Here is a 534073-nt window from a genome sequence, read left to right as displayed (position 1 = left end):
CTTCCCCACAAATCCATACGTGGAAATCCTCCCCCACAAAGGTGATGCTGCTTGGAGACGGATCTTTGGGAGATGGTTAGGTCATGAGGGTGGGGGCCCTTGTGATGAGATTAGCGCTCTTATAAAAGGGACTTCGATGGGGAGGTTGTGCCTGCCTACCATGCATGAAGTCCTGGGTTCAATCCCCGGTCCCTCCATTAAAAAAAATAAATTATTAGACCTAATTACCTACCCCAAAAAAAATTATTTTTAAAAAAGAAATAAAAGGAAAAAAAAAAGCCGCTTCAGAAAGCTCCCTCACCCTTCCACCCGCTGAGCACACAGGGAAGTCTGCCACCCGGGTGAGTGTCCTACCCTGACCCTGACCTCAGGCTTCCAGCTTCCAGAACTGGGGAGAGTGAATCTCTCTTATTTGCAAGCCACCCCGTCTCTGGCATTTCATTCTAGCATCCCACACAGGTTGAGACGGTGCTCAGTGAGTATTTGTTGCATAATCGTCTGTTGAAGTGATGCAATCTGTGGCACGTGAAGGAATAACAAGGACTTGACTCCAAGTCTCGGGTCCTGTAGGGAAAGGGGGGCCGGGCAGAGGAATTGAAGGGGCAGCTGGACTTTAACTGAAGCCTTTGGGTGACTAGAGCAGGCCAGCTTGAAAGGGAGGCTGGAGTCTGGGGTCCTCGGCCCGTGGACCCCGGTGAGGAGCACAGTGACAGACACCAGGAGGGGCGGAAAGAGACAGCCAGGCGGGAGGGTGGGCGACGGCTCTGGAACCCCAGAGGAAAGGGGGGACTGTTCCAGGCAGAAGGAAGGCCAACCCGGATTCGCTCTATGAAGAGGAGAGGCCGGGAGGGGAGGGTGCAGCTCAGCCATAGAGCACGTGCTTAGCATGCACGAGGTCCTGAGTTCAATCCCCAGTCCCTCCAAAAAAAAAAAAAGAAAAAGAAGAGAGATCAGAATACACGTCCAACAGAGCAGCCGAGATGAAGAGGGGACTGGGAGGAAGCCGCCGGCTGAGCACCTAAGACACCTGCAGTGACCTCTTAGATCAGTTCCACCGACAGGTGCCGGGCAGTGCAGGAGGCAGAGGTGGGAGGAGGAGGGCTGGGGCCCCGGGAGAGATGCTGGCGGAGGAGAAATGGGGAACTCGGTGAGCCCCGGGCCTCCGGCCTCGGCTGGGACTTGATGCTTCAGAAATGCCCGCTGCCGGGCTGTGCTTCCCTAAGGAGGAAGGTGGAAACCTCACTGTGAAGTCCCCTCGCCTTTTCCGCTTTTTGGTAAAGCCAAGGACGGGAACGAGGCAAAATCCCTGAGTGATGTCTCCTGTGGCCTCCCTCCTCTGGGGCCGTGGGTGCCCCCGGGGGCCGGGCCCGTGCCTCCCCGCCCCTGGCGGCGGGGGGCTGCCCCGGGGGGCCGAGCAGATGGGCTGCGGCTGCCCGGCGGGTCGGCACGGCGGGGGCCAGATGCCACCCCCCAGGTCCCCGTGCACAAGTGGGAACCGGCCGCCTGGGGAGGAAATTTGCATAATAAGGATAATTTGGTACCAAAGCCGCCCCCTGAAGTGAACTGCATGGATCTGGGTAGAGTTAGCCAATTTCACTTCTCCTTTCCCATGTTTTGTCAAACCGACTAGATGTGACCTTGAGGGTGCGAAGCGTCCAGAGACAGCTTGTTTCTCCCCTTGTGAGTCAGCCCCGGGCCTCCCCTCTCGGCCTGGCCACGTCCCGGGCCTCCCGCTCCCGCTCCCGCTCCCGGATCCTCTCCCGGCTGCTCCCGGCACACGTGGGCCCACCCAGCGGGGCGCCCACCCACAGCCCCGCCGACTCCCGGCCCCCCACAGGCGAGCCGGTGCGCGCCCCCTCCCGCCTCCCGGGGGCTCCGCCTCCGGGCCGCGTCTCCCCGCGGCTCCCGGCACCTGCAGCCGCTTCCCCATCCCCAGCATCCCTCCCGCTTCCTGTGGGCAAGGGCGGGCCGCGGCCCCGCGACAAGGAGGGTCTGTGGTTTCAGGCCCTCCGTTCGATTCCCCTTTCAGGGCCCTCCTCCCTTCTGGGCGCCGCCCTTCGCAAAACCCGCCACGCCTGCCCCTGCCCACACCCAGATCCCAGCCCCGAGAGCATCCCGGTTGCCTTTGAAAGCTGCTCTGACACCAGCCCGTGGGAAGACAGTTGTCCGTGCTAAAACAGGTCCAGGTGTGCGTCTGGGGGCCTGGGGGTCAGGGAACCTGGCCTGGGGTTCAAGACCGCAGGATGGCATCCAGCCTGACCAAGACCCCACCCCTAGCAGCCATCACTCAAGGCTCCTTCTGACCCTCGAGGCAGCCCCAGGCCTGCCCACCGTGGCCCGCTGGTCCTGGAATTCTCCCCGCGTCTTGCCGGCCGCAGAAGCAGTCATGTGACAAGGCTGAGCTCTTGTCCCTCACTAACTGGTGGGGCTTCCTCAAGACCGGACCTCTGGGTTCCCGGAGCTCCCTGGGAAGGGCTGGGCTGGGGGCTGCTATGCGGAGTGCCTGCCTCCTGCATCAGACTGCGAGGCTTTGCCAGCCCCGAACCCCCAGTGGGCTCAGGGATGGTGTGTGGGGTGTAGGATGCACCCTTCTCCCCAACTCCCTGGGGGTCTGTGAATTCTTTTTTTTTTTAATTCGGTGGGGAGCTAATTCGGCTTTTATATTTGTTTTTATTTTATTTAGTTTATTGTATTTTCTGGTGCTGGAACCCAGGACCTCGTGCATGCCAAGCACACGCTGCACCACTGAGCTAAGCTCATCCCCCATGTGAAGTCTTATCTTACTCAAGATGATGACCTGAATACCACCCCCCCGCCGAGCCCATGACTCTTCTTTCTGAAGCCCCCTCCCATCTTTCCAGTTGCTTTAGCATCAGGGTCAGTCTCCCCAGAGAAGGGCAGGAGGCAGGGGAGGCAGGTCAACCGGTCTCCTCCAGACCCAGCACATCTCAGCTGCATCGTGAGGGACAGAGACAGAAAGAGAGGAAGCAGAAACACCGTCATACGAAACACTGTTATAACCAGGGAAGGCAGAGGGAGTGGGACACAGTTAAAGACAGAAGGAAAAAGACAAAAAACAGAACACAGTGACGAACGAGGTCCTGGCAAACCCAACTGTGCCAACACTCATCCTCTACGTCACTGGTCTAAACACAGCAACTGAGACACAGACATCGTCAGAGTGGATCCGCAAACATCAAACACGTCGTCCATGAGAAACTCCCCTTATATATGAAGACACATGGACTGGGTGGGAGGTGCGTGTAGCTCAGTGGTGGAGCCCATGCTTCGCGTGCATGAGGTCCTGGGTTCAATCCCCAGGGCCTCCATTAGAAATGAAAATAAATTAAAAAATCAAGGACGCCCTCAAACAAAAGAATAAAATTAAATTAAATTAAATTTTAAAAAAAGACACATGGAGAATGGAAAGTAGGAACAGCTACATTTCAGACACAGCAGACTTCAGGGCAAGGGAGGCCGCTGGGGATAAAGAGGGTTCTCCATCACGATAAACGGGGAGAATCAACATAGCAACGCTTAACATGCATGCAGCTAACAACACAGCATCAAAAAATGTGAAACCTGCCAGGAAAAATGCATAAATCTGCTACCCCAGCTGGAGACTTCAACGCCCATCTCTCGGGGACGGGCAGACCCAGCGGACAGAAAACCAGGAAGGATGCGGTTGGTTGGAATGACAGAAGGAGGCATTTGGGTGAAGGAAGGTGGCAAGGAAAATTGCAGCAGAGGACAGGTGAGTGCAGGTCCAGAGGCTGGAATGTGGGCCGTGTTTGAGGATGGCCATGCCACTGAGTTCAACCAGCATGTCCTGGGAGGGCTTCTGGGGTCCACAGCCTCCGTGGTGCTGGGGGGCCGGCCCACTGGGGGTCGAGCAGGAAGAGAGGCGTCCGCACGAGCAGGGACTTGGGGGGAGAGGCAGACAGTGAACCCCGTCCTGGTTCCAGAGCAGCCAGGCTGTCAGGGAGGAAGGGCAGGGATGAGAGTTTCAGGTAGTGAAACCAAGGCCAGGGAAGCTGGGTGACTTTGTCAAGGTCACAGAGAGTCACCCTTGAGCCACATTTCCTGAATCCCATTATGCACTGGACACACAGTCCCCGATCAGATGCTTCCCTGGGTCAGACACCTAGGAAACAGAACCATTCTGTGGGGACATTCGGTCTTGCCACAAAGGTCATTATCCCCATGTCCTGGGGGCTTCTCACGCTGGGGGGAGCCGCACCTGTCACCACCCTCCGGGGCCAGCGGGGCAGCTCAGAGCCCTGGCGACCTGGGCTGAGCTCCCATGCAGCACAATCGTGCTGAGCCACCAAAACAGGAGAACAGTGAACAGTATCTTGCCCTCAGGATAACCTGGTCAGTCCTCACACTCTGTACTGAGAGACTGAAACCAGAGCCGCCGAAAAGGCGCATCGCAGAAACAGAGAGCAATCTTCCTGCCTGCCTGCTGGCTTCGGGGAGCAGGGCATCCTTTTCTGCCCCCGTGGCATGGAGAGGCATTTTCCAAACAGAGGTCCTCTGCAGAGCGCCGCTGTTCCAGCCACAGCCACTCGCCACCCCTGGCTGTTTAAGTGCAAATTCACTCAAATTAAACAGCTTAGAAAATGCAGTCCCTCCATTGCAACAGCCACTCGCTAAGTGTTCCATCGGCCACGTGTGGCTGTGGCTGCCGTGGGGGGCAGAAATGCCCCTGTCCATCCACGGGGACGGCTCTGTGTGGACCAGGCCCAGCGCTGGGGACAGGGCGGTGCCCGGCAGCGGCGCGGATGGACTCCCTCCCCAGTTAAACCGTGAGCTCCCAGCTGGTCCTCAGGAAGCCAGCCCTGGGGAACTGGATCCTGGAGGCGGCCTTCGATATTCAAATTGTGCGTGAAACGCTTTCACTTCCCCTGGGGGACCAGGTCCCTCACTCCGCCAGCAGGAGAGGCACACTTGCCAGAGCACATGTGCTTTTTCTGTACAGAGCTTCCCAGGTCCCTTCAAGGTGCCAGCTGAGGGCCCCCCGCCCCCCACTTCCCTGCGCCTGCACCCCGGCCCACGCATCCCATGACCTCGAGTCCCCTCCTGGCAGCAGCGACCTGCAAAACAGAAACTGGGCCCCCGAGGGTGGGATTTCCAGCAAATAGGGAAGGAGTCGTTACGCCCTGCTGGTAGATTCTTGCAGGATCATCCGCCTCTCAGGAGAAAAAGAGGAAAAAAAGGCAAATCTCTTTCCTCTTGTTTCTGCTTCTCCTAAATAAACTGCTTGCCTAATTTCCTTTGCAGTTAGAGAAATGCTCCTTGTGAAACCGATTTCCCCACATCCACATGCCGGGCCATCCAGGCCTCCCGGCGGGATTTGCATCGCACGCTCCTCCTCCCCGGCCCTGGCCGGGCTCCCCAGGGCCCTGGAGTTTGACCTCTCAGTTGTGTCTCTGCTTGAAGACAAGCGCCCCCTCAGATTACCTGGTTCTCCCTTCAGCGGAGTTGAAGGACCCCACTGGACCCCAGGGCTGGGCGGGATGTGGCTCTGGAAGGTGGCACCCGAAATCCGGGGACCGCTTGGCGTGGCCTGTGACCACGTCAGCCAGCAGCAGCCCCCCGAACATCCACGACTCTCTGTGCCCCAGCACCGACAGCAGTCACCGTCTGGGGGCACAGGAGGGAAGTAAAGGCAGCCACTAACCCCAGCCTCCATGCCCGAGTGCTGGGGGGACCCACGTAGGCAGCATCTCAGTCTGACCTGCCTCCTCCTAACATCAGAGATGGGAAATGCTTGCTCTGGGAGGAGACAGAAGGATTCGGGAAGATAACGGACGTGAAGAGAGTGGTTCTCAGCTCACGACGGAGTGTCACTGTGTGTGGGACTTAGGGGAGGCGACAGGTGACCGAAATCGGAGGCTGGAGGGGAGCTGGCCACCTGCCTCCCTGCGTCTCCACTGTTTCACGCGTCTGGTTGGCCCAGGAAAGATCGGTTCCCTCAGAAGGCATCCAAGGCACGTTCCATGTACGCAGAAGCAAGCGTTAACAGGGATAAAATCATGCCATCTGCAGCAACACGGATGTCCCCGGAGAATGTCATTCTGAGTGAAGCAAGCCAGAAAGAGAAACACAAATACCATATGAGATCGCTTATATGTGGAATCTTAAAAAAATAACGCAAATGAACTTATCTACAAAACAGAAACAGACTCCCAGACGTAGAGAACAAACTTATGGATACCAGGGGGGAACCGGGTGGGAAGGGATAAGCTGGGAGTTCAAGCTTTGCAGATAACACACTATTGTATATAAAACAGATAAACAACGAGGTCCTGCTGCGCAGCACAGGGAAGTACACTCAGTGTCTCGTAGTCACCTATAATGAGAAAGAATATGAAAATGAATCTATGTATGGACATGCATGGCTGGGACCTGGTGCTGTGCACCAGAGATTGCCACGACATTGCAAACCACACTTCAGTAAAAAAAATAAATAAACCAAAAGAAATTTTTTAATAAAAATTTTTTATTTAAATATAAAAGTAAGGGAATTCACAACCTGAGCCTCGGAGCAGATTGACAGGACGTTCTCTAACGTTTGAGCTGGAATTCCTTAAGAGGATCCAAACTCTTAGGGACCTGGGCAGCCCCTGGGTGCGGGGAGGGGGAGCCCGGGGGAAAGCTGGGGGACGCGCGCCCCCTAGTGGGGACGGGCCGCAGGCTCGGCAGGTGACGCGCAGCCGCCTGGGGGGAGGGGGGCTCACAGCACCTGCGGGGAGGGGGAGGGGAGGGGAGGGGAGCGCGGGTTCTGCACGCCCAGCCCCACGCCCCCACTGAGACTGGGACAAACCGAGCCCCGGGGCCACTTAGCAAGTTAAGGGTGGACACAGGGCGAACGTGCTGTCAGCGTCATTAGCTTATGGTTTGACTTTTCCACACCCTTAAAATCTGCCTTTGGGCTATGATGCCTCCTGAAAGCGATTCAGACTCTGTTAGCCCCGAGCAGGGACCTCCCCCACCCAGAGAGGGGGTCCTCACTCCAGCCCAGAGCTCTTCGAATGCTCACGGGATGGACACACCTGTTCCGCCCCGACCTGGGGTCCCCCCTTGACCTCTGCGGAGCTTCGCCCTGGCCTGAGCAAGGGTCTCGGGGCTCAGAGCGTGATCCTTCTTACCCTTCACCCCTGGCTCCCGGGGCCCTGGAGCTGAGATCGCTGACGTCCACAGGGGAGGAAAAAGTGTTCTCTGCTGCCTTAGGTTTAGCGGCCGGGTCTGCGAAATAAACTGGCCACAGGACCAGAGGCAGAAAGGCAGACAGGTTCATGCGATGCTACAAGTTTGACGTGGCTTGGGGGGTGCTCACAGAAAGAAATCACCCGGCCCCCCCAACCTTGCTCCTGCGGGAAACAGCTCTGCTTCGAAGCTGTTGAACCCTCTGGACAAAGGAAGATAAATTTAAATAGAAGGGACAAGACCAAAGAAAGGGACCCGGCCTCCCCAGGGGGTCGGCAGACTGTGGGAAGGCAGCTCTGCGGGGAGAGTAAGGGCAGGTCGGGGCTAGCGAGCCAGGTTGGTTGGTGTGGGTGGTGCGATACTGTGATGTGTCAGAAATGGGCACGCCTGGTCATTCAGATGAACGACCGTGTGGATTTCTGCTGTGTTTAGCCTTCATCCAGTTTCTGGCTCACAGCTCCCCAGATCCTTGACATTTCCTGGGCAGAGAGCGCCCTGGGATCAGTTCCTGAAAACACTGCGGGGAAGTTGACTTTTGGATCCCAGCCCAAGAGGACCAACCACGTGACAAGAGGATTGGAACTTTCAGCCCCACCCCCTGACTCCCGGGAAGGGGACAGCGGGCCGACCCGGCAGGTTTCCATCACAGGGCTTTGTAACGTGGCCATTTATGGTAAAGTGTGGTAAAGGGGCTTCAGCACTGGGTCTCCCGGACAGCGGACCCTTTCCTTCTGAAAGGTCATGTCCCGTGGTGGGGGAGAAACTGGTTTTAGATATTATTTGAGGTCAGAATTCTCTCTCTGTGCATGCTTCGGCTGCATGACTTGTGGTTTTGTTCTGCTGGCTCTGGAAAACAACCCAGTATCTCGTTAGAAACAGGACAGGGCCAGTTTCGGGCTAGTTTGCAGTTACATTGTCAGGGTTGTCAGCCTCTTATTTCTCTTAAGCCCATATATTCTCTGCTGTTCTGGTAAGAATTTTCTCAATTTTCTTGTCCTCTACAATAGGCCAGCATCAGGGCTTGGTTGAGTAAAGCTTGACACATCCATTCAGTGGAATACTACGCAACCCTGAAGAGGTTGTAGGAATGCTGAATTCCAATTACAGTATACTGTTAGGTTAAATGATAATTGCGTCTGCACTATAATTCTGAATATATAAAAATTTATTATACTGTGTGTGTTATGGAGAGACCAAAACATTCTGGGTTGTGGAACTGTGTGCATTTTGTTTTTCCCCCTTACACTCCGTACTTTTAGAATTTTCTTCAGTAAGCAGGCTAACTGTTCAATTTTTATATGCATTAAAATGTTCCTAAAAATTAAGCTTGCTCTAATGGTCAGAGGTGGGAGAATCTGGGATAGGAATTCCAGGTGGGGAACTTGTTACAATGACCCAGAAGGAAAACTTTAACTCTAGTCTCAAGATGAAGTATTTGCCAAGGTAGAATTTCTCAGTTGGAGTTGTTCCTTTTAAAAAGTCATTAAAACTCCTTCTTATGTCTCCTAATACCAATCAGAAAACCTCAACTAATACTTGGAAGAACTACAAAGAGCAGGGAAAAAAAATAAGGGAAAGTGGAAGGAGGAAAAGAAAAAAGGGTTTAATATATACTGAGCACAGCTCTGCTATTTCCAAACATGCATTTCCCCTTTACTCCTACCGTGCGCTTTAAAGGAGGAGACATTATTCTTACGAAAACCCACACAGAACATTAAGAAGAGACACGGAAAGCAAAGATTCTTAAATTTAACGTTTCTCAAGTTTTATGCGTGAAAGACCCAGTTTCTGTTTTGTTTGACTGACTGACCCTGGACCAGTACATAATTTTGCCGTTTCCTCAGAAACTGTGTCGGGTTTTTGTTTTTTTTTTCCCTCATGCAAAATTCAGCTTTGCCTGCTTCACCTTTTTTCTCCTGTTTCAAGCTGATGGCTAAACAGAGGGGCTCATTTATCTTAAGCGGGTAACATCGTGTATCCAGGCTTCATCGGGGAACTTGCTTCCTTGCTTTTTACAAAGGTCGTATTTCCTCGGGGACATCAGGAAAGTGTGTGTCGTGTTTGTGTAAATTGCATGATGTAATACAATAAAGAATGTACTGTGTGCGTTTCCCGTTTCTTAGGACAGACATCTATGAATTGATCCCTCCCCTTGGGTACAATCTCAGGAGACTTCTCGAGTCCTAGAAGGTTAATTTCGTCATCTATCTGTCGTGCGGCCTCAAGAAAGACAAGCTTTGCTCGTTACTTACTGACGCTGCTCAGTAAACCAAGGCTTCCCAACCTGGAAGCTAGCACAGCCTTTTGAGGACATTTGGGCTCGCTGAAGGTGACAGGCACACCCCTCTGTCCCATCTCGCTGACCTGGTTTTTGCTGAATGAAAACACTGACCACTTGCTGAAAGGAGATTTACCCGTGAACTCCGTTCAGAGCTGAGCCTGCGGAGTGTCTGGCACACAGGAGGGGCACAAAGGAGGGTGCAGTGGAAGTCAGTCAGCAGGAGCCCCTGAAATTAATGACACAGTAGGACCAAGTTTTCCCCAGGCACTGAAGTGGCTCAGGAAAAGCACGTTCTTTTCCATTTCTTCGTGAACAATGGTAGGCCGGCTGCCGTGTGCATTTTCCGCTCTCATTCAGACTGGCTGGAACGAGCAAATAATGAAGGATGGACGTATTTATTTTGAATCTACTAAGCTTATCCATTAAAGTAGATTTATCTGCACCATTTCCCTTAAATTGCAATCAGGCCCTGGTTTCGCAGCAATTTTCTCTGTTTTGTGACATTACGTCCCCAGAATCTCATTGCACATTCGGGTGACAGTGTTTCACGGGTCAGAGGCGTGTGAGGGCCTTCATTATCTGCACCCCAAACTCTGGCAAAATGGGACGCACCCACTTCCGTGGTCGCAGCGCTAATGCTATGCATGTACGTTGTCTGAGCAAACGTTCTTTTTTATAAAGTGGGTTTCTGAACAGTTTCTTAAAATGCAGGTGAAATCTGCATTTGTGTCACAGCGACTTCTGAAGGCGATTTTGATAGAGTTTGCCCGTTTGGAGTCGGACGAATGACTGTGCGCTACGGATTCTGACTCTGAGAGGTTTACTTATAAATACAGCCTTAAATGTGGGCAAAATGTGGGGACTTTCAACCCGTGTTTTGAAGATTTATTTACTGCCGGATCATCATCTTCTCGTCCCCGTTGCCGTACGCAACGCACAATGTTTTCTCAAGGGAATTTGAACAGGGCTTTTCAGTTCTCACCCCTTGCCTCTTATTTTACTTGCTGATAAACTTAATGGTTCTTTTAATTTTAAAAAAAAACGTTATTGAACAATGCTATGTTCAATACCTTGAAAATACTACATCGTTTGCGTTTTGTTTTTTTTTTTAATTACAAAAAGAGCACATTGTTGTCGACAGATGGGGAAATTCCCCGCTGTCCCCCGACTCTACCCCAGAGAGGTGAGTGCTCTTTGCTGGTTCTGCCTGTCCTTCTGGAGCCGCTCTGCCTCCTTTCCTGACACCCGGACACACGGACCCCTGTGCGACAGAGCCCGACACCCTGTCCCCATCACGTAAGTCCCGCTGCCTCCTGGCTCTGAGGACCCGCCGGCAGGAACCCACGGAGGAGAATCCGTGATGCCCCCCGGCTGGACGTCTGGGCTGTGTCTCCACCTGCCAAAACATTGCAGCGAACTTACGGACGCCGCACGGAAGCCTAGAAGGGGAGTCAGTGGGAGACGTGACCGAGCTGCCGTCGGATAGGCTGGACTTCCCTGCGTCCCCCGCCACCGTCCCCGGGGTGCGCGGCGCCCTGCCCGCCCACCCTTGCCCAGCACTGGGCCCTGCGGACATTTTCACACTTCTGCTGGTGTTTTAAGAATTCTTAGCTGTTAGTTTTTCACTTTGAGGCTGTCGGCTCTGTGTGTGAAGGTGCGTGAATGGCCTAAGAGGCGGTCGGCTCTAATCACGTCAAACACTTCCCCCCGCCAAGCTAATCGCTCTGCGCACTGACTCCTCTGTCGCTGGGATGAGGGCGTTGGTCCTGCTGGAAGGTGCGCTCCCCTGCCTGTGTCTCTCCATCCCATTATTGTCACTGTTCCTGTTTCATTTTATAAAAGTCGGTGTCATGGACTTCGCCTTTCTGTGTAATGAATGAGGATTTGTTCATCAATCATGGAGTTCCTCGCATCTGTCGTGAGCCTGCGATGTGTGACCTTTTTTTCCGACACCTTATTTAAAATTTTCTCCAAAGAAACACAACCAGATGGCCAACAGGCTCATAAAAAGATGGTCAGTATCACTAATTAACAGAAAAATGTAACTCGGAACCACGGTGAGGGATCCCATGTTGGAAAATGGCACTGTCCCTAGTTCCAACGTTAGGATGGGTCAGGCCTCACTAGATTTTACCCCTTCACTTCAGCGAGGGCTTTGCACGTGTAGGTGGGAGATGTAATGCATGGCTGGGGGCCTCCATCCTGTGCCTTTTCTTATTGAACTGGTATTTCGTTCTGGGAGCGGAGGGAGCTGGTCTCACGTGTCCCAGAGGCATCTCAGGAGCAACTCTGACGCCAAACAGTGGACCAGTGGCAGATGTGGCCTTTCTGGGACGGCGTGCCTGCCACACAGGCCATGAGAGCCACCGCCCGGACGTCCAGGACCCCAGCGGGGGGGGGGGGGCGGGGAGGGGGCAGGGTTCTGCTCTGTGCTCTGCCAACAACGCTCCTGGCTGCACGGATCCCTCTGCTATGGGAGGGCCTGCTCTGCTGGTGTCCCAGGGACCCGAACCACCTCGACCATTCTGAGCAGAAATGGACCTGGGCTTCCCCAGCCGGAAGGCCCTGCCAGCGGCCGAGACCCCCCGAGATCCCCTGAGGCAAAGCACCGAGGGCCCAGCGTGTCCTCAGCCACGTGTGCCACCGAAAATGCCACCTTACGTGGACTTAATTTCCCCTTTTTAAAGATTTGTATATTCAGCGGCACACTGTACTGACTTAACTCCCTGAGCAATCTCTTCATGTTGTCCCAGTTCCTACGATGAACCAAATTAGTAATTCTTAAACAGAGAACACTTGAGTAACTACATTTTTTTTTTGTACCTAGAATAGCACCCAGCACCTGGTCCTCTGTAAGCATCTGTCAAGTTGATAGATGCATACTTGGTAATTGATAAAGGAACTGCAGGTCTGGGTGTGCCAGTACGTTCACGCAGCATGCTTACCTTCCTGGCTAAGAAAACAGACCTCAGGCCGCGTGAACAAGCTGCTCAGGACCAAGGTCACTGACGGTTCTCTAAGGCCCCTTCAGCGCTCTCTCTGCTGGGACCTGTGTGTTGGAAAAAGTCGAAGTCTTACTTAAGGACTAGCGTTAAAAGTAACGCCCTACAAAATCGGTTCCCCTAAGACCCCGCCCGTTCACCTGAGTCACAGAGCTGCTCCACCTGGCTCCCTCGCCAACGCCGCACTTGAGGTCAAAACGCAGAGAGCTGGGAAGAAGGTTAAGAGGTCTCCTTTTCTGACCTGCCCTTCAGCTGCAGAACCAGACAGAATCTTCCCTTGAAGTCGGGTCTCTGGAGGTGGGTTTAAATGTCCCTTAGAAACACTGGGCAGTAACGAGGGAGACCAGTAAGTGACACTCAGGATGAGGCAGTGGAAAACAAGCATCAGGGGTGCACGGAAATGCGCTGAAGTCTAGAAGGAGAGGGAAAAGCACGGAGGTCCTTCCCTCTGGACTGGATTTTCCCCATGAAACTAAGGACCAACGTAGGTGGCATATAATCGACAAGATACAAATGTCTCAAGCGTTAAGGAGAATCAGACGAGACGCCACACGAGACAGCTGAGAGACGGCGGTCCTCCGAAGCAGCGAAGGCAGGACCCAGACGCACGGCGCAAGGCAGTCGGGGGCAAGGCTTCCGAAACCTGCATCTTACTGTGCAACCCTCGGCCTCCGACAAGACAGGTGCAGCCCATTCGCATTCTGTTAGCGGAGCCTGGGCAGGTTAAGTCCACAGTCACAGCTGGTAACTGACAGACTTTGGTCCCAAAGTCCGTGCCCTCTGACTGATGCCACCGTATCAACCTGCCGGTGCACAGGCAGACCTGATAAACAGTTTGGAATTGAGACAAGGAAGAAGAATTTCAAAAGAATGGCAGAGAAGTCCATAAACTGGAACAGAATCTCCCAAAGAATACACATCAAAAGAATCATAGTCGGATGGATAACAAAAACATTTAAAAAGCCCTGATACTAAAAAAATTTTTTTAAAAATCACTGTACTCCTATCAACATTTTTAAGCACGTGGTGGGAAAATGTGCGTGTGTATTTCCATAAAGGAAATGTATCTTTCAATGGTATTAAAAACGGGTAACGTTTACACCTGTAAAACAGCGGCTTCTCTGAAACAACACAGTGCAAACACAGCAACCGGGAGGAAAGAATTCCGACCAGGGTTGCCACATTCCATCAAGAGAATATATTCATGATGTGGAGATGGGGAAAAAGTCGAGGCTTCAGGGAACTTTCTACCCAAATGCCTCAGAAACACACTGCACATCACAAAAGGCTGAAGAAAAGGATGCCTCTGTGCGGGGTAACGTGCAAACACACGGCAAGTGACTCCCCGGTGCTTCGCAAGACCCGACTTGAGCGTCCCTTTCCGGCCTGGTGTCCCTGCGGGGAGCCGCTGCCCATTTGCATGACCTAATCCACAGTGAGCAGAGCCACCCAGGTTCTTTCTCGTGGACAAAACCTGGCAGAAAGGAGTTCCGCAGAGGGAAGGGGCCCCGGAGAACTCGCTGTTGAGAAAAAAAACACAGAGGAAATAATAAACCAAGCTGCACATGTAAACCAAAGACTTGCAGCTACCAGGTAACCACTGATAAATCCTAACAGCTACGTTCACTGTGAGGTCCAAGGGGGCAGGAGTGACCTGTAAGAATTAATAATTAACACCAGGGAAGAGATTGCAGAGAACTCCTTGACATCGACACCTGGAAATCCCAGGTCGCTCACACCGACGGGGACAAGGACAGAGCTGGTCGTGAAAATGGCGAGACGCTTTCAGATTTTAAAAGGTGCCACAAAACACTAAGACAGGAAGTTTAACTCAAATTCTAGTCAAAGACCGCTCCACAGTTCAAACAGAGAAACTGAAAGCTAGAAAAACAAGGCTTTTACAAGAGCCTAAAAATAGAAGGCAGACCAAGAATAAAGATGAAAATTGTCTCAATTCACCGACTCTGTTTTCAATTCCATGTCTTAATAAGTTGCATTTGTTAACACATCAGAACTTGAATGCCACCTCTGCGAGACTAAGGATTTTTGTCCGTGTTGTCCGCGGCACCTGGAACGCCGTCAGGCACCTGACACGTTTTTTTAATGAATACAGAAAACCGCCTGATGTCCGACTGGCAGGTGGACGGAATCCAGGAGCAGCCGACAGGGGGCAGGTCACACAGTCTGTGTGGACGGGAATTCTGCACAGGCAGCACGGCTCCAGGGGATGATTCAGAACACGTGCCAAAAGACTTACAAGTCTTTAAACCAAGAATTTTACTCAAGAAATGAATATATATATATATATATATATATTTTAAATCACTAAGGCTTCAACATTCTTTATAATAAACTAAACGATGACCTGGCCCGAATGCCCTGTAACAGAGGGCTGACCAGGTTACAGGCCATCCATACGCTGGAAGCCGAGGCCGTCCTGCAAGGGAGGACGTGGCAGGATTGTGTAAACACGAGGAATGACGCTCATGTAAGTCTAAAGGGAAAGACTGACAAGAGAATGCACGCTACACTCCCACTGCCGTGCGGGGCACGTGGCAGACGGCACTGAGAGGTGAACAGCGTGGTCCTCAGAGCGCTGGGTACCCGTGGTTTTCCTTTTCTTTATATTTGTCTCCATTTTCTAACATTTCTACACAGAACATCAATTGTTTAGAAAACAAAGCAGTCCACTATACAAATCTGAGAACTTTTATTTTTGAAAAAACACCAACACGACAGGCCATGAGGTAGTGTCGAGTGAAATTTTCATTTTAAACATCACCGATGCGCTGGAAAAACGCAGCGCTTCTCCACCTTGCAGCTTCAGCTTTGGCTGGGGCTGCGAGATGTACTGAACAACGTAAACAGTGCTGTCTCGGATGTAAACACACGGAGTGACCTGGTCCTCAGGAGAAACTTACCTCAACAGGACGTGGACACAGATCAGGTACACCTCGCATACAGGTCAAAGCATTTTTTAAGTTTCTCTCCGAGCACACTGTTCACCACGGCACACATCTCAAAAAGACCTCTGGGCAGCTCGACCGAGCAGTCGGCTCCCAGTACGTGTGACTCACACATCAGGTCGTACCTTACACACCAGGAAGAAAGACCGCGCTTCCGATAACATGGGCCAGGTCCCTGAGCTGTGACACCTGACCCACGGTCACTCAGTCAGGTCTGAGGCCCAGAGCTCGGGACACACATGGAAAGTCCACTGAATAAACGCCCAGTTTCCTACGCTGACACCTGGGAAGGACTGGCTGCAAAGTTCCCGTTCCCGGGGCTCCATTTATTGCCCACAACCAAAAGTTCGGTTCCAGTCCTCGTAAAGCTCCAGATCCTTGGGCGACACGCTCGGCCGCACGGTTCTAAAAGCGTTTTCAAAGTCACTGTAAGCGATCGGCCGAACCTGGTCCGGGGTCACCGTGGCAATGTCGGCGGCCTGCAGGCTGCGAATGGGCCCGAGGGACGCCTCTCGGCACAGCTGGGTCATGTCGGCGCCCGAGAAGCCCTGGGACCGCTGCACGACCCGCTGGACCTCCTCCGCGCTGAGCTGGCACCGCTCCCGGGACATCAGGCTGGTCACGATCTGCTCCCTGGCCGGGGCCTCGGGGAGCGGGATGTACAGCCGCTTCGCCAGCCTCCTCCGCGCGGCCTCGTCGATCTCCTGCGGCCGGTTGGTGGCCCCCACCACCAGGACGCGGTCTTCGGCGGACGTGGCCGCCCCGTCCAGCTGAACGAGAAACTCGGTCTTGATCCTCCGGGAAGACTCGTGCTCGCCGTCGCCCCGCTGGGACAGCAGGGAGTCGATCTCGTCGATAAATATGACCGCGGGCTGCTGGCACCTGGCAACGGCGAACAGCGCCCGCACCATCTTCTCCCCCTCCCCCACCCACTTGGACGTCAAGGAGGACGCGGAGATGCAGAAGAACGTGGCCCCAGACTGACTCGCGATGCACTTGCCGATGAGAGTCTTGCCCGTCCCGGGGGGCCCGAAGAGCAGAATTCCCTTCGGGGGGCCCCGAAGGCCGGTGAAGATGTCTGGCCGCACCATGGGCCACACGACCACCTCCTTGATCGTGGCTTTGGCGAACTCCAGGCCCGCGATGTCGTCCCAGCTCACGGGAGGGCCCTGGTCCATGACCTCGCTCATGATGAGCTCGATCATCTTGGGCTCCAAGTTCTTGAGACGCTCGTCCACGGGATGCGCTGCTTCCACACGCCCTGCGCCCCGAGGCCGGCCCGGCACCCCGCCGCTCTGCTCGCCCCCGTCCTGCTTAGGTACTGGCGGGACGAACTTCCCAAAGATGCCCCGGGACCGACCGGCGCCCAGGGACTTTTTGACCCCGCCGTGCGAGCAGCCTGGCGCGCGCTGGGCCGCTCGCTGCTGCCTCCGCTGCTCTGCCCACAGCTGTTCTCTCGCAGTTCTAAAGGCAGGCAGGCCGCTCTCCTCTCTCGGGCTGTCATCGTCTGTTTTACCGAAAGCCGTCCTCAGTGCGGGGGCGGAATGTGCATCGGTGGTGCCAGAGCCATAAGGCGCGCTGGTCCCTTCCCGCGGACCTTCACAGGCGAGAGGGAAGCGGGACTGATCCGAGGAGAACACGTTTAGTCCTCTGGCGCCTTTCGGAGAGGAGTCATCTTCCTTTCGGACACTTGCGAATAATGGTTTGGCGTAAGATTTTGCAGTGACCGATTCGCCAAAAGGCACTGAGACCGCAGGACTCATCTTAGGGGTGTCAGTGACCGGCGGTGGCTGGACACTCTGGGGGCCCTTCAGAGAAGCACTGCTCTCGGGGATGTCCTGGGTCCTAGCTGTCCCACGGGCTGAGTCAGTGCGCGGGTCACTGTCCACAGAACCACCACAAACACCAAACTGAGCCACGTCGGACACGACGGCCGCTCTGTGGATTACCGCGGACACATCAGCAGGTGCCAGCTCAGAGTCTTGGAGCCGCCTGCCCGCCTGCATCATCTCCTGCACCTTCTGCATCCTGAACACGTGACTTACCGACAACCCAGACTTCCACTTGTCACTGTCGCTTTGCTGAGATCTCGCTTGAGCTAAAATGTCTTCTGCGTAGTTGTTCAAGCCGGTTTCAGCGTTGTCAGAATCCATAACGCTGGAGTATTTCTCCGCATACTTTTTGAACAGGCGGGCAGCACAGACCGGGGAGAGCTCAGAGGCGGCCCGCGTGTACTGGATGCGCAGTATTTGTGCCCGGTAGGCGTCCGCCTTCTGCCCTGCCGTGCACGCGCCAGACGCAACTGCAAAGTAATTCTTCTGCCACTCGCCCAGGTGTACGGACCTGGAGCTGGGGGCCTGCATCTTAGCACTCCTGCAGCAGAGGACAAAAATGAAAAAGAGTCCGTGGCAAGAAGGAAACAAAGACACGACGCCCTGAACCTACTTTTAAAATCTCTGCTCATCTGAAGGAAGGCACCCTGGACTTTTCATTTACAAGGTCCATCCGTAAGGAAAGGCCACTTATCGGGGCAAGCACTCAAGATACAAAAGATCAAACACTACACTTAATAATGCTTTGTTTTACTTTTATAATAATTTCCTCCGGGAACAGGGGGAAACATTCGTAAGGTGTAGACGGAAAAAACTGAAAATCAATCAGCAAAGGAAGGCAATACAGAAGAACAACAGGGGGAACAAAGCAAAACAAACCAAGCCCAGCCCGGGCTTTAAGCCTGGTCTCTAAGAAAAACTAAGAACGCTCTCACGCAAGCCTCTTACTGTGGCTGCGCCTTCTGTTTCATCTGTAAAATGGGAAGAAATCACCGTGAGAATCAAGCCAAGTGATGGATTTGAAAATACTTAAAAGCTTCTGCTATCACCTCTACTGCACAAATGTAGACAGTGAGGCTCAGAGAGGTCAGAGACTTACCTGAGGTCACACAGCCAGCTGGCAATGGAGCCAGAACTCGCACACGGGTGGTTTCACGCCAGGCAGCGTGCACGTCACAAAATGCACCTGGCAGCTGGCGGATCACAAGTGCAAACTAGTATCACACGCTGAGTATTTTTAAGGAAAAAAAAAAAAGAGTTAATGGCAGAAGATAAGGACCTGGAGGTAGCTGAACTCTGTAGGGAGTACAGTTATTAGTAACCAGCATGAAGCTCTGGGTGTCTTCTTGTTTTCTGGAGGTAAAATAAACTCATGGATATTTCTTCCAAAAAAAAAAAATATTTTTAAGGATTTGCAAATGAGCACTGAAAACACGACACCTCAGAACCTCTAATAATTACCCAATTTCGCGCAAAGCATCAGAAAACCAAGCTGTCACGATGAATGAAATTTGAGAACAAGTCTGCGAGTGAAGTGCTTCTAATGTAAGATGTCTTCTCTCACGTTATTTTGTAAGCCTCCTTACAGTAACTTAAAGGTACTTTAACAGAACTACAGATGGACGTGTCATGTTGCGGGCCACGCAGGATGTACGTGCCAATCCTCTGACACGTCCTAGGAGTACCACAGTAACGTAAGTATCAAGAACTCACGCATTTTAAAATTTGCCTTCCAAATTATCTGCAAATAAAGCTGAACAACCAGCAGGTTCTTTTGGTGCAGGAGCCACAGGTTAAAACAGCTTTGTTTCTCCCAGAATTCTCTACAAAGAACCGGCCCCGTGGTAGGAAGGCGTTCATCAATCTTTGTAACATTTTTGAAAAAGTAAATAAATAAACTCGAGACCCAGCGAAATTCTAACCTGCTTAAAGATATGAAGTCAACTAGAGCGAACGCCTCCTGACACAGGCTTCATCCGTCTTGCCACTATTTTAACTCCCTTTACCCTCTTTTTATGCAATACTGGAAACGAGACACTGAGAGAGGGGTGACCTGGAAGCCACTTATCGCCAAGTTTCACACTAGTGTGAACGTCTTCCTCTCCACGGCTTCATCCCATTTTATCATCTGTAATTCTGAGATTCGGCCCCCAGGTACCCTCCTCTTCCCCTCCCACTCTCACCCTCATCTTCCACCCTCCCCTCCCAAGTCTCCCTTCTTCCTTCCAACCCAACCATTCACCCAACATACACAGACGCGGACAGCCGGACAACCGCAGGGCCGGCACTGACCAGTGAGTGACACCGCCGCGGCCCTTGACACGACCTCCCCACGTCCCTTTCGTCTCTATGGCGTCTCCGAGCGCTAAAGGTCACGGCTACCCAGCACTGACGGGTGGTGGCCTTCTGAGCTTTCCCCCTGCGTACTGCAAGAACGTGACATTCGTACAAAAAGCCCAGGCTCCCCCCAGGAGGGGTGTCCCCGTCACGTGTACGTGCTCCCCGCATGCGGAACAGGTGCCCCCGGGGATGCGAGCCACCAAGACGCGGCAGGGCCGCGGGTCGCAGACGCCGGTTCCCGGACACACCCGCCCGGGTCCGGCCTCCCCCGGCGTCCTCCCCCGGGTACCCGCGCCGGGTGGCTCCGTGTCCCCGGTCCCCGGCGACCTCCCCCCGGTCCCCTCGCCGGGAGGCTCCCCGTGTCCCCTGCCCCCGGAGTCCCTTCCCCGTGTCCCCCGCCCCCGGCGTCCTCCCCCGGGTCCCCGCGCCGGGTGGCTCCCTGTGTCCCCCGCCCCTGGAGACCCTTCCCCCTGTCCCCGCCCCTGGCGACCTCCCCCGCGTCCCCGCGCCGCGTGGCTCCCCGTGTCCGGCCCCCGAGCCCCCGCCCTCCGCGGCGGTGCCGCCCCCGCCGCCCCCGAGGGGCTGAGGGGAGGAGGGGCCGCCCGCCCGGACGCCCCCGCCGCTCAGGCCGGCCTCCGCACGGCGGGGGCACCGCGGGGACACACCCCGGCCCCTCCGCGCCCCCAGCCCCCGCCTCCGGCCCTCCACCCCGCCCGCTCTCCCTCCCCGCTGACCTGCTGCTTCCGAAAAGCGCGGGGCCCCTTGTGCGCCTGCGCGCCGGGACGGGCTCGGGCCCGCGTCGTGCGTGCGCGCGCGCGCGCGAGAGAGAGAGCGTGAGGCGGGGCGTGCGTGCGCGCCAGGGGCGGGGCTGGGGGCGGGAGCACCGCCCAGGCCACACCCCGCGGGCCCGCGCTCCTTGGGGAAGGTCGCTCAAGAACACGCGGCTTAAGGCGGACTCAGGCACTGGAATTCCTGCGCTGCCCGAATGCTGAGTCCGGCCGCTCAGACGCGCCCTGGCCCGCGTGCACACCCCTGTCCCCGCATGCACGCCCCTGGGCCCGCGTGCACCGACTTGGCCCTGGTGCACATCCCTGTCCCCGCATGCACGCCCCTGGCCCGCACGCACACCCCTGGCCCCGCATTGCATACACCTGGCCCGCAAATACATCCCTGGGCCCGCGTGCACAGACTTGGCCCTGGTGCACACCCATGTCCCCGCATCCACACTCGTGGCCCGCGTGCACACCCCTGTCCCCGCATGCACACCCCTGGGCCCGCAGGCACGCCCCTCTGCCCGTCCTGCGCTCTCTAGGGCCGAGTCCGGGAGGACCTGGGGCTTGGTCTGGGGCAGGGCTTCGGAGGACAGAACTATTCTTGGAGGGGTGTAGCAGATTGCGTTTTCAGACCAAGTAACCGAGTAGCCACTGACAGCCACCATGAGGCAGGCTGATGTCACCGCTGGTGTGGAGGTGGGCAGCTCCAGGTCTGGTGGCCCGACCCCAGGATGTCAGGAAGGACCCCCTCTCCATCTTCTCATTCTGCATTGCATCTCCTCCCCAGGCTGTCGCTTCCTTGTCCCAATGCGAACCCCACAATCCAAGGAACCAGCCTCACAGAACCCTATTCAAAGCAAGCACAGGGGCCAAACTAGGGAAAAACCTTTCCCTCTCAATACTTCCCTCTCGGAAAAAGGAAGAAGCAATTTCTCAGAAAGCCTTGGGAGCCTTCCTCTTAACTCTCCTTGGCTTCCTGGGTCCTGTGGTTACCTCTTCCTGAGAAAGTGAGTGTCTGGCACAGGGGATGGAAAAATGACTGTCCAGCCGCATCTAACAGCACGTGCCATTGAAACACAGACCCAAAGAAATGTGGGGCAAAACATTTTTAAAGACGTTTCTTTTAAGATTAAAAAGATAATAATAAAAACGATTGTTTGAACAACACATTTTAAAATAGACAAGAGTTACAATGAAGACGAGAAGTCACAATCCATCTCTTGTCTTAGATAGTAATAAAAGACTTTTTAATTCTAATTGTTCATAATTTACTGACAAATTTACTAATTATTATAATTACCCAAAATATGCCATATAGCATAAAGATAAAATAAAATGAAAAGGAAAACCGTTATCTCAAGGCCAACTCCTTTTTTCCTTGCAGACTTAGAAATCACCATATAAATAGTATTTAGGTAATTAACAATTTTTGGTGATTTTCATCGCCAGAATTTTAGCGAGAGCATTTTGGAGAATTCACATAAACCGCTGTCTCAGCCGCCTGAGAGTATTGTTCAAATACTGAATTACATTTATGGTTGCCAGTGTTAAGATTTTCCTAACAGGTCACACCAGTGTTGCCCCTTCACTTTTGTGCCTTGAATATAAAAGCATTTGGTGCTTGCGTTATGCAGATCTTTTAAACTTTCCGTCTCAGACCACAGGCTGAGTTTTTTCTTCCCCTGGGTAGAATTTTTTGAACCTGCGAGAGAAGAGGTTTTGCACCTCCAGCACACAGAATGCGGGTGCTTGGTGCGAGGGATTCTGGGAGCTGGCTGCTCATTTCCATATTCATGAATATTATCAACGTGGTCTCGGACACACGTCGGTGATGTCATCTGTTTTTCAGCACAGGGAGAACGCGGCTCTAAATAATGTGCACCGCTGTCTGCCAGGAGAGTTAATTTTAAAAGAGGTGTGTAGGTCCAGGGAGGTGGATGGGGCTGAGGAGATGCGGAGACAGACAGGTTTTTCTGGGTGCGACTCCTGAGTGTGCCTGGATCCTGACGGATCCCAAGCCTTTCAGCTCCTTAACTCAGGGTTACGGAAGCAGGCAGAATGAGGATCGGGGGTCTGGGGGATGAATTCCTGCCTCTGTCAGAGAAGTAAGAGGTGTCTGGACCCAGAGTGAGTGAAGTGCACAATTCCAGTAAAAGATTCATTCAGAAGAGCTATGAAAAGGCCCCCTGGTTTCCCATCACACACAGAGCTGGTGGGTGGGGAGGGGGCCCCCTCCCCTGAAATGGGGCGGGCAGAGCAGGAAGGAACCTGCTTGGTTTCCTCCAGAACCTCCATACCAACCTGAGTCAGCACTCCTGGGGCCTCCAGCTTGATCCCGTGTGTTGTGGGTTGAATTGCACATCCCCACAAAGGGTACGTCTGTGTCCTCCCCTCCGGCGTCAGTGCATGTCACCTGATTGGAAAATCGATTACCTTTACAGAGGTAATCGAGTTGAAGTGGTTCAAATGAGGTCATCCTGGATTGAGATGGACCCTAACCCAACATGACTGACGTTTTTACAAAGAAGAGAGACATAGAGATGACCATGTGAAGACAGAGGCGGAGACAGGAGTTATATGGCCACAAGCCAGGAACCATCTGGGGCCACCAGAAAGTGCAATAGGCAGCGAGGGGTCTTCCCTGGGGGCTTTGGAGCCAGCGTGGCCCTGCTGAGGCTTTCATTTCAGGGTCCTGGCCTCCAGAACCATGAGAGAGTACACTTCTGTGTTTCTAAGCGGCCCTAGGAAACGAACACACCATAGTTGCAATGGGCGGGGTTGGGGTCAGCTTTCCGGAGCTCAAATCCCAGCTCTGCCCCTCATGAGCTCCCTCTGAGGGTCCTTGGGGGCGGCGAGGGCGTTCTGGCCCCCAGTGAGCTCTGCCCAAGTGCAGGGCATGGGGGTGATGCCCAGGGGTGACCCCTTGGCTCAACACGCGCTGCCAAGATTAGAGCTCAGCACTGAAAAGTAAGTCTTGCTGTGGGTGGTGTTTCTAGTAATGTTGAGGTGGGAAGCCCCACGGAAAAGACCCCCAGGCAGGGCCACTACTTTCCTGCCAGCGCCATCCAGTTCCTTGGCCTGCCAGCTTCTTGTCTCTATAAAACAGCTTGCTTCTAGGAAAGCAGAACTTACCCCTAAGATTCTATTGGTTCCTTCAGCTCACTCCTGATTGGTCCATTTGTAACACCTCACGTCCATAGAGCTCACTCCTGATTGGTCCATTTCTATCCCTCCTGATTGGTCCATTTCTAAAAAGCTCATTCCTGATTGGTCAACTTTATTATATCTTATGTGCATATGATGTTGCAAAGTGTAAACTGGCAGCCTATAAAAGCCTGTGTAAACCTGCAGACGGGGTCCAGAGCTTGGAGTGTTAACTCCTCTGGGCCCGTTGGCGCAATAAATCTGAGTTTTCCAACCTGCCCAGCACTGCTTGGTGTCTCGCCTGGATCCAGGTTGCTGTCACACTGAGCTGTCACACACTTGGCTACAACAATGTAGCCAAATGCTCTTCTTCTCCTGGACGGTTGGAATCGCAGATACAGACCAGCGCTTAATGTTCCCCGCGTTTCCCCGCGTTTTCAGTCCCGTGGAGTTGTTTCCTTTGCCGTTTCTCATCCGGTGATTCTCCTGTCCCTGGTGAACACCCACCACACTGGAGAACTTACCAGGAGAATGTGTTTTATCCTCTTTGCTGATGGGCTGGCCTCTAAGTTCTACTTTCTGCTGGAAAAAAAAAAAAAATCTGTCTCCCTCTGTGTCACCTCTTCTTGGGAAGCACAAAGACTCTTCAAGTTAGATGAGTAAAATTTGAAGACAACTTACCAGGTAGGTCCACTGGGCATCCTTCTGGTTTTAACCTTCACCGTGTGATTTGCTTCCTCGCTGACCATACATGGAGATACCATCATCTCTTATCAATGCTGGGGTCTGGGTTGGACGCCAACGTTCTGGACATTTATGGACTTGTGGGGTCTCCTGTAAGCGAGCCCACTCTGCTCATTTTTTCCTCTCTTTTTCTTTTGCTGACCATCCATGTTACATCTCTGCTGTGTGGAATCACACTCTGGTTTCTCCGGAATGGTACTTGCGGATTTATCCAGTTCACGCAAGCAACTGATTCTCATGGTGGTTTCTTATTAATTTTTTCTAGTGCTTATTACAAGTATAGGTGATGGCAGGTGGCCTAGGAATTACCAAAGAAATAGACTTTTGATAGTGGTAAATAATAATAACAATAATAATAATAATAATAATAAAGCAAAAAAATTTTCTGATATTTGATATTTGGGGATTTACCTGATTCAGGAAATCAATAAAATAATTCTGAGATCAAAAAGCCACCAGGCAATCTCCATTCCTTTCGTCAAGCACAGGCGCTCTGAATATTCATTTCTAATTTGCCAAGTCGATTGGACTTCCAAGTTAAGGGGCACAGGTATGGAGGCAGCGCCTTCCTCTGGGGTCCTCCCTCCTCTGTCTCCCTTCTGGTGATCAGGGGACCACCTGGTGACATCTGGCCTCTCCGTTTCACCCTGGGCTCTTCTACAGATTCCGGTTGTGAGTGGCGCATGGTCAGCCCGGTTGAGAGTCTCCACTTTCAGGAAGTTTTGCTGTTTGCTGCGTGTTAGAGAGAAGGCACGTGGTTCCAGGAGGTATATGAGCTTGTCCCTGGTTCCTGACACACGGCTCCTAAATCCCATGGAATCTGTGGGTAACAGGAACCTCCTTTGTTCTAAGGAGGCTTCTCTTGGCAGGCCCCTAGATAGAATAAGGATGGGGACTGGTCACCAGAAAGATGGGGACATAGTTAGAGGGTTGAAACATTCAACCCCTCTTCCCTACTCTGACCTCCAAGGAGGGGAGAGGCCGGAGATTGAATTAATAACAATGACCAATGATGTAATCAGTCTGCGATTTGATGGAACCTCCATAAAAACTAATGAGTGAGGTTTGGACCACTTCCAGGTCAGGGAGCCCATCAGGGTGCTTGGAGAGCTATGCCCAGAGGGGGCCTGGAAGCGCCACACGCCTTCCCCAAACCGTGCCCCAAGCATCTCTTCCACTGGCCCTTCCTGAGTTGCACCCTTCCTAAGGAACCAGTAAACGTAAGTGAAGTGACTTGCTGAGTTCTGGGAGCTGTTCTAGCCAATTACGGATCCAATGAGGGGTGATGGGAACCCCCTGTTCCTAGCTGATCGGTCAGACGTACAGGAGGCCCAGGACTGTGGCCGGCGTCTGAAGTGGGGGCAGTCTTGTGGGACTGCACCCTTAACCTGCGGGGTCGGATGCTAACTCCAGGCAGGTAGCGTCAGAAAGGTGGAAAAGACACACTGTGGTTTTGGCTCCAGGAGGGAAAACTCATTTGGGGTCAGAAGTGTGATAAGTGCAAACAGTTTTCTTGGTAGCATGATTCTAGCCCTGTCCAGTTGTGCTGTGCCCCAGAAATGGACACGTTGTAACTGACTGTATTTCAATTTTTAAAAAAGGATGCTAATTGTGTCCAGATCTATCTGGGATTCTGCCAGCTGTAGCTGGAGGTGCCCCTTATTGGGAGACACCATCTAGTTCCGGGGCCAGCAGTGGTCTGTGCACCGTGTCATGACGCTAACCTGAATACAGATTTATATAAAAACGCTACACGTGTAGATAAGGCTGAATAATCCAGGGAACCTTTGAGAACTTCCCCACATGGCGCTGCTTGGGGATTGTCTGGTTCGGCTCAGGGTCCAAGGTTCTACCCTCAGAGGGAAGATGGCGTTTCCCGAGGAAGGTCTGAACACCCTCTCTCTCAGTTCTCCTGAGCAATGGTTCATCCTGGGAGCAGGCAGCACATTTGGCAGCGAGCATAGGTGGGGCGGGAAGGGTGTGAATTCCAGACTGCCCGGTTCCAGTCCTCACTCAGACAAGTGCCTATTACCCACCTCAGTCTTCTCATCTGTGCAATGGGGATAATCATGGAGCATTTTAAAGTAAGTATTAAGTAAGTGGATGTTATAAGGTATTTATGACAGCACCTGGCACAGAGCAAATGCTGTGAGCATGTGGGTTAAACAAACCAGGGAGAATCTCTTCTTCCCACCTCTCGGTGGGCAGTTTGGGGTCTGATCACTATGCTCTGGAGGTCAGGAGGCGGGGTGAGCATGAGCGGCCGTGAGTTACCAAGAAATGAGCCAGGAGTCAGACTCGCGTTTGTCTCCGCTGGGTCAACATCCAAGCTGATGTCTTAGAATCTGGGACCAACGATCCAGCCTGTTCGCGGGGGGTTCCGCAGTCATTCAGCTAACTTCCCGCCTCCTCTCTGTGCGGGTCCCTTGTCACCTGCCGCCCGGCCTCCTGCTGGAACTCAGACCTCAGTCATCTTTCCAGTTGTACTTATGGATGGGGCTGGGTGGAGCGGCTCCAGAAAGGCCGAGGGCTGGGGACTCTGGGCCTCGTCGCCGCCACAGTCTTAACTCAAGGGCACACTCAGGTGCAAAGACTCTCACTGTAAAATGCAGGCTCCTTGTACTCAACACTCTCGCTCCTAATGCCGCAGCCCCAGGGGTCCCAGGGGTCCATCCTGCATCCTCACACCGTGATGGAAGTCGGGTCTGGTCCACCCACGGGACGAACGACCGGGCCAAATGAGATGGGGACTGCATCGCAGCTGACATCATTCCAGCTTTCTGAAAAACAGACAAGATAACTCAGCTATGTGCACATGGACATCAGAGATCTTTGAGATTCAAATACACCTATTAATAATCCAGGGACACCCTTTCTGAGAGCGATTTTGGTCATTCTGTCTCTGCAAACGACAAGAACTAGTCTTGGGGTTAAAACGCACGTGAGCAAAACTTGGATTCAAAGAAAGATCGGTTATTTGGATAAAAACGGCGTCTTATGTGCATTTATGATAGAAGAGCATTCTTCAGCTGTTTTTCTGTGATTCCCCAGGGCAGGTGGACTGACCAGGCGCAGAAGCCAAGGCCCCAGACGTCGGAGTCTTCCCACCGCACCAGCAGAACTTGGCCTCTGGTTGCGTCTTGGCTCTGAACTTCTTCCTTTAGAAGTCGGAGTCATCGCCGAGTAACCTCACATATTTTATTGCATTTTCAACAGTGTCTGCTTGACACACACGAGGCACTCAATAAACATTTGTGGAATAAACGAATTTTTAAAATACCCGAGGATGCCCATCTTCGACTTTTTCGAAAGGATACGTTCGTATTATAACAATCGATGTGGGACAATATAGAGCAGGACGCTTACCAGACCAAACTATGTTTACATTTCAAATTATTTATTAAACATTGAGCCCACATGACAGAACAGTTTACAGACCACAGGCATAATCTCAAGACCCATAATCACAGATTGCCCTGGAGAATGTTTTCATAAGCCTTTACCATCACTGACAACTTCAAGAGCACAGAAATCTATACTTAAAAAAATTTTTTTTTATAGTTGAAGTACCATCAGTTGACAACGCTGGGTCATTTTCCGGGGTACAGCATCACATCTCAGTCACACACCTATGATTTTTTTTTTTAATCACCAAAACATCACAGCCGAATAATGAATAAAAGCTATGTCCACTGGGGTTAACTTTTCACGGAGCAGATAATATTCTTCGCTGATGAGAGACTGAACAGGTGTAATCACGAGCTTTTTCTCTGGATAACTTTGGAGACAAGATGCGTGGGGCCACATACAGGCGTGGTTTCCTGGAGCAAGGACAACACATGTTTTTCCTCTCATCCAGGTACTCAGATAACTTCATTTCAACGTTTGCTCTCTACAGGGAAAAAAAAAAAAAAAAAACGAACGTAAGGCTCTATTCAGAAAAAACTAAAAGTCAAAATTCTGTATGCTCGTCACTTGATCGCAGAGAAGGGACATATTGTTTCTCCAGGGAGATGGGGGCAACTGTGTAAAGGAATTTGAACTGGAAGAAATGAGTTTTTACTGCCAGTCAGGCTTCTCTCTGATCCATTTTTATGAATGTCAGCTAGAATCTGGGCCCAGTTTTCTCTCCTCTGCAAAACACAGAGTTCCTTCTTCGCAGAACTATGACCACGTGGGTTTGATGCGGTAACTTTAAGCACAAGGAAAAACCAAAGGACGAAAAAGCTCATCACTGATAAAACTGGCAGAGACAGTGCAGGTGGATTATGATTTAGTGTTGTGTCCTACATTAAAAAAAAATTAAATCCTGTTTTTTTCCCCTACGTTTTGCATTGATAGCAGGTATCATGGCTCCACAGAAACCTGCCTTGCTTCTGGTCATTTTTCGGAGCTGCAGTCTCTCTCTGGGTTGTCCTGGGCACACGGGAAGGGGAACACGCTGTGGAGACATGCACACAGGGTTGCAGAATGTTCACCTGGAGTGCCTGCCTGATGCGGTCTTGGTTTGAGTATCTCTCACAGCAGGCGTGCCCCCACATACACACACACACCCCCCCCGCCATCTTCGTGGATGAGGACCTGGGGCCCCACAGTGAGGCTCACCTGCCGGCCACCCTCACTCCTTCTCGGCCCCCAGCAGCTCGGCCGCCAGCCCCCGGATGTGCTCCCAGGCCAGCCGCACGTGGGCCGACTCCACCGTGCGGGAGCAGATGGCAAACCGCAGCACGAACTGGTCTCGCAGGTGGCAGGGCACCAGGTGGATTTTTCTGGCACTGTTGATTCTCTCCAGAAGAGCTTCGTTCCGGCTGTTGGGGCCCTGAAGGGGTGGGGAGAGAGGGGCCGGGCTCAGATCTGCGGGACGGACTTACACACACACACACGCATCATGACATGCACCCTCCAGAGAAGGGAGCACCCCACCTGCCTCGGCCGGGACCTGGGAAGCCATCCCTTCCCTGCCGGGTGCTGCATCCCCAATGCTCAGTCCGGTTCCTCTCCTCCCTCCCTCCACTCCCCTGGGTCTCCACTCTTTCCAGGCCAGGACTGCACCCCCCAAGTGCCTGATAGCTGGACATAGAAGGGCCCGGAAGTGGGCCCAGGGTCTCAGTCACGGGATCCTCATGAGATTGTACTGATGGCATCCTTGCTCTGTCTTGAGAACAGTCCTGTCCTGCCGGGGGCTGGACACTGGCCTTACGTCCGTGCAGAACCTTCCGGCCGCTGGTGGAGGGCCTGCGTGGGGCTCCTACGGGTGCCCCTTGGACGGCGAATGGGCCAAAGGCCACTCCGAAACTGCCGATGGGGACAGAGCTTGTCCCCTTCACGGATGAGAAGGAAGGGAAGCAGCTGCCAAGGGTGGACTTCCACCAGGGGGACCGAGCAGAGTGCCGGAGGTGAAGGCCAGTTAGGAAACACCTGCCTGCCATGTCAAGTGCACTGGACACGAGCTGCCTTCTGTGAAGCGGAGGCAAAGAGGAAACACAGAGAGCAGCCCGAGATGGAGGGACGGGAGCAGCGACAGAGACGGGCTGAGCAGGTGCCCAGCGGGTGGGGGGAGGAGATGGGTGACGTGGCTGGGGGTTAAATAAAGACCACGCCTACATTGTAGCCGTCGGTGATGCAGAGGGCCTGACATCATCCAGGACTGACGGCCCTGGCACGAAGTATCAGATGACTACGAGACGGAAGACGTGGAGCGGAAGCTGAACCACAGCGCCCTGGACCATCGGATTCACGGGACAGACGTACAAAGTAACGTTTCACAGCGGGAACGTTTTGTTGGCAGAAAACCCCCAGGAGAAGAGAGGGCAGGGACCCACAGGGGTGGCTTTGGCGTTGGAGTAAATTGTAAGGAGAAAAAGTGTTGACTTGGACGACATTATGCTAAGCGAGAGCAGGCAACCTCAAAAGGCAATGCACTGACAGTTCCATTTCCACGTCCAGAGTGGACGGATTCGTAGGGACAGAAAGCAGACGGCTGCACCTGAGGATGGGGGCTGGGGTGAGGGGTTTCTCTGGGGAGGATGAAGATATTCTAAATTTAGATCGTGGAGAGGGCTGCACAACCCCATGGATGCGCTAAAATTCGCTAAAATGGACACTTTATGCGGACAGAGCGTAGGGTTCTGTGGATTGCATCTCAGTAAAACTGTTAAAAATTTAAAAAAAAATGAAAATCACGTGCTGCAAACAAACCACAAAAGAACTGCTTGACGGCAAACCAGTCAACGCAGGCTCGCTGCCAACGCCGACATGGAGGGAGCTGCCACGCCCGGTCGTCGGGGGGGGGCCCTTGTCCCCCGGGGCCTCCTGGCCTCAGGTCTCCCCGCGTTCCGCTCTGCACGGAGCTCATGTCTCCCTCGACAGCTCTCGTTTCGGGACTCTGCTGTCTGTCTGCTGCTTCCAGGCTTTTCCACGGCTGGCTCTCGCATCCCCGAGTCCGGGGATGGAAATGGTAAGGCCAGGACGGCTCCTCTGATGCCACGCGCCCCTCGCCCTGCCCCCCGACAGCCTCCGCGGATGTCAGCCAGGAGGCCGGTGCAAAAGTAGACAGTGCAGACGAAAAGCCAGCTCCAGGGCGGTCAGGGTTAGGCTGTCACCCAGCTTCATTCACACAAGACAGATTCACACGTGGGACGGGTGGGGAAACACGTCCATGACCCCTCGGGCAGCAGGACGGCAGAGGGCAACAGAACAGTGCTCCTCAGACCCTCATGTGGTGGCCGTGACCTGGGGGGCCCGTGGGGTGCAGAGGAGGCAGGTCTGGGGTGGCCCCAAGACCCGCTTCTCCCATGCCCCTCGACGATGCTAACACTGGTCCAGGGACCACGCGCGTGGACCAGTGAGCCTGTGGACGGCCGTTCCTCAGCGTGTCCCGTGGTTAAGGCGTACGGATGGGGACCATGGCAAGCATTTTAGGGCTGGGTCGACACCAGCCAGGGGGCTGAGCCCCAGCGAGAAGCGCGTGCGTCCGGGGAAGTCTGGGCTGGGAGGCGGGAACAGCAGACTGGAAAATCCAGGTTGGATTCTGTGGTTTCTGGGGGGCTAATGCAGGGTTTGGGGGGATGGAGGAAATGAGTGACACCCTTCAAAGAAAACCAAAGGAGATTAAAATTGACTTCAACATACCTTTAGCCGAAAACAGACCAGCCCCAGAGTGACCTCCGCGCAGATCTCAAAGCGGGGGTCCTGGCGCACCAGAAACTCAAACTCGTGAGACAGCTGGACGTGCTGGAGGGGAAGGGAAGGGAAGGCCGTCTGAGTTTCTCATCACCGCTCAGTTCAGAACTGAAGCCCCTTGAAGACTTGCGGAGACGCCCCGTCTGTAACTCATTTGTGTGCTCTGAGCCACGTTCCTCCGGCGTCTAAGTCCCCAGCTGTTCCCACACAGGTTGAGAAGAAACCCGCCACCGTGAGGAAGGGGATCAGGGCTTCAGAAAAAACACCAGTTGTCATTGCCTTCTGTTCGGGGGACCGTTTTGGGTCGCAGCCGAACAACGGTTTACACTTTGAGGCTGAAAATGGGGAAGGGGTGTGTAAACCTTGTAGGAGAGGGACAGTGGCCAGCATCGCTCAGGTGATCCGGGTCTGCACGGCAGCCCACGATGGCAGCTTCAGCCATCACTGCACAGCAGCTCCCGCCCGGGGTGAGGGCCAACCCCGTCCTCCCCGCGCTCAGGAACAGCCGCCCCTCACTGAAGCCACCCCCTGATCTGCCTTGCGGACCCTGATGGGGCTCCAAAGCTGATCTGAATAGTGTGTGAGCCGAGAACCGGCTCGCCGAGCTCTAGGCGTACATGCTGGGGGCTCTCCGCCCGGCATCAGCGCGGAGCCCTCCCTGGCAGGTGTGCAGAGGTGGTCCGAGCCCCAGTCCTGGCGCTCACGGGGTGGGATGGAAACGCCATGTCAATGGGCGCGACACACCTGCCGCCACTAGAGGGCTCCGAAGACCGCTGGGGCTCACGCACCTGCCGGGCACACCTGGCTCTGGCCCCCTGTGCCTCCTGGTGAGGCAGGGCCGGCACCTCACCTGGGGTTTGGGGGGGCATGAAGCAGCGTGATCGCAGCCCGCCTTCCCGAGCTGAGAGCCGGCATCACGAGGGCGAGACAAACCAGTCAATTTCCCACCTTCTCTCCCCAAGGAAGCTGGACTGTCACTGCTTCTGAGCCCAGGGTCTCTGTGCACGGGGAGGGTCTCTTGCCAGGAGCTCGCACACACTCCTTTCCTACACGGATCCCGACACGGATCCCCGGGGGCCCTTCAACGCCCACAGCAGCCCTGTGAGGCAGATGGACGCCACGCACTGGCTCAGCCGAGGGGCCTGGGGACACCGCCCTGCCCGCCTGCGGCCACACAGTGGGTGAGGGGCGACACCGGGACCGAAAAGGAGGGGCGGGCCAGGTCAGAGACTGTGGGGAGACGCCTGGGGTCCTCTGTCCATCCGGGGGCGCCCCGGCCTCCGTGTCCTTGACCGTTAGGAATAAAAGCAGCGTCGTGGGGCCTGGACTGGACCCACGGTTCCCTCTTGTGCGCTCATCACGGCTGCCCCGTTCACTGCTTAAACAGCGGTCCCTGAGAGCCGCCCCGCGAGACCCGGGTCAGCAGGTGCTCCTGGCCGGGGCCACGTCTGAGAGCCGCCGGGCTGGGGGACGTCCACCCCCTCCCCCGGCCCCCACATCGTCCTCTCCTTTCTGAGGGTTTCCTGGACAAAAGCCCACTGCGTGCTCACCGCTGCCACTGAGGCCCGGACAAGTGTCTGCCCGGCGCTGCGACAGTGGCCCCGGGGTGACAACCGGGTCTTCTCGGACATGTCTAGAAGATCCAGAATCGCGCACTGACCGTCTTACAAAGGCCCTAATCTCACTGGCCCGGACTCTCCCTTATATGTGCTTAGCAGTCCCCCCGCCACCAGCGAACGTCGCCCAGATAAGCAGCGGTCACAGGATCACCTTGCGGATGTAGGCCTGCAGGCCCGTGACTCCGTACAGCCTGAAAACAAACCACATTTTCAAGGAGCGGAACCTTCGGCCCAGCGGCAGCTGCCAGTGCTGAAACAAGACAAGAAGCGGCAGGTGAGGGGGGGCCCGCGGCGGGGCTGGCCTCCTCCCTGGCCCCCGCCAGCCTTGCCGGTTTCTCCAGTTAACTCCCCGGAGGCCCCCGCATCCTGGGTGGGCGATGCTGACAGCCAGCGGTGGAGCGGGGAGGGTCCCCCCTGCCGAGCTCCGAGCTCCGGGACATTTGTTGAGTGCACCCGGGGAGGACCGGTCCGAAGGCGGGGACATGTGACCCTGCCCCAGGGAGCCTACAAGCCAGTGTGGGTGGGTGGGAGGGGGCCCTCCACGGATGTCTCTGCCCGCAGGAAGGAGGAAGGAGGGAGCAAAACCCACCCCCCGTGATGCCTGGCTTCATTTTCCAGAGCCACGTGGACCCCCCTGCTGCCCCGCGGGCCGCCGTGGAATGACCTGCCCGACATTGCCTCTAGAAGATGCATCTATCAATGTGCAGAAGCCTCCCCTAATTTTCCCTGAATTCCTCAGCTGTCGGCTCTCCAGTGCTGAGACACTCCCCAGCGGTGGTGGTGGGTGTCCTAAAGCCAGAAAGGGCGTGCAGGGCAGAAGGCTTGGGGCATTCGGAGGATTAACTAAGCAGTTCCTGTGACTCTACAGAGTCGTGACCTATTAGAGTTTATAAAGGGGATCCTGGGGGTGACTCTCCGTCCACCTCCGTTCGGTGCCCCTCCCCGCAGAGCAGAGCCCAGAGACAGATGATGCCCCTCGGGGCTCGGGGGTGTTAGCCACCCCCACCCAGGGCACCTGCCTGTGGGGCCCAGCGTGCTTGGGGGGCACTGCTTTTTCGTGGAATGCAGCGGGGCACCCCACTTCTCCAGATGCAAAGAGAAACATGGACGCAGCATCTAGGCTGAGAAGCACCCCGCACGGTATCACCGCCGGTGACCCCAGGCACCATCCAGATTCATGCACCACCTCGCTTCACAGCGCTGGGATCTCGGGTCCGTGTCTCTGTTTTATCGGCGAGAAACCAGGCGCCTCGAGGCTGACGGAGGTGCAGCTCCGGACAGCCTGAGTCCCACCCACTGTACACACGGCTCTCTCTTTTACTTATCAGGGTGTTTGTGAGCTGTTGGGAGATTCTCAGCACAAATTAAACCAACTCGCCTTTGGGGAAAATCTGCTATCACCCCCCCCCGCCACCCCCCAACTAACAAGTAGGTCCCGGGCCATCGGTATTGCAAAGTCACCCCTCGCCAAGTCAGCCTCCTGGAAACCAGACTGTGGCTTAAACCAGACTGTGGAGGACAGCAAGGTAAACTCGATTACTCTGCTGTGAAGTGAAAATGCGCACAGTTTAATTGAGTGCTCATTCCATCGTGGCCCATGTCACTTGTCTTCTGCAGCCCGAGGCAGGACTGGGGTAGTTGCCCCAGGCAGGAGCGTGCCCCTGGAGGAGCCAGTTACGAGGCTGCCGTCTGAGCACCTCTAATGCCCTCTGACTCTCATCTGCCACCGTCCCCGGAGGCTGGTGCCCCGCGTGCAGAGTGAGGGGCCGCGGGATGCAAGGATCGCGCCGGAGAGCAGGCGTTCCCGCCCCGCCGTCCGAGGGCCACAGGCAGGCTCATTTTGTCCCAACCTGAGACCTGCCCTCGGGGGGCTCAGCGGAGCTGCCCACTGCCTGGCCCGGTGAGAGGGTGTCCTCCGGGGGGACCTGATCACGGGAGGAGCGAGAGGCAGCAGATGGTACAGCCCATGACGGCACCTGGATAACCAGGGACCGGGGGTCGGCGAGACAAGTCTCCCACTTACTCTGTAGTCGGTGATGAGGCCTGGAAAAAAGAATGAGAAGAGGAAAAAAAAATGTTAGACACACTGGTTAATTACAGACCTAATTCTTTTCTGTCGTTTCCTGAACCAGAGATAAGACCACCGAGGCCAGTGGAATAAAATTACACTTAAAAAAAAAAATTTCCCCACTGGAATTTGACACAACATTATAAATCAATAAAAAAAATGTTAAAAAGAAAAAACTTGGGGGCTATGGCATGACAGAATATTCCCCTTCAGCTGTGGGTTTCTGTGTGCCAGCCTAAAATAAAATAGAATGCAGTACAAGTTAAAAAAAAAAAAATCCTGGGGCAATAAACTTTACCGAGATGACTTTGGCTTAAACTCACCCCTCCATTATTCCAGAGCAACACTTGGTGAGTATTGGCACCATTTCTGAGGTTTTTATTGTTTTATGCATTTCAAACATGAAATGCATTTTTTTTTAATAGAAGAGCTTTGCCCGCTGCTCCCTAAAAGTGCATTGCTTGACGCCAGCTCTGGTTTTAAGAACCAGGTTGTATTTTGCAGAGCAGTTTTAGGTTAGCTGGTATCTGGAGTGGCCCCCACAGGACGGAGGGAGATTCTCGGAGGGTGACCCCGGGTTTTCTGGTCTTTTTACAGGGGCCACGTGGGCTGTGGGGGTCCCCGGGGGGCAAGGGGACGGTGCCTGAGCCTGGCTTCTGTCACCGTTACCAGCCGCACCCTCACCGTGCGACCCCCGGGGAGCCGCTCTGCACCCACCCCCCAACGGCTGATCCCCGGGGACATGCATCTCCACCTCCGGCTCCTGGGCCCTCTGAACGCGGCTCTGATGGAAACAAAACCGGGAACAGCCCGGAGAGAGCCAGGCGGCGGCTCACCTGAGTCCTGGTGGCTGTGCTTCAGGTAGACGGGGTCCAACTTGAAGGCTCCGGTCAGGTCGGTTCTCTTTTTCACCCTGGCATCAGAGAACGAAGAAGGCGCTGAACGGGGAGGCACTCGGGTGGGGCTGCACCTCCTGTTCACCCGCTCCTGCTCAGCTCAGGCCGCCCTCCCCGACCCCACGGGCTCCCTGCCTCCCCCAGCCTCGCGGCAACACAGTTTTCATCTCCGGATCTCCTGGAACCTCAGATTCCCTGGGTGAGATGCTGGCTGGGCCCCTGGACAGCTTCAGAGTCCAGGCTGGTTGCCTGGGAAACCACGTCTTGGTTAGAGGGGCGGAACTCTGAACCCCACCCCTCAGCCTCCAGGGAGAGGAGAGGGACGTGAGACAGTCAGTCACCGATGGGCAGCGACTGGATCAATCACGCCTATGCGATGAAACCTTCACAAAGCCCCTGAATGACAGGATTTGGGGCGCTTCGGACACATCAGCGTGCTGGGAGGGAACCACGCCTTGCAGGGGGACGGGGAAGCTGTGCCCTCAGCCCCAACCCTGCCTCTTCCACTGGCTGCTCATTCGTGTCCTTTATCATAAACCAGTAAATGGAAGCGAGATGCTTTCCTGAGTGCTGGGGGCTGTTCTAACCAGCTGTCAGAACTAACAGAGCGGGGGAACTGTAGGGGCCCCCAACTTTATAGCCAAGCGGACAGAAGTGCAGGTCACCGGGACCCACAATTGGTCACTGCCTCGTGGGACTGAGCCCTCAACCTGTGGGGTCTGAGCTAGTTCCGGGCAGTGGGTGTCAGAACTGAGTCGCGTTTGGGGACGCCCCGCTGGTGTCTGGAGAGCTGGGGACCCGGTGTCGGGAGGAGAAACCAGGCAGGTTGGAGTCTGTTTCCCCCTGTCCGTCCAGGCCTGGCAAAGCATCGGCCCCATTCGGGCATCGCTGGCGTGTGTGGTGTGACCTGGGGCTAATGGAGAGACGGTGGTGCCCGCGCCGTCCTCACCAAGGTGGGAAGCCATTCATGTAATCACATAGTGATCGCTTTTGCACAAAATCCACGCAAAGCCTCCTACTCTTAAGACTGACTAGCGAACTTCTCGCTCTAATAAACTTAGAAGAACTGGTTTCGAGCAATCCCATACAACTCTTCCTTACACGTTGTCAGTGTAGCAGACTTTAAGTTTTGAACTCCTGTTTCTTGCTCTAAATGTAACCGATGTGGTTACATTACCGCTACAGAGAATTTCCAGGGAACGTCTTAGCAAATGGAATTACTTTAATTTTTCCTCAGCAAACGCTTTTGAGCACTCAGCTTTGTGAAGCAGTGAAGAGTGAAAACACAGACGCGAGTGGATTAGGGATGCAAGCGGGATGACTTTGCATGGTTTTTGTGCACGCGAGGCAAGTTAGACCAGAGCTGGTCCCTGTCAGCCCTCTCTTTCCTTGTGCCAGCATGTTGCAATGATCTGTTCCAGGTGACAGCGTACAACAGGGCAGGAGGTAGCAGGAACCCACGTGCTCCTGCAGCACGGGGACCCCGCCTGCCGTGGGGCGTCTCGTGTCCGAGCCCCAGTTCTGTCTACAGAGCAGCGAAACTGCAGGGTAATCGACACCTGGTGAAACTCACCACATGGCAGAGCAGTCGAAGTTCACCAGGAGCCACTTGTGGGGGTTGAAGTTGAACGAATCTGCAAACTGCCGAGGGACAACCACCGCAAAAAAGCAGACACTTCAGTTACGAATGTGCAGTTACAACGCGAGAGCCCCCGCCTGGTCATTCAGTTTGCGGTCCCCGGTGAACAGCAGTGGGACCACGCAGCTTAGGGCTAGGGTCAGGGTCAGGGTTAGGGGTTAGGGTCGGGGTCAGGGTTAGGGGTCAGGGTTAGGGGCAGGGTTAGGAAGAGAAGTAGCTGGAACCGCGGGGTTTGGGCTCGAGGATGCATGATAAGGTCTGGGCTCTGAACTCTCCCGGAGTTTCCACCCCGCCCACCTGAGCCTTTTTTGGGGGGGTTCATTTTCAAGTCATGCTTTCTCGTGAAATGTGAAGCTAACACAGATGTGAGTCTGGGCTGAAGCACAGAGGGAGGCGGAGATTCAGGGCTGGCCCCACCCTGGCACGACTGCTGGTACCCGTGGACTGGATGGAGGGCCTTCGATTATGGCCGTGGACACCTCGGGAAGCCTCCTGTGCACCTGCCGCCCCTGTCGCTGACTCATGGCTGTAACCAGCCAGGTGGTGGCCCCAGGGAACCGAGGGATGAAACTGGCTACTGAGCAAGGGGGGTGGTTCTGACAAGAGAGAAGTCAGTGGGATGCAATGTGGGGACAACCTTGGGGCAGCCATAACCGGGCTCCCTGCAGAGGAGGAGGACTCGCCGAGTCCGCCCGGGGTGCCCCTCGGAGGCGCCCTGCAGAGGGGCACCCACGGAACTGGAGCCAGGCTTGAGGTCTGCGGGACACGAAGGCCACCGGGCCAGGGTGGACGGTCCTCGGAACACAGCGCCAGGGACCCAGAAGACATCCAGAGAGTGTTTGCGGTGAGAGCGAAATGAAAATCGAATTCTTTTTGTGATGAAAAGAGCACGGAGGTTGAAGGAGGAGCCCCAGATTCTCCTGCTGTCCAGCTGACGGCCCTCGGGGCGATGATTCTATGGGACTTGTTAGTGAGGGACTGGAATGAGAGGACATCAGGACCCTTCCTGTTATGCACAGGTCAATCCTAATTCGGTGTAGGGCACACTGAAATCAAGGGATCATTTCACGGACCTCGGGTAACTTAAAATATTCAGAATTTCAAAGCCTCCCTTAAGATGGACCCTGACGAAGGTCATTCCGTGAGGACGCCCGGCCCCTGGGAGCAACGCAACAAACTTCCCGGGTCACCGGGCTCTCCTGCCTTGCAGCTGTGGGTCCCGATTCATTTGTAATCAGAGAAATCCTTACTCCTACTTTTCCCGCATGCAACGAGATGCTGTTAATACTTCGCGTCGTGCACTTTCATACCTGCGTGGTCCGACGTCCCATAGCGTGTATCCCCACTTCAAACCACTTGGCGATTTGCAATAACCACAATTTTAATTCACAGGAGCTGCGTCAGAAAATGGACTGGTTTGGCCTGTGAAATGCTCTGTTTCCTCGAACTTTACGAGCCGGCAAAGTTCTCCAAATATACGTGGCGCCACGGGGAGTGCGAGAGGGAACGTTTCACAGCTGACCCACGGTGATCGGGGTCGCCCCCCTTTTCATCCAGCTGGTCGGTTCTTTTGCCAACAAGGACGGAGTGGATCCGCCATCCATCCCTGTTTGTCTAAATGTCTTCTTCTTTATTCCGAGAGACGCTCTCCGCGTTCATCGTACGCCTCCCAGGAAACCAGTAGGTGATGACGGCCGACAGCTGGGGGGGCCAAGGGTCACTCAGGAAGTTCAAGTGTCAAGAAGAAAAATAAGAGATTTCGACCCCCAGGACGTGTTGAGGAGGGCATGCTGCATGTTCACGGAGCCGGCCACCCGCTCTGGGGGAACAGATTCATTTCCCGGCAGGTTCCCATTAACGCGATATCAGGAAAGAGACAGGAAATTACAACGAAAAGGAAACATAAGGAGAAAGCAGGGCTTTGTTGGCTGGGAATTTAATTAGTTCTCCCTCCTGAGGGCCGATCGGCTCCACCGGCTTCCGTCCCCGCCCGGCTGCGGTGTTATCTCCCGGCTGATGGAGACGAAGGCTCAGCAGGATATTGCCGACCCCTTATCTGCCCAGCGGAGCAGCAAGGCCAGGGGACCAGCCGGCCTTCGGGACGGGAGGCGGAAATGAAATGACTCACCGTGGGGCCTGAAACCCTGTCTGCCGCCGATAGGATCTCACGGTGGCCGTGCCCACCAGCGGCCACCACGGAGGGCTGACCACCAGGCTCCCCCCTGTGAACGGCGGACCCTCAAGGTGTCAGTTCGTGGGGAAGGGAAGAGGGCGGTGAGAAAACAGCGTGAAATTCTACCCCAAGACCCGGCCCTGGGAGACGCCAAACGTCCCCGAGGGACGCTCTGCCCTTCCTCCCCGGAGACGGCGGGGCACACCTTCCCGGGGGACGCGTACCACCCCCGGCAAGACCACAGTCAAAGGGCACTCACGGGGCGCAGAGATTTCCTCCACGTGTCCCTGCACCGAACACCCACATAACTGGCTCTCAGCCACGAGGGCGCACGTTCAGTGATCGATACGTAATCACGGAGTGACTGCGAGAGCAAGGGGACGGATGTGACAGAGATGGAAGCCTGAATGTGCTTTCAGTCATTAGCCTTAAGGGGGCTGTTCCCTTCCGAGATGGGAACTGTGCATTCCGTGCCTCGGACCCCCACTTTTCTGTAATTACGGCTTTGCAAGAACCCCAGCTAGCCGTTAGAACATTGATCAGCGGCAGACGAGAGGGCGGAGGGAGGTGTCAGGGGCAGTGTCTCCTGAATGCACGCACAGCCTTTTCTGTCTCCAGGCGCTGCTTTTAAAAAGCCCTTTAAGTGTGATTAACTCCTCAGATCCTTATGCAACCCTTCAAAGGAGGGGTGATGGCAAATTCCACCTTGCAAGGTGTGGGGAGGATGCTAATTTGCCCAAGGGGACGTGGCTAGTCCTGGGGTAAGGCCAGGACCCAAACAGGCCATCTAAACCCAAGGCCACGCCCGTGGTCCCCACACCAGAGACTCCCGAGACCCCTGCCTCTGGGCATGAAGCCACCGCCCACCCCTTCTGATTGACAGCCTCCTCCTCCTGCTCACCGACAAGGTCTGCCTCCCTGGGCCTTCCGATCGGAGCCCCCGGCACGGAGGGATTTCCTGCCCCCTGAGCAAAACCCCGCTCCGGTCTGAAATAACACGTCAGAGCGCCTCCCGGAGGTCACCTCTGTGTTAACCGGTCTGCGCCCCTGGAAGAGCCGAGCCTCGGTCGGTTACTCTGGCGGCTGTTTCTCAAAGGAAGCAGGTGCTTTTTGTCGGCACGACAGGCTGCATCTTACAGACTCTGCACGTGCAGGGGACGTTTAAAGGCACGTCTGGGTTAAAGGGACACATCAGGTCAGAACACGACCATCACGTCGATCCAGATCGAATGGGGTGGCAGGCTGGATTTTTTCAAGTCGCCGCTTCGTCTGAAATGCATTAAGGTTTTATTTTTCTCCCTAAATATTGCCCCCAGAGCTCTGTGAGCTCAAATCTGCCCTCTCGTGACAGCTCTGCCCAGGATCCATGCAGACGGAGAAAGGGATGAGACGTTAGATGTGTTTTAAGAAGACGGGCCGGGCAACCCGGAGGGTTCTCAGGCCCCGTCTGAGGGAAGTGTAATTTCCAAGAGTCCTAGAAATTGGTCCTGAAACAATGTGCTGACACAAACCACAGCAGTAAAGAAGTGAACGTCACGTCCTCATAAGGAGAGGTCACTGATCACACGGCACGTCCCACCCGTGGCCCCGGGAAGCGCACACTCACCTCCACTCCGTCCAGGAGGTGCCGGAACTCGGGGCAGATGAAGGCGCTGCCTGCGTAGGCCGCGTCCACGTGCAGCCACACGCCCTCCTTGTGACCTGAAGTCCAGAAGCGGCTGGTGAGCTCTCGGGTGGACAGACGGACGGGCGCCCTTACCCGGGGTCTGAGCGCCTGTCCGGTCCCCATCCCTGCACCTTCCTGCATACGGTCCATCCGCAGCATGTGCTGGCCTGTTTTTGTGTCCCTCACAGGATGCTCTGGTCTGAAGGCAACGACGCTGACAGCAGAGGCCGTGTGCCACTGGCCCGAGGGTGCCCGGCACAGCCCAGCGCGTGGACGGGAGGGGAACTTGGCTTTCGAGGCTGGCCCTCGTGCCCAGCAGAGCCTTAGGGACCAGCGTGCCCCAGCCCCGCCGGCCCGTCCACCCACATCGCACTCCGCCCTGCCCTGCCCTCCGCATCCCACCCGCCCCGAGCTGTCGCCCTGATTAACCCGGCCGGCCGGCTAACCTCCTTGCACGGCATCTCCGGAGGGAGGCCCGCACACAGGCCCCCCGGCTCTCTCCCCACCCCCACACGAAGTTTGGTCCCCTCTGAACCATCCGCTGCCTCTTTCGTGACCGATTCCTGCTTCCCAGCTGCCCTGGAATGGCCCCGCGGGAAGGGAGCCCGCCTGACTCTGGAGCCCTGATTTGGACGCATCTGGGCGCAGTCCCCGCCTCCGGTCACCCAGCCACCATGTGGTCTTACTGCCCCCTGCAAACTCATTCTCCTCACGGGCAAACGGACGTCAAAACCGCACCCCAAACTTGAGGGGAGGCCGAGAGAACGTTCCTGCCGCGCTTAGCGTGACGAGAGGACAGACCTGGTGACAAGTGGGCGTGACCTCTGTGACCATCCCCACCCCCCCCCGGCATTAAATGCACAAAGCTGGGGGGTCCCGAGCAAAGGTGGGGGCGTCCTTGTCTTACGGGGGCGCAGGGCCAGTGCCTGCCAACGCATTTGTGCTGACGGGCGGATTCACGGTCCACTTTTGCACGCACGTGCGACGCTGGCTGCTCACACGTGATGCTGTGGAGTGTTTCCGAGCTCTGCCGATGAAAGTCAGCGGAGGCATCGCAAAGCCTGATTCGGTTTGACCTTCGGGGCTGAAGAGGCCACCGCAGCCAGGAGCAAGCTCGCGAGGCTGGGTCATCGGAACTGAGGGCGGCTGCGGACCCCGGAACTTGGGACTTTGGGGGCCTGGGCTCCGCCCGGCCGTGTGGCTGTCCTGGCGGGCTCCCTCCGACAGCGGGTCTGAGTGGCTTCCTCTTCCCTCCACGGGGAGGCAGGGAGCCGGGGTGCCACCTCTCCCGTCTTGTACGAGATCGTCTGACACACCACCTGCCTTCCAGCCCCTCTGAGCACCGCGGGTCCCAGTGACCCCACCGAGACCCCAAGGCCAGACCTCACGCCCCAGGACTAGGTCCCCCAGCACCCAGGCAAGGCCACCTCGACGGGGGCTCCCAGATGCACCCAGGAGGGCGGAGGCCGCCCCCCACCTCTCGAGCCCCTGCTGCCTGCATGCTTCCTTGCAGGGCTCCCCTGGACAGAAGCACGTGGGCCGGGCCCCCCGCACCGTCCGCTGCACCCTGACCAGCGTCCTGCCTCCCCCTTCCACGCTCCCCAGGGTCCCGGTCCTCAGGGCCCCACCTTCACGCCTCCGCCTGCCCACCTTCAACCACCTGCTTTCTGTTCCTCACCCTCTCCTCAAGAAAACCTGCCAGAAAATTCCATTGATCCAACCACGTGGACCAAATGGACCGATTAAAACTGTCTCTCTGGCGACCAGTTTTGAAAGGAACCGAAAAGAAAGTGTCTTGGCTAAAGCAACCGTCTCCGGATGTCCCCTCCTGGTCAAATACCGGGGGGTAAGTAACCACGCGGAGCTGCTTTAATGGGTTAACTCTAACCCCCTGGGGAATGGGGGCAGCTCCGTCCTGTTCGAAGGAGGAGAACGCGAAGTACGTGGTGAGGGTCAAGGCACTGGGGGCAGAGGAGGGGAGGGCGTTAACGGGGCCGATGGACCGTGAAGGCACCGTCCATCGTGGGTGATAAATGTAATGTCAAAGGCAGCCTCGTGGATGAAGTTCTGCAGGGGAGTGGGGGGCCCTCGCCTGGCCCACCCCACCCCCATGGATGGCGTCTGCATTTAGCACCAGGCCTGGGAGCGGAGGGAGCCCCAGGGCAGCGGGATGGCCTGCACTGGGCGCTGGGCGCTGGGCGCTGAGTCCCCGCCGCGGGCCGTGGACACCTGACGCCTCCCGCTGGCTGCTGTCCCCCTGGCCGGGCGGGACCTCGGCCCTCTCACCCCATAGCCCCGGGGGTTACGTCAGCCGGCCGCGGGCCAGGACGTCCAGTTCCCAGCCCGACACCTGAGTCACGGGCTCTATGGCTCGGCCCCGGCTGGCCCGGGTTTGCAGCTAACAGGGCCACCACCGTGGCCACGGCCCTGAGCCAGCTGGCCCCTCCCTCCTCCCCAGCCCTGGCCCTGCGCCTCCAGCCAGCTGCCCCGACAGATGTCGGCCAGTGGCCCTAAGCGGGGAAGCAGAAGCCTGGGGAGTCGGCCAGTCCGCCCCGCAGCCACCCGGCCGGCTGGCCACGGCCCCCTGTCCCTCACGGCTCCAGGGCCCTCTCTCCCTGCTGTCTCGTGTGCACTTAATCATCTTCTCCGAATCCCAGGGCGAGAGCGGAGAAGCCGGCTGGGGTGACACAGACGGGCAGTGAGCCAGGGCCGAGTGGCCCGAGCGACACTTGGAACAAGCCACACGCGGTCCGAGCTCCTGGGCGGCCATCTGATCCCTCCAGGGGACTCCTGCCACCCGCCTGTCCCCCACCCCGTGGCAGCGGCTCCACCCGTGGGACTGGCGGGGACAGAGAAGGGGGCGTCATGAGCTGATGCCCCACCCGAGGAAAGGCCTTCTGGCCACAGAACCGCCCCGCCTCCGGGCCTGCTGGGTCCCCAGGGAAACTGGAGGCACAGCCGCGGACTCACGGTGCCCCTTGAATTCTCCAAATTCTCGTCTCTCTGGGAGGAAACCTCAGGGCTCTAGCTGGGGAGGGGAGGGGAGCCGTCCCAGCAAACACGCGAAGGCCACGCCCTCCTCGGGAGAAATCCAGCCTTTTCATACTGATTTGCTCCATCACTTCACGTAACTTGCTCAGCTACGTTCAGGAATTCCGAAAAGGCCAGAATAAAACCGTGCTTGGGAGACTGCCTTCAAGGACCGAAAGTTTTCGTGGCTTCATGCACAGGACCCCCTAAGAGAGTCTGAAGAGTTTATTCTCCGCAGGAGGGCGATGTCACCTTGCAGTCTTACGTCACCGTGACGTCGCTTACAAAGCTTTCTTCTTACACAGAGTGTGTGGGTGCAGCTAAGCTTAACTCTCGTCCAATGAGCCCAAACTCTGAGTTGATGGAGTTCAGCGTAACCAGGTTTGCATCATTGCAAACACAGTGTTAATAATATGTTATAAAATGTTAATATTCTATTATAATATATTTTATTACTATTTAATTGTATTATATTCTGTGTAATATATTATATCATGATATTAAGTTACTGTTATGGAGGAGAGCCCAAAGAGGCAGGCGACTTAAAGTCCCCATGGATTGAGAATATTTTCCAAAAGGAAACTTAATCAGATACTTACAGACGGGCCCCACTTCTAAGAGATTATCAAAGGAGCAGCAGGACGTGGTTCCCAGGGTAGCCACCACCTGGAGGGCAAGAAGCAGACCGCTTTTCAGCCCTTCATCATAGTCACCCTGTAACCTCCACACGCACACACGGCCACCACCCCACCCCCAGGTCGAGCCCGGAGCCTTGAACGCCGTGCCGGGTGGACGGAGGTGAAAAGCAAGGGATGCGTGTTTAATGTTTGCAAGGAAGCATCATGGCGGGCTGACGTGGCAACAGAAAAGCGGGCCGTGAGGCTGTGCAGGGCACTGGTAGGGCGCCGGTGCTGCGGAGGGGCGGGCATGAAGGTGTGGACACGTGCACAGCGTCCCGCGTTCCGCGTTATCCGGATCGGCATTCCTTCCAGGAAGCAGGAGCGTGTGTGTGTGTGTGTGTGTGTGTGTGTGTGTGTGTGTGTGCGCGCCGAGGGCAGGGCAGCATCCCCAAGGGACAGGCTGCTCTGGGGACAGCATCCGGTCAGCTCAGAGCCCCCCACCCCAGGAGCCTGTCCAAGAGCATCGCTCCCTGACTCTCATCTGCCACCCTTGTCCTTCTGCACGATCCTGTCCCCAGGGACTAACTCCAGCCCTCCAAGGGTGAAGCTTTGCTCTCACAAGGAGATTCACCAGAGGCCTCTGCCGATGTTGAACGGAATGCGTCCAGGGTGTTCCCAGGAAGCTCTGAGAACCGTGGCCGCACGCCTGACCTCCCGCCCCCGCCGTCGGAGCGCCGAGCCATGATCACACCTGCACAAGCGACTTGCAAGTTCCACGCACGGGGCCATCTCCCCGTCTACACCCACCACACTCTTGAACCCAGGGTCTGCGCCTTATTTCTTTGTTTTGCTGGGAAATCGCCCTTTGCAGGGCACAGAACAGGTGTTGAAACCCTTGCTGAGTGCAAACTCTCTCCAAGGGGCCCAGAGCATCTTCTGCTCCCAAAACCAAAGAGCCTCACTGATTGACGTTGGCGGGCGCTGGCTGGATACTGCAATCTCTCCTTCGATGTGACAACAGGGTCTTTCATTCATTCCTGGAGCCCCCAGCAACTCAGTGTGCTCAGAACCACACACAATCTAGTGAACGTGAGAACCTGGCTGGAGGTCTCTCTGTACAGCATGGGGAACTATATTCAATATCTTATAATAACTTACAGTGAAAAAGAAGAAGATGAATTTCTGTGTGTACTTGTATGACCGGAGCACCGTGCTGTGCACCGGAAATTGATACAACACTGCAAACTGACCAAACTTCAATAAATATATATATACACAAGAAATAAGTAAATAAATTGACCTAATTACCTCCCCCTGCAACAAAAGAAAAAAGAACATAAAATAATTTTATTAAAAAAAAAAAGGAATGACTGTTTTGAGTGCACACCGCCAGCCAGGCCTGGGGACGCTGCAGACACGACACACTCGGGAGTGTGCACAGCACACTCGGGAGCTGGACAGTCCCGCCCCCGACTTTACGGGTGGCTTAAGTGAGGCTCCCGGAGGTGGCTCCGAGGACACGAGGCAGGGGCAGACTGACACGTGGCCCCGGGGGGGCTTAACTCCTGCTGTCCTGCGGGCTCAAGAGACCCTTCCTAGCATCCGAGGCCCCGCGCAGCTCACGAGGGCGGCGTGTGCGTGACACGGGGAGAAGGTGCCAGGCCGGCGGGGCCCTGCGCGCCCGGTGTTCTAGAAGCCCGTGAGTCAGCCTGTCCTAATTCTCAGCAGCCACTTTGAAGCCGGCGCCTGCTCTGCTCCAGGCTCTGATTACCCCGGCTCAGCTCAGTGATGCTAACCTGATTTCAGCCGCTCTGCAGGAGGCATAATCACATTTGTGCGGTCCTGGGGCCCCGCGCCGGCCCCTCCCCTCCCCTCCTCTGACATCCGCGGCCCCGGCCGGCCGTCCCCTCTGCTCTGACACAAGCCCCGCGGGCAGGCACCGCTCCTCCTGACCTCAACAAGCTAGGAAGGCAAACCAGCGCAAGAAGAAAGGGAAACTTTATCATCACAAGCCCCGGCCAGTCCCTGGAGGGGCCGTGATTCCGATTTCCCCGCTCAGATCTGCCAAACGTGTCCTCGCTCTCAGCCGCAGCCCCCTCGGCGAAATCAGGTCGGTCTGCACCTCAGGATCACGTGCAGAATTACAACCACCGTGCATGCATTTCAGCGGGAACACCCCAGCGACAAGTCCAAGCTCAGAATCCATCCTTCCCGGACCAGCAGCCTCTCTCCCGGCTGCCCTGGCCCCCGGCTGCCCGTTTAAGACAACCGGTTACACTTCCTCGCACATCCTGGGACCCTCCACATCTCTGTGCCCTTGCACGACTCGTTCCTTTCACAAGAATCTGGGGTGCGCGTGAAAATCTGAGAGTCGCTGTGATGCGTTCCCAGTTCCTGGACAGGCTGGCGAGCGTAAGCTGGAGCAGGGCCTGGGCACCTGCATTCCCACAGCTCCCCAGGGGGCCCCAAAGTGCAGTCAGATGACCACCCCGGGGCCAGTGCCTTGATGGCAACATTTTACTGTCATCACATTCGACATCTCGGTCCCGACACTGAATGCCACCACGACCACAGCCAGGCAACTCCCCAAGCTTCCGCCCAATGCCGCCCCGACTATTTCTTCCCCAGTGGAAAATGCCCACTTATACACGGGAAAACCAGCTACTCCTTGGCTAGCTGGACATCTTTGTTACATCATATCGAATTATACTTTAATTAGTCACTGCCTGCTTGCAACACATCTCCCACAAGTGGCACATCCCAGCGTCCAGGCAGCCGGGCGTTCCTGGATTTCACTTTGAATTTGGCTCACTCGTGTGTCACTCATCTACCAGGACGAGCGGCCGTCACACGGTGTCACTTTGAATGGGAGGCAGAAGGAAGGCTTCTGGGCTCAGCTGAACCCCCCAGGCTGGGAACCCCCATTACCTGTTTCTGAGTTGAACACAGGTGAGGGAGGAAGGGAAAAATACGGGTGTGTCGGTCAGTCCAGCCTCCCTCAAGCCGAGGCAGGCCGACAGACAGCATGTGTACCGCCCAGGCCTGCAACCCCCCCGGAAAGTGGCCCCCGACGGGCCCTGACACTCCCCTGGGGCCACGTGGACTTACGAAGAAAGGAATCAGGCCTGCGGCTTTGTCGCGCTCCAGGGCCTCCTGCAGGGCAGAAGCTCGCAGGGCAAACTTGCCATCGGAAGGGATCGCCTTCAGCTTCACTCCCCCGATCAGTCCGGCTCTCTCCACCGAGGAGTGGGCCTGCGAGGGAGCGGCAAGGCAGGTGGGACTCAGGACCCGGGCTCCGCGGGGCCCCCATGCCTCTGGGCGCAGCTCCTTCCCGCCCCGGGCCCTGCACCTTCATTCATCCCCTCATCCTGCAGAATCTGCGTCTCAGTTTAATGATTTAGACTCTTTGGAGGAGGGGGTTACTGGGCCATACTGGGTCATTTTTCACCCACTGGTTTGAATTCTCCAGCAGCAGTGAGCTCCTGGATGGCACACCCACAGGCGCACCTGGACACCTGGGCTCAGATCCGGGCGCTGCCTCCGGCTGGGGGGCCCCGGGCAGCGGGGGGCCAAGTTCAGTCAGTGAACGCTCCATGGGTGGGGTCTGGGGAAAAGGAGCCAGGACAGGGCAGCCCCACAGGATGGCGGTCCGTCCTCTCTTGGGGACCCTCAGGGAAGAAATCCAACGGCGACTGAAGTCGCCACCCTCTCCCTACAGCCCCACCCGCATGGTCGCACGCTGGACCCCGTCCTGGGGCCCCGGGCAGGTGCGGGTGGGGTGGACACAGCTGGGCATGGCGGCCTCAGGGCACATTGACTTTCTTTTCAACTTGATCTACTACGTTCTCCCCTTTAATGCGGGCGTCTGTCTTAGTGATATCCTTAGTCTGTCCTTGCATTTGAAACGGTGCTGCCCAAACTGGTTTGATTTTGCTCTGACGTAACACAAAACACTGCGCTCTCGGGGGCTGGATGGGGCTGGACGGGGCGGGACGGGGCAGGACAGGGCTGGACGGGGCTGGATGGGGCTCGATGGGGCTGGACGGGGCTGGATGGATCTGGACGGGGCTGGATGGGGCTCGATGAGGCTGGATGGGGCTGGATGGGGCTGGATGGGGCTGGATGGGGCTCGATGGGGCTGGATGGGTCTGGACGGGGCTGGATGGGGCTCGATGGGGCTCGATGGGGATGGATGGGGCTCGATGGGGCTGGACGGGGCTGGACGGGGCTGGACGGGGCTGGACGGGGCTGGACGGGGCCAACACACCCACCTGGTCGGACGCGTAGGCCACCAGCTTCTCCATGACGGCGGCCTGCGTCAGCCCCGGGGAGGTGGTCTGCAGGCGTCGTGTGACTTTGGTCCGAGCGGCCAGCAGGGCCACCAGCGTGGCTTCACTGGCGCTTCCCTAAAGCAAAGAGAGGGTCCAAAATGAGCCTCCAAGTGCAGCCAAGGAGTCAGGATCTCGCCTTGGGAGACGTGACCTGGGTCACCATATTTTTCTTAGAAGATGAATCTGAAATCACAGTGGTCGCTCTCCTGAACACCTGGATTGCCTCCTGGGCTCTTAGGGTTGTTTCAGAGTCGCTTTGTCTCTGTTTTTCATTTTTTTTTTTTTTAACGGAGGTACCAGGGGACTTTACAGCACAGGGAACTGTATTCAATTCCTTGTAATGAGCTGGAATGGAAAAGAATCTGAAATTTATATATATGTACATATGTGTGTGATGGAATCACTTTGCTGTACACGTGAAACTAACATTGTAAATCAACTACACTTCCATAAAAAATAAGAATTAAGTATTTTTTTAAAAAAGAGATCTTTATAGAGTGGGCGCCAATCCCGCCTGGCTAATGTCCTTATAAGGAGAGGAGAGGCGAGATCACGGGGAGAAGACGGCCGTCTGCCGGCCGAGCAGAGGAGCCTCAGGGAAACCAGCCCGCCTCCACCTTGACCTTGACGTCCAGCCTCCTGGATGGGAGACAGTCCGTGTCTGCAGTGTGAGTGGCCCCGTCTGTGGTGCATCCTTGTGACCTCCTTAGCAAACTGATGCAACGAATGTCAATCCCTTATTTTGGCAAAGTAGTAAAGGATGATGCTAAATTGGGAGGCGCTGAAACATGACTTGAATTCGGAACTCATGAGGTTGTCCCATCCAATTTGCAAAATGACCCTGTTGTTAGAATTTGTCACCTTCAGGTGGGAGACCGATGCTCAGGGAGACAAAGTAACTTGCCCCAAGTCACCGGCGAGTTAGCGGCAAGGTCAGGGGTGAGCCCACATCTGTCGGGGGGTCGGGGACCTCCCCACATTTATCACCCACTTCCCTGCTCACGATCACGGAGCCTTAAGCAAATCCTAGAAGAAACCACGAGCTGAATCGTATTACGAATTCCAAAGAAAGGCAGATTCTTGCTGACTAGGAGGAGATTGCTAAGGGTTCAGAGTTTCACAGAGAAAGATACAACGAAACAGTGAAAGCGGTTAACCTCTCTTGTTAACATTTTATTCTATGTACACGTGTCTGTAATCACCTCAATGTAGCCTCTCCGATGGGTTTTAATTTTCCTCTGGCCGCATTTCCACTGGCAAAGAAACACCTGGGGAAGTGAAGTCGGCTCCGGTAGACACCGACTTCACAAGTCTGTGTCTCACATCATGTGTGTGTGTGTCGGAGACGTGGAACGTGGAAAGGTTACTGAAAGGCTCAGCTCCCTGGATGGGGGTCCTCCTCACCCCTACGCCCCCCGGGGGCGCGCAGCCCCTCCCTACACGCCACCCTCTTTCTGAAGCCTTGGAGCATCACCCCCACACGTCCACGCTCCTCTGATGAGAGCCTTGCATCACCATCAAATTCATTATGGGGCTTCCTTTGGGCTCTGTCCTTGCCTGAGAGAAGATGCCCTTTCTTCAGGCAACAAAAAGGGATTTAAAAGAAAATGCCCCATAAAGTCATTGCCAGTCAAGCAACCCCGTACCAGCTGGGCGGCAGTGATGGGGCGGGGGGACCAGTGGGTCTCCTGGTCTTTTTGGGGATCAGATCTCTGCATGGGACCAGGGGAGCTGCTCTTGTGCTGAAAGCAGAAATGATACTTTGCTTTTCTGCGGCGCAGGAAGGTTGCCATGGCAAGCGGCGGAGGGGCAGACGGAACATCCCTGAGGCAGCCGATGCCACCAGCAGACAGGTCTTTTCATCTGCTGGGTTTTCGCGTGTCGCCCCACCCACAGCGGGAAATTGGCTTTTCTTCCACGAGACCTTTCAAATGCAATTGAGAGACTAATTTCCTGGCCCTGTTTGTCCAGCTCAAAGGATGACTCGCCATTTGACTCAGACACCTGTCACTGCCGACGCCCGGCAGCGGTGATTATGGCTCGGGGGTGCGGGGGGAGGCGGGGGTGCCAGCATCCCCCGTATCCAGGGCCCCTTGGCTGTCACCGAGCTCAGGCGCTCTCTGGGACTTTGCAAATTATAGACAATCAGCCTTGTCAGCTGGGAAGGGAGGGCCTTGAGCAGACGTGAGAGGCTGTTTTCATCCAGCAGACTGAGTGGACTGGGTTCCCAGGGGGCTTGAATTGTATCCTGGGCTGAGAAAGGTTGGAATCACTCCCAACCAAACCCTGGGGCTTCTGTGCTTTCTGGAAAATGGGTTCATCTTTAAAACAAGAGATAATTTTTAAGATCGAGCCCAGGGCAGCATGCCCACCTCTGGACACTCTCACCCAAGCAAATGGTCAGGGGTGAGCTGGTCGGACGCTCCCACATGGACCAGCCATGCCTCTAACTGGCTGGTGCCCTTGGGCCTCGCTTTCCTTATCTGTGAGCGAGATTGCTGATGATCCAATCAACCCTCCTAATTATTTGGAGGTTAAAAAACGGGCTCATAAAACACAAGAAATAAGTTAAAAACACAGCCTAATTCAGAGCAGGTATTGAATTAAAAGTAGCTATTATTACAATACACCCAGGATTATGGGGTAGTTGTAAGATTTTTGGAAAGTATCAAATTCGAGGGATCATCTTGGGCTGCTGAAAAGAAACGAATGTGAGATTGTTTCAGTTATAACCTCCGGTGACCGAGGAAAACAGCTTATATTTTGGTTTTGGGTTGATTTTGGGCAGAACAGGAGCAGAGAGTATGGACTGCACCAGCATGACCCCAGCAGAAAACTGACTATCCTCTTAGAACATTGCTCACCCCCAACCTCAAGGGTGTCCTTTGAGATCTGATTTATAAGAGGGAAAAATGTGACATTGTATAAATAGCCCTGTTCGTATACACTGTGGCACATTGCAGACAATCACGCAGAATGTTCTCAAAGAATATTTAAACCATGGGGAATGCTCACCATAAAATAGTAAAACATCACACAGAAAATCTGTACGATGAATTGCATTATCCCAGTTTTGTTTATGTGTAGGTACACATACCCGCGCACACACACACACACACACACACAAGTATTGAAATAACACGGGGAGGAAGTATGCCCCCAAAATGTTTCCAGATCTTTTCCATTTTTATAACAGACGTCTAGTTTCCATAAGTAGGAAGGGGACAATCCTTTTAAGTGGGATGACAGTACCGGAATGGACACGGAAGGCATTAAATTGGCAATGTGGGAAACTGAGACCACGATGTAAAGAAAACCACAGGAATCCCCCCAAAAACACAGAGAGAAGATGACCAAAAAAGGAAAATAACAAAAGAGAGCTAGGAATTATGGGAAATGTCCCCAATCCATGGGAAATCAAAGTTCCTGGAAAAGAACTAAAGTGGGAGAAAAACGTTCCCAGGTGAAGAAGGAGCTGAGTCTGGCATTAACAGGGCTCCCCCAAGGCTGGGGAGTGGGGTCAAAGTGAAAAAAAAGGTCTTGGCAAAAATGTGTGTAATTAAAATCAAAAGTAATTCTATACCGTATGACCCAGGAATCCCGCTCCTGGGCATATATCCAGAAGGAACCCTACTTGAAAAAGACACCTGCACCCCAATGTTCACAGCAGCACTATTTACAGCAGCCAAGACATGGAAACAGCCTAAATGTCCCTCAACAGAGGACTGGATAAAGAAGCCATGGTCTATTTATACAATGGAATACTACTCAGCCATAAAAAAGGATAAAATAACACCATTTGCAGCAACATGGATGGACCTGGAGAATGTCATTCTAAGTGAAGTAAGCCAGAGAGAGAAAGAAAAGTACCATATGAGATCACTCATATGTGGAATCTAAAACAAAACAAAACAAAACAAAAAAAAAAAAAAACAAAGCATAAATACAAAACAGAAACAGACTCATAGACATAGAATACAAACTTGTGGTTGCCAGAGGGGCAAGGGGTGGGAAGGGACAGACTCGGAGTTCAAAATTTGCAGATACTGACAGGCATATATAGAATAGATACACAAAATTATCCTGTAGAGCACAGGGAAATATATACAAGATCTTGTGGTAGCTCACAGCAAAAAAGAATGTGACAATGAATATATGTATGTTCACGTAAAAAAATTAAATAAAATAAAACCGCTGGTTAGCACGTGCATCTGGCAAAAAAAAAAAAAAAAAAAAAAAAAAGAAGAAGAAGAAGAAAAAGAAAAGAAAAAGTGTTAGAGCACCTCCAGGTCCAGAACTGAGTCGAACAGAATTCAAAACCAGGGCCCCCCATCCCCACCCCTCCCCCCTCCAACCCCCAAGCTGTCCAGCCCTGCCGCCCTCCTCAGGTTACTGGGACCATCTTCTCTCCTGTCCACACGTGGGCTCTTCACGAGCAGTGATGCCCCAGAGAATCAGGACCGAGGTGCTGGAGACCAGAAAGCCACCTGGCCCTCCCCCCACCCATCAGATGCAGCTGAGGGGTGTGGACAGCCGTCCCCGCCCCAAGGCCAGAAGGAAGCTCGGAATTCCTATCTTTGTGTGTGTTTTTTCCAATGCTGAGCCTCTGACAGGCAGAAAACTGACCAGGGTTGCTGAAATGTCTGCATTTGTGAGAAAAATCATAGCCACTGCTGTGTTGAAGTCCAGTTCGCAGCGTCACATCGGGGCTTGGCTTACCCACTTAAAATCACTCACAAACACTGCTGTAGGATGGAGGGTGTTAGAACACCCAGGAGGTGAGGCGGGAGGGGCCGGAGGGGTGGGGTCTGAGCCCGGCCTCGCTGGTCACACGGACCATTTCATACGAAGTAACGCCAACAGTTACCTGCTTATCAGTCCTATGAGTAATGGACCATTGACACTCCCAACCAGAATCGTCACACAAGAGCATCTATGACTCAGCTTCCCGTGCTGACCCCAAACACGGCTGGGATGATTTATCTGAACCCTGGCAGCAACCAGCCCGGCCCCATTGGACCTGACAGAGGGAACTTGTCTCCAACTTCAATGTAGCGGGCCCATTTGCCCTGTTTCTCGTAGCAGAATACGCCCTCATCACCATAATAAATATCTTCACAGCCATCCTTTTCCTGAGAACATCCCATACATGGCAGAATTACACACAGGCACCTTCATTATCAAAACCCTCCTGCTGACCGTCTTCTTCACAGCAATCTGAGCATCCTGTCCAGGACCGCACGAACACCAACCTATATACCTCTTATGCAAACACCTTTCCATCACACCAGGGGCTCCGCCACGAACACAAGAAACAGGCCTGACCACAGAGTTACTTTGGAAGAGTAAATAGACCGAGAGCAAGAAGGCGATGGGTCACAGAGAAGTCAGCCATCGGTCGCGGCACGAGGCCTGTTTACCAAAGTGCATTTCAGCATCTCTGCACCAGAATGACCCGACGTGCAGGTTAGAAGGCCGACTCCTAGGCCCGCCTAAGACTTGATGAGTCTGGACCTGTAGGGGTAGGTCTCCCTCTGTGACCCTGACACGTACTGGATGTGTTTGGCCGAAGAAGACACTGCTTTCATCTCGGAACCTGTGAACATTTACCTTACATGCAGGAGGGACCTTGTCAGTGAGATTAAGTTAAGAACCTTGGTGCAGCGGGGGATTATTTTGGATTATCTGGATGGACCCAGTCTCATCACAGGGATCTTTAATAGTGAAGAATTTTTCTCATCTGTTGTCAGCGGGAGATGTGGCCATGAAGGAAAGGTCAGAGAGATGGGACAGTGCAGGCTCTGAACACGGAGGAGGAGGGCCGCGGCTCAGGAATGCAGGAAGCTTCTGGAAGCTTCCAGAAACTTCCAGGAAGCTTCCTAGAAAAGGCAAGGGCAGATTCTTGCGTGGAATCGCCAAGGTGTCAACCCTGATTTTAGCCCAGAAAGAGCCATGTCAGGTCCCTGGCCCACAAGAACTGTGACGTAACAGGTTTATGTTGTCTTAAGCCAAACACAAGGGAGTTTAAAAACCCGGGTCCGGTTGAGCAGTCCCGACCCTGGAAGTTGGGGCTTGCCTCCTAGTTTTGCTTGGCCACACTAGCCCGGTGACCTCACACCAAGGCAGCCGGGCCTCCGTCCCCATCGGTCCGGTCAGCAGAGCCACAGCTGGCCTCAGTGACGCTCAGAGCCTCTGGGAAGACAGTGTCTGGAAAAGGAAATTCCTTTTTCCACCCCCAAGTAAACGGTGCTTCCCCAGGGGGTGTGATGGGTTGGATGGGGTCCCTCTTTAGTGCCAGAAAAGAAAAAAGCCGGCAAGTCCAGGTCTTCTTAGGTGGCACTTGCCCTGCCGATGTCACACCGTGACTGTCACTCACGCGTGTCCTGTCCCTCTCAAAGGTGCACGCCAGGTGAAGAGAATGAATTCAATCAGCGCAGAGAAAAGGCAGCATCTCTCGGGAAGGTGGGGCCCTCTCTAGTCACAGCTGCCCCTCACTGCACCGAGGACAGCCCTAGGGGCGGTCCTGTCGTGGTTCTGCAGTCAGACGGGGGTGAGCTCAGACCCCAGCTCTAGAACTTACCCGCTGGGAACCGACGGACCGGTTCCCGGCTGCTCTGAGCCTCAGTTTGCTCGCCTGTGAAATGGGAGTCTTAACATGGCCCCTGATTTATAGTGTCCTGGTGAGGATGAGCTGTAACACATTTTTCCGCAGCATAACCACAGCCGTTTCCCTCCATGCGGCCCAGCCGGCGCATCCCCGGAAGCTGGACCCCCGCACCCTCTGCCTTACCTGGATCACCCCGCCCCCTTCTCCGGCTTCTCCAGCCAAGAACGCCTCGGGCAGCTGCAGCATCCGCCCCAGCCAGTCCATCATCACCGTCTCCAGCTCAGTGCACGCCGGGCTGGCGGCCTGTCCAGGGAGGGAGGAGAGGAGTGAAGCAAGGGAGGGCTGGCCTCTCCCCGGGCGGGAATCGCTTGGAGGGCGGAGGCTGGCCCTCCCATCGCAGGGCTCCCGGTGGCCAGCAGCGGGGGGCATGGCCAGCTCTGCTGGAGCTGCAGTGTGCTGTCCATTCAGGATCCCACGTGTCCTTACACGCCTCGGGCCATTTGTCACCCTGAGTCATCAGTCGGCTCAGCATCAGAGCATCAACAAGTGGACACCCGGGACCCAAAAGGCCAACGGCAGACCCTGGCCTTGGGAGAAGCCCCTACAGTGCGACTCAGTCCCCAGGGGGTCCTTGACACTGGGAGACGGGCAGCTACCCCCGCCCGAGTGCTCTGCGTCCCCGGGGTGCCGTGCGGGGCTGCAGCCCTGCCCACCCTTCCCGGCAGGGCTCTTCCCTGCTCTGTGTCTGCGCAGAAGAAGGGCCGGGGCCTGGGGGAGTGGAGGCAGCGGCTGGCACTTCTGATGGGCTGGCGCCTCTCTGGGGACAGCGGCGGGAACACAGGGGACGGGACGTGGGCATGGCGTCCCTCAGACGGCAGATTGTACAGAAATCCTCTGGTCTGCTTGGGAGACGCGCAGAATCAGGCCTTGGGCTGCCGAAAACCCAGCCCCTCGGCGTGATTCTAACTCACCCTCTAAAAACACTGCTGTGCAGAATTGGCTTTGGCTATTAACACTGTTCCAGAAAGTTCTTTCTAGCTCCCTCTGTTTCCCTGTATTCCAAATTCCCCTACGTGCCAACTGCCACCCGCCAGGAGAACGTGTCCCATGTCCCCATGCGGGGCCATACCCCCAGCACCCCCCCCCCGGGCCATGTGACACTCACCCAGGAGAAGCCGATGCAGCCGATGGCCCCGCACAGCATGTCTGCGAGCATGGCCGGGTACGAGCTGGCCGTGGGGAAGTAGGCAAAGAAGTAGGGGCTGTGCCAGTGGGTCACCTGTGCGGGAACGGGGCGGTCACTGGGGGACCCGGGAGGCCAGCCCACGGGCAGAGGAGTCTGGCTGCAAACCGAGTCTCTAAAAACAACCCCGTTTTCCGAGACTGTAAGGTGGCGGAGCGCACCTGTCAGTGACGGAGATGCCCCGGGGCCCCATCTCTTCGTGTTGCAAGATTGGTTTTGCCAAAACTGGTCCAAAAAAAGCGTCCATATTGGGGAAAAAAGGCCTGAGTTTTGAGCCTCCTCCTTAACTCTCTATACAATCCCTTTCATGCAGCCAAGCATCTCTCTCCCCCAGATCCTTCACTTCCTCTGTCCCCGCCCTGCCAGCCTCTCCGGGGTGTGTGGGGCCAGGACGGCGCTGAGACCGCATCCGGGTGTCAGGGACAAGGAGAGGATTGCAGGGACACAGCCGTCCGGGGGGATGGGAGCCGGGCAAGCCCCTGGGGCTGGAAGGTCTAGCGGTCGGAACATGGGATCTGCTGGGAAGATCTCAGGGTTTGGGGAGAAAACTAAGGAGGAGAGAAAGTGGGGGTGCCCCACCCCGTTTTTGCTTCCTTATGTGTCTTTGCTGATGACATGCCTGTTGAGCGAGCACAGAATAAGGCCTTCGGGCACCCCCACCCCAGCAGAGGAAAGAAGGGAGCGGGGACCGTCCTTCAGCATCCACTGGGGTTGGAACTGTAATCAGCGTCCCGCAGACCGCGGCGACTCCCGGACCTCCGCACCCCTCCATCCCGGGCACACTCTTTGATTTTCTGGGGGGCTCAGCCCCACCATCCCCTTGGGCAGGACAGCACATGCTCCAGGTTCTCTCCCGGCTCGAACCTTCTCCAGGCCCGTCTCAGGATCCCCAAAGGCGGCCGACACTGCCCACCCTGGTCATGCCCACGGTCCGGGGCGGAGGGCGGACATCCCTTCCTCGAGAGCACTGGGCATCAATCGTCTGCCGTCCCAGACGTGGGACCAGAGAGGCCCAGAGTGAGAAGGGAGCCGACCTGGACCTCTGCGAGGACCGGGAGCCTCCAGCAGGGTGTGTGTGGTCCCAGGAACGAAGACCAGGTCCCACGGCCACCACGGCCACCCCCACATCTGCAGGGTGAGGGCAGGGAAGGACCCGGGGGGCGGGGGCGAGGAGTCGGCAGGGACCCTCCTGGGGCACTGAGGGGAGGGACTCTAGCTGCTCAGGAGTCCAGAGCGCTCAGAGCCATTCAGCCTGGGTGTGCATGTCTGTGCATGCGTGTATGTGCGTGTGCATACGTGTGTGTGCGTCTGTGTACACGCGAGCTCGGGGCGCAGCCAGGCCCAGGGCAGAAGTCAGCATCTCAGTGGACTGACTGACAGAGCAGGTGACCTGTGGCACTGAAGGGCTGGGGAATGTTCTGGAGGGAGGGAGGCACCCAGCACAGCTGGGGCTTGGAGGCTCGGGCAAGGGAGGCTGCTGGTGAGGCCGAGAGGCCCAGAGGCACAGCAGGCCCGCTGTCCGGGGCCCACGATGCTCAGAGAGGCCCTGAAAAACATTTTCACTTCTTTTAAAATCAGAAGGAAAAGGTAAACTTGCAGGTCAAAGAAAAATATAATCTGTAATGTTAGTGTCTTTATGCCAATGCAGTGGTAAACTGTAATTTCCAGGGGGTGAGAGTGTGGCCACGGGCATTCTGCCCGCCTTGGGCACCTGGAGGCCCTCACCGCGTCCCCTCCCACCGGGTCTGGGAAAAGACGAGAGACCCTCGACTGGGGACACGGGCACCTTTGCTTTCCCTCTGGACCGACCCTCACATAAGGCAGGTGGACGTGCCCGCATGGGCCCTGCAGACGCCCCGAGAGCCTCCCGCATCACACAGCCAGCAGCTGGCGGGGCCGGGACTCCCACCCGGGACCCTGCCCCAGAGCCCGAGCCGGCCCGGCCCAGCTCTGCACAGTGACTGCCCCTGTCTGGCCGACCGAGCAGGGAGCTCGCAGAGTCCTCAGTGCCCCTGCTCCCCCTGCCTGGACTGCAGTGCTCCCCGAATTCCTGCATCCCCCACTGGGATGATACCAGGAGCTGGGGCCTTTGGGAGGCGTCGGGGTTTGATCAGACGGTGAGGGCGGGGCCCCGGGGGGGCGGAAAGGCCCTGCGAGGACAGTGAGAAGGCATCCGGATCTGCGGGGAGCCTTGATCTCGGACGCCCAGCCTCCAAGCCCGGAGAGCAGCGTGTGCACCAGCCAGCCACAGTGGGGCTTTGTAGGCTGCAGAGCGGACAGTCCTGGGCCTGACATTTCCCCGCACTCCCGGGGGGCGGGGATTTGAGGCTGAGCCGTTCAGTGTATTTGCACAACCTCTGGGTGAAGACCAGAATCCTATGCCTGGCCTGAAGCACAAACCTCAAGGGAGACTCCTGGGAGGATGCGGGGAGTGGGTGGAGGACCGATCAGGGGCTCTGAGGCCCCCCCTCGGCGTCACAACTGGTCCTGGCTCTTCCCCACCCGTTCCTGTCTGCGGCCCCGGGCGGACCCCTTGCCGAGGCTCACTGGCCCTAGACAGAGGCCTGTGTTGGTGGCCAGGCTCTGGGAAAACGCAGTACCATGTAGCCCATTCTCAAATAAAGTAAACAGAACGTTTCTTCCACACACGTGATTTAGCCTCTGCAAAACACAAAACTCCTGGGACTACGCCTCCCTTGGCGCGATTCACTTACTTGAAACCGGCCACAGGGGTTCGTTTTCTCCCCCCAGGTCGTGGAACGACTCTCTCTCGCACACCAGGGTCTCAGGGCACGGGACTGACCTGGGGGCTGCACTCATTGCCTTTGGGGCCCACAAGATCTGGGCTGTAATGCTGACTCCATCACTAACTGGCTGTGTGACCTTAGGCTGATCACCCAACCTCTCTGGGCCTCCATTCCCTCACTTGTAAGACAGAAATGAAAAAAAAAAAAAAAAAAAACCTCTCTCTAAGGAGATGGTTGTGAGGATTAAAAGGAATAATTCACGTGAATTTCCCAACGCCCAGTAGGTACCAGGTTACCACGAGCATCCCCGTGCGCCAGCCTTGCATACAGACTTACCCCTGGCATGATTATCTTCTCCACGTCATTAATGATGTCTTCAAAGGTGTCTGGCTCCTGGGGAGCAGTGGGGGGGATCAGAGGGCGCAGGTAGCCGGGCTCCACGTCGGGGTAGACCTGGCGTGCCTCGATGCCTTCCAAGTAGTCAGCCACATAATCCACCATCTCTTTCCCTCTCCTTCGGAATTCATCTGCATTCATGGTGACCGGGCTTCGTCGGGGCAAAGCTGCATAGAGAAAGGGGGGAAATCTGTTGGCAAACTTGACAACGTCTAAAGTGGAGACGGGCAGTGCCAAGCCAGCGTGGGACAGGGAAGCACAAATCTGACTCCGTGTGAGAGCTGTTCCTTTGGCTTCAACCCTGTGCCCTGTTTTCTGGGCTCAGTCTTGCTGGCTCTGCGCCTTTTGTAAAAGAATGTCGCCTTTAGCCTGAAATGTACAGCAGAGCCCGTCCTCAAGGCTCTGACCTCTAAGGATGTTAACACTTTGCACTTGTATAAAGATAACAAGTTGCAGACTAGAAAATAACATTTGTCTTGTGGGAGGTTTGCAGGGGCGCCATGACCTGACCCACGTGCACAGCTGCAGGAACAAAGGATTCCTGCACCGAGAAGTTTGCAACAGCCAACCACACCTCCTCCCCTTTTTAGTATAAAAGGAGCCTGAATTCTGACTTGGGGAAGATGGTTCTCCAGGACATCAGTCTGCCGTCTTCTCTGTCTGTTGACTTTCCAAATAAAGTCGTTATTCCTTGCCCCATCACCTCATCTCCCGATGCACCGGCCTGTCGAGCGGAGAGCAGAACGAGTCTGGACTCGGTAACAAGGTGGCCTCTGGGGCTGCCCGGCCGGAGACACAAACACCCACGGTCCACGCAGACCACAACTCAGTGGCACTTTCCTTCCATGTCCGGACAGGCGAGAAATGACACCAGCTTTGGGAACCTCAGCTAGTGTTTATTCTGCTTTTAACCAGCTACTCAATGGAAAACAGTGCCAAGTCTCATTTTCCCTTTCTGCATCCAGGAAATGGACCAGAAGCACACATGGATGCTCACGGTCCAGCCCACCTGTCATAACAAACCTTGCTCTGAGTCCTGCCCTGCCCTTTGCTAGCTGTTGGCCAGAGACTCCCTGAGCCTCTCGCTTTATTTGAGAAAATCAGGGAACAATGCCGATCTCTGCGGAAGGTGTAAAGGTGGTCACGCAGCACCTGGACAACACTCAGCTCGGAGCCGGGGCCACGTGACCTCCAACAGCATCAGCCTCCCTCCTTGATCTTGACTCTGTCACCAGATGGAACCGCACCCCTACATACAACCTGCTTTTCAAAAAGCATGCTTTCTTGGGGGAGGGTGTCGCTCAGCAGTGGAGCGCGTGCTTAGCATGCACGAGGTCCTGGGTTCAATCCCCAGTCCCTCCACTAAAAAATAAAATAAAGAATAAATTTAAAAATACATAAAGAAACCTAATTACCTTCCCCATCCCCAAACAAAAACACAAGAAAAACAACACTTTCTTCAGACTCACAGACGTAGAGAACAAACTCACAGTTACCAGGGAGTAAAGAGGGTGGGAAGGGACACACTGGGGGTTTGAAATTTGCAGATTCTAAGTACTATGTACAAAACAGATAAACAACAAGATCCAAATGTTGAGCACAGGGAACTATATTCAAGAATGAAAACGAATTATGAAAAGGAACATATGTATGTTCATGTATGACCGAAACACGATGATGGGGCAACAGAAAATGGCACGACATTGCCCACTGAGTATATTTCAATTAAAAAAGAAGACAGAAAAAGTGTTTTCTTTTCTCATCACGTAGTGCCGTGCAGGGGGCCCTGGTTGCCTGTGGCAGTGACGTCCATTCCATAGTCTGCGTGAACACTGAATTGGCAGACACGGGACCCTGCCTCCTGGGGGAATGCGAGGCCATGTCCTTGTGTGTTCCTGGTCCCATTTTTATCAACCAATCAATGCATAATCTTTCTGTTATGTGTTCCTCCAAAAAGACACTTTGTCTGAGACACAATCACTCATTCACCTTGAGCTCCCGGCCGACAGCACGACCGCTCAGGGTTGAAGGAACCTTGTCTAACACCTGCGTTTTCTCCCCAAGGCACATCCCAGCCTCCTTGCATGTAGGACCCCCCGGGGTGCACTTCAGCAGAACACAAAACAGAACGTATTTTTACCCAATTACTCTCCCACAGGGAGGGAGCACGGGAACCCTAATTTCATCAGAAAATCAGCAACGTTGGGTTCGAGATCCTTTTTAAGCACCGCCGGTCTGGCAGGCACTAATGACTTCATCTGACTTCGATTCACGAAGGTGCATTGCTTGCTTGCACTTCCATCTCTTCTTTCATGAACTGCTCGCTCGCTGAATCCTCTTCTTCTCGGGTGTGAGATATTTTCTGGTTTAACTGCGAGAGCGCTAACACAAGTCCTTCCACCCTATGTCCGTGATGTATTTTTCAGACACTTACCTCCATTTTATTCGACCGAGTGTGGCTTAGCGTTTTATTCGGACCCATGAGAATTTTAATTTTTATGCAGCCAAATCTCAGAGTCTGTTTCTTTATGATTTGTTCCTTGAGCGTGACCATTAGAGTTGCCCATTGGACTGAATATTAAGTGACCTCAGTTGGCCCGGCCGAGGGGCAAAATGTGAAACGCACGAACAAGACTCAGAGTGGGAGCCACGCAAAATTCAGAAAGGTGCTTGGGTTCTGGGAATATTAGCTGCTTCCTTCGAATGGGGCTCGAAGATGTACAAAATGAGATGCCTAAAGAAAAACTAAACTGAGATACACAGTTTAATAAACAGACAGACCTGCCTCCCAAAGCAATATTTCTGGTCAGATCGTAAGATAAGACCCGATTATTCTTATTGAATCACGCTCTCCTTTATTGACCAGTTCTTCGCCAGCAAGACCTTTGCAGAAGGCTCTTCGTGCAAAGCCACAGAGAATCCCGCGTTCATTTTAAAGCTGCTTGATATTCTGTGCAAATATTAGCTGGAGGGTGCAGACGATGATAAAGGCTAAGACAGATGACTTTCCAGGCCTTGTAACTTATCTTACGAACACCATCTGTGGCCTGTGGGCTTCTCCAAGCAGAGGCTGAAACTCTCTCTCTGCTTTCTCGGGAGCAACCACAGACCCTGGACCACAGGAAGCCCCTCCAATGTCTGCTGAATGAGGCCAAAGTAAATGGATGAGTGAATGAGCGGAAAATCTTTTCGCTCTCTAAAAATTTTATTTCTGAAGTACGTGATATCTGACTCCATCCGCTGCCTGTAAGACAAGCCACAGCGGCCAGCCCATCACACGTCTGCCACAAAAGAGCCACAGGAGAGCATCATGGCTCAGAGGTGATGGGCCCCTTCCCCCCAGAATTGTGCCCACCCCTACCCGAGCCTCTCAAGTCCAGTTCATGCTGAGCCTCAGACCCAGCAGGTGCAGAACTGACTTGGTTTCCCCAGTCTTGGCTCTGGAAGTTCACCCTGGATTTGGGCTTCCTTCCCCTCTGGTCCCAGCGGTCCCTGTGGTCCTAGCTGGAAACACCCCCTTCCTTGGACCACTAGAATCCTACCTTTGCCACAGCTGTTTGGCGTGACCCTGACCCGGGCTCTGCATGGTGTTCCACTGGCAGTAGGGGTGGATGGGACTGAGTGCCCACGGGCCTCCGTGCAGACCGGACAGGACAGGACAGGGCAGGGCAGGACCAGCCACCGCCACTGCCGGAGGGTCAGCGCACCCACCCGTCCGGGAGGAAGGAGGACCAGGGCCAAGGTGCTCTGTGTCTGTCCGTGGGCCTGCCCATCAGTACAGACCAGCTGTGCTCCTGTTTCAGACCCCGGGACACTGGACACTTCATTCAACATTCCTGACTTTCCTTTTCTATCCAAATTACAAAAAAAAAAAAAAATACTCTTTACTTTTTTTACACCATTCCAGTACAAATAAATCATAATTTATGTTTCAAAAATCACTTCTCTCTCCAGAACTGGGAAGCCTTGTCCCCCGCTTTATTTTTTAACTTTGAACACGTAGGTATAATCTAGGGTCCTAAACTAACTGGCCTGATTCTCCCCTGAGTCGACTGGTTTTTTGATGGCAGTTGTCCCTGTGAGCACAGAAGCATGAATAAACCCAACAGGAGAAATGCTTCTAACCACCTCGGTAAGGAAGCTTCTAGCAATGAGAGGCTTCTAACAGTAAGAATGGCGGTCTGTTAACGTGCCTCAAAAACACTCCTCTAAGATCTTTTGTGCCTGTTCAAACTCTAGGAGGAGTGTGGGATTAGCTGACACACACTACTGTATATAAAAGAGAGAAACAACAAGGATCTACTGTACAGCACAGGGAACTATATTCAGTTTTGTAATAACCTATCATGGAAAAGAATTTGAAAAGAAAATATATATGTGTATGTATATGTGTAAGTGAATCGCTTTGCTCTACCCCTGAAACTAGCATTGCAAATCAGCTACACTTCAATAAAAAATAAGAATGAATTGTAAAAAAAGAAAAGGACTCTAGTTAACAGTGAGTTATTTAGGACCCTTATGTTATTCAAGTCAGCATTTTTTGTCGGTGGCCATAAAGCAGATGAAGACAGGCGGACCTTGGAGATATTTCGGCTTGGGTTCCAGCCCACCTCAATACAGAGAATATGCCAATAAAACAGGTCACACATGACGTTTGGTTTTGCAATGCAAATAAAAGTTATGCTTACAGTCCGCTACAGCCCATTAAGTGTGCGACAGCATTACATCTAAAAAAAGAAAAATGTATAAACCTTAATTTAAAAACGCTTTATTGCTAAAAAATGCCAACCATGGTCTGAGCCTTCTGCAAGTCATAATCTTGTCGCAGTAGGAACATCAGAGATCGCTGACCACAGGTCACCACAACAAACAAAATAGTAACGAAGTGTAAAATACTGTGAGAATTATCAAAACGTGACACAGAGACACAGACAGAGTGAACACTGTGGGTAAACTGGCACCAGTAATTGCTCGATGCCGGGTCGGCCCAAAACTTCCACTTGTAAAAATCGAAAAAATTTGTGAAGTGCCATAAAACGAGGTGTGCCTGTAATCAAAACCAGCCCGCGACAGGCCTGTTGGGGGGGGACAAGCAAGGGTCACGGCCACCACTTCTGGTCACCGTGGCAAATCCTTTAAAAATAGGTCAGTGGTGGAGCGTGTGCTTAGCATGCATGGGGGTCTGGGGTCAATACCTCCAAACAAACAAACAAACGAAAAGCTTTGGAAAGAAAAGCAAGCAAGTGCGAAAATTCTTGCATCAGTAATTGAGCATTAGTACCTCATTTTGTAGCTTTGGAACCAGCAGCAACTCGTTCATCTCTTTGCATGAACCATTTCACTCAGATATATATATTTTATCATCCTCCTGACAAATCAAAAGGCTGAGGCACAGAGAGGCAAAGTTCACAGCTAGACCCACACTCTGACCCTCGACCCGGCCCTTCCTGGGTGCACTGGACTCAAACACAAGCAGGGCACAACCCCTGGAATATGGCACAACCAAACCTTGAGATTAAAAACTTGAAAATCCAGCTTCTCTCTGAGCCTCCGGGACTGGTTTCCCTAAAGATCATTAGTTAACTCCCCTCCTTGAAACCCCGCTCATGGCAAACGGCAAAGAAGAGAAAATGAAGTTGCAACAGCTCTTCGCTGTATGGGATGCCCGCGGCCATGCCAACTGACCTCCAAGCCTCCACCTTCAATCTGTGAAATGGTCATAACGCTAAGTGCTAGATCGACTTCTAGCCAGGGGACAGACTCACGTACGCGAGCCGCGGTCCCTGCCAGCATCCTAGGGGAGTTTGCTGTCCGGAGGGCAAACCCCACAAGGGCCCGAGTGGATGGGCAGTGGGTTCCAACTGGTCAGTGTTGGCCACCCGGTGGGTCTGGGTTAGCGGGGTTCCCTGCTACACTTTGCAAAACCGGATTCTGCAATCCTGCCGTTCCCCCTGCTCCCCGACTCCCAGCAGCCTCAGGGAGCAGAAAGAACAGAATTGAAGGTCATAGCATGTGGGTTTGAGCCCCAGCTCCGCTGTGACATGCTGTGCAGCTGCTGGCAGACCCTGTGGCTTCTCGAGTGTGTTTCCCCACTTGTAACGCGGCAGGTGGAGGCTGCAGGCAGGAGGCACTCAGGACGTGAGCGTGGGGCTGTGGTTTGTGGTCCCTGATGTCAGGGAAGAAGCAGGCCGGGTCATCATCAGGTCAAAGGGAGCAAGAGAGAAACAGGCAGGGAGGGGGGTTCCTACCCTGGACACACATCAACCCTCAGGGGAAACCCTCCCTCCTCTGACGTGGCAGGAGGGACCTTTGCATCCCAGTTTCTGATTCGGTCCCATTGATGTAAAATCAGGGCTGCCCCCATCCTGGTATTTTCCTGGCCGACCTTCCTTTATGGGAAGAAACCATATAGAAACTGGGAGCATCATTTTCCAGCCGAGTCCCATGGGAAGACACGGCCTTTTCCGCTCGCATCCCTGCCAATGTCTCGTGACGTCGTACACAACCGCCGAGAAATCCACACCTTGAGCCCGAAGCAGAGACGCGTCAGCAACACTCAGCCAGCTGATGTCATCGCAGTTGTCATCAGGGTACGCGTAGCCTTTCGGTAGCCTCTTATCAACCGATTTCTCTAATAACCTGAGTACACCAGGCTTGACTACGTCACAGATGTAACCTCGTCAGCCCCCGCTGGGCAGGTTTCGCAAGGTCTCTCCAGAAAAGCCAGGATGATGCAAAAATGTCACCCCCCCCCCCGGTCAGAGCCCCAACACCCCCATCTTTGCTAACTCTGATCACTCATTCCCATTTTAAATTTAAGCCTGGAAGAAGGTACAGATTCATCACTGCCACTCCTGTGTTTGCTCTTCTGAAAAAGGTATGTGAGACCCATCAGAGATTTAGATTTAAATTCCCTGCTCTGCTTCCGTGTTATGTTGGCGTCAGACCAAGAGAAGCTTCCTGAGATGGAAGCCCCCTTCAATTTTTTTCCCTTATTTTTTTCCCTCCGTTCTTTCCTCCCTTTCTCTCATTCTCCTGAAGTCACGTTAACAGTCCTCAAAAGGTCAAAGCCATCTGCCTCTTCTATGGATGTGAGGCTGTTACATGATGCTCCGGTCGGCTGCCTGTCTCCACAACAGCCAGCACCCCCGGCCACACCACGTATTGATTTAACAGCTTGTGCAAACACACGACACCTGCTGGGGCGAGCCCAGGCGGGGGGCCATGGGGCACGCTCTGGGGGGCCTCCATCCTTTGCCCGCGTTAGTTCAGCAGCAGACACGACTCCTCCATCCATGGTGACCGCTTCATTCCTCCCTGGGCAGGGCTGTGGTCCTGTCCCTGGCGTTGCTAAGGAGCTCCCACCTGCAGCTCAAATCCTGAGAACATGGTGGCGCTTGGATGCCACACCCTCTCGTCCAAGAAACCAGAGGAATCGGTCCTTCTGAACCGTGTGTCATTAATCGTCTCAACAACCCCAAAGGGGAGTATTGTTACTGCCATTTCATCAAGTGTCCCAGGGGCAAGTGCCCCGCCCAGGGCTGCAGACGAGTAACGGGGGCAGTGGTGCTGGACTTTCTGATTTTCATGCTGCCTCCCCCCTGGCCCCTGCGGCCGGGTGTCCGTGCCCACCTGTGCTGCCGGCCGCCCCTGAACCCCTGCCCTCGGGAGGCCTGAGGTGTCAGGGCCCACAGTCCCCAGCAGGGCCCCTGCCTGGGCTGGGAGGCGGCTCCTGCCACCCAGAGTGTGGTCGGGGTCCTGCCCGTTCATCACACGCAGGAGACGTTCCAGGTGGGAGCGTGGGGCCCCCACCTGGGCCAGTCCTGATGCCAATGGAAACAGGCAGATGGGGAGCAACCTGCAGCCCTCTCTGCACCCCAGGAAGAGCCCATCTTCCCCAGCTCCCCCAAACCTTGACAGGCGCCGAGCGGTCCCTGCGCACAGGGGCCCCCGGGGTAAGCCCCTCACCTCTGTGCTCTCAGCCTTCATGGCAGCTCTGCTAAGGAGCCAAATTATCCTCACGCTGAAGATGAGGAAGTGGGCTCGGGGAGCCGGGCGGCTGGTCTGAGCCAGACAGCTCGCAAGCGGCCTCACACGTAGCTCTGCGCTCTCAGAAGAGCAGACCCGTCCCCTCTGGCCTGCGGTCCCCCACGCCCGTGGCTTACAGGGAACCTAGCCACGTGGACAACACAGCAGGATTTCAGCCTTTCTTCCAAGGCCGTGCGCCTCCCCCCTCTCCCTCCATCCTTCTCCAGGAATCCCTAAGAGCCCCAGAGAAACTTGAGGACCGCACGTCTAAAGCACTGATGGAGTCCAATTCTCCTGGAGTCTCTCCCCAGACTCAGATGGAGAGTACGGAGCAAAACCTTGAAGAAGAAGAAGACAGAGCAGGGGAATAACCCCCCCCCCAGCTATTTATCCGAATTTGTGGACGATGAAGGGGGCTTTGTTATTATTTTAATTATTTCCTTCTAATTGGCTGTGCAGAGCAGTCCACCTGCCATGTGCCTGGGAGACACGGGAGAGGCTGCTGTGAAAGCCAAGACTTCTTTCTTTTTTTTCTCTTTCAGAAACGTCCGGACACTCTTCCTGTTCCCTATGTCTTGATTGTACCAGGATGACCGCTGTCCGCGCCAGCTTTGACGCTGCAATTGTCCGTTTTGGTTTTGGTTCAGTTTCAGAAGGAAAATGCTGATTTCACTGAGCAATCACCTGGAAAGTCCTAACTCTTGGAACCTTTAAGAGAAACAACATACCCTGGGCAGGGGGAGCCCTCATTTCGATCCCCTCCCACCTTCCCACCTGCAATGCACCTGCTTGTTCATAATACGGTTCCTCTTATTGGCACCGACTGTAGGCTCAGCCCTCATAAACGTCAGACCCAATGTTTACGCCTGCCATGAGGGAGGGAGCTGCTGGCTGTCCTTCACAGCAGAGGACCAGAGGGGTCCGTCTGGTCTGCAGACACGTCTCTTCCCACCCGCCTCCCAGCCTCTGTGGGCTCCAGACGCACCAGGAACCAGCCTGGAAAGTCGTTTCCACTCGCTCTGTTATGTTGCTATTAACGGCTCCGAGGACGAGAGCTAAAAAAAAAAAAAAAAAATCAGAAGTTTCTGATTCTTTGCTGGACTTGTGGCTTCGAGGGGACACCCACAAAGGCAGGGGACTTCGGTTGGCTCCTGTTTTCTCAAAAAGTTCCTACAGCCTGCCCCAGCGGCGCACAGCTGGATGCATGCCCGCCCGGCCGGCCAGAGCAAATCAGTCCAGCTGGGATCAACAGGCAAATCTCCTGTCCCCGGGGTCCCCAAACTGGAAGGACCCGGCCGTCAGGAGCTGGCTCCTCCGGTGGGTCTGTCTGGTCCCCCAGGCTCCCAGGACAAAGCAGTACTCACAGGCAGCCCGAGGTGCTGGATTCTGTCTCCTCTCCTTCTCCCCTCGGCGACAGTTAAAAGGCACAGAGGATGAGAGCCATTTATGTAGACAGTGTCCGCCTCCCCAAAGCCAATCAGAGCGGCTCGCTCTGCCGACTTCCCTGGCAGCGTCTCCCACCTCCCGCCCTCCTGCTCCCCACCCCACAGGACGTGGGGGGTGGGGGCAGAGCAGGACAGGGTCCGCGGGGCCTGCGGGGCGGGGGTGCGAGCGGACCAGGAAAGGGGGCCCTGTGTCCCAGGGCCCTGCGCGGGGCCCGGGCTGGGGCCGGATCTCCTGGGGACTCTCCGGACCGCCTCTGGGCAGCCACAGGCTCCCTGGCTCTCTCAAGGGGCGAAGACGGGCCCTACCCTGCGCAGCGCTGGGCTGGGCGGGGAACACTACATCTGCTCCTTTTTCCCTCCCGAGGGTGAGGGGGCGGCGAGGACCCGCGGTGCATGGGGCTGACCTGGGGACCCGCGGTGCAGGGGGGCTGACCTGCTGGATAGGAGGCTCTCGGGGTCCAGCCCCTTAACCCAGATCAGAGAGAGAAGCAGAGGCAGGTAAGGACATGAACCCAGGCTCCTCTGATTCCAAGTCTTGCTCTTTGACCCCTGAAGTCTGCCAGCATTCAAAACGAGGGCTTCCTCAGAAGCCCTTGATCAGTGCCTCCTGGGGCAGGTGCCTGTCTCCCTTCAGGTGAGCGTAGAGCCGAGAACCTGCAAAGGGGGGCCTAGGCGGGCTCCCCTGAGGCCCGGAGCAGCACGCGGGTTCCTCTGCTCCTGCCACACTCCCGCACACCCCCGCAAACATCCATGCACACACACACACGCCGCACACACACGTGCACACACCACGCACAGGCACCGTGTCTATGTGCATGCACAGATCCACGCACACATACATGTGCACACACCATCATAAACATACACGTGTACACACAGACACACACACACACACACACACACACACACAATGCACTTCCAGGGCCTGGGGAGAAGTCAGGAGCTGGGGACCCCCCAGAGAGAGCCATTCACCCCGGGCTTAATTAAGCGGCATCTGTTGAAAGGAGCATCTGCCCTCTTGGGCAGAGCTGGCCAGGGGCCAAGGCCTCCAGGAGCTGGGGTTGCGCTGGGGCAAGTGGGCGGGGCCCGGGCAGGTGGGCGGGGCCGGCAGGGACCCGGGCAGGCGGATGGGGACTGGGGAGGTGGGCGGGGGCCCAGGCAGATGGGCGGGGACCGGACAGGAGGGCGGGGCCGGCGGGGACGGAAGGGGTGGGGTGGGCAGCGCGCAGCTCCCTCCCTCCCTCCCTCCCTCCGCGCCGCTGGCCGCTGCCCGCGGGCCGGTGCTGGGATCGGGGCCGTTTGCAGGGGGTGGGACCGCGCTCCGAAGCAGCTCGCAGGGGAGCCGCCCGAGGGCCGCTCACCCCCCAGCGCTGCGCAGACAGCAGGGAAGGGAGGGCGGCACGCTGGACGCGACTGGCCGGGAGCGTGCGGGCCGGGCGGGGTGACTGGGCGCAGGGCTCCAGCCGGACGCCTTGCCCCTCTTCGCGGGGGGGCCCGTCTCCCAGCACCCGGCCCGGCCCGGCCCGGCCCGGCGGCGGCGCAGACCCCTGGTTAACCCTGCATGATACGCGGAGGCTACGCACACACAGGGCTGCAGGTGTGATGGGGGGCTGACACCCCTCTGGGCGAGGGGGCCCTGAGAATGAAATCTAACAGTTCAGAAAGAGTTACTGTGATCTAGTCAGCATTTACGCAGGTCCCATTACAGGCATGTTTACAGAGGATCATTCAGTCCCTCACAGCCACCGTCACAAGGCAGGTATTGTCATCCCCAATGTACAGACGAGGAAGCAGAGGCCCAGAGAGGTTAGGAAGTTAGCCCAAGGTCACACAGCTAGCTGGCTCTCATTCAGAGCACTGCCCGGTGTACTTGCTGTGTGGTATTCCAGGATGGGAGGCAGATCACGAAAGAATAAATAGAGAGAAATCCACGGTTAATTATGACCAGAGCTGCAAAGCAAAGTGTGTGAAGAGGGCACAGCCCAGAGAGGAGGCTCGCAGCTCTGGACCTGACTGCACTTGGAGGGGATGTCAAGGCACTGACGGGTTTGGGGCAGAGCACTGACATGCCTGAGTGTTAAAAGTCACTCCAGCTGTTGCTTGGAGAATAAAATGCAGGGGAGAAAATAGACAGACTTCAGAATTACGAAAGAGATAGGGGAAAAAATAATAAAGAGGTAGAAACAAAATGCTGTGAAGTGGTCTTTTGAAGATGCAGCTCAGGGCTAAGACATCCAGCTGCAGCTTGGGCTCGAGCCTGCCTTCCTGACCTGCTATAACGTGGGCTGCCTGCTTCCCCGTCCTCAGGAGCAGGACGATAGGAACGGACCTAAGGAAACCTTACAAAAGATGTGCAACACTTTCATGGAGAAACTTTGAAAGCTTACGGGAGGACATCAAAGGAGACCCAAATAAATGGAAATAAATGCTCGTCCGTAGGTAAGAACACTACATACTGTAAATAGTTCCATTTTCCTCAAATTGATTAACAAATTCAATACCGCTTCCATCAAAATCCCCATTGAGGGGTGAGGGTGTATAGCTCAGTGGCAGGGTGCATGCTTGGTGTGCACGAGGTCCTGGGTTCAAGCCCCACTGGCTCCGTTAAGGGGAAAAAGTAAAAAATAAAATAAAATAAATTTTAAAAAACTCCATATACAGAGAAAGAAACAGGAGCCCAGGGGATGTGGTGCCCCAAACCTCATTGGTGGCAAACTTGACTGTTTGCGGAATCCACACCTGTCCTGTGCTTGCCTCTGAGACGATCCCCAGCTCCTGCCTCATCACACACGAGTGAGAGTGAGTGAGTGTGTGTGCACACACCAGAGCCCGCAGCGCCTGCAGCCTGACAGACGGCATTTGGCTTCTAAAGGTCTCCAGTCCCCAAGTGAGTTTTGACCTTTGCGCCAGCATCCAGCCCTGCAGCAGGCAAGTCAGGGTACAGGGGCTGCCATTACCAACAATCACGACCTGATTAAGAATAAAACCGGGACTTACTTGCTGGGAGTTCCAGCTCCTCTGGGCCTCGGCTCCTTTCCGGGACTGAGGAGAGCGGGGCCAAGCAGGGGGAGGCGTTGCTTTAATCAAGTCACTCTCAGGGCTTCACATCTGTGCGTTTCCCTGAGCTCGCATGTTCAGCCTCACAAGCTGGTTAAACATTAATTTCTTTGGTGACAAAGGTCGGGAAATCTTGAGAAACCTAGAGGGAGCCACTCATCACTGGGGAGCCTGGGAAGTCTTGTTCTTGACAGCTTGTATGTTTCAGTCCAAACCCTGGCAGAATGAATTTTTCTTACTACCATCTGTACCCCCCAACAGCCCCAATTGCAGTTTTTCAGCCCCAGTGGGTCATCTGGTGAACTCCAGCCTGCACCGTGGGAAGCCTGCCTTGCAGACATTCTCCTGCCCCTCCAGGGAGCCCCCAGGCAGAGCCTGCAGGTCCCAGCCCCTCCACCCCTGCCCCTCGACCCCTGGAAATGCTAGTGAGGATGCATGGGACCATCCTGTGCATGGGATCCGGACACATGTGTAGAGAACACAAAGTAGACTGAATTTTATCTGAGCGTAAAGCGAGGCTGGGGGCGATGAGGGGAACTTGCCCCGGGGGAGTCTGCAGGGAGGTGGGGAGCTGGAGGTCCCGCTAAACCTGCTCCGAGCTTGGGGCCAGCAGGTGCAGAGAGCAGAGTGGGCGGGAGGCTGTGTCCGGGCAGTTCATTAAAGGACCAGCTGCAAGGCGGGGAGAACAGGGTGGTTGTGACCAGAGGGATTTGTCACCAGCGTGATGTGGGGACCGGTTCTCTGTGTTCTGCCCCGGGGCAGGGGTAGCCCAGGGCTGGAGGAAGGGTAACTGGAACTCACTGTCAGTGCTGGAACCCGGGACAAGGAGAGTGTCATTGAGGACATGCAGACCTCCACGGGAGCCACCGGAGGAACGAAAGGAGAGGAGGGATGGGGGAGTCAGCTCCATGGTGACACCTACTTTGGTAGAACAGCATTTGTGAGGTCAGAAAGCATGGGGTGGATTCCAGGTCTGGAAAGAAGGCCAGCCCCCCAGGACCACACAAAGCAGGGGACATGTTACATCATCTGTATCCCCTCCAGCTACATTGGGGCCATCGAAAGGGTCCGAGAAAACTTTGCCCTTAATTTACCAATGCTTTAATCACGACCACGCTGGCTCTTGTGTGCGAAACAGACCAGAGGGTAACGAGAATAAAATTATCTTCATTCTCTTGGTTTGGAGGAAACCATGGAACATGGTGAGAGTTCAGGATGGGAGATGAGACGAGGAAGAGTCGTAGGATTTCGGATGTGTGTGTGCGCGCACATCTGTGTGCATCTGCATGCATGCACTGTGTGTGCAGTGTACGTGCACGTGTGAGTGTATGGGTGCGTATGCGTGTATGTGCATGTGCACACATGCATCATGTGCACTGTGCTGGGTGCATTGTGTGCATGCATGTGTGCGTGCGCACGTGCATGTATTGTGGGTGCGCTGTATGTGCATGCACATACATGTGCGTGCATGTGTGCGTGTATGGTGTGTGTACATGTGTGCACGTGTGTGCATGTGGGTATTAGGAGGTTTCTGGGCAGAGGAGGGCTTGGGAGTCCGGATGATCCCCACGCTGTGGACATCCACAGCCCTCCCCACGTACGCCCTACACACACGTACACACAGCAGCCCCGCCATCAGTACCCCGACCCTCACGCACCTCTCATGAGGTGCAGAGAGTGGCCAGTTCTTTCTGCTCTTCCTCTCAGGGCAGCCTACCTTTGAGGGGGTGAGCTCCCCAAAACCGAGGCCTCAGGTTCTGAAAACAAGTGACAATTGTCTCACTGCAGTGTGAGGACAGGTCATCGGGCTTGACACGTGAACTCTGATGAGTTTCCAGAGGTGTCTGCTACACCCGCGTGAGACCTGATGACCTGTGAGGCACTTGGGGGTTTCTGATCTTGTGCCAGAGCTGCGGGGGGACGAGGCGGGGGACTGTCCCAGCACCAGCACGGACGCACATCACACATCACCCAGCAATCGCCTTTATAAACTAGTTTTTAGCCAAGTCGGAAGTGCATCGTTAGAACATCCCACGTCATTTCCCAATGTTCTTAGTGGCCGACCAGCCGGAGGGTTTTAAAACACAGAAACAGGCATTGCAAGCAACAGACGATGGACAACACTGTGTTCGTGTTTATTTCTAATTACAAGAAACAGAACATCAGTCCCTTATTTTTACAAAAATACCTGAACGTTTACAATTAGGGTCACAAGCCCAGGAGCTGTATGTACAGAAAGCACGTGGAACAAAGCTTTTGTCTCTGAAATGAACACCTTCCACGTCCCCTGAAAATGTTCACGCGTCACGGCGACATCGCAGCCTTCGGGGAGCAGGCCCGCCCTGCCCAGGTGCGCCCGCCGGTCGAACCATCAGGTAGTAAGTGCAGAAGAAAGAAGACAAAACGTCTACACTGAGGCACAAGTGTTTTCGAGGTTTAGAAAACAGAAGAACGTTCTGGAACGCTAACGCAGAAGGTAACAGACCTCCCCTCTTTCACACTAACACCCAAAGCATTTGGTGTTTTGTTTTATTTTATTTTATTTTATTTTTTTCCCTTGTGGATTCCATCCAGCTTAACTACACGGAGGTTCCATTTAGGGAAGAAAATTGCAGGCAGAGATTAAGAAGTCGGCAGGCTCCGAAACGACCCTGAGCTGTCCCGTTTACATTCATGTGACTTAAATACAAAAATAAAAGTCGAATGTCCTTTGGCCCCCAGCCGGCCAGGCTGGACGCCCGCCTCTTGGGGCTGTGGGAGGCTCACCCTCTCTGGCGGCTCACTGAGGTCAGGAAGGTACAGAGACCACATCTGACCAGCACACACAGAACCGTGCACCTGTCAAGCTTTTGTTCTCCTTTTTAAATAAAACGGGTTATTTATAAATATGAAATATTGGAGATATTAGCCGTTTAATGATGGGGTACGGAGTGACTGTCATCTCATGGGTGGAGACTTGTCCATGTAAACAGAAATAAAAGAAATGCTAGATGTGTTTGTTTCTTGTTTTTTTGTTTTTTGTTTTTTAAAAGCTTTTACATCCAACCGGTAAAGAGAAAAATGCCTAACAGAGGAATGAGCGCGTCAGTCCCTGGAGTGACGTTTGCGGGAAGCAGACTGCCGGGTCTGCCTTGAGAATCACCCAACGGTCAACGGCGGGAAGGATGGACAGGCTTCAAAAACAAAAAAAACATGTCCTACTAAAAAAAAAAAGTCTTCATTTCTATAAGCAGACATTGCATGGAAGACAACTGGAGTGTGTCCTGTCAACTGAAATGCAGCGTCCCTGTATCCCGGACCACGTACAGCTGGGATGCACCACTGTGTCCCGGACCACCTGTGCCCCTCGGGCAGCGCGCTGGCGGGTGGGGTCCAGGCGGTCCACGGGCTGGCGCAATCCGGAGCGGCCAGTCTCGTGTGGTGACTGTGATCTGGGGCCAGGAGAGACTCTTTCCCCAAGTAGTCTGTGTGCCCTCGCATGGGAAAACTCGGCTAAGGGGACAGGGCGGGGGGACGGGGACAAGCCAAGCCGCCATCTGACCCAGCTCCTGGAGCAGGAGATGGTGTCATGTTGATAAAACCTGTCAATGGCCACCACCGCCGTGAGGGACTTCTGACCACAGGCCAGTGGAGGGGCCGCCCGCCTCCTCCAGTCACTGACGCGTGGAGGTCTCAGTAAGACAGAGGCTGCCAAGCAAAGACCTTTTCAATACAGGGCTGCATCGATCTGCCCTTTCCAGTGTTTCCATCTCTGTCACCATGGAAACCCCCTGGAGACCAGAGCGGGTACCACTTCCTTTTAGATCCTTTAATCCCCCGAGGGAGGGAGGACTGCCGTGAAAGGCCGGCACCACCAAAGAGCAGCCTGGAAAGCCTGCAGGTGGGCCAGACGGCCAGCATCCACTGTGGGTGGGCACCAGCTGTGTCTCAAGGAGGCTGTGGCTATAGGTGTGGCCCTGCCGTGTCGTGGGACAGCGAGTTTTCCAAAGAAAACCAGTGTCCTGCACCGCATAGGACATGCCACGTGGACAGCATGAGTTGGGGGGCAGCCACACAGAACAGGGGTCGACAGAGCGTGCCGCCTGGCCAGGCACACAGAGCTTGCCAAATGCCTACCACAGGGGACACCTTTTATCTCAAAAAAGCTTTCAAGTATCCGGGGAAGGGCCGGGGTGCTCTGTTATCTGGGAGCTGAATCCCCTACGGTCGCCTGCAGACAGCGGGCACCACCCCCTGCAAACACAGTCGGCCTCCCGCGTCTGCCCGTCTGGAACAGCCAGGCTTTGCACCTTGCGCGCACTGACACGCTGCCTCCCTCCTGCCGGGAGCCGAATACAATACTGAGAACAAAGGAGTGCAAAAAAGGGATCAATACAAAAAAAGTAAACATATCAGTTTTAATCGTCAAGATTATTCCAGGGCAAGAGTTCAGGTCCAATCACTTGTCTCCGTGTCGCGCGCCTCCGAGGCCCGGCCACGACGGTCGATCCAGCTTCTCGAATCTGCGCTCGCTCTCACGCCCTCCCCGGGGAGGCTGGCGCGGAGGGAGGCGACCCGGCCGGGTCTGCAGCAGCAACTCATTGCCAAGTCCAACCAGCTCGTCCGCCGTGGTCGGCCGGCACCGAACGAACAGATCTGGCTCCGAGTCCCCGGAGCGCAGACAGGCGTGTGTCCGGAACAACGCGCAGACCTCTCCGGTCCAGTGTCAGCTTCCTCCCGCCTTCGGCCAAGAGGAAATCTGAGGTCATAAGGCCACTCGGATGCAGTGGTGTTTCAGCTTGCAAGGCAGGACTCCTCTGTTCAGCTGGTAAAAGTCCACGAGCTGGATCAGGTCGGAGAACCTGGTCTTCCCCTCGTCCAGGCTGAAGAACAGCTTCCCGTCCTCCTCACACTGCGGAGACAAGAGCACCCTCCGGGTCAGAGGCCACACTGGGCACCACACGGGCCGGCGGCCGGGATTCGTGCCGCCCGCTCGTGGGGGGGGGTTCTCAGGGACACACAGGGGATTGGCCCGCTGAGCTAGGAAACGTCAGGGCGGGAGGCCGGGGAGCCAGGGCTTTGTGCCGGGCGCGGCCAAGTGACCGAGGGTCCCAGACAGCCGGCTCCCCTGTTCCTGGGGGGAGTGTGGACAAAAGGGTGTCTAGCTCCTCCCAGCTCACCCCACTCATGAGGATGAGGCTGGCCAGTCAGTCTGTGAGGATCCAGCGAACGCAGCCCACCCCTGGAGGAGGGTGAGGTTGACCATTAACCGTAGTGTCCAGGAAAGTGGCACATCCCATGCAGGAGGGTGAGGTTGACCAGTTAACCACAGTGTCCAGGAAAGTGGCACACCCCGTGCAGGAGGCTGAGGTTGACTAGTTAACCACAGTGTCCAGGCACCTGGCGCACCCCGTGGAGGAGGCTGAGGTTGACTAGTTAACCATAGTGCCCAGGCACCCAGCACACCCCGTGCAGGAGGCTGAGGTTGACTAGTTAACCACAGTGTCCAGGCACCTGGCGCACCCCGTGGAGGAGGCTGAGGTTGACTAGTTAACCATAGTGCCCAGGCACCCAGCACACCCCGTGCAGGAGGCTGAGGTTGACTAGTTAACCACAGTGTCCAGGCACCTGGCGCACCCCGTGGAGGAGGCTGAGGTTGACTAGTTAACCATAGTGCCCAGGCACCCAGCACACCCCATGCAGGAGGCTGAGGTTGACTAGTTAACCATAGTGCCCAGGCACCCGGCGCACCCTGTGCAGGAGGGTGAGGTTGAGCAGTTAACCTGCAAGTGCCCAGGCACCCAGCACACCCCATGCAGGAGGCTGAGGTTGACTAGTTAACCATAGTGCCCAGGCACCCGGCGCACCCTGTGCAGGAGGGTGAGGTTGAGCAGTTAACCTGCAAGTGCCCAGGCACCCGGCACACCCCGTGCAGGAGGCTGAGGTTGACTAGTTAACCATAGTGCCCAGGCACCCAGCACACCCCGTGCAGGAGGCTGAGGTTGACTAGTTAACCACAGTGTCCAGGCACCTGGCGCACCCCGTGGAGGAGGCTGAGGTTGACTAGTTAACCATAGAGTCCAGGCACCCAGCACACCCCGTGCAGGAGGCTGAGGTTGACTAGTTAACCATAGTGCCCAGGCACCCAGCACACCCCGTGCAGGAGGCTGAGGTTGACTAGTTAACCATAGTGCCCAGGCACCCATCACACCCCGTGCAGGAGGCTGAGGTTGACTAGTTAACCATAGTGCCCAGGCACCCGGCGCACCCCGTGCAGGAGGCTGAGGTTGACTAGTTAACCATAGTGCCCAGGCACCCGGCACACCCCGTGGAGGAGGCTGAGGTTGACTAGTTAACCATAGTGCCCAGGCACCCGGCACACCCCGTGCAGGAGGCTGAGGTTGACTAGTTAACCATAGTGCCCAGGCACCCGGCACACCCCGTGCAGGAGGCTGAGGTTGACTAGTTAACCATAGTGCCCAGGCACCCGGCGCACCCCGTGCAGGAGGCTGAGGTTGACTAGTTAACCATAGTGCCCAGGCACCCGGCACACCCTGTGCAGGAGGCTGAGGTTGACTAGTTAACCATAGTGCCCAGGCACCCGGCACACCCCGTGCAGGAGGCTGAGGTTGACTAGTTAACCATAGTGCCCAGGCACCCGGCGCACCCCGTGGAGGAGGCTGAGGTTGACTAGTTAACCATAGTGCCCAGGCACCCAGCACACCCCGTGCAGGAGGCTGAGGTTGACTAGTTAACCACAGTGTCCAGGCACCTGGCGCACCCCGTGGAGGAGGCTGAGGTTGACTAGTTAACCATAGTGCCCAGGCACCCGGCACACCCCGTGCAGGAGGCTGAGGTTGACTAGTTAACCATAGTGCCCAGGCACCCGGCGCACCCCGTGCAGGAGGCTGAGGTTGACTAGTTAACCATAGTGCCCAGGCACCCGGCACACCCCGTGCAGGAGGCTGAGGTTGACTAGTTAACCATAGTGCCCAGGCACCCGGCACACCCCGTGCAGGAGGCTGAGGTTGACTAGTTAACCATAGTGCCCAGGCACCCGGCGCACCCCGTGGAGGAGGCTGAGGTTGACTAGTTAACCAACCATAGTGCCCAGGCACCCGGCACACCCCGTGCAGGAGGCTGAGGTTGACTAGTTAACCATAGTGCCCAGGCACCCGGCGCACCCCGTGGAGGAGGCTGAGGTTGACTAGTTAACCATAGTGCCCAGGCACCCGGCACACCCCGTGCAGGAGGCTGAGGTTGACTAGTTAACCACAGTGTCCAGGCACCTGGCGCACCCCGTGGAGGAGGCTGAGGTTGACTAGTTAACCATAGTGCCCAGGCACCCGGCGCACCCCGTGGAGGAGGCTGAGGTTGACTAGTTAACCATAGTGCCCAGGCACCCAGCACACCCCGTGCAGGAGGCTGAGGTTGACTAGTTAACCACAGTGTCCAGGCACCTGGCGCACCCCGTGGAGGAGGCTGAGGTTGACTAGTTAACCATAGTGCCCAGGCACCCGGCGCACCCCATGCAGGAGGCTGAGGTTGACTAGTTAACCATAGTGCCCAGGCACCCGGCGCACCCTGTGCAGGAGGGTGAGGTTGAGCAGTTAACCTGCAAGTGCCCAGGCACCCGGCACACCCCGTGCAGGAGGCTGAGGTTGACTAGTTAACCATAGTGCCCAGGCACCCAGCACACCCCGTGCAGGAGGCTGAGGTTGACTAGTTAACCACAGTGTCCAGGCACCTGGCGCACCCCGTGGAGGAGGCTGAGGTTGACTAGTTAACCATAGTGCCCAGGCACCCAGCACACCCCGTGCAGGAGGCTGAGGTTGACTAGTTAACCATAGTGCCCAGGCACCCGGCACACCCCGTGGAGGAGGCTGAGGTTGACTAGTTAACCATAGTGCCCAGGCACCCAGCACACCCCGTGCAGGAGGCTGAGGTTGACTAGTTAACCACAGTGTCCAGGCACCTGGCGCACCCCGTGGAGGAGGCTGAGGTTGACTAGTTAACCATAGTGCCCAGGCACCCAGCACACCCCATGCAGGAGGCTGAGGTTGACTAGTTAACCATAGTGCCCAGGCACCCGGCGCACCCTGTGCAGGAGGGTGAGGTTGAGCAGTTAACCTGCAAGTGCCCAGGCACCCGGCACACCCCGTGCAGGAGGCTGAGGTTGACTAGTTAACCATAGTGCCCAGGCACCCAGCACACCCCGTGCAGGAGGCTGAGGTTGACTAGTTAACCACAGTGTCCAGGCACCTGGCGCACCCCGTGGAGGAGGCTGAGGTTGACTAGTTAACCATAGAGTCCAGGCACCCAGCACACCCCGTGCAGGAGGCTGAGGTTGACTAGTTAACCATAGTGCCCAGGCACCCAGCACACCCCGTGCAGGAGGCTGAGGTTGACTAGTTAACCATAGTGCCCAGGCACCCGGCACACCCCGTGCAGGAGGCTGAGGTTGACTAGTTAACCATAGTGCCCAGGCACCCGGCACACCCCGTGCAGGAGGCTGAGGTTGACTAGTTAACCATAGTGCCCAGGCACCCGGCGCACCCCGTGCAGGAGGCTGAGGTTGACTAGTTAACCATAGTGCCCAGGCACCCGGCACACCCCGTGCAGGAGGCTGAGGTTGACTAGTTAACCTTAGTGCCCAGGCACCCGGCACACCCCGTGCAGGAGGCTGAGGTTGACTAGTTAACCATAGTGCCCAGGCACCCGGCACACCCCGTGCAGGAGGCTGAGGTTGACTAGTTAACCATAGTGCCCAGGCACCCGGCGCACCCCGTGGAGGAGGCTGAGGTTGACTAGTTAACCATAGTGCCCAGGCACCCAGCACACCCCGTGCAGGAGGCTGAGGTTGACTAGTTAACCACAGTGTCCAGGCACCTGGCGCACCCCGTGGAGGAGGCTGAGGTTGACTAGTTAACCATAGTGCCCAGGCACCCATCACACCCCGTGCAGGAGGCTGAGGTTGACTAGTTAACCATAGTGCCCAGGCACCCATCACACCCCGTGCAGGAGGCTGAGGTTGACTAGTTAACCATAGTGCCCAGGCACCCGGCGCACCCTGTGCAGGAGGGTGAGGTTGAGCAGTTAACCTGCAAGTGCCCAGGCACCCGGCGCACCCCGTGGACAAGGACACAGCCCTGGGTCCTCACAGCCGGCCCCCGGGCAACCTCCTTCAGCCCCCCACCTTCACGTTGCTCCGTTAAGAAGCAAACACTGGATAACCATAACGGATTAGTAAGATCGTGCAGGAAGAGCGACTTGCCCGGGTCCTGGAATATTTGGTCGTGATTTTTTTTAAGATGGAGGAACTGTACAGAAACAACCACCTTACTAACGTCAGTTTTAACAGAACACGTTTTAAGCTCAATGCCTAGAATACGGTGCGAACAGGAAAGCCGCTTTGCGCTGTTCACACAGAGGGGTTTAGTTTTATTTGTTTATATTTGTAAACATACCTACTTATTTATTTTTAACATTACATCATTTTATTTGGCAGCATTTCCTCTCTTCTTAAAAATTTGTGTATATATTTTTATTTTTTTCCCATTTTTCAAATTGAAATAGAGTTGATTTACAATGTCGTGTTAGTTTCTGGTTTACAGCAGTGATTCGGTTACACTACAGGCATTACAAGCTATGGAACATAGTCCCCTGTGCCACGTAATAGGACCTTGTTTGCTATCTATGCTGTACATAACTGTTTTTATCTGCCAATCCCAAACTCCCAATTTATCTCTCCCTCCCTCCTTCCTCCCCTGCTAACCATAAGTTCATTTTCTATGTCTGTGAGTGTCTTTCTGTTTTGTAAATAAGTTGGTTGGTGTCAAAATACTGGCTTTTGTTCCCTGTGCTGTACAATGTATCCTTATTGCTTATTTATTTTGGGGGGGGGTGCCAATTAGGTTTATTTATTCTTTAATTTCTTTTTAAATGGAGGTGCTGGGGATGGAACCCAGGATCTCATGCATGCTGAGCTGCACCCTCCCCCCGAGGAGGTAAGCTTTAAACTTGCATGGATTAATAAGCTTCTTCACTCCAAAAACACTGTTTGGAGCTGCAAGCACACCCATAGCCTGTTTTTAAGCACAGGGGCTGCAATCCTGGTGCCGTATGTCTCAAGTTCCAGTCCCTCTGATCTTCCTAGGATTTGGGGTTATTTGGAAGAACGGTAACGATCTGCTCCGCTGGCCAGCACTTTCCCCCTTTATTTCACATTTGAGGCTAAGAGAGTAACATCTGTGTCAGTAATACGATGCAGTGGGCAAACGACAAGGGTTGTGCCTCGGAGAACAGCTGCCAGGTTGGCATACAGTGTTTGGTGGACCCTGAAACGTCTGGGCTCCAAGCGTGTCCCTTTCTAGTGTGGCCCAGGGCGGGCCCCCCAGAGCGATCGGGGCTCAGTTTCCTCATCGACACAGCAGCGAGCGGCTGTCCCACAAGACCCCAGCCGGTGCTTCCGCCAGGTCACGGCAGCCAACCCTCCCTTCTCTCGGCCACGCCTCCCATCACCTGTCACCGGGTGACTCTGCAGACGCTCGGTATAAACTCCTGGGCTCAGAAAAGCTCGAAAAATGCCAAGTTCCACGATGCAAAACAGAGGCATTCAGTTCCTGTAAGCCTCCTCAGGACTGAACTGTGCGGAGGGACAGAGGAGCTCTCTGGGAGGGACACACAGGGCCGCCCTCTTGCAGCAGAATTTCCCTGGGTTTGGCTTCCCGGGAAACATTCCATGGAAGTTTTTATGACCTGTGGAATTTACCGATTCTGTGCCTACATTGCCATCGATACCCTTGACCGACACCAAACATCCGGGACCCATTTTGTCCATCTCACCCGCAACGAGACCGCGCATTCTTGGCGGTTCCTGACAGCCGTCTCCCACGGGACACCCGAGTCGTGAGCTAGAATCCGAACTTGGGCACAGCACGGAGATGAGCGACACTTGACCAACCTAACAATCATTTGGCAAGACAGTGGTGCCAACTAATGTGTCCAATGACGAAGCTTTTGAAACTGTTTAAATATGGAAGCTGTTTTCTGATCCACGGACCCCAGGGAAGGAGGAACAAAGCTTCTCTTTCGGCACCACGGTCACTCTTCCTAAAACCTTTGGGAGGCGCCCTGGTACCCGCCAGCAGAAATCAGACAATCGCTGAGATTTCAGTGGCCAAGAGTCGGACCTACTGAACACACCAGCCTTTTCATAAGCACACGTGCCCCTGGCGCCAGGCTCCCAGGCAAACAGTTCTGCTCTGTGTCTCCCCAGATCTGACCTCGCTGTTCCCCATCGGGGCCGTTTCAGCTTCAACCAGGAGCCAGACAGGCCGTGGGTGGACTGCAGCACAATGCCACCGCCTTCAACCTGACTTTTGTGGAAACATCGCTCCCGATTCCAAACGATTAAACCCCCCAAGAAACTGCTCCAAGCATCTCACCGGGAAGCCTGAAACTGTCTGACATTTCATGTTCTGGTTAGTTTATAACTTGAAAACTGCCTTAAGAATAAACCCGGGAAAAAAAAAAAAAAAACAGAAGGAGAATGAGTGCGTAAACATCGATACTTACAGGCAAGATCTGGAAATTTTTGATTTTCTGATGATGACACAGTGTGAGAACAAATGCCTTTGGATTGCTCTGGCTGTCACGGAGGAGGAAAAGCCTGCGAATGGAAATAATCAGACTGTTAATCTGAAAAATCCAGACTCATTAGTGTATACGTCTGCACACACACGCGCGCACACGGGAACACGGGCAGGCTCGGGTGGCAGGATTACCTCCACACCCGGACTGCGGTTTTGGACTGTCACCCTCCACGGAGAGGAACCCAGACATGGCTGACTCTAAGGCTAAGGCTGGGGAAATATGAGGGGAAGTGATCAAAGAAGAATGACCCAGGTCAAATCTGGCCACCAAAGTAGATGGTGGAAGTGGTGCATTGCAGCCTGAGAACACACTGCTTTGATAAATCAATGAGCAGATGCACAATAAGGGTGGAAACAAAGCTCCTTCCAGGAGCAGAAAGCCAGCTACATTAGTGAGGGAGGAGTATGGATTTGAGGACCACCCGTGGCAGTCGCCAGAGATGACCGCTAAGTAGGGGCACCGGCAGTGGATGCCAGAACCAGCATGTTTGATGAGAAAGAGAATGTTTATATCGTCTCGAAGCATCCACCCCACCAAGACTTAATGAGGATGACCGGGGACGCAGAGTAACCTTCCAGAAGAGAAACCCGGTGGGTACCGCCTTCAGCTCCTCCAGCCAGCACCCCCAGGAGTGAGAGAGCCCAGCCCAGCACCTCCGGACGGCACCACTTCCAGGGAGCACCTGCCTGAAACGCACCACCTGAACCCAGTTCTGCCGGAGCAGACTGGTCCAAACCCAGGCGCCGTCTGCGCTCACTGGACTGAAGCCCGTGCTGGCCCAGGGCGGGGCTGAGGATGCACAGGCTGTCTCCTTTGGTCGTAAAGGATGCAGCTAGGACCCTTGGTACAATTTGAGTGTGTACATCGGAGGGCAGGACTGAATTCATGGTGCTATGGTTCATAAGGGAAGCCCTTGTTTTTTTAGAAATTTCATAATAATTAGGATTAAAGGGGTATCATGCCCCAATGTACTTCCAGAATGGTTCTGACGCAAGAGGGAATACGATAAACCAAAGATGTTACAATGCTCACAATGGGGGTACCAGGGTACAACGCGCACAGGGGCCCACACCATCATTCTCACACCCATTCCACAATCTGAAATTACATCAAAAGGTCTACAAATAACAAATGCTGGTGAGGATGTGGAGAAAAGGGAGCCCTCCTACACTGTTGGTGGGAATGTAAATTGGTGCAGCCACTGTGGAGAACAGGATGGAGGTTCCTTATGAAACTAAAGACAGACTTACCCTATGATCCAGCAATCCCACTCCTGGACATATATCCAGAGAGAACCTTAACGCAAAAAGACACCTGCACCCCAATGTTCACAGCAGCACTATTTACAACAGCCAAGACACAGAAACAACCTAAATGTCCATCGACAGATGACTGGATAAAGAAGCTGTGATATAGTTATACAATGGAATACTATGCAGCCATGAAAAAGAACGAAACATCGCCATCTGCAGCAATGTGGATGGACCTAGAGAATATTATGCTTAGTGAGGTAAGTCACACAGAGAAGGACACACTGTATTATGGCACTTACATGTAGACTAAAAAATAATACAAATAAATGTGTATGCAAAACAGAAAATGCTCACAGATACAGAAAATAAGGAATCATACCCATCATCTTGTAATAACTGATAATGGACTATAATTTACAAAAAGACTGAGTCGCTCTGCTGTACACCCGAAACTAACACAATATCGTAAATCAACTGTACTTCAATTAAAAGACATTTAAAAATTTAGAATAGCACAAAGAAGTGTGAATCATTGCTTTCCCACTAACACATCCGGAATCAGATGGCAAGACAGACACATGCTGGAAAGAAGGAGGAAAAAGTCCCCGAGCCCTAACCCCGGGGACAAAGAAGAAACAGCCTGAGAGGAAACACACTTTAAAGGCTTTAGAAACCCAACTGCAGGGGTCAGTTTCTAGGTTGCAATGTTAAGACGGAGAACAATTTTAAAAGACTGGAAAATCCTGGGTTAAAAATGTAAAGATGGTTTTCTTTTGCTGCGGGACTTCTCAGAGCCTTTAGGATGCTAGACTAGAAGACAATGAATGCTATTCAATGCTCAGGGCCCCAGCGGGAGAGTTTCCCTCTCTTATCTGACTCTCTCATAGTATGTTTTATAGCATTTTGCAGGACATGTGTTCTTCAGAACACAATTTAGAGACACCAAGCAGAGCGGGCTCAGCTGGGCAAACGGGAGGGCCAGGGCTATGGATCACGGATCTGGGTTTGATGAGGGTGAGAGGGCCAGCTCCTCTCCTGGGCAGGGCTGCACGCCTGCTGCACGTCTGCCTCCCAGAAACCCAGGAGTTCGCAGGGCTGGGTCTTCCCACAGGCAAAGCTGGGGCCGTCCCTTCTCATCTGTTTGCTTCTGAGCACCCCAAGAAGCAGGCACCACACGCGGCCTCAGTTTGGGGTGCAACCCGGGGAATCTAAGTCTGTCCCAAGGGCTTGGGGCATACAGGTGGTGCCTAATGGTTGCCTGTCTGAAATGACCACCCGCTCGGAGGAGCCGGTGAGGCTAAAAGGGGTGTGGCTTGTCGTCAAGAGAGATTCCTGGATCTCCACTCCCTGGAGACAGGGCTCAGGGAGGATGCACCCCAAGGGGTGCCACCACTTAGGAAACCAGCACAGAACACAGAAAGGGGAAGCGCTGAGGACCACGGGGTGGGGGGGTCCTCTCCTCCGCTAGGAACTGAAGTCAGGCACAGGGGGCTCTCCCGAGTGTGTTTACGGGTCCCTTCATGCAAGAACCCAGAGCTGCTTGCGCCCAGGGCGGTGGAGACCAGAGCCAGGACACAGCCCAAGGTCTCGCCCAGATGCTGCACACGTGGGCTCGTTTAGGACTGTCCTCATCTGACAGCGAGGGGAGCGGGGCACAGAGAAGTTAGGCGATTCCCCTGAGGTCACACAGCCAGCAGAAGAATGAGGAAGGGAACTGGAAAAAGTCAGAAGAAGGAGGAGGAAGACAGAGGAGAAGGAGCAGGGAAGACATTGGTAGGATAGGACGCGGAGGACAGAAACTGCGACACCAAACGCGGAAGCCGGGAAGGGAGCACATGGGGGTTCCTTACACTCCCCTCTCTCCTGTGCACGGTTAGATTTGCATTGTAAACCTTTTCGAAGATGAAGAACAGAAGGACCATTCTGAGCCTGGCAGCTTCCAAGGGCCTGTGTTTCCAGCAGAGCCAGGGCGGGGCGCTCTGCCAAGGAAATGAACCAGGGCATCTGAGTGACTCATCATGGCCTCCTCTTGGGGTCCAGAGACAGGACTCAGGCTGAGCTCCAGAGTGGCCACCGTCCCCACCCCACGGGTCAATCACATGTCCATAATCACTCCCTCGGGCGCGCCCCTCCCATTCACAGCGATGCTGAGCGTGGCCACACGGGGGTTGCTCTGACCAACGGGGCCTCAGCCCTGAGACGTGCTCGAGCCCTGAGGTTGGACCTCTGGCTCCCAACAGCCTCACGATGGCCCTGATGTGCACGGACCCAGGCTAGCCTGCTGGAAGCCTGTGCCCGTCACCCTGTTTCCGCGGCCGCAGCCAGACACGTGAGGACAGCCGTCCCGCGGCCCAGGCGACAAGAGCCACTCAGCCAGCCCCAATGGTACAGCTTTACTGTTTCAAGCCTCTCAGGGTCGGGGTGGCTGGGGTCTGTGGATGAAAATGACGGCCAGCTTTTATCAGCAAACAAAGGACGCAGACCTCAGCCATCAGCCACTCCCATGGTCCCCAGTGGTGAGCCGGGGCGGGGAGGGGGTGCTCAGGATGCAGACAAATGGGCTGCCTGCTGCCAAGCCCTCAGCCTCTGCAGCCACCCCCAGCGGTGCCCCAAGCAGACTCAGGATGGGAGAGAACAGGACACTGGCCCTGAGCTCGGGTGCACATCAAAGGAATGATTCCAGTGAGCCCAGACTTTGCACCTTCCCGTACAGAGAAAAGCGCTCAGCTCCTTAACTGGAGATGTCTGGTTCCCTTTAATTAACAGGCATCTTTTGATGTTCCCACTACCCGGTCTTTGTTGCAAAAACTCCTACAAATTCTGGCTCCTCCCCTGCCTCTTCGGAGCGACCTGAGAGGCTGCCTCCCGGATTAAGTCCTTAGAAATGCCCGCGGAATAAAACATAACGCTCAACTTCCAGGTTGTGCTTTTTTTGCTTTTTTTTCAGTCGACAGGCAAAAGCTAATGATAAAGTGGAGGCAAAAGTACAGCTTTTTTTCCCACTGGCCCACAGCCTTCTTGATGCAAAGTAAGTAGTGTGTGTTCATCGCTTGGGACTTCAGCAAAGAGGCAGAGGATGGATGGAAACGGACCGCAGGCCCTCTCCGCCAGCCACTTCCTAGCTGTGCGATCCCTGAGCACCCACGGCCTGTGTTTAAAATGCAGCTCCAGCCTCTGCCCACTAGGGCCGGACGCCCAGGGGAGGCGAGCCAGCCAGACGCCCGGCGCAGCAGGACCGCAGCCCTCGCCCGAGGTGGCCCCTTACCCGTCCACGAGTCCCTGCTGTTTAATGAGCCTGTGTGACTCCTCCCTGGAGATCCTGCCGTGGAACCAGTGCTGCGTCCTGTGGATCACTGTCGGGGGAGAGGGGGGGACCGGTCTCAGCCCCTCTGCGGGAGCCACTCCCTGAGAGCCAGGCCAGATGTACCCGGGGCCCCCCGATTCCCGCAGCTGCACCTGCGGGTGCTCCGGGAGGGACCCTTTGTGAAGCCCAGGGAGGGCGGAAGCATGTCTGATTCCATTTGGGCACCAAAGCATCTGGCCAGCCGGCCGCCTTTACCTGTGCTGAGGGTGGAGGGGAGGAGGGGGCTCTGGCTACCGAGGGCACCCAGCCGTGTGCTTCGCTTCTGCAAGAGAAACCGCCACGTTAGCGCTCAGGTGGCAGAGGGGCACCACCACCACGCCAGCCGGGGCACAGCCTCGCGGGGCCCTGGACTTTGGGGTGACACTCCCATCGGAGCCCGAGGACAAAGCTTGTGGGTCGCAGCTGTTCAAAACAGAAGCGGGGAGGGCGTAGCTCAGGGGTAGAGCACGTGCTTAGCACGCACGAGGTCCTGGGTTCCACCCCCGGGACCTCCTCTAAAACTAAAGACACCTAATTACCTCCCCCCACCAAAAAACATTTTTAAAAAAATCAAAAAACAAAAAGAGAAGCATCCAGATGTATTTCTGACCACACCAGGATCCCAACAGAGCCTTGTTTTTCACACAGGAGACACCCCGATAAATCTTAGGGGGAAAGCACCAGGCAGGTCTGGAAACACTGGTCCAGGGGGCCCACGTGCCGGGGGGATGTCCCCCTGTCCCCGCACACTCTTCAGCCAGAGGATGGGGAAGGCTTTCTGGGCCAGAGCCTGTGTTTTGCACGTGGGTCTTTAAAACTCAGAAAAGCGTGGAAGTTGGGTGAGTCTCAGGAAATCGAGCCTCAGTGAAGACACTGTTCGAGGTCAGAAGACGCTGGTGAGCGGTCGAGCCAGGATGGAGACGCGGGCTCCGCGGAGCGCGGTGTGGTGCAGGGCCCCGCAAGCACGAGGCGTGCGCGGGGCCACGGCCTTACCCTCCAGGCGTGGCCTTCCTCCAGGGCTGCGCTCTGGGCCTCGGCCGGGTTCTCGATCACTCTCCCCGTCTGCCCAGAAAAATCCATGGCCACGAGGGAGTTCTCCGAGACGCTGCGCTGGAAAGGAAAGGCCGCAGGTTCTTAACATGGCGGGAAAGGAGCCGCGGCAGCACGTGGGATCTCCACGGGGAGGAGGCGTGAGGACCCTGCAAGGGCGCGAGGGGACAGGCCAGCCCCCACCTCCCAACTCCCTGAGGATCTGGAGCTAAAAACGGCTTTGGTTTTTCCTAAGAAGAATCAGGTGTGTTCCGATCCTCTCCAGGGATTCAAAGGCTGCTGGGGGGCCCTGGTGCCCCCAGGATCTGCACCGTGTACCCCTCCACATGCTCCCTAACGTGTGTTGCAAACAGAAGCATCGAAGGTGAGCCTGTTTTCAGCAGCAGCCAAGCCCCTCCCTCGGGTTAAGTCAGTTCAGGAAAGAAACACGCGGACCCTTTCTGCAGGATAACATTTTTTTTCTTTTTTCCCCAAGAAACTGCCAAGCTATTTCTACAATGGCTGCAGCATTTTGCATTCCTGCTGGTAATTTAGAAGACTTTTCAGTTTCTCTGCATCCTTGTCAGCATTTTGAATTACAAGGCATTTATTTTTATTTTAATTTTTAAAAATCATTCTTAAAATTTTTTTTTCCTTCCAGGTTTATTTAGGTATATTTGATACACTGCACTGTCTGTGTTTTTTTGGGGGGGAGGTAATTAGGTTTTATTTATTTTTAATGGAGGTACTGGGGACTGAGCCCAGGGTGTCGTGCATGCCAAGCATGCTCTAATTTTGTATTTTATTTGTTTCCAGGCTTCTGTCTTTTGTTTTAATGGAGGTGCTGGGGATTGAGCCCAGGACCCCATGCTTGTTTGGCACGCCCTCTACCACTGAGCTATACCCTCCCCCACCTCCACCCCCCCGGCAGGATAATTTGACATCTCCCAGGAGTGGACGCAGAAGGATCTTTAAGATCCCATTTTGAGAGGATGGAGTGTATTTTTTTGCACTTCTGGGAAGGAAAGTGCAACCTGAGAACACAAGAAGAGTGGCTATCATCTCTCAGTTCTCGCAGGGAAGGACCTAAGGGGGACGGTCCACAGCACCACGGATGCCACGGCCGAAGGGGACGGAGCCACGGTGGGAGGGGCAGCCTCTCAGTACAGCTGAGACATCTCTGGGCTCTTGCATACAGCTCGTAAACGGAGCCACCTCAGGACACAAGCCCGAGGGGAGATGCACGCATGGGGAGAAGGGAGGTGGAGGAATTCGCTCCAGCAAGACCTCCCTGCTGGGAAACGCAAGGCGGCGGATGCGCGGGCCTCTCCGGGACGCAGTGCGCTCCTGGCGCCCCGGGCACCGCGGCTGGGAAGGACCGGGACTTGGGGGACGGCAGCTCGACTTACCACCGGCGTGGAGAACGGGGACAGCGTGGGCTTCCTCTGCTGCGGGACGCGGTAGTTCTCGTACAGGAGCACCCCGTACTGCAGGGAAGGGGAGGCCGGCGTCGGTCACGGGGCTCGCCGGGGCTCTCAGAGCCCCAGAACGTGGCAAAGCCACGGCGCCGAGAGCCACGCGGACACAGAAGAGCAGGCACCCCCTGCCAAGAGCCCCCTGAGCTCAAGGACCGTGACAGCCCATAACCACCAGCCCAGGCGCCTCGCTGAGTTCTGATCCTCCTGGTACCAACGCACTGATGAACTGGTCCTTCTGGTAAGTGACGGATGCCAAGGGTGGTCTTGGGGGCGCCCTGAGTCACCTGTGTGCTTATATACATATTTTTTCCCTTCTTTGGTCTTAATTCGATCATCTTTTTTTTTTTAAAGAATTCAACAATTCTATCTTTATTTTTTAATTTTTAAAAAAATTTTTTTATTGAGTTATAGTCATTTTACAATGTTGTGCAATCATCTTTTTAAAATGTCTTGAAAGGGACACTTAGGTCACTGATTTCAAGCCTGACTTTTTTTTTTCCCCCCAAAATATATTTAAGACTAAACATTTACCTCTTAAATTCAACTTCAGCTGCAGATTGTCGTATTTCTACATTTAGCCAATTCAGAATACTTAAAAACTGTCTTCTGTATTTCGTCCTTGACCTATGAGCTGTTTACCTAGCTTGCCTTTTCAGTAGGTACACAATTGTGCCTTACTGCAGGGTAATTTTAATTATTATGTTTACTCTTAATTACTGAAGAAGATGAACGTTTTCTGCATTTATTACCTTCAGTTCCACAGCTACGAATTCACATTTTCTTCCTATTTACAAACCCTAGAGCCGTCAGAGTGATAGTTTAATTTGTGTAAATTCTTTAGAGTGTACATATTAAGTTTAAATATTAAGCCTTTGTGTACAAGCTACAGTATAAGTTATTTATCTTGTATTTTTTTTCTTATTTCACGGGAGTGGGTTTTAAAGAAACGTTTATAGCACCACCAGTCTTCTTTATGTTTTCCTCCATTGCTTCAAAAGAAAGTCTGACCGTAGAAGCATTTCCCCTTCTTTTGTAATACGTTTCTCATTTCTTACTCACGTCTAATGAATGTGACCCTCTGAAATGATAAAGAAAGAAGGTGACAGTTGCTGTCTGGCTTCTGTGTGTAAAGACACGGCGGGGATGTTTCTACATGAAGCAGAGTGTCTACTTGGCTGTGCCGAGGAGTTGCTGCTCACGTCCAGAAACATCGCATACATAACACACATCACATTAACGCGCTAAACAACATAGCAACATAAATAACGAAACGCCAATTCTTTTACCTTGGAATTTAAAACAAATTTTTTTTTTTATTGAGGTAGACAGTTCATTTACAACGTTGCATTCATTTCTGGTGCACAGCACAGTGCTGTCTTGGAATTTAATTCAACATTTAATCTTTATCTGCTTACGTGAGAGGGAACCTAAGTTTAGTTCTTTGCTGAGAGTGCACAAAGGCTGGGAGTCATGGTCCAAAAATGCTTCCTGTTCTTGGGTTCAGCTCCACGGACACAAAATGAATGTAAAGTGTGCTCTGTACCCCGAGGGAGTGACAGTGTTGCAGTCAGCACTCAGAGACGTGGCGGTGTCACACGGGTACTAGCGGAGAGGGAACTGTGTGGCGAGGGGTGAGTCCCCACTTAAGAGGTCATGTCCGACCAGGTTCCTGATGGACAGCTCAGCCCCAGAGGCGTGCGGGTGACCCAGACCTCAGCATTCGGTCACTGTCACTCCAGGTTCTGTGACAGTTCACACAGCACAGAGCTTGCATATTCCTGAAAACTTCGAGAAATTAATTTTTTTTTTTATAAATCCTTCAATTTCTCCTTCTGGGTTTCTCAGTCAACGATAAGGTTTTTCTGTTTTTGCAAAGACTGTCCATTTCATCTTGATTTAAAATGCAACGGTAGGTAGCTGGGCACAGGCACAGTGTGCCTTCACTGTTCCCACTAGAAAAATTTACTTTTGATGCAGTTTGACCCCCTGGTTTCCATCTGTCGGTGCAGAGAAGAAAGGCATCTGTTCCTGCCGTTCAGACGGTGTGGCTGGGGCTCTGCACACACACAGGCGGTGCAGGAAGGGATGGGGCAGGGCTGGGTCCCCAAGCCGCTTCTGAGTGGCGATGCGCTTCTGAGAACCCGCAAACGGCGGACTGAGACAGCACCCGTGTGCTAGCGACTGGCCCGTCCGCCAGGAGTTTCTGGCCGTGCTTTACCATGGAGCAGCGGGTTTGCTCCTCCTGGGCTCCTGGGGTTGGGTGGGACCAGAGGAGCAGGCTGGACCAACGACTGTGTCAAAGGGTGCGTGCCATTTACTGCAGACGGGAGACCCTCCGGCCCTGCCTTGCCTCCCTGGCATCATTCAAGACAGGGCTGCACCTGCCAGGTCCCAGTCAGTCTTTGCTGTCACAGACGCTGAGACCGGGATTCCCTGCCACTTACAAGGGATCTGATGTGCCGTGTAATTCATTCAATCTTTTAATCTATTTCAGAAGTTGCCTGAGTGGGGAAAAGGGTTCTGCTACATAAAAATAAAACTGGGAACCACTAGACGAGACGGATCATCTTGTAGGGAAGAGGGAGGGGGAGAAGGAAGGTCTGTATCAGGGACTTCCATTCTGTTAGATTTCACAGAGAAATCACACTTGGGGGCACAACACTGTAAAATGACTATAACTCAATAAAAAATGTTTAAAAAAAGTATGATAAATGCAAAACAAAACAAAACAAAGAAAACTTGGGGGGAACAAAATCTGTGACTGTCTTAAGGCTTGGCAACTAATTTGCCAAATAAGAGAACACACACAGAGCCACAAACCAAAAACTAACCACTGATCTACCACCGGATCGAGACTATTTTATAAAATTAAGGTGATTTCAAGATTAATTGAAAAGGACAAATCTCAGGCGGAAGAATAAAGCTTTTGCCACGAGCACAGCTGGCTTCATGGGAAGTTTGCTGCAACGTCCTTGTCTGTTCTGTTCCGCCACGGACTGACGAGAGAATGTGTCTCCTCGAACTGTCACCACTGAGAGGACTGGCTTTGGGGGACCATGTGCCTGGATGGTGGGGTCCAGAGAGGCCGTGAAGTTGGGCGTGAGCGAGCAGGCAGGTGGCATCACCGGATGGGACGGCTGGACACGCCCGAGCCTGCGCCCACATCCTACCTGGGGGTCCCATGGGGTGCCACCCGAGGGGCACGGAGTCCCGGCTGCCCCATCTCCTGCGACTCTCTCCCCACCTGCACTGGCGGGGGGGGGGGGTGGTGCCCGGCCCTGCTCCAGGCTCCCGGGAGGATCCCACAGGGTGGCACAGCGTGGCCGTGCGCTTGGCCAGCACGCAGCGAGCCTCACCAGCGCGTTGCCTCGGTTCTGCACAACCTCTCAGCCCTCCCAGACGGCTCTGCACCCCACCCCCGGGCGCTGGGAGCCGTCCGCGGTCCAGGCGCGTCCTTCCAGACTCCGAGCGCCTGTGCCGGGGGTGGGAGGAGGCGCCCACGTGTCCCCGGCTGCCCTCCTGCACATTCATCAGGCCACCTTTCCAGCGTCAGGTCGCTCGAAACCAAAGCAGCTGCTCATCACAGGGCCCGGTGTTGACGGGGCAAGAGCCTTCTCTCGGGGAAGAGTTTCCACGGCCATTAAGAACCTTCCAGAAGATGGCGGGTCACTAACAAAGTGTTCATACTCCTTGCGCAGCCTCCAAATATCTATGAATTTATTTACGCAACAATACGATAGGGAAGTGGCGGAATAAAGCCGGGTCATATCTGCCGGCTTGATGCCCTAAGAGTGCCTGTAAGTTGAGCACTTTTCTCCTCTGCAGGCTTAGGTTATAATTTCTTTTTTTTTTTTTTAAAGAAACTATACTTGTGTTGGTGCTTCAACGCACAGGAAGGCACCAGGTTAATTCAAAGCAAGCCTTTCCTCTCAAAAAAGCCCTGGGATTTTAACACGATCCAAATGGCTACAGCGATATTAACCGTCACGCAGACCTCATTCCTGGATGGAGCTGGGGACAGTGCGAAGGCAGAGCCTCAGGGGCCCGGGGTCCCCAGGCTGACGTCGGTTATGAAACTAAGAATCCGGCGTGGGTCCTCCACGTCCTCCACGCGCGGACACGGCACATCTGACCCACTTATGGGGACCAGGGTGTCGGAGAGTCACAGCTGGGAGCGACCTCTCGTCACGTACTGTGGGCAGGATCTTCCCTTCAACCACAAAAGGATGCGACACAGCGGTGCCCAGGGCTGTGCCGGCCAGACCCCCTCGGAGGCCCAAGACCTGGACCCGTGAGATGGCGCAGAATCCTAGCCCGGACCCCCACCGGCTGACTGTGCCAGCCCTGGCAGGGGCACCGTCGTGGGCTGACTCCCGGGACGTTGGCAGGCAAGGCGAGAGGCAGTTTCCAAAAAGGAAAGGTCAAAGCCAGAGATGGGAGTCTGGCCTGGTCCCCACTTCCGTTCAGTTCAAATTCTCTGAGCATCCACTGAGCTCTGAGCACCAGGCTACCCCAGCCCTGAGGATCCGGGGGGCAGCCGGGCTGGGTGGTGCCCGGATCCGGGAGCAGGTCCAGGGCGAGCACGGGGAGGTGGGCGGCGGGACGCCCTCCTGGTCAGGTCCTCGCAGCCTGTGGTCTGACTACCGCCCTGTCTCTCTGCCCAGGAGGCGGTTTAGGGTTCCTTCAAAGGGTGTCTGTCAATCCCTGGAACAAAATACACCTTGTTCCCAAGGCAACGGGCGGGTGCATCGCATGGAACCCGGTCTTCGAATCATGCTTTCCCCTCGGAACAAGGCAGTTCGAGCCGGCGCCGGCACGGAGGACACTCGCACGTCTGGGAGGAGCGCTCACGCCAGGATGCTGCTGCTGGCTGCTCGGCAGGGGCGGGAGGCCCCGGGGTGTCACCAGCCGGGATGGGGAGGCGTAACCCTACTGCTGCGTCCGGTGAGACGGGCTCCAGGTCCTGCGGCGGCCACATGGTGGGTGACACAGGGCCAGGCCCCTCCCCCTGCAGGAGTGGCATTTGGCAAAGTGGAGGCCGTGGCGACGGGCTTCAGGTCTGTCCTCGGCACTGCAATGGTGGTCACCCGTGTGCATCACAGGGCTGCGTGAGGAGCCGATGAGTGGGACGTGATTCCTGGGCCACGGTCCACGCTCTGAAACACCCACGATGTCGCACTAGCATTTTACGGGACACGTGCTGCTGGCACCGACGACGAAGCCCGTCCTCATCACTGCTAGGAGCTCGGCCGCTCCCGCCTGTGCCCAGTTACGTGACGACCACACCCAGGGAGACCCCCGCCCTCCTCAAGCACAGCTTCCCTGCTGGCTTTTTCCAAGACAGATTATATATTTGCAGACGAAAAAAAAAAAATCACACAAACATATAAAACCTTACAGGTTCCCCTCCCCCGCTGCCCCGTCTACACCCCAGGGTAGCCCTTATCTTCCCCTGAAGTCTCGTGTTTACACGCATGCCAGCGAATCAAACAGGCACTTCCACCTCTCCTCGCCCCCCACAATAAACGGAGCGAACGCATCCACTTTCTGCACACTGCTTTTTGTTAATAATGTCTCCTGGAGGTTCCCCCACGAGAGAACCCAGGGGAAAGCTGACTCCCCGCCCAGCGGCAGAGGACGCCCCCGAACGCCTCCCCAGTGACTCACAGGACGCGTCTCCGGCTGAAGGTGACTTGGGCTGAAACCAGCTTGTAAAGGAGCATCCTTTACATTCCTTCTTCTCTTACAAGAATGATACTTAAATTTTGTGGACGTCGGGGCCCTAAGAGGTTCCGGACACGCGGGGTGTCTGCGTGCCAAGGGACATCTCGTGGGACCTCAAAGTGAGGTGCCCCCACTGCTGCACACTGAGCGTCTGATAAAGAGCGTACGAAACTGCCCTGGCGTTGCCGTCACACTGTACGGTGTCCCTTCTAGAACTTACTGTCAGGAGACTTGCGCCTGGGGACACCTGGTGATGTCCAGAGGTGCTTTTGGTGGGGGGTGCTATGGGCGTCTTGTGGGAGAGCCAGGGAGCTGCCAAGTGTCCTACACCACGCAGGACAACCCGCCGCCCGGCCCCCGACGCCAGCAGGGCCGAGGTGGGGAGATGGCTCCCACCCCCTGGATGTTACACCTCTGTGAGAAGCCTCTGAGATACTGGACAAAGTGTGTGGGGACCCTGGGTGACCAGAGCACGGTGACTGCAGGCCGGGAGATGGGCACCTTCCCGGGGAGACGCGGGCTGATGCACGTGGCCGCGGGGCACGCGCGTACCTTGAGGAGCCTGAACGCCGTCATCCAGCACGTCCTGCCCTGCTCGTCCTCGGCGCAGAGCAACCGCAGCTCCTTGGCCTCGCTCCTGACTTTGTTCGGCTGAAGGAAATAGAGCAAGACCCAGTGAACGTGACACAGGGGCGCAGAGCACCCCTAGGGTCAAGGCCGGGCTGAGCCCCGACCCCACCCCGCCCCTGGCGCACGACCAGCGGGGGGTCCCGGGAACAGGGCAGGTGCGCGCATGGCATCGAGCGCCGCTCACCGCCCCGCCGTCCCCCTGACAGTGGATCTCCAGGGGGACAAACAGGGAAGCAAGCCATCCTGAGGAGGTGGTGGGTGTCACGCGGACAAGGGGGACTCTAAATGTGGGGAGGGAGCCTGCTCCCCGCTCCTGGGTTCCAGAAGGACCCAGCTCCACAGCTTCCCTCCCGGGAAGACGGAGGAGGCAGCTGCAGGGAGGGCCATGTGGGGTTAGCAGGTGAGGGGAGAAGCCCCAGGGGGCACAGGGGAGCTTGAGGGGCCCCAAGGATGGACCCTCTGGAAGGGACTGACACCATGGGAGCCCCCGGACCCAGACCCGAAGGGCAGTGCTGGGGTGGACACTGGCCCAGCTCCCCACCTCGGAATCTGGGTAGGGGGGAATACGAGGGGGCGGAGTGACAGCCCCTGAGTGGGGTGACCCGGGGAAGCCAGGACTGCAGTGCAGGGGCCGGTTGGAGGGGAGAGCCCCCAGCTTCTGGCTCGGCCCCCGCCGAGGCTGCTTCCCACCGGCGCCCAGTGCACTGCAGGCCATTAGTGGGTCTGACTCCTACTCCTTGCACCCAAAGAAGCAGATGGCAGGCATTTAGCACAGAACGGGCTCCCTGTGCCCCGTCTCCTCCTCGGGACGGGGTCGAGCGCTGGCACGGAAGTTCGCCCGGGTAGGGGGCTGGGCCGGACATGGGCCACGGGGCTGGGTCAGTTCCCACCCTGGAGCTCCTGGGAAGACTCAAGAGGATGGACGTCAGAGTCCTAGCAGAGCGTCCCGTGTGCAGCAGGCATCGGGTACAGACCTGCCAACGCGATGACCAGCCTGACCACGGCCTCGCCCGGGAGAAGAGGGGTCCCTGCCCACAGAGGTGGGTGTGTATGTGTGCACGGGCATGCACATAGTCTACTTGCGTGCACAAACACACGTGCATGCATGCACACGTGTTGTATGTGCACGTCTGAGTGAGCTGGCGCTCTGGTCACCGATCCCACTATGCCCGTGACTGGAAGCCCACACCGAAGGCGTCAGCCCACTCAGCTCCCTGGGGGCCACCAGGTGGCAGGCTGGGGGTCTCCGAGCCACTGGGCCCCCCGTCACATCCTCTGCTTCTGAGCTTCTGAGCCACCCCAGGACCAACACATCATATGCACACGAGAAACATTTTCACAGGAATGGATAAATCCAGCAAGAGCTGGAGGTCACCGGTTCGAGCCCAGTGCCTGGGGCGTGCAGATGCTCGAGGACGCTCTCTGAAAGGGCAGCGGGCGGCGTACCTTTATGCAGAAGCCGAAGTCCGTCGGGGCACCGTACTGCTTCCGGCCGGCAGTCAGGGAGAACATGCCACTGTCCTCCAGGTCGGCCAGCAGCTGCAGGTGCCGGGGCTCCTGCGGGAGGGGGTCAGGTTGATGCGGGGGGACGGCTCAGCGCAGCCACGGGCCGCCGCCTCCCCTCTGAGGTCCATCCGCCGCTCAGAACCACCGTGGGGGGCAAGTGCGACATTAAAACCACATCCTCCCAGGCCCCCCCCCCCCAGTTTGCAGACAGAAGGCTGCCCCATCCAAGCTCCAGGGGCCTGACATTCAAAGGGAAAACCAGGAGAAGGCGTGGAAGCCCAGGTCCCAGGGCACACGCTCGAATGCGGGAGCCACACGGTGCTGCGATGCGGTGTGCTCTGAATCCAACTGTCCCATCAAAGCTCGCCGCGTGCCCTCCTCCCCGACCCCCCAGCCCACCCCTGGGTTCAGCCCTGTGGAGGATGAAGCCTCTGGTAATCATCAGAGCTCGGCCATCAGGAGGTTGCCGTTCCTCCCTGCAATGGTGAAGACCCCACCAGCAGAGGGACGTGCTGGGTGACTTCAGCGAACTTGGACGTGACAGGGAGGAGCAGGTCAGAGGGGCCAAGACCCCAAAGGAGACCCCGGCAAGGCAAGCCTGCAACGCTCCAACTCTCTTCAGAGGCTTGCAGCTGTCTTCCATCCCTCCCCTCCTCTCCCCACCGGGGATACATGCAAAACCGCAGTTTTTTTCTGCAAAGCGTCTACGGTCCCATGCGTCAGATCGCCATGAGGGTGGCAGTGATCTATTCCATGTCCTTTGGGCCAGTGAGGATGCCAGCTTCCAAAGGATGGATATGAAGTCCGCACCTTCCAAGGGACTCTGGCAGCCGGGAGGCTCTGCTCCCCAGCCCCCCGAGGGGCCCGGGCTGGCCAGCATCATGGTGACAGTGGGATGACGCAGCCTGGGGATTCCCAGGGCCATGTCATCACCCGGTTTTCCCCGTAGAGAGGCAGACCAGCCACTCTGAGCGGTCACACCATCATCACCAAGCCGTGAGCCTGGAGGAGCCCCAGATGCATCCGGAGCGGAGCCCGCGCCTCCCCTGACGCCTCCCGGCCTCCCAGACTCCCCGCTCTAATTAGGGCTCACCTTCGACGCTCCCTTCGTGGAATGGTAGAGGCCGGACCTCCGCAAACAAACGTACAGCTTCTTCCAGGACCTGCGCCCCAGCTCCCTCACGTGCAAAAACCCCTGGATTTCAGGGCAGCTGCTGGCGTTCAGAAAAGTCTGTCGAAGGGCAAACGTTACGGGTCAGATGGCGCCGACGGCAGAGGACTAACATAGATACGTTCCTGGCGTGACTCACACTGAAATATCCGACCAATGACTAAGATCTTCCTATTTTGGGTCAAACTGAGTGTTTTCAAAGGACCGCTTTCCCATCAGAAGTCTTAAAAATCCCATCAAAACTGGCGTCGCCTAGAACGTAATTAGGGTTTAAACACCCTCAAGCAAGCAGACCTGACACTGACGAGAACCACAGCGTCCTAACTCCCCGAATGAGACGGTACGTGTTAAGGATCCTGCTGTTTATTTTGGGTTTCCGTGAAATATGAAGTCTGACCACCAGAGCTGGGGCAGACAGAGGGCTGGGAGAGGCCCCCCGGGCCCCGTCACTGTCGCCATGTCCCCGCCAGCGGAAGCTGTGTGACCGTGTCTGTCTGCACGAGACCCCTCTGGGAACGCCCCCCATCCCAGCTAACTCTTTCCACAGGCAGCACCTCCTTCTCCGGGCAGGAGAGGTCGGGCGGCCAGGTCTGGGAGCCGGGGGGCCACAGGTGACCTTGGTGGGTCCCCTCCATTGACTCAGAGGGACCCAGCTCCTCCTGCGGTGGGGATGGGCCTGCTGGACCGGTCCTGATGCAGCCGCGCCAGCACTTCTGGGGCCTCAACAGACCGCCGGGCTCGCCCACCAAGCACCGCATCATCTCAAATCAGGCCAGTAAACCACGGAGGACCACCGCCCCGTCCCGTGATCACGGAATATCCACAACTTTCACGCAGAGCAGATAAACGCTCGGGTGGGAGGGCTTCCCCTGGGCAGCGCAGTCAGCTCCCAGCAGCAGAAACAAGTCACTGAGCCCCGAACCAGAGACGGGAGGGCTCGGAGCAGGACTCCGTAGGAACAAAATAAATGTCAGTGGTCTGCTATGTCTGGTGCCACGTGGAGCCTGCTGGTCGCCTTAGTGAACTGTTCACTGTCTCACGTGCTCTGTTCGGAGACACGTTTCTAGGGGTGCAGGGCAATACCCCCGACTTCCCTGGGAGAGGCTGCAAGTGTGGGGACGCACCTGCTGGCCCGTCCGCTGGCGGGGGCGGGAGGGGAAGGGCCGGGTTTTCTTGGAACAGACCTTAGAACGCCAGGAGACCATTCAGACAGGGGTCCTTATCTTTAAAGCACAATAAATTACTTTCAAAAGGATTTTACGGCCACCCAATCATTTTTTTTTTTTTAACTATAAAGTGGACCAAGTACTTTCATAGGGATTTCCAGGGATGTGTGCTTGGAGGAGGGAGGGGAGCTGGGGGCCTCGCAGGGAACACAGGAGCCGGGAGCTTCTCCCGGGAGCGCCCAGCCCTACTGCCTCTAAGTCAGTTTATCTCGTCTATAAATTCTTGTTTCGCTTTGAAGGCGCCCAGCTACACAGGGCTTTCCCGGGTAAACGTTTGCATCTGGTTACTCTAAACCCCCTGGGAGCCCAGGCTCACAGGTGAGGAAGAACGTGGTTGCTCCCAGGTTTGACAAGGCCACCGAGCACTGCTCGAGGGAGTTGCAGTGCAGAAGCCCCCCGTACCTGCAGGAGCTGGCTCTGACTGCCGTTTGACTGCTGGCACCAGGTCACCATCTGCTCTGGGAAGAAATTCTGGGACGTGGAAAAACAAACAGGTTCCAGGTCAGTTTCAATGCCGGGATTAAGAACATCATGATGAGCAGTTTGTGTTTAAGATGACGGTCTGTTTTATGGCTTTGTCACACACGGGAAACAGAAGCGGAAACAAATCAGTGAGCCTCGACGCAGAGGCGGAAGGATGCATCTGTCCTTAAAGGCGGGATCAAGCCTGGAGTGTCTATTACGTGCACTGACTCCCACAGGGCGCGCCAGCGCAGAGGGCTGCCGCGCGCCCGGACTCAGAGACACAGGCGCACGGCACTGGAGGAGGGCCTCTCAGAACTAGGAGATGACCCAACAGACAGAAAGAGGCCTTTTCTGGTGCGCTGCCCAAAAGGAGTCATCGAATTTCTTCCTTTCAATAAAAGCAGCAGGTCTTGCTTCCCAGTCGCCACCGCTGGGTCTCAGGATGAGGATGGGGTGCGTGCAGGTACCCACGAGGGTCCCCGCCCTGCTATCCCACAATGCAGGCATCCCACCCTTGGAAACATAGAAGAACCAGAGAGACCAGCTCAACACGCCTCGTGTTCACTTCCCGACTTACTCCTCCGCAGATCACCCCAAAACAGTATTTGCTATTTGCAGAGAAGAGCGACTTTTTATTTGGCCGAGTATCTGACCAAGTGGCTTCAATCTAACAAAGACCTTCCAGTGTAACTGAAAAAGCCCGCCCTTCTCCTGTCTCTCCGTTTGGAGACCAACCCCTCGTCCCGCCGTGGCTGATGGTTATTCTCCGCCGGTGCAAACACGCTGAACTAAGTTTCAGAGACGGAGTTTCAAGCAAGTTAAAAAGCAGCTCAGGTTCTCAAACGCCACCCGCCACCCCCGAGTCATTCGTCGTGTCATCGGCTACGATGGAACTCAGGTTCCAAACCCCACACCCCAAGCCGCGAGACTCACCGTGGGGTTCTTGAAGAACTCGTATTTTGCGTAATTCTTCCGGAATAAAAATTTGCTTTCGCTTGCCATGGTGCCCTCCACCTGCGCCACCAGCTCATGGTCTTCCAAGCACCGCTCTGCGGAGGAAAAGTGCCACGTGGTGAGAGAGCCCTCAGGACATCTTCACAGCCAGTTGCAAACCTGGGTGACTTTCTGTTCTTTAAACATCGCAAAGGAGGATGGGGTCAACAGCTCAGGTGAACTGAAATCTCTCTTTAACGCGTTACCAAAGGCATCAGGGGTCTTGGAGGAGGAATTCAGGTCAGCCCTTAATTTTACATTATGTCTCAGTTTGGCAGCAATGAAGCATCAAGACTGAGTGATTCTGCCTTTAAATGAAGGACTTTCAGCTCTTGGAAAGAAGACAGACGGTAAAATTTGGGAAAACACCCAAAAATAAAGAACGGTGGGAGGGCTCTGAGCAAAGAGGGTGTCCAGGCAGGTGGGGAAGGGCTTTTCCACGAAAGTCGGTTGCCTGAAAGGGCGTCGGGGAGCAGAACAGGGGAGGCGGCCGGGCGACAACGGCACACATCCGTCTGGAAGCCGGATGCACCCCAGGGCTGTCCTCACAGCCCGGTTGTGTTGTTGGGAAGGAAACACACACTGGATTGCACTCGTGCAAACGTGCTCACACGCACGCACACGCATGCACAGGCTTCAGTGCATCACCCTGGGAGGCATTTCCCGCACATTCTGAACAGCCTGGTTCCACGTGGAGCACGAGGTCCTGGACTCGGCTCTGCTCTGCTTTGATGGTGTGACCCCCCCCCCGCCCCCCGCCGCCACCGTGTCTCCTCAAAGCTGCTGTCCCGGGGCCACGGGGAACCAGGCTGGTCACACAGCGGGGTGAACCACAGCAGCAAACCCATGGCAGTCTCCACGTGCGAGCTGACGCCCAAGGGTAGGGGAGGAGATGCTACGGAAGGGGCCCAACAGGGCCCCGTCGGCCCTTCGCAGCCCCCGCCTCTCTGCGCGCAGCCCCGCCTCCCTGCGCACAGCCCCGCCCCCCTGCGCTCAGTCCCCGACCCCCTGAGCGCAGCCCCCGCCTCCCTGAGCTCAGCCCCCGCCTTCCTGCGCGCAGCCCCCGCCCCCCTGCGCGCAGCCCCGCCTCCCTGCGCGCAGCTCCCGCCCCCCTGCGCGCAGCCCCGCCTCCCTGAGCTCAGCCCCCCGCCCTCCTGCGGGCAGCCCCGCCTCCCTGAGCTCAGCCCCCGCCTTCCTGCGCGCAGCCCCCGCCCTCCTGCGCGCAGCCCCGCCTCCCTGAGCTCAGCCCCCGCCTCCCTGCGCGCAGCCCCCGCCCCACTGCGCGCAGCCCCGCCTCCCTGCGCGCAGCCCCCAACCCCTGCGCGCAGCCGGCGCTGGATCCCTAGAAAGTCTCCCCTCAAAGGAGGGACGAAGCGTGGAGCGACAGTTTCCAAGTCAAAGCCATCTCAGGACGCGGGAGAATCCGGGTCCACAAAGGTCCCCGCCACCGGGGCGCTGGTGTGACTCGGGCCACGGCCGTGCACAGAGCACACCCAACCTAGGTTTTGATGCACCAAGGATGGTTCCTCGGTGCAGACGTATTTAAAGCCCGGATTTGCCAAGGATTTCCCGTGATGGGCGGCAAACGCACGCACCCGAGGGAGGGCCAGACTTGGCAGCCCCAGTGAACCCAGCCCAGGCCCACTGGTCCCCGGCTGCAGAGAAGAACCTGCGGCAGGTCCGATGGCTGCACCGGCTTCCAGCACTGGGGCCGGCCCAACGCCACTCACTGCAAACCAAACCCTGGCTTCTCCCCGGACTTTCAATCAGAGAAAGTATCTCTGTACTTACAGGGAAGAAACCAAATGCAACCTGGTAACCTGTTGATGTTCAGCTTCGAGAATGAACATTTTTTTTGCAGGTAAAATGAGGAAAAATAAAAGGCGGGGGGGTGGCCTGCATCTTGGAAATCATTGCTCATCTCCGCGTGTGACAAGGTTTGATACTGTTAAGGACGTTGTATCTGAGCTGCAAGGAAATGCTCAATTTCTGAGGCTAAACACGGACTATGACGCGGTCAGATGGGGCCCACTCATCCTCCCGCTGGCGGGGGCCTAAGGGAACCGCCTGCCTTACAGCTACGTGAGCGTGGACCCCCCTCTGGCCGGAGCCACCGGCCTGGGGAAGGTGCAGGTGTCCAGCAGCATCCGCGACATGCAACCTACAACTTGAAAGCGGCTTTCCATGGGGAGAGTCAGTGACAGGGTCCTGGGTCCTGCTTCCCCCAGGACTGGGCGTCTGACCGCCGGATGCTGGGTGATAACTGAGGAATAGGGTTTTCCCCTGAGTGACAGCTTAACTGATTTTTAAAAAACCCTAAATGATGCGTCTGGATCCCAAACAAACCAAAAAAACCAAACAGGCAGGGAAGGTCCAGGGATGGATGCAGCGAGCGCTCTGGGCACGAAGGGAGGTGTCCATGGGCGTGGACCCCGCAGGAGGGCGTGACTCGGTGGGTCCAAACCCTGCAGCGTCGGGGGGGGGGGGGAAGCTTTGAGAAGCCAAGCACCAGGGAAACGTGCCCCCCATCAGCTCACGAGAAAGGAGCTGGCGGTGGAAAGTGAGCAAGGATCTCCGAAGGGGATCTCACGCCTGTGGTTCAGCTTTTTGCCAAACTTTGATCCAAAAGTTCTTTTTTATTTTTTTCATCATTTGACTTCTCCCTTTTCCACTTGGTTTTATAAAAAGAAAATGTACTAGAGGGGAGTACATTAACCCATCTGTGAATAAGAGAAAGAATAAAAAATCAAACACAGGAATGTCATATCGCTAGGGGCACCGCGTGTGCCCAACCATTTTTTTTTTCCTACTCCCTCGGAATAATTTGTTCTTCCCGTGGTGGGTCATTTCCCAAGTTTTAAAGAACATAAAATCTCTTTCTCTACCAGGAATCAAAGGTCTGCCACGAGAAATACGCAAACCAAAACTTCTCAAGAGGTGTGCATGTGAAAATTTCCTGTGCATTCGCACCCGTTTCCAACGCTAAGGTTGTAAGAGTAACTTCACGCGTTAAAATCTCCGCACACGTTTCTTTCATGGTCCCTCTCAGCCTAAAAGGGCTGTCAGGTGTCTGAATGGGATTCCAACAAGATTCATTATATTTGGGTCCCACTATGCAGTTATGCTCTTAGGATTACGTCTGTATCTATGTGTGTGTGCATGGGTGTGCACGTGTGTGCATGTGCAAACGGCAGGGTTCCAACTACTGTTTAATTTCCAAATGACTCGTGTGTCAGCAGACGCTTTTGGTGGCTCTGCCGGACCACTGGGGTCCATCCCTTCATGCACGTCCCCAGCTGGAGCCTGCCCGCCGGTGTCCACAGAACAGCGATGCTACCAGCTGCTCTGTGACTGGACAGCAAGAGTGCTACCGAGTGCAATGACTTTTCCAGACCCAGAGGCTCCCTCTGAACGTAGTAATTTTTCTAAAAAGATGATGAGGGAAACTGTAAACTATGGGAACAAGTTTGCCGCCTCGCTCCTCTGTGCTTGGGGACATGGAAGAAAACAGCCATCGATTGGAGGAAGTTCTGGTTTTAAATGTGTGCCTGTGATTTTTCTGAGCACCTGCACTTCCTCCAAGAGGAATTTAAACGAGAGTCTGAAAAGCTTCTCTACCTGAAGCAGACCATGCGAGCAAAATGAAGAAACAAAAAAACCTGAGTTCTGCAAATAGTACGTATTAATACAAAATATCATCTCGCTTTCTCACCACACACACACAGACACACTGTATCTCTTTCTCCCTCTCTGTGAAAACATTAGGAACCACTCAGAGACATCGAGTAAAACTCAAGGGTCCGTGAGCTTGCTTCCACGGCAAGCGTGGATTCCCGGGGCTCTCCCTGTGCCCTCCTGCAGACTGTCACTGCGACCCCCCAGCATTGATGCCACAGTGGGGCCCCGGGGCCCCTCCAGGTTGCCCTCCCCAGACCAGAGATGTGCAGCAAGCCGGCTTCTGCTAAATCAGAGGGACCCTTCCTCCTGCGTCTGACCTTTGGGAATTACCGCTCCAGCCATCCAACAGAAGATTCTGGAAGCAGCAGAGGGGAGCACGCAGGAGAGGGCAGGCGGGATTTTAGAAGAGAGAGAACAGGCAGAGGCGTGGAGGACGACACAGGGACCGCTGCCACACGGGCTGGCACCCCGGGCGGCTCCCTACCTAACCCCAGGTGCGGGTGGCACTCCACCAGAGCCCAGCTGTTGTCGTCCACGCAGTGGCTTCGGTACACCAGCCACTGGCACAGGTCCCGGGCCGTCGTGTCCGCGAGAATCTCCACCACCCTGCTCGTGCCGTCCTCGCTGAAGACTCTGACATCCTGCAACACAAGGAGGGCGCCTGCACGTGAACGGAAGCCAAGTCGGACAGGACACTCAGGGACGGCGGCGCTCCAACCCACGGACGGCTGTCCCTCCAGGCAGGTGATGCCTGCCGGCGTCAGGGCTGCAGGGCCAGCCCGTGTCCACTCTGCCCCCGGCCCCGGTCCCCTCGGATGGTGCAGAGCACGGACAGTGACAGCTCGATGTTCTTAACACGCCCGGGACACCCCGGGGACCTCGTGGCCCGAGTTGAGCTTGCGAGCCGCTTCCCCACGGAATGTCTGAGGAGGCAGCAGAATTCAAGTGATGCTGGTGGCCTTGGGAACCAGCTGAACCGATGGTAAAAACAAAGCCACAGAGGAAGGTGGGATTTTAGGACAAAGGGAGAAGGCAGAAGTGTGGAGGACAACACAGAGACTGTGGCTACCCTGGCGGGGACACTGCAGGGACATAACTGTCACTGACTGCGCCTGGCCTCCCTTCCCCGGGTCTGGGGTGCAGCGGTCAGCACCCACTGCCTCCTCCTGCCCCCCGCCACCTGTGTCTTCCTCACTGAGGCTTAGGAATAAGATGAGGGAAATTAACTTGAATACGTGGAAATACAAAATACTAAAAAGATGGGCGTCGTAAAAACAGTCCCAACATTTTTGGGCCCTTCTCCCTGCAAAATCACGCGCAAGCTTCGCTTCCCAGGGCTGTGCAAAGCCATTGCATGTGAGCGGCTCCCAGGCAAGCCAGGCAGAGACCCAGAGGGTCAGAAAGAAACTGCCCAGCTACTGAAGCGACCGGGGTGTGACCTTTAAGGGAAAACGAGATGCTTAAAAAAAAAAAATCTTACCTCCACGGCATGGAAAAAGCAGTCAGAGGAACAAGACGGCGTTTTAAGTCAAGATGGCCTCTGGGAAGGGAGTTTGTCCCCAGCCCTTCCCACCGTCCCTGGCAGGCAGGCCCCGCTCCGGGCGCTGACCCACCGGGGGCTGGCTGTGGGGACCGAGCCCGGGGACAGGCTGTCTCCCGGCAGCAGGGAAGCGGCTGCCAGTCTGTCCTGGGCTCGGTCCCCTAGGTAGTAAATCAAGCCATGCCGGGCGGATCAATTAGGTCCCTCCCCAGGATGCAACTGCTCCCTGATGCCGGTGCCCCCTGCCCGACAGCACAGCGCTCAGACCGACACCCTCCAGCAAAACCCCTGCCCGTTCCCCCCATGGCAGCCAACTGCCAGGCAGGAGGCTCAGGGCCTGAGCACGTGTGCTCTCTGAATCCAGGGCTGTCTGCCAAACCGCTCCAAAATCTTTCTCCCTGCAAGTCAGGGGCAAGCGTGGAGCTGGGGCTGTCCGTGGCCCGGGTGTCAGCTGGTCCTGAAGCACTGGCTCCAGCTCCCTCGCTCTCTGTCCCTTTTCTCTGAATGTTTATCTCCAGGACAGACTCTGAGTGTTTATTTCCACCGCAAGGAGTCCGGGAGTGAAGTCCTCTGGGAAAGGCATCTTCCCACAAGGGCCGTCTCCACCGTCCCCCAGCTCCTGGCCCTGAGGAGTTCGAGCTCACTCGGCTGGAGGGGAGGCAGGACCAGCCTGGGGGACAGCGCCGTATGGCTGGGCAGGGCCACCGTCCCCACCTGCCACCTCTCAGCCAGCCCGCAACCCCAGAGGGATACCCGGGCGGCTGGATCAGGACTGAGGGACCCGCTTACAACTCACATTCATTTTTAAAGAAATCCACTCCTGTCTTTTCCAGAACTTACATCTCACTCACTCAAAGTCACCCTACTTCCAAACAAGTCAAATATTCAAACACAGCTGATGTGTTTGGGTCTACGAAAATAACGTTTAATTTCAACAGCGAAACTATGTCTCTGGTCTACAGGTTAAAAACTTTTTCAAGGCAAACGCATGAACGTAAAAGAAAAACGAATTTAGAAATTATGAATGAGTTCATACAATTGCTAGTTGCATTTTCGCATTTCCCACCCCGTCTTCTGCACCCATGTCAGATGCAGCCACGCAGACCAGTGTATTCCTAACGGGCCTCTTTCCCCAAGTTTCCCGGTGAGCTGACATGGGATGACAATGAATGATCTGGTCTCCGGAAAATTTAAACGATGGTGAAATGCATTTCCCTCCCCCACCCCGTCTTTTCCTGCCCCCAGGCAGCTGTGGCACCAGTTTTTAAATCCTTTTCAGCACCTGATTCTTTAAACACTCTCCTCGCGTGCCTGAGGCTCCCAGGCTGGGCCCCTCAAAGAGCTATGATAGTCGGAGCATTAAAATCTACGCTGTGCTTTGTCCTAAGGCCACGTCTGTGGCGTTCAGATTCCTGCAGCCGGCAGCTGGGAACTCCAGATGAGTGCATCCATGGTGAACACTTATGCACAAAGGACGATGCTGGAACAGCCAGCGCCGCTAAACCCAGCAGCTCTCCAATTTTTTTTTTCAATTGACGTACGTATAGTCAGTTACAATGTGTCAGTTACAATGTGTCAATGTCTGGTGCACAGCATCGGGTCTCCGTCATACACACACATAGATTCCGTGTCTCCGTCACACACACACATACATAGATTACTTTTCACATTCTTTTTCCATTATAGGTGACTGCAAGAAATTGAACATAGTTCCCTGTGCTGTACAGAAGGATCTCGTGGTTTATCTGTTTTATATATAGTGGTTAGTATCTGCAGATCTCCATCTAGAATCTTCTAGAATGCCAGCAGTTCTGCAAGGAGCATTTTGCACTGTGCCCCCTGCCCCTTCAGTCAGCACCTGGGCGGTGCTGGGGTCCACCCTGGAAGCAGGTACAGGGTTTGTATCTTCAGTGCATCAGGTCTGGGCCGTCTAGCGAGGGCGGGATGCAGAACCAAGAGGGCCTGGGGGATCCGAGTGGGGGTCTGCTCTGACTTAGGTCTTCATTGCTGTCCGATCTACATCTTAGGTCCCGAGCTCTCTCGGTCGTGTTTCACTGTGTTTCTCAAAGTGAGGATGGAGGCGGCGCTTTTCAGGAACTCCCTCCTGATGCTCCTGTAAGCAGCGCAGGTCAACCCTGCCAACTGGACACAGATATAGTGGATTTTTATTATCGGTTTTCGGTGTAACGTATCTGGACAATACATAAGGGACAAAGGAAGAAACGTGACAACCACAGACAGTTCCCAGCTTCACTGTCACAAGTCCAGAGCATGCCCTTCCAGGGTTCTCCACACATGTCTTCATAAATAGACACACTGACGTGACCAGGGTCAGAGTGCAGACACAGTTCTGCAGTCGGGCTGCGATGCTTCACGTTACACCGTAGACGTTTAGTGGGTCGTGACATTTGATGCTTTAGGGCCTGTGAAATGTGCCTTCGCACGGCTGCCTTGAATGTGACATTGTCCGATGCTGTCCAGTCAACGGCTTCTAGGCGTCCATGCTTATCAGTCCCACCTCTATGCCTGAGTCTCAGTGTGTGGGTCTAATTACATCCTTGGGACAAACTGCTTGATGTCAAGCTTTCTTCAAGTACGTCTCTAATAAGGGGAACGTTTCCAAGAACGTCCATGTGTTGACGACCGGGTGTTTGGCAGAAAACATACTATTCCTTAAAAGGGCATTTGTTGAGACAGTGGACGGGTGAGCCAGGCCAATGAGCACCCCCAAACAGCAGCTCCCCACTTAGCAAGCAGCGCTCTGAGCAGCCCCCTCTCCCTGGGTGTCCCCGTGTCCCCCACTGCGCACTCCCCACCCCTAAACTGCCTAAAGGCATCAATTATGGAGAGAATTTCTGGATCAAGAGTCAGAGAACAGACCGCAGAGCCTACCGGCCCAGGATTCAATCCCCCGTTCGCCACTGACATCGTTAATCCCAAAACAGAGGGACTATCACACAGGCTGACGGCGAGGGGGACCCAGAGAAACGCACGGAAGTGCCCGTCACAGAGTGCATGCTCAGTAAGGGGTCATTCCACACAGACTGGCTTGTCTCCTCCTCCTGGGGGGGAATCTTCACACCTAAAAGATGACCTTCCCCGTGAGCTCCAGGGCCGAGACGCCCCCCACGCCAACACCGCATCAACCAGAAAGAGGGCGTGCAGGCACAGCGCTCCACCCCGGGCTTTACACTGTTTCCGGTCCAGTTGTTGAAAATCCTGGAATTAGAAGAGTTTGCTTTGTATTTAAAGATGCTGACGGCCACAGTGAGAGGCAGGGATGGTCCGTGAGACCAGGAAGACGCCCCGTGACGCCCCGTCTGTCCACCCTGGGAGGGGCGGGGGCTGTGGGGCGCCCTCTGCCCACAGCAGGGTTGAGCAGATAATCTCTCAGAGGCCTGGTAACTCGGGTCCACCTCCAGATCTGCTGGGGGCAGGCGGCAGCTTTTGGTGGCAGGTCCCCCTGCAGCGTGAACACAGGGGCCGGGTCTTTCCAGCGCGATCACAGCCTTCGTGGGGAGCGAACTCCAGGAGCCAAGCCCCCTTCCTGGGGCAGCCGTGTCTCTCAAGGGAACTCACCGCCAGAGGCTTGCAAATTTGCTGTGTAAACGCAATTCCTAGTTGATTTTTTTTAACGCTATGAAGGAATTAGATGTAATCATATTAGCAGGCCTGGTGTAAAAAAAACAATCACAATCGTTTACAGAAACATACTAAACTATTTACAGATGAATTATCTGACGGCTGGGATTTGGGTCAAAACAACATACAGGGGGAACTGACGGGGGTGTGACATGGTGGTGGAGCGCGGGGAGGCACACGGGGTTCAGCACCCTCTTCTGTCTGGTTTTGTGTAGGTTCCAAAGTCTTCAGGATAAAGCCTTGTCAGCTTTGTGCTGCTGGAAGAAATAAAGCAGATTTTAAGACTTTTCCTGCCTCATTTGGTTGAAGAATGGAAACCACCTTTCTCTCCTTCATCGTGAAATTCAATGGCGAGGGCAGGTCTCCTGCACATCCTCCCTGGTTCCTAGTGGGAACCGGGGAGGGGGTGGATTCTGACCCCGAGGGACGCGTGGCAATGTCCAAGACGTCGCTGCACGTCACAGCCGGTGCGTATGTGGCGGGCACCACCGTGTTCCAGTGGGCAGAGGCCACAGACGCCGCCAGACCCCCACGGTGCACAGGCCGGCCCCCGCGGAGGACCACTCACTCCCAGGTGTCCCTGACGCCGACTGCAGGGCAAGGGGAGCCTCGTGCTAAGGAGCAAGCCAGTCCCTGGTGAGGACGTGCCACAGGGACACGGGAACCGGCCTGAAACTGGCTTCCTTCCACCAGCCCCACCGGACAGGTGAGCATCAGAACCATTAATGGCAGTGCTGACGGTAAGCCAAGGGGTAACGTAATCACCAGGGTGCCCTTGCTGGTAAACACACAGACGCAGGCGTGAGTCCCTGGGAGAGACGGGGCGCTCCTCCTCACGGCCACAGGCCACCAGGGCGGAGGGCACAGCTCAGCGGTGAAGTGCGTGCCCAGCATGCACAGGGTCCCGGGTCCAGTCCCCAGCACCTCCGTCAGAAGTGAAGACATAAAGGAATAAATACCGAATTACCTCCCCCCACTATATATACACACACACACACACACACACACAGATTTTTTAAAAATAAAGAAATAAAGAAATAAATACTGAATTACCTCCCCCCACTATATACATATATATATATATATATACACAGACATTTTTTTAAAAATAAGGAATAAAGAAATAAATACCGAATTACCTCCCTCCACTATATATATATATACAGAAAAATTTTTTAAAAATAAATAAAGAAATAAAAACCAAATTACCACCCTCCACTATATATATATACATATACACAAGTTTTTAAAAAATAAATACCAAATTACCTCCCCCCACTATATATACGCACACACACACACACACAGATTTTTTAAAAATAAAGAAATAAAGAAATAAATACTGAATTACCTCCCTTCACTATATATATATATATATACAAATTTTTTTCAAATAAAGGAATAAACAAATAAGTGTGGAATTACCTCCTCCCACTATATTGATATATATATACGCAAATTTTTTAAAAATAAAGAAATAAAGAAATTAATACCGAATTACCTCCCGCACTATATATATATATATACACAGCAATTTAAACAAAATAAATAAATACCAAATTACCTCCCCCCACTATATATGTATACACACACACAGATTTTTTAAAAATAAAGAAAGAAATACAGGATTACCTCCCCTCACTATACACACACACACACACACACACACACACACACACACACACGCACACACATATATATATATATATACACAATTTTTTAAAAAATAAAATAAACAAGTAAATACAGAATTACCTCCTCCCACTATATATATATATATATACAGAAATTTAAAAAAAAATAAAGAAATAAATACCAAATTACCTCCCCCCACTATATATATATACAAATTTTTTAAAGATAAAGAAATACCGAATTACCTCCCCCCACTATATATATATACAAGTTTTTAAAACATAAATAAAGAAATACCAAATTACCTCCCCCACTGTATATATGTATATATATATAATATACAAATTTTAAAAAAATGAATACCTAATTACCTTCTCCCCTGTATATACATAAGTTTTTAAAAGGTGAACTCGAAGGCAGCCAGTCAGTGCAGAACGACAGTCTGGCGCAGTGACAAGCACCAGACAGGAGTCATCCGCGTGGGACAAAGCCAGACAACGGAAGCCGGAGGGAGAGAAACCCACTCACGTGGTTTCAAGTTACCTTCCCTTAAATTGCTTCTGACAGTTTATGTCCGAAAGGGGGCATATGTACACCTACGTATATCTCCCCTCTTTTTTAAAAACTAAAAAAAAAATTTTTTTTTAATGGAGGGGCTGGGGATGGAACCCAGGACCTCACGCATGCTGAGCACACGCTCCACCCCTGAGCTGCACCCTCCCCTGACTCCCTTAAATTACCACCCTTTCCTCTGTAACTCTACAGTGGAGAAACAGCAGACAGGAGGCATTATACCACGGTCAGTGTAACCGGACAAACCGGCGTCACAGGTGCCCCGAGCTCCTGCCCGGGGACGGGCACCGCCTGCCTGGGGTCTCCCCACCACGTCCGAACTGCGGGAGTCCCCAGGAAACACCCCGCCACCACCCAGAGAGAATGCTCCGGGAACCGGAAGAGCCCCATGGGAAGGGCGTTAGACACCCTAAAACCAGCGCGAAGGGCGGTCCTGCGCTGGTTCATGAATCAGGAAGCAGAAGCCCCAGAGGACACGAGCAGGTCACCTGGGGGATCTGAACAAGGTGTGCGGGCTGGGTCCTTGCATTTACCGGTGCTAACGCCCTCCCTGTCACACACACGGGCGCCGGTCTACACGCATGCATACGGGAGCAGGGAAGGTGCTTCAAAATGGGACTGCCTGCCTAACTGGGAATCGGGCTAAAGGCTCCCTGAGAGGTCTCTGTATTACTGTCACCGCAACTTCCCTACAGGTTTGAAGTTATTTCTTAGTAAAAGGTTAAAACACACGTCTTGTGAAAATAACGAAATGTAAGGTTCCCCCTTCCACCCACCAGGGTCTCGTCCCCCGCAGGCAGACGGCAGAGTCACAGAGGTGGTGGGAGGGGAGGGAGGGAGCCCTTGTCGGGCTGTTTCCGTCACCAGGGGGCCCCCATCCCTTTTGCACCAAGTCCCCATCTTCACCATCCGGGATATTTAGGATCCAAAATGCTCAGGCACCCGGTGGTGCCATCGCAGCTGGGGTGAATGAAAGATCTTAGATGCAAAAGAAGGCACTCAGGTGGGCAGTCCCTTCATGGTTCTTGGGGACAGGGGGCCTCCAGCTGTGCCCCGGACCAGCCAGGACGGAACATTAGCCTCCATGCAAATCCCCGGGCCTGCACCACGCAGCCCGCACGGGGGTCCCCTCCGCGAACGCCCCACCGTTACGTTGGTGTTGGGGTGAGGCTGGGGGAGGAGACACAGCCGGATGGAAAGAACCAAAAACATCCAGAAAGGGGACAGCTTGGGAAGACGGGCAGATTTACTGCAAGTTTACAAAACGGTGACATTTGAGGTGCTGAGAGAGTCTGAAACGGCTAAGAGATTGCAAAGAAGATAGAATTTTCACTCTCAAAATCCCGATTCATCTCCAAATTGCATCTGCTAGGAATGCAGTTTATATCAATAAACTTTCTACTACCCATAACACCGTCTTTTTTTGGAAAGTAAGCTTATCTACCGTCACAGCGAGATTCTATATTTACAAAAATACTGATCACCGCCAGGCGTTAGGAACAGCGATGACTGCGAATTCCCTTAAAAAGCAGAACGTAGTCCCTGACTGGGATCACCGCGTGTTCTGATCTAAAACCCAGGCAACACGCGTGAAACCAGTCGCTTGAGAGGGAGATGCCTGGATTTCCAGCCCGCGGTGCGGGCCGTCTGTCTGTCTGTCTGTCTGTCTGTCTGACAAGGCAGGCCTTCCCAGGTCTGCTCACGTTAGACCACAGATCGGCTGGAAAGAAATGTGAAGTGCAGAGACCAGAGTCGTGCACAAGTCTGCCAAAATCAGGCAAGTGGAAGGTTGTACCCAACACGAGCTCAGGAGGTCCGACATCGAAGAGTTAAGCACCTCAAAGGGACAGTGGACACCTCACCCTCCACCTCCGGCTGCTGGGGTGTCGGACGGGGACCCGTTTCCAGGGCAATATGCAAGCTAACGCCCTCCTGCAAACCTCCCTCCGGTCTGTCCCCTTCTTTGCTCACAGGTGGGCTCAGTAAGTACCTTCTAGAGCATCTGGAAGCTGCAGAAACAGCCAATGAAATGATGGATCGCCCGGGCGCCTGCTCCGTCACAGGGGAGGGTGACCGCAGCCTGTCCAGGGCCAGCGGCACAAGACAGAAGAGATCCACCCCCCGGGTCCCTCTGCTCCTCAGACAGGGGACCGGCCAGGCCCCGGGGTGCTCACGTCCTGCTGGAATGGGGTACCCAGCCCTTACGTGCACACACACACAGTCCTGAACACAGAAATTCCTTAATCAGCAGTTCCAGTGCTGGGACTCCGTCCATCTGTCTGTCTGTCATGTACCTCTCCCCTCCTCCATCCCCCTGCTCGGCTCCATTAAGTGACCAAGGACTTAGCGTTCAAGGATGCTCATTTCAGCTCTGTTTACAGTAAGAAAGAGCCCCAAACTGCCATGATTCTGCAGATTTTTCTATCAAAATAGTTTTTCTTACCCATCCCTGACGTCTTCTGTGTTTTTTTTCCCCCAAATTCAACGTATTTTATCCCACAAACTTCAAATCTTACTTTAAAACTATACTTCTGCTGTGAACAATATAGATTTAGATGAAGGATTTAACAGACAAAATTACGGATTTTCTCTAGTTTCTTAAAAAGTATTTTTGAACACTTTTGTATCTTTTCTATTCAAAAGAGAAAATATAATTTTCTACTGATATAAGTTATAATTTTTTTTTTTGAGGTCTAGTCAGTTTACAATGTTGTGTCGGTTTCCAGCACCGTGCTTCAGTCACACATGCATCTTATCTTGGCTTGCTGCACTGGACTGGGTTTAGGACCGAATTCTCTGGATCCCTTCACTCCCACGGTTCACGGTTTCACAATCTCACACGTCACATCCACTAGTTACGTTCTTAGTATGTACCGGAGTGATTTAACGGAGTAACATTAAAATTAAGATTTTTTTTTTCCCTTCCTTGGAAACTGGTTTTTAAGGAGGTGAGCATTTGATGTGCACAATCTCCCCGGGGGCCCACTTCAAACTCGGCCCCAGCAGCCCCCCGAGAGCTCCTCCCAGGACAGGTGCCTGGCAGCATCCTTTGGGGGCAGTGGCGGCCCTCTGGCCTCGCCAGCCCGGGGCCCGGGCACCGTGTGTGCGCCCAGGTTAGACTCCAGGCAGGACAGGAGAGGGTGCCTGGAGAGGTGGCCCCAGTAGCGGGACAGAGCTGGGTCCCCCCCAGCGCATCGGCCCCAGCCGGGAGAGCCAAGATGTACCCGGGGCTCAAGAGAGATGTCACATGCCGTATTTGCCCTTCATCCAAAACAGGCACATCCTCCCCGACACAGATCAGCTCTGCAGAGCTGCCCGTGTGCTTCCAGCTATAAAACCCCTGAGCAGGAAAGATGCAGTCCCACTCTCTGAAGTCCATACCCCACCCCAAAATTAAAAAAACAAAAAAACCCCTGGAGACCACAGCTGGGGGCTGACCCACCAGCTGGGGAAGCGGCGTGTGGGGAGGACTTCACCGCTGTTCACAGAGTGCACTTACCAAACCCCCCAGGTAGCTGCGCAAAAAGCTCTACCCAAACCAATTAGACAGACCGGATGGGGGCACGGAAACACGAGGCTGCGAGGGGTGCAGGTTTAATTACGAGACCTTCCTGCCGTGGGGTCTTGAGCCGTCAGCGGTACAGACCCCCACGGGAACCCAGCCCGCAGCATCACTGCGGGGCCGTTGGGGAAACACTGCATCGCTCCCTTCCTGTTTGATCCACTCAGGAGCACTTCGCAGCCTGAGGTCTCCCAGATGCAGGGGACCCCACCCCCACCCCCCAGGAGGAAGCTGCGGATCATCACAGCAGAGCATCCATCAGGCCGACGGAAAATCTGCAGAAACTGGTACAGCGAGGTCTCCCTGCATGCCTCCTCGAGGTTCCCCTCTCCATCTGCCCCAGCTGCTCAGTCCCATCCTCATCCTCTGTCCCTGTCTGTCTACGGGTCAGCAGGCCCCTGACCCCTCGCTGCGTGTTTCCTGAAGACAGGAACAGTCTCTTTCCTCGGCACGGCCGAGGGTCAAGATCGGGAAATCCCGTGGACACACCACCACCGGCGGATTTACAGGCCCCATCCCATCCAGCCCATGTCCAACTAGGGTCCGTCTTAGAAAAGGCGGCAGAGGTCCTTTTGGGTTCAGGATCCCTCGGGGACCCCTTCAACTATCTCACCTGCTTGGCCTCTGTCAGCTGGACAGCATCTCCGATTTGGCTGTCCTGTGGTTTTATTTTCTGGGTGTGGGATGTGGAGATGCATGCCCGGGACCCTGCCGGCCATTGTGACTGGGACACTCCCTCGGGGGTCACCCTCCCAGAGCGGGGGCCATGGGAAGGGGGAACTGTGCCGCAGAGCTGACGGGCGCACCCCGGGTATGGTGCCCGACCCCACTCTCATGCCGAGGTCCGCACTGCGATCCATCCGCACAGCCCCACTTTGATCCCTGAGCTGCGTGGAACAGAATGGGGAACCTGACATGCAGGTGGTCCAGAGTCTCCTCTGTGGACACCACAAGGGACACACCTGGAAACAGTCCTGGAACAGCCAGAAACCTGCCAAGGCCGCTGCAAGGCGTCCAGATCCAAGAGGCTGCATGCTCAACCACTGAGACAGGACAGGGCCAGGCAGGCTCTTCTGTGTCCCCCACCACAGCCCTTGTCCCTTGCTGTCCCTGCAGCTGAGCGCCTGGGCAGGGAGGGCCACCCCCGCTGGGGGACAGCAGGCTTCCAAAGCCACTGTGTGCTGCCTTCACGGACAGAGATCCATGACATTGCATCTACTCGGACTGGAAGCGGATGATAAGATACAGAGGGGACTGGAGTAAACTCGGGGCGCGTGGAGACAGCGCCAGTGTCTCTGACTCGGGCTGAGATGCGCCTGGCCTGTGTGAAGTCGGCGCTCAGGGCCGCCCCCGCCCTCCCCGGCTCGGGCTGCAGGGCAAGAGATGCTTTCTGCAAAGGTGCCACCGGTGACCGACACGCTTTCCCATCTGTACCCGAGAAGGGCTTTCTCAACACAACCGAACCCCAAGAATCCCAGGGTCTACAAATGGGGTGCCAGGAAACGGCTGCTCTGATTCACAAGAGTCTCTGTGGTGAGATCACAAGGAGGGAGCCATTTGGGGCGAGGAAAAAAAAAAAAATAAACCGTTATTAGTCATTAGGGTTTGGTTCTCCATCGAGGGCCAAAAATAAATTTACCAGCAGAGGCTCTCCGCTTAGAGCCCTTCCAAATGGGGTCACATCTGTGTTCTTTTTTTCCTAGAAATGCCGAACTTGGCTGCGAGGCATTTGGGGGGGTGGGGGAGGATGTTTACCGAACTCTCTCTGAAGACACCCAAGATGCAACATGCTGCACTTGGTTTCCTCCACTGAGTCTTACTCTCTTCTTTTTTTTTGAAACACTCAAATTGCTTTTTCTTCTTGCTTATTAAGAGACTGAGGTGAGAACCCAAGAAAAGAACAGGAATGCTATGGAGAGATCCAAAATAGATAGACAGCAAGGTCCTACTGTCGGGGAGCTTGGGGACCCATATTCAGTTCCTTGTAACAGCCCATAATGAAAAAGATTATGAAAAGGAACATATACAGGTATATACGTGTAACTGATTCACTGTGCCGGACCCCAGAAATTAACACAACAGTGAAAACGGACAATCCTTCAGTTAAAAACAAAAAATCGATAACCCAGGTCCTGCCGTATAGTACAGAGAATTTATATTCAATATCCTGTAATAAACCATGGGAAAAAGTGTATGCCTACATAAAAGTGAATCACTCTGCTGTACATCGGGAACTGACCCAACATCGTAAATTAACTACCTCAATAAATTTTTCTTTAAAAAAAAGAAAAGCTACGGATGGAGAGAGAAGCAGACTGCAGGCAGGCAGGTGCTGTGTGGGACAGGAAGGAGTGGTCGGGGCTGCAGCCCTGGACTGGGGCGTGGGGGGCCGGCCGGAGCGGGTGTAGACACCGCAGAAAGGCCACGGCCGGCCGCGGGGATGCTGTATTGGAGCTTCTGGTTAGCGTCCTTCATGACTGTGGGAAGGCTTGGACCCAGCTGGGAGCTGACAGGGTGGCCACAGCACGAAATCCTTTCCACCGAGACTGAAAGGTCTGGCAGATCCTTTCCAACCTCTTAATTTCGTAACACTTTGTCTTAAATTGCAGGGACATGACACACGGAGAGACCACAGAATGGAACCAAAGTCCCCTCGTGACTGTACACCGGCTTTGACAAAAGCACAGACATGCAGGTCTGTGCACAGGACAAGCTTCTCCGTGCATGGGATGAGCTGTGGTCTGAACCACGGACACGGGCAGAAATGCGGGTGTGCCATCTCGTGCATTTAAGACACTGCCAGGAACGGTAATCCGGCCAGAAGTTCACCTGCTGGTTCTTCACCTTTTCCTAAAGAAACGGCAAGTCGGGGCACCTGTAAGAATGAGCAGGTTAGGCGCCGGGCGAGGCGGGAGGTTTCCTCTAATGAGGCCACACGTCACCGCGGCCTCGGTCCCTCCCCGAGTGGCCAGGTCTCTGTGCTCTCTCACTGTATGGGCAAAGCCAGAGCTAATGCCAACCAGCAGGCTCGGGTTTGCAAATATTAAGAGATAAACCAACCACGGTTGTTTTAGCATTCATATAATGCAATGAGAGACACAGAAAAGCCAGGAAGACAGACGACCCTGAAACGTGATGTGTGAGCTGGGGCCGGGCAGGGCGGCGCCAAGGTGGGGACGTGGGGACAGCATTGCAGGTGACAGGGTGGAGACAGGATGCCAGATCCAGGGCTGGGCCGTGTTTGAGGGCCCCCCTTCACCGTGTCCACTGTCCACTTTTCCACCACTTTGGAGCTCCTGACGGGACACTGATGACAGCTGCCCCCATCACAGTCTGCCCCCAAGACTGGACGGGCAGTTCGAGGCTGCCCAGCTCTGGTACCCGCGGCACAAAGGGAACGCACAGTCGGGGAGGTGAGAAGTCCGATGGACCAAGATCCATCGCTCGAGTCAGGCAGGAAACCATGAGGGACACCAGTTTCCCCAGCAGCGCCGAGGGCACGCACCCTCCTGGGCGCCAGTCCCAGCGGGCTGGGGGAATCCGAGCGACAGAAGGCAGACGCCGATTTGATGTTCTTGTGGGAAGCGAACGCCCATCCCAAGAAAAACATCAGGCAGGATTCCTGGGTTCCCTGATTCCGCTCACAGCGTCCGACAGCCCAAGGGGGAGGAGGCCAGGCTTCGTGCCAATGGCTGTGAGAGCCAGGGAATATTTCCACGGTCTTATTTTAGGATGGGTAACGCTGTAAACAACCCCAGTGCCCAGGCCACAGACGGCTCGTCTAGACCCTGATCTGAAGCAGAAGGTCACCAGGGAGGCAGACAGCCCAGATGTGCTCGGCCCATGTGACCAGGGCTGAGGCCCGGCCAGCGCTGGCTCCCGGACAGGGACACTCGCCTCACCTCCCGGGTGCTGAAGCTGGGACACCGCCGCCTGCGCCGGGGCGTGAGGTCGGGGCGCCAGCAGCTGCTGGGGAGCTGGCGAGCGGGGAGGAGACACGTGTCCCCACCAAGGGCGCCCACCCCGTGAGGTTACCAGAGAAAGAGGGTTTGCGGCTGATCGAGCCTCGAGGACATCAAAGGCAGAAAAGTCAAGGGAGTGGAGGGGAGTGATGCTTGCAGAGCTGCTTGTTGGAGACAAAGAATGCAAGGTCCCAGGAAGGGCCGAGTTTTGTGGCTAAAATCAGAGGTGCCAGATCTGGATGTCAGGTCCCCCTCCCCCCAGGTCCCCGGCCCCTGGCTCACATCTCAGCTCCACTTCTCATACCGGGTTCCCTCCTCCCAGCTCCAACACCTACACCAGGCCCCCCAGCCTCACACACACACTGGGTTCCCCCACCAGGTACCCCCGGCCCCACCGCTCACTCTGGTCACATCCTGGCTCCGCCACTCACACTGGGTCACGTCCCAGCTTCACCGCCTACAGCTGGACCTCAGTTTCCCAAATGCAGAACAGACGTAACGTTTGCAGCTAACTCTCAGGTTTGTTTGGCGGAGTAAATGCACTCATATAAATATGACAGACACACAGACCACTCAGAACAGCATCTGGCACACAGGTCACTCAGTGAACGTGAGATGCTCTGCCGTCACCTCTGTCGGGCAGGGCATCGCTGACTCTCCCCCGAAGCCTGCAGCCCACCCGCGCCCAGGCCCTGCCAACCAGGAGTCACAGAGCTGCCAGCCCGCTCCTCTGACAAGGTGGCTCCTGGTGATCGGACCTCCGACAACTCACTGAAACTCTGCCTCAGTGTCCCCCGCCCCCCGGGGTCGGGGAGAGCAGCTGTATTATGGACACCTGGGTCTTGCTTCACAATAGAAGGTGGCTGTCACCTTTGGGGTTAAGTGAAAACTCCTATCCCCTGAGGAGATGAGGTTCAAAGTCAGGAATGTTACAAGGACGCTCCTCCAAGCCTCCTCTGGTCCAGGTGCTCAGGGAAGCCCGGTGTTCATGGCCCCGTTTATCCAGATGAAGATGCCGGGCTCACATTTTTTCAGAGAACTAAAATTCATCTTTAGGCACCAAATGATTTGCATTATTACTTTTTAACCATTTTTATGAGACTCTTTCTATAACATATAAACAGCCTGTAACGCCCCTGATCTAGGCGGGATTTGGGCGAATACGTTAAGAGTCTCACAAAGCAACAAGTACAGAAGAAACAGGGAAAAAAAAAAACAAACCCACTGGGCCCCCCAGCCTCCCACAGGTGGCATCAACACGTCCACACCCCAGCAGCCGGGTGCACAAACTCGGGCCCGGGGGCTCACCTGCTTGGCGACGTCCTGGCGGGGAGGTAAGGAGCCGGGCGCGAGCACAGGGGGGCTCTCCGGGCCGCAGAGCTCGGGGAAGGGGTTGGGGATGGCGGGCAGGGACGAGGTCCTGAACTGCTGGTCCTCCTCCTGCAGGCGCCTGGGAGGGCAGAGACAAGGGCTCATTAAAGGCTGATGCGCTCAGGGTCCGGCAGCCCCGCTTCTGGGAAAATGAATGAAAATGAACGAAAAAACTGAAGGAGAGACTCCAAGAGATGTTTGCACACCCGTGTTCACCCTGCGCTGCTCCAAACACTCAGAAGGTGAAGCAGCCAAGTGACCACGGCTTCCCTCCTCCCAGGTCCACCTCCCACACCGGGCCCCCCAGCCTCACACACACACACCGGGTTCCGTGAGCCTCCACGGAGAGATACCACATTCTCCCACATGTGGTATCAACACGCAATGGGCTACACTCAGCCTGAACGAACCCTGCAGGGGACCACTTCATTGAGGCCCCCGGATGTGTCACATTCCTGGGGACAGGAAGGGGATGGAGGTTGCTGACTGGGGACCGGGCAGTTGGGGTTTAAGGGCTGCAGGGTTTCAATTCTGCAAGATGAGAGAGTCCGGGATTTGGTTGCATGACAATGTGAATGTTGTCAGTGCTAAGCAAGTGAACACTCAACATGGCCGAGACGGTCAATTTAATGCTGAGTGTACTTTACTACAACTAAAAAAACAATCTTAAAAAACCCCAAAAAACCCCTGACATTCTCAGACCCAAAGGGTATATAGATTTCCAACTTCACAGGACACCCAGGGGACAGGTGGTGGCTCACGCCACAAGTGCCACTGAGGGCGTGATGTGGCCTCGGCACCCCCTTCCAAGAGCTTCCTCAGTTTTGTTCAGTGAACCCCTGAAGTGGTTTTGTGCGTCAAAAGCATTTTGCACAACAACAACTATTTTTCAGTGACCCTGCAATGAACACTCGTCTCACCCAGTGAAAATGTTCGAAGAGGCTGTCCTCATCTGAATAGTGAGACGAACGCTTATGTGCACGCAAAGGACGTCGATGTGGAATTACTCGGAGATAAACGCTTCCTGGAGCCAGCGTCTGGGCACCTCTGAAATGGCCCCCTGCACCCCGCTCACGTCCCTGAGAGCCACGTCTGAACTTGCATCAGACCGTCCCCTCTCTGGCACGTCTCCAGGGCCGCCTCCTACCTCCTTCCCAGCATCAAACCTCACTGGTCATGCAAGAGGCCAGGCACACAGGATGATGGATCAGATACAGTTACGAAAACAGCAGAAAAACGAAAAAAGCAAACAATGATGTAGAGTGCTCTGTTTCCTCTCCCCGGGGTCCTGCCCACGTGTCCAGGCTCTCCTGGGAGGGGAGCCCCTCCGGCCACCCTGGACATCACTGCCCTGGGCACAGACGCCCCGAGCTGCAGGAGTTTGGCCCCTGACCTCGCTCCGCATCCCCAGCCCTGCTCCTAACGCACCCTTCCCGAACCCCTCATGTAGCCTGCGTCTTCATACTTTGGGGACTAAATCAACGATCCACTGGCTTTCTTGGGAGGTTTGCCCCTAAAGCCACAGCAGCTGCGATTCGCCAGACAACGTGCCGGAGAGCTTGCTTTTGATGCAAACAAATCCCACCCCTTCAGTAACAGCTTCCTGGTGGCCTCCAAGGGGGTCCCTTGTCACACTCAGAGCGCCAGGGCGGGAGACGCAGCCACGCTCCGCTCTCAGGACCTCCCAGCCCAAAGCTACCGCGCACCCGGGACCCACGAAGGATGAATTTTCCTTTGCTCCGAATCACAGCACCCGAAGCTGGCTTTCTGACATCCTGCCTGTCCACGGAAGCTTCTCTCTTTAGTACGTTGTCTTGAGCCTTTTTAAAAAAAGTCCTGCGCTAAGTCACAGAGGCCAGACACAGAAGGCCACCTGTCACCCGATTCCATTTGTAGGACGCGTCCAGCTTAGATACACCCACAGCTCGGAGGGCAGATGGCTGGCGGCCGGGGCCGTGGGGAGGGGGAGCCTGCTGAGTGGGCAGGGTGCCTCGGCCGTGATGGAGATGCTCTGGGCCCAGATGGAGGGCGTGTCCGGAGGGCGCCCAAAGCCCTGGAACACGCCCTTTACAGGGATTCAGTTTATGCTGCATGAATGTCACCTCAACAAGGTATTTTAAAAACGGAGGAAAAAAGTCACGTGTTCACACGTATCACCCAAAGCAAAGCTAAGGGACATGAGACAAAGCTGAACACAGTCCCGACTGAGAGGCTGGCAGTCAAAGCTCACATCGGTCCGTCCACACTCAGAGATGTGGGGAGCGGAGCTGAGGGGCGGGGGGCGGGGTCAGGGACAAGGTCCGTCCAGGTGACAACACGACCGCTGCCCTTCCCTTCACTGCGGCGCCCCCACCTCCTTCAGCACCATAGCCTCCTCCAGGAAGCCCTCTCACTGCTTCCACCGTCTGCTCTGCTCCTGCCCCGTCTAACTCCCTTCAGATGTGTGACAAGCTCTGGGGCGTCCTCTCCAGGACAGCCCCTGCTCCTTGGGCCCCTGACCTGGGTCTGTATCTGGGCTCCCCACTCACCAGGTGTGGGCCAAGGCACCTCCTCCTGAGAACTGAGGGTCACCACACCACCCACCTTGTATGGCTGCAATGACCGTCACATCGGCCAATATATGAGGACTCAACAGAGACTTACACAAAGGAAGTGCTCAGTACACGTGGGAGGTGTTCAGCACACATGGGAGGTGCTCAGCACACATAGGAAGTGCCCTGCACATATGGGAGGTGATTGATGGGAGGTAACTGACATACACGGGACGTGCTTGGCACACATACAAAGTGGTCAGCACACACAGAAAGTGATCAACACACATGGAAGGTGCTCAGCACACACAGGAAGTGCCCTGCACACGTGGGAGGTGCTTAGCACACACAGGAAGTGCCCTGCACATATGGGAGGTGACTGATGGGAGGTAATTGACATACATGGGACATGCTCGGCACACACAGAAAGTGATCAGCACACACAGGAAGTGATCAGCACACATGGGAGGTGCTCAGCACACACAAGAAGTGCCCTGCACACATGGGAGGTGGCTGACCTACATGGGACGTACTTGGCACACACAGGAAGTGATCAGCACACATGGGAGGTGCTCAGCACACATAGAAAGTGCTCAGCACACAAGGCAGTGATCAGTATGCACAGAAGGTGCTCTGCACACACAGAAAGTGCTCAGCACACACAGAAAGTGCTCAGCAGACCTGACAGAGGCCCAAGACGTATTGCACTGTACATACTCCAGCCAGAGAACCCCGGAAGGTGGCAGATGTCAAGCTCTCAACCATCCTCACCTGAACCCACCAGAGCCCATGCAGACCTGGGAGAGGCACGGACAGTTTCTCAGCTGAGCTTCACAAACATCTCCACCCAAAGGTCTCTGATGCCACCATCACCCTCTTCACAAGCACTGCCAGCTAACTTCTCTGCCTACCCGCACCCCGGGCAGAGAGGTGCCCTGGACACTGTCCCCACAATCCCCCAATCCACGTGCCAACAAATCTATCATCTCCGCTTTAAAATCCCAGGTCAGGATGCCGCTGCTCTGGGCTGGGCCCTGAAGCAGCTTCCAAATCCCACTGCCCCCTGACCCCAAGATGCCAGAGCTACTCACCAAAACCCAAATCCAACCCCCCAAGCCTGTTCAAATCCCTTCCCGGTCTCTCCCGTCGGAAGGGCTCCAGGACGTGGCCCCAGCCTGTCACGCTCTATGCTCTAACTGCCTCTGCGGAGGGACGACGGATGCACAAAAAATGTGCGTCTGTAATAAGCACCCCCTGGACCAGTTTAAAGATAAGGACGCAGAGGGACCACCTCCAGTCTGCCGTAAACATGTCCACCCCTTCCACACGCCTACTCCTACCCTCTTCATGTATTATTATTATTTTTAAATTATTCTTGGTTGTTTTTTGAGGGGGGGAGGTTTATTTTTTTATTTTTTTAGAGAAGGTTCTGGGGATTGAACCCAGGACCTCCTGCATGCTGAGCATGTGCTCTGCCATTTGAGTTATACCCCCCGTATTGTTATTATTATTATTTGTGTGTGTGTGTGATCAGAACACTCCACGTACGAGCTGGCCCCTCGGCAAACTGTTCAGCACACGACACAGCACCAGTGATGGGCCCAGGACCTGCCCACCTTGTAAAACAGAAACTCTGCACCCTCTGACCCGCCCTGCCCATCCCCCTCCCCCAGACCCTGGCAACCACACTCCACTCTCTGCGTCCACGCATTTGGCTGTTTCAGGCTCCTCAGGGACGTGGAGCCATGTGGTACTTGTCCTCCTCTGTTGGTCTGATTTACTGAGCACACTGTCCATGGGGTCCCAGGATGGATGAAGGGATGGATAAAATGTACACACATATGACAGAATATTATTCTGACACAAAAAAGGAAGAGGGTCCTGCCCATTTCAACAACAGGGATCATGTCTTTGGCTCATGAAACCTCTTCTCCCATCCCTCAGCTCCTACTCACCCTTCGGCACCCAATTCAGAGAGCCGCCACCTCCAGGGAGCCCTCCACCCCTTCCCAGAGGCCTCCCACAGCCCCAGCATTTCCACAGAGGCTGTGTGTCCTCCACTTTATGCCCTGGGAATGTGACCACACGTCTGAGGCTGCCTGTTTCTGATCAGTCCCAGGTCCCCAGGCCCCACTCTGGGCAGCTGCCTGCCCAGCCCTGCTCTCATTTTTTCCAGAACATTCTCCTCTGCACATCCCACCAACTTGGCCCAGAGCAGGTGCTCATAAAAGTGACCTGAATCAAACCAGCTACCAGGTCCATCCTATGGCCGCTGTGCTGGACAGAGAAAAGGACTGGGTCTGGGGATGGAGAGTGGTGCTGGGACCCCGAAGCGCTCCATGCTCCGGGAGGGGGTGCCCCAGGGCCCACCTGGCGGCGAGGATGTGCACGGGCTGGGAACGCTGCACCTTCTGCCGCGGGGACAGCTGCGGCTGGTTGGACCTGGCTGCGGAGGGCGGCGGCGGCCCACGGGCGTGCTGGCCGTTCTGCAGAAGAGGCGTCGTCTCCGACTGCATGCCACACGCCGAGCACAGACTCTCCAGGGACAGGCTCATGTCATTCACGAGGGCCTCCAGGTCCACGTCATCCTCTGCACATCAGAAGGCAGGAAAGGAGAAGAAAAGAAAAAAAAAGAAACCTTAGCAGCAATGAGGTCACAGAGCTGGAACCCTGCCCCAACCTCAGCTGGCGGATCACAGGTGCACAATGAGCCCTGAGTGGGGCCGATCAGGGCTGCTCCCTTCCCTGAGGTTCCAGAAGACAAGCATCCAATGGGAACGGAACAGCATCGGACACCGAGAGCAGCCTGGCCTGCTAAGGCCACCAGGTGGACGGGCTCCCTGGGCGGCCACTGATGGAACATGCAGCCCCCGGCTGCCCCTCCTCCGCCCGCGACTGGCCCGAGGCTCCGAAGGGTCATTTTACACATCAGCTTGGCCGGAACACAGTACCCAGAGTCAGTCCATCTTCATTCCAGATGTTTCTGTGAAAATGTTTTTTTTTCTCTATTTAAATCGTGCATGCTAAACTGAGCACGCGCTCTACCACTGAGCGATTTCCCTCCCGTCTTTTTTAGCTGAGGGTAACATTTAAACCAGCAGACTGTGAGCGAGGGGAGCTGAAGGCCTTGAGAGAAGACCCAGGATCCCCGAGGAAGAGGGGATTCGGCCTGCAAACTCCAACTGCGGCCCCTGCTGCGTCTCCAGCCGGCCACCTGTCCTGCGGACAGCGGATGTGCGAGCCAGCGCCTTGAAGTCACCACCCCCACGTACAGACACATGCACAGCCTGCCTGTTCCGTTTCTGGTGGTCGGTCACTTTTTAACAACATGGCAAATACAACCTAGGCTGCGTTGGTCACAAGTCACGCAATCACAGTCCCCAGCAGCCTAAGTGATGCGCATGGAACAAACAAGGGGCTTAGAGCTCACTCTACCCGAGGGGACCAGCCCCTATTGGGCAGGAAGGGAGAGTAGAGGACACCTGCTGCCCCGCCCAGGACCCCAGCCCCTGGCTCCCCGCCCCTGCCCTGTCCCAACACCATCCTGGCCACGCCCCTGTCCAGCCACGCCCCACACTATCCCCGCCCATGTCCCTGGCCATGCCCCTCCCTGTCCCCCCCCACCACACCCATGACCCACCCCAGCCCCACCCCCGTCCCAACCCCGCCCCTGGCCACACCCCCTAAGCCGTCCCCTGTCCCTGACCAAGCCCCACCATATCCGCGCTGAGCCACGCCCACACACAGGCCACACCCACCCTGTCCCAGCCCATGTCCCGTCCCATCCCAGCCCCGCCCCCGCCACGCAGTCCCTGGTCCAGTGTCTCCCTCCCTCCGTGCCCGCAGCTCTCACTCGGGCTCACAGTGGTCCCCAGCCCAGTGCAGACATTCAGTCAACGTTATTTATTAGCTCTATTTCCCTCACTCCTCAGAAGACAGCAGAGTGGTGACAATTAACCCGGTTTAACAGCTGAGGAAATCCGTCTAGGGGACCCGACTCACTCGCCCCAGATCACACAAGCGGTAAGTAGGGAACCCCGAGTCTGAAAACAGGCTTTCCTGCTACCAAGGTGGCCTCAGCAGGTGTGCACGCGATGAAGGAGCTCACGGATCTTTCCAGAGCACCCTGACCCCCCTGCCTCTCCCGCTCCCCCGACAAAAATCTCTGATGCCTCTGCGTCAGCCTCCCCGCCTCCCCAGGCACAAGGAGACAGAACATGAGGGAGGACGGCGGGGTGGCCGCGGTGGGGGCCGGGGCCTCTGGTCAGGCGGGTGGGGTGGAGTTGCAGGCAGGGCAGACTGGGGGAAGCAGGGAGACCACTGACCAGCACCTCCTCCAAGGCTCCACGGCCCTCCAGGCAGCGGTGCCCAGAAGAGGGGCCTCGGGTCCAGAGGGCCTGGCCTGGGTGACGGACGCTACCAGCAGCAGGCAGGGCCCGAGGAGGGCAGACACCCGGATGGACGGGAGGCTTCTGAAAAAGCAGCGATGAGAGGCCGAGGCAGGGTGGACAGGGCTGGGGAAGAACCCGGGACAGGAGGAGGGTGCCGGCGAGTCTGGGAGGCCTGCAGACAGACCCCGGCCCCCAGGTGAGGCAGGGCCGGGGAGGCGGGGGCAGGGCCCCAGTGGGGAGAAGGGAGAAGAAAAATGTTGCTGCAGCTCAGGATCTAAGTCAGCAAATATTAATCCTGTGGCCAGATATTAAAAGGACAAGGTGCTGAATCAAGCAGTAAGAATTACCATGAAATGAATAATTAATATGTCATAAGGGAGAACGCGGGAGTCCGCAGGCAGGGCCGCGGCCCAGAGCTCAGGAGGCAGGGGTCGGGGGCAGAACATCTGGACTCCCGCAGGGCCGGTCCCCTGGTCCCCGCAGGGCCGCTGGCCTCAGACAGGTCCTCCCCTGTCTAAACGGCACAAGAGAAGAGTCGTGGACAGTCGCTGCCAGAAGAGACCAGGAGACTTCTGTGTACTGGCTGAGACCTCAGGCCTTCACCTAATGAGGAAGAGTTTAAGCTGTGCCGGTGCTCACAGCCCTGGAGCGTCAGGGAAGTTCTAGAATGTGTCCCTCATGAACACCACTCATCTCCTTTACGTGGCTGATACGGAATGGTCGCTTAACTTAAACTCAGGGAGACAACAAAGGACATTGGCGTCCTTCCTCGCCTGGTAACGACTCGGTGCATTTCCATCTTAACAGACCGCTCAAGAATCAAATGGGTGAAACAGCAGGTCCACTGGCACTACTGAGCTGGCCTTGGTGTGGACAGGTGGCCTTGGTGTGGACAGGTGGCCTTGGCCATGGATAGGCAGCCTTGGGCAGGCGGCCTTGTTATAGACAAGTGACCTTGGCTGTGGACAGGCAGTCTTGGCCGTGGACAGGTGGCCTTGGCCGTGGACCGGTGGCCTCAGCTGTGGACAGGTGGCCTTGGCCGTGGACCGGTGGCCTTGTCTCCTGTGCATTTCTTTCTGCTCCTCTCCATCACCCGGGTCCTCCCTGGGTCACCCCTCTCTGCGGTCAGGCCACGCTGCTTTTAGGAACACAAAGTAATTCTGACACCACTCAAAGCAAACAGAAAGGTCAACTGGACGTGAAGCCGCAAAGGCAGAAGTCTCAGCGCGACCCACGTCGTCACCGAGCGTTAACTCCCCTCGGAGGTGGGTTAGCGATTAACCTGCTTTCAACTTTAAATACGTTTAACTGTGAATCTGTTAAAAGCCAGGCACTTCTGACAGCACTCACTTAGGGGGCTGTAATTTTCACGAATCAAATCCAGCCGCTGGCTTGGCATGTTCCGTCCACAGCCCTTAGAGCAAAAAGAAAACAGCTTAAAAGGATTTAAAATACTCTGTTCCAGGGCAACCTTGACCATTTCCTGGGAGCGGGGAGGGGGTTCGGTGAGCATTGTAGCTGTTCAGATCATGGAATCACTCAGAGATGTCTGATTTTACTTGAACCATGTCAAGTTCTAATAAAGACCGACATTTACATCTTCCAAACTGAGGTTTTAAAGGATTGATTCTAACCATTCAAAAATCACTGCACGCATTCTTGGAAATATTCCGTGAGCGAGTGCATCTCAGAGGGAGACTCCCTGTGTCCTCTGTGCACGTGTGGCGGCTGCACGGATCCCTGGGGTTGCCCCTCACCCGCATGTGGTAGCCCTTCTGCAGGGACCAGTGAGTGGCGGAAGCCGACGGCCAGGACGTTAGCAGAGAGGACGCTTCTGGGAATGCACGTTCCGGTTAAGTGCCTCCTACACGGCCTGACCTGTTCCTAGTGAATCGCAGAGAGTCACACCTTTTACCATTAAGCTTGAAAAAAAGTACTAGAAATGATACGTTGTCAGGTTAATTTTAGTGCATGGTAGTATCTCACGTAGGTTTTCCCTTAAGCAGTTTGATTTTCTGTCTTTGTCAAGTGGATTTATGATTCATTCCACATTTGTTAAAGGGTCTTTTTTCTGAATCATACTCTGCTGTGGAAGATAGTTTTAAGAATCACAAATGCCATGTTGGTTTTAAAATCTTAACGTAGTTGTACACGTTCTAAAAAAGAGCAGGGCCAGCAGCCAACCACCCCCCACCTCCACCCAACTACTAAATTTCCCAATTCCCGTTACATTTCTTACATTGAGTGTGTTCAGCTTGCGATGCCTTATTTTACGGAACTTTGGGAGTTCTAGTGATGATGTCATTTTAGGAAGGTACGGTTTATCATTCCGACTTGGGTTTAAATCGGGAGGGTTTAAAAAAGTTTAATTATAAAGCTTTATGGAGGGAGAATATAGATCAGGGGCAGAGCATGTGCTTAGCAGGCGTGAGGTCCTGGGTTCCATCCCCAGTCCCGCCTCTAAAAATAAATAACCTTAGTTACCCCACCCCCACACACCAAAGTAAAATAATACAATAAGAAGTAAAAAGCATAAAGCTGTTTTTAAAAATTAAAAAAAAAGAAACGTTAAGTTAAAAATAAAGCTAAATATTAAAATAACCTCCAAGAACCTTACGAAGCGGTGCCAACTTCAAAGGGGTGGCGGGGTAGGGAGGTTAAGTACCTCTTCACTGCTAACTTGAGGCCAAAATATTTCCCCTGAGACTGTCCCTCTGAAAGGAGTAAGACACTGGAAGGGAAACGGGCATTGATTTTATACATAAACTTTCAGTCCACACAGATCTCTAAGGTTCTATTTACGGGACAAATATTTATGGGTCAAACAACACAGCCGTCGATCAAGTTATTAACAGCCACATTCCTTCCTGAAATAGCCCAAACCAAAACCCGGGGCTCTGATTTTGTCCCCAACATCCGAGTAGATCCTCGGATCTCAAACTCACAACTGTATCTTGTCCCACTGCCATGCGCCAACGGCGGCAGGCGGAGTCCTAGAACGGAGACAGATTCAGGGAAACACGTCCATGTTGGGATTAATGAAGGATTCCGGTGAAGGGCTTCTAGAAACCCAGCCAGGAGGAGGCCAGGTGCTCACCAGCCAGACCGCAGGTGCGGGGGAACTCTCAGGGAGCAGGTGCCTGCGGCCCGACCCCGCTGATTCCCTGGTCCACAGCACCATCTAGCGTCGCCTTCCATCCGCCACTGAAGACGCCGGTCCTGCATTACTAGATTATTCCGGTACCTTGAAGGGATGCTTCTGCCCCATGGGAGCAGGATACCTCAACTCTGTCCTTCATTCCCGACCCACGGAGCACCTGCTCACAGGCAGTGACTTCCCCGTCTCCTCCCACTGTCACCCTCGGGGGGTAAGGGACAAGGTCGGGCAGGGTGGCCGGCTTGCTTACTGTGACCGACAGAACCCCAGAGGGTGGCAAAGTCCAAAGAGGAGAAAAAAATTGTGAGGCCGGGATAAAAACAGATGCATCCGTGTTCGTCTTCCTCCGTGGTCCCCGGCACACAGCGCCTAAAATCCTCGTAATTTCTACGTGATAAGAGTACAGAGGGCATCTCTGCTATAACATTGTCTTTCTTTCTTTCTTTGGTAGTTTTTGAAAAAGCTCCAGAGCTCGGGTAAAAGCTGAAAAGAAGTGTCTTTTGTTATTCATAGCAAGCCTTTTTCAATCCTTTGAGTCTGTGCTAATCAGGTGACTCCTGGGAGGCCCCCAGGTAACCACCTGATGGGGGCAGGTGGCCAGGGAAACCAGCTGCATGTGGTTAGACGGGTGGGGCCGTCAGCCCTGCCCCCGACCTGCAGGGAGGAGAGAGGGGCTCGAGCTGGCCTTAACTGCCAACAGCCAAGGATTTCCTTAACCTACGCATGCGATGAAGCCTCCAAAAAAACCCCAAAGACGTGGCCGGAGAGCTTCCCGGCTGGTGAGCAGGGGCAGATGCGGGGAGGGCGGTGACCCCAGGGGGCAGGGACCTTCACACACACCGCCCTTTGCCCCTGTTCATCGGGCCCTGCCTGGGTTGGACCCTCCGTAGCAAACTCGTCACCGAGTTAGCAGACCATCAGCTCTGCGGGTTGCTCTAAAAAAATCATCAAACCAGTTACGTGGCGCCAGAACTGAATGGCAGGACCCCCAGCCGGTGTGGGAGAATCACCTGGAGTGGGAAAGCACCCCGGTGAGAGCAGGAAAGAAAAAGGTCGTTTTTCTTGGCAGCACCGTCCGAACCTGGAAGTTCCCAGGCGGGAGTGCAAAGGCCAAAAATGTCACACATTTCCACCTGGCCGAGCACTGTCACAGGTCCAGCCCGCAGAAGCACTTCAAACCGAAACCGTGTTCCCTGGGCAAGCTATTTTTGGTGACCCACAAGCTCACATGAATTTAATTTTTGCTGCGTAGCGTTGCTGGGACATAAGCGAGCAGAGGAAGGAACATCAGGTGTCACCCCGTTGAGAGTATTCGGCCCTGTTGACTCATGATATTTAAAGATACTCAGCAAATAGAAGAGCCGACCTGTTGACCACAACTCCAAATAAAAACACGAATGCAGCTCCCAAATTCCGTCACTTAAAAACAAATTTTTTTTTTTTAAAGGAACCAATGCTCCCTTTCAGTGGTAAGGACGAGCAGGCAGGAGTGAAACCCCGTTTAGAGTTAGTCTGGCCACCAGGTACTAGGAATACACACAGGGCATTGGAGCGATTCGCAACTCCTGGTTGTTTCTGTGTTTTTACAAGAGAAACTTGCGACATCCTCTCGTCTCTCCCCCCTACAGACAACAGGAACCACACACTCAGTGTGTGTTCATTGAGAAACACACTGTCAACACACTGATTAATTCAATAACCTGTAAGAATCTGTGGGCGGGTTTTTTTTCCACTAAGACCATAGACTTTTGAAAAAGCCCTGCCCTCCCTTTGGGGGGAGTTGTGGGGCCCCTCACCTCCCCACCCGCTCCCAGGACCCACTGGCCATCACCCAGCGCACGGTCGGGGTCCGCCGGCCACATGAAACGGGACAAAAATCCACGCGCATCCTGGGACCAGTACAGCCAGATGGAGGGCAAGTTAACACAGTCCTCTCGGCTCTGCTGACGCCAGGACAACGGGCTCCTCGCTCTGCATCACCGATTATTTTTCTTGCAAAGCCTTTCCTTTCGCTAATCCAAAAGCAGGACTGCGCACGGCGGCCTCAGTCCTGTGTCCAGTTCCTTGGGAGCTCTGGCATTTTCTTCTATTATTTTCGAACTCCATCCGGACCCGAGAGCACCCCACGGTCAGCGGCAGAGCCAGGATCCTGCCAGGCAGCTCTGTCGGCCCAAAGCACTGGGATCCGGGATCCCCTGCTTCCACGAAGTCTGGAACCTGCTTTCCTTCAACCCTCGTCGACGTCCACGCGGTCTGTGGATCTAAGCACCACCCCTTACGGTGACTTAAGTGTCTACAGCTTCTAGAACCACTTTGCTGTACGTGGGGAATTAATACAATACTGCACACCAACTCTATTTCAATTGAAAAAAAAAAAAAAGAGTTCTGACTTCTAGAACAACTGAGAAGTGATTTAGAATCAAACCCTTGTCTACCACCATGAGAAAGGCCGCAGGTGACTGTTCACCGGTTGGTGACTGTGCCGGGGGCCGGGGACAGAAGGGTGGAGAGGACTGGCCGGTCCTAGGAGCCTCTAACTCCCCTACGCCAGGGAGCCTGGGCTCCAGCCCTGCCCGGGGCTACGGATTCAGACCTCCTTTTGCTCCTGACTTCTGAGGGGTGATGCCCAGACCCCTTCAGCTTTGATTCCCTGAATGCACGAGTGGGTGGAGACGAATCAACTATCCCAGGAACGCATGGCTAAAATCCCATCTCATCCAGGAGAACCTGAAACCGGAAACCCCGGAGTTACTGACTGAACCCCAGGTTTATGGTCCCCATCCTCCGCCTGCACGCGGCCCGCCACACAGCAGTACAGCGCCTGTCTGCGCAGTGGAGCGGAGCCAGGTCCACGGGGCTCTCTCGACCCCTGACAGCACACACTGGACACACGTGGTGCGGGTCCTCTGTGCCAGAGATGAGGGTTTGTGATACCCTGGGAAATCATCCCGCACCGGCCTCCTGTCCCCGCACCCAGGAGAGTGCAGTGCGGTCCCGAGTGAGGCAGGAAGGCACCTAGGGTCTGCGAGCTCTCACGGTGGCCCCCAACCCCCAGACGAAGCAACACACATTTAATAACGGAAAGGACTCTTCCAGATTAGCAGGTGCAAACGCCACATCTGACCATTAGGGAAAGTGAGGTCCACAGCAGCAGAGACGCAGCGTGCCACACAGTGACCTGGTGGCCTGGCCGAGCCGAGGGCCTGACATCTGAGCTGTGTGTCCAAGGGCAAGGCGGGAGCCACCAGGAGCAGCCCTGCCTGTGCGCTCGCCACGGGCCCCTACGTTTGACATCGCTGATACGTGTACCCCTCCAGATCAAAAGTGTAATGGCAGCTCTTAATCGCTTCTCGATGCCTCAGCCCCAGGAGGGCCCGTCCTGGACGGGAAGGGGACGCCGCCCAGGGCAGGGCCGCCGGGGTGACTCCAGCTAAAGACAGCAGAGCCCCTTCCCGCCACATGACCCGGACGCTGCTCGGACACATTCCGGACCCACCAGCTGGGAGCCAGGGAGCTCCCCAGCCCAGCACCCGACCAGCCTGGCCGTTTCGGACTCACAATCAAATACACTCAGTGGCAACATTCAGGGCAGTGGTTTTTTAATTTAATCTAATTTTTTATTGACGTGTAGCTGATTCGCAACGTGTCAGGTGCACAGCAAAGCGATTCTGTGACACGTCTACATACACATCTATTTCCTTTCCAGATTCTTCTCTATTATTTGTTATTAAGAGAAAGCGATTATAGTTCCCTGCGCTGTCCAGGAGGTCCTGAGGGTGGCGGTTTTTAAACATTTTGGGGGGTCAGAGTCCCCTTTTATAACTGGTTTTCCTCCCCCCATTTCAGTTCACACTTTGAAAATTTTCAGTAGGGCACAGAACATTCCGTTAAATCAGAAATGGAGAATTTACACTTGAAAACAGATCTGAATCTGAGAGGCAGGGTGGCCCACGGAACTGCAGCAGGATTTCAGGACAGAAAACGCTTTTTGTTCATTAGCCCACGAATCGCCCAGTTTCCAGCCCGAGGAGAAAGGCGTGAACACCAATCAGGTGGCACCCCGTGCTCATCGGACACCACGGCGATGAAAACTTTGGGTTTATTAATACTCAGTTGTTAGGTATCTCCGATAATCAGAGCGAAGAATTAAGACGATCTGTTTTTTCTTTCTCTGAGACATTTTTAAAAAGAACAAGTGTATAAACCCTGCACCTGCACCTCTCCCCGTCCCCCCCAAAGTCCCCAAAAAACTGAAAGCCAGGACTCAAGAGGCGTTTTGCGCGCCCGAGCTCACAGCAGCAGTAGTCACAACAGCCAGGGGGTGACGGCACGCTAGAATCCGTCAGCGGGCGTGTGGATAAACAGGGCGCTTGCTCCGTGCAAGGCAACAGTCCCCGTTACTGAAGGAAGAGGCAATTCGGACTCACATGGGATAGACCAACACTGCATGCTGCCATCTACCCGAGGCCCCTGGAGCAAACTCCTAGAGGCAGAGAGGCGAAGGGTGGGTGCCGGCGGGCTGGTTTCGCGGCTGTAGACTTTCCCTTTTGCCGATGACGACAGCTCTGTGGGCGGGTGGGTGGTGGTGACAGGCTGCAGGACAGTGTGAACTCACGCAAGGCCACTGAACGGCCCACCTAAAACTGGTGAAGACGGTGCATTTTATGGCAGGCGTGTTTTACCACAATTAAAAATAATAATGCGTTAGTAAAACGCATTTAAAAGGTGGAATGTTCAACATCCTCCAATGTGGACACTTGAAGCCGTTTTCTGGCTAATCTACTCGGGGCACCTTTAAGAAGCCCTTGGGCCTAAACCCAGTGCCACTGGCTGGGGCTTCAGGGGCACGGGGTCCTGGGCAGCCCCGCCCCCCGGAGACCCCGCCCACCGCTAGTGCACCTGCCGCAAGCCCCGCCCCTCCGGGGGGGGGCAGACTCGCCCTCCCCGACTCCGCGTCCTCCCTCCTGCCCCGCGCGAGGCCACCCCGCCTGCTCGCCTCGTCCCCTGGGCCCGCGCACCTGCTCACGGGCGGCTTCCTCCCCCACCAGAACCGAGGACACGGTGCGATGTCGCTCCCGATGGCCATCACGGGGCTGGGCTCCTGGGGGCCAGCGCAGGTGGCCCAGGGTGACCGACGGGGACAATGGTTTAGTGATGAAGAGTCCAGGGCCCCTCCCAGAAGAGAACCACTGCGTCTCAGAGGCCCGGCCAGGAGGTCGAACAAGATGCAGGCAGCACCCAGGTCCGGGAGGCTGAGGCGGTGGGGGGACCCCTGGGGCTGGCTTCTCGGGTGACCCGCCAGGTAACCTGGGGCACGCTGGCTCGTGGAGCCCCAGGACCAAGGTGCTTGCTTCCTCAGTGACGCCAAACACGAATTCCTTTTCCCACCCAACAGTGATTCTGTGGACCGCGACAGGTGGGTATTCGAACCTACCTGTGTTCATAAGGTGTTCATGTCTCCATGGCTCCTGCAAAGCCCCGCCAGACGGAGGCTGCGAGAGCAGAGCCTGGAGAGATGCAGTCTGCATCCTCGTGCACACAGCTGTGCCCTCGGCTCTTCCCCGTCTCGCCGAGCGGCCAGAAGGGGCCCGGGATGCTGGCTGCAGCTACTCTCAAGGTGGGGGGCTGGGTTACGTCCCCCCATCCTGACAAACCCCTCCTTCTCACTGCCAGGTCTGTGACAGCCCGGGAGGCTGCCGTGAACGGAGGGGAGGACGTGTCACAACGCCCGGGAAGATCTCAGAATCACATGTCCATATGGTGGCAGCCCGACGGGAAAAAAGGAACTTAATGATTAACCACTCTGGACTCTGATCCCAGGGTCACTGACGTTTTTAATCGAAGCTTTAGAGCATTGTGGAATTATCCTATCCAAAAAGAAAGAAAAGAAAAGAAGAAAAAGAAAAGGAAAGAAAGGAAGGGAAGGGAAGGGGAGGGGAGGGAAGGAAAAAGAAAAAGAAAAAGAAAAAGAAAAAGAAAAAGAAAAAGAAAAAGAAAAAGAAAAAGAAAAAGAAAAAGAAAAAGAAAAAGAAAAAGAAAAAGAAAAAGAAAAAAGGAAGAAGGAAGGAAAAAGAAAGGAAGAAAGAAAGAAAGGAAGAAACAAAGGCAGGCCAGCAAGCTACCTTATTCCATACAATGATTCGTTCCATTCACTGAAATCCAAAAGCCGGAACCTGATGGTCAGTGAACATGGCCGAGAAAAGAGTGGACATTTTCCATCTTTTTTGGATTTTCTCCTGTCTCATCATCGCAAGGAAGGACCTGAGTTTCTTTCAGGTCTTTGAAGACTGATCTGTACCATGAAGCACATGGCAACACAGGAAAGGAATTTTCCACGACCTGCCAAGCAAGGACCCAGGACCAGGGCTACAAATTGCAGAAAAAAGTACAGATTCGCTTGTGACATTAAGATCCCTACTTGTACCATTAAAGGACAGTGGGGGGCGGGGGGACAGAAACATGCTCACAAAATATCACTCAAAAGGGTCGGAGATTACTGGCATCTTTCTCGCATGTTCCTTAATGATTTAATCTGTTTCTTCTCAACCTTCGAATTTTGCTTCCTAACTCTTCGATGACATCATGCATCAGGCAGGAGCCTGGGTGCAAGAAACTGCAGATGACTTGTCATCCTGGAAGGTTCTCAACTTTCTACGAATCCTAAAAATATTAATCCGAGAACACTGGACTCGCACGGGGAAAACCCAGGGCAGCGTCCCAGAGTCTTGTCACTCGCCCGCCCCACACTCTCAAAAAGGCAATTTTTTTTTAAAGGTAAATAAATTAAGACGCGGGGACGTCTCTGTTACTCCATTAACATGAAAACTCTCTGATTCTGTGACTCTACCTCCATCAGTGGAAAATTCATCCCTGTTAACTCCCATTTTTTCTTCATTCGTCAAATATTTACCGAGCACCAGCTCCACCCCTGACATCACTGCAGGGACTGGAAATACAGACGTTAAGAAAACAGAGGAGAAGCCCGCCGCCTGAATGTAGCGAAGTCCTAACCGACAAGCTTTGGAAAAGGTGCGAAATACAGTCAGGAAGGAGGTGAAACTTTTTTACTGCCTCTGAAAAACATAATTCTCTCTGTAAAGAAGCAGAAACGTGCTCCGCTTAGCAGACACCCTGAAGACGGCAGGGGCCCCGTGGAAAGGGGCCACCTCAAGCCCACGGGGGGAACCCCAAGTAAGCATCGTGCAAGAGAGGCCGGGGACCTGCAGGTGGCAGAAAAGAGGGCAGTCTGTGTCCTCAGACCAGAACAGCCTCGGTAAAAGTTAACAAAGTGCTCGAAACCAGGGAAGTATCCCAGAGGCCAGGAACTCCCCCGGGACGGCCGCGCCCCACTGCTTGGCAGGAGGGGAGAGTTTTAACATCAAATCTGTTTACATAAGGCATTAGAGGACAGTCAAGTAGAGGGCACTGAGCTCTAGGAAGAGCCCGGTTTCTCAGGCATCAGGATGGGGAAAGATCTTCCACGAGGACGAACCAGGCGATTCCAAGAAATGGCACGTCTCCCAGAACGCGATGCCCGGGAGAGAGGAGCCGTCTTTCTGGGATGTGGGTGGAAACAGGGTTTAACTGGAAAGCTGGGACGTTCGGGACACGGCCGGTGGGGCCGGGATGGTCTATGTTTGGGTCTCTGGAATCTGTCTGATGAGCCGGACCACCTGGAGAGCTTCTGTGTGTGCACACAGGTTCCCGGGACGCACCTGGATTCATTCTGCATCCGAATCAGGGGTTTTTACTCAAGATAATAATTTGTCGCCAAGAGAAATAACAGCTCACATACAAGGGGCACCCTCTGAGCAATGGCCCAGGAGGAGGAGAACTCAAGGCGGTCCGTCTGGGAACTCGGGCTGTCACTGATGGCCAGGAATTCTGGTGGAGCCAGCACCGAGGGAGAGGCTGCACATACTGGACCCACGGGAGAGGGAAGGATGCACATTTTGATTTTTTATTATCTCTCCACGCATATAAGATTGCACGCATTAGGGGGAGGGTGTAGCTCAGTGGTAGAGTGTGTGCTTAGCATGCACGAGGTCCTGGGTTCCATCCCCAGTCCCTCCATTAAATAAACTAATAAATAAAAAAGATTGCATGTATCTAATGATGATGATAAACACCACCAGTTTTCTGAGCTCCTACAAAGTGCCAGCTTTTATGCCGGGCGCATCTTCCAACCAAAGCAGCCAAGGAGGCATCTTTAAGACTTCAGATAAAGACAGGGAGGCGTGGGGTCACTCAGCCGCCAAGACCATGACAGAGCGTCAAATACAGCTCCCAGGTGAACACACTGCTTCCCTGGTACGTTGTCATTTTAATTTTCTTCCTTTTTTCCCTTGCTAAACTTCGAGTTTTAGTTTAATTCTTTAGTTCTCCGTCACTAACCTTGAGTTTCTCCAGGCTGGGTGGACTGTGTCGTCTTTGGCCCTTGCGTCCCTACCTGATTCCCCACCTGGCCCGCAGCCAGTGTCGGGAAATGAGCGCAGAATGCGTGGGAAATGGACTCACCAGCCTCCATCAATCAAGCCGTAGAATTTTCCAGAAGGTCAGACTGCCAGGCAGGGTTCCCAAACTCTGCGGAGTCCCCAGCCCTTTAGCTCCTGGGGGAAAAGGCCCAGCGGGGAGGTCACACACAGGCCACCAGCTGAGTAACTGCCGGGCGGGGGTGGGGGGCTGGGGGACGAGGCCCGGGGACCTCTTTGCAGGAAGCATCACCCAGCGGGCGGGACCTGCGCCCACGGGAGCCTGCCTGCCCCGTCGGGTCTACCTGGCGGTCCCCGAGGTCGCAGGAGTGACAGAAGGCTCCGATTCTGTCCGTTTTCAGGACACGGAGCCAAGAGCACGCGCCCTGATGGGAAACCTCCCTCCCTCGGTGCACACGCACGTCCCCGCACGGCCGCACCGCCCCGGAGAGAGGACCGTCTTCCCACCCATCGCTGCCTCCTCCTTCCCTCCGGCTCCGCGCCCGCACAATGAAACGTCTGCGTCCTGCTAGGGGACAGCTGCTTAACGCCATGTGGGGTCAACCTCTCTCCAAACCAGTGCCTTTAATCACCAGCTCTGCCAGCAGAGACCGCGCAGGGACACGAGGAGCTGTGATGGTGGGATGCTGGGCACTGCACCCAGAAAGTTCCAGAGTGCAGCTTGGCAGAAGGGCATCCTATATTCACTGCCCCTGGCTCCAAGGTCACCCTCGGCGAAGCTTTAATCAGGATTCCACAGCAAGGATCCCCCGACTGCTACACCCAACGCCCCATGCACTGGTCAAACACAGAAATCCAGAAAGGGAGGCGGCGAGGGGGGGCAGCCCTGGAACTTTCCCACGTGGCATCTTCCTCAATCCCACACCCATGAGGCAAGAGCCACCAGGCTCACCTCCAGCTTAGGCAGCCAAGGCTCAGAGAGGTTAACAGCCACAGCCAACGCCACACAGCTATTAGTGGGGTCTCGATCCTCACCTTGGCTTGGCTAAAAAACCCAGCAGCCTTTTAGTTTCCCCCAAAGATTAAAAACCAAAACAAGATTCCTTGGTCTCAAGGAAACTAGAAATGAAATGGGAAGCCAGGCGCACATGTGGCATCCTATAAGACAAGGCAAAGTGTGGGAAGTTTGGGGGAGACGTTAGAAGTCACAGGAGAAGACCCTCGAGGAAGCAGCTGATTTAAAGGGCGGGAGACAGAGAGGCGGGGATCCAGAAGGCGGCCGCGGCGGCCGGGTCAGGACCAAAGGAAGCAGGAGGTTGTAAAGCTGGAGAGGAGGTGATCGGAGTTACCAGTTGCCCCCCGACTGAGGTAGGGGAGGACAGAACTGGGCAGCAGGTCCCATAAGAGCAGTCTGTGCAGCTGGTGCCCAGGGGACGCGTGCAGAGGGAGCTGTCACCACCCGGGTCCCTGAATCCTGCAGCATCTCCTCTGCGCCCTGACTGCCCAGGAGGAGGTCAGGACTGTCATTAAAGTCTCTCTCGGTCAGAATTAAGCCCAGAGTCGAGTAGGTGTCGGTTACGAGTCCCTGGCGCCTCCTAAGGGAGGAGCGGAGGGCGCTCCGGGCCACCCGGGAGGTCCTGGCTCCCGCGCTGGCACCCAGGTATCTAATTCCACTGAGACACCCGCTCCTCCGAGGGTCCCTGGAAGGATGCGCTAGACACGTGACGACAGGGTCTGCCCACAGGCCGGGGGCTGAGGTCTTTGGGAAGCTTCTTGGCAGTGGGGCTAATTCACCGAAGACCAGAGAGTGACTTTTCCTTACTGAAAATCTCCAGCTCAAGACCTTCCTCGGGGGATCGAGTTTAAAATTATATAAGGAAACTAACTCGCTCCGAAAATTATTTAGCCGGTATGGCTGGTTAACTGTGGTTAAAAAAAAAATTAGTTTAGGTATAATATAATGGAAAAAATATATTAGATTTTAGGAGATAGGAGAGTCTTGTTCTAAAAGCAGCTGAAAGGTGTTCATGCATCACAGATTTTAATAATGAAGGAATCGTATCTAAGTTGTGCCCGGCTGCTTCTAAAAGGGATTTATACTTTCTGGGGTGAAGAAGTCCATATTTGGGGGGTGGAGGGTGTAGCTCAGTGGTAGAGTGTGTGCTTGGCATGTATGAGAGGTCCTGGGTTCAATCCCCAGTCCCTCCATGAAAGAAAGAAGAGAGAGAGAAAGAGAAAGAAGGAAAGAAAAAGGGAGGGAGGAAGGAATGAAGGAAGGAATGAAGGAAGGAAGGAAGGAAGGAAGGGAGGAAGGAAGGGAGGAAGGAAGGAAGGGAGGAAGGGAGGAAGGGAGGGAGGGAGGAAGGGAGGGAGGAAGGAAGGGAGGAAGGGAGGGAGGGAGGAAGGGAGGGAGGAAGGAAGGGAGGGAGGAAGGAAGGGAGGGAGGAAGGGAGGAAGGGAGGGAGGGAGGGAGGGAGGGAGGAATCTCATGAGAAAGGGGAAAAACACAACACACAAAGTCACACTGACAAGCCAGCTCACGCACGTAGGTGCGTGCAGGCGTTTTCCCTAAATTACCCAAAAATGCGAAGGTGGACAGACTTGGCTTTGACCCCCTGACCCCCATCTCACCACTGCGTGACCTCCCTCTGATTCCGGAGCAAGGACTGAACCTCCCCGCCTCGGTTCGCCTTTCTGCAGCTTTGGTGACTGAATGAATGAAAGCACGACATACGGGAGGCTGTTTAGGACAGGATTCCAAGTTACCACCACCACCATCACGACTATTAATTTTCACATAATTGTGTGAGCTGAGTGTCCAGAAAGGAATAAACCAAACTGCAAAGGGGACAGAAAAAGAAAAAGAGTAGCAGATCTAGGAAACCAGCTACGGCTACCAGGGGAAAAGGGGTGGGAAGAGATAAATTGGGAGCTTCAGATTTGCAAATATTAATTACTATATATAAAACAGATTTTAAAAAACCAGATTCCTTCTGCACAGCACAGGGAACTATATTCACTATTTCGTAGTGGCCTATAACGAAAAAGAGTATGAAAAGAAATACATGTATGTACATGCATGACTGGGACACTGTGCTGTGCACCGAAAAGTGACACATTGTAACTGACTCTACTTCAATTAAAACCTGCAAAGCGGTTACGGACTTGCCCACAGGGCAAGATGGCACAGGACGCAAAACAACAGACAGCCCCGAACCTGGGCGCCCCAACACCTGATGGCATTCAGAAGGGCTCCCTGAAGGGGAGGGACCAGAACAAGCTTATCTTCTGAGATCGATTTTATGGCCTCTAGTAAATGACATTCTTTTCTACTTTGCGGTCTTTTGTTTGCAAACAGACGGTCCTCGGAGACCAGGGCTGGAAGGCACCCCTTGGCTCAACGATCTGCACCTGAGCTAGTGGACGGACCACGTGTCTGGGATTCACAACTCCAGGGACCACGGGCGGTAACACTTTGAAGGCATCTCAGGAGGCCTCCTCTCCCGTGGTCCCCACGCAGGCGCCGTGACTTTCCCGCCTGGGTTTTAAGCCTCTCAGCTCCCGGGGCATCTCTGCTCAATGGTGCTCCGGGGGGACACAGGGCTGGACAGCCCAGCCTCAGTGGTGAGCACGAAAAACGATCAGACACGACTGCTTTGAAACGAGAGGACGCCCGGCTTGCAAAACCCACAATTCGCTGAAAGCTCACATCTGAAACATCTCGTCAAGAAAAAGCCAAATACAGAATTTTTACATCGTGAAGCAATTCCACTCCCAAGTATCGACCCAAAGGGACTGGAAGCGGGGACTCCCACAGATCTCTGCGACCCCTCGTCCCCTGCAGCGTGAGTCCCAAGGGCCAAACGGTGGACGCGACCCGAGGGTGGGCTGACGGATGGGGTGATACCCAGATGTAGTCTCTGCAGCAAAGAGCATCACTCAGCTATGAAAGGAGTGAGATTCTGACACACGCCACGACGAAGACGAACCTTGAAAACGTGATGCTACGTGAAATAAGCCAGAGGCGAAAGGACGAGTGTTGTGTGAGTCTGCTTGCCTGAGGTGCCCCAAAAAGGCAAGCTCCCAGAGACACGGAGTAGAAGAGAGGTTACCAGGAGCCGGGGGGCAATTATTGCTGAGCAGGTGCAGAGTTTCTGTTCGGGATGATGCAATTTTTTTTTTTTTTAAATAGACAGTGGTGAGAATTGCACAACACGGTGGATGCACTGAACGCCACTGAAACGTACACTCAAAACCGGGTGGAATAGTAAATTTCACGTTACGTCTATTTAAAAGTATATATTTTTTAATATATTATGCCGTCAAGCATAATTCCAGCTGTTACAAAACCGCCCGCTTTCCAAGGAAAACGCAGCGGGCTGCTAAGAAACGCGGGAGGCATTTTTTAGCCACTGTCACACAGAAATAAGCGGCTTACGTCTGGAATGAGCTCATGAAAACAAGAGCGTTAAATCCTCTTTGCCAGGGAGAAGGAACAGGTCGAGGAAGGTCGCAGCAAAGCTTTTATTCCGAGCACCAGGGCCCTTGCGAGGAAGCAGCCGACTCCAGATCAAAGACTTTCACAGGTCTGGATTCGGAGCCCCTGAAGGTTTGTCACCGAGCAGGACTCTGTTGTCACTGGTGACATGTGGTATTTGCAAGTGCTTAACTGTGTAGTCGTTTAAAGGGTTTTTCTCACGCCTTTGCTGACCAGGATTGGGCTGGAGAGCAGGGGGAGAACTTGGGGGATCAGCCTATCCCCCTGGCTTTGCTTCTGACACCCCGGAGAAGCAGCTGGGGAGTTCTGTGAATCTCGTTCATAACTCACCCCAGACGCGCACGTCTGCAGTAAGTTTCAGCCCCTTGGGGTTTCTTTGTATCCTGTTGTCCCCACCTGTGAAGACCCTGCCTCAGCCCGTCTAAAAGGGCTGAAGCTTGTCGGCCTGACTTTCAACGGCACACGTTTTTCTCTAGCGCGCTTGTCCCCAGACCCCCTTCCTAAGCACCTGTGTTTCAGACACAAGAACATTAGAAGGGTCCCAAAGCCGGAGGCCAACATCGTACCCGGCGGAAGCAAGGGGACCATTGCATCTGCAAAATTAAGAACAATCTTGCAATAATTTGTTACTTTGCATGTGATTTCTATGGAAACCAGCTACGCCCCTTGAACTCTCACGGCAAAACCCCCACCTTCTCTCCCCGGCAGGCTCACAGTCTAGGAGGCATCAGCCCACTGTGACCTCCTTTGCCTGCAAAGAAATACAGCTGCCTTTTCTACCTTATCCAAAACCCTGCCTTCGAGTCTCAGTTCGGTAAGTGGGGTGTGGAGGCTGAGTTTTGGCAACAGGTGAAGGAAAGAGGAAAGAACTTGGGTCTTTGTCAGATGCTGTCCTGTGTTCCGAGGAGGCTGCACGTGGAGCCTCCAGGGCGGGGATGGGAAGGACGGGCAGGGTGAGCCGCCGGGTCCTGTGAGCCGTGCACACCCCAGCCCTGGAGAGGGCAAGCACCCCACCCGGGAGGGCACAGGCCTTTGTGCGGCACTGCCAGACACAGACACGGGGGCCGCAAGGACACCAAAGGGGAGCTGACCCCCTTGAAAGAGACCCGTCCTTTCTGGCCCACATCCCAGATCCCCAATCTCCAGCTCAGGCGGCCTCCCGGTTTTTCACGGGAAGCGAGAGTCCAGCATCAGACGCAAACCTGCATGCCAACTGCCGGATGCTTTTTGCCCACTTTTCTCTGATTGTTTCTCTTACGCAGAGGATTTTGAAAAATAAACTAATACTTCACGTGTTACGTGCCCTGCAAACATTTTCCCCAGGCTGAGGTGCACCTTTGAGCACTTTGTATGCTGTTACGTTTGCATGGCAATTTTTACGTAAGGCGCTCAAACATCATTCTTCCTTGAGGGTTGTGCGAAGTCTTATTTAGGAAATCCTTTCTCAGCCTGAAGGTACAGAGATTCTCACTATTCATTAATTCTTATTAGCAGAAAAATTTTTTTAAAAAATGTTATGTTTCGCTTTTAGCAAGTAATTGACTTGAAACTGATGAGGGTGGACTGTAGGTAGTGGGGCTGCAGTCACGGGCCCTCTGCCCTCGGCGCTCAGCCGGGACGTCTCTGTGCTGTGCTGAGTCTCTGCAAATGTGTGCGTCTCCTGATTCGATGTCAATTTGTCTGTCCTTGAACCAGTACCATGCTTCTCCAGCCGTGATGCCTCGCCAGAAGCCCTGCTGTCCGACAGTGCGATTCACCCCCACCCTCTCCATGCCCCTCATTCATCTCCCAGTTTGTCTTGGCTGTTAGTGAGGTTTGCTCATCCTTAGAAGACCTAAGAGCCAAATTTTCAACCCCTTTGAGCAAATACCAAGAAGCGTGACTGTCTCACATAGTAAGAGGACGTTTAGTTTTGTTTTAAGAACCTATCAAACCGCCTCCCAAAGCGGCTGCACCATTTTGCAGTTCCCACCAGCAGTCAGCGAGAGTTCCTGCTGCTCTGTGCGCCCTCCAGCATTTACTGGTACAAATCTGCCTCTACATTGTTGCAATACAGTAATGATCCATTTCCCTCACATCTTTACATTTATTGGCATGACGCTGTTCGTGCTTGTTGCATTTTATTTTTTTAATTCTCTGAACACGGACTTGACGTGGTTCTCCCGCACATTTTCCCTCCTCCCGGGAGTCTGTGATTTGGGTAGATTTTAGAAGACACCTGGCTTTTGATTCTGTTCCCGTTTATCGATACGTCATCATTTCAGTAATTTGTGATCTTAACTTTTGTAATGACTTCCTTCCAGATTCCTTACTCAATTTTCATCCTTCCAATCTGAATGCTTCCTCCTTTGAAAGATTACAAGTTGAGGCTTGAAAACCATTTCAGCAGCATTGTATAACTTCCCAGGTGTAGTTCGTGCCTTTTTCAATCCGTCCCGAACAACCAATACTCCCCTGTGATTTAACCAGGAGTGAGTAAGGTTACTCATGTGCTTACACGTTTCGCTTTGAGTTTGCCGTTGACCTCTGACTTAATGACACTGGGTCAAAGACCACGGCATGCATGCCACAGATTACTTAAAATTTAGCTCAAGTTTCCATACATGGTCAACTTTTAAAAAACTTACATAGATTTCAGAGAAGAATCAAGAGTCTCTCTGCTGGGTGCAGGATTCTGTATTTCTACTAATTTGAACCTGTTAAAACTATTACGACCGTCCTTGCAATCACTCCTGGTATTTCGTATTTTCTCTGACATCCTTTTTTTTTTTTCTTTGTTTATTATTTCCTTGCTTTTGAGGTGGACGTGGGCTGTTTTTATGAAACACAGATTCCTTTGCATTTTGTTTCTGCTAGGCTGGAGCCGTCAATGACACACACATTCTTTTAGCAATTACGGTCAATTTCTTAGTTGCACCTAATATTTCAAAACACATATATTTAAATATTTAAAATACGTAACTAAGTAGGCTTTTTCCTAATGTATTTCACGTAGTTTACACTCCTCTCATTCTAAGGTCTTATTATGATTTAATCACACATTTAATGCACATTCTCAATTTCTCATTATCCAAAGTCTGGGTTTTAACCTTGTTGTAACAATTCGTATGGAATGAAACTTATGACACAGTCTCCTTTCTCCGCCCGTTAACGTGTCTCATTCCTCGTTCCTCCCTCGCCACCCACATCTTCTTCTGGAAATATGGTGTCTAGTAATTCTCCTAGTGAGAATTGCCAGTAAGAAACTGTCTCGGTCTGCATCTGAAAGCTTTATTTTGCTTTCATGAGATGTTGGTGAAAATTTTTATTCATTATATTTGTTTTTAATTGCTTTTTAAAATTGCTATTCTTTTTCTTAATGGTTTTTTATTGGGGGGAGGCATTTGGTTTATTTATTGTTTTAATGGCGGTACGGGGGCTTGAACCCAGGACCTCGTGCATGCTAAGCATGCGCTGTACCCCTGAGCTACACCCTCCCCCCAGGTTTATTCTGGGCTTGGCTGTCTCTTTTGGAACCACGCCCCCAACTCCATAGGAGATGAGTTTTAAAATTAAGAGCTTGCTTTCTTTCTTTTTCTTTCCTTTCTTCCTTCCTCCCTCCCTCCCTTCCTTTCTTAAAGCTCTTACAGTGTAACTTTTTTCTAACTTTCTGGTTGATTTTTGTATGAACATTAATCCCCAGACTTCAATGCTTTCAGTTAGAATGAGACCACTGTTTAATATAATAAATTAAAACGTCCGAAGTTTCAAAGCCAAGATGATCAAACTGGTACCCCTCGCGTGAAGGCGTTCTAAAAGATGACCCCAATATTACGCTCGACCCAGAAATCCTGGCTGCTTTTACAAATCCTCTAATGCTTGAGGAAACAGCCCTTCGACTTCATGGTCTGAGCCCAGACTTTATGTTTTCACATCCTTTCATCCTTTTTCTCCCGAGGCAATTAAGAAAATCTGATTATGCTAATTCCCACGGGCTCTCCACCCTGCAATTTCTGATATGTAAACTCTCCAATAACCCCAACCACCAGCCATGCATTACTCCTCTCATAGGAGACCAGCTGCCTTCGGGGCCCCCATCCTCCAGCAGAGGAAGCTCGTGTTTGTCACGTGAGTCACCCTCCGTTGTCCCCACGTCCCGCACTCCCTTCCCTCCCGTGCTGACCCCTCGGAAATTCACCAGGAGGAGAGGGAGCGATCGTGGGAAGGTCAATGCGCTTAAGTGCAAATACGAACACGCCCAGATCAAAAGGCTTCCATTCCCCAGGACCTCCTCTAAAAATAAATAAATAGGCCTAGTTACTTCCCACCCCCACCAAAAAAATTAAATTAAATTAAATAAGTAAAAATTTAATAAGAGGCTCCCAGCGTGGAGGAGCCCTCAAGACGCCCTCAGGTTGACTCCTGGGTAATTCACATGAATCCCGTTTGAAGCTTTGCTCACAGAAGCTGGTTCACGGACAGAAAACATATGAAGATGTCACAACCAAGTGTTTCTCTTTCATCCCATTTGTAAAGGGGAAAAGAGGCGCCGAGGTCAGAATCTTCTTTCCTTAGTGCCCTCGAGACTCCGTCCTTACCTTGGTGGTTGGCGAGCCGCTCGGACTGCGCCGGGAAGGCCGGTCCTGCCAGACCCTGTGGCCGGTGAGGGGATGTCTGCTCCGCCTGGTCCTGGAAAAGGGCAGGAGTAGACGGGCTCTGTCAGAAGCAGGAGTTCACATCTGTCACAGCCACCAGCCCCCAGCCTCCTTTCTTCCCCGGTGTCCTAACTTCTTCTCGTTTATTTAACTTTTCAGTTTCAGATGACAGTTATTTAAAATATGCTATAAAAGGGAAGTTAATCTTGAAAAGGTATAACCTTTGTTGTTTATCTGTTTTATATACATATGTTAGTTAATATCTGCCAATCCCGAACTCCCAATTTATCCCTTCTCACTCTCTTTCTCCCCTGGTACCTGTAACTTTGTTTTCTACATCTATGTTTACTGTACAGCACAGGGAACTATATTCAATACCCCGTGACAGCCTATAATGAAAAAGAGTACGAAAAGGAAAAAAAAAATATATATATATATATAACTGAATCACAATGCTATACACCAGAAACTAACACAACACTGTAAATCAATTACACTTCAATAAAAAAAGAAAAAACAGGGACCTCGGAGAAAAGTTACTCCTGTTTTGTTTTTTTGGGTTTTTTTAGCTTAAGTTGCTTTCCCTGAATGGCAATTCAAAATGAGTTATCGTCAAGTGCAGGATTAAAGCAATGAGTACAAGTAATGAGCCTTTGCCGGGAGCACCTGCCTTTTCTGTGACAATGACTGGGAATCACGCCCGAGGCGGTCTGCTACCTGGTAGGAAACACCTAGAGAATATTTCATAGTCGGGTCCCCCCACAAAGCGTTGGGAGCTCAGTGACGTTTTTTTAGACCTCAGGGTAAGGAGAAAAATTTGAGGCAGAAGTTAAAACAGTAATATTGCAGCCAAGCGCACAACTCCAGAAAACCACCTTCGTGGGTTTATAGTCAAGCCCATGAAAAATGTATTAAAATGTGGGAGAAGACAGACATGACAAGCCAACAGCTAACATCGCACTCAATGGTGAAAAGCTGAAAGAAAGCCTTTCCTCCTAGATCAGGAACAAGACAAGGGTATCCTCTCTCGCTTTTGTTCAACACAGTATTGGAAGCACTAGCCAGAGCAATTAGGCAAGAAAAAGAAAAGACATCCACATTGGAAAGCAAAACGTAAAACTCACTGTCTGTAGATGACGTGGAATTATATACAGAAAACCCTGCAGACGCCATCAAAAAACTGTCAGAACTAAGAAATGAATTCAGTAAAGTTGCAGGTACAAAATCAGTGGTATTTCTATACACTAAAAATGAACTATTAGAGAAATAAAGAACATAATATCATTTACAATTGCGTCAAAAAGAATAAATTACTGAGGGATAAATGTAACCAAGGAGATGGAAGGCCAGCGTACCAAGAACAGTAAGACATCACTGAAAGAAACGGAAGGTGCAAATAAACAGAAGATATCCCGTGCTCATGGATTAGAAGAATCAATATTGTTACAATGTCCATATTACCCAAAGCAATCTACAGGCTCAACGCAATCCCTATCAAAGTTCCCATGCCATTTTTCAAAGGAATTGAGCAAATAATCCTAAAATTTGTGTATGGAACCATGAAAACCCTGAAGAGCCAAAGCAATCCTGAGAAGGAAGAACCAAGCTAAAGTTATCACGTTTCCTGGTTTCTAAACGCAGTGGCTTCCATGTCCGTGGGTTCTGCGTCCAATCATTCAACAACTCTGGATCGAAAATATTTGAATAAAAAAAAATTCCAAAAAGCAAAGGAATCACCACACACCACCAGGGTAACACATTTCTGCTGTATTTCCAACTGCTTGGATACTGTTTATATTATAGTAGATATTACAAGTAATCTAGAGATGATTCAAAGTATATGGAAGGATGTATGTAGATTATATGCAAATGCCCCACTGTTTTACATAAGGGACTGGAGCATGTGCAGATTTTGGTATCTAATGGGGGTTCTGAACCCGTTTCTCCCTGGATACCGACGGATAACGGTATATTACAAAGCCACAGAAATTAAAATAGAGTAGTATTGGTATAAAAACAGACACAGATTACTGGAACAAAACAAAGAAACCCATACGCATTTGGTCAATTATTTACAACAAAGGAGTCAAGAATATGTGATGGGGAAGACGGTCTCTTCGATAAATGATATTGGGGGAAACCAGACAGCTACGTGCAAAGGAACGAAACTCAACCACCACTTACATCACATGCAAAAAAAATGAACTCAACATGGATTAAAGACTTGAACATAAGACCTGAAATCATAAAACTCCTCGAGGAAACCACAGGTGGTATGCTCCTCAACACAGGTCTCGGTGATGCTTTTTGGAATCTGAAGTCGAAAGCAAAAATCAACAAGTTGGAATACGTTATCCTAAAAAGCTTTTGCACAGCAAAGGAAACTGTCAACAAAATGAAAAGGTACTTACTGAATGGAATAAAATAAAATACCTGAAAATCGTGTATCTGATAAGGGGCCAATACCCAAACTTATATATAAAGAACTTAATGCAACTCAAAAAAAAAAAAAATCCTGTAAAAACTGAGCGGGTAACCTGAATAGACATTTTTCCTAAGAAAACATACAGATGGCCACCAGGTAAACGGAAGGATATTCAACGTCACTAACAAGCAGGGAAATAAATGCAAATCAGAACAATGAGGTGTCACCTCACACCTATGAGGATGACCTGTCATAAGAACAGGAAGTGAACAAGGGTTGGCGAGGACGTGCAGAACAGAAGCCCTTGTGCACCGTGCATTGGTGGGAATGCAAGCTGGTGCTGCCACTATGGGAAACAGGATGGAGGTGCCTCAGAAAATTAAAAACAAGAGTTACCCTATGACCCAGCAATCCCACTCCTGGGCATCTCAAAAAAATGAGAATACTAATTTGAAATGATACACCCACCCCCATGTTCATTGCAGCATTAGTCACAAAAGCCAAGCTATGGGAGCAACCTATGGGGTCCCTCTGCCACCAGTCCTGCAAAGTCCTCAAACATCAGAGACCCTGATAAATTTTGCAAGCCCAGGACTCCACAGTTCGCCTGCTGCGAGGTCTGCAAAATGCGCCCCCCCGCCCCAAATGGAAATACACCCACTGCAAATGACCTAGATCCACTTTGTGCCCCCAATATGACAGTCTACTAGTTTATTCTATTCAAGGACGCAGAGAACAAGGGGTAAGCATCAAACTGACCCTAAAAGCAAACCACAAACCAGGCTTCCCCTGGGTCCAAGAACCTCCCCCTGAGCGTGTCGACGAAAAAATTAATCAGTAGTCGATCTGAGAGAGAAATGGACACTTTTATTCGAGCCAATGTGAGGATGATAAGAACCCAGGAGACAGTCTTTCAGAAAGTCCTGAGGACTGTTCCACCGGTCAGAGATCCCGGCATGGTTCTATAAGGCTGTGAGACGAAAGAGTTGTACGTCCAGTGATGGATTCCCGACAGTCATGCGGTCCAAATCTACACGTACAAACTGAGCGCTGGGTCACGGCTCATCACGGCCCCTCCCGAGATCAAGAAGGAAGGTTATCTCCTAAGAAGGTCTGGTTGGAACAGAAACAAGACACACAGTACTGGGGAGGGAGGGGGCCCCAAAGGGGCAAAGAAAATTATGTTTAAGCTTGTCTTGCCCTAAAATATGAATTTTATTTCATCCAGAGGAAGGAAAAACTCACCATGCCCGCCCCCCACTGAACCAAAGGCTGAGAGTAATACTTTCCACTTCCAGACTCCTTCCTGATAGCCAACACGGGAACATCTGGGCCATTTGGTCAGAGGAAGTACCAAAGAAACTTTCCTCCAAAAAAGTCAGATGCCGCCCAGCCACGCCCTTCCTCCTCATCCGCACAGGGGTTCTGCGTGCCTGACTCGACCCTGCCCCAGACCTGCCCATCTCTCCAGCCCCCGGAGGGAAACATCAACTCTTTCTGTGTTTGAGGGTGTCTAACCAGACCCTGGTCCTTAACTACAGGTGTACATCAGAACTAAATAAACCCGGGAGAGGGCACACCCTGACCAGGTTTCCCAGCCAGGTCTGGACGAGGGACCGCAAAGACCAGGTTTTGCCGGTGGTCAGAGGGACAGTGAATGGGAACCGCCCCCCTCCACCGGTCTGTGTCTTAGCAGCCAGGGGAAGGTGGGGGAATTCCTCCAAAGACGATTTCCGTGTCTGAGAAAAGGAACAGAACCGCTCAAGTCTGTGCAGTCGTAACGGACACGACACGTGACGCCACGAGCATCCTTCTTCATGGGCACAGGGTTCCCCGTGCCCTGGACTTGACCATCCGTTCCTGCCTCCCGAGGAGGTGGAAGGAGTCCCAGAGTCATTACCTTGTTGACTTTAAGCCCAACTGCTGGTAAAAAGCAGTCATCAAGTTGGCGTGAGTGTCCCGGTCGCCCTCTGGGGGCCACCGAGCTGTCTGGACATGGCCGGGGAGCCCCAGGTCACCGGTTTGCACCAAAGCACAGGGGTTGGCCCGGATCGGGGCAGAGTTGCGGGGGTGATCAGTGTGGCAGGGACTCCTCCCTCCCCTCCTGGGAGACACCTGGTGAGTCAGAGCCAGGCAGCCCCTTCTCAAGGACTGGGTTACACGGCTGTGGATGTGGGTGTGTGACACCAGACACCCTGCCCCTGCCCGGGGGACACATGACATCACGGCCCGTTTAAATGATGACTGGCCAGGAGGGGCTGCTGGGAGCTTGACTGAGCAGCAGAAGCAGGACAGGACAGCAGCCCTTCGGACGGGAGGGCCCACGTGTCCCACCACCCACCCGGCTGGCCCTCCCTTGTGAAAAGAAGACGAACAGAGACCCTATAGCCACGTGTGCTAACGCCGATACGTGGCAGGACCCTGCGGGGTGCTCCCTGGTGCAAACTTTTCTGTTTTCCCCCCATTTCCTGTTTGTAGGAAACGGGCTTCATGCAGCCGCCCTGAGTCCCAAAGGGCAGATTCAAACAGCTGTTCACCAGGGAAGGGAGGGGGTGCAGAGACAAGGGGGGCACAGTCAGCGCAGACTCGGGGGGGCCTGGTTACCAAGGCTGTCATCGCCCCCAGGACCATACATGCCCCCGCGCCTCCCTCAAACAGAAATTGAGTATTACTCTGATCTGAGCCTCAGGAGGCGGCTGCAGAGAAGAAACAAGAGCTGGTTAGAACCAGCGGAGCCCAAGATGGTGCTCAAGCCTCATTATCCGCTCACTGTAACCTGTTAGCTGCTAAGTGGCATGCCCACCCCCCCCCCAGCGCCGTGAAAGCCACCTACGAGGATGGAGAAAAGGGCAGTTGGCCCCAGCACCGCCCAGAGCAAGGACTTGATGGCAGGAGCCGCCCATCAAAGTCCACGTGGCGTGAGCCGCGGCCGGTGCTGTCCCCACCGGCCACCTCGGCCAGCGGCTCCCCGCTCGGGCATCCTGCCTCCCTCCTCCCCGCTGCAGGGCTGTCTTCCGTCTCCCTCCTCTGAACAATAAAGCGGCTGTTCATTTGTCCCTCTGTCTCCGCTGGGAACGCATTTTTTCACAGACGATGGCAAGGACCTGCACATGGGTGGCTTCCAAATTTACAGGGTCCCCCTATCCATCAATGATACGACATCCATTTGTGAGAGCGGCCAGCAGGTAGGACCTGAATCCACCTTGGGCTCCCCAGCAACTCCGTCTGGGATGTGAGCCCACAGGACTCCCTGTTCCCATCCTGGTCCCTTGTCCCTCCTCCATCACAGAAGCTGACCCCCCACACACCCCCACACACACACTGAGCTTCAGGGAGCCTCAGAGGACCAGGGCCAAATGCCACCCACAGGATGAATTCCTCCAGGGGGCAGAGGGAACCGGGCCACAGCTACACAAGGATCTGGAATTCACGGGTGGAGTCATTACGTGCTGGGCGACAAGGAGGCTGATGAGAGCCCGGCCTTGAAGTTGGGGAGACCTGGGTCAAAATCCCCGGGACTGAGCCGGGCCACAGCCACTCACACCACCAAGCTTCAGCTCCTCATATGTGGAGGGGATCCAATCCTGAGACCCCCTTCAGGGGGCGCGCAGAGCACCAGACACCCGGCTTCCTCAGCCCGAAGCTCCCCACATTCTCTCTCGGCACGCCTTGCTCTGCCACACCGTCTACACTCAAACCCGGGCACCACACCACCTGCCGAGAGGCTGGAAGGATGACCGGGTCAAGGTGCTCCCCCCAGCAGAGTGCCCGGCACACAACAGGCCCCCGGTCCCCCCACACTCCCTGCCCCCGATCAACAGAACCAGGAGATGCGTCTCCGCCTGGAACTTTCCCGACAACAATCTTGGAATCTGGGAAGGTTTCTCACTGCCCTGGTTGACCAGGAAAAGGCCCCAGGGTTTCATATGATGTAACCCTCAGTGGTGACCCTTACCCGTCTCTGTGTCCCTCTGGCACATGCAGGGCAGAAGGCCGGTGTGACGGCAGCCCCGGGCAAGAAAGTGGAGGCGGACTGAGAGCACTGGGTCCCCACTGCATCCCACGTGGGTTCCCACACCACACCTGGACCAGGTGTGACGGCTCCCCTGACGGCAGGTGTGACGCAGAGCTGGGTGGGGCAGAGAGAAGCTTCCAGAAGCAAGGTGAAGGGCATTGCGGACAGGTCAGGTCATGCTCCCTTGAGGTGGATCTTCCAGGGGGCTTTGTGCAAAGCAAGTGGCCAAGACAAATGTGAGGGAGCAACACTGTTGGTTGGGATGTAAACGGTGTGGCCACCATGGAGAACAGCACAGAGGTTCCTCAAAAAACTAAAAATAGAACCACCATATGATCCAGCAATCCCACTCCTGGGCATATATCCAGAGGGAACCCTAATTCAAAAAGACACCTGCACCCCAGTGTTCATAGCAGCACTATTTACAACATTCAAGACGTGGAAACAGCCTAAATGTCCATCAACAGATGACTGGATAAAGAAGATGTGGTATATTTGTACAATGGAATACTACTCAGCCATCAAAAAGGATTAAATAATGCCATTTGCAGCATTTCATGACGGCAGGGACAGCATGGACACGTGGGCACTTGCAGAAGGTGACGTGGGGTCCTGGGGGGCCCAGGACCTCACCCACCACCTGCCTGGGGGACACAGCTCTGATGGGGTGGGGTGGGCCCTCCTGTGACATGAGAAATGAGGGAACTTCTTGGTTCAGAGCTCTGGGGGTTTTACAGCTGCAGACAGTGGGTCATAGGCCTCAATTTATAAGACCCCAAAGACTACTCATTCTTGGATGACTTAAACCCCCCACCCCCATGCCTGGCTCTTTGGGCCAGACATTCTGGCCTCTGGTCCCCAAAAGAGCACCATCCCCAGGCCTGCCTGGGCGCCACCCCAAGCTCTGGGCAGTTCCCTGGGGAGGCCCCTGGCCCCCGGCCCCTCTCCCGCTGTCTTATTTGCTTCAGAATCATTGTTGTTACTCACGACTTTTATTTGCCACCTTTCCCACGTCCACCAGGCCCACTGTCAGCACCGACATCGCACGTGGCATCCGGATGGTGTTCCGTCAGCATCCAAGGAATTAAAGCCCACGGCTCTGGACCGGACTTCCTCCAGCCCCCACACCCCGGACACCACGATCCCCCTTCCAGCAGGGAAACCGAAACACTATGTGACTTCCCGCAGGGCCGCAGGACGACAACTGCACAGTTTGAAGGAGGAACCTCAAACAGCGACGCCGCCCACCCCTGCCCCCCAGCCCGCCCCCACGCCAATCTGCTGCTCGGATGTCATCACTGAAGCCGAAAGCCGGGGATGCAGAAGCCCCCGGGCTCTCAGGTGCCTGTGCGTGCAGGAAAAACCCCGACTTCGCAGCGACTCACGCACTGAGCCCCGCACCTGATCCAACCCACAGTCTTTAGCGAGCGGCTAGAAGGGGAAAATGATCCGTTCGTGGAAGATCTTAAGAAGAAATTCTCCCCCTATAAAAAGTGGGGAGGTTTATCTAATTGGCTGTAACCACCGGTTACTCAAGAGTGAACTCATTGTAAATCATCGGCTCTTCTGAGAAATTCTGGAACGCGCGTCTGATTTTCCAGGAACAGAGGATGAGCGCTGCCAAGTCAAGTGCTGGATTCTTCCGAGAGCACGACACGGCCCTCGGAAGCCACTGAAGATGACACAGCGCTTCCTCCCGGGGTGACGGGAACAGTGGCGGCCGTGCCCAGGCCGGGCCGCCGCTCCCTGGCTCCGGCAGAGGGGCCTCGGGCCGCGGGCCCGCACGCAGCTACCATGGCCTGGAAGCCAGGTGCCGCCTGCAGCTGGCTCTTCTGCCGTCTGTCTGGCCCGGAGGAAGTCGGGGATGCCGGTGGGATGAGCTCAAAGGGCCACTTTAGTGCTGGGACCTGCCCAACGTCCCGCGGCCCTTCAGGTCTGCTCTGTACCAGGGAAGCGGGCACTGACACACGTCCCCGGGGCGCGTCTCCCTGGCAGGTCACTGAAGCCGTCCCCTTGGGACTAACGGTGCGAAGTGCGAGGAGGCTGGGGGCTGGGGTGAGGGGTGCGTTCTGGGCCCAGAGAACCGGCCAAAGCCCACTGGCCACGTGGGAGTTGAGCCCACAACCCGTGGACACAACACGGAGCTTTAACCCACAAGATGAGGCAACCACGGCCTCTTTGAGAAGCAGAGAACGGTCACGCGAGAGGCAGAGGGCAAGGCCTGGAGCAGAGCCCACCCACTGGACAGGCTTGTGGTCACCCCGGCTCCGCTAAGGTTGTAACCCTCTTTTCTCACTGCAAAGTGATTCTGGCTTTGTCTCAAATCCCGTGATCACGGGGAACGGTGTTCCTAACCTTCACTCTCTCTCCGACAATGTTTCTCTCTGACACCCCCAAACAATGACAAAGACATCTGTCAGCAGCCATGACGCTACGGGCCAATTATCATCCTTGGAGCTAAAAAGAGACTCCACAGGCGAAGGGAGAGAGACAAGGTCAGGGACAACGAAACTCGGATGGAGGGTGGACAGCACCCAAAACGTAGGGTTCCCACTGGGAGAACGGAGAGCGAGATGGGTACCAGTCTTTGAAAGGCTGAACGATGGATCGGAATCAACGCAGACTCCCTCGCCAAATCCAGAGAGCTGAGGATGAACGGCTCCCTCTACGTCCTAAAGTGCAAGTTCAAATGCAAGTCGGCTTCAGCGGAGGAAGGAAACTGACAGGTGGAACCTGCCCAGCAGCCCGTGCCGAGGGGCTAGGGGAGCCCGCTCCCCCACAGAGCCCCGCCGTGGTGTCAGGACGCCATCAGGGAAGGGTCCCCGGCCGCGCCCTGTGAACTCACTCATCCCAACACCCGCCACCGTCCCCACCCGCCTTCTGGAGATGTTGGGGTGCCCAGCAGGGGACGACCAAGTGCCCGCGTCATCGCAGGCAAGTCTGCGCTGCAACGAACACCTTATAGAAAAGGATGCCATGGTCAAGGGGGACCCAGTGACAAGCTCTCCCAGGGCAAAGCAAAGAAGACTGCACAATGGTGCCTGGTGGACGGTCCCCCGGCTTGGGCATCTCCTTGTCGGCCCGGCAGCGACGGAGTGGGACAGGTTAGCAAACGCACCTGTGCCGGGGCCCTCGGCCAACACCAGCGCGGGGACCTGACATCCACGCTCAGCCGTACCTGGTAGTAAGGATGGTGCAAGAAGGAGTCTGGACAGCCAGCTACAGCCATAGGATCTTCCTTGTCTCCAAATGACACGGACCGCGTCACGGCACCTGGAATAAGGACAGACCATGAGACACCAAGGCGGAAAGTCCGCAACTCACCCCCGGGTCACGAGCATTTGTGAAAATGATGTGTTTCCCACGGGTAACTGAGAAACAGTTTCCTAACCAGGAAGGCATTGCAACTTTGTATCTGTGATGACAAAAGGCATTCTCATTCATCGTTTGTAGAACCACCAAAAAATTGTACCAATAATTTGTCTTTTTTTATTCGTTTGGTTAAAGGGGGTTTAGTGGCAAATTCAGCTTGCTGCCTTCGTCCCGGGGGGTCCTTGTAATTCTGACGGTTAAATCTTCCTTGGCAAGAATTCCACTGTAAATAATGGACTGGAGTCTGTCCATTTTCACTGAGTTTTGAACCTGGGATAAAAATTTAAGTGATCTTCCTCGTGAAAGTTCACACTCTCTTCCTCCTTGGACTGCAGTTCAGGAAAACAGTCCGGGCAAAGTCAAAAGTTTGCCGATTCGAGAGTCAACAGTTTTCTTCGCAATGTCAATATTGACACTTCTGGACCCAGCTGCTGAATACGGACTTGGCTTTTTTCTTTTTAATTTTTTTTTTTTTCTTTCCCCATCTTCAGGGCGACTTGTACCAGACAAAAATGATGCAATTGTCAGGAACTTGAAAACTGGGGCACTCAGCAGCACTTTTTGGGAAAAGCGTGCTGGGTTCCCACCCGAAACCCCGGGGACTTTGGCCGACCGCGACCTGTCTTCCATCATAACCGATGACAGATGACATCTGAGGTGGATTTAGCCTCTGCAGTGTTCCCTGTGCCACCACGATGGCTCTGACACTCGAAAGACAACCAGGATGCAGGGACATCACTGAAGGATCCTTGCCCCCTCCCCTGTCCCCCACCCCACCCGGGCTCAGCGAGCACTAAGGCTCCACGCAGCCCCCTCTGGTCCTCCCTCTTCTGCTCCGTCTTCCTCATTACAGATGCTGCTCACGACTGATTTGATTTCAAGGCACAGCGATGCGCTGAAACCCACAATTTGAAAATAGGGTCAGGGCTGGGTCTGTGGTCACCGTCCCGCCTCCAAGCTCACCCACCGGCTGTCCTCTGCGCACACGCCCACCTGCAGTGCGGAGGCCCCTGCCCAGGGGCCGGCCGCCCCTTCACCCCGCACCTGTCCACACACCTCTCCCTCCGGGCTCAGGGTCAGCGACCCACCCGCACTCAGACTGTTCCCCGGTGCCCACCTGCAGCTCTGGCCCGCTCCTGGGGAAACGCGCTCCCAGGACCCCTGAATCACAGACTGAGTGATTGCACCCTTTCTAATTTTATGTAACCACAGATTCAAAAGGTGCATTTAAGACTGCTGGGAAAGTCTGCCACAGCTGCTTGGGAACTCGGCTTTGTACTCTTGACAGTGTCCCCTCCTTTCTCTTCTCTCCCCCGTCGCCAAGGCTGTCCCCTCACCCCCCCACAGGACCCTCAGGGGACAGCCAGCATGCCAGCCTCTGCCAACCCGACAAGCTCGTCACCCGGTCACCCCTGCACCCGGCATCAGTCCTCGTCCACTTGAAGGCAGTTAGCAAATCCCTCCTTGTTCAAACACTCAGCCTTGCTCCCTGCGACACCTGGACAGCAGGCAGGAGGGACACCCAGGGAGGAGGACTGGATAGACTCATAGTATGATGTATAATTTATAAAGCTAAGTAGCATAATTGTGGCTGGACAGGTTAAATAATAAAATTTGGTTTATAAATTCAATGTTCTGGTAATCGTTTCAGAACAAATTTAAGTCAAACCATTCTGCTGTACATCGTAAACTGATACAGGGCTGAATGTCAACTCTATCTCAGTAAGACTGGGAAAAGTATTTATCATTTTTTTAAAAAGAAAACAAAATAGACATATCATATAATTCATCAATCCCACTCCTGGGCATGTATCTAGAGGGAATTCTAATTTGAAAAGACGCCTGCACCCCAATGTTCATAGCAGCACTATTTACAATAGCCAAGACATGGAAGCAGCCTAAATGTCCATCGACAGATGACTGGATAAAGAAGCTGTGGTATATTTATACAATGGAATACTACGCAGCCATGAAAAGGGATAAAATCATGCCATTTGCAGCAACAAATGGATGGACCTGGAGATTGTCATACTAAGTGAACTAAGTCAGCCAGAGAAAGACAAATACCATATGATATCATCCATCTGTGGAATCTTAAAAAAATGGCACAAATGAATTTATTTACAAAACAGAAAGAAACTCACAGACATAGAAAACAAACTTACAGTTACCAGGGGGGAAACGGTGGGGAGGCAAGGACAACTTAGGGAGTCTGGGATTTGCAGATACAAACTACTATTTTTAAAACAGACAAACAACAAGGCCCCACTGTACAGCACAGGGAACTATATTCAGTATCTTGTAATAACATCTAATGATAAAGAATCTGAAAAAGAATATATATGTGTGTAATTGAATCACTATGCTTTACAGCAGAAACTAACACATTGCAAATTAATCGTACTTCAATTAAAAAAAAAAAGAAAAACACACAAAATTAAAATCAAAGAAGAGAAGTTTCAAATCTTAAAATAAATCACTGCAGGACTTTTTCAAAAGAAAGCTGCACCTTTCATAAAGGCCAGAAGACCCTGCCCTTTACGAGGAGAAGTGTAATTGAGCAACGTTCATGATACATTAAAGCAGTCACTTATAGCACTGAAAGCAGAATATTCGCATTTTAAATCATCATAAGAGGATAAAAAGAAACGAGAAATACTTTAAACATCAAAGGGAGATGAGGAAGCATCCAAAGCAGAAACAATTGATTCAGAAGACGGATGACCGGGAGCAGGAATGTCAACCATCCCATTCCTTTCTTTTCAAAATAATACTCAAAAATATTCTGATGTTAAAAAAAAAAAAAAAGGCAAATTGAAATAGACAAACTTTAAAAAGTAATCCAGAAAAGGGAGCGCCACAGAGCAAGCAAATAGATCCAAGACCAAAAGCCAAACTCAAACACACAACAGCCAGGGCAGCAATGAGACGCGTGTGTGTGCAGACACGACACGCACACACCTACAGAGGGCACCCTCGGAGGATTCCCACTGTTTACAAGAGGACAATGAAGTGTGAGGGTCAAGGTCGCACTGATGGGAAGGCCTGAAGGAGGTCAGAGAGCTCAGGCCAGAAGTCCACGCTCTTAACCAGAGGCCTACTGTCCTGGGGTTTTCAGTAAATTGCAGGCGGACAGCCCAGGCATCACTTGGGAATGTGGAAACGTGCAAATTCTGCAGCCCAGATGCAAACCGACTAAATCAGAAAATCTGGGGCTGGGCCCTGCAAGGCACTGCGTGCTCACTGCACACTGGCTGAGCTCGCCCCCACCGCTGGCCCCCACCCGCATCCAATCCATTTGCGGCAGTTTTTAAAACCCCAGGTAACCTGTGAAAATAAAACCTTGAAGCCTTGCATTGCTTTAAGTGGTGCGGGTGTTTCTGATGTTAAGGGCCACCCTTCTCATCTCTTTCCTTTACAATTATTAGTCCTTGTTTTATGATGTTTGCAAGGAAAAAAAAATCAGGAGAAAATTGCAAGAAAGCTTTGAAGAATCACACCTCACTTTGTGGGGGCTGGGGACCTCCCGCCACGGAGCCATTTGAACTGAAAACACCATCATTTACTCAAAATGCTGTAATGGAATCCCAACTGGAAGCTTGTGCTTCGTACGTTTTTGCCTTTTTAAAAATCCATTATTTTTTCCCATGCAATTTTTTTTTTAATATTTTTAACTTTTTTTTTTTTGTAAAAAACATATATTTGTGTGTGTGTGGTGGAGTAATTAGGTTTATTTGTTTATTTACTTTTTTTAGAGGAGATGCTGGGGATGGAACCCAGGACCTCTTGCATGCTAAGCATGCACTCCAGCCCTTCGAGCTATACCCTCCCCCTCCTATGCAAATATAAAGAATCCTTAATTTCAGCCTTTTCTCCTGCAGGCATCCGTGGGAGGGGGCTGAATGACCATCACGATTACCTGCTGCAAAGAATGACAACATCGTTTCAAACGATGTGTCATTAAGCACGAGGGTGTAAATCTGCCCAAGTGTGTGACAATGACCCACGATTTCCCGTTCTCCACCCTTTGAAAGGGACTCCTGTGAAATGGGCTCTGCGAGTTTCAACAGGACGTCACCCCAGCCGGGCAGCCAGTCCTCCCGCTGTCCTCTGCCCAAATCCAGGGCCCGGGGCTAGGATGCAGACTCCCCAGGAACGGGGACTCCTCTCAGTCATTCCTCTCTTAGCTTTGCCGTCTGTGTGCAGCCGTCTGCACAAACCTTAATAAAGGATCTTCTAAACCCACTGCTTCCACCCCTCAAAGCCGTGCACTGACTGCCTGAGAAGCCCCACGCTCTCCAGTGAAAATGTCTCAGCTGCCTGAACCCCACTCATCTCGGGGCTCCTCCTGGGCTCCTCGGCGCCACACAAAGTCCTCCTGCCCGTCACACGGAGGTGCTCCCGGAGGCCCTCTGGTCCCCACGCCAGTCTGCACACAGCTCCATCTTCCAAGTGACCTCACTCACCCCCGCGGCGTCCACCTCTGTCTCAGCAGAGACGTGGTCCCATCCTGCCCTCTGGTCACCACGCTGCCTGTAGCCCCCACACCCCAGCGCCACCCCTGCCTGGTAAAGGACACCTGCTCCCACCTGTGGGCAACCCACCCTGGTTAATGGGGCCCAGCCCACAGACCTGCACATCCCCCAGTCCATCTGGGAGCATTTGGGGACCAGGCCAGGACTCAGGGTGCAGCCACGCAAGAGGACAAACTGGCTTTAGAAAGCCAAAGACTTTCCACCTTGGCTCCTCCCCGGAGAAGCGCATCACTGAGAGCTGTGACACAGGGAACAAACGGGCACCCACGCCCCCTGCCCTGCCCCTCCAGGGCCTCGGGAGCTCCAGGCGCCAGCCCAGCCATGGGAGCCCCCCTCGGGCTGGAGGAGAGGGCATCGGAGCGAGCACCGCGGTCAAGGAAGGGGTGTGCAGCTTGGAACTTTTGGGGGATTCCCCCCAGAGCAATCTTGGGGTCACACTCAGTGGTCCCTCTGAGAGTCCAGCTCCATCCAAGCAGGGCGGGACCCCCACGGACACAGCTTCCCACGCTGCGCCTCCTGCGTCACGGGACCCCACTGCAAAAGCCGCCACTGATAATTCGATTTCAAGCCCCAAACGGGGGGATTAACTGTGAAGCGAGGCTGCGCTTCCACACTGTGTCCCCGCCCAGAGGTGCCTGATCGGGCTCCCGCCTTGGGAGGGGGGCTGCGTTCGGCTGGGACCAGCAGGAGGAGTGACACGAGGTGTAGGCTGGTCAGATGGCCCGAGAAGACGGGGCTCGGGGCGCTCAGGGACGTTCCCTGCTTTTTTCAGGTGGGTCAGTGCCGTGAAGGCTGGTCAGAACCCAGGCCCCGGCCTCCAGGCATGTCAGCACCACTCGTAAGGGCTCTGGTGTCAGGTGAAGGACCAGCGTGGGCGCATCACCCAGACCCCGGATGGCCAGGATCCTCCGTGGGCCCACGCTGCCCGCAGAGTGAAGACAAGGTCCCAGATGCCCGGCCCCGTGCCCTGAGCCTCGGACACCAGAGAAGGCTGCTAAACTCAGCCACGGAGCACACGTACGAGGGCTGCGGAAGTTCGAGAAGTTCACGGTCCATGGAAGCAAGGGTGGGGGCTGGAGATACTACGGCTCCTCTAACCCCGTGGGGGCCTTGTCCCTGTCTGCACGGACCCCCTCTATTTCTTCATCCATGCCGACTCACCACCCTAGGAAAAATCGGCTGTCACGTCTGTTTCCAGAGAAACACAAAAACTTCACACGTGTGCTTCTGGAACTTGGAACAGGACATGCGAAATGGCACTTGGCACCCGGGGTAAGGCTGAGCCTTGGGAAGCACCTGCTGAGTGGTCCCAAAGCGTTAAACACCCTTCCGTTCTGCGCTGTGGGCAGTAAACGCCAGGGGAGCAAGAGGTCGGGAAGGGAGGTGATGAAAAGGAGGGGAAATGAGGTGGGAAAGGGAGGGGGGCAAGACGGAGACACCCCACAACCCCCGTACCAAGGACTGTGGACCCCAACTCCCCAGCCCCCCTTCAGCCCCTTGGCCCGGGGGTCCCTCTGTTAGGGGCTTGTTCAAACATCGCCACGTTGAAGCCCTCACCCGCGGGCCTCAGGATGTGACTGTACTTGGTGACAGCACCTTGAAAGATGTAACGAAGGTAAAATGACATCTTTACAGGGGCCCTAATCCCATATACGACTGGTGTCCTTCTAAGAGAAGGGGACAGGAACAGATCACAAGACGAGACAGAGACACATCCTGAGAGGACACAGGGAGGAGACGGCCGTCTACACACGAAGAGATGCCGCTGAAGAAACCAGCCCTGCCGACAGCTTGATGTTAGACTTCTGCCCCCCAGGATTGGGAGGAAATCCACATCTGTTGTCAAGCTGCCCAGAAGGTGCTATTTCTTACAGGGCAGCGCTGACTGATACACTCTCCAGTACCCGCCATCCGCCCTGGGGTGAAGGATCCAGCAGGTGCGTTGGCTGGAAGACGACTCCAGCCTCAACCCTCTAAGGAAGACCTGGGACCCACTGACAGCATGGTAAGAACCCCACACCCGGGCTGGCGCATTTCCACAATGCCCACTGCAGGTGAAGCCCTGCCCCGGACCAACGTGAGACAGTGTGTCCCCATCGCCGAGCTACGGGGGCAGCCCCTGGGGATCCCCCAGCCCCACCAGCTCAGCTCAGAGAGCAAAGAAGAGAGCAAAGACAGGGCGGGGAGGGGAGGCAACAGAGCAGGAGGGGGCTCCCCGCAGAAACCCTGGAAGAAACGGCCTATTGTGACCCGACGCCTTTACTGACCTCCCCTTAATCAGTAGTTAACAGACCAGACGGGTCTCCTGCAAAGAAAAGCCCCGGCCACCGGTGCAGGTCACACAAGGCTTACCGGCTGGAGGCTCGCCCAGGCTCTGCGTGTCTGGCGGCCGCCCGGCTGGACTGGGAGGACCCAGGTAAGGAGCAGCGGCTGGTCACGGTCAAGGTCACGGGCCCGCCGCTCCCCGCAGCCCCGTCCTCGGGCTCAGCATGGCGTGCAAGTCCAAGGCTGGAAAGGCAAAGAAAGAGGCCGTCACTGAACGCACTGAACTCGCACCGACATCGACTTCACACTCTGCACCCTGGGAGAACGTTTTTTAAGAGACACACAGAATATTGTTTTTCAAGGAGATCCTTTCAAAGATGAGACCCTGGAAGAAGTCCACAAGAGGCATGTCTGGAGTCACCACGTCACCTGACCGCAGGGACAAACACCTGCGGACACCAGAGGAGCCCTGGGAAGTCACGGGCTCCCAGCTCACTGCCCGTCGGCTTCCCGCCCGGGGCGGGTAAGGAACAGGCCTCTTCAAGGCCAAGGTCACCCACAAGGCAGGCTGCGAGCGCTGATCAACGCCCACGTTCCTCCCAGGGTCCTGCCTGGCCGCCGCCCTCAGCCCAGCCCACGGGGACCACCGCCATCCCGCATCCCAGACCGGGTTCCGGTGTCCGGTGCCCCGTGCCGCGAGCTCCTCCACGTGGCCCCTGCGTGTCCCCTGGGAGGGAGGGAGAGCAGGTGACCTGCCCGTCGAATCCCGGCCACTGCCTTTGGCTCATTTATCCAGCTCCCATTCCTGAGGGCCGAGGCGCTGTGTGAGGCGTGGAGGACAGGGTGGGGACCGAGACAAACACCGGCCCTGCCGGAGTGAGTGTTGAGTCCCCCAGACAACTGTGTCCCTCACCCTGGCCCCTCCGCAACGCAGGGGACAGAAAGCCCGCCTCCCTGAGGATTTTAACACACGGCACTGGAACGCCACGGAATCTTCCTCCGTCTAAATGAGATGCACTCGGGCCAGGACTCGGCGGGGAGGTCAGCCCAGACCAGCGACGAGCATCTTTATCAGCCTGTGTCCCCAGCTCCGAAATCGGCACGAAGCTACACCTCCCTCCGGGACGTCTGTGAGGATGCAGTGAGCTAATGCAGGGACAGACTCGGCGTCCCACCCAGGAAATGATCGACAAGTATACAGTTATCCCCAACTACGGCACGCCCAACAGCTCTCCGACCGTTGGACGCTGAACGCGTCGGCCGCCAGCAAGCTGTGACGCCTGCGATGCGTGGAGGGCACGCTGGTCTTTTGGGATCAAAAGGGAGACACCTGGCGTGTGATCAGCTGTCTGCTCAAGGCTGAGCATGAGCTGCACGCATGCAGGCGTTTTATTAAAGGTGCCTGCTCTCACCCTCAAAGGTTTGTAAGTCTGGGAAGCATGATAAGGTATATGTCGAGTGGAATATCTCTGAATTCTGGTTAAAAAAAAAGTTAAAAAACTCAAGGTAAAAAAAAAAAAAAAAAAGGTGACCCAAATAATGGGCTGGAATGTCACGTCAGGAAGTGAACCTGGGGTCACGGGATGGCAGCTGAAGCCTGTGGGTCACCTGTAACCCTCAGACGCTAAGACGTGTCCCCTCTTCCCCGGAGAACTTCATCTTCTCCTGGATTCCAATCCAAACGCCCCAGGACCACTTCTAAATACATTGTTCATGCACCTGCCTTCAAATTTCCAACACGTGCCTGGCAGATTGGCATTTTTTTTTTGCAATGGGCAAAATAAATTTACCTATAATGAAGCAAAGACGACCTAAGAATTACCTGTCAGACTGCTCACCGCTTCAACCATTCTGGGCTATTTTTTAAGAAAGTGGATGCTGAATTTCACATCGACATTACACTGATAAAACAGAGATCATAAGATTTTTGAACTTGAACTGATGAACTGAAATGTTCCCAAGACCCAGGATCTCCAGGACCGACCAACAGACACGAGGCAGACAAACCTCTAGGCTCTGTTTCCAGGGGCCCCACCCAGAGCCCCCATCCCCACCTCCCTGGACCCCGGCGACGCCCCACAGGCTCCCCGCGCCGACCTGGCCGGCGGCGCGCACGCCCACAGGGGAAACGGCGCCCTCTCGTCCCCAGTCGCCCATCCGGCAAAGTCACACTCCTCACCCAGCTTCACGGCCAGACACGACACACACGTCAAATCTTAAAGAATATACGAACTTGGGCAAAAAAATAAATAAATAAATGCCTTAACTTACTTCCAAAGGGTTCCAGAAACAAAGAAACTCTTGGTTGCGCTTTTGCGTCTCTGGTATCTTCCAGAAATTCCTAAGTTAACGTCAAGTTTTCCTTCAGCCCAACTTTCCCCAACCAAATATTTAGAGTCATAACAGTGACAATTTAGACCCTCAACAAACCGGAGCGCTCGTGAGGGGAACGTCCAGCCCGTTTGGAATGAGGTCTGGGGCTTCTTAAAAGAGGACAGAATATCCTTAATCCAAAAAAAAAATTTTTTTTTAATTAAGTTTTGTGAGAAGGTGCTTGTGAAGACGAAGTGAGAAACACACGAATGAAACGGGATGGAAGACGAGGCCAAGCTTTTTAAGCAATTTTAACACTTCTGAATGCTGCTGCTGGCGCCGGCCGACAGCTTAAAGGAGAAGGGACAGTGGACGCCATAGCGTCACCCGCCCCTCACTGCCCTCGCGTGCACCCGGACGGGGCCACGGAGGCTTGCGTGGTCGAGACGGCAGAACTGAGAACCAAGGACGCCGGAACAGGAGGAAGTTACAACGGGGACATTCCCACCCAAACGCCAACACCAGGAAGGGCCCTCCGTGGGGGCCTGTCCACCAGGCGACACTCGGGGCTCCACCCACAGGGATGGAGGGCGCGGCCCAGGACAGGGTACTCACATCTCAGGAAGAGTGTCCCACCTGTGCGCCGTCACGGAAACCGGTAAAACGTAACCAGAACGTGTGAACGAGCCCAGAGCACACCTGGGTCTCATTTTCAGGGGCAACCAGGTGTCCCTGCCAGTCCTCACCACGGGGCTTCCGGGCGACACCAAGCCAGCCTGAGCAAAAGCGGGTTGTCCAAAGGACGCCTGTGCAAGACCATACGGACGGCCACACGGTGAGATGGAAGCGCATCCTCTTCCAAAGGGGCAGAACGCTTCCCTCCAAATCTAGCCCAGAATCTGCAGAGCAGAGGGACAGGACACCTGCAGACACACAGATGCGGTAACTGACCAGAAAACGGGCGGAGAGCACCCTCTCTCCAGAGCGGACACCCATACATGCACGTGTTAGTTCAGTCCTAAGAACAGCCCTAAAAGATCCATGATTTGAGAGAGAGAAATTATTTGGGAGAGATTAAACACCTGGATGGATGGAAATATGCTAAGTTCCTGGGCGGGGGAGGGTGTAGCTCAGGAGCGCATGCCTAGCGTGCACAAGGTCCTGGGTTCAATCCCCAGTCCCTCCATCAAATAAAAAAAAATAATAATTATTATAAATAAGTAAATAAACCCAATGACCTTCCCCCCACCAAAAAAAAAGAAATATGCCAAGTTCCTAAATGGGAAGATCAACCAGCACAAAGATGTCGATTCTCTTATAAAAGCAATTCATTTACAAATTAAAATTGGTTTTGCAAACGAAATGCACGACCGACCTGGATTCCTTAAAACTGACAGAAAAAGCGGGAAGACTTGTCGATCCGAGAGCGTCACGGGAGAATTACTCACTTCACGTCGTAAGACATACAGCAAAAGCGATTCAGACAGTGCGGTAACGGCCAGGGATACAGGCTAGCGTTCAGCAGGAAGAGCGGGGTCTGCAAATGTGAATGTGAGTGTCTCACGGTAGCACCATGTGTTACACGGACTATCCTAGCAGGAGTGTGTCTGCATCTTCAAACGCCTGCAACCTGGCACAACCAGGGTCCGTGGGACTGGAATCCCTGGGCACCCCCCCCCTTTCTTGACTCTCCCACCAATGCCACCCAAGATGAAGGTGACAACCGCGGCAAAGACCGGATGGCAAAGACCGTCACCCTTCCCTCACCTCTTAGACATCAGACATCCCACCAAATGCTCTCTTCCGGAGGCTGTTGGAGGTTGAAAGCAGTAAAGGCATGTGAGAGACAAGACACAAACATCAGTGGTTCTTGATGAAGAATAACTAAATACCGTCAATTCTTGAGGGAGAATCATGGTCCCATTTTACAGATGGAAAAACCAAGGCCGGGAAACGGAAAAGCACCTGCTTAGGTCACTCAGCTTTTCTGTTTTTTTTCAATCACACTGTTTGGAACACGGTTTATCTTTCTCTTTTAGAGAGAAAAATAGCCAAAATAAAGAGCCTGAAATTCAAAGCAAAAAAAGATCGAGGGAGGATTCCCGCTTGCAGAAATTCAGATTTCAGTGTGGGGTCTTAAATAAGGAACCGTCTTCACCTGGTAACTGGCACCTGTCAGACACCTCCCGCAGGAGGAAGACGCACCAGAAACCTCCCCGTTAAATGAGGGCCAGGCAGCCCGGGATTACACGGTTAGCCACAACTGTTTTGAGAGCCTAGACAACACGGTGGGACAAGGAACAGAACCGAAGTGTAAATGTTGACCAGGAAAAGATCAGCCGGCGTTATGCGCAGACGGGTGGAGCTCCCAGAGTCCGCACGTCTCAGCCCTTCGGTATGCGGGCTCCAAGCCTGCAGAACAAACCTGCCTCCACGCTGGGTCTGTTTCTTTTACTTTAACCTTTGTATCTGTTTTCCCTACAAGTTAAGAATGTTGCCTCGAGCCTGAAATAGACAGGAGAGCCCATTCTCCAGGCTCTGACCTTTAAGGGTGTAACGCTTTCCCATTCATTAAAAGATAACAAGTTGCAGAATAGAAAATGACATTTGTTTTGTTGGAGGTTTGCAGGGGCACCATGACCTGACCCCTGGGGACAGCTGCAGGAACAAAGGATTCCTGCACGGAGAGGTTTGCAACAGCCAACCACACCCCGTCTCCTTTTAATATAAAAGGAGCCTGAATTCTAACCTGGGGAAGATGGTTCTCTGGGACACTGGTCCACCATCTTCTTGGTCTGCTGGCTTTCTGAATAAAGTCACTATTCTCTGTCCCAACACCTTGTCTCTCGATTTATTGGGGAAAACAAAACTTTTGGTGAGGAACCTGAAAGAAACTGGCAGGAGGCGTGAAGGGGAGCCAAGCCCTTCCCTCCCGTCAGTGAGCGGTGAGGCCGGTACCACCCCAATGAATAGCCCAGTCTTCCAGGGTCTCCGTCTGCAGGTCCCCAGACAGCAAGCAGACACGGAGGCCTGGAGAGCCCATCTGGACGAAGCAAATGACAATGTAAGGATGAGAAAAAAGACCAAGGATTCCTAGCTATTGCTGCTCAGTTAGACTCAGGCAAGTCCTGCTCCTGATGGATATAAACACGCCATAAACATGACGAAACGCCCTAAGATGAACTATGGAAAAAGAGGACGGTCTTCCTAAGCAAGATTCTTAACCCAGAGGCCAGGGAGGAAAAATCAACTCCTTTACAGCAGAAGGCCCTCTGAATAAAATCAAAAGACACGCCGACAGCCTTGGGAGCAACTGCTCTCAGCACAGGCAGCAAAATGCATTCAGTAAATCTCTTGTTTATTAAAACAAGAAAGGATGAGTGGCCCGGCGTAAAAACAGCGAAAAGACGGAAGCAAACAATTGGCCAAACACACGTGCGAAACCCACTCAACTTCACAGGTAACCACGGGAACACAAACTACAACGGCCACAAGTGAGCCATACATTTTGACTCATCAGACTGCCGACAATTTTAAAAACCAGGATGGGCCCCGAGGGCTCGGCATGGCCTGGGAGGCAGGGCTCCCCTAAGCTGGCGGCGGGGTACCCTGAACGCACTCTGGGCGGCCATCTGGGCAAACACGTCCCACACTTCATCCTTCGGGGCAGGAATCCCACGTCTCGTAACTCATGCTCGTGCACCAGGCGACTACTGCCACGATCTGCAGCCCAGGAAAGCTGGAGGTGACCCAAATCCACCTGCCTGACACCATCGGCTCACAGCAGCGGCCCCCAGCAGGTACGCATGGGAGGACCCAGGGGTCCGGCTCCAGCCCCCGTTTCTCTCACCCCTCCCTCCCGTGCAACCCACCAGGCCAGTCAAGTTTGGCTGCAGAAGTATGTGCAACCATCCACTATTTCCATCTCAGCTGCCAACACCAGGCCACCACTCTCATCTGCCCCGGGACCATCTCCCACCACCTGTACCCTCTCCCCTTCTCAGGCCAGCAGTGGGTTTCCGATGCACCCCAGTGCCCACCCACAGCCACCAGTCCCTATCCAGGGGATCCTGTCCCTTCCTCGGGCTCCCAGGGAGCGGCTGACCCAAGACCGATCCTGCCTGCTGGCCTCCTCCAAGTCCTGACGCTCCCCACCCTGGTGGCCTTTGCATGTTCTATGTCCTCTCTCAGGGACGCCCCCACCTTTCTTCCTCCTCCCCTTGCAACCGAGTCCCCCTAAAGCCGAGTTCCCCAGCCGAGTTTATCATTAACCTCTCCATCCAAAACCTTATTTCCTTTCTTACCCTGAACCTGTTCCCCTCAAAATTGAGGAATATCAAAGAAAAAGGGGGGAATGAAACCGAGCAGGACCCTCTGGGGCCTTCCCGGGTACAAAAGCCCCTCTGTGTCCCCATCTCTTGTTTGTACAGAAAGGCTTTAGTCTCCTAGGCCTTTTCTGAGTTCCCAAGGGCAGGCTCAAGCTCGTACTAATTGGGGAAGTGAGGGAACACAGAGACAGAGCAGAAGCAGTTGAGCAAGAAAAGTAATGAAAGCTCAAACAAGTCAACAGTAAGACAGAGTCCCAGTTCCTCCGTGGACAAGGGACATACATGGCAATCAGATGCATATCTCTGAGTGGTTCTGCAGGAACTGAGACCCCCACTCAGGTGAAGGAGGGTGACAATCAGATGCATATCTCTGAGTGGTTCTGCAGGAACTGAGACCCCCACCCAGGTGAAGGAGGGTGACAATCAGATGCGTATCTCTGAGTGGTTCTGCAGGAACTGAGACCCCCAACCAGGTGAAGGAGGGTGACAATCAGATGCGTATCTCTGAGTGGTTCTGCAGGAACTGAGACCCCCAACCAGGTGAAGGAGGGTGACCATAAGCACAGGGACCCCAGACTGATTGGAACCCAAAGGCTGATGATGAAAATCCGTTACCTCACCACCAGCCAATCAGAAGAACGTCCACGAGCTGCAACCCTCCCCCCAGATGTTACCTTTAAATCCCCTTCCCTGAGAGCCATCTGGGAGCTCCGGTCTTTTGAGCCTGAGCTGCCCACTCTCCTTGCCGGGCGCCTGCAATAAACACTGTGCTCTCCTTCACCACAACCCGGAGTCAGCAGATCAGCTTTGCTGTGCACGGGCACGAGTTCAGTTCAGCAACAGCCTCCTGACATTCCATCCACCCTGTCCGGGCCCCAAGCAGCAGCCCCTCCAGCCTGCACCCCCACCCCCATAAGCCTGGTCTTACAGTGCAAGGATTCTCGGGGCTGGTAGGCGGCCGGCAGGAAGAGGCCCCGTGGACGTGTGTCTGTGGGAGGCAGCCGCAGACACGCCGGCCTGGCTCAGCCCCAGGGAGCTGCCGGCCTCCACTTCTCAAGTGTGAACCAGAATGAAACAGTCCCGGCCTCACGCAAGGACTGTGTGGTGCAGGTCCCACAAAGGGCCTCCCCCAGAACTGGCGGGAGGCGGCACCTGACCAGCGCGGGCAACTAAGATAAGAGAGCTGAGGACCAAGGCCACGCTCGTGTGAAAGAGGGTGCGTGAGAAACGAGCACTGTGTGCACCTCCGTGATGGGGCAGGACCCTTATGAGAGGCCAGGTGTAATGCACAATGTGATTAATGCGTGCAAAGTTGCTTATGTCATATATGAAAGTTGCTGAGAGTAAATCCTAAGAGTTCTCGACATAAGGAAAAATATTTCTCTTTTGCCTTTAAAATTCTGCATCTATAGGACATGTGGATGTTCACTAAACACACTGTAGGCATCATTTCATGATGGACGTAAGTCAAATTATTATGCCGAACACCTTAAAGGGACACAGAGCTGTATGTCTGTTATATCTCAATAAAACTGGAAGGGGGAAAATAAATAAAAGACCAGAGAGCTAGCGTGTACTCCGTATGCACCACGGGTGGACACAGGGAGAAGGTGGTGTGTGCAAAGCAAGAGGTGCCCTCGCCAGACATCGAATCTGCCAGGACTTGACCTTGGGCGTCCCGGATCCGGCAGCGTGGGAAGTGAGTCAGAGCAGCCCCGGCAGATTCGACCAGGGTGGACGCCCTGACTGTGCCCCGCAGCGGGAGCCGCTCAGGAAGGGAGAGGAAGACCCATGTGCTGGTCCCTACCCTGCAGATGTGAACGACCCGCACCCTGGCACCGGCCCCCCCACCCCGGTCCCTGCTCCTCGACGGACAGGCTCTCCTCTGGGCTCCGGGTCACTCAAGAGGGACATCCAGGCTCTGGGGCCTCTTCCCAGAAATCAGAATGTTCTGGGCTGGCACACGAGCTGGTCTTTGGTCCTCGTGGTCCATGTCCACTCGTCCCACCGAGAGTCACAGAGTCACAGGGTTTCCCTCACGCTGGCCCTGCCAGTCAGCGTACGCCCTGAAGTGTCCCCTGGGGCTGAGGAATGCTTCTTCCACGGTCCTATCAAGGTACATCTCAATCCCACCCACCAGCGAGCCCCCCACGACGGGGCCTGACCCGCCGGCTCCGGACCCCTCGTCTCCGTGGTCACAACGTGACCCTGGGCAGGGCGGAACCCCGACACCCACTGCACCTCTCTGTCCTCCCGCAGCCACTGTTCAGCTCCCCGGTCCCACCCCACCCGATGTCCCTGACCACCTGCCCGGGACTCGGGACACGGGCCAAGTGAGCAGCAGAAACCCCGGGGCACCCTCTGCACCTCGGGTTCCTCCTCTGTGCAAGGAGAGCCCCAGCCTCCCTGCTTCCCAGGTCAGGGTGCGGAGTGGGAGCTCATTTGGGTAAAAAAAATTCACAGCCGGCATCTCATTCTCCATCTCCCTGTGATGCGCGCGATTAAAGCTATCACAACGGGCTAACTTCACACAGTCTCTGGGAAAGGTTCCTAAAGTTCATCTCCATCTTTTTAGAATCCTATTGTAATGCACAGCCGTGATGCAAAGTGCTCAGGAAAGGTCAGAGCCATCACTCCGCAGGAGCCTTCACGGTGGGGGAAGGCGGTGTCCAGATCTGAGCGGGAATCTTTCCTTTCAACCCAAACCGCCTGCTTGAGCAACCGGAACAGTTCTCTCTGCAGATGGACACCATGTAGTCCTCACGCCCTCGCCCTCCCCTCCACACCTCCCTCGCTCACTGGTTCTCGACACCCCCTGGGTCTACCCTAAGGCTTGCGTGCTTCACCTGGATGGGATAACAATTAAAAATAAAGATCTGGTCCTGTCCCAGGTCCTGGGGCACAGCTCCTAAACCTCTCAGGTTCTCCAGATTGAGTACCTTTTGTATGTTAATGAGGTGACAGGGGGCGGGGGGCTGGTCACCAGAAAGGCCAAGACCGAATTACAGGGCTGGAACTTGCAGCCTCATCCATGACCTCCAGGGAGGGGAAGGGGGCTGGAGACTGAGTTCAGCACCAATGGCCAGTAATTCATCCATCATACCTGCCTGATGGGACCACCATAAAACCCCCTAAAGGGCAGGGCTCAGAGAGCGTCCAGGTCGGTGCACACTGTGGGGTGCTGCGAGGGGGTGCACCCACAGGGGACACGGAGGCTCCAGGCACCCCCCACCCCAGACGTTCCCCTGCACGTCTCTAATCTGGCTGTTCCTGAGTTGGGTCCCTTATGATCCTTTGTGGCCATCTCAAGTCCTTTAACCAGACAGCGTGTCACGACTGAGCTGAATTGTAGACACCCAGCTGGTGTCCAAAGAGTTGGAGAACTGGGGTCAGGAGGCAAAAAAAACCCCATTCCTTTGATGTCAGAGGTATGGTGGGTAAAAATGGCTTAACCCAGGGCCGTCTCACCCTCCAGTGTTAGTCCGTCCTCCCCCGAGGTGAGGTCCTGGCCAGCAGAGCGCAGCGCCTACCCCCATCCTCTGCTGGTTCTGTGGTCACGCAGGGGCCCTTCGCGCCCTCGGGGGGCTTCTGACCTGCCAGCAGGGGCAGGGGCAGGGGGGAGAGGACACAGGACCCCTGGCTCACCCATCACCGCACACCTTTCCCGCATCAGATCAGAAGCGCCACCTCGTCTACCTTCCTGTCTGTGCTGCTTTATCCTCCCTAGTTCCAACGCGCTCTTGGGAGGCACTCAGAGTGATGCTTCCCAGACCCGCCACATCCCCCACCAGTTAACGATGACCTGAGGACCAGGCGGCCCACACCGGGCAGGACGCGTAGCACACGCTCAGGGGACGCGCTGGACCAGCGGCTGGAAACGGCCTTCGCATCGCGGCCCCGCACTAGTGCCCGGCTTCCCACCGCCCGGTGGAGGCCGCAGCCCCCCGCCGGCGCCCCAGACTCACAGCCGACCGGCTCCTGTCACCCAGCCCATCACGTCAAGGTGGCATCAGCATTTCCGCTTCGCACCCCCATTTTAACCCCCCAAAATGCCTGACTATGCCGTCAAACCCAAGATCTAGGCTCCCCCTTTATTTGGCCGCAGTGACTCTGGACCTGGAGTCTTCAGGGCCTCTCTGAGCCCTGGGTGAGGCGACTGAAACAAGGGACCAACCAAAGGGACGGCTGGTGCCCCTGCCCAGTGCTCCCCTCCCTACCTTCCCCGGGGGGAGCAGGGATAGGGACCCCAGCATTCCCAGCGCCTGCTCCAAAACCACCCCCAAGACACCAAGGTGTGACCTGCCCTGTCCCCTCCATCTCTCCCGACTGCATCCTGCAGGTTCCTGGAGGCCGGGTGGCCTGTGACTGATGCGGCACAGAGCCCAGGACCCCGGCAACTTCCCTTAAGCCATATGCTACAGGGATTTACAAAAGGTAAAATGCTGGTGGCTCTCATTCAGCGTCTTTTATTTGAAAAATACGGGCTTTTTTTTTTTTTTCCCATTAAAGATGTTGCTTCAGTTTACAAATGACGGGTTTATTATTATTCTATTATTATTTCTGTCTTCATTTCTAAAATGACAAAGTCACAGGGCCACGTGGCCACAAGCTCTCCATGGGCTTCCGGCACTTGTAACAGCATCCTTCATAAAGGCAAAGGTGGGAGAAAAGGGGGCAGCAGGCGCTAGGCACCTCTGGACAGAAAGCCTCGGGTCTTGGGAAAGGAACCAGTCAGAGACTTCTTCTTGCAGAGATTTTCTCAGAAATGATACTGAATTCCAGAACTACTCAGAGAGGTGACCCTCTGTACGGTGTCCCTGGCCAGAGCCCACGTGGAGGGCGCTCCCCTCAGGGGACAGGAGGGGACCCACGCTGGGCGGACCCCTTTGACCATGGCTCAGCTGCGCTCCCCGAAGGCTGGTCCCGGGCTGATCCGGGCCAGACGCACAGCTCTGAGTCACTCCCAAACGTCTTTCCTGCCCCCGTCCCCCATGAGCCACCAAACAGGCAGCATCAGGGGGAAAATGTCACATGTCCAGTATTTCCAGTTTTCAAGCAGAGTTCCGGGACAGCCACAGGACGGGGAGGCGGGCTCCCCCTCTTCCTCGGGGAGCGGACGCAGACCCACCGCGCAAGGTAGCCTTCAGGGCGATGCGCGCATGATGCGCGCACGACGTGCGCGGGATGCGCGGGATGCGCACGTGTTCCCATCACTGCCGGAGCCAGGATCGGCTCCGACCCTGATCCGGATCTGCCTTCCGATTCCAGAGGCACTGTCCCTCTGTGGACTTGCGAGCCCCGAGCGCGCAGCCCTCGGGCACCGCGGTGTCTCCCCGCCTCCTCCGGGCTCGGACCTCCCCGCACTCCCCGCACCCCCCGCGGCGGGATTACCACGCCAGGGCCTCCAAGCGCGCTTAAGGAGGGGAAAGAGGATCTATTCCTGACCTGCGGACGTGGGATTGACTCTTCTAAATAGGGCAAGGGCCTGGTAATGCCTGTTATCTCTACCCGGAGGAGTCGGCCCTGCAAGGAGGGCGGAGAGAAGCAGTGCCGGAGCGCACGTCCTCATCGGCCGGCAGCCCAGGGTCACCCTGAGAGGCTTTTCAAAAGTCAGATGAACTCAGATGGCACACGGATGCCCCGAAAGCCGGCACTGACCTACCAGAGCCTACGTGACTCGCCTCGGGGATGGAGGTCAATTCAGGTGGCCCCTCCCTGCATCTCTGGAACCACCCACAACGATCTCACTAAATAAGAAAAGGACAAAACTGTGAAGAGTTCCTGGTGCAGGAGCAGGTCCCTGCCTCCAAAAGGCAAGTCAAAACCCAGGCCCTTCTGGGCAACACGCGGAACTACAGAGCGGCCACTTCTGTCTGATGGTACATCCCCAGGCAGGGCAAAATATACCTGTTTCTGAACTTACCAGCTTCCAGAACATTCTGAACCCCAGAGTCCCAGGACTGTGGAGAACGTAGCATTCTTCCTGCAAAACTCCCCCAGGGAGCAGGAAATGTATGCTTGTTGAAGCCCTACTGTGTGCCGGGCACTGTGCAATGTATTGACTGACACTTCCCTTTGATATTTACAAACCCTGAAAGAATCAGCACCCTGGGCGGGGTCTGTGATCTCATGACACACGTCCCCGGGCATTCGAGTCGCTGGAAACACATCACCCGTCCTTTCCCTCTTCCTCCTTCCACGGTGGCATTCACAGGGGTCCGAAGACCTGGAAGTGCAATTCCAACTCTTCCACTAACACCCACTGGACCCCGAACCAGGCACCTATCTGACTGTGAGGGGCGCCCATTTCCACGTCTATGTAGAAGGAAGTCTCTCCCTCTCCCCCTTGCAGGTTTGTCCTGAGGACCCAATGCAACTCACAGCCTTGCAGAGTAAGAGAGTAAGGAATTCACCACCCCCTGGTCATGTTGTTCTGTTCCTTCCCAAACAGCAGCACAGCACCCTGTCCCAGCAGGGCTGGAGCTCCCTGGGAAAACACACACCTCGCCGTGATCCCATCCCAGCAACGGCAAGGATGTGGTACCAAAGGCCCACAGCAGCCGATTCAGGTTTCGGCGTTTTGTAAAATGATCTTCTAAACGTAATTTACTCGGTAACTGCTCACATCTTAGCAGCCTTTCTTCCAGCATAAGGATAGATCTAAGGAGAAAGGAATGTAGAGAAATGAAGAATAAAAAGCTATAAGATACGCACACGCCAAAAATGAGCAAAAATGTCAGACGTTCCTCGTTATCCGTTATCACTTTAAACGTAAATAGATTAAATCCTTCAATCAAAAGCAGATACTGGCAGAATGGAGGGAACACACACAGACACACACACAAAACCCAACCATCGCTGTCTATAGAAGGCTCCCTTGAGGTCCAAAGACACAATCAGGTTGAAAGGGAAAAGATGGGAAAAGATACTTCACATTAAGATTAACAAAAGGAGACCTGTAGTCACTATATAGGAACGTCAGCCAACATATACCTTAAGTCAAGACTGTTACAAAAGACAAAGGACATCAGATATTGAGGAGACCCACCCCAAAATATATGAAGTCAACACTGACACGACTGAAGGGAGAAAGAGACAGACATACAACACTAGTTGGAGATTTTAACACCCCTCTTTCAGTAATGGGTGGAGCCACCAGACAGAAGATGAGTGAGGAACAGAGGACCTGAACGCACCATAAACCAACTGGATGTCACAGATGTGACGTGCGTTGAACACTCCCCTCAACCACAGGAGAACAGTCTTCTTAACGGCATGCGGGACTTTCTCAAGGATGACAGGACACAAAAAAGGTTTTCCATATATGAAAAAAACCTACAGCTATCATCATGCTCGATGGTGAAAGCTTCTCTCTAAGATCGGGAACAAGTCAAGGACGCCCATTTCCAACACTTCTATTTAACACAGTATCGGAAGTTGTAGCCAAAGCAATCAGGCAAGAAAAATAAATCAAAGGTACGCAAATCAGAAAGGAAGAACTAAAATCACCTCTGTTTGCAGATGGCATAATCTTATATGCAGAAAATCTTAAAAATTACACACACACACACACACACACACAAGAAATTATTAGAGTTACTCAATGTACCAAAGCCACAGGATGTATCAACATGCAAAAATCAGTTGTGTGTTGACACACTAACAATGGCCAATCTGAAAAGGAAACTGAGAAAACAAGTCCATTTAAAATAACACCAAGAATAATAAAATAATTAAGAATAAATTCAAACCAAGAGGCCAAGACTTGTACCCTGAAAATGACAAAACGTTCCCATATGAATATGAATAAGACGTAAATGAGAAGAGACATCTTGTGGTCACGGATTGGAAAACTTATTGTCAAGTCAGAATAATCTTCAGACTCAATGCCCTCCTATCAAAATCTCACTGGCATCTTTACAGAAATAGAATTCGTATGGATTCCCAAGGGACCCCGAATAGCCCAAACCATCTTGGAAAAGAAGAATAAAGTTGGGAAAGTCACATTTCCTGAGTTCAACACTCACTACAAAGCTACAAGTAGGCAAAACCGCAGCCTTGGCCTGAGAACAGATGCAGACTTAACAGAACAGAACCGAGAGCCCATAAATGAGCCCTCACGTACGTGGTGGGTTAAACTTTCAACAAGGATGCCAAACCATTCAATGGGGGGAAGGGAGTCTTTTCAACAAATGATTCTGGGGAAACTGGACTTCCACGTGCAACAGAATGACGTGAACGCTTACCTTACCCCAGAAACACAAATTAGCTCAACGTGGATCAAAGATCTAAACACAGGAGCTGAAACCAGCTCTTAGCACACACAGGGGAGTATCTTTGTGACAGTGGATTGAGAAATGACTTCGTGCGGACGGCACCCGAACAATAAAACAGATCCACTGAACTTCATCAAAATTTAAGACTTGCATGTATCACAGGACAAGAGCGTGGAAAAGACCGGCCACAGAAAGGGACCAAACAGTTACCAATCGCGCAAATGCTAAGGGATTAATATTCAAAATATATAAAGATCTCCTGCAAATCAACAACAAAATGCAGATCAAGATCACAATGAGGTACCACCTGCTGCCTATGAGGACGGCTGCTATTTAAAAAAAAGGGGATAAAAGAGATAAATGACAAGGTCCTACTATACGGCACCGGGAACTTTATTCAATACCGTGTAACAGTCTATAATGAAAAAAAATCTGAAAAGGAATATACGTATGTGTGTGAGTAACCGAGTCACTACACTGTACTCCAAAAATTAACACGGCATTGTAAACCGACTATACTAGAATTAACTATAAGTAAATAAATAAAAATAAATTTAAAAAAATTTTAAATGGGGGGAGGGAGGGAGGACGGGGAAGGAAGGAAAAATTGGAAAATACTGAACTAGTGAGGATGTGGAGAAATTTAAACAGTTGTGCACGGCTAATGGGAATGCAAAACAGTGCAGCCACTGTGTTAACTGTCTGGGGGGTGTGGCCGTGAATATTAGTTCCTGTGACATCGCTAAACCTTCGAGAAGCACCGAGTTGTGCACCAGCAGCACACGTCTAGGGAGATGCTTGATAAAAGATGACAAAGGAACGGAGTCCAAAGCCCCTCGCGGTCTGTCCATGCACGTGTTGGACATCTAGGGTGGGCAAGAAACCCCAAATTCCCCAGGGGTGGAGACTGCTTCCAGCAAACACCGCTGAGGGCGCAGGAGCAGAGATGCCAGCGGACTGAAGGTGGTGCTTGGAACCCAGGGTCACTTTTAACGGCACCTGAAGCCCCGCATCCTGGGGCACAGGCACCATGCCTGCCGCTGGTCACCGGTCCCTTCATCCTCACAGAGCCGAGACGGGGAGGGCGCCCACGTCCTCCTCCCTCGGCTGGCAGTGAGACAGCAGCCTCCAGGGACAACAGCTCCCTCGGCGTGGCGCCTCCAGCAGGTCCTCTGTCAACACCCTGGGGGGGACTTCAGCCGCCAGCGACAAATGTCAGTTGACCAAAGAGATGATCGGTGTGTGAACAGGTGATCCTGTTTTTCTGAAGACGGCGGGTCCTGTGTGCAGAGCAGTCAGTCCAGCCCCATCCAGAGGGCGAGCGCTCCCCGGCTTCAGCATCTCTGCCCCGGAGCCGTCTGACAGGCTCCCCCCAGGAAGGCGCAGGCTCGGGACAAAGATGCTGTGGGACAAGATGTGTGTATCCGAGGCTCTGACACAAGACTAGACATGTCAACGAGGCTTCGAAGGAGTCCACCAGGCCTTGGTCTTCTGTTTTCAGCAGAGAAAAAGGTCCAGTTCCCCCAGGAGCCCCCATCTCCCCATGTCCACAGCCAGCTCCCGCACCCACTGCCCATCACTGGGCTAAGAGCGAGCGGACGCGTTTATCTGGGTACCGTTGTTACTTGTTACATATTAAAAAATTATGATTAGAAACGGTGACACACCGCCATCCCATGGCCAACACCCAGAGGCTGCGGGATCCTGGACTCCGGCTGGATGGCCCGAGAGCAGTCAGGGAGCCTGTCTCCAAGAACACGCGCACCTCAGAGCCCCTAGCCACCAAAAGCCACGGCGAGAACAGTGTCCTACTGACCGCCAGAGCCCTTCCAGGTGGCCCAGGACGGCCCTTCTGGGCCAGCGCGTGGATCAGAACCGAGCCATGATGTGAGCTGGACCCCAGCGCATCCTGGTGCCAGCCGGCCACACAGGATCGCTGGGCGCCTGGCCACCAGGGCTCGGGCACCAGGGCGCAGGGCGCAGTGCAGGAATCGGAGGCTGGTCCCCAGGCCTTGAACCTGAAACAGGAGGGCCAAGCAGAGTGGGTCAGACACCACCTTGTCAGCCTGACCCGTCTGGGCCTCTGCCTGGCCGCGCTGGGACGAGCACAGGGGCACGGGCCTGACAAGGCCCAAGGCCAATGATGGCCTGCCCACGTGGCCTGCACCTGGCAGCCACAGGCTCGTGCCCAGGGGTCCAGGCGGTGGGATGGCCACGGCACCAACTAGAAGCTAACCCTCTGCCCCCTGTCCCTCCGCCGGGTCCATCGGGAGACACACACAATGGAACCACCAGCTTCTCTCAGTTGCTCAGGCCTGGGCACCAGCCTCCTGGCCCTCCCTCCCAGAACATCCAAATAAAACATGTGCATAAGGTCGAGCCCGCCACTGGCTCTGCTCTGGGCAGGCCAGAACCAAACGTGGAAAAAAAGGAATAAGGCAAAAATTGGAGCAAAGAAACCACGTAAGGAACAAGGGGGAAAAAATTTAACTAATATGGATACATTACATATACACGATTTTTAAAAATATTATCTATGAAACAAGAATATTATGACAGTAAAATAAGAGTAATAATTTGGGGGTAATGATGGCGTGCTGTAGGTTCCTCAATTGTAACAAATGTTCCACTTTGGGGGAGATGTTGGGGGTGGTGGTAGATAGGAAATCTCTGTATTTTCTGCTGAATTTCGCAATATATCTAAAACTGCTCCAAAAAATAAAGTCTACTTAAATAATAACCAAAAAAGACAGATAGAGGTCCTTAGAAAATAAACTCAAAAAACGGAAGTTTAAAATCCAGTAGAAAGGTTGAAACGTCACGTTGCTGCACTCCACCACCTAGAGGAACTCAGCAGATTCAGATGGGAGCTAAAAAAAGTAATGGCAAAACCAGCCCAGGCAGCTAACAGCCAAATAAAAGCTATTCTGTGGGTGGGGGGGCGGTAATTAGGTTTATTTATTTTTTAGGGGAGGGACTGGGGATTGAACCCAGGACCTCGTGCATGCTAAGCATGCACTCTACCACTTGTGCTACACCCTCCCCCAATAAAAGCTACTCTGGAAAGAAAGAGGAGGAAGGTGGGAAAAAAAAGGAAAAAAAGAAATTGGGGAACTAATTCAAAAACATGTCCCAGCCCCAAGGATCTGAGTTTCCAGCTTGAAGATGCCCTTGACGTAACCCACACTGTCGATGTAGAACCACAAGGCGTACCTTCAAGGGATTTCTGAATAAAGACACAAAGAGAACGTCCTGCAAGCTTCCAGACACGGAAAAACAAAAACAGAGGGGGAAAAAAAACAGTGAAACGTGGAGAGAACCGTTAAGAATGTCTTTATACCTGCACAGTCCCCCAAAAATGTGCATGCACGTCTTTTGGGGGGGAAGCTAGCGTGAACTGTTCTCCATCAAACTGTGGGGGGAAAAGGAAAGAGGAGTCATGGAACCGAAGAGAAAAACTGAGGGCAACCCCAGGATGGTGGAGAAGGAAGCGGAGGCAGGGAGCTGCCGAAAGGCACACGAGTCATTGCTTCCAGAAAGATAAGGCTGGCTGGACACCGGGGGCGTCTGCAAGAATATTTGCACACCTGTGGCGGTTTGCGGCGGGGGTGGGGGCGGGAGAGGTGCGTAAACTCCAAAGCAAACGCAAACACAACCCCAGAAGGAAACAAGATGTCCCACGAGGCAGAGGACGTTATCAATCGCAGAACATACAGCGCGTGGCTCGACCCTGAGCACCAGCGCCAGGCGGTGCGCGCGGGTCCAGCCGGCGTCACCACGGAGACGGGGGGAGGCGGAGCACAGGAGCGGGATGCCGATGGGACAGCGGTCCAGCGCCTCGCCGGCCACGCAGGGAGGGCACAGGATCCTGCGTGAAGCTGCGGCCTGCGGGGATGGAGGGGAGGCAGGCAGGGGCGAGGAACCAGAATACGTTAGGCGGATGCCTGCTTACAGACGCGGCGGGAAACACAGAAGAGGTCGGCTGCGGGTTGTCGCGGCATCGAATCTTCCAACTGTGTCCAACTCTAAAAACCAAGTTTCAAAGTCTGCCCTGGGTGTTGAGGGGTTAAAAAGCCCACTCGAAGGGACAGAGCTTGGTCAGGCCAGGCTGGGAGAGCACAGTCAGGGGACAGCAGGACACGGTGGGGGCTGCCGGTGTCCCACGCTGTGACAGGGTGACACTGCTCCCAGGGTGGGGAGACGGGCCAGGCGGGCATGTGGTTAAGCAGTGACCCAGCTGAGCAAGGGACCCATCCGGACTCACCCCTCCCCACCAGGCAGATGTCGCAGACATCATCAACATTCCAGAAAAAGCAACCTGAAGGCCCCCGGGAAACCTCCCCACACCCCCGTGCAGGACACCTGGAGGGCCGTGGACAGCCCCCAGCTCCACCGCTCGGCCCACGGGAAGATCTCCAAGCCGGGTCCCAGATTTGGAGCAAGGCGCCGTCCTTAGGCCAGGGCCGACCTCCTGCCTGCACGACGCTTCTGCACGGACGTCCGAATTTAAAACGTTCCCTCAGATCAGAGTGGCTTTTTGGTCATTATGAGTTTCTTGGAGCAGGGAATCCTAAAATTATCACTGCCATTACACACAGGGTACGGGAAAAGCTTTTATATTACAGGCAGTTCTCAACTCATCAAAGGCTGGAAGCAGACACTCCCAAGGGATGCAAGTTTAAAAAAAATATTAAATAGGTAAGTGCACCAAAGAGGAGTGAGTATGTGCCACGCGGATTTCAAGAAGCATCTCAAGTGTGATCCAGGCAGCTGGAGGTTCCTTCGTGTTGGCACCCATGTGACAGGATGAGACAGAAGGTCCCCAGGGGGTCACCATTTCCCCTTCACGGTTCTCTCTTGCAGAGGGCCCCCCGGGAGACACCGGATGGCTCGCAGGCAGGGCCAGACAGATGGGCCCCCTGGGCAGTCCCTCGTGCAGTGAAACACCACCTTAGGACCCCAGCTGCCAACCCTGCTTTCAGTCGTGGTGACAATGACACAGTGAAGAGAGCCAAAACACAGCAACGACTTTCCACGCCAAGTGCACAATGAGCCGATGTCCCCAGGCAGGATTCCTGCTGCTGGTCCCCAGGCCCACTGTCCTGGCTCAAAGAAGCAGCCAGGACTCGAGGGGATTCCGCCCACGGGCACAGCCCTCGGAAAGCGTGCGACAGCCACTCCCCAGGGGCCCAGCCAGCCCGTCGGGACCAGCCATCCACGCTCACTGAGGTCCCAGCTGGGACAAGTGTCTCTGCAGACTCGAGACACCAATCAACCTGGGGATCCTGAAGACAGATGGCCCCCGGTCCCACATGCCTGCACCCGGAGGTCTCTCTGCACCCACCTCTGCCCTTAGCATCCTACCCATGGGAAGTTCAAACTGCTGCTCATAGGCCAGAAAAGGGTCCTTACTCGAAGGGACTGGTGCTCAAAGCAGGTTACGGTCAATTCAACAGGGTTTTGTCCAGGAGAGAGCACTGGGAGACAGAAATGCAATACGCAGAGCCTCCTTTGCAGTGAATTGAAGGACCTTGCAAATTAAGAGCACGCGGCATCGCCAAGCTCTGACACGTGCCAAGGTTTACGCACCCCGGACGGCACCCTACCTTCCCCACTGCCCTCCGAGGTGAGCAACCCTGTGACTCTCACTTTACTGATGACCTTAGTCAACCTGCCCACCTGCCTAGTAAAAGGAAGAACCAGGAGTCCAACTGAGGTCTCGTGGGGTCACCAGGATTGGTGCCCATCCTGGGGGAAGCCAAAGGGGGCAAGATGGCGGCACTCACGCCCCCCGGAGATGCTACGACGCACAGGCCACCGTGGCCGGTCAAGCCCAAATAAGGTCCTCAAATTAAGGGTCTGAACAATCGAGGAAAACCCTCCCCCAATTCCATACGCAACTTCAATGGCTGAAAAATAACATTCCAGTGTCCCAGTGGCATCCAGTCACGTGCAAACCAGCACTTGGGCGAGCCAGGCGTGGCTCACCCCACGCCCATCCCTTCCACCGCACGAACCAAAAGGGATCTCTCTCCTTGGAGCTGGTGTATCCCCAAAGCAGAAAGTCGCAAGCGCTCATTTCTTCCTCTGAGACTCTTTTTGTCCTCAGGGACATGGCTTTTTTTTTGTTGTTGCCACCTCTCAAAGCGGTCACACCACTATTCCTTGCACTATTGAAGGAAAGCTGTTGGTCCTCCCACGACTCAGCAAGGGAAGTCAGCGACAGAGTGGTCCCCGCTGGACGGAGAAGGTTAGGGAAGCAGAGACATGCTTCCCAGAAGCATGTGTCTAAAAATGCTCAGAAGGATGCTGGCCAGGGCTTGAATGGACCCGATCAGTTACACACCCATCAGCACACAGACCCCGCGAAAGGTTCCCAGATTCCCAAAGCCTTGCCTTCCAAGTAGCCTGTCTGTCCTAACATCTTCCATAATCCCCCATCCTTGAGCAAAAAAATAAATTAAGACAGGGGAAATCCCTTCTCCACTGGCAGAGTTTTATTTAAATTTTGAACGGATGGCTGATTGTTTACAGGAAGGACAAAACAGCCACGTCTTCCTTATGAGCCCCATGCGATTCCATCTTGATTTAAGAGACTGAGAAATAGACCCGGAGATCGTGCCCCAAACTGCAAAGGCGCAGTTGCTTCCCATGACACAGGACAGAAAAACTCTCCGCACCCAGTCTCAGAGTCCCGGCAGGCGGGCCAGCTAACCGAGCCAGCAGCTCACATAACAGCATCCTACCAGTGTGCCCGTTTCTCTCCCCCTGCAGTTAAGACTTGGACAGCATTCCAGGCAAGTTAAGTTCCTTAAATTATGCCACCTTTATATCATTAGGTTTGATCAACTATGCCAACCTAGGATTGCCAAAGCTCTGGGAGGAAAATGAAGGCCCAACCTCTGCTCAAGGAGCAGACTGGTGTCTGCAGGTTAGACCTGGTCCCCGTCTAGTGCTGTCCCTGAAGCAGTGCAGACAACAGGCAACAAGCCAGAGATGACTTTCGGGACACACAGGTTTTAATAAAACCCTGTTTTAATTACAGGAAACCTGGTTACCGTATCAGATTCATGACTGCGTGAGTAACAAAGTTTTCTCCCAAAATAAGTATGTATTTAGGTACAACAAGTGAGTGGACGAAGGACAGCACTGATCATGGCCTGGTGACACGGCAGGCATCTGGAAGACGGGGAGCCTCAGAAATGGGAACAGAGCTTCCTGTTTCTGCAGGTGGGTGACCGGCAGGGGAGAGCTGTTAGGACCATGTCTCCGTCCGAGGCAGGTGTTCCGGGACAGAAGCATGAACCACACAGGACGTAAAAAAAAAAAACCAAAAAACAAAAAACCCAAAGCTTAGGCTCTGGTGATACTGTTGTTGGCTGGCCACGAGACCCCAGGCACGGCAGTTAAGCCCTGGGGCCTCAGTTTCCATACCTGTAAAATGGGGTCAGTGGGCTGTAGAGGATTAAAAGCAGCTTTGAGGCTTTGAACACGTCCCCTAAACAGTGACATGCTACAGAAGCCTCGGTTGCCACACTTCTCGGGCACGCAGGCAGCTTGCTGAGTTTGTGACTCTGTCTGTCCTCAGGTTCCCTCCCTGTAATCTGGGGATTGGCCCCCGTGGCCCTTTTCTGCCAGGCGCTCCCAGTAACACTCAGATATTGTGTGCACGCCTCCCAGGGTTCTGGTCTTTAACAGAAAAGCCTCGTCATCTCGAATCATTCCTGGAAACACTTTGTTTTCAGAGCCCTTCCCCAATAAAGTACTACCCTAGCAGACACTTCAGCGTCGCCAAGAGCTGGAATTTCTTTTGCCAGAGAAACCTAGATCCCACCTGTTTTTGCCTCCTGGAAAGAACGCGGGGGGGTGGGGGTGGGGGATGGGGGGGCATGGGACTCGAGGTCACCTCTCGCGGAAAATTCGCAGCTCAGGGCTGTAAACCCCAGCCAACGCCTGTTATTGTGCTAACAACATGTGTTCTTAGTAAAACCGAGCCAAACGTTAAATACAGCCCCGTGTCTGGAACCCGGGACCTCCAAACGGCTGAATCAGCATTTTCGGAAACAAAGTGTTCTGGGCAGGGCCTGGTAAACAGCGGCGGAGAGAAAGTTGTGCAATAAGGCGTATTTACTCACGAGCGCTACTTCTCTGAGTCTCTGCCTTTGCATCCCCTTGAATGAAGCCGGGTGCAACCGTTTGCAAAAAAAAAAAAAAGCTTGCTGGCGAACGCAGCGCGAAAGATCCAGGCCCGGGCAGGGTCACCTGTGGCTCCCCTTCGGGGACCCAGGGTTTCGCCAAAGCCAACGCCAAAAAGTTGGCCTTTCTTGCAGTCCCAAGAGCAGAGGAACACAATAAAAAGTGAATACCCTCCTTTCCGTACCGCCCGGCGCACACGCTCCAGGGCCGCGGCCAGGCAGGCGTTCCGAGCGGCGCTCGGCAAGGCGGGGAGTTGCATCAGAATTGCCTCCTGCGACCCGCGCGGCTCTTATCGCATTTCCACGGCTGGCGGCCGGCTGCTCCGGGACCGGGGGGGGGGGGGGTAGGCCCCGCCGGCGGCGGCGGCGGCGGCGGCGGCGCGGAGCGGGGCACCGGCACCGGCCGAGGACGGGATTCCGAGGCCCGGCCGCGCTCCAGCTCGGGAGCGCCCGGGGGCGCCCACCCTCCGGGCGGCCCGGGAGCGCGGCCTCGGCGCCGCACAGGACGGTCCCCGCGCGCGCCGCGCCCGGGTCCCCGCCCGCGCGCGCCGCAGCCCCCCGGCCCCGGGGGCGACGCCCTTCCGCCCGCCGCGCCCCCGCGGCGCCCGGCGTCCCCGGCCCCCGGGCGGCCGGCGCAGACAATGCCGGCGCGGGACCGCCCGGCCGCGAAGTAACTTGGCGCCGCGCTCGCCGCCCAACTCCGTACCTGCCGCGGCGCCGCTCCCGGCCGCCTCCGCGTGGCCGCCGGCGACCCTCGGCGCGGCCGGGGCGGGCGCGGGTCCCTCGGGGCGAGGGCGGCGCGCAGGGCGGTCCCGGTCCCCCGCGCGCCGCCGCCGCCGCCTCCTCCGGGCTGCGCGGAAACTTCGGGCTCCGCGCGGACGTCCGCGGCCTCCGAGCGCCCGGCCCGGTCCCCTTCCTGCCTCCTCCCGGCCTCCCCACCCCCTCGATGGGCTTTAAACCCGCCCGGCCCCGCCCGCCGCCGCCGCCGCCGCCACCTCCGCCTCCGCCGCCTCCGCCTCCTCCCCCGGTCGCTTTTCCTGCTCCTCCTCCCGCCGCCGCCGCCGCCGCCGCCGCCGCCGCCGCCGCCGCCGCCGCCGCCCGGACCGCTCGGGGCCGCCAGCGCGGGCGGAGCCGCGGCCTGGGCGCAGGGCGTGGCGCGCGGGGGGCGCGCGGGGCGCGCGGGGCCGGAGTCCCCGGAGGCCGCCGCCCGGGACCGGCAGGCGGGCGGGGGGCGCGCGGACCCCCGGTCCCGCCCCGCCCCAGGCGCGGACTCGGGCTCCCGCCCCGCCAAGACCCCTCGGACCTCTCCCGAAGGGCGATCTGCGAGCGAATTCTTGGAAACTCCAGCAGGAGCCGCGCCGCCAGATCCTTTATCCCGGGCGCAGCGGCAGGACGGGACCGGGAGAGGGGAACCCGGGCGCGCGGCGGCCGCAGCCCGCCAGGTCTGGAGCCTCGCCTCTCCCAACCTCAGTTTCCCCGTCTGCCTTGAGCCCCGGCGTGGGCGTGCGGGTGGCGTGGGGAGGTCCTGCAGCTTTTCTTAACGCCGCCCAGCCTCAAGCCCATATCTCTGAAATGGGCTGATAAGCCAGCCTCAGCCTGGGGGTTAAATAAGGTATAACTTCTCGTGCCCTAAAGCGAAAGGCAGGAAGGAACCCCTGCATGAATGGAACCCTTTCGTGAACACGATGATGAATGTCTCCATCGAATCAAGATTATAATACAAACAGGGTAATAACAATAATTATGCCTTTTTTCTCTGGGTTTTCCTGTTATAAAAACAGCTGTGATAAGGTACCTTTGCTGAGCACGTGGGCTGTGCCAGTCATTAATCCTCTAATTTCACAGCCCCCTGCCCCCTCCCTGGCCCCCTGAGGTTGTCACTAGGAGAGGCCCACGGCACACACTGGGAAACCGAGTCTCCCCGAGGTTGAATACGTTGCCAGAGGTCAAGGAGCTGGTAAGCGCAGAATAAGGATTATGCCAAAACCCTTTAGGACACTTTTATAGCTCTTTTTTTACCCCCTTTGGCTGGATGCATGGATGAATGAAAGGTCATCCTTTCCTGTAACTGAATAAGCCTCCGGGAGGTACCTACCCATGGCTGAGTCCAGAAAACCCCAAGCTGAAAGGCGAGGATGCAAGAGAGCTTAGGTTCCCAGAAGAAGGGAACAAACACAGAGACTCCCCGTGTAGACAAAGGATTCAGAGCGGAGTAAAGAAGAGAAAGCAGGTTTGGGGTCATCTTCTGGGAAGTCATACGCGCTGAATCTTACATCGTGGCGGAAGGCACGGGTCAGAGCACCAGCCCGCACTAGCCAGGAAGCCTGGTGGGCGATGTTTGAAAAGCACCCAATACGTAGATCTTTTTTTTTTCCCCTGGATCGTTTGTAGGTAAGTTCTGTACCCCATCGCCCCTTCTTTCGTAAGAGTAGAGATATTATACGTAACCACAGTGCACTCACCAAATTTGTACATTGATACAAAATATGTGTGTCTCCTCTTGGTCAGTATTCCATCCCTGCCAGTTGATCTGACCATGTCCTTTATTGCATTTCTTTCCCCACCATCACAAGATCCCCCCAGGGTCAGGTTAGGGGTCTCAGAACATCTGGGTATTCAAACATTACCCTTCAGTGAGAAGGGATGAAAATAAACGTCCGCTAGTGTCATGCCAACATGGATCCGAGAATTCCTCGGCCAGGCCCTCATTCTCCACATTTCCCGGCTCTGCCGAGACACCCGTGCAGGCCTGTCTCCCTTCTGGGCAGGGGCCACCCAGCACCATGTGATCCAAGGTCACGGACGTGTCACTCTGCTGGTGGCTGTGGCTACAGCTGTGCCCTGTGCCGTGATCCGAGCCAGACAGTCCTGTGGGCGGACTGCACCTTGGAGCCATCGCCAGCTGCAGGTTCCAAATGTCCCCTGGCCACGTGCTCCCGCCCACGGGGTTGGAAGCCGCTGTGCAGGGCCACCACGCAGTGTGTGGGTGGCCCTGGAGAAGCAGCCCCCTTACCAGGGGCAAGGCTGTGTGCCTTGGTGCTCAAAAGCTTCACCAAGGGAAATGCACTGTTTACCCTGAGCGGTCAGGACCAAAAGCAAGATTTCGCGATAGTGAGGAATTCAGGGACCCAAATACGAGCAAGAAGGCCCTTTCATCTGACCGTAGAGAATCTGCTAGACTCTAAAGACGATTAGTAACGACTGACTGTCACCACGTGCTCCTCACGGGTGTCATCGCAGCAGGGGGAGTGCCTGGCGCCGAGTGAGCGGGCACTCCGTGAGATCAGCCAGGCCTGGGAAGTCGTATCACGCCAATGAGTTTATCAGCAGAGCAAGTGAACGGAGGATGTGAATGATGGGCCCTGGAGCCCCGGCTCTGTCTCAGACCTTATAACACCCTCGATGAAGGAGAAGGGAGAAGGCGAAGGGGTCCCCGGACAGCCTGAACCCGCTCCGGCGGGTGAGGCCAGGCCTGCAGCCCCGCCATGCACAGGAGGGCATGCCTGGAAGGCAGCGGTGAGCAGCACTAGGGGCGGGGATTGATCTGCGGTCCTAACACAGTCTCAAGATGCCCTGGGCCTACCCTGCCACCCTCCGGAGTTCATGCCTCCGGGCTCAATCTGCATTTTTTAAGATGCCCCCCGACGATTCCCATGTGCACCGGTATTCCAAACGGGGTGATTCTTTGAGTCTCCTAAACAGGGAAGTACGGGCTGCCCCCGGCATACAGAGGTGGGGAGACTGGCGGCATTCCGGGAGGGCCTCCTGGTGGCAGCAACACCTCAGTGGGGTCCTGGAGTATCCAGGGTGGTCAGTTCCACCAAGAGGGGGCCAAAGAAGGCCTGACAGATTGAGAGAGACTTCAGGGCTCACCGAAGCCAAGAAAGAATTTACCACATGGCTATAGTTCATCGTAGCATGCTGGGGCCGGAGGACAGGGCGGGGGCTCAGAAGGCTTGATAAAAGGCCAGGATGGAACCATAGAAGGGACTTCTCTCACGTTCAGGCATTTCTACATTATCCCAAGGGAGATGGGGAGGTCCGATCTGTCGGTCACGGGGCCTACGGACACGATTTACACCCCGCCGAGAGGCGTTGCCCGTGGTCCCCCAAGATCCCCGTGTTGCCTTGGTCCCCACACAGCAGTTGATTTGCTGGGGGATGACCCCTGGCCAAGGTGTGGTGCATTTGCCAGAGGGCGGAAGGATGGGCCAGTCAGACGCCGGCACCTGGGCTGGGGAGAGGGTCTGGACAAGGAGGCCAGGCGAGGCCCAGCATGAGAGCAAAAGTCAGCCCCAGACGGGTGCCCTCCATCCCGTGTCTCCGTGAGCCTGGGTTACACAATCCGTTTCCAGTTTCCACCGAAATCCATTTCTCTTACGATGTCTTCCCATAAACTCGCCTTTTCCCGAGGAAGCTGGAATCAGAATGGCTTCACCGCCAGGAGCTCACTGGGGGACCCTTTTTCTGTCTGGTTTACGGAGGTCAAGAAAATTCACCTTGTGTGGCGGTTGGTGAAGGTGTGCAGCTGCGTTGCCAGGACATCGGTGAGGATGGGGAAGACTCCCCTCTTCCGGAAAGGTTCCCTGAGGCCCCCTCCCCACCCCCAGCAGCCGCTGCCGGGTTTTCTGTCCCACTGATTTGCCTTTTCGAGGTGATGGCGCGAATGGAACCGCAAAACGTGGGGCACTTTCTGTCCGACCTCTTACACTTGGCGTAACGCATTCGAGGTTCACCCGTGTTGTTCCCTGAATTGGTGGCTTGTCCCTTTTTCATGCTGCTGACCTCAATTTGTACATCCATGCACTGGCTGATGGAAATTCGGGCCAGCCCCAGTTTGAGACCATTATGAATAAAAGAGCTTCACAGATTTTTTTTTTTCCTGGGAACATAAGTGTTCATTCGTCCTGGGTAAGTTCACGAGGAGTGAGATGGACGGTCAGGTCATCATTCAAAATGTGTTTCGCTTTGTTAGAAATTCGCCAGACCTGTACCAGTCCCATCTGCACCAAAAACGGACTCGGGTTCCAGTTCTGCATCTTGATTGACACTTGGTGTTGTCAGATTTACTAATTTTAGCCGACCTGGCTGGTGCGTCATGATGTCTCATTCTGATTTTAATGTGCCTTTCCGTCATGGCAAGTTACACAGAGCGCTTTTTCTCGCGTGCTCACTTGCTATATGTATACGTTCTTTTCTGAAGTCTTCATCTTTGGCCTTTTTTTTTTTCTTTCATTTTTACACTGTTTTCTTAGCACTGACTTGTGAGAATTCTGTCTATATACTGCATACCTGTACTTTAGGAGACACGTGTTTTGCAAATATATCTTTTCCTTTTTTGTGTTACTTTTTTTGTTCTTTTGGGGGGAGGGGAGGTAATTAGGTTTATTTATTTTATTTATTTATCTTAATGGAGGTCCTGAGGATTGAACCCAGGACCTCATGCATGCTAAGCACATGGTCTACCACTGAGCTACACCCTCCCCTAGAAGTTTTCTAGTTTTAAGTTCCTGCGTTTAGCTCTGCAATCCAACGTGAGTTAGTTTCCGTAGAAGACGTGAGGTGAGGGTCAAGGTGCTGTTTTGTGTTGCGCACAGGTGTCCCCTGTCCCACTGGGTGACCTGAAGGAGTTGGAACAGCCCAGGTGTGTTACAGAAAACTCGACCTGGCTTCACCGTGGAGCCAGGCGACCGGCTGGGGACTTCTGCTGGTGGGGACAACGGTGAGTTGCAATGGAGAGAATGGAAGAGGTTCTAAATTATTGGAGGCAGGCATCTGCGGGCCATGGGTGGGACTGGAGATTCTTGGCAGAGCGGAAGAGGGGCTGGGGGTTGGAGAGGAGGGGCCCCCCAGTCCTCCCCACTGCCCCCATGGAAACACAGGAAACTCCAACGGGCAGCCTGTGTACAAGCAGACACATTTTTTTGTTAGTTCGTAGAGAACAGAGGTGGTCAATACTATGCTTGCAATTTTTAGAAAATGGTTAAAAGTCTGAATCTTTTGCATAAAAATCAGTCTTAGCTTCCACCAAAAAATCAGTGCGTTTAGCACAAGGGGCCCCCGTTCTCAGGAGGCAGCAGGCCTCTGGGGCCGCACAGCTGAAGAGATTTCTTCTCATGTGGCCTGAGGATGGTCTCAGGCCCCTGCCCTCACAGCAAAAAGTGTGACGGTGAGCACCAGGCACTTTTAACCTCTATGTTGGGGGGCGGTTTCTAACAGCAAAAAGGAAGGCCTGGGGAAGGTGGCTGCTAATTGGACAGCTGACCATCTCTGGACCAAAGGACATGATCCTAGTAGCAGGGGAAAGCCAAGACCCCCACCTCCTGCAGAAGCTTCCTGGGGATCAGGATCTGGGTGCGGAGACACAATTCTGAATCCTTAAGTATCCAAACCTATTTACGCCTCTCCATCACGAGGTCCTTTTCAACCACTTAAAAAAAAAAAAAAAAAGCCAAGGCAGCCCCTTAGCTCAGTTCAGAGTTAATTAAACACTAACATCGTACAAACTTTGCATAATGAAATATTCTTCCAGCCCAGGACACTTTATGGTTTTAATCCCCAAAGCTGCAGAGCTAATAGGAGAATCTAAAATAGGAACAAAATTATTTAACTGATTCACAGCCACCGAGGATTCCGTGACTGGCGCAACTTGCGTGATGTGTGACGAGCTCAGTCAGTGGAGGTCTTCCAGGCAGCCTCTCAACGTCGGTGTTTAAATTGCTAAAACCAGAACCTGCTTCAGTTCACCAGCCCACGTTCTTTAAGAGGATTACTCTGCCTGCAAGTGGTGTGAGACCACGCAGAGAGCAGACCAGCTGGTCCTGGACAACTTGAGGAAGATCTCGCAGCCAGCCCTTGTGGTGACCGGAAGCCCAGTCCAGGTAAGCGGTGATCAGGGGCATCTTGGCTTCCATCCTGGGGCCATGCTGCTGCTGGACGAATGTGAAAGAATAGTGTCTTATGATCGTGTGCAAAGCCTTTCTGGTTTGTTCCACCATCAGCGTCACCCAGGGTTTAGAACTCACAAGATTTTTTTTTTTTTGGAAGGACAGTCAGTTTACAGTGTTGTGTCAATTTCTGGTGCACAGTGCCATGTTTTAGTCACACATTTACATTCATATATTCATTTTCATATTCTTTTTCACCGTAAGTTACTGTAAGATATTGAATAGAGTTCCCTGTGCTCTACAGGAGAAACTTGTTTATCTATTTTACATGTAGTAGTCAGTATCTGCAAATCTTGAACTCCCAATTTATCCCTTCCCACCCAATTTCCCCCTTAGTAGCCATAAGTTTGTTCTCTATGTCTGTGAGTCTGTTTCTGTCTTTCTGTCTTGTAAATAAGTTCATTTGTGTTTGTTTTTTTTTTAAATTCCACATATGAGTGATCTCATATGGTATTTTTCTTTTTTTCCTGGCTGACTTCACTTAGTATGACGATCTCTAGGTCCATCCATGTAGCTGTAAATGGCGTTATTTTATTCTTTTTCATGGCTGCATAGTATTCCATTGTATAAATACACCATAGCTTCTTTATCCACTCATCTGTTGATGGGCATTTAGGCTGGCTCCATATCTTGGTTATTGTAAATAGTGCTGCTATGAACATTGGGGTGCAGGTGTCATTTTGAAGTAGGGTTCCTTCTGGATATATGCCCAGGAGCGGGATTCCTGGGTCATACGGTAAGTCTATTCCTAGTCTTTTGAGGAATCTCCATACTGTTTTCCACAATGGCTGCACCAAACTGCATTCCCACCAGCAGTGAAGGAGGGTTCCCTTTTCTCCACAGCCTCTCCAGCATTTGTCATTCATGGACTTTTGAATGACGGCCATTCTGACTGGTGTGAGGTGACACCTCATTGCACTTTTGATTTGCATTTCTCTGATAATTAGTGATACTGTGGAACCCACAAGATTGAAAGATCAGGTGACTATATGACTGATTTTTCCAGAAAAACTCAGTATTCCCTCTTTTCCTTCTTCCCCTGAATTTTTATTTTGTCTCCTCCTCTTTTATTTTCCGTGCAGCGAGCCCCATTTCTGAAGCAGCTCGTTCATCATAGACGGGCCGTAGCTGTGTGATGCAGACCTCACGTGACAACCATGCCAGGCACTTCGTGTATATGCACATCCTCCAGTGAACCCGAGCAACGCGTTTTCAGATAAATATTATCATCCCAGTCTTACAGTGCAGAGAGTGACCTCAGGGGAGCTAGGGGACTTCTCAAGGTCACTTGGCCAGTAAGTGACGGGGCTGAGGTTTGCAGCCACATCTGTCTGACCCAAGACCATTGTCTTCCACCTTCCCTGGGTGCCTCTGCCGTCATTTCTTGTCATATTATGATTTCCCATGTAACCGGTGATTTAAATGTGTGACCTACTGGGATTTCTATGCGCAAAATTCTGCAATTAGATTTCACTATGGTGAACTTCTCGCCCTTCAGGAAAGGGGCTCTCATTTTTGGGGGGGATCATAAAATGTAATCTTGTGGTGGGAATAGCTCAGTGGTAGAGCACGTGCTTAGCATGCATGAGGTCCTGGGTTCAATCCCCAGTGCCTCCAAAAAAGAAAAAAGAAAAATGTGATCTCACTTCCCCGTGGCTTTGAGTCCAGCGTGAAGGACGGTATTACATCCTTTGTTTATTCAAGATAGGAATTTTGACCTGCAACCTTGCCCCCACCTCCGCCGGCTTTTAGGGAGCTTGAGGACTTGGTTTGGATGCTAGCTTGGGAATCCAGACCGTCTGAGGCCAGGGACACCCACAGGATGGGCAGACCCAGAACAGGCAGTGGGAGGAGCTGTTCCTAGAGAGCAAATGCAGGCGGGCAGTGTATCCACAAAGCCCACGAGTGGGGGACCCTCCTGACGGTGAGATGCCCGGTGGCATCTGAACGTCCATCGTAGGGCAAGTGGATGGAGGTGGCTTCACGGTGCGGTCAGGGGCAGATGTCCACGGCAGGTCCTCGGTGCCCAGGCAAGGACCATACCCGGCTGCTGTCCAGCAGGGAGTGCGTCAGAGGTCAAGAGCTGTGGACAGGACCATGTGGATGCCCCACAGCCAGGACGGGGACACAAGTCTACGCGGGACCTGCCCCCTGAGCACCTCTGTGAGGCCCATTCAGGTGTCCCTTAGGACAAGCCCCACGAGGCTCAGCTTCGGCAAGGGTCTTCACGGGACGGGAGGTGGAGTCCGGGAAGCAGCTCTAAAATCCCGGACTGCGAGCCTCAGGGCCAGTGGCTTTGGACTATGTTTTAAGCATGTAAACACGACGTGCACTTAACCGACGCCGATGAAGACATGACTCTCATGGGGAGGTTGTAGCTCGGTGGTAGAGCGTGTGCTTAGCATGTACAAGGTCCTGGGTTCAATCCCCAGTCCCTCCACCAAAAACATAAAAAAATAAATTAAAAAAGAGAGTTGATTCCCCGCAAACACCATGAGAAATGCAAGGAACTGGAAAGGTGGTTCAGGTGATGATGCCATGGGCCATCTCAGAGGCTTCCTTAGCGTGGGGGGTGGAATGGAGGCCAGTGGGATGCCCAGAGCAGAGATGTCCATCCCAGGAGCACCCCTCACAGCGAGGCCACGCAAGCTACCAAGCTGCCCGGGGACCCCAAGGTTCCAGGGAGACCTGAGGCTCCCTCCCTGCCCATCACACCGACTGCTGAGGACTTTCTGGGGAGTCATCCCGTCACCTGCAGAGTCCGCTGTCACAGTGCCCCGGGTGGGCGCAGCAGAGGGACAACTAACACTGAGCAGGACCCCGGGAGGCCCTCCTGGGTCAGACCCCTCCCTGTGTCCTCCCCTGCAGCTCCTCTCTGAAGGGCCCAGCTCATAGCATCTCACGTATATTTCCTGAGTGTTTCAGATGCTCAAAACCACCACCAAAGAGAAGAAATTAACTACTTGATGATGGAGAGCATGTGGCCCCTGGACCTTCTGGTGCCTGGGGGGTTGATGGTGTTGACCGTCCTGTTACCCCAACATCAGCCAGTCAGAGGCTTGTGCACGAGCTCATCACGTACCCTGAGACCCCTGTCCCTCAGCTGACCTTTAAATATGCTTTGCTGAAACCCTTTGCAGAGTTCGGGGTTTTGGGGGGCAGAAGCCTCCTCGCTCAGCCCTGCAATAAAACTTTCGCTGCTCCAACCTCCTACATTTCGGTTTGTTTGGCGTCTCTGTGTGCGTCGGGCACACGAACTTGCCTTCAGTCACACTTGTGCTTTGGAGTCAGACAGACCTGGGTTCCGGTTTGAATTCCACTTCCCAGTTGTGTAATTTTGGACAAAGGACACCGCCTTTCGAAGCTCAATTTCCTCAGCTGTAAAACCAGCCCCCTCGTCCCTTCCCTGATGGCTCAGTGGATTTCTATAGTTTACTGAATTTTGTCCATCACGTTTCAATACTCTGTTGCCACACAGCAAACCACTCCACACTTAGTGGGGGAACAAACCCGCTGTGTTACATTTGCAGACCTGCAGGTTCGTAATTCTGACCTGGTTCAGCAGGCCTACCTGTCCCCTGCCACGTCTGGTCCTCGGAATAACCCCCACCCCTGTCCGAGTGATACTGTGGTCACTTAAGGAGTGGCCATGGGAACCAGCTCAGACCAAAGATGACCGAGCGGAGGGAGGCTCACTGGAGGGTCTAGAAAAGGAGGATCCTGTCCCCGTGGGACACGCACTGTGAACAGGAGGGCAGGGAGCCCCCGTGACACTGGCCACCCCCGCCCCGGCTCCAGGGCGTGGGCTGAGGAGGACCCTGGCCATCCCCAGGGGACAGCAGACGGAATGAAGCCTCTGATGTCCTTTCAGACCACCCAGCCCTGGGCGTCCAGTGCCAAAGCCAGGCCATGTCCTCACTGTGGAGTTTTCTGTCTGTCATTCCTGGCAGCTTAAAGCACCATCTCTGATGCAAATGTTCACTCACATAGAACACACCCATTAAAAGACTGGCATCGCAGGGGCAGCTTTCTGTCCTTGCAGCCCGAGTCACTCCGGATCTCCAGCATAAGGCAGAGCATCACGCAGCCAACCCTCACCTGTGCAGCGCGCTTGCGCCCGGGCAGGGTGCCGGGAGCCTGCAAACGCTGCCTGGGCTGAAAAAGGCACCAGTCCGCTGCGAAACCTCGGAGCCACCACCGTATCCTCCAGCCCCTGCCGAAAACTCTGGCTGTAGCAGAGCCCGGGTGATTCTGGAAGATGCTTTTGGCATCCCGCTGGGCTCAGTCTGCATCTGAAAAAGATCCGCAGGACGCGCTATAGCCGTTTGCTTTGGGGAACTTTCTAGGGAATAATTCACATCTACTGCTGGCACTCGAACGAGATGACTCAGAGCATCTCTCCGGCAGTGGTTGCCAGACGCCTTCAGCCAACTGCAGAGGACGCCCCCTTGGGGGCCCCACCCAACCCAAGAGCTGGAGCTGACACTGAAGGCCTGGGGGTAGGGTCTTTCGAGGATGCTGTGTGCCCGTTCCGGCAACGATCCTTCCAGAAAAGCCACTGAGAACTTCCGTCATTGTGAAGAGCGCAGATTTCACTTGACTTGGGACCTTGGGCGGTTCACCCAAACACCCCGAGCCTCAGTGTCCTCAGACACCATGGAGGAACCCCTAAGAGGGGTGAAACTGACCCGAGGAAGCACCTAGAATCCCCAGCTGGGTCCCAACCCAGGGCGCATGCCAGGCCAGTGGGTTTATTAAGACTGAACCTGCAAGGAACTGGGTCGGTCTCAGACCCTAGGAATAGCACCCATGCCATGCGGTGATGTGGGGACCACCATCAGTCAGTGTTGGGGGCTCCACCTCCAAGGCAGCCGTCGGTAAACGCTGGGCGCCCCCCCAGCCCCCTTGGGCTGTTAGTCTTCCTGTTCTTGCCAGAAGGCTGGCCCGACCTGGTGAGACCCTGGGTGCACTCCTCCTAGAGAAGGAAGACTTTGGAACCACACTCAGTGCATCCGAGGACAGTGTCCAATGAACGCACGTCTCCAGCTCCCGTCCGGGGATGGGTCCTTACTTTGACGGGTCCTCCGACGCGCTGCTCAGGGCTGTCTGCACAGTGAGCTTTGAGCCGGGCCGTCTGATCCCCCTTCCCAGACAGGCTGCTCGCCCCGAGCTGGAGACGGCCAGCCGTCCAGGCAGACGGGGTGCAGGGAGTCGCTGGGAGGGAAACGCTGAAGAAAGAGAACGAGAAAGTGATGGTGGCCGCCCTGAGCTCTCCTTTGACAGCCGCCTGCGAAAGAAGGCCTTTCCCGTTTCACTTACTTCATTTATGTTTCCCTGGCTTTCCCAGGTTTACAGGGACAGTTAAAAATACGTAAAATGTCAACTGTTAACGTAACCTTTTGCCTTTCCCCAGAGTCACGATGGGCGTGCTTCCATCTCCGAGTGTCCGGAGGGAGTTTTGCATTGTTTTCATCTGCGCTGCCTGCAGCCCCTCCCAGGTTCATCCTGTGGGGCAATTGTCCCCATTTTCGATTTTTTTTTCCCTGGCTGCTATGAATAGCTCTGTAATAAAAACCTTCGGGCAAGCTGCTTTTAAAGAAATGTTCCTTTGTGTATCTGATTAGAACGCTGCTGTTGGCTTTTCGTTAGTGTCGAGGAAGGGGATTCGCTCGGGGTCACCCTGGGGAGGGCTGCAGGGGACATGTGCTCCGGGGCAGGAGGCAGAGGCCCTCCGGTCCTCCCGGCTTCCCCCGCCCCTCGCCATGTGACTGGCATCCTTCAGGGTGTGTGCCTCCATCAGCACCGGCCAGCCAGTCACCCTGCATTCCCCGTTTCCACTGCTGGTGGCTCCGTCTGAGATACCCCAGTGAATGTTCCATCTCGTTAGTCCAACATGAATTTCACAGGAGGCCGGAGGTCATAGGTCAGGCGTCTTGACAGGGCTGGTGGACCATTAAGGGCACCAAGTTTAGTTTAATTTTATCTGCAAAAAAGAATTTCACAGGCCACTCACAAAGCTTAGCGTCCAGAAAGCACCACCGTATTCTTGGGTCAGCAGAGGGAAGGAAGGAGGGGGAGGGAGTGGGGAGAGAGGGAGGGAGGAGAGACAGAGGAGGGAGGAGGGGGGAGAACCCGAGAATGAGGCTGTCTGGTCCTCCTGGCATCCATCCTGCTTTTCGCACCAGGTCCCTCATCCAGAGCCCCCGTTCGCCTCTACTACACCCTTTTCCACGGACTCTGATGACTGCGGGTCAGCACGTCCTCAGCTGACTCACTTTCTCAACCCAACAGACGTTCCCAGACAGACGTGTCTCGGCATGTCCTGGGTGGACTCGCCGTTTCCAGTCAGGGGACTTGACCTGCTCCCCGCTTTCTTCTTGCAGCCAGGAGCGGCCTTACCACCCACTGCGCGGCACAGGGCAGGGCTCTGAGTGTGGTCCCCAGGCCAGCAGTGTCTACACCTCCTGTGAATGCATCAGAAATGCAGATTCTGGGCCCCACCCAGGCCACCAGGATCAGATCAGACACTCCGGGGTGGGCGCGCCTGGCCTCCGGGCCTTGGAGAACCAGCGGCTGACAGGTGGGAAGGCCCAGTACGTACATTCCGGGTCAGCCTGAGCCCGCAGCTCTGTAGCGGGGCTGCCGGATTCAGTCCCACTCACCTTGCAGGCGCACACCTGCCCTCCCACCTGTTAGCATATGGCGTTAGCAAGCCCATAAAAGCCAAGAACCCTGCACCCCGTGGCTGCTCTCCCTTCCGAGTGAGACGGCCCGCACTCTGTTGATGGCCTGCGCATCTCTCTTTCCTGCACGACGCCCGGGACCCACCCTTGGTGAGGCACGCATGTCCTCAACGGGGAGCCCTCTGGCCCCACAGTTTCCTGCATCAGCTCAGTGCACAGCTCAGTGTCAGAGATGCCCGGAGGATGAGAGATGCGGGGCTGTTCCCCGGCCCCCCCATTTGATGGAGCTGCCACTGAAGGAAAGAGACACACACGTGCGGGCCCCCTGCAGCCTGCCCTCCCGGGCGCCCCAGGTGCGTTTCCTGGCACAGGTTCTGTCGGATAAATCTGCCTCTGACCTCCCCCCCCACCCCGCAACACATGCCCATTTAAAGCCGTCGGGTGCGCCCTGCAGCCCGGCCCGGCCCCAGGGCACGCGAGAGGGCTCCGCGGGGCGGCTGTGACGCTGTCCCTCACTGTCCCCTGGGCAATGTCCCCGGGGGCCTCCGCGGTGGCCAGCTCTGCGGGGGCCGCCCAGGCGCGATGGTGCACAGAAAACGGCTCAGCGGACGACGCGCGGCTGAGCTGGAACGGGACACGCTGGCCGCCTCTCAGGGTTGTTCGGAGTCCGCCGGGTGCTACCCGTTTAGTGGACACTCGCTGCCCGGGACGGGGCGGGGCTCTCAGCCACCGATGAGGCCACGCGCCTCTCCCACCTCCCCGGCAGCCAATCAGAGGCCAGCGTGACCGACGCGCCCCCGGGGACCACCCCGCGCGCGCCCCTCCCACTTGGGTTCCCGCCTTTGGGAGCCGCGGAGACACCAAGCCGGTTCACGGTAGGTGGCCGGGAGGACAAGACCACGAGATGGCACGGGCACAAGCAGGGGACACCGAGTGATGGAGAGAAGGGAGTGGAGAATCGCTCAGAGGCCGTGGTGCCCCAGGAGAGCGGTCCCCGCGCGGAGCCCAGGTGGGTCCGCACCCGACTCCTCCTCCTCCCTGCAGGTGAGCGAGCTGCTGCTCTTTCCAGCTAAAGGGAGTCGGGCCACCGCAGGGGCTGGAGCTGACGCTTGACATCACAAGCATCTCTGAATAACAAGTGTTGTTATTCAGTTCGTTGTTTGGAGGAGAGGCAGCGCGGTGGCCTGGGTTTAAGTCTGCCTTTTCCTTCCGAGCTGGTCCACCTTGGGCGAGTGACTTACCGTCTCTGAGCCAGTGCTGAGCGCAGTGCCTGGGGCAAACGGCTCTGGCTCTTAGCTGTGTCTCGGGACTCATGAAATGCAACCAGCTTTAACTTAACTCTTAAGTAGCTTGGGTTCCGTGAGATGGAATTTGTGAGGGCTTTGCAAGCCACAAGGAACTGCCCAAGTCAGTCGTTTTCAGTGAGATTTCTCATCAGCAAATCAGCAGTGCTTGGGAGCCCAGCCCCACCACGGACCCCCTCACACTGAACCAGGCCAGAAATCTTATTCGACCAGGTCCCCAGGATTGTCACTGAGTCTCTCCCTGGATTTTAAAAGGAGCTGTGTGTTTCGTTCTGTGGGAATCAAATTTTCTATTTCGTATTTCACCAATTTGTTTGATAGTAAGAATGACTGGGGCAATTGTTAAATATAGATTCTCCTTTTTTAAAAAAAAAATTAAAGTAGGTAAGATTTACAATATTGTATTAGGTTCAGATTACAGCAGAGTGATTCCATATTTTTACAGATTATACTCCGTCAACAGTTATTACAAGATGATGGCTGTAATTCTCTGTGCTTATTTATTTTATATATAGTAGTTTGTATATTTTAATTCTTTACCCCTAACTTGCCCCTTCCCTATCCCCTCTCCCCACTGGTAACCACTGGTTTGTTTTATCTGTGAGTCTGTTTCTGTTTTACTATATACGTTCATTTGTGTTACGATTCCACATAGAGGTGATATTATATAGTATTTGTCTTTGACGTATTTCACGAAGCATAATGTTCTCTAGGTTCATTCACGTTGCTGCAAATAGGAGTATTTTGTTCTTTTTTATGGCTGAATAATATTCCATTATGATTATCCATATATATGTGTATGTATATATATATATATGTATAGATTCACCACATCTTCCTTATCCATCCGTCTCTTGATGGGCAGTTGGGTTGTTTCCATATCTTGGCTACTGTAAATAATGCTGCTATAAACACTGGGGTGCATGTATCTTTTCAAATTAGTGTTTTTGCTTTTGTAGTGAGACAGGGGGACGAAGGACTCCTGTTCCCATTTTAACTCAAGGACTGCAGTTTTAATGTTACCACTTAACAGCTGGAGATGGAGGCTTCCCCTCAGCTGGTCAATATGGTCACAAACTGATCTATCTGACTGGTGTGCCCTCCACCTGCCCTGGCTGGCTGACACCTGCCCATTTCCCCAAGCTTGCTGGTCATTCCTCTCCCGTCCTTCCCCTCTGGAGTGGGTCTCTCCGTCTGGACTGCCACTGCTCCTCTGATTACCATTTATTATTTAGGGCTTATGTATGTTCTGTGTCTTCATTTAATGTTTATCCGGTGGAGAGAAATAGGTTAAAGTCATGCTCGGGGTGTGTCTCTGTGCTCCTAATAGCATCTATGGTTTACGAATTTTGCTTTATGAATTTTGAGGGATGTTATTTGGTGCATACATGTTCATCATGGCTAGATCTTACCGCATGTTGTACCCTTTATCATTCAAAAGTGGCCTTCTTGGCGCACTTAATATTTCTCTGCAACTTTTCTGTACGTTTAAAAAGTCTTACACTAATAACAATGCTTGAACCTAGGTGAAGGGTATTCTGGCATTGGCCATTCCATTCTTTCAACATCTTTGTAGGTCTGAGAACATTGTGCATTGAAGAGCCTGGGTGTCGGAGGACAGCGTTGTGAAAGCCGCTCAGAATGCCTGCTCACATGTGAATCCTGGTGGTTTTGTGGGTGTAGCAGAGGGTGCCCTTTCCCAGAAGGCCTGAATTTGAATCCTGGGTCTACTGCACACACTGGCAACTTCATTTCCATGAGCCCCAGTTCCTGCCTTGAAATGGGAGCATGATATTCATTGAGATAACATACGTGAACACGGCAGGGGCATAGTAGTTGCTCAATTAAAGTTGGTGCCTTTTGAATCTTATGAAAGGCAGTGTCACAATGAAAGTCTTCACAGAGGTTTGAGACTCAAAAGACCTGAATTCAAAGCCTCGATCTTTCCAGCTGCTCAGTCACCTGACGCAAAGCCCTTGACCTCTTTGGGGTCTGGTTCTTCATCTGTAAAGTAAAACACGCCTGAGAGAGTTGCCGTGAGGGCTAAACGTGATAAAGCACATGAAGTGACTGTCTAACTGCAAATATTTATGAAACACAAGTCATTATTGTGGCAAGATACCAGTGTATTTATAAAATACTTAATATAATATTTACTATATGCCAAGCACCGTTCTGAGCACTTTTCAAATATTAACTCAAGTCTCATAACAATGCTGCTCATAGTACTGCAGTAATCTCGGTTTTACTCATGAGGAAACAGGCACAGAGAGATCATTACTTTGCCCAAAGTCACACAGCTGGGAAGTGGGAGACACTGGATCCAAATCCAGGTGGTCTGACTTTTATCTGCTACGACCTTCAATATAAATATTAAAAAGAAACATCTTAATATCTGGGATTTATTTTGCTACGTTGAGTGTTTGAGTAGCTTTTGGGGGTCATTTTGACATAGTCTGTATTTATATTTTGGATTTTATGGAATATGTCATGAGAAATCTGACTCCTCTAGCAATCTGGGCAAGGAAGTAAAATAAAGGAGGTAAGCCTGCCCCCTTACAAAAACCCCCAAAAGACAGCCACCCCCACTGCCACCACAACAGCAAGGGCTTCCCGATCCATGAAAAACGTTCTCCCAGAGCTTCCATCCGTGTGTGATTCACAGCGGGAAGCTGCGGGCCCCTCGCACACACGTGTGCACCCCGGTTCACCTGTCAACGCATTAGAACAGCCCTCGCACTGCAGGGGGGGCAGCCAAGTGGGCCCCAGGCTGAAGACTCTTCTCTGCGAGGCCCCAGCAGAGTTTCTTTCTCTGCTTCTCAAAACCCAATTATTTCTTTTCAGAGAAAAGTTGGAAACATGTATCTTTCTCAGCAACCACGGTCGCACTGCACTCAGTTAAGAGGCTTTCGTGGGATGTCGACTCTGAGGCAGGAAGGCCAGTGAGAGATTTGGCTCAACTTGGGGCATTTCGCATGTCGGTGACTTCCCATGCAGGACAGAAGAGAAGATGCCATTTTCACGTCTGTGATTTCCAGCCAGTCTTCAAAGTCCAGGCCGACCGGCCAAACCAAAGCGATGACACAGCGCGCGTACGTGGTCATGATGTGCGGTGATGGCTGCTACCTCGCCTGACTGTGGTCCTCATTTCATGATGCATGCCTGCATCCAGCCGTCACGTAGCACGCTGTCAGGGACACGATGCTGTCTGTTAATTATAATATCGCAACGAGGCTGGGAAAAGTTGTACAAAATTAACGCAATATTTAAAATTGTCTTAAATTTTAACGTGTTGTTTTTTTCTGTGAGTCAGGCTCCCTGGGGACCCAGTAACCTGCTGGTAAAGCCCAGTAATTGTGTGACAGGTGGGCACCCCCACATCGGAGCTCTGTGAGGGGGAAGGCAGGTCACAGCACACAACTAGAAATGACGTGTGCATCCTTGCCCACTGCGCTCCGTGTTCCAGCCAAGGTACCCAGCGGGACCTGCCTGGGGCCTCATCCCAGGAATGGTCCTTTCAGGCTGTAGAGGCGGAGTCATCTGGGGACACGGCCACCACGGTGTCACTTCCCGTTAGAGGAGACAGACTCTCTTTGGTTGCTTCCAGGGCACTCTGTAGCGTTCAACAGTGACAAACTATTTGACCGACAAACTCCCAATGAGGATTCTGAGCTCATGGAAGGCTGGTGGGAGATCACGCCCTGTTAAGATTAAAAAAAGGGCAACTAAGATTAAGCCTCGGGGGACGGGCACACGAATGACGGCTGTCACACGCTGTCTCGCTGCAGACAGGCTTGCCCTCCGTCCTGCTCAGGCTGGAGCGGAGGCTGGCATTTGGAAAAAGCTGGGCTGGGGAGAACATTCTTTGGTCAAAACTATTGAAAAGAAGACAAACAGGCTCAGAGTGTGTAATTTCCGCCCACACTGAGTTATTTGGATAAGACTGTGCTGCCACAACCAGACTGAATTCACTAAAAATAAAGCGTCCACGAGAACACCTCACAGGTTGAGCGGCGGTTCGTTACGAGAAGGAGCCGGGGTGTGCGGGAGACTCCGCAGAGCACAGCCCACGGTCAGAAGGTGCTGGCTTTGGCTGCAGTTCATTGCAGATTTATTGACTTGTGAGATAAATATTGAGCAAGTCAGAGGCAGCGTTGCTACATCCTTAGGGACAATAAAGCCTGGTATTTTCAGAGACACAGAGTCAATATGTACTTTGCGGCGTAAATTCCAAACGAAAATGGAACAGCTGTAAATCTCTCCAACGGGACCACAAGAGTCACTTTGCGAAAATTACTATCGAGGAAAGATGGAGATTCAGGCCCAGTGGCAACAGCTCCTGTTCCCCGTCACGGACCCACCAGCAGCCCAGTTCCACTGCAATGGAATCCCTGTTCGTTCACTCGTACTTGGCTTCTGGTGTCACTGATTCCAAGGAGGAAAAAATCAAGAATTTTCTCATCTTAAACAGGAGGCAGAATAAACCCATGTATTCCTGGCAACTGCTCTATCTTGGGGGCCAAAGAGAGTTCCTTCCTTACATACGCAGTAAATGAATTCTATCGAAGTTGAAGGGAAAAAAAGAAAAATCGCAGGGTCTTGGTGGCAAGTGGCAGAGGAGTGGCCAGGGCTCTGCTCTGTGAGATCTGGTCCTCTTTTGTCTTTTTGGTTTCAGTCCATCAACAGCCTTCATCAGTCATTGACCAGGGTGTACACAAGGACTAGAGTTTTCACCAGAGCGAGGGTTAACTACAGCAGGCATGCAACCCTCTGTAAAAATTGATGGAGATACAGAAAAGTGGAAACCATGGTATCCAGCCTCTTCAGACTCTTCTCTAGGGAACTTTGGGAGGGAACAGGGAATGAGTTATGTCAGGGCCAGCAGGAGCCATCTCCTCCCTTATCTCGGTCCCTGGAGCATCTTTATAGTACCCAAAGCAAAGGCACACTTGGAAAACAAAAGAAGGATGGAACATGTCAAAAGGGTATAGGAGCCATTCTGAAAGAGGAACCCATGGCCAAAGACAAAGCAATCCATGAGAAAGAAGACGTGGTACATTTATACAATGGAATACTACTCAGCCATAAAAACTGACAACATAACACCATTTGCAGCAACATGGATGCTCCTGGAGAATGTCATTCTAAGTGAAGTAAGCCAGAAAGAGAAAGAAAAATACCATATGAGATCGCTCATATGTGGAATCTAAAAACCAAAACCAAAAACAGACAACAGCAACAATAACAAAAAGCATAAATACAGGACAGAAATAGACTCACAGACACAGAATACAGACTTGTGGTTGCCAGGGGGGCAGAGGATGGGAAGGGATAGACTGGGATTTCAAAATTGTAGAATAGATAAACAAGATTACACTGTATAGCACAGGGAAATATATACAAGATCTTGTGGTGGCTCACAGAGAAAAAAATGTGACAATGAGTGTGTTTATGTCCATGTATGACTGAAAAATTGTGCTGAACACTGGAATTTGACACAACATTGTAAAATGATTATAAAGCAATAAAAATGTTTAAAAAAAAACAATCCTTGAGCTGATGTAAAAGATGACTGAAGGTAAATAAATAGGGAAGAGACAAGACTTCCTTACGGAAGCTCCAAATAATACAAGGAGTTCTATGTAGACACTTTCCCCTCCAGTGGGTGGAGCCGAATGCGCTTTCCCTTAAGTGTGGCAGACTGGAGGACTCATTCCAAAAAACATTACCCCAGTTTAATCACAAAAAAAAGTCAGACAAACTCAACTTGGCAGCCATCATACAAAACCCTGATCAGTATGCTTCAAAAGGGTGATGGTCTTGAAAGACACAGAAGGTCAGTGAAACTCTCACAAGTTGCAGGAGACAAAGGAGACATGAAAAGTGAAAGCCAGGTGGAATTCTGGATGGGATTTCCTGGGACAGAAAAAGGACATTCATGGAAAAAATCGGTGAAATCCAAATGATGTCTGAATTTTCATTAATAGGTTTGTCTCAGTGCTAATGTCCTCTTTGTGATAAACACCCCGTTGTTGTAAAAGATTTTGACAATTTGGGGAAATTCAGTGAAGGGTCTACAGGAGCTCTCTGTATGATCTTTGCAACTTTTCTGTAAACCTAAAATCATTCCAAATTACTTTCCTTCATATTTGTAAATTTCTCAAATTTCCCCATCTGTTATTCATTTCTAATTGCACTCTATTTTGGTCAGAAAATGTACTTTGCATGATGTTGATGCTTTAAATTCTATTTAGATTTGTTTTATAGCCTAACATGTGGTCTACCCTGGAGGGTGTTCATGGGCATTTGAGAAGATCGTGTATGCCGTGTCTGTTGGGTGAAGCGTGTACTAGGTATCTGCTGAGTTTGATTGCTTTAGAATGTGGCTTAATGTTCTTTTTTCTTGATCCATCAGGTTGCTAATCCATTATTGAAAGTGGGCTACTGAAGTCTCCAATTATGATTGTTCAATCATCTATTTCTCCCTTCAATTCTTCCAGTCTTTGCTTTATGTATTATGGGGCTCTATTGTTAGGTTCATGTGTTTATATTTATTATATATTCCTGATGGATCAATCCTTGTGGTATTATAAGTTGTCCTTTTTTGTGTGTCTGGTAGTAACTTTTGTCTAAATTCTATTTTTTCTAATATAGTTCTTCATGCCAGTCTTGTCATCCATTTAACTTCTACATATGTTATAAATCCCTTACTACATTATTATTATTTTAGCTTAAATAGTCAATTATCTTTTAGGGATACTTAAGAATTAAGAAAAAAGTCATTTTAAATTTACCCATGTATTTATTATTTCTGGTGATGATCCTTATTATGTGTGGATATAGATTTTCATCTGGTATCATTTTTCTTTTGTGGGCCTTTGTAACTGAAAAGTTATTTTGTTTTCTTTTCAGTAATTATTTTTGTTGGGTGTAGAAATCTAGATTGACAGTTTTTTAAATACTTTAAAACTGTTTCTCCACTGTCTAGCTGCTTACATTTTTCTAACAAGAATTCTGCTGTCATTCTTAACTTTGTTGGTATTTATGAAGTGTTCCTCCACTTCCTCCCTCCAACTACTTTTAAGATTTTTTTTTTTTCTGTATCACTGGTTTTGAGCAATTTCAGTGTGATGTATCTTGGCTTGGTTCTTTTTCACATTTTATTGTACTTGAAGTTCACAGAGCTTCTTGGATCTGTGGCTTTATAGATACATTGAATCTGGAACAGTTTCAGCTACTCTCTCCCCTCTTTTTTGAGGAGGACACGTCTATCAGGCTGCTGGAACTGTCTCACATGGCCCTGAGGCTCCATTCATCTTTATAATTTTTTATTATCATTCTTTTTTCTCTATGTGTTTTATTTTGGAAAGTTTCCATTTCTGCATCTTTAAGTTCATGAATACTTTCTTCTACAATGCCTAATATGCCATTAGTTCCATCCAGTGTATTCATTTGTCTCTGCTCTTTTGGTTTTCATCTCCAGGAGCTCAATTTGTGTCTTTAGAAATGCCTGTCATGTCTCTGACTTTTTCAACATATGGAATACAATTATAATAGCTTTCAGTGTTTTCGGTAATTCTTATACGTGTGTCTTGTCTGGATCGGTTCTCACCGGCCGTGTTTTCCCCTCACTGTGTTGTATTTTATGGCATCTTTGAATGCCTAGGAATCTTGTCGAGAAAGCAGACGTTCCTCTCTCTCTCCTAGTTGGAAGGAAATTAAAAGGTCAAAAAGATAGACTGTTTTGCCTAAGGTGAGAGGTCAGGAAGTTGGAGGGCTGGAACTGGAGTCTCAGCTCTTTCCATTTCGGCGCGGGCTTCTTCTGAACAATGCTGCACGCACAGCTCTCTGCATAAAGACACATGTTCTGCAGCTGAGCTCTGCAGTAAGGCTGCCACTAGCCACGTGTGGCTAGTAAGCGTTTGACCGGTGTGACTGAGCAATTCACATTTAATTTTAATTTTAACTGATCGAAACTGAAATAGCGACACGTGGCCATTGGCTGCCACATTGGCAGCTCAGCTCCAGCCCCTGGTGGACAGACCCACCCCCTTTCTCTTTCCGCCTCTGTCACAGAGAAGCTGTTCTGAGCCTGGGTTTTTCAGTTCATTTCTAGACAAGGAAGGAATTCCAGAAGAGGTTCCAACCAATCGTTTTGTCAAAAATAAAAATGTCTGAAATAAAAATCCAAAACTGAGCCTAGGAGGAGCAGTGGGTAAAAAGAACAGTCAAAATGGTCAAAAGAAAAGCATTTTCTCAATAAAAAAAGCTTTCTTTGGCCATGTTTTCTATTCCATGTAACTTCTCCGGTAGATATACATATATAGATGTAATATATATATACACACATATGTAATATGTAATGTAATATGTAATATACATAGAAAAATATCTTTTGTGTTATATATCATGAGATCCATATATAAATATACATATGTATCTTGTACAAAATGGATTAGAGATCTAAGTGTAGGACTGGGTACCATAAAAACTCCTCGGGGGAAATACAGGCAGAACGCTCTTTGACATAAATAACAGCAATATTTTTTTGGATCTGACTCCCAAAGCAAGGGAAATAAAAGCAAAAATAAACAATAGCGACCTAATTAAACAGAAAAGCCCTTGCACGGCAAAGGAAACCATCGACAAAGATGAAAAGACAACCTCCTGAATTGGTAGAAGTTATTTGCAAATGATCGGACCAATTAGGGATTAATACCCAGTGTATATAATCATACAACTCAACATAAAAAAAAATCCAATTAAGAAATGGGCAGAAGAATAAGGACATTTTCCCATAGAGTTAGAATTTCAGTATATGAATCTTAGAGGAAATCAAAATTCAGTCCATCTATCTGTCTATCTATCTATCTATCTATCTATCTATCTATCTATCTATCTATCCATCCATCTAATCTATCTATCTATCTATCTATCATCTATCCATCTATCCGTCCATCTGTCCGTCTATCTATCCATCTACTCATCCATCTATCTATCTATCCATACATCCATTTATCCATCTATCTATAATTGAACTCTTAGACTCAACCATCTTGTCCTGTCAGGAAGGAGACATCTCTAATTCAGGGACCTCTGTGTTAAAGATAAATTATGGCCTCAGTGCCAGTGACCACGTCATTCCCACCCCGTTCCATGCTAAGGGCATGAGAAAGATCACCTTTGTCCTGCCCAGCTTGCCTGGCTCTTTTTTTCATGACAGACTGAGTGGCTTAAGCAGCAAACATTTACTGTCTCAGAGTTCCGGAGGCCAGAAATCTCGGGGCCAGGTGTTGGCAGACTGGATTCCTTCCGCGGGTGGGGACTCTGTGCTTTGCCTCTGTCCTGTCTGCTGCTGGTTGGCTGGCCATCTTGCTTCCCCTTGCCTGACGCCTGTCTTCATGTTTACATGGTGTTCTCCAAGTGCATGCCACTCTGTGTCCACATTTCCCCTTTTGTACGAGGACACCAGCCATATCGATTAAGTCCTAACTTAAAGACCTTGTGTGAACGTGACTGCATCTGTAAAGACGTTTATTTGCATATGAGATGCTGGGAGTTAGGGCTCCACTGTCTTCTGAGGGGAGACAGTTTACCCCAAACCAGATTGCATGGCTGCTACGGACAGCAGGTGGGCGCACAATTGTTTTCCTCAATCAACCCTGCCCATTGTTTACTCCAGAAGGTTCGGCCAAAGGGTAAGAGGGGTGGATAACCAGCACTGTTGGGGGCATATGTGCAGTCCACATCTTTTCCCCTGCAGGGACAGGCTCTCTGAATGTCCCAGCACCAGCTCCTGGGCCAGAGTTGATTCCTGGGAGAACCTGACTGCGTGCATTTTTTCACTGGGAAAACAGAAAAGGATGGAGAGGGTCTGCTTAGCTTCTGAACAGAGGTCTGTGCACCTGTGACCTCCGGGCTGGTCCTGCTTGGCTGGACTGGAGAGGAGAGAAAGCTTGCCCGCCCTTCATTGCCTGCTCTCCGTTTCCTGGTTCCACTGCGACTTCCTGCCTCTGTGTCCTGTCTATGGGTTTCCTGATATAACCCCTGCATCCTGTGAAGCATTCCATTTTTCTCACCGAAAGTCTCGTAAGGTGCGTTTTTCGTTTGCACCTGAAAGTCTTGTTGGGGCTCAGCGAGAGGAAGCGTGGGGGGCGAGGAGTGATGCTGGAGGAAGTGGGCGCCCGTGCAGAGGCGGGGGGCCTGTTCCAGTGGAGGGGACTGCTCGTCCCCGTCCCCAGCACCCGGGCAGGCAGGAGGCGCCTTGCCCGAGGACAGGTATCGCCCTGCAGATTTCTCACATCAGTGCCAGTGAGTGGGACGGAGCCGTGTTTACCACCGCGTCCCCACCCAAGCCACTCAAATAAGCCCCAGAAACCTCTACACCTTAGTCATCAGGCGAGGCAAATTATAAACTCCGAAGCGTCTGGCTTCTCCCGCGATACCACAGTTCCCTCACGAACCGAGCCTGCAGTTTGTGGCCAAGGATGACTTAAGAGCGAGTGAACTCACTGTCTAAAAGGAGCACTCTGATCACTATCAGTTGCTCCCTCTGACTGACAGGGCTGTTATTTATTTCAGCAGGAGAAAGGGCGAAAATACAGAGAGGAACCCTAGAAATAAACACAGCCTGCAAATGGCCAGGTTCGGTGTTGCCAGAGTCAACAGGGCAGGTTCCTGGGCCAGAAACCTCCTGCTCTCCTGCCCGCTGGACAGTGACCTTGTCATCCTCCAAGGCAGATCACAAGGGAGTCACTGCACCGTAGTGGCTGGGCCGGGCTGGGCTGGCTGGCCACCATGGATGCAATATTGCCCGTGCACAGGGGCGCTCAGAGTCAGACAGGAGGACCCTGGTGACAGAGCGTTAGGACTTCACGCGACCAGTCCTCCCGTAGAGCTGGCCATATACCGCGTCCTGCACACAAAGGGAGGACCCCCGATTCTGCCTACAGGGGTCACAGAGCAGGGGGTGTTTGAGGTCAAGGCTGTAGGATGTGTGGGACTTGCCACCCAGAGGAGGAGAGGAAAATGTGGGGAGGGGAGGGGCTGGCGCGGTCACTCAGTAACCAGTGAGCTGTCCTGGATAGATGGAGGGGCTGGAAGGACCGCCTGGAGCTGGGGCACAGAGCATCCTGGCCGGCAGTGGTGGGCAGAGGAAATGCAACCTAAAGTTTGCACGTAGATAGCCAGGTCTGGCCTTTGGAAGATAATTCTGGCAGCAACGTTGAAGGCATTTTTCGACAGAGGATGCCGAGAGATCCGCCAGCGGGTTGTGGCGGGAATCCAGGCTCCGTACAGACGTGATGTTAAGGGTGATCTTTCCTCCTTTCTCGTTTCGTTTGCCCTGCTGTTCATTTCACGTTATCGCCCATGAAACGCTCAGAGGCGGCAGCAGAAGGCACGTGGCAGACGCCAGAGAGATTTATTTTCACAGCTTTCAGGGGTGGATCACAATAGACTTGACATCCTTTGCATTAAACGTGTGCTCGGATGGAGGGTTAAGCCAGCTGGCTATTCGTGGTCTGAAATTACACGTGGGGAGGTGACAGCATGAACGTTGCAGGCAGTAAACACACAGGAGACCGGCCACGGGAAACGACACCTTCACAGGCTCTCTGCAGGGGAGGGATGGATGGACACCAGTGGCAGTTTCGGCGATGGCTTGGCCTTGGTGCCTTGGGCAGCGAGGCAGCTGCTGTCCCAGACCTGCTAATTACCCCCCGGCAGTCCGGCCCAAGTGAGCGGTTTCCATTAGGAAATCTCAAGGCGGAGGGCCAGCCGAGCTGGGAGGGGATGGAGGTTTTATGGTGGCAGTTAGGGAATTTCCAAACCCAGGACGGGGAGAGTTTGGCTTGGCCGTCCAGACACAAGGGAGACGTGGGTGACCAGCCCCGCGGCCAGCAGGCGGTCATTTTTGCCTGTCTTTACACAAGGCTCATCAGTGTGCATGTGCCTGTGCGTGTGTGTAAATGCACCCTGCTCTCCCGCCAAAGGACGGGATGAAGTCGCAGGAGTGAGAACTCTGTCCTCACCGCTGGCTCCCAGGGGACGGAGAAGAACCCTTCGCTTTTCTCGGCCCCTCTGCCTCATTGGCGGTGGCCACCTACGGAGTATTGACTTTTCATGCCTGAATCGACCTCATGGCCAGGAGCGGCTGGTCGATGAGTGATGTCTGCCAGGGGCGCAGAACACAGGAGTGGCACTGCCGCTGCTCCTGTGCCATTCTGACCACGTGAACAGGGACAGAAAACGTGGCAGGGCAGCGTCTCACAGATGGGAGAGGATCCGAATAGGAGGGCCAAGAGAGAGTGCAAGAATGGGTCCCAGATACAGAGATTCTGCCGAAATCATGGACTGCGGACAGGCTCCTTATCACGCCGGATGGGTCAGCGTGTCCTAGAGAAGTGGTGTGTCTCATGCACAATGATGAGGAGGGGGCTGGGGGGGGGACCAAACTCGAGTCCGGATGATGGAGGAGGGGGTATGCCATGGCGCTGGGGAAAGAAGCAATTCTGGAGATGTGAGGCCAGAGGACCAGAGCTGCGGTGAGGATGGCCACAATCTTATTCACAAACAGAAGTCTACGACTGAGTCATGTTGATGACAGATTTCATCTCTCTGGGGGCATTAGAGCCCTAATTCTGCTTAGAAACCCAGGTGACCCAGTGTTATTGTCAACGTGGCTGGACAAGTCCACTGGGGCTGCCAGGACGAAGTACCAGAGGCGGGGTGGCTTGAACAAGATTTATCGTCTCGCCGTCTGGAGGCTGGAAGTCCGAGGTCAAGCCGTTGGCAGGGCTGGTTCCTTCCTTGGCGTGCAGACAACCGTCCTCTCTCTGTCTTCAAGTGGTCGTTCCTCTGTGTGTGCTTGTGTCTTCCTCTCCTCTTCTTACAAGGACACCAGTATATTCGATCAGGGCCCACCCTCGTGAACTCGTTTTAATCTAATTACCTCTTCAAAGATCCTATTTCTAAATATAGGATCTGAGTTTCTGGGGGTTAGCATCTCAACGTATTAGTTTTGGGGGACACAATTTAGCTCATAATAGTGACCTCAGGACCTTTGTGGGGGGCCCGATGCCCCATCCCCCAGGGCTTACTCAGTATGCACAAGTCCTCATGGTCCCTGTCGGGGAGCTCAGGTCCTGGACCTGAGGTCTCTGGTCAAGTGTCTCTGTGGCTGGAAGTATCCATCTGCCTGTCATCGGCCCTCGTGGCCTCTGAGATCAAGCAGTAACTGGGACACATGTTGTCCTGACCTTCAGGTAATGCTTCCCGTAGGAGGGCAGAAGAACGACAGAACCCCATTTGCTTCCTCATATTTGCATGACACTTTGAGCATCTCAAAGAGAAGGGGTGGGCGTTAAAGGCGACACCGGCATGTCCCCCCAGCCTGGCCTCACTCATCTGGCCCCGAGTAATCCAGCAGAAGGAACATCTACCTCCTCCTCCTCGCCTTGCGAGTGGCTCCACCTTTATCCTGTGGTGAGCTCCCCGAGGTAGGGCTTAATTTAGCCTATGACCAAACGCGTAATCTTGGGTTTGGTGGCTCCCGAGGTCTCGGCTGGAGATGGAATTTGGAAGCCCCATTGCACCCTCTAATCTACCTCTCAAAGGAGCCACATACTTTCCATAATCAAGTCGATAATTTGCTACGCTTTTCTTTTTTTCCAGATCAGTGAGACCCCAGGAAGGGAAGAGAGGTTAAGGGGGGGAAATTGCTCCCCAAAATCCACCCCGAATCTTCAGCCATTCTGTATCCTATATGGTCTTGTGGTGTTTCATTAAATTACATGTCAAATGCCTGTAATTTGCCTAAGCTGGCTTATGGTAGATGTTCCACTGTTAGTGCCTGCCCTCTCTCCCATCCAGGGAGACCTTTCCTTGCTGTTCTAAAGACCCTGCTCATTGTTGTGTTTAGGGACAGGTCTGCCCAGCACCAGGGGGTCCAAGCCTAGTGGAAGAAAAGGGACTTGACCTTGAAATCCCTGCTGTGACTGACAGGAGAGACCACTTGGTGGCTGGAACGCCAGCGTGGGTGCCACTCCCAAGACGTGTGTTGCAGAAAACGCAGAGGAAGGAGCCAGCAGGTTAGGGGGGGAGTGAGGGCTCACCTGTCCTCTCTGTGGCATCAGAGTGGTCCTGTTGAAATGCGAGTTACGCATGTCTTCTGTCCACTGGAACTCCGATCCCGTCCCTTCATACAGAGTTAAGCCAAAGTCTTTACAACGGCCCACAGGTCCCTTTCCCATCGCTCACCCCCTTGACCTCTCTAACCTCGTCCCTCCCCATTGCTGTGTATGGACCATGCCGGGCAAGCTCCATTACTTAGTTTCAACTCTTGCTTATCCTCTGATATCCCCCACGAATGAGGGCACACTCACTCCCTAACTGCCTCTGGGTCGTTACTCAGAAGGTACCTTCTCAGTGGCCTCCTTGTCCCCCTCTCCTGCTTTATATGTCACCACAGCAGTTACCACCAGCTAACACACCCCATATTTTACTTCTATAGCTTTTTCATCTTGCTTTTGTCATTTCTATCTTGAAATTAAATGTCTTAAGGGTAGAGTCTTTTTTTTTTTTTTTTTTTACATTCTTATCCATTTTGTATTGCTGTGTCCACAGTATTCCTGGAACATACTTAGCAACCAAAAATATCAGAATGAATTGAATGAATCAATGTTGGGGAAGGCAGAGGTTGGTAGTCCTGCCCGGCCCTAGTCCATCCAACTGCAGCCAAGCCTATGAATTTTATCTGAGACCCATTCTTGTGTTAAGTTGTCTCTATTGTAGCAAGAACTTGTCCCCAGGCAAAAGTAACAGGAGCTGTTTACTGGGAAATGATAATGATAATCATTATATTAGTAAGATGTCAGGAAACTATCAATTCAATGTGTACTCATGGGCCAAGGTTGGGAATTAATAAAAGGATTCAAGATCTGTCAAGAGATCCCTGAGTGCACATTTATGGGAAAGAAAACTTGCAAAATTCAAAATGGTGATGTCACGGAAGCAAGCCCCCCGAAGAAAAACCATAACCTTGCTGTTGAACAAGAAATTCTTGGACATCATTAAAAAGAACCGCGAAAATGGAGCCACTTGATATGAACCCACTGGAGGCAGCGTGGAAGCAGGCAGTCTCTCTGAACAGAGCATGTGAAGCATGTGTATGTGGGTGTGTGTGAAGGACATTTCACAGGGACTTACCCAGTGCATGGGAAAGAAAGTTCCATAAAGACAAGATCTGAGTCTGTATTTTGTCTGCTATGTTCTCATTGTCAGCACAAAGCCTGTCATGTCACATGCAATTAATATTTATAGGTACATGTAAAAAATCAGACTTAATAATATGTAATTAATATTTATTTAATTAATCAATGCAATTAATACTTCTAGGTGCATGTTAAAAATCAGCCTTTACCGTTCGTATAAAAAACTCCCAGTAAACTGGGAATAGAGGGGAACTTCTTTAACTTGACAAAGAATATCTACAAAATACCTATACTTAATGTCATACTTAATGATGAGAAACTCAGTTTTCTCACTCAGATGAGGTACAAAACAAAGATTTTCCCCCCTCAACACTTCTTTTTGAAGTGGTGCTAGAAGTCCTAGCTAATGCAATAAGATAAGAAAAAGAAATAAAACGTATACAGACTGGGAAGGAAGACATACAACTTTGTTCACAGATGATGTGATAGTCTATGTAAAAATCTGAAAAAAAAATCAACAACAAAAAAATTCCTGGAATGAGTAAGTGATTATAGCAAGGTTGCAGGATACAAGATTGATATACATTCATGTATAACTGAAAAATTGTGCTCTACACTGGAATTTGACACAGCATTGTAAAATGATTATAAATCAATACAAAATGTTAAAAATAAAGATTGACATACAAAAGCCAATGGCTTTTCTACGTATCAGCAATGAGCAAATGGAATTTGAAATTAAAAATGCAATATTATTTAGATTTGCACCCTCCAAATGAAATACTTAGGTATAAATCTAACAAAATACGTATGAGATCGATATGAGGAAGAGTATAAAATTCTGATGAAGAAAATCAAAGAACTCAATGAATCAAGAGATATTCGTGTTCACAGACAGGAAGACTCAATATTGTTAAGATGTCGGTTCTTCCCAACTTGATCTATAGATTCAATACAAACCAAATCAAAATCCAAGGAAGTTATTTTGAGGATATCGACAAACTGACTGTAGAGTTTACATGAAGAGGGGTACCATATGGTATGCCTCCTATGCTAGGGTTTTTAGGGAGAAGTAAAAGGCACAGAACTGCCAACATAATACTGAAGAAGAACAAAGCTGGAGACTTACTTACCCCACCTGACATCAGGGTTTCCTATAAAGCTACAGAAATCCAACAATGTGGTGTTGGTGAAGGAGTTGACAAACAGAACAGGGGAACAGAGCAGAGGGCCCAGAAATAGACCCAAAGAAGCAGAGTCAACTGGTCTTCGACAAAAGAGCAAGGTAACACAGTGGAGCAAAGACACTCATTTCAACAAATGCTCCTGAAGCTATTGGACATCCACATGTTAAAAAAAAAATCTAGACACAGACCTTACACCTTCCACAAAATCTAACTCAAAATGCATCACCGACCTAAATGTAAAATGCAGAACCATAAAACTCCTAGAAGATAACATAGGGGAAAACCTAAATGACCTTGGGTAGGGCGATGGCTTTTAGACACAACGCCAAAGTCACAATTCGTGAGAGACATAATTGACAAGCTAGACTTCATTAAAGTGAAAAAAATGTCTGTTCTGCGAAAGATGAGGTCAAGAGAAAGGACGACTTGCAAACTGGGGGAAAAAAATTGTTTTGCAAAAAACACTGCCATCTGATGAAGATGTGTTCATCCAAAATGTACAAAGAACTCTTAGAACTCAACAGTGAGAAAACAAACAGCTCAATTAAAAATGGGCCAAAGACCTCAACAGACATCACCTCAATGAAGATATACAAGAAAGAAAGCATATGAAAAAATATTCCACATTATATGCCATGAGGGAAAGTCAAATTAAAACAACAGTGAGATGCTGCTATGCAAGAGTGGCCAAAATCCAGAACACAGACAGCACCAAGTGCCGGTCGGGATGTGGAGGCACCGGAACGCTCGTGCGTGGCTGGTGGGGATGCCATGTGGTGCAGCCACTTTGGAAGACGTTTCTCACAAAACTAAAACTAAACGACTGAGCGGTTGGGCTCCTTGGCGTTTACCCACAGGATCTGAAAACTTACATCCACACAAAGACCTACTCATGGATGTTTATAGCAGCTTCATTCAGAATTAGCAAAACGTGGAAGCAACTGAGATGTCCCTTGGTAGGTCCATTGATAAATAAACATCATCTGGCAATGCAATAATATTCAGCTCTGAGAAGCTAAGCTTCCAAGGCTTGAAGAGCCATGGGGGAACTTTAAATGCATATTATTAAGTGGAAGGAGCCAATCTGACAAGGCTGTCTGTCTCCTGTTGTATTCTGGACGAGACACAACTCCGGAGACGGTAAAAAGATCAGGTGTTGCCGGAAGTTGGGTGTTGGGAGGAAGGATCATAGCGGAACCACAGAGAATTTCCAGGGCAGCGAGAATGACGGACACATGTCACTATACGTCTGTGCAAACCCGTAGAATGCACAACATTGGGGTGAACCATCTTGCAAACTGTGGACTTTGCTCAGTGGGGTGTCTGTTGTCACTGTGCCCTTTACAGAGAGTAAAGGAGAGGGATGTAGTGTGAATCCTTCACCTCCTCCTTTCAAGCAGGACGGGGAGGAAAGACATGGGGCTTTTCTTGTGGGTGGAAGTTGGGAGTGGTTCAAGCTTATCTTCTGGAAGCAGAAGAAGGCATGACGTTCCTTTCAAAGCTGTTGGCCACTCAAGGAATGAGCCAGGACAGAGGCTATGGGAGAGCTAGACTCAGAACCTGGGAGGGCAGGACCCGGTCAATGCTCGATTCCAAGGGGCTGGACACGCACGCCAGGGCTAGGTGAGGGAGCTCGGAGATCACGCAGAAATATGGACAAAGGAAACAGCGTAGGAACCAGAAGGAGATGGACGGCGGAGCTGGGCCTGAGGTTTTACCTGGAATGCGATCACCCACTGACTCCCCACTGGTGTGAGCATAACATGGGACGCTGTGCTGAATGAAATAAGGTGGACACGGAAGGACAAGGACCTTCATGAGCCCAGTTACCCGGGGAACCTGAAGCCATCACGCTCACAGAAATGGAGAGCAGAGTGGTGGTGGCCAGGGGCCGAGGGAGGGGGAACTGGGGCGTGGCTCTTCCAAGTGTCAGTTATCCAAGACGGAAAGTTCTAGAGATCCGCCGGTCACCATCGCACCTTTTGTCAATGATACTGTGCGCGCGTGCACTGAAAAACGTGTGGAGAGGGTCGCTCTCATGTTAAGTGTTCTCAGCACGATGGAAGAACAGAACAAACCAACGGAAAGGGAATCACTTAAAAGATCAGGGGGCAGGGCTCACAAGGAAAGACGATGGCCAGGCAGCCTGGGACCCTCTGGAGAGCTGAGATTTAAATAACGGGTAAAAGACAGAAAAGATAGAAAAACGTCAGGGAGGCAAAGGCCTCGTGTGTGCTGCTGTGGGGGGTGGTCCTAGGAATTCCTGAAGCAACCAGACAGCTCAGACAGAGGATCCAGGGTGAAGCCAGCCATGGCCCGACGTGGTCGTGATGGACGGCAGACAGGACAGACAGACGGAAACCAAGTGAGAGGATGCTGGCATGAAACAGCTCTCTGGCCCCGTGTCAAGGGGAACGTGGTAGCAACAGCATGAAGCCGCCTGGGGGTGTGAGACGGTCCGGGGCACCTGCCTCTCATGCAGCTGCGACCACCAGATGTTCCAGTGATGGGATTTTTTTTTTGGTCATGCGTGGAATCTCCAATTAAAAGTGAGAATCAAAAAATTTGAAGTCTGCGTATCTCTCCCTAAAAATCCTTGCAAGTCTGGTGTCTCTTGCAATAGCAGAAAATTTGGCCCCGGTGGACACATGCAGGGACAGAGGACCCTGTAAATGACTGGACTTCTAAGGGGTGGATCTCGAAGGAACCCCAGGATACATCATCGGTGCTACAGACTGGAAATGAGCGGTATTATTGCAATTCTGGGGAAAAAAAAAAGACAAAAATGGTAGGGACAAGCTAGAGAGAGACTCACTGGGCGGTAAGACAATTATCGTCTGTCACCAGCTTTGAAGGATAATTCTGGAATTATGGTTTCTAGGACTACATGGGGACATCATCCTCAAACCTGACCTTCTCTGCTTTTTTTTTCTCAATTACTTGGAGGAAAATAAGTAAGTTAAAATGATCCCCCCAAAATGCATAAAGCACAAAGCTGGCGAAGACAGCCAAGCCTTCAAAGGGAGATCCTCCAGGGGGCTGGGGTCCCAACCCCACTGCCCTGTGTGGTCCGGGGTAGCTGGAGCGATGATGGAGCGGCACCCGAGAAAGGAAGAAAGCGAGGGCGGAGAATCAGAGCCGGTCGTAAGGAGCAGTAATGCGAATGTTGAGGATGCAGATCGATCTTTGGCAGCTTGGTTAAAATTGTCATGTCCAGAATGAGGAAAAGAGTCCCAGGCTGCTGGGGACATAGTCCAACCCCACACAGGCGCCCCTCGCAAACATCAACAAAAATTTTTTTAAATTAAAATATAGTTGATTTATAATATTAGTTTCAGGTGTACAGCAAACTGATTCAGTTATACCTATACATACATACATATATACATACATATATATATATATTTCAGATTCTTTTCCATTATAATTATAAAAAATTGAATATAGTTCCCTGTGCTCCACAGGAGGTCCTTGTTGTTTACCTCTTTTATGCATAATAGTGGGTAACTGTTTATCCCCAACTCCTAATTTATCCCTCCCCCACAAGCACTTTTATTCTGCTATTTATTCCAACGTTTAATTATGAAAAGTTTCAGACATACAGAAACGTCGATCGTGTACTATGATGAGCTCATATATTCCACAACTTTTAATAAATCCCCACATCTGCTTTCTCCATTCATGTGTGTGTGTGTGAGAGAGACTACAAACGTGTGCACGCGCGTGGGTACGTCTGCACACGCTGTTTTCTGAACCACGTGGAAGGAGATTTCGCAGACATCGGGCCCTTCATCCCTAAACACCTCAGCCTACATCTTCTGAGAACAATCTCCTGTGTGATCAGCAGACCACATAAAAAGACGGGCAGGACCCCCAGGCAGGGCCACTGCTCTCCTGCCGGAACCACCCGGCTCCCTGGCCCAGAGGCTCTCTCTCACTTTTTGCCTCTGAAACGGGTTACTTACCCCTAAAGTTCTGTTGGTTCCCTGAGCTCACTTCTGATTGGTCCATTTGTAGTGCTCCATTTGCATGGAGCTCACTAGTGATTGGTTATTTCTCTCACTCCTGATTAGTCCATTTCCCTCACTCCTGATTGGTCCATATGTAGTATTTCATTTGCATGGAGCTCACTTCTGATTGGTTATTTCTCTCACTCTTGATTGGTCCATTTCCCTCACTCCTGATTGGTTATTTCTCTCACTCCTGATTGGTCCATTTCCCTAACTTCTGATTGGTCCTGTTGTAGTACTTTATTTGCATGGAGCTCACTCCTGATTGGTTATTCCTCTCACTCCTGATTGGCCCACTTGCCTAACTTCTGATTGGTCCATTTGTAGTACTTCATTTGCATGGAGCTCACTCCTGATGGGTTATTTCTCTCCCTCCTGATTGGTCCATTTCTACAAAGCTTGTTCCTAATTAGTCAACTTTCATTATACCTCATTTGCATATGATGTTGCAAAGTGTAAAACTGGCACCTATAAAAGGCTTGTGTAAACCTACAGGAGGGGTCCAGAGCCTGGAGTGTTAACTCCACTGGGCCTGCTGGGGTAATAAACCCGAGTTCTCCAACCCGCCCAGTGCTGCTTGGTCTCTCGCCAGGATCCTGGTTGCTGTCACAGCTGAGCTGCAACACGTTTTTCGGCAACAAACACACACAGGACAGCTGACAGTAATTCCCACGTGTAACGTGACCTCTGGCTCATTGGGAAACTTCCCCAGTTGTCTCTAAAATGTCTTTCGCAGCTATTTCAATCAGTTCTTCAGTAAGTGAACTAAACCTGCTTTTCTTTCTTTCTTTCTTACTGCCCGCTCTGGCAATGAACAGGGTGGACCCCGGTCTCGCTCACTGAGGACGGGGAGGCAGGAGGAAGAGCGGGTTTAGAGGAGGAAGGTGATGAGTGGTGATCATTTTATGCAGAGGTCTGCCCTCAGGATGCACCCTTGGGAGTCGTCCAGCCACGGGAGGAGCTGAGACGTTGGGAGTGCGTGAGATAGGAAGGGTTGTCACCTTGTCACTGGCATTGTCACCGTTTATTTAGACACCACCGTCTGCTTGGCGCTGTCCTAGCACTTTTTATCACGAGTTCCTTTTCTTACTACGATCTTATGAGACAGGATTTTTCTGAGAAGGACACGGTCCCAGAGGGGTCCAGTAACTCGCTGAGTCTTTGCTGCTGGCACATTTGGGAGCAGAGATTTGAGCCTGACTGGTTCCGAAGTGCCTGTCCGTGAGCGCGGTGCCCACTGCTCCCTGCACGGAGGTGGGAAAGGCGGCCACGGATGGATAGAAGATGGATAGAAGCTTGAGCAGACAGGTGAGGGTCTCCTGAAGGCACCTGGGAAGAAACATCCAGAGAAAAATCCTGGAGGGATAACATTAGAGACACCAAGGGGCCGTGGCTTACATACCTTTATTCCTGTTTATTCTGCAGGTCACTCCTGTCAACCCGTCCAGAGCTCCCCGGGGCGGTGAGCTGGAGTACAGTGGGCTTCTGAACGGGGGGGGGGGGGGGGGGGGGGGGGGGGGGGGGGGGGGGGAGTGAAGATGGTCCAAAATCCAGTCCTTTCTGGATGCTTGGTGGGATGGGAAGGAGGCGTCCAGGGTAGCTGATAGATGGGGAAATTGGAGCCAAGGGACTGTTTGTTAAAAAGAATGGGACAGACAGTGGGCAGGAAGAGGTTAAATGCAAAAGTTCTAAGAATGGGAAAAAATATTTGCAAATGATGTGACTGACAAATGCTGGAGAGGCTGTGGAGAAAAGGGGACCCTCCTGCACTGATGGTGGGAATGCAGGTTGGAGCAGCCACTGTGGAAAGCAGTATGGAGATTCCTCAAAAAACTAAAAATAGACTTACCCTGTGACCCAGCAAAGCCACTCCTGTGCACATATCTGGAGAAAAGTCTAGCTGACAGCGGTGCCCGGGTTCCCCCGCTGTGATGGGGGCCGAGGCAGAGAGGAGCGAGTGAAGGCAGCCAGGATGGAGTGAGCCCGAGTTTGCAGGCACAGCTCGTGCATCTGGGGCAAGACCTTTGCCTGGTGTGGCTGGTGTTTGGTGCCATAGCTGGAGCACAGGCTTGCATGATGTGTGGGTCTAAATTCGCCTTCTCCTCCAATGTGGAGAAAAAAAATGCTACAAAATATCTTAGATGGTCTGCTGGACCCGCATCACTTGGAAATTAATAACAAATATGTCATGGAGTCACTGTGGGTACTCCGACCTCCCTTTCGCTCTTCACAAGTGGACAGTACATTTTCACCAGAATCTACCAAACCAGGGAGCTGAGGAAGGACCGAGAGGTGCGGAGGGGGAGGCAGTCCCCGCAGAGGGGACAGCGAGGCACAAGGGCATGGAGCCGCCCCTTGGAATCTAGCACGTGAGGAGGGCGAAGTCTGATCGAGCCCCTCAAAACAAGGTGCAGAAAGATGCCGTAAAAGATGTGAGTGGAGAAATTGGGTCCAGCCCCCCAGATCCTTCCCCGAAGGGGTTGTGCATTTGTGTGTCTCTGGAACACCAGCTTCACTGTGGGGTCCTCGGAGTGGTAGCCAGGTGTCTCTTGTCGGGGGCTCCTGCCCCCGGGTTGGCCTTGAGCCCCAGCAGCCGCCTTGTTGTCACCAGGATAAGAGAAGTAGAGGGCAAGGTTTCCTGTGAAGCACGTGGGACCCAAGATAAACTTTCCCTAAGTCAACTCTGGTCTCTCAAAGAGAAAAAAGTCAACTCTGGTCTCTCAAAGAGAAAAAAAGTGGGGGGAGACGTATTTCTAAGTCCGGGTCAGCTGGAGACAGCTCTGGGGCAGACTGTGTAACCCATTAAACAAACAAAAGCCGTTGCAGAAACGCTTAAAGGCAACAGAATGATGCATCATTCAGAGCAATTCTCTTTATCTCTCCAAAAGGGCTTAAAAAAAAAAAAAGCCTCAAGATTACACAATAAAAATCCCAAGTCTGTTTGAGGAATTGCACCCGCCCTCGGCGGATAGACTGCTGTCCACACTTCAGCCTTTTAATTCAATTCAGTTTTGCTTCATCAGAACCAACGGCCCAGAGACGGGCCTCAGGCGTCACATGTACCTGGGACCGGTCCCTGCGCCTGGCTTCGGTGGCTGGTCAAAGCCGCTTTGAGTCCCCGGGGTCCCCTTGGGACACTCGGGGAACTCATGCTTGCAGGGCTGTCGGGAGGGTCATGCGAGGAGATGCGTGTCACGTGCCGGCGCCCCGTCCACCTCGGCTGCCATCGTTATTGAGAGCAAAGCACGGAAGTGAGGTTCCTCGGGCGTCAGATGCTCTGCTGGCTTCCCAGCTCTGAGGCCGCGAGCTTTTCATCGCTGCACGAAAGTCCCCAGTGCCCCTTAGCAGAGAGGTGTGCGAGCTCCCGCTCCACTGTTGTGAAGACCCGGCTCACGGTGGAGTCATGTGGGCAGTGGCCAGACAACTGCGTCTTTGTTTGGTCACTTAGTGATGTCACCCTGGAAAAATCTTCCCTCAGATCATTCTGCTGGGAACAGTTAAAGAGCCATTTCTCCAGTCTCCCCGTGTGGCCAGTGCTGGGGGACGGAGACAAAACACATGCCATTAGGGCTTGGCCTCCAATGAACGGACCCCCCCCCCCCCCAGTAGCACGCAGGGTGGGGCTGATCACGAGTTTCCTGAAACCCACCCCCCTCTCCCCGTTGCCTTGATGAGGTGCACAAGTATCTTATCAGCGTGATTTGCCTGGATGTGGAACTGCAGGGAATTCCGACAGCAGTTTATAGCTGCAGGGACCTGGCTGGGGTGGGGTGGGGTGGGGGGGAGGGTTTTCAAAGCAAATTAATGCTCATTGACACGGAAGTTTCAGAAGATGCATTTACCCAACGGGGGCAAGCGTTTTTGAAATCTTCGTGTACGTGGTGGTGAATTAACTGTAATGAATGACCAACCATCCTCGCGTCCTCTTGAAGCGGTTCCTCTGGGGAGAAAGCTTGAAAGGGTCGTGTGAGGTTGTTATCTGCGCGGGATGGAATTTCGAAACCAGAAGGACCAGTTAATCCATCCTCCTTAACCCTGCAGGTGGGTTCCAGGCCTGCCTGGGGTCACCCCAGGGGCTGTTGGGGAGGGGCAAGGGGGAGCGAGCAGGGTCCCCCTCTGTGGATGGGAAGAGGTGGGCCACTCTCGGCCCGCTGCCTAGATCACCAGTCAGCATTTATCATGCACCACCTGGATGCCGTCTCTCTGATTTTCAGCCGGAGCCGAGCACACAGCCCGGCAGAACCAGCGCACCTTCCCACACCTTGAGATTCGCGGCTGGGGGCTAATTTACAAAAATCCATTTTCTGTCAAAACAAATGGGCCAGAAAGCTCAACCCGCGTGAATTCCTGTGATGAAACAAGAACGCGTAGAAGTATTTCGTGGCTGCGTTTTCAGACTCTTCTCTGTCTGTACATAACACACCAGGGAGTGGGGGTTTGGTAGCAAAGCGTGAGAGGTACCCCGCTGGCTGGGCTGGATGCTGTTTGCGTCCTGGGATCCAGACACAGCAGAAACCTGGCCGGACTTGGAGTTTATCTCTGGGATCAAACACCAGTGTGATCTCCAGTGTTGCCTCCTCCGTGTCTTCCCTGAAGACAGATTTTTAGGAAAAAAGGATGCCCCTTTGAGATAAAACTGAATAAGGAAAAAAACACACACACACACTTTGCTGTACACCTGAAGCTAACACAACATTGTACATCTACTACAATAAAAATAAATAAAAAACTCAAAAAAATTATTCAAGACACATTCAGGTCCTTTTTCTCTGGCACAGAGAAACCATCACGTGATCCCCCTCTTGGCTTCCCCAGAGGTCCCCTGTGTGGCTGTCAGTGGACCCCCTTCCATGTAGGCGGCTTTAATTTTTAAAACAGTAAAAAAAATTTTTTTCCAAACATACTACAGCTTTATTATTTCCAAGGCACATTTCCTAGGTTTGCGGCCGAGGCAGGCACTGGAGGCAGCGAGCCAGGGCAGCTGGGGTCCCTGCGTCCAGAGCACAGGGGAAGTTCACAGGGGCCGTGGGGAGGCAGAGGTGACAGGTGGCAGGGGGGCTCTGCAAGGTCTGTTTAAATGAGGGACTCTGGCGTCTCCTGGGATGAGGTCCACGGCAAGGGAAGAGGGGGTCATGAATTTGTGGCCACGTGGCCTGGCCGTCTTGCTCCGCGCACAGAGCATGCTCACAGACGCCCCGAGCATGCAGGGTTTGGGACACCACGCAGCAGACAAGACAGGAGTTTGGGACGTGATGTTTGAGTAACGTTTTCTGCAGTGTCCTATGAGACGGTCAGATGTCTGGCTGAATCCTGGGGTACCCGAGCCTTTCTTTGGACTGCCCCACCTCTCACTTCACATATGTCTTGCCTCCGCCCTTGGGCTGGCTTGCACATCACAATTCCCACTGCATTTGGAGACAACTGGCCAAGTTCTCATGGTCCCTGCAATCAGTGGACGGACAGCCATGAGACTCCAGGTCCTTCCGCGATGGGAATACGGGGTCCACCTCTCCCCGTGAAATTATAGGGCAGGAATTCCACAAAGAGAGATGTGTCTCTTCTTAGCTGAGCTGAGGTTTGCACATCTGGGTCCAAAGCACAGGCTCTAACCCTGTATATCCAAGGAGAGGTGTGTAGCAAAGGGAACCTACCCTCTGAGGGCCTGAGGCCACTGGGATAAGCAGCCAAAGAGATCAGATGGGGACACACGGGAAGAATGTGGGCAGAGGACAGAGAATCATTAGTATCAGCTCTGAATGTTTGACTGAGAAAAATGGTCCCCAGTCTTTCCTGTGCAACTGAGGGGGAGGGCGTAGCTCAGTGGTAGACTGCGTGCTTAGCATGCATGAGGTCCTGGGTTCAATCCCCAGTCCCTTTATTAAAAAAAAAAAAAAAGACATCCTGGTTCAGGAAACTCTATTCAATTTCTTGTAATATCATAAAATGGAAAAGAATATGAAAACAAAAAAAAATATATATATATGTCTGTGTATAACTGACTCACTTTGCTGTACACCTCAAATTAACATTGTAAATCAACTTCAATAAAAAATTTAAAAAAAGAAGGCCCTCGAGGGCTTTGAAAGAACACTTGTGTCTGGCCTCAGCCCCAAAGGTTATTATTGGATTGCGTGGGAGGAAGGTGTTTAAAAAGAGATTCATTCGTGTCCTGTTTTTTCTTGTTTTTTTTTTTTTCTTTTTTTCTTTTTTAGATTCCACATATGAGTGATCTCATGTGGTATGTTTCTTTCTCTTTCTGGCTACTTCACTTAGAATGACAGTCTCCAGGGCCGTACATGTTGCTGCAAATGGCATGATTTTACTCTTTTTCATGGCTGAATAGTATTCCATTGTGTAAATAGACCACATCTTCTTTATCCAGTCGTCTGTTGGTGGACATTTAGGTTGTTTCCACATCTTGCCTATTGTAAACTGTGCCGCTGTGAACATTGGGGTGCATGTGTCTTTTACAATTAGAAACTGAATATTTATTTTAAACATCTGCATATCTTTTGTCATTCTATTTCTCATATTAAAGGCAATTTATTTAATGTAAAATATGATTTCATTCTTATACTCTCTTGAGCCCGAATTGACTAGATTAAGAAAAATCACATTGCTGCTGTAGGGACCTGAGATTGAATTCATATTTAATGTTGATACGAGGTGACTTCTCAAGTTCTAGATATTTCTCCCATCTATTTTTACTTTTATTGTGTAGAAAGTTAAGTTAGTTAAGTTAAGTTCAGTTAGTGTCTGAAAATGCTTTAATATCTTGATAAAAAACCTCTACTTCATATAATTTTGTCCTATCATTTACCTGATGTTAAAAGTTGCAGATATGAAAACACACAGAGGGTAAGGAAATGAGAGAGAGAGAAAGCTTATGAAATAGAGTATTTTCTTAGACACAGAAAATAAAGTCAGTGTGCTGGGCCCCATGGCAGGTGTGCTGTAGAAATTCTCCCTGTGCAAGCTAGAGTCCTGGTTTGGTTTGCTGGGCTGAAGGTGGATCATCCAATGAATTCTATCCATCAGCCCTGGCTTTTAAATCCTATCAAATGGACGTGTAATGGCCCAGATACGAAAACAGCGGCACAAGACAGACAATTGAGGGCAAGTTACTTAAAGTGACTTCTTCCCCCGTCTCGGCATTTGGTTATGTGAATTCTGACTCACAAAAAGACTCCTGTCTGTTGCTCAGAAGTCACAAACACGGAGTGTTGACACTGCAAACTGCAGAAGACGACGAATAGAATTGAAGGTGTTTGAGTGAATCTTTGGCCAAATTCTGAGAACGTTGGCATAAAATCATCCAATCTCAACACTTTTTCTCTAAAGTAATAATGGCTTTAGTGTGTGATGTGAAGCAAGAACAGACTATGAAAAGCCGTGGGGGCCTCCTTGTATTCTGGAAGGGGAGAAAGTTTTGTTTTTTTTTTTAAATCATTTTGAAAGTCAAGAGAACACCTGCTTTGTTTACTGAAATAAGACACTTCCTTAACTAGAAATGGCAAGTTCTTGTGTTGGTTTGGTTAAGAACCAGCTTCTTTTTTTTTTTTAATGTCTTTTATTGATTTATAATCATTTTACAATGTTGTGTCAAATTCCAGCATAGAGCACAACTTTTCAGTTATACATGAACATACGTATATTCATTGTCACATTTTTTTCACTGTGAGCTACCACAACATCTTGTATATATTTCCCTGTGCTACACAATATAATCTTGTGTATCTATTCTACCATTTTTAAATCCCGTCTGTCCCTTCCCACCCTCCGCCCACTTGGCAACCACAAGTTTGTATTCTATGTCTGAGTCTATTTCTGTCCTGTATTTATGCTTTGTTTTTGTTTGTTTGTTTGTTTGTTTTTGTTTTTGCTTTTTAGATTCCACATAGGAGCAATCTCATATGGTATTTTTCCTTCTCTTTCTGGCTTACTTCACTTAGAATGACATTCTCCAGGAGCATCCATGTTGCTGCAAATGGCGTTATGTTGTCAGTTTTTATGGCTGAGTAGTATTCCATTGTATAAATATACCACCTCTTCTTTACCCAGTCATCTGTTGATGGACATTTAGGCTGTTTCCACGTCTTGGCTGTTGTAAATACTGCTGCTATGAACATTGAGGTGCAGGTGTCATCCTGAAGTAGAAAAACCAGCTTCTTCATCCCAGGGTAGACATTCTTGAGGGCAACGGCTGGTACAAAGAACAGAGAATCACAGGGATGGGTGAAATAAAAGCAGAGAGAGTCCCCTACCTCCTTCCGTCTTTCTGTTGGGGTCTCTAGATTCCATCCCTAGCATCTCGAACAGAGGAGAAGTAAAGATAGTGGCAGAATCCGGACAGCCTCTAAGTCCCTAAAAAATTGGGTTTATTCTTTGTCTGCTCTGGATGAATGGCCGTTGCCTTGGCGGCCTCAGAGAGGATGTCCAGTTACTTTAACAAACCTCAGGGAGATGGGAGCAGACCCTGTTTTTACCTAGAGCACTCGGTGGGGCGATGCTAGTCTGCCCTCTGGTACAATTCCTCAGCTGGGACATCTGGGGAAGCCAAGGGAAAGGTGCCTGCCTGAATGCTCATCTCTCCACGCATCCTCCCCAAACAATCCAGATCAAAAAGAAAGACAAATAAAATCCACACCTTCTACACTTTTATCACCAGAACGCTCTACAACTCACTCCTCCCTACGCAGAACAGAAACACCGACGTCCAACTTCCGGTGGAGCTGTTTTCTTGAGCTTGGCTCCCAAGACTTTGCAGAGAACAAGGCAGGGTCTCTGAAGGCTGCACGGAGGTCGGATGAGGGAAATCAGACTGAGCTAAAGCCAGATGGAATCCACATTAAGTACAAAATTCAAAAAATAAAACTAAACTATACCTGAAAAGGAGTAACTGGCATTTCAGAGCAGTTGACTTCAGGGAAGGGACCCAGAGGACGTGGAAGATCCAAAGAGACGTCTGGAAAGGCATCACTTCCAGCGATGAGAGGTTACAGAGAAAGGAAACTGAGTTTTGCAAGACAAAATAAGCAAGAGGCAGAAAGTTTGGACCCACAAGACAAAGATAAACAAGAAAAAAACAAAAATGAAACTCCAAGGTCACAACACCACTTCCATCATTGCTTCATAAAAACAGTCACCCAGGAAAGAAACCATGCATTGTTACACCGAGAAAAGAATCTTGAACGAGGAATGTTACAAGCAATCCAGACCACCAGCCCTGTCTGCTGAATGCAGAGATGCAACTGTATCGCTACAATGTCACCCCAAGAAGAAGATGGGACCAAAAAATTAAATACTTGAGCTGACAAAAATGCACTTCCCTCCCAACAATTAACCCTGAAGCAAAAGAGAGCATATTTTAGCAGTCCGAACTGAATTAAATATCCCCAAAGAAGTACTTGAGATGTGAAAAAAAATCTATCTTGAATGAAAAATTAAAAAAAAAAAAAACAAAGAAACACAAATGGATAGAAAATTGAAAGAAATTAAATCAGAGTTTTAGAAAAAGCTGACACATGACATATCAGTGATGACCACCTCATTAAAGTTCCCAAGGAAGAAGGAATTCAAGTAAAAACTAAATGAGGACAATCAAGAGAAGCAGGGCAAAAGGCAAAGATAATGAAAATGAGATAAAAATAGAAAAAAGGGTCAGAGAAAAGTCATTGAAATGGCAAACAACAAAGGAGATGCAACTTATATACAAGTTGAATCTCAAAAAAATGGAAAAGAATGAATAGCTTAACTATAAGCCAATGAAACTGTCTAGAAATAAAAGTTCGATCTACGTACTGAAAAGACCCAACAGGTGCTTGTGAACATTGATCCCAAACCATCAACACTGAGACATACTCTAATGAAATTATTAGACTTAAAAAATAAATTGAAGTGCCCAAGGCCATGAGGCAAAAAAGATTAAATAATTTCAAGGACGATATAATTAGAGTGGTATGCTGCTCAAAAAAAAAAAAAATCAAAGAAAGCAGTAATAGGGCAGCATTTGAAAGAAGTCAAGGGGGGAAAAAGCAAACGAAGTGTTTTATGTTGAACCAAGTTATTTTTCAGGCAGCAAAATTGTGGAAAGAGGGTAAACAGGCAGGAATCAGGGAATACAATACAGAGGAAGCCTTCCTGACCAATCGATGACAAGATAAACTCGATCGAATCAAGAGAACAACCAGGAGAGACTTTGCCAGAATGTCGAGTGGTGAATTAATACGTCTTAATTGCAGACCTGAGCCTAGATCAGAGGCACTGAGAAGGAAAAGGAAAAGAGGAAAGAATGACAGCTGACTGGTTATTAAATACATGGGCGTTCAACGAGATGGCTGGAAACTGAGTTAATCAGCTCATACAAGTTGAAGCACAAAAATAGACATCTTCTTAAATAAAACTATTTAAAAATAAAACAATGGAGAAGTGAATATCGTGTAAAGAAACAGCAAGTGCAATTACACACAGTGCAATTATAAGAAAAAAAAATTATTTGGCAGAGTTGAGACCAAACATAGTTGTTGTACTAACAAATGTGAGTGGGCTGAACTGACATTACAAAATATTTTAAACACAGCTCACAAGACAAGACACGATTCTGGTATACAAGAACCCCTCCCTTGCCACCGAAATAGGGAGTGAGTCAGAAAGGCTAAAAATAAAGAGTTAGCAGACATTTGGTCTTGTCCAAAACCACTTGGTGTGGATCAGTTTGATGTCCACACTCATGTACGTTTTGGTAGGACCAAAGTTCAAGGGCCTTTTGGCATGGACCATGTGGCTTACGAATATTTTGGACAGAACCAAATGTCCTGCAAGGAAAATGGAGGGATTTTTCTATTGGCATGCAATTGGCGGAATTAGTAAGAACTCATGATATATATCATCCATCCATCTATCTATCTATCTATCTATCTATCTGTCTGTCTGTCTGTCTGTCTGTCTGTCTGTCTGTCTGTCTATCTATCCATCCATCTATCCATCCATCTATCCATCCATCTATGTATCTATGTATCTATGTATGTATCTATCTACCTACCTACCTACCCATCCAACCATCTATCTATCTGTCTGTCTATCTATCTATCTATCTATCTATCTATCTATCTATCTATCTATCTATCTATCTATCTATCTATCCATCCATCTATCCATCCATCTATCCATCCATCTATGTATCTATGTATCTATGTATGTATCTATCTACCTACCTACCTACCCATCCAACCATCTATCTATCTGTCTATCTATCTATCATCTATCTATCTAATCTTTCCTAGTTCTGTCCACTAAGGGTCAAAAACAATGACGCTTAGCAGCTGTGAGCACACCTCATGCCGAGATCTTGATTTCTGAATATACTTTCCCTTAAAAAGAAAGAATTCTCCTTGGATAAGGAAATTCATTCCAGAGCTGGAACTTGGAAAATACAAGGCAAGTCCAGAATATCTTATTACTCCAAAAAGTAAATAATTGCTCAAAGAATGATGGAGATATTTCAAAAGGATACACAGCCAGTTTAAGGGACTCCACTGAAAAAGTCTAGAGCAACTTGAGACTCAAAGCCCATGCTAATAATGAGTAGTAATCTACAGAAGAAAATCAGAATCCATAAGTTTATACCAATAAGTCGATAAGTGAATGGGAGAATGGAAAAATATTTCCTACAACAGAGTACTGATCCATAAATGCAGAAGGGAAAAATCCATTTCAATTAATTCATTCAATTAATTCATTCAATTAATTCCATTAATCTTTTGAAAACCACCATTGGGTGACAAGTGTAGTAATAGTTGATTTAGGCAAGAATCACCAGTGGCTAAAACTAGTGAGCAAAAGTTTTTTTTGATAAACAGGATAGTTACATAGTCTCCAAGTATCACCCCATAAAATAGTTAATTACAAAAAAAAAAAAAACCAAACCAAAAAACCCTGAACTTTACAGTAGAGAAAACAGTCAGGACACTCCTTAATCAGTGTCATCAAAGTTAACGTCACCAGTTTGGAGACAGCTTACCGTGTACTTCCTGATAAGATGCCATGAAAAAAGAATCTACTGTCTCTTCTGTGTTATTACCACCCAAAATGGATGATTTGAATAAAATTATAAGGCAACATCGGTTTAATCCACTCAAGGGACATTCTATAACTATATACTGTTAATCCCTTAAAAATTTCCATGTCATGACGTATAAAGCATGAGGAATTAAGATTAAGGGAGACTACAGATAGGGTAATTAAATGTAAGGCATGTTGATCTTGGATTGAAACTAGCACCAGGGACATTTTTTCTCTTGCTGTGAAGAACATTATTACAACACGTGATGAAATTTGAGTAAAATCTGTAGATAATAATGCAGAATTCATGTAAGATCTGTGATTTTCATAATTGTACTGTAGTTAGATAAGAGAATGTCTTTGGTTTTCCGTTTGTTTGTTTGGTTAGGAAATACACACCAATGCATTTAGGGGCAGATTAAATGTTTACTTCCAAGTAGTTCAAAAAAAAGAGAAAAATGAAAGGAAAATATGGTTAAATATCAATATTTGTGTCATCTAGGTCAAGGGCATATGAGGATTCTTTGGATTACTGCAACTTTTCTGCAAATCTGAAATTATTTTGAATTTAAAAGTTTTGAAAAGTGACCAGAAATAATGGAAAGGTTTGAAAACAACACAGTGGGAGAAGATATTTTCAGGGCCAAGGGCTTGTTTCCAGAATGTAGAAAGACATCTTTCCAATCAAAAAGAAAAAGAAAAAGAACCTAATAGAAGGGCAAGAAATTTGGAGGCATTTCAAGGAGAAAGGATACTCAAATGGCCAATAAATGTATGAAAAAGAACTCAGCCTTATAAGTCATGAAAAGAAATGGAGTGAAAACCATGAGATGGCTCTGCCCACCCACCGAAATGGCTGGTGAATCCCCTCTTGGTGAGGCTGCAGACCACTGGACCTCTCAGGTCTTGTTGGTGGGTAGAAATACTGGCAAAAATCACTTTTGGGAAACTGACATTATCCACTAAAGCGAAACATATGTGCCCCTGATCACCCCAAAATGCTACTTCTAGTGACCCGCCCCATAGAAGTGCATGTGACATTCACCAAAAATGTGGGTAGCTCTCCCACAGAAGACTGGATGTCCTGTGGGGTATTCAAACAATTCTTTCCCATGTAGCGATGCAAAGAAACACACGCACAGCGATGTGGATGAATTTCACAAACATACTGTTAAATGAAGAAAAGCCAGACATGGAAGACGCACGTTACAGGATGGCCCATATGTGGAGCTATACGGAGAGGCAAAATTGCACGGCAGTGACAGAGGTAAGAGTTTCAGCCCTATGGGAGCATGAAGTGGCCACACAGTGGTTTCTTGGGTGGGGACGACGTTCTATTTCTAGAACCGGGAGGTGGTTGCCCAATTATGCTCCCTACGTGGTAATTAGTTGAGCCGCAATGTTTGCGTTGTGAACTCTTTTTTGTTGTGTGTGATATTCAGTAAAAAATTAAGAACAAGGAGACACAAAAACTACAATAAAACCAGCAGAAATGATTTTAAAAGAGTGAGCTTGCAGATTATGTCGGGAAAGGCAGCCACGCTCGTGACCAACGTGGCATCGGTAGCTAAGTTCACACGGCCGATGCGCTAAATGTGAGTTCCACCATCCAGCTGTGTATCTGATATCCCAAGGCTTCCATTAGTTTGGGAGACAATTCAAGAGTAGAAGAAAAATACCACATGACTGATGACATTTGCCTGGGACGCGTGGAGGGAGGCCCTTTCGCCAAGATGGAAAAAAGCCAGGGGAACACCAAAATTCCGTAGAATTCGTATGCTTGGTCATATTTGATTTTTTTCACTTATGGAAATCTGGGCGGGGGGACGGATTACTTTTTCCTTTCGTATATACTTTTCCAGAACCTGACATCATTGTGTGTGGTGGTGTCATTCTCCTGAAGAACCGGAGAGTCTCCCACGCCCGTTCGTTTCGGAAATTTTTATTTTAAAACACGGAACAGTCATTTTTCACAGTCAGAGGCTAATTAAATGGAATGACCTATTTCTGGGCTCACCAAGGCTTCCTTATCCCAGTCTTTTCCTCTGAGTTTCCTGTTCTGCTAAAGAGACCGTTCTTAAATTTTATTTTTTAAGTGACCTGCAGTTGGTAAACTCCTACTCTTTGCAAATCAAAAGATGTCTGTATTTTGCCCCTTCAGTAGAAGAATGATCATGTTCAAAGTTCAAAGTTGACGGCTGGTTTTCCTTGGCACTTTGAAGATAACACTTCATTATTATTGGAGGCAATAAATTCTGTAGCTTTGGGACGATCCTATATTTTTATGTGTGACATTCTGCCATTTCACAGCTGTGTGTGTGTGAGTGAGATTTTATTTTTATTTGCCCTGGTTAGAACTTAGAGTGAATTGTTTAATAGAGCACATCTTTCCACATTTCCAGAAAATTCTCAGCAATTATCTCATAAAGCATACATTTTCGATCATTCCCTTTTGCTCTTTTTATGAAATTCCTTAAGAGTATATTGTAGACTCTAAATGTATCCTCTAGGTTCTTAACTGAGGTTTCATTTAAAAACAAACAAACAAACAAAAACCTTTTTTTCTCTCTTTTGACTTTTGGGTAAATTCTGTGTTCCAGCTCACAAATTCACCTTTTGGCATCTATTTTAGAATTCATCCAGTTTTTTGATTTATTAGATTTTATTTTAATGTTTATATATTTTATCTCTAAGAATTAATTTTTTTTATGATCACTGTTTTTTTCCACTGTTTTTTTTCCCCAGCTTGCTGAAGTATAATTTACATCACTCATTTAAAGTTTACAGTTTTCAGTGATTATCAAGTTTTGTAACCACCACCAGCATGAGATGCAGGAGCATTTCTATTACCCCAGTTCTCTCCTGGGTTTTGTTATTAATCCTGTCCCCAGGCTCCTAGCTTTGGGAAATAACCATTGTGATTTTGTCTTTTCCAGAACTTCAGCTGGAAAGAATCATATCATATGGAGTCTTCTGCTTTTAACTTCCTTCACTTGGCACAATTTCGTCATGATTGTTACGCATATGGATCGTTTATTCCTTTTAGTTGCTGCGTAATATTCCAATGTACAGATAAAATTAGTCTGTTCATTCATACATTGATGGAATCTTGGGATGTTCCCCATTCTGGGCCATTATAAACAGTGCTGCTGTGAAAATTCACTGACATTTTGTGTGGACAGGTTCACATTCCTCTTGGCTGAATGCCTAGGAGTGGAAATGTTGAATTATACAGTAAGTGTGTGTTTATAAAACCCTGCTCAACTGATTCCCAAAGCTGCTGCATTATTTTACATTCTAAACAGGATGTGAGGGTTTCATTTGCTCTGCTTCCTTGTCAACACTTACAATTGTCAGTCTTTTAAATTTTAGCCACTTTAGTGTCCGTGTATCTCAGTGGGATTTTAAATTTGTATTTTCCTGGTAACTAATGATGCCTGCTGTACCTGCCTTAATGTATGTCTCGGTCATATACAGTCTGGAGATAAATCTGTCAGATACTTGCTTTTCAAATGTTTCCCTCCACTTGGTGGCTTGTCTTTTCATTTTCTTAATGTTCTTTTAAAGGGCATTAAATTAAAATATGTAATTTTAAAGAGCATTAAATTAAGTATGTAATTTTGATGAAGCTCATTTCAATATTTTGCTCTGCGGTTTGCCTTTTTGGTGTCCTGTTAAAATCATCACTGTCAAAGACAAAGTCACAGTGATGCTTCTCTGCTGTGTTCTTCTGGAAGACTTACAAGTTAGCTGTTACATTTGGGTCTACGATAAATACTAAAATTATTTTTTATTTAATTTCCTTTTTGGGGGTGGGTAGTTAGGGTTATTTATTTATTTAATGGAGGGTCTGGGGATTGAACCCAGGACCTCATGCATGTAGACATGCGCTATACCACTGAGCTACAGCCTCCCCACTGAAATTATTTTTGATAATGATATAAAGTGAAGACCAGGTTCATTTATTTTCATACCAATATCCAGTTGTGCCAGGAGCAACTTGGGTAAAGATTTATCCTTTTTGGTCACACATCACTCGGCCACATAAATGAGACCCTGTCTCTGGACACTTTCTATTTCCTTCTATTGGTCTCGATATATATCAATGTCTGTCAGTTCCACATTGCCTTGAATTCTGAGGTTTGAAATTACATCGTACAAATCCTCCTTTTTTTTTTCTTCTTTTTAGACGTTCATAAGCATAGGAAAAGATGCTCAAAGTCCAAAGTCCTTAGAGGATTACGGATTCAAAACAGTGAGATACCACCATGCACATCTTGATTGGCCCAAATCTGGAACACTGACAACAGCAAATGGTGGTGAGGACATGGGGTGACAGGAACGCTCACTCACTGCTGCCGGGAGCACAGAGTGGTACAGCCACTCTGGAAGACAGTTTGGCAGTTTCCTGCAAAGCTAAACATATTCCTACCATATGATCAAGCAATTGAGCCCCCTTGATGTTTACCTGAAGAAACTGAAAACATATGTCCGCACGAAAACCCACCAGTGGATGTTTATAGCAGCTTTATTCATCATTGCCAAAATGTGGGAGCACCCACGGTGTCCGTTAGTAGGTGAATAATTAATCTGTGGCACCTCCAGACAACTGATGGATAACAAATGGAATATTATTCAGTGCTGAAAAAGGAATGCGTTATCCTTCATGAAAGCACAAAGCAGGCATCTTAAGGGCATAACACTGAGAGAAGGAAGCCAATCAGAAAAGGCTACGTTTTCTGGGATTCCCAGTCTATGACATTTGGAAAAGGCAAAACTATGGAGACCATGAAACACTCAGGGGTTGGCAGGGGAGGGGTACAGGGCACATCAGAGAGGAATTTTAAGGCAGTGAACTTGTTCTGAGTGCCACTCCAAGGAAGGATACATGTCATCATAAATTTTTTGAAGGTATAACGTTTCAAAATGTGTTACATAGCAAGGGTATAATTAGCCATTTCCAGCGCCTCATAGATCCTCTGATTCTGCTGGTTCATTCATTCTTTCCCACGCGCTCAGTCACCTGAAACACGCAGCCATGCTCACCTCCGTCCTGAATGATTGGGGAGGATTGTCATGATTTGACAGGCATGTCTGATTTCATGTGCCTTGTCTGTAACACCAGCCAGAAGTTTCTAGTTCACAGTCGATTGCACGCTTCAAAGATGAATTTTGATAACACAGTCACTCAGTTACACGCACCTGGAGATGAGACGTGTGGCGTGGCGTGGCTTGGGCCATGATTGGTAGTGATTGCTAATATAAATCCACTTTGGAGCGAGTTGCGAGTACACATTACAGAATGTCAGGGTGCAATTTGATGTTGAAGGATTTCTTTTTAAAAGTGTTATACTTAATGAATGATGTTGAAGATGGTTCTGCATATTCGATTGGATGTAATTAAAATCCCCAGGGTTGTGGTTTTTGAAAGCTGTGTGTGCCTGCTGTCTGCAGAGATGTCGAGGTGAGTGGAGTCCTTAAAGGAGAGGCTTTATTCCACTCTCTCTCTTCCCTGTTTCTGCCCTCTTTTCCCCCTACTTTCATCCTGCCCACTTTGCAATCAGTTCCTCAGTCCTTAAACTCAGACATCAAACAGGGCGTCGGGTGCTCGGGGGAAGGGACCCACGAAAGAATGGATGGAATAAAACATGATAAATGACAGAGACCAGGCCAGGCTCTCACAGTGCAGACCAGGGCACCCCCCGTCCTGTGGGGAGGATTAGGGAGGATTTCTGGGGAATCCATTTGAGTTACAGAGGAGGGAGCTACATGTCCAGATAGGACATCCCTTGCCCATTCGTACCATTGCTCCAGGACCTCAAAACATTTGCAGATGGGCAATAGCCATCCTGGGGCTCGTGTGATGGAAATAAGACCAGGTCTAAGGGAAGCGAAACATCACTCAATCTCTCTCACTTTTGTCTCTGTCCCTCACTCCAATTTGCAAATACACAAAGTTTGTCCTGGGACTCCAGCAATGTCCCTTAATATTCTCTTTCTTCCCCTTAAGTGCCACTCTGCTTTTCTCTCTCCACACCACAAATATCCACTTACTCTTTCCCTGGTCCTCTAATCAGAACCAGGTATTATGAATCACTCCAGCCAGCTAATTCTTACTCACGTGTAAATGACTGCTAAGAATCGGTCACTCCTGGGTGTTTTTTTTTACAGATGTGTAGCTAAAAGTCGGTCTCCTTATGTGAGTGGTGGGCCAAAGGTTTGGAGAGTCTTTCCCGGCAAGGGGAAAGAGGGTTCAAGGCATGCCAAGGCCCCCAGTCCCCTGCATGGATATCAGAGGACCCCAGAGGTCTGCAGGCGGAGAAGCTGATTGGATGAAACCCCAAATCCAGAACTGGCATCAAAGCCGTATTTAGCATGTTGGGGTGGGAGGGGTTTGGGGGGCTGCAGTTGGGGTGTATTTGACATAGAGGAAGAGCCTGTTGAGTGGATGGGGAGATATTTCCTCCCCAGGGAGGCACATGCAGTTACGTCCCGCCTGGAGGGGCCCAGACTTCTGAAGACCTGGCTTCAGACAGTTCTTTTTCTACAAGATCATCCTTTAATTTACATGGCTTTTTGGTTTCTGTTTCTAACAACACAGAGCACATGAGTGCTTGATTACAAGTAACACCAATTTCGCTAACAACTTTTTCTTTTTTTCTAATTGGGGGTGGGGGTAGGGGTAACTTGATTCAAAAACCAAACAAAAAAAAAGCAAACCTTGCCTCTAGGAATGAGTCCCCAAAAACCGGCATGTTCTTAAGCTGGGGATTTAAGCGAAGTCCCCTCCCAAGTCATCTTACATTGATTTTTTTCTTTTTCCTCCCAGCCACCCCATTTCAGACGGTAAAATACGAAAAAAGTGAGTGTGAGGGCTGAGAAGTGAGCGTGTCTTCCCACAGGTGGGGTCTGTCCCTGGGGACCAGAAAGAAAGTTGACCACCGAGTGCATCTTATGTTTCAAAACACAAGGTAGTTAAGAAGGTTTAATCTCAAGGGAAGGTTTAATTAAAAAAAAAAAAAAGCCACCACTCCTTAGGGTTTCCACGTTTGCAAAAAGAAGCACATGATTTGACTGGGGTACAGCGTAGTGATTCAGTTACACACAGATATATTCTTATATTTAATTTTTTATTATAGGCTATTATTACAAGGCATTGGATAGATTCCCCTGTGCTCTACAGCAGTTCATTGCTGTTTATCTAATTTTGTATACTTCAATTAAAATTTTTTAAAAATTAAGAAGAAAGGAATTAAGAGTTTTTAAGGCATCAGTGCCCGGGTGCAGTTGAAAACAGGTTCCCCGGCTGCCCGCCCCTGCGTCCTGCAGACCAGCTGTTTTCAAAGACCCCAGAAATGAAATGCGATTCTGCGTGGGCACATGTCAGCCGGTCCTAACAGCTGTGCGGGGTCCGCAGAGTGGTCGGGGCCAGGGGGAGCCTTGTTTAGAAGCCTCGGAGGGAGACAGTCTGGCTCGGGGGGCCTGCGTGGGAGTGTATGTGTGGGAGGTCAGCATCCCTAGGGGACTGCGGCTGTGGTCCTCTCTCTGACGGACACCCTTGGAGAGCGGGTCAGATGTAAGATGATGGACACCAAGGACAAGTTTTATCCAAGCTATTTGCAGACTGTTGCAGGTAAATCACACTGTGACAGAGGAAAGATGGCTAGTAACTCTTGGATGAACTTGGCATCTTTAAAGCAAGCATTTTACAAAAGCCACCTGTGGATTTGGTCACAGGGCACAGGGCAGAAGTTCAGATCTCCTGTCGGCCCGCTGCTCCCCGTGTGATTGCTGTTCCTGTGCGTGCTCTCTGCACAGGGAGGTGCCACTTTTCTACACTCTCGGAGACCCCCTCCCTCTTCCCCACTAGAGTGTAAATTGGGTCAGGGGCTGGGAACACACAAAGCTCAAGGTGGACGGCCTGGGTGAGGCGCTGGGGGGTGACGGAGGCGTTGCTTGGACCCCGGGGAGGGGTGATGAGGGTCTCCTTCCAGGGATGAAGGATGCAGCCAGGCCAGCTCCCGCTGGGCCGCGAGACGAGGAATCTCATGTGCGGAAAACGCGCCGGTGCCCGCGATCCCCACGCCCACCCCCGTGCCACTCACCGCAGGACTGTCTGGCCTCTGTCCCCTTGTCGTCTCACGGACAGCGCGCCTCCAGATCCCCAACTACTTCAGGCATCCCTGCGTCTGCTCTTGATGGAGAGAGGCCTTCAAGGCATTGGCCGCCTTCAGCTTAGCACAAGGCACGCAACACTCGGCTGTCACTGTAGCCTGAGGCCAGAATGCGGCCACGTGCTCAGCAGCTGGGAAGTCTGGCCGGGGGAAGGCGCGGATGGCGGGGACCCCGGCTCCCCGTGGGCGGTAAGGAGCTGCAGGGAGGCAGGTGCGTGGCCCCACCTTCCGACTCTGCTGTGCGTGGAGTCTTGGGGTCCTGAAGATGTCCCCTCTAGAGCTGGACCCTCCGCAGCCGTCTTCCCGGACTTGACAGGGGGACACAGTCAAAACACAGGCTTTGGAGCAAGTGGAGGGGTTGCCTCCATTTTTGCCTCCAACCCCAAGGGCAGTTGTGGGCAGTGGTTACACTCTCCGTGTCTCCCCGTCTGCAAAATGGGGACAGTATCCACCTGCCGCTTACCTCGTAGAGAACTGAGGGTGCTCGGGTGCAGGTAGCCATCCTGTCATCAGGGGCTGAGCTGGGGCGCCGCGGCCATCACCTGTCCCAGCCTCCTGCGTCGCGGGCATCAAAGCCAGCATTGTTGTTCGTCCTTTCGGCTTCCTCCCTAACCCGCCTGCCAAGGACTCCCCATGTGCTCGCAGCCCAGCCCGCCTGAGAAGGTTCCAGCTGAACAAAGGCCTCACCATCGCGTCACTGTTTCCTTTTGTTTGCACTTTGATAACCCCCGAAGCCTGGTGCAGACTTTCGCTATTAAAAACGGCCCTGTTGAGCAGTGAGCAGTCACGGGCACTTTCCGGAGCCGGCCGTGGGCGCTGGTGCCCAGGGTGCCGGTGCAGTCACGGGTGCCTGCCTGGGGGAGGCGGCGCTGGCACCTGCTGCGGGTTGGGAACCTTTGCGCGGCTGCCCTCTGCCCCCACCCAGGAGTCCTTTGGTGGGGGTGTCATTTCCACTGGGTTTCCTCAGCCACACCCCCTATCTTGGCAGTGAGCGAAGAAAACGTTTTTGCAAACTGGAAGGCAAACTGGGGGCAAGCATTGCAGAGATACGCGTCTCCACACCACGCAGGGCGCTTGGTGAGCACAGAGGGTTTCTTCAGGCAGAATTAGGAAACCTTTACAAAGGAGGCATAGCTTGGGGTTAGATCCACGAAGGAAGCCCCCTGAGAGGACCCTGGTTTCCACGGGGTCCCTTTCCCTGGCTCACTGGCTGGCGGCAGGGGCGGGGTCCCCTGGTGGCCTCCATCCTCCTGCCCAGCTCAGGGGGCCGACCCCGGGCTCCTCCCCCCGCCCGGGGCTGGCTGTCTGGCCTCCGGGGTGTGTGTGCGCCTCGCCACCTGCCTTGTGTGGATAACGTAAACACAGCGCTGTCCGAGGCAGGCAGGCACTTGGGCGATGCTCCGGAACACTGAGTTCGGGATGCCCAGGGCCTCGCTGCATCCGTGGGGGGACGGAAGCAGGGCGCCGGCTGGAGCGCGAGGACCACGCGCGCGGCGGGGTGGCCGGGGCGTGGGCAGCCTGCGCCTGTGAGGAAGCCATCGGGAGGGGGTGGGGGGCCTCTGTCCTGCCCCCCACGCCCCTCAGGGACGTGGGTGAAAGCAGGAAGGGGGCTGGCCGTGTCCCTATGACGCTTGCAAGGATGCGAGCCCACTCCATGGGCAGGAGGCAGCCCGGGTTCTCCAAGGGCTGGAGGGCGGGCCTGGGCACTGGGCACTGGGCACGGGGCTGGATGGCTTTGTGAAAGTCAGGAGCGAACTGACACCCCTGCCCTTGGGTCTTAACCAACTGGTGGTGGGGAGGGCGCTCAGCAGCAGGCGCTGTGAGGGTCCCGGTGAGTCACCCTGCGTCACACGTTAGACCGAATTAACACCCAGCAGTTAGGAGGAGTGACTCCTGCAAGCGGGGGAACGGGCTTCAGTGGCTTTCATGGCTTGTCCAAGGCCTTTGTCCCCGTAGCGGGGCGCCGGCCCCCCCTCACTGCTGAGCGTCTGGTGGACGCCACCTTCATCTGACGGTCACTTACAGAATGTGGAGCTGTCCCGAGGCTTCGGTGGCTCTTGGTCTGCAGCCAGTGCCCGAGCATTCAGTTTTGTTTTGCTTTTTACGGAAACGATACATTGTTTTAAAATGCAGTGTGGTTGATTTACAATGTTGTGCTCGTTTCAGGTGCGCAGCAGAGTGGTTCAGTCACACACACACACGTAATCTTTCTCAGGTCTTCTCTGTTGTAAGTTGTCTACAGATATTGAGAGAGGTTCCCTGTGCTGTACAGTAAGTCCTTGTTGTTTATCTATTCTGGCTGCAGGGTGCTGGGTGCTGGGTGCTAGCTGCTGGCTGCAGGGTGCTAGGTACTGGGTGCAGTGTGCTGAGTGATGGCTGCAGGGTGCTGAGTACTGGCTACTGAGTCCTGGGTGATGGCTTCAGGGTGCTGGGTGCTGGGGTACTAGGTGATGGCTGCAGGGTGCTGGGTGCTGAATGCTGGGTGCTGGGTGCTGAGTGCTGATTGCTGGCTGCAGGGTGCTGGGTGATGAGTGCTGGGTACTGGGGTGCTGTGTGCTGAGTTGCTGGGTGCCGGCTGCAGGGTGCTGGGTGCTGGCAGCAGCAGAAACAGTCGAAGCAGCTGCTCCCGAGGTGCCCCTCTCCTTGCCTGGAGCTGCAGGCCCTCAGAGCCGGTGGGGGTGAGGTGGGACGTGCCCACTGGGCTGAGCGTGGGTCAGGTGTGTGTCCTGAAGCAGGAGCCAGAGAAGGAGGCAAGGAGGCCCTGCCTTGGGTCAGTGTGCCCAGCACCACGGGGAACAGAAGCCTCCCCAGCGAGGAAGCTCGACGGGACCGGAGGCTGGAGGCAGACAGACAGCACGCAGACCCTCATTTCAGCGAGAGTCCGCGCCACCGGCCTCGCGTCCGTCCCCTCCAGGGCCTCGGTGCGACCTGTGGGCCTGCCTGTCTCTGTCTCGCCCAACCCTGAGCCTGTGCACTGGAACTTCCCCATCCGAAGAGCCAGAGGAAACAGAAGGTCCACGGTGATTACCGCGTTACCACCACGCCCGCCCAGGCCCTCGAGTCCCGGGCTGTTTGTTCCAAGAGCGATGTTGGAACCAGTTTGCGAGAAGTGACGTCTGAACGAGCTTGCCCAACCCTGCGTTCTGCAGATAAGGACAGGGGCTCCGAACGCGTCCTGGGTCACAGGGTCGGAACCGCCCTGCACCCCCCAATGCTACACGCTTCTGTCACCTCAAAGCTTGGATCACATTTTAACTGTGCATTTCCCATCATGTTTTATGTATCTGCAAACATTTTACACTTGATTTGATCATTTCTGACTTTTCTTTTTTTGCTCACAACTTCTAAGATGCTTTTTCTTTATCTTCGGCTTTCTTTGGTTTCTCTCTGATTTGTCTAAACGTGGACTTCATTTTCCCGCAGGGCCCTGCACCTTCCAAGGAAAGCGGACCTTGGTGATCAGCTTGGGTGTTTAGCCGATGAGATGGCCCAGCCAGGGGTGGAAGGCATGGCTTGAGCAGACAGTGAGGGGGGAGAGAGGGGAAACTGAGGCAGGAACTGTCGGGGGAAAGGCGTGCCAAGGGTTCCCAGGAGGCTCCAGAAGCTGGAAGAGGCTTCAGAGGGAGCAGACCCTGCTGACCCCTTTCTTTTAGGCGTCCAGCCTCGACCAGGTGAGATAACAAATTTCTGTTGTTTGAAGCCACCAAGTTTGTGGCATTTTGGATAACAGCCCTGGGAACTGAATACAGCATCTCAGTGATTCAGGAAAATTTACAGCCATTCTCTCTTCAAAATTTTTTTCCTTTTTTTCTTTTCCTTTTGTTTTATAAGGGAGCGGTAACTAGGTTTATTTATTTATATTTGCAGGAGGCACTGGGGATGGAACCCAGGACCTCGTGCCTGCTAAGCACACACTCTACCCCTGAGCGCTACCCTCCCCCCTCTTAATTTTTCTAACTTTTGTTAAAAAAATTTTTTATTTTTTTACTTAATTTTTAATTTCTAAATTTTTAATTGAGTTACAGAGTCAGTTGACAACGTTGTGTCAATTTCTGGTGCACAGCACAGTGCTTCGGTCATACGTGAACATCCATACATTCATTTTCATATTCTTTTTCACCGTGAGCTACCACAAGATCTTGTATATATTTCCCTGTGCTCTACGGTGTAATCCTGTTTATCTATTGTATATACACCTGTCAGTGTCTGCAAATCTGAAGTCCCGGTTTATCCCTTCCCACCCCCGTCCCGACCCTCCCGCCTGTTTGAATGTTAATCCAGCCTCAATGTCTCTCCCTTTGCTGCTCAGCCTCTAATGAAACCCCAGTTCTTCTCAGCGACCCCAGCACCTCTCTCCTCCTCCGGCCCTCGTGCTGTTTATCTTTCATCCCCTGCGCCCCTCGAGATAACCTCTCCCTCACCAGTTTATAAACTCTGCCTTTAGCTGTGTCGAATCCGCTGTTAAAACGACCCACTGGGTTTTCCATTTTGGTTATTTTATCTTATTTTTTAAAAAACTCTAGAGTCCTTGGTGGGGACGGTTTCCTTTTCCGTGCACACATCCGTAAGTCTGTCTGGAAGCTTTCAGCACCGTCACCGGAAGCTTTGACCATTTCTGTGTGATCATCCAGGCCCACAAGTCTTTGCCCGACTCTCTGCCCCAGTGTGTTCCTGCCGGTTCTCCGTCCTGGGCTCCAGTCTCCACGTCTGCCGGGTTGGCTCTGTCTGCAAAATCACTTGCAGAAATAACAGGGGGTAACGGATGAATGCAGTTCACATCTAGGTGTTTGGGATCACGAGGAACCTAAAAACCACATGGCACCAAAGTCAAACCCTTAAATCAGCCGGGGTCACCACCTGATGCGAATCTGTGCTCTGCTTCCCCTGGGACCCGTGCCGTGGCTCACTGCCACTCCCAGGAGGTGGCCCTTCGGGGTTCCACCTTATTATGGGGAGCTCCTGTGAGACCCCCCCCCCCAGCCGCCACCTGCTGTGAGCCTGGGGCACGGACTCCTGCTCCTGTGCTCCATGAAACCTTAAAAAATTAAAGCTCGAATCCCTGTGCAGCAAATGTGTCAGGCAAAGAGCGGCTTCTGAGGGCGGGTGACCCACCTGGGTTCCCGCTTCCTCTGCCGTTCAGATCTGGCGGCTCCTTGCCGTCTATCAGCTCTTTGCTGCTTCCAAGAACATTGACTCTTAGCTATGCACCAGCTTTTTTAATGTTTTGTTTTGTTTTGCGCAGCAGAGCGAGTCCAAATTCCCCGGAGGAGGCCCCTCGGGCAGCCCCGCTGTGGACGCGGACGCCTCGTGGGTACCAAGCAAAATTGTTGCCGGAGCTGCGAAGGGTGTTTGCTCAGAACCTTCCCACCCCCACCGTCAGCAGGAGTGAACACAAATCGTCAAGTCAAAGGTTCCAGGGATAAGAAAGGTGCCACAAACAGGAGCCCAGATGGAAACAGCTGGGAGCAAGGTGGGGACGACGCTGACCTCCGACAGACCGAGTCTCATCAGATGCTGATGTGGTTACATATTAAATGACACACCCACCGCTGGCCGGACCGGACCTTAAGGGCCGAGACAGGATAACCGGCAGGTGGGGTGGCCCCTCACTCCTTCGAAAAAGCCCTGCCCCTCCGCACCCTCAGCCTCACTCCTCTGCCCTCGGCTTCCCCTCTTTACAGTTAAATCTCTCTCGCCACGTGGGCGAGAGGTTGTCCGGGAACTTGGTCCTCACTCCAGCCTTGGCCGCTGAATAAAGCTTGTGCTGTTTCCATCTCAGCTTCAGTTCCGTCATTTGGCTGCTGGAGCTGGGATGGAAAAAGGACCTCCCCTGCGGAGGCAGAGAGCCTTGGCCGGGCCAGGGACCCAGGCGGGTCCGTATAAGATTTAATTCATCACTCTGGGAAAAGCAAGCATCCGCTGTCTGGCCATCCGGCCCCTCTGCGCCTTCCTGCTTTGCTTGCCCTGACAGCCACGATGTCACCGAGCCGCGGGGACACTGCGGTGGGGACTGCTTCGTCCACACCACAGCGTGGGAGCTGGCGGTCCCCGGCCGGGCGGGCTCATTGCTGAAGGACATGCACTGTTGGGGGCGAGAACTCCTGCCTGGTTCCCAGGCCCCCCGCCTCTGGCTCACCTGTGAGTCTCCCACAGCCCTGGGTGTCCCTGGAGGGCCCAGTGGCAGATGGCGGGGAGCATCCTGGTGTCCGGCCGCCCACGGCCTTCCCCTCACTGCCTGGCTTCTGAGCTGCTCGTCCACCCCTCGTCCGAGCCCCTTCTTAGCTGACCCGATGCCACCGCCTTGCTGGCCTCCTGCCCTCCATCCAGGGCTCGGCCAGCTGTGTCCATGGCTGCAAACCTGTCCCGGATGACAATTCCACCCTTCCTCCCGGCCTTCCCATCACTGCAGCTTGGAGGCTCCCCAGCTGTCTCCTCTGCCCCCAGTTGGGCATCTGCCCATCAGCCATTGACTAATCAGATCCTTCTGGAACTTTCTCCCTGGGGTGACCTGTCTCAAGGCTGAGCAGGGCAGAGGGAGGGCTACGGGCGGGCAGACCGGATCCAGAAATGCAGGCGCCATCCATCCGGATTCGGTCAGAAGGGCGAACCCACATTCCAGGGCTCACCGTCCATCCTGGGGTCCCCCCTGGGGGCAGCGGGGCAGTGATGCAGCTTTAAGAGTGGACTGCTTAGTAAATAGGGTGCTGCTGTAAAAAGCAGAGGGCCAGAGCTCCGTGTCCCTGCCGGCGGGTCTGCTACAGGCGTCAGGAAGTGATGTGGCCCAGGAAGACCGGAACAGCCACCCCGGGCTCTCGGCGCCAATGCGGGCAGGAGACCGCAGGGCTGACCGGAGGCCGCGGGCCAGGACCGGGGGAGGCACCGCTTCACTCCCGACCCTTCTGAGCCCCCTCTCGCCTCCTGGAAGCCTGGGGGTCACTCTGCTGGTACCTCGGATGCTACGGCGGGGTTCCTGCCAACGGGAGGCAGAGCGGAGGTGGGGAACATCCCCGACTGGACACCGGAAACCCAGGCTCCCATCCTGCTTCCTGAGATGCGTTTACTGACGTCTCATCTGCCCCCAGCAACGAGGAAGAGCATAGACTTTATTTCTAAACTGGGACGTTTGGGGAGAAAGAGGGGATGCTCTGCAGGGCTGGGTTTTGCAGTGGATGGGGCGGCAGGGTGGGTGCTGTGTGTTCCCGGCGAGGCGTAAGGGGAGTAGGACCACAGGCCCTCGGGATCCATCAGCGACTTGGTGGCAGTGGGGAGGGTCCAACGGGCGTGGGAACAGGGATTTAACTCTGTAGGGACAGGGAGCAAAGAAGGGTTGATTTAACCAAGAGGACAATGCAGTCAGGCTGCTGCATCTCCATGGATCACGGTTGCCTCGCCTGGAAAACGGTGCCTCCCGGCCAGTCAGGTAGCTGGAGAGCCCCCCAGAACAACGGTGAAGCTCTCTGCCGAATGATGGAAGCTTGATGCCAAAGTGGGTGCCACGCCCCACATCACAACCCCACACCCAAGCTTCAGCCCGGCTTGGGGTGCAGACCCTAACGTTAATTCAACAAACCATGGATTCAGTATAAAGTTGGTCCCGTCCTGTGTGAGCAGTAATGAGCTAGGATTGGGGCGTGCACCCGGTTGGACCACTTTTCTTGTCCCCAGAGCCCATGTCTGGGCCCCGCAAGTCTGCTGCTCCCCTGGCCTGCTCTGGGAAATGAGGCACCAATTATGTGTGAGCACTGGGGGGCCAGCAGTCAGGGAAACTGTATGACACCCCCCTGCCCCCCATACTTCTGCACTAGCCTCTTTCCTGTTCGTCTACCACACCAGGCAAAATCCTGCCTCAGGACCTTTGCACCTGCTCTTGCCCCTGCCAGCTAGGCGTTCACCCATGGTTTGCGCTCTCATTTCTTTCAGGTTTTTACTCAAATGTCACCGTAGCAAGGGGCCTGTCTTCGCCACCCTCTGGTGCTCCTTCTGTGTTCATGATTTTCTCTGAATCACTACCCTACCAGCATCTAAATGGACTCAACATTTTGTTCACTTGTTTTGTTTATGATGCAAACGCCACGGAGGCACGAATTCTCCCGTTTTGTCTGCTCTAACCTGGTAATGATTGATAGAATAAATGAACCTTTTCTTTCTATTCTGGGGACAGGGCATGCAGACAGGCTGCTGCCGGAAGTCATGAAATTCACACAAGGGCTACAGTGTCACCTTCTTTTATTTGTGGCACAAAGAGACAAACAGCAGGGACAGTGCGGTTTGAGAGCAACTGGCTGGATGCCCTGGCCACCCCGGGGAGGGTGCGGGGCGTTCCTCGGACAACGCGGGGCGAAGTTTCCACTCTCCTTGTCATACATTCAAAAATGACCTCACCGTATTCGTTGCTTCATTTAAGACAGAAATTTGACTTTTCAATTTCTCCTAATTTCTGATAACCTCTTAACGAGCTTCTTTCCAATATAATAAAATGTGAAAAGCCACGGCCTCAGTTAGCTTCTGTTGTAAATGATGGGGACCGAACCCGCACTGTCAAATGTGAGCGCGATTTTGATCTGATCCGGGCGACAGGCGGACACCCAACGTCCCCGCTCCTGGCCCTGCATCGGGTTCCTAAGCGTCTTGGGGGAGCCCCCGGGCTCCGTGCACAGCCACCTCGGGGGCAGGCGTGCTGGACCTCACAGCCCGCGGGGAACAGCTGTCCAAGGGGGGGCGCCGGCCGGCCACTCCAGCGCCATGCTGATCCCCGCCACCACCCCTGCCGCAGAGCTCAGCGCTGCCCTGCTCGTGCGTCACATGTGACTCTTCCTCCAAGTGACCACAGGTGACTTTTAATAGCTTAGCTGGTCAGATCATGGTCTGCAACCTTCCATGAAGCCATGACCCCAAATATTTGAGGAAGAAAAACCAATGCTTCCATTAACTCCTTAAAGTCACCTTGGAAAGCATCCTCCCATTTTTTTTTTTTTCTCACACGTAGCATCAAGTAGCCAATTACATTCAGATTGTTGCGATCGACTCACTGATTTTTTCTCCCCCCTAGAATTCAAAAGATTTTAAGCGACTAAAGGGTTGTGACCATCTGTACGTGTAAAAGTCTCAAAGGTCCAAAATCGATCTAAGGCGTGAATGGTCCCCTCTGCTTTGTCCATCAGAGGAACTACGTACAGTGTTGGGGTCCCATTCACCGGCCAACAAGAATCGTTTATTGGCAACTTTCAAGATTCAGAGGCAAAAATATATTTCCTTGGCACAAGCCGCGTGGCAGTCACGTTCCCCGTCCCCCTCCCCCGGTGACGGGGAACCAAAAATCAGTGAGGCGGGTTTTGGCCTGGAGACGGAGCGGGCCGGTCCCGAGGCCCCTCGCCCCGCGGGGCTCCTGGGTGGTGACCCGGCGTCCCGTGGGCGGGTGTCTGCCGCCACGTCGCCTTCTCGCTGGTTCACACGAGCAGGGGCACCTGCGGGGAAGACAGGGCCACCGTCACGCGGGGCGCGTGGGGCGCCGGGGGCGCGGGTGGGGCCAGTCCCACCTGGGGACATTGCTTCTCCCAGACGCTGAGGCATCACACCGTTCGCATCCTCCGCACAGCCCCGAGGAGGAAGCGATCAGAAACCCAGACAGGCCTGGGTGCTGGGAAAGAAAGCCTGGAAGCCCCCGGAGGGTCTCCGATGCCCCCAGCCCAGCCCCCTCTGAGCCTTTCTTGGACAAAAAGAGTTCCCAGCACAGCTCTCGGGGAAAGGCTGTCCGGCTCCCAGTCTTGGGGGTGGGGGGTCCTCATCCAGCCTCTCCCCTCACCCCGGCCTGCCCTGGTCTCCCAGCAGCCGGAGGGGGGCTCGGCGGCACGGACCCCGACATCCCTGACCACCCCCTCCACCCCGAGCCCAGCTCTGCTCCCCCCTGGGGCAGCCCTCCTCCTGTGCTTGGGGGTAAATTTTTCCCTTTTTAAATAAATCTTTAAACATCTTTCGCTACCCAACGCCCCGTCTCCCAACTGTCAACTTATTTTTCAGGTCTGATGAGAACTGGGGGGGGTCTTTACTTCCTGGGGTAACAGGAGCAACCTGGGAATTGCCCCCGATTTTAAGACGGATGCGATAATGATGAGGGAATAGAGGGGTTCTGTGCACACGGACCCCGAGCTGCGCTCGCCTGGTCTGGAGAGCCAGGAAATAATGGTGGCCAAGAAGGGGTGCTTTCTCCCTTCTCCCCAAAAACGGGCACTGAGCACCCGCTCTGTGCCCGGCGCTGACTGAGGTGCTGGGACCCGCCGGAGCTCAGGGTCCCGGGCTGTGGCAGGAGAGGCACACATCACACCGAAGTGACACCGAAGTCAGAGCGGGGGTGTGATTATGCAGGGAAATGAGGGGGTGCTGTGACAGGGACCGGGGCTCGGGGACAATTTCTGCGGAACTGAGCTTAATACAGCAACAGCCAGGCGACTGGGAAGTAGCTGGTAAAACACAGGGAACAGCCCTCCAGGAATGGGGAACAGCATTTGTGGAGGCCCTGAGGGGTCACCGCAGTGGGTGGCCTTTTGTCCCAGGTGACAGGCATCCCTGGGTGCCAGCTGCAGGAAAAACAGGTCCCCTGGTAGAGGGCAGGACACAGGCCAGCGAGGGCACACCGGACCCTGTGCCCCCGACCTACTCCAGGGTAACCGGCCCGCATCAAAGGTCCAGCCGTTTGAGCCCAGCGTGTGATGTCTGGCTGTGGACGGTTTTGACGTCCCCGCCCGCAGTCACAGAACTTGCGTTTCTCTCGCCCACAAGTGAGGGCCCTCGGGCTCCAGAGGACGGACGTTTGCTGCTGGCTCCGGGCCTCCCGGGGCCCTTGTGGTGATGGTGTCACGTGTCTGCCACCAGCAAGGGCCGGGACCCACGTGTGGCCCGAATCAGTTGGTTCCCGCGGTGGGAAAATGTGCGCCTGTGAGGGCCCCGGGGCAGCGGGGAGGCCGTGGGGCTGAATGAGGCCTTTCCCAGGGCCCGGCCGCCGCCCTGACCTAGTTAAGGCCTGGGACAGGCCACTGCGGACACCTGCGCCCCGCTTCCCGGTCTGCGAAATGGAAGGCGCAGCCTTTGAGTCCAGGAAGGGGATGGAGGAGATGCCCACTCATCTTTTGGGGCTTTTGTCAGACCTCTAGTTTTGCGAGACGTCCCCAAGGCCAGCGACAAACTCCATACTGCCGTCTCCCTCCCCTGGCTGAGAGCCTCGGGGGCCGCATACAACACTCCATCCATCTCTCCATCAAGAGAAGCTCCTGCAGTCCCCAGACCCTGGTGGGTTCTCAAGAAATGCTTGCAGGGTGATGGCTGGACCCGTGAATGTTCTGAATGTAAACACGGATCAAAGGACCCCAGGTGTCCACCCCAGGCCCCCTGAAATAATGCATTTAAATCAGACCCACGGAGGCTGTCAGACGCAGAGAGTCTCAGCACTGATGTGACAGCAGATGCCAATGGGGGTCCCTCTGGGCCCCGCCTTCAGGAAGAGAGGGCGGTGTTCACTGCAGGGGGAGCAGCGGACAGAGCGGGGCGCTTAGCCGGGACCCAGGTCGCTGGAGGAGTCCGGGACCAGCGCAGAGCCAGAGGCGGAGGGATTCGGTTTGCACCGCGGAACAAGGCACATGGACCGCCCATCGCCTTGAAGAGCGAACGGCAGACACATTTTTAAGGTGATGATTCGTCCTGCATCCAATGTACGCTTTTGGATTTTATCGTAAGCAGCACTGTCGCCAATGCAAAACTTGTGTGTTAAAGGAATGCTTTAGCCGTGAGCCCCGCACGCCCCAAAGCCCGCCTAGGATGGCCGGGCGCCCTGGGTAAAAACTGAGGGGCTCACGCATCGCAGCCCCGAGAAAGGCAGCAGCCCCGCTGGGACCCAGGGTCCCCCCGGCCACACGCGTCCCGGAGCCCGTGGGCAGATAAAGGAGCGTCCGCTCACACCGACAGCCCAGCTCACACTCAGTGGCGCCCGGAGCCCTACTTTTATGGTGTTTTCCTCAAGGCTTTGCAGCTTTAAAGGCCCCAAAGGTGCGAGAGCGCAAAAGAGGAAAAGCGCAAACGATCTGAGGTGCAGATGTCACAAGGCGCATGCGTCTGCCCCAGAGCCACGGGGCACCTCCTGGGACGGAAGCCACGCCCAGCGGGGAAGGGCCACCCAATCAGGCTTCTCAGAGGAGGACGCGGTTGGCCCTTATTGGCCGCATGTGTCCCGGGGGCCCAGGCCGACGGCCCCACCCCGCCAGGAACGGTCACACGCAGTCACTCATCCTCACCTTTCTCAGCCTCGCGGCCCCGGTGCCGGAGCGGATGGCGTCCAGCAGGGCCTGCCTGGCATCCCCGGGGCTGCTCAGGGGGCCCGAGCTGGCCCTGGACGCCGTCCGGGATGTGATGGGGGTCTGGGTGGCCGGAGGGGGCGGCGGCGGCGGCGGGGCGGCCGGGAACTGGGCCCCGACGTCTTCGGGCCCCGGGGGTCCCGACCCGTGTGCGGACAGCACGGCGTCACGGAAGCTCTGGAGCTCCTCGGAGGCGGAGGAGGACACCTAGCAATGAGACGGTTCCAGGGCAGTGTCCCAGAGGTCCTTCCCGAGGGGGCAGCGCGGGGCACCAGACCCTGAGCAAGCCGAGCGCTGTCCCGCGGCTCCCCCAGGCCCTCCGCGGGGCCAGGGACGATGGCGCGGGGCAGGTCCTGCCCGGCCGGGACGCCCCCCTCCTCCGGCCTCAGCGTGGCATGTCTGCACATCCAACACCCAACCGATGGGGACGGTCCCTACCCCAAACCCGAGGAGAGGGTGCCCACCCCGCTCTTTGGATTCTGGTTGCGGAGGCTGGGTGACACCCCGGCCCTGAGCTCCAGCCAGGCTGGTCCCGAGGCTGCACGCGACCAGCTGGCAGCCCCATTCGCAGAGCTGCGAGGCTGCAGACTCCCGCCGCTGGGGGATCTAAGCCTTGAAGCTGGGCTGGGCGTCCCCGGGAATCTGGGGACACGCACAGTGAGTGCTGGGTGTGCGGACAGGACCGTCACATCCAGGGAGGGAGGGAGAGTTTCTGCAGCGTCTCGCCCATGGTGGAGTTGGCCACTCCGATGATGACTGAGCAGCACTCAGAAAACCTGAGCGCTGCCCGGCATGCGCAGCATCCCCCGGTCCCCGGGCCCCTCTCCCACCTTCCGCAGGCTGCAGGCGCCTCTGTGTCCTCGGATGGCCGCCAGCAGGGCCGAGCGCTCACTGTCCGCCTCCGCGTGGGACGGGGTCTTTGGCCCTCGCTCCGGGCTGTGTTCTGCAATCTGGAGTATTAACCGGGTCATTTCAGCACATTGCACTCGGGAGGTGGGGAAACCCTGACGGGAAAGCAGTGCTAAAGGAAACCCGCATTCATCAGTGCGATGTGATCAAATTAAGATTCTGCATGGACCCCACAAAAATCAAAGGTCATGTGTCTAGGGTATCACTGTATGATCGCCCCGTAATGCCCAGGCCTCCTGTCATCGGTCCCGGCTCTCCAGAGCTGAGACGTGCATTTCAGTCCTGCAGATCCAGATCAGAGTCCTAGGTCCCCACTGACTGGCAGGGTGACCTTGCGCCAGGCCACTGGACCTCACGGTGCCTCAGTTTTCCCATCTGCAAAATGGAGGGCCTACTTCCTAGTCTTCGGTGTTGGTGCTGCTATGAAATGAGATATAGTATTTGTAAGGTGATACATGCCTTCATGAGGCCGTCATCAAATTGTCCCTAAGGCTGTTGCAGGATGACAGCCCACCAGTGCTAAAATCGCAGGGATCTGGGGTGCAGCCTGCCTGACTGTCCACTTACCATCCCCCCCGCCGCCACGGGCAAGGACCAGCTATGGACAATCTGCCCCCGCCCCTCCGCTCCCCCAGGGTGTGGCATCCTTCCCCAGGGCGGTCAGGGGCCGGAAGGCAGTGTGGACCAGCCCAGACCCATCACTTGTGGTCTCCCTGGTGGCTCTAAGCGAACAACTCTGCAGGCAGTGAGACGGGGTCCGGGGTCAAATGGACCTCGTGGGCCCACCCTCACTCCCAGCCCACCCTCACTCCCAGCCCACCCTCACTCCCAGCCCGCCTTCCCTCCTCCGGGACCACCTAAGTGATGGGGTGGCGGGGATGTGGGGAGTGCCCGTCCCGGAGGCGGGAGCCCGCTGACCTCACCTTGCGAAGCCCGTCCTTCCCTCCTGCCGAATGGATGGCCTCCATCAGGGCGCTGTGCAGGGACATGTCCTTCGGGGCAGGCCTCTGGACGACGGGTCTGAATCTCTTCTTGGGCCCAAAGATGCTGGCTGGCTGCGTGCCATCGGTTTCAAGTGCATCCGTGCTTAACAAACGGGGCTTCTCCTCCCGCCCCAGGGGCTCCCGTCCAGCATGGCCGTTCGTGCCGATCTCCCTCGGGGAGTGAGGCGGCTCGCTGGGGACCGGGACCCACCTGGAGCCATTCACCAGGGCCGGGCCAGGAGTCTGGTCATCTCCTGAGCAAGGGGGCGGGGGACTCGTGGTGTCCGGCATGCACCTGGGGTCAGATGCCGAGCGGGTCCTCTGGTTGCTCGCGCTTTGTCTTTGACTGAGACCACAGCTCCGTCCCGGGGGACCCTGATCCCTCGGGGAAGCTGTGACTAGAGGGACATGGGAATTTCTGAGGACGCCAGCCGGACAGTCTTGAGTAGAGGACCTGTAAGGGCTGCCGGTGTGCGCCCCGGGATGGGCTCCCACTGCCGACCCTTCCCCATCGTTTCCGACGCGCGTCTCCAGGTGGACTTTCTGGGTCCCTATGCGCTTGGCAATGGCAGACGCCATGTACTGACTGGATGTCCTTCTCTGGGGTTTGAGAAAATGGACTTCCGCGGTGTTAGCGGCGGTGACTTTCTCAGGACGAGGGGCTGCCGTGGGTGGCCAGCTTCTCCGCTCCTCCAGGGGTCCCCCATCTTCCGGGTGCGGTGGAGGCACCGTCCCCTTGGGGTCTGGGGACGTGGGCTCTGCTCGGGGTCTGCCTTCTTGTGGTTGTGGTTTTGCTGGCGTGGAGGGGGTGGGGGTCCTCTTGGCCGAGCCCCCTGTGGGCTGGCCCAAGGGTTCTTCTGTAGAGTTGGACCTCCAGAATTCTTTGACTTTTCCAATGGGTTGGGGTTCTGCTTCAAGAGAGGGCGCCCCTGGGACTATGGTCCTGCCCACGGGCGCCTGGGGGCTCACCAGGTTCCCCAGCTCGTCAATCTTAATGGCGCCCGTTGAGAGGGACACTCCTCTGTCATAACACCTCATCTCTGACTTTGGGGGGACAATTTTATATGTTGTGAGACCATATTTAAGGCCGTAACTCCCCCCGGGGTGTTGGCCTCGTTGGTACCAGGACGGTGGGGTTGAGACATCACTGTTGGCACCGCCTTCCGTCTCCCTGACAGGCTGTGAATCCAGCCTCCCGGTGGCGGGCGGCGTCCCACTGGGAGCAGAGCCACGCGCCTTGCCCTCCCTCGCATCCAGGGCACGTGTGTGCAGCGCTGGGGCCGAGGTCGTCTGGGGCTCTGTTTTGTTTGGATTCACATCCTTCCAGGTGCTGGACGCGGCTGGCTTGGTTTCTTTCCCAGCATCCTCAGGAGATGGGGGGTTGGGGGTGGCCGCCCTCCCCGTCCCAGGCTGCTGGCCGGGCGCAGCCCGGCACGGCGGCAGGGGGGCCTTCGTGTCGTGCGTGCTCCCCGTATCAGAAGAGCTGGCATTGTTGTTCCTGTTGGAGAACAGCCCCGCGTCCACGGGGTCGTCTAACACCTCCCCGATGAACGTGACCGGGATTGGCTCCTCATCGCCGTCGAGGATGGCGGCGTCCCGTGGGCAGCCGTGTGCGGAGTTGGAGAGCGCGCTCCTGTCTTCCATTTCTGCAAAGGAGGGCAGCACAGGTCACAGACGGCCCGTCCGACCCCTGCGCTGCTCCCTCAGTGACGCCGCACCCGGCTTTGCTGTCCCTGAGGCTACTTCGGTCTCAGTTACCTGCGCCCATTTTAAAGGGTCTTTTGGGTTGTGATCTACGCGTGCCTCGGGCCGGTCTCAACTCCCATTACTCAGCAGAGGACCTGTTTGCAGATCTGTGATGTCTCGAGATGACAACAGTTTGCCAACATCTTTTACGTTAAAATTTGGGGTTTTGACCTTTATCTTGCTCTTGTTCACCGGAAGCAACAGAAAATCTATGTGTTGTCCGGCTGTCACCTCACTTCTTAAGGGGCAGGCGACTTAGTCTCAAGCACCCCAGAATTAGCCCTAAAGGAGGCAGTGGGCCAGGTGGGTAGAGCCCGAGGGACACAGAACGACCGATGACGATTTTTCAGGTCGCCCACCCACCTCTTCAGAGGACAGACAACTCAAGAGCGGGTCAGACAAGCCTACGGGTCCCCTCTGCAGCGCGTTCCCGTCTTCTCGCTCAGTTTTGTCTCCCAGGCACGGCCAGTATCAAACTTTATTTCCACTGTGTGCCTTTGTTCGGAAGATTTCTAGATGATTTAAATTTGCTTTGTCCTCACAGTATTTTTTTTTTTCCCAGACGCACGCAACAGCAGTGCCACGGATGCCCCTCTGTAACAGGGGTCACTGCCAAGACGCGGTCGTTTGCAAGACAGACCACGGATTTGCAAGTAAAGGGCGGCGTGGGGGCGGAGAGGCGTAATAAAGAAACTCACTCATCTCCTGGTGTTTCCCTCACTCATCTGAGTCCTGGGGAACTTCCCCTGTTACTGTGTGAAGAACACTTTTTTAATGTGCAAAATCAGTATTGCTTAGAGCTGGTTTTAAGCAGCTGCTCGGATGTTTCCACGGGACAGTCCGGACTCTCCAAGCCGGCTCCCCCACCTCCCCGCACCTGCGTGCCTCCTGCAGACATTGCCCTCCCGTGGTCACACAAGGCGTGCCTGGGACCCCTGCCGGCTCTTACCTCCCAGCTCTTCCTCGGGCTCGGCCAGCGTGTCCTGGGGCCACCTGCTCAGACGCAGGTCTTCGTGCTCACCGGAGGCGGCTGTCTCACTCCTGGGGATGGCCAAGGGGAGAGGGAGAGCGCTCATTTACCTCCTTAGGTATCCAGTCCACGCCTCTCTGAGGAAAGCACGCTCAGGGTCAAGTTCCTGCAGTCCCAAAGTCCCCGGGCCACGGTGGTGGTTTTCCCTTGGAACCCTGAGACACAGATGTGTGTGGTGTGTGTGTGATGTGTGTGGTGTGTCTGTGACGTGTGGTGCACAGCGAAGCCCACCGTGACAGCAACACCACGCAATGACAGTGGTGACAGCCCTCTCGCCCCCTCACCCCGAGCCCCCTCTGGGACGTGACTGGATGGGGGCATCCTCTGTGCCATGGGGACCCCGCACACGCCAGGCTTCACACAAGGTTCAGATGATCTTACTTTAAGCCCCAGGAGCCATTTGTATGGCGGGTGAGGTCACTCTCGGTGACGATGTGCTGAGAGACGGATCCTGGAGCTACCAAAGCCTCACGGGCTCCCAGACCCGGAGCAGGGGGACCGGCCACGTCTGGGGTCCAGAGGCACCATGTGGCCCTGCCCCCCGTGCATCCAGGAAGATGTCACCCACCCTTGGAGGGCAGAGGGTGTCCCCTAATCTGCATCACCCGGACAGCAGCATCCATGGGACCACGGCTGCCAGAGCGATTTGCAAGCGGCCTTTGCAAGGGCCCTGGGCTCCCTTCTCTCGCCGTGCAGAGGACAGGGACACGTCGTGGGCGACTGTCCGTCTGCAGAGAAAGCTGGAGGGAGGTCTCTCCCACTGATTGTTAAAACTGAGGACCAATTTCCACCGTTACTAATCAGGCCCAGATAACGAAATGTGCATGAAGTGTGCTTTGTGCCGTCCCCACTTACGCAGCAAAGTTTGTGTCCCCATAAATGAGTCTTTTTCTTACTCGGTGCCTGTGTCCCTTTGAGAGCCAGGAAGTGGCCTCCAGATCAGTCTGGGCTAATGTCCCCTGACAAGGCAGACAAAGGGGGCTGGCGGAGATGTGTGCGCATGGGAACCAATTAACGAGGACCACGGGAGGCACCAGGCTCCTTTCCTGTCGCGTTTGCCTTAGACTTTAATTGAACGCATTGACTGAAAGTGGTTTTTGTCTCTTTCACGGAACGTGATGGTTAAAATAAATTTAATCGAAATATTCTATAAAGTATATGCCAGAGAAACAGATGGAAAGCGCTCTATAAATTAGTACTTAAAACAGGAAACTGCTCTTTTCAAACGCTGGCCCCTAGTTTACGATGCTTAAAATCCAGCCAAACAAAATCATATCTATCATTTTATTTCAAAGCACTTGCCTTTCCTTCAAAGTCTGCAAAACCACCTCGTTCCGTGAGAACAGAATGATGTGAACCAGAATTCAGAACTAATTAAAAAGTTCCACTAATGGTGTTATTTTATAAATGTTAAACTAGAGAAAACAAAGTTTTCTTCCCAAGCTGGCAAAAACACCATGACAGACCCTCACGCTTGCTGCTACTGGTTTTAACTGGAGACCAACATGAACGTGTCTGTCAAGAAACAGACACATGGCTTTAATTTGGTAAGATCTTTGGTTTCTTAGTCGCTCTTTTCGACAAGTGGCCTTAGGGAAATAATCCTACAGAAGGGAAAGTCTAGACACCGCCATGATCATATTGATGGGACGAACTCTGCAATTTCCGGCCACGGGGCGTTCCCTCCAACAGTACGTGCTGGTTTCAGAGGGCACAGAGGCCAGCCAACGTGTTGACCACGACGTCCACGTGGAACCACAGATCAGTGCTGGAGCCTGCGTGTTATGTGAAGACATCAAGACCCCTAGGATCTAAAAGTAACTGGCGGAGCGTCTGTGGAGGAAGGCAGGCAAAAACCCAGACCACAGCACCAACCAGGGTGCTTCGTTGAAATGGATGGATTCCAGCCAGTGTTTCTTCCTTTCTCCTCTGCATTATGCTCCTTTTGGTACAAAGCAGCTTGAGGCAATTTTTTAAAAAATGGGTAACATTGGAAGTAATCCTTTGAGCCTGTAAGGAAGTCATTCTTTTTTTGGAAAAGTTGTTAACACGTTGGCTATGTCACGCCCAATACACACGGTATGCGGTGTTCACAATATTTTTTATCTTTCTGCCGAGCGCCCAGAATGTCCCGGTGACGATCTTACAGTGGTGTGTGTGACAGTCCTGCAGGAGGCACCGCAGCCAGCCCCTCACCCTCTCCCTCCACCCAGGCTCCGGCCTGAGCCACTGGATAAACCCATCAGAGGCCAGGCCCCGGGACTCAGGGCTCTGGACCTGTTCCCCGCCCGCCCATCCCACTTCCAGCCAGAGCCTTCCTGCTGAAGCCTGGGGGTCCCAGGCTGAGTCCTCTGCCCTCCGCCTGGGCCAGCTTCCCCGCCGCCCCTTCCCTCCGTCTGCCTCTTGTGCGCCGCCCAGCGGTGGAGCGTGTGCCTAGCATGCACGAGGTCCTGGCTTCCATCCCCAGTCCCTCCCCTAAAAATAAATAAATAAATAAATAAATAAATAAATAAATAAATAAATAAATAAATAATCCTATTACCTCCCCCTCCAAAAATAAATAAATTGTACAAAAAATAAGTGTTCTAAAAAAATTAAAAAAAACAAAAACAACAATGGCAACGTATGCATTTTGTTTTCTGCTATGAAGCTCCAGGAGGGAGCGATGGAGCAGAATTTGCTTTCCCCTCCTCCCCGATGCCATCGCCTTCTCCTCAAAGGGTTACTAATGGATCGTAACCATCCCTCTCCCCGGAGCCACCAGTCTGAAGCCCCGGGTCCCTGGGCCTGGAGGGCGGCATTCCGTGGGCTTCTGCAGGAGATCCTGGTCTGCGCCCCCAACGTCATGGCGGGCAGGAGGCACCGCGGCCTCTTTTCAGCTCCAGAGCAGGGAGGCTGGCTGGGTCAGGGCCCAGCAGTACACTGAGATTAGGGTACCACCCTCCCTTCAAGTGGCCTCCCTTGCTGAAGGTGGCTCTGGGGCCTCCGTCTCGGCGGCACAGGAGGAGAGATGCTGGCAGGCTGAGCGAGTTCACCATCGGGGCCTCTGCTGGCCCTGCCCGTCGTCCCCTGGGGGTGGGGAGAGTTGAAACTGCACAGTGTTACAATTGCTCTCAGTCACTGTTGTTTTTCTCTGAACAACTCTGCTCCCGTGCCGTGTTCCTGTACGGGGCCTCTGTCCAGGTGGCCGAGGTCACGGCCACCCCGCCGTGAACAGGGGTGGTTCTGCTCTCACAGTGTCAGCTCGATCCAGGGCTGCCATCCATCCCCCAAGCACGGGCTCTCATCTCGCCAACCCTGCCCCCTGGCCGGTCTGGGCACCTGAAATTGGCTGCTTCATCTCGGATCACTTGAGTTCTGCAGACTTCATCTCTGGGTGGGGACTGGTCAGTCCTGGCCATCTGCCCCCTCCCGCTTCTGCCCCCTCCAGCCTTCACTGCCTTCGGGCTGCCGAGGCTCTCAACGCCCTCGTCTGTGGACAGGACCACGGCGCACAACCCTGGGATGCACCAGTCACCAAGGACTAGCCACTATATATAAAAATGGATTAAAAAAAAAGTTTCTTCCGTCTAGCGCAGGAGAACTATGTTCAATGTCTTGCAATAACCGTTAATGAAAAAGAATATGAAAATGAATACATGTATGTACCTGCATGACTGGGACATGGTGCTGGACACCAGGAACTGACACATTGTAACTGACTATATGTCAATTAAAAAAAAAAGAACAGTGTATTTTTGGGGTGAGTACAGCTCAGGGGTACAGCACATGCTTAGCATGAATGAGGTCCTAGGTTCAATCCCCAGTCCCTCCTCTAAAAATTAATTAAAAAAATTTAACAAAAGCATTCTATGAGAAAGAAACATACCATAAGATATCACTTACAAGCAGAATCCAAAAGAAAGACACAAATGAACTTATTTACAAAACAGAAACAGACAAATAGGAAACAAACTATGGTTACCAGCAGGGGAAGGGGTGGGACGGGATTAATTGGGAGTCTGAGATTTGCAGATGCTAACTGTTAAATATAAAATAGATAAACAACACGTTTATACTGTACAGCACAGGGAGCTATATTCAATATCTTGTAATTGCCTATAATGAAAAAGAATGTGAAAAAAAATATGTAAAACTGAATCACTATGCTGCACATCAGAAATTAACACAACATTGTAAATCAACTACACTTCAATTAAAAAAAAAAAAAAGGCAGTGTGTTCTCTCTACAGCCACAGAGCTGAAGTGCGTATCTGCAAAGACTTTGAGGGTGACAGCGTGGAAGGGTGGTGACAGTGTGGAACAGCATCTCCCCAGTGGTGCTCAGAGGAAATTTCAGACAGGCTGCTTGGCTTCAGAAGTTCTCATGGGCTTTATATCTTCCTCGGACAAGAGAAGAATAAAGAACTCCCCGCGTGCATTTGTGAAGGGGTATTTTTCACGGGCGAGATCTCGGAAGACACCCGAGGAATTGCAGGGATGCTCCGAAGCTGGCAAATGAGCTTGGAGAGGAGGATGGGCTGAGGCATCCAGCACTCACCTGGGGCGGGTTCAGTTTGGCTCCTGCAGGTGCGACTTATTGGCCAAGACTGAAAACTTGGGAGGCCACCCAGAAAAACCTGGATTTCTGGCTTCTCTTCAAAAACCGGCTGCACGGGGTGTGCAATCCCTCAAGGTCGCAGTTGGAAGGAAGCCGCAGGGCCGTGCTCTTTAGAGAAAAGGTGTTTCCCACCACCCTCTGTGGCCTCTGAACCTCTAACCCCTGCTTCACGCCATGGGCGGAATTCGTGGGAAATTACGCACTGGGACTTAAAAAAGAGGCGATACACCATGCTGCGGTCTCTGAGGGGGTCAGATCTGTCCACGGAGATAAGTCTCGTTTAAAAAAACAAAAGCGAACTGCAATCATTCCATGAAAAGCCACGGGCTGAGAGCTGGTCCCAGCCCTGGGCTCAGAGGTCATCTCCGTCATCATTCGACGCCCGAGCTGACCGGGGCCCAGAAAAGGCGGGCGATCCGCCCTCAAAATGCACAATGCTCTGTTTCCTGAACGGACAGCGGTGGTTTTGATAATAAATCCCACCCAACAGCCGTGCCACAGGCCCCTGCCACGCACACCGGGCGCTCCCGGACGCCTGCGACAGGTAAGGTGTGATCTGCGCTCGAATGAAAGGGTCACAGTTAGGTGGGCCCTCGAAGGTCAAGCAAGTGGTCAGCGGTGGTGGGATTCCAAGTGGGTCTGGCAGGTTCCAGAGTCCCCTTCCTCCCCTCCACGCTACCCTCCAATTCAGTGGCACCGCGGGGACGGGGGCTCAGCAGCACAGCCTGCTACCGGTTTGCACAAAGCGCCAGAGACCCCATGACCATCCCGGCTGTGGTCACAGACAACAAGAACACGTTTGCACAGGAGCCAGCACGATGGGGCCCTGCCCGGGGTCAACACCAGCGAAGCCCTTTTACAGGAGCATCGCTGGGGCCCAGAGGGGAAGATGTCCGGTTCGTTTCAGATGCAGAGCGGGGCGCGTGAGACCCCCGTGCAGACCAGCGGGGCAGCGCTGGGGATTCCTGCAAACCTGCTCGTCTTCATGTTTAAATGGACTGTAAAGGAAGAACCGTGGTTTGGGTCTGCAAACAGCACAGGCCAACCCCCCCGTTCAACGCATCCCGCGTCTTGCAAAGGCGAAACCGACCAATTGCCACCAATTGATGAAACATGAACTTGGCCTTGGAACTGACTTTTAAATGGAAGAGCTATTCTCTAAGATTAGAGTGTGATTCACTCTTAGGGTGAAAAAAAAATCGGGGGGAGGGTAGAGCTCAGTGGTAGAGTGCACACCTAGCACGCACGAGGTCAAGGGTTCGATCCCCAGTACATCCATTAAGTGAAAAAAAAAAACAAACGAACAATAATAAAATAAATAAACCTAATTACCCCCCGAAAACAAAAAATTAAAAAAAAATCAAAATAAAATATTGACACTTCATTAACCAGAGATTTGGGTGTTCATACGCCCAAAGCTGCGACAGAACATGAAAAATATAAAGGCATTCATTCATTTTGGTGACTTTGAATATTTTTTAAAAAAAATGATTCTACCTTATACTGTTTCTAAGACATTGTGCGCATGGTTCTTAAAATTATCGAAAAGGTGAAAAAAAAAATGAATGGGCTGGTGAGGTAATTCTGCCTTTCGATATAAGGATGGAGAAAGGAATTGTAATGGAGGGAGACAGATAAACCAGCTCTGTGGACAGATCTCTGGAAAGACACTGATGTGGATACAGAAAATTGACACAGGACCAACGTGGAAGCAGGAATCCGTGGGAGAAACAGACTCCTTCTTCACATCGCTCCTGAAAATAAATTCGAGGCTCGCGAGGAGCCCAGACGTGGGAAAGCCGCACCACACCTGTTCCCGGAAAGTCAGACCATCTTTAGCCCTTTGGGGGGAGGTGAAAGATTTCTTAAATATTCAGAGATCATCACACCTTCAGGAGAAAAGGGACAAATTCAACAACACGACGATGGAAGGGAGCATTTTATGCAACAAAATAAAGCAGCGTGAAATTCAAGCCACCGTCTTCGAGGCTCTTTGCGTGGAAATCACTGACAGAGGGGAGAGTAATGATTAAAAAAAGAATAACCTCTCAATTTTTGTTTTTTCAAACAAAGGTGAGGGAAAGGCAATTCATAGGAGAGCAAACGGAGTTGCTAAGACACAGAGGACAAGATGGCCGTCCTTACTAATCAGAACATTGTATCTTTTTTAAAAAACGTTTTTGCTGTTGTTTTGTTCTTGTTTTTGGAGGGAAGTCAATAAGGATTTTTTTTTTATTTTAATGGAGGGACTGGGGATGCAACCCAGGACCTCGTGCCTGCTAAGCACGCGCTCTACCACCGAGCTACACCCTCCCCTTGCAGAGCACTGTATCTTAAAGCCAAATGACACCTGCATGACTCCAACTCTTAAGATGCCTACGAATCCCGCAGATTGGTGGTGACGTGGATTGGCAGCCCTTATAGACAGACGATCATTTTGGAGAGCGATCTGCCAATGCTCTACGACGCCGAAGATGAGTTTTTTTTCCTGAAAGTCTAATAATTTCTTTTCTGGAAAACTCTATGTATAAACAGAGACGTATGTCTCCCTTGCTCACTGGTTCCAGGGGTGAGAAACCAGAGCTCCTCAAGTGTCTGTTAATTTAAAAACAGATCGATAAGTGAACGAATGACACAGACGTCATCACGGATAAACGTTACACGCGAGATGCGGAGTGAAAAAGTCCACAGGCGTATGGCGCCCTTTGTGTAAAGGATGAAAAGAAACATCGCAATGTTGGGTATTCTGTATAAACACCTGCTGAGCTTAGAAGGACCCTGAAGACGTGACTGTGGGTAACAAATGTCCCAGTCAGGGTGTGGGGACTTCTGGGAGGGCACCTGGCATGTGGTCGAGCCTTATCAAGTGTTGGTGGGGTCACCGTGACAAAGACCTCCCTCCTTTGAGACTAGGATGGTCCCCACTTCCCCATTTCCCAGAGGTCCCGTGACTCACCTTGGGGGCCAGCCCCCAGAGCTGCTCCTCTCCCATGAGGGGCTCTTTGGGGGGCCCAGTTCTGGGGTTCCGGCCAGGTCCTGGTCACTGCAGTCCTCCTGGTCTGTGGTCCACTTGTCTTTGGACTTCATGCTATCATGTTGGGAATCCAGGGAGATGCCGTCTGAGGGGGAACTCATCACTCCTGAGTCCTCAGTCGTGTCCTCAGACGCAATACAGCTGCCCACAGACACTGTCTCTTCGGCCTCGGGGGGCACGGGCGGGACCCCGTCCACGCTGCAGGGGCTGCCGGGCCCCAGGGGCAGGCTCACTGGACGAGACACCGCAAGGCCAGGTTAACCAATGCCTGGATCCCACACCGCCTGACTCACCTGCCATCTGCAGTGTGGGGTGCTGGGGAGGACCCACCTGCACACAACACTGGAAATGGAAACACTTCAACTGTGTGACTGGGAGCCAAACTCCCCTCTCTGCCCAGATCAGCATCTTTTGAATTAACCTTTTGAATTTTTATCTTCTGTGTGATCAAGGGCAAACATATGAAAAAATTCAGACTAACGACGTGATGAATACTGTTATTTGTAGTCTGATCCTTGGTTTAATAGGAGTTGATTTAGAATGAGTTCTTTAAAAAAAAAATAAAGGAGGGCTTTAAAATATAAACAAACTTAGAAATAAATGATATTGTTTGGGGACATCTAACAAATCTTCTCTAGGAACTTTTGTGATTTGGTTTAAAATATTAATAACAGTCTCCATCAGCAACTGGCTCTCCCGTTATTTGTTACACGTGAGACAGAAAGATCTGGTTTAAATAAGAGATGATCTTACTGGATAAAGAAGCTGTGGTATATTTATACAATGGAATACTACTCAGCCATAAAAAGGAATAAAATAATGCCATTTGCTGCAACATGGATGCACCTGGAGATTGTCATTCTAAGTGAAGTAAGCCAGAAAGAGAAAGAAAAATACCATATGAGATCGCTCATATGTGGAATCTAAAAAAAAAAAAAGACACAAATGAACTTATTTATAAAACAGAAACAGACTCACAGACATAGAAAACAAACTTATGGTTACCAGGGGGAGAGTGGATGGGAAAGGATAAACTGGGGGTTCGAGATTTGCATATATTAACTATTACATATAAAACAGATACACAGTAAGTTCATATTCAATATTCAATATCTTGTAGTCACCTCTAATGAAAAAGAGTCTGAAAAGGGATATTTGTATGTATATGTGTGACTGAACTATTATGCTGTACACCAGAAATGGACACAACATTGTCAATTAATGATGTTTCAATGAATCAAAAAAAAAAAAAAAAAAAGAGAGAGAGAGGGAGAGAAAATCTTAGAAGAGAACCCTCCAATAAAATTTAGAAGGACCATAAGAAACATATCCTTGGGGGAGGTTACCTGATCCCTGAGCCCTAGACGTGACTCAGGGCAGCAGAAGGGATGGGATGCAGAGAGGGGACACTCACGGTGGAAGCCCGAGTTCCATCTCATCTTAACAGTGGCGTGGGGGGCCTCGGGCACGTCTATCCCACTGTTCTCAGGGACAGAGAGCATCCTTCTCTTACTGAGCTGTGAGGTCCTCGAAGAACTTAAGAGCACGGAGGAGAACCCTCTCACTAGTTTTGAGATGGAGGGACAGGAGTACACAATTCTGGACCCGCTCTAGCCCAGACATCTCAAGACATAGGATCTAAGTGCTGTTTATGATGGTCCAGGAAACAAGGGCTGTGTTGAGCTGTAGTTTCAATGTGTTGTGTTTTACAATCATTCCTTCAATGCCTCCAATGAATAAAGGCCACAGGCATGCCGGGTGCCAGCTCCAGAGAATCATGCACTGACAGTCATGTGACATTGTCATCGCCCTCAACATTGCAACATTTTAACTAGACAGCAGGCTGGAGACACAGAATTAAGGAAGCCAAAAGAACCCCAAGGAGAAAAAATCCTTCGGGTCGGTCTTGGTTTCCTTGAGATCCCAAACCACAAAAATGAACAAAACGAAACAAACAAACACAAAACCCAGACATCTCACAGAGAAGCTCACAAATAAAGATCAGAAACAAGGGAGAGATTGTTCAGAGAAGCAGGTGCCCAAGGCAGTGTGTCTGAATGCAGCGAACGCTTTCCAACAATGGCCTCTTTCTTCTGAGCTTCCTTCCTGGCTTTTGTGGCAAGGCTCTTCATTAGAGGGCAAAGGCGGAGAAGATACACTGCGTCCGGATTAAGACAACCCAAACCTGTTCTGCCGCCCAGTCCACACTGCTGGTGACTCCGCCTGGGATGTCATTCCGCGGGACCCCCCTATCGACCCCTGCCCGGCATCAGAGGCAGCCCCGACGGCCCAGTGGACTCTAGTTCCCCGCCTTCTCTTTTATAACCATCACTGAGCAAGTTCAAATCCCAGCAGAGCGCTTGACAGACAGCCTGGGCAGGTGCCTGGACCCTTCTGCCTCGATTCGCCTGCAGGGGGGGTAACACCTACAGACTAAATGTGATGTCAGCCTACAACACGATGTCCCCCAAGGGGTGTGTGCTGGGAGGGGACACAGATCTCCCATCCGAGAGTCTCAGCTCTCTGGTGACTTGCAGTTTACAAGGGGACAGACACGTACAAAGACCGACGATGCCATATGGTAATGCCAGCTCTGGGTGTGTCTGCCCAGGGAGAGAGGAGTGTGCTGGGAGCTGAAGGTCTCAGCTTGGAGTTGGTACCCATAAGTGCTCAGTCCAGCCCTGCTCCCCACACCCCAGCTGGCCCCACCTGGAGACACTAGGACCACCCGCAGCCCTAGAAACTCAGACACCATCATGGTGGTGGGGGGATCCCAAGCCCTCCCCTTCAGTCCAGTTATAAGATTGAGATGGTGTGGCTGGGCTTGTTTTAGGTTCCTGAGAAGTCTTGAGGTCAAAAAAAAAAAACAAAAAAAACAAAAAACCAAAAACCCACTTGTGAGTCACTGCTCTAAATCCAGCCAGCTGCAAACGCTTTGTCAGCAAGGTGTGAGAAGTCTGTCCCCAGTGTGAATGCACCAAAGCTCTTAAAAATGCGCAGTGAAGACTGGGGGTGTCAGAGCTCCCTTCCTGCCCAGGCAAGTCCTCTGTTTCTGGTGGTACCTTCCCTGGGGCCCAGGGCTCTCCATCCTTGCCCCCCACAGACAGGTGTTCAGTGAGGGGCCGGGGCTGGTGCTCCCAGGGAACCTGCCTGGGTGGCGTGAGGTCACAGAGGGTTGGAAGGGCAGCTGCAGACATGTCCAAGGCGGGAGGAACACGGGTGCAATGCCACCTGCAACTGGGGTGGGTTAAGTACCAGCGAGGACCGGAGGGAGGGAGGGAGGCTGGAAGGATGCTGCTTGGCCCAGAGTACAGGGCGGGTCTGCAAGTCAGAAAGAGAGAGGGGCTTGTGCAAAAGCTTGGGACTCCTGTGAACCCCTCCTGGGAACACCTTGAGGGGAGCGGTCAGAGACGGCTCCGATTTGAAGAGGGGGACGGACATTCCCGTGAGGCTCTGAACCTGCGTTGGTCTTAGTTTTCAGGTGGTTTCTGGTCCTGTCAGCTCTGTGAATCTGAGAAGCTTTTGTTTGGAATTGGACATCCTCATCTAACCCCCTTATGACGTCTTCTCCTTTCGACTGGTTCCTACGATTAACCTCGTGAGCTATAACGTGTTTTGACCGTTTCTTCATGAGATGATGGAGCAGGATACTGTTCTGTCTTTACTGATTCCAAACAGAAGCCCCAAATACAAAAGGAAAGCTTGGAAACGCTTGGACTCAGATCCTGTCTTGCAGGTGCTTCTGTGAGAACCTCACTTCTCACTGCTCTCCTGCCAGCACCATCCAGTTCCCTGGTCCAGAGGCTCTATCTCACTTTTTGCCTTTGAAACGGCTTACTTACCCCTAAAATTCTATTGGTTCCCTGAACTCACTCCTGATTGGTTATTACTCTCACTTCTGATTGGCCCACTGCCCTAACTTCTGATTGGTCCATTTGTAGTACTTCATTTGCATGGAGCTCACTCCTGATTGATTATTTCTCTCACTCCTGATTGGTCTATTCCCCTCACTCCTGATTGGTTATTTCTCTCACTTAAGGTTCTGTCCACTGGCAACCTTTTTGAACTAAAAAGTTGTTATTGGAGACTTTTTGCCAATGTGGAAAAACACACTTAACGTGGCTTCAGTGGATGCCAGCTATAAATAAATTCATGATTAAATTCTCTTCTAAGTAAATGGCTTCAGAGCCTAAGTCAGGAATGTTAACGTTTCCATCACCCTCCACCTGAATGACATAATCCCACAGTTCAAATTCCACTACGGCAGAGTAAGAGCTTTGGAAAATTCTCTAGCTCAAGGGTAAAGCAGAAAATGCTGACTTAAGGCTACTAATTCCTCAAGTTGACAACAACCATTTCCGTTTGGCCTCTGGTTCCATTGGGTTTTATCAGTAAACCCATAGTCAGCATCACACTTAATGGCTGAGAGCATCTCCTCTAAGATAAGGAACAAGACAAAGATGCCCACTCTTGTCACTTTCAGTCAACATAGTATTGGAAGTTGTAGTCACAACAATTAGGCAAGAAAAAAAAAGGCATCCAATTTGGAAACGAAAAAGTAAAATTATCACTCTTTGTAGCTGACATGATACTATACATAGAAAATCCTAAAGACACTAAAAAAACCTACTAGAAATAATAAATGAATTCAGTAAAGTTACAGGATACACAGTTAACGTCTGGAAATCTGTTGTATTTCTATACACTAAAAACGAACTCTCGGAAAGACAAATTAAGAAAACAATTTGATTTACAAATGCACGACAAAGAATAAAATACTTAGGGATAAAATATAACCAAGGAGGTAAAAGACTTTACTCTGAAAACTGTAAGACATTGGTCAAAGAAACTGAAAAAGACACACACAAATGGAAAGAGATACTGTGTCCATGAATTGAAAGAATTAATATTGTTAAAATGACCAGAGGACCCTTACAATGTACAGATTCAGTGAAATCTCTATCTAATACCAATGGCATTTTCACTGAAGCAGAACAAATCATTCTGAAATTTGTGTGGAAACAGACAAAAACTCTGAATAGCCAAAGCCATCCTGAGGAAGGACAAAGTTGGAGGCACCATTCTCCCTGACTTCAGACTATACTACAGAGCTACAATGATCAAAACAGACACACAGATCCATGGAACAGAACCCAGAAATAAACCCATGATTACATGGTCAAGAATATACAATGGGGGAAAGACGGTCTCTTCAATAAATGGTGCTGGGAAACTGGACAGCTACGTGCAGAAGAATCAAACTGGGCCACATCTTCAGACCATATACAAAAATAAACTCATACAACTCAACGTTAAAAAAAAACGCCATTAAAAAATGGGCAGAGGGCCCAAATAGGCATTTTTTTCCAAAGAAGACACAGAGATGGCCAACAGACACATGAAAAGATGCTCAACATAGCAAATTATCAGGGAAATGCAAATCAAAACCACAGTGAGAGAGCATCTCACACCTGTCAGAACGGCCATCATCAAAAAGACAGTAGTAAGTGTTGGCGAGAATGTGGAGAAGAGAGACCCCTTTGGTGGGAATGTAAATTGCTGCAGCTCCCATAGAAAAGCATGAAGTTTTCTTTAAAAATTATGAGCAGAATTACAAAATGATCCAGCAATTTCATTTCTGAGCATTCACCAGAAGAAAACAAAACCACTCATTTGAAAAGATATAGGTACCCCTACGTTTGCGGCAGCATCATTTACAACAGCCAAGATCTGGAAAGCAACCTAAGTGCTCACCAATAGATGCATGGACTATGGAAATGTGATATATATATATATATATATATATATATATATTTCTTAGACATAAATAAAAATGAAATCTTGCCATTTAATAATATGGATGGATCCAGAAGGGGTTATGCTCAATGAAATAACTCAGACAGAGAAAGACAAACATCATGTGATCTTTCGTATACATGGAATATGAAAAACAAAACAAGGAAAGCAGACTCAAGGATACAGAAAGCTAACTGGTGGTCACCAGAGGGGAGCAGGGTGGGGGCTTGGGAGAAAGAGACAATGGAGATTAAGGGGTACAAACGTTTAGTTATAAAATAGATAAGCCACAGGGATGTACTATATAGCACACAGGATACACTCACTAAAACTGAAATAACTCTGTGCAGGGACAAATGGCCAAGTGACTGACCGAGGCGTGCCACTTCATAATGCGTGCAAATGTCAAATTACCACATAGTTACCTGGAACTAACATAATCTTGTACTTCAACTATATTTCAATGAAAAAATAAGATACAAAATCTTACTTTTTCTAGACTTTTCCAGGTTTGAGTGATACTGACGGACACAAAAAGTTGCCACGAATCCCCCTTGAAATGCACCGTGATTTAAATGTCAAATGAAACAGATCCTTCAGGGAACCACAGGAAAAGGGAAGGAGGTGGGCGATGCTCTCACTTGCCCTGATGCAGACGATGCAGCAAATTCAACAAGTCTGTGCGCAGCCTGCCTTGACCTCATGGGCCACCGGGTTTGTGCACTGAGAAAGCCAGTGGCATTTGGGGTCCAGCCAGGGCATCACACCCAAGAAGGACGTCCTCCTCAGGCAGGTACGCTGTGTGACTCAAATTCTGGACGCAATGATACATTTTAAGTGTTCAACAGTGGAAGATAGAATTCTCTGACAAAATTTGAGAAGGTAGACATGGAAGCCTGGCGTCTTCTAAGTTGAAGAACAGATGACAGTCAGTTTCCACATCTCAGAGAGGAGGTCATGTTGAATTGAGGCCATGAGAACGTGTCCCTCCCTCTTCTGAATGACTGGCCTATAGAGTGGCTTTCTGAATCTTTTCCTTTGGGATGTCCCTGTGCTGGGGGCTTCTTTCCACTTCTCACCGAGGGGAGCCCCTCGAGGGTCCTGTTCGCCGCTGCGCTCAGGCGGCCCAGCGTTGGGTCTGCCCCCCGGCTCCATCCCCATCCCGTGCAGGACCCGGTCTCCCTAGGAGCCCGCGGGCTCTCAGCTCTCTCCTGCTCTTCTGGTCCGCGATCTCCTCCTCATTTTCAGGCCCAAGGCCACTTCATTTCCTCTCTTGCGAGCTCAGCTGTGCATCTCGGATGGTGTTGACCATATAAAACCCAGCGTTTCAACACGCTTTGGCGCAGACGGAGCAACTGCTGTAAACAGAAGGAATCTCAACTTTGCACTTAGAAGTCTGTTGCCCTTCGGCAGCCTTCCCCGTTTCAGATGTGGGAGGAGGCTGTCTGGTTACCCAGGCTCACATCTTTCCTCCCTTCAGGGCGGATGACACACAGAGGGGCAGCCCTGGAGAAGGTCACAGGCAGATGAGAAGCAGGAGGGAGTGTCCCTGAGAGTCCCGGGAGGTGTAGCTCAGTGATGGAGCGCGTGCTTAGCATGCATGAGGTCCTGGGTTCCATCCCCAGCCCCTCCAACAACAACCAAAAGGAAAGAGAAAAGAAAAAAAAAAAAAAGCAAATATCACAAGAAAGCGAGTGTCACAAATTTAAGAAAGCGAGTAAGAAAAAGCTCGATGACTAGTAACGTTGGTGTGTTTGTCTGCAACACGCATTTACACATGTAACAAAACTGCTGCCTCAAAGCCACTCAGACGCAGGCGACAAGTGACACCACAACCCCCCACCTCCCCGAGCACCCCCTCCAGAGTCCGGCCGGCCTCGTAGCAAAGGGAAGGTGAGCATCAGAGCCTGTCATTTCGGGAAACCTGTACAGAGCTGTCCCCAGCCTCATCCAGAGTCAACAGAATCCACAGCCAGTAAATTAAACGGTTCACACACCAACCACCTGTCTAACTCGCAATTATGGTGGCCCCCAAAATAACCTGGCTTCCTGTGCCAGAAGGCTCTGACGTCAGCAAGCTCTGCTGGTACCCAAGATAACCTCACGGAGATGCCGGGGCTCAGTTTACCGCATCTGCCCCGGAGAGTCCAGGAGGCTGGGTGCCTCCCCCGGGGAAGGAAAGATTCTCCTGACCTTCAAGGCCAGCAGCCCCTCCGATCGTCCCCACCCAACATGGTCTTGCAGACCCTCCTCCCAGCAACTGCCCACCACCTGACTTTTTCTCTTAGGCTCCTGTTGAATTTTAAAATAAAGTTTGTTTTCTTCTTCTCCAGCATAGGACGTCAGGAAGGCAACTCTTCAGGAAATAATCGCTCATCGCCAACATCCCTTCTGTCTTTCGGAGCTTCTAGGATAAATGTATAAAACAAAAACTTCCACGCACGGGAAGAGAACCAGATGCGCACGGCGTGGTTGCGTTTGTGGCCTGAGCGCACACCCAGCTGACTGGACACACCAGCTTTTCTTCTGCGTCTTTGGACAAATTTAAACCACGGGGGCTGATGCAATGTGGCCTCGAGAAAATGAGTCCCTCCAGGGCTTGACTGTCCCATCTGTAAATGGGATGGAGAGTGATCACCCCTCAGGCAAGGAGCCACCAAGGAGACTGCGTGCAGACCAGCCTGAGGGCAGGGCCAAGCGCGCGCTCCAGGCGCAGCAGGTGTGGCTGTCGCGATGCGTTTGTGGTCATTCTGACCCGTCGTCAGCCTCCAGACAGACGGAGGCTTTGGTGGGCATGGGCTCTCCCAAGACGGGTTTCAGTCTGGAGACTTTGAAGGACTTCCCTGGGGAGCCACATCTCCAGGCCTGGAAGTGTGGGGGGAGCCCTGAAAAGGGGGGGCTCCCAGGAGGGCGGCCCCGGAGGAGGGGAGGTGGAAATTACTTGCAGATCAGAAAAGCTGCAGGGGGTGGAGGCTCACTGACTCCAGCCAACAGCTCACAGATGCCCGAGCACCAGGCTCAGAGGTCCCGGCCGACAGGGGCCTCCGTTTGGACCCTCCCTCTGCTCTGAGTGATGCCCCGATCCTTGGGGGGGGGGTTCTCAGTTCCCAAGTGGAGGGCAGGACTCCGGCCCCGCCCGCTGACAGGTGATGCAGGTCCGAGGCAAACAGCCTTGGGCAAGGCCGCCTTCAAACCGGGATGTGAGCTTTGCAGACGCCCACTGGGGAAGGTCCAGGATGCTCTGCAGGAAAGAGCCCTCAACTGGGTTGCACTGCTTCTAAATGCTGCATTTCTCTTGGCCTTACCTCCTGGGTCGGCCTTGCCTCCCCTTTGGGGCTGTTCCCTCCTCGGCTGAGCCCTGCATGGAGCCCCCAGCCCCAACTCCAGCCCCGGGTGGTGCCCCTTCCCCCAGCATTCATCCTGCAGCTGTCCCCTCCACCTGGCGGTTGCTGGGACGCGGCTGCATCTCAGCAGTCCGATGTGTCAATCCCAGGGAGGCAGGGAGGTACTGGTGAGAGGGTCTCAGCATTCGTGGGCGTGTGCCTCCCCTGCCCACCCGCCCCAGTGCACCTCTGCTGCTTGTCAGCACGCCCTCCAACCCAGAATGCCACCCACGAGTACTGTCATTTATCTGCCATTTCTTCCAGCCCTGGTGGGATGGGAGCTCCTGTCTTCTTTGCATCACCCGGAGACCCGGCCTCAGGTCCCTGCTGGAGTTTCGGGTGGACGTCCCTCCCCTCGCTCACTGCTCACGACCCCATCTCACCCCTCCAGCACGCCCTGGTCCCCCGTGCCCGTGTTGGGGTGGAACGCACACAGACGTCTCCTCTCAAAAGTGCCCTGGACGAATCCCTCATCCAAAACGGGCATCTGTCTCAAACTCTATCTGGCGCCCCCACGGTCAGTGCCTTGACGAACCCGCTTCGGTGCGTTTTCTGGGCCGACGTCTCCAGGGCTGGTAAAAAGCGGAGCGCTGACTCATTTCCCTGTAAGGCATGCGTTCTTCTGGGTTCCTGTCCCTCCACGCCGGTGACTCTGTTCCGTCCACGCCTGGCGCTTACTAGCTGATCAGTGCGTGTGTGTTCGTTGTGATCTGTTGTCTTACACTTGGCTGAGACAGACACGCGTCCATGCTTATACATTGTAAGGATTCCACCACTGCTAAGCAGTACAGAAGACTGAAAGAATTCTTATTTTTTATATATATATAGATAAAAACCCTCATTACTTTTCTCATGCTTTGAAATTGTTCTGAAAAGTACAACACGCACTTGGCAACGGCCTGGTTCGTTGCTCGAAGTCTATGCAAGCGGCTCGCCCAGTGGGCATGTCTTGCTGGAGAGACGTACCCGGACCAGCAGAGCGGGCGCGATGGGTAGACTGACTCCACGCGGCGTGTCTTCCTGCCCGCTCGCCTGGGTGCCTGCGAGAGGTGGCGGGCGTCCCCTGCAGGGACCCCTGCTGGGAGGCACAGCTCTGTCTCCGATGCCCCCCGTTACGCCCTAGCTCTGGGTCACGGTGTCCCCGAGGGGCAGTGGCTTAAGTCAGAGCCTTGGTGTCCAGGCGCTGAGGCTGGGAGAGGAGCTTCCAGCAGGCACGGTGCTTTCTTTGAAGAGTCGAATGAGCCCCATTCCAATGTCTCAGCTAAACTGGGCCACAGTGGGAGCAGCCCCGGATGGCGCCACAGCCCAGTTACTTCTGGGTTTTACTGTCACATGGAAACATGAGCTTTCTTTCCCTTGTCAGCCGTGGGCATGGCTCACCGCGTCCTCTGAGGCAGCCTGGGCCTGGCTGCGCCAGGGCCTCTGTCTGGGGGAGGTGGGGGCGTGTGCAGGCCTGGAGTGTCCCGGCTCGGCCGTCCCTGAGGGAGCGCTGGACGCCTGCGGGCAGCCCTGGGCACACAGGGCATCAGCCCCAGCGCCGTCCTCGCTCACCGCCGTCCGCCCAGGCTGCAGGTGGCCCGGCGGCGGTGTAAGGGCAGGCCACGCGGATGCGCCCACCCGCAGGGCACCCTGCCTGTCACACTGCCCTTCCTTGAGCCGTCCAAAGGGCACATTATGAGAGGTCTGTTCCAAAACACTACGTGCGGTCATTTCCCATTCTAAGACGAAACACAGGAAGACTCCTGCATCACGTGTGTGAGCATGTGAAGGCAGGTTGACTAGCACTGGAAGCCGAACTGAAGCACCGACAGGGGCTGGAGACGCCTGAGAGACTGGCGTGAGGCCAGGTGTGCGGGGAGGGCACAGGGGACAGCCTGCGTCCCCGTGACCCGAGATGCCACTGCTGCGCCCAACAGCTCCCTCCACGAGGAACCCTGGTGTTGCCACCTCTATCTTGAAAAAGCCGAAATCAAGATGATTTTTTAAGGCACAACCTCCCGCACATGGTGGCCACTTCCATGGGAGTTAAAATTTGTGGCGAGCTGGCCATTGTTCTAAAAGCTTTACGGGGACTCACATGGGTGATCCTCACAACCACCTTTGCTATCAAACTAAAGACCAGGCACTGAGACGTGGGCACGCTGCCCGAGCTCACCGGCTCTGTTCAGCGCCAGAATTTAGTGGAGGAGGTGGGGTACCCTCAGCATCCAGGTTCCCTGGGAGACGGCCCCCGATCGTCCAATCAGAAGTGGGAATCCCATCCTCCTGGCTGGCCATTGGTCTGTGCGTTCTAGCTGCAGCCAATGTGTGCGTGGCAGGCCCTGGGCCACAGTGACTGGTCCAGAGCGCTCACACGACTGAGCCTGGGTTAGGAGCTTGCCAGAACCTACACCTTTGCCTGTGGATTAAGCCAGATTGAGTCACCCTGTTTGCAGGCAGAAGCATACTGCGTCACCAGCCCCCCCCCCCCCCCCCGCTGGGGTGACATCCAGAAGAATTTAAAGTCAGGTCTCAAAGTGATATGTGCACACCGGGGTTTGCAGCAGCACCACCACGCACAGCCACCCAGAGGCAGGAGCGTCCTAGATGCCCACGGACAGACGGAAGGATAAACAAAAGTACATATATGTGTATAATCGAGTCACATTCAGCCTTAATAAGAGGAAGGGAGTCCTGTCTCATGCTGCACAGTGGATGGACCTTGAGGACATTCTGCAGAATGACATCAGTCACTCCCAAAAAGACACACAGTGTACGATTCTGCATACATGAGGCTCCTGGAGTAGTTAAATTCAGAGGCAGAAAGCAGAATGCTGGGTGCCAGGGGCTGGGGGAGGGGAACGAAGCCCCCTGACGTCTAATGAGCGTGAAGTTGTGGATTGGCACGGTGACAAAGCTCTGGAGACGGAGCTCCCAACAGTGTGAATGCACTTAACGTCACCAAACTGCACACTTAAAAATAGTTATGATGATAAAAGTTCCTGCCGTTGCCCTTTTTTTAAAAAAAAAAAATCACAGGTAAAAAAAGAAAAAAAAAAGCTTACTTACTGATTCAGTGGCTTATTCCTGCACGGGCTGATCAAAAGCCATCAAGGCAGAGCACGGCGGCTGCCAGGCCGTAGGGCAGAGCCCCGGTGCTTCTGCCAGGAAAGCGCAGCCCACAATGTCCCTGCTTAACATGTGGGCCCCGTGTCCTCGGAAGCCGCTGACAACATGGTAACACTGTGGAGATCACACACGCTCAGGCCGCTTTAGTGGGAGAAGGTGATGCAGCTGGGAAGAACCTTTCGTCTCCTCTTGAACGTCTGGACAGAGTGAGAAACTGCTCTGGCTGAAAACGCTGTGGCCGCTTTTCCTTCCACCCCACCCCGCAGAGCAACGTTCAACGTGACCATTCAGGTCATCACTTTGAACTCTTTCCCCATGAGTTACAACGGAGCTTGCCTTCTCACTTCATTTCCAATTTTGGTCATTGAAAATTATATTCTGCTAGCTTTCCCCGTTAGATTGACAGTGAGGCCGCCCAGATAGTGACCATGCATAATGTTTCCTTTGTGCAGACGCTCACACGGATTAAAGATGACCACGGAGGCACACGAGGGAACTTCTGAGGGTGCTGGAAATGTTCGCTGTCTTGGTGGTGGGATGGGCATCTCATGGGTGTATACCAGTGTCAACCCCCGTCAAATGACACACTTTTTTCACGCATCCGCAGGGTTTTTGTGTGCCAATTACACAATAGGAAAGCTCTTTAAAAAAAAAAAATTGGGGGAGGGAGGTAATTAGCTTTACTAATTTATTTTTGGAGGAGGGACTGGGGATTGAACCCAGGACCTTGTGTGTGCTAAGCATGCACTCTACCACTGAGCTATACCCTCCCCCACCCGAATAAAGCTCTTAAAAAGAGAAAAAACAAAATCAAAACATTGCTAATTGCTCTCCATTTTATTCCTGCATTTCAATTTGCAATATGCACGGAGACTTACAATTCCACCTCTATCAGGGACTAAAAATCTCAATTCTAAACCATCTGCTATTATTTTACATTCATGAAACGTCATGAACCGAATCTCTGCCTACAATATTTCTGTCGTGAGCCCGAGAGGCCTAAGACAGGCCAGTTAGTTGTCCAGGGGGAGGCGGTCCAGCCTGGGGACACGCTGCCCTCCACGGAGTAACACTCAGTTCTTAACGATGTGATGTGACGGGAGACAGATGTAAAAAGCAGATGTGGCCAGTAACACCTCTGCAGGTGGACGTTTGGGGTCTTCAGGCATAAGAGAGGACTGAGTCGGGGAGAGAAGTGATGGACAGAGATCTTGCACATCAAACAGAAGGGATTAGGCAGAAACGCCCACGAGAGAATCAGGACGGAGGTACCAGTACCCTTTACTTTCCCCCCAGAGCTGTGCTCTCTCTCCTGATTCTGGAAACCGCAGTTTTAAAGTATTGGCTGCCTTTTTTTCACTTCTGTCCACTTGGAGTCAGGAGCCTGACGATTAAGACGTAATCACTTCCCCCTACATCATCCTATTGGAAAAACAGCCCACGAACTATGTCAGCAAACAGATTACCTGGGGCAGGTGGTGGGGGGCACAGTGAGGGGTGAGCTCCTGGTCCAAGAGTCGTCCCGGAGGCTCTGACACATCACAGAGGAGATGGGCTTTCGAGGCCGATCTGGCTGAACGATCTGATCACCCGGCAAAGGGGACCCACCTGAGGGCCAGACGTGGTGGTCTGACACCCGTTCCCACCCTCTGGTCCAGGATCTGAGCTACTAGGAGGCCTTTCTATTCCTCGTTCCCACATCTCACTCACAGCAAACATACAAAGGTCTGTGTTCTTTTTAACCCTAGTTCCTTCCAAGCCAAAGAAAAAAGTGTGTAATAAACACTGGTACTGCGTTCTGATTTAGGCTGCACGTTTGGTTAATTTTTACCCCCGTGCATTGCAGGGCAGGATAAACACTGAACGCCGTGGTCCGTTTAATCGCACGGCTTCCTGGGGAGGGTTTTTGCTAGAAAAGTCACCCATCCTGTGCTGCTCTTGGTGACAAACGTGGGAACACAGCCTCATGTCCTTTCTGACTTAAACCCTCGTCTTCACCCAAGTGCTTGAAGTTTCTTGTTGCTCAATCAGGGTGACTTAGAAGGAGCAAAATTATTTTGAGTTTTTTCCGCCTGCTCCACACTCTGTGGGTGTGAATGATGAAAGAGTTAACACACACACACACACACACACACACTCAGAGGGGACAGAAGAAGTGAGGGCTGTGCGAGTGGCTTCATTTCTAGACATCTTACAAACGGTGGTGCTGGTTCAACACGCCTGGAACACCTGTGTGGCGGGCTTCCCTCTTCTCTCACAACGTTTGGAAGATGTGATGCTAACCCTGTTGTGGAAGACGTCAGCCTGCATATGGACATGTTTGGAATCAGACTGTGCGAGTTACGAACGTTGTGAACAAACAGAATCCATTCAAGGACCCAAATGAACATGAAAACTGGGGAACAGGAGCCGGTGATGAGTGTGGCAAACACAGATGTGACACGGGATGGACGATAATGGGTGTGTAGATAAAACCCCAGCCAGTCCTCTGGAGTAACAGTTTCCAAGCTGTTTCATCTGTAGGACCTGGAGCATTTGTTCCCCACAAAAGAGGTTTCAGAATTTTCATACGAAAAGTTCAGGATTCCTCAGTGACCTAGTTGGGTGCAGACCTGTCAACAAGGGCTGCTTGATTTGTTAACCATCAGGAAAGTTTAACGACTACAAGTATGTTTTCTTTTAGCGTAACTGTTGATAGTGTTTGTCGCGTCATGGAGAAAACACGCAGACAGGTCTCCTGTTGGCTTAGAAGGCGAATAAATGACCCACAAGGAGGGACAGATTCAGAAGTGAGACAGAAATGGAAAACTCCCGGAAACGCAAGTGTCTTGAGAAAAAAAAAGATTCAACCATGTTAATGTGTCTGGTTCCCAAAGCTTCTGATGCTAGGGAGCACTGTGTCATGACACAGACAGATCTCCAGGACCTGGTCGTCGAATGGCCCTGAACTTTACCCAGCCGTGTATGAGACCCCCTTGGTGACAAATCCCTGAGGCTGCGTCCTTGGCTAACTTCCTGATTTGGGACATGAGGGGTGCCATGGTCAAGCTCTGCTCTCCACGTAAATGCTTCTATCTCCATTGAGTTTGTTTCTCCCCACCCCACCCCCAACATCACTGTCCTCTGTTTTCACTAGAGTTTGTTATAGCCTTTGGATTCTGACCGTTCTCTGTTTTCACTAGAGTTTGTTATAGCCTTTGGATTCTGCCCATCCTCTGTTTTCACTAGAGTTTGTTATAGCCTTTGGATTCTGTCTCCTGTCCCCCTCACCAATAATTCTATGAGCAACATTGCTTTTCCTCTGTTCTCTGGACTTTTTGCCTTCACTGCCATCTTTCTTCAGTGTAATAGCTACTTCTCACACATGTTTATGATTGTAATTATACACAATCTTCCACAGTCTTTAATGTCTGGGTCACAAATCCCAATGCTTTCCCCAGCATGTAGGTAAACATTACCTTTTCTTGTTTAGACTTTCCCCGCTTAATGATTTGAGGTCAAATGATTGCTATTTATCAGACAAAAGTTCTTTATTTCAATGCAAAAAAGAAAAAAAAAAAAGCTCTTTCTAACTTGTTCTATGTTTGAATAGTTTGGGAGACGTTTCTTGTGAGTAGTTTCTGTAACTTTCTGTTTTTTTTCTTTTTTCACCAACACATGGCACTAAATTAACCAATTGCTCTCCATCTGTATTTCTTTGAGCCCTAGCTTAATTCCAGTATCAGCTGTGACCATTCTGACATCTGTCATTGCTAACAGCGTCCCTGTGATCAAGCAGACGACAGTCATACAAGTAAAAAACACTTAGCTGATTTCTTTTTTTTCTACTTTGAGCAATAACATTTAAAACATCTTTGGGAGGGAAACATGACAAGCCTCTCCAACTCAAATGCAGCTTTACATGCTAGTAGAAATTTATCAAAGCAAGCAAGCGTCTTTTCCAGAACCCTGAATCTTTAATTTGAGCCTTTCTCCACCTGCTCTGTCTGTCTGAGGACGGCTGAAGCACCTGGTTCTCGGAGACTGGATGGGAGAAGGACTCCCTCATTCACAAGGAGGAGCAGCCCACACTCCTGCATAGACGGAGTTGCTACACCCCCGGGCGTGTCAACCACTGGTGCCAACCTCCAGACTAGCGTCTGTCAAATGGAATCATGGCCACATCACAGTAAGTAAAAGCCACGGGCAGAAGCCACGTGCTCCTCACTCTCACAGCCCCCGAAGGCCCCTAGCATCCAGTAGGTGCTGAATGTTTGATGAATGCATGGGTGGATAACCGAATTGATGATGAATAAAGCGAGAAGAATGTTCCTCTTCCTCTGTCCCCTTTTCTTAAGCTCTCTAAATGGAGGGAGAACACAGGGAAACTTGAGAAATACTGAAAAAATGGTTGGGTCCTACGGATCCCTATGGGTGGGTTATCTATCTACAGGGCTTGAGCCGTGAGTTCCTACATGCTGTGTATTTATTGCTCGTGAGCTTAGGCACTTAATTGTAACAGGTAGATGGAAAGACAGACAGATACCTAGTTATCGAGACGGATAGACCATCTATTTCAGTTCTATCCAAACTGACTCCTGGGTCAATTTACGAACACAATTTGGTGTAACTGGAGAAGAGATTCTATACCAGAGTATCAAACAAAAAAGAAATAGGAATTCATGAACCCAAATGAAGCAAGACTCTTAATAAAAACATAGGCATGTCTCAATGAAAAGGGAATTTCAGACAAGGTCAGTATTACCAACCTAGAATTCACTTACAAACGTCTTTACCTCCTACAAGTAAATCCGAACCTCGCTCAAACACATTTATAGGAAAATTCTAAAGAAAGAAGGTCACAGGTGTACACGTGAGCCCTTCTCTGCAGACAGGTGGACGGTCGCCAGAGTCAGGACAGCAGAGGCACGGGGGACAGGCGGAGGTATGGATCCAGGGAGGGGCCGTCCGTCAGAAGCGCTTGGCATGAGAAGGGAATGACGCACAGCAATAAACTGTGGGGGGGAACCAATGACAGAAAATGAACGCAAAGCCTGGCAAAATAAACGCTGCCTCCCTCATCAGCTTCAAGACCCTGGGGATGAAGCTGCGTAGAGCGACGTATCAGCCAGACCACATCACTGCGGTTGCTTCCTCTTCCTTCTACTCTCTGTCCGTGGCAGTGGTTAAAAGGGCCGATGCACCAACACAGACAATTCTGTCCCCCCGGGAGAATCACATCGTAACCATCACTCCACTCACCGCTGCCTTTCAGGCTGTCCAATAAAATTATTTGGCTTTGATATGAAACCTGAAAGTTCTTGCAGATGGAGACACTGCCCGGCTGGTTAGGCAAAAGCCATTTCTGACCTCTTGGGGTGGGAAAAGAAAAAATCTAAGGTGCTTTCAGAGCTGCAGGGGAAAACAGACAACCTTGCTTCAGAATCCCCTCAACGGCCAAGCCATCAACCCAACCTTGATCACGAGGATATTGGTTTACGGAGCTGGAAAGAGGCTCAGATGCCCTGTTTTCAAGAAGCAAAGCTCCCTTGGGTCTTCCTCTTCCTCCTGGTGACATGGCAGAGCTTCAGGCTCTGCAAGCCTTGAATGCCAGGGATTAAACTAAAGAATGGTTGTACCTAAAACCATCTCCTAACAACAGTTTTGAAGATTACTGTCAGGAAGGAAAGGATTGCTCTGTAGCCCCTTTGCGCTTTTTAACTAATAAAATGAAATAATGCTATTCAGTAAGAATCCAGAATCCTGAACAGTCCTTTTAAAAATTATTTTATGTCCTTTTTTTCTTTTTTGGGGGGCGGTAATTAAGTTTATTTGTTTATTTTCCTATGTTTTTGCTTGTGTGTTTATTTACTTATTTATTTTTTAGCAGAGGGACTGGGGATTGAACCCCGGAACAACCTTGTACACGCTAAGCACGCACTCCTACCACAGAGGACTGCCCTTCCCCCGAACCATTCTTGAAAAAGCAAGCTCTCCATTTTAAATTTACACAAACCCAGAAAGAAGTTCTTGTAACTCTCGATGTTAAAAAAATTTGTTTTTTATGCCCAGTCGGAACTTATATTGCAAATTACAGCACCAAGAGGCAGAGACACCTGTTTGATTATTTGTCTCAACTCTGGGGTTGAGCAGTGACTTATGAAAGCCAAGATTAATGTTGCCATCAGTTTTCTTAACTGAATAATTTCACTTCCTTTTAACATTCCTATTTATCTTTGTTATTCCTTTGCAGCGGTAGGCTGGTCAAGGGTTAGTAACCAGATCTTTGGTAAAAGCAAAGGAGATAGATAAATAGATTAAAGTTTTACTGATGGAAAAGGATGGAGAGCACAAAATTTCCAAGAAATAATGAAACACACATTCATCTTTTGTTAGAAATTTTATATAAGCAATTGATTCTCACAGTTGGCTTTTATTAATTTTTTTTTGCTTTTATTAATTTTTGCCAAATCATTTTCTCTCTAGTCAACCTACTATTAGCGTTAACAAACACACATAATTTTGACACAAATGTGGATTGATCATTTTTGAAGAAGGAAGATGAAAATGAAGCCATGAAGACGTGTTGGAACTTGACCTGTTTGTCAATCACATGAATGGCTTTGCTGAATGGAGTAATTGTTTCTGAAAAAAGGAAGAGCCATTCTTAAACTTTTTTTTTGGGGGGGGGCTACAAGATGCAAGAAGACGCGGTGCATTGGCTACTGGAAGGACATGTTTCATAACTGACCTACATTATTAACATCTCCCAGTCACTCTCTTGCATCTGGATAAGGAACCGACAATCCATCCAGCCAGGCTACATCCGGGGTGCACCTGCTCCCTGTGGGGACACAGTTCATTTCCAGCCACGGACGTCAGTCGCTGACCGTGGTGCTGGGAGGAGAGAAGCGGTGGCGTGCTACAATATGGTGTTTTCACGGTTATAGATTATTGAACCATATTGATTCAAAATGCATACCTAACCTCAAGAACACAGAAATAGTCAAATGTGGTAAAATAATGAGGGAGTGATGTTTTCAATATGTTACCTTTTTAGAAACTTTTTGTTTGTTTGTTTTGGGGTGGAGATAATTAGGTTTATTTATGCATCTTTAATTATCATTCTTATTTTTAGTGGAGGTGCTGGGGATTGAACCCAGGACCTTGTGCATGGTGAGCCTACACTCTACCACTGAGCTACACCCTCCCACCCTGTTACTTTTATTTTTAGTATTACTTATTTAATGGTAAGGTCACATAATTTACTCTTTTTTTCTCATAATTTACTTTAAAATAATGGTTCTATTTAGCAATTGGCTTGCAAAATGTCCGAAAATGTCAACCGTCTGCTCTCACCCGCTGGCGGGAGCCAGGTCCGGTGCACAGCTGCCCCCGCGAGTGTCATGAAATTTTTTTACTTCCCCGTCAATTCAGGGACACCGTATCTCGTAAATAAAGAGCTAAAGCATCATTTGCAAAAAGAAATACGTTCGTAGGGTTTTTAAACATACTGTGCACAGTATGTGAGCCTCACTGCTTTATTTCTAAGTAGAATTCAGTCTTTAGTTCATATTGGGCGGATTTAGTGGTTTTCAAGGTACCATCAAAACAGGCTGCGAAGTCAGCTGCATTTGTTTCAAATGCACTTGTGAGTGGGGACAGACTCTGCTCCCACAGCCACCGGTTTCCTTCCTTTTTACGGGAGGCCCCCGTGCTCACCGCCCGCTTCCTGTTTTCCCAGCTTCTGTGTGCCTTCCCGGTTCTCTGGCTGCGGGAAGGAAGGCATCATGTAAACACAAGGCGGGGGCAGGAGAGCTTCCCTGGGCTTGCTTTGAAGGCCACACACCTGCCGGGTCCAGGGTGCTCCCACGACACACAAGCCTCCTGGAACTGTGCTCCAGTCCAAGCTTTAGGACTGACTACTCTGGACAACTTACAATTTTTCTTTAGCATCCTTGGTGACAAATTGAAAACCAATGAGCTGGAAGCATCATTGCAGTTGTCACAGGTCTGCTTTAAGTCTGCACACTATTTAGAACAGGGGTTGATGGCCCATTTTTCCCTCCCTGCCTTTAAACCCCTCTGCCTGTCACCTTAGACACGTGTACGCAAGGAAAGCCAGTGTGGGAAGATGCGTAAGGAATCGCCAGCCGTCGGACAGTTTCATTTTCAAAACACAAAAGAAATTGAGAACCTGTAATTTGAGCTCTATATGCAGTGATTTCTGAATCCCCAGGGTCTTATCTTTGAAATAAGCAGCCAATCACTTTTGTTCATCGCTTAATGATCGCACATCTTGTAAGCAAACAATTCAGGGCCACCAGCGGGACAGACTCCTCTGTGGTGACCCACAGGGAAGGTTCCACTAAAACCAAAATTAGAGAGTGAGCTGGTTAGATGGTTATGGGGGCCACCCCACACGCACACGGTTCAGGCACACACTTGAAGCACCTACGTATGTGATCAGATATCTGGAGGTTAATGTGAAAGCTTGTTAACCAGAAACGGATTAAGCGGGGAGGGTGCAGCTCAAAGTGGCAGAGCGCGTGCTCAGCATGCATCGGGTCCCGGGTTCCACCCCCTGCACCTCCTCTAAAAAAAAAGTAAATAAATAAACCTAATTACCGCCCCCACCAAAAAAAAAAAATAATAAATGAGATACAGGATTCCCAAGACTGATAGGCTGAACGCACTTTACCCACCCTATTCTGTTATTAGCTCCTAAGATTATCCAGAAATTGGACCTCCCTGGGTTCTAAATGGGCACGTTCTAATGCCAGGAGCAACGTCAGGCAGTCGCACTGAAACTGGCCCTGGGGACCACGACGCTCCGGTGATTTCTGACCTTCAGGCACGTGGCCGTCCATCTGGATCATCCACTTGGCCTTCACCTCCGGCACGGAGTCCTCTCTACACCTGTTCGCACAGTCTCATATCCTCCGGACCCACGAAGCAAACTGGACGCTGCATCCCGCGTGCAGTGAACACTGCTGGCGGCTGACACCGCGTGCACCGCCCCCATTTCCCAAAGAGCAGAGTCCCAGGGCTGACCAGCGGCGTCCACACGCCCGGGAAAGCTGGCTCATCCCAGGGGAACCCCATTCCTCCCAGGGCCACGGTGGCCCATGAGACGTGAGAGAAACCACAGAGAGCATTTCTGCAGAAAAGACAGTCTCTCTCCTCCTCTCAAAGTCCTGGTGCCGGGATGGGACGCAGGGAACGGTGCCAGCATCCTTGATACCAGCCTGAGGGCGGGGTCGACCCCAAAGATGACACAGGGAAGGGACCCCTCGGTGGCAGCTCGGGGCGTCAGTTCACTAGCACTCACGTCCGTCCCACTGGGATTCCCGTTCCAGGAGATGAGAGGGTCCCTGAAAAGGTCTGAGATGGGGTTTTGGCAGCCTGCATTGGTGGCCTATTGCCTCTGGTCAAATTATCTCAAAGCTCAGGCTTAAAACAATAAGAATGGCTGACTGAGGGCCTGGAATCCGGGCACAGCTCAGCCGGCTGCCTCTGGGCCGCGGCGCCGACCCGGGAGGGCTGTGGTCTCACCTGCAGGCCCGACTGGGGAGCTCGGCGTCCAGGGTCCGTCGGCGGCTGCGGGCAGCTCTCTGCTCCCACGGGCAGAGGACTGAGGGCCTCAGATCCTTGCTGGCTGTTGGCTAGAGGCTCCCTCCCTCCTGGCCCCATGGGCCTCCCCACAGAGAAGAGCCCAGCCTGGCTTCTGGTGGGTGACGGAGTCCAGGTGGAAGCCACAGACTTTCTTAAACTCAGTCTCAGACGTGACAAGCAATGCGGACTCTGTCTACCGAGTGTCCTGCAGACGGACCTCAAGGCTGGTGCTGGGTGCCCTTCAAGGCCGTGGCGGCCTCTGAGTGGCTCAGACTGGTGACATGGCACATGCAGGTGTGTGTCCTAAGTGTGGGAGGAAGGGATAAACACCTGGAGGGTGAGAGGAAGGGGTGGGAGGGACGCTAAAGACAGACCCCCGGGATGGGAGTGGGGGGAGCACGGAGAGCCCCATCCCTGTGCAGAACACGCCTCCATCTGGTCCCCCGCGGTGCTGGAGGGAGGCCGTGGGCAGGTGGCCTCTTCGAGCCAGGCAGACACACAAGGGGACGGTCACTTGATCTCTGCTAACTGCAGACTGTATTTTGGTTCAAAAAGAGTCCAGGAGTCCCAGAGAAATGGGGCAGTGGTGCAGAACACATGGTGTCCTCCGATGTCCCCCTGCCCCAGGTAAATACCGTCTTAGTGACCAGGAGTCAAGCACCGGTAACACTTTAGGCGTCAAAATGGGACGGAGGGGCTGTCCGTGGGGAAGGGCCTGAGGTCCAGCTGGCTCCCAGGTGGGCTGGCAGAGGGCCGGTTCTGGACGGGGGAGCAGGCAGCAGTGACCAGCAAAGCCACGGGGACGGGGACAGGACAAGACCCTCCAGAGGCGGGGGGCGGGGGCACGGAGGTGGTTGGAATGGGAAATTCTGGACGGGGAGGGATCGGAATGAAGGGTGTGGCATCAGGGACCAATTTCACATCTTACCACCTCACACCTGCGTCCACATCCACCGTCTGTGGGCTGCTTGGCGCTTTTTAATCTTATCTTTGGCTGTGCTTACGGGGTGTTCAAGAGAACGCATTTTACCTCCTTGCAACAACCCAAGCGGGACAAATAACAGTGAAGGCGCAAAGCCCAAGGTGTGCAACGGGGCTTGGGGCACCGTGGGAGAGAGTGAGGGGGAGGCGCCACAAAGGTGAGGGTCAAAGATGCCCCAATGTGAATTCCCACTGCCCCCTGTTCTGTGCCAGGTCTTGGGGACCAGTGACACCACCGTCCTGGCTCAGTTTGCGCCCAAACCCAGCGCTGCCATGTGGGCGGAGCCAGCTCACGCCTGGCCCTCCAGGTACCCAGGTCTGGTCTCTGTCACGAACACAGTGTCTTCCACAGGGAGCCCGGGTCTCACATTGCACTCGGGACAAGACACATGGGAGCCGGTGGCCGGCAGGCCGACGCCCCTGCGCACTGCACACACCTTCGGACACAGGGAGCCAGGTGGGAGGGCAGGTGCGACGCCCGGCGAGGGGCGGAACGTCGCATCCAGCCACCTACCGCTCCCCTGTGACCGGTGACTTCAACCTTCTGTAAAAAAAAAAAAAAAAAATCTAAAAACAAATGACCACCCAGGACTTTTTTGTCCTTAACCTTTGGAAAGACCTGAATGTAATCAAGGAAGGCAGACTGCCTTCCGCCTGGGTGGGCAGGCGATCCCAGCCTTTCCCAGCTTTTAATGCTGCCAAGGATGTCAAGCTGGTCCTGCTAACGAGGTGGATAAAATCTCCGAGCTGGACGCATTCGTGTCTGGCGCACACGCAGCCAGGAGAGACGCAGGGAGCAGGAGGAGGGCAGACGTCTGCGGGGGTCTGACCCTCACGGGGCCTCCTCTCTGGTCCTCCTGTCTTTCTATGCTCTTTCCTGGCGTTTCTTGGTTTGTGTGAGTTGGGGAGAGATGGGGAGAGAGGAAGGAAGATGCCTTGTGACCCGGGCAGGACAGAGGACGTCCCGATGACACGCATCTGGCGAATGAAGGCATGGACAGAACAGACCCGTGACCCCAGGGGCACGAGGTGGCAATGGAGCCTCCAGGTTTCATTCCGTCTACGGCTTGTTCCATTTTTCCGCTCAGCCCTCTTTTTGCAGGTCCCCAAGGGCAGGGGTGGGATCTGTTTTTGCGCCACTTGCAAAGACCCAGAAGGGAGCTCTTCTTCTGCAGGCGCAGCCTTTAAATGCAGCCGTTCAGATCTTGTCCAACGGTCTCCCCAGCCGACGCCGCACGCTGACACCGCCCCCCCAGACACAGGCAGGCCCGGCGGGAAGCCAGGGTCCCCGGTTTGCGTAAGGTCAGGGGTGGGAAGGTCCTCGGGCCTGGCTCTCCCATCCAAAGCTCCTGGGCTGTGGCCACTCTCCGCTGTCAAAGGCCACCTTTTCCCACTCAGCCGCTGCCCCCTCTGTGGTTCCCCGGGGAAGAGGATCCGTGGTGACAACTGTGGCCATGAAAGAGGCCGTTGAAAGCTCACGGCCTTGGCGTGAGGGGCTTAAAGAGCCTCGGCTACATCTTTCTGCCGAGAATTTCTGAACACCCAATTTCTGAACACCCTGTACAACTCATTTGCATCCGGATGCCTCTCCAACGTCAAGATGATCAAACATCATTTAAGGATGGAAAATATGTCTTTGTGAAAAAAAAAAAAGAGAGAATGAATCGAGATGATTTTGCCCAGAGAAAGCTGATAAAGGATTCAGCCAGAAGCTGGCAGCCAGCTGGCCGTCACTTGCAAAGAAGATTAAAAAGAAGAGAAGAAAGATCACATGGTCCGATGGTGGAAAAGTGTGAACTTCCCAACCAGAAGGCTGCCTGTCTTGCGTGGGCGCCTGCGGCTCCCTGGGCTGAATACAGGGGGACACAAGGCTGTCGGAAAGGCCAGCGCGGGATGGCACCCACTTTTTCAGGAAGCACCCCTGCAGGGCCGAGGCTCCCTGAAGGAGGTGGGGATGCGCATGGGATTGAGCACAGAGGATGCTCTCGGGTACCTGTTACACGTGCACCTGCGTGGACAACACTGTGAGCCGCCTGGAGGCGGGAGGCTGTGTGCACTGCTGGTTAAAGGCCACAAGAAACCCCAGGAAGTGAGGAAGAAAGCCTGATCTCGGACACGGTGTGACAAGGACCGGAAACAAATGAAGCCTTTACTTCTGGCTACCGTGATCTCAAATCAAGCCGTTCCCCCTGCTGCTCCTCTGCCCGCCCTTCTGCAGAGCAGTGGTTCTGATGCTTGGCCATGGGCCGGATGGCTCAGATTCTAATCTGTCGGTGTCCCCAGCTCTGGGGACAGCTCGCCTTCCCATCCACAGCTGGCCTGAGGGAGCCCCCCCGCACTCAGGTGGTTGCCGGGCAGATGGAGCTGGTGTGGCATTCTGAGGGTCCTTGTCATCTGGGGAACATGTGCTCCACCCACACAACACGGTCCTGGCCGCGATCTAACCAGCGTCTGAATGATTCATGGCTTAAATCAGTTTTTAACAGGTCGCTGCGTGGCATTCGGTGCAATCGGACACACTGCGTTGCGCGTGTAGGAAGAACACACACACGTACCCCACCCCCGAGGCAAAATGGAAAGTCTGGAAACGCAGCCCTGACACCAGACACGGGAGGGAGGGGCCGTGACACACGGGGAGGGAGGGAGAGGCACGTACGTGTGGGTCTCAGGTCGGAGGCCAAGGATGCAGCGCCCGTCTCGGAGCATCCCGGCGGCCCGGCCTCGGCGGCAGGAGGAGGGTAAGGCGGGGGCGGGGGGAGCTCTAACTGGGGGGGGCCCCGGGCAGCGCCTCTGGGGGGCTTCTGTGGCACCTGCCGGCCGACACCTACGTAGAATCAACAGGGTCACTTCAGAAGGGAAGCCTGGGACTCCCCGCCCCACGACCCACCGCGGGCGCGTGGCCATCCCTCGCCCACGCCGGGAGCGCTGGCCAGCTTCGGACGCACACGGCCCGGCAGCTGATGCAGCCACGCCGGGGACCCCATCCAGTCTCACTCAGCACCAAACCCAGCCTCACCTGGAACAACATTCAGCCGCACCTGGAACCGCATCCAGCCTCACCTGGAACCACATCCAACCTCATGGCACCAAACCCAGCCTCACCCAGAGCCAAATCCAGCCTCAGCTGGAACCACATCCAGCCTCAGCTGGAACCACATCCCACCTCAGCCAGAACCAAATCCAACCTCATGGCACCAAACCCAACCTCACTCAGCACCAAACCCAGCCTCACCTGGAACCAAACCCAGCCTCATCCAGAGCCAAATCCAGCCTCACCTGGAACCACATCCAGCCTCAGCTGGAACCACATCCAGCCTCACCTGGAACCACATCCCACCTCAGCCAGAACCAAATCCAACCTCATGGCACCAAAACGAACCTCACCCAGAACCAAACCCACCCTCACCCAGCACCAAATCCAACCTCAGCCAGAACCAAAGGCAACCTCACTCATCAGCAAAATCAAGCACACCCGGAACCGAATCCAACCTCACTCAGCACCGCATCCAACCTCCTTCCTGCTTTAAGGTTTTCTATACATAGTGTCCCATCCTGGGGCCATCTTGAAAATGCCTGCCCACTTGGCGTTCGCTTCTGGGAGGCACAACTATTTTTAAACGCTGGTCCTGAAATGATTATTAACAGCTCCCTGAACAGCTCTGTCAGTTAAAAGGAAGTCCCTTTTTTCATGTTGGTCTTTTCATGTTCATGGATTTCTTTTCAGATTATTCTTGCTTTGATCTATGACCTCGTGTGACCCCAGTAAGCACTAATTTATAGCATCAGCTTCTTTCATTGTTTCGGGTAACAGTTTTCAAACTGCTTTGAGCTGGAGAGTTAAGGGTGGTGCCCCCCAACCCCAGCCTGCCTCTCAGACTACCAGGGCAGCCCTCTGTGATCCGTTTACACGCCGGGGGTCCATTTACAATTGTATTCGCAGAGCAAATGATGTGAATTACAAGGGTGATACACTGTGCTATTATTTCTCATAAAAATACATTCTTTAAGCTCTAAAGTCTAGACTCTTCTAGGAACGGATGGATTCCATGTTTCATGCTTTCCATCAGGTCATTAATAAAAATACTAAGAGACATCATTTGTCCATCAAGAGACAGATCCATGCCTTCCTTCTCCTGGTCACAGTTCTTTTGACGTGGAAAAATATTAATGCCTCCATCTTTACGTGTTGTTTCCTCCGTCAAGGGGAAATCAGCCAAGGACGTCTGATTGGGTGTGACTTGCTTGGCCCAGGTTAGTACCTGACACGAGAGAGCATTTCCAACAGAAGGCAGGGGAGGGAGAGGCTCTCTGCCAGAAATTTTATTTTTGTTTATCAAGACATCTGGGTCAAGACCCAAATCCAGCCAGCTCCAGTGTAATTTTAGTGCTAATTCCAAAAAAAAATGTTTATTAGTATCTCCAGGTGTCTAAATAGAAAAAGGAGCTCAGAAATTTTTATTTTATATTTTTTTTTTTTGTGGGTTAGGAGCTATTTTTCTTTAATTATTATCTTTTGACCCAAAGCGAAGACTTTGGTTAAAAGCTCTGCCTGTGGTTTTAAATCATGGAGATTTTTGATGGGGATGGAGGTCTGCCTTGCAATGGCCACCGAGACTCCTGACCTCAAAAACGAATCAATTGAATGGTGCAATTAAAGCAATCCAATAAGGCTTCAAATACACTTTTTTTTGCAATATATTAATTCCTTTAAAGTCATGTTCTGGCAAGGTGTGATTTAAAAAAACCACTATTAGCTTTGTCCACGGACGTAAGTTGTCCAAAGTTACCCAAGGTAAGTTTGATGTTGAACGCAGTTTAAATTTAAAAAAAAATTGTATTTTAAGTGTATTTCTCAAAGCAAAAGGGTCTGCAACTTGGGGGAGCTCTCAAAAACTATTCAAAGTGATTTTCTGGAGGAAATCATAAATAGAAATTTATGGATTAGAGACGGACCCGTGGAGGGTCTCTCCCACCTACACATTCTCTCAGTCGCATGTTCCTTAGGGAGAGAATTGTCCTTACAGTTTCAATTTTTCAGGTTTAAATCGCCTACCTCCCTTCTCCTGCGACCCCCGTGAGCACCAGCTGCCCCACACCCAGGCCAGGTCCTCCCAGCACGTCGCACACACACACTCGGTCCTTCAAGGCTGAATCGGGAGGTCCTTGCTGGGATTGAGACGGGCTGTCCGGCCCGGAGGTGGCCAGGACTCAACCACGTCCTCACTTAACCGCTTCACGGGGTGCTTCTTACAGTTTGCATGAGGAACTCTAAATCTGAGGGTCGTCAGCTGTTCACGGAAAGAGTGGGGAGAGAGCTTGCAAGACAGAATGGGGGTCTCGTCGTGAAACAATGAAAGGACAACCAGGTTTACTTTCATGAGCTACTGGTCCTGTCTCCTTCAAATCAGACGGTTCCTCCTTTGGGAAGGAGTTTGCAACTGACGTGAAATCTAGACCACAGCTCCTTAGAAAAAAATCGGTCCCCGGGCTGCAAAATGCTAAGACATTAAAAGCGAGGTCCTGACCAGCGGAAAAATGCTTCGAACAGCCCAGGGGCTCTGATGAGAGTTTTAGACCCTAACAGTGCAAGCAGTCATCCTTGGGGGCTGCAGCCATCAGGTCAGAGAGTGCCTGGGAGGCTGACTGGCCCTGGCCGTGGCCTTGAAGGGCTCCTGTGATGGCGACGCCTGTGCATGTACGTCAGGGGCATGTCTCGGGCAACCTCGCTCGTCAAGAGTGGCTTCTGTCCCTACGTAAGTGAACTCACGAACACTGAGTGATTTTCCAATAAAAGCGGCCACCTCTGGCTCGGGGACCTCCAACACTTCTGTCCCCTTCCCCCGCAGCACGAGGGGCCGGGGTCGCGCGATCGCACAGGTCTCTCTGCTCGCAGACACAGGCCGATGGCGCCCTCTTTACTTAGGGTTCTCTTTTTCTCAAAGAATATCTTCTATTAAAAGGTATCCAAGTGGGGATCAGTTCTGAACAGGGAGCTCAAAAAACGACAGCAGTTTTGCCACCACCTGATCCATAAATCCCTGGGGTCTGGGTGTTTTCACTCCAGCATCCACAGGCAACCTCCTGGAACCCACCGTCTCCCATCGGGGGACGCCTGCCCGCCACACATCCACGCGCCCTGGCTCTCCATCACTCACGCTCTCCGGCGCCTTCACATCCCCTCCTCGCCGTCCCCACCAGCCCGCCTTCTAAACGCCCACCTCACGCCCGGAACATGTGCCTGCGGGATGCTCCGGGACTCCCAACGGTTCATTTCCAGACTTTCTTTCTTTCGCCTAAATATTTCCCGGGTTAATGGCATGGCGGAGGAGGCCACCGCGGGGGTGAGTAGCCGTGCAGCGATGCCAGGCCACAGCGAGCACCCGGGGCGTGCGTGCTGTGCGCTCACTCACCCGTCCTGCCCTTCCGGCCCTCCTCCCTGTCCTCCGTGCGCGCGGGCACCAGCGGGCTGGGCGGCGGGGGCTGCGGTGGAGGGGGGGCCGGCGCCCGCCTCTTCTTCTTCTGAAAGTCAGCCTGGGACCCCAGAGACACCTGCGAAGCACAAAGAAGGACCAGCACTCAGTATGAGGGCAGCTCTGCATGGGGACAAGGGCAGCATGGTGGTGGGGGAGGGGCTGGCAGGTGGCCAGTCCCCTTCTGGGGCCCCTGGGTGGGTGGTGGGGGTGGTGGAGTGAGGGCTTGTAATGTGCCCAGCAGTGCCCTGAGGTGGTCCAGGGATGCTCAGAGGCACCCCCAAGCCCCCCACGTGGCAGGGGGCTGGGGCTCCAGGCAAATCAGAAGAGCAGGAAGTTTCCCCTCAGTGTAAGTATGACGCAGGGGTCCCTTAGCCCTGACTTAAATGCAGAAAAGAAATCTTCCTGCTGGAAGCTTTACCTAGGGCCCCGGGATGTGTGCCCACGCAAAGGACAGACAGAGAGGGCAGCTCAGCCCTCACCCGTGGCCTTTCCCTTCTCTCCTGCCTCTGCACGTGCCCAGGCGGCCAGGACTGACAACCGTCCACAGGCTGCAGGACATTCGTCAGCAGAAGGGACGTCGCGCTCCCGCCCGGCGCAGCCACCCAGCTCAGCCACCACCAGCACACCACTCCTCAGGGCAGCCAGTCAGGACTGAGCAGGTCCAACGGTGGAGGCTGGAGCCCCTGACTCCAGGGCTCTGCTTCCAAAAGACTGCCTCCCCCTCCTCTCCTCCTTCTGACCGCTTTCATCCATCCACACTCAGGGCTGAAGACGCACTCAAAGGCCACCGTGTTACGTGCAGAGTATGTGCAAGTGATGACAGGGTGCTGGGTTCCTGCCCCGTGGGTGGGGCGGGGCTCTCAGCCAGCCTTGGGCCTCGCTCCAGTCCGAACAGGTCCCGATCCCTCAAGAGCTCAACCTGGGAGGGGTGCGGCCAACCCCACCTGCCAGGCTCTCTTAGCTCTCCTGTTGGAGCTCCTTGGTTTATTCACTCAGGCGCACAGCATGTGCCCCGGCTCTTCCCAGGGACAGTGACCTCATGGGCTGGACCTGGTGTTTCATGTAGGGCTGTGTGCGTGTGTGTGTGTGGTGTCTCCTTTTCAAACGCCATCAGTGACACATATCTAATGCAAAAAAAATTTTTTTTAAATTATCAAAGGAAAAAAAAACCCCTTAATTGACACTCAGATTACTAGTAGTTGGCGTATATTTTTCTGGTTCTGTTTTCTTTTGGGATGTCCTTATTTGAAGGGGGGTAATTAGGTTTACTCATTTAATGGAGGGACTGGGGGTTGAACCCAGGACCTTGTGCATGCTAAGCACGCGCTCTCCCTGAGCTGCACCCTCCCCCCACCCAACATATGTTTCCTTTTAACCGTCATTTTTTTTAATCTTTCCATCACAATATATTATAACCACCTCTGACACCATTAAAATCCTGTATTTTATGAAAAACAGGGAAATAAGAAAAAAGCAAACAGTTCCACCAAGCTCAGAGTCAAACCAGTGACTCCCAGTCCACGGCCCCGCTCCGGCAGCAACTAATTCAAATTCTTTCTTTTTTGGCTTTTCCTCTATTTTTCTAAATAATTAAGCTTATTCTGCGATTTCTTGATTTTCCCTTCCTATTCCAGAAGTTCTCTGAGACACATGCACCCTCCCCCCAACAAAAACTTTTCCTCCCCAATTAAAAAAAAATTACAGCACAAGATTCAAATTAACCTTCCCTATTTAGTTATGCATATACAGTTGCAACAGATTTTATAAGAATGTAAAACAGAAATTTCCCACAAAAGGAATTTTCTCCAGCCGAGATGTATAATGCGCAGTTTGCTACATTTTCTTTCTAGATTGCCTTTTTTTTTTTTCCAAACTTGGTAACTGATTTCTTTTCTCACTGAGTTTCCTGGAAATTCCTTTCCTCCACCCAGATTTTTTTATCCTTTGTTTCCTGCATCCAGTGCCTTTTTTTTTTTTAAATCACTTCTTCATTTTAGGACGGGCACTGTCTCCATTAGGTTTCTGCGATGAGATGTGTGTGAGGTCAATTTTTGAAGCCTTGAAAATCGAAAAATGTTTTCTCTCTTAAATGGGACAATACCTGCGCCCGCCTCACGGGGTGCTATGAGGCATCGCAGGGGGGACGGCAGCATTAAATAGGGCGCTCAGAAGTATCCCCAGCTGCCAGAAATGCCGTTAGAAAGTGACATCTCGGTGTTTGCCGCATAAAGAGAAAAAAAAACCCAGTGACATAAAAGGACACAGAACCTTACAGCTGGGACCCACGCTCTAATTTTTACAGGTGAGCAAACAGAAGGCCTGAAGTTAAGTGATGCTTTCAAGGCCAACTCTGCCTTACTCACCTGGATTCGTCAAAGAGAACAGTAACGAAACTGTGGTTACCAAAGGGGAAGGACGGGGAGGGATAAATTAGGAGTCGGGATAAACAGATACACACTATTGTACATAAAGCAGATAAACAACAAGGACCTACTGTGGAGCACGGGGAACTGCATTCAATACCTTGTAATAACCTATCACGGAAAAGAGTGGGAAAATTCACGTATATATGTACGCAAATGTATAACTGAGTTACTTTGCTGTGCCCCTGAAACTAACATTGTACGCCGACTACACTTCCATAAAAAATAAAATTAAAATAAATAAATAGCAGGTCCTAAAAGAAAAAAAAAAAAGAAGAACCTGAGGGACCATTTTGCTCCTTGAAAATAAAATAAAAAGATCTTAGGCTAACAATTTCCTAGGCCTGCCCTTAGTTTGTTTAAAGCATCCAAACCACCCCCTGGGTGGGGGTGGGGGCTTCGTTGGTTTCATCACACAAGAAAGGGAAGTGAGGCAGTGAGCCAGGGCTGGCTGCTGGCTGACACTCGGCTGCACCACCACTGCACCACCGCTTACAAAAGGGGAGCGCGGGGGGCCGCGATCTCCCACACAGCCCTCCACCCCGAAACAAGCCCTGCTCTGCTTGCAATCTGCGAACACCTTCCGTCCCACTCAGAGTAAAATCCATGTCCCCGCTGAAATAAACATGGGGAGGGGGCAGGTACCTCTCCAAGGTCCTGATTCCCCTTCCTATGGGAATATGCCTAGAAATGGGGTGGCTGGATCCCACGGCGGTTCTAGTTTTAGATTTTTGAGGACCCACCATACTGTCCTCCACAGTGGCTGCGCCAATTTACCTTCCCACTCCCAGTGTAGGAGGGTTCCCTTTTCTCCACACCCTCTCCAGCACGTGTTACCCTGTGTCTTCTGGATGACGGTCATTCTAGCCGGTGTGAGACGCAGTCCACTGCAGCTCTGATACGCATTTCCCTGATGATTAGTGACTTTGAGCATCTTTTCACATATCTGTTGGCTATCTGGATGGCACTGATAGCAGCACGGATGGACCCTGAGGGCATTATGCTAAGTAAGGTAAGTCACAGGGTATGTGGGATCTAAAAACGCCAAAATTGTAAAAACAGTAAAATGGTGCTTACCAGGGGCTGGGAGGTGAGGGGACAGGAGAGAGGGAGTTTAAGGGAACAAACTTGCAAAGCAGAGACGGGTAAGTCCTGGAGATCAAATACACAATATAGCGATCGTAGACCACAGTACAGAGGATCATGCTATGTGAGGTCTGCTTACTGACCACTTTGACTCAGCAATCAACCTGACCAGTACCTTGTGCATTCTGGATTTTAAATGTTTTTTTTTTTAATTAGGCATGCTATCAATTACCACGGTACGAGTGGAAATTAAAGTTTCTGTAGCGTTTATATGTTGTAATATTTCTTCCAATAAATCTCTCCTGTAAATCAAAAAATATATGTAATTACAGTCATCACCATCAAACTTGCTAAGAGGCTAGATCTGGATTATTCTCAATGGAAAAATAGAAATGCTAATTATGGGATGGGACAGAGGTGTTGACTACAGCTACAAGGGCAATCGGATTACAGTGTATAAATGTATCAGACCAAGGCGTGGGACATCTTAAGGTTGCACAATGTTATATATCAGATGTATTTCAAATCACAGTGTATAAATATATCAAATCAACACATGGTACCATCTTAAATACACACAATGTTATATGTCAGATGTATTTCAAATCACAGTGTATAAATGTATCAAATCAAGGCGTGGTACCATCTTACATATGCACAATGTTATATGTCAGACGTATTTCAAATCACAATGTATAAATGTATCAAATCAACACGTGGTACCATCTTAAACACACACAATGTTACATGCCAAATATATCTCAATTAAAACAAAACCAAAATCCTCTGGCAGAAGCAGCGACCTAACAGGATGGGGGCTGAGAGTCAGCTGAGAAACTCTGCCGTGAAGGAGACCTGTGGATCTGCGGTGGGTCCGTGGGGACCAGGGTTTGCACGCTGGCCACGGCCAGCCGGTGCCTTCAGGGAGGGAAGGAGAGGAGGCAGCCGAGGAGAAAGCGGAGTTCCAGGTCCCAGGCGGCGGGTCAAAGAGCAGGTGAGGAAGGAAGTCCCTGGAGCGGGCCGTGGCTTGCCCCCAGGACGTGTTTCTGTTGGGATTTGCTTGCCTCTGTTTGTGTACTTACTGATTCAGCCTAGCCTTGCGCAAGGATGCTTCCAGAGCACCCACGGGACACAGGCCCCCAATCTGCTCTGCCCTCTGGGTGGGTGGGGGGGCGGATCCAGAACCCCTGGTCCCCACATCCCTCCCCAGGTAAGAGAGCCCCTGGGGAAACAGTGCTCAGGGACTGGTACTAACAGCTGACTTTCCTTCTGAAATTTGGGGAAGGATTCAAGGAGATGGTCACATCACATCCTGATTTTACAGGAAGACTCTGGGACCCCCCAGCTCCCTGCAGGGGTCTCTGAATCCATCCACTCTGATCACTGGTGACACATAAAACACAGGGACTCTGAATTACAGCTTCTCCTGCATAATCTTAATTTCAAAAGTTAATCTCGCTGTCAGAGGACACGCCACCATTTAATTTTGATCACAATCAACAGAGTGGCATTCCTCCTGTGAGAGTAAACACCACACTTAGTGACAGGACTAGCCCAGCTGGGTGTCATCCGAGCAGACGAACAGAGCAAATTCTAATTTATTTCAGACGTTGTGTTTTTCCATTTAAGAGTTTCCATCTGGCTCTTGTTTATAGTTTTTATTAATCTTCTTAAGATTTTCCCTTTTTCCCCCATTCCTTATAAGCACATTTTTCATTCTGTCATTAAGCATAATTATAAACAGCAGTAAAATTTTTGGCTGTCAATTCCAACATCTCCACGTTGTCTTCTGTTGACTGCTCTTGTTTTCTTTGGGAACAGGTCATATTTTCTTGGTTCGTCATATGCTGAATAATTTTGGCTCATATCCTAGACATTGTGAATGTCATTCTTGCAAGTGCTGGATTCACTTATGTTCCTGTGAAGAGTGTTAATTCTTTTGTTTTAGGAGGCAATAAGCTGAATGGACTGACAATGCAAATTTTGACTCTTGGTTGGCAATTTATGTTCTTTTACCCTTCGCTGCTTGGCCCCCATTCCTCACGTGCATGATGCCATCAGCCAAAGACTTGGGCAGAATTTATCCACACACTTCGTGGCTCTCTGGCTCTTTCCTTTTTTTGGATTCTTCCTTTACTTTTCAGAGGCTGGTGGTTATCTCGAATTCTGGTCCTGGTTTTTCAGGCCAGGAAGACTGGGGATCGTGGATTACCTCCTTGAGTCTACATATAATCTACTGATATATATTAATTTTCTATTGCTGCGTGACAAATTAATGTAGACTCGGAAGTGTAAGAACATGCAGATTGTTATCTCAAAGTGCCTTTGGGTCAGGAGTCCAAACCCAGCTAAGCTGGGTCCTCTGCTCATGGTCTCACAGGACTGTCGTCAAGACGTCATGAGGTTGCACTCCCCTGTTAGACTCTCCACGTGCACGGTCACTGAGGCTGTTTCAGGAGTTCCTTCCCTTGCAGCTCTATGACTGAGACACCTGGCCTCTTACTGTGGACCAGGGCCATTTTCAGGCCCTTGAGGTCACCTGCAGGTCCTCTTCAAAGGCAGCTCATGCCCTGAGTATTTGCTGCTTTGGGGCAGGCAGGGGCATCTCTCTCTCCATTTTGCTAAGAGGAATCTTACGTAACAAAATGTAATCAAGGGAGAGGCATTGCATCAACTTTGCCCTACAATGTCACCTAGTCAAGGAAGTGACATCTGACCACCTTCGCCGTCAGAAGCGAGGGTCAGAAGCAAGTTGAAGGTCCCAATGCGCCCAAGGAGAATCACTGGGCAACACACTAGGGCATGTTGGCCGCCAGAACCAGAAGTAAATTTTATAGTCTTACAACCTGGGGGCCTTGGCGGTGAAATGGCTTCTCCAGAGTTGCAAAGGTTAGTGTCGGAGCCTCAGCTTCACAACCAGGCAAAGCCTACATCCTCCTGGTTTCCTGCGTACGCCCGAGCGAGGAACCCCACGCTCTGCTCCGTGGGAGCCGTCTGGATTCCGCCAGGGAGGTATTGATACAAGAAGCAAGCCACCTGCAAATCAGGGCTGTCCCTCTTTCTGGAGTCACGGGAGATCGCAGAACTGTGTCTGCAACTCCGTACTCTCCAACGTGAAGTTAGTTTCCGAAGTCCCGGAGTTGCCTGAAAGCATTTATTCCCTCGTTACATCATTAAAATTACCAGGAAGTCCAACAAATGACACCGTTTGATTCAGAGAAGCCAACGGAAATATGAGTTTCATAAATGACATCCGTCTGAGAACCAACTGCTCTTGGAGAAACTGAAACTCAACAGCCGGCTGGTGGAGGAAACCCATTCTCCTCGGTCCCTTGTTCATATAGTGGTGAAAGGAGGACAGAGGTAAGACTTGCAAGGTCCTTTTGAAATGGAGCAGAACCCTGCAGGGCAACCCGCACCCCCCTCCGAGTACAAAGGGACCTCTGTGTCCCCTGCCTCTTGTTTGTAGAAAAGCTGAAGACTCGCAGGTCCCCTCCGGTCACCGGAGACCAAGTTCAGGCAGTTAGTGATCAAGACAACGGAGTCAGGGAACCGTTCAGGGGCGGATGCACATTCCCGCCTGGTTTTACAGACACTGTCACTGACGCCAGAGGGAAAAAGCTACCCGCATGATGACCGAGCTGTAGACTCAAGCTGCTCCGTCCTGAGCGGGGCTGAATCGATGCCCAGCACAATTCCAAGGATCGGCCTCAAACGAACACGGTGCAACACCATTGCTCATAAAAAAAAATCTGCATCTCCGTGGGCATCAAAATGGTCGTAGCTGGCTCTGCCCGTACATGGAAGCAGGCAACTAAAATTGCCAGCAAAGAGGTGCCACAGAGCCATGCGGACATCCTCCACTCTGAGAAAACAGCGCCCTGTGCCAGCACGAAGACATTTATCATAACAGTAATGATTATTAATCATCACTTCATTTTTTTTTTTGATTTGACACCCAAAGTATTGGTGACAAAAGCAAAAATAAATTAAATAGGATCCAACTAAAAAGCTGCTGCACAGCACTGGCTCCAGGTTCCGAAGGCTGAACCACGCATCAAAGAGAGGAACTAGGGTCTCCTACACTTTAAATTTACAGTAAGCTTGGGGGAGGGTGCAGCTCCGTGGGAGAGCGTGTGCTTAGCACGCACGAGGTCCTGGGTTCCATCCCCAGTCCCTCTATTAAAATAAATGAGTAAATAAACTTAATTACTACCCACCCACCCACCCAAATGAACCAAACAGTAAAAGTGAAAAAAAAAATTAAACTGATTTGTGTTCTAAGACCCACTTTTCTGACGCTCAGTTAGCAAAGTGACTGGAAGGAATCGTGAAAATATTTGAATACAAAGAAGCAGAATGTGAAGGTAATAAAAATAAGGAAACCACAGTTTGACCCAATTCCCTTTGCAACGGAAACATAGTGATGGCTGGAATGATTGACAGATTAAACCAAAGGGACGAAAAGGACACAGTGTGCGGACGACACCATCGTAACGTGAACAGGGGCTATTTAAACAGTGTGACCCTGTGACACAAAGCCTGGCTCTTCATTTCCTCTGTGTCCCTGAGATGTCCACGCGCAACATACCCACCAGCTCACTTTTCCCTTTGATTTTTATCAAAGATGCCCTCACAGAATGTCACACGCTCTGATGACAGCTAAAAATATAGGACACGCTAATCTTCTGCAAACACACACTCGCTCCCCTGGCTGGAAGCGTCCGGGAGGAAACGGTCCCATCACAAGACTGAAATAGCCCCGTTTCCTTTCTCTGCAAACTCCCATCGCGGGCTGGCCGTTATCTCCGCCCAAAGGAAGTTCCTCTGCGGCGGGACTGTGTTCACAGGCTCTGCGCTGGGACCCCGCCGGTTCCACCGGGATGTTTGCTTTGGTCAAGGGACCCGGCATCCTCTGAGCACAAAGCAGCCCCTCATCTCCGGGGCAGGAAGAAACATCTCAACACCAGAGGTGATGTCCTCAGTGTTTCACTTCCCCCTCTACATTTAAAAAAAAAATTGTTCCGTCCCATAATACATTTTGCATTGGCTTTTCTATATTTTAGGATATAAAGAAACCCTATATGGGGCTGTTTCTTACCAGGAGAATTAGCGCTTACCATTGCTTGGTTTTGCCCTCGTTCTGTTTATGAACTAAACGGGCAGATACCCTTCATATTTGGAACGCTGGAAGGCGACATGATCTGGCTGGCCAGGTTTACGTATTCCTGGCTCGGGCAGGCTCGGGTGAAGTTAACTCCGTTTTCTAGAAATCCTGCACAAAGGACAGCCCAGCCTTCTGTGTGCGACACCAGCCTGCCACCTTGGCTTAGGCACGGATGGAGGCGGACTGCCTCCTCCAATGCTTCAGCCGTGGTACCACTTCCATGAGCAGCAGGATGGGCTGCAGAGAAAGGGTCCCATGGACGCAGAGCTGTGCCCTCGCTCACCCCAGTGAGCCCCCGTGTCCCCACTGGTGCGAGGCAGCTGCCGGCGCCAAGCCCACGAGGCAATTGCAAAAACGAACTTAAACGAGCTGATACACAGAACAGCTGAGCACCACAGCTGAGGTTCAGCCAGACCCAGCCCGGCACTGGGCCATCATTAATGTTTTCACGCTGACCTTGGGACTAGCTGACGGAGGACAGGATGAGGTGCCTTCCCTGCCCAGGAGCCACGGGAAGGCTTCTGGCTGGTGAGTGGACTTCTCCATGTCTCCACTGGTCTGGCAGCACGAACCTTCATCCTCAACTGATCTGATGTTAAAACACTCCCAGCCGCGCGGGATGACCTTTCTCCACTGGGGCTCGATCCGTGATCTGCACACCACCTACCAGGGAGGCGATCAGAAGGGACACCTCCACCCCGTCCAGTCTCTGGTCCCTGATTGGATCAATACCGACGGTTTCCCTGGGAGGGGGGGTCAGGCAGAATCATAAGAAGTGCAGGTGCACGTGGGGTCCCCCCGTGGGACTGCTTGCTGCCACTGTGTTGCACCCACATGCCATCACCTACCCCGAAAGGCCCCCCCTCCGGTCCTCGGCGGAGGCACAATGCTCCCGCACCGAGTGCAAATCGAGAGCTGAATCTTACTTGACCTTGAATTCCTTACGGCCAAGAACACTGCTCTGCCCATAAACAGAAACTCAGCTTCCCTTTGGTTATGGACTGAATTCTGTCCCCATAGCATCCGCACGTTGAAGTCCCAACCCTGACACACCTCAGAACGTGACTGGATTTGGAGAAAGGGTCTTCAAAGAGAAGGTCACATCAAAACGACACCGTGAGGGTGTGGTCCCCCACCCAACGTGACCGGTGTCTTCATGGAAGAGGAAGAGAGGAGGGGGACACACACAGGGGGACACGGCCACCTTGATCTCAGACTGCCAGCCGCCGGGGCATGGAGAATCCAATGGTTAAGCCGCACTGTGGCGTTTTGTTACCCGGCAGCCCGAGCAGACTGGTGCACTGGTCACCGTTTAACTTAGCCGGTCAGCAATCTCTAGGTGAGGCAAGAATCCAGACTCCCGTGGGGTCCACAAAGGCTGTTCTCTTCTGGGCATCATTCATTTTTTTTTTTCTTCCCTTAATTTGTCCCGGTGGTAGAGCAAATGCTTGTCATGCACAAGGGCCGAGGTGCCATCCCCAGTGCCTCCATTTAAAAAATAAATGAATAAATAAAGCTAATTACCTCCCCCAACACACACACACACACACACACACACACACACACACACACACACACACAAAGGTACAGGAAAGACGGATGAAGGTTCCACCTCCTTCTGAAAGATGACACATTCCTTGCCCTCGCTGGCCTGCCTGCTGGCAGGTTTGCATAAGGATGCCAGCCACTTCATCAGCTCAAGATACCTCCGGGAAGATGATGACAAGTCCTTTCAGGGATAACACACACTAGTGGTAAAATTATGAGTATATAATCGGGTAACGAAGAGGGTGCGGAGTGGAGCTCAGTGGCAGAGCCAAATGGTGGGTCGTTTGTGCCTACATTCCTTTTATCAAAAGACAGATAAAATATGATGGAGGTCTCAAAATAAATTACAAAAGGTTTTCCTTGGCATGCACAAGGTCCTGGTTTCAATCCCCAGTGCCTCCGTTAAGAGGAAAAAAATTAAACAAATACACCCTAGGAGTTTCCAAAAAAAAAAAAAAAATCGGGTAATGAATTCTGAGACAAAGATGACACTTTTTAAATGTTTCAGATGACCTGGAAGATGGCTGAAATTAGCTACCTTTAAGACTTGAGTGAGTAAACACAGTCCTCCCTCAGTATCGGTGGGGAGTTGGTGCCAGGACCCCGCTCAGGTCCCGAAATCCTGGGACGCTGAATTCCTTGTATAAGACGGTGGGTGGCATTTGCACATAACCTACACACGTTCTCCTGTGAACATGAACTCATCTCCAGAGTAATTATAATGATACCATATAATAAATGCTCTGTGAATAGTTGCCTGCAGACAGCAAATTCAAGTTTTGCTTTCTGAAACATTCGGGAAGTTTTTTTTTTTTTTCCCTGGATATTTTGGATCCATCATTGGTTAAATCTGAGGATGGAGAGCCCACGGAGCTGAAGGGTTCACCATACTGAATTTTTAATACTAGCTGGTAAGAAAAAAAGGTCCTTCGAAATATGAACATCTAAACATTCTCATTTTCTTATAAGCTGGCCATGTCCATGGAAATACTCCTTTGCTCCTGAGTCAGGATTTTCGTGTTGGGAACAGTTGCACAGAAATAAGGCTTTCCAAATAAGCCTCTTATCTTTACACGGAAGGAAGTTCAGGAAGAAGGAACTGACGTTCTTCCCCAACGATGACAATACATTTTTGGGTTCCTTTCCCAGAAATTACTAAATAACAAAATGCCTTTCATTTAAAAAAAAGGGGGGGGTGTGGGAAGCAGGTTCATAGTAAATGCTTAAATCAGATCCATCTGCCACTTGTATGTTTTTAAAAAGGAGATGGTTGCTGGGAGCCAATTTCTCCACTCATTCTGGGCCAAATAAAACTGATTTCAGTAAAAAAAAAAAAAGGTTTTATGGACTCAAAGGGAACTCTATTCATTCTGCAGGATACAGAGGACTATTTATTTTTCACTCAGAATTCCCGATTTTCTACTTAATATATTAAGTTTTCCCACTCACGCAGACTTGATCCACTCTGGAAAGCACGTTAAAATCTGGAAACCACACCTTCTCTGGATGGAAGAAAGTTTTAAAATGCTGACGCAGTTTGGAGACTGGACTGCATCCTACAGCACTAGGAAGATGCAACTCACTGGGAAAAAGCCTGAACGTTATCGATACCGGAGTTCACAATTTTCACCACTAAAGAAATACCCCTCCCATTCAGAGGCAACATGACATCCCCAGAGGTGGGCGGTTGAAAAACGATAAATTTACACAAATGCTTGTGTGTTATGAAGAAGTTCAGGATCTAACTCCCCCATCAAATTAGGGGTACATCGCAGACCCCCGGGAAGCAACTCTGTGTTCACTGTCTGCACTGTTCAGTCGTGTATGTGTGCAGCAAAATGATGGGTCGTTTGTGCCTACATTTCTTTCATCGAAAGACAGCTAAAATATGATGGAGGTCTCAAAATAAATTACAAAATGTTTCCCTATGACTTAATATCAAAAAACAAGCCCCGAAACAACCTAATCGAAAAATGGTCAGACCTGAACAGACATTTCTCCAAAGAAGACATCCAGATGGCCAACAGGCACACAAAAAGATGCCCAGTATCGCTAATTATCAGAGAAACGCAAATCGAAACTACCATAAGGGGTCACCTCACACCTGCCAGAATGGTCATCACTAAAATGTCTACAAATGACAAATGCTGGAGAGGGTGTGGAGAAAGGGGAGCCCTCCCACACTGCTGGTGGGAATGCAGTTTGGTGCAGCCACTGTGGAAAACAGTATGGAGATTCCTCAAAAGACTAGGAATAGACTTACCACATGACCCAGGAATCCCGCTCCTGGGCATATGTCCAGACGGAACTCTAATTTGAAAAGACACCTGCACCCCAATGTTCATAGCAGCACTATTTACAACAGCCAAGACAGGGAAGCAGCCTAAATGTCCATCAACAGATGACTGGATGAAAAAGCTGTGGTATACAGGTAATGGAATATTACTCAGCCATGAAAAAGAATTAAACACTGCCATTTGCAGCAACATGGATGGACCTGGAGATTACTATGCTTAGTGAAGTAAATCAGACAGAGAAAGATAAACATTATATGATGTCATTTATATGCGGACTCTAAAAAGTAATACAAATAAAGCTATTTGCAAAACAAAAAGAGACTCACAGACATAGAAAACAAACTTATGGTTACCAAAGGGGAGAGGCAGTGGGGCAAGGGACAAATTAGGGGCATGGGATTAACAGGAATGAACTATTGGACATAAAATAGGCAAACAGGGACCTACTGTAGGGCACAGGGAATCATTTTGTAAAACCCTACAGTGGAGCATAATCTGAAAAATCTGCACACCTGAAACATTGCAAATCCACCAGATTTCAGTTAAAAGAAAAAAGAGAACATGTGTAAGGTACGCAAAAATAAAATTTTCTTCTAAAATGGGTTGCATGACAGAATTTCGAGGGCTGTTGAGTGCAAAACCCTGCAGATGGGAAGAGGGTGTTGCTCGGAGACCTGCGACAAAGGACACCCCTGGAGGGAGTGGGAAGGATGACTGGTGGGCGGACAGATTGACACACGGACAGACAGACACCCGCGGCCGGAAAGGAAATGGAGTCAGGTGTCCGGACGCTGCCACAGAGCGACTGATGTGACTCTGAACCACGGCACAGGGGCCCCGCCTCCCCCTTGGAGGTGGCTTCTAACTCATTCTAAGGAAAGTCGGTTTATGAATAAGCCGGAAAGGGAGGAGGGGGCCTCGGCTAGCAGGTGTGTGACGCTGCAGACCGTGAGAAGCGGAGACGGTCCAGGTGATGCCACGGTGGAAAGAGCTGGAAGTCAGCTCCTGCCGGAGAGCCGCTGGGCTTAAATGTGCTCCGTGCGGTGTCCCTGCAGGAAGCCGGGAGGCGAGTGGCTGGGGGGACGTCTCTGCTCAATGAGGAATCACCCGTCCTGTCTTCTCTGCAGGTCAACCCGAATCTCAGTATCTCCCGCCCCACCCCCGGCCACACCCCACCCACATCTTTGTTTTTTTTTTTTTGCAGTGTTACATTTTCTAAGCCAGGAAAACTGTCATGTGTCCTGTCCCCTGGAAATTGAGAATGCAGCTTCACATGCAAACATCTCAGCTTTTCCCGGGGACGCGAGTCATACTGCGTGCCACCCCTGCCTTCTGCAAACTCCAGACTCCTCACCGTGCCTGCAGCTTTCCCAGTAAGCAAGCACGCCCCAAACTGCAGTGCTAAAAATAAAATCAGCGTTCATCAAAGATCATGCACCTCTCAGGACGCCTGGTGCAAAAACTGCCTCCGTCCTCCGCTAATGGAAGCAACGGGGCATCTCACCTTTACTTCTAAATAAAGTGGAGAAGATTCACCCGGGACCATCCTGTTGCCTCTAGAGGCACAAGCTGCAAGGATTCCCGCGCGTGCGTGTGCGTTCAGCAGGTGCACCGGCCCAGCTCCACCCCCCGCCTACCTTCTCCGATGCCTTGTCCTGCACCGGGGGCCCCGCCCGGGGCCCGGACGGAGGGGGAGGGGCTCGGCGCTTCTTTAGGTCCGACTTCACGGACACCCCGGAGATGCTGCTGAGAGAGAGGGATGGACCCAGCGTGGTGGAGCGGGAATTCACGGACGGGGAGTTTGGTGTCGTCAAGCAGCCCTGTCGGGGTGGGGGGGGGGGAGACAAACACAAACTCATGTCACCCTGAGATGTCTGCTGGTGCCTGAGGACCAGGCGCCCAGCCCCCCACCCAGACTTCCAGCATCGTTCCCGCTGGCGGGCTTGACTGCTCAAGCAAAACGCAGATCTTCACTTTCCTGTGAAAATGGCCCCAGAACCCGTTGCATGAGGTCACTGGTATGCGGTTTACTTTCCTCATCATGAAGGAGACGGCAGATCCCTGAGCGATCTGAACCTCTGGGAAGACCAGCTAAAACCGCAGAGTGGTCTTAACCAACCTGCAGATCGAACCAGCCTCTTGCAATTATTTTTAACTGATACCAAATCTACCCATCTTTTTTTTTAAACGTTACTTTTTACTGAAGTGTAGTTGATTTACAATGTTAGTTTCAGGTGTACGGCAGAGTGATTCACTTATACACAGACATACATATATATACATATATATATATATATTTTCAGATTCTTTTTATTGTATGTTATTCCAAGAAACTGAATAGAGTTCCCTGCACCTGTCATCAGAGCAAGCTCTCAGATGCTGAAAAGGGGCAGGAACGGACTGAGAAATACATTTCTCTGGGGAGCTGGGAAGGGAAGCCTGTCTTTACCATCTTAAGACGTCGTTCACCAGCTGCTAGGAAGGGACTTAAGTTTCTTGTAGCTCTGAGAAGTTACAATCAACAGTGCGCTGTGAAGCCTTTATGTGACCATCGAAGGCAGAACTTCACGATGGATGCGTAATAAACTGGAAATAAATTCACGAATTAATTGCTCCCACGGGGCAATGGCTATGCCCGGGGGAACAGACTAAAGGCACATATCTTTTTTTCCAACTTTCCTCCCCGCCCAGGTTCTGCTGAATACGAATGTTTAGCCAGAACTGGTCTATACAGTGTGGAAATATTTCTCCTCCCCACCCCACCCTCCACTCCCCCAGGCAGGCCAGTGGCAGGGTCCCCCGGCCCCTCTCCTAGATCCCAAAACACAAGAGTGTTTCTCAACCTTCAACCCACGGGCAGCCACAACCTTCTGGCTGCCCAGAGAATATCTGCGGTCTGAGCCCTGTTTCCTCATCTCCCCACTCCTGGAATGTGTACACAAGATGCAGAAAAAAAAAAATCCACAGAATCATTTGGGTGGAAACCCCGTTAAGGCTCAGCCACCGTTTGAGATGCTGGGTCACGGCCACATAAAACAGAAGGGCAAACCGAGAGTGCAGTGCATGTAGCCTGGGGTCAAGGCCGCCGGCCAGCGCCCTCCCGTTCCGGTTTTGGCGTTTCTCCGGCTACAAAGCGGCCACGTTCCATGAGGCACAGACCACAGCTTGCCCGCAGGAGGGGTCTGGGTTCCTGTTTCTGTCCAAACTGGTCAATAACATTTTTTTTTTTTAAAATATCAAGTCCTTTTCTGGTAGGGGCGTGAGTCATGCGTTCTTACAAAGTTTGGTGACGAAATTCGCAGATTTTTGCTTCTCATGGTCACACCAGATTTTCTCAGGAGTTTTTCTCCCATGAGTGAAGCCCAGGAAATCCTTCAGAAAAAGCAGTGGCCCATGAAGATTAAAGGGGAAAAGCCAAGAGGTGGTGGGACTTAAGACTGCGGGGTGCACCCCCCGGCACCCCCAGACATGGTGCCGTCCGCCGGAGGGCCAGTCACATGGGAACCAGTGCCAGTGCGACACTCGGTGTGTCCACCACCGCTGAGCGCCCATGAATTTATTACTCACTATAAAACAATAATTTGATGCCGTCCCATGCACACGGCTGGCAACAGAGGACCACAAAAGAGAATAAACACGCCAGGATCTGAGCGTCAGGAAATGAGAGCAACTGCGTCCGCGACGCCTGGATTTTTCCCATAATTTCAAATTTAAAAAATACACCACTAATGGTTTCTGTCTCAAAGGGATTCCTTATCTCAGCGAGTCCTCTTCTCCGTCTCTGCGGTCGTCACCACAGCCGTGGGACGTGTGTGCTGGCCGGGACGACAGTTCTGTACACGTTCCCGCGGCCCCGAGCATCTCTGGGGGAGCCGTGCAGACCCGAGCGCGGGTCCTCGGCAGCCCCCTGCGCTCCCGGGGGCGGGTGCGTGGCGGTCCCAGCCCATCGGGAACGTGACTGCAGGCGGGGGACACTGCTGTGATGGCCCAGGGCCCCGTATCACCCTGGGGAAGGCTCTGGGGGGCTGGGTGTCCCCAGAATGGCTCTGGAAGGATTTCATGTAACTTTCTCTCTTTTTCTTCCTTCCTTCCTTCCTTCCTTCCTCTTTCTTCCTTCCTTTCTTCTTTCTTTCTCTTTCTTTCTCTCTCTTTTCTTTCTTTTCTTTTCTCTCTTTCTCTTTCTTCCTCCCTTCCTCCCTTCCTTCCCTCGCTGTGGCTTTTATCATATCGTGCTACAGCCGTCCCACACCCACTTTGCAGAGAGTTTCTATTACAAACAGATCTTGGATTTAGCCTATTCTGCGTCTATGACCATGACCATGACTTTTATCCTTCCGGTGGGTCACGTGGTGAATCCCACTGATCGATCTGCAGATGCTAAACCATCCTGTGCCCCTGGAGCGAATCCGACTTGATCGCAGCGCACAACCCTTTTCAATGCACTTGACTGGCTAGCATTCTGCTGAGGATTTCTGCATCCGGGTCCATCAGGGACACTGACCTGTAAATGTCCTTCCTCGGGGTGTCCTTGTCCGAATCTGGTATCAGGGTAACGCTGGCCTCAGAAGATGGGTCTGGAAGAGTCCCTTCCTCTTCTATTTTTTGGAAGAGTGTTAGAAGGACTGGTACTAACCCTTCTTTGAATGTTTGATGCACGTCCCCAGTGAAGCCGTGTCTGCTCCTGGGTTTTTGCCTGTTGGAGCCCCTACCGTTTTAAATAGAAGCCCTAAGTAGGAAGCCTGAGGGTGGGGGGGCTGTTTGCTGGGTCTAACAAGGAGAAGGCCAGTTGGTTACGCCCCACGCTGGGACGGACCGCCCCTTTATGGGGGTGCCCACGGCCAGCCTTCCAGACCCCCTTGCGCCCACGTTCAGCTCCGAAGCGACGCCATAGCTTTATTCTGGGATGAAACACGCTGAACGCAGACTCAGTCCCCCTTGGCTCAGCGGACTTCTGGGTCCTGCCCGACTCCCAACACCCGGAGTTTGACTTGCAAGCGTCACCGACAGCAGGGACACGCACGTGGAGCCCGCGTCTCCTCCTCCTGGCCACGGCACCCTCACCTCCTGTCTCGGTTTCTCAAGAATGAAGTGAACATCCTGTCCCCGTCCGTGCACATCTAACTCGTTCCTGTAGAGCACAGCATCCTCACGACGGCAGAGTCTCCGCTCCGTGAGACGCGGACCCCGCACAGCCGCCGAGAATAGAGGGGAGCTCCCCGCCTCCGTGGACCTTCCCGGGCAGGAGCCACGGGCCCCACGCGGTACGGAGGGGCTTTGAGAGCCGCAGGTGACAGGCACGTCGAGCTAACACGTGTCACAGGTCCAGCGGAGCGGCCCGTGTCCCCGCCTCTGTACAGCATCACTTACGAAAACCATCAGCATCGCAGGCAGGACCGTGAAGCGTCTCCCGCCGGCCGCAGTGGTGCCCTCTGACGCTGGCCCCCATCATAGGACTGGGTGGGCACTATTAGACAGAAATCCCAGGATGCTAGAGAAAATGAATCGGCGACAAACCAGAGGGGGAATGGCACGACATATGTATTCTTATAGCTCGACCAAGACACTCTGATCAAATACCCACCTATGTCTGGAGTTACAGCATTTTTTTTTTCAAGCCAAGGAGGCAAAAACATTCCTTTCTTACCTTTAAATTTTTGGGGGGTTTTCTCCCTTTAAAAAACAAAAAAATCTCCTCGGAATGTCTAAACAGTAGTGACACCCAAGTTTATCGAATGATTGCAGCCTGAAGTTCAGCGTGAACATTTCTGAAACGGGGAATTTCTGAAAGCTGAGCTCAAGCGTCTCCTCCGGAAGGGGACGCCAGGCTGGCCCGGGTCACCCAGCGGGGAACGTCGCAGGGTGAGTACCGGGCTGTACTGGAGGCTGTCGCTCTGAAGAGCTACGCCGATGATGTAATGACGGACCCACAGTGTATCGTCTGGGCGACCAACACTCCTCGGCGGGCAAACACGGGCACCCACCGCACACCGGGGCCGGGCGCCTCGGTTCCCAGCGCGGAGCATCCCCGGGGCGCTCCCTGGAGATGGCCAATCACAGGCAGGGGAGGTCGGACAGGGATCTGCGGGTGGGACCCAAGCATCCTCCTCCTTTGCTCCCCGCACTGCCCCCCACATTCTGTCCTTCCTCGTCCATTTGTTCTCAACATTTACATCTTAGTCTATGAACCAAGATTCAGACGCTAGAAAACAAATCATTACGCACCCTTCCAGGACATAATGAGAACATCGTGCACCGTTTATGGACAACCGTTTACAGAGCAGCATTTGGTCTGAACTCAGCACAGGCACCTTCTTTCCATCTGGAACCTGTGGCCTCCACCCCGGCCTCTGCCTTCAGACACCCAGGAGGTCAGTCTGGATCCCTGAGGTCACTGGGCCCACATCTGCCACCCAGGGGGCTGAGCACAGTGCTTCCCTGTCCTTAGTGGGGACGACAGAGGTCGCATGTGGGTCCCAGCCTTACAGACCATCTCCCTGGACAGAACACCAGCCCTTTTGTACTTGGGGAGGGGGCTCCAGCTTTCCATCTGGGCTGAGATTCTGGAAAAGTCTGTCCAGAATCCCGGAGGAGGTTCCCAGGATGGGAGGAGGAGGGGAGGGAGTGCCTGGGGGACCGTCTTAGGCCGAGTGTGGTGAGGCCACGGCCCCAGCGAGCAGGGATGTGCCCAGCCAGGACCCCCTTCGGAGACCCTCACTCCGCTTGCTAAGCCAGAGAGGCGGCCAGAGGGGAGGCCGCGGGCGATGCTGGAGGTGGGGAGGCCGGGAGGCCTCGGGAGTGGTGCGATTCTGCACGTGCTCTGAAGGCGGCCGACAGGATCTGAGCGGGACCACAGATGGAGTGCGGGGAGCCGAGGAGGCCAAGGGGACCCCGAGCTGGGGCTGAGTCACCGTGATGACAGGGCTGCATTTCCCGAGACGGGGAAGGGCGTGGAGGGATGTGGTGGTGGTGGGGGTGGAGGTCTGTTTCTCTCTGCTGCCCGGTTTCAAAAGCATCTTAAACGCCACTCACTCCACCGACCCGCGTGCAGGCAAGCGGGGTCCTACTGTCCTGTGCTGGTGCATCAAAAAGCAGCCGATGGTCACAAAGGCCATGCAGACATTAGGAAAAAAAACATACTCCCCTTTTAAAGGAAATTATGAAAATCAGTACTCTGAAAGGGACTTTTTTTTTTCTTTTTCTTTTTTTTTTAACCACTTATGGCTACAAACGTTAAATTCTCAGCCAAGCGGTTAAAAATTTACGGTCCTCCTTTTTTTTTAAAAAATATATTTATTTTTATTTTATTTACTTTTTTGAAGGGGGAAGGTAATTAGGTTTATTTATTCTTCTAATGGAGGTACTAGAAATTGAACCCAGGACCTCAAGCATGCTAAGCATGCGCTCTACCAGTTGAGCTATGCCCTCCCCCCTCCTTTTCCCTTTGAGAACCAACTCTTCCAGCCAACTTTTCAGATTCTAGTTATATTGTTCTGTTCCCATTCGAAGAATCCAATGTTTTGGGGGAAAAAAAATCATTGAAGCTTTAGTAACAAAACCTGCCTCTCATAGTTTCCAGATTCGCATTAGACAGCATGTGATAGGAAACCTTGAAAAAAATTACTTTTAATGGGCAAACAGGTATGCAAAGAACGCAGGGTCATTTTTCTAAATTGCATTTTAGGGTCTGTCCCCTTTCCAGTCTTTGATACAAGTTTCACATGCAAGACACTGGATTAGGAATGAGAAACTGACTGGCTATGGTAAGTGTGTCATCTGTCGCTGTTGTCACAAGGCTTCAGGAAAGCAATGTGGTCACATTTATTGTCCTGAAAGCCCCTGAACCGTCTCAGACCCTCTGATTCCCGAACACCTTTGCAAGTCTCTTCTAGAAGGAAAACCCTCCAAATGAAAATAGGCTTCGGTTGCAAAGATGGTCCCCACATTATTTATGATCCCAGAGAAAAGAAACCACAGGAACAGGACAGAGGGAGGCACCGACGTCCACGCCCTGCGCCTGGTGGCCGTTCAATGTCCCGTAACCCCCGTGGGAGCCCTGGGGGCGATGCTTACAAACCCACCTCCATGGGGTGGTACCCGCTCAGGTCAGAATCCAGTTTCAAGGAAGCAGACACAAAAGCCACACTTTTCCGTCTTCACGGACCATCACACCACCTTTTACAAAACGATGGAGGGACCGTGCTGGAGCAGAACAAGTTGCCACTGACACGATGCTAAATGGAAAAGGCACAGGAAACGCTCAGGAGAACACAAAGGAGCAAGAACTCCATGGTGGGCTGCGGGCACGCCACGTGGCTCTCCCACTCCACCTGGAAAACGCCCCACCTGCGTATTTACAATGTATTTTGTAATTCTGACTATGACACGTGTGGAAGGTACAAGCGACGTTTTGAAAATCTCTCTCCCAAACTGACTTGTGAGCAATGTCAGTTCCAGATCACAAACGTCGCTCAGCCCTTGGCATGTGTTTTTCCTGCTCTCAATTTGGGGGTGTTTCAGAGACGGCGAATTTTAGCTTTTCCGGGCCAGGACGGTGGCATTTCAGCCGGACGGGCAGTGCTTGTGGAAATACTGACCCCTTGTGGCGGGATGGACTTGACACACATTTCTGGGGCACGGGCTCTTTATAATAATGCACTGGGGACAGGGGACAATGGGCCGTGCAGGGTGCATAGAAGTGCGGGCTCTCGGGTTGTAAGCATGGGACTCGGGGCACGAAATCATGGACTCTGCTTTACAACTTAGTTTTAAATAACTTTTTCTAAAAGTGTCACAGTACTCATGGGCATCCTTCTAAACTTCTGGGCTCCTTAATCGCTGGACCCCAATACCGCAGCCCCTATCCGGGCCAGGTGACTCTGTGGGGACACGTCAGCTTGGACCCCAGAGAATATTGCAGCTTTGGACAGAGACTCGCTTCCAAACACAGTGAACACCTTCTTCTATTTGAAAGAAGCAAACATGAGGTGATGGGGTACTTCCAGGACTGCCTTAATGGGGGGGGGAATGGCCCAATTTCTTAGCTAATTAGTTAATTAATTAGTCAATTAATTAGTCAATTAGCCAAGCAATTAGTTAGTTAATTTTAATGGTGATACTGGAGATGGAACCCAAGACCTCGTGCGTGCTAAGCACGTGCTCCACCACTGAGCTACACCCTCCCCTCTAGACAATTAAAAAAAAAAATTGAAGCAACGATTTTTTTTCAAATCATTCACCATTTTACCTTTACGCTAACAAGCAACATGATGGTATCCAATACGGCTGACACATACATTTTAGACTGGTCCAATTTATAGCATTTAAATGAAGGCAAAAAACATTCAGCCCCTTACAGTGCATGTTACAATCGGCCCAAAGTCAGACTGAGAACAGAAGCAGGATTAGAACTCGGGTCCCTTTGCTCCTGCTTCACAGCATTATTTTCCACGCCAGCCAACGGCACGGGATGTGTGTGTGTGTGTGTGTTTGTGTGGCATTTGTGGGCGCTGGATTGCAAACGGGCTCGGATGCCTTGTTCCATCAATGCACACAGTTCATCCTGCTGTGTACGTGACGCAGGCAAAGATCAGTTGGTGGGGACAGAGACCTGAGGGCCACTCCCACCACCCACCGGGATGGGGTCCCCTCCATGTGTCTCGGGGTCTGGATGTGTGCTTATGAGAAGGGACAGTTTCCTGGAAAATGCAGACTTCCCGGAAAACTGCTTGACATGATTTTTGAGGTGACTGTTTTCACCATGACTCAAGGATCCTTCGATTAAGAAAACGAGGACATAGCAGGGAGGGTGTAGCTCAAGGCGTAGAGTGCGTGCTTAGCATGCATGAGGTCCTGGGTCCAATCCCCAGCACCTGCTCTAAAGGTAAATCAATGAATAAAGCTAAGTACTTCCCAGCACCAAAAATAAAATAAAGGAAAAGAAAAAGAAAATGAAGACTTATCTTGGAATAGAGTGAATGTCAGTTTACATAAAAGTAATCTATCCAGGAAAGATCTGATTACTGTGGCCATTTATATTAGGAGCAGTTTTTAAAAATACAGATCTATTCTCTTCAGACTCTTCAAATTACGGATATAAGGAACCGGTTGCATTTTCTCAAGGAAAAATAAAAAATAATGCCCAGAGAGTTTCTAATGAAGCTCTGATCCAATTTACTCACCATCTCGGGAAGCTTCTAAAGGGGTGAGTGGAGCCCTATGACGGCTCAGCCTTACAAGGATGCTGCTGGGTGGGTGGCGCTGTGCCCATTACACAGATGAGGAAAGTGGAGACACAGAGGTCCCCTGTGCCGTGTGGGACTGAAAGCTCGGCTCTCCGCCGCGAGGGCAGACGCCTTCACTTAGCCAGACGTCAGCGGCTTGGGGGAAACTTACAAAAACAGGAGAAGTGCTCTTAAGAAGCGTTACATCACCAACACGCTTGACAGACGAGAAGGTAATAGCGAACGTGAATAAGACGTAGTGGACATAAAGAAATAGAAACACGAACAGACAACGCCTCGGGAAACAGAAATCGACATCAACAGATCTGATCAGCCACATGGCTTCTGGAAGTGGGGACTGTGCATCAGGAAGGCTGTGCTCATGTCCCGTCCAGAGGGAATGCTAATTCAAAAAGATACACACACCCCGATGTTCATAGCAGCACTATTTAGAATAGCCAAGACATGGAAACAGCCTAAATGTCCATGGACAAATGTATTTATACAATGGAATACTACTCAGCCATGAAAAAGGACGAAATCATGCCACTTGCAGCTACATGGATGGACCTGGAGATGGTCATTCTAAGTGAAGTCAGCCAGAAAGAGAAAGACAAATATTTACTTACTAAAAAAATGGGACAAATGAGCTTATTTAGAGTGACAGAATAGAACACAAACTTGTGGTTACCAGAGCGGGAAAGAGTGGGACAGAGGGATAAACTGGGAGTTGGGGATTCACAGATACGAACTGCTACATATAAAACAAATAAACAACAAGGTCCTACTGTACAGCACAGGGAACTCTATTCAATACCTCGTAATAGCCTATAACGAAAAATAATCTGAAAAGTATGTATGTATGACTGAATCACTATGCCGTACACCAGAAATTAACACAACACTGTAAACCGACTATACTTCAATAAAAATGAATGAATGAATGAATGAACGAATGAATAAATAAAATACTCTTTCAATAGATAGTTGCAGAATTTAAGAAACACATGTGAGGCTCCAACACCATCCACTGCTCCTGAGAATGCAGCGGGGGCCGCTCCAGATTAACTGCCCCCCGTTGACCCTAACAAAGGACCCTCCTGATTATGCTGCCTGGGGGGGTGGCGGGGAGAAGGAGAAATTAAAATATTCCACATCCTTCCAAAATAACATGGGGAAGTGGAAAAGAAGCCACATGAAGCTCTGTGCATCTATCTGGACTGGAAAAAAAAAAAAAAAACCCAAGAAACCAAAACCAACTACACCGATGGATAATTTTGTTCTCTGGAAGATCGTGCGAAGCTGGGAGAAGCTGCCGGGTTAGCGGAAGCCCCTGCAGATGTTAGTACTCACATTGGAGCCCCTTCTCAGCGTGGACTTGGCCTCCTCATCGCTGTCTGCCCCTGGCTGCCCGATCTGCGGGGCCTGGAACACAAGCACGTGCTCTGCGTCACCTCCAGGTGACTGCAGGTTCCCACAGACCATCCTCGGCAACTGCTAACGCAAAGCCCACCAGCCCGCCCCGCCCCCCGCAAGGCTGCGGCATCTGCACAAACAGCGGTGGGCCCCCGGCCATGTCCCTCAGCCCCTCACCGGTGCTCACGGACCTGAAAACCCCAATTTTAAATTCATGACTTGTGAGTATGAGTTTTCGTCCTCTCTTTTGCCCCCAAAGCATCACTGTTGCTTAGAAGCAAGATGGACCCAGAAGTGGGACTGAGCGGGTGAGTCAGCTCACAAAACGATCAATGAAGTAGGTTTTCTACGTTTTAATGATTTGAGAATTTCTGTTTTAAATTCCGTTGATCACTGATTGGGTGTACGTGGAAATAACTCACTAAATATCTCACTCTCTATCCATAAAAGGTGATCCGTAATGACACATTACTGTCCTTGCTTAAAAGAAGGCTTTTCTTGATCGTGAGGGGACCTCCAGCCAGGGGTCACTAGAAAACACAGCTCCGGGGCCCCAACCTGACCTCCCACGTGACAACCTTTGGGGCCATGACCCACGAATCTAATTGTTAAATCCGGTCATAAGGTGACTCGAATGTACTTCCCAGAACTACTGTGTTAGGAGAATAAATAATGTCAAAATGACACAAAATTATCACATTTTAAAAAAACATTAAGATACCAAACTTTGAAAGCAAAGAAAGACTCACAGACATAGAAAACAAACTTACGGTTAAGAGGAAAAAGGGTGATGGGGGGAAGGATAAATTAGGAGTTTAAGATTAACAGATAAACACTACTGTATATAAAAGAGAGGAACAACAAAGACGTACAGCGAAGCTCAAAGAACTATCCTCAGGACTTTGTAATAACATAACGGAAAAGAATTTGAAAAAGAATATATATGTATGTTTGTGTAACCGAGTCACATTGCTGTATGCCTGAAACGAACACATTTTAAGTCAAATGTGCTTCCATTTAAAAAATGTGAAAAAAAAAAAAAAAACCGAAACACCCAAAGAAAAAATATTTGCGTTCATCTACTTCAGCCAAAATGACATCCTTTTAAGTATATCCTCTACGGAGATTTTATACACACATATCCGTTTTTTTTTTTCCTTTAAGGATATAAGACTCACTTGAGTTTTAAATGTCACGATACTTCTCCATTCTTAATATTCTGCTTCCCTGAGACATTTGTAGTCTATCTGGCACCAGGGAATTTTAGAAATTGTTCAGAAAATACTCCTTTTTCCGTGAAGGAATTAACATTCCTAAGCATCGCCAGAAAAATGCCAAGATCGGCCGAGGACACACATCTCAAGAAACCATCTTTACATCGCGGAGAAACAAACGAGTGTTTGATCAATTACCTTACTGCTGCTTCTTTTATTAACTTTGAAAAATCCCAGAATTTTTTTCTTCTCTTTATCTGTCTCATCGCTGCCAAAGGATGATTTTCTAAAGGTTTCTAGGGGAAAAAAAAAAAAAAAGGAAAGAAAAAAGAATGAAGTTACTTTTTGGCACAGGAAACAAGAGATTACACGCTTCCCTTCAAAAATCTCGACAAACGAATCCTCCACGCTCAAACTTGATTCTGGTGCTGAGAAGACACGAAAACCATCAGCGAGTTCTTTCAAAGCATTTCGAGCCACCTCAAAGCCTCCGACTGGGTTGATGACATCGCTGAAGGGTTTCGCAACCTTTAGTGACGGTGGTGGCATTTCTTTCAGGCTGTGGTTGCAGCCCGCACGGAAACAAAAAAACCAACCAGTACATCAAAACGTTCCTGGGCTGTCCTGTCCACCAGAAAAATAAAGTGACTGTGTGTGTCATTTTACCTTCTCTTAACAGCTGTGTCAAAAAGAACCAGAGGAGGAGAGGTTAAGGGCGCCAAGGTGTGGGCATACTGCTTCTCCACTCCAAGCCTCAGTTTGCCCATCTGCAGATTGGGGCTGAACCACATCCCAGTGCCACGCCGGCTACTGCTGACCTGCTTCCCTGATTTCCAGACTCTCCCCCAAGGTGCACGGCTTCGGCCAGAGGAGAAAGGATGCAGGGGTTTCTGAAGGCCTGAAAGATGAACTTCCCCACATCCCCGCCGTCTGCTGGTGAACCCACCGCCCCGCCGATCCACTGGGGGGAAGACGTGGACTGGGACGTCACAAACGCTGCCATCAAAATGCCAACCCCCATGAGGGACCCATCAATGAACTTCTCATCTGCTACCCTAGGATCTCACATTCCAGCGAAAGAAGGCAGACCTGGAAGTCGGTGCGCCTGGGACTCACACTAACACAATGCTGGCCCCCCAGCCAAGCGGAAACCAAGCACATGTATTTCTTCATTCCGTCCGTGGCAGAAGCTCCGGTTTTGGTGATGAGGGCCAGGGCTCTGGCTCCTGCATGGGGGCTCCAGTCGAGCCAATTAGCAGCCCCCACATCACACAGCACCCAAGCCGGCGAGTGGACCGGCTTCGGCCCCGAGGCATGCATCCCCGTGCACACCCCTGTGCACGTGGGGTCCCCGGTTAATGGCAGCAAAGCCCCCGTGAGGCTCGCAGGCTGCAGCGCACCACACTGCAGGGCCAAATGGTGCACGCGGACCGCGGTGTGCGGCAACGTGTGAATTCGCTCCCCCGATGCTTCTGGAGTCGCCCGGGAGGTGACACAGGGTTGAAAACGCAGGAGATCACAGTGCCTGGGAGATGAATGGGGGACAACACCTGATGGGCAGGCAAGCTGTCTCACCGACCACAGACAGGATGTCACCGGATCAGAACTCGAGCCTCTTTGTTCTCTCTCTGAAGAGGGGCCGTGGCTGGCCACCGCCCCCAGGACGGAGGCCGTGGGCCGGCCCTGGCACGGGGCTGGCCCGACAGGCTGCCTGCAGCCTGGGCCCCAAGCAGACGGCCTAACCTTAGACGTGAGGCGTTGGCGACTCTGGCCTGATGGGACCGTCCTGCGAGGTCTCTGCGACCGGCAGGCACTGCGGAGGGATGGCCGAGGGAGCGGAGCAAGGACATGTGGTTTTCCTGGCAGTGCCCATCAGCCAAGCCTCCCTCGGGGGGGCCCGGCTGGTGCGCAGCCAGGTTGGAAAAGATACACAGTTATGGTCGAGGACCCACACTTCCACACGTCTGGCCGCTTGAGTGTGGAATTTATTGTGTTTTGATTGACTTTCATTTACTAAAACTTCAATATTAAAAAAACAGTGCAGGGGAGCTGGTGCTTCACCCTTAAAGCAAATACTGTTTTGAATCCTGAAAACGATTTAGGAAATGAGACGGATGCGCTGAGGGGTGCGGGGAGGTGGAGGGAGATGCCGGCGTCCTGAAGGACCCGCTCATGCAAACGGTCCATTTTTCCAGATGAGGGAAGGGAACGCGTCACTGGGGACCAGAACACGGTCACCAAGCCTGTAAACGCACGCGGAGAGCCGGGCCTGCCTCGTGGAGAAACTGCACGTTGCAAAGCGCTGGTCCCCCACCACGGGGCCACGTGTCCACGGGGCCACGGGGCCACGGGGCCACGGGGCAGGCAAAAGAATAATCTTTGCCGCTCTCTGATCCACCTCCTCCACTGTCCTCAGCCTGGCAACGTCCCCAGATCAGAGCAGTCAGAACTGCTAAAGCCTTCACAATTGAGCTTTCTGCTCAAAACAGCTTGCTTCTTTGAAGGGAGTCTGTGTATCGGTAACCGTACAATGGAGAGGGCCCCCGGCCGCAGCACCGTCACGACACCCGGACCGTGACTCTGAACCAAGGCCGAGCTTTTTGGCATTAAATTTTTTTTCTAGAAATAAAATCTATTATTAGACCCTTCAACAAACATGGACAGAAAGTTCTGTAAAATACTAATGCTCATTAGGATTTTAATGAAACCCTTGGAGAGTGTATGTGTGTGTGTTTATAGTCTGAAAGGTTTATATAAACCCCAATATGTGTGTGTGTGTGTCTGTGGAAATGCGTGCATGCATATACATACGTGTACGTGTATCGGGATTCGCAACACGTACATGTATCAAATTTACAAGAAATAAATGCAAAATCTGGACTCATCATTTATGACGGAAAAGGTTAGATGCACAACCCACACGGACCTTGAGGACAGGTGAGCACAGGTGAGGAGGAAAGGATGCTTTTGTGCGCACAACCTCCGCTCTGCCCTGAAGTTCTCGGTGTGCAACAGAATGACAGCCACCACAGCCCCCTGCGTCCCTTATCAGTCCGAACCACACAGCAAATCCTCACACAAGGGCCATTCTGCTCGCAGCCAGCCAGGGAGGCAGGAAACCAAACCGCAACCTCGCTTCAGCCTGCGCACCCCCTCCGGTCACCCCGTGCACCGTCCCAGCCCCGAGCCATGCAGGGAGCAGCCTGGCGGGGCGGCGCGGGGCTCACCTCGACAGCTCAGGGCGGGCTCCGACTGAGTTTTGGTCAGAAGAACTGGAAAGGCAGGCAAGGAGAGAGTGAAGGCTGTCTTCACCATCTGCAGCAGCACCAAAGCCCCGACCCCCGTGCCTCTCGCAGGAGAAGGCCCCGCACAGAGCAGGCTGGCACCCCTGGTCTTCATGCCCTGCAATCCCGCAGCTGCCCGGGCTGCTAAGTGCCACCCTGGAAGCAGGTGGCAGCGAAGTCTCCCGCTTTATTAAGCTGCCACCAACAGGAATTCCAGAGGAGGGCGGGCCTCTGCCTACAACCCTCACATCCTCTCCTCTCAAACGTTTGACCGTCAGGAGGATGGGATGGAGGCGTTTGGCAGGGATGTGAATCAAATATTTCACAGCTGGTTTCGGTCCAGCGTGGTCCAGATGGAAGGAGTGTCCACCACGAGCACTTGTGTTTGCCTCTTCATTTTCTGGGGGGCGTTGCTGGGGTCCCAGGGGGAGGATCCCTGGGAGGGTGGCCAAGGCGGTGAAGTGGGGGGCTCAGGGGCTGGGGTGGGGGCGGCTATCTTCCCAAGTGCAGCGAAGGGTCCTGCCCGGCGTGGGATGAGAACAGAGAGCCCTCGGCCAGGGTGGCTGCTCCATCTCAGAGCCTCACTCGTGTTCCAAAAGGCTACCGGCTTGCTGGGGCCAGCCCTTAGCAGAGAGCCCGCTTTTACACCTGTCAAGATGCATCCTGATTTGCACATAACAGAAAACATTTGTTTGCAGAAGAATTTTTCTTCCACATGCTTAAATGTGGGGTGATTTCTCTTTGTTTTGCCTTCCTTTTCTCTCTCTCTGTTTTGTTTTGTTTTGTTTTGTTTTGTTTTTTGGCCAAATGAAAGCTCTGTTTCCAAAGAATTCCAGAAACCAACTTTAAACAGGATGGACAGAACCAGACAGTCACGCCCACTACATCCAGATCCTGAGAGCAATCTTGTTGTGAGTTTTAAAAATATACTGGATAAAACACAAGACGCATGACTCTGAAGTGTCAGAACACTTTTTCCTTTTTGAAGGAATAAATAGTCAACGTTCTAATACATGACGGAGCTGAAACCCTTTCTTAAACGTCGAATGAGCCCTGAGGTCCAAACCCTCCAGGAGATTTGAAAGAAGGTGGAGGAGGGTCTCCTATAATCATCGATTTCACAATAAATTGGGTAATAAGAAAACAGATTTTTTTTTAATTGGGAAATTTTTTAAAACTGTAGAAAGCCCTGAAAACTTGAATATGTATATATTTTAAAAGCCAACCTGGTCAGTATTTGTGGAATAAATAAAAAACCAAGAGCTCTTAAGTGGGCTCATTCAAATAGACACTTCTGTGAAGTCCACTTTAATGAAGAATTCTAAGGTCAAGGAATATTAATTTTTTTTTTTTTTTGTCTGACAGTGTTTAAATAGTCAGCCCTTCCGTCAGTCAGGAAAATCTGCTCACACAAGATGTCAGTCTTCCCAGCAACCCCGGCCTCAAGCTGTCACTCTGGCAGCGGCCCTACCTGGGGCCTCGGGTGGGTACCAGATTCGCCGGAGTAGTAAGATGTCCCTGGCCTGGTTGGAGAGGGAGCATGGTGATTTATCTGCAGGGGCTGAACTGCAGTTGGGGTGGTTTCAGGGAGGAGTGAAATGCATTTGTGCCGTCTCTTCTGATGACGAGCAACGGCTGAGACTTGGGAATATTAAACGGCAGTTAAAAAGGAGATCCAGGAGAACATGGTTCACGCGTGGTTTCCAAGAAGTTCTTTTGGAGCGGCAGCCCCGGCATTCCTCTGACCTTTCCCCACTTTTACGCATCTCCTGGAAGCTCACAGGGGACAAGAGGTAGCGGGCACACTCAGGACTGTGGGAAGGAGGTATGACCACAGTGTATGTATTTTATTTTCCGCCCACTCCGGCTCCGATTTGGACCACCTTTGAGCTGCCCGCAGGCGCGCGTCCCCACCGTGCGCGCGCGTGCGGAGAGCGAGCGTCCCAGCCGCGCGCGGGGTGGGTGGGGGCCCCCGACTCACCTCTCTTGTTGTCCCACGCGTACAGCTCCTTTATCCCCAGCTCGCTCAGGGACTTGGAGAGCTCCAGCTCGTCGCCGGTCACGTCGTCCCGGAGGAGCACCACGTGCTCCGGGCTGACGCCGCACTTGGCGCAGATGAGCGGCAGGATGGCGGCCAGCGGCACCACGGGGCTCACGCGCACCACCGCCTTCTGCGTCCGCAGGTAGTTCACCACCAGGCGCACCGTCTTCTGCAAGACACCCGGGCCGCGCGTCAGCGCCTCCGGGCGCCGGGCCTGCGCCTGCGCCTGCGCCTGCGCGGGGCCTGCGCGGGGCCTGCGCGGCCGGGCTTCGGGCGGCCCGGGGCGCGCTCCCAGGATTCAGTGGGGCGCGGGGTGGGGGTGGCGCACACAGGGGTGGGGGGAACAGCGCTGCCGGGAACAGCGCATCTCCCCGGGAACCGTCTCCTCGCTAGCGAACAAACGGCCGGCAGGGGGCGCTCTCAGCTTCCAGCCTCTGCGGTCCGAGGGCTGCAACGGACTTGAACACAGGACTTACCGCATGTTCTCAAAGAACACGGTCTGGAACTACTGTGCAAATCCAATTTAACTATTTAACTGTTGTGCAAATCCAATTTAACTACTTAACTGTTGTGAAAATCCAATTTAACTATTTAACTGTTGTGCAAATCCAATTTAACTACTTAACTGTTGTGAAAATCCAATTTAACTATTTAACTGTTGTGCAAATCCAATTTAACTACTTAACTGTTGTGAAAATCCAATTTAACTATTTAACTGTTGTGCAAATCCAATTTAACTACTTAACTATTGTGAAAATCCAATTTTAAAAAACATAAAACTTCATAAAACAAGAAATCTCATTTTTGTCTAAGAAGCCAAAGTACACACACCTATTAACATCTATATGAATATATTTAACAAAAAGAAAATTAAAATAAAAAATTTAAACACATTACATATACACTATATTATATAAAATATATGTAAATTTATTTAAAGTGAATTATATATTAAATAGTAACTAATTAAAATTGATACACATAAATTATGAAAGTAATGTAATATGTAGTAAACATATTTGAATATTTTAAATATAATATAATTTAATATATATTTTAAATATATATTTAGTATTTATATATTAATATCTATATAAACATATATATAAAGTTAAAATTTTAAATTTAAACATATTAGATATACACTATATTATATAAAATATATGTACATTTATTTAAATTTAATTATATATTACATAAATAATAACTAATTAAAATTGATACACATATATTAAATTATGAAAGTAATGTAATATATAGTAAACATATATTTGAATATTTTAAATGTAATATAATATAATTTGATATATAGTTTAAAAATATATTTTGTTTATACATTAATACCTATATAAATATATTCAATACATTTAATTAAAATAAAAAATTAAACATATTAAATATATACTATATTATGTTAAATATTTGTAAATATATATTTAAATTTAATTCTATATTAAATTAATAAATAATTAAAATTAATAAATCTGTATTAAATATATATTAAATTATAAAAGTAATGTAATATGTAGTAAAGATATATTTGAATATTTTAAATAAAATTAAATATATATTTAAAATATATATTTAATGCTTATATATTAATACCTATATATATAGTGTATACATGTTTGTGTATACACATATGCACATATATACACTACGCACATATATATTAAACTAGAAAAACATAACATACTTTAGACATATGAATATGATAGACATATAATAATAGATACATTAATCAGAAAGGAAAACGATTTTACTAAAGCTGACTCTAAATGTCTACAGATAAAATGGCCCAGAAAAAAACATAATATCCTGAAGTTTCAGGCCCTCAACTTTGGTTTCTGCTGACCACCCACACTGTTCTCAGGTCCTGCTGAGTGAACACAGAAAACGTACTGAGTAAAAAGCCTGACCCCGGGGCTGGAGCTCCTGCTCCTGTCCAGTCTGAGGGCCATGTCTGACGAATTTTAGGAGGAAAGATGGAACCCACAACCCTTTCCCATGCTTCTCAACCAAAGTTATGAATCATAACCCTGGACTGCCCCATCCCTGGGAGGTGCACTTAGGGATCAGGAAGGCAAGAAAAGTCACAGAATATAAAGAAAAGGTTTCATTTCCCTGATTTTGCTTGAAGAATTATGGAAAACTCAAAGTATAGATTGTGCCAATTAAATGTTATTAACTATCCAAAACTGGAAGCCATGCATTGTTGGCCAAATTCCCATTTTTAAAAGCAGAATGTACTAGATGGTCCAAGAATCTAAATAAATGAAATAGCCCTGCGTTTAATCGGAGACCAAAGATCTATAGCAAAGCCGTTTTATAAAAAACTCACTGAGCCGCTGGAATTGATTGTAATTGTTACTCAAAAGCCTGAAGGAAGTGTATGCATGAAGTATTCTCCCACTGCAGTGAGAAAGGATTTCGGACATCAGGTTTTGAAAAGGGAAGCCCCCTTTGGTTTCCTCTCTCTAGGAACACACTCCAATCTTCCCCACATCCCAAATGCCGCCAGGTACGGGAAGGCCTCCAGGATTAGTCCAATAGGGCAGACGTTGGCCACTGTGCTTTTTCACATTCAAGTTAAGTAAAGTGAAAAGCTCTGCTGTTTTGATCCCACGAACTGCATTTCACGTGTCATCAGTGGGGACCGCCTGGCAGGCTGCAGAATTATGGACCGTTTCCATCTGTGCAGAAAGCTCTGGCTTTCTAGTTCCCCTTTTCTTTGGTGTCTAAAGCAGCAGTGCGCCGCCACCAACATTATTAAGTGCTGTAAAGTTCGGTCTCCTAAAATAAACTCAAGTTCTTGTATTTATTTTATATATATTTTATAGTTATATAAAGTCTATATATTTATTGTAAACTCAGTGCTAATTTAGACTAGTGTGAGAGTGGAGACCTCAAGCACAGAAGTCTGTGCGTGTCACTCAGGCAGGAGCGGCTCCACCCGCCCCCTTCTCAGCACCTTCACCGCCCTCGGCCTCAGGTAACCGCACGCGCCCTTAGGTGACAAAGGGTCCCCGGTGCTACTGACCTCGGGCACCTTAGGTGGGCCAGCCTTCACCTTTGCTTCGGGAACTTTTTCTTTCAGAAACACAGTGTGCACATTCAGGGTCCCAACTAAAGTATTTGGCTTAAAACTCAAAGGCTGCTGGTTTTCCGAAGAGCGGATCTCCAGGGCATGGGTGGATGGGTTCAGATGGTTCTGAAGGCAGAGCTCAACCAGTAAATCCATCATTGCATGGCTGGAAGAAAGACACAAAGCACGGTCACTGGAAATGTTTGCACCCTCCGTTCTGCTAGCCCCGTGGGGCTGGAACAAACCAAGCCGTGGACGAATGAGCAAATCCTTTGTGCTGACAGCCCTCATTAATTCCTCATGCATGACTGTGCGCCAATACCTCCGCGTTTTCAACGCGAATTAAAACCACCACTGAAAGAGGAGCCCAAATCATAATTGCTGGGAAAACGGTGAGATTTCCAGTTAAAGCCACGGCCGTGCTGACTTGAGTCCTGAAACTTGAGTCAGCACAAGTGACATTACGGGGACGAGGCACTGCAATTCCAATTATTCATAAACAAGAGTGCGCCTTAGACGCTGAAATTGTATGTTGAAGATGACAGCTTGCTTTTTCAAAAGCTCAAAAGTATGCTTCTTAAAGACGAAACAAAAAAAAATTAAGATTAAGACATGCATCTTATTTGAATGTCAAGCATGTTTGTAAGGTTCTCCCATCAGAGATTTAAGGGGGCAGTCACAATTCAGACTGTCCCAAAGAAGGGAAAAACGTCACCTCTGTCATTTCCGTTTGCCTGGCAGGATATTTTTATATGTAAAGCTGACCTCTCTTTTTCTACAGATTTCCTGAGCAGTGGAGAATAAACGTTTCATGAAAGCATAGGTCCTTTCTCTGGGGCTCTCGGACAGACACCGAGGCCTAACGCAGACTGACCTGGGCTGCGTTGAAGAGGCGGGGGGGCGGGGTACACAGCCACGTCCAGACGTGCGGACGTGGGTCCCAGAGCCGTGGGTCCTGCAGGGCCTCCCACTTAAATGGTTCTTCCCCCAGCCCACTGGGAACGTGGTCTGATTTACTATGTCCCATCGCCTGCTTTTCTGGACCGTTTTCTCATAAAATTTCCAGGGTCTCTCCCTCTCTGTAATCCCAAGTTCAAGTTCAATGGCGGAGTTAAAAACAGTCATAAAGTCGATTGATTACCCAAAACGACATTAGCAGGGGAGGGTGGCGGGGTAACGAGGCAGATCTTTGGAGCTTCTCCCCCACGGCTCCTGAATACATCCCTTTTCTTGCAAACTGTTAATCTCTGTTCCCCGAATTAATGTTAAGTGTTACGATGAAATTTTCTGACATTTGTTGTGGTTTCTGTTTTCAAATTTAAAATGTGCGTAGGATTTCTCTCCTTCCTTCTTTTAAAAAATATGACTTCCCAATGTGCAGATTTCAAAAGAAACCTTTTGCGTGAGTCGACAGTTTTCAAGAAGAAAAAAAAAACTGGTTTTCTTTCCTATGTGGCTCTTTTTTTTAAAAGTAAAGCAAAGAATATATTGGAAAATGTAAAGTTAAGATGCTAACAAAATGGATCTGGTGAAAGGATCCACTTCTTTATAAACGCAATCCAGAAACTGACACGACATTTATATATATAAATGCAATCAGATAGAAAAATCTTGGACACATACACGAAACTTACACACATACACATGCAATGAAATTAATACACTTCAAAAAAACATATATATAAAAAATGCAATCAGATAGCAAAATCTTGGACACACACATGAAACTTACACACACATATATGCAACGAAATTAATGAGTAGAAAATATAGGAGAAAAATGGGTGGTGCTTATGCTTAATTGTAGAATAAAAACATAGATAATTTCATAAAAGCATTTTTAGTTTATATGAAATATAAAATATTGTGATGGGTCTGAGAATATCAAAAATCGTTCTTTTTTTTTTTTTTTGAAATCCCGGCAGAGAACTGGACACCCCAATGGGCAGCTTGAACCAACACTCTGCTCCCCAAATGCAGAGGGGACGGTGGGGAGGGTGGCATTGCAGTGAGCAGGCTGTTTGGGGACCACAGCCCTGGGACACAGACGTCAGAGGCTGATGAATGAAACGCTTCTCAGTGGAGGGCACCTCTGAACCACAGAGCTGGCCCCATCCCGGGGCTTCTGACTCGCTCGGCCTCGTCTGAGAATCCGCATTTCTCACAAGTCTCTCTTGGCGTGGGGACACACTGAAGACTAAACTCAAGAGCCGAGCGTTGGGTACCCAGGCGATGGGTACCCAGGCTGAATTGCCCCCTCAGTGCCCGGTGGGCAGAGCACCTTCAGGCAGCTACGTCCAGACACTTAATTTGCGTGCACGGTCAGATCTCAGACCGGTCGACTGGGCCCGGTTTCTTGTGCGGGACCAAGGCCGGCAGGTGGCCCCGAGCCCCGGGTAAGGCGGACTCTGGTGTGATCGGGTCAGAGCAAGTGGATTCTGGCAGGTTCCCATCAGCCGCACAGAAGCAAGATGTGGTCCGATGTGAGCGGGGCCCTCCCAGGGGTGGTCTGTGGGCCGGGGGCCGGGCGCACAGCCCACTGCTGCGCTATTAAAGAGTGGGACACAGAAATCCAATGCGCAAAGCAGGGGGCCGCTGGGTCCCAGGGAACCGCGCCGACCAGCCGCTGGGGAGGCCCGCCGTCTGCTCCCGGCCTCACTGCACCCCGCAGGCGTATTTACTGCTCGGAAAGGAGCGAAGTCATTGAACACATCACCCCTACAGATTAATCTCTACCTGTTGTCGCGGCTGCAGCACAAAAGGGCACAGTGATACCTTCTAGTTTGTAAGGAAAAAAAAAAAAAACCTTAAAACTATCAGTGGAGGCATCTATTCAGTTTGAAAACATTTTGCAAAATGCCATCTTTAGTTTTGAAGCAGGCATCTTCTCTGCCATCACGGGTTTGTAAAAGCAGACCTGCGTGCTCCTTAGGACGCGACCCGTAAGTCCGTTTTCTTGAAATTGGTGTAACAAGGCTGACAGCACTGATGGTTTCACAGAGGTCCGCTGAGCGACAAACCCGTCATCAAATTCGTGCAGTTTTTATCCGTTCAATAAAGTGCTTTTTTTTTTCAGTGTAACTAGAAATTGGGCCCCAAACTTAAGAATGGTAAGTAATACATTCACTGATAAAGGGTCATGCGTCCGTTAGAGGAATTTGTAAACCTCGGATGGTGTGGCCTCTGTCTCAAGTTCAAGTAGGAAAAAGTGTTCGGGAAAACAGAGAAACACGCTCTAGAAACCCGAATGGCTCTGGTGGGAAGCCTGCCCCCGGCACTGGCCACCAGGCTGGCGTCTCCGGGCTGCGGCCAGGAGGGCCCCCCACGGAGGAGGGACACCGCTTTGGAAAGCTGTCCAGCGTCCCTTAAGACGGTTGAGGATGTCATAACCCACGGCTCGGCTGCCCCCACCCCAGGTAAGTATGAAGGCCTGGAGGAACATTCTTCAGATTTTTGTTCCCACAGCCCGCAAAGCAATTTTTCAAAATGCAGGCACCCTTTGGCCCAGTAAGTTGTCACCAGGAATTTTCATCGTCCGGTTGACAGCAGTTCCAAAGGCTGTAATTTCAGGGAAAAAACAGAACACTGGGACTTGGACATCATTCTTCTTTGATGGATCCATTCAGATAAAAACACCCAGAGTGATGGAATTTCCACCACGACCCATTTTTAAAATTCTCCAGCCACCTGCTTTTGTAAGATTTACATATTTTATATCCTTTCTTGTCTTTGTTTTCCTAGAGATCCTAGTCCCACTCACACCTGCCTCAGAATCATACACAAATATTTTTATGCTGGAATGTTTTTCTAATCCATCACACTACCGTATTCTCTACAATAAAATGTATAAACATTTACGTTTCATTGTTTGTTTGCTGTGACTTTGTTGCAAACGTTTTTGCTGTATATTGAGTTCGTGACAACGGTCGTACAAAACTGATCAGTGTCATTACGATGTGTTTTGATAGACGTCAAACAGAAAATGAGACGTTCTATCGGCAATAAAACTCAATACTCAGATGGGATTATGACCCACGCATCTACCGAACCCTTTACAGCAGACGCAGGGGGAGAGGGGAGTCGGCTCGTGTCCTTGGCCACGGCCGCATTCACAGGCAGATCTGATCTAAATAAGAGTTCGGGTGTAAATCGAGGTGTCTGGAAATTGACCGCCTTTAATTTTATTCTTTAATCTAAATCATCGTGTTCAGTTGGAAAACTGCTTACTGATGGCACTCACGCCCCTCACCCCCCGCCCCGGGTCAGCCTGCAGGTGGACATCAGAAGGTCACCCTGGAGGCTGTCCCCTGACTGAGGAATTTCAGCAGCAAGGACACCAGCACGGGCGCTGGCGGGTCACCTACTTGGAGTTGCATGTGGGCCTGAGACCCCCGCTTCTTTCTGAGCCCATCTGTCACGGGAGGGAGGCGGGCAGTCCCAAGGATGAGGGTGAACCATGGGGGGGGGGACGTTTCAGGTTGTCACCCAGGCCCTGATGTCCACCCTGAGGCCCCGGTCCGGTGGGACACTGGAGGATGCTCCCTGCTCAGGTCTCCATGGACTTGCAAACTGGACCACATCGCATCGCCCCCTACCCTCCCTGCTGAGGTCCCGGACCCTTACCTCCCGTTGACCACAGTTTCCTTCTCCAGCCCGCTGGGCAGAACCACGGTGATGTCCACCACCCTGCGCCCCAGGTCCTCCCGCATGTTGAGCACTTTCTGCTGAGGCCCGGGGGACACGTCACGGGAAGGTTTCCATCCACCGTGCACGTCCGGGGAGGCGGGCTTTCCGGGAGGCGGGGGGGCTCGAGCCTTCATCTTCCTCCTTGGGGGGTGACAACACGGAGGGACTGAGTAGAGGGACCATTTCCCGGCCCGAAGGATGTAAATCACCTGTCGGTATCCGATCTCCTTCTAAACCCTTCTCCTCCTTACAGGCATTCATCGCTCCTTCCGAGTCACGTGGACTTTTAAAAATCAACACATGGGCACTCTTGGACACCGAGAGAAAACGGGTCACTAAGAAACGGTTCTGAAAGTTCAGTGTTCCTGGAAAGGAGCAGACTAAGGTGTGTTCACCACCTGGGAGTGGGTTGGGGAGCAGAATGACGCGTGGCCCCTTCCCTCTGAACCATGCAGTGGGTTACAGGTCCCAGGCCACCAAGGGGTCCGAAGCCACTGCCCCAGCGCTGGACCCAAGACCAGCCGAGGGTCTGGACTCACGGGGCCGTGACACTGAGGATGTGCTGGGACACCGAGAGAAAACGGATCACTAAGAAACAGGGAGAAACGGTTCTGAAAGTTCAGTGTCCTGGAAAGAAGCAGATTAAGGTGTGTTCACCACCTGGGAGTGGGTGGGGGAGCAGAATGCCGCGTGGCCCCTTCCCTCAATATATTCTGCAGCTGAGAAGACGGTGTCAGCGAGCTCCTAGCTGCCCCAGAGGCATACGGTTCAGGGTTCCGGGGCGGGGATGGACAGCCAGGGTGCCTGACTCCCGGGGGCCCCCTCTCCCACCCGCCCCGCTCGCCTCCAGCCGGACAGACATGCGACGGGAACCCATGCAATGCGCACGGGGTCTGCTGGCCCAAAGCATCAGACCATCAGAATCCCAACGAAATAACCCCACAAGGATGCACGGTGGGCGGGTCAAAGACGGCTCAGTGTAACGTAATTGGGAAGGCTAACAAGTTCAAGGTCATCTAACCGCAGGTCAGGAGGAGAATTTCCATAAATCATGGTACCAAAACAATGTCCCACCAGTGCTGGTTCAATGTCCTTTGAAAGTATCTAATCTGATGTTTCAAAATGCTCAACACAGGTATTTGAGCAAAACAAACTTCAAGATATTATCTCTTTCAAGAAACACCATTTATAAGAGAAGCCTGTATTATATACAGCAATGGACCGCAGAACAGTCTGGAAAACAAAGCAAAGAATTACCGGCGATGACCTCTGGGTGACGGGGACCACGACGTTTGCTATTTTTACTTCTACGCACTCCCAAGTTGTTCCTGTAGTATCACCTCTCTGTGTATTACGTGCAAAATGAAAAGAGATCGTTTCAAATGGAAAAAAAAATAGGAAGTGGGGTTCAGAGGAGGCTTCAAGCCATCACTGCTCATGTCACTGGTTAATGCAAGACTTGGGAGTGACATCTGGGTCACATCCCCCACCACGAGCGTAGTCCATCTTTGCACACCCCGATTGCATGGCCATAAAGCTGCTCCCTATGGGCTGAGCCCGGGCTGCGAGCCCCCAGGCTGCACAGACACCCAGGGAAGTTTCTGTGGGTCCAGCGGTGTGTTCTGTATGTGCGTGTGTGTGTGTGTCTACGGGGTGTGCATGTGCGTGCACACATAAGTTAGCCAACGTTGAAAAAACCAGAGCGTTTCACATTAACAAAATTAATTTCTGGTTCTTTTTTGGGGGGAAAAAAATCAAATAAAAAGACCTAACAGGGTGCTGAACAGCATCCCAGCAAAACCCAGCTGTGTGCGTCAGCCTGGACCCGAGGGCTCAATGCCATCACTCATCCGTCCCCTGGTGACAGCCGCATCGAGCCAGCAGAACCTGAACGTCCGAGAGCTGGTGTGCGTTAATGATCGCAGCATCTCTCTAGAGCAGAGGCTCCTGTCTGAACGTTAAACCAGCACGTGGCTTGAGCTGCAAATCTGTGTCATTTGAGGAAAGCCAGTGAGACAAAAATACACAGCTAATATGTTAATAACTTCATGGGTCCATTTGATGTCACAGAATAACATTTGCATTATTTTCAGAAGTTGTCCGTGGAAAATGTTCACATCAAAAGTGATGCCTGGGGTGTATACGGATTCAAGGACCCACTTCAGAAGTCCTGTGTGTCCAGGTGTGTGCAGTGGCTTGACGCCAGCCTGAGACCCTGGACGCAGAGGTCCCACCGCACATGTCACGCGTCCCCTCACGTGGCAAGCTGGCACCTCATTTCCTCCACGATTATTTACCGTCTCCAGAGGGCAGCAGGTGCTATGTGAAGGCTGCCTGCATTTTCACTAGTTGACACACTTTTCTTCATATCTGTAGGTCGTTAAAAATCCTTATTGACGATGATAATGACAATGGTACAGATCAACACAGTTGGAGCCTGCAAGGGACACGGAAGACCCACAGAACCTCGAGACAACAACGGAACTGAAGAAATCCACGTGGATGCAGGGGTGGGGTGTTTCAGGCAGAGGGGAGACCACAGCGTTCCTGAGGGCGTGCAGATGCTGGAGGTGGGGGACGGAGGGAGGGACGGCGAAAAGAAAAAAAAAATACAGTGATGCACATCGGAGAAGATGCAAAACTTGTGAGCTGAGGCCATATCTGTCCAGGGGAGGGAGCCCCGCGGGCGCCTTGAACCCTCCTCTGTCCAGCGAGCACCCACAATACTTCTGGGTCCGACTTGTGTTTTCAAGGACAGAGCCGTGTGTCAGTTTAAGAGCTGGAGCTGCCCAGGTGCATGGACACCGCCCTTCCCCACAAGCTCCTGCAACACGAGCATCACCTCCACGGCACAGGGTCTCCGGGTCCCAGCCCCACCGGCTCCCCGCACCCTGGAGGGGCCCCAGTGATCTTCACTTGGCCCGGAGAAGCCAAGGCGCTGCCCAGCGGGTGTGGTCCCCACTGGAGGGTCCGTGCAGGTGCCGGGCAGCTGGGTCCCCCTGAGACGAGGGTGTGCAGGGGACTGCAAGGGCCAGGCTTCTGTTTCAGCCTGGGGAAGCCACTGGGAGCTGGCACCCCGAGCCTGGCCCCTCCTGGGCACAGCCTGGGAGGCGCCCTGGCGGAGAGCAGGGCGGGTCCTGGTGCTTTTCAGGCTACGAGTCGCTGAGCAGGCAACTCACCCTCCCTGCCCCACCCAGGATAAGAAGCCGGGTGTGCCCTGGCAGGAAGGAATGATGTATCAAATAACAAAAACACAGAAAAAAAATATTCCTGGCATCTCAAAGGTCATGCATCGCAAAACCATCGCATGAAAACATTTCTGGCATTTCCAAGGCCATCTGTCAGAACTCCGAAAGGTTTTATCTTAAAACCATCACACAGTCACCGGCCTGAATTTCAGGGCGGCGCCGGCCAGTTCTCACACCAGCCGGGTGCTGGCAGCGGGTTTCTCTCCCCAGGGCCCTTCGATGTGCGTAAGATGCAGAGATCTGCTCCCTGACAGTCAGGTCCAGGATGGTGCACCGCCTGGGCCGGGTGAGTGCAAATCCCAGGGCGGCTGACTTAAATCCTGACCCCTCAGGCCACGCCGGCGTCCAGCCAGGATGCAGGAGCCGGGGCGGGGGTGGGGGGGGCCCCGCAGCCCGAGGAGAGAAAGCCTGCATTTCCCGCCACGTCTCTGAGCACAGCCCGAAGGGTCCTCCGCTTTGCATCTTACCGTCCAGGACCAGCGGATACAGGAAACATGCTGATGCCACGCACCCGAATGCCAAGCCTGCGTGATCCCCACCCGTTTACCAGGGAAGGAAGCAGGGAGAACCACGCTCACGGAAAGGGGATTTCAAAGAGAAGTCAGGCACACCCCGCTGCCCCGTCCTGATCCACCCATGAACTGGGTTCTGGCTAAGCGGGTCTGTTTATGCTGCAGGCACAAGGAGGTCACCATTCTCTCCCCAGATTCTTCCCAAGCACGAACAGTCGGAAAGTTGGACACCAGCTGCCCTGGTTCTCAGGGTCACATCATCGCCAGTGTCATGTTGTCCCTCCTGCCAGTGGCCGGAGGGGACCTCTGCCTTGTCCCCGGGGAGGGGGCAGCCCGGAGGCTGGCAGGTGCCTCCCGGGAGAGTCAGTGCAGGGGTCCTGGACAGCCGAGTAACTGGGCTCACCGGGACCTCCCAAACCTGACTGCGTTTAGTCGTCTCATAGCTGAGCCTTGGGTGCAGTAACGGATTCAGTGATCTGGGAATCACTGGTTTGGCTGAAGCACCAAAGAAAGGGGACACAAATACCAGGATCTTAACACTGATACCATCAACCTGCCATCTGCACACTTAAATCTAACTCCTCCTGTGGTCAGGAGCCATGCGCGTCAACAAGTATTCAGTTGGCATCCTCAGGTACCAGGAGCCTCTTAAAACGGGTGATCGCTCAACAGATGACTGGATAAAGAAGAGGTGGTATATTTATACAATGGAATACTACTCAGCCATGAAAAACGACAACATAACGCCATTTGCAGCAACATGGATGGAACTGGAGAGTGTCATTCTAAGTGAAGTAAGCCAGAAAGAGAAAGAAAAATACCATATGAGATCACTCATATGTGGGATCTAAAAAAAAAGAAAAAGACGGATGATCGCCGTTGTAGGCTGCCCTCCACCAGCTCACGGTCCCCCAGGGCAGCCTGAGAGCAGCACACGGAAACACAGAAAGGATGGCAAAACCCCGAGCACAGTGAGAAACAGGAAGGGCTCTCCAAGGACTGGAAAGGACTCTGGATTTAGGCTGAGCTCATGAAGTTTCGGGAAATGGTCCGGGAGCGGCGACATGAAGAACTAGTTGGAGGCGCCAAGAGCCAGGGTGAGCAGGATGCTGTTCCCAGCAGGGACGGTCATTCCAAGGGCACGGAGGCGGGAAGGGCTGGGAATATGGGAAGCATTTCGGGAAACTGGGGTGTGGGGAGCCCAAGGCGGGTGGCTTGAAGTGATCCAGGGGGGACCCACAGAGCCTGGGTTATGGGGACCCCAGGTGTGCGGACGGTGAGGATTCTGGTGCGCAAACTGAAGGCAGCTGACCATCAGATCCAACGGAGGAATCCCACGGTCACAAGCAACGGAAGGAGGAATGCCACGGGGGCTGGAAAGAACCAGGGGCAGAGAGCTCTCCAGGGGCAGGGAGGCCAGAAGGAAGGTCGGAGCCCACTCTGAGCAGGCGGAGGTGAAGGCAGGTAAGAGAGGGCGGGCCACCGGGCAAGGACTCTGGGTCAGGACACGGGTAGGACACGAGGGAACTAATTCACCTGCCCTGCCTGCACCCCAGCAGAAAACACCTCACTTCGTGACTCCGGGATCACGGAGTCCCCACAAGGCCTGAATGTGTCACAAATTTTGCAGTCTTGTGTGAAGATGGACCCAGGGGACAGATGTCAGAGGCCTGGCCCAGAGCAGGTGTCCCCGTCTTCATATGCTTTCTTGACCCCAAAGAGGGTGTCGGCCTGATGAATAAAACTCAAACAGATTTACAGCAAAGAGGCCCGCCACGGTGGCCTGGAAACCCAGTGAGGTCAAAATGTGCCTGTTCATTAATATATTTTAAAAATTTTAAATTCAGATTTCTGAAATAATTATAGAATTCTTTTGTGTGCATGTGTGTTTTAAGGGGGGAAGTAATCAGTTTATTTAACATGTTTATTTAAATGGAGGGACTGGGGATGGAAGCCAGGACCTCGTGCAGGGCAAACACACACTCTACCACTGAGCAACACCCTCCCCCCTCTAGAATTCTTAAGTAAAAGTTGTGCACAAGAAAATTGGTCTAACAGTTCCTTTCCACACTAAAGTTAACCAGTCCCTACAGATTTACAAACGGATTCATTGGTAGCCCAGAGGGTAAAGGAATTTCTTTTTAACATGTGCAATCCTTTCAATATTTTTTTAAAAAAATTACTAGCAGCCCACACGGGGCATCTGAATTCCACCCGCTGCCCGATCGCTCAGCGCCAGTGCCGGGTGAGGGTGGGGCTGGGGCCACGCTGGGGACGCAGAATGACGCCCCCTGCGCCTTGAGGGCTGAGTGACAATGCCGACACCTGCACCGACACCTGCTTTTCGTCTGGGGCCTGAGATCACGACACAAAGGTCTTGCCCTTTTCAGCGGCCGCGGACAGTGTTCAACAGGCAATGAGGAACACTTCTGCTAACTACCTTTCAGTCTCCTGTTTGGACGCGTTATTAAATCGATCCATCAAATTAACGGGACCTTGTTAAGTTCCCTGCATTAAAGATGAAAACAGCCAAGGTGGGGAGGGTGCAGCTCAGGGGTGGAGCACGTGCTCAGCACGCAGCAGGTCCCGGGTTCAATCCCCAGGACCCCCCCGCTCACAAAAGAATAATAATAAAAAACTTTAAATACAGAGTTTTAAAAAAATAAGTAAAAGGCACCGCAATGATGATGGTGTGGATGTAGATAACGGGCCTCCTCTTAAAGCGCAGAGATGAACCAGCACAGGGAGACACTGACGTCCAGAGCCAGAACGTCCGACATTCACGTGGAACGCTGGCGACTTCGGCCGCGCGTCAGCGGCCACCGAAAGGGACCGAGACTTGGGATTCAGAGTCGGGGCCGCCTGGCAGGCGGCCGGGGTGATTCCACCGTCTCGTGGAGCCGCCGGGCCTCAGTTTCTCCGCCGGGCCTCAGTTTCTCCGCCTGGGGAGCAGAGACGATCTCACAGGATCGCTAGGAAGACCGGAACGCCGGGCCCTCCCGTTCACGATAAACGTTAGCTCGTCACAGCCTGGGACGGCCATCAGCTGGGTGGGCCTGACTATCGAGCTTCCTTACCCCTGGCTGCCTGTTTGGAGAAACCTGTAATGCATTTAATTTAACACAGGAGGCCAGTCTTTTTTTTTTTTTTTTGGTCTCTCTGTTAAGATGGGACCATGCAGGGCTCCACTGGGATACAGGCAAGCAGACCCGGGTTCTCCGTCTCCCCAGATGTTCACTGACACTCATCTGAGCTATTTCAGAGCATCTCCAACCAGATGGTCTGCACGGGGGAGGGGGGCAGCCAGGGCTTCCGTCCCCCCCCCATCCATCCATCTGTCCATTTTGACTCTCAAAAGCCAACTGTGGGTGTGAAACGGAGGGTCTGCCCCCTTCTGAGGGAAGGGGGTGCCGCCCTGCCTCCCCCGAGCCCCTCGCCGCCCCCTGGATTCTGCTCTGGGGGCCCCTCTGACCTCAGCTGGGGTGAGTCATGTCCAACGTCAAGAAGAGAGTTTTAGGTTCCAAGGGAAGAGGCCACCTGCTCCCCGGGTCGTGGTCCCAGCGGCGGCCGCGACTCTGAGAGCGCTCCTGGGACACGCCCACGTGAGAGAAGGATGCCCGGCTCTGACCAGACCTCCTCCTGGATCTCATCTCATGAGATGCTCACATGGCAGGCTCCTGCCTTCCCCCGTGTCCTGCGTGGTGGGACGCCAGCCTGCCTGGGGTGTCCCGCCTCCGGGTGACTCCAGGCCAGCCCTGCCCACCCTGGGATGTGGGACCTGGGTCTCGCCCAGCGAAGCGCCCTGAATAGGCTTGGCGCCACGGACGAAATGGACCGCGCTTTCTTTCGCAAGCGTATTTCGCCTGGAGGGTAGGGTTTCCCTCCCGCACACTGCGTCTAGGATTTTCCCAGGAAGCTCAATGAAAGTTGCAATGATAACATCAGGGGTGGAGTCCCAGCGACTCCGGGCATCGGCGAGAGCAGGGCTCTCCGCTGCAGCTGGTGCCTCCGTCCAGCCTCTCAGGGGCGATGAAATTCCAGGAGAATGTGGAGCAAAGACATCGAACCCCCCAAAAAAACACCAAAAAAAAAAAAAAAGGTGAACTGGGTCCTTAGAAAGGAAGGAAAAATTATACCATTTTCACAGCCGCCCTCAATGCCTGAAGCAACGGCGCACAGGAGCAAGGGACAGGGAGGGCCGCGGCCTTCCAGCTGGGGCACGGAAAGAGATGCTCCAGAAAGTTCGGGGCGGTCGAGATGGAATGTCAATTCGAAGGACTCCCTCACACCTCCACAGTCCTGCCTCTCACTGGGTCAGCCTTCTGCTAAATTCTGCACTCCAGCCCTCATTTCAAACGTAAATCACAGGATGCCCGCCCCCCCCACCACAGTCCCTTCTTCTGTCCCTCCATCACTTCCCCTTTGTCCTTGCCAGCATGGCCATGAGTGCCCCCACCTCGACGCCCCGCCAGCCTGGCCCTGCCCCCCCGCCACCCCGCTGTCCCTTCCACGCACGTCCCTTGGTTCCCCGAATCGGCCAGCTCTCCCTTGTCAAGGCCTCCGCATATGCTTTTCCCCCCGCCGGCAATGCTGTTCCCTCCCCTCCCGACTGCCTTCCACCCTCCTGACTCGAACTGGAGGGCGTGCGCCTCGCGGCTGGGACTCAGCCGCCCTGTTGTGTGAGGGTGAAGGTTCAGAAACCCTGCAGGACGGCACGGCCCCGCCGAGGGCAGACAGGACCGGCTGCCAAAGAGGAAATGAGCCCCCCACTGCCCGGGAACCGACCCCCACATCCCCGAGCCCAGAAGTAATCGGGGTTTTAGCCCTCGGTCTCTGCAAACTGACAAGCCGGCCCAGCACCGAGCACTCTGCCTGGCTTCAGTCCTCACCACCAAGGCAAAGGCAGGTTTACTTTCCCCATTGCACAGACGGGATGATGGAGGACCCCACGGGGAGGGACTTGCTCCAATCATCCTGCCAGGAGGTCCTCCTGAGCGCCAATGCACCGCCGCCCCCTCCTTGGTTATCTCCCCAGGGTACCCGGCCCGGTGACGCGCAGACGTCCAGGCTCCCTGCTGCGTGCCGGCCGGTCGGCATCCTTCGGTGGCAGCTCTGATGAGAGGAGGCAGGGCAGGAGGTGGCCTCTGGGGAAGGTTTCTGGCACAGAGTCTGCTGTGACGTGGCGTCTGGACAAGCCCTGTTCCTAACAGAGGTCGAGCTCCCCCCGGCCAAGAGCATCATTCAGTGCTCAAGTCTCCTCGGAGTTCACACGAAGCATGGGGGCTGTGTGAGCCTCACGGGGCGGAGGCGGGGGGAGAGGCGGAGTTACGGGGAGACAGAAGGGCTCGGTGGGCTGACGGCGGGGAGGTGGCTGAGCCCCGACCCACCCCGGGTCCGTCCTCAGGGTTCCCAAAGCCTTTAGAATCAGGTTCCGTTTAGGTTCCGATGAGGGGCGGGATGCACTGAGGCCAACACATGCACACGCCTTCAGCAAAGCACCGTGAGGGATGGGGACCCCGGGTTAGAACCCCTGAGATGCCTTCTTTTGGAGTTCAGTACCTTCCCTTCCAAGACAGGAATCCCTTCTAACAAAGGGCAAATGAGAGCCTCCCCCTGATGCCTTCCCTGTGGTCCCTGCCTCTAAAAACAGAACTGAGGACCAAAGAACCACCCAGTGGAGAATCCACACAAATGTGTCTGTGAAACTCTCAAACTAAGAGGCCGCCTGCCTGTAAGCTGCAGCTTGAAGGAGAGACACACCACGGTGTCCCAGGAAAACCAGGGGGAACTGGGGTCCCCACAAACACACGGCTTTTCAGGGTAACACAGAGACACCGTCGACTGGAATTGTGCCCCAGAACACCCTTGGGTAGCTGCAAAGCGTCCGCCAGCCGTGGGGACCCGCTCTGGAGTCGGAAAGAAGCGAGGTCAAATCTAACCGCGACGTTCTAGCAGGTGACTCCATCCGGGCAAATTCTCAGCCTCAGTTTACCCAAGAGCCCATCCAACAATGAGTTCGTGATGGGCCTCCTGCAGGATTCAACGAGACGAGCCATGAAGTTTCTTGCAGGGCACGGGTCCCCGGGCAGCGCTGTTGTAACGGTTTTGATCATTATTGGCAAGTTTATTTATTTATTTTTTTGCAGGGGGAGGTAATTCAACTTTTTTTACTTATTTATTTTTTGATGGAGGGACTGGGGATGGAACCCAGGACCCGGTGTGCGCTAAGCACGCGCTCTGCCCCTGAGCTGTGCCCTCCCTTCCCCAAGCAGGTTTATTCATGAGGACAAAGGAGCCTCCTGTCTCCACGAGCGCAGAGGAGAAGCCGGCGAAAAGCTCACCTGCGTGGCCGACGCCTCCAAAACCAACCCAGAGAGAATCTCACAGTCGCGACCCGGGGCCGGGGAACCTCGCAGTAATTCAACACGGAAAGGTTCGCGCTCGTGATGGGATTCTCCAGGACGTCGTGACAGAAGCCATCCGTGACACTCACCCGACTCCAAACGCCGGCCTGGGTGAGCAGCCACCACGCAAATACTCAGAGAGGGACACTTGAGAACTGGCCGGCTCCCAGCAAGTTAAGACAGAGCCCGTCGGTGTGGCCCGTTCCGTCGGCAAAGCCTCCACGCTAAAGCCCAGCAGGGCAGCTCAGGCTGCAAGGATCAGATAAAACCCGGAGTCAGATCGTTAGATGTTCTAGAAAAAGGTTCCCTCCCTGCCATAACACAGGCATCTCTGCGTGACTGGGTTTGAACATCCTCAGCAAACGAAGTGAGAGAGATCAGAGAAGACTTACAGGTTCCCAAACCAGCTGGCCAGGTCCGCACACATCCCGAGCTGTCCCCGCCCTTGCCCGGAGGGACTCTGGTGGCCAGATTGGTCTCGGGAGCTCAAGACAAGAAGCCGGTCCCCGAGTTTCCCAGGATGCGAGCGCGGAGCTGAAGCGGCGCCCGGAGGACCCGCCGAGGCCACCGATCCGACCAGCCTAGTGACTTACTCATCAACGCGCCGCCCGAGCGAGCGAGCGAGCGAGGCAGGGTTTCCTCCCAGGCGAGCCCGGAGCGCTGATGCCCGCACGGGCCGGCCGGCGTGCTCCCCGCCATCCGCGCGGTCCACGTCTCAGACCTCGTGATCCGGAAACCGAACCACGAGGAGGAAGATGCATCAGGGAGGGAGCGCAGAGCGGCATCCTGAACAAGGACGCCCGGCGACAGCCCGCCTCTGCACCACCAAGCACGCCCAGCGCCTTCTCCGGGGAGCCCGGCTGCGCATCGCTGAAGTGCGCTGGGCGAGAGGTGTGATTAATATTCGTCGAGGCACCGCTCAGGCCTTTGACGTGGCCAACCACCCCGTGCAGCCAAGTGCTTTGCTGGATCTGCAGGGAGCAGCTCTCGCCTCCTCCCAGGCGCGATTTGGCACGTTCTTCGGCTTTTCCTTTTCTCCCCGCCTCCCCAGCTCTGCGCTCAGAGGCGCGTTGTCTTCGGGCTTGAAGGCCATGTGCAGTTTCTACCAGTAACACCGTCCAGGGATGACAAAGCGTCCAGCCAGACAGACAAGGGGAATCGGCTCTCATCTGAGCCAAGGGCCGGGGGCGCCCAGTGAGGGCGCAGCAGGCTTGGGGATGAAGTGACCTGGCCACCAGGACAACACCCTTCCCCTCCTGGACCCCACGGTCTGCTCCGTAACGTCCCCTCAGTTACCTGCAGCCCCCCGAGTTCTGGCGGACCTCCCTCTGCCAGTGGCGAGGTATGACGGTGGCCCCGCACAGCCCCAAGGAGGCAAGGCGTGTGCTGCCGCCCCCAGGAAGACACCAGTGGTCCCCATGTCCTCACTGCGGGGAGGCCACACCCACACCTGTCACTGCCTCACTGCTCCCACCACCTGCTGGACTCTGCTGGAGTCTTCCCTGTGCAACACACCTCCTCCTTCCATCAGTGCTTCCCCGTTTCCTGCCTCCCTGTCATCTCCTCCTCCCCCTCCTCCCCTTACCTCTTCCTCCTCCCCCTTACCTCCCCCTCCTCCCTCTTTCCTCCCCCTCCTCCCCTTCCTCCCCCCTTACCTCCCCCTCCCTTATCTCCTTCCCCTCCTCCCCTTACCTCTTCCTCCTCCCCCTTACCTCCTCCTCCCCCTCCTCCCCCCTTACCTCCCCCTCCTCCCCCTTACCTCCCCCTCCTCCCCTCCCCCGTTACCTCCTCCCTTACTCCCTTTCCTCCCCCTCCTTCCCCTTACCTCCTCCTCCCTCCTCCCCTTACCTCCCCCTCCTCCCCCTCCAATGCCGATGTCAAGTTCCACCTCTGCCAGGCTCCACCTGTCCCCTCCTTCCCGCCGCCCCTGCCCCGTCATTACTCAGCCCATCATCCCCTCTCTCCTGGGCTCTTACTGGACGCGAAGGCGTCTCCTCCACCGTCTGTCCCGGCAGCACCTTTTGAGTCCCGTCTCCATCGGCCGAGATGAATCCTCTTCAAGGACACTCCATCCAACCGCCCCCCTGGAGCGAATGCCTCAGCGGTCCCCACTGCCAGCTGGGTCACCCCCAAACGTCGCCACCTGCAGCGCCTGGACCCCAGGGCTGCCTCCAGCAGGCCCCCGTATCGCCCGCACTGCGTCTACCCGGGCCCCGGTCCTCTGCACACGGGCGGGGCTCCCCCTGCAAACACCCAGCGCCGATGTGATCTGTGAGTCCCTCGCCAGTGAGCCGACCAGTGCCCGGTGGGGGAGGTCGTGAAGGAAAGTCACAGAACTTGACTGGGGACGTGGGTCGCAAAGGGGTGAGTGGGGAGGGGCCCCCCGAGGAGCGACACAGAGTGACGCCGTCCAGGTTCACACATCAGCACCACCGCGCACCAGCGAGTGACCCAGCTCGGTGCAGCCACCCGACCTCCTGCAGCCCCCAATTCCTCATCTGCCCTGCGGGGAGACCAGGATCCCGTAAAGACGCAGCGCTCTCTTCCCAAACCCACACGCAGCACCCGACACGGGAGCCTGCAGCTGGTCACCCTCCTCACGCAGCGTGGGACGGGACCGCCCGTCCCCACACGGCCGCGCCGTCTCAGCCGAGGCCGGGACCCCATCCCCGGGGGGACGCTAGAGGGCCCTGCAAGTCCTCACACAGAGGGAATGCCGACCCTCTCGGCTTCTTAAAGAGAAGACCCGAGGTCAACAGGAAGGACTGGTCGGCAGGGCGGGCATGTCAGGCTGGTCGGGGCATCATGGTGTCCGCCCTCCCCATCTGGAGGTTGGCTCTCCTCCCCAAACCAGAGGACCACACGTAGGGCCGGGCTGGGGGCAGCTGTGGGTCTGCAGGCCTGGTGATGACTGGGAGCGTCATGGCACGGGTCCCTGGGGCCGGGGGAGCCTTCAGGACACAGAGCAATGCCAGTTTGCTGGCTCACGAGGTGGGAACGGGGCTGGCTGGGGCTGCCCGCCTGCAGGCCGGCTGGTGGGAAGCCCCAGCCCCTGGGGCAGGTGGGTGCTACCGGGCTCCAGGCCAGAATCCGACATCCGCTGATGGATGCATATGATACCACACAAACAGAGTCCGACCCATCCCACAAATGGGCCGCACATCCTCGTCTTCACCACCCCGGCGATGGTTGTGGAAGGACCGGGGAGAAGCCACACACGGAGGGTCCGCACAGCTGAGCCCAGCAGCAACCTGGCACCGCCCAGCACATCCCCAAACCCAGGTTTCACAGCACGGCTACACTGATTTCCCCTGGGAAAAACAAAACAAAACAAAAAAACAAAAAAAACCCCACAGATTTTTACGACTTTCTCCTAAATGTGTATGGAATTTCTTCCTGGGCTGTTTGGCCATGAGTGGCCACAGCCCAGGAAACTCGCAGGGAAGCTGTGCGCCAGGTCACTGATGAAAGCGACAAATGACAGACAATTAACGGAGGTGACCAGGAGTCCGTTACAGCACACGTCACCATGGAAACGGCCAACGGTCTGTCACACAAGCACCTTCCGAGAAAATAAGACACAAAACGGCCGTTGAGCGACTGAATGTGGGAGCATGAAAGTTTGCAAACATTAAAACAAAAATTTTTTAATGGTTTAACCACATCTTAGGGGAGGATGTGAGATGTCTCGCTATGGGCAGTGACAGGAATCTCCATGGTTTTGCATCAAGCCTTCAAGGAGACACGCTGGGCAAATGAGCACTGATTTTAGCTCAAAAGACCTACGGCAAAAAGCCTGGAATTTTCCTCCAGGAAAACTGGAGCTGGCAAGGGCCGCGAAATATCCACACACCTCCCGCCACAGGCAGAGCGTGAGGCTTTCAACGAGCCACACCATCTGGTGTTTATTTGTTTTTCTTTTTCTCCCTTCAGTGGGAGAAAAAGGGAGCAGGCGGGTATTAAAGTTCCTTCTAGCAAAGTGTGAAAAAAAAAACAAAACAGAAGAGTGAGACGGGCGGGAATCCTGAGATTTAAAAAAAGGCAGAGCAATCAGCCAGCGAGGAGGCGGCCCCGCCCCCTCTGAAATGCGCCGGGTTGTAAGTAACTGAAAAGCACTGAAATCTGACCAGCCGCTCCCAGCGCAGCAGCCAGCAGCCGACCGACCGGGAGGGAGCAGGGCTGGGAGAATTTCTCAGGGAAGCGAACCCAGCGGCCTTCACTGGGGGCCACTAAGTCCCCGAAGCAAGGTCCCCATGCCTGGCGTGGCCCGGGGGGTGTCCGATGTCCGCACCTGAGTATTCCTTCCCCTCCGTTTCAGTCGGGAAGTCCCCCCCCACCACGACAAACTGCAGACGGGCTCTGGAAACAGCTAAAGCGTGCATGGGCCACCGCCAACGCAGCCACCTCCCGGTCTGACTTCTGCCTCTGTTAATAGGCAGAATTCCCACGGCCTACAGGTCAAAAGAAATGGCGCTTTGTTAAGGCTCACGTTTTATTTTCAGAGACACCTTCAGTAAAAACCAGCAGGGGACGAAGACGGGAAGACACAGGCAGAAGCAGAGGCCGAGGGGTGGCCTGTTTCCACGTGGACCTTTTCTGGGCTGAGAGCTGAGCGCTGGGTGCCTTTAATTCTCCTTGGAAAATATGACACTTGAGAACCGTCCTTTGAACTGTTTCTCAAAATAGGGCCTGGGCCTCCCAGTGGATCCCCGGGCTGCAGAAACCCGAGCCGGGAGCTTGCGGGCTCTGCTGGGACCGCCCATCCGGCCTTCAGACCTGCACGCCCCGGGGCCACGGAGCTGTGGGCGAGGCCAGCCTGCTTCCCAGGCACCTCTGACCGGAGAGTTCAAAACAGAGAACGCGGGATAACACCACGCCGATTACACAGGCTCCCTGGGTGTCAGGTCATCTGCTGTCCTGAACCGTCCACCCAGCACTGGGCAGGGTCGGGGGGAGGTCCCTTATGCCACTGAGCTAGTCCCCAGCCCCCATACTCCTCCTGCTCAGAGAGTATCTGACTCAGACCTGCCTTTAGCCCCCGACCCCCATCCACCTGCAACACCAGATCGGAAACTGGAGTGAGCACCGGAATTCTTATTGCAAGTCTGTGATTTCCAGGGAGCAATCACGCCCCCTCAGCGCAAAGCCAGACGCTTGAAAGGGAGTCTCTGAGGTCTGGCCTTGCAAGGCTGTCCGTCCGCCCGTCTCCCGGGATTGCTCCCAGGCTCCCAGGGGCAGAGCCTGGGTGGAGGGTCTGCAATCTGGGAGCCCCTCTTTGAGAGACAGAGGACACCCAGGAGCATGTGACAAGAACAGGGCATCAGTGAAGTCAGCCGGAAGAAGAAAGACAGACACCATTCGATATCGCTCACATTGTGGGGTCTAAAAAAATATGACACAAATGAACTTACTTACAAAGCAGGGACTCAGACTCACAGACACAGAAAACAAGCTTAGGGTTACCAGCTCCACAGAGACCAGGTGGGACCCACCCTCCGCCGCAGAGAAGCCACTGTGGGGTTCAGAGGCCTCACCGGGAGGGCGGGGGGGGGGAGCTGCAATGAGAAAACTCAGCCCCTGTTCGCATGGGGGAGTCAGATGTGGAGGAATTGCAGCATTACACATGCCAGGCAGAGAAAGGAGACTCTTTTGAGACGTGCACAGTCATTCCTCCAGCCCAGGGAGAGGCTGGATTGATCAGGTGGAGGAGGAGGGGGCGCCCCCAAGGAGGGGAGCAGGGGTGCTGGTGGGGCGGGGAGGGCTGCTCTGCAGACACCCGGCCTGCCCTCCTGGTGAGCAGGACTTGAAAACCCCAGGGACTTGCCCCCCCCCTGCACAAAGCAGCTCACAATCGGCCAGCGACCCTGCTTCTTGCTTGGCGTTGTTAGCCCACGCCCGAAAAGGCCTCGGGGCGCCGGGGTGGGAGCCCCCTGGGTGCACGTTCCCCATCTCAAGAGAGGAACAGAGACGCCTCCTCCCAGGTGACGGGCCTGGCATGTAGAACAAAGTGACCCAGGCATCTGGCACTCGGATGCGCCCAGGAGACAAGCCCGCCTTGCACCTGGCTCGGCCTCCAGCCCGATTCGGGGAGCGTTCCCACCCCGAGGCGCAGGGAGGTCGTTCGGGCTTCTCCGGGAGCTAACACGCGTTTGACGTCAACCAAAGTAGCCTTTGGGTTTATTCACTATTGTTGTCCACCAGCCCCACAGGTCGCCAGCCCCATCGCAGTCCTTCCCCGGCCTGGGGCCACTTCCGGACTCAGGGTGGCCAGGAGGAGCTGGCGGGGAAGCCCCCCGTTCTGTCCTGTGCGCTGCGTGGGTACCAACCCTCTGCCGGCTCAGCCCCCGGCCTGCCTCTGGCCGCTCCGGCAGGCCTGGGGGATACCCGCTTCCTCCCACTGCTGGCAACCACCACCCCTTGCTGTTTGCTTCTTGCAAAGCAAAACAGAAATGAAGATGCAAAAAAAAACCAAAAAAACAAACAAACAAAAAAAACGCCCAGCGCGGCGCCTGAAGTCCTTTATGACACAGTGCTCGGCGGTGTTCCCCATCCCTGCAGCCAGAATCCACCTGCCAATCCCCAGAGCCCGGCCTGCGTGTCCCCAGCCCCCAGCAAAGCCACCTGGAACCCGTTAAGGGGTCTTAAAAGTGAGAACTTCACGTGTTTTTCTATAGTGAAAAAGAGTATGAAAACAAAAATATATATTCACATATGACTGAAGCATTGTGCTGTGCACCAGAAACTGACACTGCATTGTAAACTGATTCTACTTAAATTTAAAAAAAAAAATTCATGTGTTTTTCAGCTTAATTCTAACCTACTGATAAGAAAAAAGATTTCTAGCAAATAAAGCGGCACATTTGTCCACGTCCTCACCACGATGTGTCAATAGACAGCGTTCCCTCCCACGTTCAACAGAAAAGTTACATGGAAAATTTACAGAAGTCGCTTAAAAACTCAGCTAGCAGTAATACTGAAAAACACATTCAGCTAAGGGAAAAAAAACCCAGCTGAATTCACATGTAAACTCGGCTGAGCTCAATACACCTAAATAAAATTCAGATCAGTTAGCCCCTTTACTATTTTTTTTTTTACGTATAAAGTAGAAAAATTTGTAGAATTTTATGGAAAAAAATTGTAAAAAATTATGCCATACAGCTGCCAGATTTTCGTCACTGGCTTTTGAAATCTGAATGTGACATCGCCCCAAAATAGAGAATTATTGTTGTATTTTATCCGACACCTTGGTGGGGGGGGGGCGGAAATCAATGTTCAAGGGGAATATTCCAAGAGCTACTGTTTAATCAGAAACAGGAACATGTTAGGAAAGAAAACAAAAGATGTGTTAGGGCCATATTTACATGGTGGTGTAGGTAATGACCAGGTCCCCAGGGAAGATTTAGGTTCTCGAAGCCTTGAAGGTCATCTTCTGCTGGAAAGCCACAGGTGGTCTGCTGGGGCCTGGGCGTGCAGCCCCGGGAGGGGACGGCTGATGTCACAGATGCCTCTGTTGACACCTCAGGCCGGCCAGGCTGGACCCCACCCGGGGGACTCCCCTCCGGGACCACAGGGGGGGTGAGGCAGGAGAAGCGGACAGCCGACAGTGGCCAGGACGGCCTCCCGCACAGCTGGACCTCTCCATGGTCCCTTCTCTTCAGCCCCCTCCCAAGCCTGGTCCCCTGCCCCTGCCTGGGTTTTTCCTAAGACGCCTTCAGCAAATGCGACTTCCAGGGAAAGCCGCTCAAAGCAGAGGGGGCGGATTTCTCGTTTTCCCTGTAAAAGCCCCTTGTCAGAGCAGCACCCCTGGGGCGGACTAGCTGTAACCCACACCACAGTCATTCTTTGTCCCCCGCCAGCTCTCACAAGGGTAGCCCTCCAGCTCAGCTTCCCAGGAGATTTCTTATCCTTGGGAAAAAATAAAAATAAAAAAAAAAATCTTGGTTTCTTCTCACTTTCAGGGGGCGGGACAGGAGCTGGAAGGCCGACACGATGGGCGGGTGAGAACCCTGCGGTCCTGCCCCCGGGGCTGCAGGTGCAGAGAGAGGGGGCCAGGAGGGGTCAGCCACTGAGGGGCACACTCACACCACACCCCTCTGCAGACTGAAATGCTGTATCTGTGCAGTTAAAGCAAAGGAGGGGGAAACAGGTCAGCTCTGAACTGACGCCAGCCAGTCTTTTTTGTGCTTCTTACTGAAGGATCCAGTTTGGGGTGCATCCAGTGGCCCCCTCCCCAGCCCCCTACCTGCCATGCTGCAGCCCAGGACCTCACACCACCCAGATACCCACCCCTGCCTCTCCTGCTCCCCTGCATCTCTGCCTGGTCCCTAAAAATCCCCGCAGGAAATCCTTCTTCCATCAAGGGTTCCCAGGCAGGAGAAGCCACACCTCTTCCCCAGTCCCCCCAGACTCTGGGGGCGCCCCTACCCAGGGGTTCCCTGAGGCTGCCTCCAACTATTCACTTTTTTAAGAACATGCTTTTGATTAAAAAATGAAATCAACTTATTAAAGAAACGATCCTAGAAACTAGAGCAATAAACACTCAGCACTTATCGCCCCAGAATTACTTTACTGTTACTGACGCCCTCGAGGTTGTTTATAGGATTGAAGTGAAGCTGATGGTCAGGCCTGGGTGGGGAGCTGGAAACGGCCGAGGGGGGCGACCTGTGGTCCGATCAGATTTCCTTTGTGGACACTGAACGCTGAACTTCGCATCATTTTCATACATCACAAAATACGATTCTCCTTTTGGTTTTTTTAAACTCATTAGAAAAAGTTTTAAACTCATTAAAAATTTTTTAAAAACCAGGGGAGGAGGGTACAGCTTGGGGGTAGAAGGTGGGCTTAGCATGCACAAGGTCCTGGGTTCAATCCCCAGCATCTCCATTAAAAATAATAATAATAATGAATAAATAAGTAAATAAACCGAATTATTCCCCCCCCATAAAAAAGAATATAAAATTCTAAATAAAACTTCAATACATTCAGTAAACAGGTATTGGGGGCCGCCATGTACAAGGAATTTTCCAGGCGGTCTGTGACATCAATCATCCTGTAATTTGTGGTCCCAGATCAAGACGCTTATGGGGTGATAAGACAGACACTTAACTGTTACCAACGATAATACATTTTTGTTATTTTACAACGATGTTATAATGTTATTTTATAACGATGTTACAATGTTATTTATAAAAATGTTACAATGTTATTGTATAACAATGTTACACTATTATTTTATAACAACAAAAGAAAAGCATGCGATTAAGGGATGTGACACTTTGCAAAACCGTATGTCATAAATACGTCAACCACAGGGCACTATATGCTGGTATTTTCAAACTACTATTGTCGACATTATTAAATTATAAAAACCAAGTTCGATTCGAGGCAAATCCTGCCCGTGGACTGTAATTCTGCAAGGAAATTACTGCAATCGAAGTAGCCTATTGTCCAAAGGCATCACTTTCAATTGGACGGAGGTCTCCGCTGATACAAAAATCAGACAGCTGTGAATTGCACCCCGTGGCCTGTACGAGTCACTTATTTTTAAGCAAAAAGGACTAAAAAACACCCCGTGGCACTTAGAAAGAGTTTGCACGTCTTCTGATGACCCCGTGAATTTAAAACCACCACGAAACATGTTCGTCTTAACGCAGAAAGGTGAATTGAGCATCTAAATTTCCTACTTTGAATCAAAGGAACAGATGGAGAAGAGAGTCGTTTACTATATGCTTGAACCAGGATGACAAATGGCCACAGCCGTTTGGCTCCCAGCAGGGCCACCCCCTCCGTGTCCCCGGCGGCCCTCCGCAGACTGAGGTGTCCTGGGCACCTGTTGTGACGCCGCCCACTGGCAACACTATAAATGCACCAAACCACAGCTCGCCCTGCCAGCATTTCTGTGCCCCCATCCTCTCCGTCGCAGGTCACTCCCTGCAGCTCCACGGATGAACCTCACCCCGGGCACGCGGTCCAGCCCAGCTGCCCAGCCGTCAGCCCCAGGAGGGACGGGACACAGCAGCCAGCCCACACCCCCAGCCTGGCGCAGCGCTGCGCCTTCAGATCCTGGTGGTCAGACGTCCAAACCACCCGGAGAAGGTGCGTTCAATGCCGACGGCAGAAGCAGTCGGACATTTATGCAGGAAAAGCCAGCCTTCCTGTGGCTGTAAGACTGATCTCTTCAACTTGAGGGCGGTCCCTACCCGTCAGAAACAGACCTCCTTACTTGCAAGTGTCTTTCCAAATTTTGTACAAATGCGGTTATTTACGCAGACGGCTCGTTTCTATTTCTAATGATCATTCTGAAATGACAAAATAGAGGGCTGCACTGGTGAGCTGGGAAAAGGGGAATTTGAGCGTCCCCCCGAAACAGCTGGCGGGCAGAGGAGGTGGTTTTGGGGGTTGTCAAGGCTTTTGCATCATAAGATGTGAGCCACAGGGCACAGGGGGTCATGGTGCCCGTGCCCGGGAGGACGGCAGGGCTGGGCTGTGACTCATACGTACTCCGCGCCGAAGCTCCCAGGCTCTCCCTTCCAGCCACCCCACCGTCCCTCCCGCCAGGACTGTGAACTAGTCCCTTGGAAATGGAGATCCAGCCAAAGACGACGCTGACTCAGTGCATCACGGTGACTCAACCTGCCACCCGTTCTCTGAGGCCCTTCTAGCAAGGGAAGCACTTCTGAACTCCAATGAGCATCTCTGGTTCTACTAGAACAGCCCCCCCCCCAAATCTCCTCCCATGCGAACGCTTCATCCATCCCCTCAAAAACGCAGCCAAGAGCCACTGCCTGCAGACAGGCGACTTCCGCCATCTCACAAGAATTTTTCTTTATTTCAATGAAACGGCGCAGCCTTTATCCCTCTGTCCTCACCACCCGTCTCTCCTAAAAGGTGCGGGGCTCATCGCACTGCACAGCCCTCCTGGTCCAGACCGGAAACTGGCCCCGAGAAGCCAGCTGAACTCCGCTGGCCCCGTCCCTTCCGGACCCCAGCCTCCCTGCCCCCGGGACCCGGCAGGTGACCCACTCTTCGTGCCCTCCCGGCTGTCAAAACTGCCCGGGGTAGCAGATCTCCCGGGCTTCCTCCTAACAAGGAATAAATGGAATTGGGATGCACTTTTTAAATTCGAAACTTTGAAAGAGAAATGGCTGGCCAGATGGAAGAGATGGTGCGTTAATGATTATTATTATTTTGAGGAAAGTGTATGCAGGGGGCCAGCTGGACGGCCGGGGCAGGGGCTCTCACGGAGCATCCATGACACGCGCCTTGGAAGAGACTTTCTCTCTTCTGCCTCCCATAAGTGAGGGCATTTCTGGGGACATGGGTGTCCTTCCCGTTGACCTTTCCAAACTGGATCTCTGGAAATCTGTGCTGTTCCAGAAGGTAACTGGCGAGGTCAGTTCTGGCCATAATGGACCCACTGAAATGATGCCAATCATTTGAATCACGTGAATTACCACTGAAAAAAGACCAAAAGTTTTTTTTTTAATGTGTGTGTGTGTGTTTTTTTTTTTTTTTTTTTTTTGCTGGGGGAAAAAGCCACGTAGTTGAACATCGAAAGATTACCGCTCATCGCAAAAGCAGACACGTCCGATTAAACATCTGAGTGCTGTGCTGTGTAGGGGAAGCCACAAGGGTACGAATTTATGGACGTCATCCCTTTGGTATTCATCTCAGCGAGCTAAGTTTTCCTCCACCCTGAATCCCCCGAATTACCCTGCTCAACATCTGTAATAAGCTGTTTCTCTAAGCATCTACGTGGTGTAAATGCTGCAAAGGCCATCGCTGTTTTTGCAGAGTGAACGTTCCGAGCGCACGTGGCCCCTCCTCCCACAGTGACAGCTCCCGCGTCCAGTCACATCCACACGCTTGAGTCCTTCGCGCCATCCTGTACAATCATCACAATCACCTCGAAATCTACAAAACCATCTCAGAATTACAGAAGCAACATTGTTACTGGTTAGAATTGAACTAGGTAAAGCTCGAAGCTCTTTGCCACCTCATTCTTTTGTCCTTAAAATGCATTTCACAGAAGTCGGCAAAGTCTGTTCAAAAATGATCAGGATGAAGTCTTTATTCTGGGCGGTGGTGTCAACTTCACACGATTATTTGGGTTCAACTTTGATATTGTTTTTCCCCCCATCTTTGTTTTCTGAATACGTAAAACACTCTGTGGCTGAGAATCACAACCACGCAAAAAGGAGCATTCAGGAAGTCTCGCTCCTATTTTTGCGTTATCCTCTTCATCCCTGTGTTACCTCCATCCTTCTGTTAATTTTTTTGCAAAGAAAGCCAACACCCGTGTATTTTCATTTCCCTGTATGTCTTGCACAAAAGGGGGTGTGCCATCAGTAGCTCCCGTGTGCTTTTTTCATTTCACAATGATTTCTGGAAATTGCACCATGTCAGTTCACAATGACTTTTTCCCCCTTTCAATTTTTTATTTTTTATTTTTTTGGCTGATGCAAACTAACTTGAGTAGAAGACGTCAGACTGGGGATCTCCTTTTTTTTTTTTTTTTTTTTTGCAGGAAAAGGACAGGACAAGGAGACACATGATTTTCTGGTGATTAAGCTGGTACCCTTCCTTGATGGGATCAAGCCCCATTTGTGTCAAATTGGGAACTGAATGCAAAGTTGTATATAAGGGGAAATATGCTGTTAATTTATCATAAACAGAGACAGAAACAAACCAAAAAAAAAAAAAAGATCTTCAACAAGCTAATGTGCAAATTGATCTCAGCCAAATCAGGATGCACGGTCCAAGCTCAAATTCAGCGCTAACAGCACCCACGTGCAACTTAGGGTCTCCCGCCTTCCTCCCCACCCCGGCCCCACTCCCCCCTCCCCTTCTTTGAGAAACCACTGCCCTCCTGGGTCAGATTCGAGGAGCTCTGCCTGCCTAGAATTCTCCAGAAAGTGCCCTAGTGGGTCCTCGTGAGCCTGCCAGCCAGGTGGGGACAGCCCTGCGACCCTGTCCATTCCACAGACACCAAAGCCACCACCTGACCTCTCCGGGGCCCGTGTAAGGTGGGGCCACTCATCCGCCCTCGGGAGGCTGACCTCGATTGGTTCTACACTTTCTCGTGATTTCCTCAGGCCACGGTAAACGTGGCTGGTTTCACACGTCCTCTGTCCTTGGGAAACACTGAGAAGCACTAGCCAGACTGAAAAGATTAGTACCAGATACTGACTTCCATCTCCATAGATACAGCTGCCCCCACTTAATTAAAAAGGGCTCCGTGGGAAGTTCAAGCTGTCGGCCAAACGTGTGTTTCTTCTCTTCTCTTTCCTTCCTTCCTTCCTTCCCTCCCTTCCTTTCCTCCTTCCTTCCTTCCTTCCCTCCCTTCCTTTCCTCCTTCCTTTCTTTCTTTCTTTTCTTCCTTCCTTCCTTCCTTTTCTTTCCTTCCTTCCTTCCTTCCTTTTCTTTCCTTCCTTCCTTTTCTTTCCTTCCTTCCTTCCTTCCTTCCTTTTCTTTCCTTCCTTCCTTCCTTCCTTTTCTTTCCTTCCTTCCTTCTTCTTTCCTTTCTTCCTTCCTTCCTTCCTCTCTCGTTCTCTCTTTCTCTCTCTTTCTCTTTCTAGCAGAGAAAGGTTTACTTCAAGGGCCAAACAAGCAGAACGGATGGCTTGCGCTCAAGAAGACCCTGCCTCTCGAACCCTGAATGTCTTAAAACTAAGAAGAAACTGAAGCACAGCGGCCTTGGGAAGCCTGATCCAATCTGAATATTTTTTTCTGTTTCTGACCCCGTTATCCAGCATTTGCCAGACTGCTTTGCCTAAAAATAAGTACGTAAGATGCACCAGGGAGGGGAGGGTGTCGCTCAGGGGTGGAGCGTGTGCTTAGCGTGCACGAGGTCCTGGGTTCCATCCCCGGCACCTCCATTAAAAAAATAAATAAAAAGATGCACAAATGAAATTAAAAGACAGATAATCCCAGCTACCTCATATAGGTGTTGCGAGGGCTGGGGGAAAAAAAAACATTTGTAAGACTGGCCTGGGTGTTTAATAAGCACTCAGCCAATTCATGTGGCCTCTTATGCATCCCTCTCCGGGAAGAGAGCCGCACGGCCATGCTGCGGGCTTTCCCACGTCCCCTCTTTACAAGGTACCGCGGGCCGGACAGCAGAAATAGTAAGTGGCACCATCCAGCCTGCGTGCACCTGTGGGTAGACCAGCTGACCAGGGACGCAGAGGGAGGGCTCCGTCTCCGAGAGGCTGGAGCAGAAGTCGGAGCCGGCAGGCGCTCAGCCCGGGAAGAGAACCTTCAAGAGGGTGGGGCCTGTTCTGGGAAAGACCGTCCTGCTGGGTCCTCCTCCCTGCAGTGAGGACGAAGGACCCACAGGTCCCCGGGGCAGGGAAGGGCTGCCAGTGCGCCTGGCCGGCTGCACAGCATCTCATGAAACTGCACATCATCTCATGAAACCCACCGCACATCGTGGCAGGCACAATTGTCCCCGCACCGATCTGGGGACACCACCAGTCCAGGCGGTAATGTCACTCAGCCAGGGTCACTCAGCTGACCCGCCCCGGTCTGTCCCCCGGGCTCCTGCAGAGCGCGCGGTGCACACAGCACGGCCCTCACACAGCCAGGGGCCCGGACCCCAGGGCCGGGGTGTGGCCATCTCTCCACCCAGGGCCTGGCGGCTGCTTTTCCTCCCTGCTCGGACGCACCTGCAGTGGAACGGATTTCTGAGACGTGTTTTGGAAAGCTGGGCGGCTCCACCGAGACCCCCGGATTCCATGTCGCGCGGAGTGGCAGCTGTCCAGCGGGTCCGAGGACAAAGACGGGAGTGTTCCCGGGGCCCCAAGACTCCAGGCATTCACACCGACTCCCTCCCGCTGCAGATCGCCCCGGGTACCACTTGCCACGGCTCGGAACAAATGCGCATTCTCCGTCTATATGTACACTTGCGTGACCCCAAGGGCTGCAACGGAGGCACAGAGAGCCAGGCTTTTCTCAGGACCTTTGGAAGGGAACTCGCAGGGCCACAGGCGACGCTTTGTGTGTCAGAAAAGCCCCTGACTCAGAGGCAGTGGCCAGTTTTAGAACATGATGGAAAGGAAGTGACCACACCAATGTGGCTGTGCGTGTTGGCGCAGACGTTGGAATCCCCTGGAAAACTTCTGATCAGCCCCGGGCCGGAACACAGCTAGTTTCCAGTGAGTTCTGCACTCACGACCATCCTGGGGCGGGGGTGGGGTGGGGCCAGTAGACCCTCCCCAGTGAGGAGCCCAGAAGTGAGATCTCAGCGGAGATGAGACCTGAGGGAGGTCCCCACCGTCAAGGGGACAGCAGGTGTTCTGATGAGCCGTGTCTGACTCAGAAACACTCCCTGTGTAAGATTGCATTTCCCTAAGTGACTGTGTAAAGTGAGAGATGACTGCTTTCCATAGACCTGGGAGTCCGCACACAGGAACCAGCAGAGCTAAGCTTCCCCTTGACAGCTCTACCCTTCTTGTTACACTGTGTACATCACACACACAGGACCTTACGAGGGGATGGGACGCCCAGAAGAACACATCCTAAATGAGGGTAACTTTGGTACCGGATGCCCGTCCCTTGCATCTCTCTTCTGCTGAGCTTCCCAGCGGCCAGAGTAAAAAGGAAAAGCAGAATCAGATTCAAAGCGACCGAGCTCCAATTTTTATATATGTGCTAAAGGAGGTGGGGGGAGATACATCTGGGAGTTTAAGATTTGCAGAGGTTAACCATCCGGCCGCCCTATGCTCTGACTTCCCGTGAGACAGGCCCGTGTCACCCCCTTCCCTGCCCAGAGCAGGGTCTCAAATCAGCCACGCAAACCATGCTGTTGAGACTTCTGCATGGTTACCAGCTGTCTGGAGGTGTTAGCATTAAGGGTGAAGGAAGCGGATGCCAGGAACAAGTTGGGAATAATGGTTCATAACGGCAAGAAGAAACAGTTTCTTTTTAAAAAATTTTTTTTGCTGGGTAGACTGGCCAAAACGTCTTCACACAGTGGCCGGAGGTCCCGCATGAGTGGCCACCTGTGTCTAGGCTGAAACTCCGGGACCTGGGAGGGAGGGGAATCCCCAGGTGTGGCCGCCAGGTTTCAGCTCCCGGAGCCCGTCTACAGGGTGCAGGGCCAGGAGACAACCGGCCAGACTGGTTTGGTTGGGTCGTACACACGGACGGCGGGTGGTGACACAATCCTGCTGTCACTGAACACCTTTCTGGCAACGGCTAAGCATTCTGTAATGATTCCCTTTCCGGAAGCACGTTGACAGCAGCACTGTCCCCACCACAAACCAGGGAGGGAGACCGGCGATGTCTGGGGAGGCCACCTGTGAGTAAGCCCCATGCGTGGAGGGGGGGGCCCTGGTACCCGGCACCTCATTTCAGCCTCATCACAGCCCATAAAGGGGGTGTGTTGTTCCCGTTTCTATAAAAGATGAAGCTGAGACTGAGATTTGTTCCCTGACAAATGACAACATAACAGGAAGGGCCGGAGCCAGGACTCCAGCTCGGGTCCGTCTGGCCGCCTTACGATGCTTCCCGGGTCTAAATCACAGCTTCCCCAGATTCCCAGATTCCCAGAATCAAAGTGCAGGAAAGGGGAGGACAAGGACACAAGGCACTTCTGCGGGGACCTGCCCGTCCCAGGGGGACCCAACATCCATCCCCAGGAAGCTGCGTAAATGAACCACGACGGGGCCACACGGTGCAACGCCGCCGCTGCACCAAGAACGAGGGCGCTCTGGGTAAAGGGAGCCGCGGGACGCCGCCGATACGAATAGACAGACAGACAGACAGACAGACAGATGGCTAGATGGAAGGATAGACAGAAAGATAGACATAGACAAAAATATAGATAGATAGACAGACAGATGGATAGATGGATGGATAGATGGACGGATAGACAGACAGACAGGCACATTATTTCAACCGCGGGGCTGGGAAGCTCGGAGGCGTGAGGCGTGTCTCCTCCCAGCCCCAGGCCGCACAGAGCGCTCTCAGTCCCTGGCAGGTGAGCCCCAGCTTTTGCGTCTACACTGACATCCCCTGAAAAGGCCGGGGACGGTGGCCCTGCGCCCCATGACAAGGGGTGGCACTCCTCACGGCCGCCCAGGAAATCCAGGCACGGTTCCTCTACAGTTCGGTACCTCCTCTGACGTTTCTTTATGTTTTCCCAGGTGTGACAGTCACAGGTCCCCGTTTCAGCGTCCTGGTGGTCCTCCGAGGCCAGCAGGGTCGGCAATTCTCAGGCCAGCTCCCAAGATCGGGCCACCAGGGGTCAAAGACTCACAGCTCTGGGAGCCCAGGGGAGACTTGACGTCTGGGACCCAGAGAGTCCCGGAGCCGGGCGGCCCCCCAGCCCAATGGGGAAATGGCAGGACTGGGTGGCCGCGAGGCTGGGGACCACCGGGCAGAGGCTGGACGGGGAGGCCGAGGCCAGAGCTCCCCTCTGCCCCACGCAGGCAGGGTGAGGCTCACTGCTTTCCAGCCCTGAGACCAGAGCTGATCTGGGTGCAGAAATCCAAAATGCAGGACCCTGGTGACCCCCGGGGTGCCCCAGAGGAGGAGAAGGAGTGGGGACCCCCGACAGCCCACTGTGACCCTCTGTCCACGGCTCGGGCCCCCCCCCTTTCTATCAGGAGACAAAGTCCTGTGGGTTGTCTGGCCACATGGATTAGCAGCTGTGTGACCGTCTGAGAAACTGTCCGTCCGCCAGCAGGTCCCAGGGACGCAGCCGTCCCGCGGGGTCCTCCCCACACCTCTGAGCTCTTGACAGGACTCAGGGCCACATGTGACTCAGGATGGACGTTCCCTGGACTCTCACTGGACTCACAACCCCCCTTTGACAGGAATACACCACCTGACAGGTCCCCTGTGGAGCCACTTCAACACACACTCACTAGGCGTGGAGGTAAATCTTGGCTTTTTACATGACTTGTGGTGCACACAATTCACACGTTTCAAACTCCCGGGAACCAACTCATCTGCGGGCAAATTCATCACAGACTGATCAACAATTTCCTCTCCCATATGGAAACCAGAGGAACAGAAAAACGCAGACTGAAACTGAATTACAGACCGCAGGCAAATCTGCCCTTGTTTACATTAAAAAAAATATATATATAAAATTGCACAGAAGTCGAGATTGCCATAGGGGCTCATGATAAGCCCCAAAGGTGGCCAAGACGTCTTGATCTTAAAAAAAAATCTCCACCTGCCACTGTATCTCCATCCTTATGAAACTGGAGGTCACACAGAGGTCCATGCTTTTAAGGAAAACCTCCAACTCAAGCAGTTACTTTATTGACTTAAATAAGATTTTTCAGGAAATAATTTTGACACCATTGTTATTTCTACATCTCTCACGATGCCAATCCTGGTACACTTTCCGCAGCCCCAGCTGGAATTGGCTGCATGAAAGGCCTTCTCCCTCACCTGTCCGGGAGCCACCTGGCCTGGCGTGCGGCCAGGCTCACAGACAAGGGGAAAAGCCACCACAGGCATGAAGCCACCAAGACTGGGAGCAGGGGCTCCGTTTTGGTGACATGCATTTCTTTATAAATAGTTGCACTTTACGAACACCCCGTGGGCAGTACAGAAATGAGACAGAAATAAAACTCTGTCTGGAAAGGATAAGATTAAAAAACAAAACAAAACGCAGTCTTCCCTGAACCCAGTGGATCACGGAGCAGGCGTGCTGGGACGGACACCTGCACCCTGCAGACCGCGCTTCTGAGCAATGAGGCAGTGACATGAGCTGTAGCAAGATGATGCCCTGAACAGCTTTCTTCCCGTCCCTCCCCAGAAAACAGGGTGTCCCCGTGGCAACTGGGATAATTTCACTCGCCCTCAGTAAGGAAGCTTTTCTTCATCCCTCCGGGAGGGCAAATGGCATGCAACCAGGGATTTCTTTCCAACCGAGGCGCACGGAGCCAGGACCAACATCTCTAGCAATTTGTGGGGAAGGAGGAGGAGCAGGGAGATGCCACAGCGTGGTTACCATCTGCTGTGGGAAACGTCCCCTCTGCAGAAGCAGCGCCCTCTAAATTTACCAGCCAAGGCAGAGTATGCAGGTATCTTTCATTCCTCCTCAAAAACAGGCTTTCCATCACACTTGCACGTAATAAGAAATATTAGTAATGGTAGCCCCGAGTTAAGTGTTCACCCGTGGGAGGTGCTGTATCCGGTTAAGTGACAGGAGCTGCACGGCCCTGCAAGCAGGTGCATTATAATCCCCTTTGTCCACATGAGGAATGAAGAACACGGGGTGTCTTAAATCAGCCTCCTCCCAAAACGGAGCTTGAGTGTACGCACTAAGCCATCGGTAGGTTGTGTAACCCCAGGGAGGCAAGGGAGGGGTGAGCGGAGCGGGGCCGGGGCAGAGGGGTGCAGACACCAGACAGCAGGTGCCAGCCACCTATGACTTTGCAACAAGCTAGCTGCTCAGCGTCCCTTCAGGCTGGTCCTCTGAAGCTACGGTGTCTCCAAGCAACGCAGGGGGCGGGAGGAGGGAAATTGCATCCTTTAGCAAGGGGGTCCTAGGTCACATGGAGGCGGGAAGCCCCATAAAAAGACCGGCAGGAACCCCAGGCAGGGCCACCGCTCTCCTGCCGGCACCACCCGGCTCCCTGGCCCAGAGGCTCTGCCTCACTTTTTGCCTCTGAACCAGCTTACTTACTCCTAAAATTCTATTGGTTCCCTGAGCTCACTCCTGATTGGTCCATTTGTAGTGCTTCATTTGCATGGAGCTCACTCCTGATTGGCTATTTTTCTCACTCCTGATTGGTCCATTTCCCTCACTCCTGATTGGTCCATTTGTAGTGCTTCATTTGCATGGAGCTCACTCCTGATTGGTTATTCCTCTCCCTCCTGATTGGTCTATTTCTACAAAGCCTGTTCCTAATTAGTCAACTTTTGTTAGACCTTATTTGCATATGATGTTGCAAAGTGTAAACTGGCACCTATAAAAGCCTGTGTAAACCTGCAGACGGGGTCCGGAGCTTGGAGTGTTAACTCCTCTGAGCCCGCTGGCTGGTGTAATAAACCTGAGTTCTCCAACACACCCAGTGCTGCTTGGTCTTTTGCTCGGATCCAGGTGGCTGTCACAACTGAGCTGTAACACATTTTTCTGCAACAACATCAGATGTCAGTCATCCCAGGAAAGGAAGAGAGAGATGCGTGGCCCTGGAGGGACATCAGGGGGTGTCCTCTTGCGCTCCTGACATGAGACACAAGATGCAGTCACCATGTGGGGTCCTCTGTCCGGGCAGTCAGGCCAGAAAGCGAAGCAGGCGTGCACATCCGGAGCACGTGAGGACCCGGCGGGCTGCGTGCTGGCTCGAGGCAGGACTCGGGTGCCGGCTCCAGGCTAGTCCTGCCCGGAGATCCAGGGCTCCTCCGTGTCCTGGCCTCCCCCCAGGGGCACAGACAAGCCTAGCTTGAGCGCAAGCAAATGCAGCTGTGGCTCTGGCTCCCATAACAATCCTGGGGTCTAAGAAAGCCAGAGTCAGGGAAGGGGAAGAGTATTTTGCAGTCTCTTTACAGACGCTTGTCTATTAGTTCGGCTTGAGTTTTCAGTTAGAGAAGAGATGTTCACAGACACACCAGTCCTCCCCATCAAAGAATCTTTGGTCGAGACATAAGGTATGCTCTGTCGCCCCCGAAAAAAAAAAAATGGATACAGCAGGAAAAAAGAACCAAAGGAAACCCTAAGTTGGCTGACAGCTGTCTCACACTGGACAGAAGGGGTTCTTTAGAAGCTCCCCTTTGTGTGTGACTTTTCCTCCGTCTGTCTTTTCCTCCATCTGGATTTAATCAAGTCCACAGATGAGAAAAATAGAGAGGAACCAAAAACATCTCCAACGTACACACTTCCGTCCGAAGTCTATTTATACCCCCTCGAAACGGGCTTAGGTTTTAAAACACCTGTGTTGTCTTAGAAATACTTTCGCCAAGTAACCTGTGGACGGTGGCCGACTCCGGGCTCAGCTGGAGCAAAATAAAATGCACCCTTTTGAGAGGAGGGGAAGAGAAAACATCTGCCCTAGAAAAGTTTCTTTATTCAGCCCCAAAATTGCGAAGCCCAGTGCCAGGACTGGCCCTGAGGTGGTGAACAGAAGTCACTCATTTCCGTTCAAGAAAGATGTCAAAACAAGATCGCCTCCAAAGACGCAAATTCTTGGTTAGAGTCCTGGATTTCCTCAATACGCGCATTCATTCACCACTTATTATGCACCCACGAGGTGCCAGCACTGTTTTCAGGTGTCTCGCGGGGAGGAGAGGGTCGGGGAATGCAGGGCGCCCTTAGGCGGGAGACAAAGTCAACTGGCTTCATTGCACTGGGCTTGTATTGAAAAGAGATGGTGCTTTTTGTGGGATAAATACAGATAATGCAAACACGAAAACTTTCAGGGGGAAATAACATCCTCATACAGGGTTAACAGCCATGGTCAGAGCCTACGGTGAGACTGGAGTTTGCCAGGAGAACATTTCTAGAGAACACAGGATGCTTTGAAAGGGGAAAGAAGGAACAGAGAAATGAAAGATACACAAACCAAAGGTCTTCCTCAATATCGACCTGATGGCAGTATTTATTATGTGTCTGCGATGCATTGGAATGTTCGACTAAAAAAAAAAAACTTTAAAAACTTAAAAAAAATTAAAATCTTAGAAAAGCAGAATGTCAGATTTGAGAAATCCTCAAGTGTGTATGTGCGGTGTTCCTAAGACATGGTACTTAGGTCTCATTAAATTTTGTAACATGTAATGTTTTTAGTAGAGACACTATAAGAGCTGAATATCAATCCTACTTATTTTTTATGACCGAGGCAAAGTCGTACCCCAGGAATCATCCTGGGATGAACCACCCATCAGATCTGGTTCACTTCATGCTGGGGGCTCATTTATCCCACTCGGGTCAGATCAAGGGTTTCTACTAACCCACGCCTGTGGTTTCCCATGTGCCCCATGTGGACAGCTTCTCCCAACAGGGTCAAATACATCCCCATCCGGAAGCTGAGGGAGTTGTGCTGGGATTCCGGTCACCGGCCCAGGTCTCCTAGCTCAGATGAGGTACGTGCAACCCCAGGCAGCATCACCAACCTCTCTGTTACCCCAGCTTCCGAGAAGCCGGAACTAAAGAACACTTAAAAGTATAAGAATTTTGAATAGCTTTGCTATTCAATACCCCACTACGGGCCATGCAAAAAAAAAAAAATCTTTTGAATCTGGAAGTTTAAAAAGGAAAAAGCAGATTATTGAGAATTAACACACTCAGGAAAGAGACAGATCAGACCCACATGTTGGTGGAATTGTGCTCAGACAACCGAACGTTCAAACAAGCCCAGGGCCTGAGGCATCCACTCATATGATGCTTTTGTGATGTTTTCACTCCCAAGGCCTGCATTTTGGGAGTATCTGCACGTCTCAACTAAGCCCAAGGCGAGCAGGTGGCAGGGAGGCGAACAGGGGTCTCAGAGGCACCACTGCCTACCATTAGAGGAAGAAACCGCACTACATGGTCTGGCAGTCGGGACCCACCTCTCTGCACCTCTGTGTCCGAGCTTCCATCTTTGGATGCACAGCAAACAGCACCACAAACAACGGCGCTCTCTTCTCTGGGAATAAAAATCAACCCATAAGCAACCATAAAGCAACGTCAAAACATAAAGCCAATCTATGTTGTGCATATTTTAATGTATATTCTACCTTGTCACAAAAGCGTTTGGGGCAAAAAACAGGCACCTCTATTTAAAATTCCCCTTTTATCAAAAAAAAAAAAAAAAAAAAAAAAAGCCCACGTCTGCAGTGACAGTCTTGAGAAAACTGTTCTAGAGAGCAGGTCACCAGGTACTGAGGCCGACTTACCGTCCAACACTTGCTTCTGCCTTTAGAAGGGAAATTAACCCCCACAGGCAGCTCCGGCCTCCTGAGTGATGGGCAGCTACCTCCATGACATATTTATACCAAGTGGATTTGTCTGGCACTGAAAGTCAAGATCCTAAAATGTATTATGAGATATTTACCTATCTGAAAATAGTTAACTGGACTATTTCTGTAATCAAACAGGCTTCCAAAAATATTAGACACTTCAGTGGCTCTGGAATTCCAACACCTCATAAAACCCATTTCAGGTATTTAAAGTGTCGCTGAATCGCGCTGGTCCGTGCACCCGGCACTCGTGTCTCTGGGACGCCAGCTCCACCTGTAGCAGCTGGACTTCCGTCACCGTGAAGCACCGTCTTCCTCAGTCATTGGTTCTGGACGACTTCTCTTCTGTCTCCCTCCGGGCATCATACCGTGTCCTGGCCTCGAACACTGCCCCCTTCACATTTACCCCCAGCCTGTGTCTCTCCTGTTTAGGGGATCCCCCTCTCCCCACACTCCCCGCCACCAACATACACACCAGGATGTCAAACTGGCACCAAGCTCATTTCAACCTCGCTCCTCCCAAACACACCCCTCCATGTCATCACGTCCTGAACGCCTTCCAGGCAAAGGGCACCCCTCAATTCCAACGGCCCCATCTTGTCCCCACGTCCAAACGCCGGCCCGCTGACCGCATCCATGCAAGGATCTCCAATCCACCCTTCTCGGCCATGGTCACTGCTGCCACCCAGGTCAGGTTTCTAAGGGATTCGTGAAATACTCATATTGGAAGGAGCTCTTCTCTGAACCAGACGATCTGACTGGAGTTTCAGGTCTGCCTTTTTTGTGTATGTTTTGCCTGAAGTGGGAAGCAATGATACTGATCCATCAGAGCGAACATAACCTGGCCGTGCCCCTCAGCTCTTCCCAGGAGACCGAGCAGTGAGCAGTGATGCAGGCTGGGGCGACGAGGAGCAGAGAGGACCTGGGGCAGGTGACCGGAAGCACACGGGACAGCTAAGCACTGTTCCCTCCCAGATGCATGACAGCAAGTGTCAAAGCCAGCGCTGGGCCGATGGGAAAGGTCTTCCCCAGGGGTCCGGGCCTCCCCCGGCGGCAGGAGGGGAGAAGCTCGCCCAAGGCTGCATTTGTGTCCAACTGTGAAGCAGAAGTACCTTTGAACCTACTGTTTGCATCATGCTGCGTGAGTGGAAGGAAGTTCCCCGTGTCTAGGTCCAGAATTCCTTTGTCCCAGGGAGAATGTTTTGGATATTCTGGGAATCCTTGCTTCCAGATCAATCCGACGGGGCCACGTCCATCAGGGCTGGGCTGCCCCCCGCCTTCTGGCCCCTGCATCCCCCACACCCACGGGTCTCTCCACTCCAGGGCAGAGCTGGGGGAGGGAGGGCTGGGGAGCGAGGCTCCACCAGAGAGAAGGAAACAGGACTCTATGTCAGGAAACGCCTCAGAAAAACCAACCAGTGTCCCCACCGTCCAGGAGCGGACTGGCAGGTGGAGGCCTGGAAACGTGCGAGAACGGCAGGGGTCCAGGGCGCTGGGACCCCAGTCCCTGCGAGAGGGGCCCCTGGTCCAGCCCCGATGCACCCCATCAGCTGGGAGCGACGTGAATTCCCCGGGCATCTGCCCGCCCCCCCGCCAGCCCGGACAAGCCGGGCTCAAAACAGTCATCCAGGGCTTGCAAATGCCAGCTCTGGCCTTGCAGCGGGAAATAAAAAGAAATGACTCTTTTTCTTCTGCCCGGAGTGTTCCTGGAGCCTGGGGAATAAAAGTCAACCGTCACCCCCCCCCAAGTTGTGTCTGCTTCCCCTGACCCGCCCACAAGGATTGGGGGGTTTCTCCCTTTTAACAAAAAAGCCCTTATCATCTTATTTGCTCTGTGATGGCAGCGAGGGAAGTGCATTCATTTTCCCTGGTTTCTACAAATAAGACCCCGGGATCGGCACCGCAGAAGTTCTGTCTGAGGAGCTAAATGCCCGGCAGCTGGTGAAGCTGGAAACAAGCACCTGCGCTCAGACCCCCAAGACAGCGCCTCATTCTGGCTACAGTACAGCAGGAATCCTAAAGGATCCGTGCAATCAGGACTCGGAATCAGGGCTGGACGGCCACCAGCCGTGACCAGCACATCGACACGTCTGATCCCATGTCCCTTCGCTCACTCCAAGTCGCTGCTCCGGGGAGGCTGGGGTGTCCCCGACGGGAGGAGGCAGTGCCCGTGTGTCCCCGCCCCGTCCTTCTGTGAGGCCGGAGGGAAGGGGCGGGCTGGACCCTGTGTGAAGCAGCCCCCGGGGCGCCGGGGGCCAGAGCGGTGGGGTCCCCAGCCCTACAGAGAGGCTGGCTTTCAGCACACAGGGGACAGGCGTCATGGGAGGCGGGCCAGGTGAGAGCTGTAACATGAGCAGGGGCCGCTGTGCAGGGTGAGCAGCCCCGAGTCACCACCTAGAAGCACTGACACCCCCAAGATGGTGAGGGGCCCCCATCCCAGCTCCAGCAGGGCCCCAACACCAAACTCTGCAGAAGCAGCAGCGGGGGCTACATGCGGGCCCAGCCAGGACGGGCATTCGTGGACCAGGTTTCTCTGCTGCCATGACAACCAGGGATGCTCGGGGTCGGGGGGCAAGCAAATGTCAGGCTGGGTCAAACCTGACCGTTCAGGCTTGCAAAGCTCTGGACCCGTCACGCGGTCCAAGGGCGGCCGTGACCCTCCCCTGCAGCCTGAAGAGGGTGGCGTGGCTGGGCGGCCCCCGCACCTGGCCGGCCAGGTTCACCGTCCGCGGGCCCCGACGCCACTCCTCCCGCTGACCTGCCTGCATCAGGTCGCTCGTAAGACGCCCACAAGCAGTGGCTGTTAAACCGTCCTCCCCTCCAGGAGGCTGCGGCTGTGTCTGGACAACACTGGGGGCTTTTTGTAGCCGAAAAGCCACACAGCAAATGGGTGAGCTGTGTGGTATATAAATAAACGCACGTGTTAACAACCAGGGAGTGCGAATGAGTGTTTACGGGAATTCTTTGCAGAATCGTGCAACTTTCCTGGAAACGTGACATCATTGCAAAATAACATGTCAAAAAAAAGTATCGGTAAAACAATAGAGAAAGGACTGTTGATCGTGGGGACAAGTTGACATTATTCCAAAGTAACACGTTAAAAAAAGTAACACTGATGTAATATAAAGAAAGGGCTATTGATCTTGGGGTAATTTCTGTCTGATACTTGAGTGCGCTGCGAGAGAGCCGGCACCCCTCCCTCTCAGTCTCTGCTCCCCCCGTCTCTTGGCCGCCTGCTTTTTCTGTCTGTCTGCTCATCTGTTTTTGTCCAACCTCTTTTGGTCTTTCTTCCTACCCTCCATGGACCCTCTTTCTTTCTTTCTCTTCCCTGCCCCTGGTCCCCATCTACCCAAGTAAGAACTCGATTCCAAAAGGAGCTGGTGTGTGTCTTTAATCATTCTGGACGTATAAGCTACAAACATTGATGGAGCATTTGAGAAACTTCATTTAAAATAAGTTGCTATTGTTTTCCAATGGTCACTTTTTAATTTTATTAAGTATAATGAATGAAAAGTATTTTAAAATCTTTCTCTCTGGATTAAAAATATAATTAAAAAAATTCTGTATGTGGACTTTTTTTTTTCCTACAGATGAGTCATCCTTAATTTAAAAAAATGTACATGATTCTAATGCACCTCTGTGACCTATGTGCATATAACTCGTAACAAAAAGCAGAGATGGACTGACAGACAACGGGCAGGTGGATGGATGGATGGACTGCTGGATAAAGGCTGCAGCATGCAGTTTCTGTCCTGCCAATGTAGGTGACAACAGTGCCTCCCTTCCAGGTGGGTCCAAGAACTCAGTACAATAATGTCCTGTGAACATGCCAAGCACAAAGCTGACACATAAAAGTAGTCAAGACGTAGAAAACAGACTTGCGGTTGTCAGGCGGGAGGGGGGTGGGAAGGGACAGGCTGGGAGCTCGAGATTTGCAGATACTGACTGGTACATATAAAATGGATACACAAGTTTATACTGTAGAGCACAGGGAAATATATTCACTATCTTGTAGCAGCTCAAGGTGAAAAAGAATATGAAAAGGAATATATGTATGTTCATGTATGGCTGAAGCACTGTGCTGTGCCCCAGAAATGGACACAACATTGTAAACTGACTATAACTCAATAAAAAAAAATGTAGTTGAGAAATGATCACAGATGGGCAGACAGACACCTCCCTCCTACGAGGCTCTCAGAATGCTCTCTGAACTCCTGGCTGCACCCCAGAGCTGCCTCTGGGGCTCTCGGGAGTGAGGGAGGGCGGGTCTGTCCACATCTCAGGGCAGACACGTTTCACGTTATTTACTGGTCTCCTCTCTGTGCCAACACGCAGCTCAGCAGAGAGACACGCCAACTGGGCAGCATGGCCCCCGGTGGACCAGAACCACAGCGGCCGACCTGAGTGCCAGCGCCCCAGATCCTGGAACTGAGACGCCCACATCAAGTGATAAATACGGACGCTCCACGTTCACAGAAACTCCCACACGCACGCGCGCACCGAGCCAGGTGAACTTGATCCGGAAATGAGCCACACTCAGCACCCGGCCCTGGGGAGGGCACTCCCATGTATGGCCACCCGTCCCCTCCTGCAGCCCTGCCCGAGACAACGGCGCTATATTTAGCCAGATCCGTGGTCCCAGACACCACAGCCAGAGGCTGGGGCGCAGACCAGCCTCTTCCGCGCACCCGCCTTCCAGAAGCAAAGTGGCAAGAAAAATAACAAAATCTATAGGACGGAGCGGGCCGAAGTCCCTCCACGCGCCGTGTGCTTTTCGTGTGGATTTCAGTGCATTGCAGTGGGGAGATGGCTGTGAATTTCAGCAGTGGCCAAGCTGCCGCTCACGCAGGCCGTGCTGACCCTCCAAAGCCTCCCCCTGACCGGTGACCAAGCCCTGAGCCCACGCACCCGGCGGCCTGCGGGGCAGGGCTCCTCTCCCGGGCACTTGGGGCCTGTGAGGGGTGGCACAGCTGTTGTCACTCTCAGGTTACCAGCAGGCCCCACCCTGCGTCCCAGCCCGGCACCCACAGCCTCGTAATCACAGGGCTTGGCTTTAAAGGAAGAGAGAAAGAGAGGAAGGAAGGAAGGATGGGAGGGAGGGAGGGAGGAAGGAAAAGAAAGAAAAGGAAAGAAAAGGAAGGAAAGAAGGAAGGAAAGAAAAGAAAGAAAAGAAAAGGAAGGAAGGAAGGAAAGAAAAGAAGAGAAAAGGAAGGAAGGAAGGAAGGAAAAGAAAAGCAAAGGAAAGAAAGAAAGAAAGGAAGAAAGAAAAAAGAAATTACGTGGCATTAATGCATGTATTTCCAAGGGTGCATTATACTCTTTTGCATAAATTTCTTTTCTCTGTTTTAAAATAAACTCACTGCAATTTCCAACTATATTTACCAGGCCCTCAATGATTATTTTCATTTGAGATGCTTTGACACGTGTCTTTCTTCCACAGACTTAATTTTTTTAGGGCAGTTTTAGATCCACAGCAAAACTCAGCAGAAGGCACAGAGATTTGCCATCTAACCCCTGTCCCCATGGATGCATAGCCTCCCCCGCCATCAACATCCCACAGCAGAGTGGTACCTTGCTTAATAATCGATGCATCTACATTAACATCATTATCACCCAGAAACCCCGGTCTACATTAGGGCCCACTCTGGGCGTTGCAGATTGATGGGTTTAGACAGACGCATAATGACCTATCCGCTGTCACAGCATCGCAGAGTCGTTACACCGCCATAAAAACCCTCCGAGCTGCACCCAGTCACCCTTCATCGCCTCCTCAACCCAGGCACAACCGCTGATCTTTGCACTGCCTTCACAATTTTGCCCTTTCCCAGAGTGTCACACATTTGGAATCACAACAGCAGGTTACCGTTTCAGATTAACTTCAGTCACGTGCAAAATTTAAGGTTCCTCCGTGTCGTTTCGTGGCTTCCTTTGAGCTCATTTCTTTTTACTTCTGAGTAACATTCCGTTGGTCTGGATGCACGAGGCATGCCCATTTTGAGAGAAAAAGAAAAGGGTTCTGAAGGAGTAAGGACACAGCGCCCGGCCTCTCGCACTCACGGCTGCTGGGAAACGTGGCCAGAATGCACGGAGCTCAGAGCCCATCTGAGAACCCCGAGGAGGAAACTGTAATAGGTGAATCGGGGATAAAGACCGAAATTCACAATGCCACCAAACTGCTGCCACATTTACCATTTTTTCCAGCCCTGGACTCAGTGCAGCTTGAACTCTGCAGGAGACAAAAGCACAGAGTATGCTCCAGGGGAAACTCGGTGGCGTCACCTCCATGAGAAGGTAAGGGGTCCCCGAGCACCCAGAGAGAAGACGGGGTGCTCCCTTGCGCTCAGCTCTGTTCTTGGGAGCCCAGTCCCAAGCCATCCTGGGGTGGCAGCGACAGTGAGCGCAGAGAGAGGAAATCCCTTCTCTCCTATCAGAGAAGCTGAGGTTCCAAGAGCGAGGAGGAAACCCCACTGTCTTTCTGCCCTTTGTTCTCTTCTGCTCCTTTGCCACAGAAGTGGGCAGTCCCAGGATGTGCATCTCAGAGCAGGACAAACGAAGCCGCAGCTTTCTGGCTGGAGGACCAGAAGAAGGACCAGAGGGAAGCTGGCAGCCCTGGTGGGGGCTGCAGAAGAGGAGGAGCTCGGGCACCTCCATAAAGTCGTGTGAACTCCTGGTGGCATCTCCGAGCTGCACGTACGTGGATCAGACCCTGAGCAGCCGAGCTCAGGCTCTGAGAGCTGAGCTGTGACACAGACCACCCCCCCCCTCCGCCGCCGCCACCAACACGCAGGGTCCAGACTGGCCACTGGCAGCACAAACAGGAGACAGAGCTGAATGCTCTGCAAAGGCTGTGTAAGCAGAAATGACACCGAAACAATGACCAAGGGGAGCCTGGCAGAATGTTAAGCTGAAGCCAACCGAGCCAACTGTCTGATAAAACACCAACCTCAACGTTCTCGTAAGACTGAGATAAAAGCTCGAATTTCATAACGTGATGCTCAGAACGTCTAGGAAACAGTCCAATCTGACTCTTCTCCATTCCCATGGGGAAAGAGGCTACAGAAATAATGACCCCAACACTGGAATTGCCTGACATAGACTTTAAAGTTAACTATTACATCCCTGCCTTAACCAATAAATAATCGGGAGAGTAGAAGCGACTCTTTTCAAAGTCCTCCTTATTCTGACATTCTTGACCTCCGGGAGCACGAGGCTGGAGATGATTTCTCCAGAATGGAGCGTCCTGATTTGTTTATCAGTGTTAAACATAAAACAGAATGAAAACTTAGATGAGATTTTTGTGGACTCTCTTAAAAATGGGTCATTAATATAAAAAAAAATCATATTAGCAATATTTAATCATGGTCACCTGTAAAGGACAAGAAAAACAGACGGTCAATATTCTTACAGAGGATGGCAAAGATTTAAGATGAATTTTCAAAGTCCATTTTGCTTTGCCAATGTATTAATGTTTGGACGTTTTGTTATACTACTGTTATCTATTAATTTTCTCTCATTTCTTTTCTTTTTACATTTTTGGGCACATATTCTTTTTTTTTTTAATTGAGGTGTAGTCAGTTTCCAGTGTTGTGTTAATTTCGGGTGTACAGCACAATGTCATATATGGATATACATATATTCATTTCCATATTCAATTGTTTTCATTTCTATACACAGTTAACTAAAGAGCTTTTCCAGACACCCATGTCTGTAAAATTTTTTTTAAATAAAGTTTCTTTTGTTGTAGCGAAAGATAAAAAAATAAAAATAAAGTAACTATTATAAATGCACTCCAAGAAGTAAGAGGCAACGCACTTGAAATGAATGGAAACATAGGGAGTTTCAGCAAAGAAACGGAAGACACAAAGAAAAACCAAAAGGAAATTTAAGATGTGAAAATACAGTAACGGAAATTGAAAACTCATTAGATGGGCTTAATAGCAGATTCACTGATTTTTGAGGACATGCCCACATAAATGATCCAATCTGAATAATATAATGAGAAATGACGGACAAAAAGATGAACACAGATCAGGAACCTACGAAATAACACCCAAAGGTCTAATATGCATGTCCACAGGGTCCTTGGAGGAGAACAGAATGTGTTGCAGAAGAAAATATTTTGGGAAATGATAGCAGAAAACTTCCCAAATCTGGTAAAAGACATACACGCACGGATTCAAGAATCTCGGTAAACCCCAAATAGGACAAATAAAAAGAAACCCACCCTCAGGAATGTTACAATCAAACTTCTTAAAACCAAGGACAAGGGAAAAAAAATCGTGAGAGCAATCAGGTAAATCTGAATTTCTTACACGAGAATGATTTGAATGACTATGGGAACTAAAGTAGCAAGAAGGAGGTGGGAAATGAGCTTTAAGTACAGAAAGGAAAGAACGCTAAGCCCAGATTTCTATATCTAGTGAAGATATCCTTCTGGTAAGAAGGTGAGATAAAGATACTCTCCAAAGAAGACAAAGAGAATTCACTGCCAGCAGAGCTGGTCTAAAAAACTGCTAAAGTAACTTCTTTAGAATGAATGAAAAAAATACGGAACACAAGGAGCAACAGAAATGGTAAAAACATCCAAGCAAACACAGTAGGCTGCTCTCCTCCTGTGTTCTTTAAAATACAGACGTAACACATAACTGTGGAGAATACTTATATATCACACGACATGATAAAGTATTGATTTTAAGGAAATAGTGAAATGTTTGCGTATGGGGATCCAAAGAAAGCCCAGAAAAGTAAACAAAAGATATACTTAAAAACATCAGTAGAAAATTTTAAATGGGATACTAACATTTTTCAAGTAACTCAAAAGAAGTCAGGAAAAGGGAAACGGGAACACAAAACAGATAAGAAAGAAAGAAAAAAAAAATAACTAAACTGTTGACCTAAATTCAAAACTATTCATAGAAATTACAGATCAATAGTCCTCATTTCTAGAAATGGTTTAATGGACTATAATGGTTTGGTATTATGACTAAATGTGAAATGTCTACACCTTCAACTAAAAGATAGATTAGTCAAACACATAGTATCTTCAAGAATCTCACTCTAAAAATAATGAAATAGGCAGTTAAAGTAAGATTATGGGAAAAATTTACCATGTAAATGTTAACCAAAGGAAAGCTGGAATGGCTATATCGGTCTCAGATAAAGAGAAGATGTCAGAACAAACCCCCCAAAATTATCAGGAATAAAGAGGAATATTACCTAATAAAATTAAAGGATCAATTCTTTAAGAAGGCATAATAATCCTAAATTTCAATGCACCAAGGAAAGACGCTCTAAAATACATGAAATAAGGCTGACAAAACTGATCAGAGAAATAGATGAATCCACAGTTTTGAGACAAACAGTCCCGTCTTGGTAATCAACATAACGAATAATCAGTATAACTACTCAATATCACTGATCCACAATCCATAGGATATAGAAGATCTGAACAACACTGTCAACCAACCAGATCTAACTGACATTGCTCCAGCTCCATCCAACTGTACCGGAAGACACGTTGCTGTCCAGTGCACACAGAGCGTTCACCAAGATAAACATCTGCTGGGTCATAAAACAAACCTTAACCAAGTGCAACAAGGATTGAGGGTATATAAAGTATGTTCCCTAATCATACTGGAAACAGACAAGAAGTCAACAGCAGAATGATAACCATGACATTTCTAAGCACTTGGAAAGTGCTTATATTACAAATGATATACTTCTGAATAATCCATGGGGTAAAGAGGCCGTTTCAGATTTGAACATAAATGAATAGATAAATTAAAACTGGTGGAATGAAAATCAGGGAGTGCTTAGAAGGAAATGTTTGGTGTTAAATGCTTGCTTTAGAAAAGAAATGTCTAAAATCAATAACCTAAGTTCCAACTAATCAAATTTAAAAAATAGAAAGTAAACTAAATCATGGAGAAGGCAGGCAATGATAAAGCTAAGAGCAGAGAACACAAAAAGCAATAGAGAAAATGACAATAAAAGTTGGTTTTTTTGGTAAATATCAATAAAAATTGATAAGCATATCACGAGAGTGACAGAAAAGAGCAAAGACACCAATTAGTATTATGAAGAATGAGAAACCACAGACAATAAAAGGACACTAAGGGAATTCTCTGCACAGATTTATGCACACAATTAAACAACTTACATGAAATGCACCAGTTCCTCAAAATCACAAACTACCAAAACTCACTGAAGCTGAAATAGATAACCCAAATAAACTTATTTAAAAATTTGAATTTGTAGTTAAGAGCACATAAAAGGAGTTGTCCAGCATATGATTATTTCACTGGCAAATTCTACTAAACATTTAAGGGAAAACATTATACCAATTTTACCTAATCTTTTCCGGAAAATGGAAGAGGAGGAACCACTTCTCAAATTATTATATGAGACCAATATTACCCAGATGCTAAAATTAGACAAATACATCAAAAGAAAAGACAACCAAATACTAATATCCCTCATGAATACAGATGCAAAAATCCTCAAAAAAATTAGCAAATAGAATCCAGCAATATATAAGAACACACCACAACCAAGTGTGTTTTATCTCAAGAAGGCAAGGTTGGTTCAATACTTCAAAGTCAATCAATGTAATTCACCACACGGACCATCTACAGAAGAAAAATCACATGAACGTATCGATTAAAACAAAGAAAAATATATAGCCTAATTCAACACCAACAGCTCTCTGCACACGAGGAACAGGAGGGAGTGTCTTCTACAGAAACAAACCGCCAACCACTATCGTACGAAATGCTTCTGAAGGCTCAACGCTTTCTCCCCAAGATCAGGAGCAAGGCAAGGATGTAGACTCTCACTCGTCCTGTTCAACCTCAGACAGAAAGTCTACATTGTTCAGTAAGAAGAGAGAAAGAAATAAAAGACATAAAGATTGGAAAAAAGGAAATGAAAACATAGGTATTTTCTAGGCATACGGAGACAACCCAAGGAATCTGCAAAAAACCAAACCAAAAGTAAAAACTTTATAAAATTAATAAATGAGTTTGGCAAGGTCACAGGAGACAAGCTCAACACACAAATCAATTCCATTTCTAGACAACAATGAATCACCAGAAACTGAAATTTCAAATTTCACTTACGATGTCTTCAAAATTTTAAATATTTAGGTATAAATTTAGCCAACATGGACAAGATCTATACACTGAAAATGCTAAAGAAAAAAAAGTCATCAAAGAAATTTGATAAGAAAGACAAATTTAGCCAACATGGATAAGATCTATATGCTGAAAATGATAAAAAAAAATTCATCAAAGAAATTTGATAAGAAAAACAAATTTAGCCAACATGGATAAGATCTATACACTGGAAATGCTAAAAAAAAAAAAAAATTCATCAAAGAAATTTGATAAGAAAAACAAATTTAGCCAACATGGATAAGATCTATATAATGAAAATGATAAAAAAAAAAATCTCATCAAAGAAATTTAAGAAGAAAGACCCAAACAAATGAAGGATATACTATGTTCATTGGTTGGAAGATTCAAAATGACTTAGAAATCTAACAAAATTTCAGGCATGATTTTTGTTTTTGTAGATCTAGATAAACTGATTCTAAAATTTTTATGGAAAGGCAAAGAAATGAGAAGAGCCCAAACATTTCTGAAAAAGAAGAAGAAAGTTGTAGAAATCCCACTGCCCTGTTTGAAGGCTAACTACAAAGCTACACTATTCAAGACTACAAAGCTACAATATTCAACGGTGTTGATGAAAGAACGTATATAAATTAATTTTAAAAGTAAAGAGTCAAAAAATAGATCTTAATGAACATGGACAATTGATTTTTGATGAAGGAGCCGAGGCAGTTCATTAGACAATGACGATGTTGTCATGAATGGTGCTGAGACAACTGGACACCTTGTGCCAGAGAAAAAAAAAACAGCATGAAAAAAGAGGGGGAGATGTTTGATCTCAACCTCACACTTATACCAAAATTAACTCAAAATGAATCACAGAGCTCAATGGAAAAGTGAAAACACAGGAGAAAATCAACACAGCCATTAGACATGGCCCCAAATCGTGTCGAAAGCACGCAGTGCAAAGAAATTGGGGTTCCTTGCAACTAAAAATTTCTAATCTTCTCAATGAAAAAGAATATGGAAACAAATATATGTGTATATATATATATATATGCATGACCGGGACATGCTGCCGTGCACCAGAAACTAACACATTGCAACTGACTATACTTCAATTAAAATAAAAAACTTGTAATCTTGTAAAAACACTATGAAAGGAAGAAAAAGACACGCTCCAGGCTGGGGAAGAAAGAAAATACTTGCAAATCACATATTCGACCAAAGATCTGTACCGCCTTCAATGAAGAGTCTTCAAAATACAACATAAGCGAAAAAATGATCCCATTTTTTTTAAAAAACACAGACAAAAGACAGGAGCAGAGATCTCACCAAGGAAGATACAAGGATGGCAAATAAACTCCTGGACAAAGTGCAAGATCGTGAGCCACTGAGCAGGTGGGAGTTGAAACCACCGCACGCTGGCAGGAACGGCTAAAAGAAAAATGTCTTGAAAACACCAAGCGCTGGTGAGAATTCAAAGCAAACTGGAAGCCGCGCTCTTTGCTAACAGGGATGCAGAATGGTCCAGCCGCTCTGGAAGACAGTGCAACAGCCTCCTGCAGAGTTAACCACAACCCCATGAGCCAGCAAGCCCACCCCTGGACATTTATCCTAGACAAATGGGAACTGACACACAGAAAGTGACACCAGGGCTGGGATGTTTTGGCGCGGCTCACATACACGAGCACGAAAGAGTGGAAACAGCCCAGATGTCCTTTCGTGGGTGGACGGGTAAACACACGGGGGTGGACTCATACAAGAGAACACCACTCAGCGATTAAAAAAAAAAAAAAAACAAAAACAGAGTCACTGAGACACGCAAGACGCCGAACCTCAGAGGTGGCTGTGAGTGACAGACGTTAGGCTCAAAAGGACGCGGATTGCATGATGCCATTCGTACAGCGTTCTCCAAAGACCGAATGACAGTGATGGAGAACAGACCTGCGGCGGCTGCCAGGAGGGCGAGGAGGGAGAAGGGAGGGACGGCATGGGGGTTCTGGGGTGATGGGGCTGTCCCGTGCACCCTGATTGCAGATCTGGTCGTGAAGAGCCACGCCTGCGTTAAAATTCACAGAACTGGACCTGCAAGGAGTCAAGCCGACCCTTGAGGACGTTTGCATCTATATTCATAAATGACTTTCTTTTTTGGGGGGCGGATATCTTAGGTTTTGGTATCAGGGTGATGGTGGCCTCGTAGAATGAGTTTGGAAGTGTTCCTTCCTCTGCGATTTTTTGGAATAGTTTCAGAAGGACAGGTGTCAACGCCGCTCTAAATGTTCGGTAGAATTTGCCTGGAAATCCATCTGGTCCTGGACGTTCGTCCTTTGGGAGTTTTAAAATGCTGATTCGATTTTAGTACTGGTAAGTGGTTCATTCATAATTCATATTTTCTATGTCTTCCTGCTTCAGCCTTGGCAAATTGCATTTCTAAGAAATGATCATTTCTGATTTTATTAATTTTGGCTTTTTTCTCTCTCTTTTTTTTTTTTTGATGAGTCTGGCTAAAGGTTTATCAATGTTGTTTATCTTTTCAAAGAGCCAGCTTTTAGTTTCATGGATCTTTTCCGTAATTTTTGGGTTTTTTTAGTCTCTTAAAAAAAGAAAAAAAAGTCAAGCTGACTCGATGTTAATAACATTTAGAAAAATACCGAGAGGAAGTAAGATCTACTTTCAAGAGCCAGTCTTCCAGACCGACGTCCGTGGAACATGCTTCCTCCCCGCCTCACCGTATGTGATGATGGATTTGTGGCGCCTTTTTAAAGAACAATATAAAATGGTGATCAGAGGCCACACCTTACTGCCTTCACTTGTGAATTATGGGGGCACAGAGACACCGCCTGGGGAAGAAACGGGGCTGGCAGCATCAGCAGCGCTCCCCGGCGGGCCCGCCACGTCTGGGGACCAGGGGGCGTCTGCCGCCACCCATCTCATCTCTCGGAGCAGAGGGCAGCAGAAGCGATGGGTTCAGGACCGCTGTCTGGCAGTGGTCCCCAAAGTGCCACCAGCCAGCCAGCCTCCATCACTCCGTCTCAGCTCCAACACACAGCACGAAGGCTCCTCTCGTGCTGATCCCGCCCAGCTGGCCACCCCCCCCCCCTTCCCGGAGATCCAGCTCTCTCATCCTTCCAGATGCAGGCTGTGCCCTCGCTCCGGCAGACCCCTGACCCCTGGAACAGCCGATCGTCCACCCCCTCCCTGGTCCACAGACGCAGCGCCCCCCGCCCCCGCCCCAGCACGGGCCAGGAACCTGACGCCCGCGACGTGGACGGGGTGCCCGCACTGCTGTGCCAGCCACCAACACCGCACTCCGCACACAGCAGGTGTCCAAAAGACGTGTGCTGGAAAAGAACGTTTCCTGCAAGCCACAAAATGCAGGTGGGCAGCAGGGACCAGAAGGAACCACTGTGCATCGTTAATTGCCTCCTGGTTCCAGGGACAATGAGTTCTCCTGGAGGGACAGACACTGTCCTAATTTCAAGGATGAGAATGAGGAGGGTCAGCCTTCCCCCTTTCTGCCCAGCTTGGCAGAAACACGGAGACAAAGCCGATGCCCCCTCGCCGCACGCAGACCTGCTTTCACGGCTGGCGTCCCCCTCCCTCTGTCCCCTGGCCTGGTTGGCTGTTCCCACTTTTATGAGCCTTCCTGCGCGCAGGCTGGACACCAAGGGCCTCGGGAAAGCTGATGGGACCCAGAGAAAGACACACGTGGCAGGGCAGGAGGACCCGGGAGCGGCTGGGAGGCACGTGGAAGGGGGTGTCCCCGAGCGCAGCTGTGACCTCGGACTGGCCACCTCCTCCAGCTGCATCGCAGAGGCCGTGCTAGTGCGAGGCCGACTCCTGTTCCTGAGCAAACCCGAGGGACACGCACAGGCCATCGTGGGGACGCGGAGGGACGGCCAGTCCCGGCCTGTTGTCTGGGTCACGGGCTCCTTGCCACCCAAGGACCCCAAGGACCAGCAGCAGAGCTCAGAGACCGTCCTTGATGGCTCATCGTTGGGGAACGTGGGTTCTGAAGCGACGGGCCAAGGAGACAGGATTGACGTCTTCACCAGGGTGCTTCCCTGCAAAGATGCCGCGGAAACTGAGACAGCCGGGCTCAGGCATCCAGCTGGAGGAAACAGCCCGCATGACCAGCGATCCGTGCGCGGGTCCCCGGCCTTGCTTAAGCCCAGCAGTCAGGGAACCTCGAAGACAGACACAGAAGGAAGGGCGTGGAAGGGCAGGAGCCACCTCTCCTAAAACTCAGGTGTCCCAGCTCTGGGTACCCCCATGTTCCTACAAAGTCTTCCCTCACAACCCCAGCTTCCTCCCCCCGTCTCTGAGCTTTGGGCTGATGACATTATTAAAATGACAACACTGTGAATGAAAAAGATTGCCAGCCATGTCAGTAAACAAAGGATGCTGCAGAGCTCAGCCACCAGCCACTCCCGCTGCCCCCAACAGGGAGTTGTGGGGAACTCAGGGTGGGGACAGGCAGGCAGCCCAGTTTGTACAGCCACCCCCAGCGGGGCCCCCAGAGGGGACTCAGGACGGGAGAGGACAGGACGCTGGCCCTGGAGAGCTCAGGTGCACATCAAAGGAATGCTTTCAGTGAGCCCAGACTTTGCACCTTCCCGTACAGAGAAAAGCGCTCAGCTCCTTAACTGGAGATGTCTGGTTCCCTTTAATTAACAGGCATCTTTTGATGTTCCCACTACCCGGTCTTGGTTGCAAAAATTCCTACAAATCCTGGCTCCTCCCCTGCCTCTTGGGAACAGTCCCTTTGAGCATCTGAGAGGCTGTCTCCCAGGCTTGAGGCCTCAGAAAATCTGCCAAATAAAGAGACTCTCAACTTTTAGATTGTGCTGTTTTATTTTCAGCCAACAATAATCAAACCAAAAAGAGAAAAAAAAAAAAGGTTAAAAATGGTAATCTTGCTAACTGGGCACAAATGGGCACACGTGGGTCCCCGGACTGTGTTCCCCCCTTGAATGCATGTTTGAAATTTGCCACCGTATTTTTTAAAGGAGAAATACTCCACTTTTTTGTCATGGGACGCCTGCCCCTGATGGGAATTATGTAAATCTTCAAATCAATGGTAGTTTATTCCTGAATATGGAGACGTCCCCAGAAAAATGATCTAGTCCAAAATGAGCTTTGTCTGTCTGTGAAGGGGAGTCCTGTATAAAAATGATGATAATGTGAAAAAAAAATTCCTGAATCAGAAGCTAGGGAACTTCCGTCCAGCTGCTTCCTGGGCACCGTCCGCAGTTTACTGGACTTAAGGGCCCTTCAGTCAGTTGCCTACAAAACTCAGTACACCTTCTCCATTGCACAGGAAGACGGATACATTCCTGAGAAAGAGTGTCATCTTCAAAATGAGTGAGATCTTTTGCAGCTGAGGGCCGGGAGGCCCTCGGGCCAGAACACCATGACCCCCTACTGCGGTCGGGGTACCAGGTCAGGACAGTGACCTCAGCACATAAGATGCGGTTCCTCCACCCACAGCAGTCTGCCTCCAGCTCCCGTCACTCAAGAACTACCCTGGTCCTAACTCTGTTTAAATAAAGACCTCATATTTTGTTCCGTCCGACCTTACCAGGCCAGGATGCACGCATCGCTCTGTGTGCCCTGGAGTCAGCTAGCGCGGCCCTTCTGCGTGAGCTGCCCTCAATTTCTCTAGAATTAATTTCACTTGTGTCCCTCCTTTGATTAAAGTTGTAGAGATTGTTTCTTTAAAAAAAAAAAAAATAGTGCCCCAGCAAAAGGAACCAGAGAAATGCTCTGAGGACTGCCCGGCCTTGCAGGCGGTGGGGACGTGGGCCGGACCATCACAGCATCACTGACGGGGGCTCGTGTGTGAAAGTCAGGACCCCCCACCCAGCAAAGGAGACATGCCCTCCTGGTGGCCAGGCACACTCCTGGGGTCCTGAGGTCCCCCTGCTCCTCGGCTGCCACGTGCCCCTCGCTCTGCGGGGCCGCTCGGATGGCAGGTCCGAGAATTGTCCCCAAAGCCGGGGAATCGGCAGGACGGGCTTTTCTGGGAAAGGGGGTGGTGCCCTGACAGCCTGGCAGAAGTCTGCCCGCTCCCTCCCCTCCTTCTGCTCCTTTCTGATCACCAGAGACAAGTAAGTGCCCCTCGGATCCAGCCGCCGGTGTCCATTTCCACGAGCTAATCCTGGTGTGGTATTTACAGCTCCTCCTCGGGCCCGGCTGCCGCGGGCGTCTGCAAGGAGCCTGCTATTTAAGAGCTCCCGCAGCAGAACCCTCTTCTCAGAAGGCCTTTCGTAAAAATAAACCTGACTTATCTCCGCCCCACCCTGCAGGCAGGGCGAGCCACTCCCTCTTTCCTGCTGTGCGTGCAGCCCGCCCAGGTCCTGACATTTGTCATCACCACCCTTTGAGAGATCTGCCCTTCCTTCTGTCCCGAGTCGGGGACCAACCGTCCACACCCAAGATGCCAGCACATGCATGAATTGTAACTAATTGCTATTTAAAAAAAACACACACACAATGAATGCAATGAATATATTTAAAAATGGTCCTCTATCTGTAACTAAATACCATAATAATGTGTTTTATTATGATTTATTTATTTAATGGCGGGGCTGGGGATTGAACCCAGGACCTCGTGCATGCGAAGCACGCACCCCACCGCTGGGCTGGACCCTCCCCCATACATGATTTTAATTCAGAGTGTGGACAGAGTCCAATAAACTAAGAATGTTGCCCCCATTCCTGTTTGACAAGGATCAAGCCACTGCTGCAGCCCCCGCCCCTGACGGCGCCCCCTGAGGGGGATTCTGGATGGAGGAAAATAAGACACTGGCTTCCAGGTCATTAACGTGCACGTCTAAGAACAAAAGGCAACGAGCCCAGACTGGCGCATCTCTCCAAACACGGAAACGCACTGAAATCATTAACTTGAAACTGTTCTTTGTGACCAGCAGTAACCTTTCCATGTCTGAGTATGTGTTTTCCCTGCCCTTCTCCAAACTCTCTGCATCCTGCCTCCTCCCTTGCCTCCTCTGAGCAGGTCCTCAAAGCCCATGTGAGAGGCTGTCGTCGCCCAGGCTGTAGGTTCTCAGGAAGACCCTCGAATAAAACTTAACGCGTAACTTTTAGGTTGTGCTTTGTCCTTCAGTCGACAAGAAGTGTGTCGTCAGATGCTGGAAAACGCCTGATGGATCTATTTATTACTTACAACTTAGGTAAACTGATTTCTTGAAAATGTGCCAGCACATCTTACTGTCCCTTATGACTGGGTGACTGCATCCTGTTAATTCTTTTTTTTTTTTTTTTTGCGGTTGGGTTTATCCGTTCGATAACGATGTGAGTTTAAAAAAACTAAAGCTGTAAACTGTTCTTAGAAACAACGAGCAGTACACATATGTATACTGAAAAAAATTATGGCTATCTTTTTCTCGTTAAAAGGTGCATTTTTTTTTTTAGCCAAAAAAAGAAAAAAAGGAAAAAGATGGCTAATAATGAATTACGATTTGCTGGCTCTGCTGGAATGCAAACCCATTTCCATTCCTCCAAACCTTTAATAAAATCTCTAGTCCACATGCTGGTGTTGGAAAAAAAAAGTCTGATTAGAAGATAAAATATTAAGATCATCTTTACTTGCTTTGTTTTTTCTTTTGGTTTTTGTAGCAAAGAATCACTGTACAGGAGTTAAATCGCTCATGTCTTTTTTGGAGCCACAATTTATTGTTCAGACACGTGATTCTGCAGGAAAACAATGACACACATGGCCCCACAAGCAGTTTAGGGAGGCCTGTTTCCTGACGGACGATGGCAAATGCTTGAATAACCATTTCACTACTTCTGATGACTTATAGCTGGGGGCTGACTGTCATTTTCCAAAGCAGTTGGTGAAACCACGGTGAAGTGTATTAAAATGTAACCAGAGAGGCCCCTGAAGAGGAGATTTGGCAACAGAGAGGACCTGTGCCGCGTCCATGCGGTCCGCTCAGACTACCCGGAACATCCGGACTGGCCTCCCTGAGAGCCTGGAGCACAATGCATTTAAGGACTTGAGGGAGGGGAGAGATGGACAAGGGGCTGGATGAAAGGATGGATAACCTTCAGCCCACATCAGCCTTCAAACCACTCCAGCTGAGCACCCCTCTCTACCGCCAACCTCCCAGGGAGAAGCTGGGGTGCAGTTACTCAGAAGACCCCTCAACCCCGAGAAAAGGCACAAATAAATGGAAAGATGCCCTGTGTTTCTGGATTGGAAGGCTCAACATTGTTAAAATGTCCTTACTACTCAAAGTGATCTGCAGGCTGAAGGCAAGCCGTTAGCAAAGTTCCAATGGCATGTTTTCGCAGGAGAACGTCACGATCCTAAAATGCATATGGCACCGCGAAAGACCTGGGAGAGCCAACGCCATCTCGAGAAAAGAGCAAAGCTGGAGGCGTCACACTGCCTGACTTCAAACCGCACTAAAAATCCTCATCACAAGGAAAAAAAAAAAATCATGTGTGGTGACGGATGTTTTTAACCGGTGTCAGTCTGTAATATACAGACATGTCAAATCACGCCACGGTGTATTTACAACAGATACAGCGTTTGATGTCAACTGTGTCTCAATAAAAAGTAAAACCTGACATTGGCAACCTGCTAAATGCCCCTCCCACAAAAATAAAGTCGTACGCAGTGCGATGAGATTTGTTTGCTGTTTTGTTTTTAAATGACAGGCTGCATTTTCATCATTTTTACAATCGCGCCTCCTGGTTGGCCTCAGTGTGTGAAAAAGCCAACCCTCGGGGCACCTCCAGCGGCATCTGGTTATAAAAGTCTCCTTTCCGTCCGTCGGTCCCTCCATGTGGATTTTAATCCGCCTCCGCGAGCGGTTTAACCAGGCTGCTTTGGGAAGACCGCAGCCTGCCCCGGGAGTTGCAAAACACACACCCATGTTCACAGAAGCCCCTTCAGGGGGAGAGCCTCCTGCCCCAACGTGAGTGCGGACTGGACGTGCTGACACGCTTCGATCGAATGCGACGTCAGTGACAGAGCGTGACTTCGAAAGGCAGGGCGACATCCGCCGTGATTCCTTGCATCACGCGCCCTGCCGAGTCGAGCCCCTGTTGTAAGGAGACCCAAGCAGGCACGTGGAGGGCCCGACCCACGAGCTCACAGCAACGATCCCTCCCACCTACGGGCACGGAGCATCTCTGGGTATCACATGTGACCCTGCACCACCGAAAGCCGCAGCCTGGTCCCACCTGCCCCAGGACAGCACGCACCCCCCGGGAGCTCTCTCCTCTCACCTCCGCTCTGCCCTCCCCACCCGGCCCCCAAACCCTCTCCAACCGGCCTCTCCCCCTGCGGAGTAAAGGAAGCAGCCCCAGAACCACGACGGAGGCCAGACAGGATGCCCGGCACACCCTCCCCCAGAAGGAGCAGAGACACCCTTCGATGTCCTTGAACACACCTGCCTGCACACACCCAGCCCCCGCCTCCCCCCCCAGGCACTGAGCATCCTGAAGACACTGAGGAATTTAACGAGGCTCCTGCATCGCACTGCCTGGCGGCCTGGGAGGGGCCAAGCAGGCGGTTAGCTAAGGACCCCATCTCCAAGGACTTTTGAAAATTCCTAGCCTCGATGCAGCTGTGAAATGGGAAAGAAATAAATCTAGAGATTGTCATGCTGAGTGAAGTAACTCAGACAAATATCATAGGACATCACTCATATGTGGAACAAAAAAAAAAAATGATAAAAATTCTATTTGCAAACCCAAAACAGACTCCTGAGCATAGAAAACAAACTGTGGGTACCAAACAGGAGAGGGTGGGGAGGCATAAATGAGGGGCTGGGGGTGAGCAGACACACACTGCTGCACATAAAACAGGTAAACAACAAGGCCGTCCTGGGGAGCACAGGGAACTATGGTCAATTCCGTGTAATAACATAAAATGGAAAAGCATCTGAAAAGAAAATATGAATATATGTGTATGTATGCGTACAACTGGATCGCTTTGCTGTGCACCTGAAACTTAGCATCGTAAATCCACTACAGTTCAATAAAAATTTTTTTTAATTAAAAAACAATTTTTTTTTTAAAAAGAAGTGAATCGGGGGGGGGGGGGCTCCAGAAATCCAGACTTCGCCTGCCTTCTGCCTGTTTCTCTCGCTCTGCCTGAGGCTGCAAGTTTCAAACTGGTGGCAGGAGGCATGAGACCCAAGCATGGGCCCGGGGCCCAGTGGGGACGGGCCTGCAGCCTGCCTGGAACGTCTCAGACCCTGATGGAGTGTTCTCAGGGGGACCGGCACGTGGGGTGACGGGTGGGGACAGCAGGAGGCTGGCAGTCCTGCTATGAGAGTGACAGAACACCGTCACGCCGGACAGTGCACAGGGAAGGTCGCTGCGTGGCTCCCTGGCCAAAGGCGTGGGGTCTGTAACCCAGGGCAGGTGGGTTAGCCTCTCTGGGATTTGTGCCCGCCTCCCCCAAAGGATGACAATAACCATGTCTACGTGCAGGTCTGCTGAGGGGGCTCTCAGGACAGGCGACCCCTCACCAGATCCACAGACCAGCGCTGCCAGCACGCTGCGCGGCCAGGCCCCTTCCCCGACGGGGCGCACGGACACCGTCCCCGCTCCCGCTGGCCCCAGGCCCGCTACAGGCACAGGATGGGCGTCTCTGACCCCAGACCCAGCTCACGGGCCTTGCTTCTTCCTTCGTGCAGGACCACAGGTGTCACGGATGGCCTCGGATTCACACGCGAAGCCCAGGGGACTGTCACGCCCGCCCAGGGTCCCGACACCAGATCCTGAAGCTGAGCAGGACAGAGCGAGCCGACCAAGGTGACACCCGGCAGGGCTTTAAGCGACTCTGGCCTCTCCACGGGCCGCCCTCGGTGTCCCCTGGGGCCCTCTGGGGTGTGTCCGGCCTGCGGGCCACCCCATGGTGGTGGGACAGGCCCTGGGCGTCCCCCGCCCTCCCTCCACCCCCGGTGGCCCCTCCCAGGGCGCTCCGTCTCCACCTCCCGCCCCAGACACATCCATCCACGTTTCCACCTGCTTCAGATCTAACCATCTCTTCCTCATCTCCCGGCTCCAAAGAGATGCCCCCTTGCAGTCAGGGCTGAAGCCCTCTCTTTATGTGGGTTTCAACTGGCCTTCAACCTCTTGGCTTCACCCGGGCCCCTCTGAACACTCACCCCTGGGCTCAGAGGTGCCTGCAAACACTGAGGGTGGTCAGCTGCTAAGGGGGGCAAGAAAGGACGCCGTCACGGCCACCACCCAGCTCTGCTGAGAAATTCTGCTCTAAGGCGTCCCACTGCCAGGCAAGACTGTTCATTTTCCTTCTAAGGAGCCACAGAGCTTTCCAAAGCAGGGACCTCACCCACGTTCACTGCCACCCCCTGGTCACAAGCCTCGACTTCCATTTTAAAAGGAGACACAGTGCAGGACACAGAGCACGGCTGCCAGCGTGTGTCACCAGCGTCACAAACACTCAGGCGCGGCGGTGACTCATGGTCTGGCATGCGCGACGTCCCTGGCTCGGTTTTCCCAGTGTGAATGTGGGGACCATGACGACAATACACCCCTCGCAGGGCCGCCCTTCTTAGAAATAAGTGGCTGCTTCCACCGCCCTGAGCAGGGCGCGCACTTCATGAGTCAGAGCGTTTGGACAAACAGTGATAAGGGCGTGTTTTTCCCCAAGCCTCGTTTCCAAGCTGATGCGACAGACCAGAATCTGAGGAAGACGCTTTCGGGTTCACATGCAGAGAGCAGAGATGGAAAAGCATTTCATGCCCTTTCATAAAAGATAAAGAGACCGGAGACATGGTTGGACGCTGGCTGGAAAGCCTGTCCTCCAAAGCCAAAATCAACATCAAGGGACACATCTGCTTTTGTGCACCTTGGGGACTGGAGGGGGGGTGCCAGGTGGCGGGTGACACCCCCCACCTCGGAATGAAGGAGCAAAGGACACAGAGAACGCAGTCCAGTGGAGGCTGGTGCCCACCCTCCATCCTAGTCACGAGGGGACCGAGGATGACAAGGCACCCAGTCCAAGTGGCAGAGGGCGCATTTGAAAACCTTGTCTTCCCACCTGCCCCACTTACCGCCACAGCCCCACCCCTGGAAACAACCGGACAGCCCAGACCACCCGCTGCTCACACGAAGCTCCCAGCCCTGCAGAGCCAGGGGCGGTCTCCCCCTTGCAATGACAAATAATGTGCAACCTGGTGAAAAAATCTTTTTATCCCCAACGACCGGCCCCTTTTGCCCGCAGAAAATCAAGGAAAACAGGTTTTAATGCTAGGACTATGTAGCATTCTTAAAACACCCCCCACCCTAGCAGCCGAAGTAAAAAAAAAAAAAAAAAAAAAAGTGACGGTGTGACACGGGCGTGCCGGGGAAGCCAGCTCCGTTGTCAAACGTGTCTCCGGTGACTTGCCGGTCACCTGGTCGGCTAAAGTCTAAACCCTGACATGAGAGTCCTGGGTAATTTTAAACTCAGAAAATGGAAAGTCAACATCAAGACAGCATTCCAGGGGGAGGGGGCAGCTCGGGGACAGAGCGCGGGCCTCGCAGGCAGGAGGCCCTGGGCCCCATCCCCAAGAGCCTCCATTTAAATAAATAAGTATAATCAATGACCAGTAAATAAATAAACTTAATTACCACCCCGTCAAAAAAAAAAACAAAAAAGAAAGAACATTCCAGACCTGCAATCCCCCCCCCCCCGGGTTGCCATTCAGAGGCTTCCCCGACGCAGCAATGTCTCCCACAGGCCAGCAGTGAAGATGGAGACAGAAGAGGCGTGTTTTCCCCACTTTGCACAGGACCCCTCTCAGTTACAAGGGACAGGAGACGGTTCCACACACGGCAGGGAAACTTCAGAGAGCGGGATTAAGTTATTTTTCTGAGCGTGACGAAAAACAAGCTTAGAAAAGAAGGAAACAGGTGGAGGGGTGTTCTGCTGGCACAGAGCCTGGGGGTGGGGGCTACGGGACCCCCCAGGGCCCCCACGTGGGCGCCAGGTGGATGGCGGTCATTTCCAGGTCCCTTGGCATCAGCTGCACGGCAGAGCAGAGCTCGCGCTGTCATCAAACCTCCGGGCACAGGACACGGCGAGGTGAGCCACCACCCGGGACAAAAGGGAGGCTCTGACACGTTTATTAATTCATAAGCCAGGATCGCGCAGAACTGGGGGAGAAGGACGTCTGCATTCGAGGCCCCGCGTTCACCCACAAACACACTGTCTGTGCTCAGCACGAGCTCCCATCACACCCCACTCACCTCTTCCAAACACACCCCCCAACCCCAAGCGTCTCAGGCTTGTGTGTCTGGAGATGCGTCAGTCACCACGGTCACCATCAACTGGGCGACGTCCCGAATCTCCCGCCCAAGCAAGAAGCCAGACACATGCCCACGAGGGGACCGTTTCTGCAGAAAAAGGCCCTTGGTTCAGAAATAGCCCAGGGTCACTTCCTGCCACCCTGCAGACACCAGAAGGGCAGTTTTTGCAAAGAAGACCTTGGAAACCGTGCCCCAGGCCTCTGCTCTGGGTGGTGGGTGACCGCGGCGTGGAGAACGCAGCACGGGCCTGGGGACTTCAGTCGTGGGACAGCCCCACCCGTCAGCTGCAGAGAGAACCATTGCCGCCAACTTTGCGGGGCCGGTGGGGGCCGGGGTCCCACCTCCCGGAGCAGGGCAGGTGAGAACATTATCCCGTCCGCTGGAAAACATCATTGTCACAGAAGGCCGACACGCTGAAGTGAGGTGAGGCGTTGCCAAAAGCATTCCTGGTGGAAAAATTCCTTTGGGCAAAATGTACAGCCAGCAAGGTGGCATTCCAAAACTGAGAAACGTTATGGTCAGTTAAAAAAAAAGAGAGAGAGAGGGAGCCGAAGGAAATACTTGAAATGGAAATCTTCAGTTTCAATGAGTTAACCGTTAACCATCACCACGTAAGAAGTGGTTCAGACACAGAGTCGGAGAGAGGTTTCCAATTCTCCCCAAAACCAACTCCACGTGGTAACTATACACAGCAAGACCGACGGACGGGGGGCAGACGGATGGGGACACTCTGGGCAAGGTGCCACTCTCGGTGGCACGTGCGACTTGGTGTCTTTCCAGCCTCGTGGCTTGTTTGTTGAACGTTAGTGGGTTTTGTCCCTAATGAACAGGGCTCCAGCCAACGGAACTATATTTAAGTCTCAAAAATCAGCCAAGGACCAGAAGCACACACTTCTGGTGGTTATCGCTCCCTCCCGAGCTATTTTTAAATTCAATTCCCGAAGCATCGGGTTTGAAAAAAAAAAACCGCCAAGGTCTGATGTGGGGACCTGAGGTTTTGCCAAGTGCTGGCCGGACGTGAGGCTTAAATGTCACGTCGCGCCCACGCGCACGCCCGCCCAGACACACTCACCCTCGTGGTCCACCTTCCATCAAGGCGCCGAAGCTCGCTTTCTGGTCAAGCCTTTTGCATGTCCCTGCAGAGTTAATACGTCTGGAATTTCTCTCTTTCGCTCCCTGATCAAAGGCGGAGTGAACCAGGGTACAGACCCCAGGGCAAGCATCCTGCAGGGGTCCCCCCATCCTCTCAGGCCAGCTCTCTTTCCAGCCCGCCCAGCTCTCCAGGCAGGAACCCCGATTTTCGTGCTACGGCCACCGTGGGGACCAGGCTCGGGAGTTCTCCTCTGTCCCCACGTCTCCAGGCCGGTGACCATCCTGAACAAGCCAAAGCGGGCAGGGCACACAGAAGAAACCTGCCGGTGCCCTGATCTGCTCCAGACAAAGGCCGGGTGGACTCCAGCCCTGGGCACGGAGCTCCCCTGGACGGCACGTGGTGGGGGGACCCCATCTTCCCCGCTTTGGATGCACAGGGGGCCTGCCGTCCAGAGATGCCAGATGCCCATGGGACTCAGTGTCACAGACCCGCAGCCACACTGTGGACCCTGCACCAGCTCTGGGGAAAGTGATGATGTGTTCCTCGCAGAGGCCAAGAGGACGCCAGGGGCCCCGTTTTGAAGAAACCCGGGGTCTCCCAGGATTCTGGAGGACAAGGAGGGGCACAGCCTCGTGACTTGTCCGCCCACCTTCGCTGAAGCCCCTCCAGCTCTTAAAGAGAGTCAGACACACCAGAGCACCAGCGAAGGCTGGTTCAGGATGGACAGGGGGACAGGGATGAATGGAGAGGCGGCACTGCGCACCCACTGGGGTGCTGCTGGCCACCCCTGGTTATTCACCCTTCAATTAATGAGCACAAAAGAAAGTGAGAAACTCAGCTCCACATTTCAGGTGCTCAGCCGCCCCTGTACCAGCCACGACCACGGCCACAGCCACGACCACAGAACACCTTCACCCGCGCAGAGTCGTGCTGGTTGGCGCTGGGCTGGGGCCCTGGCAGGAGTCACCCTGGGCCGGCGGGCTCGGCTCAGAGGGTCCCTTTAATGTTGCACAACTGACACCGGGGGCCAAATCTTCTTCCTGAATCAGTATTCTTCCCACTAGGCCAGCCTGTCTGCCTCTGATGGGAGAAAGTCAGACAGGATTAAGGGCCGAGCACCAGGCATTCTGGATCAGGGAAGGATTCCCCGCGTGGCCCAGTGGGGGTGGGAGCATGTCCACGTGTGTCCACAGAGAGCCACAGCCCGCTGCCCTCTGTCTGGGGGGAGAGCAATGAACCAGGGCCCCCGGTTTACCTGACTCCTTTTGGGGGATGTGTGTCTGATTTTTTGAAAAGGGTTAAGGACTCCAGTGACCTTTCCGAAGCCATCAGTGTCTCTCAAAAAGCCTTCACTTGCTTTGGGGGAAGTGGGGATTGGATCCTGCAAAAATGCTTGTGCCCAAAGCCTTCGTGATCTTGGAACCGGACTCACCAAACGGACCAAAATAAAACACATCTGAGCCGTAGCTTGAAAAGATTTCCTGGTTTTCCTTTTTTGAAATAGAAATGTTTTCGGATGTGGAATTTATCCTAATCGGACGTGGCCGGTAGAAGACACGGTCCTGGTAAGCAACAGGTCAGCATCTAATCAGGGGGGCCAGATAAAAGGGTGTGAAAACCCTAAAGGCGGCAGCGTGCCCCCCAAGCCGGGGAAGCGAGCATCCCGCCAGAAGTGTGGGACCGTCCCTGAGACAGGCAGGAGGACCCGGAGATGCGGCTGGAGACCCAGCCCAGAGTACGTAGCAAAATCTAGTTTAGAATGAACACCGTTAGGACTTGAAGGCAATTACCGTCACGAGCTCGGCAGAAGAGCAAATGGAACCACACGAAGTATAAGACAGAAAAAAGTTTAACCCTAAAACTGGAAGAGACAGGCGGAAAATCAGGAACCATGGAAACAGGAAGGAGAAGTGATAAAGGACGACACGGCCATGAACTCAGGTGCAGAAAGCCACGCAGGGGCTCTGAGCCGCAAACCCTCCAGTGACAGGGGAAGTGAGGAAGCAAAGGGTAGAAGATGGGGTGGTGGCGGGGGGGTTAAAACTCACTTAAATCAGTGAAGAGTGAAAAGGCAAATTATCAATATGTCAATAGTATAAGTCAATACTGAACAGCGGAAGGACAGACAGAGCACAGAGACGAAGATCTTATACAAGCTGGGTCATGAGATAGCAAATATACGTTCTGCTGTAGCAGAAACTGAGTGAAAAAAAGGAACCTAAAATTACTCAACACATAAAACCCACAGACCCCAAAAGTGAATGTAAACGAGGAGGAGAGGGTGTAGCTCAGGGGTGGAGCACGTGGTTAGCATGCATGAGGTCCTGGGTTCAATCCCCGGTTCCTCCTCTAAGAATAAATAGTAAATAAATCTAAATCAGAACCACACGTTCCTATGTTTTAAGTTCGCACAGCTTCGCTCTAAACCCTGCTTTGGTATCAAATATTCCTGCTCGCTCTTTAAGACATACGATCAGTTACAGATTGACACGTCATGGCACATTTAATAACACCGCACAAAAGGCCTAGAAAGCTACGCTGCTCACTGGCAGGTGGGCAGAGTCTGCAATCACTGCATCCTGAAGAATCACGGACGCCATGCTGGGCGCTCACAAATTAGGACTTCCTTCCCAGGTCCTGAGTTAAAGAGGCCACTGGACCCAGACCTGCAGGAGGGGTGTGGGGGTGTCACTCCACCTGGGCCCGGTCCAATAATAATGCTCAGCCCTGCCAGGCCCCCGGGAAAGCCGTGCACAGAGGGACGGAGGAGGGGTTACAGGCCGCAGCTCCTGCAGGCAGGGGAGACCCAGCGTTGCACAAACCTTCGCATCAAACTTAGTCACGCACGTGCTCCATCGCCCTTACATGACCATCGAGAAATATTTATGATGTTCTGGTGGGGAGGGTATAGCTCGGTGGTAAAGTGTGTGCCTAGAAGGCACGGGGTCCTGGGTTCAATCCCCAGTCCATCCTCTAAACATAAATAAGCCTGATTACCTCTCCCCCCAAAATTAAAATAATAAAATTAAATTAAGTTTTAAAAGGGGGAAGCGTAGAGCTCAGTGGTAAAGTGTGTGCCTAGAAGGCACGGGGTCCTGGGTTCAATGCCCCACACCTCCACTAAAGAAAGAAAGAAAGAAACAAACAAACCTAATTACCACCCCCAAAAAATAAAATAAAATAAAATAAAATAAACCACCCAAGGGAAATCTCTAAAAATTAAAAAAAATAATAAAAATAAAAATAAGATACTCTAAGATTACCTGATACACTGTAACCCAGAAACGCCCAACTCCTCGAAGGTAGTAGGAACAGCTAGAATTTCAAAAGCGTCAAAGCCCTGGGCCCACTTCTCACTCGCCATCAAACAATACCTGCCTTTTACTCTTTATATTTTTTAATTAATTAATTAATTAATTTATTTATTTATTTAAATTTATTTACCATGTTGTGTTTGTTTCTGGTGTACAGCATAGTGATTCAGTTATATATAATATAAAATATATATATATATAAGATATACAATACAATATACATATAAGATATTATGTAATATAAGATATATGATACATATATAAGATATATATAAATATACAAGATACATATAAAATATGTATAATGTATGTATATAAAATGCATAATGTATGATATGTATAATGTATGTATATGAGATATATATAAGACATATGTGTATATAAGATATATGATGTATATAAGATGTATAATATAAAATATGTATAATATATGTATATAAGATGTATGTAATATGATTTATACATAAGGTATATATAATATAAGATATATATAAAATACACATATATAAGATACGATATAAACTATGTGTATAAGGTATATATAACATAAGACATATAAGATATATAACATAAAATATATAACATACATAAGATACATAATGTACATAAGATACATAACGTATGTAAGATACATAACGTATGTAAAATACATAGTGTATATAAGATACATAATGTATATGATATAATGTATATAAGATACATAACGTATATAAGATGTGTGTATAATATAATGTATGCATATTCTTTCCCATTACAGCTTACTAGGAGCCATTATAATGTTTACATCCGTAAATGAGCTGCCGACACACAGCAGAGCGTAGAAGCCACATCTTACAGGTACAGCTCCAACTAAACGGGAAGATTTTAAGGTAACACATGATCACCCAGGCTGCCGCTTGTCAGGGTGTAGATACGCTTGCTGACAGGTGGGCCCAAAGCCTAGAAACCTTTAAGGAAAGGCCCAGCAGCCTCACCCTGCCGTGAGGACCCGCACCCGCTAGCAGCCCCTTGGCTCCGCGCACCCACGCGGGGAGCGACGGGCAAGGCCGGGCTGGGCAGGGCTGCGGGCCTCCTGCGCCCAACCCTGTACCTGGAGAGGGGGGGTTGTCAGGACTGGAGCAGCTCAAGTTACCCGCTTTGATGACTATTTTAAAAACGATTTCTTGTTCTACTAACTTGATTCAAGACACAGAAACCGATGTGGAGAAATGCCTACAGGAAGCAAGCGTTCCGGTGGGGCTGATCGGCAAGTGTCCACTGGTCTTTACGTCAACAGGCGGCCTGAAGGCGGCCAGCGAGCAAACGCACCAGCTGTTCAGACATTTCATGTCACATTTATTCTACAGAAATATGTGATTCCACCCTAGGAAAAAAGTTTCCCGGTATCCTGCCCAACTGGCAGCCTCTTATGTACGCCGTCCGGCGGGGAAGTTAAGCCCGTGTCCATAAAAAACCAACCACTAGGATGATCTCACGGACGCTCAGAGAACTGAAGCAAGCCAGTGAACTCGGCCTTAAATGGACTTAAAGATATTTCAAAACTTCACCCAAAGTAATTGCCTTTACTCGCAGTCTCGAATATTCCATCAATGACGGTACCTCCACTGAGCTCTGACATCCCCGAAAAGTCACCTCAAGTCTGCCTTGTTACTTTTTGCTTATGTCGTCCTTCCTACAAGAATGCTTTTCCCATTTTCCCAGACACTTTTAAGTTAGGCCTAAGTTTTCATTTTCATGGACTTACCGGTAAAAACACACAATTTCGATCCAACAAAAAAATGCAGACTTCTGTTCTCTACGAAGGTGACTAACCACCACGCATGTGGTCATTTATTCTGACACACGAGCGCAGAGTTTGCATCCGCCGACGCCTCCGGCCTTTCAGGAATTCTCAAGAAGGGCTGCTGGACACCTTGTTTTGGGACGCGAAATCTCCTTCACTCATTGTCCCCATCCAGCCCATTTTCATGCAACACGACCAAGCAAGCGTTAGTTCCAGGGAAGGGCATTAACACCAAAGCCGTCCCATCTGTTGTTTCCTAGCGTGTGGGAAAGCGAGCGCTCACTGAGTGTGAGTTGACCGCCAATCGCTGCAGCATCAGAGAAAAAAACAAATTTCCCTGGAGCGCTGCCTTATCCTCAAGCAACTACAAAAACAGGTCAGAGAAGAGGAAACTGCAATTTCAGGGGCGAACCCACAGAACCCGACGGCCACCGCTAACGTCCCAAAGCACCAGGAATTTCACGTCCACACCTCTCCTTCCCGTTAGACAAAACAACACACCTAAATTACATAAAATATATATATTTTTAAAAAACCAAGACCATTTCTTTCCTCTGATATTTTCCTGATGCACTGAAAGGCAGTAAAACAAACATCAAATGGTAAAAAAATTGGGAACAACAGAAATAAAAGAGTATGTCTACATGCTTGGACGAAGATGTTCAAACAGGCAGATCAGATGCGCCGGATGTGCGTGTGGGGAGTCAAAGGCGTTAATAAAAACAGCCTCAGTTCTGTCATCACAGCCACAGCGGAGTTTCCCCGGGGGACCCAGACATGAAGGCCGACCAGAACTCTCCAAAGCGCTGCGAGCCAGACCTCTTCTCTTTATTTTCCTCTTGCTTACCTAGTACCACACTGGGAAGAGCGTCCTGGCCTTAGGACTGAACGTTCACGTCCACAATCAGATTCTTTCAAAGGATTTTACAAATGCTTTTTGGGCACGATTTTGCTGGCCTCTTAAATAATTCTCTCTTCCCATATATATATTTATAAGCCACTAGTACCCGAACGATTCAGTTTCCGTAAATGGGCGCATTAAATTGGGCTCGTAAAGCGACCGATTTAAAGGTAATTCTACTTCACGTTTCCCTACGTCATCCGGGGATGCCTGCTACCCTGAAACGGGACTTCCCACCCACACTGATCTTCCTTTTGGGAGATCTGTTTGTTCAAAGGGAATTACATAACCGCCACTAAGCACCCTGCACAAAGGACAAAAAAAAAAAAAAGTTCTTTTTAACATTCCTCAGCTTCACGGTTATTTGATTTGCTAACCTGGCTCACTTTTTCCTGGCATTAAAGGGAGAGTTTGGGGTGGGGGGAGCCTGTTTTGAAAATCTTTTGTGGACTTGGGCGACACCGCGGCCTGTGGGCACACCCGGGCAGGGTGAGTCAGTGGGACACACTCGCAAAGAAAAGAGATTAGTTGTCCCCAGGGCTGCCTCGTTGGAGACCAGTTGCTCCAGCGGAAAAGAAGGCCCATTTGGAAAGCAGGTGCAGGGCCCACCCCAGCCCCTCATTCCATCTGCAGGACTCATCACACACTTGCCCCAGGCCGGCGACAGGGTTCACAGGTCCTCGGTGCGCCCGGCGGAGCGCGCGACCCCGCAGGGCAGTGGCCACCAGGCCCGGCTGGGTTGTGCACGGTTCAAACCCCGGCTCAGAATCCGATTAAAGGGCTGGGCTGTTTTTCTCCTGGGAGAGAAGGTACTCTTTCTGGGAGTAAAATGTGAACGTGACGTGGAATCCCCACACGCGAGGTGCGGGGATGGAAAACAGACACCGCGGAGGTCCGGGCAGAGGTACCTCCAGGCGGGCAGGGATGGAAGCCCTGACTTTACTCCGATGCTGGGGTCCCCACCTCGGGCCCGGTCCCGTCCCGCCTGTCCACGGTGCGCGGGGACCCCGAAAAGCAAGCAGGACAAGAGGAAGAGGGGTCATGGAAACCTCCAGGCCAGTGCCTTCTCCCCAGCCCTCCCGAGCCCGCGGGACCCACGCGCCTCCGGGGTCCCGTAACCTGCTCCCTGCTGTCAATTTGCGGGGAAGGAAGAGCGGGCGGTGCGGCGCGGGACCGTGCCCGGTGCGGGGTGACAAGGCTGGAACGCGCCACCGGGCAGGAAGTCAGCAGCCGGGCTGGGCCGGGGTCTCCCTCCGCCTCCCCCACCCCGGGGAAACCCTCGCGGGGGGCTGGGCACGGCTCGGGACTCGGTGGGGGTCCCGCACACAAACACACCCACGCGCAGAGTGCTCCGGCACTGTTACCTGGGCGACGGCCCGGGCGCACAGAGGACACGGCCCCCTCCCCCCAGCAGGGCGCCGGAGCGGGGACGCCCGCGCCCCGAGTGCGCGCCGGGGCCCCGCGCCCCCGTCCCCAGAGCGCGCGGGGCGGGCGCGGGAGTCCGAGCCCAGCGAGGCCCGGAGGCCGCTTACCCGGTGGGCGGCTTGGCGGCCGAGGCGCGCGCCGCGTCCATGGAGCCGGCGGCCGGGGTGCGGGGCGCGGGCGGGGTCGGGCCCGGCGGGTCAGGCGCTCGCTGCCGCCGCCGCCGCCCTCATTCACTTTTTCCGCGCTGACCCATCGTCCTCACTCGCGCGCCGGCGGAGGACAGCGGCGGGGCTGGGAGGACGGAAGGGGCTGGAACCGGCCCGGGCGGGCGCGCGGGGAGGGGCCGGCGCGGGGCGGGGGCGCCGGGAGCAAGGTGCGCCGCGTCCCCCCCCTCCCGCCCCAGCCCCCGCCCCCGCCCCGGGAGCACCGCCCCCGCCGCTGCCGCCGCCGCGCCCAGCCCGGCCGGGCGGCGGCGCGCGTCCCGGGGGCGGGGGTGGCCTGGTGGCGCCCGGGCCCCGGGGGCGATCCCCCGCCCTCCGCGGCGCCGCCGCCCGGCTTCTCCGCGGCCCTCGGCTCCGGGGAGGCCGTGCGCCCCTCTGCGGGCGGGCGGGGCGGGGGCTGGGGGTCCCCGGATCGCGGCGGCGGGGAGGAGCCGCGGAGCGGGGAGCCACCTGGCCTCGGAGGGGCCGGGCGAGGGCTAGGTGGGCGGGCGGGCCCGCCCCAGGACCGACGTCGGAGACCGAGCAGGGAGTGAGCGGGGCCGCTCTGGCAGCCCCGGAGCGCCACAGAGCCTCCATCCGTGCCGCGGGTCCCAAAGTGGGTCCCGGACCAGCAGCACCTGGGGACTCGTTAGACATGCAGATTCGGGCCCCCTCTCGAATCGGAAACGGAAACAGCGCGGACTGGAGCCGGCCCAGCGATGCTACCGGGAGAGCCTGCTGGAAGCACGCTGGAGTTTGCCCAGCTCCCCGCGCTGGATTCCAGGGGGGCGGGCGGCAGGCGTGCCCGCAGGGGCAGCCCAAGCCGGGACCCAGAGCGAGCCAGCCCGAGGCCCCTGGGCTGCCCAGCTTCATCCCCACCGACCCCCGTCCCAGAAGCAACAGAAGACAGAGTCTGACTTAGAAAAACGACTCTCACGGGGTAGGATACAAGGCGAGTAAGTGCGTCTGCAGAGAGATCGGCGCTGGAGGAGGTGCGCCTCCGGGTCCTGTCCTTGCACGATGTCCTGAGGCCTGCCTGCCCCCCCCCCCCCCACTGCTTCCAGCTTTCCCATTAACAAAGCAGGGAGACCAGTACAGGGTGCGAGTCTGCCGGGGCCCGAAGAAGCCGGTTGCTCCCTATGCGCATGGCCTCAGGGCCATGCAGCTCAGCCCCCTGGTCCTGCCCACCTTGGGCTTCCACCGGGGATGCTGTCCTGCAAGATTTCCCTCCTGCTCCAACCCAGCCTGCGGTCCCTGCTCAGATGCCACCTCCCCCGGGAAGCCCTCCGGGCTGTCTGTATGAAAGCATACACTTCGAACTGCTCTGCTTGACCTGAGTTATTTTTCTTCTGAGTATCATTCTATTTGTATATAGGAAATATTTTTAATATAGATTTCTTGTTGTTTGCATGTATTTAAGTGTTTATATTTATAAAGAAGTGCTTATATGTTTGTATGTATAAATAACCAAAATGTTGTTTATATATATATGGACATATATAATTTTTGTTTATATTTATATTATTGTATAAATAATTGTTGGGGGGAGGGTATAGTTCAAGTGGTAGAGTGCAGGCTTAGCGTTCACAGGGTCCTCGGTTCAATCCCCAGTACCTCCTCTGAAAATAAAATAAAATAAAAACAAAAATACCTCCATAGCCAAAAAATTTGAAATAAAATTGTCAGCGTATACATTATTAATCAGTGGGATATAAATATATAAATACGTAAGTATTCAGTTACATTTTGCCCATGTCTTGTGACCTGTCTCCTTCCTGGAATGTGATCTCAGTGAGTGTGGGGCCGTTGTACGCATCACTGGACTCCCCATCTTCTGGGACAGCACCTGGCAGGTGGAGGCGGTGCTCTGCAAATGAAGCGTGCACTGAATGAATGAATCTCTATGACTCCTTCCCCCCTCTAGGTTTTGGGATTGAGGCGGGGGGAGGGTCCTGCCCAGGGTCTTGGGAGGCCCTCCTTGCTCTGGACATCACATGGGAAACGGTGGCCTGGGAGGGGCCAGAGCCCAGAAGTGGACTAGGGACTGTGGCCCAGACCCTGCTGAGGTCATCATCCACGGGCCACTGGTGGCTGGAGGGCCTGGAGAAGGTGGCAGGGGAATGTGGTGGGAGGAGGGGATGGGGGGGAGCATGGAATAGCCCGGTGCTCCTAATGGAAATGAGGCTCAGTAATGGTGTCCCAGCGAGACAGTCAACCACCGAGAGAAAAGTAATTAGAAGGAGGCAGTGTGCCTCCCCCAGGCTGAGGTGCAAGTTACTCTCCTGGGATGAAGGCCTGGGAACCTCTGATTCCAGGAGGGCCACCAGACACCCCAGACCCAGAATCCAACAGCCCCTCTGTCTGGGAATGGGGTGGAGGCCGAGGAGTGGAAAGAAATGTCGCAGTGAGGCAGAGGGCAGGGTCGGACTTGCCACCAGCAGAGTGGATGGAGCTCCCAAGACCCCTGGAGCAGGGAGAGAGTTCCCGTGGGCCGGGCCTGGCGTCTCCTGGCTCAGCTGTGGAGGAGAGGCCCAGAGCCTGGGAGGCAGGGAGCCAGTTTCTCTGTTTGCAACCTGAACTACTGGCCAGGAACCCCGTAGACCCACCCATCCTTGTAGACCCACCCACCCGAAACTGTGCCACTGGGCAGACACATTCGAGTATCTGCCACAGGCCGGTGTGTGTGGAGTGGAGGCAGCTGACAGAGCCAGACCAGGGAAGCAGAAGCAACAGGAAGGGGCTTAGCTCTTCCAGACGGGGAGGGAGGCTGAGAACCCGCAGTTGGTGTGGGCTGAAAGGAGGCGCCAGCAGGACGCCCTCCTGGGTTTACTTGCCGACCTTCTACAGCAAAGGGCGCGGTTGCAAGCAAGGGTCTGAATTCCAGGGGAAAGATGTTCCTCCTTGCTCCTTCCCTGCACACACTTTTACGTTTCCCTGCATAAACTAGCCCATTTTTAGATATTAACTCACATTAAATGTTCTATTTGGGGTGTTGTAAATATCCAGGGACATGCTGATAAATCTTTAAAAATGGCTCCAAAAAAAAAAAAATCTTAGTTTGCAGCATTTGCCAATTTTTCTGGTGGAAATGCTCCCACCTTGGCCTGTCTCAAGCCACCATCATGAGGTCGGGGAAGGCAGGGTTAGAGGCTTCTGACCCCTCCCTGCAGCTGCCCTGTCTCAGCCTCCGATGTTTTGTGTGAAAGTTGAACCTTGCCCTTGTCACCCACACCCCCCCACACACCCCCGGAGCTCGGGAGCTTGGCTGAGCCCCAGCTCAAAGGCCCTCAGCTCCCTCGCCCCCAGGCCGGGTGGGTGTCTGGAGTGCCCGAGAGTCTTCCAGCCACCTGCAGGGAGGGGTAGGGGACGAGAGACACGCAGGAAGGCACCCTCCCGTGGAGACAGTTCTGCTGAGAGCAGGGCTGCTCAAACTTGAATACACGCAAGACACTTCTGGGGATCTTGTGTGTGTTTTTTTGTTGTTTTGTTGTTTTAATATATTTTTAAATTGAAGTATAGTCAGTTACAATGTATCCATTTCCTGTGCACCGTGTCCCAGTCATGCAGATACATACACGCATTTCTTTTCATATTCTTTTTTCATTAAAGGTTATTACAAGATATTGAATACAGTTCCCTGTGCTGCACAGAAGAAACCTGTTTTGTATCTATTTTTATATACATAGTGATTAACTGTATTGTTCAAAGGTCAGCCGTCCAAGTTTGTGTACACATTTTTATTCCTCTTTCGTAGGTACCTAAGAGTGGGATTGCTGGACCATATGGTGACCTGGCGTTCAACCCGACGAGAAACTGCCAGACTGTTTTCACAAAGGGGTTGCACCGTTTTCCAACCCCGCCAGCAACGTATGAAGGTTCCAGGTTCCCCACACCCCCCACAACGTGTGTTACTGTCCGTCTTTGACGACCGCCATCCTGCTCGGTGGGAAGTGGTCTCTCGTCGTGGCTTTGATTTACAATAAGGCGGGAAGCCCCATGAAAAGACGGGCTGGGTCCCCAGGCAAGGCCGCTGCTCTCCTGCCATCACCACCCGGCTCCCTGGCCCAGAGGCTCTGTCTCACTTTCTGCCTCTAATGCGGCTAACTTACCCCTAAAGTTCTATTTGTTCCCTGAGCTCACTCCTGATTGGTTATTTCTTTCACTCCTGATTGGTTATTACTCTTGCTTCTGATTGGTCCACTACCCTAACTTCTGATTGGTCCATTTGTAGTACTTCATTTGCATGGAGCTCACTCCTGATTGGTTATTTCTCTCACTCCTGATTGGTCTACTTCTACAAAGATTGTTCCTGGTTGGTCAACTCGTGTTATACTTTATTTGCATATGATGTTGCAAAGTGTAGACTGGCAGCCTATAAAGGCCTGTGTAAACCTGCAGACGGGGTCCAGAGCTTGGGGTGTTAACTCCTCTGGGCCCGCTGGCGTAATCAACCTGAGTTCTCCAACCCTCCCAGTGCTGCTTGGTCTATCGCCCGGACCTAGATTGCTGTCACAACTGAGCTGTAACACGCTTTTCCACAGCAACGTTTCTGTGACGCTGAAGAACGTTTCATGAGCTTTTCGGCTATGCGTGTGTCTTCTTCGGAGACCTGTTATTCGAGTCCTTCGTCCGTTTTGAAAATTAGATTGTGTTTGTATTTTTGAGCTGTGAGAGTTCTTTATGTGTTCTCCACACAAGTCCCTTATCTTAAAGGTATGTGTGATTTGCAAATATTTTCTCCCACGCAGTGGGTTATTCTTTCGCTCTTGCCGGTGTCTTTTGAAGCACAAAATGTTGTATTTTTGATGAAGTTCCATTAACTTATTTATTTTTCTTGTATTGCTTGTGCCATATCTAAGAAATTATTGCCTAATCAAAGGTCTATTTGTAGGGAATTGCAGTCTATTGACCATCCTTTTAAAAAAAAAAGATTATAGTATATTTTTTAATAATTTATGGGTAATGCCAAGGGCAGAAAAAATTGGGAAATAGCTGTCAGGTGTCTTCAGGGACTTGTGCCCCCTCCTTCTGCAGCTTATTCTTCAACTGGGAGCTCTTAAAAATAGCTCTTTGGAGACTAGTCTGTTGCTCCTTCTCAGGGCTAATTCCATCTGAATAGCTACCAGACATCAAATCCAAGGCATGGAACCCACAAGGTGGTGTCAGATATTAGCCACTGAGGGGGAAGTGGCAGGGGAGGGGTTCTCATGTCCGGGAGTCCTGAAGCCTCTGTCAAAGGTCATACATCCCCCAACCTGGTGAGTCCCTCAGCAGAACAGAGGCCAGAACACGAACCGAGACGGATGAAACAGATGCCTCGTTCTGGGCTGTTCCAGGGTGAAGCCTTGGGTACACTGAGTCAAAATCACAGCTCTGTGGGCTGACTCAGCCCCCATCCCCATCCCTGCCTGGTGTCTGTTGGACCCACCGCCAGCACCGCCCCACGGACTCTCTCCGCTTCTGTCTCTTCTAGTAACCATAGACAAATACCTATAGATTGAATTATTAACCATATTAAAAGTCCGCATTTAAGGACAGTTACCAGGAGCAAAGCACTGTGGTAAATTCATTAATGCTAATTACAGGATTTTTTTTGTGACTGCACATACACCTTATATTGCATGTAAATACGTATCTAGAGTCTGCTGCACAATGTTTAGTTTCCTTATATGTGCTAATAATTGTTTCTAAGAACAGATTAGAGCTTTAGCTTTTAAACTTACATAGTTACCAAAGGAATAAAGCTAACTACAAAATAAGAATCAACAGAATGCGGTTTTCCGATCATAAAGGACACTCAGACGTGCTTGCACGTATTCAAGAAATCAATCATCTTAGTCACAAATGATAATTAGTTCATTTGTGTCATTATTATTACTGCTATTATTTTTTCGATTCCGCATATAAATGACGACATATGGCATTTCTCTTTTAAAGTGTTTTAGGGACGAAAAAAATAAAAGGGTTTGGAGAGTTAGTCAAGTCACCTACGGGGACACAGAACAAGGATTTGAGCCCAGGAAAGTTTAACCGAGAACCAGTTTTCTCTGCCACTTTGCAAACACAAGGGCTTGAAATCTGTGCTTCACACCCAGGTCCCCTGCGAACCGTTCAACACACAGCAGTCGCCGTGTCTCGTGTTTGTCGGCAAATGTGTGCAGGACTCACCGCCAGGCAGCCCGTGGGGAGAACGTGTGGGTCTGACCAGCCTGCTCCTTTGTCATGGAGCTTGTGTTTTCGCGTCCAGCTGTCCTAATTTGTTTCCTGGTGAGACCCACGCCCAGGGCTGTTTTTGTTAAGAGGGAGCATCTCTTGGGCTCTTGGCCGAGACGCTCGGCCCCTGAATTTATGCAAGTGCACCTCCCTGATCAGCCCTTACAAGGATTATGCAGTGGGGTTTAAGATTCCTTGCAGCATTTTCTAGAAATATGAGCTCTTCAGGACATGCATCCCTGGAGGGTGGGCTGGAGAGGCTTTTCTGACTTCTTAACAATGTGTGTTCTGTCTTACGCACGATTTTGCCTTCTAGAATTTGGCAGGTTTTAAGCCAGCTGAACGAGCAGAGCACGCTGGTTTACCAGTAAGACGACTGCTCTCATTTCAGTCTCATTCTGTTCTGATGGCGTTCCCCAAACCAAAGCTGGGGTCAGCCGCGTCCCGTACCGTGTCACACTTTCCTGGGTGTTAAAAACTCTGTTATCAAGCACGGTCCAGCCAACGAAATATAATGACACTTCTAAATTTCAGGTTTCTGGGTTTGAATATTAGTGGTCTGTTGTGTCCACCCATGGCCTGCTTCTCAGTATGATTTCAGCTTTTTAGTGTGTCTGTGGGCTGCTTTATTAAAGAGGAGGAAGAGGAAGGAGCGGTGGGATCTGGATTCTTGCATTCCCAAACATTTGCTCCGGAGGAGAGCTTCCCGCCAGCACCAGTGCTGTGTTTACCTCCAGCCTGAAACCAGTCTGGGTGGATGGTGGGGAGCTGCCCAGGGTCACAGCTCCCGGGGAGCCTCCTGGAAACCACTCATCCTAAGGGTGGAGGGGAACACACACAGGAGAAGCTCACGGAAAGGAGCAGCTGTCATCAGCAGGATGGGGGGTTCTGAGCCTCACACAGTGTCACGCTGTAGACGGAGACCTGGTCCAGACCTCGGGGACACTTGTGACTCTATAGGTCTAAGAGGCAGGAGCGTCTGAGCTGCAACGCTTTGAGGTACAGGGTGAAGGAAGGTCCTGGCTGCAAGGTGACTGTCACACCAGCACCGAGGAGGGACAGAGCTGCAGGAGGGAGCCCCGGCGGGGGGGGGGTGGTGCAGTGCAGGGGCAGGACCACCACCCAATGTGCACAGCACGAGAGCACTCTCGGGGGAGTCCCCGAGCTCTAGATGGCTTGCAGTCTCTTAGGGGTCGTGGGATAGAGGCAGAGGGACATTGTCTTTTGTTCCAGCTTTATTGAAATACCGTTGACATCCAACATCATGTAAGTTTAAGGTGTGCAGCGCAGTGACTTGATGTATGCATACGTTGCAAAATGGTTACCGCAGTGAGGTCGGTTAACACATCACTCACCTCACATTGTCACCATTTTTTATCTGTGTGATGAAAATTTTCAAGATCTCCTCTCTTGGTAATTGTCAGATATTCAATAAAGCATCATGAACTGTGGTCACCAGGTGGTACGGTCCACTCTCAGAGCTTCTTCAGCTCATACCTGGAAGTTGCACCCTTCAACTACCTTCCCGTTACCCCGCCACCCCTGGTGATCGCCAGTCGGTTCTCCGTTTCTGCGACTCCATTTATAATAAATAAGGGAGATCATTACGGCATTGGTATTTCTCTGTCCGCCGTACGTCACTTAGAACAATGCTCTCAGGCGTCGCCCATGCTGTGTGATGCAAGATAGCCATCCAGTTTCACCCTTCTGCAGGCGGCTGTCCAGTTTTCCCAGTGCCATTTACCGAGGACTGTGTCTTTTCCCCTTGCATATCCTTGGCCCCTTTGTCATAAATGAATTAACCATCCCCCTGTGGGTTTACTTCTGGGCCCTCCATTCTGTCCTACGCATGGAGCTATGTGTCTGCTCTCGTGCTAATGCCATACTGTTTTAATTGTTGTAGCTTTGCGATATTGTTTGAGATCAGCAAGCACGATGTTGAGAGGCTTAGTTCTTCTTTATCAAGCTTGTTTTGGCTTTTCAGGGCCTTTGGTGGCTACAGACGAACTGTAGGATTGTTTTTTCCAGTTCTTTGGAGAACGGCACTGGGATTTTGATGGAGATTGCTTTGAATCGTAGATTGCACTGAGTTGCATGCACATTTGAACAGTATCGACTCTTCTAGTCCATGAGCAAGGAATATCTTTCCAGTGATCTGTGTCTTCGTTCATTCATTAACGTCTTGCAGTTTTCAATATACAAGCCTTTCATTTCCGTGGTTAAATTTATGGCTAGGCATTTTATTTTCCTTGGTGCAATGGTCAGTGGGATTGTTTGCCTAACTTCTCTTTCTGATCATGTGTTACTGGGTTAAAGAAACACCGCAGGTTTTTGCGTACTGATTTTGTAACCTGCAACGTTTTTACTGAATCCATTTATTAGTTCTAACCGTTTTGGGATGCAGTCTCTAGGGTTTACGCTATGCAGTGTTATGTCATCTGCAAATAGTGACCTTTTTGCTTGGTTTCCAGTTTGAATGTTCTGTTGTTGTTGTTTTTGTTTGTTTGTTTTGCCTAATTGCTCTGACTGTGCTGAATAACAGTGAGGGCAGAGGCGACCCTGTTTTGCTTCTGATCTTAGGGAGAATGCTTTTGGCTTTTCACCGCTGAGCATCATGTCAGCTGTAGGTTTACCATAGATGGCTTTTGCTACGTGAGGTATGTTCCCTCTATACCAGCTTTGTTGAGAGTTTTATCATAAATGGGTGTTGAATTCTGTGGAACACTTCTTCTGTATCTATTGAAACAATTATGTGATTTTTACTATTTATTCTGTTAATGTTCTTTTTTTTATTGCAGGATCCAATCCAGGGTCCCACACTGCATTTATTTGCTACGTCACGGTAGCCTCTTCCAATGTGATGGTGCCTCTGTATTATGATAATTTTTTTTTTTTTGGTGGAACGTCCCCCAATTCAGGTGTGTCTGGTGTTTTCTGATAACTCGATGAAGGCATTTTTGGCAAGAACACCATAGACTTCTAGAATTTTTAAGCTGATTGGTTCCTACATGACAGATAACATTCTGAGCATTTTTTAAAAAGACATATTAACTTACTTAACATCTGCCAAACCCTTACCTGAAGTAATGATTTACTCCCATTTTACAGATGAGAAAACTGGTATGTTGAGTCACGGCCAGACTCACACCGTTTGCAGGGATGCCGTTGGGACCCGAGCCAACTGAAAGCTGTCAGTTCTCTCCTGTCCTTGAAAGTTAATCTCACTGTATGTGTCGCAGCTAACCTGGGACTGAGCCTGGGACCATGAAAAAGTGGGGACGAAAGACAGGGCTGTTCGACACTCCACCCTTTGCCCAGCAATTAATGGCTTGATTTTCCCTTACGTGCAAGAGACATTTGCATGGCAAACGAGTTAACATTCTGTTAAATATTGACCTAAATCCCAACAGGGCGTGTAGCTCACTTACAAAATCCCTTGAACAAGGAGTTCTTTCCGGGTAGGACTGTTGGGTTGCAAGGGGGGTGGTTACACATTCCAGGCATCTCGGTGGCAAGGGCCAGAGGGTACCTGGCATGGCTATCAATGCATCAGAGATGCTTGGAGCAACGGAACAGGTGTTCTTCGGTGGTTGGGCCCAGGCCCCGTACTGTTTGACATCTTGATCAACGACCTGGGTGAGATGGGATGGAAAGCATGCTTTGTACGTGTGCAGGGGACACAGAGCTCGGGGGACAGGCAGGGCCCCGGAGTAGAGCGTCATCATTTCAGTGAGGACCTTGGCCTGCCTGCACCGATGAGATGCCACGGGTGGAGAAGAGTCTTAGAGAAGGAAGGAATTATCAAGCAGGTGGTAAATGAAAGCTGGTCAGCTGACTGGGGCAAAGGTCAGAGCAGAGCAAAGATGGGTACCCACGGGGTGATGGCATGAGGTGTGGGCGACCTCACAGAGACAATGTGCCTCCAAAAGAGTCCAGGGAGGGAGGAGGAAAGCTTGAGCTGTCTCTCTTGTGAGGGATGCCCACGCCGTAGCTGGGAGGTGCTGAATCCGGGGCACTCCCGGGTACAAAAGCCTTTCCATGCCCCGCCTCCCATTTTTTTGTTTGTGGGAAACAGGCTTCCTTCAGCATCCTGGACCGTCCCTGAGTTCCAAAGGGCAGATCCAAAGAGCTGCTAATCAGGGAAGTGAGAGAATGCAGAGACACGGGAGGAACAATCCAGAAACAGGTTAACTACGCGATGACCGTGAGCTCGTAGGTCGCCCTCAGACCTCCAGGGACAAGGGGGTTGATGGTGACCCCGCCCCATCACCTCACCACCAGCCAATCAGAGAACTGCACGAGGGGGTCACATATGCTGTGACGTTCCCCTGTCCCCTGGCCTTTATAAATGCTTTCTTAAAACCCATTAGGGATTTTTTTGTTTGTTTGGTTTTTTTTTCTTTGCTTCCTTTTAATGTACACAGAATACACAAACACATTAAAACCCCAACATGACACAAGAGAAGACACACAGATTTATATACAGGTATTTAAAGACCTTTGCAAATCCAGGAAAAAAAAAATGGCACCTCTGGTCAAAGGAACCACCTCTTCCTGCTCCAACCTTGTCCCAAACCGAAGTGCTAAGGCGGCTTCAGGAGCCTTTGCAATTGCTTCTGGATGAAACTTAGCAGAAGGCTGGAATGACATCAACCCCCCACCCCTCAAAGCAAAACCAAGATTCTGACTTTCTGGCCCTGGCTCTCACCCGAAGACCTCCCCCTTGGCAAGCTGACGCGCCAGGGATTTGCGAGTCTCAGGAAGAGTCAAGGGTTTGGAGCACCCGGCTGCCCTGCACGCCTTGCCTGGTGCCTGATAAGCCCAGCACCTTCCTGCACCTGCGGTCACAGACCGCAGACAACCTGGTGTCAGTGGACTGGCTTTACTGTGCGTGGGTGAGCGGACCCAAGTTCGCTTCCATAACAATACGGTGGAACATAAACACCAGGAGCAGGCAAAAAAAAAAAAAAAAAATCAATGAATTCTTCAAGGGCACAGAAAGCAAATGCCAGTATAGATTTAAAAAAAAGTGGATTATCACCACAGCCCGTGCAGAACGCAGGGTAAGTCCAGCAGACAGAGCCCTAAATAGGGGGAGGGGATGGCTCAGGGGCAGAGCGTGTGCTCAGCATGCACGAGGTCCTGGGTTCCATCCCCAGCACCTCCATTAAAAAAATAAAAAATAAAAAAATCTGATTACCTCCCCCCCAAAAAGAAAAAAAAAAAAAAAAAAAAGGACGGCAAAGTCTTGTCCGTGCCATGAGGCAATCTTTACAGCATATTCATTGTCTGTCCTTTGAAAGTCAAACAAATGGAGAACAAAAAAGTAAATAAATATCTATATATTTATAGAAATAAGATGTGTATACAGTGGGGATGTCTTTCCTGTAGTTTTTTGTTTTGCTGTAAGTCCCATCACATGAAGTTCCCCCTTCTAAAGTCCCTTCTTCGCCGATGGTTAGACTGAAAGCATGTCAGCCTACAAATGAGGTGGCAGAAAACACAAAAAATAACTAACAAACTGGATTTGAGTAGCTTGAGAGCAGAAACGTTTTGACCCAGAAGCCGGTGGGGAATTACCACGGCGGAACGGCCGATTTCCTAACCGTAATGGTCGGTAAAGTCAGGAATGATGCTCCCCCACCCTCCCCATAAAGACTTTTGAAATTAAGATCAATTCTGATCTTTCTGGAGAGGCATGCATGGGGTCTTGCATGGCAGGAAGATTATATCTGAAGATCTGAAGGTCTCTGTGTGTTATTTGTCGGTCCTCTGAGTGTGTCACATTGACCTGTGTGAACTCGTAGAGAGGGATGACCCACGAGTAAAAAAAAAAAAAAGAATGTGACAATGATTCTATGTATGTTCACGTATCACTGAAAAATCGTGCTCTACACTGGAAATTGACACTCCGTTGTAAACTGACTATAACTCAATAAAATAAAATTAAAAAAACAAAAACAAAAACAAAATCCAAGTAGTCATTAGCCATCTGGGCCAGCGGAAAATGGAATTATTTCCCCAGATTCGGACAAAATAGATCAGGAGCTGAGTGTCCCTTCTGGATGCCGGGGTGATCGGCTGTCACCGTGAAACCAGATGGAACAAAATGATGGGTCCTCAACGTCACCCCAGCAGCCAGCTGCGTGAGAAGGGGGTGGTCATCAATTTCAAGTAAACTGGGATGGGGGGTAGGGGGTGGGTTGGGAAAACGGGAACCTTCCGATGGTCTCCTGTAGCCTCTGTCCTGGGCTCGCCCTCCGGTGGCGTGTCCTGCCCCTGCTGTCCGTGGAGACGCTGCCTTCATGCCTTGAAAAGAGACCCCTTGCTTGGATGGGTGATGACATCTGAATGTCCTGTTTTGTCCCGCTTTCCCTGGAGGGGGAGAGGTGGAGTGTGGGCAGCAGCTGGGGAGCAGGGCATCCACGGTGTTGGAAGGTCTGCAAAAGCCGTCTGTGCTCGGGGACCCTGCCGTCTGACAGGTGTTGACGGTGTGCAAGCTGCTTGCCGTCCTCTGCGACGCTCATCCGGGATCGGATGGGGACGGGGACCGTCCTGGGGAGGCGAGGCTCCAACCAGGGGTTCAAGCAGCTCCCCCCCTCCCCGAGGCGATCGGAACCCACAGTTCTCCTTCATCTGCATGTGTCAAGTTCACTCCCAAAGATTCTATTTAGATGGGAACGCTGGAAGGTGCCAACTGTCCTTAGGTTGACGAAGGAGCCTGCCATCACGGTGCCCCTCCCTCCCTCAGGTTTGCCATTCCCTCTTCCTGAACTCCTGAGTTGAAAATAATGCAAGCATCTGTCTAGCAACAAGATTTTCTCGCTTCAGCCTCATTCACTCCTGACTTGGGCATCGCTTCTCATTGCAGATTAAGCAGTTGCACGTTGGGGTTGTTACCAACGGCGTCTTACGCTTGCCTGTTATTTTCAGATACAGGGTCTTAAGGAAATGTGTGTCTCTTGCGGTCATCTCGCTGTGAAAGCATCCACTGTGAATCTTTGAAGGCAGTTTTTATTTGACATACGTACTTGTGAACAGGCACATGTCATACACTGTCCCTCTCTTCCTTTTGGGGGAAGGGACTTGGAGGAGATAAGAGGACAGGGGACCCCGGCTCCGCTGGTCTGAGACGTGGCCATTAAACTCCATTCCTCTCATGCATGTGCAATGCAGGCACACGTCCAAAGAAAGGACGGGCAGATTTGATTGGATGGAAGTGGTTATTAATTAACCAGTTGCTTTCCCTGGATGGTAAGAGGAAAAAGAGAGAAACATTTCCTGAAGTGCATCCTTCTCCGTGTGCCTGGGACCATAAACGTGGACCCTGAAACTCCACTGGGTAAGCCCTTAAGCCAGAGACTCCCGTTGAGACCCCGCAGAACAGGGAGCACACAGCACGCCGAGTGTCTCTTTCCGGATCCATCCGATGTTCTCATGACACCCAATATGGTCCGTCCAGGGGCAGGGCTGTTCACGTTTCAGCCCGAGCTACGATAACACCTTCCAAATGAGGGGAAGCCAGCAGGTTGTGCAGGTGTTGAGTTTCAATCCACGAGGAAGAACATATGGGATCCCCGGTGTTGGGTTCGCCCGGGCATCCTTCCCCTTCCAGAAACTCGGGATGTTCAGGGACCTGGATAGTAATTCCTTCTTCCAGGAGCAAATCTGTCCCCAGGACGGGGCAGCCCCTCTTCTGGGTCACATGTGCAGAATGTAAGCTAAGTTGCATCTCCTGCAGTTTGGTGGTTAAACCTTGCTGGCCGTGCACGGTGGAAATATGATTTAAGGCATCCGGTCCATGAAGGAATCGGGCTGCAGTTGCCTGTGAATTGTGAGCAGGCAAACAGAACCCAAGGGCAGGTGCTCTGTCGGCCGGACAGAGGCGCTGGCTTTGAAGTTTGCATTCTCCGGATTTGCCACGCAGCTTGCTGTGATCAGAGGCAGAAACCAGGGCACGTCACCGAAACTTCTGAAGCTCCCTCCCCGACCCCGGGTCCGTGAAATGGAAATAAATGCTAATGAACACCTGATACAGCTGTTAGGAAGCAGGGAATTCTTGCAAACTGTCACTTGTCAAACTGCTCTCAGGAACTCAGTGCGTGACGAGGTGGGGCCTTCCTCGTGCGCGACGCAGCTGACCATTGAGGCTGAGGTGGGTCTAAGCGGAACACGCAGAGGAAAGTGTCCCCCAGGGGAGGACCTGCCACAGTGCCCGTGGTCTCTGTGCAGGCCAGAGCTCCCGTGGACGCACGTGGTCATTTCAGGCTCCTTCCTGCTCGAGATCTTGGATCGCAGTTTGGAAACCAGCTCAAGAAAACTTGGTGTCCAAACCCCACCCCGTGCGCTCACAGTTTACAGCTTCCGTAGCTCCGGTCCCCAGAAGGGGGAACCGACTTGCCCAAGGTCATACTGCAAGTTAGCACCAACCTTAATCAGAAATAGCGCGGTGAATAGGATGGGGCTCGCGTGAGGTGCTCCTGATGGCTGATAGCAAAGCCCACACGCAGTGGTGAGTCCACGTGTTTACAGAAGCCACTCGAAGGAACGGACAGGTCACATGTGCAAGACGCCAGAACCTGCTCCCCTCTGCGCAGAGAGCGTTGATGCAAACGGCATGCACTTCGGAGAGTCTGGGGAAAAGCGTGTCACAGGTCGGATTGGGGCAGGTTTCTCCAGCCCTGTGTGGAGGTGGCGGCGCCCTGAGCAGCGGGCTCGGGGTTCCAGGAGGATAGGTGGCCCGAGGCCAGGGCAGCTCCATGGCCTTTGCTCACAGAACCATTAACCGCCTCTGAGTCCATTTTTCTGGTGAAGGTTTGTTGTCTGCGTAGACTTTCCAACGGGAGCAAAGATGCCTCATTGTTTCAGGAATCATTTCTTTGAATGTCGGGCTCACGTACACATGGCCCCTTGAAGACCTCGAGCTGAGATGACCCCACAACGGCCAAGGAACCTGGAGAGGCCACACTCAACTGCCCGTGCACCGCGTCCATCAGAACCACGGTGTCACCCAGTTGCAGTCTGGTGCTGTTTGCACTACCAGGGGGTGCCAGAGGTGGTGCCCTCACCCCCCACTGCCCATGGGGCAGCGCCCACCCACCTGAGCCCGCATGGGGCCGCTTCAAGCCGAAGATGCTCTCCGGTCCCTCTCAGCGCTAATCCCACGAGATGAGGCCCAGTTGCTACCCCGACTTCCCTGCAGCGCATGCCAGCTTCTCTGGCATTCCTGAGTGGCCCGGACACGTGTGCCTGCTGGTGCTTTTTTTTACAATTGCAATCTGAGGCCCAAGAAAATTTAAAAAAAAAGGATGGAGGAGGGGGAGGAGGGGAGGGGAGGGGGAGGAGGGGAGGGGAGGGGGAGGAGGGGAGGAGGGGGAGGGGAGAGGGAGGAGGGGGAGGAGTGAGGAGGAGGAGTGAGGAGGAGGAGGGGGAGGAGGGGGGAGGACGAGGAAGAAGGAATTTAGAAATGGCTTCTGCCTGTGGCAGAACCGCACCATGAGCTGCGTGCTCATTAGCACCCTACTGAGCGCTCAGGTCGTTAACGGGCGGCGCTCCACAGCCGACTGGGTGGCACGGACCCCAGAGGAGGTGTTTCCCCCTCCCAGGAGCAGCACGTGGGAAAACTTTGGAGTGTCTTCCACCCTCATTGGGTTAAGCAAGCATTTTCGGTCCCAGCCTGGAACGGGCGGCCTGGAAGCGTCTCCCATCCAAGTTTCCACGCGTCACCTGTTCGGCAGGTTTCACTCAGGTGGGGAAGTGGGGCCAAGACAGTCTTTATCCATCAGCTCCAGCAGTTTCAGTTGACCTGTGTTCGTTTAGAGATTGCCAACTCGGGCCAACATCCAGGATTTCCTAATCGAATTAGAACTGGGTGTGCAAGCTTTCCCAAAAGTATCAGATTTATTAAAAAAAAAAAAAAGCAAACGGTATTTGATCCACAAAGAGGAGCCTTGATTCTACCACAAAGGGTAGAGCCATTAAAGAATTAAGAAAATTCACAAAGGGAGAAGGAGGTAGGGAGGGGTCCAGCAATGTACTTTTTGGCTGTAGTTTTTGCCGTTGGTTGAGATGAATGTCTTCATCTTGAAGAGTTGCCCCTTCGAGTTCCTCCTTTATATCAGCTTCCAGATTATTAACTCTGTTTATTAATGACTAACCATATTGACTGAGTGCCTGCTATGTTCCAGAAACCCCAGGGGACACCAGGCTACATCATCCAGGACAGAACACCCATCACATTTACCGCATAAATTCTTTGTTTCACTCTACAACGTGCCTGTTTTTTTTTTTTTTTAATTTTATTTTAATTTTTATTGTGTGGCAGGCATGCTGCCCAGGGCCCAGTTCTTAAATACACAGCTTTTGCAAATGTGCACAGAGATGTTATCTGACTCTGGGCTAAGATCTGGAACAGATACAATCCGAGAATTCTGGAAGCCTCTCCCCATTCCCTCCCTAGCAATATACCAGGGGACACGCCCTGTATTCTGTGCACGTGGCTTCTTTTTGCTGCGAGATTCAACCATGGAGTTGTGTGTGCCCTTCGTTTATTCTTTGTTCTGCTCTGTGGTTTCTGTTGTATGAATACGTCACAATTTATTTATCTACTCTGCTTTTTAATTGGAGTCTAGTTGATCTGCATTGTTGTATTTGTTTCTGGTGTACAGCACAGTGATTCAATCATACACATACATGTTCTATTTCATTACAGGTTATTACAAGATATTGAATGTAATTCCCTGTGCTGTACAGTAGGACCTTGCTGTTTATCTATTTTATATATAATAATGTGTATCTGCAAATCCCAAACTCCCAATTTGTCCCTTCCCACCTCCTTTCCCCTCTGTAACCATAAGTTTGTTTTCTATGCCTGTGACTCTGTTTCTGTTTTGTAAATAAATTCATTTGTCTCTTTTTTTTTTCAGATTCCACATATAAGTGATATCATATGGTATTTGTCTTTCTCTGGCTGACTTACTTCACTTAGTATGATCATCTCTAAGTCTATCCATGTTGCTGCAAATGGCATTATTTCATTCTTTTTTATGGCTGAGTAGTATTCCACTGTATAAATATACCACATTTTCTTTATCCACCTGTTGATGGACATTTTGGCTGTTTCCACGTCTTGGCTGTTGTAAATAATGCTGCTATGAACATTGGGGTGCAGGTGTCATCCTGAAGTAGGGTTCCTTCTGGATTTATGCCCAGGAGTGGGATTCCTGGGTCATATGGTAAGTCTATTCCTAGTCTTTTGAGGAATCTCCATACTGCTTTCCACAGTGGCTGCACCAACCTGCATTCCCACCAGCAGTGTAGGAGGGTTCCCTTTCTCCACAGCCTCTCCAGCATTTGTCGTTTGTGGACTTTTGAAGGATGGCCATTCTGGCTGGTGTGGGGTGACACCTCCTTGTAGCTTTGATTTGCATTTCTTTATCTAGTCTGTTCCTGATCCACCTTTGTCGTGGCTTCCATTTTCGGCGATCGTGAAGGAAGTGCTGTGCGTCCTGGTGCACGTGTTCGGGTGGACAGGCGCTGTCGTAGATCCGAGTGTTTCATCTCGGAATCAAACTGCTGGACCACAGAGTCAGCTTGGGTTCGGGTAGGACGCTGTTGACAGCTTTCCCGAGTGGCTGCACCAACGTGCATCCCGTCCAGCGGGATCTGCGAGATCCAGGTGTATCTTCTTGCCAGTACTTGGCATTGTTAGTCTGTTAAATGGTAACCATTCTGATGTGTTTAGAGAGGAATCCGGCTGTGGATTTAGCTGCACTTCCCCGATGACACACACCCCTTGCAACCGCATAAGCGGATATTCTGGTTTCTACGCCTGACTCTCGGGAATTTAATTCATCTGAAATTCTCCTTGATCAAATCAATTTTGGATCCCAGGAACAGGTCAGTTTCTTCTTGAAAAGCTGAGGTTGAGACAGACCCTGGAGGAGACAGTACTCCAGGGGCCAGGTAAACCGGAGAGGCTGCACACAAGGGGCTGTGCACCGACCTCGCGGGTGTAACTTTCCCTTTTCCAGAATGGTACTCGGCTGTTGGATGTCTAACCTCTGAGCTCCATCCTCTCTTTGCCTCAGTTCTGTAACACGTGGTCCCTGGACACTGACCTGTGACTTCTGTGCATCCCCCCCTCCTACCTGCCCTCCTGAACACATACCCTCTTCTGTTCTACTGATGAGGCACACATGAAATAAAACTGGAAAGCCATGTGGCCCAGAGGAAGTTCATTTTCAGTTCTCAACGACCTTCACCTCACTGGTCATCTGATGGTGAATGCACTCTTTGCCATGTGCTCCATCTATGTGGTCCATGGTGCAGAGTGTCCCGATCTCCTGGCCCTCGACCACCCATTCATTCATTTCCTTCACCTGCACTTGGATCACTGTGAGTCCTAACTCTAACCCTAACCCTAACCCTAACGCTAAACCCTAACCCTAACCTCAACCCAGACCCCAACCCTAACCTTACCCTAACCCTAACCCCAACCCCAACCCTAACCCTAACCCTACCCTAAACCCCAACCCTAACCCTAACCCTACCCTAAACCCCAACCCTAACCCTAACCCCTAACCCCACCCCAACCCTAATCCTAACCCTTTACTCCCAGGCCCTGATGGCTTGAACTATGAAATAACATGTCTAGTTTTCAAGATGAAACCTGAATTTAAAAAAAAAAATTGAGGATTAAGCAAATTTTTGTTTTTAGCCAAAATATATATGTGTGTCTAAACAAAAAAAAAAAAGTTTGCAAGCTGGAACCTCAGTGAGAACCTTGTAGGGTGCGGGATGGGTGCCAACCAGCTGAAGGCAGGGGCCCAGGACCCTCCTTGCCCCAGTCCAGGCAGCATCACCTTTAATGAATTCGTACGTTGGAATTCCAGGCAAGATTTCATTTGAAAATATACATTTTTTCATTTGAAAGTATATATTTTTCCCTTGAAAATACATATTTTCTGCTAAATAGAGTTTTAAACAATTTTTCAACAAATATAAGTTCTCAATAATGGGGTTTATACGTTATCACACAAGTTGTCAACTCCAGAACAATGAATATATATATTCTGCAGGGCGTGCCTGCACAGAGATGCCACATGGCTACGTTTTAGTCTGATTCTTCCAGTAAGAAGCAAACGAACAAAAATTGTGTTGGTCTAATGTCTGGCTGGGACCTTTTGAGGATTTGAGAAAAAGGAAGGTCTTCTCTGCATAAAAAACACACGCCTGGTGGGGAAGATTTGGTCAACGGGTGGAGCACATGCTTAGCGCGCGTGAGGTCCTGGGTTCAATCTCTGGTAACTTCTCTAAAAAAGAAAAAAAAAGATTAAAAAATAAGTAAACCTAATTATCTCCCCCTCCAAAATAATTTTAAAAAATGATACAAAAATGCATGTCTCTTTGGCCGTTAGCATCCTCTGAGAAATCATGGTGTCAGCGCAGACACAGTGTCCCGAGCAGAGCCCCCGGTGGGATGCAGGACATCACCATGTGCTTTTCTGGCTCATTTCCCAAGAAAACATCCCGTGCCTCCGCGTCCGTCCCCAGGTCCCTGAGAGGGTGTGCTGGCGTCTGGACCGCGCGGCTGGGAGGACAAATTCGTCCCTTCCTTCATCCCCGGGCTGGTCCCGAGGCAGCGGTGGGCCTGGTGATGGCTGGAAGCTGCTGGACAATCTCTTGTCCCAGGAGCGTCCCATCCCCGTCCCGTGCCCTCGATCTTGGCCAGACCAGCCTCATCCTTTTACCCCTCACTTCTTCCTTTCCCCACTCCTGTCTAATTTTCTTTTCTTTTTTTCTAATTGCAAATCTAGGTGATTCACAATATTGTGATAATTTCAGGTGTACAGCCCAGTGATTCTGTATTTTTGCAGATTAAATCCCATCCAACGTGATCACAAGGTACGGGCCCGAATTCCCTGTGAAATAAACCCTTGTGGCTCCTCTCCTATAGCTAATGGTTCGCCCACAGTGAACCCCATGCCCCTCAGGGGTCGCCCTCCCCTCCGGTAATGTGTGGGCACCCGGTTGCTTAAGGCTTCCACGTGGCCTCTGAGCTGACAGCTCTCCTGCAAAAGCTGCTCCCTGCCCTCCGCCCCTCCTGTCCCTCCCGGTGGCCTGTGACCAGGTGCGCCGAGCTCCAAGGTGTGTCAGGGCCCCAGGAACGCCGCCCTGCCCTGTGTCCAGGACCCAAGACTGTGCGCAGTCACCTGCTCACTCCTTGGCATCCACAGACGCGCCCTTTAACTCACGTGGATGTTTACCGTTTAGGCAAACACAGTGAGTAAACATGGGGGTCTGACTCATGGATGCAATGGCCTTTCCTCTTTTAAACGTGATCAGTCTCCAAATCTCCCTGCTTGTGGTGGCGCCCCCACATGGGACATACATGAACCCGGGTGGAGACAGCCCACGAGGTGCCACACGGCCTCCAGCGGGAAAAGCCCTAGGACGCCTGACTTTCTAACCTAATAATTCATTATTTTATCAGATTTGCTTAAAACAGGGAAACACTACTCTGTATTTCCCCCTGGTGGTGGATGGTTGCAAACGCAGCCACCTGGCACGTCCGGATCCGAATTTGTATTTAAAGTTCAAGGGTTTTCTTCTGTATCTGGTGTTGACAACGTCCGTCGCGGCTAACCTCGCGGCACCCGTGCGGATGTGGAGTCAGGATGCACACGAGGGTCGGGGACCGTTTGCTCACGGGCTCTCGCTGGCCTGTCCAAGCGGCCCCCGGCATGTGACTGTCACCTGCTCCGGGAGCTCAGCCCGGCCACACCGGCCCCTCCCGCCTCCCTGAAGGCGCCAGGGGTGCCCTGGCCGCCTGCCTTTGCGTCGCCGGCCACAGTGCCGCATGTGTGTTCCTGCTCTTCCTTCCAGCTGCCTTCTCAGAGGCATCTTCTCTTTCAAGCATTTAAAGTTGCACTTCCCAGTGTTGCTTTTTGCTCTGGCATGTTAGGAATGCATTTACTCGTGGCGGTGACCTGTGTCCACCCTCCCCGCCAGATTCACACGTTGAGGTCTGAACAGGACCGGACGAGGAGACAGGGGCTCCACAGAGATGACCAGGTAAAAACCAGGGCTCGCGTGGGCCCTGAGCCACCGTGACTGGTGTCCTTGTAGGAAGGGGGACGTTGACACACACACAGGGGACACGGGAGAAGACGGCCGTCTGCAAGCCGAGGGGCGTGTCCTCAGGGGAGCCCAGCCCTGCTGACACCTTGGATCTCAGACTTTTGGGGACCAGAATTCTGAGACAATACCTTTTTGTTGTTTAAGCCCTGTGTCTCTTTGTGACCACTGTCCTGGCAGACCAACAGACGTATTCATTACTTCTGTCACCCTCATAGGGTGTCAGCTCCGAGAAGCCAAGATTGAAATGGTTCCGATCAGCGCTGTGCGCCCCCCAGGACTGGAGCCCCCTGAGGTAGCAAGACAGACTCCATCAGTCTCTGCTGAGGAAGTGATCCAGCTCAAGTGTAAAAAGTTATCACTTCTCTCAGCCATCCACGGCTTTCTTAAAAATTACTTTTTTAACTTACGTTTGTTAATTATTATCAAACTGTTCCGTTATTATCTTAACACAACACATGTAACTTAAACTGTATATACCGTCCCATGGGAAAGCTGGAATGGGCCACCTCCTCATTATGATCTCAGAAAGCTTTTGCTCGAAATGAAGCCACAGGGTCGAAGAATTTGTCCACTATGACATTTTTAATTGACTTTTAAAAATTTTGTAATTTTAAAACAATTCTGAAATTTAAAGTTAAATTTCGTGAGCGAATTTAAAATACCTTGAAATTGAAAATTCCGAATGGATTTCAATTAAATTTTAAAATTTGAATTAACTTTTAAAAGTGATACATCTTTTTTTTTTGATAATAAAAGTAATATGTTACCATTGTCTCAAGGTTTTAAAGTACAGACCAGTGAGGAAGTAGAGAAAATGAGAAATGGAAATTAATGTGTCTGTAAATACATTATGACATGTTTCTATTTTAAATTTTTAGTATTTAAGAATGAGGAAGCAACTGAGCTCTACTTAATTATGAATAAACAGATCTGTGCAACTTTTCTTTTTGATGGGGGAGGAGGTAATTAGGTTTATTTGTTTATTTTAATGGAGGTACCGGGCACTGAACCCAGGACCTTGTGCATCTAGGCACACGCTCTGCCCCTGAGCTACACCCTCCCCCTGTGCAATAACCTTGAATGCCGACTATCCTCACAAAAGGAGAGACGAAAAGAGAGTCCCCTTTATGATTTCCTCTATTTGTGCATGTTTAGGAATGTCCATGTTGAAAGTAAGACACAAGAGGAGAAAGAAAGAAAGAGTTGTCCGGAAGGAGGGCGGCTGGATTGCATGTGGGCAGCCCTGGGTGAACGTCAAGGCCTTGGCGGACATTGACGTCTGCATCTGCTTGGACCTGCGGGGAGCAGGCGACTCCAGACGCCAGCTGCTCCTCCAGAAAGCAGGTGGTGACACCGGCGGGGCCCACCTGGTGGGATCCCAGGGAGGGAGGCAGCCGGGTGCTTAGAGCACGGGGACCACAACATGAGGAGCCATTGACATCTAGTGGTCACGCAGGGGAACCACAGGCCTGGGGACCACAAAGCTCTGGGAGGGTGGACCAGGGCAGGTCCAGTGGGACAGGCCTGCCCACCGGGCTCCTCCCCTGGGTTCCTGGTCTTCCAAGTCGAAGGCCCAGGGTGAAGCATCACCTGCATCTGGGCATGAACCCCCTGCAGGTCGACACGGATGCTGAGTCCCCTCCCAGGAGCAGAGGCAGGCCCGTCTGGGCCCAGGGAGAGAGGAAGTAGCTAGTGTTCCCAGAGTCGCGGAGCCAAGTGCCTCGCAGATGGAGTGACGGGCGAGCAGTAGACAAGCAGCGAGAGACTTCAAGTCTGTTTCGGAGCAGGCGATAAGCGAGTCGTACATAGCACAACTGAACCTATTTAATGACTTGACTTCTCGACTCAACCTCTCAGTCCTTTCCTGACTCCGCAAACACAAACATGTCGTGTTTGGTCAGCAGGACGTTGAGTAGTTTGTATATTCGAGTAGAAGTAATTCCTCTTCCGCTTCGGTCTTGATCAGGGGACAATTCCGAAGCACCAGCAGATTATTTCTCCCTCCACTTTCCAATTCCAGTCTCATGGTCCCGGTAGGACGGCCTCAGCGACACTCAGTGCAACTTCCTGGAGCCCCTCTGCCCACCGCAGGGCCGGGCGGTGGTCTGGAGACTTAATTTTCCTTTGCCTCTTTATCTCTCTTGAGACCATGCATTCCTGCTACCCTTTCTGCTTTCCTAACTTCCCATTTTCCAGCCTCCAGAAACCATCGCCTCCCCAATTATCCCCCCAATGGCCATTATCCTAGTGCCCCCCGGACATCACGTCCTTACTGTTAACAAAACAATGAATCACCTCTGCACCCCAGAAGGCACCCAACTCAACCAATGTCTGTAGTTATTACAACATTACAAACACATTTTTTCATAGGAAACCCATCCACTCACACATACGAAAATGTCCCCCTTGATTAGCTCTTTTCTACCGTCAAGTGTTAGCATGGTGAGGCCTTCGTTGACCAGTTGACCTAAATCAGAGTTCCTACTAGAATGCCCTGTTTCTATTCTATTTCCACAGAAGACTTAATTGTACCCAACAGTTGATTTAGGGCTGAAGATCTGCTCAGTTCACCCTGTAATCCAGTCTCCTGTGATAAATTGAATTCTTTATGTAAACAGATTTCTTTAAAAATCTTAAAACTATTGTCATAGGCAACCCCTGAATATTTTTTTTTCTTTATTCTAAATAGCTGATGTAGCTTCCCGGCCTCTTAATAATTTGCGTCTTCCTCTGCTTCCACAGACGTCTGCACAGACCACCGCACGGAGCGGTAGAATGGAATTTTCCATTATTACGTGATGTTCCTTCTCTGTGCTCTGCTTTTTCACAGGGTGTCAGAGAATGTCTACTTCGCACTGAATTTCCATGTGTTGCCCCACCTTCTTTCCCAGATCCCGGGCGGTCAGGCAGGGCTGTGTGAATGATTCTGGCCAGTGGGCTGTTACCAGAATGATGTCTTTTCCAGGTCAAATCTTTAAGAGTTGATGCCTTTCTCTCAAGATCTGTCTTGCTCTGCATTGGTGGTGACCTCCAGAGGCCATGTGTTGAGACGGATGGTCAGTGGTGTGCTGGTCAAAGCTTAACAACTGGGGGGACAAAATCAGCACGCTTGGTGACATTTGCTAATTTCATGGTATCAGCACTCCTACCAAGGCCAATTGCACGTTATCCTTGGTCCCTCAGTTCGCCAGTGGGCAATGTGCAGACTCCAAGTTCAAAGTCTTTATTATCTGTGTTTCTCTAGCTGTAGTGACCCAAGGTCCTACTTTGTTAACGCAAAATACAATTGAGTGATGCAACAGTTGGGTGTCAGCGAGGCTGCTGGTCGGGAGGGGGTGGGTGGAGAGCATATGGCACTTTGAGCCATAATTTCCACTAAAAATTAGCCCTAGAAGCTTGGGGAATCTTTGGCTCCTCCACAGGGAGGGAGGAACGACGCCAGAAAAGCAAACTACAATATCAAAGTTTTATGTAGCTCTTCATGCGATGGATGAAATTTCCTATTTATTCCCTTTGGAAATGACCATATTCGTTCGTTCATTCATTCATTCTATAACGTTTGTTGAACAATTGCCACATGCCAGGTACTGTTTTATGCTTGGGGATCCCAGGTGGCTGAGCTCTCTTGTCTCAAGGATGCAGATTAGCAGGTAAATTAGCAAATAAGATAAGTTTAGACGCTGCTGGGTGCTGAACAGAAACCAAGCAAGAGGCTGCTAGGGAGAGTGGCTGGAGGGAGTCCGTTTTGCCGCATGGTTCTGGAGGCTGAAGTCCTCGTTCAAGTTACTGGCTGAGCTGCTTCCTTCTAAGGACTGTGAAATAGAATTAGTTTCACGCCCTTTACGTGGCTTCTGGTGGCTTGCTGGCCACCTTCGGCATTCCTTGTCTTGCTAAAGCATCACCCCGCCTCTGCCTTCATCTTCACCTGGTGCTCTGTGTGTGCGTGTGTGTGTGTGTGTCATGTGTCCAAATTTCCCCTCTGTATAAGAACACAAGTCACGTTGGATTACGGCCAAATCTAATGACATCATCTTTTTTTTTTTTTTTAATTGAAGTGCAGTCAGTTACAATGTGTCACTCTCTGGTGCTCAGCACAGTGTCCCAGTCATGCAGATACACACATATATTCATTCTCATATTCTTTTTCATTAAAGGTTATTACAAGATATTGAACATACTGCCCTGTGCTCTACAGAAGAAATTTGTTTTTTAAATCTATTTTTATATATAGTGGCTAACATTTGCAAGTCTCTAACTCCCAAATTTATCCCTTCCCACCTCCTTTCCCCCATCCCCGTAACCATAAAGATTGTTCACTGGGTCTGAGACTCTGTTTCTGTTTTGTAGATGAGTTCATTAGTGTCCTTTTTTTTCTTCTAATGACTTCATCTTAATTTAATTAGTTATAACTGCAAAGACCTTTTTTCCAAGTAAAGTTGCATTCTGAAGTCCTGGGGGTTAAGGCTTCCCTGTATGAGTTTTGGAGGAACTCAGGTCAACCTCTGATGGGAAGTTAATGCAAATGGGTCTCATTTTGGGGTGAATGAAACATTATAAAACTGGATTGCGGTGATGGTTGCACAGCTTGAATTAGACACTCTAAATGGGGAAGTTTATGGTCATGCGAATTAGATACCAATAAAGCTGTTAACAATTATTTTTATTAGTGCCCCAAGGTGCTTTTGCTTTTGTGGTGTAATAAAACTTAGAAAAGAGTTCAAGGATTGCCAAGTTCTTTTCCAATGGAAAGTACTGACATTTATTGCGAGGTGACCCATCTTTCCTTGTACGGAAAGTACTACTGATGGCATGGTTGGTTTTTGTGTTTTCATTTAAGTACGGTTGGTTTAAAATGTTTAAAAAAAAAAAAGCAAAAAAACAATTGTGCACGCGCTGATGGCTTCTCCAACCCCGGCAGAACTCACGTTCGCACCCACATTTTGGAGGTTGACGCTTTATGGTTTTCTACTCTAACGGCTTGCCTTTTGTGGTTGGGAAAAAACCCAGCCATCTTTTGAAAATTGAGGGGACGTGTGGTTTAGCAGACGCGTCCTGGGACTGGACAGCGACTGTCCCTTAATTGTCAGCGGTAAGCATTTCAGTATTAGTTGAAAATCCTATGAGGATCAGAAGCCTGTGTTTCCTTCGTCTCATACACTTTGTCATAGTCCCTCAAATTTGCCGCCATGTGTTTCGATGTCCTGGAGAAAGACGGCTGGCTTAGGAGGTCCATGTCCCCCCGATTGGACGCCGCCGCGTGCGCATCCCATGACCTCTCGTTGCCTTGGTGACCGCTGCGGTCCGGTCCAGCGTTGGCAACCGGTCACAGGCCAGTTCACAAGCATCGCCCCTGTGGGCCCACGTCCTCCGGACCTTTCTGGGGGAGCTGGCACTCGCATGTGTCACCTGGTGTCCCCAGGCGGGAGTGTCCCGACATCCCTGCCACATGGCTGCCCGTCCGCCATCTGTCACCTTCTTCTCCGTGGCGTATTGTGTCTCAGCACCGAGTCCTTTCCCTGCTACGGGGTGCAGGAGCGGTTCCTGTCGCCTGCCAGTGCCTGTAGCCACTGGGTGTCGCTGCTGGACCACAGAAAGCCTGGGATCCCTTCCCCAGACCAGCACACGGCTTCAAACACTATCCCACTTGTTAATGCGTAACCCCTTGTTCAACAACAACATCCTTTTCTAAACCACCGGGACTGGACGTCTGATGGTACGAAGGATGCTCTGGGGGAGCTTGGCTCAGGCTCTGCTGGGCTGTGGTTCTTCCCGCAGAGGCCATTATTCGGACAGAACCTTAAGAAGGATTAATCTTTTCTTCTCTGGAGTGGGTAAACAGATTGGGGATTACAGTGGTTCCTCATCTCTATTTTTCAGGTCTTCGAAGACGTCCTGCGGGACCTACTTAACTCTGGGGGCTTAAAAATGAACGGATTTAAAGTAGCGAAAAATAAAACGATTCTTCAGTGATGTCCACTGATAATCCTTAATTAATGAATTCCTTTGATTGTTACTTCTCCTCTGTTTTCTGGAAACCTGCTGTAAGAAACGGAACCTCATTCCAGGCATGGGTGGTGCGTGCATGCTGCAGTCTGGGGTTGGGTTACCCCCGACGGAAGAGACGGGACGAGAGAGGACGCAGCACTGACACCCCGGCGGTGTAGCATCCTGAAAGCATCCACTTAAATCCAGCACCAAGTGTGCAGAGACCCACCCTTAACACAGAGATTCTCAGAGCATATGTTTGATCTCTTTGGTTCCATCATGGTCCTTTTAGATCGTGTTTTACTGAAATAAAATATGAGAAAAAATTCTCACGTGCATTAAGAACAAGAGAACGTCCTGCTTATCAAGCACGCATCTTGCAAACCTTCTCATCCAAAGCCAAAGGCACTGGTTTGTCTCCACTTTCAACGTGGGCTCACCCTGAAAAAGACGACCAGGAAACGCACGTCGAAAAATATGCTTTCAGGTGGGAACGTGTCATTTTATAAAAAGAGGTTTGGGGACGTATGCAGAGGCCGGAGCAAAGAAAACCCACTTGCTTTTATTATTCTCATTTTAATGTTTTCAGATGGGAAAATGAGGGTGTAAATTGATAACCATGTAGTTTATGAACGCACATGGTAGGCAGGCAGTGTGGACGATTTTGCAGGGCATTCTTTCATGAGAGCCCAGAGAGGAAACTCTCCCTGGTCCAAGTGTCAGCGTCCGTCACCTTCCGTGTGACAGACGCTGGGCATCCTCTCCTGGTGTCCCTCCTCATCCCCAAGGAGAGGCACTGGGGACGTGCGGGAAAATGGGAGCCACGCATCTGGCCACTTGGGGCCACAGCACCATGGGGTGTGAAACCTCTCCTTTCTGTCTCACTTTTGGCACTGAATTTCCAACCTGCATTTTCTCATTGACTAAGGAAATCATCGCCTGCTGTGTTAGGTCCCTTCTGACCCAAGGGGTTGGGGTATAAACAGCCCAGGACACCCCAGAATGATGGTGCGCGTGGAGGGCGTCGTCCGCGGACACAGAGCCATTCACGGGATGATGGCTTTGTCGTGCTTGGGTCTCCGAGGGCGAGACTGACTTCCCTGAGTGTGGAGAGGGGTGGGAGGTCCAGAAGGACTCAAACGAGGCAGGAAGAGTTAAACTGGACCCCGAGGGAAAGCTAGGACGCGCTGGATGGAAAGGAGGGCAGACAGATCAGGGCTGCGGTTTGAACCTCCAACCCCAGCAGTGACAAAAGGATTTGCTCAGCGTTTTCCTAGCAGGGCGGCCGGAAGTCCTGGGGCTCAGGAGTGTGGGTGCCACAGGCGTGAGGATGCTAGCGGGAGGAGGCCACCGCTGGAGAAGTCAAAGGGGCGAGGACACCTGTCAACGTCCCACTTCACCGATGGGACGCAGCCAGGGGGAAGTTCCCTAACTTGCCCACAACCGTCGGGCAAATAATAGGAGACTTCCTGAAAAATCTGGAGCAGTCAGGATCTTTCTGAAGACCTCCGGGTCCTCTCCTGGGCTTTCTCGACCTCTTGGTCCACTCTGAGTCTACATTGAAATTTGGGTCTATGTGGTTACTGCCGCCCACTTGACCTCATGAGGGGGACCAGCCTTGTAGGACGTGGCTTCTGTGGTCGCAGCTGGCTTTGGACACTTTTCCCTCCTGTGAGGGTCCCCAGCTGTTTGCATTCATGCAGCTGAGGTAACAGGAGTCGGTCAGAAGTTTGCAGTCAGCCTTGGAGCTGGAACCAGCTTGACCTGAACTCCGGCACTGAACCCAAGTGCCAGGAAGAGAGAGGACAGTCATCTGAGCGATGGAGGTGACTTGTTGCGTGCTTCTGCGAGCCGGCCTGGGGCAGTGATGCGGAGGGGAACCCTGGTGACACTGCGGCCGGGCGCCCGTGACATCTGGCTGCCAGTGTGTTCAGCTTGGTCCCCAAGCAAACTTCTAGTGAACTGGAAAGAAACTGGAGTAATTGATAATATTTAGGAATTTGGGGTTTTGATGTAGTAATTAATTCTAATCCTTCCCCCCTTTTTTTTTCGTGAAAAACTGGCCGATCTGAGCACCCTGGATGTGAAGACAGCTTCGTCTTGGAGCCGGGAGCCCCGCCTGGAGACGCGAGGCTGGTCTGAGCCGCGGCCGGCTGTCTCGGCTGGACCAGGGCTCAGGCTGCCGCCGCCTCCAGGCAGGAGGCCTCTCCCTCCCCCTCGGCTCCGTCCTTCCCGGGACCCTCCGTGCAGCGCAGGAGCCTGACTCCCAGTTTCCCGCCGAATAAGATGACAATGAGAGTAATTGCTTTTCAAATTGAGGACCCCATTCTTTCCAGCAGGTCACAATCAATTTTTCCCTAGGCTGCTGGAATATCATGTGAAGGAGACTCCAGGCTGAACAGGAGAACCGAGATGGGTAATAAAGGAAATAAAGCACCCTGAGCCAGCATAAATAGAAACACCCAGGTAGGAGGAAAGCAGAAAGATGTATTTCAAAGCGCGCGACCAAGATCGGTTTCCAACTGAAGACCTTTTCGTGTTGTTTGTGTGTGGTTGGAAATCCCCCCACGGCCCAGGAGGTACACGCCGTCGAGGAACACCTGCCCTTCTGCGTTGTGCATTCAGCTTCTGCAAAACAGACTTGATACATGCAGCCTGCCTCCCTCCTACCAGATTGGGAGGAGGGGCCTCCTTCAGGGCACTCTCCCCCCCGGGAGACGTGGGCCGGTCTCCTGGCCTCTGTGTGTCGGTCGGGAGTGTCCCCGGGTCCCTGGACCAAGCCACTGGTGTCCTGGTGCCACAGACTGGGCGTCTTAAACAGCAGACATGTATTTCCTCCCATTCCTGAGGCTGGACGTCTGCGATCAAGGTACGGGCAGGTCTGGTTTTCCCCGAGGTCTCCCTTGTTGGCGAGAAGGCGGCTGTCTGCTCCCTGTGTCCTCTGTGGCCACCCCTCTGCAAGTGTCTGTGTGCTCAGCTCCTCTGCTTAAAAAAAATCATCGGTCAGGTTGGACGAGGACCCACTGCAAAGACCTCAGTCTAACTTAATGACCCCTTTAAAGGTCCCAAGTCCACAATCTGAGGTACTGGGGGTAGGGCGTTGGCCTCAGCCTTTGGGGGACACAACTGGCCCATAGCAGTGCTCAGCTGAGTGGGCCACTTCTGAAGGCAGCACCCCACATTCTGGAGAAGGGCATGGAAAATATTACTGTGCGAGGAGTTCTACTGAAACACCCCGTGGTTCCCCTTCCACAGACCAGAAGGAAGGTGACAGAGTGGAAATCGGGTGTCTGCAGGGCTGCACCTCACTGCAAACACTGCAGACCAGCAGGTGTTATAAAAACAGCTCTGGAGAAACCGGCCCCCACTCTGCACTCTTCGCAAGGCCCTGGATCACGCAGAGCTGAGGACGACGTGCACCCTGTTTCCGCGGCACGTTAATTGCGTAGTGCAAGACGAGAGCCTCGTTCATGACAACAGATCATAGCAGGAGTGAGCAGGAGTTAAAAAAAATCTTCTGGCGGGCTCCAAAAAAAAAAAAAAAAAAGAAGAAGAAGAAAAAAAAGACAGAGAGAGACAAGTTCTCTTTGGCACATTAGGAGATTTTCATTGGAAAAAAAAAGGAGCATTTGTGATGAGTGCTGGGCAAGGCAAGGTGCAGTCAGCATGGGACAGGGGGTGACGGGGAGTTCTTTGAGGTGTGTCGACTGAAAAAACACACAGCCTGCAGGCTGAGAATTATGTTTTGTCTGATGGGTTTTCTGAGGACTTAAGCCCGGGAGCCAGCCTCTCGGATCTCCGCTGGGACTTCTCTGAAGAGGCAGGGGAGGAGCCAGGATATATAGGAGATGTAGTCGGAATATGAAGCGATGCCTGTTAATTAATGAAAACCAGGCATCTCAAGTTAAGGAACTTACTGCTTTCCTATGTAAGGGAAGGTCAAAGGTTTGGACCCCTTGAAATCATTCCTTCGATGTGCACCTGAGCTCTCCAGGGCCGGTGTCCTGTCCCTCCACATCCTGAGTTCCCCCAGGGGGCCCCGTTGGGGGTGGCTGCGATGCAATGGCTTGACGGCTGCAGCATCCTTTGTTTGCTGATACGGCAGGTGACATTTTCCATCTTCACTGCTTTTCGTTCATGCGGTCCGTCCCCGTGGCGGCCTGTCTCCGCAGAGCCCTGAAATCTGCACGCGTGTCCTTTTGGAGGGCCCCCGAAGAACGGGGGGGCTCTCTGACCTTCTTTGTGCTTATTTTAAGCCCTGATGGGTGGGGGGCCCTCTCTGCAATGCTTTCCCGGGACCCAGCATTGACATGCACACGGCTGTCCAGGTCCATTAGCGCTCAGGCCCCAGCGCTCCCCCGAGGATTGAATCAGATCATGGAATTTTATAGTGCCGGCCCTGAGGCTTTTAGTCAAAAGTGCTCTTGGTTAACTGGGTTTTGCTTTAAAGGTCAGTGAATAAAACTTTTTAGTTTAGTGCTCTGGCTGCAAAGTCTGCCCTCCTTCCTGTGCATTCTCGCTGTGGGATGACACCCTCCCCTTCTGATGGCTCCTACAGGCAGAGAAGGCTGTCTCTGCTGGTGTCTCCAGATTCGCTGCTGGTTTATTTAAGTGTCTTCTTGAAGAACTCTTAGCTTATCAAGAGAATATTTCAAAAAAAGAACTAGGGGGAAGGGGGTGGGAAGGGATAAACTGGGAGTTTGAGATTTGCAGATACTGACTGGTATATACAAAATAGATAAACCAGTTCATACTTTAGAGCCCAGGGAAATATATTCAAGATGTTGTAGTAGCTCACGGTGAAAAAGAATATGAAAATGAATATATGTATGTTCCTGTATGACTGAATCACTGTGCTGTGCCCCAGAGATTGACACCACATTGTAAACTGACTATAACTCAATTAAAATATGTTAAGAAAGAGAACTTTTTTTTTTTAAAAGATGATGATTATTTATACCATACCTATTTGAACAAAAGACTTGAGGCTTATGATGGAATATTACTAAGTAGTGAAAAAGAAGGATTCTTTGCAACGTGCAACAAATTGGAGGATGTTATACTTAGTGAGGTGAGTCAGACAGAGAAAGACAAATGCTGTATATTACCAGTTACATGATGAATTTATGTAACAAAAAGGAAATAGACTCAGATGTAGAGAGTGGACCCTGGAGAAGGCAAGAGAGGGGTATGGGATTAAGAGGCATGATCTATTATGTATAAAATAAATCAGCTACAAGGATGTATTGTGCAGCACAGAGAATATGGCCAAGATTTTATAATAACTTCAAAGTGGAGCATAACCTTTAAAAATTGTGAATTGCTATGTGGTACACCTGTAACTTACATACTATTGTAGCTCAACTATATCTTAATAAAAAGCAGAGAAAAAGATAAGAAAAAAAGAGGAAAAAAAAAAAAAGACTTGAGGCAAATTATAAGAAAGAAATGGTTACCTTAGGAAGAAAAAAGGCAAATGTATATTTGGAAGGAGACCCCTGGGGAGAGGCCTCGACAGGGGAGAGAGAGGCTTGAATGCCACAGGCACTCAGCTCTGTATTTCCTGCAGTTTATGTAAAGGCGGAGGCAAAAAGGAGGTGGCGACGCTCATGTTTCATTAAATGAAGTTATAAAGGATGTTAGAAGCGTTGCAGAATTCCTCGCTCAGGCTCAGGGCAGTTTTTCTTTCTTAAAGACTTTTATTATTATTATTATTATTATTATTATTATTATTATTATTATTATTATTATTATTTTAAATTTAAAAATGTTATTTAATTAATTATATAATTTAAATTTTGTTGGAGGCAGAGTTAGGTTTCTCTATTTATTTTAATGGAGGGACTGGGGATTGAACCCAGGACCTCGTGTGTGCTGGTCATGACCTCTACCGCTGCGCCCTCCCCTCCCCGCTTCCTTCTTAAAGACATTAGATAAGACTGTCTGAGCCACAGAGAAATCACATTTTAAGAGAGATGTTTTAACAGTATAAGAAATCTTTTTTTTTTTTTTCCCCGCTAGCATCTTTAATCTTAAGAAGAATTGGAGAGAGGACTTCCGGCCATTGGTCTGGTACATAAGGTGCCAGAAGTCACCACTCTTTCTCAGCAACCAAATAAAAAGCTGAACAAATTGAAATACTAACTGATCTGTCGGGGAAATGGGGTCACAGGCCAACTGCTGTCCCCCGACCTGGGGAGGCTGACGGGTGGGGACAGAGAATCCCAACGCAGCAGAGCTGACGCCTCCCCAGGAAGCAGCGCTGGGGCAGGGAAGCCTCACGCGTACCTGACGAATGGCTGGAGGACCAGCGTGGACCGTCTGAGAGCTAAAAATCCCGGTGGGGGGGGGGCCCTGAAACTCCTATAAAAAATAAAATTTGTCCATTAGGAAAACACGGAGTTGAGGGCCAATGCCGAATGTGTCGTGGTATTAGCAGAAGAGTCACATGGGCCTGTGTGAGTGTGTTTGCACTCGGAGGAGGATCAGCCAGCACACGAGGAACGTGTGGCTTTCCATGGCCCCCAGTGATTCAGGCACAAAAAAGAGGATTTTCAGGATGCAATGGTTGGCCAGCTCAGCCTCTCCCTCCCAGAACCATTTGTCTCTGCCAGGGTTAATTTTGTTTCTTTTTTCTTTCTTTCTTTCTTTTTTTTTTTTTTTTTAAGAATTTAAGATGTGATGTTTGAAATGGAGCCCCTTGGCTGGACTCTGAAAGGGACAAAAGACAGACAGGCCTGTGTTTGCTGTTTGCTGGGGCACAGGGCATAGACTTCCCACCAGTGTGCAGTGTCTCTGCCCATCTCCGTGCGTTTACACTTAGCTCCATGAGGGCTTGCTACGTCCTTACCCCGACAAGCCATTTGTGCGCACTGAAATTAAAAATTTACCCGGACGTCCCATGCTTTTATTGGCGCCGTCTGACAGTTCTACCTTGCAGCCATCCTCACTCCGATTGCTTGGAACCTTGAGGCTGTTTCCATGCCTCTTAAAGTTCAGATTTCTAGGAGTGATGGATCCTGTGCATTCTCTCTGCAGTTAAGCTGGGGGCCACCCTGGTCTTGGTGACCACGTAAGGACCACGTTCAGCGGCAGCCAGGCAGTGGTCTCCGTGATCGCCTGAGACACAAGAGCACACCTTTCCACAAATTAGTGTTTGCCGTGTAAGTTTATTTCCTTGTTATTTAGCGGGGCCGAGAATAAATCCACAGTGATGACCACGGCCATTCAGATGGGACCCGCACGAGGGAAAGATCTGAGTTAAGCAATCACAGGGCCCTTTGGCGTCAGTGCACAGGTGGCCTGTAAGAAGGAACCTGCCCGGGACCAGGAGGGGGTTGACAGCCCTCGAGGGAGAAGGTGGGCGCACAGGTGGTTCTGGGTTTCAATCCCGAGGGCTTCGGTGCTTGGCGACCACAGTGCACGGCCTGTCACATCACCTTGTGATCAGGCTGAACACACGTTCCCCTGGGGGCCCTCGGACGCCCCTTGGATTTCAAACCCTCAGTTTCTTGAAGCTCCATCTCCCCGCTCTTCCCTGCCCTGCATCCTCACCCAGGACTTGTGTGACACGGTCTTCACGGCTGCAGGCTCAGTTTTCATCTTTCTGGGGGGACGTTTCCAGGCACAGTCCTGCCGCTCTGTCCCCCCTTAACTGCACACGGGATGCTGGCAGGGCGGGGGGGGGGGGTCTGGTCTATTTCTTGACACTTTTCTATTGGCGTCACAAACAAGGCGTTTGATGGTAATGGAGGTGTTTGTCCAGATAAGCTTTTATAAACCCCAATGAACTACTCTTTGTGCAACAGACTTCACTTCCCTCTTGCCGCCCCAACGGCATCCTTGCCTTAACCTTCACGCAGGCACAAAAAAAGGTCTTAGAATTGGCAGGATCCAGGATTTTTTGTCCCAAACTCAGTCTTTCTCGACCTAACGATATTCAAAGCATCTTGATTTACACACATTGAGAAGAACCACCGACTGTCTTCTCACAGCTACAGGACGAGGTGGATATCCTCCTGTAGAACTTTTCTGTGTTCCTGGCTAAAAAGCTTGTGAAAATTCCCTTCTGTAAAATATGCAAAACGGCCAGGAGAGGCCGTGGCCTATGCGTAGATGGCAATCTATTATTTCTATGATGTGTTCCGGCCGTGAGTTAATGCGGACGAGAATGGGCCAATGCGGCGATCCTGGCCCACGTTGATTTTATGTGATGATGTGAAATTGTCTCCTGAGCGGGTGAGCAGCTGTTTCAGATTATTCTGTGAATTACAGTCATTTTGGTAATTAGGGGGAAAAATATTCTGTTTTTTTTTTTTTTTTCTCTTGGCAAAACCTCTAAGCGTCTGATGCTCTGTGACCGGGGAAGGAGGCCCGTTTCTCCCAGCTGCAGACAAGCCAGAGGGGGATTAATTAAACCCAAATAGGATGGTCATTTCTGAAGCAGCTACCTGCATAGCTCAGCACGGATATTGTTAAAAGGAAGGCAGTGTTTTCCGTCCTGTTTCTCCATCACAAGGAGAGAGCTGGGGGAGAATGTGTTCTCCCAGGGGCTTCGGGAGGTGCTGCTGTGGGTTTGCTGTTGGATTCATCTCGGGTCCCAGACTGGAGACCCATCTGGGGCATTTTCCCCCCTCAGCTGCCGTTGCAAAGGGCTCTGTCACTGCCTTGAGCCTTTCACTCTCGTGTCATCATTCCTCCTTCTTTGAAAGAACAGATTTCATCTTGGCACAGGTGCGTGCACCTTTGAGCGCTGCTCCTAGTGAGCTTGGACAAGCCGTTTGACTTCCTGGAGGCACAGTTTGCCCATCTGTGCAATGGGACAAAACCCCCCACGAACTTCACACACTAAGACAGGCACATGCTTTATGGCCTTTAAACCCCCCGCCCCACTGTGCTGTGGGAGGCTCTCCTGCCCAGTTTCAGCGTGAGAAGCCACGTCTCTTCAACCGTAGCTCTGTCTTCCCCTGGACGGTAGACAGACAAGATAAACAGTTCCAGTGGCGAGAAAAAGGGAAATTTGAATGATGTGTACGCTGGGGAAGAATGCAGTTCCATGATTCTAAATTCAGGTTTCTCAAGAGGAATTAACAGACTTGCAGACACAGTAAACAACCTTATGGTTACTGGGGAAAGGGGGTGGAATGAAAACATTTGGGAGTTTGCGATTTGCAAATGTTAGCCACGATATATAAAAGTAGATGGAAAAAAAAAACGTTTCTTCTGTAGAGCACAGGAAATTATGTTCAATATTTTGTAATAACCTTTAATGGAAAAGAATATGAAAAGGAACATATGTATGTACATGCATGGCTGGGACAGTGTGCTGTGCACCAGACATGGACACATTGTAACTGACTGTACTTCAGTTAAAAAAAACATAGGAATTGAAGCTTACAGATGCGAACCTTGTATCTCAAGATTATGCATCTCTATACTATAGATTATACACCTATATGTGAAGGTTTTATATGAATTGAGGCAAGCTATATCTCAATTTAAATTCAGCCATCAAGCACCTAGTAAATTAAAGTTTATTTGCATATTCCCAATACAACGCTATTTGTGAAGGCAGGAAGCTGGAGTGAATGTTTCCTTTGGGGTTTTAGGAAGACCCATTTTTTATCACAAAGACCGACCATTCCTCGTGTGCTGAGGGCACAGCAAGTCCAGTAAATTTACCCCAGAGATTTTGATTTATCGTTTCCTTTCTTTTTTTCCCCCCGACTTGGGGAAGCCATACATTCAGCTATTCAGACCAACACTCAATAGCAATGCTAACATGGTCATCCAGAGCGTTTACGGCACCAGGCATTGTGAAGGGCACAGTGCCCACCCTGTTGCCAGACACACTGGTCCATTTGATTTTGATTTGTACCATGTGTTTGCCAGAAAATCAATGAGTCCTCTTGGTGGGGCGATGACCACAGAGTGGTCTGCAAAAAGACCCTTTGCATATGTTGAAATTAAGTGCATGGTTTTCAAGAGTGTCTGATGGAGAGTTATAAAGAAAAATTTTTTAAGTCTTTTTTTGTAGGCGGAGGGTGGAGCTCAGCGGTAGAGCGCATGCTTAGCAGGCATGAGGTCCTGGGTTCAATCCCCAGTCCCTCCATTAAAAAAATTTCAAAATTGTAGAATAGATTACACTGTATAGCACAGGGAAATATACACAAAATGTTATGATAACTCACAGAGCAAAAAATGTGACAATGAGTGTGTATATGTCCATGAATGACTGAAAAATTGTGCTGAACACTGGAATTTGACACAACATTGTAAAATGATTATAAATCAATAAAAATGTTAAAAAAAAAGAAAAAAATAATAAGTGAATGATGAAATAAATGAATAAACCTAATTATCTCCCCCACTGCCCCGCAAAAAAAGAAATCAAAAAAGAGAAAAAAAATTGAAAGAATGAAAAAATTTTGTGAAACAGAAAATATCTCAGTTCCAATGAATTGATTTCTCCAGATTGCTCAGTGAAGTTCTCTGGCCTATAAATTAATATAATAAATAATCATTCTTACTATTTTTGAGGTACTTGACACGCATTGTAGTAACTTCCATAAGGCTGCTGTAGGCATTATTCCCATTTTATAGGTGGGCAAACTGATGCATTAAATCAAATACCCAAGGTTAGAATTAGTTTATCTCTCAGGAAGAATTCAAATCAAGGCCTGTCTAAACCCAAAGGCAGACACCGGTCCCAGAAGCACGCAGCAGCTCCCCTAGGAGCCTGGTGGGCCCCAGGTCTCAGGTAATGCCCCGAAGCTGGACAGCTGGAGAACGCGTTGACCTGGCGATGCCCAGAAGTAGCAGAGCAAGGCCGCGAGCACCTCAAGGCCGGCCTCAGAGCGCTAACATCGCACAGCAGTTTACGGAGCTGACCTCCCACCCCATTGCTGTGAGTCTCAGTTGCAGAGCGGCGAGTCTCCCTCTTAAGAGCACGCAGCGCATCGCGAGCAGCCGGCCGCTTGTATGAGAACGGGAAACGCTACGGCTGAAAAGGTGCCCCCGCTTTCTCTGGAAATGTTCACGCCCTCGGGGATCTTAGTGAGTTACCTTTGGGTCCTTGACATCTTTGGTGCCCAGGACTGCCCGTCAGCATCGGGAACATCTCATGTACCCGGGCATCCTGGAAGCCTCCGGGCGAAGACTCTCGATTGGATTTCTAACCTAGCACGCATTCGAGTCGCTTGAGGAGCTTTCTGAAGAGGTGCATCCACACGTGTGTCTTCCTGAACGTCCAGCGTGTTTCCAGGATGGCCCCACACTTGAGCATCCGCTGCAAATACCACATGGAAAGAGCGTACAGCACATTCAGGAGCGAAATCAAAAGAGCCGGGAGATGCAAAAGCAAGCATGTAGGTCAGCGAGGGAGGACCGAAGCCTCTCTGCCTCGGGTCCTCAGAGACCAGCTTCTCTGAATTGTATTTGAGTCTCTCGCTTCAAATTTCCCGGGGCTTCCCACCGCCTCGTACCCTCCTGGTGCGAGTCTGGATATGTCCTCTGGCTAATGCAAGATGCCAACTTTTTTTTCTTAATTGAAGTCTAGTCAGTTTGCAATGTTGTGTCAATTTTGGGTGTTCAGGTCCTGTTTCAGTCATACATACACATACATATATTCCTTTCCATATTCTTTTTCATTATAGGTTATTACAAGGCATTGAATATAGCTCCCTGTGCTGTACAGTAAAAACTTGTGTATCTATTTTATATATATTAGTCAGTATCTGCAAATCTCGAACTCCCAATTTACCCCTTGCCATCTCCTTCCCCTCTGGTAACCATAAGTTTGTTTTCTATGTCTGTGAGTCTATTTCTGTTTTGTAAATAAATTCATTTGCCTTTTTTTTTTTTTTTTTTTTAGATTCCACATATGAGCGATCTCATATGGTACTTTTCTTTCTCTTTCTGGCTTACTTCACTTAGAATGACATTCTCCAGGTCCAACCAGGTTGCAGCAAATGGCTTTATTTTATTATTTTTCATGGCTCAGTAGTATTCCATGTATAAATATACCACAGCTCCTTTTCCAGTCATCTGTTGATGGACATTTAGGCTGTTTCCATGTATTGGCTGTTGTAAGTAGTGCTGCTCTGAGCATTGGGGTGCAGGTGTCATTCTGAATTAAGGTTCCCTCTGGATATATGTGCAGGAGTGGGACTGCTGGGTCATAGGGTAAGTCTGTTTTCAGTCTGGAAGATGCCGTCTTGAATCTGGGGTTCAGAACAAAAGAGCTTAACCCTGTTCTGGGTCTAAAACCTCAAAGACCACCAAGTAAAAAGAGTTTCTGCTTATTATCAAGACGAGAGTCCACTCATGAAACATTGCTACCCAAAGCCACGCTGACCTCAACAGTGACGGAGTGAGTGATTTTGTCAGGAGCGGCAAACAATTCATTAGGTCCCTGAGGGAATAAAGCAAATTGTATAAGGGGAATTAAATCTGTTTTTGACTCTTAATTTTCTCATTTACCATGCAGAAGGGTATTTAGAAAAAGCCAATGTTTACCTGGCTTCTGAGTCAGAAACTGACATTTTAACATACTTTTCGTGTGGTGTCGGCAAAATGCATCGAGACCACTGAGGCTTGGGGGGGTGAGGTGTCCCCTCGTCCTCTAATGTCCACTACAGGTCCCTTTCAGCTTGTTCCCTTATTTGTGGAGTGTCTGGGTTCTCTGGCCAATTACAATTTTTCTGTCCCCTGCTTCAATCAATCCTCCGTCAAGGTGCCAGATAGATGTGAACAGAACCCAGATCAAATCTGGATTTAAAAATCGCCCCTGTTTCCCATCTGCTTAAGGAATAAATTCCTCAGACGGAACAGAAGTCCCTCAAAGACGTGGCCCACTCTCACCTCTCTGCCCCACCTTGCTCTGCTCCTCGTCGCCTGTTTCATACGCTCCCGTGTTCCTAGAATCCATCATTTCTGGGGATGACTTGCATATGCTGCTTGCAAAACGACCTTCCCTTCCATCTTCATCTGGAAAAATCCATCATCCTTTATGACCCAGTTTGCATGTGATCGGAGTCAGCGTGGGCTGCTATAACGGAACACCAGACACGGGGTGACCGAAAGAGAAGAAATTTATCTTGCAGTTCTGAAGGCTGGACGTCCAAATCCAGGTTGGCTTGGTTGTTACTGAGAGCATCCCATGTGCTGAGCTCCAAGGACCTTGCAGACTCTCCCCTGTCACCCCCTGACGGCCTCTGAAGCGGGGCCGTGGGGCCGTCCATTTCCCACGTGGTGAAGTGGAGGTGTGGACAGGTGGGTAGCTCACCAGAATTCATGCAACTCGTAAATGGCTGAGCCAAGAGTTGAACCTGGGTTGTGAGCCCTTCCCTGGAATTTTATATTATTTTCTTGCCAAGAGAGAGCCCAGTGGCGACATAAAATGTGTGCTAAATTAGACGTCTAGGGTGTGGCGCCGTTAACTTTCATTTACTAACTCTTCATTTCTAGACGGATCAGAATTCTCAGTCACACTGAAAATAAAATATTTGTAGGTGCCCTTAGGTGGTAGGCAATAGCATATTCAGTGAGACATCTTTCTGTATTTATTTCTCTATTGAAATGCACCGGCCTCTGAATTTCCATTAATTTAAAAAAAATGTTGACACTTCCTCCTCCTTTGTATTGAAAGGAACTTGCCTCGAGCCATCTTTTAACCACCGGGAAAGGCTCAGATTTGCCCCACACTTCTGCCCTGGGCACCTGGACCATATAATTCCCTGTTTAAGCGCTTTCTAGCTATTATCCACCTCATCCTTAAAACAATTAGACACAAATGAATACTATTTTAGAAATAAGGAAACTAAGTCATAGAGAGATTGTTCTCAGAATTAAAAAAAAAATCATTTCCTTTTCCTATGTCAGACAGGTCATAGTTTCCTCTTAACTCTTGGAGAATTTTATAGATTTTTTTTTAAAAAAAAGTTTTCAATTTCCTGCATATTTTATGTGTACTTCAAATTTGCTCATTGGTTTTTTTTTAATTATTATTATTTCCCTTTTTTTAAAAACGTCTTTCAAGTGAGACGTTTTCTGCAGATTCACGAAGTACACAGATCACATAAGTAGTTTCTGAACAGTGAGTGAACCCGTGGGTTTATCAGTTCCGTCCTAAAATTATACCAGGGTGATGGTCAACCGATTTTCAAAAGGGCGCATGCCCACAAGGTCGAAAGAATGAATGGAAAGACAATAGAAGTGACTTTTTAAAAGATTTACATAAAGGATAAGAGGAAATAAACTTGGCAAGACAGCGGACTTCGGACTCTGCGTCGGCAGTGCGTAAAGCCAGGCAGAGGTGAGTTCATTCTTAACAATCCCAGGAGTTTAGGACTTGCAGAAAACAAGCCAAACCGAGGACTGGAAGTGGGGGGCTAAGGCGACAATGTTTTAAGCTGTATCGAAGGCACTGAGAGCCCCCCAGAACCCTTCATCTATCTTGAGAAGCTTGTCAAATGCCTCTCCCTAACCTCAGCAGGACGTGGGGGTTCTCCCCGCTGTGAAGGCTGAATCAGAGGCACGAGGGCTGGGGATCCCAGGTGCCACTGAAAATTGGAAACCGGGGGAGAAGGAACTACTGATGCCTGTAGGCGGATCTGATACTGCTCAGAGGAAAACCCATTTGATGACGCTTGTTAGAACAAGGCAAGGCAGACCTTACTCAAAGGGCAGTCATCATGATGGGCGTGGTGACCACTGCAACGGTGTCTTGCAGCAGGAGAGAGAATTTGAACTCAACCCTGAACACAGCATGGGCAAGAGGGGATTTATAGCCAAGGGGCGGTCAATGGATGGAAAATTACTGAGAGGAAACACCGGGGTGAGACGGATTGTAGCCAATCCTACCTAATGGACATCACTCGGCGTTTGGTGGAGGACGTGGACCCTCACCAGATCCCGAGGCTGGTTAAACGGACTTCTCATGACTCCTGCTAAAACTGGACAGTCCACAGAGAGCATGGAAACAGGCCTAGCTGAAAAAGTCCAGGGGCCCTGTGATGAGTTTGTCAAGAAGAGACTGTTTGTCATATTATTTTTAATTCATTTTAATACAGTTTTTGGAGATGGGAAGAATTTGCATCCTTTTCTTGTTTATCTCCAAACAGAATGCATCTAATGCCTTCCCATTAGTCACGGTATCTGCTCTGGGTTTCTGTGAGCGATCGTTTACCAGGCTAAGGAAATCTCTTTTATTTCCAGCATGCTTGCTAAGTGCAGCTTTAATCATAAAAAACCATTACATTTCACCAGTTTTTGCATCTTTTGAAATAATCATAGATTTTTCTTCTCGGAGCTACAAACAGGGAATATTACGAAAACCGATTTTGCGTGTTGAAGAATCTTTGCCTTCTTGAGAAACCCTACTTGGTCATTACTTTTTTTAATACATTGCGGAAAATAACTTGCGAATATTATTTTAAGGTTTTTGTCTATTTGTTCCTAATGAGATTGCCCTCTGATTACGCTCCTTTGCGCAATCTTTTTAAATTCTTTGCTGCATAATGAGTTGGGTGTTTTTTCAGCCTTTTTCAAATTCTCACTTTACTTTGGACAAAAAAAAAAAAAAAAGGATCGGCTCTTATCTGATTCCTTGTACGTGTTTGTATGCGTGTGTATGTAGACTGTTGAATGTCATTGCAGTTTCTCAAATAATGAACTTATGTTGTCTGTCTGCCTTTTCTTGGTCAGCTGGGTTAATGTAGATGGTTACAAAAATGGTCCAGCAGGCTTGTAAGTTTATGGGTTAATTAGCAGAAGATTCGGTCATATATTCTCATAGAAGTGTAAACCTTCTGGCATATCTGGTTCTTCGTCCTTTGTCCAGGCTCCGTGTCCCGTGCCAAGCATGCACCTGATCGCCATCTCTCGGTCCTACATCTCGGCGGTCAGGAATTTTACTGAGGTTTTTCAGGTGGAGAACAGAGGGAAAGAGATGCCGGTTGACCCCATCAAGGTCTCTTCACTGGTAAAAACTGAGACGTGGATTCAGACCCACATTTGCGCTCTCTAATCCAGACTTCTCCAGTCCCTTTGCGGAGAAGGGAGGCTTCCGACTCCATCTGTTCTTTTGACAGGGACCTCCCCCCGTGTATTACTTTTTCCCTCTTTCATGGTTCTTCATCTTGGCTGAAGTAGCAGCCACACTCGAATTTTAGACATTCTGGGCTGGTTGGTCCCCAGGCCGTGCTCCTGAGCGTCTCACCGGGCAGGTCTGGTGTGGAATTCAGGGAACCAGGGGGACAACGTCAGGCAGCTGGAGAATCTGAAAGGGACTCGCTCATTTCGCTCACCTCTGACCGAGAGAAACACCGCAAACCAGAGATGTCCACGGAGGATGCTGCTCTCTGATGCATCGCAGTGAGGACATTCATTCAATCTCTGCTCTCCTTCCTTCCTTCCTTCTTTCTTTCTTCCTTCTTTCTTTCGGAGAGGGAAAGATTTACCTAATTACCATTAGGTTTGCTTATTTATTTAATGGAGGGACTGGGGATTGAACCCAGGACCTCGTGCATGCTAAGCGTGTGCTCTACCACTGAGCTAGACCCTCCCCCTGCAAAGGCCTTTTAAGATGCCCTGCAGGGGTTTCCTCCACCCCTTGACTCCTCCTGGCACACCCAGGGGGCAGTATCCAGACACAGAGTCATCACTACCTTATCCGAGGTGTCCGTTGTCTGGAGATTTGCAATAGATGGACCCAGATGGTAGCTGAGGACAGCAGACACGGGCCACCTCCCAGCGTCTCTGAGGACCGGGAGCCCGGGAGCGACTGAGAGCCTGCAGTCCAGCTGAGGGTGGCCCTGCCGTCTCTGAGGACTGGTGGGGGCTGCCGGACCCACCTCCAAGCTCATGCACATGGCGGCGGGCAGGTGGCTTCAGTTCCCCACGTGGGCATCTCCCCACGGGTCTGCCTATAATGTGACTTCCCCAGAGCAAGCGGAGAAAGAGAGACAGAGATGGAGAGACAGAGGGACAGAAAGAGGGAAGGGCAGACACAGAGAGAGAGACAGAAAGACAGACAGAGACAGAAGGCTGGTGAGCTGGGCCAGGCAGGGGTTCTGGAGGCGGAAGCAATGTGACTCTCACAGCCCGGGACACACAATCTTCCCCGCCACCCGTCTGATGGGAGGGACCACGGAAGTGTGAAGCCGGCAGGTGGGTCCTGGGTCCCCTGTAGGTTGGCTGCCACCTCGGGCAGGGCACATCCTCCGGGGGGCCACTCCGTCCCACAGGCACTGTGACACCTGACTCGGGACCTCACAGACCCCACGTCAATCCTGCCTCGGCTCCTAGTGAAGCAAACCTTCTCTCTTTGAATGCAGCCCAGTAGAACTTTTTTCTTTTTTTTGCATGTTTGGCTTCATTTATTGAAGACCTCCCTGCAGGAGTTCAAAACCAAGGAAATTATTTGGTATCCCCGACAACGAAGAAAATCTAATTTTCTGATAACGTTTTAGGAGATCAGATCAAACTTAGCCTTGCTTAACTAGTGCCCAGCTTGAAAAGTTGATTTATTAAATCTATATTCATGGACTGGATCAGAGATTAATATCTGCCCTATAATTTTTCAAGCAGTATTTGCGATCTCTTTGTACGGTGTTGGTAACTGTAAGGATGCTGGTACATAAGGGGTGACGTGACAATGATTAACTGTGAAAATTTTGTCTGCTTGTTCAGTACTCACTGTTAATTCATGTTTAATGAGCGTCAACTGTGTGCTGGTTTGAGATGGATCCTCAAATCAAATCACTCCCAGTGGAACCAGGAGTTGAGACAGACAGTCCCGCAGTGACACGCACCCCACGGCCGTCTGATGACTCCCTCCCTCTGCCTCTGTCCCTTCCTCCACGTGGGAGTGTCCGCTGAGGGTCTGCACCTTCAGGGCTGGAGGGGGTGTTGCTCAGGGGGATGGTGTTTGACCTACTGAACGAATTTACCCAGCCAGCGCGGGCAGTTTGAGAATCAAGATGGGATCCTGGAAAAATGGCGACAAAGGAGGGAGAAATGTGCTTTGCAAAATTTTGCAGCTGAAGCCAGGCCCCACTGAGGGTCCTCCAGCCACACAGCAGGCAGAGAAGGAAGCCAAATGTGTTTCCTTGCAGCGGTTGCCAACACTGAAGGGTGAACACAGTCTCAGACATCCTAGCAAGGAGCCTCTTGCGTGATGGCCGTCTTCATGTCTGCGTTTCTCTGTTAAACGGAATGCCCTTCCCAGGTTTGTCATTTGGCTCTCTTGCTGGACCTTGAGGGAAACCAGGATGCTTGTATCTGCAATGCTGTTTGCAAAAAAAGCAGATCTGCAGAAAATTGTTATCACTTCCCCGGTGAACGTGGAGGTCTTCCAGCGGGAGGCGAGGGGAACCACTCACGCGCTCTGAAAGCGTCATTCTGGGCTCACACTCGGGACAAGGACGGTGGAGGCAAGGTGCGCCTGGCTTCCAGACGGTGATTCAACAGACGAGAAATGTCAGTTTTTCCCCCCACTTAGGGTTAATGTCTTTCATAACCCATTCAAGGGCTCAGACAGTATTTGAAATGAAAAAGGCTTTTTTCATCTTCTTTCAAATTACAGCTGGAAGAGTTCCTTTGGCCACTGCATTTTAGGGAAACACAGAAAAAATAAGAGAAGAATAAAGAGTTTCAACTGTACAATTGTGAACAATAGGACAGTTTTTTTTTTTACCTGGAAGATGGGGAGACCCATACCTGCCTCCTGAGGCCGTGCTGGGGTTTTCTGAGCTGTCAGGAGTCAGAACACAATTGCGAGGTTCGGTAAATGGGGGCTGCCATTGGGCTATTTATATAAAGGGACTGCCAATCTTGGCACGTCCGAGAGGCAGAGGGTCATAAGAAAAACATACAGAGGTGTTCGGATTCATAAGCTGCATGTAAGGCGGTTGCACGCACACCTCAACGACAAAAGGAAGCGAAAAGCTGCCGTTTTTATGGTTTGCTTCCGCGTGTAAGTTTGAACTCTGCTGAGTGTATCCGACCGTAGGTTCCATCGTGACGTGAATCTTTGCACGTCAACCACTCACTGCTGCAGCGAGATGGCATATAAATACCTGTCTATATTCTTTTTCAGGCTCTCTTCCATTATAGGTTATTGTGAGGTATTGAATGTCGCTCCCCGTGCTGTGCAGTAGGGCCCTGTTGTTTACCTCATTTATATACAGTAGTGTGTTCTCTATTCGGTCCTCACTTCAGGGCTGAGAAAGCTGTGAGGCTGAGAAGTCAGAGGTCACGACTCCATCAACCAAAATCATCCCTATCGTTTCAACTTTGAGTGAAGTTAAATACGCACTGAGCTCCCCGCTTCCCCAAGCCAGCAGGACTCCTGGAGGAGGTGTGTGAGTTACCGTCTTCCCAGAGCACCTTGAGCTTTTGGCTTGGTGATTAAGTCAACGTATGCATATATATAAATCATCCTTTTATATAATCCGGAGTTCGTGCCGTTATCTGCTGCTGGATAACACACATTCCTCCTTGATGGCTGAGCTCGCTAAGTCCTTAAAATCTAAAGACAGACTTGAGCCATATATATATATATATTTTTTTTTTTTAAACAATCTGACCCCACCAAGCCCTTGAGGGACAGGGTAACTGAGCGTCTATGGACAAACCCAAGGATGGGGGTGGTTAGGGGATGCCGCATTCTCCCAAGACTTGAAGACGTTTCAAACATGGTGCAGAATGTTTGGGGCTCACTCTGCAACTGGCGTGGGGACAGGCAGCCTTGGTGGCTCCAGGGCAAGAATTTCAGCGCCTGGGTCCCTGCGGACCTCCTGACGATGACCCACCATTGCATTTAAAGCCTGGTCTGCAGTGCTGGCTGGAAAACACATTAAAGAGAGCCAGAACGGCCCCCACGCCAGCGGTTGAAAGCCTGTTGTCTGCTCTGAGGCTAGCCTTCACCTGATTTTTTGTCTCACCCCACAGGGGCACGCTAAGTAGAAATGGCCTGTCTAGGATTTTAAAAGTTTGCACCTCTTGAAAACAGCCAGGGGCCTATTACAGACATCATTAGGGACCCAGCCCCTGCAGGCCACACCTCTCACACTCCCACGTGACGGCTGTCCTTTTGGGCCAGGTCTTCCCACGTGTGCCCCCCTCTCCTTCATCCGCCCGGGTGACAGGATGCATTTGCATCTCAATTTCCAGTCCAGATCCCGGTGTGGAAGCTTGAATGGACCCCTAGGCTGAGCCCCTCTTCTTGTCGGAGTTCAGAACCTCACAGGGAGTTGGCTGCTGTTGGAATGGGTGGGGGCATGAGGTCCCAGGGGCAGCGCTGGGCCAACTGGACACCAGCTGGGCTCTGGACCCGGTGGGCTTTCTCGTCATCCCGCCCAGGATGACCCAGGCGGCGGGGACGTGACTCCTGCAGAGTGCAACGTCACCTCCACTCGGGCAAAGGGGAGCCGAGCGCCCTGGCAGGGGGCAGGGGAGAGGAGGCAGCTGCGGATTTTAACCCCCAGCCCCACCCGGCAGAGCAGGTGGACGCTCGGAGGGGTGCTACGTTCATGCACTGGGCAGCTCCACCCCCCTGCCTTTGGGAGAGCGAGCAGGGAACCCGGGAAAGGGCGGGGGGCTGCCCTCCCGGGTTCTTCCCCGCTACGTGCGTGCGCACCACCCAGACCTACTGAATTTACACCCGGGTAGAAACTGTCCTCAGGGATGGTACAGCCCAATCCGAAGACCTGTTAGTCCCTCAATCTGAATAAGTCATATTCCAAATTACGAATTTCAAACTAAGGCTCCTTCTAGTCCAAGAAGATCTCATCTGTGATCAGTGGTTGGAATTGCCTCTTCATTCACGTCTTCAAAAAATGTGACCGTCTTTCTATCCCATGTCACATTTTGATGAAAAAGAAATGGCCTAAAGGTTCTGAGCCCACACAACATGGGGTGGGGGACAGAAGCAGCCACCACTGAGGGGTCCGTGGAGTCACAGGAGAGCTGATATTTGACCCGGGCCTTGAAAGGAGATTTTCAGGTGGAGAAGGGATGTGGACATGTCGGGGGAGGGACAGGCACGCGGGTCCCAGAGGGCACGGACGATCGCGTGGTGACAGCCGAGGGCCCGGGTGTGTCTGCACACAGGAAGACTTGGGACAGCCCCAGTCCTCTGTCTGCGTGGACTTGACAGTGTACTGAGTGTCCCTGCCTGTCGAGTGGGACAGTTTGTCTGGGAAGACACAAGGGCCTGGTGGTCAGGGCATGAATGAGCCACAAGAGACTTCATCAAGACAGCGTCACCAGGGGGCCACAACAGGGGGGATCCAGGAACCAGAGCCTCCCCAGTGGCATGAATACAATCTTGCAGATCACGGACACAGTTCCTTTGAGGCAAGTGTCTCCGGACACTGCAAGGAGGCTGTCGAAGGGCTGGGCTGAGCTGTGAGAGATTCAGGGGAGCAGAGCAGGATGCAGCGATGCCTCTGAGCTGGGAATCTGGCCTCTCATTTCACACATTATGTTTCTATTTTTAGACCCTAGTATGATGCCAGCTTCTCTGCAAAAAGCACAGTTCTGTTTACTCACGGTCAGCTTCTGGTTCATTCTGTGTATGCTGAGCCTCTGAGTCAACATACGCCCTTTCGGGTAATATAATGGTCTTATTGTCTGGCCAGAAACACCTGCCAAATCGAGCCTGACATAACACGATAGGCCTGCTTCTCCTGCAGAATTCCTCTCATTAACACACACCCACATCACCGAAGCGGCCAGGGCATTAAACCTGCCAGCATTCCCGCACGTAAAAAATAGACCTGCCCGAAACACACTACTGTACATAAAATAAATAAACAACAAGGACCTACTGCTGAGCACAGGGAGCTATATTCAATGCCTTGTAATAACATGTAATGGGAAAACATCTGAAAAGAATGTGTATGTGTTTGCATAACTGAATCACTTTGCTGTACACCTGAAACGAACGTCGTAAACCAACCATACTTCAATTAAAAATAAAATAAAATAAAAGACCAAAAAAAAATACACCTGCTCATTGTTTGAATGATGACATGACCTGTCTTAAAACTTCAAATTAAAGCCCTCATGTCATGAGAGGGCCAAGGCCAAGGCTCTGACTCCAGCCCCACCTTCAAATCACAGTTGTCCAAATGTAGGTGATGGCGCAGCCCCGCCGAAGATGCCTTGGCAGCGGCTGATCACAGGCGGGAACGCCGAGGCACCCAGGATGCAGTGAGTTTCACAGATTTATCTGGAAATGGAGGAAGAGAGGCAGAGAGAGATGCCGTACGCAGAAATGTATAATCCAGGGAGAGTGCACATGCTAAGCAGACTGGAAGGTAGTTAAATGAAAATGTCACTGGCGGACATCTTAAGTCACATGGTGGACATCTTAAATGTGCGTGAAGTTGCAAATAATGGGTGTCCTGAGAGGTGAGCCACTCTGCCTCCTGGGCTCACATGGCCCTGGGTGCGTCTTACTTTGCTGGCCAAATTCTGTTTTTTTTTTATAGCAGCTTTATTGAGATAAATTTGCATGCCCCCCGAAATTCATCCCTTGGACATGCAAAAGTTAGTGACTTGGGGTATATTCCTAGGGTTGTGCAACCATCACTACCATCAAACATTAAAAATTGTCATTCCCAAAGAAACCCAGCACCCATTAGCTCTCCCATCCCCTCCCAACCACTAATCTACGTATGTCTCTATAAATGTGTCTCTTCTGGACATTTCGCATCATGGAATCACACAGTCTGGGCTCTTGCCTGTCTTGTTGAGGTCCAAGGTTTCGGATTTATCCACGCTGTGATGTGAATTAGCAGTTCGCTCTTCTTGACGGCTGAGTAAGTTTCCAGTGCATGAATACAACACGCTGTGGTTCGCCCATTCGTAAGCTGATAGACATTTGGGTTGTTTATATTTTTTCAGGAGTTGTACTGCTTTGAACATTCACACACAAGTTTTCGTGTGGATGTGTGTTTTTCTCGGGCATATGTCAAGAAGTGGAATTTCTGGGTCATGTGGAAACTACGCTTAGCATGTTGGGGGACTCTCAAACTGTTTTCCAACGTGGTGCACAGTCTTACAACCCCACCAGCAATGTATAAGGTCTCACTGTCTCTGTCCTCACCGACAATTGTTATCATCTGTCTTTTTTATCTTAGCCCTTATCACTTCGATGAAGTGGTATGTCATTGTGATTTTGATTTGCATTTCCCTCATAAGGTGACACTGAGCATTTTTTCATGCACTGATTTCCCATCCATATATTGTCTTCTTTAGAGATACATGTATTCAAGCAGTTCATAAATATGACCTATTTTTATCATCGTATCTACTATTATGCAGTGGAGGCTTACCAAGCCTTGAGAAGCAAAGGCACTGGGTGGCATGAAGTTCTGGGGTTATTGCACACTTCCTCTTCTGCTAACATGACCACCACAGCTCTCACTTCCCTGCGGAGCATTCAGTGGGCCAACAGGCCCAACAGGGGGACCAGTGTGGGGCCCGAGCAGCCACGTGGTGAGGGCCACGTTGTAGGAATGGCAGGTGTAGTGAGTGGTAAGCAATCCTTCTCAAGAATGGACCAGGCATTGAGCATTTTGCTCACCTGGAGTCACACCCGACTCTGTTCATGGGTGCTGGCTTCCCAAAGGTCTGACACCACGTCCTGGCAAGCAGAAGCCTCGCTCTCGGAGCAGTGGCATTCCTCCTTTTTGAAACTTGATGCCTCGTGTTCAGTCCAAGAGCGCTTGCCATGTCTCCAGTGCCCTCGGGCGACGTGTCCTGGTCAGTGGGTGTGGTTAGATGTTTGCAGTGGACACAGCTTGGTTGGGGGGCAGCCCTGTGTTTTAGGACCCACCGGGGGTGAGGATTGTATTTCCAAATCGTATCCATTCTCCTCACTCCAAGCAACGGGGAAGAGGGAAAGAACGTTCAACCTGGGCTGGCAGGTGGAAAACACACAGGTTGTGCTTGCTTGGGCAGAAGAGAGACACTGTGAGTGGACTTGGTACCGGCTGGAACTGAAGTAGCTTCCTGGATTTTACTGAGCTGCCGACTCGGCTTTGGTTTTTTTTTTTTTTTTTTTCTGCTCTCTGGCCCTAGGGGTGCCCCTGGGTACCCACAACCCAGGATTTCCAGTCTGCCTGCTGTCTGGGGCTCAGGCTGGTTGGTGGGGACCCCTCATCTCATTGAGGCTATGACAGGAGCATTTCCCAGGACAGCCAATGACTCCCCACGACCCCAGCCTTGGGGGCTGTGCGTACTCAGAACCCAGCCTCCCTCCCACCACCAACCCACCAGTGATGGCCCACCGATTGGTGAAACTGTCTTAGGAAGCGCTCCAGCCAACTCTGCCCTGTGCTCATTAAGTGAGAGATAAAACTTAACAAGATTTGAAGGATGGTGAGCAGGCAGGGTGAGGGAATTGCCTGGAAGTAAATGGCTCTTAATGGAAATAGGTGTGGAAAGGAAGCCACAAGACTGTACACACTTTTCCGTGTCCATAAACCTGAGGATTTCTAAAAGTCTTGGGACTTAACCTTTGTGAATGTCAAAGAATTATCATAGTCATGGAAAAGTTAACGTACCCTGAACTGCCTGGTTTTCTTATTCAATTTTGTGGGTTTAGCAATTTCAACAAATCCTGCTTTCCGTTGTCATAAATCCTGACTTAAAGGGCTCTCCGAGGGCCACTTGTAAAGAGTGATAGGGTGGGCTGGCCGTGCACGGTTCTGCTCCCCAGCACCTGCTGCCAAGCGGACCCCGGCGCCTTCCCTGACGTGTGCTGTCGCACAGGGGTCTTTGGGTCTGGTGTGCAGCCGGCTGCCCGGAGTCCGGAGGCAGATGCAGTGCTGCTGGAGGCCCGGCTGGGGCAGGGAGACCCGATCCCGCCTAACCTGCTTACTGCCCTGACCATTCATTTTCATAGACACGCAACGAGGTTGCCCACCCGACTCTCAGGACCCTGCTCTAACTTTCCCAAGACAATTCTTTTTATTTTAATCAAAGTATAGTTGATTGAAATATACTCGTGTTAATTTCTGCTGTAGTGTGTAGAGCATTGTGCTTCAGTCATACATATAAATATTTGTTTTCTTTATAAGTTATTACAAGATTTTGAGTAAGTTCCTTGTGCTCTACAGCAGGACCCCTTGTTGTTTATCTACTTTATGTATGCTAATCCCAAACTCCTAGTTTATCTTCCCCTTACTCCACTTTCTTCTTTGACGACCACAGGTTTATTTTCTATGTCTGAGCCTCTGTTACTGTTTTGTGAATAAATTCCTGTGTGTCATTCATTTTCTTAGATTCCACATACAGGTGATGTCATATGGTATTTGTCTTTGCCTGACTTACTTCACTTAGTGTGATCATCTCTAGGTCCATCCATGTTGCTGCAAGTGGCATTATTTTATCCTTTTTTATGGCTGAGTAGTATTCCATTACATACATCTACCACACCTTCTTTGTCCAGTCATCTGTTGATGGACACTTAGGTTGTTTCCAGGTCTTGGCTATTGTAAACAGTGCTGCGGTGAACACTGGGGTAAAGGTGTCTTTTTAAATCAGTTTTCTCTGGGTACATACCCAGGAGTAAGATTGCTGGATCATTTGGAAAGTCCATTTTTAGTTTTTTTGAGGAACCTCCATACTGTTCTCCATAGTGGCTGCACCAATTTACATTCCTAAGCACAGTGTGGAAAGGAAGGTTCCCTTTTCTCCACACCCCCTTGAACATTTACCATTTGTGGACCTTTTCATGATGGCCATTCTGACTGGCATGAAGTAATACCTCATTGTAGTTCTGATTTGCATTTCTCTGATAATCAGCAATATTGAGACTTTTTTCATGTGCCTTTTAGCCATCTGTATGTCTTCATTGGAGAAATGTCTGTTTAGGTTCTCTGCCCATTTTTGGATTTGGATGTTTATTTTATTTTTATTGAGTTGTATGAGCTCGCAAACCAATTTTTTTTTTTGGTTTATACATATTTTTATTGAAGCATAGTCAGTTTACAATGTTGTGTCAACTTCGGGTTCACAGCACAACGCTTCAGCCATACATGAATATACGTATATTCATTTGCATATTCTTTTTCACCAAAAATTACTGTAAGATATTGGATATCGTTCCCTGTGCTGTACAGTACAAGCTTGTTGTTTATCTATTTTGCGTGTAGCAGTGAGTGTCTGCAAACCTCGAACTCCCAATTCATCCCTTCCCACCCCCTTTCCCCACTGGCAATCATGTTTATTTTCTGTGCCTATGAGTCTGTTTCTGCCAAACCAGTTCTTGACAACTTCCCCCACCCCATGCTTTTCTTTGGCGATGTCCTTAGGACCTGGCCACATCCACACATGTCTACTGGTCATGGAGCCTCAGCCTGGCCCTGGTTCCCTTTTGTTCAGTGTCCTTACGCTGGCTTCTCAACTCTCTGCTGGCTGGCTTTGCTCCCAGGACCAACAAAATCCTCAAACTAAAGCATTTTATTCTTTTGTCACCGCATTTCTCAACTTAGCAAAAATCCATTTTGAAAATAGTACAAATATCCAACAAGCCGGGTTTACGTAACTAAATTATAGCACCTCCAAGGCACATTGCATAGTCATTAACGTGCTAAATGCAATGACTGGGTCAGAACTTGGAAGAAAACAGAAGGAGTTAAATTGAATATGCATTATGTAAAAGCTGTATATACACGTGGGTTCACTTACAAGGGCAAGTGTAAAATTATTCCTTGTGTGCGAGTGATGGAATTATTGGTGAACTTCTAAATTTTCTTTCTTAATATTATGATTAGAAAAAGTGTGGGGAAGAAAATCATTGTGGATAATGGAGTTCTGTGCGCTCTTGTGTGGTGTCACTGGCCCAATATTGAGACATGGGCCGAGTGTGTGGACCCGGGACCTGCAAGTCTGTCCTTTCCTGCTGGCGGGACCCCTTGGTCCAGCCTCGGAGATGCTTCATGTCCTCAGGATGTCCCAGCTTCCAAAGGACCACATCAGGTTCCCAGAATCAGTCGGAAAACTGGGGTCTGGCCTGTGATCCACTGATGTGTTTCTTAAGACTGCTTTCCTCCAAAGAAAGGTGAAGGTTGCTGGAAACCAGTGATGTGAATGGACCCCAGTCCTCCTCCACCATCATCCTCAGTTAAACTGAAGATGAGAAGATGGACTCAGAGGATGAAGGTCATGTTGCATCCTGATGCGAGGCTCTGAAATACTCAACATCAAACCCCTCAAAGAAACATTACCTCTGATTTTCTGGGCCTGGACCATGAACTTGCCTCTGTCACTGAGTGACCCACACTGCTCCTGTCCCCTGAAGGTGCCAAGGAGAAAGCCGGCACCCCTTACCATCTTCAGACATCCACCACGTTTCACCCTCTCCCTGAAATACGAAGTGCATTTTTCTGCATTTAACCAATGCTTACTGTCTGCCTACAATGAGATGGGCCATTATGATTTTCTGTTTAAAATCCATCAATTTTTTAATTTTAATTTTTTCATTGAAGTATAGTCAGTTTACAATGTTGTGTCAGTTTCTGGTGCACAGTGTAATGTTTCAGTCATACATACACATATATATGTTCATTTTCATATTCTTTTTCATTATAGGTTATTGTAAGATATTAAATATAATTTCCTGTGTTATACAGAAGAAATTTCTTATTTATCTATTTTATATATAGTAGTGTGTATCTGCAAATCTCAGACTCCCAATTTATCCCTTCCCACCCTCTTCCTCCCCTTGGTAGCCGTAAGTTTGTTTTCACTGTCTGTGAGTCTGATTCCACTTTGTAAATAAGTTCATTTGTGTCTTTTTTATTCTACATATAAGCAATATCATATGGTATTTTTCTTTCTCCTTCTGGTTTCACTTAGAAAGACAATCTCCAGATTTATCCATGTTGCTACAAATGGCATTATTTTATTCTTTTTGATGGCCAAGTAGTATTCCATTGTATAAATATACCACAACTTCTTTATCCAGTCATCTGTCCATGGACATTTAGGTAGTTTCCATGTCTTGGCTGTTGTAAATAGTGCTGCTATGAACATTGGGGTGCAGGTGTCTTTTCAAATTAAAGTTCCCTCTGGGTATATGCCCAGGAGTGGGATTGCTGGATCATATGGTAAGTTGTTTCTATTCAATATAATACTGGGAGTCTTAGCCATAGCAATTACACAAGAAAAAGAAATAAAAGTGATCCAGGTTGGGAGAGAAGAGAGGACAATTCTCCCTGGGCTTCTCAGGAAGTCAGGGTGGGTCCTAGGGTGCTGAGCTCCTGGTCTCCTCCGACCAGGTGACAATGGGAAGGCAGCCTCCTTCCCTGGCCTACGCGTCTTCCCAGGATCTTTAAGCTTTAACAGTGTGGGAGATCCTTGCAGCGGAGGGGTCCAGTTGATGAGGTTGTTAGCATCCTCTCAGGAGCAGTCTGAGAGAGAGAGTGAGGGTCTGTGCCTAGATCTGTCTTCCAGAATCCACACAACATGATGTTTTGGAAGAGGACACATTTCAGGCACCAAGAACAGAATGAAAGGTGTTGGCCGTGAGGGGTGATGTTCTTCCTGATGCACAGGCTGGCCCCGCTGTGGTCATCAGCTCCTTGCTGGGTTTGGTCACTATGGCCAGTGCTGGTCCCCCCACCTCACATGGTAGAAGGGCCCCCATCAATACCCCAGTCACCCTTGCAGGCGATGAGGGTGGGCCAGCAGCCCTGTGAGTATGAATCATGTCTTTATTTTCCGTACTCTCTTCCTTGGACGTCTGGGGTCTTTCTGAGCCTGGAGGGACTGCCCCGTCCCTGCCAGGATCAGACAGTTCCTGGAGATGTGGACTTTTCATATGCAAAGCAGGCAATCCGGAGCCCACCTTCTCCAAGGGGCTCTCACACTCTGGGCCACCATCCCTTGCCCTAATCACCCTGGGGCCTGGTCCCAGACAGCTAGGGGCAGCCACTGTGCCTTAGAACCTGCTGAAATAACTTGCACTAGACAGTCCTAAGCCTGTTCACCCTGCATCTCCCTATGTATTTTTATTTTTTTGCATAGAAGCCACAGTAAAGGCTTTTGTCCCCAGCCGTGTTCACTTCGTCTGTGCCCAGAATGATCCTTGTGCTTTCCCGGGTGCCCCCCACCCCTTCTGCAATCTGTGAGCAATGAACTATCTTTTCAATGGATCTCGTCTCCTGATTTGCTGGCCTTGCCATCCCTAGATAACCGTAAAACCTGTATTAAAACAGGGAGTTTGCTTGGCAGTGTACCAGCAGGAGGCTGGACTCGGGCATCTCAGATTCAGAGATGCTCAAGGATACCTTTTCCATTAACACTTGCCCGGTAGAACCAGGTGTGCAGCTTCCGCGTCCTGATTACTTTCCATCTGACAGTGATGCACAACCACCATGCCAGGCCCTTAAGTACAATCCTCTAAATCTATATTTCTTACTGAGCCAGATTATTTGTCTTGCTGACAATATTAGGCCCTGGAAATGCAATTTTTTAAATTAAAGAACTTTATAACGTGGACCCCCAGAAGAGCTCCCATCCAGCCCAGATGAGGACATTTATCTCCAGTTCTGTCCCCTCGCTGATATTTTAATATCGCACAATTCACATAACAATGTGCCTATTAATTACAGCGGACTCTCACAATCATCTTCCTGGACTGCCACGAATTACGTAGTTGGAGGAAAGTTTTCCTCTGTTAAAATTCTTGACGGTTCTCAGAAATAATTTGCTTGGCATCATTACCATGTTAAGATATTTTCCCAAAGATGTTCACAATTTAAACTACACACTGTGAAGAAATGCGTAAACCAGAGGAAGTGAGCTCCACTGAGATGCTATTTGTGACTCGGGTTTGGAAAGGATGCTGGAATAAAGAGACCAGTTGCTGAATTCAAGGCTTCAGAAGGCGTCCCCAGCCTGCAGTTTCTCAGTTTCCATCTCCTCCCTGTCTCCCCTCTTCTTCTGTCCTCCATCAGGCTTTATCCTCATGGACACAGCACACAGCAGCAGACCTGAGTTCCACCCAAGGTCAGGTTGAAGAGTTAGACTGAAGGCGTTGCTACTCCTAGTTGGCTCTGATCATCAGTGGGCCGTCTTTGAGCCAACCCCTGTGCCAGGTGAATAGAATTTTCTGATTGGCCTCATAGAGGAGAGGAGGCATGGATCCCAGGAGAGAAGAACAAGCGGATTAGTTCTAGAATAAAGAGAAGACATCCTGACGACCAAAACCCACATCTACCCACTACGTGCTCTGAGAAGGATGCTAGCCCACTCACAGAGCTGAAGTCATTTCTGGTATAAATTCCAAATTTTGGAAAAGAAAGTGCTTGTAGACATTTGAAGCAATTCCTAACCTATAACCTCGGTTACTAAGAGATACCATATTATGTCCCAAACAGAAAACCTCAACTAAAATACCTAGGAATAAAGCTACCTAAGAAGGTAAAAGACCTGTACTCTGGAAACCATTAGAAACTGACAAAAGAAATTGAAGACGGCGCAAACAGATGCAAAGATGTGCTGTGTTCTTGGGTGAGACGGATTAATATAGTTAAACTGGCCATCTTACCCACAGGCAATCCTGTCAAAATACTGATGGCATTTTTCACAAAACTAGAATGAATAATTTTAAAAGTTTTGTGGAAACGCAAAAGACCCTGAATAGCCAAAACCATCCTGAGAAAGAAGAAAAGAGCTGAAGGTAGCAAGCTCTTGACTTCAGACTATATGGCAAAGATACAATAATCAAAACAGTGTGGCATTGGCCCAAAAGCAGACACGTAGATCAATGGAACAGGATAGAAAGTCTGGAAATAAACCCATGCACTCAATCTATGACCAAGGAGGCAAGAATATATGATGGAGAAAAGATGATCTCTGCAATAAGTGGTACTGGGAAAACTGGACAGCTCCTGCCAAAGCCTGAAATTAGAACATTCTCTCACACCACGTACAAAAATGAACTCAAAATGGATTAAATACCTAAAGGTAAGACTGGATACTATGAAACTCCTCGAGGAGAACATAGGCAGAACACTCTTTGACATACATCATGGCAATATTTTTTTTTTTTTTGAACCGGCTCCTAGAGTAATGGAAATAAAAGCAAAAATAAACAAATGAGACCTAATTAAACTTAAAAGCTTTTAAAGCTTTAAAAACCTACTGGTATCAAGGGTGTAAATGTAAGTGTACAAGGCACGTGAACAAGCATGATGCTTCAAGTTAAAAAATAGTAATGGTGAGAATGTCCACTGGATTTTTTTTTTTTTAACCAAGTCTAACTCAGACCTGAGCTGCCCCAATTGCAGTTGATCTTAGAGCTTTCTTGGTGAGAGTACGTGTTGTTCTTCCAAAAGCAATGAGAACGCGCTCAACTCTACCATGAGTTGTACCACGTCTCCCCAGCCCCCGATGACCCACAACAGAATCCTTGCAGTGTTGTGACACACGAAGACAGTTTTACTGTTGGTTTTGTCCTCCAAGCTGACACTGAGAAGGGATTTCATGATGGAATGGTCAGGAATGGTCGGCCTGGACCAGGGCGTCCAATGGAACGTTTTATGATGATGGACATGGTCCAGCCCTGCACGATCCCATACGGCACCCACTGGTCACTGGTGGCTCTTGTGGCTGGTGCCACTGAGGACATGCGTTTTGAATTCCATCTAATATTAATCAATTCAAATTTACACTTAAATAGGCATAACTGGGACACTGTGGGTGTCGAGTGTTGACAGCGTGAATAGGTGAGATGTTTGCTGTGGGGATGTGACCCCGTCAGGGGAAAAGTCTACTCTCAGGGGACTTTATACACAACAACAACACCATGATCCAGCTGTAAATGGGAGCCAGACAGTGAAGGAGGACCAGCACCCGCCCCTGGCTTCTTGGATGCTCAGCTCGGGGAACCCCGGGCTCCAGCAGGGCCCTCTCACGTGGCTCCCAGCCAAGGGGGTTAAACTTGGGCATCACCCTGCTCCCATAGACCCCAACTTTCTATTGATCAGGCTGAGGGGCTGCCAGCTCACCCAGCACATTTGGGGCACATGGTGTGTTGGATGCTGTTGCTGGAGACAGAACAATTGTTACATCTCACGAGTGTGCAGTACTGACCCTACGTAAGTCTTAGCAAAATAGGAGAATTTCGGAACCGGAAGGGACTGCAGGGTGCACCCACCTTGTCCGACTGTTTCTACTTCATGGGTAAGAGAGCGGAGCTCAACAAAATCGACTTGCCTCCAGCCACTTAGCTCATTAGTCGCAGAGTTGAAACTAGAATTCAGGTCTTCAGGTTCCCAGTTTCTTTTCGGTACAAAATGTGGCTTATCTGTGTATTGTCTAGAAGGCACACCACATTTTTGACAACATTTCAATGGTAGGGACGCGCTACAATATTAACATTTTTTCCCCCTCCTAAATCGTCACTCTCTTCAGATGCCTGCCGAACAGAGAGAGCCTGTGTCTGATGAAAGGATTTAACTTAAAGAATGCACTTGGCTGCATTCAGATAAACCCTTCCTTTAAACAGTCTGCACTTGAAGATTTTATCCCAGATCCCATTGTGAGGTGATAATGAGGTGCCGAAAACCAATTAGCTCATCAGACGAAACTGTCTGGTCTTCCATCTGCTGAGTCTGGAGAGCGATAGTCCCTGGTCCAGCTGAGAAGGGGGCTAAAAATATTCGTATTTTCCTGTTCCGTGCTCTGCTCTTGCCCTGGTGTGCGATGCAGAAGGGGTTACGTAAGCCCCACCAGCCGGATCCGTGGTCCCACGTGGCACATACCTGTAGCCTCCCAGATGCAAGGACTCAGCGTTGTTCTCAAAGACGTGGGTCCCCCACCAACACATGTACCCCATTACATCATATATTTGAGGGGAATGAGGATGGTGTATTCGAGACTCCAAGTATGATACCCTCATTGACCAATTTGCCGAGACCCCAGAGTACCCATCCATAGCGTGTCCATCCTATCTGGATTTTGGAATGAACTCTTGGGCAGGTGGCCTCATGTCTCTGCAATGAGGCAACCTTTATCTTTTCCCTCAAGCATCTTGTTCTTTTATCTTAGAATGAAGAACAAGGCTTGAGGACCACGTTTGCTCCCCCAGAATTACTAATGTGTCAATAACTGTTTGCTTTCACAAGCCAGGTTCTCACCCATTAGGCATCGCTGGTCCAGGACAGCTGGGGTTTGGCTTTTTTGATCTGTGTGCCCTTGGCGCCTACTTTTTAGAGCTCTCTGGGGGAAATGTCTAAGCTTTGGGAGGTCTACTCCAGGTGACAGGGTGCAAAGTTTACGCAAAGTCTCCTTTTGTTCAATTATCTTGGCTGTCCTGTCCTTATTAAGATTCAAAACTGAAAAGTCAAATTCTTTCTGAAAATTAGTCAACCTGCATGCTCACACAGAAGCCAGACAGTGAGGGAAAGGAATTCAAAACTGGAATCTGAAATCCCAAATTCTCAGTAGGACGTCCACCAGAAACCAGTCATATTTGCGTAAATGCTAAATAATTAATAACATTTGGGATGCTGGGGTGAGACTGTACCTTGTAGGGTAATTTTTCTCTTCTAAGCGAGGGACAGTGTGAACTCTGTAATCTGGACAATCTTAATGACACGTCTTTACACGTCACTTTTGCAATCAACTCTTCCACTGGAAATCGATTTATGCTGGCGCTTCCTGGGTGTGCTAACTGGTGTGTGCAGAGTCCTCTGTGATGGACAATAAACCAACACAAACCTGCACGGCAACAGCCGTGGAGACAGAGGACCAACAGCGTGAACCAAACCGAACCCCCAGTGTTAGCGCTGGAAGCGTGTTAACGTGGCCCCACGTATGTCGACTTTCCACTGTCTCCCTCCCCATTTCTTTGTTGGTTAATTGCTTTAAGTGTGAGCGCTGAGGGGTCCTCCACCCCATCTTTATGGTAGTTTAAACGGGCTGATGGCCCGCCTTCCAGCCCGCGGTGACTCTGTGGCATCGCAGTCCGCACGCCGCGAGCGGGGCGCCCTCCTGACCCTCCCATTTGGCCTTTGTCTCTGGTCATTTGCGTGGCCTGCTCCCCGACCTTGAGGGGTTTCTCCTGTTCTAGGCTCCACGTGCGCACTGTATCCCTCACTCCTTTGATCCCTGCTAGACTCTCGTGACTTAAAATGTGGTTTGGCATTGCCCGTGAATTGGTGAGAAATGCAGAACCTCAGGCACCATCACCAGCTCCCTAGGGAGGTCCCCAGAGGGTCTGTGCACAATCAGAGCTCTGAACGCCTGTCTGGGCCCCAGGACTGTTTCTCTCTCCTTGGCTCCAGGCCCTGATCCTCTGTGGATCCCTGCCCCACCCCTAGACGCCCACCAGGGACCATCTGACCGTGGTCTTCAGCATCGGATGGGGGGCAGGGGACAACACAGCAGCAACATGTCTTGGAGAAGGATGCTCTGATGTCCTGGTCCTAATTATTGTGCGTGTGTTCCAATCCCTCCGATTGTTTATAAGTTCCCTTAAGAGCGGAGTGCATTTCTGACTCATTCCCTAGAGGGTCCTCAGGGAGCAGATTTAATCTATTAAGTTAACACAGGCACCGACATGACGTGGATTGACGGAGGCTTGGGATCTGCATTTGAAAAAGTCACTGGAGTGGGGACTGGAGACCTGCGACAATCAGACAGTAAAGTTTGAGAGACAAAGAGGCAGTAATGAGAAATGCAATGGACACACTTACGCCAACAAGGATTCCTTGCAACCCCTCAAAGGGCTACTGACTGGTTCTCTGACCCCCATCCTCACTGAACCTCATTTCTCTCTGCATTTGTAAAATGGGAGGTTAGTGACAAAGTTCTGATCGCATTGGGAACAGAATTTGCATCATGTATGTAAAGCACATAACAGATTGTTTGACACGTGGTAAGTTCTAAGTCAGTGTTTCCCTGTCCCCATTTTAATTCAGCTGAACTGAGAACCACACATCGTACGTGCTTTGTGATGGGGAGCCTACAGACCCACGACATTTGCATTGAATAGTTTCTCTCCATCTTTTCTGAAAAGAGAATCTGAGGTAATTTGAAATATAAGAGGTCGGTCCGAAAGAAAAGGAAAAGAAAACCTTTAGCAGTTCAATCGTAATTGTAAACACAAAACTCTCCAGTGAGCAGACGCTTGTCAAAAAAATTTCTGGAGTTCAGGGTGCATGGGGAAATGGCTAAGAAACGTCTTGAGAAATCACAGTGAGAGGAAGGAGGAAAATGCTACTTGTGTTCAGCCAAGCAAAGAGGAGATTCAGAAAGAAGCTTCACACGAGACACCTTTTGCAGGGTCACGGAGGCACGTGGTGGAGGATGTTTATTCCATAAACAGAATCGTGTCTCGCAGCAATAAACACGAATAAACATTGCAGGCATGACCACGAAATTCAATTCACTGAAGGTCATGTTCCCTGATCCTCTCTCTCATTTGAAAACATCTCCTCCTCTAAATGAACTTCCTCTCTCCTTAATGTGCGCATGGTCCCCTGGTGCACGGGGCTCTGTGGCAGGATGCATGCTGCGGTGATTTATTCATGACTTACTTACACATCTCTCTCTGTAGATTATGAGGGGAGGAACATCTCGCTAACTTCTTTTTTTTTTTTTAACCCTTTTTAAATTGAAGTATAGTTGATTTACAATGTTGTGTTAGTTTCAGGTGTATGGCAAAGTGATTCAGTTATCTATCTACCTGTCTATCTATCTATCTATCCATCCATCCATTTATCTATCTGTCTGTCTGTCTATCTATCTATCTATCTATCTACCTATCTATCCATCCACCTACCTACCCATTCATCTATCTATCCATCCATCCATCCATCCATCCATCCTTGTATCTATCTATCTATCTATCTATCTATCTATCTATCTATCTATCTATCTATCTATCTATCTATCTATCTATCCATCCACCTACCTACCCATTCATCTATCTATCCATCCATCCATCTATCCACCCATTCATCTATCTACCCATCCATCCATCCATCCACCCATCCATCTATCATCTATCTATCTACCTATCTATCTATCTATCTATCTATCTATCTATCTATCTATCTATCATCTATCATCTATCTAATCTATCTATCCATCCATCCATGCATCTATCCATCCATCCATCCTTCTATCTATCTATCTATCTATCTATCTATCTATCTATCTATCTACCCATCCATCCATCCACCCACCCATCCATCCATCTATCCATCCATCCATCTATCATCTATCTATCTATCTATCTATCTATCTATCTATCTATCTATCTATCTATCTATCTATCTATCTATCTATCTATCCACCCATCCATCTATCTATCTATCCATCCATCCATTCATCTTATTTATCTATCTATCTATCCACCCGCCCACCCACCCACCCATCTCTCTATCTACCTATCAGCTATTATTTTTCAGACGCTTTCCCACTGTAGGTTACTATAAGACACTGAATGTAGCTCCCTGTGCTCTACAGTAGGTGTTTGTTGTTTACCTCTTTTCTGTACAGTATTGTGCACATGCTAATCCCCAACTCCTAACTCACTCCTCCCCGCCTCACCTGGCTGTATTCGGTGTCACTCTTGTTCGTAGAGGTCACAGGCACATAGGAGGCAGCTGTGAATGGGTGAAGACTGCTTCCCTGATCTGGCCACACTCCAGAGTCCTCTGGGGAGCTTCTATATTGTGCGGATGCCCCGAGGCTTCCCTGGAGGCTCTGATTTAATTGGCTTGGGGAGAAGAACTGTCAAGTGGACTTTGATCACTGTTCCAGTGATTTAAATGCACAGTTGGAGCTAGGGACTGATCAGATGCATTCTATAAATATACTATTCCATTGAACTACATTATTGCATCCTTTTAACCAATGACTACATTAAGGTAGGGAGTGTGCTAGGTATCAAAATGAGGAAGACACAGTCTTTGCCGTCGAAAAACTAACAATTTGGTGACAAGAGATCGGACAGTCATTCGATAACCACATTGTTCCACGATGATGGCAGAAACACATTCTTTCAAATATGCGCCGTGTGCCTGCCCCCAAGCCCCTGACAAGTGTTATCGCTCTTAACCCCTGCGAGCCCCCATGAAAAAGCATGCTGATGTTTATACCCATTTACAAGATGAGGACATTGAGGCTGAGTGAATGCAAGAGTTTGGACTTGACTTAAAAATTCTCTTACCACCTGGCCTTTTAATTTGGGGGGATATAAGCTTCCAAGTCTCCTTTTTAGAGTCTAAATCACCACAGAAAGAGAAAGCAAGTTAAGACAGTGATGGGGAAAGTCCTAACTGTGCTGGGTGTTTGCCCAGGACGAGGGGGAGGAACGGCGTCTGGCTGGCAGCGCGACGGGCTGAGCGGGGCTGGAAGGGAGGAGGGGATGTGGACCCCGAGCCTGAGCGGGAACCCACCGTGTTTCACAACAGAGGGAAGTGAGGGGCCAGAGTTTAAGAGCTTTGCTCTAGTAAGAACAACCGGCAGAGAGTGACCCCCACTGAGGGCTTTCTGTGTGCTGTGCCCTGTTTTAAGCACTTTATGGGTACTGACCCAGCCCTCATAAAACCCTGTGAGGATGGAACCATGATCTCCATACTGTTGACAAAACAGAAGGGGCGCCGTAGAGTAACTCGCCCAAGCCACCGTCGGTGAACCCAAGCGTGCATCCGGGTGGCACTTTCTGGGCTGACCTGGTTGCACGTGATTCAGGCAGGTCCCCAAAGCAAGCTGGGGCTATGTTCCGATATTTGGTGAACTGATGCTACGATGAAGGCCCCTCCTCTGAACCCAGAGCCGTCCTCAGTGTGGCGTGTGGTGGGCAGCAATGTCTTCTGGCTCCTCCTCCCTAAACACCGTCCTGCAGCCTAGTCCTCAGAAACTGAGCTTCTGATTGCAAAAAATTTTAAGAGATTTTAGAGACAGACATTACGTAAAAGGCCAAAATGGCAGCGGCTTGTTTCCCTGTGTCTCCCTCCTACTCAGAACTCCTGCCGCTGGGCTCTTCCCTTCGCACACCTCCGCGCGGCAGAGTGAAAGGGTCACAGCCTTCAGACGGTTGAGTTCCAGTCCCTTCCACCTGGGCAGACTTCCCTCTCACATGCACACACCACACACACGCACGCACACACACACCACGCACACCACACACGTGTGCACATGCATGAACACACATGCACACATCATGCACAGACAGCACACACATGCAATGCATGCACATGCACGTACACACACCACACACACGTGCAAATGCATGAACACATATGCACAAACACATATGCACAACCACACGTCGCACACCATGCACACACCACACACGCACACATGTGCACATGCATGCACACACACGCACACACCACACCACACAACACACACATGCACACACACGCATGCACGCAAGTTTTTTCCTTCTCTTCCCCCTTCAACCACTTGTAACTGTGAACAAGGACCCTCATCGGGTGCTCACCAGCATTCGTAGAAGAGTGGGTCTGGACAACACTTCACCCCAAGGTCCAGCAGAGGAGGGACTTGGGGTGGCTGGTTGACACTTATCACCCAGCCGAGGGTTACAGGAGGCGTGTCATGTGTGGCCCGCTGGGGGCAGCATTTGGACTAGGTATCTGGTCCACCTTCTCCTCTCCAGTGCGTCTTTATAAGGGGCTGCCGTCTCCCAGCCTCCCAGCACTGGTCTAGAGCCTTAGGGTAAAAAAACAAAGAACCAAAAACCAAAAAAACCCCCAGCCATCTAAATGTTTACAGCCGAACATGGGAGAGGTTTTAAAAGGCGGAGATCTGCATATACAATTTCCTGACAGCTTTCTGTGCTATGATCCTGGGACCATACTAGTGGAATATTGTCAAAAGAACTCTTGAAGAAGCCAAACGGAAGGCATGCGTCCCTGGAAACCCCAGACAGGGGAAGTAGGAAGGGGGTGTCAGGGAGCCCCATCCCCGTTCAGTTTAGTTTGCTCAGCAGGTGTGGGGGGGGTGACCACACCCCATCTCTGCCAGGAGACTTGGCTGCGTGTGAATTCCAGAGCCCAAGTTCAAGCTGGGACCAACCTTGAACTTGGCAATGATGTGCTCAGAGCCACTAAGGAGAAGAAACTAGAGAGGCCGGTGGTGAGCTCAGAAGTCCGTCTGGGCCGGCTGTCACCTCTGTACCCTGGAGGGCTGGAGCCCTGGTCTGCGGGGCTTAAATTCTGCTGCTGCCTCTGGATCTCTCCAGAGCAGCCGATCTGCAGAAAGTCTTACTGGTCTCCCTCCGTCACGTGCACTTCACGCAACCAGGGTGATCGTCTCCTCTGACTCTCAGCGCAAGCTCCCAGCTCAGTGACTCCCTTCTGGAAACCCACTCTTCCTGAACCGTCCAATGGCTGGAGCAGCCTGCAAGGTCCACATCTCTCCCTTCTCCGGAGGACCGCGTGATTTCCATGTTGTCGATGACTTATCTATTTAAGCCTCCTCCCCCGTTGGTTCCAGAATGGACTTAAGACAGTTTTCACAAAGGAGAGGAGCTAAGAGTGAAATTAGGAAATGGTACCACACAAGCCAAGTGCAAACCAGAGGGGGAGACGTCAGGTCATGTACTGGCTTGGAAATGCAGGCTCGTGGCTCTGTGGGTTTGCTCAGAGGAGTCCCAGAGTTGGTGCTAAGCTCCCAGGAGCCGCGTGTCTACGGTGCTGTCTGTGTGGTTGGTGGAAACGGGCACTGAGCCAGCTTAGGGCCATGGTAACCATACAGGACCGTGATGGAAACGCACACAAATGCCCTTACAGCTCTTCCTGCATCACAACATCGTCCTCTTCACGAGTCAGCATCATGCTCCGAACATCTCCGTTCATCAGCCCCTTGGTTCATTTACAGTCCCTTCCCTCCCCACGCAGATCCCTGACGATGCATTCCCCCCCCCCCCGGTTCTGTACGGTGGAAATGGACTCACACTGTGGATCTTTTCTTCCCAATATTACCTTTGCTAGATTAATTCACGGGATGGTGCATTGTTCACTTACTGTCATTGCTCTGTATTATTTCGTTGTATGAACGTAACACGATTTACTTCTCCACTTGCATGCCATGATAAAATAGGTGGGCAACTTTCCATTTGTGGATGCTTTGAATATTGCCTTGAATATATTTGTCCCTAACTCCCAGCAGTGATCTGGTCCCTGCACTGTATTGTATTAGATTCTGTGAGCCCCTGGGACAGGGGCGAAACTGTCTTATTATCTTTGAATTCCAGCACATGGCTCAGGGACTGACACTTCGTAGACACTCAAAAACCCTTTGCTGAAATATCAAAGCTGAGAGGACGGCATGATATGGTGAGGAGTGATGTTAAATTTGGAGGCAAGAGCTTGGCGTTGAAGACCATCCTCCAGTGCTTTGCAGCCCAGAAGCCTCCGACAAGTCCTGTCCAAAGGAAAAATCAATGGTATTTCTTCCAGATTTTCACAAAGCTCCTTTCTGGCGAGGATGGCATGAACTTGATCTTGGGAGGATTTCCTAGGAGGCCCACAGAAACTCATCTGAAAAACCTAACAGAGAGACAGAGAGAAGGGGGTGCAGATTCTTGGAGGTGGAGCATACTTGCTTTGACAGCCGGCTAACTTGTCGGACGTTTCCTCTTGCAAAGCTTCCGTGCTTGGTGTCATCACTCCAGTGGACTCGTGATCAGAACAGCCACCCAGAGCCCCTTGCAGGGCGAGCAGTGGGACCCTGGCAGGGGCTGGTGGCTCAAGCTATTTCGTGAGACTTTGTCTGTTTCATAACTGACCGTATCTGCCCTAAGGGTCTGGTGTTACGCCTGTTGATTTCTGCTGGCGATTGTGAGTGAATTGGAAGGAATCAAAATGAGTTCTTCCCCACATTTCATATTCTTCTGGCTAACCTGGTGGCCATCTCCAGAAGGAGGCTGGACGGGATGATCTGTGGGTCTCTGTGGGCATCTCATTGCTCCAGCTCAAGTCGGCATCTGCCATGACGAATTCTGAGAAAACATTTGGCCAGTGCTGGTAAACCCAGCGGCACGTAGCGACGGGTTACTATCAGAGCCGGGCACCCGAGGACCCACTCACAGAGCAGAGCCGAAGCCCAGGCGGACAGTCCCTTCTCAGTTTGCTGACACGCTCCCAGGAGAGAGGAGCCAGTCCTGCCAGCTCAGTTTCCTTGGGCCAGTTGAAGTGAAACCAAGAATGGTCCACTTACCTCAGTCATTAAGGCACACGAAGATCCACGCATTTGCCCGGGTTGGCTTCCAAAGGCGAGCCATGATTGTCTCTGGTTTTTAGTTCATCACCGGTTGTCCAGTCCCTTCTGAGTCACTGTTGGACGGCTGAAGAACATTTCAGAAACCGTTATGCACTGAGCGGCATGGCAACCCGTGGTTTGCTGAATTCTTATTCTTAAAGCATGACTTCATTCATGATGGCCAGGCTGGTGGGTTCAAATACAAGTCTAGCATGTCTGCTCTAACAGCTTAAGGGGATGAAATGGGGAAACACGTTTTGGCCTTTTGTCTCCAGCATTTGCACAGAGCCCCTTCCTGGTGAGGACTGATCTCTGGGGATTTTCCCAGAATGCAGTGCTACTTGGCCCTTCGGGGATGGGGCACGAAGGCTGTGGCGTGTGTGCCGTGGCACGGCGGAGGCACACCAGTGGGGACAATCCTGCTAAAGACACACAGAGCCCTGCTTCTTCCTGCCAAAATTCCAAGATACAGAGTAGTCCATTATCCTTGGTGTATTCTTCACGATGTTAGAAGCGAGCTTCAGCCATCATGTGCTGTATCTGCCAGAAAAACAAACCCTAAAAGGTCACAGGTGGGTAGACTTTTCCAGAAAGCTTGTGACTGTGTTTAAGAGCTCCTGAAATTGACCGCAACTGCCAAGCTTGGAAAGGCTCGCTTGTCGAGAGCCCTCACCGCGTTCAAACAAAGCTTTTAAAAGGCACCTTGTAAGGTGCATGGACAACTTGCAGGACAAATGCCAACAGGCCTCCCAGAAGCCTTGGATTAAATGCCAATAATAAAGCAGAAAAAAAAAAAAAGGTGAAGCACACCTCTGTGGCCATGGGGGACTTGTAGCCAGAGGAGGAAAAGTTATGCTGCCTCGTCTTTGGCTAAAAAGAGCGAACACCAGAGGGCAGGAAACAGGCAGATGGAAATGTGCAAATAAATGGAGAGGGAGGTGGACACCGGACGCTGGGAAGGCTGCATGGCCAGCTGTCCCCTGAAAGGGTGAGGAGGGAGCACGTGGAAAGGGGACTGGCCTCCTTTAGCACTAATGGGCTCCTAAGGGGCAGACGTGTGGGTAGACTGGAGGTCTCGTACCGCACAGAGCAGCTTTTTAGCCTCCTTGGTAGCTGTCACTCATTTTTAGTAATGAGCTGGTTTCCTGAGGCTCTGGGGTGCCTGCTGGCGTGAAGGGGGCTTCAGGGACCCAAGGGATGGCAGAAGCACACGGTCCGGTCCCCAAACACGGAAAGGTGGCTTTTCCTCCCGCTACATCACTCCCTCCCCCAACTCTTCCAGGGTATCCATGACCCAGTGGGCACAGCCCAGATCCCATAGGAATATGGGCAGAGAGGACCAGCGTGGGAACAGGGTGGCATCATGGGACAGCCGAGGACAGAGCGCGATGTGGAATCTCGGTGGGGGGGTTTCGAGAAGAAGTGGTGTAACTTTGAAAGGCTCTACGCTGAGAGAAATTGGGTAGATATATTCACTGGCTTCTTGACTTCTGCTTTTGTCTGAACTCTCAGTGTTTCCTTCGGGCAAGTTCTCCAGCTCCACGGTGTGGGCACGTTCCTGGGGGAAAGGGCAGAGCTGTGCAGAGCTCCGGGAAGAAGCCAACAGCAAGTACAGGATGGCACAGCCCGGCAGCTAGAAGGATGTCTTGTCACCTCCAGTGCATCCTGGGGAGGGTGACAGGGGCCATCCCGGGGTCTCTGTCACACTGTTGACATGAAGGGAGCTGGAGAGACAATTCCAAGATGAGGGTTAGATGCCTCGTGGTCCTTCCAAGTGCTCAGAATTTGTTTCCACAAGGCTCCGGAAGGTTCTGACTCTTTGAGGGAAGACAGGCAGGCCACTGACCTGCTACAAACATGTCAAAACCATATGACATGGTGCTAACCCTGAAACTGGAACAAAGCTTTGATTTCCTGGGAGCTCCATTTCAGTGGGTCTTTTGTGACTCGTTGCTGGTGTGTGTTGACCTGGCCTGGTGTGACGGGGGAGCCCTGGGGGCAGGTCCTGAGTTGGGATGGCTTCTCATCCTTCCCGGGAAGCGCTGGCCTTTTTCAGATCCCTCCAACCACAAGGGGGAGGCTGGTGCTTGTTTGGGTTGACCTGCTTTGCACAAACTCCCTTGTTGGCTGGGGTGGGGAGGGGGGCACCGTTCTGTTCGTTGGATTGTTGAATGAACCTGTGTAATTTGACGGAGCTGCTTTTGGCTGCCTCCAGCCAGCAGTTACTGCCACAAGCTAACTGCATCCCATGTTAGCGGGGAACCAGGAGAGCATCTGAGACGACAATTTTCCTGAACAACACTTAATGCATGTCATTTTGCGTCATAATCCATTTACCAGGCTTTCTGGTCCCCTGGACCGAAGCCCTGCTCCCTCCTGCTTCCCTCCTGGGAACCGAAAACCCCACTTGGGAAGACAGTTTCCTTTGCTTTGGAGATTTCTGGAGAGGGGATTTCTGAAGTTCTTGTTATTTACTGTATAAGACTTTTTGCTTTTGCTTTGAGGAAAGGTAAGCCATGTTTCTCTTGTGTTAGGGGATTTATAGAGCAGGGTATTTTTGTTTCTCTTTTTTTCCCCCCAAAAGAGAGGCATGAGCCCTGCTCAGCTTCCAGGTAGACAAGCTGGTGGTAAAAAAAAAAAAAAAAAAAAAATCCTGCAACCTAACCAGAAAAGGATTTCGTTTTTAAAATCACCAACCCTGAGTTAAGGCTTCAGGACCAAAGACAGAGGCACAACCTTCCAGGAATCCTCAGGACCAAGGACAGAGGCACAACCTTCCAGGAATCCTGGCTACTTAGTGAGCAGTAGTTTTGGGAAACAGGGGCTGAGGACGGCCTGTCTTCTGGCTGGGAGGTGCGTGCAGCGCCGGAGAGCTGACAGCCCACGCAGGTGGCAGACGCTTCACTGGCTCAGGTGATGCCTTGAGGTCAGTCTTGACCCCTCGGGTTTCCACACAAAGCAAAGAGCCAACTCTTGCTCAAAGGGTCTAGCCTCATTCACTCTTAATAAATAAGTCCGAAGAGTGAATCTTCTTAAGCCTAAGGACCAGGTAGGACTAGGGTTTCCCTTTTGGAACCTCTTCCAGTAACCGGGGCCCCTCCACCATTCTGCTTTGAGTGTCAGGCATGTGTAGGACTTAAGGCCTGGAATCAAGCTGGTAGGAGAGATGGACTAGGACATACATGAGTTTATCCAACAACAGGCACTCTCTGATGGCATCCTGCTTAGCACACCATTTTTGTGAGAAGTAAAGTTTGATGATATGGGACATTACCCTTTGCAGCTGTGGTATGATCACTTAGAAACTGTTGGGAAAAAAGTGACAATAATCCACTAATTATTTCAAAAACTAATAAATTAAGTTGCATGAACATTTTCACGAGGATCTTCTGACCCTCGTTTTCCTCTATCGAGGAAGGTCTACAAAAAAGATATGGTCAAAGGTGCCAATTTTCTTCAAAATACTCCTGAACTTTCATACAAACCTTTTAAACGGCAGGCTTAAGGTCTTGTGCAAATTGCAAAGATTTAGAAACACGACAGAAAGGAACGTTTTCTGGCATGGTAATGTAAGCAGAAGTGCAAAGTGGAAAATTCTAGCTCACTGAGCCCATTCATTTTTCTTCTTCTCTTTCCCTAAATGAAGGCCACGAATGCCTGTACTTCATAATGCTTTATCCTTATGAAAGTGTCTCTCTACTTCTATCTTATTTCACTGGTGTATTCATAAATTCCAAGAGAGTGACGTTAAGAGGGGTTATTAAAATCTCCACGGGACTGATGATTGAGCTGAGATCCAGAAATGTCAAGGAGATCGGCAAGGTGAAATAGTCAGTTGGTAAAAGGGCTGGGATGGCCACCTGTTGAGAAGATAGAGGTGGCAAGAAAGCATGTGCTGGGAGGAGCCGTGTTTTTCACTTTGGAGTCACTATGTGTCCATCTGGGCCTTCTGGTTGCAAGCTATATAAATGGGCTCTGGTTTTGTTTCTTAAACATCACCAGAAGAATTCTGAGTCGCCCACAAAATTTGAGTAAAGAGCTGAATAACTTGGCCACAGGAAGGACAAACAAACAAACAAAAAAGGACAACAATAAAAAAAAGCCTGTGTGGTCTTGGGAAAGGCAGGTTTTACAGAACCTCGAAGGCAAGGAGAGACTTTACTTGGGCTCTTAGGTAAGTGACATGATCTGGGCACCATCTCTCAGGGACATTCCTGCCTGCAGTGTGGATAACTGACTTGGGGACACCCTCTTGGCACTATTTGAATAGTCTGAGTGAGAGACGTTGAGGGCTCTGGCTTCAGCGGTGGGGACGTGGAGAGGGGTGATGTCTTGGATTAAGGAGGGCACTTCAAGAAGGAAATAAGTGTTTGGAAACCGCAAGACAGAATTCAAGTAGGGCCCTTGCCACCTCTCTATCCCCTGAGATGATGCCAAGCACAATTCCGATTTTGCACAGACACCTTCTAGCCTTGTGCCTAAGGTGGGGATTTCTTTGCACAGCCATAAGGTGAGGATTTCTTTGCACAGCCAGAGGGCGTCCTGCTTGGTGGCTGAAGGTCTGGAGATCAAGCATTGGGTCTTCTGCCACTTTGAGCTCTGGGGGCAGAACGAGAGCAGTGTGAGGGGGTGGGAGGAGATGCCCTGACACCCTGTGTCTTTCTGCTTCTGGCAGATGGGGTGGACTCGTGGCTGACCCTCCATACCACCCTCTCGCCTCATCTGGGGCAAGGTTCTTTTTCTCGACTAGTCTAGAAGAAGCACCACAAACACTGTTAAAGTTTCAGAGAGGCTTTGAAAAGAGATCCTCCTGTGTTATGGCTTCTTTTTCCTTAGCGTAGGTCTATTTGATGGAAAAGGGACATGCGGCCCTTGATGCCACTTACTTGAACAGAATACAGATAGTAACAGTTCTTAAAATTCAACCTACTTCCAAAGGGAAAGGAACAAAGTTACGTGGTGTTACTCAAGGTCCTCAGGAATTTCCCAAGGGTTTCCATGACAGAGAAGAGGTGGGAGAGGTGGACCAGGGAGCTGGATTCTGACAACAGAAGAACTTAGAACATATTTTCGAGGACTCAGTTATAAGTACCCAAGAGAGGAAGTGGTCACAAGGAGATAGTCACCAGTCAGACCATAGGTTGGCTTGGAGATCCGTTGTTCTGCTGTGTTTTCTACTATTTTCACAAAGCATGGAGGAGAACATTGGTGTTTGACTTTGGAAGTGCACGGTGACTTACTCATTTGCTCACACGGTGTGTCCAGGTCCTCCTCTGCGCCGGGCCCTGTACTTGGAGCTCGGTTTGGAGCCTAAACCATGCTGGGGTCTGCTTGCATGGCACTTATGGTGCATTTGCATGATGACTTATTTTTAACATATTTCTAGGGAATTTAAGTTATAAAATCCTTCAGTAGCTTTTTGACAAAATCAAAACCCAAGATGGCCAAGTAACAGTCTAATTTCCCCACCATGCCTGGGCATCTTGGCAGTCTTGCAAACTTCCACCTGTGATCTCTGCTCAGACTCAGCTTGTCCTTTGACTCTGCCCCAATGGGGCAGAAGGACTCAGAATCTTCTGTTCTTCTGCTTGAGGTGTCCGCTCACTCCACTGCCCACCGGGGCCTCCCACCGTGTCACACAAACTCACCCCCTGTTGTGTCTCTGAGTGACCCTCGGGCCCAGTCTCCTGGGAGGGAGTCACCTCTTGAACAGACGGGGCTGTTCTGCCGAGCTCCACCGGAGCCGTGCTGTGATTGTCCCATGGAAAGGACAGGGCAGGCTGACCGGTCAGTGTGAGGATGGTGCTGTTCTTGGCCTGCAGAGCTATCTCCTAGCTGTGTCCTCACCTGGTGGGGACAGAGAGAGAGAGAAAGAGACAAAGCTTTCTTGTGTCTCTTAAAAAAAATTTTTTTTTTTACAATTTTTAAAGGTTACTTTCCATTTACAGTAATAATGAAACATTGGCTATATTCCCTGTGTTGTACAATTCATCCTTGAACTTATCTTATACCCAATAGTTTGCACCTCCCACCCTCTCCCCACTGGTAACCACTCGTTTATTCTCCATATCTGTGAGTCTACTTCATTTCTGTTACACTCACTAGTTTGTTGTCTTTTTTAGATTCCAACTAGAAGTGATATACTACAGTATTTGCCTTTCTCTGTCTGACTTATTTCATTTAGCAGAATGCCCTCCAGGTCCATGCATGCTTCTGCAAATGGCATGAGTCCATTCTTTTTCATGGCTGAGTAGTATTCCGTTGTGAATATATATACCCATCTTCTTTATCCAGTCATCTGGATAAATGATGGTCGTGTCTCTCCTTGTAAAGGCACCAATCCCAGTGATGAGGAATCCATCCTCTTGACCCAGTTACCTTCCAAAGACCCCATCTGATACTATCACACCGGAGATGTGCGTTTCAACACATGCATTTGGGGGAATATGAACACTCGGTCCACAGCCTCCACCAACGAATTCACTACCAGAGCCACCCAGTACAAGCACTACAAGTCAGTGCTGGGGTGATTTGTATGCATCTGAAGCAGTTGAAGGCATTACCGAACAGGTGGGGTTGTATTTTGGGGACAGACGATCCTTCTGACCTGCCCCAAACCACTGAAAATGGACAGAAGCAAAGCCTATCAAATAAGAGGTATATTTCTTGAAACTACCTGTGAGGCCAATGTTAACCTTTGTGTTATTCCTTAATTCTTACATGGCCATCTTGCTTTGGAGGAAGTTGGACAACCAGCATCTGTGCAGTGAATTTCAGAATGATGTCCCACAGGGCAAGGAGGCTCCTCTGCGGTGTGCGAAGGAGTTTGGATCCCGTTACGTGTCTCCTCTCGGTCTGTCTAAACCCGGATCATTACTCACGATGAAGTGACCCTCACAAAAGGTGTGCTGTCAGCTTTCCCAATTAGTGTGTCCTTCTGCTTTTGTTTCTGAATTAAACTCTGCTGGTGATGGCACACGTACAGCGGAAGGTCCCTTTCTGGACTCCTCTGTTTCCCTTGATTGACAGTTTTTTTTAGTTCAGTATGTGCATAATGAAGATGAGAAACAGAGTGATGTCTGGTGTTAGTCTTAACGAGGGAGGCTTTGAGAGTTATTTTGATGGCTCCCTGAACTCTGTGAGCTGCGCAGTTAAACTAGAAACAGTAATTGGTTTAAAAAAAAAAAAAAAGAGCGAAGTGTCTGCTGCTACAGAAAATCTGGATTAGATTTCCTTCCATTATCTCACGGAAATCTCCCCTCAGCCCCACGGGGCATGTCTGGCCATTTTTGTTTATTAGAGAAGGGAGTTGATTCATTGAACCAGCCCTCAGAAAGGCCAGTCTCTGTGCATGTAGGTGGTGTGTGCACATGCCTGGGTTCACACGTGCGTGCATGTGTGTGTGCAGTGTGCATGTAGGTAAGTGTATGCGCATATGGATGTGCATGTATGTGCCCTCGTGTGTGTGTGTGTGTGTGTGTGTGTGCATGGGTGTATACTTACAGGAAAGAAAATGGTGCACAAGGACCTGCTGGCATTTTCCAATAAGGATATTTCCCCGCTGTGTTAAAAGAAAAAAAGAGAAAAATCTTTGGGTGAACTCATATTGGACTCAATCTTGAACCGTAGGTCAGCATTTAAATGTCTGGACCCAGGTGGAAATCCAGCAAAGCTAAGAGGCAGTGGGTTTGGAGGGAGATTGGAGGTGGAATGTTTCTTTTGGTTCAGGAGCACCTACCACGTGGCACACGTGTGAAGGGTCACTGAGGGGACCCCTGGGGAAAGGGGGGTGTGATACAGGCTTGGGAAGAGGAGAGGGCCACTCAGAACTGGCCCTCCCGCCCCTGTTAAGTGACCCGGGAGCCCCAGGGAACTGGGCAGTGAGAGATGGGGGTGGTGATGGAACAATGGGGACACACATCACACCTGCCTCTCAGGTGGACAGATGCTCGTTCCAGCAAGGTCACAGGCGCCAGGGGCCTCCATCCCCTACCCGCCTTCCCCAGATCACAGCAGTGTGGCTGCTGACCCCCCAGTGCTGCACTGAGATGCCTCGAGCTTCCCCTGCTGAAAAGCGATCAAGTCCTCATTTACAAAGCAAGCTCCGGCAGTATTAGGAAATTGGGTCCCTCCCAGGAATACAGACTTCATCAGTTCTCCGCTGGGGTCCTGTGTGAAGAATCTTGCCCTGGGCTTGCTGTGTTCCCGGGGACCTGGTGATAGCTGATGTCCGCATGAGCAGCAGTCCTGAGATCTCACAAAACCCCGTGGATCCCCGGTGCTTTCGAGCAGATAAATATAAAAAAAAAAATGTTTCTGCATGGCCAGGCAGCTTGGAAAAATGTTTACCAGCGTTTCAACACTTCAGCCTCCCTGGCCTGATTCTTGCTGTCTGAGCAACCGTGTGTCGGAGGCTTTGTCTCGGAGCCGGACAGGGAACCACTCAGGGCTGATTTTTTTGGCTTTTGTATATTCCTTTACTTCCGTCTCATGTCTTCATGTCATGCTGGAAGACTAACAGTTCTCCCTGGAGATGGGGAGGCCTTGGTGGGGTTTCAGGAGAGAATCCAGGATGCAAAATGTCCAGTTTGAAGCATCTGGACAGTTGCTCGGGGTGTCCGCCGTGAGGGAGGAAGATGCAGGCAGTGGTGGGCTGTCCCCGCCACTCACCAGCCTGGGGACAGGGCTCTGAATGCCAATCGTCATCTCAGATCTCACGAGAGCCACGTGGGTTACCTCTGTCCCACAGACCAGGGGACCGAGCGTGGTCCCCCGTCCTTCCGTACCTCACCAGGGCCACACTTTTGCGTGCAAGTCCACTGAGCCCACAGGGGAGGTCGCTGCCTGATGTGCGCGGGGCCCTGAAAACCCGGAGGGGGCGAGTCCTGTCCTAAGGGCTGACCCACATCCCGGCTCCCCGGCAGGTGGCTCGTCCGCTGGAAGGCACCTGCAGGGATGCTGCGGGGCCGTGGACCAACGTGAGCCGGACAGGGCAGGACCCGTTCCAGGGCAAAGGTGTGTTTTAAATCCTCAACATCACAAACTGACACTCGGGACGTTCTACAAAACGTGTCAGAAAAGGAGAGAAATCCGCAGACGCGGCATGCCCCTCTGGGCCAACGGTCCAGGAGGATGACCGGGCTGGGATCACTCTGGCTATGCCTGCTTCAGCAAGATCCCGTTTGGGGCTCTTTTAGCCTGTTTCCCCGGCCTCTGTTCTGCCAGAAATGTCTCCAGCTCGGAGCCGCAAGGGCAGGTTTTTGGCATCAGAGGACAATGACTGTAAGGTTGATACACTTCGACGCCTACCTCGAACCCTGGCCGAGGCCCAGGGCCTGGCCCTGGCTCTAACCCGCAGACACGGTGTGCACGTCCGGGCTGCAGGAACCCTCACACAGAGAGCCACGCCCCGCGATGGTGCTGGCGCGTCCCTCCCTCCGGCCATTCCAGTAGGAGGAATTCACGGAGGCTGCAACTGTTTGCCTACAACTCTTCCCACAGAGCGAAGGGAAAAGGATGCTCAGAGGCGCCCCCCCGCCACCAGGCACTGTTCACAAGGGTCTGCAGACATCACGGCGGCCCCGATGACAGAGCCCAGGGGGCTGAACGAGGCTACTCCTGCCAGGATGGGATCAGAGGGCCCTCTGAGCAGTTGATGATGAAGATGGAAGGGTTCCCTCCACCCTCTCTAGAGGAAGGATGCAGGACTTACAGGCTCCACCGAGGAGGACCCCCTTCCATGGGGGGAGGACATGCCTGATGGAACCCCCTGGACCACCTGTGCCCCACCAGGAATGAAAACAGCCAGAAGGTCCATCCACCGGAGGGACTGGCTACGTGGTCCTCAGGGCGTCCATGCCAGGGGCACCCGGCATCCGTGAACAGCAACAGGGCAGCATTTTAGGGGCTGACGTCTAGAGTCTCTCAGGAACGTTGTCGACGCGATGAACCGGACGTGAGCAGGTCGGCGTGTGCAGCCTGTGCTCGGCGCTTGTCAACCACGCTCACGTGCAGATAGGCACACACGTCCCCAGTGCTCCCGGTGACACTGTGGCCCCGGGAGGGCAGCGTGATGACGGGGAAGGATGCAAGGTCACATCCCACTGCTTTGCCATTTGCACAGTGTGCAGGGAGCACCTGCGGGAAGGCTCTGTCCTCTCTTTCCTTAGGCATTTTGCTCGCGGATGCTTCTCCCTGGGGACGAGGAAGATGCAGGGAGGAGGGTGAGTGGGGCGCCGCGGTTAGGGCTTCACGTCCTTGGATCGCAAGGAGGGACACCAAAACCATCTTGCCTCTCTGACTGAACCAGAGGCATAATTCAGCGTCGTCTTCACGGGCAGAATTGGTCTACCGCATTTGAAAGCGGCTAAGATGCCACCGTTGAATTCGTGAGCTCTGTATTCCCGGCATGTACAGGAGCCCTGATTCTCAGGACAACACGGAGGAGAATTTTCCAGATCGACCAGATCACTGGACGGCGCACCGCACTTACCCTAGAGTGTTGGGACAGTCTAGGGTGGCGTTTATTTAAATATGGGCTCCTAGAAAGAGGCAGGTGGAAGTGAGATGCTGCATGAATCGAGTCCAGTGAGAGCTGCTCATTGGGGGTAAATGTGACTGACAATGGGGTGGGAGGGTCTGTCTTTTTTCTTTGCTAAATAAAGTTAATACATATGTATATATATATAATTTTTTTTACATGCTGTATGTTTAACAGAGCAAATTGCCTTTTCTATCACTTTTTCATTGACTATGTCCAGGATTCACAGATCACTTAAACATTTCTTAATGTGTTAGGACATTAAAATAAATCTCGATGGGAGAGGGATAAATTAGGAGCTCAGGATTTGCAGGCACACATTACTGTATATAAAGGAGATAAACAACATGGTCCTACTGTGCAGCACAGGGAACCCTATTCAATATCTTGTAGTCACCTATAATGAAAAAGGAAATGAAAATGAACATAGAAGTATGACTGAATCACTGTGAGGGACAGCAGAAACTGACACGATGTTGTAAATCAATTACACTTCAACTGGAAAAAAAACCCCTAGAATTTGGATTAAAATCAACATGAGATTTACCTTCCATCACTACTCCTTACAGTCAGGTAATGGGGTAGCTTCCTTCAAGCCACGGATGATAGTGATGTCAACCCATGGATTCCCGGGCATGGCCGAGGGGAGCCATCCTCTTTCAGACTCACATCTCTGGTTCTGGGAGCCCTGGGATTTCAGGCATCAGCGAGATGCCGCTCTTGGTCAGCTCGGTTCTGACCTGCAACTAAGCCAGTGGCTTCTGAAGCCATCATCGTGAGTCAGTAATGCACTCAGAGAACAGACACTGTGTCCTGATGGAGAGTTACTAACTAGTGAACACTGTAAAATGAGTCCCAAGTTACAGTCCATTGGAGAGCAGGACCTGACCGTCTCCTGAATCTTCCATCCTCTTGGCTCCTCAGCATGATCTCCACAGACCTTCCACTCACAGCAAAACTGGGAGCTCACTTTTCCTCGTCTTCTTCTGTGCTGAACTGGTCCCAGCTGGTTTAGGCATCTCCCAAGTGTGGAATTCGGAAGGAAACAGAATGACAGTCCACGTGGAGGCTGTCGCGTCCAGAAGCGATGTGCGGGCCTTCGTTCACTGGGGTGTTATTGCCAATGCACATGTTAAATCACGATATTATCACCCGGCAAGGCACTGAGCATCTGATCCAAGGAAGCTGAAATACAAAACTAGAGCGCTCATGCCAGGAAACTCCAACGTGGGAAGTGACAGTGAGGAGACACTGGGGATTAGCGAGCCCAGCACAGGGGCCACCAAGCAGGTGCCGCGTGGTGCCAGTCACCCTCCACCCTCAGTGCGTGCATGTCCACGACCACCGTGGGAGTGTGTTACTATCTCCATTTTACAAAGGAAGAAGTGGAGTTTGGAAAAGTCAGAACCTGTCCCGAAGTCACAGCCCCGATCCAAGCCCAGCCGGGCTCTGCTTTGAAAGACTGCACGAAAGTTGAAAGTACGTTGCGTGATCTTCGATTGTGGGTCTGTGTGTTAGGGGAGGGGGTGCCACCCTCAACACCGGGCTGACGGAGACCACGTGAGGGTCCCCGGAAACTCTGCGTCCCCAGGTCCTGCACTTTCTGAGCGTTTTCAGAAATCTAAATGAGACCCTTCTCTTATAGAGTAAGGAGCCCAGTTCTTTCCCCCAACCATTCAGGGTCCCCGAGGGCTCATGGCTTGCCCACAATTGGATTTTTTTCCACCGAATTTTCCATCTCTACTCGGCATCGTTTCTTCTCCAAGGGTGAGGTTCTCTCCACTGGAATCCAACTAAAGCGTTGATTCCAGGGCCTCTTTGGATGGAAGGAACGAGAAAACGTCACTCAGCAGAGGCACTGTGTGGAGAAGATTTTGCTGAAGTTAGGTGCTAATGCCAGTGCTAGCGTTAATTTACCAGTTGTTCCTGTGGCCAAGAAATTGTGTTTCTCCTCAAGCCTCATCATCAGAGATAAAGCTTCGTCTTCCTCATCGTTTTGGAAGGCACACACACACACACACACACACAGACATTCTTCCAAAATAAAGCTCCATGAAGGAAAAAAAAAAAAAAAAAGAAACACAATACGTGCAATTGTTACACATCAGTGCAGTACCAATGTGCATTTCTGACACCCTGTCAGCTTCTCCACACTCTACAGTTCTTCCCTAATGAATATTTATTGCTTCCCCTGCAAGCCAAAGGGAACAAAAGAGGCATTAGTTTTAGTTTAAAAATAGAAAGAATGTAAAAGGGCTCTTGTTTCAGGGACCCGAGCGGGGGGGAGGGGGGGGGGCATCTTTCCTTCCTCGCTGCCCGCTGCCGGCTCGTCTGACCTCAAAGCATCGCGCGTTTCAATCCTCTCTCTTTGGGAGTCTGAGGGGAGCCGTCTAGCAGGGCGTCTGATACAGAGACTTTGAAAAATGGACTTTTGGACGTGGAGCCGTGCGGACGCCTGGCGCAGAGTCCTGCCCACTCACCGAGTAATTGCTCTGGACCTTGGTCGGGGGGCGAGACCTCCCTGACTCCGGAAGATAAATGGCTTGCCGATCGTACAAGCCTCTTCAGTGACTGATCGGTGTTTTCCCTCCTTCCCTTCAACCCACTCCTAGGACGGTTCGCATCCCCCTGATGCTGGCTCAGCAGAAAACCCACTGGACTTTAAGGAGGAGGCTCAGGGTTGCACGGGTTTGGCCGCTCAGCATGGATTCCGAGCTGGGACCTGGGGTTCAGAATGACCCGTAGCAGCCGTAGGAGGCCCCTTCTCAGCAAATGGTCCGGAAGTTTCCTTTTAAAATTTTTTTACTTATTTATTCATTTTTAAATTGACGTGCCATCAATCACAAGGTGTCAGTTTGTGGTGTACTGCGCAACGTCCCGGTCTTGAACATGCATCCGTAGACTTGCATTCATATTTTCAGAACTTTCTTAGGTGTTTCCTGTGAGCCTTGGTGTCCAGCCTGCACTGCCCGCTTGGTTCTGCCTCTCTCTGGAATCCTTGCCTTCCGCCTCCTGCTGGGTTGTTTGTGTCTGGACTGAGGAAGGTGACACCTGCAGACTGGAAGGACACCCAGGGTGGCCGAGGGGCTGGGGTTACTCAACGCTGGCTCAGTGACCACACGGCTGGTGGGTTCTCCCCACTCGGAGCCTCAGTGTCCTCGTATTTAAAATCATTTCATGGTTATGATGAAGACAGGAGAGCACCCTGGTTACACAGATGATAGAAAGAAGATGGCATTTATTATCATTCTGTTGGGTTTCCCTCAAGGGCTTTGATAGGAAATCAAAGTGTCAGTTTTTTTTCCACTTTGGGCTCCGCCCTGGGATGTTATTGGAGACACACGCTTGAATCCTGACTGCTGACTTCAGGTGGAATAACCATGCGGATTATTCCTCATGTGTTGACCATGGGGTGCTGAGAACCCTCAGAGAAATTTCGAAGCATGCAAGGGTCTAATGATAAAAGTTTATTTTTTCCTCCTTTTTTCTTTTCAAGATTTAATTCAATAAGAAATGCCATTGGTCCTTTGGGTGGAAGTCAAAAAATAATTTTAATGATTAGAAAATGAAAAATTAAATTGCCTACCTCTTCCAGCCAATTAATTCTCTCCCCGTAGGCAAAACTGCATGGAAAGTCATGGCAGTACCCTGATGGGAATACCATTGTTTCTCAATGCACCGGCCTGAGCATCAGTTAATCTTGTCAGAAAAGTCATTATAAAAAAAAAATCTCCTTTATGAAATGAGGCTGGTTTTTATACAACGTGCCCTCCTTCCTGCCTCTTCTTAATCATGCTTCAAACATTTTCATTTTCAAATATAAATTGAGATCTGTGGGCTCTACCCAATATGGTAATAGGCAGTATTTTTTTTTTAATTTTAGCATCTTTTTTCTGCTAGCAGCAGCATTGTTTAAAGTTTGTACAACCAGCGTGTCTCCAAATACCTTCTAGGAAGGCATGTTAAAAATTGAGTTTAAAAAAAACTTGCCTACGGCACTCACAAGCTCTACATTCCTAAGGAAATGATTGTGAAAAATACTTTAATTCTAGGTATTTGTACTTGTCCACCTGCAAGAATTTGGTAGAGTTCTTAATTGTTGTTTGCCTTGCCACATTTTAGGCCATTACTTCCTTTTTCTGGTGAACAGAATTAACAGAGGAGGAGAGTAAAAGTGTGTAATGTAAATCAAAACGCTATGAGCCGTCACCTCACACCTTGCAGAACGGTGATCCTGGATAAGTGTTGGCAAGGATGTGGAGGAAAGGAACTCCCCTGCACTGTGGGTGGGAAAGCAAATTGGTGCGGCCACCATGGAAAACTGCGTGGAAGTTTCTCAAAAAAATTAAAAACAGAACTACTGTAGGATCCAGCAGTCCTGCCTTTGGGTATTCATTGGAAGAAAGCAAAATCACTAATTCAAAAATGTATGTGCACCCCAGTGCTCACAACAGCATCATTTACAGCAGCCAATCCCTGGGAACAATCTAAGTGTCTATCCATAGATGAATGGATGAGGAAGATGTGGTATATAGGTGCAATGGAATAGTACTCAGCCATGAAAAAGAATGGGATCTTGCTGTTTGTGGCAACATGGAAGGACCTTGAGGGTATTATACTAAGTGAAAGAGGTCAGACAGAGAGAAACAAAAAACAGATTTCACTTGTATATGAAATGTAGATCACAAACAGACAAAAACAAAGCAGAAACAGATTCATACATAGAGCAAATTGGTGGTTTCCAGAGGCAGGGGTTAGGGAGTGGGTGAAGCGGTCAAAACATACAAACTAAATAAATCATGGGGCTGAAATGCACAGCCTGGTGAAGATAGTTATTGATACGATCATGCGTTTGAAAGTTGCTAAGAGAATAGATATTAAAAATCTACATCACAAGAAAAAAAATTTTTTTTCTGACTATGAAAGGTGAGGGGTGTTAACTTGACTTACTGTGATCCTCTTGCGAGATACAAAATGTCGAATCTTTAGATTGCACATGTGAAACTGTTATATTGTGATGTATCAACGTTGCCTCAATGAGGAAGGAAGAATGCACTGGTTCAGACAGTTTCCAGCAGTGATTTAGCTTGAGCCCATTCACAGAACGAGTCACAGATTGTTGAGTATCAGACTAGAAAGGACGCTTAGAAATCTTTTAGACTTTTTCTCCCCAAATCCCACCCTAAGTCAACACACACATCCCGTTTATAGAGGAGGGGCTGTGAACACTGAGGGCTGAGGGCTGAAGAGACCTTCCAAAGTCACCCAGCTCTTCACCTCCCCACCTGCTGCCCCATCACTGGTCCATGTGGTCCCCCGGTCTCCACCCTCCTCCGTTCATTTCATAGGCTTGTGGTTTAAAATTGGGGATGCTTTTCTGCAGATCTTTGTAATCAAGGATTGGTGTGAGGGTCATAGGGTTCACCGATAAGCTGCTTTGTCAACAAAATTCTTTCCTTTATGTGAAAGGAAAGTAAAAATAAAGGTTTCATTGGTGTTTATCTGGCCGCCCTCAAATGTTGCCCAGACCCATTGGCAGCGAGCCGGTCCTTGCCTCCTGGGTCCTGTTGCATCGAAGATGGTTTCCTGTTGCTGCTGGGGGTCTCCTGGGTCTGGAGATGTTTTCAGAGAATCGTGCTTGATCCAAGCTGCATTTCAGGTGTTTGGGATACCGTGTTCTGGAGACTGGCAGGAGAAACAGTGTCATTTTTGAATCCACCACCGGGGTTTGTGTGACCTGCAATGTTTGCTCATTTACCCTTTTCTTCATTCAACCTGGACTGATTGCTGACCACGTGTTGACTACAAGACCGATGGCTGCGAATTCACTCAACACGGTAACCATGACCCATTTTTGTTTTTCCTCCCACTGGATCCCAGGCAGGGCTGGCCGTGTAGACTGGCGGGTGCTCCAGACAACTGGCTGGTCATTAGCAGTGTGGTTGAGTAGGGTCAATGGGAGATGCACTGAATTTTAGGATAAAAACAGATAGAAACCTTTGAGCTGCTGCAAGGAACTCCCAGAAAGCCTGTGATGTGCTGAGGACTAAGATGGAGAGAAAAGGAAGAAGAAGGTTCGGTGACAACTCACAAGGGACGAGGGAGAGTCTTTACAGCCACGTACGGACCACAAAAGGCAGAGAGACAGAGAGAGGATCTCATTTTGTGATATTAAGGGACTGCGGCCGTGCAAATGGGTGCAGTGAAATTTATTGACAGAGAACACATTCTAAGCAAGAGTTAAAGTTTATGGTGCAGAGAAAAGGACCCAGAACCTGGGGCCACACAGCTCCTTCCATGGGGGCAGGAACCCTAAATATGGCCCAGAGGACAGATTTTTCCTGTTCTAAGGGATCCTTCCAGAAAAAACGTCGGACTGGATGAGCCACCGTTCTTTCACGTGAGGACTCTTTGCACATCAGTTAGAGCCGAGCCAAGGAAATGAACTTTCTCCCCATCGAAGTCCTTGTCTGTATGGAAAAGCCAATGAAAGCTGGTATGACTAGAACCCCATCGATGACAGTCTTAAATCTATTCTATGAAGAAGAGTGGTTTTTGAACGTGCCGTGATGGAAAACCAGAGACGTTCAAGGCGATTTTAATTCACGCTCTTTTTTTTCACCATTTTACTTAAGAAGGAGTCTTTCTGCCTCCCTGGTTGATGCTCCCGTGCGACGGAAACACGTTTCAGAAAAAAATGTGACCACAGAGCTTCGGTCGGAAAATCCTACTCTGACATTGAAATTCTCTCTTGGAGAAGGAGGTTTCCAAATAAAATAAAATAAAATAAAAAATAAAATAAAATAAAATAAAATAAAATAAAATAAAATAAAATAAAATAAAATAAAATAAAATATAACATAACATAACATAACATAACATAACATAAAATATAAAATAAAATAAAATTAAAATTAAATAAAATACAAAATAAAATAAAATAAAAATAAATAAAAATAAAATAAAATAAAATATAAAATAAAATAAAATACAAAATAAAATAAAATACAAAATAAAATAAAATAAAATAAAAATAAAATAAAATATAAAATAACATAACATAGCATAACATAACATAAAATAAAATAAAATAAAATAAAATACAAAATAAAATAAAAAATAAAATAAAATAAAATAAAATAAAAAATAACATAACATAACATAACATAACATAACATAACATAAAATAAAATATAAAATAAAATAAAAAAATAAAATAAAATAAAATAAAATAAAATAAAATAAAAAATAAAATAAAATAAAATAAAATACAAAATAAAATAAAATACAAAATAAAATAAAATAAAATAAAAAAAAATAAAATATAAAATAACATAACATAGCATAACATAACATAAAATAAAATAAAATAAAATAAAATACAAAATAAAATAAAAAATAAAATAAAATAAAATAAAAAATAACATAACATAACATAACATAACATAACATAACATAAAATAAAATATAAAATAAAATAAAATAAAAAAATAAAATAAAATAAAAAATAAAATAAAATAAAATATTGTTACGTTGCATTGTGAGAAGAGAATTCTTAATCCACCTTTAGGGCAAATGGGTGCCTGGCAGCTGGAAGATTTAGAAACCTGAGCAGAACAACATTGGCTTCCATCAGTTATTAAAAAAATGCACCCACATTTTTGGTTGGGTTTAAATTTGTTTCCGGGAGCAAGGCCACAGCTTACGCTGGTTTTCTAAGGCGCCGACTGCCCGTCGCTCCTTGAAAGTCAGACCTCAGGGGCAGACTGCTCCCCTGGACGCTGCTTACAAGGCTCCTGCCGGCCCGTGCCCGGCAGGGTCCTCGCGCCTGCCCTGGTCTGGGGGCTCTTAGCAGAAGAGAGAGGCGGCTTTCCTTCTGTTGGACACGTGTAACTGGGAATGCTTGCAGGAATTTGACCTCCAGTTTGTGGTCGTTTATGAAATAAGCGTGGTGAGAAGTCATTTTAAGCAGCAGGCAGAAATCACAGCCATGCAGGTGCAGCCCCGGGCACCTGCCGGCCCGACGAGGCCAGGCTGGAGAGGCCGTGGGGCCCCCAGGCCGGGGCATTTGTGGGGCCTGTGTCCCCAGATCTCTGGGAAAATGATCACCTGCACACCTGATTGAAGCAAAACTTGTATTTATAATGAGAGAATGTTGTTTAAAAAAAAAACATTGTAAACATTCTAACATTTTAAATCGAAGTCTCTGCCATGATACTGCTGTGTAACACTGTAAAAAAATTTTTTGGAGGGGCTGGCAAAGGAGGTAGCTAGGTTTAATTAATTAGTTAATGAATTACTTGTTCATAAATTTTTTATGGAAGTAGAGTCAGTTTACAACGTTGCACCCACGCCCGGTGCGCAGCACGATGCTTCAGTCATATGTGAACATGCATGTATTCCTTTTCAGATTTTTTCTCATTATTGGTTACGACAAGATACTGAGTATCGCTCCCCGTGCTCTGCAGAAGAAACGTGTTATTTACCTATTTTTATATTTAGCAGTATTTTATTTTTAGTGGAGGGACCGGTGATTGAACGCAGGACCTTGTGCGTGCTAAGCAGGTGCCCTGCTACTGAGCGATAGCCTCACCCCCAATACGTAATAATACACAGAAATAATACAGAAGCGTCAGAATCACTGTGTTACAGGAACTTACAAGGGGCGCCCCTCTGCTGGAGGGGGGGGCCAGAATTTCTTCCATATCAAGAGCTTGATAAGTCACTTTTTAAGAAAAATATTCTACTTGGCCCTTCAGTCTTCCTTTTTTAAAAAATTGTGTTTACTTATTTATTCATTGCAGGGGTAATTAGGTTTATTTACTTATTAATTTTTTTTTAAGTGGCAGTTATGGGGATCGAACCCACTCTACCACTGAGCGGTACCCTCTCCCCAAGGGTTTGCTATTTCAGTGCAAACCTGGCTCTGCCTGCTGGCCCCGGGCTGTGGGATTGCATCTTTGCACCTTATCCTTATGGCTGGTATCGCTCCACCCCCGGCTCTGTCCTGCCAGAGCAGCCGTGGGCTTTATGAGAATTCTGATTGCGTGGAAAAGAGATGGATGGCGTATGAACAACCTCCGAGAAGGCACAGGAGTTCAGAGCAGGCTGCCAAGAAGGCTGGCAGAATGAGCGCATCGGACCAGAGACATCTCAGGATGCACAGCCTGGGACAGCTTCCTTCCTTCCTTCCTTCCTTCCTTCCTTCCTTCCTTTTTCCTTCCTTCCTTCCTTCCTCCCTTCCTCCCTCCCTCCCTCCGTCCCTTCCTCCCTCCCTTCCTTCCTTCCTTCCTCCCTTCCTTCTTTCCTTCCTCCCTTCCTTCTTTCCTTCCTTCCTTCCTTCCTTCCTTCCTTCCTTCCTTCCTTCCTTCCTTCCTCCCTCCCTCCCTCCCTTCCTCCCTTCCTTCCTTCCTTCTTTTTTCTTTTAATTCCGTCCACTCCACCCCCCTGCTTATCTCCTCTCTGACACTTACACAGTGCAGCACCACTGAGAAACATTTTGTAACTTCTGCAGTCAATTTCAATCCGGGTGGCTGTGTGGGGCTGCAAGGATGCTGTAACCGAATGCCCCAAACTGGGTGGCTTTAAGCCACAGAAATTGACTGTCTCAAAGGCTGGAGGCCAGAAGTTCAAGACTGGGGCACTGGCAGGGTTGGTTCGGTCTGCAGATGGGAAGGAAGGGTCTGTTCCAGACCCCTCTCCTGGCTTTTCCTGATGCCTTGGCTGGTGGCAGCGTAACTGTGATCTCCTCCCTGCATGCCCGACTGTCTCCCGCTGTCCCCCTTGTAGGAGGACGCCTGGCACACTGGGTTATGGACTCGCCCACGGGGCTCCAGCATGACCCCCTCTTGACTACTTATTTCAGCAACAGCTTCAAATAAACTCTCCTTCTTGGGTCCTGGGTCAGCAAGGGTCAGGGCTTCCTCACGTGCATTTGCAGGGATACAGGTCCCCCCTAACAGTGACTGACCAGTGTATCCCATTTGGCTGGACACTGTCCCAGTCCTGGCACTGGAAGTCCTGCATTCTGGGGAAAGCTCTTAGGGTGCAGAGAGAGCTGTATGGTTTTGGGGGCCAAAGAGGGAGAGGAGGAGAGACTCAGGCCCTGGAACATCCCCAGAGGAACCAGGGGAAACAAGGATCCGCCTGCGATGGAACAATACGTGGAGTGACGTTGTTGGGTGGCCCTGTGGAGGCCCCCGGGGCGGGGGGGACCTGGGGTTGGGGAGCGGAAAGACATTCTCATTTGCTGGATGGTTCCTACCACATTTTCATCCTAGGGCTCTGTGCTATGAACCCCGGCTGCACTCAAACTGGCTGATTCAGGCCTAGAAACACCTTGGCAAACAGCTGCCTCCCTAAGAAGCAACACTCATCTGTTGTGGTTTTGCCCTAAACAGGTTCATTTTGGGCACCGTGTGCAGGGTTCTTTGTACATACTTCCTCCATTTGCCTTGTTTTTTTTTTTTTTTTTAGATTCCACATATGAGCGATCTCATATGGTATTTTTCTTTCTCTTTCTGGCTTATTTCACTTAGAATGACATTCTCCAGTTCCACCCATGTTGCTGCAAATGGCATTATGTTGCCATTTTTCATGGCTGAGTAGTATTCCACTGTATAAATATACCACAGCTTCTTTACCCAGTCATCTGTTGATGGACATTTAGGCTGTTTCCAAGTCTTGGTTATTGTAAATAGTGCTGCTGTGAACACTGGGGTGCAGATGTCTTTGGGGTTCCTTCTGGATATATGCCCAGGAGTGGGATGGCTTGGTCAGTCAGGGGTGGGGCTACTGGCATCAGCTGTGTACGGACCAGATGCCGCAACAAACATGACAGACTCCACAGTAAACACTTTTTGGGCTCTGACTGTCAGTGGCGTCATGGTTGAGAAACCTGCATTAAACCACATCAGAATTATCCCCATTACCTTCAATCAGCAGGACACACATTAATGAGTCATAAGAATTTTTTTTCCAATGAGACTTATCTGTTTTGATTAGATTGTAATATCCTGGTGATTACAACTCTATGTGATAGCTTATATCACTCTCTTTAATTTTTCCAAATCAGTACAGTTTAGCATTTGCCCAGAAAGTGATTTTAATTAGCTACACTGTAACACTCCACATCTTCACTCTGCTTTCCTTTGAGCGAAGTGGAACATCACAACGGCGTGCAATTACAAGTGTATCATGCCCTTCGTAAGTGAGCAAAATCATCAGAACGTGCCTCTATCTTAGACAGAGAAGTCCTGCAAACAGTCACGCACTGAAGAATGAGGTTTTCTTTTTTTTTTTTTTGCATCTGATTATGTTGGAGACAAAGTGAACCAGAACCTTGACATTTTCAGACCTTCAAGAACAAACTTGCAAGTACCACTTAATTTGTATTCTCCACGGGGGTTGCGGTGATTAAAGGAAGACCTACAGCCAATGAAAACAGAACCACGAAGAGAAGTGAGTGCTGGGCCATCTACTAGGTTTGCTCACTGTTTCCCAGACACGGAGATTTAATTTGTGCCTCAGTAATGTCTTCTCTTTGCAAATACCATAGGTGAACAGGGCTCCCGCCAAAGAGTTGGAATTTCGAACGCCAGAAACTACTGTATCAGAGGAAACCTTTTTAGGAAAAAACAAAACAAAACAAAACAGCAGCATCTCCTGGGAAAAATCGTCTTAATGAAATAGCCAATCAAAATCACTTTCCAGGGGCAGGGTTTAGCTCAAGTAGCAGATCGCCTGCTTAACATACCAGAGGGCCTGGGTTCAATCCCCAGTACTGCCTCTAAAAATAAATAAATCTAATTACCTCCCTTCACCGCCACCAAAATAAAAAAAAATTAAATAATACAATAACAAATAAATATTAAAAAAAAAAAAAAGAAGAGGCAAATTTTAGGGGGAAGGTATAGCTCATTTGGAAAAGTGCATGCTTAGCATGCATGAGGTCCTGGGTTCAGTCCCCCAGTACTGCCTCCAAAAATAAATAAATAATTAAACCTAATTGCCCCCCCTCCAAAAAGCCCCCCCAAAATCGTTAAAAAAATGCAAAATCACGTTCTGGACATACGGTATTATACAATACTGTACTGATTTGGAAAAATTAAAGCTAGTTATGTAAGCTGTTATGTAGAATTGTAATCTTAAGGACATTGCGATCTACTTATGGGGGTAAAAATCAACTTTATAAATTCATAAATTCATAATTCTTTATAAATTCAGCTGCATGTCTTGCTTCCCTCCAGTGTGCTAAGCTCTGGGAACGATGCGCCGACCTGGGCGTTCACGGTCCTTTTTCTACCCTGTCTCCTCCCAGGGGGGAAGTCAGACGTTGAACACACAGTTAGGTGGCAGAGGGGGCCATGGACCTCGCATTGCGTGTTGCTGACAGGTGTCGTCCTGCACGCGGAGACAACAGGGGGCACCTGGGACTGGGGAAGATGGGAGGTTGCCAAGGAAACAGACGTGTCCTCAGTGGCACCTGTTTGTGGAGCAGAAGTGAAAATGGACAGTTAGGGAGGCGTGATGATTTTGCTCAGAACCAAAGTGCGTATTTCCTGCAGGAGAGGCTCGGTGAATTGGGGGGAAATCCAACAAGCAGAGCGGAGGTGCGCCACCCTGAAATCCACGCCTGAACCCCCCCAAGTTGCACCAAGCTGCTCGGGGTCACGGATGCTCATTTGGCGTGAGCCGGTCGGCTTGGTTTCCTGGAGCCGTGCCCTCAGCTGCGCTGGAAAGATGCTGCCTCTGATCTACGGATCACCTGCACCCTACGATGCACGAGGGCACAGGGGTGCGACTTCCCCCGGGGAACACTAGCTGTTCCAGGCAGAAGGCCAGGCGACAAGCTGAATTTATTTTCTAAATTTGGGGGTACGTCTTACTTCCCCCAAGACGCAGTCAGAATTTCAAACTAGCGCCTTTGTGCAGGGGCCAAATGAAAGCTGTCGTTGGCCAGGATTCGAGTTTCCCTTCACAGCAGCCAGCTGCGAGCACGTGGCGGGGCCTTCTGTGAATGCAAAGATGTCTTTAAAATAGAACCGGGGTGTTTTCTAGAGGGAACAACAACAACAACAAAAAAAAAATGGAGTTGAAAGTGGCCTGAACGTCATGTGACTGATGTTCTGTGATGGGCAATTGCCACCCCTCCCATCCCCAGGAAATAAGGACCCAGCTGGGAAGCTGGGTACCAGCCCGGTCTAAGCATCGTCTCTGAGATCCTGACAATGATTTTCAAAGAATGTTGCTTTTTGTCTCCTGGGGGCTGAGAGACACGACGGCCGAGAAGATGGAGTCTGAGTTCTCCTCCCTGCCTGTTGGCAAACGCGGGGACGAATGAGCTGGAGCCCAGAAGCATTGATTCTTTCTCCCTTTGGATCTTTACTGAAAACTCAATGAACAGTCTGGCAAATCGGAACTCACTCTGTGGCAGTCACGGGCCCACCGCTTAAAAACCTAAGTAGCTTTAATTAGTTTTTATTGAAAAGCAGTGAATAATGTAGGTAGTGACTCTCTTGGATTTAAATTCAGTTGTTGGAAATAGGGAGGCATTCAGGCCCTTTTCTCATGGCCTGTGAGTGTCTGCTGATGGCTTTTTAAAGACAGCCTATAAACATTCCCCCATCTGCCCTCAAAGCCCCGCTCCCTCGTAGCTGTGAGCTTAATAGATTTAATCCTTTGCGATGTGGGCCTCGGGAGGGGAGAAGGCAATCCCGTTTGCTAGTCTCTCTTGTTCTTTGACCTTGAACCCCATCGCTCCCCTTGTCTCAAAATCCCGGCTAAATTTTGCAGAGCAGCTGAAGGTGGCGAGCTGTCAAAGTGTCAGCCGTCTCAGCTCTTGTGGGGGACACTGGGGACAGCAGACCTTCCCGCTGTGGGTCCTTGTTCATCCAGGAACCTCCGCTGGCCTCCAGCGCATGGTCTGGACCAAATCTCTAGTTAGAAGGTTAGGATTAAGCTTTCTAATTCCGAATCTGAGCAGTCTCCCTTCAGAGCTGATGAATGACCAGCCAAAGGCATTTTGGCCCTTTGCTGACCATCCACCCGCCATCCCTGACTTGCTAATTTTTTTTTTCCCCTCTGAAATATTTCTGTAAGCTCCAGAAGCGTGTCAACAATATTTCCCCACGTAGGATTCCTTTGCAAACAGATTGTTCATTACTCCTGGAAATAAATATATTATCAATTTGCAAGAATAATTTTAGCATAAAAAATAGAGCTAGGCAATAAGTCTGTCTCTGCTTTCTCGGCCGTCCAGAAATGTGGTCTGTTTTGCAAAGGGAGGCAGTGGGCTGAATGGCTTGGATAAACTCATCTGGGCTCTCACACATCAGTCCCTCAAGGCTGCACACACATGACTTCTCTGAAGATGGAGCCAGAGATTTTTCACAAAGACAGCAGAGCGTGGGAGAAAGGAAGGGGAGATAAACTGCTATCTTTTCTCGAAAAGAATCGATAAACCATGTTTCTCTTGCAATTTTGGTGTCGGATATCTGTAGCTCATGAGTTACCCACGACTGTCATTCAAATCCATTCACTGAAAGAATTAAAGTCTGTCTTAAGGATAAAAGTAAATTTTACTTTTTTATTTCCTCTTAAACGAACATCCTATGGGGCTGCGTTCAGCTGCAAAGTTGCGTTATTTTGTTTAATGGCTTTTATCTTAATTGTATCACCACATTCTTCATTTCCTGCGAGTTCCCATCTAGTCTTTAAAAGCAGCTGAAAATACACAGCCTCTTCTTACTGGAAGTTCCTCTCTCCCTCTTTCCCTTCCTGTCCCATGTTTCTGAACGTTTATATATTTTTTTCCTGCATTACCCGCCCCAACCCTTTCATTCCTTATCTCCTGATGTAGGTGACGTTGCTCCCTTTGGTCGTAATCAGAGTTTATAGCAGAGAACAATGGAAGTGTTTATAATTTAATTTATAAACTGACTACACCCCCCAAACGGTGTATTGAAGAGGCCCTAACCTTGCCTGGTCTGTCGCTCAGAGAAAATGCCATACACAGCCACTCCGTTTCTCTACAGTTTTCTCATTTTGCTTAGCGTTTTGTTTGAAGTGGATCAAACTTCCTTCAGTGCTTTTGCTACCTGCTGAATATTAGAATCGTGCAGTTCTTTGCACAGGCTCAAATCAATAGAACCTTTGTCTGTGGAAGAATTAAATCACAGTGTGGTAAAATCAGAGGCTCCTATTTTTAGCTTCTTTTAAAATGGCATCATAGAGCCCCTGCTACTGTCAAAAGCACTGGCTTATCTTGGAAATGGAAACAGCTATGATATTGCAAGAATGTTTTTAAAAATAGGTACTATGTATGTGAACACACACATGCATGTTTATATGTGTATATACACCATGTATATTCTGTAACGTATCATTTGATACACTGGACATGTACCCTGCTTAACTCTACGACTGGAACAAATTAATTCCTTTATTCTAAGCAGAAAGCAACTTGCAGGTGGTCTGAGACTTCTCAGCTGGCTCTAAGGAAGATGAGGACAATTTCTCAGGAGGGACGACAGAGGATTTCTCCTGGTGTTCTGGCAACCGAGGGGGAGGACAGTGCGGTCTCCCTGAGGATGCAGCAGAGGAAACGTACCCTTACTGTGTTTGAGAGCCTACAGCATCCTGACACCCTGGTCCCGAGAGCCTGCTGGTTGGAGTCACGCCCAACCTGCTGGGAGCACCTGCTCTGTTCCTATGATGTGACAACATGCTTCGCCCTGGAGACTGAGAAATAACCATTTCATATGGTATGAAAAGGCGACCAGAGACCTCCGAAGTGTTTCAGGAGAGTGGAAAATAAGAAAATGAGCCTCATGACTCGGCTGTTAAGGATACTGAGAAATGCAAGACTCGTGGGGGCAGGGGAGTCAATGTGAAGTAGCAAACTGGTCAAGCATCTGAGACGCTTTGGCATTTGGCTCATATAAGTTCACTGAGGGTATGTTGCCTGTGTGTGTGTATGAGACAGAGAGACAAGGAGACAGACTGGAGGGGGTGATTGATGCTTCGTTTGTGTTTGCCGAGAGGATCTGGGGGACGGGGGCACCCCTGAAGAAGCCGGGCACAGGACTAGGCTGGTGAGTCCATCTTTTCTGGAAGTGGGGAGACGGGTGTTGAAATGGAAAGAGGGAGGCCTCTGCGATCAGACCTGAGTCCGAGCCCCAGCTCCACAGTGTACAAGCCGGGTGACGCTGGCTGGGCTGCATGGCTTCCCTGGCCTTGAGCGTTCCCGTGGTGGATGGCGAGGACCATGTGCATGTGATGATGTCATGGAAGCAAAGTCCTTCCTGCTTGGAGAGCACAGAACGTTCTAGACCTCCCTGTCCCGCCCAGTGGCCACCAGACACAATTTGCCGCCGAGCATGTGAAACGTGGCTGGTACCACGTACTGAGATGTGCTGCCCAATGTTCTGAACACACTGAATTAAATAAAATATATTATTAAAACCCATTTCTCCTCTTTTCTTTCTTTTTTTTTTTTTTGTTTTTAACGAGGCGAATAGAAAATTAACATCGCACTTGTGGCTCTCATTGTATGTTTATTACACTGTGCTGTTCGAGGGACCGATGACCTGGTCAACTGTTAAGATGAGAACGGTGCTCAGAACTGCAGACAAGCCAGGAAACAGGCTGAGAGAAGGCTCTGGAGCAACTGAATGTGTAAAGGCACTGTCACTGGATTGGAGTGAGTTCCAGCACCCATCATGTTGGGGGATCAGAAGCGCCTGGGAGGCACCCTGAGTTGGCCGGATCTCATTTACTGTGAAAATGGGCATGTTAGTCATTGGCGAGAAGGTTCTTGTCTCGTCTCAGACAGAATTCGGAAATGAGACATGGAGATCAAGAAAAGAAAGCATGGATTTATTCAGAGATAGGCAGTTTGCTCTCAAGGGGAGAGCGGGCAGACTCAGGTGGGTAGCTTCCCCGAGTTCTTCGGCAAGCTGGGTACATGGGCGTAAAAATGAACGGGCAGAATATTCATTGGTGGGGATGGGTTTCGGGTCCTTTTTCCCGATCTTCATCCCAGCTCCACCTTCCTGGGGGAGGATGAGGGATTTTTGGTCCTTATTTAGTCTTGATGCGGAAGTCGGGTGAGGTCATAAGGAACAAAAGTTTACATTCAGATGGTGGAGATTCCTGCCTTGTCCCACCCGTCTTTGTCTGCCACCAGGACACTTGTGAACCCACAATGTATGGTTTCTTATCAGCCTGGAGGTTCCTGCTTTTCTTGGTCTATCCAAGGACACCCATCTGTCACATGATGCATGGTTCCCCGCCATGTGGCCTGGGTCCCCCTTTCTTGGCTTGTATCTAGCTACCTGCCTGGTCCAACAGGAAGACCCACTGGAAAGGTGCAAGGAGGTGGAGGCCACACAGGGCACATTCCCTGGGGCTTTGCACCAGAAACTGCAGGGCATGCTCACGGGAAAGGTCCGTCCACCCCATCACTGATGCCTCTCAGTGTGTGCACTCCCCCGGGGTCGCGGTCTGCACGTGGGAGAGGCAAGTATGCCCTCAACTGTGTAGTGAGACGCATTTCGCAGCTCTGAACAGCTGCGGCACGATTAGATGACAGAAAAATGCAGTGAACCTATGTAATTACGGCTAAATTTTAAAAGCCCAACTGGAAAGCCAGAGGGAGAGTGAAATTGAGAAGAGACAAAAAGACACCCTTTAGACCTAATGCAGTTTGGCTTACAAGCTCAACTGGAATGTTTACTTTGGCAGTTTTCAACATTTTATTGCTTTTTTTTTTTCTCCCCTCTTGTGGCTTGAGGTGGGTATTGCTCTGAAGGGCAGGTGGCCGGCTCTGACGGGGTTTGCTTTCGCTGTGAGCTGTGTGGGATCCACTTAGCTGCTTCCTCTGAAACCCTCCACCGCCCCAGCCTCCTCTTGGCTCACCCCATGAGATGGGTCCTTCATTGCACATCCATTTTGACCGCCCTGGGATCTTCAATGCGGAAACTCTTACACATGCTTCAACTTGGCTTCAACTTTGGTTTCAAGCTTGGGTCTGCATCAACACCCTGTAGTCTATAAAAAAGCAGCACCACGGTTAGAACTGAGAGGGAGATTTAAATGCAGCTCAGAAGTCATCAAAGGTTAAGGCCAGTTGGGCACCGAGAGGAAAGGCAGGAGGCAGGAGGAACAGAGTTGTGCGAGCCATTCCTGGGACAATGGAATCGCACCTGTCCTCTCAAGCTGGCTGGCTCCAATTTACTTGCTCTCTGCCTTTTCACTGACTTTTTTTTGGGGGGGGTGACCCTCTGGGTTAAGCACTGTGACTCAGTGATGAATGCACCAGCTTCTGCCTGTGCAGAAGAAATTAAAACAGTAGATGAGGATGCTCACTGATTGAAAGAATCACTTGTGTCTCATATTAGGTCTAACCTCACTAGGCAGGCGTGGAAGCGGACTTGATGAGAACTGCTCCCAGGACTCCAGGTCCCAGTGTCCCCCTGGTACTCTGGGCCTTGAAGGCAGTGGTGAAATGCAAAAAAAAAATAATGGGGGCCAATTGATCCCTTGGCTCATCCCATTGAGAGAAATGGAGTCACCGCCAGTGACAACGGTGGCTCTCCAGTGAGACTTCCTGACATTTACAAGCTGTTGAATTTTCGTAGGAAGCCTCTTATGATGCCTTGACTTTGTCACCTGAAGGCTGGAAAATGCTTTCTCATAGGGGTAGTGAGAATTAAGTGACTTCATGCACGCAGACCGCTTAGCATAATGCCTCTTACATTGTAATTTCTCAATAGATCAAAGCTACTATAATAATAATAATCATTATTATTATTTTTATTATCAACATTAATTATTATTAATATTATATTAATTATTAACACAATATTAATTATTAGTTATCAATAATAATAGTTGATATTTATATTATTATATTATAAACAATAATTATTATATTTTCTCAATAGATCAAAGCTACTATAATAATAACCATTATTATTTTTATTATCAACATTAATTATTATTAATATTATATTAATTAACATAATATTAATTATTAATTATCAATAATAATAATTAGTTGATATTTATATTATTATAATATTATAAATAATAATTATTATTATATTTTCTCAATAGATCAAAGCTACTATAATAATAATAATTTTATTATTAATTATTATTAATATTATATTAATTATTAATGTAATATTAATTATTAATTATCAACAATATTAATAATTAGTTGATACTTATAATATTATTATAATATTATAAATAATAATTATTATATTTTCTCAATAGATCAAAGCTACTACAAATATTATTATTATTATTAAATTCCTACCCTCCAGACTCTGGAAATGTCCCCAATTTCAGTTGCTTTGCGATCCTGGCTTTCCCGTCTTCTTCAGTCTGTTTGTATCTTGGCATCCTTTTAAAGATTCCTTTTCTAACTACGTTACCCAGAATTTTTTTTTCCTCGCAGTTACTCTAACAAGATATGGGGCGGATTGATCAAGGGAGCAAATCCTAATATTAAAATGCATTCCTACTAAGCCTCAAATGCTATTCACCATCCTTGACTCACACTTTTTGTCATTTCAGGAAAATCTTTAAATCTACTAGATTTTAAAATATTGAAAGTGAGTCTTCTTGAGTCACTTTGGTTGTGATTTTTTTTTTTCTTCCACTTCAGCCTTCCTTTCCCGGACTCTGACATGGGAAGAGGAGGAGTATTGGAAACTGGGAGCAGGGCTGGGAAAGCAGAATCATTACACATTCTCGGGGATTCACGGTCAGCATCACTTTTCAATCTAGAAAAATCCACTCTGGCAAACCGACTCCTAGGACGCGTGAGCACTGTCTACTTTCTCCTGTCTCTTATTCAAACTCTTATTTCATAAAATAACTCTGCATCCACTAAGCCGGAGCTTGCTTTAAAATAAGCTGTGGGTTTAATAAGAATTATTGAGCTGTTTCCCCACAGATTGATTTCAATTCTTGCGCAGACTCTTACCGTAGTTTCGCTTGAATTAACTTGGATGTTTTAACGTTGCTGTTTTCAGTTTCAGAAGGAGAAGGGCTGTCCATGAAGACCTCAGAGATTGTCAATGTTTTGGAGAACACCAGGTATAAAATTGTTTTGTTTTTTCCCTGCCTTTGTTTTTCTGTTTCACCCTCTTTTCTTGGCCTCTGAAATATTACATCGTGGAATATTTATGTAGGTAAGGCATTTTATCTTTTAGTTAGCTGAAAGGATGTTGGCATTGTTAGTCCATTGAATTTTTTATTGGACGTGTTCAGCGCAGAGGATCTGCTGCAAACTTTCCAAGGGGCTTGGATGCAAAGGTAGAGGAAACTGTCTCCTTGGAGACAGAGCATCTCTTGTACCTAATTTCTATGCCTGAGCTGACTTCTCAGGACGTGGCGCGTGCACACGAGCGATCATGTTCCTTTAGCACACCTTCCTGACTGTAACATTGAAACCCTGGAGCCCAAACTTCATCCCGACCTAATGGACAAAGTGTGTTCCTGTCGTGTTCAATGATTTAATTATACAGACTTTCCTGGGAGCTGTGACCTGGGCTCAGTTTTTATGCTAAAAATCATCACTGAACACATCTCTTAAGCTTGGCTTTTTTTTTTTAAACTAATAACGTGTTTTAATTCTGAAAACCATGGGATTGTTTCTCAGCTGGAGAGACACAGCTTGATAAATTAACTAAAGGAGGGAGAAACAAGAAGCAGGCATCGCTGTGTATATTCCTGTAACAGAAACTCTCCCAGCTTATGAACTGAGCACCTTTCAACTTTTTTTCGGTGTCTCCTTGTGCCTAATTTTTATATAACGTTACTCATCATGACAATCCCTTGCATATTTTCAGGATTTTTCACATTTTCTGGTAAGCCAACACTTCCCAAATGGTACGGTTTTCACAAGCATCATTTTTTCATTCCTAATGAGTGAATATTTTCGACCTATTTAACCATTTCTTTGGTTTTGGTCCTTTATGTCTTCTTTCCAGGGTTCCATTACGATGCATGATACTGGAAGGAGGCTGCTGCGTAATTAACTCCCATAATTGTGCGTTATCTTTGGGAGATGGAATTATTTCCTCAAAGGTGTGAGTAGATCCATTTTTCTAGATGGATGCTGTCAACGCATTATAATATATACATACGTAGATACCAATTCAGCAGTTTTGAATGATGCCTGACCTTCCATCTCGTCACTAAAACAGGTGGTTTTCATATAGACACGGGAAAGCATGCAGAAAGAAGGTAAAAAACGTGACTTCTTTGTGGGCGGGTGAGGGCGTAAAAGGGAGGGCAAGTCACACGGCCCTTTCCCCATCCTATGAAATTCACAATATTTTGAATTCAATGACACTGCCATCTTTCCATTTATTGCCCTAATTTTACCTGAACATGTGTGTACCTGGAATTCCTCCTGTCTCAGTGACCCATTCCTCCAGGATCAAGGGAGCTGTTCCCTGTTCATCTCCTGGCTTCTAAGGGCTGGGTCCCTGGGGGCTCGCAGCGTGGACTCTCTCTGTCCTTAATTGAATTTACTCCTCAGTCCTCTGGCAGGGCCTCATGGCTTTAAGCATCATCGCTAAGTACCATTGAACTATGTACCCATGGCATTTCCAGTTTATGCAGAATTCTAGACCCATCAGCCAAGTCACATCTCCACTTGGATGAGTAACAGGCATTTAACCCAAGTGTGGCTGGTGCCACATCCATATGACATAAAACAATTTGGGGAGATTCTGGCTTTTTGAGTCTCTGAATTTATCTATTTTTTTTTTTTTTTTGCAGTTTTGGTTAAATTGCTTGTAAAATCATCTGGGCTAGTGTTTGATTTGTTGCAATATTTACAGATTCTGTGTTTTAAAATCATTATAGGACTTCTGGCTTTTTCCAGTTTTTTTTTTTTTTTTTTTTTGAGTCCATTTTTCTAAGCTCCAATGTCTAAGAATTTATTTCGGGGAGGCTTTCATGTTGATGGTCATAAAGTGGTTTGTCATTGTTTCAGGGGTCCCGGACCATCTGCTGGTTCCATGATTCACTGGAAGGAATACACACTTCAACATAAAATTATACTCACAATTAAGATTTATGACAGCGAAGGACACCCACAAAAGCCCGGGCAGGCGTTGGGGTTCAGAGTTCTGATAAAGTCTCAAAGGAGCCATCCGATCAGGCGTGGTGTTGGGCCCAAACCAGGTGCTCTCTGTGCATCTTTCTGACGCTGCTAACCTCAGACATCCTGACCCACTGCCTTGGCATCCAGAATCACCGGCTGCTGGAACCTTCCAGAAGTTACATTCCCAGAGTTTGACCAAGGAACAGCGCCAGGGCTGCAGGTGTCCCAAAGGAAAAGCAGGAATTGAGAAAATCAGATCTGCTGCATTCCCTGTTTCCTTACAATAAGACCTTATCACCATAGACAGATTTATAGATTTTTTTAGATTTTTTAGATTTATAGATTTTTATAGATTTTTAGATTTATATTTATACATTTATAGATTTTATATATATACACATTTATAGATTTTTTTTAACATTTTTATTGATTTATAATCATTTTACAATGTTGTGTCAAATTCCAGTGTAGAGCACAATTTTTCAGTTATACATGAACATACATATATTCATTGTCACATTTTTTTCTTTGTGAGTTACCACAAGATCTTGTGTATATTTCCCTGTGCTATACAGTATAATCTTGTTTATCTGTTCTACAGTTTTGAAATCCCAGTCTATATATTTTATATATTTTATATTTTATATATAATATATATAAATTTATAGATTTTTATATATGCATTTATAGATTTTTTCCATAATATTCTTTATTTGCTCTGACATCTTTTGCTTAACCATTCTTCCTAGAATTTTATACTCCTTATTTCAAAAACAAATTCTCTCTTTATCAACCCTGTAATCTACTCTATAATACTGGATATTCTATAGCGTTCTATACAATGTCATAAAAACCTAAATTTTATCATGTTTGATATGACTATGTCATATGTTCAATATATATTCTATACTAAACATTATAAAATGTATCTCATCTATCATATATTATTAATTTTTATCTCTCATTTTTATCCTTTTTTCCCCCCTTCTATTTTCTTTGGAGTTGTTCCCTTGAGGTTTGACTTATGCCCTGGGGTTGGTCTTATTTTTGGTAAATGTGTGTGTGCCTGGAAGAAATGTGTGTTCTTTAACTGCTGGGTGCTATGCTGTAAATGTGTCCATTAGATCTGATTTGTTAGTGTTCTAACCTTCTGTGGCTCCCTGCTGTTTTTGTTTGTTTGTTTGTATGTTTGCTTGATTTATAAAATGCTAAAGGGGTGTGAAAATCTTTCGTGATAGGTTCATTTGTCAATTCCTCCTTGCAGGTCTGCAATCTTTTGTTGAATATGCTGGAGGTTTATAGCTACATGCATCTGTTTGCAATGGTTCGTCTAACCATTCTATGAAACTTTCATCATTATACACTGATACTTTGTGTCTAGAAATACATTTCGTCTTCAGTTCTTTTGTCTGTTATAAACATTGGCAGAGGAGCTTTCTTTGGATTGCAACTGTGTATTTCTCCGTTAATTCAACCTGACATTTTGTATAATTGTGTAATTATACTTGGCAAGTTGGCAAAGCCCCTCCCAACTTTATTTGTGTATTTTCTCACCTATTTTTTTTTGTGTGAGAATATCTTTGGGAATTATACTCAGCGGTAAACATTCTGTAGATTATGTTATAAATATTTTCAACTTGATTCAGTGTAGCCAAAGAATTTTCTAGAAGTTCTCCAGCCCTCCACTTTCTCCCAGCAGTGAACATTGGTTTCTTCTATATACATAATTCCTTTCCTCCCACCACTGGCCCTTTCCAGCTTTCTAAATTTTCCAGATCTACTTTGTGCAGAGTGATACGTTGATTCTGGTGCAATGTTTATTTCTTCGATTGCGCTTTGATTTGAACATCTTTTCATATTTTTATAGACGCTGACGTTTTACGCAGGCAAGTGTTAATTATCTTTGTGGTTTTTACCCTTCCTAAACTTAGAGTAATTGTTTTCTTTATTATTTGCAAGATTTTATTGCCTATTCGAGACATCAATTCCTTTCATTTGGACAGGACACATCATGGCTGCTCCCAATTTGACTTTTTCTTTTTCCTTTTTTCAGTTTCATTAGGTAGAATTATTATAGTTCGACTGCACATGCACATTATGTTGCATGTAAATACGTATCTACAGTCTTCTGCACATTTTTAAAATTTATATATATGCACTGATCATTGCTTGTAAGAACAGATTAGAGTTTTGGCTTTTTAGACTTACACAGTTATCAAAGGAATAAAGTCAACCACAAAATAAGAATCAACAGGATGCGGTAACTCAGTCAAATGTGCTTAGTTTTCAACATAAATTTGTTGAATCCGTACAAAGTTTCAGTTGTGCCAGACAAGCCAGTAGTAGAGATTTGCTCTGGGTCGACTAACCATACGGCAGTGTGCACTTCAGAACTAGTTAAGAAGGTGGAATTCATGTCAAGTGTTCTTACCGCAAAACCCAACCAAGCAAACAGACACAAAAGGACACCAGGAAACTCCGGGGGACGTTGGATGTCTGTTCCCCTTTGGTGGTGATGGTTGGACAGACACCTGCATGAGTCCAAACCCATCAAATTGCACACATTAACTATGCATGATTCTTTGTGTATTAATTACTCCTCAATAAAGCTGTTAAAAAGGAAGAGGACTCATTAAATTTTAGAGTTCAACCCACCATCTTCCCTGTTGTGGTGTATACGTTTGAAGTTTTCCTTAATAAGCCTTCCTCCTCGCTAATTCAGAGAAGTGTTCTCCTACAAAATTTCCTATTAACTCTGAAATTTTACTTTTGCATTGAAGTCTTGAACACAGCCAGACTCCTCATGTACAATTGACATTAGGTAGGAAACCCTCTTTATTTTTCTTCATGCAATGGACCAGTTTCCTTAAACCACTCATCCTCTTTCTGCTTAATTCTGGTGACATCTTTATCAGATATTAAATTTTTCTATGCAAATCTGTCTCTTTCTGATATCCCCACCAGAGTCCATTGTCTGCAGAACATTCTTTTTATTTGCTTACTTATTATTTACTTAAAATCTAAAATTATTTTTATTTTTTACTTAATTATTATTTTTTTCTGCAGACCCTTCTTGAGGGCCAAAAAATACATGTATTTTACCAAGACTTCAAATGGATCCTAATATTTGGCAGAGGAAGCCTTTACCCTTCACTCTTCTTTTGCAAAGTTGACTTAGAAAGTCTTCAATAACATACGGTTACATTTAATTTCAGCCCTTTTCCTTGCATAGATGGTAGGCATATAAAAACTAGCATTGCATTTGCACACACTTTAACCACATTGAGGTCCCACTGTGCATTATTTTCAGCCTGTCCCTCCGGCTTGTCATCACCCTATTCCATTTGACATTCTTGTCCACGACTGCTAATCCTCCTCTTGCATTTCATCATCATTTATAGGTTCCATATTTTAAAAACCAATTTCTTATTGGCAGCCATTTAGGTGGTTTCCAATTTTTCACGACTGTAAGTTATGCTGCGAAGAACAGCAGTGGACATACAACTTCTGAAACATCTGTGATTGATTCCTTAGGACAAATTGCTAGAAATAAAACTCCTTCATCAAAGTGGGTGCTGTGTTTTGAGGCTCTCTCCTCATGCTGCCTAATTGCCCTCCAGGCAGTTTGCCCTAAATTATACCTTTATTGGGTGAGCAGGGCAGTGCCCATTTCCCTGTACTGGGAATAATTCTTATTGCAATTGTTATAAAAGTTCCCACTTATATAGGAAAAATCATATGGGAAATAATGTGATTATTGAACATTTTAAGAATATTTATTGGCCGTTTGAATTTATGCATGCATTCATTTCCTCTGCCCAGCTTTCTTCTACAATGCTCATGTCTGTCTTATTTATTTTAAAGTGTGCTTAGCTGTGCAGTGCTCTACGTTAAGTGTCGGTGCTCTGGGAAGATCTTCTGCACCAGTGTCTCCCAACCTTATCACATCTGACTCATTTCTCATTTAACCCGAGCACATCTCAGAAGTTACTCTCTTGGAAAGGTAACACATTGTATCCCTGCCAGCATGGCCACACAGGGTGCCACTTCACGGAGTGAAAGGCATCGCTCCGGGTGACGTCCCACCACACCTGTAGGCACCTGTGACTTGTATCTTGTCGGTTGTATGGTGGAGTAAACTGAGATTCATTTTATTTATTTCTTTTTATTTGTCTGTTTATCTACTGCTAACTCTTTTCCCTCCCTCAATGTCTGTAATTATTTAAAAAACTGGAATTTAAAAGTTGCAAGATATCTATGGGTATGCATTTGTTTCCCCCATACTTTCAATTAGTAGACCCTTATCTTCTTTAGTCTCTTTTTCAATCTGAATGGGCCATATTCAGTTTAGGAAATTTATTTTCCATTCCTTCTTCCTTCCGTCCATCCATCTGCCCATCCATCCATTCATCCATCCACCCACCCGCCCATTAGCACAACCACATTTACCGTGCGCCTGTCATGTTGCAGGTGCTGGACAGGTCCTAGGAACGGGGTCTGGATGGGCTCCCGGGACCTTCGTGTCCAGCTGCAGCCTTTCCTTCATTTCCCGCCTGGAGAGCTGTCTGCGCCTTTCTTCCCTTTTACTCCGTGTGCACCATGTGCGGCAGGAGCGTCTCATGCTTCCTTGGGGCTCTGCCTCGCCTCCCTGGTTTCCAGCATCGCAGAACAGCCTTAGACTGTCATTTCAGTGCTTACCCTCAGGAGCGCGAATTCGATACCTGCTTCCTCTGCTTCCTTACCTGGAAGTTCCTTTATCACGTCCCTTCTGTTTCTTTCAGGGGATGCAACTTCCGATGCGGAAACATTGGAGCACAGCCCAGGCGTCTGGATCAGTCACTTGACACAGTTGAAATGGGCTGGAACACGTGACTGGGCAGAGTGGCCGCCAAGCTGCAAACCTCAGAACAAAAGTTGACGACCACACACTCTGGGAGCTCGCTGACGTTCGGCACTGACTGTGAATCAGCCGGGCGATGGTAACGACGATTTGCCCAAGGCTGGAGGCTTTGCACACTGCGGGCTGTCCAAACGTGGACGGCATTTCACGTCTCTGGTCGCCTTTTATTTTCCATTATTTTGCTATCGTGAGCTCTGTATACTTCTTAAAGGCCTCCCTCCTAGATTTATTGTTTTACTCATGATCATAAATATAATTCAAAAGCAGGCAATATTAAAAGGACGTTTGTCTCATGGGTAAGTCTGCATTGACGTGATGGACAAAGGTTTTTCTATTGGATGGCTATGCTTTGATATATTTATTTCCATGATTTATTTCTATTGATGAAGAGTGGTTTCCATTTATTCACAATGATAACATAGCCTCAGAAAACTTTGTCTTATATCTGCTTTGCCTGTTTGTCTAATTCCCATCATAGGAAAAGTGGCTTCACTAGGTCAAAACATACACACTCACATACGTATGTCTGCATACTATTTATGTATATATATGTATGCGTATATATATTTTGTAGAATTTTGATATTTGCTTTTATTTGTATTCCAGAAAGACATGCCCATTTATGCTTGTTAGAACACTTTCAAGAGTGTTTATCTGCAACTTTTTGTGTAATTAGCCCTTGCAAAAAAAAAAAAGTTTCTCCCAGAGTGACCTTAAGATGCTTCTGCATAGTAACTCGACTCTAAATCATTCAGATGAAGATTTCAAGCCCCATGAACCATCAGCCATCTCCCGTGTCTCAGACACCACCAGCAGCATAATAGGATACAGAGAAAGAGATTAGGTCTGGATGGGTTTTTTGGGCAATTTGTTAGATCCCTAATGAGCTTTTAGCTTCTTTCGATGCTCTAGGTAAGGGAACTTGTCTCTACATTGATTTTCTCCAGAACATCTATTCCGGTGATATTCAGTTGTGACGCTGTCTCCGAGTGCTCCCAGTCATGCTGGAGGGAAACATTTGTCAACTGCACATCATTCCTTCCGCTCATGTGCCGTATCTCGCTAGGGGCAACACTGCAACACTGCTGTTGGTGGACGTGAGAATCAGAGTTGGGGGAAAGGACGTGGGTCCTTATGCCTTCAGTCACGTGCATGGGAGAACCAGGATCCTGGTGAGCGTGAGCTTCATAGCATGTATCACACTGTTTGTTTTAAAATATTACGTTCTGCATAAAAAATATATATATAAAATGCTTAATAATATATGATATGCAAGGCATATGCATCTTAATTTCCCAAGAAATTGTAGCGTAATCGAAGACCATGGGGGCTGAGGCTTCCCGATGAGCTCTGAGGTTCCCCCCTCCCTCTCTGGAGCAGACCCTGGCTTCCCCTGGCAGATTCTCTTGGGCATGGGTGGAACAGCTATCTCAACGAAAGACTGCGAATTTCAGGGAGTCAGAGTGATAGGAAAGGAAAAAAAAAAAAAAAAAAAAAAGACAAGCCATAGACACTGCTTTTTGCTGCAAGAATCCCAAGCTTTTCTCCCTAATGAATAGGGCTCTCTTCTTACCAGTCAAATACACAGAGCACTCCTCCCCGGTCAGGACGGAGGACATCCTGCAGATAAGCGGGATGCAGGACATCGGGTGCAATCAATTAGCTCTAATTAGCAGAATCGTCTGGCTCTTAAGCCACCTGCCAGGTGAGGTGCTGAAAGGTCGGAGGATGCTGGACAAGCAGCCCTTGTCACGGTTCTGGGAGGTGAATGGTCCAACTGGTGAGCCTACATTTGGCTGCCGCGGTTAAGGATGCTGCCGACCTTTCCGGCATGGTGATTCCCCACCTCCTCCTAACTTTGCAACAACACCTTCTTTCCCGGTGCCCTGAGTCGTGTGCTAAATGCCTCTTATATCTGCTCCTCTGTGCAGGCTCACCCTCTTCTAAGTGAAGAGAGTCAGGAGATTGCGGCCTCTTTTTGCCCCGGAGGGTAAAGGCAAAGGAAGAGGGAGCGTGAGACATCGCGGGGGGAGGAGGCGGCCTCCGTGATGTGTTGCTAAGCATGCCGTGGACCTGGCACCCACAGGAGAGCCTCTGAGTCAGCTCTGAGGGCGATGCAAATACTACGAACCTTGAATTTTTCTCTCTCTATTATTTGTGGGATGCAGCTGTTGGATGATAATGACTACTCATTAGTCGATGACAATTTAATGCATTCAGTGGGTACTTTGCTTCAAAATAAAAGCAGGATTGATCACTGGTTCCGTAAATGAATGCAAATGACACATGCCAGAAAGACTTAAACCTGAACACTTCCACCTGCTAATTATCGGGTCTGTTCAGCCTCCTTCCCAGGGGCCAGGTTGTGGAGGTGGAGGGGTGGGGCCGCTTGGTGCTTAACATGAGTCTGTCTGTCTGTCTCTCTTTCCTCAGAATATACTCCACTATCCAATACCTACTCACTGGAAGACGGGGAACTTTGGAAGGTGGGGGCAATTTCTTGGGCGTGTCTCTGCTTCCTTTACTATTATGTTCCTCTAGGTCATTATAATCATCTGAGCAGCTAATGAAAGTCATGGTTCCTCTCCCATAAATACACGTGCACACCAAGCGTTGGCACAACATGTCTGAAGGTTCCAGGACCACTGACACGCGTCCGTAGACCACAGCATAGAACCCTCGGTCACAGAGTGAGATTCCTGAGATTGAATTGTAGACAGTGCGTGTGCCTGTTTCAGCTCAGTTTGGACTGACAGGCATATGTTAGCTTTGGGGTTGATACGTTCCATCCTTTCTTAACTCCCCATGTTGATACAGCTAACGGTACCTTCTTGATGCCACTAAAATCTGCCCAGATCTCCAGGATGCAGAGCGGTTCCAAATAATGACAATTTATTGTATCAGTTGACCCTACCCTAAACATCCCCGTCCAAATGAAGTTGCTGCAGACACACAGGCACTGACATCCGGTGGCGATTTCTGGAATTATGAGGCTCTGCCATCAGGCTTAATTTTCATGTGATTCTGATTGGATGCAAAATTTCTCAATTTATTTAAATTTATTTATTTAATTCACAAGGAGCTATGAGCAGCTGTTCTACGCCATTCTGACACTAAGTACAGGACACAGAAGAGCAGCCATAAGAGACGTGGCCCTCGCCATCAGAAAACTGCCATCAGTAATGACCACCGACTTGAGATTTGTAGAATCAGGAAGCCCCGTTTCATTCTGGGCTTATTGACCAAAAGTCCATCCTAATGGTAGGAAGTTCTTTCCTTTATCATGATAGGATGCAAGCATCATTCTAATCTCACTGTATCAGACATTTTACCAGATCCTATGTGAGTCTGTGCCTTGCGCATATGGCACCCTGGTGATATGTATTGACTGATCAGAAATCAACCTCTTATTCCACTGGCACATCTCAGCATGATGATTAATTTCTAAGAGTTAATTCTGTACGCTCAGCACGTCTCATTTGTGAAGAGAAGAAAACAGACCTCGTCTTGGAAGCAGCAGAGAGTGATGCAGAACTCCTAACCTCAGAGCAGTCAATTTACTGACTAGATGATCAGAGATACTAACTCTGGACAATATTTCTGGGTGTTACCAGGCTCCAGGTGTCTGACTGAGAGTGGAGAACTTCTGGGTTCCAGTCTGACTTGGAAGGCGTCGATCCCGACCTCACACCAAAAGAGGAGCCAAATAAACTGAAAATCACCAACTCATTTTAGACCCATTGAGATGTCACAGGGAAAACTGACGCCCAGTGTCAATTAAGTGAAAGCATTCAGAAATAAAGAAAAGAGTGGTGGAGTTTTAAGACACATCACCCAATTAATCTGACTTAATTATCTTTTTTTTTTTTTTTTTTTGCATTATACTTTGTTCAGGCAATTGTTGGCGTTCTTCTAAGCACCTGGGTGTGATTACGTGTAAAAATGTTTTTCATTCTGAAAACCACAAAACCCACTTTTGCTTAAAAGATGGTTTCCTACTGGCTGGGAACTTCCTCTAATATAGTAAAGCTGAAATAAATGTATCGTGATTTTTCAGCAAGTCCTTCTCAGACGGCCAGGGACCCCACTCTTTGAACGCACACATGGAAAACATGGAAAGGAGGCTGTTAGAATGCTTTGGGTTATTGGGAAACTGAAAACAGTAAATAATTAATTGAGCAGAAAATAGATTTGCAAGGTTTTATGAGCTGGAGATAAAAGTTGATTGTCTGGACTCTGGAATCATACATATGAGAATTTATATTCTGCAGACTCAACTCAATGGTCTGTGACTTGCTGTGGGTCAGTTGAGAGTCTAGCTGGGGGAGTTGGGAAGGCCCGCTGAGCACAGAGTCTGAGATGACCGCAGTGGACACTGCATGGACAGACCCTCTTGTGTGGACCACCACCCATTCTTTGGTGAGTGAAAAAGACGCCCACAGTGGCATAAGTACATAGCACCATGTCAACAGTGTTACCCTACTAGGGTGTCTGCCAATTGTGAAGAGGTCTTATTCTGGCCAACAGAGATTTCTTCCCCGGGAAGGAGTTGAATCCATCGCTGCTTCCGAACAATTTGGCCCACAAAAGCTGCTGGAGTTTCCTGATGAAAAATAAAACAGGAAACCACATCCAAACACTAAGCAGTAAAGAGTAGAGAAGAAAAGAAACAGAAAACCAGCTTTCAATGCCACACAACAGTAATGCCAACCATGATACTTAGCTAACGATTATAAAGCAATTACAATGTGCCAGGGACCGTTCTAAGCACCTTAGGTATATAAACAAATTTAATCAGAAAACCCCTTGAGATGGGTGCTAATATTATCTTCATTTTGCAGACCATGATATGGCTTGGCTGAGATGGGACAAATAATTAGCAAAACCAGAAGCTGGGCATTAAGGCTTGCTCTCTTAGCAATCACTCTGTAGCAACACAGAATGCCTTGGTGGGTCCTTTAGCTGGAGTTTGATTTAGAGACAGACATTAATACACTGACTGAAACACACATGCGTGTGTACACCCACAGGCATGTAAATCTACACCCACAAGGCGTAGACATACATGCGTGTGCACGTAATTTCCTAAGATGCAGTTTTTTTAATGAGGGAAATCGCATCAGATCTGAGACCAACTCTTTGCCCTGTACGGGCCAGAGGGACTACCTTTGGCACATGAGTTAAACTCTGCACCTCAGTGGTTCCCATATGGAATTTGGGTTTAATAATGCTTTCCTTGAAGGATTCAGGAATAGTAACTGGAAGTAAAAAAGCACTAAAAAAAAACTCAGCAAATTTTATTATTCTGTTATTCATATTTTATTAAGGATTTTTTTGGGGGGGTGGCTTGGCTTTATTAGAGTTGGGGCCTCCAATCAGCTTTTCTGCCCAAATTATGCTTCTTATTTTTTTTAAATCTTTTTCTCTTCAAGATTACTAGACGTATTTTCAATTGTCTCTCCAAGCCCAGAATCTGGAATCCCTTTTCAGTGTCCTGTTGTTGCCTCATGCCTGAACTTTATTTATGAAGAATGAGACCAGCAATGAGATTAACTCTATACCACATTCTCTGATGCCATACCAATTTTGTTTTTCAATCTTCCCAACATGGACTGGGTTGACTCTGGGCCAGACTGTTCAAGAGTGAGGTGAAGGGGGCCAGGGAAGGAGTAATGACAAGAATTAGGCCAATCTCAAAATAAAAAGCTTCACAAAAAGGTTTGCTTGAGCATGGAACATTTTTAGGTTCTGCACTGAATTCCAGTTTTTTTGGTGCTTGTTATGGAAGTGGGCCCTTTTTCTTCTTGATGTTTTAAGTCATGGCATTGTCACTGCAGAACAATGCAAAATAAAACCATGCCACACACACACACACACACACATACACACGCATATACCCACAGACAAAGCCCCCTTTTCAATCACCGTTCTGATCATTGCTTTCTTTTTTTCAAAGTAGACAATGGCATTTGGTTCCCTGATAACTGTTTTTATGTAATGTTGTGGCATTTCCACAGCTGGAAGAAGGCTGTGGCCTGTGAGTAGCCCTAAGATACCTGACTTCTCATAAGCAATTCAGAACACCTAAGGTAAGTCTCCTAAGCACACGTGTCTTCTTTATGTTTATACTTTCCCCATGGTATGGGTTTAACTAAACTGGACATAGGAAGGCCCCAGAAAACGTTAGTGCTTCCACCTTTTGTAATGTCTCTTTGCTGAGTTAATCTGAGAAAGGGTTATATTTCTGTAGCTTGATTATGATCCCATATTACATTCTTTATTAAGATCTGCTGTGTATTCATCTATCTGTCTGTCTGTCTGTCTATATATCTACCTACCTACCTATCTACCTATCTATCCATCCATCCATGCATCCATCCTATCTATCATCTATCTATCTATCTAATCTATCTTTCTATCTATTATCTATCTATCTATCTATCTATCTATCTATCTATCTATCTATCTATCTATCTATCTATCTATTATCTATCTATCTATCTATCTATCTATCTATCTATCTATCTATCTATCATCTTTTTTTTCAACCACCCTGTGGTAGTTATCGGGGGGGGGGCGGAGGCCATGCTTTATTTTTTTGTTTGTTTTATTTTTAAGATCTCGCATACACCAACATCTTAGTGTATACAAAGTGAAGCTTTAAAATGCCTTTTAAAAACATTGTTTTGCATTGGAATCAACATAGAAAAGTATCACTTAGCCCTCCTTGAATAGTTTCATGACTGCCCTTTCCACCCCTGATCTGCTACATCAAAGAACATTCATTCTGTACAATGCAGAGGGAGCATCCAAATAAATCAGTGGCAAATGATGAACTGGGGAAATGCCAGTTGGATGGTGTGAGAGACACATAGCAATAACATTCTGAAATAGCCTGGCAAGAAACATGAAAATAGTTATGCCCAAGACATTGCAGGAAAGAAGAGATGTTACTGGGAAAAAAAATAAAACAAGGCCAAGAAAGAAGTTATCTTTATGTATTTTCAATGCCTGTTGTGTTTGTTAAGTAATAAGAACACTTTTCATTTTCTGGGCTCTTGAAGGAAGCATCTCATCTGTACCAGCTGACACTGCTGTGCAAGAGAAGGCTTTCCTTTGGGAAAACACTCATTCCCCTGGAGTGGCTTGGCAGGCTGTTTCATTTCAGATTATCACTCACTGCCGCACGAGAGTCACATGCATGTGAATCCCTCGTGGGGCTGAGGAACTGGACGTGACAGCTATGAGTGTGCTGCAGCACTGTGGCATCGGTGTGCTCACAAGATGCCATAGTGTGGCCTGTGGGTTTCATGGGTACGGTTATAACTCTAGTTATGAGGATTCCAAGTGTGATTTTCTGAGCCAAGTTTGAGGGCGTTTTCTCATTCATTCATCCATTCACTTATTCTTGTTGACAGTTGTCAGTGGCTAGCAGAGTGCTTGTCTGCCACCTGCTTCATAACTTTTTGTTAATTACAATAGAATTGAAACAATGGACATTTCCACAAATGCTGGAGAGGGTGTGGAGGAAAGGGAACCGTCCCACACTGTTGTGCAGCCATCATGGAAAACAGTATGGTGATTCCTCAAAAAACTAAAAATAGACTTACTGTGCGATCCAGCAATCCCACTCCTGGGCATATTATCTGGAGGGAACTCCAATTTGAAAAGACTTCTGCACCCCAATGTTCACAGCAGCAGTATTTACAATAGCCAAGACATGGAAACAACCTAAATGTCCATCAACAGATGACTGGATAAAGGTGTGGTGTATGTATATAATGGAATACTACTCAGCCATAAAAAAGGATAAAATAATCCCATTTGCAGCAACATGGATGGACCTGGAGATCATCACTCTAAGTGAAGCAAGCCAGAAAGAGAAAGAAAGATACCATATGAGATCACTTATATGTGGAATCTAAAAAAAAAAAAAGACACAAATGAACTTGTTTACAGAACAGAAACAGACTCACAGACATAGAATATGAACCAGGGGCAAAATGAGGTGGGAAGGGAAAAACTGGGACTTTGAGATTTGCAGATACTAACTACTATAAATAAAATAGATAAAAATATAAGTCTCTACTATTATAGAACACGGAACTATATTCAATATCTTGTAGTCACTGCTAATGAAAAAGAATATGAAAAGGAATATGTGTATGTACATGTATGACTGAGACATGATGCTGGACACCAGAAATTGACACAACATTGTAAACTGACTATATTTCAATTAAAAAAATAAAAAAAAATAATAAAACAACGGACATTTATGTGTGCCAAGAATACAAAGTCCTTGCTTCCAAAGAGGTTATTACTTAGTGAGTAGAGAGGTAGGTTTTACTGTTAATTGTAAATGGAAGTGCCATCTCATGGGTACCCAAAATTGAGACAGGGACGTTCTTGCTGAATTTTAAATGTTGTAGAGAGATAATCCACGGGGGATAAAAAAGGGACTTTCTATCTAATTAGAAGGCATGAGCAGAGCCACTTCCAAGCAGGGTGTATTCAGGAACAAGGAGGGCTGTCAGTCATTGGCTGCAGCATGGTCCATTGTGGGAAGAGTGTGGCCACACAGGCGAAGACGTGTAACCTGAGAAAGAGATACTGTTTCAGGTCCACATCTGAGCCTTGTTCTCAGGGAATGGGGCTCCTTTGAAGGATGGCAGCGTGGGTATATATTCCAGGATGCCTTCTCTACGGGTAGTGAACACACTACCTGGGACTGGAGCGTGCAAAAGGACGCCCACCTGGGGCACCCCGTTCTCTGCCCCTGGAACAGATGTACGTGCGATGTTGTATGGGATCTGCATCACTCTGCAACACCAGAGCAGACGTCAGCAGCTCCTGCTGCATGTCACAGTGAGCCCAGATCACCAGGAGATAATTCCAGGGTATTTATGTCCCCCCAATGTTTATTATAAGATTTCCCCCAAATGCACAAAGAAACACCCATTTACTTGCAACTGAGATTCAACAATTGTTAATATTTTGCTTGTGTGTTTGCTTTATTCTCCTTGTGTGTGTATTAGTGTTCCTTTCTCTGCTGGCTTTGCGAATAGTTTTTTCTTCTTTTTCTAGTTCCTAAAGTTGATTTTAGATCTTTCTTCCCCTTTAATGTTTTATAGTTATAAATCTTCCCCTTAACACTGGTTTTGATGCTTCCTGCAAATTTTGGTATGTTGTGTTTTTATTTTCTCCTCATTATCTCAAGAAATTTTCTAATTTCTCTTCTGATTTCATCCTTGATTCACTGGTTGTTTTGCTCAGTTTCCCCAAGTTTGTGAATTTTCCAGTTTTTGGTTTCTAGTTGTTGATTCCTAGTTATTGGTTTATTTAGTTAAATGAATTTAATTTATTTAGTTAAATTAAGTTATTTCTTAACTATCCAGTTAGTTACTGATTTCCAGTTATTGGATTTCCAGTTAACGATCTCTAACTATCCAATTGTGGTCAGGGAAGAAATTTTATGTGATATTTTTCTTTCTTAATATATTGAGACTTGATTTGTGGCCTACGATATGGTCTATCTTGGAGAATGTCCCGTGTGTCTATGGGAAGAGTGTGTATTTATCTGGTTGTCATTGGATGGAGGGTTCTGTACGTGTTACATCTAGATGGTTTGTTCCTTCATTGCTTTTTGCATAAACTCTTCAGTGTGGCATCAAATCCTTTGCCTTCAACCTCATCACTGTCCGCCGGACTCGTAACCTGCTATCCCCAAGCTCCTTCTATGAGACAGCCATGAGGAATTCTTTGCCAATCTTTCGTACACTCTTCTCTCCACCTGACATAGCCTTTCCTCATTCTCTATTCCCCAGTTCCAAGTCTTCTTTTAAAACACAGAATGTGTATTTCTTCCTCAAGGAAAGTTCTTGAACTTCTTCTGGCTAACGTAGGAGTCACTCCCTGTTTGGCTGTGGCATTCCGGGTCTGCCTCTGCTAAGCATAGATCACACTGTATTGTAAATGGTTACAATGTCCACAGCTTTTAGATACTTTTTAAGTTCCCAGTGCCAGAACCAATCTGGCTACATAATTGGAAAATAGCTGTTTTGTGAATTTCCAAAGGATTTGCCAGATTCTTTGATTTTTAGCTACTTAAATGACCAGCCCCAATTGGTGACAGTTTTAAAGACAAGGGCAGTTTTTGTTCAGTTGAATTCTCATTGCCTGTGTTCACACACACAAACACACACACACAGAAAGCACAATGGGAACATGGAAAGTTTAAAGGATCAAAGACTGGTTCTCAGTCCCCTTTCCTTCACTGCCCAAAGCTTCTTTGGCATTGGGCAGATTTTCCTTTGGTCACTGCGTCAGCAGGGTCCAGGTTTAGTTCTGATGGACTCCGGGGCTGTTATTTTGATGGGTTCATCTGCTCGTTGCTCACTGATTAGAAAAGACTGTCACATTGTAGGGTGGCGGGGAGTTCAAGATGACTGGGACTGTGGACATATCGTTTTTCCCGTTTAACACTGCTATGAAATGGAACATTAAGCTTCATAGAGATAGCATTTCAGCATCACCCCACTCTCTCTGCAACTTGCAGACGCAGCCATTGCAGAACTCGGCCTGCTATTTAACCAGTGGGCTGTGAAAGGACGGCGCTGAGGAAGGAAACGTCATTGGAGCCATGACATACATGACACGATGGGGACAAATGGCACTGGGCGTAAGAAAGCAGAGAAGCGTGCATGACTGCCTTGCTTCATTGCTCGCTGTAACACCTGACACCCTCTCCAGCCCCATCCCTGAGAGCCGGTTAAAGGAAACTAGATGGGAGAGAGGTGCAGGGCTGGGCTCCTCCTGCAGTGAATATTGATGCGTGTGCCATCAATGCCCTTGTACCCCTTGGGGATCAAACATACACGTGGTGGATTTTGGCAACTGTGCTGGTAACATCCTAATATGAGATAGTGAGAGACTGAAGCCCCTGGATGCATTCATCGATTTGATGACCTGTAGAATCATGGGGCTAGAATCCAGTGAGTGCCAATGACTATTTCACTAAGCTTTTCTCTTCTGTCCTCCACATTTTCCCTAAAGTATCCTTCCCCTCTCTTTTTCACGTGGGAGGAGGTCCTCATTTCTAGAAGACAGCCTTTCCTTTCTCTTCTTCAGAATGCTTACTATCCAGTTGTAAGGAGAAACCCCTGTCACCATCTTTCATGTGGTGTGTCAGTTCTGAACAAGAAGCCCCAAAGTAGAAGTTATCCCCAAAATATTGCACATGTATTATGTTCTGACACTTGAGATGTTCCTTGATTCAGTTATCTCCCATTGCGTAGCAACGTCAAACTTAGTGGGTTAAAACAACAGTAATATATGCAGAGGAAACCAATTGAGAAAGACACCTGCTCCCCAATGTTCATAGCAGCACTATTTACAATGGCCAAGACTTGTAAACAGCCTAAATGTCCATCAACAGATGACTGGATAAAGAAGCCATGGTATATTTATACAATGGAATACTACTCAGCCATGAAAAATGATAACATAACGCCATTTGCAGCAACATGGATGGACCTGGAGAATGTCATTCTAAGTGAAGTAAGCCAGAAAGAGAAAGAAAAATGCCATGTGAGATCACTCACATGTGGAATCTAAAAAAATGGGACAAATGAACTTATTTACAAAACAGAAAGAGACTCAACAGACATGGAAAACAAACTTATGGTTACCGAGGTGAAAGGGGGAGGTGGAGGGATAAATTGGGAGTTTGGGATTAGCAGACACACACTACTGTATATACAAGAGATAAACAACAAGGCCCTACTGCACAGCACAGGGAAATATATTCAATACCTTACAGTAATCTTTAATGAAAATAATATGAAAAGGAACACATATACACGTATAAAACTGAGTCATTATGCTGGGCACCAGAAATTAACACAAATTGTAAACTGACTATACTCCAATAAAAAAAATTAAAAAATGAAACAACAGCGATTTATCATTTCTCATAATCCTGTGGGTTTCCTGAGCACAGCTAAGCGGTCCTTCTGCTCCACCCGCTGTTGGCGGGGAGATTGCGTCTTCCTCCACCGTCACCTGGAGGCTCAGTTGGCTTGGAACTTTCCAGAAGGCCTGGATCATGCATCTAGCAGTTGGCGCTGCCTGAGGAGTCTCTCTTCTTCCAACAGCCTCGACGCGCCTCCTTAGGGTATGGAAACTGGGGCTCGAGAGAGCAGAAGTGGAAGCCGGCAGGCTTGAGCCACACTCTCTAGCTGGCAAGTCCACCCAGACTCAAGGGAAGGGGCCGCAGGAACATACGGGCCAGGGGCCAGTTGTTCATGACCATTTTTAAGAGCAATCTACCACACTCTGGCTCAATGCAGACACTTCTGCAGAACAGCTCTGCCGGGTCCCGTAAGCCCTCCATCCCGGGGTGCGGGCAGGGAGCGGGGTGTCAGGGCTGGGCGTGTAGGAAGGCACTGCCCAAATCTCACACAGAAATTGGGATGAGAACTGGGTCCCCAGCATTGTGGTCTCACCCCATCGGCTCCGTCGTTAGCTGAAAACTTCTCTTGCAAGACAGGAAATGCTAGTTGCAAATAGCTTTCTGTGATATTTTTGGAGGAGAACCTGATTTCACTTCGCAGAAATTTCCTGTCCCCAGATCATTGGTTTTCCATCTACAAAGCAGCCCCGAGGAGAGCAGAGGTGGGTAATCCGTACAGGTGAGCACACTGGGCTCTCTGCCCCCCTCACCTGTCTCTTCCAAGCATCGGAGATGCGGTCGGAGCAAGTTGATCATTCTCCCCTCTTGGTCTCTTTTCTCACACATGAAGCCAAAGGCTTTGACTTAGGGTCTATAAAACTGTCAAAAATGAATTCTTTTCCCCAGGTCTTACCTGCACCTTGCAGTCAACCAGCCGAGTGTTTTTGTCCCACATTCTCATCCAGATGTACTTGGCTTTGGGTAGAGAAAACACGGGGCTGGCTGGCTAAACAGTTAACATTTCCCCATAAACGTGTCGACATTCCATAGACACGAATGTAGCGTGAACTCAGGCATCACTGGAAAATGTCAATTCTCGTTCTGGAAAAATGAGTGAAACCTGTCTGGAGCTCAAGCCTAGATCACGTTGTTTGGCACCACACCTCCGTGAGTAATTCAGCTCATTTGCACCTTGGTTATCCGTGCATTAGGAGCGCACATGCTTTGAAAGGATTTCTGTAACTTGGCCATAATATGCCCATTAAACGTGTTCCGAAAATGGGACGCCACGTGGAAATGGGAGTCCACGTGGGGAGCATGTGTGAGTCACCACCGGGTGACCTCGTGAACCATTTTTGACACTCCTGTGGACCATTTTTACATGACCTTGGTTACCAGACTGATGCTCCCTTTTAAAGTTCTCGGGAGCAAAATCTTCTCAGCTTGAACATATACGTTTGTAAAAAAAAGTAAGTTTCCTGGTTGGGTAGCATGATTGTGCGTTCTGTTTACGCCTTTGCTATCTGTCAACTCACGTCTAAAATATTTAGGATTTTAATAACCCCCCATTTAATAATTTAAATTAAATAACCCATTTATTTATTTAAATTAGATAACCCCCATTTAATAATTTAAATTAAATAACCCATTTAATTATTTAAATGAAACAACCCCCATTTAATTATTTAAATAACCCCCATTTAATTATTTAAATTAAATAACCCCGATTCAATTATTGACACTACCTAAGAGATTCTTTTATCCAGGAGTGAGTGATAAATAAATTTAAGGCAATTGGCTTACGGAAGATGAAAGCTGAGAAGCCACGCAATTTGCTGTCTGCGAGCTGGAGACCCGGGAAATCCAGTGATGCGATGTGGTCTGAGTCGAAAGGCCGAGAACCCGGGCAGCCCACGGTCCAAATCCCAGGTAGCTGTGAGGCAGGAGAAAAAGGGGGTGAATTCTTCCTCCCTCCGCCTCTTGTCCTGCTCAGATCCTCAGAGGATTGTCATATGTTGATATGCTTATGTTTTGTTCACATCTCACGGGAAAATGTTTACCACCATGCGGACATTCGCTACAGCGCCAGAAAGCCACGCACAATATAATTTTACTATTATTTTCAGAATTATGTTCCATATCTGGGCACGAGCCAGCTTACACAGATAGAACATTTAGGTGGTCATAAATCAAAGTGGAGCTTTGGAGGGTTTAATTTTATACAGAAAACACAATGCGTTGCAACAAGCTTGCATCTTATGACAAAAGGCCACTGTAATTCTTACTCACCCATAATTCGTGGTGTTCTCAAACCCCTCCCTGCTTATTTTAGATCAGTTTCCTATCACGATGGCTTATGTAATGAAATCTGTGGGCATCATAATTCAGTTTCGCTCCTTCCAACAACCTAACATCCATCAAACTACGGGAAAGCCTCTTAGAAAAACCGAGTTCGTTTCTGGATGTTAGTCCCGCAGCCAAATCTGGGGCAAACGACATACTTCAGGCAACCCAAGAAAATGGGGAAACATACACGCAGAGGTAAAAGATGGCTGCATTCAAGCCAGCGTCTGCATAATCACAAAAGCTCCTATGCTGTTTGGTGTGGGATTCGGACAGGGTAACTTGGCGAGGAGGTACGTTTGCAATCTTATAAAAAGGTGATGCTGACGTATCAAGAATTTATCCCAGGCCAGGCACGGAGTGGACCTGGCTGTCTTCACAGTGACCTGGGATGCGAACCTGCCAGGGGCATGGGTCCCTGGCCAATGGACCTCAGAGTAAGTATTAGGCAAGTGCTGGGTTCCTAGTAAATTATTCAGGTGTTCCCGCGAGTGGACAGGAACCTACAGCCAGGGACGCTAGAGCGGTTGAGATTGGCCAGAAGGGCACCTGGTGCCTGCAGGAAAGGCAAATGGAGTTTGCTCCCGGGATCCTAGGCTGAGATCATCCCTGGATCTTCATGGGGACGGTGACAGCCTGGCACTTGCAAGGGGAGTGTGGCCACAGGGAGCTGCCACTCGTGACGGGGAAGGGTAACAGCCAGCGCAGGGGTCTGGGGTTCCCTCCTGGCCCTCACCTGTGTGGGCACCTTGAGGACCCTGCACCCATCCTTGGGACAGTCACGTGGTAAGTGTACCCAGTAGGGCACCGAGGCTCGGGGACACCAAGTGTGCTGTCCAGCAACCGGCTAAGAGCCCAGGACATAATTCTGTTGGTCCTCGGGTCTCACGCTGTCTTCTCCCCCCACTCCAGTGCTTGCTGGGGCTTTTTGTCCAGTGTCCCCCAAAGCACCAACCGCATTGCCATTCAAATGTGAACTCCAAGTGTAAACAAAGTGGCGTCTCTATTGCCCTCCATCTGGATTTATCCATGCCACAGCCCGGCTCCACGAGCAGAAGTAACTTCAAGGGGACAGGCATGTGGAGCACGGCCTGATGGCTGATTTTAATTTTTGGTATTCTCCTGAAATGTGGAAGATCTGCAGATTTCGACACAGTAGTGAAAATTGCACAGCCAATTTTCCTCTTTTTTTTGGTGCAATGGTGCCATGAGTTCACATGAATGCTCTGTTTAAAAATAGAGGCAGAGAATGAAAGAAAAAAAAACCAAACAAACCAGGAAGGTAGCCTTTCATCTGAAATGGGATGCATTTTGACACACATGCTGTAAAAATCTGATGGTATATTAATGTCCTCACATATATTATCTCAAATTGTACCTTTCAGTTATAATGGCTGCTCCAATGCATAATAGCCACTCACCTGTAATTATAACTTTTCAGAGCTTGAAATGATTCCAATTGTTTTTCTCTGCACTTGCCATGCACGATGGCTTAGGGCTGCTACAACTTCCAAAAAGCTTATTCCAATTTTCTCTGTTTCCAGATGCTGTCTCGTTGCAATTTTAGTCCCAGGTGTGCACAGAACCCTGGGGGGTGGGACCCAGGGGGGTGATCAGATGACACTTCAAGCTTGAGGACCTCGGTGACTTGTGTCAGCCGCCCCCACACCCGCCTACGCAAGGCTCAGTCCCATTTTCCTTTTTTAATGGGTTTAACCCAAGTCCCGCCCACTCTCGAGTGTCCTTCTGCATCTTATCCTGAGACACAACGGAATGGGGAGACGAGGGTCCCTCCTGCAGGGAGAATTGCCGGCTGCTCAGACAGCTTCCTGAGAATCCAGGTGCCATCCTGTGGTGCATGTCGTGGACCTGGGTCAGGTTGGAGGCAGGACCTCTTAGGTGTGATGAGAGAGACGTACTTGGATGAGATGGAGGGGGTTAACGTGTGCCGAGAGCGTGAGACCCTGAGGATTGCTCCCCTATCCATGCTGGCACCGTGTGTAACACATACGTGGGTGTGTAAGGCCACACGCGTGCAGAGATGCTCACACACATGCATGCAGAGGAATGCTGAGTCCTGCATAGAGCCAGCTCCAAATGGAACCTCACTCAAGGGGCCATTCTCTCCTGATCATCGCCAGGGTGCAAAGGGCAGAACTAGTTTTGCAGTTAGGCAAGGTGGACATTAGAGAAGAGGCTTCATGACAGAGGCGTGCCTCTGTTGAAGAAGAGACAGGTGACGGGTGATTTAAGTCTCGGGTTCTCCAGCATGGGAGAGGCAGCGACACCCTCCACGGGACTGGTGACAATGGAGTCTGCTGGGCTCACGGCCAGAGTTTCCAATTTTGTAGGGCTGGATGTGGTACAAGGTTTGCATTTCCAACAAGTGTCCAAGTGATGGAGATCCTTCTGATCCTGGGAACCCCCTTGGAGGACCACTAATTTATGTTGCTACTACTGACTCCCCAGTTAATTCCATCCACAGAGCTGGAAGCAAGGAGGACCCTGAGAATCTCCTTGGAGCTTTGATCTTGATTCTGGGCAAAAAAGACTGGTGCCCAGGTCTCCTGTGGAATTTGATAAGCACCAGGACTTGCCTAAGCATGAGGATGAAATGGTAGAGACAGTAAAATTCTACCCCTGAGAGAGCGGCCAATAACTTCCACCTGTTTCCTGGGAGCTAATTTGGGTGCATGAGGTCCTGTGGGTTCCTTGGGGTGATGGGGTCCATGAGAAAATGGGCTCTTCTTATCGGCACCGTCCTGTCGTGGACCATGCTGTGTGAGGTGCACCGAGAAAGGACTTTCTCAGCAGAGCCTGAGGGGGGTTTGATCAAAGATTCTAGGATGACACTTATTAAGAGGGCAGCTTAGTTCCTGAGGCCACCCAGCAGGCCGTGTGATCGAGCCAGCATCGGAAAGGAGGGGCCTTTGTAGATATACACTATTGTATATAAAATAGATAAACATCATGGCCCTATTCTTTAGCACAAAGAACTATATTCTGTACCTTGACATGATCTATAATGAAAAAGAATATTAAAAGGAATATATATATACACGGATGTGTAAATAAATCACTATGCTGTACGCCAGAAATTAACACAACATTGTAAATCAACTATACTTCAATTTAAAAACAAAAGAAAAGCAAAGAAAAAAAGAAAGGAAGAAAAGAGGAAAGGAAAAAGAAAATAAAAGAAGGAAAAAGAAAAGGAAAGAGAAGAAAAGAAAAGGAAAGAAAAAAAAAGAATAGAAGAGAAGAGGAAAGGGAAAATAAAACAAGGAAAAAGAAAAGAAAAGGGAAAAAGAAGAAACGTGGGGCCAACGTAGGACTTCGCATCTCTCCACATCAGCTTCTGGCTGAGCTGCAGATTCAGCAAAGATCAGACTATTTCTTCTTTCTACCAGACTGTGCCCACTCACCTAAGGGGATTCCCCCTCCATCCCCTCAGCTACCTTGTGATAAATACATGAAAACTTTGTGGAATTAGGAACAAGGAGAATGGAGGAGTCAAGAAAAGTACTTGGCATCGTAATATGTGAATTGGGCTGAAGCTGTGAGCTTTCAGAGTGGCTAGTATTACCAGGAGCTTCAACATTATTTTCTGTGCCTGATGGAGGAACAGGAACTCAGAAGGGAAATAAATACAGTTTTATGTTCATAGGCAATTGCTTTGACATTGTCAAGGGGTAGGAGAACAAAGAAGAACTTGACAATTGACCGTTGATTTTGTATTTATCATTTACTCAATAAATCTGCAGTTTGCAGCTAATCTGGGTGGTAATTACAGCAACAGGCTTTGCCTAATCTCAGCAGAAGAATCATGGATCATAAGATATTGAGCGGCTTTCCAAGAGAGCCATGCTTGAAGACCATGTCAAAACTCAAAGTCTCAAATCTCCTGAATTGTCCATTCCCTGCTTTGCGTGGCCCCAAATCCACTGGTTCCCACCAACACCCAACACGCTGGGAAAGGGATATTGCCTTTAGAGACACCTCAACTGCAGAAAAGGGAGAGTGTCACCCCCACTGGTACCCCTTGCCTCCAGGCATGCAATTTCCCTGTCTTTGGATGACTGGCTTTCTAGTCCCAGCTTGGGTGTGGGGACATGAGTGATGAACCCTGACCACCTGTCTCTGCCTTGGGAAAGAGATTGTCTGGTATCATGAACTTCCAAAGTGAGAGGTGGTTTCTGCCTCCGTCTAAGAGCCATAAGGTGGGACGTTGACCCATAAAAGAGCTCCCAAGTATGGCCACCATAAAGGTCTTATGTCACCCCGTTTAGTGGGCAGAGGGGTGATCAGGTGACTGCACTCCTGTGCCCTGAGAGCTGAGGTCCTGTTGATGCTCCACGTTTAGAAGGGAGCCCTGGATAAGGTCTTTCTCTCCATAAAGAGCCCCCTTCGTGTGTGTGTGTGTGTGTGTGTTTGTGCACGTTCCCCTCCATGGTTGAGCTGGCGTGAGTGAGGACCACAGCATAGGATCTCGGTTCAGATTGTGCTGCTGAGTGGCTGAATGGTTCTTGGGGCTTCTCAGCTGGGTCCAGCTTTCCTCACGTGAAGGGACATGACAGTCCCCTGCCCCATGCCGTGTAAGGGCTGGTCTACTTGGTGTCAGCTCCTCCTTCAGGAGCACCTGTATCATGTCCATCTCTCTGCGGTGCCACCAGTATTTGCACAGAAGAGCTATAGTTTTTCTTATTAATGCCAACCCCTCGGTGGTACCTCCCATGCAGGGCAGAGCCCAATGATAGTGGTTATTTATCTAAAATTATCATTATTCATTGATGGCACCGGAAGGAACCACAGGCACCCTAACTCAGGTTACATCGGAGCACAGGACGTGAGGTTCTTGGTGGCATCATTCCATCACTTGAAAAAAAAAGTGAAAGTTGCAATTTCTCCCTCCCCAACCCCCCAAACAGGTGTGCCTTTCACTCCAGAGGGAATCACAGATTTATTTAGGTGTTTTGCATGCATCCTTGAAGTCCTTCTAGCAGTTGAAAAACATTCAAAACTGAAATGGGGTCATATTACATCCCCTCTTCTTATTTTGTTTTCTTTTTTTTTTTTTTTGAGAGTGAGCAGCTATATTTTATTATATCTTCATCACCATTGTCATTGTTGGCTTCTTCCTTTTCATCTTCCTTTTCTCCTCCTCCCCCTCCTTCGTTCTGCCCCTCTCCCCTCCTCCACCTTCTTTCTCAACAATCACCTTGTAACATCAGCAGCTTCCAAACCACTGAAGGAGTAGCACATCAAAATAATCCCAAACCAGATATTATTAGACAGCCAGATTTGAGGCTCATATGGAATGAGAAGACCCATAGCCCATCAAATATTATTATTACTTTTTTTATTGAAGTAAAGTCAGTTCACAATGTTGTGTCAATTTCTGGTGCAGAACAGAGTGATTCAGTAGGAATTCCCAGTGTCTGAATGTAACCTTTTACTCACTCTGCACTCATTTCAATAACATTAGCCTTGCAGATCAGAAGTATCCATCACGCACTGATGTCATGACACTTCTGATCCAGACTAAATAAAGGACAAAAATCCCTCCTTCCTTTGGGAAGGTGGAGCTGGAATGAAAATCAGGGAATACGACCCCAAATGCTCCCCTCCCCAATGAATATGCTGCACGTTCATTTTCACCCCCTCTGTAACCAATTTATCAAAGGAACTCAGGGCAGCTGCTCACCTGAGTCTGTCCGCTCTCCCCTTGAGAGCGTCCTATCCATCCTTTGATAAATCTTCACTTTACTTTTTAAACCACTGAGTCTTGTCTCTGAATTCTTTCTGGGACGGGACAAGAACCTGGAACTCCAGTTACATCCACCAGCAACACCGTGTCAGGGCCAGATTTGACCTCATGTTTCCAAAGGGCTGCTTGACTCTCTGTTGTGTCTCTGACATCATTTATTCACCGCCCCTCCCCGACAGATGGTGAGTGCATTTCTGTTCTGTTGGAGGCTTCTAAGTTGCAGGAAAGGTAACAAGCCTCTTAAGCAGATACCAGAGCGTGTTCGGAATAAAGGGAAAGGCTTTCAAAGGCAGAACAAAGCAGTAGCAAGCTTAGCTGGTGGGTGCCTCGCTAAGTGCCACAGACTGCTGAAATTTTGCAGAGCATCTGCTGAGTCTGAAAGCGGGGCCCAGGGTTGCCCAGGGCTGGCTGCTCTCAGGCCCACAGACTCTCTTTTCCAGAGTGAATCAATACCCAGAGAGTGATTTTCAAAGGGCCCCTGTCATTTGCAGTCTATCTGGGTCCCAAGTGTTATTTCAGCTTCTCTCCCACAGTACAAATATCACCAGAGGCAAGACCGTATCTTTTCCATATCGGCACAGAAAAAAAAAAAAAATAGGGCAGTTTAGAACCCTCAGTAAAAGACGGAAAGATTCGAGGGTTTGGGGGATTTTGATGTTTCTTCCCCTGAGAATTTAAGAAAAGTAAAACCCAGTGGAGAGAGATGCCTGGAATGGCCGTGGAAATTCTTTTCTGAGTTTAGTCCACACTCCTCACGGCGGGCCCTCAGCAAGACTGAAGCCCAGCAGGGGTGCTGGACATCGTGGCTGGTTCCTCACTGTCCCAACAGGGTTCTCAAGGTCCCCATCTGTAGGATGCATTTCAGCTAAAATCCTAAAATCAACCCCCCCCACTACACACCTAGGTGAAAAAACAATCAATCAAACATTAGGGATACATTGGGAATTTGAGATTTGCAAATATTAATTACCATATATATAAAGTAGGTGAAAACCAGAGTTCTTCTGTGTAACACAGGGAACTATAGTCAATATCTTGTAGCAACGTATAATGAGAAAGAAGATGGAAAGGCATATATGTGTGTATGTGCATGGCGGGGACATTGCGCTGTGCACCAGAAGTGGACACCTTGTAACTGACTGTACTTCAATTAAAAAAACAAACAAACATTAGGCAATTTGGTCTGTACGATGCCACGTAGACTTGTGAGTTTTTATATCTCCTACCAGATGACCAATGTTTGCATTTTTACTGGGAGAGAAGAAAGCCAATGTTGACGGACATTCAGTGGCAATATTTTTCATTCACATTCCCATGTTATTCCACATTTTCTGTGTTCCATCTCTCTCCTTTGATCCTCTGCTTTTCCTTCCTGCCTTCAATTAATTGAGTTTTATCTATTTACCACCCCACACACATTTTTTCCTTCCACTGATTTTTATTTTTATCCATACAGTGGATAACTCTTAGATAAAGTGGACAGTGAAGGAATGGCACCATGATTTTCACTGTCCTCCCATCTTTCCTGGCATTATTGTGTAGCATTTCAATACAGATTTTTCTTTAATCCTTTCTAAGTAGTAACTCCAATTATCCTAGTGCTTATAATCAACCCATCAGTGATGCATTTACATGTTTACCAATTCTTCATTTCTTTCTTCTTGGTACAATCTCCCTCTTGCTGAAGTGTAACCTTCAGTAATGGGGCTGGGGTTAGAGTGAGGCAAGAAGGGTGCAGAATATGCGACACTCAAATATGCCTTTTTGGTTTAAGGATTATTTTGAGCAACTGTAGACAATAGAGAAGCCCTGAAGACAGAGTAGAAGTTACCCTTTTGCAAGAAAAATCTACACTTACAAAGGAAATTTGCATTAGAAGGGGAGCCTTTTCTCACCAAACATTTCCCCTTGCCACCTTCTCTTGAGTTCTCTTCCTTCTTTGAAACCCCAGACCCCTGTCCCCTTTCCTCAGCCCTGGGTGGTATCTAAGCCTAGGTGATCTGTCTGCTTTTTGAGTCTCATATCTTTGTGGTTTCCTTTGTATACATTCATAATTAAAATTTTTTCTTCCTCTCCTGTTATTTTCCTATGTCAATTTAATTTTGGGGCCAGCTGTTAGGGCAGGCAGATGGGTAGATATGAGCATAGAAAGGGGTATGCAGACCAAATGGCATGACACCACACATCTTGTGATTCTTGGGCAGGCAGAGAAAAGCAGGAACCGCCAGACTGATAAGAAACCACACATTCTGGGTTGACAGGTGTCCTGGAGGCAGGCAAAGAAAGGTGGGAAAAGGCAGGAATCTCCACCATCCAAATGTAACCTTTTGGTCATTATGACCTCATCTGACTTCCTGATCAAGAGTAAATAAGGACAAAAATCCCTCCTCCCCATGGGACAAGGAACTGGACAAAGATCAGGAAAGATGACCTCAAACCCCTCCCCACCAATGAATTCCACCCACTCATTTTTACACCTATATAACCAATGTGCCAAAGAAACTCGGGGCAGCTACTCACCTGAGTCCACCCGCTCTTCCCTTGAAGGTGTACTGTCTGTGGCTTAATAAATCCTTGCTTTGCTTTCTTGACCTCTGTGTCTCATTTCTGAGTTCTTTCTGGGACAAGACAAGAACTTGTTCTCCAGCATTTCAGGAACATCTCCTCCATCCACTGTTAAGCCATTAAATGAGACAGGAAGACAAGAGTACAGCCACTTTGGAAAAGGACCAGAAATGGCTTTGGGCAAAGCAGGCTTTTCCAGCTAAAGAACAAAGGTCCTGAGCCTCAGAGACAA

The 534073-nt window shown here is 51.0% G+C and overlaps 4 protein-coding genes, 3 long non-coding RNA genes and 3 other non-coding genes across 35 annotated transcripts; 4 read left to right on the top strand and 6 right to left on the bottom strand.

The window, feature by feature from the left end:
- The first annotated feature begins 3253 nt into the window (after window positions 1–3253).
- TRNAA-CGC (transfer RNA alanine (anticodon CGC)) lies at window positions 3254–3329 on the top strand. Its single transcript has one exon. It is a non-coding gene; the product is annotated as a tRNA-Ala (tRNA).
- An 11633-nt stretch (window positions 3330–14962) lies between these two features.
- On the bottom strand, window positions 14963–20423 carry FIGNL1 (fidgetin like 1). Of its 4 annotated transcripts, XM_064482350.1 has the most exons (4): window positions 20368–20423; window positions 19586–19719; window positions 18393–18520; window positions 14963–17834 (listed from the first exon to the last, which is right to left on the bottom strand). In XM_064482350.1, exon 4 carries the CDS (start codon window positions 17822–17824, stop codon window positions 15788–15790), a length of 2037 nt encoding a protein of 678 aa, XP_064338420.1. In that variant the 5' UTR covers window positions 17825–17834; window positions 18393–18520; window positions 19586–19719; window positions 20368–20423; the 3' UTR covers window positions 14963–15787. The 4 variants fall into 4 exon arrangements, with proteins under 4 accessions (XP_064338420.1, XP_031300856.2, XP_031300855.2 ...); XM_031444996.2 differs by lacking the exon at window positions 19586–19719 and having other exon boundaries at window positions 20368–20419; XM_031444995.2 differs by lacking the exon at window positions 20368–20423 and having other exon boundaries at window positions 19545–19918.
- A 7251-nt stretch (window positions 20424–27674) lies between these two features.
- DDC (dopa decarboxylase) lies at window positions 27675–73119 on the bottom strand. 4 transcript variants are annotated; one of them, XM_064482348.1, is made up of 16 exons: window positions 72982–73119; window positions 69525–69594; window positions 60452–60678; window positions 57291–57404; window positions 56309–56428; window positions 49459–49593; window positions 48296–48439; window positions 45167–45233; window positions 41478–41572; window positions 37633–37700; window positions 36000–36076; window positions 35119–35138; window positions 33247–33345; window positions 31426–31527; window positions 28900–29113; window positions 27675–28186 (listed from the first exon to the last, which is right to left on the bottom strand). In XM_064482348.1, exons 3-15 carry the CDS (start codon window positions 60650–60652, stop codon window positions 28913–28915), a joined length of 1443 nt encoding a protein of 480 aa, XP_064338418.1. In that variant the 5' UTR covers window positions 60653–60678; window positions 69525–69594; window positions 72982–73119; the 3' UTR covers window positions 27675–28186; window positions 28900–28912. The 4 variants fall into 4 exon arrangements, with proteins under 4 accessions (XP_064338418.1, XP_064338419.1, XP_031300858.2 ...); XM_064482349.1 differs by lacking the exon at window positions 72982–73119 and adding an exon at window positions 69904–69952; XM_031444998.2 differs by lacking the exon at window positions 69525–69594.
- Window positions 73120–75150: 2031 nt separating this feature from the next.
- On the bottom strand, window positions 75151–191855 carry GRB10 (growth factor receptor bound protein 10). 6 transcript variants are annotated; one of them, XM_031445001.2, is made up of 18 exons: window positions 190764–190909; window positions 167799–167954; window positions 160718–160812; window positions 151043–151133; window positions 128358–128577; window positions 123394–123535; window positions 107656–107812; window positions 103434–103549; window positions 102438–102506; window positions 100732–100869; window positions 99579–99689; window positions 98055–98153; window positions 91710–91787; window positions 90265–90381; window positions 89488–89554; window positions 89194–89281; window positions 84598–84691; window positions 75151–77932 (listed from the first exon to the last, which is right to left on the bottom strand). In XM_031445001.2, exons 3-18 carry the CDS (start codon window positions 160766–160768, stop codon window positions 77786–77788), a joined length of 1785 nt encoding a protein of 594 aa, XP_031300861.1. In that variant the 5' UTR covers window positions 160769–160812; window positions 167799–167954; window positions 190764–190909; the 3' UTR covers window positions 75151–77785. The 6 variants fall into 6 exon arrangements, with proteins under 6 accessions (XP_031300861.1, XP_064338416.1, XP_064338415.1 ...); XM_064482346.1 differs by lacking the exons at window positions 151043–151133; window positions 190764–190909 and adding an exon at window positions 191819–191855; XM_064482345.1 differs by lacking the exons at window positions 151043–151133; window positions 190764–190909 and adding an exon at window positions 191530–191582.
- Window positions 191856–192080: 225 nt separating this feature from the next.
- LOC105101489 (uncharacterized) lies at window positions 192081–200985 on the top strand. Of its 4 annotated transcripts, XR_010379124.1 has the most exons (5): window positions 192081–192551; window positions 195241–195370; window positions 196421–196545; window positions 197445–197704; window positions 198853–200985. It is a non-coding gene; the product is annotated as an uncharacterized LOC105101489 (long non-coding RNA). The 4 variants fall into 4 exon arrangements; XR_004134371.2 differs by lacking the exon at window positions 195241–195370 and having other exon boundaries at window positions 192081–192265; XR_838292.3 differs by lacking the exon at window positions 195241–195370.
- Window positions 200986–227657: 26672 nt separating this feature from the next.
- Window positions 227658–512716, top strand: LOC135320032 (uncharacterized). Its single transcript, XR_010379160.1, has 2 exons — window positions 227658–227698; window positions 512684–512716. It is a non-coding gene; the product is annotated as an uncharacterized LOC135320032 (long non-coding RNA).
- Window positions 247369–251132, top strand: LOC116150639 (uncharacterized). 2 transcript variants are annotated; one of them, XR_010379123.1, is made up of 4 exons: window positions 247372–247477; window positions 248567–248671; window positions 249118–250071; window positions 251032–251132. It is a non-coding gene; the product is annotated as an uncharacterized LOC116150639 (long non-coding RNA). The 2 variants fall into 2 exon arrangements; XR_010379122.1 differs by having other exon boundaries at window positions 247369–247477; window positions 248567–250071.
- Window positions 250397–405151, bottom strand: COBL (cordon-bleu WH2 repeat protein). Of its 11 annotated transcripts, none has more exons than XM_064482333.1 (16): window positions 404942–405151; window positions 338783–338986; window positions 334115–334325; window positions 331015–331243; window positions 328977–329021; window positions 325948–326045; window positions 324473–324544; window positions 314537–314719; window positions 300316–300454; window positions 296562–296729; window positions 270966–271275; window positions 263329–263420; window positions 260574–262279; window positions 259572–259691; window positions 258682–258948; window positions 250397–251204 (listed from the first exon to the last, which is right to left on the bottom strand). In XM_064482333.1, exons 1-16 carry the CDS (start codon window positions 404980–404982, stop codon window positions 250920–250922), a joined length of 4170 nt encoding a protein of 1389 aa, XP_064338403.1. In that variant the 5' UTR covers window positions 404983–405151; the 3' UTR covers window positions 250397–250919. The 11 variants fall into 11 exon arrangements, with proteins under 11 accessions (XP_064338403.1, XP_064338405.1, XP_064338408.1 ...); XM_064482335.1 differs by lacking the exon at window positions 404942–405151 and adding an exon at window positions 349099–349305; XM_064482339.1 differs by lacking the exon at window positions 250397–251204 and adding an exon at window positions 254610–255864 and having other exon boundaries at window positions 404942–405150.
- TRNAG-ACC (transfer RNA glycine (anticodon ACC)) lies at window positions 290448–290520 on the bottom strand. Its single transcript has one exon. It is a non-coding gene; the product is annotated as a tRNA-Gly (tRNA).
- On the bottom strand, window positions 389602–389675 carry TRNAA-CGC (transfer RNA alanine (anticodon CGC)). Its single transcript has one exon. It is a non-coding gene; the product is annotated as a tRNA-Ala (tRNA).
- Window positions 512717–534073: the final 21357 nt, after the last annotated feature.

Source organism: Camelus dromedarius, chromosome 35 (genome assembly GCF_036321535.1).
Source record: "Camelus dromedarius isolate mCamDro1 chromosome 35, mCamDro1.pat, whole genome shotgun sequence".
Lineage (NCBI taxonomy): Eukaryota > Metazoa > Chordata > Mammalia > Artiodactyla > Camelidae > Camelus > Camelus dromedarius.
This window is presented reverse-complemented; position numbering and strand designations above follow the sequence as displayed.

What these genes read in the sequence shown, in the direction of transcription:
- GRB10 (XM_031444999.2), bottom strand. Translation starts at nt 191,083, where the DNA reads ATGCAACTCCCCGCCTTGCCGAGCGCCGCTCGGAACGCCTGCCTGGCC. An exon ending in CCTGGGCGAGCCTCCAGCCG is followed by an intron (nt 160,813 to 167,798) that starts GTAAGCCTTGTG and finishes TCCTTATTCCAG; the next exon opens with GTGCCGTGACGCGGTCCGTG. An exon ending in TGCACCATCCTTACTACCAG is followed by an intron (nt 128,578 to 160,717) that starts GTACGGCTGAGC and finishes TCTGATGTGCAG; the next exon opens with AGGATGACGTGGACCTGGAG.
- DDC (XM_064482348.1), bottom strand. Translation starts at nt 60,652, where the DNA reads ATGAATGCAGATGAATTCCGAAGGAGAGGGAAAGAGATGGTGGATTAT. An exon ending in AAGGGGGCGGGGTGATCCAG is followed by an intron (nt 49,594 to 56,308) that starts GTAAGGCAGAGG and finishes TCTTTGCTTTAG; the next exon opens with GGAAGCGCCAGTGAAGCCAC. An exon ending in GCACAGCCACCAGGACTCAG is followed by an intron (nt 35,139 to 35,999) that starts GTGAGCCGCCGC and finishes TCTTTTTTCCAG; the next exon opens with GCCTCATCACCGACTACAGA.
- COBL (XM_064482333.1), bottom strand. Translation starts at nt 404,982, where the DNA reads ATGGACGCGGCGCGCGCCTCGGCCGCCAAGCCGCCCACCGG. An exon ending in TCTGGGGGCTGGCCCCCAAG is followed by an intron (nt 263,421 to 270,965) that starts GTGAGTCACGGG and finishes GGCCATCCCCAG; the next exon opens with GAGTGAGACAGCCGCCTCCG. An exon ending in GCGCCTGCAGCCTGCGGAAG is followed by an intron (nt 258,949 to 259,571) that starts GTGGGAGAGGGG and finishes TCTCATTGCTAG; the next exon opens with GTGTCCTCCTCCGCCTCCGA.
- FIGNL1 (XM_064482350.1), bottom strand. Translation starts at nt 17,824, where the DNA reads ATGCAGGCCCCCAGCTCCAGGTCCGTACACCTGGGCGAGTGGCAGAAG.